Source organism: Poeciliopsis prolifica, unplaced genomic scaffold, assembly GCF_027474105.1.
Source record: "Poeciliopsis prolifica strain line A6 unplaced genomic scaffold, Auburn_PproV2 SCAFFOLD052, whole genome shotgun sequence".
Lineage (NCBI taxonomy): Eukaryota > Metazoa > Chordata > Actinopteri > Cyprinodontiformes > Poeciliidae > Poeciliopsis > Poeciliopsis prolifica.
In genome coordinates this window covers 2,855,876-3,432,591 of record NW_026562427.1, presented here as the reverse complement: position 1 = coordinate 3,432,591, position 576,716 = coordinate 2,855,876, and the positions used below count along the sequence as shown (strand labels likewise).

The window sequence follows — 576,716 nt, the reverse complement described above, 5'->3', positions numbered from 1 at the left end:
ACACGTACTCTGCAGCCTTGACTCATCTTTCGTCCTTATGGCTGACGTTTCAAATGTGCACAAATGTAGATTCTGAGGATTGGAAATGAAAATGTGTTTACCATCGCCTCTCTTTGAAACACTGAAGTTACATTTTAGGACAAATCTTTCTACGTAATAATTTGCAGGCAAGAATTTAGCTGAAATTTTCAACACAAGTCACTGTAACTTTTTGTTCTAATTTCTAAAGGTATTAAATACTGGTTGAATGCACATTGTCCTTACATTCTGTAAAATCTCCTGGCTCAGGTTGACATGGAGATAAACAGCTTAGTCACCAAAACAGTTGATGAATGACAGCACTTGGGCATCAGTGAGGAAAAATCTTTAAAAGTGGGTTTTATGTTCGTATCAGAATATGTCCAATGGTTTTCGGATTGTAACATCAGACTTACTGTTCTCTCTCCGCTTACTCCATGACACCTGAGAGAGCCTTAAAGCTTTTTTGTGGGGCAGGGGGACAGTATTGCAGTTGTACCACATCCTAAATAAAAATGTACAGCTGGAAATTCAAGAAGATAGACACTAAACCATTTTTTAATACAGTAAAGAAAAGAAATGACCTTTTGTGACAGGCGTCTTTGAAGGTGTCTTTCGGCAAACCATTGCTGCACAACGTGAGTCAACGTCTTCATAGCCGTTACCTGGCATGAACACATCTCTTCTTCCCTCAGACGGTACAAGTAGAAGCCATCAAATCATACATCTTGAAATTTCCTGTTGTGATTGCTGATTGTGGTGGTAGAATCAGCACATCCCTGGTGACCGTACTGTATTTCGAATGCCTACGCCGACACTTAGCTGAACAGCATTCAAGCCACTCACCTCATCCCGGCATCATTATGCCTTATTTACACATGACTTGGTAAAGGAATGCAAGCTGTTCGCATAAATCCAAGGTGCAAAGTAGGGAGGAGTATTGGTTGTTTTTTAAGACGCGTGGAAAAACAAAAAGAAAAAAAAAAGACATTTGCAAGCAAGTATATTAACAGAAATGTTTTTTGGATACAAGGGAGTCAGCTAATGACAGCTGCCATGCAGTGATTCTCATTCCCATCATGGGATGTCATTTTTGTTAATATGAGAGTATGTGGAATGTCTTTTCACAACTGCATGAAGTCAGGAAAACGTCCATCGATTTTGTATCATCACCTTTCTCAAAGTCACCAGTTGATTTAAGCTGCTCGTCCTTATGAGGGATTCTAATGTCATTTTCCTGAGGTGGTTCCCCCCGAGCCCCAGCCCCTCCCTGGGCCCTTCTCTCTCCTCTCTGATGTCCTCTGAAGCCTTCAGTTAACCATATGCTGGGAGGACAGCACATGGCAGAAGATGTGTTAATAAATGCAGAGTTATATAATCCAAACCCGTGGTGGAGGGGAAAGACAGACAGAACCAGCCGGCGCCGCCGCCGCTGCCGCAGCAGCCGGATCCACATCACTTGACACTCCAGCAAGTGCGAGTGTGAGATTGGGGAAAGTGAGATTGTTTGTGCCACTAGTGCCCCCAAATGGTGAGAATCAGATATTTTATTTATTCATTTTTTTTAAGTGTTTTTCTTTTCCCTCTTTTAAATGTGATGCGACAGCGGCTGTTCTGCCTTTTCTCCTTCCATAAAGAAAAGCTTCAAAGACATTGGAGCTGATGTATCGCATGAGACACGCTGAAATATGGACAGTATTGCTTTTTTTGATGACTATTCTTAAATGTTCTGCATGCTGACACATGCAAGGACAGTATTACAAAACTGGCCCCTTGCCCTCCCTTCTCTTCTTCTCTTGCCAAAAAGCTGTACCTGGACCCTACCCTGGCCAGCCTTCAGAGCCCTTATGAATCAAAGAGGGATTCATTCTAGAACAAGAGGGAGACAGGGACTTATGAGCACAAGCTCTCCCTCCCATTCTCTCCTTCACCCTCTCTCTCCTGTTGCAGCACACATTTTCCTCCCTCCTCTTTTCTGCATCTAGCTATCTTAGCTGCGTCTGATGATAAATCCTCGGGCGAGTCTTTAAGCACCAGTGGAGCGGAAACTGCTCAGGTTACGCGGTGCTTATACAGGTTAATATACACAACAGGTCAACATAGTGTGTTGACCTGTGTATGTGAGGATGTCCATCCTTTTCCACCCACCCATATGCAGATAGTTTTCTTTTCTTTTCTTTTCCTCAGTCGCATTTAATTTAGTTGGTGCATCTGTGGCGTGGCAATTCATCATATGATTGGTGGGAAAAACTCAAGCAATCCAGAACTCAGCTAAGATGGCTACATCGGATTGTTTTCAAGTATTCTTTTAGCTAATCTGTAATATCTTACTTGAGATTTTAATAATGTAAAGTGTCATAGCAAGATTGATGACGGGTAATATGACTTTCGTGACCATGTTGTGTCCAGCTCTATCATACTATTGTCCTGCTTTTTGGAGATAGTCACAAAACATTTTAATACTGTGACATTGGTACATTATCCTGCTGGAAGTAGTCAAAAGACAGGCATAGCATTTCAAATAGACCCTTGCTGAGTTAATAAAAGAGTTGGAGATGGTCAGCAACAGAACTTCAGTAGCTACCGAATTGAAATGATGCTAAATTGGAGATAAGAAACCCGAAGGAGATAAGGGTCTCTTATCTCCAATTGGGACACGAAAATAACTCCCTCGTCATTATAGTACTACCAGCAGCTTGAACCATTGTTATGAGATGTGATAGATGCATCATTCTGTCTTGTTTATGCCAAACTCTTTCCCAGTCGGCCAAATGCACGGATGAAATTGAGACTCATCAGAGCAGACATCGATTTCTTCCGATTTGTTGTCCAATTTTAATGTGCCTGTGTGTGGCCCATCTACGTCACGGTTCAATGTGTTCCTGCTTTCAGAGATGATATTCTGCAACACGTGGTTGTAATAAGTGGTTATTTTTGCTGCTGTTGCCTTTCTATAATCGCAGCAGTCTTCAATTATAGACTGCTGCGATATCAACAAGGGACATTTGTCCACCTGATGCTCGCTTTTTAAAAAATATTTTCCACAAGCTCAGTTTATGACAAAACCCCAGTTGAGCAGCAGCTTCGCAGATTTTCCGTGAATTTGGAAATGAGTCTTGTTCGAGCCAGACAGGCTTATCTTTCAATCTGCTTGCTTCCCCACCTTGATGCGTGGTTTCAGCTGGAATTGGTTGATTTACAATTAGCAAATTCTCAGGCCACTGAACAGGTATACTGAATAAAGTGACTGGCGAGTACGTACGCCACATATGCACAACTCATTCACAGACGTCAAGCATGCAGCATGTCATGTTAAAACCAGCAAATAAGTCAAGAGAGCAAAAACAGAGGACAATTTAAAAAACAATAAAGTGTGTTCACCCCTGCACAAAAAGGTGCGGACCAGGACCAGCATAATTGCCGAAGTCCTAGGACTCAGCCGTGCTATCGAAGGCTATAATCAGTTCATATCTCTACATTAGAATGTGTGTTGATAAAATAATCACAATTCCATGTGCTTTAAATGAGTGTGTGGTAATGAAGCTCTCTGTTTTATTTGTGCAGCCTGACGCCACTGCCATATTTCTTTACTTGTCTTTTTTCTATTGCATTTTCTTTTTTTTTGTGATTGCCTCGCTCCATCAGTAGTTACCTACTGTTCAATACATGCATGTTCTGATGGCTGAACACAAGTAAGCAGCAAGACAGCTTTGTTTAACCTGTCTCAACTAAAAAGAATAAAATATACTGCACATTAAGAACTCCAGTTATTGTGTCCTGCGAGGCTAAGTATTTCCCGGGCAACATAAATATAAATATCTACTCATTTTACCTGTGAACGGAGTCGAGTTTTGCGTTGCGCTCCAGAAAACTGCAAACATCGAGACCAATATGAGCAGCGCAATAAGCGGAGAAGCAGCTATGAATGAACGCGTCCGTAAAGCTGCACAACTCAACGCCATTATAATCTGTAAGATTAAGATAAGTGCCACAAATCTGTGCAGCAATCTGAGTTGTGGAGCTGCTGTGCGCTGCGCTCTGACAGCAAACCCAGGGTCGTCTACCTGCTGGTCGTCGCTTACTTCTTTTATTTCCCCCATGCAGATAAAAGAAGACGACGACTTTTTATTATTTCATAATAAAAATGTGATTGTTTGGCTGCCATCTCCCTCTGTGTTAAATTGGAAGTCGAAGTGACATATTCCAATTTAAAAAAATCTAGATCATTTTGTAAAATACATTTTTATCCATAGAGGGGTCACAAGTGGTGCTGGTGCTTAACAGTCATCTTTTTAAACTGGGAGGAAGCCGGAGTACCCGGAGAGAACCCACCATGCACAGGGAGATGATGAAAACTCCATACAGAAAGACCCCGGGCCGAGAATTGGACCTTCTTGCTGCAAGGCGATAATGCTACCAACTGTGCATCCATTTTTAAGGAACATTTAAAGATAAAGTTCAATATGATTGAAAATAATTGCTGTGGCAATTATTTAGTTCAAGGTAAAAAAAACCAACCATGGCAGAGTAATCAAGGGACCTTGCTAACAGAATCGGACGTGGAGGCTTCTTGGGGTCGGGATCGATGAAGGCACGGAGAGGCGTCTCGGGGGAGAGATTGACGGGGGAACCGGGTGTCGTCTCTATACCAGGACGATGGAGGAACAGAGAGGCGACTTGATACCTGGAACGACTGAGGAGCAGAGAGGCCGAGGCACAGGGGGGCGTCATGGAGCCGAGATCAATAGTCGCATAACATCTTTAAAAGGTATGTCACCAAGTGACATTTAAAAGGTATGTCACTTGGTGACATACCTTTTAAAGATGTTATGTGCACCAGAAAAAAGTCTCGTAAAAAAGCCGGCTCTTTTTTTCTGGTGCTTCTCCAATTCGTTCAAAAGGCAGTGGACGATTATATCGTCAACGACCTCGTGCTCCATGAAGCCCAGAGCCCATCCGGCAGAACATTCACAGGTTTTCCTGAGGTCCCTAAAAGCCTTTTTTGTCAGCCTAGGGACCCAGTCCACCTGGATTTCTACCGGATGGCCCTCGATGGCAGCGCAGATGTTATTAACCATTCGCTCCTGTACCTCCATCAGGGAGTCAAAACACCTCCGTGTCTTGGACTCCCTGATGCCTAGACACAGCAACGACTTAACAAAAAGTCGCACTGTGTCCTTGCTCTGCTCCTCTAAGGACGCCCTCAGTCCCTTGGCGCGTCTTGCTGTCATCAGTTCGTGGACGATACTGATGACAGCTCGCACCAAGGAACTGAGGCCTAAACCCGGCCGAAGAAGAGACACTGGGTCTTCGTCATCCACCGGAGAGTGTGCTGCAGTGATGAGATGCTTCAAGAAAAGCATGTCGATCACTGCAGCACACTCTGCGTGGATGACCGTGTCGTCTCCCATCGCCCGGGCAAAGGCCTGAGAGACCTGGCTACCAAACATAACTTTTAGATCGCCATATCCGTAGCCCAGGTTCTCAGAAACGTCCTTTACCAAGTTGGAGAAAACCTCTGTCAAATATTGGACCAGGTACCTTGTCCTCTCTGTCACTCCCTCGTCCTGGTACAAATGGTCCAGGTCTAACCAGGCCTCTTCTTGAATTTGAAAAATATATTCTTCTATTGCCGGGATAGTGTTCACATTGATTAAAAATCGCATTTCTCTTCTCAAATCCATTGTTGCTGAACTGATCTTGCACTTCACTCTTCTACAACTGTCTTGAACCAACTGGAGTTATTTATACCCAGTGTTACACAACAAAGCAGTATGTGACATCACAACTTATGACGTCTCAGCACAAGAATACAGGCAGCACTGTGACGTAATGGGCCGACAAATCAAGTGTTCTGACGATCTGTGCGACCTCTTCTTTCAGTAACGAGTAATCTAATGCGTTACTATTTCAAATGCAGTAATCAGATTAAAGTTACTTATCCAAATCACTGTTCGTCACTATTTTCTTTTGTAACGTTATTTCCTCTATGCGTCTTGGGGAGCGACCGCCGTTTCTATGCAACAGTTGTCAGCAGCAACAGAAACGTAAACAATGGAGGGAGGAGAGAGATGCGCATTTTGTTTCTGGACAGTCAGGAACTCTTTTGAGTTTCTGTCAAGTCCGATTGTTATAAGTGATTTTAGGCTTATTTATTTAAGTCGCGGGTTGTGCATTTTTTCGGCTTGTTTCTAAACATGAAGTTGCTCATTTGGGCCTGGAAATAAGCAGAGACACATAATGAGACCAGGATGTTGTCTGACGTCCAGGAAGTTTTAGTTCACCATTTCTCGGATGAACAGGGAAATGTTCATCTGTCTCTCCTTGTTAATGTCAAGCACTGGCGTATCTTGCTCACCCCTAAAACTTTACGTCAGCACCCATCCTGTAAAATACAGCGTCGTCCCGTATTTGGCCGTTAAATGTGCGTCCCGTATTGAACCGACACATAACTGTCCGATAGACACGCCTATAATAAAAATAAACTCCACGTTTGACAATAATGGCCAAAATAAAACACAGGCAATATTAAGGTCAGCTACACTGTCGTGGCGGGAGCTGAAGGACCCCTGAACGCCACGGACCGACGCTGAACGTCACGGTTGCCTAGAGACGGACATTGCGCAGCCGCAGTGAGCTGCTATCAACCTGCGTCTTTTTAAAATGTCCTCTGCCTGATTCCATATTCGTAGAAGAAAAAACGATGTAAAATACAGACGTGAGTGAAAAGACGCGCATTATCAGCTGAACAATTCACTGAGGATGGATGCTGTGTAAATATAAAGACAAAACAAAGTGTCCGTCATGGCGCAGTTTGCTGCTGTGTAACAGACAGAATGGATCAGGAGAAGAACCGCAGACCTGTCAGAACCTAAAGAATCAGAAATCAGCATCTCTCCATCCTCTGATATGGTGCAGAACATTTTCATTCAGTTTCTTATTGTGATTTTTGTTTGATTATTATTATTGCTTAGGATGTTGAGTTTGGATATTTAATAAATAATAGCATTAGCCAAAATAAGTGCCCAGTTAAAGAACAAATCATACTAACAGATTAACAGTAAATACATAAATATGTTCTACATTACATTAATTTCTGTGTGTTTAGCAGTTTGGATAACCTCACTTCCAATCAATGAAGAAAAAAACATACTAAGCAAAAGTGCACCCCCTGCAGGCCAGGGGCGGTTCTAGACGGGGGCCATGAGGTTTTCTGAAGAAATTACACTAAATAAATGTATTTTTAAAATATTTAGTGGTTGAGTTTTTTTAAACCTTCACAATTTTATTTTAACAATGAATTAAAAATTATAGTGCTGCACTTTTAGCAGCTGTATTGAGGTAGGACCAACTAAAACACCTCTACTTTCTAAAGCTCTAGAGCAGGGGTCACCAACCCGGTGCCCTGTCAGTCGCCCGCAGAGCCACTTCTAAAAATAGCCATTATCATTAAGGGGAGCACTAACAAAAAAATAATAATTAAATGTTTTTACATGAAAGTAATGATGTTTGTTTATATTTAGAGTTCAAAAGAGGGAAATGATAAAAATGTTTAAAATAAATTGCTTTAAGTATAAAACTCTTTCCTGCTGTTAAAGTTCAGAACTGCGCGCAGGCGCCTGCAGGACACTATCGGAGCATAAACACATACAGGTAGAAAGAAAGAATTGGAAATATCAGTGGTTTCTTGAAACCAGTTGAATTTAATTTGTTGGGCCAGCCCTAAAAACTTAACACATTAAATTGTAAACAGTTTAGTTTGTCAACAAAAGAGCTCTTGGAAAAACAATCTGTAGACCGAAATGTCAGCAGCTGGTTTTAAACATTTTGCTGCTGTACTACTGTATTCAGAAACACTTAACACAAAGAAGTTCTCTTATATTACAATCATTGGTCAAGAAAACATATGGGCACACAGTGACACACTTTTATCAGAATATGATAAATATCTGAAGTTAGCCGTCTCCCTGTTTTTGCTTACAAAACACTCACCCAATAAACTGGGATTAAGACGAGCAGACAAGCAATTTGACCCACACTCTGGTTTGCTTCACTGGACCTGAACACCATTTCATTTGTTGGGCTAGCAGGCCAAATCAAGCCGTCTTTATGAAAGTCTCTTTGATGGATTCACCACTGACCTCCCCCCCCGAGCAATGATCTATCACCTGTCCAAGCCTTGGAGGTCGTGATAAACTTGTTTCGCATGGGGGTCACTGCATGGCGAGCTGGGGGCGGGGCCGCTTTCCGACACGCACGGTCTGTTGAAACTTGTCCAGACCATCGAGCCTCTGAATCCGTCCCTGGTGATATTTGAACTTGTGCTGTGTGCCGCCTGGGGAATTATTTAAACAGACCAAACACAAATCTGCAACAAATTCTTTTTATTTATTTATTTTTTAAAGAAGTCAAACACGTTACGAGGTGTACCTCTGACAACTACAATAATAATAATAATAATAATATAATAAAAACGGTCAAATCAGCAGAATTTGCCTCAACGCGCCACACGTATTGTCACATCTCTGCAGCTGTCAGACCCGCGGCGGCAGCAGAGATGAATATGAGACGCTTTAGTGGCTCTCGCGCTCTGTCTTGTGAAGCTCAGGCTTTTTCCCGTATTGTAGCTCCGGCCGTCCGACATTCTCATGAGTCATGAGTCATTCTCCACTTAGCTGCTGCTGCACCCCTCCCTGCCCCCAACCCACACACACACCTGCACACACACACTGTAAGCTAGCAGAGGCAAGTTACAGTGAGCCGAGGTGCAACCCATCCGCTTTCTAATGGGCCACCACAGGGATCTGTGTTATTGGATGATTCATCAGATCAGTGCAGTGAAGCAGTCCTCGTTTGACTTCGCCGCTGTGGCTCGCAGAAGTTGATGTAGTTAACGTGGAAACAAACACCTGACGCTGTGGGTGGCAACAAACAACACACAAACGTACACGCACACACGCACGCACAGCCACACACATATATATATGTGTCTGTTCATATCTCCATAGATAAGAACAGACGATATATAGCCTATATATAGGTGTCTACTCAGGTTTCATCAACTAAAAGAATTAAACATTTCATCAAAAATGTTTCCAGATGGTTTTGTTTTTATTTATTTTTTTCTTTCACAAATGATTCCTTCTACACAGTAAATCCCACCAGCAAAAGACTATGTTGTACTTTATGAGCAGAACCTCCAACAAATAGTTTTATGAGAGGTGTGTATGTTAAATGAATTAGAGATATTTTATTGAAAAGAAAAAAAAAAAAACCCTTTGGGTGATTGAGTAAAGGGTCAAAGCCAGTTATAGTTGTTGCTCTTTATTGGTTTGTTATGAGCAACGTTAAACCGCCGAACTGCAAGCTGGAATACATTTCCATTGAGTTGCTGAAAAAAAAACTGTCACGAAGCATTCAATAAAACTTTGCTGCCTTAAAACTTTCAAAGAGCTGCACCCTGAAGGTATTTTATAGGTCAAGTTATTGATTGCGTTTGAAAGCAGCAGGATAAAATCATTGTTGCTTTGAGTGGGATTACAAGCTCCATGTGTCTTGTGATTTCTCATGCCAAAATTTAATTGTACAGAAAGTTCTGATTATGAAATCCTGTAAATTTCTCCCTTTACACAAGAAGCGTATCTTCATGAGTTAGCGAGACAATTTTCCCCAGTTAGCGTGACACACGGACATGTTCTTTCTAGTAAGCTGTCTTAGTTATCATGCCATTTGCCAAAATGTACCTTGTCAACCCGTTTTGTGTCCTACTGTCGCGTGGTCGTAACGTTTTGAACGTCTAATCAAGCTCAATTTGTTTCCAACACCAAACACTTACTTCAAAAACACACTGCATGACGCCATATGCATTCTTTAAGAAATATTTACATAATATTTACAACATCTAAACATGTTGCTTGGACTCCACAACCATAGAACACGATCAATGTCGCTTCAAAGATTTGGATTGTTTTTTCCAACTGATTGGGTACTTTTGGTTCTTAAAATTAAGCAAGTATTTTCCTCCTATTTTTTGTACACTACATGAAATACTTCCTCTTTGTATTCATTAATAATCTGTTTAATTCTTTTTTTCAAAATGATATATATATATATATATATATATAATTTTAGTCAAAGAGCTGTAGTGATCAAACCACAATATCTCAGTCTTTAAAGTCTTTCAGACTCTGACGGTTACCTTGAGAACCGTATTTTATTTCCCAAACTTTACTGTTTTGCTCACAACTCTGTATGAAAAAGAATGTTTATTGTTCCCACCTAACATGTTTGCCACGTTTCCTTTGCCTGAAATGAACCTAACCAAGTGCATCAATCACAACCCTGCACATGATGGATCTTTGCAGTCTTTCACAATATTTACACTGTTTCACATGACTAACCAAGTTATTTGAACTCCTAAATCTTACCAGAAATTTTGGCCACATTATTTAACATCATAAAAAAAGATCTCTTTCTATTTCTGCTGTGATTTTAACCACTGTTATTCCTCTATATTTTCAAACCACAATCATAACCACTTGTTTTGCTCACAACACTACATTAGACAAAATATGTAATCCCTGAACTCCTCCTTCGCAATGTTTTCCAGGTGTCGTAAACATTTCAAGTGATAAAAACCCATCAGATCCTAAACATAAGCAAGTAATTTGGTGACTGGGCATTTTATATTGCAATTAAATGTATCTTATTTTACAATTACACTTGTAAAACCAGGTGATTTTTATTCCAAAACCTAACCAATGGGCCTATTTGCAATACTCCATTACACAACATTCTTCATCACTGTAGCGTTTCAACGTGCTTGCTGTATTTCCACCAAGTATTTTGGTTACAGTGCCACACATTATTGAAAAGTTGCATCACTCCTGTCCATAAAAAAAGTTTTCTTATTATTTTTACATTTCCTAGTCATATGCATTGTTTTAATTCCTAAATTCAACCAAGTTTAAGTGCATAAATCTACTCCACTCATTTGTAAAGTGAAAGCAAAAGTCTAACATGACATGTCTGAAACAACAGAAGTGTTGCTCTTTGAAGGGCTTTCAGTCCACATTCTGTTACTAAAAGCCCAACACGGTGACAGAAGAATAATTATTTCAGAAACACTTGTACAAGTCCTTTTTTAGCATGTGAACAAACTGTATGGTGGTCTAAGTTGGAAGACTTCTTGGCCCGATTTTTTTTTATTCACTGCCTCTGGCTGATTAATTACATTCATCTGCAACATTAAGTTCCCAACGATCCATCGACACACACGGCAATTTCATCTGAAGTCAGCAGGGCGCACCATCATGGTTGTCATGGTAGCCAGCAGATTTGGACCCTTCCAGTAGTACCACTTAATGCCATTAAAGCGGAGTACATTGGATGAAACGGGGTAATATATGCCATTCAGGTTGGAAGGGCCGCAGGCGTCGAACCACCATCCTGCAAGAGGGACACAATTCCAGAGAGTTCAAGGAGAAAGTCACAATCAGTCAAATTTCAGCTCATGAAATCGAACATGTAAATGTACGGCTATAAGTCAGCAGTAACTTTATACTGGAGCAAAGGGAAAATAAAAAGCTCCGCGGGACATTTACAAGAGGAGAAATAAAAATGTTCAACAGGACAGGTTGTAAAAGAGAGACAGATTGAGACGGGGGCAGACGATCGGAGCGGACGATTGACGGTTCGCACCTCCCGAGGCCAGTTGAGCGCACTTGCATGAGCAGCGGTCGTTGTCTCTGTCCTTGGTGCTGAACTGGCTCCCAGTGTGGGTGAGACTGCTGGTTTTGCCGGCAGTGCCGCTGAATCCGTCGGCATGAAGGCTAGCCAGAGTGGAAGAAACAAAAAAGAAACTTTTGTAGACGGTGCAGCCAGGTTTGAGTATTCTACAACGAGTCAATGTCGGACAGCTTGTTGGGAAGTGAAAATGACACTGAGCTGGACCGTAAGCTGTGCATTCATAACAAAAGCAGTCATTGGTAAGCATAGCAGATCTCAGAAGTTTAAACGCACTCATTGAAATGTTTTGTTTAAAAAAGTGACCACAATTGATTAAAAAAAAAAAAACTTTTCCCCACAATGTGACCAAATTTGTCAAATATCCAGTATCCATCTGAAATGGAAACAAATGTGAAACCATTTGGAACTGTGACTTGTAATTTATGTTTCATTTCATCAGGCCATAACACGCCCTTTCATGGGATTTTAAAAGATTTTAGCCATGCTGGGAATGACTCTTTGGGAGAAACTACTCCTTTGTTATATGAATAATACTGAACAATTATGTCACTTGTAGAAAAAAAACAAGCATTTTGCATAAATCCTTAAATACTTCTTTTGGCCTCACTGTCTAGTTTTTCCTCATCTTTTTTTGTATATTCTCTGAAAAAGGATAAATGTGCATTTTGCTTTATCTTTTTGATTGTCATCACTGTGGCATCTAGATTTTGTATACTTAGATTTATCTGTACCCTCCTCCTGATTGATACATTTGTACAAAGAGAGCACCTGGAGTCTTGAACTTTCAACTTTTTAGTTTATGGAGGTCTTGTTATTATTTATGTTTCTACTCAATTTTCAGCTTTCAGGACATTATGTTTTAGTAAAGTGGAAAGCTTTTGAAATGATTAATTATGATCGCATCATTTTACATCCCAAAAATTTTATCAGACGGCGCAGCCAGGTTTGAGTATGCTCTAAAATTGTACCGATACAATTTTAGAGCAACTGCAGGTAAGCTGATATCGGCATCTATGTTTGTTGTTCTTTTGAACAACAGAACACCGAATGGATGATTCGCATCCAGAGGGGCTTTTGATCTACTTTTATTGTTTCGTCTGTTTGATTTGTCAGTGCCTGGCGGGGGAAAAAAATATGACTCGACGATTTAATTTGGAAAAAAGACAAGAAAAAAAAGCAGTTTAAATAGAATTAAATCTGACGCTTTTGATGTGGCTGATCCTTTTTTTAGCATTTAGTAACAAAGTAAAGAGGTGTTATTTTGGATCCTGTCTACTTTGCACCATAATATATCCAAACTCAACACACTTCCACACAGACAACGATAATGCAAAACAACCCTGGGAAAAAAAAAAAAAAAGCTAGGTTATATTCTCTTGAAAGCCACTGTAGGATGTCTGAGCCTCAGGTTCACATTGTTGCTAAACATCAGTGTGAAAACGAAGCAAAAGAAATCTCATTATTTTCCTTCCATGCCGTGCTTTGAGAAACAACCCGGTTTGAAAAAGAAAAGAAAAAAAAAGGGAGAAGAGTTCCTGCCCAAGATTCAGTTGCTCTCCTCTCACAAAGCATGGGCTGATTGAATGTGTGCGCATGTGAGGCTCTCCGCGTCTTTTATTTGCCCACCTGAGTGTGAGTCAGAGCTGCTTTGAAGAAGGTGGTTGAGGGATTCGGTCCCGCCGCACAGCCTCTCCTCTGCCCTCGTAATTCTGTTCCAGTTAGAGCAGAGCTCTTCTTCTGTGTGTGTCCCCTCACACACAGTCCCCCCGCTTCCCCGCTCTGTCGCCCAGAGGCTCACTGTCTGTGATGACTAAATGAAAAATCTTCCTCTCGAATTTGTAGGTTCAAAGGGCAGGACAACACGTCATGAAGGGATGCGAGAGCAAAGCTTGAAATGACAGCAGCGGGGAGGGGAGTGATGATGGAATAGCAAAGGGATTTGGGAATTTTGTCAGGGGATGAAAAATAGTTGATTTATTTTTTTTCCCTCGTAATGGATTAGCGGCATGAGGGGAAATTGGACACTTGTAATAAGAGGCTAAACGATATCGAGCTGGACTATGGAACACGTGTGTTTTAATGTGAAAAGGAATTTGCCCCCCTTACAGATTTTTTTGCTTTTTAATCACAATAATATCACAAAAAAAGCAAAGTTCACCATGTGGATTTCGGAGGCTTCCAGCTCTTATAACCCTTTTAGAAAATATCCAAATTAGGTTGAGCTATTCTTCTAAATCTGCAGAACAAGAAAGGACTCTTTATGTAATTACAGGCATAGTGACAAAGAACGTGTCACCTTACCGGAATGTCCACCACTTTCTTCACTATAAGGACAGCTATTTTTAGCAACCTCAAAGGAGGAGGTTTTCTGCCATCCCAATGATTTATGTATGAATCTTGTTAACTGAGTTCTAGGTGAAAAACGCCACACTGCTCCGGGAGTGCACTGGATCCAGCTGGGAACCAGAATTTCTGCCACCAACTTCCTGTGGAGCACCCGGATCAGTGGCTCGGGAGTAATAATACCAACCCACGGGGTCAAATCGGCATTTTCCAGCACGCACATAAAGCTGGTAGGAGTTAAACAGAATGTGATCTCAGAAGTAGCAGGGCGAAGAGGGGTGATTACACACATTGAGGTGCATCGTCTCACACGGAGCAGCCTGAAGCGAAGTGGTGAAACACTCTTTTATTGTGCTAATTACGTGGAAGAAACTGGGGGAAAAAGCAATTTGCTGCACTATTAAGGGTTTTCAAAGCCTACTCCTACATGTGATTGTGATTTGTCATCCCTCAGATCATCACCCTCTATAAACACTCACTGAACAAGAGCGAGTCCCAGACTTTATATTAAATTTAACTTTCCATCCAGAAGACGCATCGCCTCGGCATAATCAACATAATAACGTTAGCGACTGGACGGTTACTGGGGGGAGCTTTGTTTAATGTGTCACTTCCCGGCAGTGGCAGCTACAGCTGAGGTTTACAGTTGAACACCGGTGGGAGTGGGGTGAGGGGACGGGGAGGGATGTGGTAATTTCAGGGGCAGACAGAGCAGCTGTGATGTCTGTGAATTCATTGGACAACCTCCGCTTAGCAAGTCTTTATAAGTCAGATCTGTGAATCCAGTGAGTGTGAAGACAGACCCTCATGATGACCCCATTCAAGTCAGATGTCATTCACCAACTTCATTGCTTTTTATGTCCATCTTATTTGACAAGTCAGCACAACGTGGTGAAAATGCAAGGGAAATGTTTGTTTTTTTTTCTTCCCAAATTATTGTAAAAAATTTGAACTTTATTCAGGCTCCTTTATTCTGACACCCCTTTCTGTACTCTAGTCCAACCATGTGGCTCCAGAATTCACCTCATTAGTAAATCAGGGCTGAAAAATAGCAACCAAGACTGTAAACTCAAAAGTTCAGTCCATTTACTAAATTAAGATTTCTTGTTTGTGCACTAGGTTTGTTTTTCTTTTTTCTACCGGCTGACTCTGTTGTGTCACTTGATACTGGAAGTACTTCACCCGGTTCTACCAGTATGATTTGCAGCACCAACTCTAAATATTAGTTTCAGACTTTGATGGAAAAATTTTATTTTGTAATCATACTTATTATTTGTATTCTTTATTTTTTTATTTTAGTCTTCAAAATTTGAGAATTTAGACATGTATTTACATTTTTGACTGATGACATCATCTTAAAATCTTAAATCAGAAGTTCTGATCAGTTACTCAGTTTTCCAGATTGATGCAATAGGATTGTGGAAGAAAGTGCACTTTACCAACACATGTGAAACACTATCTGGGAAAAAAAAAAAAAAAACTAACAATACATGCTACACTGATCTTATAGCCGCTGAAGTGAAATACAATGGTGGCGATGATTATGTCATGGTGACATTTTTCTTCATTAGCAACAGCAGGGCTGTATAAAGGAGAATGGTTGTGTTTATAAATGGGAAGATGATAAGTGGTATTACATAGTGTTGTCTAGCATTGTAGAATGCAACTCCATTGTACAAAACAATTCAAGTTAGTGGTTGTGACGTGACAAATAACTTATTTTCAAAATGTTCAGTTTTTAGGAATATGTCTGTGGGGCACTTCGTTTTTAACCTTATGATCAACCAAAAAATAAATACATTGACTAAGCCAAAATGTAAAAAGACATTCTCTAAAAGACGACATGATGTGATATTACCTGTAGTTGTTGACTTCTTTGTCGATGTAGAAGCGGTCGTAATGTGAGTAGGCTTCGCTCCCCTCTCTGTCTCGGAGCTGGATGTGCAGACTGTATTCCTGTGAGCTGGTCAGTTTGTGAATGATATCGTTTCCCAGCCAGTGTTCCCCTGATGGTTCTCCAAAGCCCTGGATTCAACACAAAGACAGGAAAAAAAAAGAAAAAAAAAAAAAACACATTTTAACAAAAGGGAATGGTTTTTCCAGCTGTCAGCCAAGTATTTTTTGGAGTTAATATGAAAACGGAGCTCACTTCGGGCAGGCACATCTATCATTTTGATGTGTTAAGACAGTTGACTGCATCTGGGATGTAAAACACTCCGCTCCAAAAAGCGAGAGAACAGTCAGCAGAGACATGGATTTACCTTTGCGTCATATCAATGGTCCATCTGCACGGCTTAAGTAAAATAAAAGCTAAAGTAACCAGTAGTTTTGCGAAATAATCCACTCACTTTGGAACGGAGGAATTGACATGGATGGAAGTTATCCAAAACTTTGGCAAAGGAAGCAAAAAAATGATTAATGAATTCAACAAAACATAGGTAATGTTTACATTTGAGAACGATTTAGAAACAAATCACTAAAAAATATCGTCTGGCGAAGGTCTCTTTATTGAAACGTTTATTTTAGCAAATAGAATCATATTTCCTGCCAGGTTCAGCTGTACTACAAGATTTCAACCTGAGATATTGAAAAACCTCATTTAAGACCTGTAGTGTGTACGGTACAATGAGTTGGGATAAAGGAAGTAACATTTTCAGGCTTATCAGGTACAAATGGCATCAATCACTTTATTTCTGTTTGTACTTCATAATCCATTTGAGAATTAAGAGTGCAATGATCTACATACAGTCAAATGCCCCCAAGTGATAAAATAATAATAATAATAATGAAACTTTGTGCTCCGTACATTGAAGATAGAGGGATGAGTGGAAAAAGAAATGTTGACACTATTAAACGAAGTCAAGTTTATGTGCTGTAAATCAAAATACCTCTGAGTGATAAAAAAAAGTGCGAGCCTGGCTTAGAAGCAGAGGTGGGTGAGATGATTGGGGGCATCATGAGCGATCTTTGAGAGGGAATTATTGCTGCCTTAAAATATAAACAGTGATCGAAGTGGGAAAACAAAGTGAATAATATTTAGAGACATGGACTGGGGCGTGCTGGCAAAATTACACCAAGATCAGAGCAACCAATGCTCAGTCAAAAGCCCAAGAGCCGAATTTCAGAATCAAAATTCAGCCTCAGATATCAAGCTGAATTGCAAAGTTCAGAAAGTGTCCTGAAAAAAAGAAAAAACAAATAAAAGTTTAGATAGGCACTGCTTGTTAGAAAGGATGCCAGTAGAAAGTCTGTTCTATTTAAAAATAAAACAGTGAAGCGCAAGTTTGTTGAGTTACATCTGAGCAAACCGCAAGACTTTTGGAAGAATGTCCTTTGGACAGATGAGCCAAAAAGTAGAGACGTTTCGCTGGAGTGCATTTGGCAAAAGCCAAACAATATTTCAGCACTAACACCTCATACCAACTGTCAAGCGCAGCAGGGGAGGCAGGCCGGACGGCTTGTTTTGAGACCACAAGACCCTGACACCTTGCAGTCACTGAGTCGGACATGAACTCCTCTGTATACCAAAGCATTTCACTGTCAAATATGGGGCCATCTGTGTGACAGCTGAAGCCTGACTGCAAATGGATCAGACAAACAGGATAATAATCCCCAAGCCATCAGCAAATCAGCAGCAGAACGGCTAGCAGAAGGACAGGAGGTGTTGTGAGGGTAAAGTCCAGAAATAAACTTTGTGGAACAATAGGGCGACTATTAATAAATTAATGAGCTAAAGCAGTCTTGTTAATAAAAGTGTAAAGAAATTTACCATAGCATTTTTGAAAGACTACAAAGTTTATTGGGCTAGGACTAATTCTTGGAATTACACATCTGGCTGTCACACTTTGTCTTAGTTGTTGCTCTTGACTGTGAGAAGATTTAGTGCAAAGAGGTGTGAAGCATTTATCACCTGTCTAGAACCCTGGGGTGCAACATTTGACCAAGTCTGACCACAGCTTCTGAGAAAATGGAGCAAAGTCTAAAACAGCAGAGTTTTATTGCATACATTATCTGCCATCTACAGGGGCCCCTCTGCTCCCACGCCCCCCGCTGGAGTCAAATATTTATCATCCACTTGTAAAAATATTGTCCCTAAAAGAAGTTTTCAAATCTTTAAAAAAAAAAAAAAAGTTTAAACTGTTATTTATTTGAGCGTCACTCTTTGAGTTTGCAAATGCAATCGCAGTTGATTTGTCGGGGCAGATCAGACACATAACACCACCACATCCAAAACCTCACACAACTTGCATCACTCATTTCTTCTGTGCGTAATTTAACAGTCAGAGCGGACTGCATGCTGCTTTTCTTGAGCAAAACATTTTCTATTTGGAAAAAAAAAAAAAAAAAAAGCATCGTAGTCACATCTAGTAAAACATAATTTAAGCTCTGGCCAAAACAAAAGCCAAAAGTGTGAAAACATGTCTGACAGAGCCAAAACACCAGGACTACTTTGAGGTCTCTTGTGCGCACATTAGACTGTTTTGCAGAAAAACTTTTGCAAGCTTAAGGGCCGATACAAATAATAGTGTCCTGAGAGTCAGAGTTGGAAAACATTTGTGGTTTGTGTATGAGCGATGTGTGCCTGTGTGTGTGTTCGTTTTCGTGGGGGTTGACATAGAGAGAGGGAATGAGAGCAGGTGCAATAACATGGGGGGTGATAGGGAACACGAGGGCAGCCAAATACAACAACCACAGGTCACCTGGGATCACAGGATAGCTGCTCTCCCACGCCATCTCATGCCAAACCACCCATGGACAGTTATTGAAACCTCCTGTGCAGGCCTGCAGCACCAGGGTCCACATGACCTTACGATAGCGGTGCAACCTTGATGTCTTGAACACCTACCATTTTGTAGTCGTTCCAGCTGCGGTGGAAGTCGACTGAGCCGTTCCTTCGATGCTGCAGCACCGTCCATCCGCCACCTCTGGTCTTCATGTCACAATACACCTGAGGAAAAACAAACAAAAAAAAACTGTTAAAACCAGGTCTGATCTTTTAGTCCTGGTACAATAAATAAGCTGCAGCACTACGTCAAAAAGTTTCCTTTGAAAAGTGGCACATTTTGTCACTGCGATGTCTCAACCGAGAGACTTCAGGCAACAAGAACCGGCTGACAAGTTATTTAATCCAAGGATGCACATTTGCCTGAATCATTTCTGTTCCTTTCTGAGGACCCTGAACACTGATCCGTAGTCTGTTCTGTTTCAAACCAGATGGCGAGACTCATTTCACTGTAGTCCACCAGCTGCTAACTGCACAACGTGGCTCTTTACCAACCGAAAGATACTGTTTTCACACACTGTTCTTTGGTGTTTGACAGATGTGTTACAGAGTAGAGTTGTTGTTTTTTTCTTTTGTTATTTTAACCAACTTTCTGCTGAATGTCAAAAAACTAATACTGCTAGACTTTTAGCATCATACTTTCTGACGTGAACAATGCTGCGCAAACTAATTTAGACCCCTCATATTTTTCAGTTTGCTACAATGACTAGCAGACAGTAGTGCAAAATAATTGAGTGGAAGTAAAATATTACTCTTTTATGTGCCTTTTATTTACTTTAAAAAAGCAATCTTGAAAGTGTGGAGTGCATTTGTGTTGAGCCCACCTGGGTAAAAACTGAACTACTGTGATCTGAAGATCCTTTGGAGTTTTTCTAAACTAGATTTGAACAACAAACTTTAAAGTGTTGGCACAGATTCTCAGTTGGCTTTCGGTCTGGAATTAGGTCATTCTAAGAAATCAATATTTTTTTATTTAAACCATTTAGTTGTAACGTTGGTAGATTGTCTTTCTTAATTGCTCTGTTCTTTTGCTTATTATCTCTGGCCAACCCATTTCTCTGCGTAAAAGAAGCATTCCCAACACATGATGCCACTGATACGTTTCACTCAGGACCTCTTGGCTGCTGCTGCTCTGATTAATGTACTGCATTTAATAATTATCTGACTCCTGAAAGCAATTGATTCAGCTGGATTTTTTCTGGATGTAGCAGAGTAAAAAGGGTCAGAATAGAAATGCTGCTACATATTGATGATTTACAGTAAATTGTGTGTTGTCTGTTCTCATCAACAGTTAGGCACTACTTTTTGAATGTGGCTTAATTGCACTGTTTTTTTTCACATACAAAAGTTTCAGAATCAGATCCTCTGTGTTGTGTTTCTGGTACGCTTGTAAATCTGACGCACAGGCCATGTCCGGCAACAACAGTGATGAACAACAAAGCTGCTTTTCTTAATCCAATGGGGGTTCACTTTTTTCTTCAAAAAATAAATCTTCTAATAGGATTCTGGAAGAGAAAATAGTTGCATGCAAATTGTGCTATAATAGGTGCCTTACTACTGACGCTTTTCAAACTTGTTGTAGAAGCACAAATGTCTGTAATGCTAATGTTAGCGTCCACAGTCCGCATTTCTAAAGATGTATTGTTACAAAGAAGCTCCACGAATGATGAGCAGTCTGTGAAACTCTTGAAAGCTGAATGGATGAAATAAAAACACTTTGCACCAATCTGATGGTTGAATAACAAAGATTTTCATCGTTTTTAATCTAATATTTAAGAAGTGTGCAGATACGTCTATTTATTCAATAATTTAGCAGCAAAAGGAGTTTTTGAGTAGAAAATGCTGCTCATTTTGTCGATGTACAGATTTCACTTGAAATGCAATTTATTAATTACAGACCCTGCAATTAAATTAAAACTTTAATCAAAAAATGTAAATTAAAAAAAAAAAAAAAAAGATTTAAAATCGAGTCCAACCACTATATATGTATAAAGTTTTACATTTTAAGAGCTGGGAATATTTTTTTTGTCAAACCCCCTGAGTGAATTGAAATGTCTCTGACTATGCTAGACTAGTCTAGTCACGCAGTCAGTCAGAAGACTCATAATGAGAGGAAAATAATGTCGTGATGAAATGAAACACACCATAGCCTGTCTTATTTGAAGACTTCCATAAAAGCTTGAGGAAAATGAGGGGGGGTTAGCCATCCTTTTCAGGGTATTTCACGATGATATAACCCAGGTGGGGTGGAAAAACTAACATCCCAGTTTGTTCATGTATCCCAGGAGTGGGACTGGTGGTGTGGAAGAGGGGGTAGAGGGAGAAAGGTTGGTTGAGGAGGCGTTTTTGGTTACAGCCGTGTTTTCTTTCTTTCTTGGCGACACGTTCTGCCAGATGGAGATGTGTTTGCAAGGAAAACTATAAATAAATTGTACTTATTCATCTGGTGACAGATTTGGAAATCTAGACTTGTTTCAGACATTTGAGGTGTTTAGCTGGCTGCCTTCCAGCCTCCTGTGCTGGTAATGAGATGACGGAGTGAGTTTCCCCAGTGGGTGGAAGATTAAATGCTTTTTGTTACTTGGATCAGTCTTGGTTAAACTTATATAATTAAATCACCACACTTGGAAAGTGTTTTTTGTTTTGTTTCTGAGCACTTTATGTGGATTTTTGTACCGTGTTGTCACTTCAGGTCAAGAAAACTGTCAGCAGCAATGGTGACTTGGAGAAAAACACAAAGTCTCTACAACCTGGAGTGCTGATTACTATTGATGAAAGAAACATGGATTTTGCTCTTGTTCAAATCAGGGTTGAAATCTGACAGAAGAGTAAGTAGTCATGTTGTGTTATCAAAATATGAAACTGTGTTTGTATGACTTTCAAATAATTTTTTTTCTGCCTTTTTTTTTTAAACATGGACAATCTTGAATTAAGACCATACTTTTTAGATATCCTGACAGCCTTCTGTATGAACACATACATGAAGTGCATGTTAACATTTTTTTTTGTCAAGTTGGAAGTTAAAGTGCCTGTCTTGTTTTAACTGAGGGTTTTTAGCTGATGAAATCACATTGTGGGGTTACTAAATATTAAAAATCTAACTTCTGCTTACTCTGCTTTATGCACACCGTTCCATAAGCTATCGTACCACATTACCAGTTATATAAAGGAAGAACATGGCTGTGCAAAAGTCTTCTAATTTTTTTCATATTTTAAATATGAACCACAATGTGCAATACTTGAGTGTTAGACAAATACAAAATAAAACAGTCCAAACAGAAATGGATGTGTGTATTCCTTTGTTTAAACAATACAAATGCAGACAATTATGGATAGGTATAGGTACTTAACTTGGTTTAAGTGAATAAAATCCAGTGCAACCAGTTGCTTGTCTCATAATTAAGACTCCACTTGTTTGTAAATGCTCCCAGACACTTGGGTGTGCTATGCACCAAGATTTTTTTACAAGTCTTATGACAAATTTCTTCTTTTAATAATAAAGAAGGGAAATTCAATAATGCTGGTAGGACAGTTCTTATATTCTCTCAATATAAGTATTGAGGGAAGCGCACCTGTTCCTTCAGATGCGCTTCACAATTTGATTCCATTTTTTCCACAAGATGACATTGATTCTTGTAACTGGATACTTTCTGCGTTGTGCTGGTTTTAAATTATCAGGCCGTGGCATGGTATGTCTTTAAAGGATGGTTCCTTGATTAAATCTGACAAAAACATCATAGAAAAACAACCATGATATAGGCTAACGCTCCAAGTCCTACACAAGAGTATATAATTAATAAATCTATAAATAAACTGAAAGCTTTTAGATAAAAAAATAAATAGTACACACTTCTCCCGCAAGACAACATGACAAAAGGAAAGAGCCTAAGGGACGCAAACATTTTAAGGACAACAATACAGAAGAAGAAATAAAAAAGGAGGGGCTTCCGCTCTTAAAGTAACATGGTTAAAACAATAACAGACATTTTCAGTCGGGTAGAGAACAACACAAATAACCAAAAAAAAGACATTTTGTGTAATTATAACAAAAGAGAAGTGTAACCAGGTTACACTGTCAACCGTAACAGCTCGATGTTGCATATAAAACAGTTGGATGTAGACACTGTTTCCACGCAGCTTAATGTGCGACACAAGAGTATGCGTACATGGGCGCAAACGTGTCCGGTAGATGTCCACTACAAGTCTACCTCAAGTACGTGAGGACCTTCGTTGAGTGAGGTACACCAGAGTACATGGGAGCTCTCATTTAAACTGGGTAAAAATACATTCCTCAGAGATTTGTAAATGAACATTAGCGATCAAACATGACTAAGACCAAGGAAAACGGCAAAAACGTCAAGTATCAAATTCTGGAAACGATTAAACTGGATTAGATTTTAAACTACATCTTTAAAAACGTCACATAACACAGTTCAGTCCACCATCCCAAACTGCAATGACAACATGACAAATCTATGAAGGTGTACTGATGACAATAATATTGGTCTCATTCGTGCCACCTTAAATGAAAGAACAAAGACAAAGAAGTTATGGCTTGTAACAGGCCACATAAAGGCCAGAGCATGAACAAGCAGGCTTTCTGTTCTGCATGTGGCGGACAACTAACAGTGCACATCACACAAAACCAACAACGCTCACTGTGATACCACAGTGGTGGAAGCATCAGGCTCGGGGGAGCCGTTCTCCTTCAGGGACATAGACGGTGCTAAATACAAACCAATCCAGTCAGAGCCTTCCACAGCCATCATCATCTATAGAAACTCTTTGAAGAAAGCTGTATAAAAGTTTTGATTCCGTTTCAGACTGATCAAATTATTTTTAGACTGAACAGAACTCTGTGGGTAGGAAAGTGAACCAAAATGACAAAAATACTTTTTCTGATACAAATCACATCTGAGTGAGGCTTATGCTACATTTACAATCCTTTTGTCTCTGGTCAAAGTGAGAAAAATCGCCCTTCACTGCTTAGAAAATAGGCCAATTTGTTTTTGCCCCAATTTTTACAGCCACCCACCTCACCAGGCCCACTGGACCTGGAACAAAATTGGAATTGGCATAGATTGAAAGCAGCCTTGATTCAGGGAGGGATGGAGGGAGGAGGGTGCTTACTTGTATCAGTGGAAAACGCACACTGGCCCCAGTTGGCAGGAAACACATGGCACCAGTGCCTAACACCTGGTTGCCCACAGGAAACGAGGAGAAGGAACTCGGTGGGAAAAACATAGGCAGAAAGACAAGGTGCCAACAGTAAACTAGACTAAAAGCAACGCATAACAGCTGTTTCATGACCATTATTTATTTCCTTTTTTGTTTGTTTGCTCCCCCCCGCACCCTGTTATGCTCTAAGGGAAAGAATCCAGTTGAAGACCAGTGGATGTGATTTACTGAAATGATAGCTTGCTGCTGGATGCCATGGTTGACTTGGCATGAGCCAGCACCCTCAGATCAGAGGAGGCACCTCCTTGGCTGCTCCGACTTTGCATTCAACAGCACACGCACACACTCACTCTCCCTGCCCATGTCGCCAGCAGGGCGTAAAACTCTCGTTGCTTATTATTTTTGCTTTCTGCTACACAGCGTGGCATCTCTATTTACCTCAGCCCCAAAAGCTTTGGCAAATTACCTTGAAATTATGCTAGGTTTTGTTTCCTTCCAGGAATTTTCTCCTAGGTACCTGACTGAATTCTATCATACATTGCGTGTGTATGTGTGTTTGTTTCTTACTGGTCTGTGAAATTAACATAAAAAATAAAACTGGTTGAAGTGTTACAAACCGAGAGGAAAAAGAACAGTCTTTTGAGAAAAAAAAAAAAAAAAAATATGTCTCTATTAGTCAGCTGATATTTGAGGGAAAAGGTCAATGACTTTGAACTCCTATGTCGCTGATGCCATATCTTATAGGTCTGACTGTTAAAAAAAATGCACTTGTCACTTTCATAGCTTCTCACAGAGTACAATGAGATTGAAGACAAATCACTAGGACTAAAACAAAAACCCATGACGAAGTCTGTGCAACTATCTTTTCAAAGATTTAGAAAGAAATGCATCTGATACACCTTCCTATGTGTTTTTTGTTCTGTTCTCTCTTTTGTAACATTGTTTAAACTTGTGGCAAAAAAGAAAAACCATAGAAGTTCAAGTAATGTTTTTTTCTCATAGTCGTCTTCTTTTAGTTTTTACATATATAGTGCCTTAAAAAATATTGATTTAGTTATTCATTGCGCATAATATTTTGCATGTAGATTGGGAAGTTAAATATCGGGTTCATCTGAGCTGAGCTCCATCATCCACGTTTGCCATGTTCCCCACAGGAACATAGCTGTGAGAAGTCAGTTTCTGGCAAACTGACTTCTCACAGCTTTCTGTCAACATCGCTTTTCCTCTAGCTCTAGTTATCATGAAGCTTAGATTTATGGATTGCACGGCTGTTAACTGCAATGTCAAACAATTACTTTTAAGGGGGCTGATTGGTCTAGATTTTATTCAGTTTGTGCTAGGTGTGCTGAATCCACTTGTGGGATGTCATTTGTAAAACATTGAAAAATCATGTATCTGTTACCCTCCACTTTACAATGAGACACCTTTTTGGGTTACTCCGTTGAAAAATCATATATAGTTGAGAAAATCTGGATGCATATCATGTCAGGGTGTGGCCATAAGAGTGGGCGCTGGATACCCTTGAAATCTGATTGCCCAAGCTGCCTAGCCACTCCCACCACGACTGTCAATAAGTTTGTTCATATCATCCATAGGTTAGTGATGTCAGTAGATGACAGAAATGCTTGTTTTGTTGTTTGACAACCACAATTAATATGTGTGTATACAGTTAGGGCCAGAAATATTTGGACAGTAACACAATTTTCGTGAGTTGGGCTCTGCATGCCACCGCGTTGGATTTGAAATGAAACCTCTACAACAGAATTCAAGTGCAGATTGTAACGTTTAATTTAAAGGGTTGAACGAAAATATCTGATAGAAAATGTAGGAATTGTACACATTTGTTTACAAACACTCCACATTTTAGGAGCTCAAAAGTAATTGGACATATAAACATAACCCAAACAAAAAAGTTTTTTCTCAATATTTTGTTGCGAATCCTTTGGAGGCAATCACTGCCTTAAGTCTGGAACCCATGGACATCACCAAACGCTGGGTTTCCTCCTTCTTAATGCTTTGCCAGGCCTTTACAGCCGCAGCCTTCAGGTCTTGCTTGTTAGTGGGTCTTTCCGTCTGAAGTCTGGATTTGAGCAAGTGAAATGCGTGCTCAATTGGGTTAAGATCTGGTGATTGACTTGGCCATTGCAGAATATTCCACCGTTTTGCTCTCATGAACTCCTGGGTAGCTTTGGCTGTATGCTTGGGGTCATTATCCATCTGTACTGTGAAGCGCCGTCCGATCAACTTTGCAGCATTTGGCTGAATCTGGGCTGACAGTATATCCCGGTACACTTCAGAATTCATCCGGCTACTCTTGTCTGCTGTTATGTCATCAATAAACACAAGTGACCCAGTGCCATTGAAAGCCATGCATGCCCATGCCATCACGTTGCCTCCACCATGTTTTACAGAGGATGTGGTGTGCCTTGGATCATGTGCCGTTCCCTTTCTTCTCCAAACTTTTTTCTTCCCATCATTCTGGTACAGGTTGATCTTTGTCTCATCTGTCCATAGAATACTTTTCCAGAACTGGGCTGGCTTCTTGAGGTGATTTTGGGCAAATTTAACTCTGGCCTGTCTATTTTTGGAATTGATGAATGGTTTGCATCTACATGTGAACCCTTTGTATTGCTTTCATGGAGTCTTCTCTTTACTGTTGACTTAGAGACAGATACACCTACTTCCCTGAGAGTGTTCTGGACCTCAGTTGATGTTGTGAACGGGTCCTTCTTCACCAAAGAAAGTATGCGGCGATCATCCACCACCGTTGTCTTCCGTGGACGCCCAGGCCTTTTTGAGTTCCCAAGCTCACCAGTCAATTCCTTTTTCCTCAGAATGTACCCGACTGTTGATTTTGCTACTCCAAGCATGTCTGCTATCTCTGTGATGGATTTTTTCTTTTTTTTCAGCCTCAGGATGTTCTGCTTCACCTCAATTGAGAGTTCCTTTGACCGCATGTTGTCTGGTCACAGCAACAGCTTCCAAATGCAAAACCACACACCTGGAAACAACCCCAGACCTTTTAACTACTTACTTGATTACAGGTTAACGAGGGAAAGGCCTTTTGAGTTACTTGCAGCCTTTGGAGTCCATTGTCCAATTACTTTTGGTCCCTTGAAAAAGAGGAGGCTATGCATTACAGAGCTATGATTCCTAAACCCTTTCTCCGATTTGGATGTGGAAACTCTCATATTGCAGCTGGGAGTGTGCACTTTCAGCCCATACTATATATAAATTGTATTTCTGAACATATTTTTGTCAACAGCTAAAATAACAAAACCTGTGTCACTGTCCAAATATTTCTGGCCCTAACTGTATATTTGGTTTGGCTCATTGTTACTTTTTTTTTATTGGGGCATTACATATCACCTAACATTTACATGTAAATTTGTGAGATTACAACCAAGTTCCTAATTTTCATCTCTAGTTTGATAGTAAGAAAAACTACCTCAGACTACTGCATGAAAAAAACTCTTCATAAAGGAGAAAAGTAGGTTGTTTGCAATTTGTGGTGTGTAATGGTTCAATAATTTATATATCCTTCTATGTTTATAAGTAAGTTGAAAAGCGATACTAAAAATAGAGTTGTAAATAAGCTAGACAAAACAGACTAATCGTGTGTCTAGAAAAATGAGTTTCTGTCTGAGGCCACTGTGACAAACAAATCTACTGCATGTTTTTTTGCATGCTGAGCAGATCCATGTGCTTTGTTTGGATAAATAGGTTTGTTACTCAAGTTTTGGCCCACAGTGTTCGTTGTAACTTAAGACTACAGTGCATTTAGATGAAATTTCAATGTACACAGTTTGTGCCTCTGCCTGGCCCCCCTAGGGAAAATAGTTAGTTAAGCACATTTTTGATATCATGTGCAGGTAGCATAACATAGTTTATGGCTTGAAGGATGAAAACACCTCTACCTTTACGTCCTGGGTGGAGTTGTGCAGCCGTATGCTATATATTCCGCTCTCCTTTGCCCCTGATCGGAGAATCTCTGCACAGTCCCTGAAAGCGAATCTCTCCTTTTTGGGCAAGTTGGAAATTTCTGAGTAACACAGAAGCACATGTTGACACAATGATAACTTTAGCTTTTTGTTGTTGCTTTTTCCCCACACACAGTGTGTGAGCTCTACTACTTCAAGATGTTGAAGTCGAAATTACCGTTCCTACATTGCCTATGTGGAATCACTCCTCTTGCATACGTTTGCATCTTTTGTTTACAATAGATGCAAATGTTTATGGGAGAATAACGTGCTGATCCAAACAAAGTAAAGCCACACAGCCTCACCATTGCATTGTCTGACTCTTGTCAGCAGCTGCTCGACAGTGTCTGTCTGCCTCTGCAGTGTGGTGCTGTTAAGCGTTGCGCTTCTGAGCTCACCCTCGAGCTGGCTGACCAGGCGACTCTGCCTCTCCAGAACATCTTGAAGCTGCTGCTTTTCACCCTGCAAGTCCTGCAGCTCCTTCCCATACCGAGCCTCCAGTGCCAAGAGCCTCTGTTCTAGAAAGCTGGAGAAGGAGAAAAAGAAAAGGATGAAGTAGGTCAATTTTGCAAAGGATCCTCATAAAATGCAAATTGTGGTGAATAATAAAAATGTGCGCAGCGCAGGTGAATAATCAATCCATTTGTCATTTACCTTTCAAAGCTTATATAGCACAAAGTTACATATTTACATGAGGATGACTAATAGACATCAGCACGACTGTCTCGCTGAGCTACCATCATATAAACACCTGTACCACAGCGGTGCTCGCAGATGGCTCGGCATGCTAAAATGCTCAATCATGGCCCGGAGGCACCAGCCTGACAGCACATATGTATGCGTGTGTGTGTGTGTGTGTGTGTCTTAGTGTGTTTTTGTGTCTGCAGGAGTGGCGCTCCCTAGCTAAATGAAGATCATAAATCCCCACAGCCTGATCTTTATGGCTCTGACTAATGACTCCGCGAAAGTTATTTATTGAAACAATCCAACCACCCAGACTGAACAAGCTACTTCGATGTTCCCTCACACACAATGACCGCACACTCTCCAGATAGACCCACAGTCTCCCGTTTTTAGCCCAGCCGCTCAGTATGTGGTGGTGGCAGATCGATCCAAATCAATTTTTACATCGCTCCTAACTTATATTTGCTTTGTGGGGGGAAATGCTCAATTAAAGCGGCCTCACAAATTGTTCACTGCCGTACCGTGTGCATTCAAGTTTGCGGATCAGTCAGCAAGCAGGCCAGAACCGCAGCTGTTCACCAGTTAAGGTCAGTTAAAAGTGCAAAGCATGTCCTTCTTGGATTGGATTGCATCTGTTATTAGAGATATTAGAATTATTAGAGTTATTAGAATTTTCTGCTTGTGATATTCTGCTTTTTGTTATTGTTATTTTAATATGCAAAGCATACACTGCCAGCAGCCTGCTCTCCATCCCCCTGTAGAGGGATCTGCTTCCTGCCAGTAGTATTTCATATGTAGGGCTTAAGAAAACAAACATGTTTCTGTGCCCATTTTCAGTTTGGCAGCAGTTCAGAAACTTCCACTATGCCCTGAAGCCCCAGCAGTAGTAACATTCAACAATTATAGCTGTTCCTATTTTCTTTTTCTTTTTTTACTCCAAAGGCACCTCTGCCACTAATTTCCCAAAGATGGATTAATTTGTTTAGACACCAGTGCCATGTCACCTGCAGTGAAAGATAGGGCATAAAAGGGCAGTTATGCAAGAGGGAATGTCTACAGGTGCTGCTCACAGGGCACCTGATCCTCATCGGCCACATGGAACAGATGGATGGAATGGTGAGCATCCAAAAATATTCACACCCTTTCGCTCTGCACTCAACCCAGATAACCCGTGATTCCTAGAGAGAAGTGTGGAAAACCCCTGACTAACAAGCGTTACACATTTAATCATACATTTTGCCGATCTGAACAGTTTTCTATGCTAGTGCCCTACTGTTAAGAATTGCTGAGGTGTTTCATTATGATTTTATAAATGCTTCAATGCGCGTTTCTCCTAGAGTATTTATGGCTGGTGTTTACGACTGCTTGAGAAGCGTGCCTATCCCTGTTGGGCCACACGACAGGATACAGTTTAAAGCAGGTTTTATATGCCATCTTTTTAGTAGACTAGTATGCCCAGTTTTTCTGAAGCAGCCTCACATCTTAGATTGCTCTCAGTTTGAATTCAAGCATAATTACGCATGCATACTTATGCATAATTACTACAAAAATTGCTACAATTTAGTGGTTTATTTTACACCCTTGTTACCTATGGAACAAGGGTGTTACCAGACATTGAAGGAATGTCTGGAATAAGGGTTGGACATTTACAGTATTCTACGGTTTCATTTTTGTTTATGTTACCATTTTTCATAACATTTTGTCTTGTTTTCTTCTGATTTGGAGCCTGCATGAATTCCCTTCAAGTATTGAGATAATTGTCTGTTTAATTAATAAACAGATAGGTCTGACCCCTTTAGTGTTGATCACTTCGAGCCTTTAAGAAGACCGAAACCTTCATCGGTAGAGACAAAGTGTATGCATAGTGTAGCATGAGATGCTTACCTGTTTTTATCACTAAGGCGTGAAATTTCTTGGGTCTGTAGGAGAATGCGTTTCTCTAGGCGGTTCGTAAAGAGCGAGTACTCGAGCAGCTGGATCTCCAGGCGACTTGTCTGGTTTAGCACCTATATGTTGGCAGAAAGTAAAAACAGAAGCACCTCACAAAGAGGAAGGAATAAAGTAAGAAAATCTTGAGCAGCAAATTCCTTAAAAAGGACCCTTGGGGATAAACAGCCGTACTCAGTCCGTCACAAATCCTATAATTTGTCTCCTCTGATCTCACAATCAAAACTTGCGTAAGACCAATCTTGTCATGTTTTGAAGTTGCAGATGGGGTGGAACAAAGCAGCTTGAATATTTACACAGGTTGTACTGTTTTATATCAACTGTGATAAGAGAAAAGGAGAGGCAAAACATGCCAGTCTGTAATAACAATTCTGGCATGATTAAAGTCACATCTGTGTTGTGCTACTGAGCATTTTGTTTTAATTGGCTTATCGTCAGTCACTTCTTGCGGCTCACTGTGTCAATCAGAGCCCGAGGAACCAAATACCAACTGCATTAAAGCAGCTGCCGCCACTTTTGGGCACGTCTTCCCAGCAGGTTCCATCTGATATCCAATGAATCATATATTCTCAAAAGTTCTTTAACACAGATACAATTTGTTTTTGTTCCGGAGTGACTCATGCTGTTTTTTTTGGAGGGGTTTGTATTCGACTTGGCTGTAAAGACGGTATCCTAGGTCAACTTCAGTCCTCCCTCCCTCACTCCTTCACTCCCTCCCTCCCTCGCTCACTCACTCACTCACTCACTCACTCACTCACTCACTCACTCACTCACTCACTCACTCACTCATCACTCACTCACTCACTCACTCACTCACTCACTCACTCACTCACTCACTCACTCACTCACTCACTCACTCACTCACTCACTCACTCACTCACTCACTCACTCACTCACTCACTCACTCACTCACTCACTCACTCACTCACTCACTCACCTGGGTCTCAACATCTGTGAGTTTGCGAGTTTGCTCTGCTGATTGGCTGAGGAGGTTGGTTCCCATTTCCAGCATGGCGGCCGTCTGGGTGTGGACTGTTGACCTCTTTATTTCCTCCACACCTGAGCGTACATTCTCCTGGATGAAGTTTTCCAGCTATTAAGACAAAATAATGTGGTTTTACTAAAAATGTAGAGGTTATTAAGGAACTAAACAGCTGTCTCATAGCAGTAGAGAAAAGTATTAATATTGCTTGAATATTTTCACGTTTTGTCACATTCCAAGCAAGGACATCAGAATAAATACTCAGAAGCCCTTGAAGGTTTGCATCATAAAGACCAAAGAACACATAGAAAAAGTCAGGGATAAAAGTGTGGAGATGTTTTCCCATCTGCAAATCTTTTGAGAGACGGCTACTAAGCTAAATGAGATGGGGGGCGCTAATCAGGAAAGAAGCTAACATGATGATGGCAACTCTGAAGGAGCTGCCAAGATCAACATCTCAGTTGGAAGAGTTTGCTGATCGCGGAACTTTTGGTCACGAACTTCACAAATTTTACCTTTGTGGAAAAAGTACCACAAAGAAAACTTGTTGTTGGAGGAAAGTTGTAAAAATATACATAATAAAAGTCGAAGAAGCCAAGTTGGGGGCAAAGTAAATGTGAAAAAGTAGGTCGTCTAGTCAAATGACAGTAAAATCAAACCTTTTGGCCAACACGTAAAAAGCAATGCGTTTCAGAAAATTAAACACTGAAACATGGTGAAACATGGTGGTCCAAGCTGTGGACATGTTGTTGTTCAGTAAAGACAAAGAGGTATATCATAACTGAAGGAACAAGCTAAACACAGCAAAGTCCAAAAACTTGTTAAAACTGTTAAAGACTTAAAAATGGGGCAAATGAACATATGGTAGGATGCCCCAAAAGACAACAGATGAAAAAGTTAAAGTTAAAAAAGCCATTGCACGTTTTGGGGACTCTTATCTAAATAAATGGTGGAATAATGTTGAAGAAAATAGTAGATTAAAGCATGGCGTTTATTAATAGGACACTCTTATTCTGAGGAAAAAAAGAAGCCAAAAGCATAACTTCTCATCACATTTCACTCTTAGAAAGAGAAAGAAACTCATTTAATACAGTTGAATCTAACAAAAGTGAATGGAACTTCTAAAAGAAACGTGGTCAGCGTGTTCAACGTCACAGTGAAGTCAAACTCCAGTAGCAGGAAAAGACACAATTTTGTTTGCAACAGAGCAAAGTACACTATCCAACTGGAGAGCATTAATATTTATAGCTCTTTTGAGGGGAAAAGGGATCATATTTTACTCATTAAACCGCACACTGGAAAATGAGATCTCGAAGGAGAAAGCACTCAATATCATCCGGCTAATGAGTTTTTGTCCACAAAATTTGAGTAGAATTCAAATGAGGAAACAATTATTTGCTTGCTGTTATTTTAAACATCTAGAGAAATCGGGTTATTATAAAATATGAGACTGCAATGGATTTTATCTATTTATTTATTTTTCTGTTTATGTAATGGAAAGAGAAACTGAAGCAAGTGGACAAATAGAGATATCTCATATTTAACTCTGCCTAGTGTTGTTTTGCCTCTCTTTCTCAATTAGATCCTCTTTTAAACATTCACTTCATTTTAAAGTGTCCCTCTTTGCTCTTGCCCTGTAATCACGTCTTACTTTACACTAGTTTAGGATAACTTAGACTGCAGTGGGGAAAAAGAATCTTTTCACAACAAAGGATCTAAAGAGATTACTTAGTGGATTAAAGCCATCTCCACTGGAAACCCCAAAATCCCTGCATTGTGATCAGCCTTACGAAATCAAGCCGCTATCAGCGGCTCGTCCAAGTCCCTGCATCGCTGCCTTTGTGCTGGAACTCAATCCGGAGGTCTTGATAGGCTTCATCCCCACCCTTTGCCAATTGCGTTAACTGGAGCTGTGTCACAGGCCGCACTACGTGGCCAGATAAAGCTCTTCTGGGATGTAATGTAATTCATTTTTTTACCGTGTCTAACAGGGTCAGAAGAGGGATCAGCGCTGGGAAAAAAAATCTTTGGAGCTGGATCATGAGATATCTTAATTACCGAGCCGACAGCTGCACTCTCTATCTGCTATAATTACAAAAGACGGAAACATATCTACCGGGTGTCATAATATTTGACAGTGATTGACGGGGAGCAGTGACGTGCGATGCTGGTGAGGCGCTGACTTAATCCTAAATCGATATATAAATGTAGACCACCTGCATGTTTACGTAAGAAAATTTTGCGCATGCGGACTAGCTGGAGGGCAACAATATGTATATATATGTTTTTGTATGCCATCCATAGCCGCGCTGCATTGAGCTAACGGAATTAGTATTCTTTAAGAAATTAAAGCTTCGAAGTTTTAAAATTAAAACTTTAAAATTGGGGTATAACTGACTTCATGCTGTGCTCCACAGCAAAGGGAAAAAACGTTGAAGTACAACTCAAAACCACGTCTTTCTCACCGCCACGCGCGCAGACTCGTTGCCACAGCAACTGACAACAAAGCCCGTAAAAAACAAAACAAAAAAAAACACTCAAATATTTCCCACACAAAAAGCAGAACATTCAATCTGGTACGAGGAGAAAACTATAAATATATCGCTGCACTTAATTGTAAGACTAGCTCCATGGCTAGCTCGCCATTACTGTCTCTTACTCTGCAGTTGTGGACTCACAATGTCTGGGATCATGAGCGCCCCCTGCCATGAGGCAAGAGAACTGCCTGCTTCACCTCGAATCTCTTCTCTGCCGTTTATAATCGCTCCTCAGCACACGAACACACACAGCTGATGAAAAAAAGCACTGCACATTATATACATAAACTAAATTATGAAAAATCATAATTTAATTTTTGTAACTATTTTATTGGTGACATACAGACAGTAGGAACATGCTCCCATACAGTGGCAGTAAGTACAGTTAGCGAGAGGTTGAGCAAACCCAGATGAGGCTCAGCTCTTTGCTGCCTCACCGGCTTCGCTTTAGAGCATTTGAATGGGGAAATGCAAAAATTCAGCAACTTTGAAGAAAAAAAAACATCAAAATTAGTTAAGCTAAATAAAAAAAATAAATACTTCACAGTACAAACTACAGGACGAAAACAGCAATATAATTTTTTTTCATCGTATTTTTCCATTATGACAGGTGAGACTCTACCTCACTTGCCTCCCCTGACCACATGTCACTGATAGAGAGACGCATTATAGTGACCGGCACCACTGAAAAATGCTGATTTAATGCATTGATTTTTTATTATTTCTACCCAGGTTTGGCAATTTCATCAAAAACTAAACAAAAAGTGCATGCTCATTCTCCTAAAGTTTTTATATCTCCCTCGAAAGCCCCCTACAATCATTTGGTGAATTATGGTAGCTTGCATTTGCTAAATGTTGTGGCAATGTTTTTATTATAACTTTGTTATTACCTTGCTTTTTTTAGTTCATCTATTTTTAAAATCTTGTTAATCACCATCAGGACTGTATGTCACAAACACATTCCTACCAAAATTGTAAATATCAGAACAATATCAGAAATGTATGGAGAGGAACAAAAAGGTGAAATGCTTCAACAGAAAGAAGGATCTTACTTATGGAAGTCTGAACAGAGGCAACGAACTGAACAAATTCTTTAGTAGGTTCAGTTCAGGAACAAGCTCAGCATCCTCCTTTCCTCTCCCAGTCATGCAGACATTTGTTTGTTTCGTCTTCCACCTCGGCCATGGACCTTTCTGCCTTTATACGTTTGTGTTCAACCAAATCGGGAGATGGTGGTCTTTCCTTTGCCTCCCCCTCCTCCCTGTCTGTTTGCAAAAGTCAAATGAAAAAGGCAGCTGGAGAGACTGAAACTATGGGATACTGCAGCAGCTCTTCGGCTTTAGCCTGGCCCAGCAGAAGACGCCTTTCTTTGTTTCGGTACCAAAGAAAATCCACTCATCAGTCCTTAGGGACTGTTTTGTCAAGATCTGCAGAAGACGCAAGTGAAGGCCTCAACAATGACAAATGGATCACAGTTTGTGAGACTGAAGGGTCAGGTGTCCAACCAGGTAGTCAACAGTACAGGAGCACCACAGTGCACTCTGCCCCAAATATCTTAGCTCACACTGATCACCTCAGACTTCCAGAACAAGACGCAGTCACGACATCTGCAAACATCCTGACACACTGCTGTTGCCCTCAGTTGTGAAATACATGAAATAAAATCTAAAAGAAAAATGGCTTTGTAATTTGTCATCTTGAAATTGGGCTTCAATCTCTTTCAGAAGCTCCTATATTTTCCTGCACTTTAGAACAAGTTCTGACATTATATAACGCTCAAAATTTGTTTTACATAAAACCCCACTTAAAAAAAAAATGTTAAAGACTTTACAATTATTCCCTTGGCTTCGTGGCTCAAAGTAGGAAATTAGTATAAACATCAGGATAGGATTTCTTAACCAGAATATTAAATAACAATTTTAGTAATTCACTTATTTAAACACATGAAGGACAGGATCATTGCAAACAGCTAGTAACAACAATAACAAGACTATACCACTTTTAAATCCCTTGTAATGCTTTCCTCTTGCAATAGGATATAATTATAAGGCCACAGCAAGTTGTTAAACTTGTTTGCGGTTTGTTTTGGTTTTTCTAAACTGCATCTGAACACAAAATGAAAAATGCTAAGACTCAGTCGGTCAAATTACTCATTTTTAATAAATCTTTTACTGAGCTTTCAGCGCGAATGCACACAGTCTTTCTTTGAATTTCTTTTGGTTAACAAAATTTAGACATTTAGAACCTCGGGGCAAATGTCTTCGTCTTTAGATCCTGCATGAATAGCTTGCAAACCAACTGTAAGCTGTTCTGAATCACCACGAAACGAGGGAAAATATGTATCATAAGGGAATTGAATGGGGGAAAATAAAGTTTCATTTGAAAAACATTGATATAAAAGCTTCCTTCAAATAATAAAAGAAATAAATATTTTCAATTTTTGTTTTTTGCATTTGATCAGATGTCACACTGTATGTATTCGACAAAACGTGAACTAATTTGTGAAGATAAGATTGTTTTTGCTTTCTCGTCGAAGTGTTGTAATTAGTTCTAATCTTGGGCACCTGGTGATAGTATTTCTTTAAACTATTAATTTACGGTGTCAGCTGATGGCAAACTCCAATGTTGACAGGCCAAATACCCAAGTTGCAAATTCTCTTCAAGACACTTTGATCTCGTTGGAGAATTTCTAAAATAGCATAATCCACACAGCCTCTTAAAAAACACCAACAAACACTGACTCGCATTCCATTCTCTGACCCTTGAGGGCCGCAGAAGGCCAAAGGGACACGATGAGGGGGTGGTGTGTTGGGGTTTAGCCCTAAAGAAAACGGACGTGGGTCTCTTCTTGGAAATACAAGAGAAAGAATCTGGAGCATTAATACAGTCCATAGAGATTTCTCTGCAGAACATGGCGGATTAGTGTGGGCGCTCTTAATTTTGCATGTGTGGGGGTATGTTTCCTTTCAAGGGGCTCGGGTAGAACGCTCACAGAGAGGGGTCGTAGTGGCCCCCGGGGGAGCTTTGAGTGAGACCGTGCAAAGTTTCATGGAGACACCCACACACACCCCCACACACGCATAGATGAAGCCCTTCCACATCCATTTTATCCAGTTTTCTCCAGGCTCTCTTGCAGATAAGCTTAATGAGCCTCACGAGGTGCTGAAAAGGCTTTGCCGTCTGGGGTCAAAAGTCAGAATACTCTCGTGCATAACTAAAAGAGTCTCTTAGGGGTCATGCAATGTTTATGTGGAAATCCCACCTTACGTGCGATCATTTATGCATCGCTTTGGCCTGGTGGGAGAAACTTGTTGATGGGCTTGAATCCTCGTGTTCATTCCAGATGTTATGTGGAAGTTGGCTGCAGAGCATCATATGTCAGCAGTGCTTTTTCTTTTCTCTGGTTGTGAGGGGTGGAGGGGTTGGGGGCGGTTATATTTCCATCATAGATGCTCAAATTATTTTATATTTATTCTTGTTTTGTTGTTGTTTAAGCCACAATAATGAGAAATAGAATTAAACTGGGAAATAGCAAAATGACACACTGCCATGCAATGTTTCTATAATGAATGTGATATATGATTTTCTGTTTTTTTTTTTTTGTGGCATAATGATTTTCTTACTGCATGCTTATGGCTACAGGGTATATTTTCTGAAAGCTAAGCCTTTAAACTTAGCAGCAGAGACGATGTAAGCAGAACAGTACAATAACTTGCGAAGCAGTGTGTTCACATCCCTTAAGCTTTTTTTTTTAATTTATTTTATTTATTTTATTTTATTTATTTTATTTTTTACATTTTGCCATATGACAAAGATACACTTCAATGTATTTTATTGGTGTTTTATAAGTTAGTCCAACACAGAATAGACCATGATGTGAAGTGGAAGGAAAATTTTACACAGCTTTTTGTTGACGTTTACAAATAACACCTTTTCACATTGCGTTCACTTTTATGTATGTGAAGAAAAAATGAGCTACTGGTCAGAGAAGTTTGCACAGAACTAGTTTATTGTGAAAATTCCATTTCGGCTTGCAAAAATGCCATTTTCAGAATGTAGTTTTGTTTGGTTGATTGTAAAATTAAAATTGCGTTGCCTTGCAAAATCTTCATAAGATCTTATGTGTTCCACGTCTTACAATAGAACACAATGTACAGTGACAAACATGTGAGGTTTTCTGTGATTAACCAGTATTGCACAGAGCGAACCTGTAAAGTATGGATGAAAAGTGATACAAAGCTTTTAAAATATATTAAAAAAACTGATATTTTTGAAAATTAATTGTTAATCAGCTCCCCCGAGTCTGCCAACTTTCCACATTTATTGTTTCACCTTCTCGATTTGAAATGCTTTAATAAAGTCATTATAATTGCCCATTGACAGTGTAACTCAACAAATTAGCACACAAACATTTACAATTATTCAGGAAGTTGGTGCGCCCCATAAACAGTATGTTCTGCAAAGGGTCCAGACCAAAATAGAGACATGAGTGGGAAGCAGTGGCCTCTCTGTCAATATGATCCACAACAAGCAAATACTTTTTCTGTGACTTCAGCTGTGCAGACTCCATCGTGAAGCCTTTTCTAATTGAATCATTTCAGTTTATTCGGCCATAATCGGAGCTAAACAGAACCGCAAAGGCCAAATGTCTTGTAAGGAGACCTACTCAAATGTGTCTCTTCCAGATAAACAGCCGACATGTCCCAGTGTCATGTAAATTACGTTTGGAAAGATTTCGGCTGACTTTGGCTTATAAGCAGACTAGGAAAAAAAATGGTCTGTTTACTTGTTGCCTCATTTAGAGGGTTTAACTGTGCGAGACATTATTGGCAGAACTCCATACTTTCAGACTGCTGCTGCATGCAAAGGAAGTTATGACTTATGGGGTTTTAAATACTGAGACCCACTGATACGCCAAGCATTGTGATGGAGCCAACTGTGAAGACAGGAAGCATCCAGGAAATCCAATCCTTATCAATAATACAGGTCTGTCAACAAATGTAATAAGATAGTGCACTCTGGGGAGGTCCTCTGCTTTGATTTACAATCTTTGGTATGAAAAGCTGCAGGACTCAGTGAGGCATATAGAATGAAAAAAATAAAATAAAATAGGAAAGAAGAAGAAAAAGGAGAAGGAAATTGTGTCAATTGACACACATGAAAGAGTTGAATTGAAGGGCACAGACACACAACAGACTACCGGACTTTAGTCATGGGTAGTTTTACCTGACGTACTGCTGCCTCTTATTATGACAGGTCTGAAAAGTATCACAAGAAAACACACCTTAAAATATCTACCAAAAAGACAATGCCAGTATCTGTGATGTATCTGAAAACAATAGGTTCATTATATATCCTTCAAGATGGTTCCCGTCTATTAAAGTTTCTGTGGTCTTACCTTCTGCAGCCATTGAGTGTTATTCTCCATGGCGCTCTCCAGAGTCTCTAACTTTTGCTGCTGCCACGAAGGCTTTTCCTCTTCTGCTAAACTGTCCTTGGAACGACTTTTGTCTGTCTCGGTCTGAGGTGGCGAGTCTCTCTGCAGCGTGTTTGTCACCTGGAAATCCTTTAGGGGCTTGCAATGCTCAACCTCTGGGAGAATGAAGGTGTAGGTGCAAGGGCCGTGCTGCACGCGGTGCTGCTGACGCTGGGAGGCGATCCCTGTGGTCAGCAGGTAGGCCAGGTAGATGAGAGTAAGAGAGAGGAGGTGGCCCATGTTGCAGCGAGAGGAGGGAGAAGGAAAGTAGGGAGGGAGTGAGGGGAGAAGGAGCCTTCACCACTGACTTAGGGTGGCTTAGTAAGGTTTCCCTTCCGTGTGTTCTTTTAGTGAAATTTCCTTCTGTGCTTCTGTAGAATCAAGTCTTCTGCTTGACTTTCTTCTGGTTTCAACTCCCGATTCTCCAGTCTGGTTTAAAACTTTCACTTCTCCTGATCTGGCCGGTCCTACTGTTTGCGTTTGCATCCAGAGTCTTCTTGGGGTAAGTTTATCCTCCTGCTGTTTTGTGTGAAAGCAGACAGAAAACATACACACAGGAAACAGAGGATTACGCCGTATAGCAGCTCCAACGCTGAGCCCAGCACATGTATCTCTGGCCGGAACGCCAAGAGCAAACGCCAAACATTAATCACTCTTCTAAAAAGTTGCTTGCCTCCAGAGAAGTCCTTTTGAAGCCGCTGGAGTCCAGGCACTGGTCTTGGAGGAGACAAAAGAGCAGAGGTAATGTGGTGAGTGGCCTGCTTTGGGATGTTGGTTGTAGTGGTAAAGCCCTTAAAGAGCAGAGAGGGAATAAAGGAGAGAGAGGCGTGCGTCTCTACATGCATATAACAACACACACACACACACACACATCCACACACAACGCCTTTGCTCATAATCACCCAGCCACCCTTCCCTCTTTTATTTTCTCCCTCCCTTTTACGGTACTCCTGTTTGGGGGGTTAGAAGAGGAAGCTGCAAAAATACACTCGGCTCACCACAAGAGGAAAATAAAAAGTGGGAAGTTTCTGTGAAAACTTTTCTCTCTCTCGGTCTCTACCACACATTTTATTCTGTCTTTCTGCCTTTGTGTCCTCTCTAAAACTCTGGTTTAATTCAGTGGCAAGGACATTCTTAGGCAAAATTCCTTAACATTTGATACAAGGTTTGTGATGAATGCACTTGGTGTATGTGTGCCCATTTTTTGGAATTTGAGGTGTTTTAGTAAACATCCCGGGTGGTTAAAGGAGAACAGACAAACAATATTTTTATAGTCTCCAAATGTGAGGAGTGCTTTGCTGTCTGCTGTTAGCCAAACTGATGGAAGTTTTCTCTCAACCAATCTCAGAAATGTCTTGTCATTTAGAATATATTTGGAAGATGATCTCCAGTAATGATGCTCCTGCTGCTTAGTTTTTGTTTTTAGCTCATTCTTTAAAGGGACGAAAAAAATGTGGTTGTATTTTAGGTCAGGCTGTGTTCAATTTGAGATATGTTTCTACTTATTCTGACAATTGAGGCCACACTGGCTTTGAAATTTTTTTATTAGCTGCTTCGCTGTGCAGTGAGAACGGCATGCTCATCTTTGCTGAAGCAAATGCATAATGTAATGACACTCAGCATAAGGTGTAGGTTATTTTGATTCTTTCCATTCCTCTTTTTCCTTGCATTGATAAATAACAGTTTTTATTTGCGAGGTCAGGTCTAAAGCATAAATTAAAGTGTTGCCTTGTTTTTGTAAAACCAGTGTTTGTTTTAAATGATGTAACTGGCTTCCTGACCTGAGTTGCATCATATCTTCAACTTCAAAACAAAACTGAATTCAGATTTATTCATTTCTGAAGGCAGACATTCTTCCCAACATTTTTTGTTTTGGGCATTTACCACATCCACCAAAGAGACTTGATATCTTAGAATGAGTAGCCATGGGAGCATCTGATGTGTGGGGGTCTTTAACTCACGCCTCCGGGAAAGGCTTTACTACACACAAGGAAAGTTAGGAACATGAAATCTCAATTGACCACATTCAGGGTCTCATCTGCAGTTAAGGCTTGAATGGGTTGCAGCCAGTAGGTCACTGGTTCTTGTTGCAACAGCCAGTGACAATGTTGTTGCTGTGACGCAAACTTTGCTGAGAGCAATCAAGTTGAAAAATAGAGCCTTTATTGTTTGGCTCCACAAGCAGCTGACAGGTAAGAGATTCAAGGCAATCAAAAGTACCATGGTTACTATAGTTGCAGGATTTAAAAATGGCTAATGAAGACTATTCAGTTTGTCAAAAAGAGAAGCAGAGTTAAACCCAGACTATTTCTGTTTTGAGTGGGGAACTGCAGATGGAGGTGAAGAAAACGATCAAGTCTTTGAAAAAAACGACCATTAGGTTGTTCCTAATATGATCACTACCAGTAAAGAGGTAGATTGCTTTACTGCGTTCTGACGATCAGGGGATCACTCTTGATACTCAGCCTTCCTTGGAAAGGACACGCAAGTGTGGAAGTGAGAAGACTCAGTCCAACTTTGAGAGTGCTAGCCTGGCAATGACACTGTTTGTGTAAGAGTTGGGCAGTCAACACAATCCGTATTCTCCCGTAGTTTTCAAAATGCCTGTGGGGATTACTGATTAGTCCTCATCTTTTGTGTATCTGTAGACTGCTCACAATTTTGTTCCTGACAATCTCTCCGGGTATAGCTGCTGGACTGTGTGTTGACTAACCTTGGCGTTTTGTGAGGAACGTGATTTCATTTTTGTTTTCATGTCATAACCTTCAGCCACTCACAGCTACGTTCAAGGCTGACATCAGATCCACAATCACTTAGACTATAATTCTCAAACTGAGTCCCTGTGCTCATGGAGATGAGCATGGCAATTTTTTTGTAAAAGATTAAAGACAAATGTGCATCCCCACGACAAGATGCAGCAGAACGAAAAAAATAAAATAAATTGCTGTAGAAGGTACGCCGTTCCAGTTGGTGGCAAGACACAGCTTGAATAGCCAACAGGGAAACATGAAACCAGTGTTCTCAAATTTAGACACCCTGGAACCTGGTTTCAAAAGTGATTGAAATATGTCTCATATTAAGTGCTCCCATTTGTCCTTATGTTAAATCCACCTATATGTCCCCATGTTAAATAACCCTGGATGGCCCCATGTTAAATCCACCCATACGTTCCATATTAATTCTTCTCATTCACTACATTCGAAATTTTTATGTTTACTTTGTCATTTTTATTCTGCTTGATCTTTTATTATTAATATGATTACTTTATTTTTTATTACTATTTTCTTGTTGTATGTTGTTTTTAACTTTCTTGTACAAGCACTGTAATTGTCTTTGGCTGAAAGGTGCTATATAAATAAAGTTATTGATATAGCACTTTATTTACTTCGAAGATTAAAAGCTTATGAAGGACTAAACAAACGCCGCTCTCTCTGCCAACTTGTCTTGTACATTCTGCGACTCCTTCTCTCATTCACTGTGCCGTAGCAACTGCCACGCCAGCGTCTGTGCTGCTCACTTCTCCTCTTAGGTCCACACTTGTACATTTGATTTTACTAAGAATGACATAACTATTCTTAGTTATGTCATAACTAAGAATATTAATTGATAGTAATTGATACTAATGGCCAAAATAAACTTCATCTGAAAATAAGTGAACACAAAGTAAAATACAGCCACCATAATTTTTCAATATATATATAGTCTTACCAAAAAATGCAGTCTACCATGTGTTGAATTGTTTCATTGCCAAAGTAATCACTTGAAGCTTTGGCCCAAACATTCAAGTTTGGTTAAATGAGACCATAACACATTCTGCCACAAAGTTTTGATAGATTTCCACCTGGCTTGGATGTTTCCCGTCTCAAAAGGTTCTGTCTCACAAAGCTTTTCCTTAGTCCAGGCATGTAGAGAATACACCACATTATCACATGCTGAACAGAAGCAGCAGCTTCTGGAAAGTATTGCAGCTCCCTCAGAGTTGCTGTGAGCCTCTTGGAAGCCTCCGTCTCCAGATTCCCCAGTTTTTCTTATGTCCCTGTTCGGTAATTTTCCAATTACGGGTGATTTACTTCACAATGCTGTGATGTATATAATGCTGTGGACCTTTTCCTGATCATTTTACCCTATGTGCAAACTCTGGTCTAAAGATTGCAAATTAGCAAATATCAGGAGTACTTTACTGTACTAACAAGACTAAACTTTATTTATGGTTACTTAAATTCAAATTGACACATGGTGAAATCAAATTAGAAAGTGCCTCAAGAAAACATCCAGGATGTGCACATTCATAAAACTAGTTGTTTTTGCCACTTTTTAACTTAAAACATTATAAAGCACAGCATTTTTAAAACTGCTTGTAAGTTTTAAAAACTTACAAGCAGTTTTTAAAACTGCTTGTAAAAATCAAAAGAGTTTAACTAAAACCATGTCCGCCTGCGTCATCTTCTGCGAGGATTTGCTAGCCAACAGATTTTATAGTAAATTCCCAAACAACAAACCACAATTCTAGGAAGCAGTGAGGAAGGCCATTATTGAGAGGAATAAATGATTTAACCATGGGACGCGTGACTTTGTTTTATGTGTCCCGGAAAGACGTGAAAAGAAAAATTTGAATTGCCCAGCATTATTATGAAATACAGTACAGAGTCAGGTTTAACTCCTGTCCAGCTTGAAAGGGTGTAAAAATAAGGACTGACATGGAATCCAGTATTTCATTGAATCTGTCCTTACTTTCTAATTTCTTTGCTGGTTTGGGTTATTGAATTAAAAAACAAACAAACAAAAAAATCACTTACAGGATCTTATAAAGGAATGTGGAAAAAATTTTGGGATTCAACTGAATGGCATTGTGGACTATATAAGTCCTGAATATTATCCAAAGCCAAAAATGTCTTGGCAGATTTTCTCACTCAGTTCAGTCTTCTCCCTATGGGTAGAAACGGTGGCAGTGGGCCCAGCCGTACATGAAGATTCATTTTCAAACAGACTTGTTCACTGATAACTGCTGTGCAACCCTGGATGGTCCAGATGGACGCAGTAGTGGATTGGTGGTGGATGGCCACCACATCCCAACACGGTTGTGACATCAACAAGGAGGTGGTGGAGTCATTATTTGGACTGAAATAATGGGGAGATAGAGAGGGAGAGCTGGTCGGCCCCTTCAGAGTCCCCTCAGCAAAATATATAAACTTTCAGACTCATCACTTTCTTTCATGGTTCAAAAAGAAGAGCTGCACCATCAGTATCAAAATCATCTTTATGCATGACAATGCACCATCTCATGCTGGTAGGAATACCACCGTGTCATTGGCTGCTATGGGCATTAAAAGGGAGAAACCCATGGTGTGGTCACCATTCTGCTCTGACCTCAACCCTATTGAGAACTTTTGGAGTTTCCTCAAGAAGGAGATCTGGGGGTAGAATGCAGTAAATATCAAAGCAGCATCTCTGGGAAGATTTTCTGACATCCTGCAAAGAAATTCAAGCAGAAACGATTCACAAACTCAGAAGTTCAATGGATGCAAGAATTGTGCAGGTGATGTCAAAGAAGGGGTTCTATGTCAACATGTAACTCGGTCTGTTAAGATGTTTTTGATTGAGATAGCTTTCAATTTTCGTACATGTGACCACTTATCGCTGCACATTCGAAGAATGACCGTTCGCAGTTCTTTATCATCCATAAAATGTTTAGAAAATCTGCTGTGCATAATAATTTGGAACAGTGCATTTTGAGTTTTTTATTTTTGAAAAAAAATAAATAAATACTGTTCTCATGGCGAGCTTTGTTCAGTAAAATTTGATTTATACTGTAATAGTTAACGACTTGAAAATTATACTGACCATCATTTGCATTGACCGTTTAAGAAAATCTGAGAAAATATCACTTGCATAATAAATTGGAACACAGTGTATGTATCCTTTTTAGTAGTTCGTTTGCAGTAATGGACTCTGGAGTCAGCAAATGACTCATTGATAACTGCATTACGACTATCTTGCTAAAATTATCAACTAGTTACTTAAGTAGACCTCCGTTCCATATGTCTGACTGCAGACAGAAGATGGAAGACTATTGTGCTCCTTGTACATCTGAAATTTATTGTGCTTTGTTGCCAATAGGAATTTCTTGCACATTAGACAGTGGACACACTGTTCTGGGTTAATGGATGACACCAAGATTAATGTGACATTTCGCTTTTTCCGGTCAAGTTGAAGAGGAGCCGCGGCGGCAATGAAAATGTGTTCCTCTATTTCTTCGAAGCAGTTTTTGAAGGACAGCAAAAATATTGTCAGTTAGGGATAGTTTACTGACCTCTTAATGTCTAAAACTGCAATTTTCAGTAATTTTAAGGCCTCATTTTTTCAAAATAAATCTTCCCATTTTCTCAATGAAGAGACAGGTGTGTACTAGGCGCTGTTTTAGATTTTCTTGTAGGTCCTGGAGTTCTACAGGGTTCTAAAAAAACATCTGTTTCTGTATAGCTATGTTTAAAAACAACATTTGTAGCCTGCAGCTGAATCTTTGATTTGAGAATTATGAAAATTTGAGTCTATAGCGTGTGGTTATGTACCCTCAAGATCAGATTAAACAAACAAACAATAAAACTGAAAGACCCAAATTTTTATACATATACAGCCAACAAGCTACGAGAAAGTGCAATTTTTATTCATCATAACTGGCATATTTTTTTAATAATGAAATTTCATATTGGGCTTTTCACACATCTTCACTAGGAATGTTAATAAAAGTAGAGAACGATGCGGTCCTAAGAATTGGAAAAACAAACAACAAAAAAATCCACTTTGCAGCCAAGATGTGAAACCAAGCAAGGAAGGCCAGTTGGGTCCTGATTCTTCTTGTGCTGAATGTTGTGGGCATTCACACTATTCATATCCTGTTTCTCTTTATACTTTATTAGTTTTCCATAAACTTTCTGATTTGCTACTTTCTAAAATAAATTTTTCTGCTCTTTCAACTATTTAACTTTCACAATGTTCTGCTCATTTAGGAGCCTGGTGGATATGACTTTTGGCACTGATATACTCAATAATTTGTGAAATATGATTTTTTTTCATGCATATTGAAATGAAAAGACAATGGCAATAATTCGGCTAAATTCTGGAAAAAAAAAGCTCTTTCACAGCTAAGTACTTCCACACATTTTAGCTTAGAATGGGGTTTCTAGCCACTCAGCCTTCACACAGTTTCCACCAGTTATTCTTGTATCAACCCTCCAGACCACTCAAGTATTTTGACTGAGGCCTATTCTGCATTTCCAAAATCCAAATATGGATAATCAGTGATCAATGTCTATGCTCCATAGAATTCCCCTAATCAGGGACATAAAAACTTCCGGAAAACTACAGATTGCGAAAAACAGAATTCCTTTAAAACGAGCTTAAAACCCATTAGTTTAGAGCTGCCTTTGATTGGTAACAGATGTAATATCAAAACCAATAGTTTTTCCAACCTGTCATTGATTTCTCTCTCTTTGCCACTGTGAGGCAATCTGTTTTTGCTTGCTTTATTTTCCTTTTTATCATGTAAAACAATAATCAGGACCCGGTGTCCTGCATGGTTCAGATGTGTTCCCACTGCAGCACACCTAGTTCAAATGACTGCGTTGCCTCCATAGCAAGTCTCCAAGTACTGCAGAATTAATTTAATCTGAGTGAGCAGCAAAAAAGAAACATCTATAATATATAGGACAGTGGGGCAGTGTTTGGTGCCTCTAATGTAAAGCCCCGTGAATTGCCTTGGTGCAGAAAAAAAAAAAGGGTTAAAACAGTGCTGTACAAATAAAATTGCTTTGCCTTGTGTAACAGAATCAAAATAAAACAAAATCTAAGTTTGGTCAAACATTGCGTCTTACTGCCTTCAACTGGTGTTTATGAAATATAGATGCAAGAAATAAACATATTGACCTGTGTCAGCTCACTATCGACATTTCCCCGAAACCTGGAAACCAAACTTTTTTCTGGCTACCCTCTGAGTTCATTCCACCCACTCTGTCTCTGTCCTTTTCTGCAGTTTACACAAATATTCATATTGAGGTTGTTTTCTGAGGCATAGTAAACACCCACTCAAGCTCATCTCCAGCTGTGCTATAAATGTTTAAACATGCAACTCGGTGCAGGCCGTTACCCTGATCTCACTGTAAATAGGCAGACGCATGGCAGAGCACCAACCTCCTTTATCAGTCGATTTCAACGAACACAGTTTCATTCAAAAACTTGTGTAACAATGAGCAAGTGTGAGTTGCTAACAGGAAAAAAAAAAGGAAGCGGCTCCAGCACACATCCGACACGAATGCTGATTGTTTGCTTTCAACATCAGCCTCGTCGCTCTTCCTTTTGCGTTTTCCTGGAGCAGTTTCAGTGTGAAAAGCCTTAGTGTTGCATATGCTTTTTCATGCACTCCTAACCCACATCTCCTAAACACGATGAGCGTCATCACTGTTGTGTGGACAGCCTGAAAACCCGGTGTGTGGCATATCACTCTGCATGCCAATTATTAAGATCTGTAGCTGCTCACGTCGACATATGTCCATCCTAGGCCCACGAGAGCCGGATCCACCGTGCCCACCTTTCAGATTGCTTTTTGTGAAGACATCAACTTTTTGTGTTTTTCCTTTTTGTTATTTCTCTTTTTTTGCATACACGATGAGTGCTGATTTCACACGGCCGGGCTGTCAGTGTGTGACCTCCTCCGGAAAAATGGCAAAAACAATTTCTGTTTCGCTTCACCTTCAAACCGCTGGAGGAGTTTCGCTGTGGAGACTCTCCTCCTGCGCACTGGCGGGGCATCAAATTGACTTGTGTGCCGACTAAATTAAAATGACGTCCAACTACTGTTTGTAGGATCCCCCGCAGTTTCTCTTCTTGCCACGGACAATAATCGGATGTCATTTTGTGATCGGATCCGCAGAAAACAAAGAAATAAAAAAAAAAAAAGAAGGAAAAAAAGAAAAAAATATTTGGAGTTCAAAACTGTTTTTCCACCGAGGTGATTTATGCGTGAACACAAGCATGCGGCTGTTTTTATGAGTGAAACATTCTAATACATGAGTGAACATGGCTAGTGCACTGGTTAATAAGGCACAACCTGGTAATGATCTTGTGCAAAACACATCAGCACTGCGTTGTCCAAAGGCTGAGTGGTAAGAGCTGTTCCCCTTGTGGCCTCTGTCTGGAAAATAACACGTTCACATTTTATGGCGCTGAAGTTTGTATTTAAATCAAGACCAGCAAAGACGATGGGATTAGATCTTTTCTGGCAACGTATGACACGAAGAAAAACAAGCCAAGAGGCTATTAAAGCAAGTCACTGTCTACACGGTTATTTATGGAGGTGACCTAAATAATCAAATTACCCATGTTGGTCCACATGTAAGCTGCGACTGTTTCCAAACAAATGTTTGATTTTTACAGCCTGGTCTCAATTGTGCAACAGGACTACGGGTTAGAGTGGAGCGTGGCTGTTGGTGTTTGCTGAGAAGGAGCTGGAGTTCTTTTCAGAGTTAAGTGTCAGCTCATAAACTGCAGCACGTTCTGATCAGACATGGATGTTAAAGCTGCTTGTTAGACTTTTCCTCGAAAACAACAACACTCACTTCGGGCGTGCTTTGTCAACTACAGAACGAGCCACGCTCGGTTTTTTGCTTTGTTTTAGTATTTAGCTGTTAGTTCTTGCTGAATAACAATTAATCTATTCTACAAAACACAGGCTGTCACGATCCCGTGCCTTTAGTCATATTACACAAGGAATAAGGCAACTGCCCTCATTTTTCGTCTTTATTCTGCCCTCGTTTTCCATCTTTATTTCTGTATTTTTCGTCAAATCCCCCTTCAAATGCATTTACTTGTCACATGTTTGAGCTGCATGTAAGAACATGGAGCACGGACGCAGTTTAAGATAAATCTGATTTTGGATGTTCAGTTTCATTGGCACCAACCTTCAGTGACTATTTTTCAGTGAAGTCACTAGAAGAATCATAAAGTCTGCTTAATGCATTCTAGTAAAAGAATATTTGAACCAGTGTTTCTTGTACTTCCCTTGTGTCCCATGCTTCTTCAACTGAAATGATCGCCACAGCAGCAGACTTGCGCTGAACCCAGTCCTAGCAGCCCCAGTCAGTACCATGGGGAAAAAGTCAGAGTAAATTAGCACAGTCCTTACAATGTGCAGTGCCACATTACTGCCAAGTCATGATCTGCAGAGGGTGACAAAAACAGAATACGAGATTTACTCATTTCACTGTACGACAAGCAAATAGGCAAGGAAACTAATGAGATGAAATCAGGCAGACATAAATGTTAATAGATCCTTACCCCTTAACATTTGTTAAAAGAGAATCATTGTCATTGTTGCAGGCTTCAGAATTTATGTCAAAATCTCTTAATCCTCATCTGCCACAATCTGCAAACTGATCTGATTCCTGTACCTTCTTGGACATCACTGCTGGGAAAAATACAAAAAAACAATCACAAAAAAACCTCCAAAAAACAAAAAAACTGAGTAGATTTGGCTCCTGTTCAGTATGCCAGTATTATTATTATTATTATTATTATTATTATTATTATTATTATTATTATTATTAGCAGTACGAGCATTAGTAGTAGTAGTAGTAGTAGTATTTTAGATAAATACAAATCTAACTACAAATCTGAACAGTTTTTTATGTCTCACATTGTAAACTTTCTGTGCAACATCATATATAATTATTGATTCAACATCTACATGTAAACCAGGATCAAAGGTTTTCTAGCAGGACATATACTGGACCATACCAAGATGATCTGGGTGATTCACAACACTTGACAGTGCCTTTAGCAGCTTCAGTGTTGTACCTGATGGGCGCAGTATATCAGAAAATTTATATCTGCGCACCGCAGACGCCAGAGAGATATCTCTGTTTTCAGACGTTGTACAACATACCGTGTGTATTTTTGTGACGGAAAAAGCCGTCTCCCAGATACTCATTAAGGCGTAATTACAGTTGACACGAGGCTTTATGAGATGAATTATGCTTTACAGAGAAACTGTGTCGGCCCGTATTTTTAGACTTGAGCCGGTTACTTTGGGACATGTAAAGAATCTTATTGAGTCGTGTAAGGTACAATTGAAATGCAAACTCCACCCTCTGTGCTGCATGCAACAAAACTGGGTGTAAAACAGTTGCCAAGGGTCCATATTTCATAGCTTTTTTGCAGCTAAGGCGATCTCCCGGGGGGAATGCTAGTTGTTTAGTTTAGTGTCTCCTGTCAGACTGAGGTATTTCCCACAGCTCCCCAAAGGCTCTGAATCAATCCACCGGTTGGATATGAAGGTGACATTCAGTCTCCTGCCCTCCTCCCCTCTAGTCTGGATCCTGGCGACTGGGTTTCTTCCACCTTAGTACTGCCTGTCACCCAGACCTGTCCCCGGGGGGTGATAAAACTCGCAAAAACATCTGATCCTTCATCTTGTATTAAATTACATTAGAAAAGAACTCATATTTGCTTTCGCTGTTTTACTATTGCAAATTTAGGTGAGTATGAAAGGGTTGGTTCTGATGAAAGCCATCCACAGCGGTCTTGTTATTCTAGTTGAGAGCCTCCGCCCTTGTGTTGCAGCCTGATGGGAGCCGTCACTCCATTCGGCAATCTACATCTTCCTCCTGGGCAGGGTGGACACTCTAGAGAGTGCAAACAACAGCAGCCACAGATTCCCTCCCCCACCCCCAGCCCTAAAATCTGCTCCTTTTCTATCTGGGAATCAGAGTAACAAAACAAAAGCCCAAACATCAAGTTCATAAATGCAGTTAAATGAAGTGGAAAAAAGAACGACGATAGTGCAGCTCTTCAGACAAAGTGAATATCATTCAACAGCTTCACTATTTTTACTTTTTTGCTGTTTTTTTGGAGTCTTTTTTTAGTTACCGTATGTCTTTTTTTGTCCTAATTTAGGTTTCTTGAAACATACAAGAAATGTCTTAGATTTGCTATGTATGTGTGAAACTACATGAGCCAACTAGCTTTTATATTAATAAGTGCATGAAGGAGTTCCTATTTGTATGATTATCTTGTTTTTTATTTGTTTGGTTTTCTTTTTTTTTTATAGACCTGTCCTCTCAGAGGGTGTGGTTTTCTTTACATGCTTTGTTGTGAAAAAAAAATGTCTTAACCCACCTGCTGTTTTAAGAAAACAACTGTGACAGTCTGACGGCTGGGAGGTGGGGGTTGACAGATTGTCAGTTTCCAAAACCATACGTACCTTCAAAAAAAAAGCTCATCAAAACACACTCAGGCCGCACGCATAGAAAAGCACTCGTGGGGTCTGAATGATTCCGGGTCTTATGACTGCAGGCGGATTAAATGAAAACAGTTGGTCAAACACAGGTGATGTCAAGTGTATGAGAAACAGGCATCCACATAGGTGCCCATCCATTTGTTGACCTCAGTAAAATCCAAAAGAATTAAGCATTTCCTACGTTTGGCAAGTTTCTGTCAAAGAGAAGACTCAATAACAGCCGTGGTAATGATGTTAGCATACCTCTGCTGCCTCCCATCTCGCCTTTTCCCTCCGAGGACCAAGGCAGCCAGGCAACGGCAAGCCCCAGGGAGCTATTTCTTAAAGAAAAACAAGGTTGTGCTCTGCTAATTTCAACCACAAATAATATGAACTTAAATGAACCGAATCTGACAAGCCAAAGAGTGAGAGAAGCCTTTCCCTTGGCCTTCGTCAGAGACGCGCAGTGCAGCTAAATCAAACTCCTGTTGCGTTCGCTCATTACTGGGTCGACTTTTCTTGCGCGCAAAGGTGTTTGAAGATGACATAATCAGAAACTGTCAGGTTCAAATATAACAAAGCTCAACATTCAGGGCCGGGGACCGGGGTGAAGCTCGAACGTATAGAGAGAGAATCAGCCGTGGACTCTTTTGATTGCATGCACAATGATACACATTCATTTCCATGGAGACTAAACAAATAGAGCCGGCTGGTGTCCCTCTTTGCCGATACGAGGGAGTTTTTCCCTCTCATGACCTGCCCAGCCAACCAGCGAAAGGAAATTCCTGCACTGGAACGATACATCTATTATTGGTCATAAAAGCCAACTGTACTTCAAAAGGGAGAAACTATGGTTTTGTGCAATTGATTGAGCCTGAGGAAGACTGAGTAGAAAAAAAGAAAGCATGACAATGAGCACTTGCGAAATATTTCTTAAGCTTTCAATTCAATGTAAAAGCAGATAAAGCACTGTGTTCGAGTGGTGCTTGGGATGTGAGATCAAACCTCCTACGTAGATGATTTAACAGCTCTCATAAAAAATAAAATAAAAAAACTGATTTGGCATAACAGGTTTGGATCCAAGTCTGTTAAAGAACTTTCATATTTAGTCTTTGATCCACTTCTCTTTAGCAAAAAAAAAAAAAAAAAAAAAAAAAAAAAAAAAAATATATATATATATATATATATATATTTTTTTTTTCTTTTTTTCTTTTCCTACTTCTTCCTTTCACAACTTAAATGTCTGTTTCGACCCATGTATGACACATATACTCTGCTATGTTAAAAGGAACAATACACAATACAGAGACTATTGTTTATTGCAAGCTGTTTCTTGTAAAACAGTGTAAGAAGCTGACGGTGGAATTAATTGCAGAAAAGGGCAATTAATTGCCTTTTCTACTAAGGTTGTGATATGGTTTTTTTGTTTTTTTAAAAACTATGTTTGCTATCTCTGCAGGGATGACTTATGCAGAACGTGGACATCAAAACAATTGGTTTTGATGTTTAGGAATGGGTGTGATGAAAACAATAAGTGAGCTAACACTCAGGTGTCAAAGGGTCACGTCACAACAGAAATGAACTGTAAGACATCTGCTTCACGGAGCCGTAGCTGATGTCACCTGCTCCGCTTTCATTCATGCAGCTTTTGATCAACCTGAGGCAAATCCGAGGCCTCAGTTTTGCCAGAGGACCGGTGAGCAAAAGCGGTGTGTGTCCACGATTAGCGGGCTTCTCTCCTGTTCTGCTGAGGGGATTAGGTAATATAATGCATTTTTATGGGCAAACCACATTAAAAGCAGCTGTTCTTCCTTGGCTGTTCCCGCGTTGCCTTTGTTGTGGGCTGAGGTTAGGAAACTCTCGTACCCAAATTTGCCAAATGTTGCAAGATTCCAAGCTAGTAAAAAACATTTTTGTAGCTAAATGTTTGCTGGCTTGTTGACGGTTTCTGTTTACTGAATGCTGGGTGACCTCATTTGACAAGGCTGCCGAATCGCGGTGCAGCGCTTCGCACTGCGGGGGTGCTTGTTTAAGGATTCTTTCATGAGGCGATGTGGCTGATGAAAGTACCAGCCACGACGGTTGTAATGAGATTTCATGGCATGACGTCTCGCGATACGAACGCGGCACATTATTTCTCATCAAAGTGAAGTCCATCTCGTTGCTGTCGGTCTATGCCATTGTTGTGAGTCTCAGATCTAAGTTGAAATGAGAAGGAAAAGCACTTTATATGATCAATTTAAAGTGCTGGGCACTCATCCGTCTTTCCATTAACTCCATTTTCTTTACTTAATAGTAGCATTCTCAAAGCATGATGCGGTTTGTAGCCTAAAAACCTCAAAGTTGATCTTTTCTGACCAGGGCTTTACTTGTTTGTGATGTTACATTATTTTTATTTAGGAGTATCTGATTAAAACAGGAAAAAATGCTTATCAAACTTTATAGATAGTTCTTGATTTAAAAAAAAATCACCTCAGATTTTGCATCGCCTTGATTGCATGGAATCTCCTCCAGAACACATTACAGGTTATGGTTGTGGCACAATAACATACTAAAGCTTAAGAAATACAACTACTTTTGCCACTTTTGAGTATTTTAAAGTACTTTAAAAGTTTTAAGCATTCATTACAATTTTTATTTATTTGAATCGAATATTGGTTCCTGAAGATTTTACCTTCTACTCTAGTATGGAAATGTAAAGTGAAAAGTCTGGTAGGCTAATAATTGGCAATGGGGCAAAATGAGAGGCATCTGCGGACCACATTAGCAACAAAACACTGACATGTTACTCCTGTCACAAAATAGAAAGCCACATGTTGCCTGTTTTCTAAACTTCTAAAAAAAAAAAAAAGAGATGCTGTTTAAATTTAGGGTTTGTCCTTTGGCTTCACGTGAGAAAATTTGGTCGTTTTTACCACTCGCTGTACACCAGGAGTGAAATGCACCATTAGTGTTCACTTCCTCTTCCACTGATAATGGTATTTGCAGGAGTGTAGTTGCCGCTCAGGCGTACGCTGCCTCTTGTAGGTTAGCTTCCGAAAGCTTTTCAAATCTCACATTTAGCAAAAGGCGGGTGCTATTTCCCACCTCTGTTGCTCGGTCGCAAAAGCGCCGGCGCACACGTGTCGCAGCTTTGAAAAAATGACATAATTTACTCTATGTGTTCATTTGACAGACACGCTCAGACACCACAGCTGATCTTCTACATGCATTAATGTCTGCACTTACATTAGCTCTCAGAGGGAACACATGCAGCGTGACCTCTGGCCTCTCCTGCAGTAGTCAGTTTCCTTTTTCCTGACACCATCACCTGGGTGCAGTTTTCCACTTTACACTCTCTCACCTCGGGGGTTATCCTTTTTTATGTTTACAACAGATGTGGATGTGTGCATAGTCCCTTCCCCATACACTGAAGACTAATTTAGGCTCCTGCTGTTGGTCAGGGTCACAGTAACATCCATGTGGTCAACCTTTTCAGACAACTTGAAATAGAGTTATTTGTGTCAGTGTGTCAGTTTGAGTTAATGGGTTTAGCTTTAGTGCTCCTGTCCCACACACAGAGCTAAAATGAGGTTCTATAAATAGGCAGTGACATGAGAGATTGCACATCTGGGCAGGTTTCACTTATGCCGGTGTTTCAAATGTAGATGTCTAAGGTCTTCTAAGAGATTAGGTCTTTTTTTGTCGCCAAACAACTGTACAAACAGCTTAAACCAATATGGATGTTTCACAGTCTGGCTTTAAGCTAGTGCATACATTGCTTAACAAATAGGAGAAGATCTAACTCGAGGAAATGCAGTGACCATGCAGATTAATTTTATTTAAATAGTGGTGGAACAATGGGACTGCAAAAAAAAAAAACTAATCCACTGAAAATATGGCACATTTTAAAGATTTTACATGTATGTTGGCATTTGTGGATGACGCGTCACTAACACATTGACATTCGACTATGTAGTGACTTCCCTGCTGAGAAACCATGCAGTCGGTGTCGAGACTTTATCTTGACGGGCGCACCCTGCAGCAAGTCTCTTTCGAAGAAAAACTGCAGTCACAGTATTATGCAAAGGAAGAGAGAGGGATATTGAGAAGTGACAGAAAAATGTGAGGTTAAATTTGAGAGAAAATTTTGACTTCACAAATGTTTCTCTTAATTTTTTTTCTTTAGCAGTCACAGAAGCAACTACTGGCTGCATTTCAAAAAATTTGCCAATTGCAGGCTTGAAAGCAGAATCGGCAAAGCAAAAAATGTCTGTCAAATCACAGTCAATAACAAACCTGCTCAGACACCTGTGGTTTTGTGTTCGGTTTTACTAAAACTTTAACTGTGCAAACTGTGCCTTTGGGCTGACTAAATCAGGCTAAAATATAGGGCTCAGGGTTGATATCATGGTGTAATTTATACTTCCCAAATCACGCTAGTGTCAGCTCAACCACAGAGCCTGTGGCGGTCTAGTGTACCCAGCCACAAGAGTCCCTTAGGACTCTTTGCAAGCATTCTTTTGTGACCCAGATTTTTGTGTTTGACTTACTGTACACACTGAAAGAGAGATGTATACCCTCAGTCAGAGGGTGGCACCAAACACACAATAGACAAAGTGCACATCAGCAGAATAAGGAAAGCTGTTGTTTTCCCACTGTGGGTAATTTATTTTTTTTTTTTATTAATTTTATTCTTTTGAAAAATCACTTTGTTCCATTATCTTTTATTCATTTTGTCTGAGCGGAGGCTAAGAGCTGTGTATTTCTGAGTGGAACGCAAGCGGTTAGATGAGCCAAGAATGGTATAAATACTTGTCTGTGAGGCACAAACGGCTCGTGTACACACACAAGGGGAAGGATGTCAACTTAAAACCATAAAAGTGGACTCTCTTAAGTCAACACCAAGAGAGCCCTGTCATTCAAAAGAACCAGACTTCTCATCGCTACAACCTGTCTAGAGTGCCTGTGCCAGAAACCACTTTTATGTTGAAGCTAATTAAAAAGGTAAGACATAAAAATAATAATAAAAACAACTGGTTCTACTTGCATGGTAAAATGGCTGCCATCGTGGTTTAAACTCTATAACACAAGCAATCCTGTTTGAGTTTGCAGTTTTGACAAACATCAAAAAGGTTTGAATGGGTTTGTGGTACAGACTAAAACACTTAAGCAAGTTAACTTTCAAATATTTTTTTTTTATTTGATGGAAGGCATCTTCACTTTAGTGACAAATAAATATTATAATAACTTCATTTACATTACCAAATTATAACCCGTCAGGCTCATAAAATGGTGAACGTTTTATGAAGAGGAAGGCTGGAAGGAATCCGGAGTTGCAAACCAGGCAGAAAGGACACAAAGGTAAAGAAAGTAGAGAGTCAAAAAGAACTTGATAGTCATCTGGAAATGACTAGCGAGTTGCCCTGAGAAGCTGTACCACTGGAGACAAGTAAATAAGCTGCAGCTGTGGCAGGGAGCTGTGATGTCATACCACCGTAACACACTTTCAAAGACACAGGCGGTCATCGAACCAACCACAGACTGAGAATAAAAGGAGAAAGAAACAAGATAGAACACACGCTGCTTGCTTCTGTAATCATACTGACTTTAAAGCAACAGTGAGTGAGAGTTTACAGGCATAATCACTAGCAGTGAAATGTCAATCACTGTATGCTGTATATAAACATACTCTTTCAAACTATTTTGCATGTGTAAGCTTTCAGAAAGTGGTTCTGGCCTTCCTTTCCAACGCATTTCTTTTTTTGGTGCCAATCTACGGCAAGATAAGTAAGGTTGTCACACATTTCTTTTACACATTCAAAAATGCATTGATTTGACCATTGAAACTTGTAAATGCTACATTCATAGATAGTGTGTACAACAACAATTGGTTCATTCAGTTCTTTTTTCTGCTCCATGCAGCAACTTCTAGGAACAATTTTATGTGATTCCGAAGATTATGCAGCCTAACTTTGACTTTCATAACAGTTTGGTGTTGAAATTACGAAGAGAATCATAAAATCTGGATCCAAAGCATTTCAGCTTTTAGCATAGTTTCTCTGAAATAGTCTTACATTGTGATTAATTTGATATGAAAACTGTATGTTTTCTTATTTACTGTCATAGCTACTGAGAGACATTTTTAGTTGCTGTTAGTTCACTGTTTTGCTTTCTTCTTTTTTTCAACAAATTTATTACCCTGACCCAACTCCTGTAAGTCATAATGAACTGGCAAAACTGCATAGAACATCTTGAGTGAACAAGAAACTAATATGCTGATTAAAAAAATAAATAAAACCGGGGGTCAGTGCAGCCGCAAGCTTGACATTGTCCTCCTGTCTTACATGAAAAAGTGCTCCAAGACCTGAAAGTAAGGCACGCACAACCAGAGAAAGTTAGAAAATAAATCACATATCACTCTCCTTCATCATTTTTGCATTTAAATGCATCTTTTTCCATCAAAGACAGAGTAGGAGGTGGATGACTGCAAATTTTTACCTCGCCGAGAGTGAGGATTTACTGCTGTGTGACTTCCACAGGCATGTATTGAAGAGGAAAAGATGATGATGATCATCATCTTGTCTCCTGTAATCTTTTAAAGTAAAGCTGGGCCAATTCTCCAAAGAAAACACTGAAGGGGGCATACATATATATACTGTATATATATATATATATATATATATATATATATATATATATATATATATATATATTTTTTTTTTTTTTTTTGTGGTGCTCCAAGACATGGTGTGTTTGCACATACAAATAAACACTTAGCAAAACCAAATCCCACCCGTAGACGAGTGCATAAACACCGATAATCTCACGATTGGACCCAAGCACACATCCAGACCTCCCTCGAGTACATCTTACTGAAATCTTCCACACATTATATCCCAGTGAATTATGATTTCAGTGCTTCGTCTCTTCCCATTTGGCCATCCTTCACACCAGTGCACTCTTAGTCACGGTCCGGTTTCACAAGCGATGGGGCGTCCTGCGATGAGTACGAAAGGCAGAGATCAAGCAAAATGTACAGAATGAGAGGAAAAGGGCGACGAGAAGGAAGAAAATCTCGCAGATGAGGGGATGTACAGGAAAACGTGTGCATGAAACGGACGGGGCGGCGGCAGAGAGAGCGGAACTACGTATAATTCAGATTATTGATGGTGACGTGGCAGGGCTCCAACTGTGAAAAGTACTCGCCGCAACTCCAACTAGAAGGAACAAAACGTGTGGATTTCTCTTTGTGCGCTTCTCTTCTTTTCCCCACATGATTTTGTTCATGGCTTTGTGGTCTATTATATAAGCCAAGCTGAAGAATTGGCTCTGACATCCAGTGGCAACCAAACAACACTAAACCACAACATTGGTCTGTTTAGGCTTGCATGATCTAAAACACCAATTTTAGCTCAGCCTCTGGATTCAACTGCAGGTCACGGGTTGTTGTTGAGCCAGTTTGCGTCTGGTGGACAGTGAGAAAACAAATGCGGCATTAAAGCGTATAGCTCTAAACTGAAGTATAATGACTCCCACAAAGTATCTCTGAATAACATCTTTCCAACAGCTTGCAGTAATAAAGTGGCCTTGCTCTCACTATTCAAAGTGTTATTAACCTTCCAGTAACATTTCTGTGTGTTGGCTTAGATTTATTCCATTATATCTGCTAGTTACATCATCATGTCAAATAGTTTGGATTTATTATTATTATTATTATTATTATTATTATTATTATTATTATTTAAACATCAGGAACAATGTGTTGCAGTAAAGAAATTTTCACTTGGCCTTGTTGAAGTCCTTGACATTTTGATTTGAAAAGAAAAAGTGCTTTGCAGTCTTTGGGTTTTGTTCAAGCAGAAATGTAGCGTGGAGGAAAAGACTTGTTTCATGTCGGTTTAGTTTTTTGCATTGCAGCTGTCCATAAAAACTGTACACAGGCGTATAAATGCAGGTTTTGCATGTAGTGAATTACAGCTTTTCAAGCCTTTTTCCCCTCTTTCAGTATGCAACATATGCAACATAAGCAGGCAAATATGGTAGGAGAACAAACGTAAAATTGTAAAATAAATAAATTAATAATAATAATAATAAAAAAGATTGCACTTACAGCGTTGGATCCCATGCAGTTTTAATGTGAGCACCCCCAACCCCCCAAAAAAGAAAAAAATAATAATAAATTAATGAATCACATTTTGAAGACATGTTGTCATCAGCTGACAGGCGAAACACATACTTTTCTTGTCAACATTAAATTCTCTATATCCAGTATTTTTGGAGTGCTGTTTATTTCCATTTGCTCACTGCTTTCCTCCTCAAATCAGAGGCTGGCTCACATATCCAAATCAATAGAGGAATTGATTTGGACTCATGTGAGCAGTTCAGAACCAAATTCAACAGATAATCTATTGGAGAGGCCTACAGACAAAAGCATGACCTCAAAAATGAGCGATTAGTTTGGAAGATAAAGTGGGCAAATGTCGCCAAGTCAAGATCTGGGATGCGAATGCAGACCCAGCAAAAGTCAATAAATTCTAAAAAGGAATCACAATTCAGTTCAAAAACGGACAATTGAATGTCTTCATAACTCACAGAAATTCAAGGTTCTTCAAAGATCTGCTGTGGAGCCTTATGGCTGTGAGTTGGAATAATCTCCTGTAGCAGTCTGTAGTACATCAAATTTAGAGAAGCCTCTGACTGAAGAAAAATGCGCTTCGACATTCCTCATTCTGTATTTTGCTTTTACTCAAGTTATTGTTTGCAGTTCAACCTTACAATTTATATGTCATCACAAAAAAAACCTACCATTTTCATAGGGGTGTGCTACTAGAACCTTTTCTTCTCATGTTTTATGTGTGCATAAAAAAAAAGTTAATACTTAAAGTGGGCTTTTTTTTCTTCAAAATCCATCTCATAACTCTCACTGGCAAGGATATTCAGTTCTTACAGTCCAAAACACATCACATCAGAAATAGGTGTCGATGTAACATTGTGTCAGTGATCTGGTTCAGGAGCTGTGCAGACATAGTTGGAAAAGGCACACCACCTGTGTCCAGAGTGCAATTTATAAATGTGTCAGCTCGAGAGTTCTGCAGGTGGTTTGGACAAAGGAGGCAGCAGTGAAGAGATGGAAGAAATTGGACAGAAAGAAGGAGAGGGCTCTAAAACTGGAAAAGAACACCAAGCCGTCGGTGAGGGCTAAGAATCAAAACTATCAATGTCTTATTGTAAGAGATCAGCCTGAGGGATGGGATGAGAATCCTTCGCCGTCGCGTTAAAGCACGGTTGGATCGGGGGGGAGTTTTGATTCGACTCTCACAGCTGGGCTGTTTCCTCAGAAAACCAATGAGAGAGAGAAACTGTGGAGAAGATGCAGCTTTGGCTCACCAAGTTCCTTCCTGAGTACCCACAAACAAACATCCAACGCTTCTCTCTCAAAATGAAACACTCATTAGTTTGTAAAGGCCTTGATGCAAATAGGAAAAAGAGGAGATTTCTCACCATAAATGATCCATTGCCTAATTCTTGGTCTGTGCGTTTTAGCCATTGTTAACATAAATCCTACGAAGAATGTAGCATCACATCCTATATGGTGCTTGACATTAAGCTGGTCATGTAGCATCTGGAGATACTCAAGAGGCTATGAGCAAATTCTGTGTAAGTGGGTGTGTGTTTTGAAGACGTTGGTAAAAAGCCAATTTCAATGTTTCCACTTTGTAAGAACGTGTGTATGGGATCTGTTGCAACTTGTTACAAGTCCTAAGGTGCGTGCGTGCGTGTGTATTGTGTGTTTTTGGGTGCTTACATATTTAATACACCATGTTTTATGACTGAGCGAGACGACCTCCAACTGTGCCCTATTTGTCAGTGGTGCTTTATGTCATGTATTACAAACTAATCGGCCATAATTTATAAGTTGAATTGAAAACACAAGACAATTTGTAGGGGCCTCCAGATGACTAAAGCAGAACTTTCTGGTTTCTTTCAAGCCTAATCAGATCTGTAGGCTGCTGGCAAACTCTACTTCAATTCTTAGTCATGAGAGCTTCCAGTTAATATCATCCTCCTGTATCATAAGGAAATTAGAATGAGAAATTAATCTGAACTGAAAGGCTGTTTTGCATTCAAATTGTTAGAATTTCTCCCTAAACTTTTTGTGTGGGCATAATTCATTCTTCATGCTTACAAAAAAGCACATGCATGCAATGCCTTCCTCAAAGTGTATAGGATCTAACGTTCCACATTTCGCAACATAAATGTTTGTGAATTTATGGATTTATGAAATACCCCTATCTATTTCTGTACTACTACTTTCATCTCTACTAACCTAACTGCCCCAACTGTCTGTTTCACTGTCCAATCTAAAACTATTTTAAATACATTTCTGTTTAGATATGTGTTGTGTACTAGAGTCCATTTTCCAGTGTACCTAACTTAGTTTCATCACTGTACCCAACCAATCAAATGCTTCTTACCACTGACCAGATTTGTTTATCAATGCCCCAATGCATTTTTGTAATTTCCTTAACTTTATATTATTTTTTATTACTGACCCATTTTTATTTTTTTTACCTCTTCCACCAACCCAACTCAATCCTTTTGTCACTACTTCTTAGTCCAACTATTTTGGAACCACAACTCCCACCACACAATTTCTGACTGTCTCGTTCGCCTTTAACTTGAAGTTGCTAATTAAAATATTCCACTATAAATTGTGAAACCCCTCCAAGAAATCAACCATTTCTTTCCTACCTTACTAGAAAAACTCAAATTTTTTCAAATCAATATGTGCTCAAGGAGAAAATCTTTATTTTAAGCTCTAACATTTTCTATATTTCAAATGTAAACACAAAGAAGTTAACGTAGTGTTATTTAAAGTTTCTAGCCCAGGCTCATCCTTGATGCTGAAATATTTGGCTATGAAGTCAAATATTTGTGATAAAAGCAAGAAAAAAATAAATAAACTTAGCAGTAAACTGAAGATTAATTGATCGTTTGTCCTGTCTTCTAGTAGCATGTTTGATTTCTTGCTTACAAAATGACTTTTCTGCTTCATCTTTCAAACATGTTTGAACTCCCTTCATGTGGCGTCACATCCCCATCGTGGTTGTAGTTGTTTGTCTTTTTTTGCTTTGCCTTGTGTTTTATTCCAGGCTCCACTTCCTTCCCTCAGATCGGGTGCTGCTTCCTGGATCTCAAGCCAGTCAACAATTAACTGTGCAAAATTTGGTGGCCGTGAAGCCACACTTGCAGGGCTTCTTGTCCACCCCTGTGCATCGAACAGGCTGCTTCTTTGTACTTCTTGGTCATACTTGAACATGATTCTTTAGAACAAATCTACAAAATATTTTTCTTAGGTCAGGCATGTTTGTAGGTTGGAATAATTTAATTTTATTTGGAGTTGGGTACGTTTATCCTTTGTTTTCTTTCAGGATTGATTAATTTTGTTTGTCATGTTGGCTCGAGCTCTCACTGAAGCTACTGATCTGACTGTACAGGAAAGATCTTCAAACATGGCAGAGAATTAACACCTTATATTCCATCTTGACTAATCGTTCACTGTCCAGATTTCTGTTAGACTCTTATGTCCCCCTAATCTTCAAGTTTTAAATCAAAGTTGTCCAGGGCTGTTTCTGGAGCGAGCCCTTAATAATTTCTTTAGGAAGAAAAATAGCTAGCGACTGTCCTAAAAGTGTCTGGATGCCATAATCAAATTTGCATAATTAGAATGACTTTTCTTTAACACAAAGTTTTCCATGATCCTGTTTTGTGTGTATGCCAGCTTCTGCTGGATGTTCCTCCCTGTTGAAGAGTTTTCCTTTCCACCATCACTGCATGCATATTTAGCATGAACGACTGCTGCACAGTCAACATCATATTGTAGCAATCCTATGTTGTAACATGCTCTTCCAGGAAGAAGTAATGCCGACAGCGACTAGGTACAGTCTCATAAAATAAAAAGCATTTTAACCAGAACTTGACTGCATTGTTTGGTAACTTGGAGTTGGGAGCGGACATGGAATCTGTTTGTAAGATCAGATTGAATTTACCTTATTTGTCATTTGCCTTTATTTTTTCCTACCTAAAGGAAGTAATTTGAATTGAATTATTTTAAAAAAGTCCAAAATCTGTTTAGCGATACAGATGTTTTTCTTCCCCCCGTTGGTCCACCTAAGATCATATAAAACATCACCGTTAACCGTAATTGTTTTTGAACATTTTTGTACTTAACCCAGGTTCACAATCTAAATGGGCCGAGAAGAGACAGTAGAAATGCAGTGATTTCATTTAGTGTAATAATATGGTTGAGCCAAAGTCAATTTTATTTTACATTTGCTCCCCATGTGGATCGTCAAGAAGCCCAGCTGTGGCAGCTCTAACTGCACGGACAGCTCTGCAGAGATTCTGTGAAAAATTTGAGAGCTTTGAAATGGGGAGACTTTCCCATCTGAGTCCCAGAAGCCTGAAACCTAGTTAAATATAGAAATGTCTCTAAGTTGGTATGGAATACTGAATTTTTTTGTCAACATTGTAAGCAAATGTTATAAAAGTGTTACAAAATTAAAATTTTAGTTATTCCAGATTTTTCTTTTATTTTGTCTCTTATAATTAGTGCAAAATCCAAACTACTCAGAAACACTAACTCAATTCTCACACCATTTTAATAATTTTAATAACAGTAAATTGGACAAAGCAACTAAACTCCACAAGAGGTTTCATTTACCAATAATCACGTTCTCTCTTTTTTTAATGGTTTGCTTAATCCAATCCTTGACAGTTGTTGGAAAAACACAGCAAGCCTAAGATTTAATTACAGCTCTCTTACAGTTCAAATGTGTTTCTGTTAGCGATCCTTGTGCGCCCATTATTCAGATTTAACACAGCAATCATGTTGCACTTTTTCTGTTTAGCAACTCGCTATTTTGTGAGGCTAATATAGGCGTGATTTCATCCCATTATATGAATAACTGGAAATGCTCATAAAATTGATTTCTGGTTGTACGAACACACTTTCAGAAAGCCTGGGCAGATTTTGGTGTTTATTTATATATCAGTGTCTCCTGTTCCTCTGATTATAACGGAAAGATGCATTTTTGCCTCATTATATTAACACTGGTAACAGACTGCACGCTTTCAGAGCTAAATGTAAAACAGCTGAAATCAAAGATGTTTATAATACAGTATTGTCAATACTGCGAGGTTAAAAACCAAGGCATACCAAAGAAGTCTAAACTAAAAAAACGAAAACAAACAACAACAAATTATTAAAAAAATAAGTAAAATAAAAACAGTAAAAACTTCAGACTAATTTTATATAGCTTCCGCAGGTCCCCAGCTTGTTTCACATGAGACCAAAATAAGAATTGAGTAAAGAAAGTTTATTTTCAGTTCTAAACATATTTCAGAAGAACTCAAGTTATGTCACTGTCATAATATTATTCCTTCCTCCTACCCCATCCATCACCAGAAAATGAAAATCTCCAAATCCAGCTACTTTTTGGACAGTAAGATTATTTTGTTTTTTTTTTCAAATTGGCACCACTGGAGTCCAACATAAATTAGGATTCACTGTGTTAGCCTTTACATCAGCACAGGCCTGTGTGTTAACTCCTTGCTCTAGCAATGAATGGCGTTTAATTACATAAAATCAGCATTGTTTACCCACTGATGTTTAATCAAGGCGTTTACACTGTTTCATCAAAAATGCAGCTACTTAATCTACGTTTTTACACAGTATGCTATATTTATTTATTCCAACTCTCCAATTTGCCACCAACATGGAGCGAAATAGTTCCGTGTTTCATTTATGAAATGGCACAAAACAGATTGCAATAAGGCAGAAAAAATTATCTTATTATACCCCAAGTCCTATTCCACGTATGAGTGATGATCAGTTAGTTAATTTTGCTTTCTAAAAGGATCTAAAGAAAAAAAGCATGTAAAAAAAATAATAAAATGTTAGCTGTGTACAAAATGTGGAATTGTTGGTCTTACTCCGATGATGCTTATGCGTGGCACCTCCACATCAAAGCGCTAACACCATAACAACGTCGCGCTGTCCATTTGTGCGTTATTTATTAGGCGACTCAAGCGACTTTACACAGCTTTGTTGTATCAGAAGAGAACATGCATCAATATTTTATGTAAACTTTAAAGGAAGATGCGCCGGGTTGATTAGGATAACAAAATGCATCCCCCTGTGTGCAACCTGTTCTCTTTCCCGGGGCATCAAATAGCGCTTCCTGCCAAAGCACCTGTCATCTTCTGTGATATGCACGATGTGTCCTTTGCCACCGGTGCGCTGACGCAACTGTTGCGGCGATATGCGATGCCGGCAGCAGACGCGGAAAACGTCAATCTGAAGAGTTTGTTTTTGAACAAGTGACAAGTTTGTCACAAAGCAGCTTAGAGGAAATGTGAGTGAAAGTTATAGCACCCACAAAGATGAGACTTGAATATGAAATGTAAATCCTTTTTTCCCCCCCTTCCTGCATTATTTCTTCCGTTTGCTCAGTCACTGTGCTTTTTTTTTTCTCTCTCTCAGTCCTTAGTGAAGTTTATGCATTTGGAAAGGATGATTGCAATACAACCAGATAATGTGATCACTCTGGCACATTGGCAGCCGACGGCTGTAGACAAACTCAGCCACTTTATGTGCGTCGACCGCCTTGAAAGCGTTTCTCTTTCATATTGTACCTTGGAGGTATGTATTACCAATATCAAAGATATTTCTGACGTTCGATGGACGTGGAAACTTTTACAAGTCTCTGCATATGTTTAGAGAGCTGTTCCTGTCGTTGTTCCAGCACTTTTAAAATGTGTAAATAAGCTTTAAAGTGTCCCTGGGTGAATACTGGGACGGAGCCAGTTTAGCTGTTTCCCCCTGCTTTTACTCTCCATGCCAAGATAATTGTGTGCTGGCAAGAACGATCATTTTCTTCGCACTTCTCAAAAGTGTTTTGCTATTGTTGGTTGAGCCACCATAGTTGTTTGAAAAAAAAAAGGATCATTATGCATAAGAACAAATTACATTTTAATATTTTTTAAATCCCTCAAAACAGTACGATTGAGCATAATTTTGCTGGCTTGCACGTGCAGCGAGCTCTTTGTCAAGACTTGGATTTACTGTTAATAGTTTATGTTGTTTGAAGTTTTGAAATAGGAGAAAAATATCCCAAACATGATTAAAACACTACTTCACCTCTGGCAGACCACCTCTGCAAGGCAACGTCTTTCTGCCAAATGTTTCAGCTGAAGAAAAGCAATTCATCACACAAAAGCCTAAATCCTCTTACCAGGAGGCAAAGAAAACAGGTGGATGAAACGGCCATAATATCCAGTTACAATAATAATGGCATACTGTAATCATTTACATGCATTTGCCAATGTAAGCATATTAAAACATTAAAAACAGCGTGCAGCGTGAGGCGGTCTTTGATTCCCTGTGTTGGTGATGCATACTTCTGACTTTCGGTCCCTTATGTGTTCTGTGCTATTGCTTTGTTGCCTAGAAACCCCTCACCAAGCTCAGAGTAGAGTGACCAGCTGCTAAGTGAGCTCTCTCTCTTTCTCTCTGTGTGTTTAAATGTCCGCAGCAGTCATCACTGTGTCGACCTTTGACTCTTGACCAGTTCACGGTGCGTCGGGACTCGTGGTGTCATCGTTACCTGAGCTGCGTCAACAATCAGAGGGGGAGACGCAAAACCTGCATGCTACTAGAATGAGCGTAATAAATAGCTGCAATTACTTCACAGTGCCTTGACCATTTTTAAAAAAATTTTGTTCATTAACCTGCAGACACAGGCTTCAGTGTATTCTGTCAGGAATTAATTTGATACACCAAAACAAAAATAATGCACATTTTAGAAAGTGGAAGACAAGGAACACGTGGTTTCACATCTGAAATAAAACCAAAGGACGTCCTGTTCAAAGTCTGAATGTAAACTTCACCTATACGGTTGACCCTGGACGACGCAGTCTGAACCTATCAGGAGAAGGGAGTGATATATTTTTTTAAACAATTATTTTCCTACTTCGCTGTGCTGCTTCATTATTTTTATTTTCATTCCTTAATTTCCTGCGTGCAGCTTGAAGGTTTTGTTATGGTAATTTCATTGTTTTGTTCCTGAAGAAAAGGGGCTCCGTTGTAATTATGTTCATTTTTGTAATATTTTAGCATATAATATCCATTAAAAAAGATTTGGAGCAACAAGGCCATACTGGGGAAAAAAAAAAGAAAATCTTAGAAAGCTCCATAAGACCTCAAGAGGTTCACCTCCCAGTGGAATAGCTCAGAATAGCACACACATGTTGAAACGGCCCAGTCAAAGTTCAGACCAAAGTCCCATTGGGAATCTCTGGCAGCATTTTATTATTGGTGCTCATAGATGCTCTAAATCCAATCCGATTGTTTATTTTTTGCATAAATAAACAATCGCTTGTGGAAAACTTATTGTACAGACTTTCCACAAATACACAAAAAATCAGCAAACCTGCTCAAACCCAGGATGTCAGAAACCGTTGATCGTTGGGACCGGGAAACTGACATGGAGTTTTGTTTTGTTTTGTTTTTTCAAAGTTTGATTTGCGAAAACTACTGACGAACTGACAACACAGCATATTTTAGTTCTAGAGTTAGTCCCAGCTCAAAACACATGGCGTGAACTCCAACTGATGAGAGTACTTTCTTTTTTTTTTTCTTTTTTTTTTTTCCCACATAGAGAATAACCGCTAAGAAAACCCCTAAACAGAACGTCTGTGCAGGATCAGCCTGTCAGGCGGTTCCTCTCCTCCGCTCAGCGTGTGGAAACGTTACAGGCTTTGCGTTTAGGGGCTCAAACCGCGAGTCCTCCAAGACCCCCCCAACTCTCCTCCCCTCCGTTATCGCTCCACTGATCCTCCTCACACCTGCACTTAAGCATAATATTTACCCCGTCTGTCTCCATCAGTGCGCAGTGCCTGAGCGCCTTTTTGCTCCGCATCCTCTAGATGATGCCTTCCATCCTCCACTCCTCTCCGGTGTCTTACTAGAACAGGAAAAAAAAATAAACAAAAAAAACCACAGATTGTTCTCGGGATGCTAGTGCAGAACCAAAAGCTCCCCCAGACATTCATTTCAGTCAATTAGGCCCAACAGAAAACGCACGAGCGCTCCCTTTGGTCACGCGTGGGTGTGTGCATGCGTGTGTGTGCGTGTGTGTGCGTGTGTGTGTGTGCAGCGCCTCCTAGCTTTTGCCAGTGTGTTTGGAGATCAGGATGACTATTGGTGGCTCCTCGCCGCTGCTGCTGCTGGAAAGACGATAGATGCAATCAGCTGTGTTTAGAGAAAATAAAAGTTCAATCAAGCTCCGCAGGGAAATCAGGAGTGGCCGGTGTTTTTGCTTCTCTTGTTTTCGGAGTTCTCGAGGAGGCTTGGGATTCATTTGCAATGAGATAGGCAACAACTGGTTGAGGATTCTTCAGGTTTTAGTTGCTTTTTTTTGTTTTTTTTTCTACCCAAGAAAAGAAGAGCGCTGCAGGCTCTTGAATGCAGATGCGTTTTCATCCATTTGATCTCTTCACTTCTCTGAAATTTGCTGCATCTACGGTCTTGTCACGCTTTCATGGGTCTGTGCTGAAGAGTTCAGTGTAATAATAGGAACTGGCACAGTTGGACAGCTTTAGGATTTAAAAAAAAAAAAAAGTGTATTATTAAAACAGAGCAGCACTGGTAGCCGGGCTCAATGCGATTTTATGCTTTTGCTGTTTTGAAACTCGTTTAAGTCACATTTGATGGTCATATATTTTCACTTCGATTTTATTTATGTAGTGCCACTTCACAACAAATGCCATCTCGAAGCAATTTACCAAAAAAATAAATAAATAATTCAGTCACACAAACATTACAATTGATTCTAGTTATCAAATGGTAAAAATGACACAATTAATTATTCTATCCAGTTAAAAAAAAGTTTTTAACTGGATACTTGTTTTCTTAGCCCTACATATTTGAACCTCATGCAACGACATGATGATATAAATAGGAAAACTATCTGATAGGTCACAGTGTTTCTTAATCAACGTACTATCGCTATAAATTGAAGATTCAAAGGTCTTTTTTTTTCTACCTGATTACTTAGTGGGCAAAATACTGAGCACATTTACATTGAATCTTGCTTTTCAGAGTACTACGTTTTCTTTCCTCTACAAACATCACTTTAGATGCAGCCATTGTTGTTGTTGTTGTTCTGTGTGTTTGTTGCTTTTCCAATCATTTGTCTGAAATTTTTCTTCAAGGAAAACTACACTTTGTCATCTTTCGGGTTTTGTTTCAGACTCAAATGCATGGATCGAACCCCAAACAATGACCTGAAATGACCTGCTGAATAACAGAAGAAGACAGGCAGAGTCCGAATGCCTTAAAGATTTTATACTGTTTGGCATCTAACAACAACAAACTGCCAGTGAGATCCACAACAGGGTTCTTTAAGAAACGCCCTCACAAAGTTGTATTTACCCAGTTTTCCATGCTGGTTCCTTTCCCCGCCAGTGACTGGGCAAGAGGAATTTGGACCTCGGAGCTTCTTTCTGCAAGGCAACAGTGGTATCAACTGTTTTCAACTAACAATGATGTGATAAACGCATGAAAGGTCTGCCTAAAAGAAATATGCCAAAACGTATTGTTGATTTTTTTTTTCTGTACAATCCCTATGAAAACATTGAAGTTTGTTTAAGGTTTAAGAGTCAGAAAGTTCGAAAACCTTTGACTGACAGCTGGTTTGTGAATAAGTGCAACAACAGCAACTCTGCCCGTGTGGAAATCCAGCAGCCCAGGAAGCAAAACAGGAGGAGCAGCGGGTCAGAGTCTTATAGCCAAACAAATCAAACAGCATGCAATGTTTCCAAATGCTACAGAAACTTTGAAAACCACACAAAAGTAAAATAAACAAATAAATAAATTCTTTAATAACTTAAAAACAACTACAGACATAGTAAAACTCAAGGTTATTGCTAGTTTCTCAAAACAGTCGAACTGTAAAGTGTCACCCTTTCTCAGCAGTGACACCTACTGTTCATTACCAGCACTTTTTAAATCTGAACAGTTTTTGTGATGTGCAATTTATGAAATGTGTAATCAACTCGACTATTTTACTACAAATTTTGAATAGTCGATCTTTGCAAAATCGTAGATGAAGGCGTTAACTTGCGTAGATTCCCATACTGGTGAAGCCATTTCAGGACTTCACTCCAAACATGTTGGATCCAAATCTGAGCTGTGGATAATGTCATCCTGTGTGAACTGACCAGGAAGTGACCTCCCACGACCATCTTCCACTCCCGTGCTCTTTTCACCTGAAGATTTGCAGAATCTGCAAACCCCCGGAATATACTTTCTGCATCGGCCTGAGCCATCGCAGGCACAGATTTTCAGCTGATAACCTCTCATATCAGGTCTCACATGTTTTCTATGCAGAGCTCCTATGTGAGCAACATCGTATCTGTCATGTTGTAAAAAGTGCAGCCAATTCAGCTCTTGATATCAGCCGTGTTTTGACAGATATTGTCTGGTAACCGTTTCCAGTTAGATCCGCTTTCTTCTGTCTTAAATTACGCACTTAGTTTCTTAATTTTACTGGCAATACTTCAGATTTATAAAAGTACGTACATAAAACACATGATGTTCGCAAAGAATGTAATTTTTGTGGGGGAAAGGGATGCTTGAAAAAAATCAAACTTCTTTTCAATCACTTCTTCCATTTGATGAGAGACTAAATGTTTCATACAATTATTGCGATATGAGCCATTCTTTGCCTTGATTTTGTAATTTTCAACCGCTCAAAGGAAGTGACTCATAAACGTTGAAGAATATTGTCGTTTTTCTTCAAACGGGACGTGCAGAACTTTGCTGATTTGCCACTTTTCAACCTCAATAAGTTGGAGAAAAGCCACAGAGGGAAACCCATCCCAGTATGAAACACACTGAACCGGAAAACCATTACCATCGCGTGCTTTTGTGTCTCACAGCAAAATAAGGACTTGATGGCGTTCTTGTAGTCATGACCTCTCCACATGTACGATCAGCTATGGTTCATGAACGTAAAGCTAAAGCGCCAAAATACAAAAAGGTGAAGTAAATGGCATTATAATGGAAACCCATTTATGTATTTAGGAAGAGGGTGATGTATTTTCTCTGTGATGGTAAATTGGTTTCATATGCTAAGGTAAAGGATGTCCACAAACCAACTGCACATAAATTACCCCTGCAACCTCCTGAAAAAATGTGATAAAGCCCCTCTAATGTTGAAGTGGTTTTATTGGAATCGCAATCAGTTTTTTCTGTGTTTATTCTAGTCTTTTCTATATCATCTAGAACTAGCTTGAATTTTGTGAGGTGGGATATGTACAGAGTTCCAAAATAGTCTGGTAATTTGATTTGATATTTTTATGGATGAGTATAAATATCGAAAGAAGACAGAAAAAAATATACATCATTCCCAATCCCTACTTTACAAAGGCTCCCTATCCTATGTTCCATATTTTCCTCCTTATATTTTGCCATCTGTCTTCCCATCCTTGTTACCACCCTGATGTCTTTTTTTTAATCTAACCCTTCCTTGTGCTGTTCTGTCTTTCCTGCTCTGCATTCTTACTTCCTTTTCTTCTGTTCACTCTCAGAATTCTGTCCTATGTTCATCCCTAATGTCAAAATCCTTGTCCTTCTAGTCTTGTTGCCTTACTTACCTTCTTCTTTCCTTCCTGTCAGTCAGTCTACCAGATAGATCCTGCCTATCATATACATCTGGCATTAATTCAAGTGGATTTTTAAATAGAGAATAAAAGGGATTTAATATTTTTTTAATCAAAATGTGTAAGTGAAACAATTGAATAGACATTTTTTTTATAATAGCAATATTCACAGGCTTACACAAACAACTTAACTAAAATGAGTCCCTTCTCCATCAAGCGAAAAATATGTTTTTGTACTGAGCAAAAGGGAAATAGATTGTAATTATGTGTGCAAAAATTGCAGCCAACACATGGAATTGGTTTCCTGATTTGCTTTGTTGTATCAAGTTTGTTCCAGATTCTCTACAATGTGCCCAAGATCACAACCCACTGAAAAAAAAAAAAATGAATCAATTAACACACGAAATATATCAAACCACAGCACTGCAGGCCTCCATAGCAACCAAGTTCCTCAGTGTCTATTAACTAAGTATCTGCTGCCATCTTGTGGACACAGAGTGATATTTTTTCTGTTGGTGTAATGCAATGTCTACACGACAGGTGTCACTGTGTAGCCATTTTTTTAACGTCCATGAATTTGGTTCAGTGGCCTTCCAGCAGCTCTCGGTTGTTTCATGGGAATAAATAACCTTTGCTGTGTAAAGTCACCACTAGATGTCGCCATATTAGTTTTGCAGTTCACAATAATTTATATTGAGGATTTTGACATTTACTCGTCTTTTACTTCCAAGTCAGCAAATATGAATGTTAATTATACACACTGATCAGCCATTTCTTCTTTGTTTATTATTATTATTATTATATTTATTTATTTTTTTCTCACATTGCAACCACAAGCTTTAATGTGCTTTCAGAAATTTTATGCAAAAATGACACAATGATGTTCAGTCCCCAGGTTTTGTTTTTAACTGACCATGAAAGCCTTTTGCAGTGTCTTTCTTTTGTTTTTCTGTCCATTCTGATGTTTAATTTTCACTAATATTCAGCAAGAACCTTCTGAGAACCTCAACAAAACAAAATAAGGTTGATTTTGAGGGCAGTTGGTGACACAAGACGTAATCTATAAAGGATAGTAAAGAAGGATGAAATACAAATGTGGGTCAAACATTTTGTTGTGTGTAAAAGAAATGCTGAAAACCATCTTTCATTTTCTTTCTTTTTTTTAAGAAGCAGTGGAAAAGTGTTAAACCTTTGAAAAAGAGATCATCATGCAGGATTCAAATCTTCTCTGCCAGGAGGAGATCTATTCAGCACGTCTGTGTACACATTATGAATTCCACAATTACATAAAACAAAATTTCAAAAATCTCTTATTTCTTAAGAATTATTCTTAAGAATATAGGAGTTTCTATCCACTGATACTTTTTAGCATATATAAACTCCGCTAAAGTGTATAAACCTATAAATACCTATAAAACCTATAAAAATAAACTCATAATGATGTATTCAGAGTTAATCAAAGGCCCGTGATTAAGGACTCTTGTGCAGCAAGGTTTTGCTCATAATTCCACTTTCCCAGTCTCAAGAGCTTAATTCCTAGTCTCAAGAGCTTCCGCACAATGAAGGTTGTGTGCTATTTTTTTTTTTTAAATCACTCCCCATTTTGATGTATCATAACATAAGGGTCTATGGGTTTCTGTCCAAATGATCTTCACAGGGGGCTGGCAGCAAGGGGCAGGATTCCATCTCTTTTTCTGCCCTCCCCTGCACTCCTTCTCCACCCTCCTCCACCTCTCCATCCATCCCTCTCCCCTCTCAGCTCTCTCCTTCTGAAAGCACTTTTTTCCCCCCACCCCTGTCTCTGCACTGTGCCAGATTAGCAGAGGAGTGAAGGAGCAGAAAGAGGAGCGAGAAGAGAGGATTTGCCGATTGGAAGAGAGACAGACGGGGGTGAGGGACCATGGCTGCTCTCTCCGCCTTGCTGAAGACCTGGGTCGTCCTGCAAACCCTGTGCCTGGCTCTGGCACAAGTGGTGAGTGGATGGGAAAGGTTTGAGCCCTGCCGGACTCACAGGTAGAGGGGATGAGGGCCCTCGAAACGGGTCAGCGGGCTTTGGATCTCTTGATGCTGTGAGTTCATGTGGAGTCTTGATAGCAGGTAGATCTAATTAAGGAATTGAGGAACAAGGCAACGCGGACCCGATGCTTGAAGAGATGATCGAGGTAGAAAAAGAAGATGTGAAAGTTTTTCTTCTTTCTAGCTGTTTAAACAAGCAGCACTGGACTATTCTCTGTGGATTATCAGCCTCAGGGTGGGTGGATTTTCAATTCTTTGAAGCCAACAACTTCCGTTTGGAGGATTCTTGATGACAAGGATTTGTCTTCGCCTGTCCTACTCCCTTTTTGGGGAAAGTGCAGACATATTTCTAAAAACAGAAAATGTCTCCTTTCTTTCTCATTGAGGAAACCATGGAAGCCTTTGAAAGACAAACATTAGCGCACACAGATGCAAATTCACACGTCACCTACAGACGGTCTTGTACCTTCATCCTGGAATTTCTTCGTTCTTTTTCAACATGGATTGCTGTCATTTTTATTTTTTGCAAATATATTATTATTATTATTATTATTATTATTATTATTTTTTGTATGACACGAGAGACTGGTTGAGGTGAAAAGATTAGGGCCTTAGCTGATGGGGGGTGGGGAGGGTACACAGTGCCATCCTCATAACCCCTCCCTCTAACATTCCTCCTCGATTCCTCCACCTTTACCTCATTTACTTAACACCATCCCTTCAATTTTTTAACACTGTTGTCTAGTTCTGTTGCTTTTCCTCTCCATGTGAACTTCTAAGGCATTTATATGACTATGACAGGCTAATACAAATATAAATAATAAAGGGCTTACTTATGCAGCGCTGCAAATCAAAGAGCAAATCCATTATTATCCAGTATTATTTTTATTTTAACAGGTTTGCACACACATGTTTTTCACACATGCTTGCATTATTGATTGAGATAAACAATAAAAAGGGTCCTGTTTGTCTATTTAGGCATGAATATTCTCCACACAGCACATATTAGAAATATGATTGAAACCTATCAGTCCTTCATGCGTTTACCTTTCTCCCTATCTTCCAGAGGGGCCCGTCCGGCCCTCAGGGTCCACCAGGTCCTCCTGGCATCCCTGGCTCCGATGGCATTGATGTGAGTATCCGGTTTGCCCGGTGCACGTCCTCACAAAGGTCGGTATTGTGACCGCTTCCTCGCCGTGCAGTACCAGAGTTCTGCCAGCAGATGGGGCCGTAAAATAAAAACACGCGGGCAACAAAAGGGGCTCTGTTCCGCGCCAGAGAGGGCTCTTTTCAGGAGCGGAGCGCTGAGTTCGTGTCGCAGCAATGTGATACATGCGAGTTATTTAAAGAAGGCAGGTTGTGTGCTGTGCTGTGCTGCGTTGGTGGTGGTGGTGGTGGGGGGCAGGAAGAAGTCTGGCTGTGTGTAGATAAAAAGTGTTTGCTCTAAAATCAAATGAAATAAGCTTTTTCGAGGATTTTATTTTTATTTTTATTTCACTCAGCAAAAATAAAATCCAGCAGGTTGTAGTAAGTAGTCAGTTTCAGTTTCATTAGAGACTCCCATGTACTGAACAACACTCTTGACTGGCATTTGAATAAATGTAGACAGCTTAATAATGGAGGGGATGAAGGCTTTGTGGCTGACAGTGTGTTATTACAGAGATGTCTCAATTTTTCAATATTATACATATCTATGGGAAATTACCCTTTTAGCATGGAGAGTGCCAAATTCCTGTATGTCTTTTAAAATGTGGATCACACACTTTAACATGTTGATCGCACTGAATAATTTCATGTAGTTATGTTACAAAAACAAATCCACTTTGTCATTATCCAAGTACATATCAGGAAAAAAAAGAAAGAAAAATGTTACAGCTTCTTGTTTGTGCAGTACAATTAACACAGCTGTGTGTGTTTCTACAGGGGGAGAAAGGACCGCCTGGTTCCCCTGGCCCACTGGTGAGTCCCCACTGTGTCACTATCACTATGAAGGCTCAGTCAAAGTAATTGTAACATCTGACTCACCTAAAGATCAACTGCCTAGCTGTCTGTTGCATTGCAGGGACAAAAGGGAGAGCCTGGAGAGCCCGGCCCTGATGGACCCCCCGGAGAGAATGGCATTGACGTGAGTGAACAGATTGTTGTGAGGCAGGAGTTGTTTGGACGGGAGGTAATACAGCTGGAAGGATATGGGTCAAAAGAGAGGTTCACCAATAGAGATATGGATTTTTGTACACCACAGCTACAAACAAGTAGGAATTTAATAGGCCGGCAGAAAATTGTATGGGGATGATATGATGTTTTACAAACAATATAAATAGGAAAAACAAAACAAAAACAAACAAAAAAAACTTTTCTGCAGGATTTAAATCTCAGTGTAAAGATAGCTGTCCAAAAACCCTCAAAAGGTTTACTACACAGTGCTGCAAAGAGACTCTTCTCTCAAGTGGGAGAATTTGAAGAGAGCCATTAGCCGTCCACTCAACACACACCTGACCTCTGTGCTTCTTTGGCAAAAAGAAAGCTTTTGGAGGAAAAAAAAAAGGCAGCTTGCCACAAGCTGTGTAAACAATACAGCAGGCAAGTGAACGAATAACATCAAAATACAACCTTTTTTCATAGAAAATGATTCTCTCTGATGAGATGTGGGAGATTCTGCAAGTACACAGATGCAAATTAAGCCCTATTATTTGTTTACTGCCAAAGGTGCAGGTGTCAAAAAAAACATGCAAGTCAAGACTCAAAAATGGACAGAGCTCCATCTCTTTTGCAGAGGTTGTGCTTAAATTTCTGAAGCTAGTTTGCTGTGAAGCATTTGACAAAGTGGATGGCTCAATTTCAGATTTTTGTTGGTGATATTTTTTGTAAAACCAGGTGTTATTTCTGTCCCACATCACAATTATACACCACTTTTTGTTGGTCCCTGATGTAAGGAGATTCATATATTGGAGATTTGACAGAAAGTAGTAGGAAGTTCAGCTGGAACTTCCTACTACCTCAAAAGCAAGGTTCGTGATACACTTCAGAGGGGATATTAAAAAAAAAATACCTGGGAAGTAATACAGCTGTTATTACAGTTGGATATGTTATTTTGCCATACAAACAAAGAAACAGTTAAACTGATATTAAACTGTGCCGCAGTATCTTAGGTCAGTCATTGCATCTTCTCTGATTCAGCCTATACCAGCAGGAAAGTTTTGTTTCACTGCCAAAAGATCACATGCTGACAAAAGCTCACCCATGCAGGCATTCTGCAGAGATTTAGCCACTAATCCGCCCTGGAATCTCAAGGTTTATGTTCCAAATACCTACCAGAACAGAGTCGGCTTTAATCAAATGTGTGGTTAACCTGGTTGTAAAGTCACTTATGGCCCCTGGAAAGCACAGTGTGAGCAATCTACAGCCTGGTGACTCTTTCTGTATTTCATTGCTTTACCTTATATAAACTATAGCTCACTGGTTTTTATGCTTTTCTTTCCATCTCCAGGGTTTGATTGGAGCAAAAGGTGACCGCGGACCAATCGGTAGCCCCGGCCCAAAGGCAAGTGTTTCGACTGACTAGATTATGCACCAATACATCACTGCTGTGGGCGGAAAACGTCCATTCCAGGAAGACATAAACAAGATGCCTTTCATTTCAAGCATTTGTTCAATTTCAGCCCTGGTATGTTGTAGGAAAAACAGTTTTTAGTCATGCATCTCAAAACATAAAACAAACATCTATAGCAGGTCCTTAAATTAAATAAGCTGAGTGACTTACATTGATACATGCAGACAAAAGCCAAAATGAAGCATTAGCATTTGGAAAAAAAATAACTTTCATTATTTTCTTTAGAAATTAAAAGTGTAAATTTGCTGTTGTGCAAATGGAATAGACAACAGGTGGAAATTATTTTCATATTTATTTCATTAATTCAGATCTAGGATGTGTTATTTGAGTGTTCCCTTTATTTTTTTGAGCAGTGTATACATACATACATACATACATACATACATACATACATACATACATACATACATACATACATACATACATACATACATACATACATACACACACACACACACACACACACACGCACACACACATACATACATACACACATACATACATATAATGCATGCCAAGTGCATGATCTTGACCCAACCGAGTTCTACTGAGAGAGATTATAAGACATGTTGCATCTGCAGGCCTCACCGACATGCTGGACGCTAAAGTTCAGCACAGAAAATCCAGTCAGTAAAATTGTTTGAATGTGTGGGCGGGAGGAATCTCATTTGAGAAAATACCAAAAAACAAAACAATTTTTGGTTTGTAGAAAAGTATTTTAAAGTGTCTATTTTCAAGACAGTCATATTACAGAAAGTAGACTTCTGCAATACATTTTTACATGCTGTCATAATTGCAAGCAAGGGGTTTCTCAAGTCTTAGACTGTCAGTGTTTTCTATGGTTTCTTGCTAGATGCTACTTTATATGCTGCCTTCAAATGCTTAGCGCACAGCATGGAGTTCCACACTCGATAAGCAATACATTTATGTACATAAACGCTCTACAAGTTTCACACATTTAATACGTGCACTGTTCTCATTCCATAGCCAATTGGACTGAACTTTTCTCATTTGCAGGGTCAACCGGGACCAAGTGGTGAGCCTGGACGTCCAGTAAGTGTCACATCTTCATAAGAACTGCCAATTAATGCTTCTAGAAATAAGATCAATAAAACTAAGGTGCACCTATGTAGCTGGTTGTGAAGACAAATAGCAAGTCAGCAAGTCACAGTACAGCAGCTCAATGCATTCAAAAATCTAGATTTACTGCAGGAAATCTTGCTGAACTTCCTAACTCAGCATCAGAATGAGGACGAGTTAGGATGTAAGTGACTGAATATGGCATGTTGTTGGTGCCAGAGGGCCTGGTCTGTTTCATAAACTGCTGATCTATTGGGACTTTCTACACACTACCACTACTGTGTGAGATTTAAAGATAAGGGTCCAAGACAGACAGAAAAAAAAAAAAGAAAATAATTTCTTCTTCTTGATTCCAAGAGAGATTGAACAGACTTGGTTAAGTCACAGAAAAGCATGAGTATCTCAATAATCTATAGTTACAGTCAAGTTAAACCTTAAAAGGCCACAGCAGCAGAACTCAACCCTGGATACCATTCCTCACAGAGAACTGAGGCTCAGTTTGGGTTCATGAGTGCAAAAAAGAACCATTTCAACGCCACAGCTTTCCTTGAGAATGGATGAGGACAACTCCATCCTTTTAAGACCACAGTGTAACAGCCTACCGATGACTACATTCAGCAGGTTAATGCACCGTGTCACAAATTTATGCTCAAGCGGGATTCTCGAATATGCCTGTGGGGTGACTGCGCTACCCTGTCTTTGAAAGTCACCAGATTTCATTCCTATAAGGGAACTTTGGAATGTGGTTGAAAACGTATTTGAACTGATGTCCAGCTGATAAATTGGCAGCCGTATTTTGTGCATAAATCCCTGAAGAATGCTTCTCACATCTTACTGAATCTATGCCATAATGAATAAAGTTGTTGTACTACTTGCAGCGAACAAAAATGATGCTGAGTTAAGATAAAAGCAAGCAGAGATTACATGATGTAAGCGTTAAAGCATATGTTGGGATTTGGGTAGTTGTTGGAAATAGTTTCCACCAAACGTCCTTCAATTAATTTTTTTTTTTAATCCCTCTTTGCTTTATTGCATATTTGGTATTGCAAATACCAAAAAGCTAATTAGAAAGAATAAATGTTAAAGATGAAACAGGTGATACAGCTTGTCTACGAGCTATAACTGTGTAAACGCTACATTGACACTAATCCCTTACCTAAACCCCGTTGAAGGCCACTCTAAAGATGGCACTGGCGTTCTGGATAATGTACTATGATGCAAAATAATTGCAAAAATAATTTAAGAAACATACAAGAAGGTTGACGTTTGATATCTTCATGATGATATGGAGTGTCAAAGTATCATTTCATAGGATTTGGTCAAAGGTCACAGTATGTCTGAAAGGTCAACTAAAGTCGACATCTTGAGTTTGTGATGATTTAACAGGCAGAGCTAACTTGCTGTTTCCAATGCTTATCACAGCTTATCAGTGTTTATGTTTTGTAAATAGTAAGACATTTTTATGACACTTAAGCGATGAGTTATGACCGAGGGAATCTTGACGCTGCTTTATTGTCTAATGCTTAGATGCTTTATTATCCAACAAATTTGTATCCCAGCTGGCTTTTTTGTCGTGCCTGAATGCCTAACCAGCTGCAGCCCCCTTTTAGCTCACTGAGGCCAGATGTGACATATGCTGCCTTGAACTTATAATAGAAACGATTCACACACAGCCTCACACACACACATGCACCCCAACAAACCAGCTACAAATTACATGTAAGCACAGTCTGATGCCACTAGGTGGTGCTCTGTGTCCATCTTCCTCACAACCTGCAGCAGCCCTGCAGGTATTCAATGTTATGCTTGGATGCCACACAATTAGTTAATCCTTTGTTCAGCATTATGGGGCGTCCCTGTTTGGGGAGGGGGAGGGCAGTGCTGGGCATCCAGTTGTCTAACGCTGCACTGACACAAGATCCTGCCCAGTGGGCTAAATTGCCTCCATGAAGACCTGATTCCTTAATTATCCTGTTAAAGTTGATTCTAAGCAAACGACCAAGAAAAACAAACTGCCAGTGTTCTGAGTTTGTGAGCACTGTTTAGCCTTATTCAATGCACACAATACATGTGTTATCAAATCATTGCTTTTTTGTCATTGTTTAAATTTATAAAGCATCGGTGCTCTGGTAGATATTTCTGTGTCACAGTAAATTAATCCTACTTCCTCTTTCTGTTCCATGCAGGGAGTCGGCCTAGCAGGTCTGGCTGTAAGTTGCGTGCTTGCTTCTTCACAGAAATACTTTGACTTTTTTATGCCTTTGCTTTTAAGAGATTGGGAGTACAATGGATATATTCTAATGTTCTTCATTGCACTATTTGTCTGCATTGCTTTTTGCATAGGGTGCCCCAGGGCCAATTGGCCTTCCAGGTCAAATTGGACCGCCTGGACCAAAGGTAGGCAGGCCATCAGTTTTCAGTTTAACATCACCTTGCTGTGTTCCCTTATTTCTACAGATTATTACCCCAAAGCAACTTCCAGTCATATTCAATACGTCTTACAGTAGCTTGCAGCAGACGAACAGCAGAGATGAATTTAGAAGTGGCTGAAGCCATCGACATTTATTTGGAAAAAAAGCAGCACGCAAACACTGCAGCCTCGCTACAATAAATGATGGAGCTTATTTGACGTACGTAGGATTTAATACGTGACTGCAGGTTGTCAGTCCTTCAATTAAAACTTATTAAAATAAGTCATTAAGATAGCATGACTTATTTGTTATGAAGATCTCTTCATAAGCATAGTATTACATTTATATTATTTAGAAACTGACACCTAACATCAACCATTCCCAAGCCTGACGTCAGACTAGCTTTTTCTCATTACCAAGACTCTGTAAATGACTTACACAGTGACAGCGGCTACTGTCATAGAATGAAAGGCTCTTATTATTTCCGAGCAGCAACACATTGTAACCAATTACCAGCCGTAAGTCTTCTTATTGCCCTTACAGCAGCAGCAGCAGTGCATTGCAGTTACCTGTCTTACTGTAGAAGGCTCCCACCATCATCTACACCTCACGGCTGCATCAATGCTAACAATCAATTGCCATCTTTGCAGAGAAACAGAAAGTGTTTCTCAATTCTGCCTCCTGTGGTAGAAGGAATGCATTGCAAGACAAGACATCACAGTCGCGGAGAAGCTTCTACTTACTGCCACCGGAGAGTGGTATTAGTAATATACCATTTATCAACACAATTGTTTTCAACCATTTGCTTTTTGGAGCCAATGGATAAAGAACTCGTATTTACCACCACCTTGTGGTGGCAGGGGTACTGCATGTACTGGCACAGCTGCAGTGGGACTCAATGCTCTACCTGTCTGCTTACTTTATTTGTGGCTATTTTCTTTCATCTAGGGTGTTTTGGGACCACCAGGTCCTCCGGGACTCCCTGGACCTCCAGGCAAACCGGTAAGTGTCAAGTGAAAATTGTTTGTAAAGGGAAATTGTGATCCCTAACTACAAAACAGCAAAGTTGATCCTGAAGTAACATTTTAAAATAAAGGGATTTTACGGAGCATGCATACAGTTTGGTGAAAATAACATTTCAATGCATAACAAAAGTTGGTACACAAATGCTCATAAAAACAAACAGTAATATTTTGCTGAAATGGTAAAAACTATGATACAAATTTTGTCCTTTTAGTCAAAACTTTACAAGGAAATGCATTTTTCAAAAACCTAAAAAAAAAAAAAAAAAAAGAAAACCAGGAGATTGCTCGATACTTGCATTTCTGTGATGTTTAAATTTGGCTTGGAGTTGCTTCTGGGGAGTGAAATTTCAGCGAGCCTCTGCCCATACGTTATTGCAGCAGAAGAAGGCCAGTATGAAGCTTGGGTTTGGTCCGCTTTCCTTGCTCCCCTGTAGCTGCATGAAAAACCTTAATGTTCCTAAACAGAGTTCAGCGATTGTTGCGATTCCTCTCTGTTTTGGTGGAACTTTTTAAAGTTCCTCTGTGGAACTTTGCAGTGCTCCCTTAGTTCAGCACATAGAGAACAATGCTGCATTCGGTCAGTGTACTTACATGCTTTAAATAGGGCTGAACAGGATACAGTTAGTACAAACACTCGTCCCGTTATGTGTACCGCATAAATAGATACACTCAATAATAACTGGAGACGTTGTTGGTATCACAGTAATCAAACTGTTCCTACAACTGCTGGCCATTTGTTCCCCTTTTGCATGCTTTCACTAATACTTTGATAATGCATTCCAAGTCTTTTAGGCTGGAGAGCCCTTTGCCATTACCCTAATCTTTAACCCCCTCTACTGACTCTCTAACAGGTTCAACTCAAACTTGTGACTGGCCTAGTCCAAAATATTCATATGAATTCCATTCAGACAAAACACCTTTGTAAAAAGAAGAAAACGATTACTTTAACTCTGGTTTTCACCAGGGTTATGAATAATTTTGGACTTGATGGTATGACAGCCTTTTCTTTTGCACAAACTTCTGCAACAGTACTTCCAATTAACCACAGAGTTCTGCTTGGATGATCTTTAAACGTCACAATTTCCTTCAGCAAGACTGCAGAGATCAGTAAACATGCTAACGGGTCTACATTAGGCTTAATTAGGCTTATGGCTTTATCAGTCTAATTGACTCTTCCTTATGTCACTGGAAATGATTACAGGGCAAAATGAAAGGCCTTGACAAACCACTAAGACTGATGATTGTTTGTTCCTGCAGAAGTAGAGGTTGATATTTTATTTAACCATGATTTTTTTTTTAATGCATGAAAATACCTGCTGTAAACCACAGTGAGCTGTTTGTATAGGTCCCAGCAGACAGAAAGTGTTGAGGCAACCAAAACAGTTCTGAGAGTTAGGCTTTTTTTGAAGGCGCATGTACTCCCCTGTGTGTTTCTCCGAGTGGCTCAGAGAGCGCGGGGGTGGGGAGAGGGAATGCAGAGGGGAGTGTCTTCACCTAGAATGATGTTCACTGCCCAAGGGAGTGTATTTGTTTAACTTTAGTGCTGTCTTAGGACAAATAAACCCCTATTAGATCAGTGGGGTGTCTCATCTGACTGCAGCAGTAATACATCAGTCTCTAGAGATACCTCACTTCCTAACTTAATCTATAAGCAGAGAGATGGAAAGATAGGGAGAGGAATCGCTGAAAATAATGGGGAGAGTGCTGAGTCAGCACAAAGAGGGTTGGAGGGGGGAAGAGGGGAGTCGAGGTAACTCTTTGCCAACAGAGGCCAGCAGACTTCCCTCATACTTGTGTCCAAATGCCTGTCTAGGGTCCTCCAGGCAAGTTTATTGGTCTCGAGGAGGGTAGCGCAGACCTGCAGGTGAGATCTTTCACAACTATCTTACTTTTTTTTTTTTCTTTGGCACAGTTTCACTTCTGTTAATCTGTATTCTTTTGCATCTCTTGAAACAGTGTCCTCTCAACTGCCCAGCAGGACCCAAAGGCCCTCAGGGACTGCAGGGTGTAAAAGTAAGACTTTGTGTCTCGTTGTCTCCCGTTGCAAAGTTTTGCCGCAGCACCGTCCTGACTAAAGCGTTGCTCTCCAGGGACACAAAGGGCGCGCCGGCATTCTCGGAGACCCCGGCAGCATAGGGAAACCGGTGAGCTGCGCACTACACAAGTACCTGCACATGTTTATGTTTTTTTTTTTTTTACAGTCTTGCACACTCAGCCACTGCTGAGAGCCACAGGAGGCAGGGATTAGTTTTAATGAAGCCCCCCGAGGCACATGACTGCACTAATCTGGCAGCGATTAGTCAGGCCGGAGCTCGGACCTGCAGTCCGCATGCAGCGGCGTGCCAGATGAAAGAGACGGTGCAGGAGCCAGGTACACGAAGGGGAGGATGAGAGAGTCAAGGTTCACGCAGACCTCTCACCTCACCGTTTTAAGCAGAGGTAATGAGCACACCGCGGACTCCTGGGGAGCAGCTTGCCGAGTCCGAGGACTTAGCCTCTGATCTTCCCACACAATGAACCTTCTGGCTGCGCTTAGATGCCGAGAAACACTCGGCTCACCCGATAACCACTCCGCACAGGCCCGGCTTGGATTTCAGAGGGCCTGCCTTGACTCAAGGTTGCTCTGTCTTTTCTTCATCTTAAAGACACCCGCCAGGAGCTGTTAACATCTCCGGCAAGCTGCTCAGGCTGAGACTCAGATGTTAGCTGAGCAGAATTGCTTTACTTCCTGCATGCGAAATCACTTCTGAATGGAAAAAAAAAAATGCTGAGGAGCCCACTCATCTTTATCTCTGCGCCAGCAGAAAACAATGTGGAGGTATCGCACTTCAGAAACCGTTAGACGGCTGTTTTAACACAGCTGACTGAGGATTATCATACTTGTGCTAAGAAGGGTTGACTATCTCATATAGACACAGGTGTTATCTGGTATAACATGTTCAAGCATAACAAAACTAAAAGTTGGGACAGCAAACTCAAAGGTAAAATCTCTACAGACACAGTGATCAAGTGGATACGGGAGTCCTTCTCACAAATACTTCCCCTTGTAGTTAAAGTACTCTCCTCAAAGACTATATGCTGACTAACATAATATTAAAAGTGCTAAGTGAAACGCATTATATTGATTAATGTGAAAGTTTTTATCAGTAATTCTCTTATGCTCAGTTCAGCTTCAGTGTTTTGACTCAAAGACATACATGTTTCACGATAACTTTACAGGAGGCAAAATGTGACAGTTTTGCACATTTCCTACAAAGAACCAGAAATAAACCGAAAGTAAAGAATAAAGGGATGGCCGAGAAACTAAAGCGGTTTTATTATCCGGATATTAATTGCTCAAATGATGAAAACTGTAAAAGGTCAAATCAAATTAATTTATAAAGTCCATTTCATTGTGCCAATGAAAATTGTTCACAAATGCAGAATCAGCATGCAAGAAAGGAAAACTAGAAACAAACACAATCAACAAGACGCATAAAAAAAACCCATTTCAAACTTAAGAAATAAAAAAACCCACTAACGTCTCTTTTCTTCTTTTGACTTATAAGTATGAATTTTAGTTAAAAATTTCCACATTTGTTGTAGCTGTAATTAAAAGAACTTCTTGTCTACCTGTCCTCAAAATCCAAAATGGTCGTTTTGCACATAAAACAGCTAGCTACAGCAGGGTGACTTAAATTTGAAACACGAGACTCACTTTGAGTCGCCCACCTTCAGTAATAACATCCACACCGAAGTAGTTGTCAGCACAACCTATGTCAGAGCATTTCTCAAAGGAAGAGGTCATTTTTAATATTTTCAGAAACCAGTGCTTAGTATTTACATTTGATTTCCATCTTATAATCTCTTTCTGTGAAAGTGACGAGGTGCATAGTGTTGACACTACATATGAAACTCTGATAGGTAAGTAGAGCCATGACAAAACTCAATAAAACACATTTTTGTAATCAGAAGATGGCCAAATCCTGTCCATCAAACATGCATTCCATTTGAATTTCCAGAAATCAAAGCTAGGAATGTTGTTAAACCTCAGCTGATCGGCTTCCAGTGTACAACAGCAAGCATCAACATTCAAGTTAAGATTTCCCTCCGGAAATTTCACACCCGAACAACTCTGACCCCCTTTAACTCGACCCGCTTTGCATTTTCGCAGCAATGTACCTTGAAGTTCATGTGTTTGTGAGGGAAATTGGGATCTGTGTGGGCAAATTTGGATTGGGCCATTAATTTTTGATTAGCTCGCTCTTGCTGGCTAATTAGTTTCAGCTAGAACTTTATCAAGCTTGACTCAGCCAGTACACAGTATACAACCATCAAAGGCTGGTTAAGGCATCAAAAGTAACCGTCTAAAACTGGTTTTGAAAGTAGTTGCTCTCAGGTTTTAAGTTTGCATGAATGAAATGTACACACACAAGACAACAATTTGACCTTCTGTTAGTTTGGGAAATTAACAACTTGTCTGTTTTCATCTTTTTTTCCCCTTTATTTTAAACAGGGACCCAAGGGAGATGTCGGTCTCTCTGGGGAGCAGGGCATCCCAGGACCCCCGGTATGCCATAGACTCTAAATTAGTTAATGCACATGATTGTTTGAGCTTAACAGAGGAAACTGGCATTTGTAGTGCTCTGTCCTCCCCATCCTCAAAGGCACGGCTCTGCCTTACATTACTGACTTGTCCTTTCCTGCAGGGTCCGTTCGGTCTTCGGGGATATCCAGGAATGATGGGTCCTAAAGGAGAGGCCGTGAGTGCCGCGTTTTGTTGTTTTCGATTCAGACGGAGCCTCATTTTCTCTTTGCTCTGCGGATGCGGGGCATTTCAAATTCTGTGCTAAGCACCAAGAAGGCACAGCCAGCCTGAGACCCTGTCTATACAAACACCATCCATTAACAGCAATGGGGACATATGGAAATGATGCTAACACAAATCTCTCTCCTTCTCTAATGAGTTGGGGTTGTCTGGGTCCACTGTGACTCCATCTGTAGTTAATGATCCACTGTAGCCATCCATCTTACTGTTAACATTAGCCGAGTTAGCCAAGTTAGCACCCCGGCTTAAAGCCAAAACAAGAATGGCTGGATCTCTGCGCTGTTCCCATTAGTGGAGTGAGTTAAGCACTAATTATCCCTTTATCACAATAAATAATAGTCTTCTGCAACTTAACGTTCCCTCTGATCTCAGGTGATTGATGGCACTTTGTTGTTCTCCGGCAGGGCCCTCGTGGATACAAGGGCATTGTTGGACCTGTAGGAATTCCTGGACCTCCTGTGAGAACACACACACACACACATACACACACTTACTTCAAAATAAAGTTCTGATTATTCTGAGGTACCCTTTCTTTTTTCTCGCAGGGTGAGGAGGGACCTCAGGGGCCACTTGGAGACTCGGGAGAAAAAGGAGACAAAGTGGGTGAAAGCTCTACAGTCATTGCCAAACAACAACGGTTCTGTCTGAAAACTTGATCGGATGGCTCCGTGCACACGCTGACAGACACATTTGTTTTCCGCAGGGCGGCCGAGGCATCCAGGGCCCACAGGGGGGCGTTGGCAAAAAGGGGGAGAATGTGAGTGAGGCCTCTTGTTTGTGTGTTCGCTGATGTTTTCAAAGAGCGTGCCAAATAAAGTCCTGTGATTCATCGTCCGCCTGCTATCCCAGGGTCTTCCGGGTATCGATGGAAAAGATGGCACACCTGGCATTCCTGGAATCAAGGTAAGCGCGCACCTGCTGCTGTGACGATGAGAGTCTGGAAAAAATGACACATGTTTAATCTTCTTTTTTTTGTTGTTGTTGTATTTTATGTAGGGGGCTCCTGGGCAACCAGGAATGCCTGGCCCTCCTGGTCCTGCGGGGACAGCAGTAAGTGATTATTTGCTTTTTTATTTTTTTTTAATTTTTTTATGATTGGGCAATGTCTTCATGTACCATAAACATTTTCCCAATTTGTCAGAACAAAATCAAATTCCAATATTTCTTTTTTTTTTTATCTCAATTTGTGCAATCCACTTACATAAATTATGTGATTTTTTAAATTTGTTTATTTTGTTTATTTTTTTCAATTACAAATATGAAAATGTTATGGAACATCCACAACACCTCACATATATAGTCAGCTACCCAAATTGACAGGCAAAGGCATCGATCTGAGAAGCAGAAACATCTTTGCCATGGTGAGACATGGTGGTGGAAGACGGCTGACAATAATCTCAGCCGGTTAATCTGATGGGGAGATGAATATGGTGATTCTGAAGGAAGACGTCTTGTAGGTAACAAAAAATTGTGAGACTTAAGTGGCGGTTCACATTACAGCAGAGAAACAACTCAGAAATACAACCAGAACTACAATTTAATACTTTATTTGAAAACCTTATCCAGGAATATGAATGCTCCAATGAAAATCCACATCTAAATTTGGTTAAGAATCAGTGGGACGATTGGAACATTATTGTTCGCAAACAGACTCCATGTAATCTAACAGGTACTTGGCAAAATTTGTTAAAATTTTTGACTGACATAATGTGAAAAAGACATGTGAGGTATTCCAGACTTTAATTGCTTGACACTTTTCTCCATCTTGACTCAACAAAACCAAATCATGAAAAAAAAAAAAAAAAATGTTGCAGTAGGTTTGAATTCCAGCTCTGTTTTCTGGGCAGTCGTCCAGGGTAACAGAGACCCTTTGACCCTCTCTGTTTTCGAACACAAACCACCTTGAAATGGCTCTCTGCTGCCTCCGCACACCATTTATCATTATCAGGCCGGTGGGGAAAGCCACAAATGTGCGTTCTGTGTGTGTGTGTGTGCATGTGTGTATATGTGCATATCTGCATTATTTTGACTAAGAGGTAATGAAGCGCGAAATGCACACTTTGCTGTGTGATCGCTTCTGTGACACTCGGGCTGCGACAGACTCAAGCTCTGGAACCTGGACTTTTTCTACACACTTAAACACAAACGCACACAAATGAGCAAGACCAAGCGTTTGGCCCTGGCTCGCAAAGGTGGCTTTGTAGAGCTCAGACATTTTTTGCCACTTCACAGATAGCAGTAACACAATCAAGTTTGCACCGTCGGTTTTGCCCTCTGCGTTTCCAAGCTGCACGCACAAGGAGTTTGGATTTGCTGTGTTTTCAAAGCTGTGGTAATTCTGTCTGCAGGGTTTGCCTGGCACACCAGGGGGAAAAGGGGAACCTGGAAGAAAGGTATGCTTTTACCTTTTTATTTTATTTGTTTTTAAACATTTCTGTTTTATTTCTTATTGCATTTTGTTGCTTTTTCAGGGGGAACCTGGACCAAGGGGCCACAGTGGGATGCCTGGTACTCCTGGTCCTTTGGTGGGGAACATAGAATTTCAAATTTATACATATGTGCACACATAATTATTGTATTTTTCCAGTGTTGTAAAGCTTTGATTGGATCAAACATTGAGAACAATTGTACAAGTTTAATGTCTCTCTGTTAGGGCGAACCAGGTATTCCTGGAGGGCCAGGTATGGAAGGAGTTCCCGGACCCAAGGTAAAAACCGATGAAAAACTAACAACAATAATGAAAAGTAAACAAAAACACACAAAAAAACTAAAGCATCATATGAACTAGATTTGTAAAGTTTGTATTGAACTGCCATTCTTAATGCAGTTGATGATATCAATAAGTAAGTAAATAAAACCTACCCATTTTCTATTTAATTAAGCCACAGAGCTAACGTCACTCTTATTTCTGCAGGGTGACAGAGGACAGCGGGGACCAGTGGGGCCACAAGGATCAGTTGGCAAGCCCGTAAGTTGCATTACCTATTAAAGCATTATTAAAGCATTTTTTATTTTTTTAAAGATGATTGCAGAGTGAACACTAAACACTATATTTATCTTTTCCAACAGGGGAGCAAAGGAGAAAGAGGGCCTATTGGTATCCCAGGTGCACAGGGACTTACTGGGACTAAAGGGGATCAGGTTTGTGAACAATTTATGCAAGAAAAAAAATGCAAATGTAAAATTGTCCATACATAGGTTATACATTGTCCATAATAATCTAGTGTAATTTGCAGGCCTGACCATTGGGGGCAGTATTTACTAGTGAAAAGATCTCAAATGAGGTTCACTGTAGATCATTGAGTGAAGCAAGCGATATAAATGATAATCCAAGCATCCTCATCTTCCTTGTTTCGGAGATGAGACAACATTTTTCTTTCCTCTGACACCAATCTGGTGTCAGAGGCCTCAATAAATATTTAGTTCTTGTGCGTTTCGAAGAATAATATATTCTAGATGTAGCCACATTCACATGTACCCACCTCTCTCTCTCTCTTTCTCTCTGTCTTCCTACCAGGGCTTTCAAGGAAAAGGTGGTCCAAAGGGAGACATAGTGAGTAGAACGTTCTGCTTCTTTTTCAAAAACAAGCTGGTCAGAAATCCAGAGCTCAGTGCCCACAAGATTATTTCCCTTCATGCATGCCCGGCTTTGTTCTGCTCTTAGCTCTCTCCTCTCTGTTCTCTCTGTTGCTTTCAGGGCGACCCAGGTGTTGAAGGATTGGCTGGCGAGAAAGGCGAAAAGGTAAAGACGGGTAGAAGCGCAAGGTAAAGCCGCGTCGAGCTCCTTGTTGCAAAGAACTGCAAAGAAGTCTGTGGATAGGGAAGATTCAAACGCAGTGGCTGGTTGAAGCACAGCGAAAACATTAAAATCACCATCAAACTAAAAGGAAGCTTCAGTTTACATACAAAATACACATAATAACTCAGAAAGGAGGTAATTTATGAAAAATGGACGAAGCTATTCGCACAGCCTTTTGTGTGCATGTATTTTTATACGTTGTTTACCAAATTCCATTTTGACAGTGAAGCCATTCATATACATATCCCTGGATATTCATCATATAGTCCCCACAAAATTTTATTTTTGGGGGGAGTAAAAAAAGTGGCTTCACTGAGTAAAGCTTTCTTTTGCTGTGACAGGGTTTGTCTGGTGAACCTGGGCCCAAAGGACAGGTGAGTGGACGAGATCGCCGTTCGACCGTCTCGCTGACATTTCATGAATCTTTCCTCCTGACTGCTCTTTTCTTCACAGCAAGGAATTAGGGGGGACCCCGGACACAACGGCCCCACTGGAGACCCTGGGAAACCAGGGGATCCGGGGTCGCCTGGGCTGCCGGGTCCAAGGGGACTCAACGGAGAGAGAGGAGTTCCCGGCATACCGGGCATTGCTGGACCAGTGGTAAGTGATTCACTGCAACAACATTCGTCTTTTTATTTCACTAACGCGATGCTGAGGCTTCTCTTGCTCCCTCCAGGGGCGTGATGCATCTGACCAGCATATTATTGAAGTGGTGCTAAAGATGTTGCAGGGTGAGCATTAATATCTGGAAATACACCTTTAATGTCTGTAGGATTAGATGAGCTCATTTCTTCAAAAGAAGAAAAACAAATGCTTCTTAGCTTTTGAAGCGGTCGGTTGTTGGCTGTCAAAGGAAGGGTCTTGGGAATGACTATTCGGTTTTATGGTACAGAAAAACTGCAGGCTGTGGCAGTGAGTTCCAAAAGGGCTGTGCTTGGTGGTGCGGGTGTAATGGGACCTCCCGGGCCTCCAGGTCCACCAGGGGCACCTGGCCCCCAGGGGCCACATGGCATTCCTGGCACCCGTGGTATCCCTGGTATGTTTGGGGGACCTGGGCAGATTGGAAACACTGGGCTAAAAGGTAAGTTGCCACAGCATTGGAGTGAGATGAGATGGTGCTTGTTGTTGATTTTACAAAAGTCGGTCATGTCTTTGTCTTCATCCAGGAAAGAGAGGGCCGAAGGGCGAGAGAGGAGATCCAGGTAAACCTCACCCAGGTCAACCAGGACCTCCAGGGATACAAGGTGAAAGTTTCCTTTTTTGACTGAAGTATGCAAATATTGCACTGTTAAAGCACCTTGCTTTAAAAATTATTTCTTAAAACCTTCAATTTTGGTTTACTAAGCCCCAAATTATGTCTATTCTGAACTTCCAACAAATGGAACAAGGGAATACGAGAAGGAGAATTACTTCTCAAACTTGGGATTATGTGCATCATAAGTTCTGTTCGATCTACTTTCCGACCCTCATCTATGTGTCATGACCGAAAGAACGAGATCGCGGACACAAGCGGTCAAAATGGGTTTTCTCCGTAGGGTTTCTCCATTGGCCTTTATAAAAGCAAACACCTGACCTGATATAAGAAATTATTTGCCTTTCATAAGCTGCTTTGTTGCTCCTTTCTCAACTAAAAGACAGGAACAAAAAAAGGAATGTCATCTTCAATTGATCTGTGCAAAACAAAACTGAAAAACCACTTAGAAACACCGGGTTGACCTTTGAGTTGGGTTCAATTCCGATTGAATCACCATCGCACAATGTATCGTACAATATCTGTCATTATTTAATCCGTTTTTAAAAACACGCAAACTGAAGAGAAATGGGTTATATCAGCAACGCGACCTTCAACCAAAAAGCACTCAGTTTCGGAATGATGTCACTGCCATAAAATGAGCTCCAGACAGATCAAACACATCAGTGTGCATTGGCAAGATTGATGCAACATGCAGCCTCAGGCAGCACACTTTCAAATTTTAGCACAGATGTTGTGATACAGTGATCCTGTGAGCGAAACCCTTACTTAGCTTTACTAAGTGTTCCAAAAAGTTTTAATTAAGCTTCATAATTTTTCAGTAGAAAATATTCATCAAATTTTTCTTACTATACATTCGCAAAGTAAGTTCTTGGTTGCTGCGTTATTTTCTGCACAACATAAAAGCTCCAATGTTACTGCAATTACTAAGGGTTTTTATGAACCAGTTGAAAATGTTTATTAAAAAAATAGAGAGCTGCACAGAAAAAGAAGAGGTAAAGAAGACAAGAGAGACTGAATGACTTGCTGCTATGTCTGCTGCTATAGGATAGGATCCTGAGAGGAATTTCAAAGGCGTCATTAACTCCAGCCATTTAACAGATGCTCCTGAGTGGGGATGTGAAAGGACTGCAACAGTACAAGCTAATTCAAACTAAAGGAAATTCGTTCTGTTCTGCTCAACTAGGCGTAAATTAAATAAACGAATGCCTTTCCTTCAGTGGTGTAAGCAATGTGCCTGCTTGAGTTTCGGTCGTCAACTTAAGTTTCTCTTACGACCTTCCGACTTCACAGGTCCTCCTGGCGTTGATGGTGTGGCTAGAGACGGCAGGCCCGGTGAGAGAGGACCTCAAGGAGCAGCTGGTGAGCCGGGTCACCCTGGTAAGGCAGGGCCCCCAGGTCTTCCCGGGTTCTGCGAGGCGGCAATGTGTCTGGCGGCATCGGCGTACGCCTCGCCGAGATTACAAGAGGCGGGGACGATCAAAGGACCCAATGTTTAGAGACCCCCGGCCCTCTCTCTAAATCAACTGTCGGGGGGAGAGAGGTGAAGAGGAAAGAGAGAGACTGCTCTCCTCAGTTGGACAACATCAGGAAATGAGAGCTGGGGAGCAGTGATAGGACGGCGACTGGCTGTTTAGCTTCTCCCCCTGTCCTCCATCTCTCCTAGATATTACAACTGGAAGTTTTTTGGGATATCACAATCTTAATCCCACACATCACCATGACAACAGCAGCTCACAAGCCACCCACATCTTTTAAGAATTCTCCAGGGTTTTTTTTTTTTTTTGTTTCTTTGGATGATGTCTGTATCAGTCCCGTCCAAATGCCACACTCCTTTCCTTGGCAGTGAGACAGGAGCAGATTCAGACTGAACCTCCACGTGTCCTACCTACGGACACACCGTCTACAAGCCGAGAGATGCTGAAAAAAAAATTAAGTACAACGGTGAAGGGTGCTTTTCTTTAATGACGCGATCACTTTAGATGCGATGACTTGTGTGCTCTTGAACATCATCTTACCTCTGTTTCGACTGAGACGTCAAACCTTAAAAATGTACAATAAGGACCAATAAATGATTGCAGCCCAAGTTTTCACTCAGTACTGTATTATGAAATGCATCTCCTGATCTGTAAGCCTGAGTGAAATCCTTGATTTAACTAATGTAAATTGCTTCCCCTTCCCTCACCCCTCCGCTTTCTACCTAAGTCTCATTTTAAAACCTAACGACAAGCTTTATCTCATCCCCTTGTTGCCAGGCAACAGCATATCCCAATAGGCACTCCCATCTCCCACAATGCAGTGCTGTAAATCTTTGTAAATGTGTGTTGATTATTATGTGCAGGAATACCGTGCAGAACTCTCAGAAATGATGACACTTCCTCGAAACAATTGGCTATTAGTTCAATTGTGCTTTCCATGCCACTGTCAGATTTCCACAGGATTACTGGTTTATGTCATTAAAAAGAAGCTATTTATTGTTCTTGATAATAATCACCTGTAAAGAAAAAAGGGAGGATTTATTTCTGGATGTTCATTCTTCCCAAACACCAATAAAGAGGAAACGTTTTATAAAAATCCAATGTTCTTCTGTATCAATGTTGGGAAGGTATTTACTCTCTTTCAGATCCTTCCCTATAAAAACATATATATATATATATATATATATATATATATATACACATATATATATATATAATTATTTTTTTGCAACATTAAAATGATTGATTAATGCCTTTAAATAAACTCCCTTGCCTCACATGTTCAGCTTTTAGCAACATTTTTGCTTTACTGACCCCTGAAGTTGCCAAAAATCGAACACTACACTTCTTTTATTTACTGTACACCAAGAAAAAACAAAAAAACTGCACAGACAAAACATTAAGAGTTCCTGTGAGGAGACAAGCTGTTAGTATCAAAAGTACCTAACCAAAACCTCACAAAAGGACCTACAGAAATGTACTGTAGGGATAAAACCACTGCAGTGTAACTAAATAAAGAGCCCTACTGGGAAGGGTCAAAGTGTTACTGAAAAATATACTCCAACAAAAACTTGCAAAAATGATAAAAAATGTCAGTAGAAAATAATTTGGAAGGGAAAAAGCAGCAAAACATAAGAAAGGTCATGGTGACCTCCAACGCAACTTTGAAAGATATTCTGAACAACAAACAGAACAAATTAAACAACAGTTAAAAAATAAAATGACTTCTAGTCAGATGCTAGATGAAGATGTACGTGATGGTCGCCCTTCAAACATTGACTAATGCGACCTTCGACTAATTTTCTACTGTCAGGAAATGTGACTGATGGGAACAATATCTAGTGGTCTAAGCTTGAGATTTTAGTTTGATCTGTGGTCATAATTTATATTGCAAGTCCACTAAGTTGGAAAGAAAAAAACAACTTGAAATTGGATGTAATTACAAAGACTTCAGAAAATAACATGCAGTAAAATTGGATGATGACGTTAGTGGTATTTTATCCTAGTGAAAACACGTCTACAAATATAATGTGTCAAATGATTTTCAATAGTTAATTTATATCTTTTTTTTAAAATTAATGTTATCATAGTTGTATGAAAAGACCCAGGTGTAGGCTAGAGAGATGCAGTTCTATAATAAAGATTTATAGGAAAATGCAAATGAAAAAAATAAATAAATTGGGGATTCGGAGGAAGTTACTCAGGAGTAACAGGAACCCTAGGGATCCAGCAATAAAATTCAGCAAAGTGTGACATGAAAACAGACGTTGCGATGCAGAGGATAAGTCATTATGGGAATGATTTGCAGGTGAGATAATTATCTGAATGCTTAACAGCTGTGAGACAAGCCTGAGGATATCAGAGGCTTATATTGAACCCATAATGAATGTAAAGGAATCTGCAGCAAAGAAACAAACAAGAGCTACAGAAATTGACACTAGACTGCAATGACACAGAGTAACTTCAAAAAGTCACAACATAGTACAAATATACAAAACAACACTTTTAAAACAAAACAGGTGCATATTTAAAGGACAGTAATAGGAAAAGTAATGAGCGCGTACTAAACGTCTGCAAAGAGAACAAAAAAGGACATAGAGAGACAAAACAATTGCTACGGTGCAAACAACCAACTAAAGCATTGACCTTAGTAATTTGATACATGCTCTCTAGAAAAGATGAAGGGCATTTATAAATCTGCATTTAGTTGCCAAGCAGCTAAAATATTATTTGAGTTGCATTTGGAAATTACCTCAAAGCACAGGTTTAAAGGGGTACTTAGAGAATCTACACATTGAAATCAAAAAGCTGGGAATTAAAAAAAGAAAAAAAAAAGATATTTGGCAAATATACGTTGCTGTTTGACTGACGTAAAATAAAATATAATACTATGTGGGTTTAGTTTGATTAAATGTCAAAGTGATTGAAAAAATAAACAAACATTTATATGTCCTTAAATACAGTGTATGTGTTTTCAACCGTTCAACTTCTCGTCTGGTGAGTAGCTTTAAATAAAAACACCCAAAAAAAAAGGAGCGTTTGTTTGAAAAGCATTTTAATTACAGTTTTTAAGAAACAAAAGCATGACCACAGTTCAAAGTTCAAACTGGTTGAAGAAGTACAAAAATCTGTGTTGTTCAAACTTCCAAACTGCAAAATTGGCTGAAAGGAATTTCGCATTTTGACTTTTCACTGACGAAAGATTTAACATTACTTTGATAACTAACAGGGAACAAAGAAAACGGTGATGTGTATAACAGAAATCAAGTGATTGGGACATGAATGTGAAAATGTTCTTCATGCTGAAATGTCGGCGAAGAGTGAGGATTGGCTGAGCTGCATTTGTAACATTATTATGATGAAGTGCATTGAATGTCTATAGTTTAACCTTATTCTCAAAAAAAAAATGTTCCAGAGTGGTTTTCATTAGCGCTAAACTGGAATAAAATATGAGTCCAATAGATGAACTTTAGTGACACAGATACAAAAGCCAATTTGTTTTCTGTCTAAATACAAATGACTTCTATGAACCCATTTTTCACTGAACCCATTTGAAAGCTTATAGACATAAAATCATTTAATGATTTTTTTGCAAAAAATAACCACTGGCATTCAAAAAAAAGGAAGCTCCGAGTTGTATCAAAAGCCAATATATATATACATATAAATATCTACAAAACAATTCATCAAGGAAAGGCTGCCTTTTTTGTGGAATCTGTTTCAAAAGAACTAAACTACATTTACCAGCATGCTGTCTGACACTCAAACATGGCACACCTCACTCAATTCAACCATGACAATATTGGAAATGCATGGGATCTACTCTAATGCAATTGTTTGAGGACTGGAACAAAGATAGGGGAAATGGAAGCAAAGTATTAAAATATATATTTTTTTCTGCTTACAGAATTAGACACACAAAATGACCAACACAAGGAAGGATGGGGGAAAGAAAAGACAGAGGTCTGAATTTATGAAGGAAAAGAAAAGACAGATTGTGACTCTTTTTTCAGTTTGCTGTCCTGAAAGCACAAAAAGATGTAAAGCGAGGTCGGGGAATGAAAAATCTAAGGGTGTTAAAGCGATGAGCTGGCATTTTTATGGGTAAAAAAAAAAAACGTTCAATAACAATTTTCTGTTTGCAGGCTTCGGTTCCAGCGGGACGCTGTTTGTTAAAAACTCAACCAAATGCTTGCCGTCATGTGGTCTTACTGAATAACTTTAGGTCCTTGTCTTTGGTTTGCTTCCTTTCCCAAAAGTTGTAGTCTCTTTGCTCCAGTCCGCCTTCCCTTCATCCTGCAGAACCTTACCAAGGGCCTTTGACAGGTGGGCCCTTGGGGCTGTAGTCCACTTGATGGCTCATACAGTCGGCAGGATTACAACGGCCTTCCTTTCCTTTGGCTCCAGGCTGTCCAGGAGAGCCTGGTATCCCAGGAACACCCTGCTGGCCAACAGGTCCAGGAGGTCCCATTTTACCATAGCCTGGAGGACCTGGAATGCCTGGGACCGAAGAGAGAGAGAAAAAAAGACAAACCCCATCAGTAACTGTCTTTGAGCCTGGAACACTGAAAAAAAAAAAAAAAAAAAAACCTCTCAAATGACAATAAAGCAATTTAATTTCAACATTTCAATGGACACACTGTGTCTTTAAATATCATTCCCCTCTTTGTTTCACATAATCAAGAACTTGGATGGCTTTTAATTGGATTTCATCGAGTATACCAGCACAAAAGGTATGTAGGTATACCAGCACCTACATAGCTGTGAGATGGATGAATTACTGATTTGGAAAATTTGTTCCAAAACAAAAAAAATCTGTAAGAGACATTAGTGAGCAAGCAGCATCACAAAGACCAAGGAACACACCAAACGGCACCATGACGGTAAAGAGGGAAACTGGTGGGACTTCATTGAAATGTGGAAGTTGATAAAAAGGTCAAAGCTAGAGGTGAAAAAACTGAGAGGATTTAAAAGACATTAGGCAGAATGCAGCACCATCCACATTTTTATTTGTAAAAAATACTGCGCAACATGTAGCATGTTCCTTTCATTGTTGCCTGTTGAGTGGTTATGTTATGAGCCACATATTTTATTTTAAGTGATCTTCACCCAGATTAGTCTCGTCTTTTCTTTTTATATGTGTGAACAAATCAGAGAGTCCACTAAAAGATGTCTCAAATGGCTAGTTATTGTTACACTTATAATTGTGCCAAATTAATTAACTATTTTTTTTGTTTACTTCCTAATGAATAATAACTTTCTCAAGTTAAATGAACTCATTTAAGGCAGGAGCAGAAACACAGGGAAACATTCATGACAGGGAATTGTAATCGCCAGTAAAATATGTACAAATCTGCTGTAATTGTTGCACCGCGTCTGTTTGTCGGGACGGAAATAGTAACTTGAGCCATCTGAAGTGTTTTTCCACTTCCGTTAGAGAACGCTTGCTTTTTAAACTCAAAATTGATCAAACGGCTCCATGTGAAGTGATTGCAGCTGGCAGTCCTCCAATTTCGCCGACACTATCTGAACTCGTGGTGATTAAGGATTGTTAGATATGCTGGTACGAGTGAAAGTGGTTAATTGTAATTAGAGCACATTGATAATAATAATATAAAAAAGATATATATATATATATATATATATATATATATATATATATATATATATATATATATATATATATATACATGTCATCACATTGGCTTTTTTTGTTTTAATTAAAATACTTTAATTAGTGGAAATTACTCAAATTGAGCTAATTCTGTGCGCAACATCTGGCGCAGGTTGGACCTGCTTGCAAACTATTGTGGAAATCTAGCAGGGAATTGATTGCTGCTAAGTCTTAAATGCACCACTTCACTAAAAGTTAGCTTGGCCTAATTTTTATTTTTATTTTTCAAAGAACCAATTGGATGCATCACCTGGTGCTCCAGGTGGTCCCACGTCTCCCATCTCTCCAACACCCTTATCACCCTTTACTCCTGGCGGTCCTCGTGGTCCTACAGAGTTAAAGACGGAATTCTATCACTTGGAAGACAAAGGTTTACTCATATTATTTAGCATTATCTTGAAATAATAATTCACCGGGGAGTCCTTGTCCTCCCGGGCGACCCTGCCTGCCGAACTGTCCTGGGACTCCTGGAGGACCCTGAGGTCCGGGAGTGCCTGGAACACCATCTTTTCCTGGGGGCCCTGGTCGGCCAGGTGATGCCACCATTTCTACTGGCATCTGCATGCGAGACATGTAGTAGCCCATTCTCTCTAAGGAGAGGGAGAAGAAAAAATAAATAAACAAAGACAGACAAACTTTCATTTCAAAGAATTCACAGAATTAGTTTCAAGAAAAGGCTCGATTTATAAACACCACTGTGACTTAGAAAATGGTTCGTTATGCACAGAAAGCATTCGGACATCTGCATGTGCTTGCGAATGCTCTCACCATCGAAGATCTTGATAACCTGTTGCCGAATGAAGTTTTTGATGTCGTCGTAATTAACGATTGCCTATTAAAAAAAGCAGTAAAAAGTTTTAGTGGCTAAAAAAGCCAACAAATAGTTAAACATTAATGAAGGAGATGAATAGAAAATGCATTGTTAAAAAAGAACAATACAGCAGTACGTACTGAATATAGAAATGATCTGTGATTGATTAAAATTGAATAAAAAAATAAATAAAAAAAAAAAAAAAAAGAGGAATGAAAGTGAATCTCACATCATTTCCTGGAGATCCAGGGGGACCCGGAGATCCCGGTAGTCCATCAGAACCTGGGCTTCCTCTTTCCCCTCTAGGGCCGACCGGTCCCATCATGGGTTGGGCGTCCTTGCCGAGATATCCTCCCCCGCCTGGGGCCCCGGTCTACCTCGCTCGCCCGGAAAACCCCTCTGTCCAGGGGCCCCTGGTTCTCCCTGTAATTCAACACACATAATTTAAAGATAAGAGTTTACAGAGACAAAAAAAGTGCACTCTATGCCTTCCAAAGACATATTCTGAATGTGCTTGAGAGAAATTGATATATTTATTACTACTGTACAAATGAGATCAATAATTTTACCTACAATGTGATCAAATTTTTTATTTCCCTCCAGGGGGCTTTTTGCAGGGTCTAGTGTCCCTTGTATGACAGGAGGCTGACAGGAAGGGGTAAGGAGAGGAAGACATGTGGCAAGTGTCCTCGGGTCCGGGATTCGAACCCGTGACGGCCGTGCCGAGGACTCAAGGCCTCCAAATGTGGGTCGCGCTATCCCCTACACCACCACAGCACGCCCAATGTGATCCAATTTCCTCCATTTTTTTTTTTAACCCAGCTGAACCTGAACGTCTATGTTCAAATGTCATTTTCAAAGTAATACTCAGTAAGATTTTACTATTTTAAGAGGCGAGCCTTTTCTTAACGACAGCTCCGCTCCCGCGTCTCTATCGCGTCCCACGCAGCAGCGGGCTCCCCATTCAGGCCGTGTAAACGCCCTCAAAAACAGCCCCGCTACATTAGCGACAGTGATTTATCGAGGACAAAGCGGCCCATAATGGACGTCTAATGTTTACATGTCACCGACAGACGAGCGCTTCCTGAAATAGAGACGAGCGAGAAGAACGGAGGATCCCGCTCTTGTCTCTCTCCGCCGTTCTGCACCGCTAAAACCCTGACAATGCTGTCCTGTCAGCGTGACAAATAGCCTCATCCAGCATCTCCCCTGATGTTTAATAGCATTATCCCAGAGGCTGAAGAATAACTCTATCACTGTGCCCACCTACTGTAAGCCACTGTCTGCGCAGAGATCCAACACACTCCCGAGCCAAACGGCGAGGGGAGTCTATCTGGTCTCTCAACCAGCTGCCTGTCTGATGAGGAGTGAAGTGAGGCGAGGAGGACGAAGGTCGACTCGGGTGGGAGGGCGGACAGCAGGGTTAGTGGGGGGTCAGAGGGTACGGAACTGATGACTGTGTTAAGTGTGGATGCTGAGTGGGCAGAAACGGCAGAGAACGGACGCTTTGAGGAGCATCGTGTGCCAACAGAAGCCTCCCCGGGTCGTGGCACAACAGGAAAGAGCAAACTCTTGCCGATTCCAGTCTGAGGACGTAATGGATGGTTGACGCTCTGCTTGATAACACACGCACACACATACTGCATTAAGACGTCGCCACGTCACGCTGAGTCATCCCTTACCTTTTGACCTGGCTGCCCGCTGTCCCCCGGCAGGCCTGGTGTTCCCTGCCACAAGAACAAACAGGATACGGTGTTGGATTTTTTTTTCTTTTTTTTTTTTTTGTTTACCAATAACTTGAAAAGTGTAACAAATTTGCATTCCGCACTTCTGAGTCAAAACTTGCAACTACAATCAAAGCTGCACGTTTTTTGAAGTAACTTGCAAAAAGAAAAAAGTTACAATTGTGCCATTCTTTGCAAAACTCTCCATGCTCGGTCACGATGGATAGAGAATATCTCCAAATAGAAATTTCTCTGAGGTCTTTTGCAGCTTCTAACAGGTTTTCCTTCTCATTTGCCCGGTCTTTTTTTTGGTCCTTACTATTTAATAATTGGATAAATCCCAAAGGCAGTCAGTTGCAATGGGTTTAATTCAAACGGTTCACGGGGAGCGTGGGTGTGTATCACAAACCAAACTTTACGTTTTTTTTTTTTAATGGGGGGGGTGGGGAAGGGGGATTTGTAGAGAGAAAAAAAATGAAAAAATCTAAATTGGGCAACACTTTCCATCATATATCACTGAAAATAAAATACACTGAAGTTTTTAATTGTTATGTGACAAAGTATGGAAAAAATGCAAAGCGTTATTATTATATTTCATTGAATTAAATGTTTACAGTTACACTTTAGGAACTCGGCTTGATGCTACTTACATCTTTACCGGCAGCACCGTCGTTGCCAGGCTCTCCCTGAAAAAAGAGCACAAAAGAATGAAACATGTTAAAGTCGGACACGTTGACTTAGCTTGCAGGTGAACACATTCCCAGAAAAACCAACCATAAGTCCTGGATGCCCTGGTGATCCCGGAGGTCCAACTAACCCCGGGAGGCCTCTCTCTCCAGATGGACCTTTATCTCCTTGTATCCCCTAGAAAGGAAGATATCACTCACATATTTAGTGTCTACAGAGAATTTCAGATGATTCCCGGTTCATTCTGTATCAGAAGAATTAAAACATCCCTATGCACTCCAGTGCAGCGAGAAGGTCCAAATCAGCCTTTCTGATTTGGAGTTTGCATGTTCTCTATGTGTGTGTGTCAGTTTTCTCCAGGTATTCAGTCCAAAAAAACGACTATTAAGTTAAGTGATTAATATACGATGTCTATAAGTAGGAGTGTGTGCATTAATCTTTGTCCACTTTTTCTGTAGCCCCGGTGACCTGTTCAGGGTATTTTGCACAATGAATGCTGGAGAAAGACACCAGCTGGTGTCTTGCGGAGTCACCTGCTAGTGGCTCTGCAAGTTTATGCAGGTATGGTGGATTTTTTTTTTCCTCTTCTAACTTAGTTTTCTTTTTCCTTAATGTTTTTCATGACAAACATGTGGAATTACAGTAATGTTTGAGATGTACTCTTACCACTCCCGATGGGCCAGGAGGCCCTGGAGGTCCCGCTGCCCCTGTTGGACCCTGACAATTAAAGAAAACAAATTATTCAGGTTTGACATGCAAAAAAAAAAGAAAAATGATTAAATAAACCTGTTCAAAATATCTTAAAAGAGAGGGATGTTTACGATCTGGCCTGGAGGACCCGGTCGACCCTGAAGTCCTGGGGTGCCCTGGTCCCCCTGCAGAGACCACAGAGTCAACTTTAGATTTAGATTGTACTTTGAGTTTGTATGAATAGTTTTATATTCAGTCGTCATTTAGCAAGTTGCAGAGAACCATCAACAAGATCCTGGTGTAATCACGGCTGATTGTGTGACCACTTCTCTTGGTAAAATAAGTACAGTTCCTTTCAATTATTTGGTTTCAGCAAAGAGCATGATTTTATTAACAATATGAGCAAAAGTGCAAATGACTCACTTCCTGTGAAGCTCAAATTTTTTGTAGATTTGGTGGCCAAAATGATTTGGCCATCTGAAAGTGGTATTCCACAAATATTAAACAGAATTGGGAAGGATATTGCACTAATTTCATGGCAGTTTGCTTTATTCCATTAGAAAATAATGTAACAGGGGTCGTTGTGTGGCACCATTTAAGCTCTACGTCACCATAAACCCTATAGGGTTCTTGACCAACACACAAAAAAATGTAGAATCGAAAATTCAAGTGTACTCTGGGAATTAGGCTTTAAACATAAATGCACCCCATTCTTGCTTTTTATATTTTTTATGTGCAATTACGTCACCCTAGAAAGCGAATGGATCAAATTTATCTGTACAAGTCGCAAATTAATACAGCATCAACAAGAACGATGCGTATACACAAACCTGTTGTTGAGAAACGGTGCAGAACAAAAGTACTCACGTCATGTCCTGGCCTGCCAGGTGGTCCTTGCGGGCCTGCAGGCCCGGCATCTCCCTGTTGGGATGCGCTACATTTTAAAATGAGAACTGGAGACTCAGCAGGGGAAAGCAGTGAAACGTCTATGATCTTAATCGAGCACGCTGCGCGAGAAACAGTCTGTAGCCGTAACAGCGCTAGCGAAGACAGTCACAGTGCGATGGTAAGGTAAGGGGTTTGTTGACTGACCTTCTGTCCAGGAAAGCCTACGTGTCCTGTTTTCCCTTTGAATCCCTGAGGAAGAGACATCAAGGAGAATAAAGCAGCAGGCACAGTTTAAAGGAAAAAACAACAACAACAACAAAAAACTGAATTTGGTACTGCTGGAGAAGGAGGAAGATTGTGTTTGAAATTTCAAACACCTGCTCTCAGCGAGAACACAAACTGAAATGCAGCAACCAAAGAGAGTTGTAAGGAAAAAAAAAGATTTTTTTTTTTAGAGAAGACAAGTGGAAGCTGTGCGAGGCTCAACTCAAGTGTGTTTCCCTCTCCTCCTGGGTCAGTGTGTTCACCAGAAACACAGCGAGCGCCATGTAATGCATTTGTAAACAAGGCCACAAAAACAGGCGTTATTGTTCATCGTGAAGTGCAGTGTCGGTTTTCCTACCACTGCCTGTCGCTTCGACTCCGAAAAGATCAAATTTGGTTTCGTCTGACCAAAGCATCTTCATCCACATGATGAAGATTGCTGTGCCTTTTATGTCGCTTAGGACAAACTACAAATGGAACATCTTATTCCTTTAAAAAATAAAATAAAATAAAAAAGACTCTGCTTTTCCACTCTTTCAAATTTTGAAAACTACTTGTAGTTTATACTTGTACATTCGCAATTATGTGCAGCACTACGTTTATCTACCACATAAAATCCCAACAAAGTGCTCAGTCATTTTTAGCTGACATGACAAGAGCAAAATAGTTCAAGGGTGTGCAGACTTTTAAATGGAACTTTTTTTTTGAAAATGCATACCTTTCTTAGTTTGTATGTGTTTTTTTTTTCTTTTGTTTTTGTTTTATAATGGACGGAAAGAAAATCTAAACATTCTGGCAGTGTAAATGATACAAGTGATACTCACTGGGATTCCTCGAGGTCCCGCTGGGCCCGGAGGACCCGCCTCGCCCTGATAATGATGACAAAGAATGGAACACACTCTGTTACAGAATGTTAACACAGATGCAGGTTTTTGCAGCAGGATCATCCGCGTGATTTCTGGCGGATGGTACGCGATTGAGTTGTGCGTTCGTACCCGCAGTCCTGGTTTCCCATCTTTTCCGTCCATTCCCTCAATACCGGGAGGTCCCTTTTTAATATAGGATATATATTACTGGAAAGTTCCAAACATCTGCGACAAAGATTGCTTTTTGCTTGCAGAGGGGAATAAAGGAAGTAAATAAGAGTTTTACCATCAGGCCCGGAGATCCTGGTGAGCCAGGCGGCCCAGGTGGTCCCTGGGAACCTGTGGAACCGTCGTTACCCTTTGGAAATGCAGAATTTATTGTCTCACATGACCATTTTTAAAATGCAAACACAATTAACGTTCTATTCTTTTCTTTTTTATTTTCAATCTGTACTAACTTTTTCTCCTTTGAGCCCAGAAACGCCTTCTCTGCCAGGTTTGCCGGCGGGACCAGGAGGACCCTATAATTACACAAAGTACTGACAGTTTCTACCGTTGTTGAAATAACCATAAAAATATACAAAAGATCTTTTTGGAAAGTTTACATACTGGTGGTCCTGGAAAACCCGGCTGTCCTTGGAAACCCTTAAATAATAATAATAATAATAATATTAGAAAGAATTTTAAAAAGTGTCCATTATATATATATAATATATATATATATATATATATATATATATATATATATATATATATATATATATATATATATATATATATATATTTATTTATTTTTTTTTTCATTTTTAAAATGGCAATTTACAGCAAGTACAGACATGGAAACACCACTGGAAAAGATGCATGAAAAGCTTTAAGATAAAATGGGGAAACTTTTTTTTTTTCACATAACACTGTTTGATGTAAGAACATTTATTCAGTGTTGAAACATATTAGAGAATGCTGTATTTTAAGAGAATGCTCAATTACTGGCTCTCCCTGCCACCGATAATTTGTACACTTTTGACACGAGTTTCCACTGTACTTATCAGTAGGAATGAGATGCATTTCCATATATTTATCTTTGGTTTGGAATCAGAGTGACCCAGAGGATTTGTTTGGAGCGCCAGTATCCCATTTTATATTACCAGATAATCTTTGCGAATGCGATAACAGGAAGGCTTTTCTTTCAATCCGGGGTTTTATTAGTGTCTAATAATCAACATTCTGGAGTCTCGCTGACCTGAAGATGTCGCCCTCTGCTGCGGCTCATTTACGGTGGCAGTTTTAAGTGTTCTGTGTAGGCATTTGTTAAGAATTGTAGGAATTGTACCCATTATTCCAAAACTACATTAGTGAGGTCAGACACTGATGTTGGATGAGAAGGCCTCACTGATAGTCTCCGCTGTGATTTATCCCAAAAATTGTTTTATCAGGTAAAAAGCTGCACTTTTGTCAGGATAGTCAGGTTTTCTTCACACAGAACTTGCAGATTCAAGTCTTTATGGATCTTGCTTTGTTCACTGGTGCACAGCTGTGGCCGAACAAATAAAGGCTACCTTCAAACTGTTTTGACAAAGGTAGTACAACGTGCTCCACAAAGTCTTTGTGCTGTAGAATTAAGAGATATTTCATAGGAACTAATGACCCAAACTCAAATGTGATTGTTTTAGGGCTTTTTATACATTTTGACCAGGGATGCAAATGTGTGTGTGCATGCATGTATCATACCTGGTCACCTTTGGAACCAACAGGCCCTGCTGGTCCTGTGTCTCCTTTAATGCCCTGCAAACATTGCACAATAAAGTTATTCTTTTGTTCAAACAAATACTTACAAAAATACAAACATAAAATTCATTTCAGATAAAGACACTGACTGGGGAGCCAGCCTGTCCTTGAAACCCATGGCTACCAGGAGGACCCTGCAAAAGTAAAGGAAATGTTAGGCTTTATGTTAGAAGATGGGATTCAAGTGATTTTGCATCATAATGAGAGTGCAACCACATACTGATTCTCCTTTCTGTCCAGCACCTCCTGGGCTTCCACGCTCACCCTTCAGTCCCTGACAAACATGCAAAAAAGAGGAAAAAAAAATGAGAGAGAGAGCGAGAGAGCAGTGATTCAGCGTGGTCCCTTGTGTCATTGGAACCTGTCTAAAAATTGACAGGAGCCTGTCAGTTCTTTAATAATGAGGCAGCAACTTACAGGCAACCCAGGTGGCCCCATAGTTCCGGGATAACCAGGTGTCCCTGGAGAGCCCTGAAGGAAAGATCATGCGATCAATCAAACAGGAAAACCAATTATTTCTACTGTATGTTATCACTCCAGGGGAAGCTGCTTGTCAGGAATGTACCTGCTCGCCCTTCATTCCTGGGAGGCCGGACGACCCTCGTTCACCCTGCTGACCCTGAGGATGACGGCGGAGGGAACAGATCAGAACAAAGGAGAGGTACGGTGCTTTGCCAAAGTACAAAAGAGAGGGGCAGTGAGGGTGATGCCCTGTGAGGGCAAGCCACACAGGGTAAGATCCATACCTTAACACTCGCTTGTTTCACATCAGTTAACTTTGTAGTCACTACTTCAACTATATCACTCATTCTTCAATAAATTGTTTCTTTATTAGTTAATCACCTCTTATGTTTGCATGGTAGTGTACACATATCAACACTGCGAGGTCAAAATGCAGTTTTATGTTGTACCCATGCCTCTTTCTTTATTTAAGAAAAATGTTTTGGCTTCTCCTTCCTGGTTGGCATAAGGCATGGCTAAAGTCTGCAACAGTCTCATTGGACTGAACCACGTGCTTCATGGAATCCTTTCATTTTTTTGTATTAGTTGTTTGGTGGCAGCCATCTTGTCTTCCCCTTGTGCATCCACATCATGTAACTAAACCAGTCTTTAAGTTTCTTTATGTGTCATTTCAGCTGGTCAGTTTCTTATGTGTGTTTGAGGTTTTATTAGTTTTAATTTTTTTGAGTCGAGCTTCTTGAGTTGACCTCTTTTATGGGGTTACTAGTTTAGTTTTCTTTTTTTTTTCCCCACTGTTTCAGTTAAACATCTGCTTGGTCCCTAACTTTACACAAACATAAAGTAAGCAATGAATTGAAAAACTGAATTGAACTGAATAGTGAGTCTGGAGAAAAACAAAAATGCATAATTTAAAAAATAAGTTGTAAAAAAAAAAAAACATATAAAGAGAAATATATTCATTATATGCATTCTGATATTAAATTAATAATTAAGTAATGAAATACGAACATACATAAATCATAAAAAAGTATTTAAGTTAATACATAAACTATTATTAATTAAAAGTAATAAAACAATTTTATTGTCTTTTTCCTTTCATGAGACTATTTATTTAATAGAATATTAATTAATAATTGCACTAATTAATTTGTAAAATTTTGAATCAAGTTGATCTCCATAACATATCCCCTACTGTCACTATTTTGGTCTTTGTGGACAAAGTTCTGGGTGGCAGAAAAGTAACAGCACATCATCCTCACCTCACCATCCTAATGCTAAAACATGGTGGAGGCAGTGTTATGATATGGGATGGCAGCTCTGGCAAAATAAATATTGGCAAAGCAATGAGAAACCCATACATCGTTTTGTTTCACTTTGTATTTTTTTCCACTTACTGATGTTCATCATAAAAGCCCAGAAAAAAAAAAGATAAGCTGTTTGTTTTTGTAACATAACTGAGTGTTATGGAAAGGGTCTCTACTTATGTAGTGGAATTGGGAAAAAAAAAAAAAAGCCAATAGCAAAGGGAAAGAAAAAGCTTACTTGTTGGATTGTAGTATTTTTTTCCTTTGGTCTTTCACTCTGTGAAGCAGCAGGGTGGTGATGCCCACTCATAAATCTCTGTTGTTTTGGTGTAGTAAACCGTTTTCTATCCTCAGATATTACTGGATCTTTGAACTCGTGTTTCTAGTTGCAGCTTCGGCTGCTGCAGGCGGACACTTACTTTTTAATAAAATACAAATACACGCATGGCATAGTCTAAACGACCAAAAAGTGTGTGCATGAAAGGAAGCCGTCTTAAATGTTATCTGTCATAGTGCGGTAAATGAACACGGAGCAAAAATTTCAGTGTAAATATTGATACACATGTAGGTGTGAGCAGTTGCCTGGCAACAGCCGTAAGACAGTAAGCGAAGACAGATGAGGAGATGAGACCGGATAAACTGACATTTTAATTTATAAGAGTAGGTAGACATGATTCTCTAAATATGTTCTAAAAATAACATTTATGAGCAAAACAATCCTACGACATGAGGTGAGATATTAGAGAGTTTGTCATGGTTTGGAAGTTTGGGAAAACTAAACTTTTCAGGAAAGCAAGCTCACACACAGTACCAGTACGGCTCTGCTGCTAATGGATTTTACTCAGTGATCACATGGCTTGAGCATTTGGCGCTGCCGTTCTCTTCAAACAATAAATCAGCATGAGAAGAACTGGGGCTCCTGTGTTCAGCTGCAGGTTCAGCTTTTACACGCTTATGTTTCTTAGATGGTGGACACAGTTGAGTGAAAATCATGAAAGTCTCCAGCCATCATTGCTTTGCTTCAAAAATGATCTTGCATACAAGAATACTGGAGCCAACATGTAATGTTTTTTTACCCCACTCAAATCAAGAAAAACTCAAATTTGAGAGGTTTGGTTGCCACAAAGAAAGCTTCAGGATTCCATCATGAACATGCATAAATCTTTGTTCATATTCCACCCATGTCAAAAATACACAATTTCATAATTCTGGTCTTTCTATTAAATGAGAAACATAATTAGAATGACACGTTAACAACTTCATTCACATGATAAGTCATTAAAAAATATTGTGCGCCGTCATCCTCCAGCTACTTCCTGTTGTCTTCTTTGTGGTTTGCGCCAGTGGCAACATCTGGTGGTCTGATCATGTGACTCGTGTGATGCGAAAACCAATTTCAAAACGGCCAAAATTAGCATTAATTCTAATGCTAAAACAATAGACGTTTTTTTTTTTTCAAAGGTTGCCGTGTTTCGATTGAACAAATTTAGTTTTGAAATGTCAAATGACACAAATATGGCCAAAACACAGCTAAAGAGTGTCCTTCAAGTCCCCAGAAAGGCCTTGGCCAAGACTGGTGTCAAGCAACATGTAAACAAAAAATAATAAAAATTCTGATTTCTTTTTTCATTTTATAGTGCATTCTTTTCCTCATGGCTCTTGTGCTGTACAGTTTGACAAGTTGACAGCAAAACTTTTACTTGTCCTTTTTCTCCCCATCAGTTCTGTTATATTATTATATAAAACAAGACTGTCACATATTTTTGGTTGTACTGCTCTGAAGATCTTTCTCTTTTTTTTTTTTTTTCTAGGACTGAGAGAACTAATTGAAGTGTGAGAACATAAGTGAGACTTACAGATAAGCCAGATGGGCCCTGAGGACCTGGGAAACCAGGCGGTCCCTGTGGACAGAAAGCAATGAAGACAACACTTTCAAACACCTGAGACAAGCTGAACCAAAGGATAAACACAGACCAAAACAAGCTCACAACTTTAATTAAAGCAGGTATCTGTTTATTCTTGAAAGTGAAGAACACAACCTAGATTCTGCTGTGGGAATTATGCATTTATAACAATATTAGTTTAGATAGAAGGATTCAATTTGTTTTATTTTTTTTTCCCTCAATGTGCCACCAGGGGGCTCTATGACCACGCAGGAAGTGGCATGCACTCACTCCATTTATATCAAGTCACTTCAAATCTGGGCTTTGAGACAAAAACCCAGCGGTGCTGTTCTAAAACGATGATAACAAAGAAACGAATCCCTTTTTTCCCCCCTGCTCACTAAACTTCTTCCAAAAATAATACATGACTGCAAAGTGCGCTAAACTTTTCTGTTTTAACTTTTTTCTCTTGTCATAAATTTCACAGAAGGCTAAGTTAGTCAAAATGTGTGAGGATTTTAATAAAAGTGTCACAAAGCAGATGAGATCTCTGAAAGGATATTCAGCAAGGGGAGGTGTATCTATTACTCCTACTAAAAACCTCACAAGTTGTTCAGGTTCCTTTGTTTTCAAATGAAGATCCGATGTGAATGATGAATGATTCTTACCATGATTCCTGGCGGTCCTGGCGAACCCCTGTCTCCCGGAGAACCCTGAAGTGGAAGAGAAGTGCATCTGTTCTTTTTCAAGTTTGCTTGGACACAGAAATATGACCGACAGAAGAAAGTTAGACCCAGCAGGCACTTTGTGAAGGACACTCACGGGGTCTCCTTTTATTCCCGGTGCTCCAGGCACTCCTGGAATTCCGGGGGTTCCGGTGCAAGATCGATCACCCTGCGAGGAAATCAAGTACCGGTGTACGGATTTCACACCGACTGTATATAAGCAGTGCTTTGCAGGAGTTGTTTTTCTCTCCCTTGAACTTTTTTCACATTTTTGTCACATCGCATTCCAAACATCAATGTGTTTGTTTTCCAGAATTCTATATGAGACCAAGTCAAAGTAGTGCAAAGGGAAAATCAAAATGAGAAAAGATATGTGCGCAATTGTATTCATCCCCCTTTTACTCTGACATACCCAAAATAAAACAAAGCGCACCGCAACAGTCAACTGCTTTGTCGGTCTCTAATTTAATGTCCAAGCAAATTTCATAGAAGCTTTCTGATCGTAATGTGAAAAAAATATAAAAATCTTTCAAGGGATAGTCACACTTTTAGCACAGCACTGCATATTTATACAAGTTGGATAATTCTTATTATGGCAGCAGTTTCAAACAAACCGTCGCTTCAGTCGCCTGTGTCCTCTGCAGTCTCTCCAAACACTATGAAGGTAGACGAGAGAAGTTATTAGAGCGCTGGGTTCCCCCCCGTCACACAGAGAGCGGATCACAACAGGCCATGCACTCGCGAACACAATGCAAAACGATGGACTGTCATTTCGCATTCATCACGGCGGTGACTGCGGTACTGGAAACGCTGCATATAATTCCAAGTCCGGGGTGGAGGGGGAGCTATGCAGCCAGGCTGAAAACATTGCAACGAGAAAACCCGCTCCCACAAAGTCTCACCCTGTCACAGCTGTCCATGACTGTTGCACCAGGCTTGCCCTGGTCTCCTTTTTCACCCTTGGCACCAGCCATGCCCGGGACCCCTGGCAGCCCCTGAGAACAGCCCTCTCCACATTCCTCCTGTGTTGCACACATAGAAATAATAGTTTATTTCTATATACACAAGGATGCTCGCCAACCCATCATGCTGCAGAGGCGAGTCTCGATAAGCTAGAATGCTGTCCTCAGTTCAAAAGCTAAAATTTGAACACATTCATCGCAATGAATTAAATTTGTTGCAAATTTAATCCATGTGTTTCATTTCTGATCATTTTGATGATTAGGGCTAACACACTTTAAAAAAATTAATACAGCAACCTTCTTCAAAATTATGCTCCACATAGTTTTGAAGAAGGTTGCTGACTTGACAGTCATTGACGAGGAAGGTCACAAAAGGTCATTGTTAAAGGAGCTGCCAGCTAAAACTGATCTGTATCCAAGCAGAGTCATGAAAGCTTGAGAGGATGGAGTACGTGTTGTGGCACACGGAGCAGAAATATCTGCCATCTTCAGAACACTGTAAGACAAAGACAGTTCAAGAGTTTAAGGTAGATTCACTTGAACCAAATATCAGAAGTGCCTGTTTACGATTGAAGCAGGCTTGAATTTCAACCGGGCCAATCGGTGAACAGAAGGAGGCGTCGTGAACGATGATGATGTCTGTAGTAGAATAGTAGTAGTTTTAGCATCGGCAGTGGAGGAATTTAACAAAGACGTTCAGTCCTCAAAATATTGAATTAACATCAACAACCACCTCCTCAGCTTGGCCCTTTACTCTTTGGGATGGCGATTTCCAGTAAGCTTCATGCCGTCAATCTGGCACACTACATAGGATATGGTCAATTTTAGTGTTTGGGTAAAAATTAAAATGTCAGCAGAGTCCAAGTTTCCAGCAAACAATTGTTTATAAATATCTGAAAGTCCAGATTCTGTGCAAAGCAAATGGTAGAATAAGACCGTTTTTTTTTTTTTTTTTACCGACCTACCTCAGTGCATAGACTATATTTCTGTATTTAAAAAAGTTTTTTTTCTTATTGGTTTTATTGAATATTCAGATTTTCCGAGATACTAAATTAAAAGTTTTTTTTTTTAGCTGTAAGCTTTTGCTATCAAAATGATCAGAAACAAATGCTTGAACTCCATTCCTCTATGCCTGGGGAATCTACAAAACAAGTTTCCTTCTTTTATTGGAATTGGCTTTTGGATGAGACATAAACTTACTGATATACACTAATGTGCATCCCAAGACCACAGAATGGGACATTAGAGCATGAGTGCATAAATGGTTTGTACTTACATCTCCAATTTCTATAGTTGTATCTTGAGGCAGAGAGTGTGGTCCAGTATAGCTCTACGTGAAGGGAGAGAAATTCAGTTAAACTCACATCAACATTTGAAAAAAAGCGAAAACAACAGACAAGCAGAAACTTAGCTTTCAAAATATTTCTTCACAATCACTCAAATCACCTCAAAACAGTCCATTTCCTTTTTTTGAGTTTATTATACTTCAAATGTCATTCTGACAAACTAATAAGGAATTCAGAGCTATCCGAGGGACTGAGTATTTTCAATTCTTTCAAGGCTGCAGCATTGCAGCCAAATGAACAAAAGAGACAATGCCATATTCAGAGTGTAGCGAAAAAGCAAACCAGTAAGTCGATGTTTCCTCCTCATCCTGTGCGGGAGTTTTTTTTTTTTGTCAAATGAAACGGAAACTACACACCAATACACAAACACTTTTTTCATGACTGATGTTTTGCTTTCCAGATTTGAAAATTGACTGCAATTCCACACATTTGTAATCTGATTGACACCCATCTGGTTGAACAAAATTATTCACACTCAACCTGCCAAAGCAGCATGCTGTTAAAATTAGCACACAGTGTTCATCAGAGGAAACAGCCTTTTCCTGACAGCAGCCCTCCTGGCCTGAATTAACACAGAAACATGTCTGTTTTTATCCGACACTATCCTATTTCCTCCACCAGCTAGAAGACTATCTCGTTTTCATCTGAAATCCGAGCATTTTATTTTTTTGTGTGTCACTTTTGCAACTTGCTGGAGAAATACCATTTCATCCAGCTGCTGAAATCGCAGAATCGATGGGGTAATCTTCACTTCATCGCCACAAATCTTTTCCATCAGAAAACTTGGTGCAAAGTGCCGCTTTCCTAGCAAAACTCTGCATGTCTTACTGTGATGTCAAAGTGAACAGGACAGAAAAAATGATTACATTTAAATCAAGAGATTTGCCTAGATGAAAAGATGTTTTTTTTATTATTATTATTCTATTTTTTCACTCCAGTTTACTCTTTCAGCATTCAAATAACTTGATGTCATGAAGACTGCAACTGAAGAAAAGTTGAAATATTTTTCATCATTAGTGTCATAGGATTGAAAGATGTTCAAAGTCTGTCCTTAAGAGCTAATATCTTGCATATTTTACGCATCTCCCTGGGTCAGCACATCTGAATCAAACGCATATATCTTCATGGGGCTCCTGTAGAACTTGGTGACATGTTAAGCAGCTGATTACAACATTAAAATCGACTATTTTGGAGCAGGCGCATGTTTAAAACAAGCTGGACTGGAGTTTGACATCTCTGTTATAACAGAAAGACTAACCATTTTATCCAGATGTTAAGACAATATTTCAGTTCTTTATTAAATGAGGTTGTGAAAACTACATATGAGTAAAAAGTATGCCAGCAGAAATAGATGAAATAAAAACTTCAAATTAAGGAATTAGTGAATTAAACTATTGGCATCACTGTGGGTCCTATTTAAGGGCCAATTTTATGGAGAAGAAAAAAGCAACGGAAAGAAAAGCATAAGACATTTATAGCTTAAGTCAGTGCTTTAAAGCTTATGTTTATGCAGGATAAAGCAAAGTGTTTGAAGGACTTTTGTATTACAGCAAAGCTGCAAAATTGACACTGTAAAGTAGTCTGTTCGCCTTTGTCGATTTTTTGCAATGTGGTGTTGGTGTCACTGGTCATCAATCCACTGCAACATACACAGGGACAAACAAACTGAAATACCTGCACACATTCTCACTTAACGGCAGAGAAGCTAATCAACATAATATGCTTATTTTCTTTTTAATGAAGGAGGGATTCAGAGTTCTTGTGAAGAACCCACGGATGCAGCATGCAGACTTCATGCAGAAAGGTCCTGGTCAGGATTCGGACTCAGGACCTTTTTTAATGTTTTTACTGCAAGGCAACAATGCACCACTGCGTAGCCTTATATTGAGAAATACACCTCACAACGTCTGAGAAAAAAAAAAAAAAGAGTCTGAGTAAAATGTCGGCAGGCGCTCATGTTGGCATCTCAGATTTATAAAGAGCATTGCCGTAGGAAGTGTTTCTGACTACCCTAAAAAAAAGATGTAACAGTGTCAGAGTTTTGCAATCGAGGGGACATATGCAGCCAGAAGAATATATTCACTATCTCCACTAAACAAAAGCTGTTCATTCGCACACAGTGTACATTTACTGTGACAGTCATCTCTAAAAGATATAGAGAAAAAAAAAAAAAAAAAAAAAAAAAGAAGGAGCCTTTCCCCTGAGAGTGTATGTCAATACCACCTGGGCTGTTATCAAAGTCATTATAGCTCCATTTGACTCTGCTCAAACTGAACCCATTAGCCAGGACAACTGTTTTATGCGACACACTGTTGACCATTACTCTGGTTAGAACAAGGCCTTGTGCATTAGTGGACTTGCCCAGAGGAAGGTTCCCTGTAATTATATGCCACCGTGGAGAGTTCGTTTCTTCGTTACAGTCTGACTAACTTTTGAACATCTCAAAGCTGCTTGCGCTAATGTTTTAAAACTCGTGTTTGTGAGCTTTCTGAGAGAGAGAGAAAAAACAAAAACAAAGCAACTCCCTGAAGAAAAATAAAACCTGCTGAAGGCTAGAAAGAAAGTAATGCAATTATTTTGAAGAAGAAAAAGCAGGTAAAACAAGAACATGAGTGTGTCCAAACCATTCCACTGTTCTTCTCTGATCAATCTATAGGAATTAGCGCTCCCCAAAGTTCTTCACTCTCAAATTATGGAGTCACGCATCACAGTTATTTTTATACAGAAGCACAGTGCTGTGTTCATTTAATAGTGAAAGTGACAAAATTCTACTTTTCTTTGTAGATATTGTTACATTTATTACTCCCCGGGCCCCAGAAAATAACCCACCCACCACCAAATGATGGTGTTTGCAAATGTTCCCCATAGACATTAAGCCATAACATGTAATACAACATAGACCACAAAGGCAATCACAAACCACAGATAAATTCAAAGCAATTCACCTAATTATTTTTTCCCTCTTCAATTTTACCAATTGATATTTTGCTTGATAGTTAGGTCCTTAGACCTCCTGAAAATAATCAGAATATTTTTTTTAATGTATAGTTTCAAGGAGACAGCTCCTCATTACTTCTTGAGTGAATAAGAAACTCATCCTGACCTTTCTTTTTAAGACCAAGTGCAAGCCATGCCCGGATGCCAAAACAGTAATGTAGTTAAGTGCGCCTCAAAAAATTATGACGGTGGTTAAGAATTCTGGGTAATCCATAACTAATGTTCTGCTTTTTGCTGGGGGCAAAAAAAAAAAAAAAAAAAAGAGACAAGCTCAAGATCCAAAACTTTGATTCAAGGTAAATTGACATTTTTTCCCCTCTTAAATAGGAGAACCAAACCTCATTAAATTTCCATAACTTAATTTAAAGATATGCTTCCATACAGATTTACTCTCTTTTATAAATCGCTAGACTTCATAGCAGCATGAAATAGATATGAAGACGTTAATTCTTCATTCATTTGGTAATTAGTAGCATTAGTAGCATGCTAATTAGCTTGCGGCTATAATTTTTTTTTTTTGGGTTTCAGTCCCTGTGTGTTCAACAGCAAATTGGAAAGGTGAAACTAAAAATGATTCAAGGACATTAAATTATTGAAAAATTGATGAAACATCTGCAGGTTACTGATAACGGGGCAACCTTCTTGAACATCTCATGGTCTGATCTTTGCTCATCTCCCCAAAAAACAACATAAAGTCCCCTCTGGATGGGCCCACCAGCTACAGGAAAGGAACGTGAGGATGCCTGCCATCTAAATTTTTAGATGGCAGGCATCTGGCAACTTAGATGACAGTCTGTGGCATCATAATCTGACTCTTTGGGTTTGGAATGTTCGTTCATTGGTTGAACATTAATAGTGAAAGTGACAAGAAAGAGGTTCTGGTCAACCTCCTAGTTGCTTCCAACTCAAAAAGTTTATGTGGACTCTCCCCCACTCCAGAATTGCTCAAGGAAAGAGAGGAATGGTGACACCTGTGAGTCTGTATTTTTTTATTTTTTTTAAACTCTTTTGTAGCTTCAAATTGCAAAAACTAAGGTAAACTTAACTAGTTAATCTTTTCCCCATATAATCAAACATACTTTTCTTTTTTGACACCCAGGAGAAGAGGGGAGGGCAATGCAGGTCACCACTTGGTAGTGACACATGGAGAGACTCCAAGGCAAATCTGTTAAACCAAACAGTGTGAAGACCAACTCAGACGTTCAGGAGTTTTGTTTCACGTTCCACAGAAGGATGGGGATATAGAATCTGAATCTAGGCTGTGCTCAACTTCTTTTTCTCGACACCTGCTGTTGCCTGTTATGATGGAAACTAGTCACCAGCAGTGATGCTGATGCAGTTAAGTTGAAAAGGAGGCATTTTGTGTCTGATTGTTTTAGGGAGTGCTGGAACTTAAGTGGTCAGTACCGAGTATTGTGCTATGTAACCAAGGGGCATACGACTTCTGGGGTTGATGATCCAAGACCTCGGGCAAAACAAGAATTCACAGAATGACTTTCAGTTGGCCTCCTCAATATTATACCAAGCTGGCTGTTGATTTATAAAAGAAACACGGAGCATCCACAAGTGTGTTTGGTATACAATGCTGTTGAGGAAGAAACCTTTGAGAATCTCCTCACACCAGTTATCAAAGTCCTTTGTGCACAAGACAGAATCAGAAAACTTGGCAAAAGTGAGTCCATAGTTAAGGCACAGGCCACTGAGACAGTTCAAGGTTGCAAGGTGTAACTAAGAATCATACTATGATGCTGAGGGTTTTGGACATTGTGGGGCTATCAAATGTTGCCACTTTTCTTCTGTGTGCCATGGAGAGCTGAAACAACCAGACCAGAGTGATGATACTAATTAATAAGAAATGGGAACAAAAAGTTTCCTCCAGCTGTACCCTGCTTCCCAATCTCTCAAGCTCCAACTAATTGATGAATCTCATACTCAGGAGAAAGTGTATTTTTTTTTTTTTTTTATCCTGGCTATAGAGAAGTTGATCTGGTGGAAGTTTGTGATTATGTGGCCTGAGGCATTTTGTCTGTGTTGATGTGATGGTAGAGGTGGATGGGGATGTTGTGGAAAGGCTATCTGGACTCTGTGACAGCTGCCCCTTATCACAAGTCCAAAATGTGGTGGTGTTCATGGGAGAGATGCACCAGTATTGCACATTTAAAAAGTGAAAAATATACTCTTCTCAACTGTTTTAGACAAAAACCTTTTTACAACTCCCATAACTCACAAAGGCCATCATGGGAGTGTGGGCTACTGTTTCAATCTGCGCCCAAAAATATATACATATGTTATTGTTTTCATAAAATCAAACATAGGCCCCAACACATCAAATCTGAAGAAGCACCTCTCATCCACTTTTCACTAATTTTACTTACGCTCTTTCCAGGCAAACCCGGATTCCCCGGTATGCCGTCGTTTCCAGGGATACCCTGAAAGAAGGAACTGAGGTTGAACTACTTTGTTTTCGATCGAGGGCTGGCCACTCCCATCTCCACCAGTGGTTAAAGGCAGAGTCAAAGGAGCAGGGTCAAACAATGAAAACCAGTTCCTTGTCCTGCCATATCTTGTGAAAAATATGAATAGACATGGCTTTATCAATTCATTCCCCACTTCTGATACCTCTACTTACACCTTTGACTCTTGCAGCATTTTCACTTTATTTGAAGGTCTGTTTCTTTGAAAACATTCTTTAGAAATTAGTTAAATTCGTGGTTGAGCATTGAACAACTTTATAAACTTTCTGAACTTTAAGCCAGACCTTCAAATAACTGTTCATGTCTCAGCAGACATTACAAAAGCTTGCTCAGTCGCTTCCCATTTGGGTTAAAGGCTTAAAGCACCGGATGGGGTTAGTGTGTTTTATCAAGTTTGTTTGCTCCTTTTAACCTGGTTATGTTCAAGCTTTTGCAGACATACTCTTGGTTTATGGTCATTCCATATCCTACATGCACTTCATGGACCGCCTAAAGAAGCAAAGCATGTAAAAGCCTTATTTTCAGTATGTACCCAAAGGCCCAAGCTGAAAGCCTACGTCATACAGAGATGCTGGAAAGTTCTCAGAGCCTTTCACGTTCTCTACATGTCTCCTTTTTTCCATTTCAGACTCAAAATGGTATTTATGATATTAAATATTTTCACACACTGTATTCCACAATTACAAAGCCAAGGCTATAAATTTTATAGTGATGCTTCTAACTAAAAATAGGTTTTCTTGTGATGTTTTTTTCTGTCTGTTTGGAGTTCATTTTGCCTCAATTCATGACTTTTACATAAAAGAAATGACAAACATTTTGTCTCCTCATGTTGGTGTGCAGTGAAAGTGTTTTTATCATCCATGGATTTATTTTGCTTTCTTGTCACTTTATCTTAAATACAAAAGTCTAAATGACACTTTCATTGTGGAACAAATAAGCAAAATATGCAGCAACTCTTTGTTGTTCAGAGTGCTTTAATTCTGCGGCTGCTGCAAAAGTAATGAAAAAAACATAGATATTCTATCAAAACCCCACAAGAGAAGTAGTTCTTAACAGATTTGAAAGTGGTTTTGTGGATGCAATTGTGTAAAATTGTGTGAATATTGTTAAAAAAAATACCTAATCCGTTGAGTCTAAAACAACACAGACATGTTGAAAAGGTAAAAAGGGTTTGACAAGTTTCCATCTGTATCATACTCACTGTTCAATTCAGACAAATAGAGCAACTCCTGAATTGAACTAAAAAACAAACAAAACAAAAAAAAAACAACCTTATCACCATCCAACAAGCCCTCCATTGTACCTGAGGACCTTGGATTCCAGTGACTCCCTGAGGTCCAGGGGGGCCGGGAGGGCCAGGAGGTCCAGGAGGGCCCTACAACACACAAACAGAGACCACAAATAGCACTACAGTAAGAAAACTAAATCCTAGTCAAACAAAAACTGAAGACTTCTGTTTTCTTGTGGAGAAAAACACGGAGCCAAAGGTTTCAAACAAAGCGTAAGGTTTTTTTCAGACAATTTGGATGGTTAATGGATCCGACCTGAGGCCCGGGCTGCCATGTGTTTGTTGGGGTTCCCCGGGCTCCCTGCAAGGCAAAGACAGGCAAAATGTGAATAGTGTGATGTTAAAAATAAATGTCAACAAATGTCAAGCCGCAGTAAGACATGTAGAAGAAATAACAGAGCTTTTTATTCTTCTTTCCTTCTAGATCTCCTGTTGAGTTACAATTAACCCTTTGAAAGTAGTTCAATACTTGGTCTTCTACAGCACAGTGCAGAAGTTTTCTTAGACTTTTCAGCATATTGTCATGCGTTTCTTGGAATTTGTACATGTGTTTTTGGAGGTGTGTACTCACAGGTCCACCAACAATTGTAGGCCCAGGTGGGATGCAGTTACACTCTCCTCGTTCCCCCTACAATATTGGTGTATGAATAGAGCAATTAAAGAAAGTTTAAGCAAAACTGTTTTCTCATTGCTAAGCTCTGCATCATTTTGTCTGCAAATTAGTCCAAGAACACCTCAAATTTTGATAGGATTTGTAGCCAATAGTCTTACTATCTTTTAATATGGTCGCGATGAGGCGTTCTTCTAGATTTCCAGAGTTTAATAGTTTTTCTTTTGGCATTGGCTTTGGTGATATATGGCAAGCATATGAAGAAAATAGAGATAAATTGAGTCATCAGTGTAGACTGCTAGCACCAGACAGAGAAAATATCAAATATACGTGGCTTGTCATATACTGTAATTTAGTCACCCCGGTCATTGTCATATTGTTTATCTCGCTGGATGTTAGGATATACATTCCGATTGGCCTATTTTTTTTAGATTCAAAGTACTTTTTTTCAAAACAAAATTTAAACAGGTTCTAAACATACTTCTTATTTATTTGAAATGTCATTTGTTTCATTAGATGTCAGCAGAAACTCATCACAATTAACAGAAATAAAGGTGTAAAAAAATCTTCCTTTCTCTAAGCACTCAGTGTAATGTGTTTCATTTATTGACGGAGTTCCTGAAATGAATGGACTTTTCAATAATATTCTAACTTATTGAATGGATATGCATGCAAATGTTTTCTCACTTGTGTAAAAATATAAGAAAATGAATCACATTTTACAAAGAATGAACTCCTGACACTTCTGATCCCTTTGGGTTTTGGTTGTGTTTTGACCCAATTTGCAAAGTATGCGAGTATTGGGACAAACGTGTAAAATGTACAGGGGGCTACAGTGTAGGTATAGAGTCAGTTAAGTTTGAAATGTAACCTTTTCGTCTATCAAATACTAATGATCACCCGATCCTGTTGGATTGAACACTCAAAGCTCTAAGTAGCCTATAAGTGTCTCCAAGAGGTCGAATATTTACTCTTGGAGTAAATACTGGCTGAATTTACAGTTCCTGTACAAATTTATTGCTTTGTACCAAAAGCAGTGAATTTCTTGAATGAATGCTGATGCATTACATTTTCAAAAATAATTGTTGCTCATGGTCAGCAGGTCTCAAATCCCTTATGTTTTGTCCATGAGGACATGTTTGAACAATTACAGGTTGCATTTTCAGAAATGCAATCAGATAACCCTGGTGAACGATTAAGTTAAAAGCATAAAAGACAGAAATTTTAGAGGATGTTATTGTTGATTCTGTGTTTATCTAGCCAGTGTTTAATTGTGTTTTTATTGAAATTGTGTTTTACTTGCTGTTTTTGTTGTTGTTCTTGCTTGTTTAATAGTTGATGTAAATAGCTAGAGTTATGCATTTGCTCACTGAGCAAAATTTCCCTTTTGAGGGGGGCAATAAAGAATCTATTCTCACGTTTAAATTACCCGTCAGTAACATCTGAGTCTCACATCCCACGCCCCGAAAGCTCCGCCTTCTTTAATTCTTCATCTCTCCCTTCATCAGTGACAGTCTGGACCTGCAGCTCTGACTCAAACGGTAATTATTACTAATGCACAGCATCTCTCTTCAGGCCCGCAAAACGCCTCCTCTGCCAAGAATGGCACGCATGTCACCTCCACTGATGCTTTATTTGTAGCCGCGGGACAGCGTGTGCGCGGGTACATTAGAGTGAGTGTGTCTGTGACGCCGGGCACGGTCAGTGGAGGGTGTTAAGCCTTCTCTCGTGATTACCATCTGTTCCGCCCCCTGATCTTCAAACCCCTTCCAGTTCCTGTCATCCAAACAAAATGGTAGACTTACCTTGTCCCCCTTGGCTCCATGAAATCCCTGCAAGAGAAGGACACACACAAGCAGACACACACAAGGAGAAACACATAAAGTTACTCTTTGTTGTTTCACATGGAAGTGAGCTGAGTGCAGCTGAGGGGGGTAAGGATGAAATGGGAGCCGACATCGCCTCTCCTACGGATCGAGGCAGAAATCCTGGGTAATGCTTGAATCAAGAACAATTCCCGAAAAAAAAAAAAGCTCAAGGGAAACTGAAACTTCTAACCAAACCGAAACATTAAGTGTAGCTTGAAACTTCAGCTTCTTCCCTAAACTGCAAATGTGCACATAGATAAACATGCAAGTGGAACGAAGACGTAAAAATAGACGGAAACTTACGGGTGCGCCGTCAGCTCCTGGAAGCCCTCTGGGCCCAGGGGCTCCGTCTTTACCCTGCGAGTCGAAAGTCAGCAACGTTGTGTGAGAGCCAAAATAAAAGGATTATAAGAAGCCTTGTTACGCCAATACGACATAGTGAAATCTACCGGCGGTCCCGCTACACCAAATCCCGGTGGTCCCTGTGGCCCTGGGAGTCCCGTATCCCCTCTCGAGCCCTGGGAACAAAAAGAGACGCAAAGCAAAATTTGAAAAAAAGAAAATGATTTTTTTTTTTCCAGATTAAAATGCAATAGTTTTAATACAAAAATCTACCTTTTCCCCTGCAAGGCCAACAGAGCCTGGCAATCCAGTCACACCAGGGGGTCCCTCAAGAAATTAACAGGTTAGACCAGGTTACAAATGTGCAGAATGGTAAATACACAATGTGACGGTGGAAGAGAAACTCACCACTAGTCCTGGGAGACCTCTTGGTCCCTCAATGCCCTGGGAAAAAAAACATTTTAAAAAATGAAGCAACAAGAAAAAAAGCTGGGAGGTTTTTAATGTAAATAACACTGAGTCTTTTTTTTCTACAATTAATCAAATGATTAATTGTGGAAAAGTTTATTCTACTTCTTAGAAGTTGAATAAATAAACCATCAGGGAACATTGATGGATTTTAAGCAAAAACTTTTTAGAATGTTTTTCCTGTTTTTTGATAACACAACCGTAGGTCTCTTTTACTTGTAAAATTCAAATATAATTTCCTTCCTCTTCACAATCCTCTGCTATGTGTTGGTCTCTCTGATAAATGTAAAAACAAATAAAAAATCTTACTTGTGGTCCCGGAAGGCCCACTCCTGCAGCCCCAGCATCACCCTATTGAGGGCAAGGCGCACCACGAGTCAGAATGACAGCAGCATAGTACATGAACAAATCTTATTTATCTGTATGTGTAAAATTCACACCTTGCTTCCTTTGGGACCAGAGGGACCTTGCACACCTGGTAAGCCAGGATTCCCCTAAAGAGAACAAACGCAAACTGAGACTTCGGGGAGTTGAGCAATTGTCAAAGTGCAAAGCTAAAATTAAACTGAACTCCAGCTCACAGTTTTGCCAGGTTTCCCCGCTCCTGGGGACCCAGGATCTCCTTTTTCTCCTTTGGGCCCTGGCACAGCTACACCGTCACCCACCACCGTACCAGCAGACGAACAGCTAGTACATGAATCACCCTGGCAAAACAAACCCAAAGCATGATACACAAACCTTCAGGATGAATCAAAGTGGCATATGTTTGGGTGCTAGAACCAATATGGATGGTTTTTGAACAAAATATATTAACATCCCAAAAGATTGGATTAATAGCGATTATTTAAAAAAGAAGAGTCTACATTTTCATCTTGTGTTAATATTTCTGAATAAATCATCAGAAAAGACGGATCAGACCGCGGCATGTTGAACTGAAATGTTCTTTTAGCTTGTAATTTTACCTTCTCTCCCTTGAAGCCCCTCAATCCATCCTGACCGGGGTCTCCAGGCAAACCCGGAACTCCGGGGTCACCGTTCAAGCCTTTGTCTCCTCGTTCTCCACGCTCGCCCTGGTCGAACACAAAACACACAATCAGAAGCCCTTCCAGTTTTGACGGGAGCCGTGCATTTTCTGTTCAAAAATAACAGAGCCAACAGAATGGAGCTTAACTCCTGCTTAATTCATTTATCTCTCAAATAATGGAAGTGGTTCTGGTCTCATTATTTCAACAACTGTCTAATACCACTTTGAAGTTGGGGTTGAGTGATTCCAGTGTATAATGTAATTTAAGGTATACTGGCTTTGTTTTTGACATATCTTTCTTTTCTTCTTAGATCGTTTTCATCAGGATGATAAAAAGTATGCCGAATAAGCTTTGAGGTATAATATGAAGCAGAAGCTGGACTATTTGTATCCCAGCTGCCTGAAATATTAAAATAGTATCACTTGAACTGATCCTTGGGCTGGTGTTAATAATTCAAGATTCATTATCAACGTCTCTCTCACTCGAAAGGCGTTGGGCGTTTAGAAAGTGTTTGGGCAATGAGTTATTTAAAAAGACTGACACAATACCCAGAAGGCTTGATTAGTTGGTTTTAACAAGGCAGCCAAAAACAAGGCTCCAAAATATTTGGAATATGTTTTTCAGGGTTTGGGGGTTTGTGGTTGAGCAGCCGGAGCACAAAGTGTGTCAATACGCGTGCACAAAATAATAGAAAACATACCTTTTCTCCCCTAGCACCAGACTGGCCTGATGGTCCCTGTGAAAAGTAAAAATGAGCAATCACTCAGCTGCAAACACATCTGTCTGGTTACACAGAGTAAAAACCGTTGAGATAAAGCGAAGGGCAGAAGCACACGGCAGGTAAACTGAATAGGTGGCAGAAGCCAAACAGAGATTTTTGTCTTTTACTATTTAGCTGCTGTTCTGTGGTTCGGCGATATTCCCTGCATATTATGTTTGTGCACTGAGCATCAGGGTGGATTTTGCCCGCGGGGTTGAAATCTTTCCAGCATCGTAAACTTTTCACTCTTCCAGATGGCGGCTAATCGGTTTTACTCTGTAGCAGAACAAAGAACCTTGTCTTGTGGAATTAGCTAAAAATTTTATTTTGTGATGCCAGTTTAGCTCGTACACGCTGGATTGATTATTTGCACTTAAACTGGCTTATCCGTGTTCTCTTTAAGCAGGGTGTATATTTTTTCTTTGTTTAATGAGGAAATAAATAACAATGTGCAATAAAAATCATTGGCAAAGATAAATGACTGTGACTCGGATTAATATACTGTAGCAATGGTGTCACTAGTACCATAAGATTCTTCAGAAACATTTTTAAAAAGTATTGATATTTTCAAAACAGATATACCTGTTTGCCTTCAGCTCCAAGTCCTGGAGGTCCAGGGGGACCTGGAGGGCCAGGTTCACCTTTTCTTCTGTCATGCATTTGGAGGCCACTCGGTTGACTACCAATCTCTGATGGTTGGCACACACCACAGTCGCCCTGCGGATGGGCAAAGACTTAAAGTTGGTGTACATAGCAACAGGTGCAATGACTTCTTGGCACAGTCACACACACTCACCTTCTCACCCTTTGCGCCAGGGGTTCCCACACCAGGCTTCCCGTCTTCACCCTGTTGAAAGATCAGGAAGGAGTCATCACTTTTTTTTTCCATATTTACACCATTTTGTATTTCTTTCAATAAGTGTTATATATAAAGTTACCACAAAATATGCTCATGTAAATAAATAAAATTGTACCAGCTTATGTATAATAACCAAACAGAATTATTAAAGGTTACAGAGGTCAGTCACAGTTTGTCAACGCTTACATGAAAATAAATAAATAAATGAATGACTATATAAATAAATAAATACTTTGAGGACGACATTTATTTTTTATGTTTTCAATTGCCAAAATGATTTGACTTTGAAATCAATTCGGACAATTTTACAGTTTCCGGGAATGAATCGTGTTCATGTCCTCGGAGCTCTATTGTAAAGCGCTTAGCTATTTCCATCAAGTAGCCTTCGAGGTCAGTTGATGAAACCACAAAAAAGCATTGAATAAGGAGTGCTGCCGTACCAAATTTCATCAATATTTTAAAAGAACTATCAAGTGAAAATCACTAAAATTTTCATCATACCACTCCTAGGAGTTCAAATTGTTTGAATGACACCAAAAGTTACTAAGTGACTTTACCTTGTGCAACGAGACATGAGCAGACGTGGTGTAGTAGCTAATGAAGTAACACCCATCACTCTTGTTAAATCATGGTCCTTTAAAGCTACCATTGGCAAATTGCAAGTAGTGTTTCCATTAAGCAGCTGGCTGCAGGCTGTCCTTAGCCAGACTAATTAACCTGCTAATATCAGCTCCCAGCATTGTTCTCAAAAAGAGCAGCACATGCTTTCATTTAAAAAGTACACCTGAATTGAATAGGTTTATAAAAATTACAATGAAAAATTTGAAGGTTATAAATCTTTGCTTAACTCTATGTATCAAAACGGCTTGATATAGGTTATGTTTTTCTTAACAAGCGTTTCCCAATTAACAAATGTAGCCTATTAATATATTTTGCGCACGTACATTTTTTGGATCACCAAACATATATATAAAAGACAACTCGAATAAATGCAAAAAGTAGTTTATCAAAATGAATAAATAAATACATTGATTAACTCTCACAAAAAGACAAAATGCTATTTTAACAAACTTATGGTCATGTTTTGACAAGTTATTGTTCCTCCAACCTATGAAATGACAGCACCACACTTTGATACCTACTGTTTCTAACATATACAACTATTTTTTTCTCAGTCACTCCAGAGGATTTCTGGCACTCATTTTTTTCCCCACTTTGTTCGTACTCTTGCCAAATTTGAAGGATTTTGAGTACGAATGAACTGCTTAATCTCAAAATACAAGAGTCTACACAGGCAAGATTTTTCCCCAGTTTTCTCCAAATCTTGACGGATCAGTTTTCAAGTCCTTTAAGTCTGTTCATTTGAAGGGCAGTGGTCAGACACTACCCTTCAACGTTTTCTGGTAGTGACCGCCATTTATGATTCCATCAAGTGTGGAAAGCAGCAGCATCCCCCTCCCCCATTTTTTCTTTTTTTATCAGTTGTCAACACAATTCTGTCACATCTCGTTTTCTAGGACATCCAAAAGCAGCACTGTAGTTAAGTGCACTGGTAGAAAAGCAAAAATGTTCCTTTAAGTATCAAACGTCACACAAGCTAGCTGGGAAGTTTATCAAAGTGTGATTGAAAATAAACCTAGATTGAAAATGGGAGACAGAACTTTCAACAGCTCTTGTCAGGACTTTGAATCATCTGTATTGAGCTATTGTCGAGGACTGTCTTTCTGCTTACTGCATAGTTTCAAACTAAATTCCATATATAGCTGTTCTTCTTTTGCTTTTTGTTGTTTTTAGACAAAGCCTCAATTCAACAGGGAAGAATTAGCAAACCAGAGAGAGGAGAGGACTGGACCTTTGTTACTCTGAGAATACAAAAGGAAGAAGCAAACAAAAAACAGCTGGAGGGTTTCCAACTCCCACGTTTTCGCAGCAGCCATGTTTCTGGATCCCTGTCAAGTCAATCTTAAGCAAACTTTCTTATTATCTGTAAAAGGAAATTCTGTTCAACAATAGTTCATCTGGCCCGAGTGGAGATACCGAAATATAGCTTTCATTTTAATATTTACAGCTGAAAAGCTTGAGTTAACTTGAAGAGTTAAGCATCTGTCGTCTCTGATACAACATGAAAAAGTGTAAATAAAACGAGGAAAAAAAAGAACAATTAGGAAAAATTGTATTTGATTCATAACAAAGTTGCAAAGGCTGTTAACCACTTCCCCTACCTGTGCACCTCTCTGTCCGTCCTTCCCCGGAAGCCCCCTGGGTCCCGGTTTCCCCTGTTTGCATGGTCACATTTCATTTTGTTACATCAGCAGGTTGAGAAACAGAAAAAAAAAATAAAAAAATAAAAATCAGATTCAAAGAACTGAAGCTGGACTCACTGGCTTTCCAGTAGCTCCCGCATTGCCAGCTTTACCCTGCAGACAGGCAGAAAAAAAAAAAAAAAAAATATCACTGAAATTCCCCATTTTGATATAAATGGATTGCTTTTGAAATTGGTAATTCACTCCTCAGTGTTAAGTTGCACCCTATGGGCAGCTATATCAGATGATATTGGTTTTTGAGTACCTTGGCATTTTTTGCTAATAAGCTTTCTGCTGAGAAAAAAATCCCCATGGGACACAGTTTGGGGCCTTAAAATTAGTGCACCGCTGTGATTATCTTCTCAATGCAGTCATTAAGAGCAGTGCTCCAAAAACTGATTGAAGGGGCTTCACTTAAACAATCCATATTTGTTCCTTTGGAGCACAATGTCTTTTTTTATCTACCTTCTCTCCTTTCAGGCCAGGTGAACCAACGTTTCCTGGCTCCCCCTGGGAAATAAAAAAAGGACAATATGTTACTTTAACGAGGCTTATGCACTTTCAGTTTTTTTTTTGTTTTGTTTTTAAGCACTGAAAACTATTTTCTTACTTGCTCTCTTTTCTGTCCAATCCCAGGTTCCCCCTTCTCTCCTCTCAGCTGCAGAGTTTGAGTTTGGCCACCCGGGATGAACTTTGGTGGCAGTTCTCCGAGGGTGGGGCACACGGAACACGGTTCTCCCTAAAGCCCAAAGAACACATGTGATATCTTCAGACGTTACCATCTTATTCTGTGACCTGCAGATATGTCCTTACAGTCAAACTTTTTCACATTTTGTCCCATTACAGCCACAAACGTTAGCGTAATATAAGACAATGTTTGTCTCCTTTGAGAACAGTTACACCGTCAGACTGAACTTGTTGACAGCTTTTCCAATCACATGATCCCTAAGAAAGGCTTCTATCTCCATGATGCTCACAATATACAGTATGCCACAGTTGGGATGGTGTCTTTAAGGTAATTTACCTTTTTTATTCCACTTGTAGTGGGTAGCATGTTGCTTGTAGCTCAATAAAGGGAAGTGTGTTTTAACATAAGCAGAGTACTTTCTTGCATTGGTTTGCTGTCCCTCTTAATACAATGGCGGCCACTAATGTGACAACATATGTCAAAGATGAAAATCACACCAACATTAATTTAAAAAACTGAAACTTTGTTTGGGTAGCTTAAAAAAAGTCCTTTTGGAACAATTGCAAAGCTTGGTTAAGTAATTTGGAAGCTATATCTGGCTGACATCTTAATGGAGAAAGCTTCTGAAGCAGAAGATATTTATTTTCGGGCATAAGACAGACACCACACCAACCTTTTCTCCTTTGGCGCCATCTGATCCGCGTTCTCCCTGCCAAAACATACAAAGAGCACAGAATTCAAATTAATCCCAGCGCGTCCTGCCAAGGCAGTTTACGTGATGATCTCGCATCTGAACACGCCACTGGAAGCAGCTTGGTCACCACAATTAGGCAGATACCGACGCATATCGGTAAAGTGAGAGTGTGGGTGCAGCATGGACTCAGGGGTCATTGACTAAAGTTGACCGACTTTCATAGTTGCAGTTTGTGCAGTTTGGTTCAGCTGGTTTTGCTTGCATCTGCTGTGGGAAGGAGTGTTCACACAGTGCTGATGTTAGCATATCTGAAGAATGCAGATGAGTGTGTATAGGTCACACTTCAGCAGAATATGAATTAAGTACGCATTCAAATGAACAGGTAAGAAACCCCGTACCTTCTGTCCCGCTTTGCCATTTGCACCTTCGGCACCCTGTCAAAGAAATAAGGACAGGGTGTGCGGGGGAGGAGGAAGTAAAAGGAAATGAACAGATGTCAGGATGTTTGTTTGAAGTGAAGCCATACTCTAAAGTGTGTGAAAAAAGTTATTTTTCTTATCATGTTAAATATTTCAGATAATTAAAAAAAAGTGAGTTCTAGTTTAAGGCAAGTAACTGATGGCCACACATACTTGCTCAAAAGTCTTGGGGATTATCAAGAATTTTGTTCATTTTGGCATACTTGAACGGTATTTATTTATTTTACCTGGTCAGCATGAGTTACTGAAGTAGAACTGCCTTGCGAGGGCTCTTTTCTTGCCAATATTCTGTCATTACAGAATCACAAACACTGACCTATCTGGTAAGTGAGGCCTGCAGCTCTTCAGAAATCAATCCCAATTCTTTTGTGACCTCCTAGATAAGAAGTTGACGAAGAGTAATTTTATACCTGCCGTTTATTGCAAAGGTTCACAACCATTTCTTTTCTTTTTTTTTTTTCCTCCCTGTATGAATAGTGGCTGTAACTGGGGTTCATAGGAGTCTCAAAGCTTTAGAAATGGCCATGAAGCACATTTATCTGCACATAATGTGCTCGTTTTATACATACATATATATATATATATATATATATATATATATATATATATATATATATATATATATATAGAGAGAGAGAGAGAGAGAGAGAGAGAGAGAGAGAGAGAGAGAGAGAGATCAGTGAAGGTCTGACAGTAACCAGTTGTGGAGCTGGCAGGTAAAATTGGACCGATGTGGCTGATCATAGCTATTTTCAAAATTTCCAAGGAAATTTCAACTTTAAAGAATTCCTTTCAAAGCATCTTTTTTTTTTGGCATTCCATTGGTAACATCTAGTTAATGATTTGAAACTTTCAAGTGTGACATAAATGCAAGCAAGAAAGAAATCTTTAAGGGGCGAAGACTTTTTCCGGCACACTGTACCTCTCCTTCTTCGCCTGCTCTACCTTGTTCTCTCTCTCTGCCCTAACCAGGTATGACAGATTGATGCTGGCACTATTGGAAATCGTTGCACAGAAAATCTCATAAGGCTAAAGATTTATATTCCATCACCCCTCCTCCACAAATCATTCCCCATTTCACCTGCTGGAGTAAGTGGGAGTTATAAAAGGTGAGAAAGAGACAGAGAAAAAAGAGAGAGAGAACTTGGACTCACTAGAGGGACAGAACAAACGAACCCCTCGCCTTGGTGACTAAACTTTTGACAGCATATCACGTCTTCTCCCGTTAAGCTGCCGCAGTGCCGCAAGAATTACAGGGGCACACACAACCCCGAGGTGGAAGTAAACGCTACGCTTTTCCTCGGAACGATAAGAAAGATTAAATATATACGCTATCACATGAGCGCTCAGGGTTCAATTGTCAGCTATGACTCACATCCCCATCTACAACTCTAATAAAACATGCACTGAGATCATAAAAATGTAAAACGGAACATTCCGGCAGGTGCGGAATACATTACATGTCTAGTCAAACCGGTGTACTTACAGGGAGTCCTCTCTCGCCGATCCCCGGCGAACCGGGCTCTCCTTTAGGGCCCGGCTTCCCCTGCAAGGCCACCGTGTTGCCGGCGTCAGCTGGCAACACCGGGCACACTTCGCACGGGTCACCCTGAAGATTTGCACACAAATTAAACATGCGGCGTGTTGATCGGAGTGCAGGGACACCCAGATGAAAAGATTAAGGGTTGAGCTAATGTGGCATTATTAAACCTTTTCTCCTTTTGGACCTCCTGGGCCTCTTGGTCCCTAGGAAAACAACAGATTCCCTGTCAAACACTGATGTATCAGTTCGTCATTACAGTACACTCTGTTGGAAGCTGATGCATGCACTGCTGAATATCAATCAATGCTTAAAAGAGTCTCTCACCGGGTCTCCTGGCAATCCGTCTTCTCCTTTCGGTCCTGGGTCTCCCTGTAAATGGAAAGTTGAAACTGAATATGTTACTGTGAAACACGAATTGATCTAGTCAGTAAGGGTAGCTTGGAACTGGCAGCAGAATCCCCAAAAGATCAAGAAAAGTTGGGCCTGGTTGTCTCTACTCCTGTAGCCACCATTCTCAAAATGTGTTCTTAACAACTATAATTTATACAGACAAATGTCCTAAAACGTGATTGTTTTTATGTTAACAACTGCATTGATTTGTTTTTTCTTATTCTACATTTTCATACCAGATACTAGACTTGTTTTGTTTTTAGCAATTTATTGTTAAGGCTGTAAAGATATTATGAGGCACATAATAAAAAATATTGAGATGTGGTCGTCACTATTTCAATTCAAAGTGAAGTCTGTCTTGTGATGTGATGTCAAGGTGTCGAGTTGGCCCGACTCCATGTTGTGACATAGGTTTCAGCAATAATTTAAACCCCAGAACTTAAGTTTGGTGTTGTAAGATGGACAACATGTGGTCACAACTATTGTGAAGTAAGAATTTGAGCTGCTCAGTTGTGTTGAGAGCGTTCAAAAGGAGAAGTGTGTCTTGTCTCCTAGAAGATGTCTCCAACACTTTTATATTTTTTTGTCTTTGAATGAACAAATTGTAAAAGAAAACCAATAAATGCGATCATCATTTTACCCAAGTTCATATTATTTTGTTAAAAATGAAAGTGTACAATTATTTGGTTAGTAAACATAATAATACATCTCTTTTCACCTTTAAAGAGTGTAAAAACTTGCTACAACTGCAGCATCAATCATTTCATCAGCATCAATCATTTCATCAGACGGTTTAAGCAAAAAGCCTACCTTCTCACTTCTACCAACGCCAGGAGGGCCCTGTGAAGATAAGAAAATTATTCAATTTACTCTTGAGTGTATTTTTTTTTCTTTACCAAATCTTCCATGGTGAAAAAGTGCTCTCACCGGTGGACCCGGTTTTCCAAATCCTGGCAGACCCGGAAGCCCGGGCTTCCCTGGCTCCCCAGCTAACCCCTCCGGACCCACAGAACCCGGAGTGCCCTGGCAAAACAAGCCCGGCGCAGGTTCTATCAAATCCAAACTGGGCTGCATGAATGTGACACACAGGCTGATGACAGAAAGCCCAAGAGTTAAGGCAGACAAACCTTCTGTCCCTTGGGGCCGACGACGCAGATGGACCCTTCTCGACCCTGAGGAATGGTGACAGACAAGAGAGGAGAGTGACATCATCAGCATGTTCTGAGAGGGAATAAAACGAACACTGTTGGTGTTAAAGAAAAAGCAGAGCTTGTCTCCTTTATAGAAATGTTCAAGCCTTTTAGATTTCCATAATTTATTTAACAGCGTTCACCAGAAGGCAAAATAGACAGGGTTATCATGAAGCCTGTGAGATGAATTGTCTGCAGTGGTGCATGTGATATTTTCTGCCTGCCTGACTCAAGCCACATCGACGAGCGCATTCATTTTCAGAATGTCAGCTGGATAGGAGGAATTAAAAACAAAATCTATCCCCCCGCCCCACCAAATCCATCTGGTTACAAGCACTTAGCTAAGAAAACTGCTAAACGTGAGTTCGTCAGATGCCAGTAAAAACTGCTGGAATCTGCTAAGGCTCTAATTTGTTCCTCAAAAGTTTTCATGCATTCGCGGGCTCATTCCACCGTTCAGGGGGGAAGATTAAAAGGTTTAAGTCTTCCTGAATAGACGGCTGCCTGTGTGAGAGACAAACGGCCCAGTCAATGAGGCGGCATTGATTGTGCAAGCTTTGTTGCTCTAGCCTAATCTAACAGGCATTAGCAGGTTGACTTAACGCAACAGGAGCGGGCAGATATCAATGAGAGCCTGAGTTTAGAGAGCGGTACCACATGGGTTTACTGAATATCCGCTTAGGCCTGATAAAAGTAACCGCACAGCAGAATGAGTGAGCATCTCTCAGGGATGTCCTCCCTTATTTATGCGATTGTAAAAACTGTATTTTGACCTTAATGTCTGACTTGCTCTAGATGTGTTATAGAAAACAAGCACGAAACACCTACATCCTTCCCCGGTGTTCCTGTCAAGCCTTGCGGACCGATCTCGCCTTTCTGACCTTTTTCTCCCTGGACAAAACCACCGAGAGAATGAGAGGTGAGAATCTAATTGGATGATCATTAGGGGGTTACGTCTTGATTATTAATCACCAAAAGTTTCTTCAAATGTTCACCTTGTACCCAGCTGCCTGACCCCGGTTGGAAGCCGTTCCCTGTGGAGGCAATCAGCGGAGATAAGGCCAAGATCAATGACTTGGCTCTAAAAGAAGACAAAACATACACTACACACACACACACACACACACACACACTGCCACACACAACCTGGAGCATGGCAAACACAGTAAGCAGTCAGTAGCCTGTGTGGGCTAACACCAAGAGGCTATTGCCCCATTTACACAAAGTTTCAGACAAAGGAGCTAGTCTATTCTAAAATTGGGGAAACCTCAGAGGTTTTTTTTTTCACATTTTGCCAAAATACAACCACAGAATTTTTATGGCAGCAGGACAATTGCCAAGTCCAAAAAAGAAACAAAAAACATGTATATTTGCAAAAACGGATCTGAATCCCATGAATCCCATGAATCTAAAAAAGAATAGTGCAACTATATAAAGTGTAGAGTATGGCAGAAAAGTGGTGGGGGAAAAACAAACAGAGCAGGTGATCCAATTTACATATATCCCATTAACTGGTCAGAAATAATCAAAGTAGGTTTATTCAAGTTAATTTATGATGTTTATTAAGTTGACAAGTCAGACAAATGTATGCCATGCAAATAAGTTTAACAAGCTCCATTTAATTCATTGTGATTAAATAATTGTGAGCTGCATTCTCTGCAGATGCCCTATTTTATGTTGGTCTATAATATAAAATCCTAGCAAACTACATTGAATTCTGTAGTTGTAAAGTGCAAACTGTGAAAAAAAAATGTTGAAGGGGTGTAAATATGTTTGCAACTTTTATGACACACATGTTAGTCATTTGCAGCTGACTCATTAAATTTCCCTTTCCTGATGCAGGTCCACACATTTACATTCTTGCATGGTTAATAAACACTCTACTGATAAAATAAAAATATACAAAAAGCAACAGGGTTCCCAGCTGCATAATTAATACTGTGGCTGAATGCCTGAAAAATGAGGCTCTGCATAAGAATCAACCCAAAAAATGCTGAAGGGGTTTAGCTGGGTTGGAAAACGGTGGTACGTGTTGCTGCAACCTGTGGCTGAAGCTCTGGCACTCACCGGCTCGCCTTTCTCACCCTTCTGGCCCTTGGATCCATCTGTGCACTGAGGTTAGAGACAGTTGGTTGGCACAAATGTTCACTTTTGGCAAGAAGCAGCAGCAGAAAAAAAAGGCAAATCCTAGCTCACTGCATGCTATGCAAAAAAAAAAAAAAAAGGAAAGGGAAGCAGCATGAGCGTGGGAAACAACGACTGGTTTACTTACTGGACCTGAGCAACCATCGCCCTGAGACACAGAAAGATAGAGAGGATGGATGGTTATATGTGAGTGCGCCGTGAAATCAGAATGCTGCATTGTGTTGCTATTTGGTCAAAGTCTAGCCTTTAATTAGTTTCATTCATCTTAGCTTCACATTACATCTACATCCTTCATACTCACCCGGCCACCTTTTCCTCCGAGGTGTACAACCTGAAAAACACACACAGGGAACATCGTAACACACCTCTTGGATTAACGTTTCTAACGAGATCTGACGGAAAGAAGTAAAGATCAGCGATCCTTACATTTTCCTCCTTACTCAGGAGTAAACAACCAGCACACTATAGACACACAGACACAAAGAAAGAATAAATTAACACTGCTTTGGGCCTTATGAGAAAATTAAATCTTGTAGTTTCTGCTGTCACCTGACAGTGGCACTCTTGCACAAAATTCAACTTTTGAAAATCTCCCTGCTGCTACCTTATGCTGCTAAAAGAGGATGAGTTGTATGCAAGTGGGCACACACACCCCTGCGCGTGCAAACGCACACGCACACACACGCACATCTCCCGTGGGAACAGGAGATCAATAGGAATGTCTGATTCCCATAGCACCGGAGTGAGGAGACCAGCTGCTCCTGCAGGATGGTGCAAAAACATGATCACAGTCACATGCACACACCAAATAAGGACAACAATTATAAATAACTGAAGTGATTTTTTTTTTTTTTGTTGGAAGCGGGTAATTAAAGCTGAATTACTGCAGCCCGTGTTTCTGCGAGTCTGGCTTTCACACACCAGGAAGTTTGCAATATGCTGAAGTTGTGACTATACAAGCTTGCCGAGACGAGAGAGAGATTCAGAGAGAGAGAGAGATGGTTGTAACAGCATAGAGACAACGTGTAATTCTAGCTCTTCCCTTTATTCCCCTCTTCCTCTCAAACGCTGCAGATCTATCAATGGCTGCCTGAACCAGCTGCAGTGACGACTCACTCTTTCCATGTTCTCGTTTGCGATTGAAAGCAGCTTAAAAGCCTACAGAGTACTTTATTTATTCCCAGTGTTATATTACAAGGCAATAAAAAAGAAACACTGCTCTTATAAGCTGAAATTGCTGATTTCAGTGGTAACTAATTCAGATAGCTAGTAATGCTATCTGAAAGTTGAGAGTTTGCACATTGACTCTTAATGGTAACTTCACATTCAGGCATGCAAATTCTAGAATGAAGATTAAGTTAAAAGTGAGCATATGTATAGGGAAGAGGAAGGATTTTAGTGATTTTGAAAGTGGGATGGCTGTGAGTGCCTGACTACAGCTACATTTTTCATAAAATCTATTTCATGAAGAATTATAGCAGTTTGGAGGCAAAAGATTGTCTTCGCCAGTACTGCAAGGTGAATCTAATACAGCGGTAGATGAGTGTGTTGTTAGTTTTAACGGTCATAGAACCATCTGTTTCCTGTCTTATCTGTAGAGAATATTAAATACTGCAAACTTTTCCTTTTAACTTTGTTGTTACACTGAATTTCAGTTGCTCAAGGTTTTCTCTTACTCTGTTTTTTAGTGGTTTAGCAGGTAAGAGCTTGTAAATACTGATGTTTCTGCCAAGTTTAATACAATTATTTATGATCAGGACATTAGAATCAAAAATTCAAGAAGATTTATGTTCATTAAAAAAATCCTTAAACAATCTTTTTATTTTATTCTTGATCAAAAAGAACATCATACACATTCCTCTTTTGTAGATTTTAGTGGGTTTGCTTTAAAAAAAAAAAAAAAAATAGGCCACTTGGCTTTTATCAGCACCAAAGCAGATCTGGACACACCCTAATCGATATCCCACCAAGAACAGATTAATATTTGGGCATATCAATATTGCCCAAATATTGGGTGTGTGATGAGGCCCTGGTCTTAAAAAACAATGGAAAAAAAAAAAAAACTATCATATCACAATGGATGCAGACTATTTGTTTTGAGTGACCTCAATAGAGTAACTATTAAATGCAATCGAAACTTAAATTTGTGTAAATATTTAAATTAGTCCAAATCAGTGACACAGTTTGATGAAACTACTGGTTAATGGTCAGTCCCAGTAAAAACAGAGAGTTTAAAGGGAAAAATGAAAAAAGAAGCAAAGGGCTGAAGTAAAGTGCTCTCGGTGAATGGGGAGGTTAAGCTTTGCTGGCCATTGGCGACTTTGTGAGTGACTCCACAGCGGCTAGCTGTACCTCATCAAAAGACTGGGGCACTGAGCCACGTACAGCAGCAGAACCTCTTTTTGTTTTTTCTTAGAGACGGGTCCAGGACCTCTGATGTCATGACAAGATGGAAACAGGCTTTCAGAAAAGCAACTTATCCAGAGTGGAGGCCATGTTTATACCACACAACAGACTATGACATCCGGTGAGTAAAGGTGATTCTTATTGAAAGAGGCACCTCATTATTTCAATGCAGGCTAAGAAAATACAATACGTCTGTCAGACACTGCATTAGCGGGAAGGATTTGTGCATTAATTAATGATATTTTAAGTAAATCCGCCGTAAGGACAGGGAGTGCAACAGGAAGTGTGTTTGGAAACAAAACACGCAAATCGCAAAACAAGAGAATATCCGAAAGCCTGAGTCTAAAATGCTCATATTGACGCAGCAGTACAAGGACGATCAACTCATTCTTGTTGAAGGAACCATCCACTGTTAAGCAATGTTGGAGGGAAGTTAATGTTCCTGTCCTTGTTGTTCCTGCTGAAGATTTCAGCAGAGTTAAAAGTGACCATCAGGGCATCGATACGCTTCTGGATTCATCCCATAATCACAACTACCTAATTATATCCTATTCCTACCCATTTCTACCAGAACACAGTAAACACATGGCCAGAAAGGTACAGTCAATGAATCCGATCTGTCATCAACAAGTTGCAAGGAGTTTTTTGAGTTAATGGCTGTAAAATAAACTTTGCAAGTGACTGTAGAACACCTTTGCAAATATTAATATTTTGCTGCTTCTATAGATGCAACTTCTTACATTGAGTTAGATCATCTAACCTTCATTTTTTGACTTTTTAGCAAACAGGAGAACGTTGTGAAACCATTCTTGGCATTTGAACCAATTTATTGTCATGCAAGACAGGTTTGCAGCTTTTGTTACTGCGATAGTGGAAAGCCTTGGATTGGATTTATCTAAATGCGGAGGCCAATGTTTTGATAAACGCAGCAACATGTCAGGGTGAAATAACGGCCTGCGGCGCTTTTAAAGCAAAGAAATCATTTATTCCTTTATGTCCCATGCACAGCTCATTCTATAAACTTGGCAGGCGTTAACATCACAGAGGCCAGCATCATTGAAGTGGGGAAGTTTTTGATTTTCTCCAATATTTGCGCTTGTTCCACTCTGCATCTGCTTCTCGATGGGAGCCTGTTTCTGGGAACTAGGACATTTGTATTGGTTTGACATTGAAGTCACTGTCAAATACTTGTCGAAGTTACTGTGCTGGGCTTTGCTTTTCGGCATAATAGTTCCAAAATGTGAGATGATGCCCAGCTATCAAAAAAAAAAAAAAAAAAAAGAAAAAAGATCTACCTTTTGGTGAACTCTCGGAAAAAAAAAATACTTAATTGTTTCTAAAAGACAAATGTAACTCTTCAAAATTGTGACCTAGACGTTTCTCAGATATAGTGAATCACTTTGGAGCTTTTATTAAACCTCACAGATTGAAAATATGTCCTTCAAAACTTCTGACAATGCTTATGGATTACAGTCAGCGTTTCCCAGTGTATCTATATCTGACAGTGCTTGTCAGCAGCTGCCAGGACAAATTATCATTTCCTCAAATGGGCAGAGTTGGAAGAAAAAAAAAAAGAACTAGTCTGAGAGATGCCTCAATGGTATGTCACTCATGGCTATTGAGTCTAAATTGGTAATGGAGCTGAACATTGATATAATTCACGAGATTCCTTCAAGAAACACCAAAATGAAATAAAATTCTTTCTAAGCTTTCTGATTTGACAAATTACACAAATTTTTTAGCAACAATTAACCAACCAGCAGTGCTGTCTGATTTTGTCCTGGTCATGCCAGGTTTTTTGTTAATGTATTGTTTTGATTGGTTATGTGGTAATGAATACGTGGTAGCCTGTTATTACCAAATAATATTTGAAACGGAATATATTCTTGAGCTCATAACTAACGTTGTGTCAAATTATCACGTAAGCATCACTTGGCACTGTCTGTTTAGAACATGGCAATTACCTGCAAACTATATGCGTCACTTAACCTTCTGCTAATGTAGCTGTTGATAAAAGTATTGCGGAGGCCGGCCTTCATTAGCATCTGCACGGAGTGAAATTGTAGCGCCAAGGTCGTTTGATTGATCTCTGACTTTTTTCTAACATGATTTACTGTAGTGCCATGTTGGATTAAGGCGAGACTGCAGCTTAGCAGTAAATCGCGAGCGTGCAGATTGTCCTGAATTTTTATACACTTGCATCATGTACGACTTGTGCTTTTCTCTGCAAAGCAAAGCCTAAGAGAAGGAACTACATTCTGGGATTGCACCACTGAAATTGCGTTTTTGTGTTGCTAAGAGATTTCTGCTGTGGGAGATGAGGCTTTTCACTCACACGGTCATGGAGCGCACGTACAGGGGGGTAAAAAGCAGAGACAAATAGCTGATGAGGCATGACATGAACACTGGTGGAAATTGGCTCTTGACTAAGCTTTGAGATCATGCAGTAGAGGTAAAATTTAACACACACTCAGCCCGTTTATTAACATAATAACATTAATTCATGAGCCTGCTCGGAGCTAAGGATAGCTGAAGAAGTGTATGGTATCCATCTTTCTAAATCGTTCTTATCCAACGGGTAAATTACCATATATCTGCATTGAAAAGTAAAAAAAAAAGAAAACTGAGCTCTTGTAATCTAACCAAATTAAATTCACTTTTATTTTCTTCCTCTAATGCTACGGTGAGACATGAACGTCAACCCGGGTAATACCCCACATTCAAGAAAGGAAGCCTGATACATTAGTAAGCACACCGGAGCAACATAATGAAGTGTCTGGAGTTTTGTATTCTATTTGTGAACAGAGCATGCCTACTGTAGGTAAATGACAAAAATTAATAGGCAGAAGGAACACCCCAATCGAGACCGGTTGCATAATGAGGCGTAAAGCAGGTTCTCAGTCAGTCAACAAGTGTTTGAGAACGGCAGCAGGAAATGGCATCAAAGGCACAACCTGCTTAGCCTGCACATTGTGCTCTTGTTTTAATTTAAACAGAACATGCAACTCTCTGGATAGGCTTACAGAGACAGCAAACGACTCAATTCAAAGTGTTGCTCTGGTCTGTCTGAAAAAAAAAAAGTTTTTTATTTTTTTATTTTTAAGACAGCAGCAGGAAACTGGAGCACATGCTGGAAGCATCCTCCTTTCACTTTGTGAACCAAAGAGTTTACAAAGCGGCCTTAGCTGGAACCAATTGTCCAGCTAGTCTCATTAAAAATGCAGCAATGTTAAGTTACATGTGTGTGAGGGGGTGTGAATAGTGAGGCTTACTTTTTCTGCAAGATCCTTGGATGCAAAAATATCCTGTTGGCAAAGAGAAAAAATGAATAATGAAGATCATCAGACGACATTTTTGAATCGCAGGAAAGTTGTTGCAGTCCATCCTTTTAAAGTTTCCTCCATTTACAGTCCATTACATCAGATAAACAACAACAATGGAGGAAACAGTTTCAGTTATGTTGATACGTCATTAGGACTTAATATGTACTGCATTTTTAAGAGCTAAAAGCAGAATGAGCTTTTGAAAAACATGACGTACTGAATCCTATAAGCCCCAAAGTACATGAATATATAGACCCCCTGCTGTGTGCACAATGGCAAATTGGAAAAGCAGAGTCAACAAGGAGGTAAAGGAAGCAAGCGAAAGCTGAGTGGAAGCAATTTTGCTCAAGACAGCAAGTTAAGAGGCAAGGAATAAGAGCAGTGGCAGAGAGAAGAAGGGAAAAGACATTTTACAGGTAGTGTTGAACTTCATCATAAAAACTCCAGTAGTTACACATAAGGCTTTAAAAAAAAAGGCACAAAAAAGACTTTGGATCTTTTGAAGCCCAGGTGACCTTTCAGTTGGAAACAGGGTTGAAAGCAAGAAACTGAATGAAAAAAATAAGAATAAAAATAAAGAGGCTTACAGTGCAGCAAGGTAAGAAACTCTGTGGGTGAGATTTTGAGATTTGTCATATTTCAGGACTTCAGCTACTGCTGTGACCCCCAACCTTTACACACACCCACTCACACACTCCCACACACCTAACCTTATTTGATACTAGTTGCAAAGAAAGGTTGTTTGACATCATCAGAAGATGGGGTTTGGTACTGAGGGTCAGAGGAGTCAATTATACCTCTTGTACCCTGCTGCCCTGCCAGAGAGACAACCACTGCAAATTGCAACCAAACAATTGATAACGTCAATGTAACCATACTGCACATCTTCCCAGGTTTACTTTTTTGCATAGCATTATTTATACCTCCAGCAAGCTGAGTTACTACCATTATGAAGATAACATATTTGTCTAGATATTAGCCATACAAAGTTGACTATTAATGGTGTTCTACTTTAGGTTGGTAAAAAAGTAAATAAAAAATAAAAATAAAAAAACAAATAAATAAATAGTGCTACTTACAAGACGTCGATTGTACTATTGCATTCCTGAATTTCATTTGTCTGGGTAGGAAATAGCTATTTGGTACATTCTTCTCAAGATGTCAAATGCTTGAAAGTGAAAGCTAAATTTACAGACTTTCTGACAAATGTTGTTGTTCATTATCAGACCACGTAAAAAGCACCTACAGATAAAATGGCATAGTATTCTCAAAAGCAGCCCTGGCCTCTAAAATTGAAAAGGTATACAAGACCATAATATTGTTGCAAAAATAATAATATGGAGGAAACATCCTTTACAGGTAATATTCTAAATAACTAAAACACACACTCTTCTTTATGATTGCTGCCTGGAATATTTATCGATTGATAAAAATCTTATTAGTTGTTCCACAACAGAGAGTCTTGATTTTACTCTTAAGCAAATTGGTCCTTTCTCCTACATTTCTAACCCTATGTAACAATTAACTGTGGCTTGGAGGCAAAGAAGAACAACAAGATGGAATTTGATTTCAGCAGAGCTTCTTTTATGTTTGTTTTTCCTATAGCAGTTCTGAAGAATAACTTTGCTTAGCGCCTTCACTCGATTAATTTTATTCAGCCAACGTCGGTCAAATTAATTCCAATACAGTGCAGATCAGATACGCTTTAATTCACCCCAGTAGACAGAGGTTTAAACTCAAACTCAATCAGTTTCAATTAAGGATAGCCTATACTTGGCAAAAGCATGTGTTGTTCATCTCAATACAACAAATCCCACATATCATTTTATACGTAAGTTCCTTGCACTTCTCATGTATTTCCACTCATATTTCAAAGACACTGATTTTAATTGTACTTAATTAACGAATTTCAAATATTAAGATATAAACGTCAATTTTTAAATAACATTCACCAAACTGGGAATTTTCATCCACACTCCTGACTTGCGTACATATATGTAATAAGTATATACAGATGAGGAAATGGCAGATAATGCCTGTGTTTTGAAAACACATCCACAGTCGTTGCCTTTTAAATCTGGCTGACCACAACTGAACCATCCTGTTTGTTTAGTGAATACTCCATAAACAGAAGACACAATAAAGCATGCATGCAGAGTTTAATGTTCCGTCACCTAGAAAGGCTTTGTTTATGGAAACTGGTGTATGGTTCGGTATCATATAGGCCGCATGCTGGAATCTTGGATTTCACAGTCCATTTACTGTGTAGGAAACTAATAAACAGATAAAAATAGGACGTTTTCTGGTCACTTTGTGTATCTGCGTGTGCATGCGTGTGTGCGTAGGCATGCTAGCAAGTGTGAAAAAAACAACGATAAGAGAAAGATCAAAAAACTGAATCAGACAATAAAATATGGGGATTCATTATTAGGCTTTAAGGGAAGACTTTTTTTGTACAAAGGTTTCACACATAAATGGCATTTTGTTGTTTTTCTGATGTGAAATTTAAGGTAAAAGGTTGATCTTTGCATAGCTATTGTAGCTCTGTTGAAGACACACTCTCATACAGTGGGGAAAATATGTGTTCAACAAGTCAATATTTTTCACAGAAAAAATTGATTTAGGCTGATTGATATCTAATCCACACATACAATTGATTGGTCTGCAAATAATGTACGATGACGAGTGAAAGATTGAATAAGATTGGAAAATATCAAGAAAAGGAAGCCCTGAAAGGTGGAAAAGGTTTAAAAATCAAAGAAAAGAGACAAAATTTGTCAGAGTTTGGAAACAAATACTTAAATCCATACGGACAAATTAATATCAGATGCTGGACGCTTGTCTATGGTTTATAGAAATGGTTCTCATTATACAAGCATCACGCAAGACATATGTGCCTGAATGAGTAACAGACATGTTCAAGACAGTTTAAGGTTGTCATTACCGATAAAAGCTTTGCTACTGTAAAGTACTGATTGACAAAAACCGTACGTTTTTGTTGCCACACAAAGTTCAATACTTTTTCCATGCCATTTCACATGACATGCGGAAAAGGTGAACAGTATGCACTGACAATTTGTAACAGTGCATAAAAACTGCAGTTCATTTATTAATTTGTATGAACTAATGTGAAAATTTGAGTCGATATCGATGTCCGTTATCAATGTTGCCACTATGACAGATAATTGATATTTAACGATATTATGTACATTATTTTGCTACCTTTTTGACACTTTGACAAACACGACCACACCACTGACTTCACTGCAGCTTTTCAGCCGATACAAAATGAAGATGCATGTTTTGTTCAAGAAGGTTTTTTTTTTCTTGCATGCTTTTTTGTAATATTATGTTTATTAGGTATTTTGAAAATTTATACAGAAAGAAAAAAAAGGTCCTTCTAATAACTTTGCCTGTTCTGGTGCCAATTCTGGCAAATTTAAGTTCTCCAGCAGTTCAAGTTCAAGTGCATTGTTTTTTTACTGTGGAATAGTGCAATTTTTCATAAAACTGTTTGAAGCATTTATCTATACATTTATTATTCATATGACAACAACCGTTTCCGTCCTGAATTGAGGATATAAAGTTTGCACCAGGGGATTTGTTTACTAATCTTGTCAAATATTTGTTTGGTTTGTTTCTTGAATGCTTTTAAAGCCAAACACGGTGGTTTGAAATGAATTAAGACAGAGATTACATGCAGTCACATAGAGAATGTGAAGTGCATATCATGAGTCTTAAAGTTCTCCATAAGCCGACAGATATTCATAGTAGTTGTTTTTAGCCAAAACAAATAAGAAAAAAGAAAGAAAAAGTATTTTGTTTTCTACTCCAAGATGCTTAAACATGCAAAACTGTACTAACTTCATTTTCCTCCAATGTGATTTTTGAGTAGTTTTTGTAAAAGCTTGCACAATGAGTTTATATTTAATATGCATGTAATCTAGCATCCATGGCATTCCTGGAATTTTAAATAATTTAGTTGCTCAATCCATTAAGGTTTACAGATTTTCAAACTGAAATACATTTCACACTAGCAGAGTAGTCAAACTGCAATTATACAGAGAAACAAGTCCAAGTGACAGTGAGAGATGAGGCAGAGAGAAAAACATGAGCTGTTTGTGTCTAGCTGTGAGCATCAATGGGATTGATTATTATCTCCCAGTCTGGCAGAGCTTGAGCTACAAGCTAACTTCAGAGAGTTACAAACACAAGTCCCAACAAATGAATAACAGATCTTAAACCCTCCCTCCCCTTTTAATATGTATGATGAAATAAAGAGTGGCAAGAAAAAGATGACTTCCTTTGAGTCATTGTTGAAGCAATCACTAGGACCAACATTGACGTAATACTTCAAAGTGTTGCAAAGTCTACAGCAGGGTTTAGTTTCAAGAGGGAAGAAGTATCATTTTTGACAAACTACCAGAATTAGTTTTTCCCTGAGACCATCCAAGATTTATCCGCCTGAATAATAACACTGTCTGTTTCTTTGTGTGTCATGCATTGTGAAAATACTTTTTTTTGTACAATTTGTTTAAAAGCTTAGATTCTCATCACCAAATTTAAAACGAGAGCCTTGCAAGTGAAAATGCATTGCACCAAGCTCTAGAAACCCTTGTTTCTGTCAGTGAAATGCATTTTATAACTGAGGATGCTGGGTTTGTTGGTACCGCTTTCATATTTCAGCTCTGTTGAACAACACTTCTGTAAATGTTTGGGAGCTGGAGAAATCAATATCTGCACTTCTAAAGGCAAAAATGTTCTCATTGTTTAAAGATTTCCTCCATTGAACATCACACCTTTAGTTTTTTTTTTTTTTTATGTTTTTATTTTCATATAATGAAGCACTGCTTTCTTTGGGTGATGGGTAGGCAGTTGAAGTCAAGGCTGTTCTCGCCACAAACATCAGTTTATTTTTTTCTTCTTGAACTCCTCGTTGAAAGACATGAAAACCACCCGTCCTTCGTGCACACATGCAACTGCATATTGCCAGACAATGTTGGTTTTGTTCATGACATATCCTTGTCTTCTCGCCTTTTGCAGCCACGATTTAGATCAATAATGCTCACAAGACAATTTTAAAGGAGCCCAACATGGAATCATTCTTTTCATAAAATGATCAAAAGTTAAAATTATTTTATTTTCCTAACAATTCTTCACCCCATTATATTTCAATACTATGTATTTCTATCCAGGCTGCCTAAAAAAAACATCTCAACCTCTTTTTTACACTCCTAATTCCTGCGGGGGCTGTTGATACTTTCTTCAAGTGGTCAATGAACAAAAGTCGTTGACCACCATTTCATCACAATGCCAAACATATTGCAGACCAGATCAGAAAGCATGAGTTCGACCTTTACGTCTGTGGCACAATTTTATGTCAGTGAAATTGATCCAACTGCATCATAAACATTTATCCCATGTTAGGCTACATTCTCTTTCACATATATTTGGAAAAAAAAAAGTGGTTTTATTATTATCATGATTATTCGAACAATGTTTACGATTACATTTTGTGTTTTTATCGAATAACAGCCCATCTGTAGTTTGCGTGTGTTGCGGATGTTGAAATTACCTGGCTAAACATGTTTTCATCCAAGTCATTTTCAGCAGCTCGACGGCTCTTTGCAGCATCGGTTGGGCACTGCAAGCAGGAGACAGAAAATACATGTCACTGTATACTTTTCACTCTGTTGAGCTACTTTACTAACAGTAACGGCAATAAAATGACAAAGTGGTAGCACAGCATTACATTTTTTTTTAATAGCAAAGGCCTATTCATTATGTCAGCAAATTAGCTTATTAGCTGGATTTAAGTTAGCATTGTCTGAATGTCAGTTGGATTGGGATGGGATTGTAGACCTTTGATTATAAAATAACTGTATAAAAGCTAAGACTCTATTAAATGTCACTGCAAAAATAATTACATGAACTTTTTCTTCTACTAAAGTCTCAAGCATAATCTTAGATCTCAGGGTTTGAACTGAACCACAGATATTTTCATAGTGAATGGGAAATGATACAAGAATGCTAGGTTGATATGCATATTCTGCTCCATAAATCACACAGGTTATGCTTTGCACATCTGGAGAGTGAAGTCTTTTGCATTTTTTTTCATAATGCAAATTATTGCCAGGATGTAAAGCTACTGGCAATGTACAGTAAATGTTCAAGTCATGCCAGAGACTCTGAATTGTATTTGGCCTTTTGCTGGACCGTTCTGACATGGATTAACTTATATGCAAACAATTCTATTCTCAAGTCTCTTGTAGCCTCTCGCAGGATTTTCCTGTGTTTTCCTCCGGCTATCATCCCATCAACTCTGCCCAGCTTCCCTGCCAAGCTGAAGAGAAGCATTCTCACGGAATGACGCCGTCACCTCCACTAAACACTGTGGAGATGGGCAGAGAAGAATTCGCAAAATGGGATCCCATCAAAGCACCTCTGTCCAACGTTTTTACATCCCTTGTGGCAAGTACAAAGTTAAATTCTTATGCCTTTTTTCCCCCAAAGTGAATTTCTTCTTTTTGTTGTTCAACAAAAGTCACATTTGTGTAATGATTAGGTAAAAAAATGTCTTATTTATATGCTCTATCTTCAAACAGCAGCTTCTCCAGTGTCACTATGGACTCTACAATAAGATGAGTTCTCCAGACAATTTATTGCACTTGATTTTAGTTAGGAATATCAGAGTTAAAAGGGCAAGATACAAACGACTTTTTAAATCCATTAATCATTCCCCTTCCTACTTGAAGAGTTTTGTGGTCGTAAAATTTCAAAATTTCAAAAAAGTTCAAAGGAAACCAACATTTTTTGCAGGGCAATGCAGAGTAAAGAAAATGACTAACTGGGTATAACTGCAACCAAACTATGGAAATAGAGTGTGGGCATAAAGGAGGCCAGAAACCAGAACATGACAATTGTACAAAATGTGGTTCATGTTCTCCACTGTGCTATTTGTCTTTAAAAATACTTCAGTTGCCACAGGTCTACAATTTTTCTCACATGCCTCTCCAGCATTCAAGCCAACTTTAGCTGTTGCTCAGAGGAATCTCTGCAGCACACATACAAAGAGCTGAAGTGTAACGGTTTTGTTCTACAAGCCCATACAATCTATTTTAGAGCATGAAGTCTTCATTGCATAAGACTTAACTGTCAAACATACGAGGGAGCACGCGCCCAGCTTTTTTGACGTCCGACTCCTTCAAACTTATTTGGATTAAGAAGGCACAAACACAAAGGCATGTAGGTAATAAAACCCTGGAGAATTATGTTGAATGAAATCAGACTAGAATTTCAATAGTTTTCAGCTGAAAAACAAACTCCTGAAGTAGGTGATTGCCAGTCTCCTCATGCCTGAGCAGACTCCTGTTCTGTTGTTAATCAAATGAATCTCTTTTCAATTTAATAAGTCTTTGGAGGTGCGCAAACAAAAACTTAAAGACAGAGAAGAAAGAAATCGAGCGGACTGGCAAGAAACAAGGGAAACAGTGGAGAATACATTATTAAAGCCCTTTGCTGTGGCTGAAAGCAAGATGCCTTAAATTAGATTTGTATTCAAAGCAAGAATATGTTTCACAATCAAAGCTGATGAGACTTAATTACACAGTATGTGATTTTATATATATATATATATATATATATATATATATATATATATATATATATATATATATATATATATATATATATATATATATATATATATATATATATATATATATATATATATATATATATGTATAGGGAAGGGGGGGGGGTGTTTTCTTGAAATTCTTTGAAGAATAAATAGTTAGACCACTGTGTTAAAGTGTTGTGTTTTGTAGATAGCGGTCTTGCTGTATCTTATATCATATATTGCAGCCTATTTTCTTTTATAGTTATGACAGAAGCTGGAAGAAATTACTACAAGCATAGCAACATGAAGACAAACCATTGGTTATTAACTAGAGCAAACCTCAAGAGCAAAGCATAAGTTCCCTTATGGTGTTTCATTTAGATAACACACACTCAGCTTTTTGTGCATCTGCTCAGTAGAAGCCTTCCAACACCATAAAGAAGCTTTAACAAGTGCCCAGTGAGCTTTTTTTTTTTTCTGGCTAAAACATTGACTGATTTCAGTTTTTCAATATGAGCAGTGAAACACTTCTAAACGTACAGATTCATAACACATTGATATAATTTTAAAACATTTATTTCTGCTTAGTTTATGATGGCTTACAGCAAATGTAAGCTGTAAGCTTACATTAGTGATGTAAGCTTACAGCTTACTTAAGCTTACTTAATCCCAATAAAAAGCTTTTCTTAAATAATAAAATGGGATGGTCATGGCCTACACAACCATGTCTAAAGACTGCTGAAGGGACAGTTGATGTCGTCACACCGTCCACAAGGAGGGTAAAGCCCCAAATGGTCATCGATATAGAAAATGTTGACGTTCACAAATACTTTTGCATTATTTCTGCAGGAATTTTGGTGTGGAAAAAGTGCACAAGCAGCATGGATGACTGTGACCGTGAAAGGACTGTAAAGCAAAGCCCATTTTAAAGTTTAGAGGAGGTTCATAAGGTGTAGACTACAGCTGGAGAAACATGGCTTACAACTGTCACACCTCATCTATTAATCCACTTCTGAACCAGACACCATACCGGAGGTGTCTTACCTGGGCTAAGGAGAGAAAGGACTAAATTGTTGCTCAAGGCGTCCTAAGAAGTAATTTTCTTTTTCTTTTTTTTTTTTTTTTTAACTGAAAGTAGCTTTTTATTTTCATTTTGAAACCAAGGTCCCAGAGTCAGGAGAAAAAAGTCAGGAGAGATGCTAAGTGCAAGTTGAGATCCAGTGTGAAGTTTCAACAGTCTGTAATTATTCACTTGTGTTTTATGATGTTTAATGGCCCGTCCACTCTGTTTTTTTTGTTGTTATTTTTCACTGTAAAGTTTTTAACGATTTGTGCTCCGTGTTCACACGACAACAACACTTTATGGGGCCCTAAAGTTTTTGATTTAATGGTTCCAGGGAAAAAAGAAAAATCTCCTACATGTATTTATTTAAACAGCGAAAATGCCTTTTTGGTTAAAAACAATTTTACAGCTAACCTCACACGTCACGTTCTCCACATTTATACCCCACCTACTGGAATGGGTGAGTAAAAACAGCATTTTGGGTAGAATACGACCTGGGTTTCCAGAACTCTTTAGCAGATTGATTGGTTCTCAGTGGTTCTCGATTAGAGAAAACCAATACCACACTCGGTTTTAGTCTTCCTTCTGTTATTGTTCCCTTTATATTTCCAACAGCAACATAATGATTCATGTGTAAGGAATTGTGGAGGTTCCTCCATCTTCTCAGTTTAAGTGTTCTTTTCTTTAGTGTTAGTATTTAGTTAATGTTTTATATTGATAATATTTATATTGGTTATATCACTTTTTCTTTGGTGGGTTTTGGTATTAAGTTGTTTACTAGATTGGGTGCACACATTTTAGTAAACGCTTGGTTTATTTAGAATATTAATTTTGTTTTTGGTTGAGTTGAAGGACTGGCTGGGAGGAGTTGATTGTCTCAAACCAGTAATTGGAACCAACCATCAGGCTGCGGGAAGCAGGGAATTTGATGTGGAAGACTCCTCCTCTCGCCCTATTGACATCTTCCTCTCACTCTATTGTTATAATATTTATGGTGTTAGGTTGTTTTGTTTTATAGTTGTGTTAAAGTAAAATGTTGTGATTTGAATTTATTTATGTTTATGTATTGGTTGTTTTGTTTGTTCCCCCACCCCTCCTTGTGTGTGTAGGCTAGCCTTTGTATATAAATTCCCCTGTGTGTTCATTGAGAGGAGTCAGTTAGTTTTGTTTGAGTTGGTATGCTTTAGTTGATTATTTTTTGGGCCCATTTTTCTTATATTTCTTTTTGAAATTTGTTGTAAAAAAAATCTTTAACTCTTTGAAAAATTAAATAGTTATTTTTTTATGCCTTTGTCCTTGAGTTTGCTGGTCGGACCATCACAGTTGGTGTCAGAAGTGGGATCCTCCAGTTAAGGACAAAGGTATATTTCTTAATTTTTTCTTTTTTTTTTTGGAAACTAAAAAAACCCTAAACCATGAGAGGAGCCAGAGGTGGAGGTGGTAAAACCAAGGCAGCTCCATCAGACAAAGAAGCGCAAACAGAGCATGAAGGGTGTGGTGCAGTTTGTGAAGAGGAGGAAGTGGATGAAGAAGGGAAAGAGCCAACCATATCTGACTTGGCAGGAATCCTGCAGGCCTACATTGGGCAGCAAAAAGATCGAGAGGCACAGTGGGAGCAAGAAATGTCACGTCAGGATTACAGGTTTAAGGCTCTCCAACACCAGTTCAGTTTATTTCAAGAGGAGTTTCAGGCCCAGTCTTCTGCAGGCCTGAAGCCTATTGTGCAAGACCACGCCTCCTCATCTGTTGGATTGAAGCCTGATGTGGATAGTTCACTTCCAGAACCTGCTCTGTCGGCTGTTAAATCAGGTGATTCAATTTCTACACATTTCTATAAAGAACCAAAACTGCAAAAGCTAAGTGAGGAGGATGATATTGAGCATTTCCTCATAACTTTTGAGAGGATAGCATGTGTTTGCAGATGGCCAAAAAGTGACTGGGCATTTCAATTGATTCCACTATTGACTGGTAAAGCCAGGAGTGCATATGTACATATGGATATGGAGGAATCGATGAACTATGATAATGTTAAAGCTGCTATTTTACAGAAATATGAAATTAACAGCGAGACTTATCGTCAGAGGTTCCGTTCTCTTCATGTGGAACCGAATGAGTCTCCCAAGGAACTTTATGTGAGACTTAAAGAACTGTATGGCAAATGGGTTCAACCCCGAGGTAAGACTGTTGAAGAGATAAATGACGTCATAATTCTTGAACAGTATTTCCGAATGTTGTCCCCAGAACTCCAAGTTTGGATTAAGGAACGAAACCCCAAAAATGCAGCCGAGGCAGTTTCCCTCGCGGATGCCTTTGTGGCCGCCCGTAGGAAGACTCAACCGTGGGCTTTTAGAACTGCAAAAAGGGAGTTTACTCCAACTTCAGGTAACTCCAGTCGAACTGAAAATGTGAGTAAGCAGTTTGGAATAGAAAAAGGTTTTTCCCCCGGTCAAACAAAAACTTTGAAAAAACCCATCTGCTATCTATGTGGCCAGGAGGGCCACACAAAGCCTATGTGTCCTCAAAATCCTGCAAACCTCTCTCAGATGTGTTTTGTTCCCAGAGACAACCATGTTTTGAACAGACAAAACCAGCCACTGATGGAGACTACAGTGGGATAGAGGGTCAAAAGGTCAAAGCCCTGATTGACACAGGAAGCACCCAGACATTGGTACACCGCAGGTATGTCCCACCGCATATTATTTGCACCTCTGAAACCATACCCATCTGCTGTGTCCATGGGGATGAAAAACAATATCCAACAGCAGATATTTACATGAGAGTGCAAGGACATGTTTACCTGTTAAAGGTGGGTGTTATGGATGCATTACCCTTTCCTGTTGTCTTGGGAAATGATCTTCCAATTCTCCCTGACCTAGTGAATGGTTTTAAAATGTGTAATGTTGTATTGACACGATCCCAAGCAAAGACTTTTGGGGAAGATGAGTCCAGTCTAAGAGCCTTGCCATTTTTTGGGGCTGAGATTGAAGAAGGTCAAACTAAAGAACGCAAGTCTCGTGCACAGCGCAAGCGAGAAAAATTCAAACATACCACAGCCTTCCTGTGTTACCTGAACCTGAGGTGCAGTTAGACTTTGAAATTCCTGATAATATTAGTGAGCTGCAGCACCAGGATGGAAGTCTGACTGACCTTATTAAGAGGGTTGAAGCAGCAGGTGGAGCTGCAGAGGAATTTCATATGCAAAATGGCATCCTCTATAGGAGACATGGAGATGTACAACAACTGGTGTTGCCCAGAAAGGTCAGAAAAACAGTATTAATTTTGGGCCATGCAATTCCCTGGGCTGGCCACCTGGGGAAACATAAAACCATAGCCCGAATCCAACGGTGTTTCTACTGGCCTGGATTACACAAAGATGTTGCCAGCTTTTGCAGGAGTTGTCCTCAATGTCAGAAAACATCCACCAGATTTGCAGCGAGAGCTCCTCTTCAACCCCTTCCTATTATAAATACACCATTTGACCGTTTGGGCATGGATGTTGTGGGTCCAGTGGAGAAGAGCAAATCAGGGACTGAGAACCACCCCATATCACCCGCTGGTACCTGGCAATGCAACCATTCCAGTTTGACGTTCATCACATCCCGGGGAAGCTGAACACGACTGCCGACTACCTGTCACACTGGCCCATGGAGTTTCCAGAAGAGGGGAGTGTGTGGAGGTTCCTCCATCTTCTCAGTTTAAGTGTTCTTTTCTTTAGTGTTAGTATTTAGTTAATGTTTTATATTGATAATATTTATATTGGTTATATCACTTTTTCTTTGGTGGGTTTTGGTATTAAGTTGTTTACTAGATTGGGTGCACACATTTTAGTAAACGCTTGGTTTATTTAGAATATTAATTTTGTTTTTGGTTGAGTTGAAGGACTGGCTGGGAGGAGTTGATTGTCTCAAACCAGTAATTGGAACCAACCATCAGGCTGCGGGAAGCAGGGAATTTGATGTGGAAGACTCCTCCTCTCGCCCTATTGACATCTTCCTCTCACTCTATTGTTATAATATTTATGGTGTTAGGTTGTTTTGTTTTATAGTTGTGTTAAAGTAAAATGTTGTGATTTGAATTTATTTATGTTTATGTATTGGTTGTTTTGTTTGTTCCCCCACCCCTCCTTGTGTGTGTGTGTAGGCTAGCCTTTGTATATAAATTCCCCTGTGTTCATTGAGAAGAGTCAGTTAGTTTTGTTTGAGTTGGTATGCTTTAGTTGATTATTTTTGGGCCCATTTTTCTTATATTTCTTTTTGAAATTTGTTGTAAAAAAATCTTTAACTCTTTGAAAAATTAAATAGTTATTTTTTTATGACTTTGTCCTTGAGTTTGCTGGTCGGACCATCACAGGAAAAAAATAAATGTCTGCTTTGTGTTGATTCGGTTTCAGTGTGATTCACAGGGAGAAAGCATTTCCTGTCTTACCCGGGCGCCGAGGATCTCGCAGCAGGACTCTTCAATTGCAAGAGATGGGTCACAATACAGCATCACCTGCTGAACATCCATCTGGAGAAGAGAGCATGAAAACCAAAGCAGAGGAGGAAATTACTAACAGTGCTTTGCATGCAGGGCTACGCGCCCGCAGTTGTATTTCTGCTATAAGTTAAAGCGAGGCAGTAAACATGGCTAAAGGCCAATTAATTTTTTTCCATTCAAACAAATCATTTGGAAAGCTGTGTGTTGAGAGCTTCACCTTTATGTGTGTGCATGAGCCATCCTTTCTGCACTTACATAGCATCTGTTTTGCATTCTAACGAAGGAGCCAAACTGCTTTTCATTAACATTCCTATCTTAATCTTGATTTATTCCATAGTCTTGCTGTAATAATCAAATTCAAATAAGGCTGCCACAAATTAAAAAAAAATCCACATATCTCGCATAATCACATCAATAACTCTATTTAATATAAACGGGCATTGTGTGCTTTAGTAATGTGTGGCAAGGGATTTTATTGTTATGTAGTGTACAAATGAGTTATTCCATGTTGCTGTAACATCTGATAAAGGTAGCTATTTATTTAAAGTATAACATCGGTTAATACACTGAACACCTGGCAGTCACTGTATATCAAATTTAACATAGAGGCGTGAGAATTCAGTTGGTCTCTCTCTGTTTTTTAAAGCTTGGAAGAATACTGAGTATGGTGGAATGAAAGTAACTTTTCAAGCATATCCAAAACCCATAAACCTTTGTCACATTTTGGAACTATATAAACACACTCTTCAGTAAAATTAACACAGATGCAATGTGGTAAATCAACACAAAGTTGTGCGTTGCGAAGTTAAAGTAAAACATAAAAAATGAAAAGTAGGATTGCCATTTTTAGTGAAAAAACATCAATTGAAATTCACCTCAAATGTGTGCTTCCCATTTGTGACTTGAAACAAGAATTTTGAAAGTTTCTCTGAGGACTCTGTAATTGGAAAGTAACATTACTTTATTTTTAGAGTTTGTTGGGTAGTTATTAGAGAAAAAAAAATAGTAGATCTTAGCCTTAAAAGGTAAAGGCTTACAATGCATTCTTATAATGCATTCTCCCCAGCCAACCTGTCATGATTCCAGCCCTTTAGCTCTACCTTGACTGTGCTGATTATTCATTACCCTCACCTGCACTGTGCTGCTCCCTATTTAAACGGCTTGTCGTCACCAGCTCAGTGCGAAATTCTCTGTTTCCCCAGTCACAGCTTTCAAGCCTTGTTTCATGTTTTAAAGAGTTTTCTGATCCTGCCTGTTTTTTGACCGCAGATTTGTGTCTCGTCCTTCTGCTGTAGGAAGAGTTCTGCCCTCCTGTCTCTGACCCTAACTCCAATTTTCTGATTACTGGATTTTCATTGCCTGAGATCCTCCTGTGCATGACCCTGGATCGCTTCAATGACTCAGCCTCTGGTTGGCAGATTTTGTCCCTTTTGTCTGTTTGCCCCAAGAGAGTTTCGGATAAGTTATTCTTACCTGCACCGGACTGGCATCCGAGGCCCGAACACCCAGGAGTGTGTGTCCGTCGGTCTGTAGGACGCTTCGGGGCTCGAGGGGCTTTGTCTCGATGGAGTTGCAGTCAACGTGAAGGGAGGCGGCGTCGCGTTGCACGCTGAGGGCCAGCTTGTGCCACTGGAGGTCCGTCAGGGCTTCGACGCCTTCACCGTTAAAGACGCAGCTCACCAGCTCAGCCTCAGGGTCGGCACCTCTGGCTCGCAAGGTCAAGGTGCCGTCGGGAGCGCTGAAGTCCACCGAAAGCTTCGGTTAGGGAGGAAGGGAGTCGGTTATGAAGGGATAAGAAGTTAAACGCTACATAAAAATGTATTCTTGTATCTCGAGTTATCTTGAGTTAAACAATAATTTGCACATTAAAATAGAAGCAAGCGGCACAAAACGACACAAACACGAGGTAGTAAAGGAAGGCATTAATTACGCACATAAGGAGAGCAGCCAATCAATCACAACTAATGAGGCAACTTAGCCTCCATCCATCATACACACTAAGCATTTAAATCTGGCCTCAGACTCGTAGCGATTATCGAGACTCGGAGGGACTCCAGTGCTTCATCATGGAACACATATGAATAATAATGAAGGTGAATGAAAGACGAGAGCTGGAGATGATTGAGGTAGGATGGACAAAGAAAGGGAGAGAGAGGAAGGGTTGCCCAATGACAAATAAGGCAGGACAAAAGGCAAATGGGATGAAAGGGGGGAGAGAATTGAAAAGATGTCGCGTGAGGAAAAAAAAATCGAAAGGGAAAGTGGATGACTATGCAAAAAGTGATGAGAGGGACACGGAAGAAAAGTTAGATGATTAAAAGGTGAGCGATCGATGGATAGGGTATAAATGAGAGAGGGGACGTGTGGCGATGGGAGGAAAGAGGGGTGCTGCGGTACAAAGAGAAAGTGTGAAGCATGCAGCACCTGTGGATATCCCTGCTGATCCGATATCTGAAAGAGGTAGATGGTGTCCCTCAGTGCAGACTTTTTCAAAGCCAGGGTGAAGATCAACGTGAACTCCTCAGGTAAGCCGTGAGGGAACACCTGACTGGAACACGGAAGGTAGGAAATGTCAGATACATGATAATTGAAATCATTCAGTAAAACAAAATACACACATCAATACCAAACTTCATTTCCCAACAAAATATTTCATTTCAGTATTAGCTGTTTATTTATACATAAATAAGTATAAAACACTTCACATTATTACATGAAAATACATGCAATATTCAAATTAAAATATTTTTACATTTAATATTAGTAATATTAAATCCTCCTTTTTATAAGTTTTGTCATTCTAAAATAAATAAAGTATGAAATATGATCACTGAATCAGACTGGGACTTTGTTTAAGCCAATTCTTTAATAACTCGCATCGTTACCCAGGGATAAAATTAAGTGCTATCATCTTTTTTCAGACATTATGAATGCAAAAAAAACTCCTCCCAAAAGTCCAGATCATATATATTTATATTCTCCACAATAATTCACCCTTCAGACAGTATTTAGCTTGATCTCAGGGAGTCACTCTAGACAAAACACGGTTTGAAGTAAAATTTCTAAGCAACCTCCTGAACAAATTATTAAAATAATTTGTAAATTTATGAAAAAAGTTTTTTAGCAGCTCTGTAGTTCAACAATTATGCAGCTTTTTGTATTCCCAAAGGATAAAAATATACGTATATATATATATATATATATATATATATATATATATATATATATATATATATATATATATATATATATATATATATATATATATATATATATATATATATATATATAAACACCAGAGCAATAGAGGCCCAGATCTACCACACCAGACAAGACCCAAGGTGTAGGTTGTGCAAGGAGGCCCCTGAGACAGTCCAGCACATCACAGCAGGGTGCAAGATACTGGCAGGGAAAGCGTACATGGAACGACATAACCAAGTGGCAGGCATAGTCTACAGAAACATCTGTGCAGAATATGGACTGGAAACCCCGAGATCAAAGTGGGAAACACCCCCAAAGGTGGTGGAGAACGCCAGAGCTAAGATCCTGTGGGACTTCCAGATCCAGACAGACAAAATGGTAATGGCGAACCAACCAGACATGGTCGTAGTGGATAAACAACAGAGGAAAGCCGTTGTGGTAGATGTAGCAATACCAAGTGATTGCAACATCAGGAAAAAGGAGCACGAGAAACTGGAGAAATACCAGGGCCTCAGGGAAGAACTGGAGAGGGCCTGGAAGGTGAAGACCACAGTGGTGCCTGTGGTCATCGGGGCCCTCGGGACAGTAACCCCCAAACTGGAGCAGTGGCTACAACAGATCCCAGGAACAACATCAGACATCTCAGTCCAGAAATGTTCAGTCCTTGGCACAGCCAAGATACTGCAGGACCCTCAAGCTCCCAGGCCTCTGGTAGAGGACCCGAGCTCAGAGGATAAGAACCACCCGCGGTGGGTGAGAAGGGAATTTTATATATATATATATATATATATATATATATATATATATATATATATAGATAGATAGATAGATAGATAGATAGATAGATAGATAGATAGATAGATAGATAGATAGATAGATAGATAGATAGATAGATAGATAGATAGATAGATAGATAGATAGATAGATAGATAGATAGATAGATAGATAGATAGATAGATAGATCTATCTATATATGTTTTCTGTTTTCCGGACACTCTATTGGCCTAGTTTTGAATCCGTAAAGCACAATGCAATGCCGGTGTGTGTGCGTGTTTGTGTGTGTGACCCTTTGGCATTAATTTTCATAGCAGAAAGAGTACGGCAGGCTTCATCCTTCGGTTTCAGTCAAGGGCATCTAAGATCACAAATTCAAAACACACACACAAAAATACAATCCATACAGGTGTGTGTATATATTGAGAGACGGGGTTTCACGATGGAGCCCAGTGAAATGTCTCCTCACTGAGACGGTAAAAACTTTGAAATATTCTCCCTCGCTCTATTTCACTGCAACTCTTTCCCTTTGCACGCACACAGAATTGTTGATGCAGGCAGCTGGTCTCCCACTTCTAGAAGTTGGGTGACGTTGATTTATGAGCGAGGTAGGATCCCAGGGAAAACAGGCAAGTACGAGACGTCAAAACAAAGAGAAGATGAGTGGGGGGAATAAAAAAGGTGAGAAGGAGAAAAGGCTGAACAAAAAGAAGACAAAGAAGGACAGAGAGGTGCAAAAAAAAATTTAAAAAAATAAATAAATAAAAATACAGCAAGGGACCAAATAAATGCATAGGAGTTTTGGCTTTTCATAATTAAAGAATGTGTGTGGAAAAGTTGATGAAGAAAAGATGGAAAAAATGTGACAGAACGCGCCACACACAGATAGAGAGGAGAAAGAGAAAACGTCGTGCTCAGAACAGAGTCGCTTTGCTGTCGATTAGAGACATGAGCTGCAGGGCACCAAACAACTCAGAAAAACTATCGACTTTGTTTTTAGTTGGAAGGGCTGAAACATGCCCTGTTACATTCAGGGTCATTAAAATAAATAAAAAATTAAATAAAAAAATAAAATCCCAGAAACAGACCGGCATACGGTCCAAGAAGAGATGACCCAGAATGAATCAGACAGACTCAGATTTCAGGGAAACTTTCATCTTCCTCTCTTGTTTTAGCCACAGGACAGGAGAAAAACAAAGGAAATATGAAAAAAAAAAAGAAAAACTGCAGAATATCTTGCTGAAGAACCGGATATTAACCGGAGAGGAACATCAACACCTGTATGGAGACTTCATAAGTGTGCTTGGATCCACTGCTTGCAGTGGCTGCAGTCTCTGTCTCCTAGCGCATCAGTCAGAGCTAACCAGAAGGAATGTTAAACAGCGAGTACCTGTCACATGAAAGAAACGGATTCAGTTTGAAAGCGACAGCTGACAGATGCTTTTACTTGCTGTAGGTTTTCCCTGTTGCGAGATTGCTTTGCATTTCTTTCCTTTGTGAAATTTAAACAAATTATAAACACCTAATCTGTTGCAGGGTCTTCATGCTATTTCCATAATGGCGCACAGCTCACAGGATGGATGAGTGGATGTTTTAGAAATAAATGAAATTATAGTGAATCAGCTGTTTGTGAAGATACCTTCAGTTATCAACTAATCAGCTGCTATCTTCGTGTCATGAAGTATCTTTAACTGGTTAAATAGCATCACACTCAGATTATTAAAAATAAACCTAGACTTAACCAAATATGAATTTGCTGAAAACTGAAATCCCTGTGGTGAGATTTGACTTGTGTCTTTTTTCAACGTCACTTGATGCTTACAGTCATCTCCATCGGGTTTTTGGTCAAAACCTCAAGATCTGAGTAAGATATAAAGATTAATGAAGGATGTCAAGTTTTTATTTTTATTTTGCATCATTAGCTTTCTTCTAGTCAGGTAACTGTACATCCATCCATTGTCATTCTTCTGTTTGAAACGGGGATGTAGGAGAAAAGAAGGCCATGAATAAAACCAAAACAACACATTCCTCTCCATTTCATTCCAGTCCAGAAGAGATGTGCAGTTTCTCCAGCATTTTTTGGATCTACCCAGAAGTCTCCTCCCAATAGAGCGTAACAAAAAATAAACAAATAAAATCGAGGCATCCAGAAGACCTCGTAATCAACTGCCAAAGCCATTTGAAAGGACAATATCCCCTTAAAGGGAACTTAAAGTAGACTTAATCTGTCTCTAAGGTGAGTTCAACAACCACACAGATGAGGCTCATTTCTGCCACCTTTGCATGGTTCTTATTCTTCAGTACATAATCCTTGTCTAATGACTACAGGGGATAGTTGGAACATAGATAAACAAGTACATTAAGACCTCCACGACTTGTTCGTCACAACACCAGTGCAGCACCTTGACACTTCAATGGTCCTCTCCCTCAAACAGGAATTCACCGGTACTAACTCCTAAAGTGTTGCATAAAGGTTGCATTTACCCTCGTAAGATGGTGCTTTGCTGCTCTTCTTTTGTTTAGTTTTTTCTGTGTTTTTTTTCAATGGCTCCTTGTTAGTTCCCGTCACGAATAAATCCATACTCACCTTGTCTGCAACAATGTCTAACAGGAAACACTGACTAACAGCTGAAAGAAACTGTCGGTCTGATCTTCCACGATCAGAAACGACCCGGTCTGATGGTGAGGCGTTTATGAACCGCAGTCAAGTTCAGTATGGCTGTATCATCTCACAACCTGCCCACTGGCTCTTTATGCTTAAATCCCTGCCTTGGAAGCCTGCCATTGTGATGGTTATTGGATCCTTTTCTGCAAGATTGCTGTAGTCGTCTCTCATATTACACAAGCGGCTGAGCACTGGTGTCATGTCATTCATCTCTTTACTGAGCATTGCCATTATTGTGCAGTCCCAGGCCCGGGTAAGTCAATTCTCATCCTATTATCATGTCATAGAGAGTGCACTCTAAAAGAATAGGTGGAGAGCATCATGGCTTTTCCTTTCTTAATTATGTATATATACATGGAAAAAAAATAATAAATAAGAGACCACATACAATTTCCAGTTTCTCTGATTATACTTTTCATAGATATACAGTATGTTTGGGTAAAATGAACATTTCTCTTTTATTCTATGAACAACCTTTATTCAGTGTTTCTGAAATGTCGAGCAAACAATTTGTATTTAGTAGCAGAAAATGAGAAATGGTCAAAATAACAATTAAAATGCTAATGTTTTAACTCAAGAAGAGTTCAGAAAGCAATATTTGGAGGAATAACCAGGAGGTTTTCGGTGGGGTTCAGTGCAGTGGGCTCTTAATTTATTTATTTATTTTTTTCCAGAGCCGTATGTATATGCAAGACCAATTTATCTGAGGCATCAAAATCTCAAGAAACAAAACAAAATTCAGTGTATCGTACATAAAAAAAAAGACGTGTGGCCTTTCTGTGCTCTCCTTGTATGCTTGGGTTTCCTAGGAGGTGATAGAGTTCTGTGTGTTTTCTCTCTCCTTTCGCTAGAAATACTTCTCTCCGAGACTGTGACAAATAATATTTGTGACTCTTAAGATGAAAAGTAAAACATGTTTCACGTGAAAAATGAGTTGTGTAGGCAGATTCATCTTCAAGCGAGTTCGCACATCACATCCAAACACAGAGTGATAAAATACTTCCAGCTCTGAGCTGACCCATTTGGCAATTTCAAAAAAAATATATACATATAAAAAAATAAAGTGTTCTATTATTGGGGAGCATAATATTAAAATTTAATGGAAAGTACAAAGAAGAAGAAAAAAAAAGACCAAAGAAGAAAAACCTTAAAAGCATTTGTCAACTCTACAAGTAACCTCTGAGTGAAAAACATTTAAATGTATAAAGACATGGCTGCACAGAAAGGAAGCCACAAGCTGCTGGATTTTTAATGACTAAAAATTGTGCCCAGAAAACAAGTTCAGAACATGCTCTAAAATGGAGCTGCCTAATCCTCTCCCTGATAAATCTTTTTTTTTTTTTTCTTGTGTCTGGCAACTGCAACATGCCTACTAATTAAGACATCACTCCTACAGATTCTGCCAAGGCAAGTAAGGATGAAATTTCATTATGCAAGCTTATTTTAATACAGAAATGTGGTTAAACCACCTCCCCACCCCCAAAAAGGTTGTAAGAATTCACTTTTACAAGCGAGTAAAAGTGGTAATTTAGGAAATTCAATCAGCGCCCGACCAGCGTTTCTGCTTCTCCACGTAATAGCCCTTAGACAGCGCTCACATTGTGAACTTCGCCAGCCGATACGGCTAAAGGGTACATTCAGACGGACGTGAAAAAGAGAAAGCCTGTCAAACCCTGAGCCCACACAGCGTGGGAAATCTTGCACATAATTTAACTTTTATTCTCCATTCCTTCCACTTAAATCTGAACAAAACATATTTGTGCCGGCTGAATTCCCCTGTTGGGGAAAGGAAGCAAAGCAGTTCAGAAGAAGACACAAAAAAAAGAGAGAGAGAGATGTACAGTGAACTTACTCGGTTGGGCGCAAGAGTGACGCCTTGCCAAGGCGTAGGATGACAGAACCTCGAGGGTTGCGGAGCTTTCTGACATCTGTGTCTTTGAGCAAGGAGAATCGCCTCACCAGATTAAAACCTGGTTTCAGAGAAGTTCATCAGTAGGCAAAAATAACATGAGAGTCTGATTGTTGTTATTTTGGGCAAAATACGTACAGAACACACCAATGTCTTTCTCAGTAAAGATTATTACGATAGTCTTGTTGACTTATGGAAAACATATTATGACAAATAAGTTCAAAACTAGGCAGTTTGTGATAAGATGGGAAGACAAGAGAAATAACTATAAAACAGATAAAAAGAATGAGATGTAAAAAAATAGAAAACAGTACAGCAAGAACAGAGATAAAATCTGCTGGTACTTAGAAATAAATCCTGTTTCTCATTAATGGAATTTAATATGAAATGCTTTAGTCTTGACTGATGAGGCTTTGCAAAGGTTTCTCACTACCAAGATAGCCATGATAGGTCAAACAGCTGCAGTATCTTTGGACGTCTGATATTTTGTAGTTAGAAAACAAACTGCAGAACGCCTTTGTATTTAACCACAACGTGTAATTCCAAAATATTTTACATAACTTCATTTTCAGGACCTATTTATTGTGATTTCTTGTATTTTTAAGCTCCTTGGGTTCGTTTCGGCATACACTGTGAAATTAAAGTCAACAGTACCATTGAAATCTGTTCACTGAAAGAAGCATCGATATGTTCGATACTTGTTTTACCCTCTCAGTATGGGTACTTAAGCTTGTCCAATTCACCAGTAATGTTTTGCCTGGTCGTCCGAGGAAACTTCCACTCAGCCACTTGCAAGGATGGGCATTGTATACCTGTAGTAACAAACAAAACATCAAGCATCAAAAAACAGCCACAGAGGTGAATCCCTGAAATGTCCAGCATTTGTTAGATGTGAAAAAAAAAAAAAAAGTCGGCTGACAACAAATGCCAAAAGAAACCATCAACACATCTTTCTGAGTGATATGGACAGATCTTGTGAGCGTGAGTGAACTGGCAACTTCAAACATAAATTTGAGAGGAGCTTGAAATATTTATCAAGAAAGGAAGATAGAAGGAGCTGTTGGGGGTGAAAGTGAGTTAAAATAAGTGTTAAAAAAAAAGAAGGAAAAAAAAAAAGCAGACAGGCCGATGAAATGAAGGCAAAGCTGTGCAGAGTGGAACACAACCTGATCTGACAGGTTGTCTAGCACCCAGCTTGTCTGTCGCGGCAGCCTCATTTTGATGGACGTGTTCTCACCCCGTTGGGGGAGGTTGCAGAGTAAAGTGTTGCCTGTCAAAGCGGCCCGACTGAATGTAGGGTGGTAAGAGATGTAAGATTTTTAGAAAAACCACAACTTGTACAGGTAGACACGGACCCTCTGAAACACTGTGATCCACGGTTAATTGATCTCTTTGGGGCCAAGGACAGTGGCCCTGAGCCAAGCCATTTTTTTTCTTTTTTTTTTTTTTGCTCCCTAAAAAAATCTAGGAGCAGATGGAACAATGTGACAACCTAAAATAAAACAGAACCGTTTTCTCTAGGCTTGTTGTTCACGTCAAATATTATTTGAGTCAATAACCTAACCCTGTGCATACCACCAGCCAAAGGTTTGGATATTACCGCAATAATCCCAAAAGGTGTAAGTTTTTTCTTAGAGTTTTATATTTTTATCAAAGTTGTTGCTGTTAAAAAGTAAAATCTTGTTATCTTTTGCTTTCTGGTTAGAAATCCAAGTCCTGCAGATTGCACCTACCAATTTTATTGTGAAGTCCCAGGCAGCTCTGTGCACCTTCTAAGAAGCAGAGTTTTTATGAAAAGCAAATACATTTTTTGGAATGGTTGAAGAAAGTAAAATGTCAAGCAATGAATTATTCGAAGACTACCTTTTCCATTTATGCAGTAAATTATAAGTCTAATATTAATTGTTTTATTGAAAACCTGTCCTAAAACTATCAGTTTTGCTAACTTTGACATTAATTATGTTTTTATTATTTTTAGACTATTTCACTTTCAATTCAGCTACTGTACAAACATTGCATTTTCTAACCCCAGTACTTGTGTGACACAGGAAGATCCTCATCTTCAAATTAATTAGTCACTAAACGCAAAGGTTTTAGAAGCCTTTTTTTTTTTTTTTTAAGAAAGTCAAATAAAGCACCATGACACTTTTGAGACTGGAATTATTTTAAGAAACAGAAGAAGAAGAACAAGAAGCCCATTTCAGTCTCTAGGATTAGCCATCAGACTTAACCGTTGCTTTCAGGGCCAACTAGAGTAAATGAAGACACACAGTTTTAACCAAATATTAACTGGTTATACACACTCAGCAGAATATTGCATAAAACATTTAGAATGTTAAAGAAAGCATTTCCATGGTCAAAAAATATTTTGAAGAGTAACTTATTTCCAGAAATTTAGATTTGTCAGTATGTTTACGTTCTCTGTTTGCAGTTTTGAATTTTTGTATTTTATACATCAACCATGCGAGCTTTAAATCAGAGATCTGACTTAGTTTTTTGTTTTCCCAGTTCTTCTGTTTTGACACAGACTTCTTTGGGGCGGGGGTCTCTAGCCCAATACAATTCTACAATGTCAATTTCTGGTTCAAGCCAACTTGAACAAGACAGCCTTACATCATCTCATTGTTGTTAGATAAAGAGAATAAAGAGAAAGAGAATCACTAACGGCAAAGGACTCACCAAGAAAAACAGACCAACCTGCTCATACTTCTAATTCCCCCCACTATGCATTATGGAAGAAGATTCCCCCCATCCCCCCATGAAAGATACATTTTCGGTCTTGAACAAGCAGGCATTGTGTTACAGAGGGCCAACAACTATACCTTTGATTTGTAACAGCTGACTTCACATCAACATGAATTTAGCTTGCACAAGTATGATCCGATTATTAATATTTTAAGTTCCACCGCCTGTCGTCAGTTCTGCTCGTCTCGGCTTCAAAGTAGCAAAGACAGTGTTTCAAAGCAAAGCACACGTCATCCTGTCTGAAGGGACAATCTGTCATTTTTTTGTTATTGCCGCCTAAGAGTACAAATCAAGGAGTGAAAAAAATACCTATCAAACAGTAAATCCAGCTTGACGTCTGATCATTAGATGGAGTCAGGGCATCGGATTGAGGTTTGAAGTCTTCTGAGCCGCAGAACTCACACACAGTACATCTGAACTATCCTGAAACACATTCTGTCAAATCAGCCCAAAATGCTGCCAAAATAAACAAAAATATCTCCGTGCATCTTTTTTTTTCCACATCACTGATGCACAGATTTATTTATTTATTTATTTTAAGTAAAGATGCACCAAGATCTACCTTCTGTTGCTGCTTGCTCTGTTTTCTTTTTTTCTTCCTATAACAGTCTTCTCTTTCCCATATTTCCATCTGTCAAAGTGAAGATGAAGGATCTGCCAGACCCAGGGTTATTCTGGCTGAAGGTAAAAGCGCGTGGCACAAAAAAGTTAACCAGGCTAACAGATAAGGAGGAACGGAAACAAATGACAGCAGAGAAGATGGAAGTGGGAAAAGTCTTCACGCCTTGAAACATGAAGACTTTTTTAGACCGTGGTGTTCTGTTTTGTGGTGAAGTCATCAATAGCCAACGGGGGTAAATCTGAACAGAAATCAGTCATTTGTGAGGTAGCTTATATTTTCTAAGCTTATGATATGTTTGCTTGTCAAGTTAAATAGCAATGAGCTGCAGGCATTTAGGAACCTGCTCTTACAAAAGTCAGAGTAGACACAGTTTTATTTATTTTTATTTCTGCCAATATAATTAAATCAAACTGTCCCTTTTAAAAGCAGCAATATTGTTAATTTCTGGTTTCCAGTTTACTGTTTTTTTTTATTTTTTATTATGATTTTCAAACTCCTTAAATGCCAATTAAATCTCTTATGGAATTTGATAATATATGTGAGATAATTTGAGATAATATATGTGCATTTATTTTATTTTGTGTGAGTGAACACACATTGAAGTTCATTTAATAAAAAGCTGGAAAATGTGCCAGAGATTTCTGATTGTTTTTTTTTGTTTTTTTTCTGGCTGCATGGAGAATGCCGCAGTGTCTCGTTCCACCTTCTCCATCTGTTTCTGAGAAAGACGTATCGGTTCCGCAGCTTTCACATGTTACCATGAAGGTAATGTTGGCCAAAAATAAATGCTAATCATCTCTAAAAACACTGTGTCAGCCCGTGATATTTTAGCAACAGTCGCAATTATTGTCACTTTTTGTTATCATTAAAACTGTTTCGATCATCTTTGGCATTTTTGTGTTGATCATTTGTATCTTCTTTTCTCAAGGTTATCTCACCTTGAAGATCTCCCAAAGATTAACACACACAAAGCGATAAAAATGTTAACATCCCTTTGCTTCCTCTTCTCTAACACAATCACATCGTGTGTTTTGACGATCCACACAAGTTAAGGTGTCATGGACTCACGTTTATAATCACTCGTTACATATATGTATATTTTGTGATCTCATGGTACTATTTGTGCTCCATGAACACCTTTACTCCAACCATTGGGCATCCAAAAACACTTTAATTGAAACTGTTTAAGTTTAGACTGTTTTTACCCACATATTCCATCAAAATTTAGCCTAAAATCAATTATTAATATTTTTTTTATTTCTTGTTAACATTTCATATTTTAAACCACAAATTGATATTATTTAGACAGAATCCAACATTGTCTTTTCCATACATGTTTAATGAACATTTGCGCAGAAAGATTGACCTGATTGGACCTGGCCGTCCCTTAGTCAATTAGCTTCTGTGGGTATGCCAACCAAAGCAAAAACAGATCAGAAATGCAATCAATACTGGTTATTGTGATGAAAAACTCTTCTTGTGAATATTGATTGCTGTACATTAGAAACAATGCTTTGACACAGTGGTTTTGCTTGGGTGGATATGTTTAGATCCTATGGATATTTATTCTTACACTAGGAACCAAATTAATGACCTCTTCTTAACAGACAGCTACTCCCAGTGAAGGTAGAAAAGCACTAATTCCACATAAGTCAAAGGCTAAAGCATATTTTGGGGACTTTCACAGCATTAAGCAGTTTGGCAGAGGACACGCCACATTCTTTGAACGCCATCTCCCCTCAAGCAGTGATCAAGGCAAAGCTTTTGCTTGTTGACAAGCTAATTAGCACAAAGTTTGAGCGGTTTTGCCAGCATCCTGCTAGTAGCTGCATGTAGCCTTGAAAAGATTTGGGTGATTTGGCTCATTTCGACCTCCTCTTTGATGGGTTGTGTTCAAGGCTTGCCAAGGCAGGTAATGATGCTACACGGGCAGTCATTCAGTAAACTGCCGAGTGCCACCCCCCACACCCCAATCCCATAAGTCTTTCTTGCCAATTTTAAAAAACTAATCTTGATATTACATCTTTTGAGGGCTAAAATACAATTTTTTGATTTTCCCTCACTTAGCTTGGACAGCGCGCAGGTTAAACGAGTCAAGTAAGAGTACATTTGAAAGATTAGAGGCCTGAGTCCTAGAGTGATTTTTTTAGTTAGTGATTGAGTTTTTTTTTTCTTGGTCTAATTAAGGATGGAAAAATACATCAATGGGATAATTTAATAATTATCCCATTGTCACAATAATGTCCATTCTCTCTTTCTTGCTTTGTTTTGTGTTGTGTTGTTTGGTTTCTTGTGCCCTTGCGTCCTTTCTCACCCACTGCACTTTTTTTAAAGGTTTTATTGGCTCTAGTGGCCTTTATTTGATAGTGAATTGACAGAAAAGTGGGTAATGAGAGAAAGGGAACACATGAGGCAAAGGTCGCCAGGCCAGGAATTGAACTTGCGACAGCCACATTGAGGACTGAGACCTCCATATGTGAGTTGCATTTAACCCCTGCACCACCACAGCACACCCACACCCTTCCTTCTTAATTGTGTGTCATCCTTTCGTTGTGCCCTGTTCAATGAACCCTTCCTTCCTACTTTCTCATCCTTCTTGTTCCCCTCCTCCATCCTTCTCCACTTTTGTTATTTCCTTTTTATTTGACATGGCGTTTTTTGCTTCTCTTTTTTTCTTTTCTTTTTTATTGTATTGAACAAAATACTAAACGTTGCCACGTGTGGAGGAGGTCAAAGGTGTATTCACAGTCTCCGTTTGGTAGTTATTCAATAAACTTTAAAAGTGGGATTCTTAGATAATTGGGCTGTGCTGCTGATCTGCAGGAAGCCAGAGTTTATGGAAAAGTCTTCCACACTCGAATGTGTTCAGGCAATGCAGCATATGGTAACAGACAGAGGCATGCTTGGTGAGGTGGCGGGTGATGCAATAAAATAAATATCATGTTCAACAATTTAAAAACGAAAAGCAGAAGGGATCGACAGCGTGAATCTGACTTGCCCCCTTGACTCTTGAACTAATGGCACAGTCAACGGAGAACATTCCTGTTTTGGGGGGATTTTTTTCAGCAGCACAGAGGAGTGGAAAGGCTTTAAACCCAGCACTCCAGGGCGATGAGCTCACTCATTTTTCCCCTTGTACGCCCCTTACATGCTTTCAGTTTAAACTCACAAGCTGACATGAATACTGGCTGACTCATCACGCTGATTTACATGCTTTTGACATCAATATAGTTTAACAAATGAGATTAAGTTCTTACGCATAATGTCTTCGAACCTTTGCGCAGGTTTGCAGGAGTATTTACATAGAGTTAAGTGAAACTGGCACAGGGTTCAAATATACAGAATGTGACTCACAAATCCACAGGGTAAAAAATAGATGTATAAAGATCTGTTTCTAACTCATACTATATGCCATTTACTGATCAAATTCATGCAACGCGCTCTGGGTGGGATTTAACGTTGAATTCTTTGCTGCCAAGGTAATCAAATATGAAAAGTGCCGGGCTTTAGAGCGCCTTATCGCGAAGACGTGATATTCAAGGATCATTTATTCAACAGTGTTCATGTACAAAGGATAGCTCTCTAGCCATTTTATATGCATCTTCCCTTAGCTGGAAATTATACTGAGATACCAGAACATGAACAGCCAAAGTTACACAGATCAATAGTTTCATGTTAAAATAACTCCACATCCTACCTTACTAGATATCAGTGGGCGAGACCATGGGGAGAAAACTAAAACACATGTCTGCAGTTTCTGCTGGTTCTCTGATTTACTGTCAAGTGCAGGGCACACACTTATCGGTGATGTATGGCAAGCACTACATAGGAGACAATAGTTACCATCCGAAAGGTAAACAGTTTTTTTTTTATCTTGGGGCTTTGTAAAGACCAAACCAACCAAAAAAAAAAACAACTGGAAGCCAGAAAAATACATTTGGCAGCATTGCTAGCTTAGATACTCTGGCTCTGTGAAACAGCTACTAGCTGAGAATACTGCCAAATCAACTTCATAAGCGTTGAATGTTAGGTGGTACTTGAAGAATTAAGTAAAAGACAGAACAGAGTAAAAGATGAACTTCTTCCGGGAAAGGCCACGTTGACCGAGTGTGACAGACCACAATAGGGGATGTGCCAGTTTCTCACCACATGACGAGCCCTCCTTGACAACAGAAAACATCTGTGGAGAGATGATGACTGTATTTTTTATTTATTTTTTAATATGCTAGCATGTTTAGCCAAAAAAAAAAAAAAACCTTCATGTATGTTTTTATTCATGTTTTTAACACCGCATTTAGAATTTTTAATCTCTGTTCTTGCTTCTGACTGCCTCCCGTCTTCAACTTCTGTTCTCACAAACAAGGCCATTAGAAATCACTGGCAGCAGACAGCACACAGCCTTTCTGTAGCTAACACAAAGACAGGAGGAAACAGACACAAAGCAAATCAATGAATAAATCTTTCTCTTTCCTGCTGCGCAAACTGTCTGATGCGCCACGGAACAGTCGCTTTCATCATCCGGCTCGACTTTCGAGCACAAGTTATACTTAAAGCTGCTTTCTGGCAACAGAGTTATCAAATTACAGCTTAATTTGGATTCGGATGATTTAGGGAAGCGGGGATACTGCGTGTGTGATGCTTCCCGAGACAGAATGTTGGAGAAAAGGCATGTTCTTCCAACCACTGGAGGGGAAGACTCAGGGGACCTGTGAGCTGACTCAGTCTCTGAAATGCGCCGACTATATTCTCCCAAGGGGAACCATCTCCTCCACAAAAGCTTCCTTCAGAGCTCCACAAGTTCCAGGGGATTGCTAACCCGCACCCCCGGGTGATATCACAGAACGGGCCCCCGAGAACACACTGACAGCCTGATGAGGGAGTGTGACAGTTCAGAGGGGAAATAAATAAATAATACAAAACAACAAAAGAAATTTCTCTTTACCTGTCTGCCTCCTTGATTCCTGGGTTGTCTATTTTTGTCTCTTCTCACACAAGCTCTGCCTAAACATATGTAGGCACACATGCACACTCTCTCCAACCCTGCAAGTTATATCAAACTACAGGTGAAAGTTGAATACAAGAACTTGAAAACATCTACCCCCCCCAGTCCCCCCCACTCTCCTTATAAAATATGTAACCTCAGAAATACTGGCGGTTCATGAAGAGGAACACAACCACACAAGGGAAACACTGATGCCTGTTCGCTGCCGCAGTGTTGTCAACCAGTGGATGAGCTGTAATTACATGGGTTTTATTGTAGGTTGAGACTCGAGTGGCATATACAGACACGCAGCGTTAGATGATACAAGTTAGTTAACTCGAGCAAAACGTGTTTTGATCAGCAGAATGCGGTTTAAATTTGAAAAGTGCTGTTTTCCTTTTAAAAGAGCTCAGCATTAATCCAACACTTCGTATCCAACTCCATATGCAGCCAGCTTTTTGAGAAGGTCTAGATTAGACATTTGAAGACGATTGGGTTTAGTTAAAGCTTACTTTAAAACAATGACCCAGTTTCAAATTTATGCCATTTTTAATACAATTGTTTGTAAATTGGCAGGAAATAGGCTCTCAAAATGGTGTGGATCCTCTACCAGACAAAGCAACCACCCACCACTCCTTGCATCATGTTTCTTTTATTCTTTTTAAACATTTTGCAATAAAATATTTTAGGATAAATATATTAACCTGAGTGACTGTTCCAAACATGTCATTAGCAAGTGAGTGAAATCGTTGCCTCCGGACATTTTACATGCACTACTGAAGAATCTAAATACTTGTTTATAATTAAGGTTCTCAGATGTTCTGAAAAAACACGGTATATATATATATATATATATATATATATACACCTTGTTAAGCAGAATACATTTTCTTTCTATGCTTTCTTGCTGCTGCAAGATACATAGGTTAGACTGTTGTGTTACTTAGCTGCTTTCATTGTTGATGCATTTCATGACATCCAGAGCTTGGAGTGTTGCTGCAATGCATTACTAAATAAGTAATGCTTTAGCTTTACCAACCTGAAGTTATGCAAGTTATACAGATAGAGCTACTGGGAATACAAATTCCTCATGCCTGACAACAATGAAAACTGGTTTAATTGAGCCGAGTGGACCGGGCCAAGTCTACATTAACCTGTGTGAAGCATCTGAATAAGGTTAATTTATGCTAATGCTTTTCACAATGTACGTGAAAAATACAAATCGATTCTGTGTTAGTATTGGCCAACAATACAAAGACGGACAGAAATAAAAGCTCGCTTGCTTGAAGTCATAAGGAAGATACTCTTACCACTGCTTCTTTTAGCCTCCAATCAGCAGCGGTGAGTGTTTTATGACCCTCACATTTTTGGGAGCATCACGTAAGACATACTTGTCTCTGAAGTCCAGATAAAAAGTGAGGGGCCCGGCAAAGCAGAGCAGCTGAAAGCACTGTGGCACGTTAACCCACTGGTAGTAAGATGTAAGAGTATAACATGAAAGTCTGTCTTCTGGAACTTTTCTCTGAAGCCCGATCGTCTGTAGACCTACCACAGGCAGTGCGTGGGTCAGTTTAACAGAGAGCAACTATTGTTTTGATGTGGAACTGAACTTTGTCATTTAAGGGAAACGAATCCTTGTTCTTTCAGACAAAAATCTAGCATTATCTCTCAGCTAATAGACACCATATGGCTCAGACATTAGCTAGAATGTGGTTCAGCTCCTCAAAGTCAACGAAAAGGTGCTTCAGAGATTTTTAACCAAAGCTGTTGTTACACAGTAGCTTATAGAGCTAAACCTGTGGCTGACTGCAAAGCTTTAGAGATTAATGCCACAGTCTAGGTCGGTTACAACACATACGAGAAATAAGTTGGAAACTAGGGTGATTAGTTTGCTAGCTAATCCATTCCACCCTATTTAAACAAATACAAACCGCAAAGCTAATTACTGTCAGTCATGCATGCGGAAAGCAATATAATATTAAATATAAAAATATTGATGAAGCTAAGCTGTTTTTTCAGATTATTTTACTTGACTTGTGGAACTCTGCAGCTTCTCTAGTTACCATGGGCTCCTTGGCTATTTCTCTGATATATTTTTCTTGTCAAACCTGTTTAGCTTAGGTGGATAACCCAGGCTTGGAAGGTATCTACTTGTGCTATAACATCTATATTCTTATATGAGGGTTTTTGAAAGTCTCACAGTGGCCTGTGCAACTTTCAAAACTTGAATCTAGCTGACTTGGCTGCTGGCATACTTCTAGATCTTCACATTTCTGTTTGTTCACTGGCATCCTCTTACAAACATCTGAGGTGTGCACAGGACTGTTGTGTTTATGACCACGGCATATTTACAGAAATTACACTGGTGAATTCTGACAGACTGAACTCAGTTGTATTTAGGCCTATCTGACTAAAATGACAATTACTTTTTTTTTTTACCACCGTTTCTTTCCTTTCTTCCAGTTCACAACATATATGCACTACATGTGTAGGTTGATCACATAAAAAAAATGAAGCTTGTTTATTGTAAGGTGATAAAATGCAAAAGTTTAAAAGGTTATTAATTATTGGCTCTTTTTATGACAGACAAAAAGCCACAACTTGGAAACTTTGAAACTTACCTTCTTGTGACGTCAGAGTGTCGCATGATCCAAAACTGACGACCAACAGAGTCAGGGAGGAGTACAGAAGCCACATGGTTTAACCCGTCTGAAAGCAGCTCCTCTTCCTACCTCTTCCTCCCTCAGCCGCCGGCTGACTGGTGAAGAGAAAAGCACAAAAAAAAAAAACTGAAAGTCAACAATGTCAAATCTAGTTTTTTTGTTTTTTGGGTTTTTTTTTCTGTCAGTGCCTGCTGACAGAAAGTCTGCAGACAGCTATGCATTATGCTTGACTCCTAAATAGATGTTGATGTATATTTATGAGTCAGTCACAGTTGATGTGTTAATGATGTGGTTTGTTGCAGGCTTTGTTAGTGGCATATGAATTAACCAGAATGGCCCTCATTAAGGAGTGTAACTCCACACAAGTCTGATCATAGTCATTATCTTGTCCATCTGGTTGCCCTTTGAATGAGGAGCGCACACACAGAAACGTGCATGCAAATATGGTGCTGTGTAAAGCTGACGGTGCCCTCACAATTTCCTTAGATTTTCTGCTTTTGTTTTCTTTTTTTTTTTTCTCTTTTACTTCACGCGTCATTATTTCAGACCATTTCTTTTTAGATTGGACAAAGAAAACCAGAGTAAGTACAAGAAAACGCTTTAGAATTATGATTTAGTTCCTTGAGGAATTGAAATTCTTTCCAAATAAACCTGGCCGAATGTAAAAAAAAAAAAAAAAAAAAATACATAAAAAATTAATTAAAATTGTATTTGTTATTTTTTGAAAGATTGTAGTTTGTGAAATTTAACCAAACATGTCTGATGTCACACCTGTAGAGTAAAGAAATTAACCTTCCTAGTCATGTGAAGTAAAGCAGTTTATTTTAAAAAGTCAGCAGCACGCAGTCTAAAAAAAATCAAGAACGTGTTGCAAACATCATCCATCTGTGAAGGGATAAAAAGCCATTTTGAGGATTTGAAACCCCTGAAAACAACAATGAGAGCCATTGTCCTCAAGTGGGTAAAACATTGAATGGTGATGAAGCTGCCCAAGAACTGCCAACCTACCAAAACTAATTTAAAGGAGGCATCAACAAGTCAATCAGAAAAACATTTGAAGATAAAAACAGTGCAGAACAAGAACAAAAAGGCCCACTTCATATTTGCCTGAACACATTCCAGTGACTCCAAAGATTTTAGAATTATATTCTATGTACTATGGGGGAAAAAAAGTGCAACTTTTCACAAGATCTGCATCATTTTACATCTTCTGTGACACTAAAAGACAATTTAAGCAAGATTACATTACACTGATGTTCAACCATGGGTTGTGGGAGCATGACGAATGTTTCCACCAGAAAATAACATTTCCATTTATAGATTGATTTTAGTGATTAGCGATGTTGTTCTTTTCTCATGTAACAAAAAACAAAAACTTTACCATCTGGAAGGTCGGAGTGTGAAGAAACAGCCAAAAGCTTTGGAAATCTGAAAGGGACCAAAATGCGTTCCACAGCACTGTTTGTGTGTCTACACTTTAATGCAAAGCATAAAGTACAGCACCCAGATCCTCAAGATGAAAAGACAGTACACAAATTGCAGTAAGCAATGGATAAATTATAACAAAATGGTGGGTCCAGAGTCAAACAGACAGTTGGGCCAGAACACACAAACACATCTGGAGACTGTTCCATCAGAGCCAGGGTTATGCTATACCAGATGCTTCCACGTGGCCAAACAACAAACACACACACACGCAAATATGCAGATGGAAAGCATGCCACGTGTAAATAATGATTACATTTTATCTCTGTAATCCTCCCCACTCACTGCTCAGCTCCTAGGTCATAAACCCACACAGGAAAGCAAGAACTTAAGCACGCCTTCGCCGGCTCGCTTAAACAGAGCCCAGCCGACCTGCGCTTGACCTCAGCATGTGTGAAGACCCCATAACTTGGCTTTGTTTACTGGTGCAGGGGGACCCTGAAGGCAGTCATGCAGACAGACAGTGCACACCTTTTCCGTCTGACAGGAGAAACGACCCCCTCCTCCTCACACACACATACACACACACGCATGCATACCTCCACACACTCCTGCCAAGGCGTTCCTGCAAGACTGAATAGCATCTTGTGTGACTAGTCTAATTCTGCTCTGAAATATCGAGAATATCTTGACACACCATCACTCTGTAATTTAATGGATCTCGGGACCGGTGGTGCGTCTGGTCTCCTTTTTTCACTACTGTTCTGTCAAACTTTCTCGCAAGAGCTTGTATATTCTTGTTATATCTCTGTTTACCTAGGAGTTCTTTTTTGCTGACAACTTGGACACTGTTGGTGAAAGTAGCTGCAAGCAAAAACAAAAAAAAAGAAGCAATGAGACACTGAAAACAAGTTTCTTCCTGCACCTGCATGGGTGGACAGTAAATCAAAAGCCTCAGACAGCTGTGTTCTGAGAACTCTGGAGCTGTAGCCATTATTACAGGCTTCATGCAGCTTGATCACAATAATAAGAAAGCTAAGGGGGAGAATATAATTCATAACGCATCCGCAGTCTGAAGAGTCCACATCTGCGGGAAAAGCTCATTTCTATTATTATCTGGCCTAAATCCAAAACAGTTTAATAGTCTTCCTAATAGGTTTTGCCAGGGATATATCTCCTCCCCAACACACAAACATCAACACACGCTCTTTGGTTGCTGCGGCAGATAAAGCCAGGATGGGGTTGAGGCCACTGGGCTTGCCCAAAGGTCTGGCTATGAGCCCGGTAAGTAGGCGTCCTGAGAGAGATGGAGGTCACTGTGAATGCAGCCAACACAGGGAGGAAAACAATGGCAGATCTCCTCCAGCCCTATAAAAAGCTTCACAGCGAGAGCTGAAGGACAGGAGTGATGACCAAGAGTCATTATCCACATTCACAACCCATGTAAACACCTTTTCTGTTGTATTATAATATCTTATTGGTGTTTGTTTTTAAAATTAAAAGGGGAAGCTATGAAGCAGTGAATCCAAAGGTCTTCGGCTCCGTATTACTAATTATATTTATAATTGGTGTCACGTTGGATTACAGTAAATTGTGTCAAAAGAACACATTTTAATGCATATAACTAGTCTAGTCACTTGCCTCTTTCAATCTAACGAGAGTCAGTAGTGTCCTTCGCATCACCACCAGCCACTCATTTACCTCTTGCAGTTGCTCTGTTACCACTGCCACCCTATCACTAATCAGATCTACAGCCGGCTTCAGAATGGATATGGCCTCTCGTGACCAGGAAGTAGCCATCGCTCAGTAGTCTTCAGTTTGTCGCTGATATCTTGCCAAGGTTTTGCTCCCGCCTTCACAAAACAGATTGCACTGAATACATGGAAATGAAAAGACAACCATTGAGTCCATCAGATAGGAGCTGCATACATTTCACTTTCGGTGAATTCAGTGATCCAAGACCCTTTATGCATCGCTTATTTATTGTTTCTAGTGTATTAAAAAAAAAGTCCCACACAATTTATTGCCGTTGATTATTAGTTTAGATCGTCTGTTTTCTCTTTCCACTATACCTTTAATTTCCTCTAATGCATAGCAGTTTACTTCCAGTACTCTACATATAAGACACCATATGTGTCTATTGTCGTTGCATGGGTGCAGAAATTTATATTGAAATAATAATCATAAAAATCAAAGACTATTCTTTATTCACACTGCTTTGTTGGTCAGCTAACAATTGCTTTTCATCTGAACACTTAGGCATGAAAGCAATACAAAATGCCAATAACATAACTAGGAAATTACTAATAAAGCTAAAGTGAACATCTGAGCTTCTTAAATATTGTTTCACACTTTTTCGATGGGCCTTTAACCTTCAGTTGAAAAATCTAAAACACTCAGACAGATTAAATCTTGAATGGCTAGCTCTACACTGTAACAAGTTTATTTAAAACACTGTCTCTTTAGGTTTATTCCCATTTCATTATTTTTGTGAAAACACAGAAAGATTTTGCATTAGAATCATCTTCAAATTAAACACATCAAGCCTGAAAACTGCAGAATTTAAAATAGTGAAACCTGGACTGGAATTTTTTTTTTTTAAGTTTACAAATTCTTCAAAGCGGATTTTGATTTCTAGAAGCCTGTTGATTTGCAACTACATTTTCTATCTCAAATTGCAACAAAGTATGATATTTTTTATTGAAATTAATTACCATCTATACAAACACTAAAAACAATTCTCGCAAACAATTCAAATAACATTGTACATTAATGTCAGACAGCTTTTGTATTGCAATCTGCGTCACTTTGTTTCTAATACTGTTTGGTTATATTTGGTCTTATAAAATATGTGTACTGGATTATGAACCCAAATCAAAACAAAATAATTAAGTCACTTCCAGTTAATAGATGCAGTCTGATAATTTCACTTATAGCCTGCTCTCTTATAGCAGCTTTTAAGTGGAGTGGGGGAAATTCACTTTAAGTTATTGCAAGTCAAAGATGGAACATATTGTGCTTGTGGTCGATATAAATTTGCACATTGTTTTTACAAAACCTGTTAAACTGTTAGATTGCTCAATTTTATAAAGTTAATGGAGAAACGGCTCAAATTACAAAGACAGGAAACAAGGGGATTCAATTACCAGCCTTGTAAAGTCTCATTTCATACTCACAAACCCAATTTAATATATTGTCTCTTCATGTGACTGCGACAACTTCAACAGACGAACGACAGCAAACCAACCGCAAGCCGGTGGCCAGCATTGAGATGCTTCAGGGAATAATCTGTTAAGTGAAGCTGTGGAGCCTGTCAACAATTTTATTGTATTTGTTTTATTCTAGGTCGACATGTTCCATTCACCTAATACGTTTTCTGACAAAATACATGTCTTAGCTAAGCAGATCACTAAACACAAAACAGCTGCTGGTGTTTTGACATTTCTGGACTTGCTCATATTGGATATGGTGTTTAAATGCTGATCTTACTGTTAGCTGTGACAATCTATCATGTAAACCTCACCAGGACTGTGCTGCTTCCCCAATATTCCATTGTGCAAATTTCCCCCAAGCACTTCTTTTCTGCACTTTTTCTGAATACATTTGCCTTAGCTTTCTTTTCTAATCACTTAGTAAAACAGACTGCAACAAAATCTGGCACAAGCAAACAAAACAAACAAGACAAGACATCATCTTGTCTTGTATATACTATATCACACTTCTATCATCAAATACTTCACCCAATGAACGAAGAGGAACGAAATAGGAGATGAAACAGGAAAATGCACTAACATTGCAATTCATCGTCACGTTAGCCAAATTACCATTAAGTCATATCAACTCAGAGTATAAACGCGTTGACCTAACCCTACGGCAAATAAATAAATCAAATCAAAGGATCTCTATTAGATATTTGAGACCTGTTCAAGGCCACTCAAAAACCTTCATTCTTTTCCCTTTGAAAACTGTTTTTTTTTTGGATGTACCTTGAATGTCTTTGATATAAAAATCTGCAAGATGATTCGATGCCGATGTGGCATGATGAGTCAGTCTGGTATGAATGCCGAGTGGGACAAAAAAAAAAAAAAGGATCTTAAAATCCATTGTTCCATTTCACCATTTCACATTCTAGATTTGGAAATTTGTAAATATCAGCTCTCTGCCTCTCAATCCACATGGTACTCTGTTGCGTTTCTCTCTCCCTTGCACAGGGTTGTAAATTAGCATTTTCAGCAACGGACAAAGACCCAGAGCCCAGATCTATAATGTGATTCTAAGCACTTTAGATTGCAATCACCTTGATAATATCTGCTTTCTCTGATTATTTCTGTGTTCAGTCTGAATCAAGTACCGCAATATCCTTTGTGAATTCTAAAGATTGGAGCGCAATCTTAAGATGGCAACCGACACAGGTCCAGGTAAGTTTGAGGCAAGATAAATGTTGTCTTTATCTGTCTTTGAGTCTGAGGAAAGCAGATGTGCGAGTTAAGAGAATTATGATCCGAGGCCAAAAGTTCCATAATTTCTGGTCCATCAATCTGAGTTTCAAATTCTCCCATCCACCCAAACTTTAAAGGACAGTAATGATTCAATATTCCAGCCAAGAGGCTTGACTGGAGGGCTGAGCATTTGATGCAGCTGCAGCGGAAAAGATATTCAACCAACTTAAGGAAGTGAAAGCAGCACATCTGATGATTTTTTTATTTTTTATTTTTTGGGATACGTTTCTGTAAGCATGTGGAAAATAAGATGCAATACTCTTCAGGAAGACTCCTCAGATGCTCGGTAAGTATGTGCCAAGTGACATAATGCATGAGAACACGCAGACACACACTAATACCTGTTTCAGCTGTAGTAACAACTGTTCACATTTTCCAGCAGTTGCAGGTGGAGTGTTTTTACTCTGTAAGACCCTGGTTCTCCTCCCTCTCCCCTCATCTGCTCACTTGTCAGTTTGAAAGAAATGTTTCCACAAGGTGTGCCATTTTCAAACATATCACTAAAGTGTTTCTACAAGAAAGACTGGAATATTACTTATTTATCCACCATTTCCTGAAGCATAACATGAAACACATATCTGAATTTAGAACCTCTATTAATTACTCAGTATGTGTTTTGGACTTTTGCAAGTTTTGATGATTTCTGCCAATATCAGTGCATGCTGGTTATTTCTCAGTTGTGGAGCTATTTCATCATTTTTACTAAACTGTTTTTATCAGATATTCGTATCTGTCCGTCAACACACCGGCATATGCCAATAAATCAATTTCATCTTCTTCACACCACAAAGCTGAAGTATTTTTTGTTGTTGTTTTTTACAGATTAAATCGAAAAGAGGTTCATGTTGACGTCAGTCATTTTGCTTAGCAAAGCCTGACAGACAATCAGAGTTCTTTTCTTTTTTTTTTTTTTTTGTTCTTTGCTGTAAAAGAAGAAAGCAACGTGAACATCGAAACTCTTCCTTAATTCAAAACCCTTGGACGTGCTTCAGGCCAAACTTGGGAGTGCACCTCAAGCCTTTTCTTTTCTTTTCTTCTCTTTTCCTTTTTTACAACTTTGAACTGCGAGCAAATGAAAGTAAGTAAAGATGCCCCCAAACCTTGCAAGACATCTCAGATACCCTCTGATTCAGAGCAGCAGAAACCTTAAAACTATAAAAAGGTTAAAACCCCAGACCTCCTTTTTCTTTTTTTTTTTGACACATTCAAGAGACAGAATGAGGCAAGTTTCTACATGTCTTACCTCCCAGGCAATATTCAAGGCCTTTTATTTGAAACTTGTGAGGGAAGAACAGGCCAGCAGAAGTCGTACATTCTAACACACATTCATACTTTCCACATCGGCTCAAGGCGACTCGAAAGTTTCGGTACTAAAGGACAAATTCAATCCAATTGCAAAAGTGATGATGCAAAGTGAAGTCAACTCTGATGACATGACCTGCTTGGCCCTGAGCCAAAGCCATACGTGATATGACAGGCAGCTTTACCTTTCCTTTACATTTTTGATGCTCCAACGCATCAGAAACATGTTCAAAATTATTGTACAGTCTGGAAGTTAAGAGAAATGTGCAGGACTACTTCTGGGAGTTATGTAAAATGTCCAAAACAGAACTCTTTAGAAAGTGGGGGTGGGTGTACAGAGGGATTTCAAACAAAACTGAGTTGTTTTTTTGTGTACTTGTGTGCATGTGTGCACATGTGTATTTGTCAACAGGAGAACACACAGGATGTGGAGGATACAGCAACCTCTATAATGTGGAAAGCAGATGTGGCTTCCAGGTTTTTCCTTCCACAACGTCCTTGGTTCTCCATTCCGTGTAGAGAGAAAAGGGGCCGTGTCGTTTCTCAGACTTGACTAGAAAAGATAAACATGAACTAGATCTGAGAAAAAAAAAATAAAAAAAGAAAGAAAGAAAAAATAATCAAGGGATATTGGGAAGCTTTTTCTGCTTCAGGGTGCTGGAAGGAAACCAGGAAGATCTACAGTAGCATCTCAGCCTACAGTATGAGTGTGTGGGCCTGGCTAAGATATAAAAGGGAAAATCAGCATCGCATTTGCCAACAGCTATACTATTAAAGTGGTTTAAAGAAGTACTGTAGAAATCCAACGCAAAAATAATACTTACAACTACTGTTTGTCAGATAATTATCTCCTATGGGAAATGATTTATTATGCCTCAGTTCCTTCATTCTCAGTGAAACTTTGCTATTCCGATAACCAGCTGATGCCTAATTTGTGTGAAAAAAGATTCCATGTCACGTACAGTATATGGCTTGTTTAGTATGTTGCAGTGTTGGACAATTTTGCTTTGGAAAACCAAAGCAATATAGTGCTCTTTTTTCATTTGCGTGAAAAAAAATAAAAATAAACCTTTAACCTTTTCACATTTCATCACTATATGCTGTGCATTTTACTTAGATTTTATCTGAGAGCTAAACCAAGTATAGTGCCAAACGGTGATGCAGAAAGAAAAGGATGCAACGTTTTGAACCTTTCCTCTTTCACTTGCATATGCCTAAATACAATTCTGTTGCCCTCAATAGTAATAAGTAAAGAGTCCACTTTCATGTATTTAATTTCTATAAATGAAGCTGTGAGCATTTTTTTTAAGTAGAAGATAAACAAACAGCATCATGAAGAACAAGAAGCACACAAGACAGGTCAAGAATAAAGTTAAGGCAAGATTAGGTTATAAATAAACATTTCCAACTTCATACAGCCCATGAACTGCTTAAGCTGTCATCTACAAAACAGACATAATATGATTCAATTTAAAATGTACCAAGTCATGGGTCTCTATCTAAAATTGACAGGCCAGGCAAGAAGAGGAAAAGGGAAGAGGGCCATTCTAACTTTAGAAAGGTTGTTCAGGAGGGACAGTCAATAGACATCACAACTGTTAGATGTGGCAATTAAGGTAGAGTGGTGAGAAGAAAATCAACTTTGAAAACTAATTAATATCAAAACCCAGTTGCAGTTTCCGGAAAACTGCCATTTGGAAAACATAAAAAGAAAAATGAAAATGGAAACAGAAGCAATTTCCAGGTGATAATGAAATTGAACTTTCTGTGCTACATCCAAAAACGGCACCCAGACCAAAACTGCACCTCCCCCTTCATAGGACCATCGCTGTGATGACACAGGCTGGTGGCAGTATCATAATGCGGGGATAAAACTGAATGCAGGGCAATCATGGAAGAAAACCTGTCAAAATGTCCCCAGTGGGGCAACCACACCAGACATCCAACCAATTCCCAGTTTGGAAACTCTTTAAAATGGATGTGCTCTGCTGAATCCAAAGCCTTCCAGCTGTAATTACACTATTAAAGGTAAACCACGGTTCAGATTTTTATTTGCAAAATATACTTCTTCCCTTCACAGTTGTGGACAAAATTATTTTGAGTTAAGCCTGTTACAAACCACCAGAGAAAGTTCCTAATCTTTGTGGCTGCAGGGAATGAGTTAAATGAATGAAGGCACAGTCGCTGGATCGCGCTTTGCAAACTGTTGCTTTGCGCTACTGTCAATGCAAAAACATTTTCCTTCTGCTTGAACAAAAACTTCTCTTAAAAGTAAAAACTTACCTTCAACTGCTGATTAATCCACAACTTTTTGATTACATGAATCCGACATGCGTGTGTGTCAAGCATTCAGTTTTTGCCCCCCCCTTCCTCTTTTTTCCTGGACTCTTCTTTTCACAAAGAAAGGACAGAAGAGAAAAAGTTGCTCTGGGATTGTCTGTGTCCAACTTCCCCCTCCCTCTGTTTCCCCTCCCGTTTCTGCACAGTCTACCTCCCCTGTGTGCAGTTTCTTATTACTTTTTTTCCCTCTCAGTCTATCTCTTGCCCCCCCTCTTTCCCCTCCATTTTTTTCCAGCACCCCTTCGTCTCCCTCTCTGTGTTTCTCTCTCTTGTGTCTCGATGGAAGATCCCGGTGTTGAACGTGCTGTGACATCACCTTGTCCAGAATGCTGGAAAATGAGCCCGGGGGCATCTCTTTAATCTCCTCATCGAGCTGTTCCGGGTCTCTACACCCTCTTTACCCTCTCCTCCTCAACCCCCCTCTTCACCTCTTGCTGTGTGATTCATGGCATACTGGAAGGGGAAAAGGGAGGCTCGCTTCCATTTTGCCTGGGCGAAACCACTACATTACAGCAGGAAATACAGATTACCATGATCCTTGAGAAATAATTTTACTCCATTAAGGTTAATGAACTTACTTATCACATTATCCTATGATTGGAAATCAGGCCAACAACTCCTGCATTGGGATAAGGCTTGGATATTGCATCCTTTGCATTGCGGCTCTGGTAGGATCACTCCAAAGCGCACCTCTAAACATCTGCATAAATTTAACTGTTATCGTCAGAAAGCAAATAGTTCAGGAGGTGAATAAACATCCTGTTTACAGCTGATTTATGTACGCCTCCCACGTCGTAGCGGCCGAGTAGGTACAAAGAAGTGTCCTGTTCCTCAGTAGATTAATTTTCTCTTTGTTAAGAGGTCAGCTTCCCTTGCCCGCCCATTATCTTTCACTTTCTTATTAGCCCTAACCTCTGAAACATGTCCAAGTGGCATCCCTGTGTTCAGGTTCATTAATGATTTTTACAGCCACCTCGTGGTGCTATGGTCAAATTGGAGTAAAAAAGTTTTGGAAACACTGGTGAACACTCAGTCAATGGGACATCTGGAAACTGTATGCACTCTTGCTTCTGACTGCAAAAAAAAAAAAAAAAAGAATGCCGTAAATGCTTTCCCTCCATTAGATTTTATACATTTTCTCATCCTGCAATCAAGAGCTGCTGCTTCCATGCCATACAAATTTTGACTTTATGGAAACGTGGCAATAAAGAAAAAAAGAAAAAGCTAATGTTGAAAGAAAAATAAAAAAAACTAAGAAATCTAGTTTAAAGGTGCAGTAAGTATACATGTAAAAAAGAATGTTTTTTAAAACTGTTGGTACACTGCAGAATATGAGACGGATAAACTGTGAAAAGATAAAGCACCTCCACCTGCACCCAATGCTGCTACTGCCATCTGGAAAAAAAAAAAAAAAAGACCCGCTTCCCTTTCAAACACAACTCATCAGAGTGAGTAGGAGGGTCTTTGCAATGTCAATAAAGCTTGTTCATGCACTGCTCAATGTGCGAATGGCCGAGAAGCAAACTGCTATTACAGGAAAACCATTTATTTAGCACAGCAGAGATTAAGGGGGAGTGAAAGTGGAATGAGCAGGGCATACGCAAGATTTGGCACAAGAGGTGCAGTAAGTATACATGTACTGTAAGTATCTGTAAGTATCCTCTTACAGTAATCTGACAGGAAGAGGGCAGAGAAAATGGGGCAGGGGAAACATGCGGGAGTCGATTTTGGGACGGCTGCATAAGAGTCTATAGCATCTGCGTCCGGGGCGCACCCTGTAACCGCTGTGTTTTTAAGACCAAAATTGAACACTGAACGCACCACCTTTACATCCAGATTCAGATTTATTCATGCCCCAAATGGGCAATTGATGTTAGAGCAAGTAGAAAAACTGAAAGGCAAAGTATCAAAGTTTAAACAAACAAAAAAATAAAAAATAAAAAAAACATGTCAAAAAGGACATCAAATACAAATCAATAGATAATCGGAAGAGTACAGCATTGTGTTTCATTGTTGACCAACTGGCACTACGAACACCAACAATCGGGTGCGAGTCTCCTTACCTTGTCCTGCATTAACAAGAGAAAGTGCTGTAGGAACAAAAGAGTGCTTGTACTTGTTACTTTTTATATTAAGAAGTCTGAGCTGGAGGCCAGAAGGGAGAAACTGGAACTCAGCATGTAAAGGGTGAGAGCTGCCGGCAAGAATGGCATTAGTTTTCCATATGATCTCTTTATTGAACAGTTCTGTAAGCAAGCATTGTTCAACTCCTAATGTCTTATTACAAGTATGTATTACTCTGCAAAGGGCATTTTTTGAGCTAATACTAAAATTTCCAAACCACCAGAGGAAAGAAAAAGTCAACACAGACTGACTATATGGTAATCATTCACTTAACCTGAAACTTGGCGAGCTTTCGTAGATAAAACAGTCTTTGCTGGCCCTTTTTCTGCCAGTCCTCTGAATGGCAGGTCGATTTTAACTTATTATCCAAAATAGTCCCAAGATATGTATGGGTTTCTACTGACTCCACTGTCTGACCATTAATTGTTGTTTGATTTGTGTTTTGGGGCTTCTGTCAAAAATCAATGCACGTCCTTTGTTTAATAAAAGAAAAGCAACACCACACCAGTCAACAAATTCATTGACCACAGGGCCATGGGCATGTTCATCATCACATAGAATCATCTGCAAATTTTAATATTAACCTATCATGATGCTGACTGTGATAATCGTCTGTTTACAAAATGTAAAGAGGAGGGGTAAGAACCCAGCCTTCGAGGAACCCGGTAGACAAGCATTCATTCACTCTCACTTTCTGCATTCTGGATGTAAAAAGATAAAATAAAATAAAATAAAGAATTCAGTCCGCCACATTGGAATATAAATGAAAGTTAAGTTTAACAATCAAAACATGGGTCTGTATTGTGTTAAAACCCAATGAGAAGTCTACAAATAACAATTCAGCCTGATTTTTTCCACCTTCAAGATGTCTTTACTCATCCCTCCGCACGTGTTTGTGACTGTCTGTTGTTGAAAGAATGCGAGACTCTCTAGGAAAAACAGAATGTCTTCAGTCAGAGGCTTCTTGAAATTCACTGGAATACATTCGGTTACAAGAGGCCATCACTATCTACAATAACTTTCGAAAGAATCTGAAATAATGCGAGTTACATTTAATTTCCTTTAGGGATCAATGAAGTATTTTTGAATTTGAATACAAGACGTGCCACTTTGAACCAAGTAAAGCTCTGCGGGAGACAGGCTTTTAGGTCAAAATAGGTAATGCGATTAATCTGCGTTATGTAATTTGAACTAGAATAATCGCGTGTGTCAACGCTAACATCCCTAGACATTGGTGCTAAATGTGTAGCCATAAGATCCCTACACACTTAGCTTGGCTCTTTCACCCTTCATTTATTTAATATCAACATTTTTTTTATCCTCTGACTTTTTCTCAACACCGCGGTCTCCCTGCGCAGTCCTGCTTGCTGCACGACTGACATTTCCTCGTAAAAGACAATGTGGTCGATGATATCACTTAAAACCTACTTAACAATGATGAATTAAAGTAGGTCCTCCTGAGCCAAACCAGACAGCCACCTGACAGACATTAACTCTGTATTCATCATTTACTCTAATTGCGCATCTTTCAACATTACGTGAGATGACTCACCGAACACCTGGGCTACGACCCGAGGTAACCAGCCAGTGCTAACCCAGCCACCTCTTTTAGTCCTTTCCCCACTGACATGCTTTTTGTTTTTCTTTAATGTTCTTTGACTATTTGTCTGACAACTTTAGGTTTGAATTTTGCAGGAAAATTCATTGGCAGATTAAGATACAGGAGGGGGCAGGATATACTGTGATAACTGTATGTGGTGGAAAGTTGGATCCTCATCCATGGTTGTCATAGTTCTGGTTATGTTAAGCTTAATTAATGACACTACAGTTGTGACTGTGGACGAACAAGTTCATGTGAGCAGAGGCTCCTTTATAGCCTTTACCTGGATGACATTTTCTATCTTTAACGTTTTTAAGGGCAGCTAATAGTGTTTCACATTATAATGCAGGCTGTGATGAATTCCTTCTGCTACTGCAACTTATAATTGCATTTTGTTAAAAAGGACTTTTTTTGTTTTCCAGAAAAAAAGGCATTAAATTTGATGGTTAGATTTTTCATTTGCGTGTGTGCTTTTATGTATTCGAGAGAAAGAAAGAGAAGGGAGAGATTATTCATTGGCTTAAAAATAATTTATAACACCAATTTGAACACTCATTTTTCCAGAAGTGACACTATAAATGTCCCTACAGAATATTCTATGTTTTTATTTTACAGAAAGAGAAATTAGCCTTAGTGTTACTTTTTTTTTCTTTTTTCTTACAGCACATACTGTTGATTTGCATCACAATTTTCCTTGCTTAGGTTTCACATGCAAGTTGCTTTGAAAATTGTACTATTTGGGCGTTCTCTCTATAGACAATCATAACAAGCAGTTATGAGTTTTAGAAAATGAAACTTTTTAACGGCTCCTCCTTTGAGATGGAATTTGTCTGTCGAGAAAAACGCATAAAATGTAATTTTCCCTTGCATTGCAAAAAATTAAAAATAAAAAAAATATAAAAAAAAATATTAATCATAAGTAATGCCAAAACAGAACTTGAAATTTTAAAACTGTACCTATCTAAAACTTTGCTGGTAACCAATCCACAGTGTGATGATTAGTAGCACAGCAGTAAGTTTGGCCGGCATGGTATGCGTGTGCCTATCAATACATCTCAAATTGTATTTTTTTTTCTTCTGCGCCTCCAAAACACATTCCTCATATGTTCCTTTGATTTGGTAAAACATAGGTGACTTGTGCCATTTGATGAGGAGCATATAGACACAGAAACATGTACAGTAAAACTTTGCTTTGAGGTGCATCTCTTTATTTTCAGCCCTGACAAACAGTCTTTAATCATGACCGAGTTCCAGCCTCATCCACCTGCTCCTCTCTGCCATCATCAATAAACGTCATGAATATGAAGGAGGCACACACCGCACTAAAGTTTTTATCTGCGATACGAGTCAGATACCCAGAGACAAAAAGCTGTAATAATTACCAGACCTTTCCTTTAAAGTTGCTGTGAGTGTTGCGGTGCCACAGAGTGAGAAGAACAGAAAGAACTGACAAGAAAGCTACAATTATTTTGAAAGCTTCTGTATTATGCTTGAAAGGGCACCGTTTCTGAGGCCTCCAGAGAGCCTCACACAGTTAACAGATTTGTCTTCTTTGTCGATTCCTCGCAACGCAGCGTACACGAAAACCGGGTCATAAAGTTACGTATGATTACAGTTTCTATGAGGAATGATGTAAATGCTCCAGTTCATATGCATGTGAGCCGTTCGTATCTTTGCCAGGTGGGACTAAATTGCAGTGACAAGCCTGAGAGACGCAATCATAAAAGGCTCAATCATAACAAAATGAAAAGAAAAACGGAAAACAGAAGACAATAAAACAAAGTAATAGACTGCCGTGAAGGATCAACACAGGAGATATAATCATGCGAGTCAAACCCTCAGGGGAAGATGAGGTTCTGACAAAATTGGCTTCGCTTCAAAACATGCTCTGTGCCATTGTTAAACAAATTGACACAGAACATAAGGCTCCCAGGCAGAGACGGGATAGAATTGCTCTAGCTCTTCACAGGATCCGTGTGTGTATGTTGGCTCACTGTAGGTGTGTAGGTGATGCGTGATCTATTACGGCAGCAGATTCTCTGCTTGGTGGGTGAGATTGGCGGAATTCCAGATTTAGGCTAGCGAACGTCTCGGGAAAAGGAGAATCAATGGGCACGTCAGCCAGGAACGTATGGCGGTTCACAAACGTTCCTTGATTTACGAGACGCGAAGCCTCTGTTTAACCAGCTCCGTTCTGTCAGCACTCAAAGTTCTGTCTCGCCATCTGTTCACCTAAAGCTCTGCACCTCACCTCCGTGGAGAAAGTGGTAATGTGGGTGGATTAGCAATCAGGAAACTTTGTAAAATTAAGAAAATCTTCTGAATTTTAGGTTTTTTTTTGCTGCTACTCTAAATGTAAATGAGATGAAAGTTAATACAGTTTTGTTTGACTGAGGACTATGGAGCTCCAGGCAGTTAAACCCTAATAATTCAGTTTTGCTGCAAGACAGTAGGAGGAATGCACCTGTTTCCAAATCATTCTGGGGTCCCCTGGGTAAAAATAAGAAATCTAAGGAAAAGTATCTGTACGTGTTGTCACATGATTTCAGCTAGTCTCTGCCTTATTTAAATTTTTGATACTTTTTTCGAATGTTTTTTATATTCTGTAATTTTTCCATCTGAACAGTGGCATTCATTCTGTAAAACTGATACCTGTGAAGCTACCTTTAAGCGTAATTTTGATTTTAAGTATTGTGGGGTTTGTCTATGCTAGCTTCTCAGCTAAGGTCAGCGAATCCAAGAGCAAAGTTTATTCTTTTGGTCTGGAAGTGTAGGTAATAAATCCACAGCCAACAACCTGTATTTTTTTAGATCCTTCGCTCCAGGGACATGGAGCGGTCTTCCATGATCAATGAAAGAATGCTTCTGGTTGCAAGTTTTGTCCTGTTTTGTACAGAGAACATGTATTTATACGGAGCTCAAGCTACACAAGTGCATCACATTTATACATTCATACGTGTTGAATTTTGTGTTTGTAACATGACAGATGTGAAACAGTTTAGTGGTAAGAACTCATCAGCATAATACAAGATCTATTCAAGATTTCTTACACAGAATCTAGGCTTCATATTTTATCCACTAGATCAGGACTACCCAAGTCCAGACCTGAAGAGCTTATATCCTTCAACCTTTGGATGCAACCCTTCCTCAGCAACCCTGAATTAAATGGCTGAATCTGATTACCACCTTGTCATTAACACCTTGCCTATGATTGCCTTGAGGCATCCAATTGAATTAGGGGTGTGGGATGCATCCAAGTGTTACAGGATAGTATCTCTTGAGGACTGGACATGGGCCCCCATCCATAGTTATGTCCACCATTGCCCATTCTCTTTACTCCCCTCCTGTGTACCTCGTTCCTCAACTCCTTCCCACCCTCACTGACCATTTGAGGCGCAGGGACTCAATTGATGCTGGCAGCGTCTTTATTGGCTCAGTTATTTCCACTCTATGCTCCCGTGCTCCCCTAAGAGGATGAAGGATTGGGGAGAAAGGGAACCCGGATGAACTAGCGGGGGAGGTCGGGCGGAGGAGAGTAGTCTTTGGGAAGGCGATTCAGGCTTGTTTAGGCATAGATGAGGTAGAGCACAGAGAAAAGAAAGCAAGAAAATGGACGAGACGCAAGGTTTCACACGCACACCTGAGCGGGAAAAGATGCGCGGAGTGTGTGCAGTGAGTTCTCTGAGTCTTCAGTTCATCCGGAGGAGTGGATTCCATTTCAAGCATGAGCGCCGATATAAATCAGTCAATCAATACAAAAAAGAGATAGCCACACATTCTTATACATGGGCAACCGTACAAAACAAAACCCCAGTGCACAGCCGTGACTCAGTAAGAGGAACTCCTGTTTAGATAGTCATTAAAAGGTTCAGTACTCTTGTGTCCCTGTAAATTGACTTTATTCTCAACACTGGCTCTTGTTGGCTGCTAATGTGACCAGTGAATCACCTAAGCATGAATTAAAGCGTATGTGTCAGTGCACATGCACGTGTGTTCCCAGAGTTTCTGAGTTTGCTAGTTTGCGTTATGACTGTAATAAGCAATACGATGCAGAATGAAGTCAAACTGCCAGACATTGAGGTGAAACACTCTCTCACCACTCGTGCTGAAGTTACGGCCCATCCGAGAGCCCTGGGCACACGTCAGGTTTAAGAGTAAAGCAAGGAGCTGCAGTTTGTTACAAAGTCTAATTTGCCTGTCGCGGCGTAGAGGAGAGACACAAAAATAGAGTGCTATTAAAAGGAAGAATGGGATCAATTAGGAAAAGCGTGAAAGATGGTTGCAGAGAGAGAAAAGAAAACAAAAAAAGAGGAGGTGGAAAGCAGATTTAAGTTTGCCACATCATGCAGCATGCTGATGAGCATGTGGAGCCCATTTCTCGAGCTGACACATATTCCAACATTACGTTGTTTTCCTTTTTTATTTTTTTTCCCCTCTCCTCCTCCATCCACTCAGCCTTTCCATTCAGACCACAGGTTCAAAAGGAAGAGAAGGGGGTTGGGTCCATGGGATATGCTGACACAGGCTAATGAGAATCAGGAGGAAAAAAAATAAAATAGGAGAAAGACACAAACAGGGAGAAGAGACGGAACAGGAAATACAGTAGCTGAAGCAGCAGTTTTCCATTAGAATCTGGAAAGAGTTGGCACAGACATTTGAATTTGCAGCCAGGACGCATGTAATGCCCCATGACACTGCCACGTTACTCAAAAGCTGATGGAATCTGCTGCCAGTATTTTAGAAGGAGTTTGCTTTCTTGCCAAGCTTTCCTAACAGACTGTAAAAATGTAACCCAGTTCCCCACAGCCTGCAAGTCCAATGAACTTTTCCATAAAAAAGGGGCCGTCAAAAAAAAAGAAAAAAAAAGACTTGTTCAAACAATTTTGATTCGTGTTCGGGTCAAACCCTAACATCACTTTGATAACTCTTGTATTCTGAGTTTTCATCACCTGTTTTTACATGCAAATGATGTGAAGGATGTTTGATGTGTGCGGACATATTATCCGCTTTAGTCATATCATGATATCCTGTCCAAGTGCTTACGTGAACACACCTGTGCAGAATAAGCAAACAAGCCTTTACTTGAGCCTGGGACTTTTTGTTAGTTTTGTGATGTGCAGAACAGAAAATTCTGACTGAATCAACTCCAGAGAGTTCAAAAATTTACATTGTATACAATTGAGTTCCTTAAACGTTTCTAAAACTAAAATAGTACAGATTTAGGTAATAAATGTCAACGGCTACATGAAGCCTCAATAAGACAGGTTGATCTTACCAATGCTTTTGCTTGTATTCATTTCACTATGTGATTATTAGGATCAATTGCAATGTATGTGTGATTGTTTTTTTTTTTTGCCAAGGGCCTCAAGATGACATTTGTTGTGAATTGGCCCTATGTAAATACATTTAATTTAATTTAATTGCCAACATGATATGTTTGTTAATGTTGGCAACTTTATTAGAGCAAACAAGTTGTCCTCTTACTGGATCTGTGTTGTATGATTTTTTGGCTAACCAGCTTGTACTCCTCATAATGTGCATGTACTCCTCATAATGTGCATGACAAAAAATGATTGTTAGACTCAAGTTATTCCTTTTCTAACTAACAGACTCTCCAATACTGTATACGATTTAGGAGACGCCTCAACACAAGTAATCAACTAAGATGATTTAGGTCTAACCAATAGAAGATAAGCATGTGGCCTTACATACAGTATGCAGATATGTTCATGTCTCGATTTGGTTGTTTGCCATTTATTTACCCACAGCCAAGACAGCCAAGCCAGTTGGTCCAATTTTGGCGATAGCTATTAATAAGTACCAGAATCAATGAAGAAAATTATTAATTTTATGATCAAAATGACCACATCTGGTTTCTACTCAATTATCTTGAGTTAATAGCCAAACACCTCTCATTATCTGTCAGTTATTTCATGAATACCAGCCTGCTGAGGCGTGGAATTGTAAAACAAGTAATGAAGAAATTGATGCACTTATTAGCATTCTCAAGTGCCAAGCACTAAAATATAGTAGAAACAGAAACAATGCCTCTCCAGAATACAAAAATGGATCTGGAATATTGTTTTTTTAGCTTCTACATTGGATAAAGTCCATTTTCTGACTATAATTGACAGTATCAAAATATCTTTCAAAGTAGAACATTTTTGCTGGATTGCTTTCAAGGAGATATATTTTAAAACAGAATGTGACACTGTAAAACAGTGTCACATTCACCCCAACAACATTGTCTATAATAAAAGTCACTGTGTATTAACAACTACTACACAGATGGGCTTTAAACAGGCATGCAAATATGAATAAACTATATTTTAAAAGTAGAAAATAATGGAGCTAATTCAATCTTAACATCAGTAGAAATATATTTTTGTCAATAAATGCACAACTTTCTTGAGCCTGGTGTCTAATTAGTCGTATTTTTCAATCATCTTCCGATTCCACAGAAAAAAAACCTTGGAAATGTTCTTACCATTAATGCTCAAGATAAATGTCTCTCCTTCGAGATGCAATTTGATGTTAACTGATTTATTATCGAGAATGTTCCTGGGCAGCTAAGCAGCTCCATGAAAAAAACAAGACCCCTCTGCGAGAACTCAGGAAGTGATGTTTTTAGTTTGATGGCTAGAGACAGCCAAAAGAGCATTAAAACTTGGCCAAGGTCGACTGTTGACACTTGCCTCCTAATTGCTCCGGGGCTGTATTGGGCCCGAAATCTGCTTCCAAATGCAAAACTGCACTTTAAGAGATTAAAGAGGCACACCTGGAATACATATCACCACTTAGCATCATCCAAGACTTCTCCCTCTGTCCATCTGCTTTAGAAGGTATATCCGTGCAACAGTATGGGTATGCACGTCCGCAGCATAACCCATATTCTCATAAGAGAGTAACAGCGTAAATGCTTTGGCTTGCAAAAGCAACAGCGGAAGCCAAACGAGACCACCACGTAGGATAATTTTTACAAGGGAGCGCAAAGATGATATGTCTTCGAGTGTTGGTGCATTTAATTACAGGAGGTCATAAAGCATAAACAAAACACCCACCACAGCAAGTGTCCAACTGAATCAATAGCAGTTTGCATTGTGTGTCGGATATATTCGCCTGCATGCATGCTTTCACTCAAACACGGACAGGGTGTTTATAACCAAATCAATACGATGGCTCAACTGTAACTTCAGAGCTGCTTCTGGCGTATGCCCGTTTGTAATTTCTACTTCATTAAGCACACAGCGTGGGCATTAAAGTACATTTTACAGCCTATAAAGTACGTGGGAAGATGAACTCTGTGGAAAACTAATGCAGTTCTAATGTACTGGTACTGCTACTGGTGCTGCTTCGGTAGTAGCTCAATCCTGGTATGTGTTCCCAAAACATCGCCGGGAAGCGGAAATGTAAATAAGCCCTGAACTGGAGGCTTTTAGGCTAATCGAACTGTCTGCCAGGTAAACGGAGCGCACCAGGAGTTCAGTACACTTCTGACAGCCAATGGTGGCAGGTTTAATCAAAGTGTTGGCTCATTAACATAGGCCGCAGACAGTGGCCCCGTCCGGTCCCTTCCAGGCTCGTTATCGCAACAGCAATCCACTGCAGCCTCGGCTAATTGGCCTCACCGCACAATAGAACTTCAAGCATTTTGAGAGATCATTAGATCTGGCTTGTTTGCAGAGCTGGCTAAAACGTTAGCAGTCGGCCTAAAATTGCAAAGCATCAAATGACTGCGGGTTCACCTCATTTCAGCTCCCCGGTGATGGATTTTGACCAATCGGAAAAGTTTAAGTTGGAGAGCTGAGCAATATGAACAGCAGGTGGTCAGCCTGTCCTCCTCCTTCAACAAATATAAAACATTAAAACTTATAGGCTACTGTAATTCAGTAACTGCAGTATAAAGAAGGCCAACAGGATATTGTGACTCCAACCTTAGAGATTCAAGTGGAGCAAGTGAGAGAACATTTTTAAAAGTTTTCTTTCTATATTTATGATTATCTCTTTACTCTTTTAACAACAACGTGAAATACAACACTGAAAGTAAGTAGTGCGATCTATTTTACATTTGATTTGTCTTGGAAGTGACCTTGGAGTCACTTCTGGACAGAATTTAGCAAGCGTTAGTTCCAACTTGAAACTAACACATTTGTATTTGTGTTGCTATTAGTGTTATTTGTGTTGCTAAATACAAATACAGCAATGCTAAATAAGGAACTTGTCTGAATGAACTGGCAAGTAGCTTAAATTACACACTGGTGTTAACTCTGTACCTTAATGAGACAAAATAGTAACGCGCTAAAACACCACACTAGATTAATGTTGTCAGCAGATAAAAAAGTCAAAATGCCCTAATTTGGTTAGTTGGAGCTCAAATTAAGTGGCTCTGCTTGTATATCACACAAGATTTAAATTAATAAACAATAAATAAGTCAACCTTAAAAGGCCTCATGGTCTAAGATTGCTGAACATTTGAAGTAAATATTTCAATCCTGATTGTTTTCAGTTGTAAAAATTACAATGAGTTACTAATGATTTAAGTGTCCAAACATATCAAACATATTAGCATATAAAAGCTTGCAGCTTCGCTGTTATGTTGCTACATGTAAAGAAGTAATAACTTGGAATCCACAACCACTTTCATAGAAGTTTTGAAGTCCTCATTGTATTGCAAACCATATCATCCCTTTATGCTGTTCCGCTCTTCAGAGACAAACCAATAATAGCTGGTTTATTATACATGCTATGTGCTTTGGTAACCAACCTGTGGTTATCTACTTTACAGACATCCCACTTGTGTGTAATTTTAAAACAGTTACCTGAATTGGAATGAGCAGTGGTGCTCATCGAGTTTTCACCACGTGATGGCCATATAAAAAAATAGCAATAATAATAATAATAATAAAAAAATTTATTTCCTGTACAAGAGAGACAAATATTAGACTTCATTCAACCAGCTACATGACAAAGATCAGCAATATTTTGGCAGTTTGATTTGCTATGTTATGTCAAACTCCACACAACTTGGACATAATTTAGCATGCTAATTTTTTTTCTAAACACAGCATATCATTTAAAATGACTTAACTACGATCTAAGAATGGCATGATGTACAATTTCATCAGTTTCAAAGTCATAACTTCATTGAACTCTCAGCATAATTTTATGACGGTATCCAGTCCTTGTCTACAAAAATATGACCAGAGTTCATCCAAAAGGGCTATCCGTTTTATACCAGGGTTTAACAGTCACCTGTTCTTTCTGAATAATGTATGTACTCAAACATAAAACAACTTTTCCAAATTAACCTAAATTTTATTACTACTAACAATCTGCAGTTCATCAAAACCTATTTAAGTTCCTAAAGCACAAAACAAATCTGCCACAGGCTGTGTGCAGAGAAAACTTAATACTTCCGTACCTTATTACATTACAAGCTACAACAACAGTTCCCTCTCCTAACATAAAGACCCGTCACCCTCCTGCTGGTGGAACATTTTACAAGATGAGCGTTGTCCAAGATCCTATTGGTCTACCAGCTGATGTGATGTACCGCCAAGATAATGCGTGGTGTTGCTGCGTCCTTTCATTTCTTTTAAGGCATAACAGACAATATTTCGCACCGAGTTAGGCAGACCATCATGGCTGGTGCTGTTTTCATCTTGTGCACTGCTGGGTGTGTATCATCATTGCAAAGTCTGTCTTGTACCCGAAACACTCATTTACCTATGCCAGTGTCTTTATAGCTTCATTTTCCAAGTAGATGAATAGAAAACGTGAAACTATTGGAACTGCCGACTTTCCCTATTTTCAGTTGTCATAAGTTACATTGGTGGTCCAATGCAACTCCACAAATTAAACATATTGTAGTCAGAAATTAAGAAAATGCCAGCTAAAATATTGACTTTGAGTTCACTTTTTCATTCACTATAGCTGTAGCCAGAACACAGCAAGACATGAACTAAGCAACAAATTCTCACTTAGACCATCCTTACAGAGAACTTGATTACTACAACCACACTGGCCAACCAGGCGACAGCATCTCTGGTCCTTTTGAACGATGACTTGAAAAGATGAAACAGAAAGAGGTGAGCTGAAAGAGCAGCAGGAGTGGCCACACCCTGTCGAAAACAGCAGCACAAAGGACAGGGAAGGACAAAAACACATCAAGAATATGCCCCACAATAATGACAGTGATGAAATTCACAGTTACATAATTTTTTGTCTTTATTAAGATGCTTAAAATGTGTACGCACAACAGGGCCGTTTTTGTTTGGCTTAATTTGTTAAGTTCATCAACACTCATTTGTCAGAGCTCAGAGGCACACAAAAAGGTCTGGGGAAATAATCAAGCAAAATGAGAATTGGCTAAAACATTTCCTCTTTAATGTGTGCATGAAGTATGTTGTCATGCTGCAATATAAAATGTAACAAACATTTGTGCAGAGTGCACATTAATTATGAGTGTGCTATAATATATTTGGAAATATTACTGGGATATTGGAACATTGGACATGTACTGCATTTCAATTCAATGATACACTATTATATGGTTTAAGAAGGAAAAGTGCTTGAGTTGTGAATATGTTTTTAATGTTTTTTTTTCTACATAATTCTGTTCAGTGGATTCAAAGATTACAATTGTACAAAACTAACAAGTGTCTGTATCCCTCTGCTGTGCAGTCATGACAATCAGCATAACCAGTTATTCACTACAGCCCAAAGCATTTTTTTTTTTTTTTGGTATTGTGGTATGGCCTTGACATTTATGTAAAATGTCACAAATAGCTGAGCTCTTTCCCATGGGAAAACACATAATTTTTCTGATAATGGGGATTCCAATTGCAGAGATGGTGGGGATCTAAGAATCACACGCTTTTAGTAAAAAAAAAAAATAAATAATAAAATGAGCAAAATGAAACCTGGCATTTGACTAAAGTTTTCTTTCACAGTTGTGTGTGGGGTTTTATTTCATTATTACTTCATCAGATAAGCAGGTATGTGTGTTATTTGGATATGGAAGCAATAAATGTGAACTTTGAAAATGCTAATAGTCTCTTCACTCAACTTAAACAGGCCATTGTTAGGCAGCAAAAACAGAATAAAACAGAATTACCGAGCCATCCATCTGGTGAAAGCAATCTACAAAATACCAGCAGGAGTAGATGATTGCAACATCTTTTCTATAGCTTAGCGGGGAAAAAAGAACCCCAACAATTTCTCCTGGAGGTGTATCATCTTCCAAACAGCCAATGCAGACATATTACAAACACATTTAGCAAAGGGCACTGGAAAGGGTGCAATTTTTTGTAAGTAGCAAGAATTAAACTTTGAGAGAGTAACTTAAAAAATTAGTCTGTGTTTTCGCTGGGCAGAATTATTTACCAGAATGAAAAACAGAAAGAGAAAAAAAAAGTCTTTGGAAAAGTCTCACAATGACTCGATATTTATTACATATCAAATTTGCCAAAAAGGAGGCAGAGCTTCCAGGAACGCTGGGCTACTGCTGCATGTTTACGATGCCATCCGAACAAAGGGTCTGAAGTTTATGAAGTTTGGGTTCGTTTGATAAAAAGTGGAGAGTCATCAGGAAATTCTGTGGGAAAACTTAGTCAATTGTTTTTAAGCAACTCTGCACTTACTGGAAGCAAAAATAACCTTGTAAATACCCACAAAGAAGTTACTGTGGAAGGCTTAATGCATTAATTGTTAGTAAAAGAAGCTGAAACCAGTAAACATTCAATATAGTTTTTTTTTTTTTTCCAATTTCCAGTTGAATTTTAGGTTTCTGCAAAACAGAAAGGTCTTGTTGTTGCTTTGGGATTGAAATGCCTGCATAAGATCTTGCAACAAGACCTCTACTGGATTGGAGCCCAGACTTTAACTTCAATACTTTACTTTTCCAGTGGCCTTTTGAGACTTTCAAAACCATATTTCCTGTTTCAGTTTGGCTCATTGTCATGGTGTCTGACTGAAGTGAGTTTGATCATAAAGTCACCATCTAATGTCAGGATACAGTCTTTGGCCGGAGTTCTTAAGCAAGAATAGAGTTGCGTACTTCAAACACATATCTAATACAAGTTATTTTTATTAATGTGGAAAAAAAATTACAACCTTTATTTTGCTTTAATACACTGATATTTTTTTTAAAAAATATATATGTATTTAAGCTTCTTGGCTTTCCTAAGGTGAAGGCAAGCAGCAACAACATCAGATGGTATTTTCCATTTAGCATCAGTGCCTGAGCTCTCTCACACCCTAGATGGCTCTTTCATATGCATCAGTGGTCTTAGCAATTAGTGTATATTAGCTAGACCCTGCTCCAGGGATGCCAGACTCAGCCCAAGTCCTTTGGGTAATAGTTTAAGCTGAAGATGTGCTTGTTTCAACAAAGAGAGAAAATGCATCTTAGAGGGGTGGTCTCTATGTTTTTCGTCTTCTCGTGAGCAGACGGTTTAGTCTCTTGCAGTAGCAAAATAAGGAGAGGTATTGAAAAGTCACCAGCCAAACTGAAACTAAGACATAAAGGGTAATCAGTCAGCCATGCACACCGGAGGACAATTTAGAGGAACATTGTATCTCGCCTGCATGCTTTTGTGCTGTGGGTTTCTCTTTGGAGTACCCAGAGAGAAACCATGATGTTCTACATCAAAGAAAAGGGACTTTAAAAAAAAAAAAAGATATTTTAAGTGACAAGCTGTAAATATGTCACAGGAAATAACTTTTATTTTTAATTTAGATTAGATCTAGACTAGTTCGTCCCATTAGCTTAAATAAAATATTTTGTTCATTGTTGGACAGGAGCAAAGTGAACTTCATGACATTGATACTGTTTCATTGATGTCTAAGCTTATAGCTTATCTTCTTCTCATATCTGTATTGAACTATTTACAGAGAACCTAGAAATAGAATATGTGTTTCACTTTTCAATTGAAACGTATTGAGAACAACAGAACAATGCTGTAATTTATAAAGCAACAAACATATTTCCTGGGCTACAGTGTAAGATCTTGATCTGGGACACTTGTCTTTAATCCTGGACTTGTTACTCAGGTGATGGAAAGCTGACGTTGGAACTGATTTTATGTGTCTCTGAAGGTTCAGGTTTAAGTCCATCACTGCACCCAGATTTTGGGCCAATAGGAACCAAAGCTGACTCTTGACTGTGGCTCATCTTTTGATCCAAAAGTAATAACTTCAGCTTTGTTTCTATTCAACAAAAGAACATCATGCCACATGCAAAAATCTAAATATTGTCGGGCTATGCTCACCTCAATCAGATGTGTGAAAAAAGTTTGTATTTGAATTGATTGAACTTTATGTCAGATTTCTGCTCTCGCCAGGAAATGTTTAACATTCACTATTTTGAGTTCAATTTGATGAGAAAGAAAGACTGGAAGCACACAAACTTTTACCTCCATTTCCCTTATTATTGTGTTTTGAGTAAATAACCAACCATTGCAAATGCGACATGACATTCAAAGTTTCATAAAGTTTTTGTCATCAAGAGCTGTGATTTCTTTCACATTTCAGCTCGTAACTTGTTCCTCCAGGACCCACGACCATGAATTTAAACTAAAACGAGACGTTTCTCGATACATTGACTACTTATGGTCTTTATGTTTGGAACACGCCTTTAGTAGATCTGGACTATCCCTTTGACGATGCTCTGGAGTCGCTCGCTGTCGTATCCACAGAACAGTGAGCAGGTTGGTGTGTGTGCATCTCTCCTTCTCCTCGCCTTCCAAGGTGTGACAGGCAGGTGCAGCTTTCAAAGCTGAAGCTCATCAAGGCTCATCAGGAGGAACTAGGAGAGGAGCTGGTTCCCAGAGGCAGACACCGGATGTGTTTTGCTCACATGAGTGGTAATCAAGCTCAAATTGTTGCTGTGTTTTGGCTCCTTCAAGCGCTGGTACTTACCTAACTTGTTTCCTCTGTGTTAGAAACCAGATCCCTCCTTAGACATCCATTGTCTAGGCTACAATGATCTGTTTTTTTGGGGTTTTTTTTGTTTTGTTTTTAGCTCCAAACATCTGTGGATCCTGTCTGGACCCTCACCACTAACCTGGAATGAAATAATTACATTTTTCTTAACATGCTACCACCTAAAGAGAACTTATCTAATCCCCCCCTGCCCCAAAACTGAGGTCATAACGACGTGCCAGCAAATGACATCGCGACTACTTTTAACTACCTAACATTTCACTGAAACATATCAATTGAGAGTAACAAGTCAGGTCCATAACAACCTACAGATGTTCACCAACCTTCCTCGGTCATGCACTTTCGGCCATTAATAGTCTTAGAGGGTTTCTTAGAGGGTAGCTGACCTATACACTATGGAAAAGATATAGTCGCTATCATGGCCTGAGATCAATGACAGTGCCGAGCGGAGAACAGAAGGAGCAAATGGAGAAAGGGGGAAGAGAGCAAAAAGAGAGACATATGGAGAAAGAGACTGTTCCACATCAACTCCTAAGCTGATCGATTCCCTGCTAACAGGGCCTAGTAGCATTGATCGCTGTGTAAGTAGCTTCCTCACTGTGTCTTACACCGAAGCCCACACAGCAGCTCAGCAATGGGACAACTGAGACATGGTCAAATTGTTTTTCATACCTATTGTGACTTGCTTCACAGTGGTGTGGCTAACATTTGCAAATATGAACAGGAGACACCTTTGCCTGACATGCACGACACAGAGTGTGTCATTTACAGAGTGAATAATATCCTACAACAAACAAGAAACTGCCTTGGGGAAGGGCTATTTTTCTCTCGAGTTTTGACCTACACAAATCATTGGTGTTTTCGTCCTCAAGGCTGCGTTTGCGTGAACACTAACACAGATGAGCATGTAAGTTGTCAGCTGGACTGTCCAAAAGAGCCTTGAGGGAGCACCGAGATCTGAAAGTGAGGAAACAAAAGCGAGTACGCTGAAAGAAATAAGTTGTTCAGTTCACTTGGTTATATTGTGTGCATACGTCCCACACAGTGCAAATAAGTAAAAGATACACAAGATACATCCCCTCTGTAAAGATGATCAAAATTAATCAAGAGTACATCTGAAAAGTAGATGCTAACTATGTGAAGCTTTTCCCCTCACATAGTTAAAGCTTGTCAAATCAATATAATTTATTTACATAAGATTACTTGAAAATATTGAGTTGAAATTACAAACGTGACAGATCCAAATCAAGTAATCAGTCATCTAACTATGTCATTTCTTCGAGGAGTAATCAGTAATCTGATTAAAGTTACTTTTTTCAAAGTTAGCACCATCACTGATTGTGTAAGTACAAGAAACATGACTGTCTTGTGTAGTATTAACTTATTTTGTTTGTGCAAATTCAAAGACCCATTAATTCTCAAATTTTTAAAGTGGGTGATTGGAAACAAAAGGAAGATGGGGAGGGGAGTGGGACAGGGACGAAAAAGAATGCCAGGCAGGCCTCGAAAGATTAGTGCATGAAGGTGGTCTCGGCTGCGCAGCTAATTATGCATGACATTACTGAATAAGCTGTTCCACTTGCTACGTTTTATTAATGTGAGTGAGAGGGTGCATGCCTTAATTCATTATTCATTGATTTTAATGGATTTTTTCACAGTAGGAAGACAGAGAAGAAGCAGAGAATCTGTCCTCTGCCACTAAACCTGGCTTTCAGGAAAGCCAGTACCTGAGGATTGACTTATTGTCATTGACTGACGACGTCACCTTTGAAATCAAAGATTAACAAAAAAATACGTTTTACTTGGATGATTTGTTGCTATCGCAAATACATGTCTGTGGATGAAAAAAAATAAAAAATGAAGCAATATTAGCAGGAATTTTCTACCTCATTTGTCAACTTGGCATGTTTCTCCTTTGTCAGTTCTAAACATTTTCAGGAATAAGAACAATGTACAAAGTCAAAGTCAGGACAATCACACAGATAGACCAATTAAGGTCAGTAGTGGGGTAATTAGAATAAGTGGGTCGCTGCTCCTACACTGTACTCAGCTCGGTCTTTGGTTCCTTGTCCTATCCTAGCATATTCTGATGCCATGTGAGTTGTTTTGGTCCCATGTGCCAACAAAGTGTCAATTATGAAAACAATTTCCAGAGAAAGAAGTTAGAGCGTAAGTGTAAGTGTGAGAAAGATGAAATCAGAGGCCACTGTTTAGTGTTGGTTTTTAATTTTTAGTCTTTTGTTTTGTTTGTTTCTACTCCAGCGCTATACATTTACATGTTTGTTTTTTAGGAACCAGTTTCTTTAGCTGTTAAATGAGCAGCACTTTCAAAGCTATAATCCCTTCCCAATCTTTTATAGTTTTAAAAGAGTGGGAGTCCTTTCTCATGTACTGCATTTATATTTACCTGCCTATCTATGTATAGCAGTCCACTTATCAGAGATCAAAGGGTCACAGGTCAAGAAGTTAAAGCAAAAATATTTCCTAATGCCCAAACGGAACTGAGGTTTCATAAATCTTAAACTTTGTTTCAAAGAACCTCTGTTCACGTTAGTCTGGCTTAATGAAAGGACATATTGTAAATACTGAATAAAATTTTAAATGGACTGGATTCATATAGCACTTTTCTAGGCAAATGAAACACTCAAATCACTTTACACGAGAGCCACATTCAACCTCCACAACTTTTAGATTAGAGGATGAATCGTACATCAGTCCAAGTCACAGTCACCGTCCCCTCTGTAAAGATGATCAAAATTAATCAAGAGTACATCTGAAAAGTAGATGCTAAACTTACTTTAATGACTAGCTAACCCTGCATGACCTTTACATCCAAAAAATCTTTGTTAAAGCTTACGCTAGCTCACTACACAGTCACACACTGACAGCAGTTAAAAAGCTCCGCACATGATAGACATACTTTTTGATGAGATCCATTGTTAAGTTTTATTATTGCGAGTTCTTGGACCATTTATCCCTAATGAGGGCTCTTATTATGTTTTCAACTCATGAAGTGAGCTTTGTCACAAACAATCAACAACACTTGGAATCATAAAATGATAATTAGTGGTAAAGACAGGTGTTATGAACCGTCATAAGTTAATTTTTGTCTTTTTTTTGTTGTTTTTATGTTTTGGTTAAATTCCTAAAATCAGTAGCAATAGTGTTTATGATATGGTTTCTTTTGATGTTTAAACATAAGGCTATTTGTTCGTGCCATCGTCCATTAATTTTAGACGATGGCAAAAACTATTTATTTATTTATTTATTTTTTTACAAATGCTATATTTTCTTTTTTTTTAACAAAACTTTGGTAGCTCTCTGCAAAATACTCCTCTGCCAATGTAATGGGGCATCAGCGAAGAATCGTTTGTTAATCACAAAGAATAAGCCAGACCTCCAATTATGTTTAGTTATTTATTTGTATGTTTGTTTCTGTCACTCACACATGTTGTCATCCTAATATACAAAAATGTGAGAAATTCTTCTACACAGCAGAAGATTTCACTGAGCAAAAAGTTTCATACTTGCAGAATTAACGAGCTCTCGCAAATATTCACTTGCAGAGACAAAAAAAAAAAAAATGCACGGATGTACATAAATTTCACCCACAAATCAAAGTTTCGTTAAGACTACAAATGAGTATACTGTAAATGTATGAACTCCGTAAGTGAAGCCCCACTCCAAAGGGCGAGCACTGGGAGCAGCTGTTGCTGTGCATCTCCGGGTTGCCAGTGAGAATTAGAGAGAAGACCGCTCTGCCTCCTCTAAATGTTTCATGATGTTTACCAGCCTGTTTGTTCTGAGAGCAGATCAAGGGCAGACCACTCCCTCTGGCACCCACCAAAGGGGAAATGAAGATGTGGGGTGGAGAGGGGGGGCAGCTTGAGGGGAATGATGGAAAGAAACAGAGTGGATGAAGAAGTGAAGTAAGTTTCAGTCTGGACAGATGGATGCTGAGTAAAGTCAGAAAGAGATGACACTTGGATTCTGCCAGCACTGATATGCATCTAATTTAGAAAACTAAGAAAAAACATTATAAAACAACATACTGATAACTGAATGCACTGAAGATAACATAATATTCAATGCATGGTTTATTCATTACTTCTAAGACCTGCCAGAGCGCTGAATCTAAATTTCAGTTTCTTTTGATTCATTTACAACATCTGAAGAAACTTGTCTTATTTATTTATTTAAGTCATGGCGTCCATTAATCATGATTCAAAAAGTAAAGAAGTTTGATTTCTTTTAAAAACGAGGTAAAATCTGGAATACCAAAACGCGAAAACTGCACACAATTGAGGCACCTGAAATAGCAAAGCCATATAAAAACTCATCCATCCATACACTGTCCTGAGGATTAGGTCAAAGGAGTAACAGGCAAAAGAGGGACATCCAGACATTCCTCTAGTTCATTTGTGATGTTTCCATAACAATCCCTAGCAAATAAATTTAAATATATATTTATTGTCCTTCCAGCGGATCCTGGGTCTACCATGCATTTCAAAAGATTGTCTCAAAATTGAATTAGATATTTGAACATTTAAGTAGGAACCTTAAGTGAACAGATTTCAAGGAAGTAAGAAAGTATTTATGAAATCGAACAAACACCAGGGGATTTTAAAACAGTCTCCCACCCCAATTCTCAAACTGCAAGTGAGCTATGACTGAATATTGAAGGAAAAAAAAAGTTTTCCTTTAAACTCTGAAAATATACCATATCTCACGACCTGTTGAAATCCTCCCCTTTATGTTCGAAAGAATGAATTCAAGGGTGTGAAAGGTAAACAGTGAAGATGTTTTAGGGATCTTAACCTGAAGTTTTCTAACAAAATCACAAGGAAGCCAGTTGAGCAGTATGTACATTAATCATGTGCTGGGATGCGGATGCAGCTCAGGTGGCCTCCAACAGCTCTGATATGAAACGATAAAAGGAGGAGGCCTTATTATTACTGAGCCTCCAGCCGTCCGGTTCACCCTCTTCTTTCGTCTATTCTTTAACTGCATTGCAGGGCAAATATTTCCTTGTTAACTTGCCATGTTTCATCTTCCTCAGCCCCACCCCGCAGCTATGCTCCCTGCATGCCTCTCCGTCCCTTAGCTTCTCTGACGGGTTTTAAGGTGGTAATTGACATTCTCAGACAAGATCAGAGCTAACCTGAAAGTCAAGCAGGGGAACGTTTAAGGGTGGAGGCGAAGCTCACAATGCCCCCACTGTTCCGCTGGTAATTACTCTCGGGGGTATGGAGATTGGCCGCCGCTTATTGAATTCATATGAGATGAAAAACATAAAAAAAGAAAAGAAAAGAAAGAAAGATGAAGAGGAAAAAAAAAAGTGAAAGTGTGGGCCGAGAACGCACGAATACCCCTCTTTCACTTCCTGTCCTGGTCAAGTTTTTATGATTGCTTTGTCATACAGGTAGATTTGTGTTGGTCTGTTTGTGATTTCTTTTCCTCAACCCGCCCTGCAATACACCACTTTACCTTTGGTCATTGCCATTTTTGCAGATGTGTGTTTCTTGTTTTTGAAAGGTTAACGCCACTCCCAAATTTACAGCTTATTTAAGTGCTGCCTTTCCCACTAGTTTTTAAACCGTGTTTGCAGTTTTTGCTTCTTAATTTTTAATTTTTTTTTTCTCAGAGTTTTGGCTAACATTCCAGTTTGTCCAACGTACTGCCGCAGTTTGTTCTCGCTCCAAGATTTCCACCGGCCGCCACATGGGGGCGACATGACCATGCACTTCTGTGACGTCTCATCTGCAACAGCAGCTCCAAAGCTCCCTGTTGCACCTCTCACACATTGGGCTCTGTCTCTGTGTAGCTGTACCCATCTCACGGGCTCCCTCACCTCCTTCTCCTCCAATAACTCGTTGTTTCTCTCAATCCCCTCCTTCTCGTCTGCCCACCCCCTCACAAACTCCCGCCCCGCACTCCTTAAATCAGCTGCGATAAAAACACATGCCGGATTGAAATGTCAAAAGCGTATCTCAAACTGCCAGAACATTAACCTGTTCACCCTTAGGTGCCATACTTTCCCCAGAGGTAAGGGTTGGGGGTGGGGGTGGAGGGTGGAGACTGAAACCGAGTTGCTTGTGGGGGCGGGCGACGGTTGTTGGTGCATGCAGTGGAAAGGGATGCGATGGAAGGGAATGGAAGGGCGGCAGGGTGAAATGCCGATGATTGAGAGCCCCCCCATGGGTTACAGAGAGCAGGGAGATATATTGGTGGGAGGTGGGGTGTGGGGTGAACGTGGGGCCTGGGAGGCAGGCTGCATAAGCAAAGGAGACAGAATATACTCCAGCTGAGATGGAATAGAGGGAGGGAATGAAAGCAGTAAAACACGAACAATAAGAATAGGGTAGAGAAAAGAAGAAGCAAGAATGTCAAATGAGCCAAAGATGCAAAGTCAAACAGACCTAAAGGAAGAGAGAGGGAGAGATGGGAGGTGACTGGACACTAAAACAGAGGTAAGGAGGAGTAAACAGTGAAAGGTAAAGCTGGCCAAGCCAGGTAATGTATGGCCGTGGCGACTGGGGCCGAGCACCAATGCAGGAAGAGAATGTGAGCGGCTTCACAACAGTGAGAGCAGATATGCGCTACATCTCAGAGGGGGTGATTTGGTTGATAATAGGCTGATAAAAACAGCCGCCTATACGCAATATCTGTCATAAATCTTGCATTGTTACTCCCGTTCTTTTTTATCCGCAGGGCAGAGGGATTTTATTTTCTTCTTATTCTTGCACAGGCATTTCTCCGGGCTACAGCTTTGCAATGTGGCCAGTACAACGGTTACAGAGCGAGCCAGGGAATGCAATTTTAAAATAAAGTACTGAGGGTTGAGCGACTGGAAAAATAACAGTGGAAGAGCGTGTGCTGCCCTGACAGAACTGGCAATCCAGCTCTGTTGTCTCAGAGAACAAAAAAAAAGTCAGATAAGGCTGTGATATGAGTGGAGGGAAAGCTTGAAAATTCTTTGTAAGGAGGTTAGGAGGGACAAAAAAAGCACTGAGACAATTCCTGGCTCTGACATGGAAACTTTACACACTGTCATACCTGTGGGTTAGCATAGCTGCACGCATTGAGGCTTTTCACATTTCTGCCACACTTCACCTGTCCTCCTCTTCATTCCTACCTATTGCGTGAATCTGATTGAACTCTTTTTTTTTTTTTTTGCCACTTGCTTTTTCCTCTTCCTGCCTATCTCTTCCATGCTTCCATGTCTCTTCTCCCTTGACGTGGCCATAAATCACAAGGACTGAGAGGGTCCTGTTTGCATTGGGGGCTGGGGGGTAGGGGGTAATTACATGTACCGTATGTAAGCTCTCAGGCCATGATGAATTAGCTGCCCTAAGTAGGCCACTCCTGACTGACACAGATGGCACAAGCATCAGCCTCCGCTAGGTCCATTACTTACTGGAACAGGGGAAAGGAAGACTTTTTAAAAAATAATTAAAAACAAGAACACACACAGAGAGAGAGACAGAGAAAGTGAGAGAGAGAGAGAGGAAGAGGGAGACTGAAACAGCAGATATGGTTTACTGTTTCCTGCTCAGTTGTAACTCTCTGATCCTAAAGTTACACTTAACAACCAACAGAAATGGATGCACATTTATTTTTATACTGCAGCTACGGGAGAAGCATCATTGTTCCCGAATCGTAGAATCGATCCTCCAGTTGCTCAACAAACCATTGCATTGCACACTTATTTCAGCACAAACATTCTGTATGTGTTCAGGTGCAGAACGACACACTCGTTTGGTTCACACTGGCCTTTACAAATATTGTGCATTACCGCTGAACCCCCTATTATTGCCCGACATTATCCGTTCTTTGCAAAACAGTTTAAGCTCATTCAGATTTAATGTAGAGCACCTCTAAACTGCAATGTGCAATTCTTGAAATGAATTTGAAACTGAATTTACACCTAGTCTTTGATCTAAACCAATCCACTGGATTCTGACTGTTTAGGGTGAACCTATGCACAGTATGAAATATTCTGGAGACTCTTAACATAAAAATTAATACACAGTTAATTAATATCACTGATTATTTAAAATGAAACAAAATGATACTGATAAAATCTTCTTTGTAGCAGAATGATATTAGCTTGATTTGGATTTTAATTTTCAACCACTGGGAGTTTTCTTCAGCAGATTCTTGCTGACCTAGCAGTGTCCTAGTAACGTTTCTAAGACAGTCCGTCTGCCTGAATCTATTTCTCATCCCCAAAGATGTTCTTAACTTCTTTTTTGTTGTTGTTGATTCCTGAATTCACAGCTTCTCATTTTGCTATCCACAAATAAATGATGTTTGTGCTTGAAAGCCATTTGTCACAAATAAAGAAACTCTAGGTGGTCTGTTTGGGCACAACTGTGTTAAGAGCTGTCGGGATGGAAACATCAAAAGTTTGGCAGTGTTATTGAGTTGTTAGCTTACCACAGATCCACTGCCAGCTCAGTGGTTAACTTATTAAATTTTACAGAATCTGTTTGTTTAGAGCTGTAGTTACCAATTGGACATGTTTTATGTTTCTACATGTGACAGTTGTGGATATGAGCAGATGGTGTGTGTGTGTGTGCATGTGTGTGTTGGGAGTTGGACTTTATGAATTTTCTTATTTTCAAGCCTATTATGTTTTCCTAATTACATGATTTTTGAAATAGATTTTAATTGTTTTGTTTGTTTGTTGGTTGGTTTTTAACCATTTAAAGTACTACCGCTGTCACTTCCAATCAAATTTTAAATATCGTCTTTGCAAAGCAAGAAAAACAATGGGAATAGAGCAAACAGCTGCGGTGATTTTACTTGAGATTGTATTGTTCCCCATAAGAATTAGATAAAAAAAAATCTGCTATATTATGATTTCTTTTTTAATGTTCCCTCATACAGGTTTTAGTAAACAACAACTTTAAACCCAACTCATCTCTGTCAATGGAAACAGTTCCAGTTATGTGTGGACATGAAAAACATTCTGAGCACAATGTGATACATCCACTGACACGCAGCCAAGAAGAAAAGGTCTCCAGTCTGCCTGTAATGGGATTTAAACGAAGACAGAAGTAGCCTGACGTAGAACGTCTCGCCTTGACTGCATACCCTCTGCTTAATGCCAGCCATTGTCATCTGTCGGCTGACAAGTGATGTTCAGTATGTTCCAAGCTCCGGGTCCGGGATGGCATGCACTATCGTTCTGTGTCAGCCGGCTGGACAGCACCAGGGTGGAGAGTAAGATGGAATAATGCTTTTGGGCAAAAGAATGGAAAATTTAAAAAAAAGGAAAGAATGAAAAGGAGGCAGTGGGATGGGAAAATAGGGGGAAATACATTCATCTTCTACTGTAGGAATAATCTTTTTTGCCTACTGTACCTTTTTTTTAAAAAAACTATCACCCTCACTCCATTTACATGAGTCATTCCATTTCTTGGAAAGGAGCCTGTGAGTATATCTCCCTGAGAGAAACATGCAAGGACCTAGAAAATGAGGGAAAGCATGAGGGAAAGTGTCTTTCAGAGGTAGATGGCACCCCTAATTTGTCTAGGAGACAAAGTACAGGTGCAAACACACAAACAAACACACACACACACACACACACCCGCGCACCCGAGCAGACATGCCCAGTTGGACATTTTCCACTGCTGCAGGTTTGAGCTGTATTTATGTCTCTCCTGACGGTCACTATGACAATATGAGTTATTGTGGAGAGTTTTTTGCTCTAGAAGCTTCAACGGCCCACGCAGACACACACACACACACACACACACACCCACACACACACACACACATATGCATACACTGTTTGCCACATGCATACATAAACCAGACTCACACTGAGGTCAGAATAGTAATATGTTTGGTATTGCTGGCGCTTCTTGCAACTTTTACGGCGTCATTTGCAAGGTGTTCGCTCTCTTTCATTTTACCTTGCGGATAGATCTTGCCTTCTTGGCTGTGACACCTCTCTTTGCCACTTTTCCACACAGACACACATGCACACACACCTCATTTCACTTCCTCGCCGCCACCTTGTCTCATTGGCACGGACCTCCATCCTCTGTGGAGGAGTGTGCCGATCCAGCTGGTGTGTGTCATGCTCTGCCGCCCCGTGTTGCTCGGTAATGGCCTCAGTGGCCTGAGAGAGCAGCTGGAGACGCACAAACAGTCGCATGCGCAGGCAAGACGGAAAGTCTTTCCAGAGACTCACAATTTACCGTCCTCATCACCATATCACATGTCTCTCAGAGAGCGCAGGGAGGTGGGGAGTAAATGTGTGCTGTTGTTTCGCCCTGGAGCATCATCCAAGCACCTTGGAATAGCTCTCAGTGTGATGACCACTGGCTCATTTCCATTTCCATTTCCATTAAAGCAGAAATGCCATGGGAATGGATGCTTAAAAACTTACAATTACTGAATCTAGGCCTAAGCTATCATTTGTGACATGACAGTACCAATCTCAGAAACTATCTGTCTGCTCTCACTGGGGAAATAATCTTTCTAAATACTGTGTCCAAGGAAAAAAGTGGATGTGGAACTAATGAGTCTGTTTCTCAAAGTACAGAATAAAAAGTTGGGTGTTTTTTTGTTATCTTTTTTACAGGATAGGTTTTCAGTGGACCTTTTGTGTTTGGTTCGTGTAGACAGATAATATAACTATCCAATTTGGGGGATGTGTGGCATCCTCCTCGAAAACCAGTGACTGAAGGTCATTTTCTATCATCTAGTCATCGTTGATTAAGAAGACATTGGTGACATACATGCCTTGTTGTTTGGCTTTTCTTTTTTCTGATATCTTAGCTTATAAAGCTCTTTTATAAGAATTGGGCACTGAAACAAACCTTAAAGCCAAGATAATTATAAACAGGGCTTAAATGTTAAACATTTGAAAACTGATGGATAGTGCCTATGAGAATGACTCATCCCCATGAATGCTTTACACATTTAATTGCTTATACAAATCAATCACAGCAAAACTTTGCATTTATGTCGGATCATGAAACTTTTTCACTTGACCTCGTAGTGTTCCACATGGCTGTTTTCTTCAACATTGGCTTTCTCATGGCTACTCTCCCATAAAACTTTGATTGATGAAAAACCCGGACAACGGTTTTCCTGGTAGCGTCTTTCTCGCAGGCTGTACTCATTTTGTGAGGACAGCCTGATCTTGGCAAAGTGGCACATGTGTCATATTCCTTCCACTTCTTGTGGAAGGAAGTTTGGATTCAACCAAACTTCAGTGCCTTAATTTTTTTTTGTATTTACTTTCCATCTTGTACTTTTCAATAATTCTATTTTTTTTTATTTTGCTTGGAATGTTATTTTGCCTATTTTGTTGTATTGGTAGCCAGAAATAATTTTATGTATATTTTATGTATATGTATATTTTTTTATATATATAATTGCCATTATCTTTGTTGAAATAAGATTTCAATTAAATTTTTTGCCAAAAAAGCCAAATTTTCTTGATCATGATTGATTTTCAAACCAATTAGAAGAGTGAAAGTGATATAATATTTGTAAGCACTGAAAATATGTATGAAATGAGTTGTTTACCTGTGCACATAGATTGGGATGAAAGAGCCATGAATTTGAGTATGAACTGGTGAAGAGGTGAACTGAGCAAGAATCAGGAAATCCAGTGGCAAAATGTTTTTGACATTTGTTTTTGTCATCTCACACTGTTTGGAACATCTCTGAAAGGCATGTCCTTACATGACCAAAATAATACATATTTATGTCTAAAAGTTACTTGGTCTTTGTTTTATTATATATTTTTCTCAGGGTCATAATAAAAAAAATGACAATTTCTAAATTAACTTTCATTTTATTTTAATTTTATGACTACAACTGGGAAACCCCATTTCTTTAAAATAAATGTAAAAAAAAAATACTTCTGTGGTTTTATTTTCTGTCAGCATAATTATTATTTAGATCTAGTGGGAGTTTATCTTGTGGAGTCCCAGCCTCTATTCCAAGCTAATTTTAAGCATACTCAGTATGGTCCTACAGGCAGCAGCTTTCCCTTTTTTTTTTGTTTTTTTTTTTGCTTTTGTTGGTCTGCTCACACTATGAATTCGTCATTGTAATGTTAGTTGCCAAGCTCTCTCAGAAAGAAAATAAGCTGCCTGTGGCAGGTTCACCTAAAGATTAGCTGGCGACATTACCTGCTGGCCAGAAAAGAAATTCACAGCAGGCCCAATTAAACTGCATTCAGTCTGTAATTTATTGTGCTTTGACGCGATGAATTAAAATACTGTTCGGGTGAAAGATTTACGGTTTAACATAGGCTTCAATCAAAATTTGGCAAGTGGCTCGGCGCTCAGGCACATGGACTGTGACCATGTACATGTAAAAACAGCTTGAATAGAGACCTTTTGCTTTTCAAGAGCTCATGGGTACCAGAAAGCCAACCTTTGTTCTACGTCACAGGGGTCACATTGTGTTTGCTCACATTTGATATCCAGCATAATGATGTGTCAGTACAACATGCATTCATCTTTGTGGTTTTGATGTTGTTGTTGTTGCTCTGGAAATGTTTAAAACCCCACACATGCATAGTTTTTCAGGTGTAATTCTAAACAATCTGACACATTTTCGCTTGATTTCCAAAAAGAAAAGAGAGGAATAGAAAAAGCAAAATTTGGTAGAACAAAAATTATTTTGAAGTGATCCATAATTTAATGTTATTTATGAATACAGCTTTTAATGGCACCAGGAAAAACTTCTAGAAAAGCTCATTCTTGGGTGGTGGGAATACAGTTCTGACTAAATGTGGAAACCTCAGGATGAGAAGTTTGACATTTATCTTTGCCATGGAACAATGGACCGTATTTTTATCCTTATTATCCAGTCCACATGGGTTTTCAGAAGAAGCTGTATGCCTGTGTCTTTTAAGGCATGTTTTTGGAGAAGCCAATAAAGTATGTAGTGTGTTGCCTCTAAGGGCTATCCTGTAGTTGAAAACCCAAAGAATAAGCTGTTTCCATTACTGCATTAACTTCTTAAGTTTTATGCTCTGGGAGTTAGATTTTGTTCTTGCAGTGTTGTGTGTACTTTATGTCTGTTTTGAGTCTACTGACCGGCCCAGTTCATTGACCGCCGGGATACACTCCAGTACCCTGCAACCCTGAAAAAGAGTTTTTTGAGATGTACAGAAAAGAAATTCCTACAATCACTGCATAGAAGGTTAACAGATTCCTACATAGTAATATCAGAATTATTAGATAGATAATCTGCTTTGGAAAACAATACGCAAAATGCAGATAAATACCATGTTTCATGGACAAACGTCAGGCCTTTTTTTATGCTGCCGTTCAGCTGTGTTTCACAGCAGAATCAGAATACATACGCCTCACCTCTTAAAATGGGCAGTAAGGGCATAAACTTGCAAAACAGCAACACAGAAAAGAAGGAACACAGAATATCCAAGTCTGACCAACTCAGAATTGAGCAGAATCCTGATGATATTAAAGGTGAGATGGCTCAGGATCACAGGAGGATATTGAAGCACAGGGTGAGGAATGACTATAGCCATATGAGGCCAAATTGTGGGCTAGATTGACTAATGCAAAGGAAAATGGAAATTGTATTCATTAAAGGGATTGTTTTGAGGTTAAAACTGCAAATATATTTGCAACAGAGTTGTACTTCATTCAAAGACTTTTCTAACTTTAGCAACTGGCCTTTGGGAGAAGGAATTGTATGTTTTCATTGTCTTCCAATTTAAATCTTCCTCCAGACAGGCTTTCTGTCTCAGTGGGTGTTAAGCATTGCAATTTCACACCTCTGAAAAGAAGGCATACAAGTAATCAACAGTGTTAAGACATTTTTATTAAAATTTGAAATGAGTTTTTTGTGTCTCTCATTCTCAGTCTCTCTTTCTTTTTTTTTTTTTTTTTTAGAAAAGACAGTTTCATCCAATACTTCGGTTGACAGAGTTTCCTGTGATCACTTGTTCTCTCTGTTGAATCTGCAACAAGATTAGTTCGTGCAGGTACCAGAAATAAGATTGGTAAGAAATCCAAAAAGGGGAAAAAAAAAAAAAAGTAATTTAGTAGAACTGTTATATCCTCATTGTTCTGTACATTTCTCTGAAACATAAAATGCAGTAGTACTTCTATGTTCACACATGTCAGCACTTGATGAAAAACTAACTTGCTTTAACAAGTTTTGTAAAAATACTTACCTATCTTTAATCATACACACATTTTCAGAAAGGAACCCTGCACAATTTCCCCTGAATTCTTAGAGAAGACTAACAATCTCTGTGAATTCTTGGTGGTTCGTCATGGCGTTATGCTCTAAATGCTCTGGATGTAGCATTGAGCAGCTTGAGCAACATCACTGGCTCATGGTCTTGAATGACAATCAAAAATGTTGATATCAGTGCAACCGTATACCCAGACCAGATTCGGTTCCTTCCAGGTAATTTATTGCAACACTCCTGGCACTCCATCAGATACCATCACTGCTCTGTCTTCAACAAAAAGGATCTCACATATCAGCTAAAAGGACCATTTCATGATCTCCCTATCAACAAATGCAAGACAGATTAACTTAAAGATATGAGATGACATACTGGTCTGCCAAATAATAGGGTTTCTGACAAGGAAAAGGAGAAGACACCTCAGAATAGAGAAGAACGTGGAAGAACGTAGAACTCTCCGTTGTTCAGGCTGACACTATATAACAGTGCCATAAAGTAGTTTTAAAGATTTGCTTGAATGCTGGTGGTTGAACTGAGTCAGACATGTTGGACGACTTCCACACACCTTTTGGGACCTTCCCACAAACTTTCATATTTCAAGTAGTGTTCTTTCCTCATGATGTGATCTATTTTATGAAGGGCACCAGATATTTCAGTAGCAAGAACGGCCCCACAGCATGACGCTACCACCCCTCATCCATCCGAGTTGAGATGTTGTTCCCAGCCTTAGAAGAACAGTTTTGTTAGACCACAAGATACATTTTCAACAATGAAGGACTTTGTTCCTATGTGCATTTTCCACCTCCAAGCTGTTTATTTTCTTCATGTTCCTTTGGAAGGTAAAGGCTTCCTCCTCACCGAGTGACATTTTAGCCCGTCTCGGTACGGGACACATTTCACTTTGGACAATGATATTGTCTAACCGGGTTCAGCAACGTCTTCACAAGGTTCATTTCCACAACATTTTCACCTCTGGGACAATATACTATCAGATGTTTCCAAGGAATTGACATCAAGATTTTGCTTGTAGACCTCTGACTTTGAACACATCAATACATAAATACCTGATATATCATTTCAATTAATCTTGTGCTATTTAGAAGAAAGAAATATAAATAACTTTGGTAATCCTAATTTATCTAAACTTATTTAACTTTAGATTTTGATCAAAAGAATGTAAATCTCTTAATTTGGTGAATGTAAAATTTCTGGTTCCAACTGCTGTTCGTGAAATAGAATTTGCAACAGGCAGGAAAAATCATCTGAAATTTAAAATTGTGCAAAGGCTGGCTCCAGGGAGACAGAATGCATTTGGTAGTTTTTTGTTTTGCCGTTGTCGAGAATGACGATGAAGAAGAAAAAACACAATCAGCAGAAATATAATTTTGTAAATGTGATATCCATTTAAAAAAATCAACTCCCATGTTGCTTCTACTAATTGCAAAGAAGCCTTGTACTTACGTCCATGCTGAAATTATTGGTAGGAGATCGCCGTAATTAGGGAAAAATGAGACTTCAGGTCTTGCAAACCTTCATGAGGCTTTGTGAGAAATCGTTGCTTCTTTGTACAGGTTCATTTTCTCTTCCATCATCACTGTCATTGGGGAGAAAATGAAGCAGAGATCAATAGGTCGATAGATGTACGTAAAAAAAAAATCACAAAAGCGTTTGAGCCACAGGAATGATTGCAAATTGCACTTTTCAAATGTAATCTTCTCCATTGCTTAGCTCATCTCCTGAAAGAATATTGCATATACTCGTATGATAAATTTCCCCGTGTATTTAGCGACGGCTCTGCCATTTTTAAGACGTGATCAAGCAGATACACACGGACAGACACACAGAAAAAGAAAATTATATTACAACAGCTTCAGTGAGTTTTGCTTATGAGACCAATATTTTACACTATCCTCTCTTACAGTATATGATGACATTTATTGCAATCAAAGCAGAGCCAGGACCCATTCTTATCAGTGGCTTCTTTCTTCGTCATTCAAACCACAGTCTAGGATATTATGATGTTTCGTCTTCCCAGCTTATTACAGCTCACTGTTAAACAAGAGCTGGAGTGACGAGGGGTTTCTATCTGCTTACAGTTCTAAATTGAGGACTCTGCTGCTCATTTCCAAAAGTGACGAACAGTTATCCAATCTTGAAACAGCATAGATCACCGGATTACAGCTCCTCATTTCAAATGGTGGCATAATGAAAAACTTGGGGTAAAACTGTAATTTTCTAACAATATGTCTTCTACACATTTAAATGCGGCACAAAAATGCTTATAAATAAAATTAAAAAGATTAACAATCTCATAGTTTGAGAAACTTTTTATGTTGGTGCCGGCGGTTCTTTTTTTGTTTCTTTTTTTTTTGCTGAAGGGCACACCATGTCCCCTCCAAAGTTTCGGCTTTGTTGACCATAAGTCAACTGGTAATGTATTTGGCAGTATTCTTAGACTTATTGTCCATTTGGCAGACCCATTTGTTGCCAAGCTATATCCCTCTGGCAGTTGCTCTGAGTTATTCATTCAGTATTTACACTTAATATTTTTTTTCCTCAGAATGCTGTCTATTTTGGGAAATGTGCCGCTTCCTCTTGTTCCCTCCTACCCCCACACACTCACACACACACACACACACACACACACACACACACACACACACACACACCCACACACACCCACGCACACACGGCAACACTGCCAAATAACTACTTTAGAGTTGGGAGGTGTCCTTAGCCTTTCAAGATTTGCCCTGTTTTTATTTTTTTATTTATTTATTTTAATGTATTAATGGGGGGAAAAAAGCAGAATGTTTTATTTTCATCAGGTCACAGAGTTCATCTCAAAAAGTATGGCCCATTCTCCATATGTACAAACTCTAATCTATCTTTTCTTTATGTTACGTTTGAAAAAATGTCTTTTTTTTCTTCTTTTTTTTTGTCTAGGTCTGTACAAGACTCAGTTCCATGTGAATTATGAGACTTTATGATTGGCCTTATCCAAAACCTTTAAAGTTCCATGTCCATATCTCTGCAACAGAAGTATTTAGCTCAGAGCCCAGGTGCAGGATGGTACTGGGTTATGGGTTTTTATTACTTTTATTATTGATTGATTTAGTTACCTTTGTATTGTACTCCCTTCATAAAGTTCAACATGTTTTCAAGTCTGCATCAAGTAGTCAGGTGTTGTAATTGCAATCTGTCAAATGACAGATGCCTTTCAGATTTTTCTATTGCTGACAAAAAAGCCCAAAAACTTAAGATGGAAATATTCCATTGATGCAACTTCTACTCCCATCCCAGCCTTGAATGCCTCTCCCTGTCATGCTGTAGTCCCATTCAAGCTGTTCCACTCACCAGTGGATGGGACAATTGACTACGTCAGAACTTTTCAGCAAATATTTTTCCATGTCCCCTTTTGCACATCATCTCTTTTTCAAAAAGGCCAAAGGCTGTCTCAAGTGAGCGTAAAAACTTTTTGTTTTGCAAAATCGAGGATGAATTTTGAATTTTGAATTTGGCCATTTCCATCAAACTTTTTTAATGCGATTGTTTAAATTTGTCCTTGTCCTTGATTTTTCCTTTAGTCTGAGGATATTAGTTATTCAGGGCGTGTGCGTGTGTGCATGCGTGTGTGTGTGTGTTTGTATGTGTGTGTGCTGAAGAGTGACTGTTCTTTTCCCTTATCTGTTCTTTTTTGGGGTGTGATTGGCAGGTATGGCCTCCAGCTGGGCTTCATCAGGAACTTATCAGGAGCTGCTTAAACGAGGAAAGTTCCCCTGAGGCAAATGCCAGATGGTTAGCTTACATACTGTGGTAATCAGGCTTACCAGTCATGAGTCTGAGCTCATTTGTATCTATTTGGTTACTTACTTCCGTTGTCACAGTTCCTGTTCCTGCAGATTCTCGTCGCTGGTTTCCACGCCCCCTCCTTCATCTGCTTTCACTCATGCTCACCTCTGCCTTCCTGCTGCTCCTCCAAATTGAATCCTGCAAAAACACTTCCTGCCTTCCTCTCCTCTCCATCGATCTCTTCCTACTAGAGCTCTCACTTTGCTTACAGCATGTCATCACAACTACACTTCTTTGTTAATGCTTTTAAGATGACATTAGGAGCCTGGCACTGAGAAGATCTCTGTACGATAAGCTCAGCAGAAGCGCACGTCCACCAGGAATTTGCTAATTGCTGCTGGCTAGTCTGAAGGAACTCAGTGACGTGGGAGATGTGCACTGTGAGGCACAAGCTTTTGATGACTAAACAAAACTAGTTTTTACATGATACTCTCTTCCCCCTATAAGAAATCCTCTGGTAATTGCTACTGTCATAAGAGCCTTGATTAGAATTGTGACAGAGAGCATAGTTTTTAAAAACTGCAAGTTATTATTTTTACATCACACCATGTTGTAAAAGTGCTCTTACTGATTTCATGCACCTGGATCAAATGATAGCTCGTTAGAGGCGGAAGAAGAACATTGACACTCTGAAAAGGTTGTAACTACCACCAAGGAGAGAACTAAAACATGCAGGTGCCGGCCCTCGAGGACCGACTTTGGGGACCCCCGCTGTACAGTCTTATTTAATTTTATTCTTTTGATTGTTTTATATTTTCCCCATATTCCCATGGCGTTTTAACTTTTGTCTGAGCAGATGAACAAGGCTTCTTCACAAACCTCAAGCGTGTCCTGGGATGAACTGGATTTATGAAGATCCAAAATTCTCTTTGTGATAACTCGAAAAATATTTTCCCATGGTTTCTCAAAAGGAAGCAGTGTTTTTTGAAGTGTTGCCCTAAATTGGGGATGAACTCGTCGTTTGGGTTTTTTCTATATTACGAAGAGGCTGAGAAACCTGAGAGTACTTTCAGAGAGTTGGAAATCACAACTTTCTTGGTCAATGTGTATGACAGTCTTGTTCTGTATTTGTTCAACAATATAGACTAAGTTCTGGACAAGGTTTGATGGGGCTTAGAAAAGATTAAACTCAAGGGTAAAACAAAACTTACAGTTTCAAGTGTATTTAAGGGCTTGTTCCAAAAAGAGTATTCGAAGAGTATCCCCATTTGGGTTCACTTTACAAACTCTGGCAACGTTCTGAATTGAATCTTTGTTTTAATCATGAAAAGCAAAAGAGATGAAAAAAAAAATACTCAGACATTAAAATTTATAAAAGAAAGAATGTTTTGTTTCTCGCAGCTGGTAGTTTTCAGACCTTCAACAATCTTATATGCCATAAAAGTCGTTGGTTTTCTTAAGATGTTTTCTTTTCTTCTTTCTCTGTCTGAATGATTTTTAATGAGCCTCACAGGGAAATGTATTCAGTACTATATAGTAGAGAAAATGTATTATTTTATTTTTATTGTGGTGTACAGATATAGTGCTTTTCTTTTATTTATTTTTTTTTCTATCAAGAAAATAAGGGAACAATACATGTATAAACATATATCAGAGATTTTACAAATGTTGAGCTAAAGTGTGTTTTGTAGGACGATTACGTGGATCAAAAAAAAAAAAAACCTGGAAAGTATTCACTGAATAACAGGAAATATTTCTGGAAAAAGAGTCAATTACAAATTGAACCACATTGTGAATAATATAACACACGAACCAGTTTTTAATTACACAAAACTAAAACCAATTGTAGGAGATCACAAATGAGCCCCTGCTTTTAATGTTTTTTTTTTTTTTGTTGTTGTTTTGTTTTGTTTTACTTTCTTTCTAAAGTGACCTTGAGCATGAATAAGATCATTTATGCAGCGCCCTCTCACTCCCTCCTTGGCCTCCCTTTTGCTCTCCCAGTCTGCCTCAAAAACATTCTGCTGCTGCGAAATGAAAAAATACATGTAAAGGTTCCCTAAATACAACTTCCTTTTCCCGCATCTGCTTTTGGTCAATTTTATTTTGAAAAGCACATTTCAAGAGTGATTAAAATTTGACAGCAAATTATCATTTGTTATCCTACATGAACATAAGCAGTGCATGAAATACAAGTACAGACTTAAGCAGAACTCTTATTTAAACCTTTCTTCCATTTTAATAAATTTAGTTCAGTCGGAGGTAAAAATAGATTTAATTAAGCTACAAGTACAGCTACCGACATCAAACCCAGTGTGCAGAAACATAAAATGTTAAAACATGCCTTCTTGAAGACATGGGGAGGTGACATAAACGCTTTATGAGGCAATCAGGTCACTGAAAGACTGCTATTTGCGTTTCAGTCACTTATGCAGAGCAGAAAGCCTGGCAGGTAAAAAAAAAAAAAAAAAAAAAAGCATTGGAAGATGTCTGCTATTTGATTTCAGAAGAAATCTGGATATCCCCAGGTTCAATTCCAGAAAGGCTGCATTTCATCCAAATGTATTTTTATAAAAATAAAAAACTACAGGAAACATCTGGATATCCACAACAAGGTAGTCTTGGAAATGTGCAATAGAATGAAGTAAGAAGCAGTTGGATAAAACTGCAAAGAGAAAAAACAATAATTTCTGTTCTTGTTAGAACTGCAAAAAACATATTACTCGGTAAGCAAATAAATAAATAAGCAAATATTGATATCCATGTTGCACACAATGTGTTCTATTTTGATTTTTTAATAATGTACTAACATTAATCAGTGCACGATTGAAAAGTTGAAGTAAAGGTAAATCGGTTCTCAAAGTTATTACAAATACAAAAATCTAAATTGTACAATGCTCCCTTTATTTTCGCATTTGGAACTTGAGTAACACATACAACAAAAGCTAACTTGACATTCTCCATACAACTACAGTTCTGTGAATGCCTCAAAGATGTGTCGATGAACATTTCTGAACAAACAGCATCATTAAGACCAACAGACCAAAGTTCAGATAGAGTTAGTTTACAAAAGAACATCCCAAGCTCTGAACAACTCTGAATCCGTCATCCTAAGATGGAACGAGTATCACAACCACAAACCTACCAAGACAAGGCTGTCCACTTGAACTGACAGCCTGTAAGGGAGGCGTCAATCAAAAAAAGAGCAACCAAAAGGCGTCAAGGTGACTATGAGCTGCAGAGACTCAAAGCTTAGGTAGTACACACTCCGGAAATCTGGATTTTAAGTGTACTAGTGCCTTCCATTATTATCAGAAAGTCAATAAGTCCAGTTAAAAGTTTAAATTTGCATGGGAGAATGGAAATGTGGAAGAGCAAAATGTAACATTTTGCTGTTATGTCCGTAGAACCCTATTAGGACCACCCCACTGCAAAACATTGTGTTGGAAGAACCATATTGTAAACCATGGGTAAGATAATGTCATAATATATGGCACATGATACAGGCCCACATCTCATGAAAGGCTGCAAAAGACTTTATACTAGATCAAACAACCATTAACATGCAACAAAAGCAATAAAGCAACAAACCAATGAGTTTGAACTGGTTCGCATAGAAGGTTTGACAAAAATATGTAAAAAAAGCTGGCAGAGACCCTATTCTTTCACCAACATTGGTAAGTTCACGGGACATGAACGTTTCTTTGTGAGGTACTGGATTGTAGTTATGCATCCAGTGAGGCAAGGTGGAATCTGATCACATCACTGCTAAATTACCAAAGGCTGTTCAGGAAGGGGGAGGACTTATAGAGCAAAAGAAAACAACACAAAAGTTTCGGAGGCCCCATTTCATACATCAGTGGTGACAAAATAATTAAAGCATTCAAGTACTTTCTCCTCCACCGGCACTTGTGAGACCCTGCACGACTTCGCCCATTACTAGTGACAGCTAAACTCACCTCTCCTGTCAAACTCCCATTCTAACTTGGAGACCCCATTAGGGCATCCAACAAAAGACGAAGAACAATAGCCGTATTACCCTGTCATTTTTTAAATGAATGAGCAAAATGTGTTTGTGTAACAGAGTTCAAAGTGTAAAAAGAGAAAAAAAAAATGTTAAAATTGTGAAATGTAAGACGGCTCGAGTTTGAAGAGAGAGAAGGCTCTAGCTGCGTCATATTTTTTAGATTCTGATTTTTATGTCTCAAGCAAATTGGCTTAACAGGTTTGTACGAAAAGAACAAAAAACTTACGCGCCATCTGACCATCTGATTTTCTTTAACCCCGACTTTCAAGCAAAAATAATAAACATTTCTCCAGCTTTTTAGTAATCGTCAGCCATGCACAGGAAATAAATTGACTTGTCAGTAGACGATCGCTTATTTCTTGTTTGCCATCTCATCTTTCTTCCTCTCCACCTTCCCTGTGCTCTTCGTACCACCTACATCCTTTTCCTGTTTTTTTTTTTTTTTTCCCTGAGATGTTAATTCTCTTTTTGCTTCTTTCTCTTCCCACCTCCCCTTTCGTTCTTTTCTCCTCCTATTATTTTGGTAATCATTTTCTCTCCCGAACATGTTCCTTGCTTCTCTATTACCCTCCTCCTCCTCTTTTTTCCCTCTTATTCTCTCCTTCTTTCCTTGGCTGCGGTGTGATGTATGGTCCCTGTCAGGGCTGGAATCAATGGGATGCCGGTTGTTTTAATTTAGCCTGGGAGCTCAGCAGATCCAGATCCTCAGTGTCATGGAAGAGCGATAGTGGTGGCCTTTCTCTCCTCTGTTTCTGCTCCCCTCCCCTCTGTCCTCCTTTGCTCACTGCATTGATCAACACTTTGCTCCCGTTGGACGGTGCTCCACGGAGGCTCGCGTCGTCTGAGAGCCCTACAAATGAGCTGACCTCTTGTCTCTTAGCCTGCTTTGGTTTTGCATCAGCACCGATTGACCTCGCAATTTTGCAATGCCTCACACCTGAAGGGTGTCGGCTTTCAGCAGCCGTCAGACCTAAACGTGTCCGGGAGAGGAAAACGCTCTCTGGGATGACTTTTCTTTGGGAAACAGCAATCTGGTGGGGACAAGAAGAAGTTGATAATTGGCTGAAAGGTATAAGTTTAGATAAGCTTCATTAGATCACTGATCTGTGGCTCGTCAACCGCGTTTTGTCCGACAGCTCCTCCTCTTCTTCTGTCTCGTATCATTTAAACCCCTCCCGTCATCCCCCCTTCATTAATACAAATCATCTACCCCAATATTCCCCACTGCCAGGCTTGAGCGATAGCCGTCATGCAAAGCTTGCATGACGGACTAAAGTAATTAAAGTGGCTGCCTTGAAACAAAGCGAACGGCAAAGAAGGGGAGCTTTGGAGAAAATTAAAGAAAAGTGCAGAGAAAGAACGAGAAGCAATCAGATGGTGGGTTCCACCACAATAGCTCTGCTGATGGGAAAAATGTGCTATACACCAGTTCTGTGTTATTGGGCGTTCAGCAGGCATACGCCAAAGAGATAAGACTTACTAACTGTTGTAAAAGAGAATATATTTACCGATTAAAACTTAAAAATGCTCTCATATAGATTCAAGTTTTGCATACTTATGCATTCTATCTATCCATTTTATTATGTTCGCAGGATAGGAGAAATACATATTCTGGAAACATAGAAAGTGAAACACCCACACCAATCAGGAAGAAGCAGTTCTTCAAAACTGTCTTGTTCCTAAGTTCTTGCTACTTTTTTAGCTCAGAGTAAATTTTAGCAACTGGTAGATGAGTGATTATTTTCTGTAAATTCAGTTTTTAATCAAACTAAAGATAATAAGTGTCATCCCATATAACATGGTAAAACACATCACCTTATCTGTCGCTATGTGGCAGAGATTAGGAAATTTACCTCAAAATATGCATTTTAGCTTTTATGGAGCATCATAGATTGTTATTCACTAGTATTGCTTCCAGGCTCATGTTTTTCAATGTACCAAAAAGTATAACTTCCCAGATTTAGCAACAACCAGTTTTTTTTTTGAGAACAAAAACAACACGACTAGCTAATCAACCAAACGCAAGCATGATCCCTCATTTTGTGTCTAGATTTCACAGGTTTGTTCCTCTGTGCAGCTTCGATGACATTTTATTTTACCGAGGCCCTTATGTTGGCATTTCAGGTTTCTCTTTTTTTTTTTATGAGAATGCAAAGAGAGGACATGTATTTTGTCTCCACAAGGTCTTGTCATGTCTTTGAATAGGTGTGGGTGTTTCTCAGAATGCCCTTCTGTTTTTCTGTGTTCTCCTGTATTGGAGTGAAGTTATGAAATTTAAATTGTGCTAGTGAGTCACATATTACCTAAAATCCAAATAAAGATACCTTTAATTTCACCAACTGAGCTGATCAAAACATAGATCATACTGCCCTGCCAGTGGAGCCACTCCAAGTCGTTATTGAATCTTTGTGCATGCAAAGAGAGAGAGAGAGAGACTGCACACTGTTGCATGAGATTAAGTTGTGCTACATTTGTTTCATGCAAGCAATGCTTCATGAACATTACATTATATTTTGACAAATCTAGATTTTCTCTGCGTTTCGTTGCAGGGTGGATTCTGAGTTTTGTTGAAAAGTCCACCCTTTTTAAATCTGATCTGCACTCAACTGAGGGTGCAACTCGTTGCTTCTATCAACCCAACTAACACTTTTGGCTCACTAAGACGGCTGTTATCCACCTTCATAATAGCATGACGGAGGCGAGAGTCTCTTTTTCTTTGATCTGACCACATACCAGAGAAGCAACTTTTACTACTGTGTGACTTGTGCTATTTTCTCTGATATTATTTAAGCTCACTTTTATTTGACCACTACAGTGTACTTAAAAAAAATATGTATAGGGAGAGAAACCTGAGTCTCCAGATGACAAGGCTATAATTAAGTATGGACAAAAAAAAAAGAGAAAGGTGAAATTGTGAAAACGTGGTAGCTTAAACATTCTCTTGATGTTCCCTCTGGCAGCTTGAACATCCTCCCACAGTCTAAAATGAGCTGTGTCGGCTTTTCAACGGACTGGTCTTCTGTGTAGCAGTGCCACCTGACTGTCTCTTTGAGAGAGCTGACTCCAGCTCCGAGTACTCCAACACTCTGAAAAGGAGAGCAATGAGAAGAGAACTTATATTATGGAAGTTTGCTTTTGCCAAATTTAAAAAAATGTCAATGGGAACTACAATGCAAATGATCAGTGTTTCGCAATTAAACACTTATTTACAGGCATCAGTCCCATTCACGGGAAACAAAAGAGAAACACAGCAGGGCAGCACGAAGAGATGACAAAGAAGAAGAAGATGGCAGGCACCACTGGCTGGAAATTACCATGGTGCAACATGACAAAGTGAAAAGAGGTGGTTGGCAGGATGCATTATTGATGGTTCGGAGAGATGACCATTAAGGGTGACATTGGCATAGGTGTCAGAGAGCACCTGTGTCTCCACCTGATCTTTGGTACACTTCATTTAACATTACAAGACTGAGAATGTGTCAGAGGGAACCAGGCAGAAGAGCTGTTAACTCTCATTTCAGGCTGTCAGCTCGGATGTCTGTCACACGCATGTCTTGTATGGCGCCTTTGTTTATAACAAGCAAGCAGAGAATGACACTAAAAAGGATTAAAAATAAATGTAAAGCATGAAAGTTAATTGTGAGTGACATGTCATCAATAAAAAAGAAAATGACCTACGGAAATATTGTCTAAAAGCTTTCAGGAGTCTTCATGTGGGTCATACATTTATTCAGATCAATTTACACTTGATACTTTAATGCTTGATATTAAAGTATAACTTATAAGTGTGTAATTAAGTAGTTTTTGTTTTGCAACATTTTTAAATATCACAAGAAAATTAAATTGTCACGGTAGATCATCTTTGTGTTTAAATGTCTGAGTTCAGACAAGCAAGAGTAAGCAAACAAATGGACAATTCATCAAAATTTAAGTCAGTGCCTTCAACAAAAAACCTTCAGAAAATTAAAAGCTTTAATTGAAGAAAATGATATTGAAGTTATAAATCGAATGAGCTTCACTTTTCATGTACAGAGAAAAATGTGAAAAGGGACAAAAAAATAGAGAAAACAACATACTGAAGTTTCTGCAGTTTCTGTTATTGTCCTCATGTTTTCTTTCTCTCTCATTCTTTTTTTAAAGAAAATGAATGTGAAAAGGACATAAAAAAAAGAAGAAACAAAACATTAAATGAAATCACTGCTATTGCTATAATTTGCTCGTGTTTTCTCTTTTTGCTGTTACCCTGGAGAGGGAACCCAGCAGTCTATATGTTCACGCGAACAGTACATGCATGCCTGGTCAGACACAGTGAAATAAACACATCAACAGCAGAAAGAGAGGGCCGACATGGGGTTGGCTGACAGGCTGACATTTCAAGCAGATTTCCTGCAACAGTGTTGAAATGCCATTTTATTTGGTCTGCTAAATCTAAAAAAAAATAAAAAAAAGTAAATAGGACACCGTGAGCATCATCACTTTACGACATCAATCTCCTCGTAATGTGTGCCGGTTGCAATTTTCTTTCTGCTTTCACAAAACATTTATACAAGGTATGCACAAAGAATAAATAGACTACTGTGGTTTATCAGGTAATTATCCACTGAGTGAAAATTGTAAGTTACGCTGTCACATGTTGGATCTAATAAGGTGTGGCAGTTTTTCAAATCTGCAAGACAGTTCCTGCACAATACCGGTTAGCCTGGGAGGACACATGGAGACAGAGATAAATTTTAGCAGTTGCACACCAAATGAATTTTCATTTGCGTATTTGCATGACTGGTCAATAGGATTGACTAGCCTTCCATGCTGTAGAGGATTTCAGCGTTCAGTGTCATTCCACTGTTTATTTAGTAGAGTGCACTGTATTGGATAATCTCTGTTTTTTTTTTTTTTTACATCTGAAAACTAATCTGTTCAGACATTTCCTCAATTATTCATGTTGACAAATTTTTGCCATTCGCTGTTATTGGGCACATGCTTAAACTGGCTATAGTTGATAATAAAAATCCATTAGTGAAGCTAAGCTGTTCTAGAATTTGCTCATTTGTATCCTTTAGCCAAAACTTGTGATTGTAGCGAGGTTACAGTGACTACAGATCTATTCAGAAGGCAATATTTATATGTCAATTGGTTACTATTGCTTTTTTCTCATATTGTAATCTAACATCTCTCTTTTTTTTTATTTGAAAAACTGTGAGAACAGGGACATAGTTCACAGACTCTATGACAGTTCACAACTCCCAACCCCCTTCTTCCCATTACTTTTCTGTGTCATTTATTGTATCTTTCATGTGAACATTTATTTGAGGGAGCAAAAACAGAAGCAAAGAGAAAGAGACAGAAGGAAAAAGATTTGAAACCTTTTCCTTCTGTCGGCATCTTGCCTGTAGGCTTAGGTCAAGCCCCATAAACATCGGATTATAACCTATTTCAGTATTCATAATCATTGAAACCTTTCTGTTTTTGCAGGATGATTTGTTTCCCCATCAAGAGTGAACGATCCACTCGATTAACAGTCTTGTTTTAGAGAACACTTTCCACTATCCCAGGCTAATTTCTGTCCACATTAAAGGTTTACCATCGAGATATCGTTCCAATTGTTTTATTCACGTTTGAGTGTAGAATTTTAAAAATATAACATTTAACATTTCCTGTTCAGTTTACATTTGTGTCACTGAAAATTAAAATATTTGAATCCAATTCTACCTACATGTCTCATTTGCACGTTCAGTAAAATGAAAACATTTGCCACGGAATAACGTCTTGCACCGAGGAAGCTCATCATAATTACATTGTGCTAAGCTTAATTTACAGCTTCTTCAAAATATTATGTACTCTGGATTTTCAACATTGAACACATGACCCTGAAACTGAATGAAACAGGGTATGCAGATCCAGCTCATGAAGGTATAAATTAGCATGCAGTCAAGTATTACATTTATGATTGCTAGTTCTGCAACTCCGTAGACTTTTATTTAAATAACCCATGAATAATTTGCATGTGGTATTTCGTTTTAACATATTATACTGTGTGAGTGTAGATTTGCCACTTCACGCCATTCTAAATGCATGACTTAGATCTTGAGGATTAGAATATCTTGTTATTCAGCATGAGAATTAAAGTGTGCGAGGTTATACCATCTAATTTCAACCCGAATGTGTAAAGAAACCTATTCATGTTCAAACAAAATCTCTTCAGAGCCTCAGAGTGTCACTGCGGCGAGCAAGCGATAGCTTATTGTTGGGTTAAGCAGGAAATCGGAACACACCAGATGTATGATGAACAGCAAACTTGAAGAGAAAGTGGAGAGGACCACATCAGGTGCAAACAGCTTGTTTAGCATTCTGCTGTTTGTTGAAAGGTTCTTTTCAGGTTGTTTGGGCTGAACTAGCTTGAGCTACAGGACTATTTACTATAATATATATACCTGCAGTTAGAGGTCAAGACGCCTTTTATGTGTTGTACAACAGTTTTGAATTCCACAGGAGGATCCACCAAACCTTCTCAGGATTGTGCCAAAGCTTCCGAGCCTCGGGGGACCTCAAGGTGTATAGAAACACTGCTGGAGAAGAAAGATTTTCTGCTTTCCAGCAAAGTGAGGGACCCAGCTGCAGGAATCAGAACAAGAAAATTTGTTCCAAGAAAGTGACAACTTTAGTGGCATCACCTTTTGCTCTAGAAAGGGCCCGGGTCACGCCTTCAAGGCCTTTCCTGAAAACTTTGACGAATGTGTGAGTTGTAAATTTATTCACATAAATATCCGTTCCACAATTGTTGAAGATAAGGAATGAGTAAAACATTCAAGAGAGATTGTTGCACCAATTATGATGGTGATGTTTTCTCAATGAGAAAAAAAAATCCCTATATATATGAAGTGAAGTATTATACTCATTCCATCGGTGATTATTATAGGTTATGAGCATGTTTGGTTTAATTTAATATCTTTGTATTACACACATTTAATGTTGATTCAGGATTATCCTGAAGGAAAAGCAATGCCCTAACAGAGCAGAAACGTGCACTAGTTCATTCAGAAGTAGAAGACCTTTAAGGGTGCTGAGCTTTGCACATTCAAGTTGAACCAAAACGCAAGAAAGTCAAAACAGAAAGTGTTTCAGGGTCCAAAAATATCCAGCCAGGCTATTTTTTTTTCACTTTTACTTTTTATTTTCTTTCTCAAAAAAACAAAAAAAAGTTAAACAAGCAGGTTAAAGGTTTGAGGACGAGAAGTATTTTTACAACTAAATTATTGATCAAACCAAACGTGATGGCATGATTTTGAAAATTTTGTAGATGTTTTTTTTATTATTTTTATTTTTGTTTCACAGAAATTATTCTGTTTTGCAGTCACTTCTGTATCAAGCCATTCCTTTGTTTTTCCTTCATGACCATTGAGTGAATTAAATTGTTGCTGAACTACAAGTTCCAGCTGAGGGACCCAAACAGTCCTTAATAAAACCACTGATGTCTGAGGAGAAATAAATTTAGAAAGAGATGGAAAAGCAGCAGGTGGAACAAAGTAGTTAGACCACAAAACACAGACACATACACGCACGTGTACTTGCGTTCTGGGTGGTAAAAGAGAAAAAAAAAAACACCAAGAAACACTCAGCACAATCAAAATAGAAGTATACTGAGGATCAGCAAAGCCACTGTGGACAGCAAACAGTCATCACACACTGGACTTGCAGGACTCAAGCCCTTGCAAGCAGCCCTCACCCCACCATGAGCCATATAAACACCTCTCAGGTACCATCATGTCCGCATTAATCCCTTAAAGGCCATACGCTCCACTTTCAATAGAAAATAAAAAAAAGTGCTTGCTTGGACAGAATGCAGAATTATTGCAGAGAAAATGCCTGCTGCTTCGGCCAAAGCTTTAAAAGTGTTTGTCTGCAGTGAAGCAGACCACCCAGAGGAAAGCTGATAGCAGAGGGAACAGGTGAAAACCAAAAAGGTGAAGAAAGAAATACTGACTCTTTGTAGGGGAGTAAAAAAAGAAAGAATGATAGAAAGAGACGGTGAAAACAGGAAAAAATGTGAATGTTTATTTTCTTCCAACTTATTTAACATCAAATCTAAGAAATAGCATTTTGTTCAAATTCAACATCACACAGCAAGAAATATTCATACATTCACGTTACTATGTATTCTTTCGAGAACCAACTTTTCTGTATTTGGACATTTTGGAATTTGTCAACTTTGTACAAATACAATCTGACATTTTTTACTTTTATTTTTTGCAAACTCTACTTTACAACACAGCTTAAGGTCAGTCAGTCTTGCCATCTATTATTTCTGTCTGTTTGTTTTTGCCTGATTTTCTTAGTTTGTAATGATGTTAATGAAAAACTATTTTTATTTTGGTCTTTAAAGTACCAAGATTCCCCAGTTATGTTTATTTTTTTGGTCCATCTGATGAGGTAATTTACAATCGTCAAACGATTGATGCTTTAATCAGTTGTTCAGCACTTGAGTAGCCAAACAATTGTTCGTTCTCTTGTTATTGTGCAACCAAACAACGAGAAATGATTTTAATAATCCTAACTCACCTACAACTGGATGTGTTTACTCTGAAATAATGACAGGATAAAGTGTACATGCTTCAACTGTTGCATGTTTGCATATACATTGGTTTGGAGTAAGCAAAATATAATATTAAAGCACATACTGTGCAACTTCCACGTAGATGGTCCTTTCATACTGAAAAATATCTACTTAAACATTCGTGGGAGGACTCTGGCTGCTCATAAATCTGTGACCGTCGCCACCTGGAGAGCCAACAGGATCCCTTGTTATCTTTATGTCCTCCATTGTGAGGGTGCTGATTAAAAGGTGCTTGATTTAAAGTGGCTTCAACTTCTTTTCATCTCTGCCTCCCCTCCTGCTCTAGAAGTTCCTCCTGCTCATATGCATTCGAGTTTCCTTCTTTTTATTTCAAAATTCCATCCCTGTCTGCCTCTTGTTCGCCGGCGTTACGCTCCACTTACTTAAGAGCATCGAATCATGGCTTTGTGCCATCGCACACAGCTGTAACACACTCGCGCAGATGTAGCCGCGTCACATGGCGATAAGGGAGAGGCACAGCATCCTGCTTTTTTATACTGCTATAGGATAATTATAGAAGATTAGCTTTATCTGAATTCTTCCATCTGTTGCTTTCACAAAAAGGTTGTAGGGGAGAAGGTGAGCTTATATTCAACAAGTCATACATATGCATTAACATTACTCATATTAATTCCTTTTCAGTCTCACAGTATCCGCTTATACCAGTATGCTAATTCCCACGGTTTAAATCGGGGTCGCGCTGAACCTATAGAAAAAGAAAGTGATATTACAGCGAGCGAGCAGATAGGGCATTGCCATGCCGAATACTGAGCAATAAATGGGGCAAATTGATTCCATCTCATGCGTTATAATAACACCCAGACAGTCTTTAATTTCAGGGGAAACGCTTGAGAATCACATTACCCGCTTTCCGTAATCCATTTCAGGCCCTTCAGACCCCAGGTCCTGTTTCCCAAATTAGCTCCAAATTTCTGTCACAACAGGCAGCAGCCACAGCAACACCTCCGCCGTCAGGGTGGCACCAAGACGTCCAGGGAAATTCAGGGGAAGGTGGACAGATGAAGAGGGAATCATGGCACTTCGTTAAACCGAGACGCTTGGCTGAGTTCTCTCTCCTCTCTGTAGGCCACACACACCCCATTTCTTTACCACTGTTACCTGTCTTTCTGTTCTTTTTTTTAAATGTTTTTTAATACACCCTAGGTCTTTTTTTTCCTCTTTGAACCTATTTTTTGTTATTATTGTTATTATTATTGCTTTATTGACTCCGATTTACCTGAACCTGCTGTCCCAGTTTCTTCGCACTTGCTATGGCGTCGCCTTCTTGTTTTCTTTTTTTTTTCCATTGTTCCACACCTAATATTTGCTGAAGGCTCAATACTCTAGGGTCACTTTGTGAGGCTCCACAAGTGGTAAAATGCGAATGATCAAAATTCTCTGAAAAACACATCCAGCTCATGTGACATGGAATCTGGCCTCTGGTGTCTTCATCTGCACACACAGAGCATCTGCATAGTGTAGCTTGAGCTGTACAAATGGTACAGTTGGATCAAAAGTGCACAATGCATAGTAATTATTTAAATTAAGTAGCAGTTTTGTGTGATTGCGGTACTGCCGGCTTATCTTAGAATTTGAAAGCTGTCATTTGCTAATTCGAAAAATTAACACCAGGGTTTCCTGGGGTGACACCTCCAAGTGGAAATGTCAGAGGTTGTTTCCAAACCTGGCCTCAAAATCAGAAATACTTTTGTGTGTTTCAAACCTATTTGCAGATGAAATGAAACAACAAAACCACCGGCGATTCTCACAAAGTCTTTCACACACACGAACTACTTCTGCTAACAGAGCAAATCAAATCGCATGTGTTGATGTGTGCAACAATACTGTTGCACACATCCCCTATTTACATACAGTACATATGTACTGTATGTGCATATGTAAGTAAGATGACACTCTAGAAGTTCCAACTTTAGAAGAAGTGGCCTATTGATAAAAATCAATAGTTTTCTTCTTCTTTTTTCATGCAGCATCAGCATTATCGCCTAAAAATATTCTTTCCCCGTTCTTCTCATAAATCCAGTTTGGCCTGTGGAACAAGTCTTCGGCTAGTCTGGCCAAAGATAGTTTCACTGTTCGTGTGTGCGCGTGTGTGTGTGCGTGTGTCTGACTGCTTTTGCTACGGGCCCTGGGGCTCTCTGTTTTGCAACTTCCTGGGCATTGCTCCACATGACATGTCCATTTGCAAGATGTGCACTCCCTCTCCTTGCTAAAACAGCAGCCTCCCTCACCAATGTGTGCACCGACAGACACCACATAAATTGTGTGTTTATGTATGTATATTGTAAGCCATGCAAGTCATAAGACGTGCAACAAAAGATACATAAAAAAAACACACACACAAAAACACACAAAAAAAACTGAAATAATTTAGACTTGACCCTCTCTGTCCCAGTTTGTGTTATGGTCTTGTAAGAAATCCCTCAAATGTGCTGACATTTTGAGGGTTTACAGCCAAAGCTTCTCATCACTTTCAGGGATGTCTGCAGCCTCTCTGACCTGAGGGACAGATTAAACATTAATGTGGCACTGGGGAGGTATGAGATGTTGTGCAACGTTCAGTCGTCCCCTCCATCTGCTCCCATCCACTGAACCAGTAAAATCCACAAGAGTCGAGGGACAGTTTTAGCGGGAAAGGGAGAAGAAGAAAAAAAGACATATTGTCGAGCTTGCCAACAGAAAACCAGACAGAAATATTAGTGGTTCTGAGGCATACAAGTAATCTGCGATAATGTCCTTCAGTTTGCGTTCTATGTCCACAGGGGCAAATAAGAGCGGCATCGATTTGTCATTGGACATGTTGTAAGTAGGCACCATTTAATGGTGACCTTTAAAGGATTTGATTGGATCTTTGAAACTGTTGTATGGAAACTCAGGGACATATTCACCATGAAGTACATCTTAAAAGTCAGGTGGAAAACTGCCATGTATGATGAGGAATTACACCATTACATTTTGTCACAAAAAAGTTTTGCATGTACGAAGCAAAAACAAATATAAAAGCCCTACTGGAACCAAAAAAACAAAACAAAAAACAATACCGTACCACAGGTTAAATTGACAATTAACTGCCCATGAATTCTTCATGCTACAGTCCTGTGGTTATTAAAATTTAACACCAAAAATTAGCTTAGGTAGAGCCTGGCCTACAACAGGAAGTTGGGTAAAAGAAGTCACAACAGCAAAACACTGCTGTAAGGAGGATACGGAGCGATTTCTGTATCCTACAGAGCTCAGGTGAACCAAAATGAAAGTCATTATCCACAAAAAGAAGGGCATGGAACAGTCATGAACCTTCCCCAGAGAGTCCAGTCTAAGAAAATTACACAAAGAGTGCATCAATAACTCATGAGGTGGGTCACAGGAGGTCGCAGAAGAACCTGCAACAAATTCTAAAGCACCGCAGGACTCACTTGTTTTGGTTCATTTTACTCTTTGTGTTTCAAAAATATGGCAGAGACTTGCCAAAAATGACATCCATGGGAAAATACCGAGGGGAAAACAATTTCTGACCAAAACCACTGAAAAAAAAAACCCCAAAAACATTTTATATTTTTTCTGTTTCTTTTCACTCACATTTATCTGTTTAAGGCAACCCATGGTGTTACGATGGCATGTTAAAGCTAATCTGCTGCAGAAGCATTCTGCCGCCATCTTTCACTCAGATTAACTCTACAGACCTGCTGGGAGCCCAAATGTTACATCGGCCTGTTGAGTTTAGTTGGCCTAAATCAGAGCCTAACTGGTTGCTCTGGTTGAGTTTCTGCCACAGAAGGAAACGCTCCTCATTGGTGCTCTTGTTGGGCATTTAGATAGAGAAACTAATTAACACTTGGTTGCATTTTTAAAGATCTTGTTAAACATTTGTAAATTTTATGCATCAATTAATCAAGATGTGGTTTAAAAACAAGCGCACGCGCACAGGCGCACGCGCGTAACCATAATTATTAATTTGCAAAGAGAAATGTATTGCCTCACAAATTTGCATTATCCTAAAACTGAATTGATTGTAAATGGCATGAATAATATATGGACGAGTATAAAATGAGCATTTCCCATGTTTTAAATAATTTGCTTCATTGAAGTGATGTGAAAAGATAAAGCCCCCTTTTGTATCATTTCATATGCAATTACTTGGGCTCATAAAACAAATTTGGAAATTAATAATTGAAATATTGGCTCCAGAGGAATTTATTAATCAACCCTTAAATATAAATCTTGCTCAGTGGATCTTATTTCAGTTTAAGAAATCTAAATTGTTTGAGGGAGAAATGTAACACTCGTTACTGTCAGTGCAAATAAATGGGCATTTATTCATAATATATGAAATACAAACTGGGTCACTGGATAAGAGTACAGTGATGGTAATTAATGTGGCTGGTGAAGTTCCAAAGTGATAATGTATTGTCCCTTCGTATATGTAAAGAAAAAAAAAAAAACACAAAAGAGAAATTGGCCATTTTGTGAAACATATTGAAGAAGTTTTCTTTCAGACATCTGTGATGAAACACTTCTTACTTCTAACAGGAAGAAACACCAGAGGAAAGATTTTAGCATCTATTTTTAGGAAAATGGTGCATCCTGGTTTTGTAAGATATAATTTAGTTGCTCCAGATATTGTGAATTGCATGTGTATCTCAATATAAAGGTGCATTTCAGAAAATTTGTTCTTTGTTTTTTACGCTACCGTTTGTGTAAGCTATTTTTAGCATCTGATCCCATTTTCTAGAGCAGTTAAAGCAGATTTTGTTCCCTCTAGTCTGTCTGGCGTTTCAAAACTTTCACGTCGCCGCAATAGAGAAGTCCAGAGTGTATTTGAAAACAGTGAAATCAGCTCAATGAAGCAATTATTCATGGATGGTTTCCGTGTGGGAATGTGCAGGTAGACTGGATTTTAAATGAACCGCACTGATCCTGACTCCCAAGTAAAACACTTGAGTTTGAAACAATTCACAGAACTTTAGTAATTCAAGCCACAGAGATGCGTCTGGTAGGAATAACATCCACCTACACAGCAGCTGCAGCATCAGTTATTTGTGTAATCAACAGTTTTACTAGAGTTATCCATATCTTCCTATGTATTATTGATTCTTCGAATTGAACACTTATATTAGAAAAATAGAGAGAAAGAGTCAAATATGTATCCAATTCATGTAAGAGGGATCATTTAAGCGAATTGTTCTTGGTAAAGAATTGTACATGGATTTTCTCAATGTCGGTTGCTTCTCTGTATTTTAAGCACAAACGTTATGTTGTGTTTTGTTTTTCTTTTTATCAAATGAAGCTAAAAACACTTGGTTGAAGCTCAAATGAAGCTAAAAACATCATTGTGGAAATAGCTAGTCTTAACCCTCATTTACAAAGACGGCAATACCTTCCGAGTAAGCTCAGGACCCTTTAGTATTGCCTTGAACAAACTGATTTCAGGCTCCAATTTTTGCTCTAACAGAGTTGCTGATGAAGCAGGACCACCAGCAGCTGCTGCTGCCGCAGCACACAGCCAAGGGCAGGAGTGGGCAAGTTCAGGACGCAAGGAGGTGGAAACTGGAGTGTATTATTTATTTATTTTTTATCAAACTTTTATTTATTTATTTACTTTGAGGTACAGATGTAGCTATGATTGATATAATAAACCAAATGAAAAAGAAAGAAAGAAAGAAAGAAAGAAAGAAAGAAAGAAAGAAAGAAAGAAAGAAAGAAAGAAAGAAAGAAAGAAAGAAAGAAAGAAAGAAAGAAAGAAAGAAAGAAAGAAAGAAAGAAAGAAACATGATAATCAATAAAAGTGTGATCGAGGAGTAGGGGGTTTGCCTGTTCACCGGTGATTAACTCCAGTTACAGAGTCAATCATAAAAAAAAGTATCCTTGCATTTAGTAAACAAGTCAGGCAAAGGGAAAGTATGCTCTGAGGCTCCTCTGTGTCTGCAGGTCAGTAAAACATGTGCTTATGACAGGTTATTGGAGTCAACAAATTTAAAAAGGCTGTTTAAATGCATATCCGGTTGTTGCTCCATGGAAAACCTACACATCTAAAATATGAATATTTAGTCCTCATTTTATGGCACACATTTTAATTAAAACGCATGATATTTATCCTATCAGTAATGTCATTTAGGCCTCGCTGTGGCACACTAAAACTGATAAACAGCATGTTCCCTGTCCATTGTAAGTGCAAAACTATCACATGCTGTGGTTAAAACTTTGGGGGTCAGGTTGCAGTGCAGAAAATAAATAAATAAATAAATAAAGTTGTACAGATCAGTAAAAATGCATACAACCAAATAGCTGACACATTGACGCCTCACTGTGACCTGTAATTCCTTGTTTGTTTGTTTTTTCCCTCAAATTGAGAGATCCTTTGAGTAAAGAAAAAGTTTGGGGTTGCATATTAGCAATAACTGACTGCATGAACAAATAAATGCTTATACACCAGCACAGTTTCACTCTTGGTCCCTTTAGACTGTGTTTGTGTGGCTGGGCCATTTTCAATAGCAATATTTTCCTGAACAAGTGAAACACATTTTTTTTTATCATTATTTTCTATCCCCCTCCAACTGTCCTGAAAAATAGTTGCTAGATAGTTGCTAGAGTTGCTAAGACAGGGTACCCCTCCTTTCATAATCATTTTAGTGAAGTGCAATTAATTCACTTTGTTTTCCTGAGATCATTTAAAAATATGATTATTCATCGGCATGTAAACAGTCATGCAGTTACCATTTACCAGTTAAACACATTCCTACTCCACTGTCCAGTTGAAAATTTGTTTTTCAGTTGACCAATTTGTTAACCAAAAACGATTGTAGTCAGTAAGCACCAATTATCTTACTTGAATTAGGCCCTTTAGTCATCTTTTTCTGCAAATGCAATGATGAAACACAGCAATTTACAAGCTGAGCCAAATACGTCCTGTCAAAGCTTGACTCACTAAAACATACATGCGTCTGAACCGTCGTCATTGAGAGCAAATTTACATCAGAGCCACTGACAACCAGTTTTCTAATTGTAGAGCACAGTCCATACCGCGACATATTGGTAAGCCTTTTTATAGTTTCCTAATTACAATGTAATTACCAAGTAAGTATCACGTGATTACATTATTGTATAATGAATACTAACTTTACTGGGTAATTACAATCAAATTACAGTTTAAAATGCCCTAATCTACCTGGTATTTCGCAACAGCTTAGCAACAAAGTGCTGCCATTACATTTGAGCAGACAATGAAAAATTTAAACTTCTGAAATTTTAAACAGTAATTACGATTGAACTCTCCTTTTAGATGTTTGTGCTAACCTGTTGATCAACTATTAACACGGAGAAAGAATAACACATCATAGTTGCCAGTTTGGGAGCTTTAAATAGACAGAAAGGCTTACTGAAAAAATCTGAGTGTTCTGCTGCGCATACCCAAACTATTTAATCCTGTCTGAAGTTGAACTTCGCCAGGCTATAATGCATGCATGATTGGTAGCTGTTATTTTTAGTGACATAAAATTACATTGCTGACTCTGTCTGCAAAACTGGGCTTCCAGCACAATTACTTGAAGCGAACAAAATGTGCTTTTCTGAACTTCTCAAAGATTAATGAAGTCTTCGGAACATGTTTCTTCTGGAGAGGGAAGTAATTCTAACAGGGATAGATCGTGTGCATTAATCACAACATTAATCACTTTTGGTACAAATGAATGTTCACACAGGTGCTGAGGTATACGTTTGCTCAAGGTATTGGATCTTATTAAGCTGCAGAAACCGGTTGATTGGAAAAGTAAATATTTATTTTTTTTCAATGCTTGGTGTCCCCTTTCCTTCAAACCAACCCCTTTTAAAAGAACAAAAGAAAAAATAATTATTATTTTTAAAGAATGATAATCATCACAGCAGTTACATTGCTCATGAAATAGAAAGGTCTTTGTTAAATAAATTGCTGTGATTCATCTCTGTTGTTCAGTGGTGCGAGCATAATCCGAATTGACAGAGAAAAACCTGTAAATTATTTCTAATTTGGCACAGAAAGCATTGGAATGAGATATGGTGATGGAAATTAAAACTCGGTCTTTAAACTTTCACATGTTTGTTTTTTTCTTAAAATAATGAATCTTTTTAGCACTAGTTCAGTCCAGAAACTGAATTACGCAAATTACAAATGTGTGCCAAGCAAAAGTTAAAGCTTCAATTTGACTTGTGCGACACATGGAACTGTATCTCAATGCAACTTCTGTGAAGTTAAATAAAATAAAAAATGAAATAAAAAACTTGGCTCCAGGCAGGCATTACTCGGCAAAGTGCTCATTGCATGACTCTTCAGGTTGGGGTAAGAAATGATGTTTAAGATGGCAAAATCTGGGAGAACCTTTGTGCACCGTGTAGGTTGGCTGGAACATGGCGTAGCAGGGGTTTTTGTGAAAGATCAAATGATTCCTCACTCTCAGAGATGAGACGAGGATCTGAACGCGTTCCGCTTTTATCTCGCAACACTCTTCAAGGCCTCCAGCCCTACGTAGGTGAACAGAGTGATGAAAAGGAATCTGAAGATAGACGGAGGCAACCGATCCCGCTTTGTCTGTATGCTAATGATGTTTTCATGTTGATGTCTCCATCTGTTTTAATATATATCAGGATATGGATTTGTAAGACATCCCTGTGCACCATTAGGGGGGAAAGACCTTCGCTCCTGTAGTAGACATATGTGATTTTGCATGAAATTATACAGACACTTTCGTCACATTAGTGCTGTGTAATAAACGGAAGACATTCACGCGTGCGTGTGCGGTGACTTGCAGATTTCAGGCCTTTGACACGATAAGCGATGCGTCACGTTATATTTTAGATGCGATTTCTTGAAACTCTTCAAAAGCACATTTGGAAGAACTCGCTAAAGAACTCGATGGATTTTACATCAGTGAAATTGGAACAAATAAAGAGTTTGCACATCTGCCCGCCGTCACCACAGACTCATTAAGGACAGTCTGCCACAAAGTCAGTCATTGAGATGAAATCGGCTTGGTTCACTACGACAGAACATAAAATAAACTCGTCTGCACTGTGTCACAGCTAGGATTCAATTAGTAATCTGTGGAATTGAAGCCGAATACATCTAAATGGTTAAGTCGAACTGAAAAGACATGTTGTATATGAATTGCTTGGTCAGTTTGTGTTGTAAAATGCCTTGAGGTGACATTTGTTAGTTTATGATATGTAAATAAATAAATAAATAACTGAAGAGAATAATTATATATCTACTTTTTAAAACCCTTGCAAAGGATGATTAGCTGAAAATATGCAGCCAAATGAAAAATAATTCTCCACAGGAGTGTTTTGCCTAATTAAAAAAAGTGAGATTAAAGTTGCCCCAGTTAGTGTATCTCTACTAAAACTGCAGAAATAAATAGCTTGATCCTCTAAGACAAGTGCTAAATGTCAATTTTTTTTTTCTTCCCAAACAGTGCCCTAATTGCACTGGAAGAGATAGGGTGTACTTTGATAAGCAATTATCTCAAAAGCAAATTAAAGTACTGTGTCTGTTTTATATTCAGAATACACGTATTCTTGCAGCAAGGGGTTTCTGAGCTAAAATCCTAATCTGGGTTCATTTGGCATGTTCTCGCTCGGTATGCCTGGAATTGCACCGGGTGCTCCAGCTTCCCCTCGCAGTCCAAAAATCTATGAGTTAGGTTAGCCGCTCTCCTTAACACTGACCTTAGGTCCAACATGTGCATCTGTCATGCTAAACAGAGAGAGAAAAAGAGAGAGATTCTTATTTATTTTTATAAACAGGACATTTGCTTCATGTCCCTGCAATAGCACTGCACAATCTGTAGGTGTGCATTAAAATCAGATTTACTCTAAAATCACTTTAGAGTAAATCTAAACATTCACATCATCAAAATGTGTTGCAGTTTGTTCAAATTACCCATTTCCCTCGCAAAATTGGTGCATCAAAATTGTAGTCCGCTCCGCATAAATAGTACTCTGCATCCGCACTTGTCTCACGGTTCAAAAGGAAGAATAATGCAAGGATGACTCGAGTTTTCTCAACACCACCAACTCAATATTTTAGAGTTACAAATGTGAATGATTTTGCTTAAATGTGTAATTTTGTTTATTTATTTATTTTGTAACTTTGATGGTCTTGAGCGAGAAGCATTGCCCTGGATAGCAATAGAGCGACGGAGAACACAATACTGATGTAAAGAAATGCTGTTGGCCAGCCTCATTTGGACACATCATGACCGACTGCAATTTGGACAGCTGGACTTTGAGAGGACAGTCTGGCTGTCTCATTACCCCTGTCACCAGAAGGGTGTGTGCACATGTGTGTTTGTGTGTGTGAGCACATCATGGCCTCCTGCCTGGTTGATTCTGTCAGCAGGTTTTCTGAACATTGTCCTCCAAGAAACGACATCATGAATTACAGCCTCCTACTGGACAGCCTCCAATGGTCTTTTCCTGGTTTCCATGCCTTTCAGTGTGACAGATTGAAGTTCTATACCGATGTCAAACAACTGGTGTTTTTTTTTCCCCAAGCAATTTATTTCCAGGGCTTCAATATGTAACCGAGGATTGCGCTAACCCAGGTACACCACTTAATTTATGCGGTGGTTTCCAGAAGTGCTTGGAAGCTTGATAACGTTAAATGTAGGTTTCCAAGATATGTGCAGAGTGCTTTGTGGATGGGGCCTGATGGGGCCAAAAGGACCTTCAATGAGTCCTTTACCTCACCTCTGAATAAATCATCCTCGCATGATCAAAAGACCACTTCTGCTTCATGCCGGTCTGTACGAGTGGAGATGGAAACGTTCAGTGAATTAGCTGGGCCAGAATTTGGCCGGGAGAAAGCACAGGCGTTTAACAGTCGGTGGTAAAATGCCGTCTCAAAGGAGAAAGCTGGCAGCAACATCAGAGCTGAAAAAGCCAGGCCCGAAGCCGAACTCCCGGCAAAGCATTCAGCAATGTCATGTATGGCAGTAGCGGCAAAAATAGACTAGTTGGTTGAACGTCAGAAAACAAAATGGAGGATTAATAATATTTTTAACCAGTGTATGAAGCATTACTTTGGCTGCCTCTTGAATCCATTTTTTGTTTGTTTTTAAATTGTTTTTAAATCTCAGTACCAGTCTCACTGTCTCAACATGCCTAAAAATGCCTTTACAAAGTATTGATTTGGGGACGGAGAGAGAAGGAATTCCTTACTACTTTTTAAAAAGATATTTGTTAATGATATTGGGTATAACCACCATTGTGAACTACTTTGTGTTGATATTGAAAACTCTAAAGTGAGTTCGTCTTTCTACAACTTTTACAATTATCCTTAATTCTGATAGCCACTTGAAACAAGAAGAATCTTTGGCAATTTTTTTTTTTTTTTTATTTTTTTTTAACTCAAGTTGGCTGGTTGTTCCAAAACTCCAAGGGTAAAGTTGGGTTAATGAAGAAAGTGCCAAAATCATAACACCCACGCCATGCTTGTCTGTTGAATTAACGATTCAAATGGTTCCCTGGCAGCTTTATGATGTCTCTGCAAATGATCCAGACTGCATTGGTACTTTAGATGTTTGATGAGCCAAAAAAGAACTCACTGAAATTCTTTAGCAGCCAAAATCATACTGGAGTCACCAGGGCTTGTCTGGGGAATTGCAATTGGGACAGCATCAAGTTATCAAAACTCAGTTATATGGGCCTAATTAACTTTCAGAATCTCTGTCTCTCAAGACATAGCAGTGGCACATTATGTTAACCGCAAAAGCTTGAGAGCTTGTGCATCCCCAGTCTCCCTATGGAGCAGTCAGAAATCTTCCGCCATACGTACACATAGTCCCCTCCGTATTTCGTAATATTTCTGGATAAAGCATGAAAAACCCTAAAAAGAAATGTTTCTTATAAAAGTTTTAAGTCACACTAAATATGTTACTTTATTCCGTAATTTATTCAGTCCGAGCAAACAGATTTTTACTTTTTTTTTCTAAAGAAATGACCAGTGCAGAAATTATTACCTTATCTACTGTTCACACTTTGTAAGCCCCTTTTACACAACAGGACATCAAATACTCTTGTTTTAAAGGATTTAGATCTGCAGATTGAAGACGGTAATGGAAAAAGTTACATTTCAAGTCTAACTCAACTGTTTCTGTATTGATTTGACCTTGTGGGTTTGGGTGGACGTGTGCTTGTGTCCTTACTCCAGGATCTGATGGGCAAGTAACTGGGGTCATGACCCCTGACTGGAGTGCTGCAGTCACTCCTGACTACCATCATCTCATCTACTTAGTAATATTTTCGGGATTCCGACAATCATTCAGTGCCTGATGGTCACTCACCAGTTAAGCCAGTCATTAACTCTTTTCTTTTTTGCTATTCATGTTTTTGTCCTACTGAACAGACTCCTTCCATCCCAAACTATCTTATTTCTAACACAATAAAACTTCTAAAGCTATGTCTGGTCCCTGAGTTCTCTCGGTACGAAAAGATGAATCTTGACACATTTTCATTTTCTACGGGGTTTTCCAATAATCTGTAATAAATTACTCTATATAATCTTATAGCATCCAGAGAATCCATTCATCCCTCACAACTTCATCTTTTGCTTTGTGCCAAATCCACCTGAAATGCTTGTTGCCAAAAAGCTTTTATTCTTGCCGCACTATGTCATTTCTTTACATTTGGCTACATGTCCATCAACTTGATCATGTAGTCCAGACCGCCATATCATTTTTTGGCAGCGTCAAAATAAATCAGTTGCATGATCAACACAGTCCTCGTATTATATTTGCTGTAAATGTCTGCCACTGTTACAGTATGTGCAGTACACAATTGCTACTCAATAATTCAACGATTACATGGAACCATATTGAGCTTTTACTTACCACATTATGCAGGATGCTTGAGTTTTCAGTTGAACTTGATGTCTTGACCTACGTTCTAATTTGTAGCTTGTAATTGTTTGTCCTGTAGAGGAACTTGAAATTCATTCATAGAGTTGGTCCTTGAGCATGAAAACTGATGAAACAGAGGTATCAAAGCCGAAATGATGTACAGAACTATTTGAATATCACATCTTTGATCCAATGAGATTGCATCAAACGCGACAAACATAGTTTCAAGACATGAACGAACTTTGACAGCCAAAACATTCAGTTGGCATTCGTGTAGTATTGGTTGGCATAACAATTACATAATTATACTCAAATGAATGTTGTGATTTAAAAAAAATAGAGTGTGAGATTACATGCACAATAAAATCTGGTCCTCACCGTACTGTGGAGGGCACTGTAATCCATTAAATGTGAGTGTTAAAGTACACTCTTTGATTGCTTGTGTTATTTAAGAATTTCTTCACTTTTTACGTTGAGCGGAGTGCACTTTTACAATCGTGTCATTATTCTGGCAAACGTTTTACACAGACTGCAGCAGAAACGCATAAACAGACTGGATTGCAAGTTTCACCTGAAAGCCCAATGTGTCTCGCTGTATCACCACCCAAACCAGAAATCTTTGCATTGCCTCTTTTTTTTTTTTTGCTTGCCTCAGCTATAATAAACTTTCCAGAACTGCTCATTGGGGCACTAAAGCACTTTACACATGCTGCCTCCCAGGAGGGTCAGTCAGATGCAATAATGGGTTGAGTTCATCTTGTAAATGTAAAACCCAAAAGAAATCCTTGACAGGACATTTGTAGAGGACATACCCTCAACTGGGTTGAAATCGGTAATTTCTCCCCCTCTGCTGTCCCTTTTTCACTTAATTTTTTTATGAACTGTTTGTCAGCACAAATTCTTTAAGTTCCACAAGTACTTCAACTTAATTACTCTTAAACCGGTGGGGAAAAATAACTCGAATGCACTTTTATCACTGAAAATCACTCTGCCAGGGGTAATTATAAAACGCCCTTTGTGCTTTTACTTTGTCTTTCAGCACTTTGTCCTCGGGGCTACGTTCTCCATTTTCCATCTCTTTTGATCCCACCTTCAGCCCCTCTTACTCCTCTGAGAAGGTTCCACTTGGTGGCCTTTCTCCAGGGTGACTGATAGCTGGTCCACAGGCAGATTCATCCACAATTAATTACCCACAAGTCCCTTTGAGGGTTAATATGGAGGAGTCTGAGAAATGTGCAATGTCGTGTCCTCTCTTGCTCACTTGTCCGGTAGCGCTCGGCGGACGAATAGAGCCGGCCTAAGACAGGCTCTATTCTCCTGCTTAAGTAAAAAAAAAAAAAAAAAAAAAAAAAAAAAACTTTTTTTCAGGAGGGTCCACCTTAAGATATTAGGCGTTAGCACAAACATTGCTCAAGGTTTGTACATTTTCACACAATATCCAGTCGGACTTGACATTCGCCCCCGTTTGGTTATTTCACAGCAACAGAACTTCAAACCCACAGAGCTGTTACTCTAACATTTTTAGACAGACCAGCGGGTGCTCTGATTGGTTACGGTTAGGCTTCAGTGCCTCTGGGTAACAGCGTTTGTCATGCCAGACTCCCTGAGTGATATTACGAAAACATGGGTATTGCGAACACATTTGAAATCGAGAGAGAGAGAGAGTATTTCTCACCAGATGCCCTTGAAGCAGCACATGTGAGACACCCGTAATCAGTTTGAAAATTTATTTTCATATAAAAAAGACACTATGAAAACATTAGAGGACTACTTTGTACAATCTTATGTATAAAAAGAACAAAAATGAAGGAGAAAGTGAGGGTTTGTCAGTAATAAAATCAGCTGGAATGTCGGATGTTTCGAGAAGCATCAAAGGCTTGCAGGTATGACAGGTAGAAAGGTGAGCTGTGAAGGTTTTTGAATTAACTCTACTTGGATTCCAGTTTGAAAATCTGCCTTCCTGTCCCCAAGACAGTTGAGTTGGGAAAACAAAAAACAAAAACAAAAAAACGCTTATTAGAGAAAAAGGAGAGTGGCTCTAAAAGTTAACATACAGTGTCCACCTAGTGTTATAATAAACATTACAGCACATTTATTATAAAAAAACAAAAACAAAAAAAGATTAATGCGCATGACAGAGTTTTCAATTGGTTAATATTTCGTTTTACTCTTCTGAACCATAAAATCTTAATACCAGCCGTCATTGAGCCTAAGCTTCTCCTTATACTACAAGATGAAAGATTTGACCATTTACACTGTTGAAAGCAAACCTGATTGCGTCTTCCTTCCTGTGAATTGCATTACCATGGGAACAAGACGTTATATTATCCCCTCCTTTTCTTTTTTTAATTAGATCAGTTTGAGAGATGGAAGAGAAATGGAGAAATGCCGTGGAGTAACAGCTACCGGGTGCGGCCAGGAAGCTGCTAGTCGGACGCTTTGTTCGGTGGATCTGGTTCCTGAGCCTTGCTGGAGGTCAGGTGAAAGTGACCTTACCTTGGCAACCTGGGATCAAACCAGCCTTCCTCCTCTGAGAGAGGTGGAGCTGTAGCTTTGCCTATCAGCTGATTAGCTTGAAAGGTTAGAAGGGCGCCACTCTTGTCTCACCATCTGCGCCGCGCTGCTCTACCGTCACATTAGGGAACCTTAAACAGATGGTTCGAGGGCTGCATTGGAAAATGTCAGGACAAATCGTCATCCCCGGATAATTACTGTTTTGAGCACTCCCCTTCGTCTTCATCTCTGCCTGTTTCGAGCCCCTTTTTAACAGTGTTAATTTTGGAATCCATCTTGGAATCTGCTCCTCCCTTTGCAGTTTCTCCAAGCTTTTTCATAAATTACAAATCAGTTCTTCCTCCAAACTTTCACATCAACAACCACTGCCGCTGTGAACGTCGACAGAGGAATTATCATCCCCGACTCGGACACTTTCTCTCACGAACTAATGTAGCAATAACGAGAAACTGCTGTCGCTTGTTGAAACAAGTGCAGCGATGGTGTTTACCGCAATCGTAATTTTTAGCTCCCCTTTGTTCTAAAATGTCTATTTTGTGCCCTCTTTTTTTTTACAGCGGCTGTTCTCGCAGGCCCAGATATATCAACACACAGTTTGGGATCCATGGAAACGAGGAATTATACATTTGGCCTTGCTGCTTGTAGCATTGAGATTTCATGCTTCTGAGTTTGGAGCAGGCAATATGAAAGAGGTAGAGATAGCACGCTGAAGCAAAAGCTACGGGTTTTTAGGCTCTTCAGGAAAAGGCAATTTCTTGTTTTTTCAAATTATTACTAGAACTTGGACATATAATATTGGCTGCTAATGTGTGTTTAGTCAACATGGGCTCCATCATCCATCTTTTTGTCCTTGTTTCTGGTGTCGCAGACGATGGATCAAACTAGGCAACCTTCAAATCGGGAGTGCGGAATGAAAAGGATGCTACAATCTTTTGGACCGTTTTGTCTTTGTTTTTGTTTCCCTAATTCTCTCACTCACTTTCAACTGACGAAGCTAACAAGATTTCCTTAGTGTCTTGGAAAGAAAAAAATAATAACAATAATTTAAAAAAAGACCAAATACTGGACTTTAGCTATCATGGGTCCCATTAGGACTGGACACTTTGAGAACAGCATTTTGTCAAATGTCAGAATCTTTGATTTTTAAAATGTGTTGCATGAATCTGAAATGTTTAAGTGTGACCAAATATGAATCAATAACTAATAACTGATGATAAGGAAATCATTTACACTTTCAAATGAAAGGAGAAAAATCTATAGGGATGCATACATGTGTTTGTGATTTTGTAGGAAGAGGCATTTTAACTTAACGCCACCCACGTTAGCTAAAGTCTCACCCATAGCAAATTTGTAATCTGGAATCATCGTGACTCATGACAGTTGCTGGTTAATTTGACTCTTTGCCATTCAGTACCTCTGCAGTTAACCGGAGCTTTTCAGGTAGAAAATTTTACCTTGTACTGCGACAGGTGTTACAACGACTATGCATCCATTCAGGTGTGTTGTCTCTGCTATGCCAACCAAGAATTTCTGTAATCCATGAATTGGTCACCACAAGGAAACATGATGCAGTGACTCTGGGAACTAAGGACTACCACCTCCCTTTAGCGTTAATTTAGCTTAAACTTTAAAGAAGTCATTTTAGAAACGAACTGCTTGAAACATGAAAAGGTCAGAACAACATTAATTATGGATTTTTTTTGTTTGTTTTTGTATGGAAATACAGTGTAATAATTTTGTAGATAACATAAAATTAGATAAAATTATAGAGAATATATATATTTTTTTGATTGGATAAACATTCATTTACATAATTCATGAAAATACTTCACTATAAAAATAATAATAATAAAAAAATAAATAAATAAAAGAAATGCCATGGCAGAATACATTGGAAAGAAATGGTTTGCTCATGTGGAAATAGAAAGTAATAAAATAGAAATGCAATGGCACGGAACCAGGGTACAAAATGGCAAAGGGGGCAACTGACCAAGAGCCACTCACAACCCATCAAACCATGCAACTTTTAAACTTTTGAAGGAACAAAAAAGATGCTACAATCTTTAAGACCACTGTGTCCTCTTTTTTTTTGTTTTGTTTTTTGTCTATTCCAGACACTCTTGAAACGCAATCTCATATTCATGTGCTCTGTCATAAGAAGGCATTTAAAGTTTCAAGTGACCTTTGAATCACTTCATACATGGAAACCAAAAAAAAAAGAAAAAGAAAAAGAAACACACTGAGCAGCTCAAGCACATATGAGTGAAAATAAATGAGTTATTTTGAGCAGATGAAGCATAGATTAATAAACCATGAAACTAAAAATCAACTGGTTGTCATTTGTTTCATTCTTTTTTGTTTTGTTTTGTTTTTTTTGTGCCCGGACGAAGGGGAATGACGTTTTCGTTGAGTGAACCGTACAAAAGACGCAAAATTAAAGATCGGAACGGTCAGGGAGAGAAGAACCAGAACCTGAAGACATATAAAGAGAATGGCACATAATCAGTAAGCAGCTCCATCCCTGCCCCCTCATTCCCTATCCACACTCGCTGTGACAAAAAGAAAGCAAACACATAGGATAGACAGAGTGACTGAATACTGTCATCTTCCGTTTGAAAGAATAAGAAAAAAGACAAAACAAATAATAAAAGTAGATTGCATTGGGGGGAGGGACTGAGGTGAAATATTTCCCCTTGCATATATATATATATATATATATATATATATATATATATATATATATATATATATATATATAGAATAAGAGTGCAGAAATATTCTTATGTTTCTCTCCACCCCAAACAAGTCATCAAACACTTGTAGGACATTTTCTTTTATCTTAAGAATAAAAACAAGACCTTTTTTTTTTCTCAGAAATGTTGTTTTTCATCCTTTTTCAGTTCTTTTAAAAATTGTCTTTAGTCACAGATCTTTCCAGCCCCTGTTCTGTCCCACCCCTCTTCCCCTCCCCACCCAACCGATAGTCTTTGCGAAAATAGAGCGAAGAACAGTCTTCCTTTTGAATAAACATCCTCTTCAGCCGTAAACAAATACAGTATGGGATCCAACAAAGCACATTGCATGAGTCAGGGAGCAAAATGTCTGAGATCCTTTGCAGGAGATCGTACCTATGTAAATTTTTTCAGGAGTCTGCGCATGTGTGTCTCTGTGTGTGTGTATGCATGTGTGTATGCGTGTGCACGTCTGTATCTCAACATTATCTCAGGTCTGTGGTTAAGGTGAGCATGAACGTCTCGCGTGACTTCTTCAGACTTCAGTCTGAAAGTCTCCCTCGGATGAGTCCGGTGTGTTCGCTGAGGACGAGTCCCAGTTCTTATTGTGCAATTCCAGACGGTCTTTCTGCTCCCCAGGCACGATAGACAGTTCGGGGGTCATGGTCTTGAAGCTGTCCCAGGAGGTTTGGTCCTCGGGATTGGACTTGTCCTGACAGAGAAGGATGAGAAGGGGGAAGGAGCAACATTAGGGGGGAAGAAAAAAAAAAATCTTATGATTTGAATGTGGGAAAGATGCACTGTAAAAACTCCTGTCTGCACTGCTGTGTTTTAGGTCATAGTTGCGTTTTGAAAAGAATACAGCAAAGGAGGATCCAGCAAAAGGTTTAGACAACTTTCAGAAATTATTTTTTTTAACTTTTTAATTCTTGCCAACTTAGAGGACCAAAAGCAGAGAAGCTGCAAAGAAAAACTAGAATGGATAATCATCTTTGAATATTTCTCTCAAATTACCATTGTGACATTGTCACCTAGCGTTAATAATTTTGCGACGTAATCCAGTGATACATGTTACTCATAGTCTGCACTGTCTGTAGCAAAGTGTTCTCACAGTGTAATTACACTGAAGTTATAGGAGAAAAATATTGCTTCCACAATGTGATCACAATCCTGAAATAGTGAATTGTAAACCCAAACAAGCTGTTGTTCTTTGGCCAACCAAGTGGTATTATCATTTCACTGTAAAACAACAGTTGTGTTGTTACAAACAATTTACAAGCATATGTGGTTCCCCCCAAAAAACATCTGTTAAAAGAAATGCAATCCCATTGTATGTTACAGCCTGGTATAATCCTGAAGACATTGTGTAATTCATTGTGTAACTTTGTGTAAATCAGTCAAGAATGTCAGTGTGTTCATTAATTCTGATATATTAGAATTTTGCATGTGTTTTTATCAATATGATTCACTATAAACAGTAGTATGCTTCTCATAATAATTTATAACACAAAAACATTTTCAACTGAGATATATCGTACAACATAATTGTATTTTAAGAATGACATAAAGGCCTATTATGATATACAGTGAATTTCACAATGGCTTTTTTGTTTGTTTTATAGTTTAGTTCTCTCATTGTGCATACTGCATGTATCCAACCTTTGGGGGTACTGGGACATTGTCCTGCTAGAAATGCCGAGCTTCTTTACTTACCATACCAAGAAACCTACAGTGAAAAGGACGATCAATATCAATATATATTTTTTTTTAAGTAGTGAAGAAAGTTATTAAGATCAGTGAGGTTTAAGGTTTTCTTGTCAGTCAAAGGCCAATTCTGTACAGAAGATAATTAGATTCACTGTGTTTGCATTCAGTGACTGTACAACTAAAATGTCTGAAAACATTTCATTCGCTTGCCAAACATAAAGTGCATCCTTCATGGTCTCCCACTTAATTTGTTGCTTTCACCTGGTAAAAGCATGAACACCTTCAATGCTGGGGACCTTAAATACTGCATGTGGTCAGCAGATAAGCGCAGGATTGCTGTGCAACACAATCCATTGTATAAGCTGTGAACACAATTAGGGGCAATGCCATAAATGAGATAAGGGCTATCCGATTGATATTTCATGTCAACAAATGGAGAGGCACAGCGATAAGTGGGACTGAGGATAAATTCAAAGAGGAGGGGATAAGGAGCATGGTATATTCCTTCTAAAAAAATTATGCATTTTGGGGTTTTCACTTAGTTTTATCCAGATAATTTAAATATCTTAAAGTAACTAAAACATTTACTGCTGTGGCAGCCGTAGCTCCCTGAGTGGGACATTAAAGGATACGAATGATGACTCAGTAGAACCTCATATTGATTTACTGCGACCCTTTCCCCAAGGGGACCAGGAGCGCTGAAACCAACATGGAGAGTCACCGGGATTCCTCATTGTATCTTTTTCACCTCATCAAATATTTATGCTCTTACAGATTCCCTTGGTGGAGGTCCACAGCTTTCCAAAAGACATGCATCATTGTCCGTCAAAGTCTGCAAAGGAGAGAGCTATGATATGGTTCTGGCTTGTTTTTTTTTCTGGGTCTGCCTTATACTGGGGCTATGCAAAGCGCTCGGTTGTGAGGAAATGATTAAAATTTGTTTTATGTCTTTGCCAACACATGAGGAGAATCCCAAAAAAATATTTGGATGCAAGCTGTATTGCATGTTGCGTGGTTTTGCATTTAATTTGCAAATTGTTTACATGAATGTTTTTTTGGTCTTTCTTTTGGCTAAATGAATTCACCTGACTAGACAACACAACTGCATCTGCTCCCTAATTCCATTCTGCAGTAAGCTCCCTGCAGCTTCTATTTTGTTTTTCCTAGATCTATTTTTCATAATCCTCCCCACTTCTTCTTCTCCATTGCACCAACTCCAAAATATTCACTTGTAACTCATTTTGAGTTATTTGCTCCCTCTGTTCCAGTCTGTCTCCTCATTTGGCACGCTCACGCTACTCACCGCTCTGCAGCAGAGCACAATGCCCCGCCTCACCCCTGCAAACCCTCTCTTTGAGTGTGTGATGATTGTCAGTGAAGCGCTAGGGGGCAATATCTGCCTGATTATCATTCTTCCCACATCATAGCCTGACAGTTTGTAAAATGAATACAAAAGGCATAATCTGGAAGCCAATTTGCATGCTAAATGCTGGCGAAGGAACATTTTGTAATGCAAGCGTGTGGGTAATGCTGCAGTTAAGCCCAACTTTATTCCTGGGAGGCTACGGCTGACGCGATTGTGCTGCTGCCGTGCTTGTATCTGCTCCTCTTTGCCATCTCTGCCTGTCTCCATCCCCTCCTCGCCCGAGAGCCCCCCGATCTCATCCCTCTTCGCTATGCCAGAAACCAGCGCTGCTTACAATCAATGAATTCTTTTCACCCCTGGCAAACGAAGTGCTCCAATCCCTTTTTCCCCCTCTGTGGTGTGGAAATGAGAAGACGGCGACAAGGTGCAAGAGTGAGGAGAGAGGAAGACGGGGAGGGATGGGAAGTGGGGGATCATAGTCACTGACAACTCTGCCTTGAAACAACAGCAGTGTTCCTCCGGCTTAATCGGGTGAGCAGGCTTTTTTTTTTTTCTTTCCGTTCCCAACATGTGCAGACACTGAAGTACTGCAACAATCTTTTTTCACCGATTCTGTGTGCTTGTGCACAAAAAAAAAAAAGAAATACATGTCAAAGTTTAAGATAAAGTGATTTCCAAAAGTATTCACACTCCTGGAGCCTTTCCAGGTTACCAACTAACAAGCAGTAATAAAAGTATTTCAAAGTGATTTTACAAACTAGACGAAATAATCTGAGTAATTCTGGCTGAATGCTAATATTCCCGTGTATTGTCCCAAAATGTCCATGTCAAAAGTTTGTTTTTAATCCTATTGATTCTTGTAATCTTGATATATCAACCACATGGTCTTCCTACTTCATATGGTGTATTTTCAGTCCATCTGCATGTTCTTATTTTAACTTTCGCTTACTTGATGCTTTCCATAGTCAACCTGTTTAAACCTTGGTCTGCTGCAAAGTGCTTTAGTTGTTTTGACTTCCTCCATTGCTGAGGAGTTTTCAATATTTTTTTTTTACCCACATCTATATATTTTTTACAGCCAGATTGAAGCTCATTGTTTTTCTACACTTGCTAGACCGCTTTGGATACAGTGGCTCCATTAAAAACCAAGCAGCCTAAAGCTAAATCTAAGCCCTGAGCTGTCAGACGAGTGTGCCAAGTGAAGAAAAACAAACTGCAAGTGTCTTTTTAAGATATGAAGTTTGTTGCATCATCAAAAAGTTGCAAAAGATCCCAAAACTAAGCATCACTTTGACGATAATCTATCAAACCTGCGTATAAATTAAAACTCATGAGTCTTTTCTTATTGTGGCGTAGCCTGCCTACATCGAGCCATGTGCTCTACAAAGACTTTAAAAGACCACTTTTTATTCAGAAGATCCCCTCAACCTGTGCTCAAATGTCTTCTGCTGCTCACATCCCCAGTCTCTGAGCCCTACTCTAGTGCCTTTGACAGGTTTGAACCTGTGACTTTCCCCACTTCAAGTGATTGTTGTTCATTTGAAGCCTGGGGGTCTCTAAATGATGCTGTCCGTAGTGGACCTTTTTAAATACATTTTAGCTGCAATTGGGCCTCTGGTTCTTGCACTGGCAAATCACAGTTTGTTGTCAGTCGTGGTCTCTATGGATTTTCAGACATGCAGTAGTACGACTTCTTATTAAATAGCCAACTCTTGATCCTGCATTTTTTGCTTTTGACAACTACAGGTCTGTTTCTTAACTTCTTTTCCCCTCCAAAGTCCTTGAATAAACAGTACACAACCAATCAATGGCGTTTTTGGAATGGGATTTTTCCATTTTGTTTTTGAATCTTTACACAGCACCAGATCAGTACTTCCAAAAATGTTTAATTACACATTCTTAACAAATGATTGTGGTGATAGTGTTGTTCTTGTGCTGTCAGATTCAACAGCTACTTTTGATATAGTGGATTAGGAATCTTCATTCTTGCTTGCAGAAGTGGGTGGAGATCACAGACAGTACTGAAGTGGTTCAGGTCCTACTGGGAAGAGGATTTTTTTTTTGAATAAATCTTGGTGCCCACATGTCCTCCTCTGTTGTGTGGTGTCCCAGAGTCCCTTCTTCTTTAGCCCCAATTGATTCTATACTTAAAAACCATTGCATTGCTTTTCACTCACTCCAAAAACACAAAATCTTTTGGTCTAGTTTCTAATGAAAAGATATTAGTACACTTGAAAAAAGGCCAGGTTAGCTTACAATTGACTCATCAGCAAGATATTGGTAAGTCAATGATCATCTAGTATAGATGGAAAAGTACTGGCAGATTATTTCACTTATAACACGCGGAAAAGGTCTTCTTCCTATAGCTCCTGTAATGTTTGTTTATGCAAACGACTGTTAGATCTATATCCTTCGCATTTTTATCCTTGTTTTAAGTTGATTTATTCTGTTTGTTATAAATATAATAGAAAGGCTCTGCCAGCTGTTTAAACTGCTTTGTAGCTAAAGTTCGGTTAGAAGATCTCAGCGCTTTCAACATGTTGGATATAAAGGTCTGGCGAAATTTAGAGCAGCATTAGAGAATACAATATTCCTAAATTGGAACATCTCACAGAGAACTGCTCAAAAGCAAGGAGACAATAGATGCTTTTTAAGACTCCAAAAGACTTAAGACTGGGGTGGAGGTTAATCTGTCAGCAAGTCAACAATCTTAAAACAAACATTCAGAATGACCATAATGCAGTCTCACATGTACAATCTGTGTACTGTAGATGTGTCAAAATTGCCCTGTCAAAGTCCAGACTTAATCAAATTCAAAATCTCTGGCAATATTTCACAGAACAGGAGGCTCGCCATCAGTCTGGCTGAGCTTGAACTATTTCACAAAGAAACAAATGTGCAAAATCTCAAACTATATAGAGCTGGCAGAGATGTACTCCCAAAACACTTGTTGCTGTAACAACAGCCACAAGTGGGATACAACACGCTAACACTTTTGAGTTTTAATATAAATGTAGACCACATGTTAGAGTTTTTGAAATTCATGCTTCATTTTCCTTCCACTGAAAAATTATTTTTGAAGACGGTCAATTCTTTCTGACTGTATACAACATAGAAATCCCACTAAAATACTTTGAAACTTGTGACTGTAATGTGATGTGTGAAAAGAAATGGGGATAATAGAAAGGCTCTGTAGTCACAGCAGTAAATTTGTCAGTTTGAGAAATGAACGAGTTCTACGTGACATGGGGAAAAAGGGTTAATACAGATACGTGGGTTAGGAGAAAGCCATCTGCAGTGAATTTCTAATAATGTTAGAGACTTTGCAGCTAATGATTGTGAAAGAAGTTGAGAGGGAACAACACTGTCTGTCAACATGAACAAAGGCCCTCTCTAAAATATGTGCTTTTGATTTTTCAGTGCAAATCTTAAACACATATAACATTAAAGCCAGTCTATAAAGTGCTGTTGCTGCGTCTGTACATCTTTCCACTTATCCGGCTGTACCTCTGCAATCTTATCTTTTGTTATCCTTGTTGTGGCTTGCTAGTCTGTGGGTGGTCTTTGTGTCCACTTTGCTTGCAACCTGGACAGCTGTTGCACAATAACAGGTGGTTCCATGCTGGTAGGTCAGAGTACCAGTGGCAGTGAAGATGGGGAAACAGAAAAATAAAAGAAACACAAGTAGAAGCGCCGACTTGCATTACAGTTCTCTTGGTAACGGCGCTGACATACGATGGTGATCATCATACAGTCATTTGTACTTACCGAAGCCCAGCTTTCAGCATTTTTCAGGTTTTTTGTAAAAATAATTAAAAAAAAGAAGCTTGAAACAAAATTCTCTAAACGTGTGTCCTCGTTTAATTTGTTTCTGAAAGACAACTGATGACACTGCATGCCTTTTTAGAAAAGCTGCTTATGATGTAAGACGGCATTGAAAAATAATTGAGTAAAATTACAGTATGGCTTTCAAAGCTAGTTTGTCTTATGGCCATTGAAGAAGAACTAGTAACTATATATTAAGGTGTAGTAAAGTTTAACAAATATGACACTTCCTGTGAAGTTTTCTCACATTTTTAGATTGCTTGACGTCTTAGAATTTAAAAAAAAATAAATTAATTAAATGAACAAAACTGTGACTAACAAGGTTGAGCAAAGACCAGAAGTTTTTCCTGTTAATGTGGGGGAACATGTCTTTTTTTGTGGCAGTTGCTGCAATTTCATTCCCAAAGTGTCCTAACACTATGAACTAATCTACATTTACTTCATATTGTCAGGTATATTGGAGTAAGAATGCCTTAAAATGTACAGCATGTATTCATTACACAGAATTATAGGTGTCAGAGATTTAAAAAAGAAAAAAAGAAAATTCATTGAATTTTATAATTCAATGAAATCCTATCCTAAATAATACATAAAAAAAATAAAAATAAATCCTTTCCTCTTCTTGTAGTGTCATAGACTTTGAATAAAAAAATGCACATGCTCATCTTATTGCAGCAACAGACGAGGAAATACGGTAAGATGCAAGAGTGAGTGAATTAAAGAGAACAGCTTTAGGGAAATGGCTGAAGAGTTCATACAGAGATAATACAGAGATATAATGCCATGACACGGACATCTAGAGCAGTTTCTACAAGCCTCTACCACAGCGTCGATGGGCAAGGCCCATCCTTAGCCACATAAAGTCCACTTTTAACTTGAACAACTGAAGTGAAAGTCATGTCTGGATGCGGATGAGCAATGGGACTTTGAGGAATGGCGGGGTCAGAAAGGTGATGGAGGGGTTAAGTGGGGTTAACTTTACCTTTGTTGACTTGGATGCCCATGGTGCTGCTGACTGTGTGGCTACGATCAAACTGCGACATGACAAGCATGCAACACAAAGGCTCAGTCAGTGAACAAAGCAAATGAAACAGCAAAGGAAACAAAGAAAAAGAGAAGAAATTAATAAAACATAGCAATAAGGCATAAGACAGTACATTGGTTGTGATGTTAAAAAGAAAAACAACAAACTTAAATGACGTTCAAACACAAACAAAATGAAAGCAACATCTAAAATAGAGGAGCAAATTGAGAGGATGCCAGAACATTGCAGTCACATCACAGTTGTCAGTTGGGCTTCGAGTCTGCTTCCATTATTGTGTCGTCTAACAATACAATCTGCGTTCAATACTGGCATTATTCATTAGGAAGTACACAAAGTCCATTTGCCCACCATTTTACCCACTTAGCAAGGGAAGAGTCTGTGTCAAAAGTAATAAGGTCTTTCAAAGGAGCCAAAATCTGGTGAATGTAGGAAACATAAATTTAATTAGCACAAAACATCGCAAACAAATGAGCAATCAGCAACATAGGCTCCGTTTGCTGCTGTCCAGTCCCTGTGCCATCCAAGACCGGTTTTTCGAAACAGAAAGCATCTCCAGCTGGTGACTGGGACCTTTTCACCTTTTTTTAATTGGCCCAAGGACACTAAATGAGCTAAATTAACATTATGGCTGTCGGTGCACGAAGCCGATGTCAGGCTGGTTCCGCCTGGTCTTCTCGCCCTCTCATTAGGAGTCACCGATAAAGCCAGTCGGCTAAGGCTACACTCGTGACGGCCCGCGGTTTTCATGGGCAATTTGTGTTGAGGGATTAAAAAAAACAAAACAAAAGAAAAAAAAAAAAAAGCTGATGAGTCTATGCAAGGCACAGAAAAGTGGTAAGGAAATAATTAAAAACAAGCTAATGAGAAGAATTAATTATTCAATTAATGCCTCAAACGTGCCGCTGACGGCTGAGGTTGGAGGGAGAAATGGATAAATGAGGGGAGACGCCAAGACTGAAAATGTCAAGCTGTGAGAACGAATAGAAAGGGGAATGAGATATAAAGAGCGAGAAGAGGGCTGGACTTGCTTTATTGCTGGTTTGTGAAATTGAAACCCCTCAGCTTAATGCCAGCAAATTGACTATCAAGACTTAGAGGCTTGTAAGTGCATGCAAATTGCCCTAAGCGAATCAACAACAATAACAACAACAAAAAAAACACACTCTTTATAATTTAAAATAATGCAACTTCATTTTACCTGCTATGTTGAGCAAATGTTATTTTCTACACAGCACCCAAAAAAAACCCATTGCTGGGATATTAATAACAGCCACCAATGGCACTGTGGATTTATCAGTCTTACCTCTGTTTAATACAATCCAATCAACATTGTCTGTAGGAAATACGTATCCAAACACAATATTGCCTAAAGTATCGACAGACCCCACAAACCATTGACTTCAGATGTTCCAATCACTTCCTTGGTCATAGATTTACAAAATCAGGCAACTGGAGCTCTAGAGTTCAGTGAATGTTGTTGTAGTACTTTGAGGCACTTGCTAAATTTTCTTACCACCAAAAATGTTGTTAAAATTTCAGTTTGTCCACAAAGTAGAGTCCATTTAAAAGAACAGCAAGTCAACCGGGAAGTTGTAGGCGACACAAAATCGATGAGTAGTGGGTGGGAGTTGGAGATGGCAGTTTGTGATGAGATGCATAATGTTCAGAAGTTGCCAGCTGTCTCCAGAGTTATTTGCCATTATTTCCAAAATTCCTGAGGCCCCGGATTAGCGAACAAAACCAAATTTTACGTCATTGGATTAAATGATGTAAACAAAGTGTCTCTGTGCTAGAAGACAGGATGTGTTCTTAACTAAATAACAAATCCAGTTACTCTTTCTAGCAATCCAAAGGACAAATCTGAGTTTAATGGTATGATGGAAAATCACAACCTGACTCCACTGGGCCAAAGAGAAACTTTAGCCTAGATGGAACTATGATATCGGATTGGTTTGCGGGACTCTTAGTTCCATTTAAAAGAACTTTCAACTCTGCAGCGTCTCATTGCTAGTAGTAGTGGTCTGGCATTTTCTCGGTTGCATGTTTGAATCTAGCTTATATTTATCACATTTCAAAGCAATTTTGGATATGAAACTAAACATCGCTGGAACATTTTAAGGAAGATGGCTTAATTTGGATTGGACTGTAGCAGCTCTTGGAGCGGCTGATGTTGCAAAGTTATGTTTGAAAAATTGCATGTTTCCAACTTTGTGGAAACAGTCTATCAATGGCCTCATCCAGATTGAAGAAAGGTCCAGACAGACAAAAATGTACATGCCTGTATCGAGTCCAGAACTCAACCCAACAGATCACCCCTGGGATGAATTAAAGTGGAGATTGCAATCCGGGTTTTCTAGTCCGACATCAGTATCTGACCTGACTCACACATGATCTCCTGGCAGAAAACAACTCAGAAACACACTTCTAAACCTTATAGATATCCATCCAAGAAGAGCTACAGCAGGTATCGCTTCAAAGTGCGGGCATTATTCATCTGTGCGTGAAAACAAGCACCTCAATGCTTTTGGGAAAAGAAAGTATTTTGATTTGTAAAGGAACAAATCACCATTTACTCACCTGCTGAATGGTTTGCCTAATATTGAAACTCTGCTTACTGTTCCTGCTCATACCTGCTTTCTGACAACAAGGTAAACACTTTGAAACCTTTTTTCCAACTGTGTTAAACTTAAACCAGATTTTTCCCAATTATCCGCAAAGGAAAGCAAGCCCTTGTTTCATTTAATCAGGAACACTGCACATGACAGGAGAGCTTCAGAAAGATAAAATCTAGATCAGCCAAGCCATTATGCAGTGGAAACTCTTTTGCACACTCTCACACACAAATGCACCCACCCCTCCATCCCACACACAGCATGGCAAAAACACTGCATCATCGGACTCCGCATGCAAATTTGTGCTCTGACCTTCTGAACTCCGAGGAAGGATGGAAAACAGCAGGCTAATTCCACAGCGACAGAGGCCAAGAAGCTGCTCTAAATGTTAACAGAAGCGCAGACACTAATGCAATACGGTGTTAGGTACACTTCGCATCCACGCCTTCTTTTGCTAACCCCGGATGGCTCCATTTGCATCCTTGTCTCTATTGTGGAATACACAATTTAAAAATGGACTCGATCCATATGCTGGTCATATGTCAGCCTCCGGCAGCACATATTTCCAAAGCAGAGAGTGGTTTGAATGTGCTTCTTTCTTTCTTTTTTTTTTTACCATTAGCATTAATGTGAAACCCCACTCAGTGTCCACTTCAACAGAGTGTTTTTACAAGTATTTTCAGTGCTGCGAGGATTCTTAAATCAGAACAGACAATAATGCATGCATGTCAGAAAACACTTGATTCCAGGTCAGCGGCTGCTGTTTTTGTGGTTGATGAAGTACATTAACACAGAAGTGGAGGCTAGTTTTAGAAAATGCAAAACGGCTCCATAACTTGTTGAATTAATAATGTACACTTACTGGCCGCATTGGTACTTTTAGTACAGTAGTCATTCTTTAAAAGTACCTTTATCAGGAGTACTCCTCAGAGATTTCACTCCACAGGTAGTCTCTGGAAATGTGTTGACTGCACATCCATGATGCAAAATCTCCCAGCTTTTGCAAAATTCCCATAAGTGCTCTGTTGGATTGGTATCTGGTTGAGGCCATTTGAAGACAGTGAACTTAAAGTCATCTTTAAAATGGTCAGTTTGAGAAGACACAATGCACTGTTCTGCCTGAAGGAGCTATCAGAAGATTACTACCTTGTGGTTACTGAGAAGGATGGACATTGTCAACAATAATATTCTGGTTGGATGTGGAGTTTCAGAGATCTTCAATTGGTTCCAAGGGCCCCAGAGTGTGCCGAGAAAACATCCTGCACACCATTACACTACTCCAATTCCCAAATGCTGGGACAAAATCAAATACATCCATGCTTTCCTTTTTTTTGCATTGTGTCTGATTCTGACAGCAACATCTAAATACTGAATGCAGCCCCAAGCGATTGTACCTTGAGAGGTCTTGATGGTTCAATAAATGTTTTTAAGAGATGTGTAAGTACAAATTCCTTTAGTAGACTGGAATATTCTGTAATACTCAGGCCACCACATCTGGCACCAGCAATCATGTCATCATGCCATTTAATATTCCAAGCATATTAAATGCCATTGTGGTCCTTGAGTTGAACTAAACCAACCCATTACCATGTTTAAATGGTTGAATACAATGACTTACTGTGGTGGATTGAGGGAGCCACCATTTGTTATAAGAAGCAAACGAGCAACTAAACATGTTTGTCACAAAGCCTATAGATGATATATGATATATTAGTACAGTATTTATTCAAGGACAATATACTTTATTCAACTATCTATAATGTAAAGATTGTTTTTAATAATTAGCCATGCAAATATTGTTATTTACTGTCTTATTAACTCTTCTTTCCACTCATGTTTTTCCCATCATTTCTCTGTGTTTGATCAAGGCCTCTGGTGGTGTCGGTGGCAACCACTGACTTGACCAGTCATCTAATATTATTGAGTTCACAGGAGAAAAAAATGAGAGAGAGGGAGCCAAAGATGGTAATGGAAAGGTGAAACAAGCAAAAGAAAAAAAAAAAGAAAAAAAAAAAAAAAGAAAAATACTTCAGAGTAAGGATGTTACTCTTTTCTTATGGGTGCATGTATGTGCAAAAAGGTGTAAAAAACTTGCTCATGTTTCCGACATCCACTTGTCTCTTAAACACAACCAACAGATCTTACCTGATCTGTATAAAAGGATCAGGTCTTCTGTGGGTGCCTGCTAATTGTTTCCTTTTTTCATTTGCATACATATTAGGTGCTAATTGTGATTTTCTTTTATTCCAACAAGAAACTTAATGGACAGAATATTATGGTTTATGATGTGATTGTAAAGTCATAAATTATTGTTTTAGAACAGATTTATAACCAAGTTATGGTATTTGGAAATTTGACTCAGTCATAACTAACACAAAGACTGTCACACAAATATGTAAACAAACACGAGAAATGAAAAACAAATGGTTATTTAATTACTTGAGGATATTTTTGCTGTTGAATCATGACGAAACAAGTTCAACTTTTTGAATGTTGGTCTACAGATTGAGGAATTATGAATCTTAAAACATGAAGCATGTGGGGTTTTGGTAATGATGCACTCAACTATCAGCACTATGCACACCTAAAATATTACACCTACTCAAATACAATCACTTCACAATGAGGAGACACTGACGGGTAGAGCAGATGAAAAGCTACATGAAGAAGAACTGTAGTCTGCCACTGTTTGTTGTTACATTCAGCAAAGATTAGTGAAAAGAATTTCCTCAGTTCCTTTAAAAGTGAATCATGCTGAAGTGAATATGCTGTTCACGCAGACACTGTCAAGCTTTCAGCTGCGCGCCTTGATTGTACATAATTCACTGGTTGTTTTTAACCTCCTCAACAGGGGTGGCCCTCAAATAACAGTGTTTAAAAAGAGATTCAGTGAAATCTGGGAGATTGGCCCAAGTTTAATTTGACGGGCTAAAATGAAATCGCTAATGACGGGTTATTACTTTTTCAAGATGTTTTTTTGCAAACAAACACAAGCAGAAAAACTGGAACATCAGATAAAGTTGCACCAGACCAGATTGGAATTACGTTAAAAATTATACACTGAATACTATTCTTTGCACTTTACAAAGTAAGCTTTAAAAATTGGGCTAGTTATGATCCTTATTAATCTCATGAGATTTTTTTTTAACACACCAAGTCTTGCCATATTAAATCTCTAAGGAGATGCCTGCATCTGAGTTGTCAAAATATTATTTTACTGACGAATGGTGGTGAACAAGTCTGCATGGTGGCACTGTTACCTTGCAGCAATAAAAGCTGCTTAGTTTATGCCAACTCATCCAATATTGTAATATAGTAGAACTTTATTGAGCCTTTACAGAAATATTCCTTCCATCAACTTTGTATAATTGTATTTTTTGTCTTTCACACAAAGTTCACACACATTGCAAGTTGTGAATATTTAATCTAATGATGGAATTATTTACTCTGCATAGATTAACGCTCTGTAGAAGTAAGGCATAAGCACTAAGTGGAGATTCTAACACAATCTCTTACACTGCATCATTTAGTTGAAAGCAATCAGTTTATTTTACCTGGTGAGCCTTCTGGTGTTTTTTCTATTAAGAAAACACCATTTCAGCACAGAGTTTAACTCACATTAGTCAAATCCCCGAAGTGGAAAAGTTTAAAGCTTGACAGGCCGAGTCACAGCTACTACTTAAAAAAAAAAAAAAAGAAAAAAAAAAGTATATATATATATATATATATATATATATATTATATATATATATATATATGTTGGAGAACATTTACAAGCAAGTGTGGAAATCCATGAGTACACACAAACATTGGCAAACTACAAGATGTACACAGTTGCATGTAGTACATCAGTTTCATGACTACATTTTAGTTAAAGTAAGTGGAGTTCTATTTGGTGAAGGTTATAATGGTTTTACTTTGCCTTACGTTGACTTTCTTTGTAAACAAGAGAAGGTCTGCGTGCTAGCGATGGCTCTGTGTTGTGCCTCGGTGGTGGGGGAGGGGGCACCTGTTGAGGTGGTTAAAGGGGTTACGAGAGGTTGATTTTTTTGTCACTTTCAATCAGAGATAGAGTGATAGAGAGAGACAGCGAGAGAGAGAGAGTGAAAGAGGTACCTGCAAATGTAAAAAAATATTAAGGTTTTTTTTAGAGCTATGATTAAACTCTAGATGACTCGTAATTAGGAAAGTTGAGAAAGCCTATGGTTGTCTTTTTAGTAGTTTAGTCTGTATCTGTCAAGTAGGCTGTCATTAAAATATGCAACAGAGCTTGTTCTTTGGAGAAACAGTCAATTAGCCATAAGAAGACGGGAGCGAGTTTTGAACTTGACAGTATTTTAAGTGCCCATTCAAGAGAAGATAACTGGAAAAAAAGAAAAAAAAAAGAAGTTATAATTGCTTTTAAACTTTTTACTTTGCATCTGTAAAAATCACAGACAATACCAAACACATTACAATGGGAGTGATTTTCTCATTACTTGTGTTATCATTAATGGATAAGTGAAGTCGATGTGGCCCAGACATGTGGCTGTGCACCACTCAGATCTCAAACAAAATACAAAGACAAAAAATAATAAAATAGACATGGATACATGTACATGGTGCTGTAATAAGTGGCGGTTTCAAAATACACTTATTCTCACTAACACAAATACACACACACCCACACCACACACACACACACACACCCTTATCTCCATAATTACTGTATCGTCAGCATGTCCGTGTTTGGGGGTGACTCTCAAAGTGAGATGTTGACAACAGCAGAGCTGAGCTCAAGCTGGGACCCGTCAAAGGCCTGACACTGATAGCATTATCCATATAATTATTAACACTTAAGTGGACTGCCTACTTATTTTTAACATAATGGCTTTGAAAGCAGAAGCCAGATCCATGTTGCCCTCTCATTTCAGAACTTCAAACCTCCTCGTGTCAATAATGGAAAGAAAATATGTTGTGCAGTTTCTCTTGAATGGATTAAATGTGATAATTTTTTTCAGTTGAACTGAATTATTTTCCATCTGAGTATAAAAAAACTCACCAAACTCACCATGTATTAGACATTTAAAAGTGCAGTGGTTTTCACTTGAGCTATCCTCAAAAGCCATGTTATTTAATCCCAGAATCAATGTTGCTGTTCTGTGACAGCCTCATTTTTTTTTTCTTTTCTTTCAAGATAACATTAGCAAATAAACAGTATTACAAAGACCACAGAACAAAGCATACAAGTCAGGGGTAAGGGTTAGGAGAAGAAAAATCAGCATTAAATTATAAAAATATTCCCCAAACTTTAAAACGGTTCACAGAGAACCTTTCATCCAGCCATCGACGAACAGAAAGAGCTTTGAAAAACAGAACCTACCAACACATCGCCATCCACTTAAACTACCAGGTAGTATCTCTACTGGACATGCAGGAATCTTCAGCTTAGGTAAGATAATTTCTTGACAGGATAAATATTAGTTGTGCTCTCAACAAATTTGGCCTTTATGGAAGAGTGACAAGATAATAGCAATTTTTTGGATGAAAGCTATAAAAAAGTCTCATTTACAGTCAACATTTCTCAAAGGGTGCACTTTTCCTTTGACTTCTCTGTTCTGCATAACTGGTGGTCTAATCAGGAAACTCCAACAAAATACACTGAAGTTTGAGATTGTGATGTGCCAAATGTGAGATGATTTAAAGGTCATGAATGCTTTTTTGCTGGCTGTTTTTGCTCTTTTTGTAAATATATATATTTTTTCATTCTTCGATAAAATATTTGCTTGGCAGGACTCATTTGTTTGTCAGCATACTCTTCTGAATAACGTGTTCAAGTCGCTGGGAAAAATGAGCGAATAAAGGAGCCAAATTTCAGGGATTGGAAAGGAGAATCATATTTGCATGCAAGTGTGTCTGTTTGCACAGCATGTGTGTGTCACGACGGAACATGGGAAATATGGGAGATGTCAGACCGGCCTCTGTCCCCTTCCTGCTGGTGTGAATTCGATGTGAACCGGCACGCCGCTGATGACGGGGGGAAGCTATGCCGTAGCGTGGCCCACTGACTCATCACAGCTCCTCCGTGCTACAGCTCGACAGAAGAGTGAAGTGGTTGCGTGTCTTTAAAACTTAATGAAAGTGGGCCTCCGAAGGTCAGTGCAGAGCAAGCCGGGGCCGTTTCGTCTGTTGCTAATTGGGTATTAATGATTCAAAGATGCTTCTGTGTCCCGAGCGTAAAAGGTGAACTTACACCACTGTGCAATTGGAAACACTTCAAAGGACAGTAAATTACAGAACAAAGAAAAAGACACACACACACACTCACGCACACACACAAAAAACAGTTTAACATAAAAAGTGACAAAGAAGTTGTAGTGACAAGAAGATGTGTGTCACTTTTGGACAATTTTTTACAGTGCGCCGGTTTGGTACGACTGACAAATTATTTAGCAGCTTTTGAATTGCAAAATTTGAATTTCATTAACCAGCTATGATTGATTATCCCACAGAAGACTGCTCCTGTGATCGTCTCTTTTGATAGCAATTTAATAAGGCGCCAGTCATAAGTGAGAATGAATGGAGCTTAAGCCAATTATATCAGGTATAAAATTAATGTACAGTATGAAAGATGGAGCAGAATGTGCCTCCGAAGAAACATTTATAGGTGGTTATTGTTCAATTCTTCATGGTTAGTAATATTAAAAACAAGAGTTAATGAATCGAAAGGTATCAAAAAACTAGGCACCACTTGTGCTACTTTGCCCGCTCCTATATATGATTTTTAAACTAACAGAGTGAAAACAGATGTTTTCATAAGAACCTCGTGTTTGTAAATTACTAGAAGACCAGTTTGGAATATGTATGAACATAACAAGAGCCGTAGAGTCACAGCCATGCAAATATGCAACACATTGTGCTCACTCATGCATGAAAGTACATTTGTGATCATTATTTGCTCTTTATTGTGAAGTCCACACGTGAAAGAAGGGAAATTTGTGAATTTCTAATAGACATGGGTCGGTTGTAGTCAGCAGGGCATGTCAAGGTTTTAAAAACGTTACTGGTTTAAAACTATTTGTCATACTCTTTCCATGGACACTGTTGGTCAGCTGCCTGAAAGAAGACTTGCACTACCTTCCTTTGCTTAGAAGGAAAACCAGTTTTATTGTCTGACCTTTTTGCCCTTTGGAAACTTTTCCAAAGTCTGGAAACGCAGACGAAATGAACAGCGTATCGTATAAGCATCCAGCTGTTTGTTTCCAATAAAAACTTTTTGGTATCATTTAAATGTTTCTGCTCAAACTCACTTTTACTGTCAGACAAAAACAATCGCAGAAAATAAGAATGCTGTTTTCAAATAGTGATTTCATTTATTAATGTGGAAAGAGCTATCCAAACTATCCTGGCCTTTTGTGAAAAAACTAATTATTCACTATGTCTCATAACTAGATGGACTGGCAACAACTACAACCATCAAATAATTGGAATAACTCACTTTTGCTCACATTACTTTTGAGGATTTTCTGCCCAAACGTCTCTCCAGAAGTGGTTTTAAAAATATATATTGGAGAGTATTCATGCATGAGTGGCTTGTTTAAGGTTAAGGCAAAACTTTTCACATGAAATCAAGCTGAATTATTTCAGTAGGCCACTCTATAGTCTCTATTTTGCTTTAAGAATCTTTGGAAGGCGGTATTGCAGATGTGTTTATGGTTTGGTACACAATCCTTTTACATTTGACGTTAAGCTCACAAACTGACAGCTTTGTATTGTTTTTTAGGAGAATAAGTTGTCCAGGTCCAGAAACGGCAAAGCGGCTCCGGACCATCACACCATGTGTCTGAAGGTTTTGTTTTAAATGCTGGGTTTGTTTTGCACCTGGTCTAGCTTTGTGTACGTCTTTCAAAAATTTAAATTTTTTTTCCCCTCCCCCCATCAATCCACAGGATATTTCCTCGAATATTTATGTCGTCGTTTATTTTTCTGGCAAATGTGTGACAGGCCTTTGTGTCAACAATGATTTTACAGTTGAAATCAGATATGTATGTAAAAAAAAAAAAAATCTCACTGTATGAAATTAAATCAGACCAAATGTCTCTTGTTTTAGGTTAGCTGGAATTACTAAAATGAATAAACTGAACTTTTTCCAAAGAAAAAAGATATCGAAGGGATGACTTTTCTATTTTACATAATTAGATGTAATCATAAGAAAAAAATATCTCACTTTTGCTCAGCTTGTATTTGTTTAATATTAAATTTATTTCAGGATCTCAAGTATTTTACATTGTCAAAGAAGACCGCCTTTGAAAACTTGCTTTTTTTTTGTTGTCAAACACATTTTCATTTAAACACGAATAATTTGTTGTACTTTTACTCATGGTGATCATGCTGAGAATCTCATACCAACCCATGCCTAGTTGCGGTGTCGTGTAACTGGCAGTGAGGGTGCATTTAGGTTTCCATCTGGCTTCTGGACAATAGTCTTACCTTGAATGTGGACATGGCTGGGTCCCTGTTATACCTGTCTATGGTGTGGAACTTGGACGAGTGGTTGAGCTCATGGTACAGCTCAGAATGTCTTTTGCGAGTGTGCATCACTTTCTGGAAGGGAAGAAAGGAAGGGACAGCAAAAATGAAGCAAATAGGAACAAATAAAAGAAAGGATGAAAACGAAAAAGAATGTCGGTTGCATGACCAGGGGTTAATGTAAGAACAGGCAGTGGAATGTGTGAGGAAGGCATTGGGACTGCAGCGATGCCAGCCATAAAAAGGGGAATTTAGAGGGGGACACTGACAGACCGATCGATTGCTGACTCATGCTCATCTGTCATCCGCTTCAGCACTCTTAGAATTTGGCAACTGGGATTGTTGCAGAAGAGTCCTTTAAGTTGGAAATCGGGTTACAGTGACAGACAAAAACTCCATTAATTCAGATAGGTGCCAGCTAAAAAGGGGGTCCTGTTAATTCCAGATTTTGTCAGAGTCACTAAAAGTCTCAAAGAGACAGGAATTTATTCCACTGCAATGCAGTGCTGCAAACAATCAGTCTGATCCTCTCTAGAAACACTTGTCAAAATCATCTTATTGATATGTCCATCTCAAAGACAATTAAATCCAGAACTCTGACAGTATACTTGTCAGTGTGTGTTAATATGTAGTCTTGAATTGACTGGGAAGTAGCTAATCATTGAAGCACTTTTATGAGTTTGAAAGTGACACAGGCGCAAAATGCCTGCACAACCCACCAAACCAACCAATTATGCACAAGACTAATAATTGGGACTGGCTACAGTAAAGTGACAAAACAGCCACCATCATCAGTGCTCATATCAAAAGTTGCCATAAGATGTCCTCTTTTGTTTTGTTTGATGTTAAATTACAGCCTCTATTGAAGATACTACAGTGGGTATAGTATAAGACATGTGATCCTTAAATGCACACAATGCAGTAAAAATAATGTGTCAACATGTAAATTAGCACCCTATTTATTTTATTTCTTTAAAGCAAAGTAAATATTTGAATGTTCTTGTGCAAAACTATATAAAGAGTTCTTCATTGAGGTAGGCTTAAGGTGTTTATTCTTAAGACATGAAATCCAGTGAAAGCATGAAATATCTTATAAACCACCGCCATTCACAAAGTATGAATAGAAAATAGACGATTCTGAACTCAAACAATTGGGCTCCCCAGAAGACTGGCCGAGTTATTTTCGTCACTTATATCCTCCATAAAAAGAATATAGTGTCCCCCACTTTTACTGGTTTCCATGGTAAAGAAGTGTAAAAAATTTGAGTACAAAAAAAAAAAAAAAAAAATCAACTTTCATTTTGGGCATTTTTTATTAAAATGGGAAGGATTAAACAATATGCTATTTGATGAAGACATTTGTGTGCTGGTCTTCAACCATTAGGAATTGGTAACAAAGAAATGGCTACTTTTTTGAAAAGAAGCTTTCAAATAGCATTCCATGACTTTCTGTTTTCATAAGGTATAAACAGGATTGAAGATCCACATTTTTCTCTCTCCACAAAAGAAGAATGATAAGGAAAGCAATAAGATCTACAAAACTTGTTAGTGAGCAGCAGCAAGGAGTGGCATCTCAGGGTCATTCAGTCTCCCTAAAAATATTTGTGACAACACACTGGCTGTGTTTTTCCCTTCTGTCTTATTATCTCCAAGGCTTTAACTGGAACAGAGATATGTGAGATGAGTCTAAGCAAAAAACAGTTCAACTGGTTTTGGTGTGGAAAAAAGAAATAGAAGGATAAGTGGAAAAGCCCCACTGTGCCCACAGTGCGGTAGAGAACGGAACTCCTTCAAATATAAAAACATAAAACAATATCAATGATTTACATATCAATACTTGATTCCTTTCTATTAAACTGAAGATGGATCATCATGATACATTACTGTACTGTATAAGGTCCAGTAAACCGAAGAAAAAAAGATCAGGCGAAAAAAAACAAAACAAAAAAGATCCAGTCTTTCATGGTCGTAAGCAAAAATTAACACAGAAGATTTTTCAAACTAAAGAATAAAAAAATTAAACTGCCTATACTACAACCATACATAAGTTATCCTTTGGGCTTTTGTGTTCTCCACTTTTTTTACCAGAAGTGCCAATAAGTATGGAAGGAGCTGTATTCCTCTTGAGGTTGTAGGTGAATGTTAAGGTTTAACAACAGCAAGAGTCAGATGAGATATTTACAAAAAGCAATAAGAGTTGTATGTGGAGAACATTCTCGGGACTGGAGTTTCACAAGACACCGAGGTCCTTCTGACAAAAAAAAAAAAAAAAAAATAGAAAAGAAAACATAAGCACATACACTGCTGAACCACCATATATCCACAGATATAACCAGCAAACTCAACTTTAGTCAAACAGTGTAGCTGTGACCCAAGAGATACTGGAGGTAGTCCAGACAAATAAAGCAGTCTAATCAGATTTTTCTTCAACCAGGACCCCACAGAGGCATGAGGCATTTTCCTAAATGAGTTTCATAACTCTTTCATTTATTTATTTATTGTTTCTTCCTCTTGCATGAAATGTCAGACCAACAATTTGGGGCCATGGTTGTAGAAACAACATACTGGGTAAGACAGCTCTGAAAAAAACAAATTTCTCCAAGTGCAAGGGAGACAAGGGTGGGAAGGTAGGGGTTGGGGGTTAAGCAATGCTTTTTACTCCTCTACGTGTTACTTAGGTCCTGGCAGAAGCACAAGAAAGCAGATACAGGCTTATGATAGTGGATGCGGTTTGAGATCTTACCTCAAAGTCCAGCTCAGAGTACCGTACTCTCTTCCTCTGGAAGAGGAGGGGGCAGGGGGAGAGAAGACAGCATCAATGACTACCCTGGACTGAGTTGAACTTTTGTGATCTCTAATTCTTTGTGGGCCCTTCTGTGCCATGGTTCAAATAGAGAAAACCTAGTACTGTTTGCCCAACGTCATACGCATTTTATAAATGTCAAACAGGGAATAATTCTTCCAACTGACTGAGATTAACAGTCAGTTGAATGGAATATTTTTTTTTTGAGTAATTAAGGCTTTTGTAGCAAAAGCCTTGAAAATTTGTTAGGGGTCATCATTAAAACAACTGCAAAAATGTATGGGAAATGGGTTTCATCTCTTTATCACATGTATACCCTTCTCAGCTCATTAAGTGCCTTCAAAGCTTTACCAAGTGGCACACAAACTGGCCAATTGACAGTTGCAGACATTTCCAGCTCTTTTAGGATCCACATTGCATTGAATTGCATTCCATCTCTTACTTCCTATCTGGCTCCCGCCGTCTGCCAGATTAGCATGTTGGCACAGAGAGGGACAGCTCTCCACAGTTAGTCAAAAGCTGTGTTCATTTCTCCAAAAGGCCAGCGCTGCTGAACTGATGCCATGGCAGGCATGGATTTAGAACAGAGGTGGGCAATTTCGGTTTTCAAGGATGGCCCGGATGTTTCAGATATGATTTCTGCATGAACACAACTGTTTTGAAAGACTGGCTGATTGTGATGTACATGCAGAACTTGGTGAGAGGCTGAGGAGGAAATTCCTCTATTGGAATCCAGTGCGTTGGTGGGGAAACATCTAAAACATGTTGAATACCGAGTTTCAGTATTCCCCACCTTTGACTTGAAATATAAAGCATTTTAATCTTAGAGGTAGATACAGTTCAACCACGGTATCTAAATCTACCTTTTAGTACTTAGTAGGGAAAACAACACCTCAGTCAGTACATTTAACAATTCCCAATTTGATTTGTTTTCAGGTTTCATTGAATCGGTAGTCCGCAAGTTAATGCAGAATTTGGTGACCATCTAAGGTAAAACTTTTGCTTCTAAAACTGGGTGTGTTGGCACAAAGATGCAGCCACAAAAAACATCCAAAAGACCAGAATTGCCCACGTTTGAGTTAAAAAGTGAAAGACTCGAGCCTAAGAGATAGATCAATCTCCGCTTTCTTGATTCACCTTTCAGTGTAATTAATGCAGAAAAAAGCCCGCCGACTCTTACCTTGAACAGAGCAACTCCATGACTGAGTTACCTTTGTACAACAATGACACGCATGCAACATGCATATACCTGAGCTGTATATAGCATGTTTTGATGGAGACACACCTGAAGCAGCTTTAAATCCACTCACGCAAATTCAAAGTTTGTGACTCGATTGCATATGCATTCCTTTAAAAATAAAAATATGTCTGTCATCATATGCTTTTTAGATCATACGCTTTAATTAGTGTGTGCTGTTGAAATGGTGGAAAAAATAAAAATAAAGAATAAAAAACAGAATGCAAGCCAAAAATAGATTTGGGTAATTTCTCAATTGCATATTGCAATGTTAAAGTTGCAAAGCAAAACATGACTAGGTTTTTAAATCTTGAGAGGCACACTCGTTAATCCATCTTCAAATCAAGCATAATCAGGACAAAATTATAGCTGCAATTTAGATTTACCAGCTTTTTCAACATTCCTCCCTTTTCTTGTCTTTTCTATGGCTTTCATGAAAGCATTCACAGCTCTTCAGAGAGCGCAATCTTTTTTGATGTTATACAACTTGTAGTCAGCTCCAAAGGAGGCATCGTCACATTTTCAGCAACCCAGGTGATGCTTGCATGTCTTTAATCAACCTTGTACGTCATTGTAATAAACCTTGTGATTATACGTTCGTTTTACTGTGTCTTTAGCTTTTTATGCATGTCAACACGCATGGCAGTGGTTGTGTAGTTCCTGTGGAAATGTGCAGTAGGGTGAAGACCTTCTCCAGGAGGATAGTTCCTCTGATCCCACCAGTCTCAGTCCATCTGCTGTGCGGTCAGGAGGGGGTGTCGCACACAAACTGCATCACACTCACATGGAGATGGTAAACTAATAAGGAGCTGTCTGTCGATATGAGAATGAGTCATTTTGTTGCCTCAGTTGGCAGCAATAAATACTACTGAGCTGAAAATAATAGCATCTGTTAGACCAGACTCGTTCTCGGGAACACTAAAGTGTAATTGTGAAAATATGTGGGGAGTGCACTGTTCTAAAACACTCAATAGGTATCTTAGAGATGGCCTTATTTAACAATAAGATGTATTGGCTTGAAGACAACAGCTTGAAGGTGAACAGTATGATCTATTAATCCTCTTCAAGAGTAGAGGGAGGAACCAGTTAAGTTTAGAAGAAATATATGTTTGATAAACCTTTTAGTTACTTCCTGCCACTTAAATATTGAATGCAAATGTCATTTGAGCTTTCTTGCACTGCTAAAGACACTTGTGCAGACTGACTATTACTAAATAATTGGAGTTTGTTTGCAGAGTTATTCCTCCCACTTCAATCCCTCACTGTGCCATCGCGTCGGTAAGCACACTACATCTATAAGAGTCAAACATCAGCTCAACTGAAAGTTGTGAACAACTAAGCTATTTCTATAAACTACTGCCATCCATTTTTCACAGCCCTTCACTCACCTCCAGGGATCCCGCTGAGAGGCTGGTGTTGGCATTGGTACTGCCTAGGTTGCGTGGGAGGGTGCGGGTTCTCTCCACTGTGGTTCCCCCTGTCAGAATCTGTCTGACTGATGGCCTCTGGCCTGGTTTTAGGTGGAGTGAATGCGTGTGGGAGTGCATGTGTCCTCCGTGGGAGTGCACATGCCCACCTTGGCCCATCAAGTGGCCATGCCCATGGGGCACGGTTTTGATAGTCCCGTAGGAGCGGTTTAGGTTCATGGTGATATTCATGTCACCGACGTTGGACGGCACAAAATCTGCTGGATAGGCCTCGCTCTCTGCTGGGTGGAGGGTCAGCGGAGAGGGAGGAGGGGGAAAGGGAGGATCCTCCACCGCGATATTGAGGGGCTTGTCCTCGCCGCCAAGTCCCAGGCCTCCTCCCTGCGAAGAGGGCGCGGGGGGTTTGAGACTGACCGTCCTACGAGGCAAGACCATGTAGTCTCCTTCCCCTCCTCCGCCACTTCCACCCCCGCCGCTCCCCCCACTTCCTGCGCTTCCGTCCTGGGAATTGTTGGAGGATGCAGGCGGCCGGGCCCAACCCAGGCCGCTCTCAGTGCACAAGTAGATTGGAGCGGTGGAGCGTGGCTGCCCCTGCTGTCTCTGCTGGTCCAAGTTTACCTCCTTCTTAAGAGGTGTCTCACTGAGCTCATTAAGTCCTAATGTTGGAACCTGATGGGGAAATAAAAAGAGTTCAATTTAAAGTAAGTTATTATTTCCTGAAAGTTATATCATTACTTTAAATTTTTGATATGTTCGTAAAGTATTAAATAGCAGGAAAGTTGAAAATGTTCTTCCTCTTATGAAATAAATGCCAAATAAGCCTCCAATTCAAACCGGTACCTGAACAATGAGGTTTGGAGGTGGGATGTTTCCAGGAAGAGAACTGAAATTGACCCCTACTCCCCCTTCTTGATGTGCTGCGAGCTTTGGATCATCCTCATCATCCAGGGAGATTCGTGACAGGGTTCCAGTGATGGTGGCTGGGTTACAGGTGTTGACCTCTTTGAAAATGACTGAAGGAAGAAATGGGAGGCAGAGGAAGTCAGGAAGACTGCCAGAAAGTTAAAGTTAGAGACAAAACACAAAAGCAGAGTTAAATGGTTTGTAGGTACGGGGTTAAATTTGGGAAAAAGAAAATAATTTTTTAGAAAGTGAGTGAATATTAACGCCAACAGAAACTATATATCTTGTTTAACGGGAAGAGAAGTAGGTTTAATATTAAAAATTGCATTCTGGAAATAATTTTTCACTTTACATTCTGAACTGAGTTAAGATCAGATTTATCCAAGGCACTTTTCACTGAATAGTGAGTAAGTATACTCTAAGCTTGGAGCATCAAATGTGTTTCAATGATTGCCACATAGTTTTGAAAACATCTTGAAGTATGTTTGGGTAGTGTATATCATTAAAAAATGTCTAGCATTTCTAAACGACTTCAGAAAAACGCATGCTAAAATAAAGGAAATTGTTCTACAGCATAAACAGCATGCAGAAATGGGGTGTCTGAAATCTGGCCTCTCCAGTGAAAAGAGAGGATATCATTTTGGTGATAGTCTACTTCACATATCACTTAAAATCACTTGTTTAAGGAAAAAATGTGTGAAGATTTAGGTGACCAACACCTGCTAGAAGAGAAACAAAAAAAAAAAAACATCGTTAAAACTGCCTACTTGTTTTTGCTATGAAAAATTTTGGAGAGACATGCGTCCACAAATGTCATATTCACAACTAGCATCAGTCTGGCATCATTATTAAACAGAAATCAAGACAGTCATGCTGGAAACCATGCTCACCTGCATCTACACAATCATATATATGAGCCACTGAGAATGTACATGACTCTGAGAACCCAATTGGCCAAACACATTCCTGCCTTTATTACATAACTTTAATCAAATGTCAGACTAAAATACTGAAGCTCTCATTTGAATGAGTATAAAAACATGCACACTGGCTTGCGGATAAAACTCGGATTTGATATTTTACTAAAATGACGAGAACCAGTAGTCTAAGCATTTTTGGTAAATCAGATCTGTCTTACATCTTTGACAAACAAAGAAACCGAGAGAAGGAAGTATAGAAGAATCCAGTTCCCCTTCATGCGTTCTGTTGCCAAGTACAACCATAAGTATAAAAATACGTGAAATATCAGCAAAGTAACGTCAAGCAGTTTCAGCCTAAAAAACATACAAAAGTAGACTTTCAGAAAAAAATTATTAATTAAGCCATCTTTAGACGAACACAAACTTCCAAAGTGAATTCTGTGTGAAGAAGCACTATCTAGTTGATGTTTTACTTTTGTTAAACAACAACAAATTATTTTGTCAATAAGAACGACTCATCAGTATCCAACAATACTCAATTATAAGAGAATTGAAAAAGCCTCCATTACTCATAATTTCTTGTGTGGGAGTACATTTGATAGTGATAGAGTTTAAAAAAATCTGAACTATTTTTGAGCAATATCACAATGCCATTTGTTAAAAACTAGGACTATTGTAACATTATAGCAGCAGCATAAGAAAGCAGCACTACTCCAACCTTGACTGTTATAATCTACATTGATTAAAGTTTGTGATTTGTAAAGCTTTTAAATCACTGAAAACAAAATATGGGGAAACCTGTCTATCCACAAACTCTGACTAAAATCATGTTTTATTCTTATTAACCTCCGAGATCTCTAGAAGGGTTTTAGCAGCATTCAATTTTTACTCTTAAAAAAAAGCATGGCATTTTGTTTGTGTGGTGTTTTTGTCTCTAAATCAGTTTGAGAGAAGGAAAGTTTCATTTCCATGTCTAACAATGCATGCTGGGAATGGAAATGGCTTTTTCATTTACGTTGAAGTTCTACGTGTCAGTTTCCTAACTCTTTATTCCATTATAAATGCATTTATTTAGAACACTAATGGAATAAAAAATAGTCAATTTTTTATTGTGGTAATGTGGTATAATTTTGTTAGAGAAATAATACATACAGTAAAACCAAATGACAGTCTATGTTGATAAAGTACTGCGATTTAACCCTTTTAGTATTTCACTTAGATCATATAGTCAGTGTTCTGAAAGAAAGATGTACTGCAACTTTTTGGCCAGGTTTTTCTTTGACTTTAACTGATTCTGCTTTTAATACATTATAAATTGTTTTGGAGACCTATAGCACAAAATATAAAAACATTAAACAGTTCTAGCTTCTCTTCAGTGAGTGGTAACATTTAGTTATGATGAGAGAAAAGGGAAATCATGCCACTAATCCATATAAAACATGCAATTTTATGATTTTGAACACGTTCAACTTAGATTTAAAGCAACACTTTATAAAATCAGGACTGAGAACTAAGATCTAAATGATGTTGGAACTGAAACTTTTACTACAAGAATAATTCTTGTTATCTGCTGAATGTTTTACTCTCACAGTAAAACATTCAGTGAGTGAACAGCAAATACATCCTGACAAGGTAAAGAAAATAGTTTCCTTTTAAATAACTTCCTATGTCTCCGTCATAAAAATAAAGCCACTGATATGTTTGTCATTCAATAAAAACATCCACATTAAAGAGTTCTTATGTCTTATGTATGTTGTGTCTACTGATTAGAACAAGATCCAACTTTAACATTTCTCAAAGTACTTTGACTTATATAGACTACCATCAGCTAGAATTATGTTCTGAAAATAATTAAACTTGATGTCTTGCATTGCCGTTATATAATAGACCATTAGAAGAAAAAACAAAACAAAAAAACAGAATTTGACTCAGAAGTAATATGTCGAGATCATCTTTTTTCTACTAACTATGAAAATAAAACTCCTTAAAGCTATGTATATTTAAAAAAAAATAACACAAGGGTTCAACCTGGATTCTTCTATAGGAATGTTTGAAGTCAAGAACAGACCAGGCAATGTTAGACGTTAGTCGGGTGCGGGACTTACATGGGTGTCCTCTCTCTGCAAGGGTATAGAGGGTGGAAAGTGACTATGTTAATACGTCAAAGCACAACACACACTAGACTGCGGTGCATCTGTAACGCACCCAAACAGCCAGGCAAGACCATTGTCAGCTAACGAGTGAAACAGGTCTGAGCGCACTGAGGAGTGTTATTATCATGCACAATTAAACACAGTCCCATCCAAACATATGCCTGCTGAGCGCTTATTGGGCAGAGTCAGTGTGATTGATAAGGCATAGTAATTTGAACACAACCATGTGGAGATGCAGAGAATCAACTGCTGCCGTTTCATCAGTGAGGTAAGGACGCAACCGCCTGCAATGCTAAACCCGCTTCAGGTAGACAGAGATAAAAAGAGCAGCTGAAAGAGCAGATGGAGGGGAGGACTCACCTGTCTGGCAAGCCAAGTCCACGTCCTTCTCGAAATCCGTCTAAGGAAAGAAAAGGAACACAAGACGAAATGCAGGAGTGAGTGAAACATGAGCATAAGCATGGATCTCAAAGCTTTAATGCTAGGATATGATCTGTTGCTGTGGAGAGGCTTTGCGACTCAGATTAGTATCGAGAACAAAAAGATGCTGCCTTAGGTCATTCATTAAAATATTTCAGTTCTTATTTTCTTCATGATGGGCTTGCTTACAGCCTTTTTTAAACCCCAACAAACCAAAACAGATTAAAATAACAGAAAATGTGCATGCAGCATACGATGCTGCAACACTGCTGTGATGCTGAATTTTGCCACAGCAGTGAATCCAGGAACAAACAGCAGAAAGGAAAAAACAGAAGTTTTCCTTGATACATAATATTACTGTACGACTCATCAGTCACCACATCAGCATCAAATGGAAAAAGAAACTGACACAAGAACTAACCTATTACCTGCTGTACCTAATGAGGCAAAACTTAGTCTCTCAGCTTGACAGAAAAATGAATAAATAAAATGTTTGGAAAGATACAAAGTCTTCCTGTCATCCAACCAATAATAAAAAGACGAAATAGGACTGCAATAAGTTCAATCCAGACTTGATGTTTAGAGTTTATGCAGAGAAAGTGTTGTGGACGTAATGAGGAATGACATTCCTTTCCAGGCAGAGTTTAACTAGACCAATTCAGAGCTGTGGCGCTCCTCAGAGTAAAGAAGCAGAGTGGAAAAGCCGTTATTTCCAAAGCAGCCACCACTCACTTCTTAGTAAAGTTTAGAAAGTAAAGCTCATTACAATTCAGCTGTAGTGGCCCTTTCTCTCCACACAGACACTCCTCCTATACCCTGTGGGTTTCACTTACAAAAGCCTTTATTTGGATAGTAAACTACAGGTTTTAGACAGTTTGGGCATGCCACAGAGGCAGAGAGAATGCAAAAGGTGTAGATGGAAACGGAGAGAGGAGTAAATGTGTCCCATCTCACCCCAGGAGCAGAAATAAAGCTTTTAATCTGCAAGCAACCCACAGCTCCATTTGCAAATGACTGAAACATGAATACAGAAATTATATCTGCCGTATATTTCGGACTATAAGCCGCTACTTTTTTCCCATGCTTTGAACCGTGCAGCTTAAAGCCTGTTGCAGCTTTTCTGTGGATTTGTCTTCAACCACCAGGGGGCTCTTTGGCAGGAAGTGAATCATTGGAAGTCAGAATTGGAAATCAAAGATCTGACAGTATTGATCAATAGTGCTCCACTAAGGGCTGCGTCCTTGTGGAAAACCGAGAATGGCAGATATATCAGTGGCTTATAATACTTGTACGTTTCCAGTTTTTTTAAAAATAAACTTTGTAGGTGTGGCTTATAGTATGATGCGCTCAATAGTCCGGAAAATACTGTAATTTCTTTTTTTACTTAAATTAATAGAAAAGTATATTTATTTTAACCACGAGGCATAAATGTTGGGTCAACCTAATAAAAAGAGGGACAGCAGTTGCAGTTTAAGGAAATTATTGTAAGCATAACATTCTTCATAGAGATTAAATTCTAACTGTTAGCTTAGGCTTACAACAAAACACACACAGTCACAGCTATTCCTACTCACACTTAAAAGGTGCAAAATGTAACAAAAATGAAATGAATGAAACTTCAACCTGATTTGGCCAAAGGAATAGTGAAACAATTGAACACACACACAAAAAAGATGTTGTATTTGGCTGACTTCAAAACATATCTGGATGCTATGGTAAATGGTTCAATTGTAGCCAAACACTGAAATGCTATTTTGCATCTTGAATGCAGTGACTCAATTGTTACATAATTACAATTTTCACAACCTTTGATGAAAAGTTTTACTAATGCATAAACAGCAACAGCGGTTCAATAAGGGGCTTTATTGGTGTAGAAAACAAAGTACCCTCTACATATCATCATATCGGTTAGCATATTGTTTATGTATTTATTTATTGTTGAGTATTTCAAAATTACCCAAAATGTAAAAGCACTTTGGGCAATTAAATGGTAGGGGCATGCATACATAGATAAAAAAAGAAAAAAAGAAAGATTAAATGCCTTTTTTTATTAGCTTGTATTTATTTTTTGTTTGTAGCTTAGTATAACATAGAACATTTTTTAAGCAATTTTAACTAGCTCTGTTCTGCTATCATTGCAGGTCAATTAGTGAAGAACATCCATATAGATGTTTTTTCAAACATCTATATGTTATATTCAAACTAATATAACATCTAAATTAGTAATTCAAATGACAATGATGTGTCACAACAGGACATTCAAACTACCATGCTAATTGTTTCAGTATCATCACATTGCAACACTGTTCAGCATACTCAGATAATTTCTTTTTTGTGTATTTAAATTGGTACTACCCTCAAACCTTCAAGAAAGTTTATCAAACAAAATTATGCTCAACAGAGGTTGAACTATTCCTTTAATGTCAGCATACATTTATGGTGAAATTTAATTTGACACTTTGCACCTTTTCCTCTAGACACCTAAGAGATCCTAATTACTAGGAAGTTTGTTTCCGAACTTGTTTCTACAGATGACATACTGATCGACTGTTGATGTGATTGGGGGTGTGGTTGTGGGTATTGTTGAGCAAAGGGGTGTGCTCATGTGTGTGACCGTGGTTCGGCACACAGTTGCGGCTGCTGTTAGGCAGTTCATGGTAACAGGCTTGCTGGCTTGTGTGGTGGCACGTCGGTGTCGGCAGCTGCGGATGACAGCCAGACAAACACAGGGGTGTGCTCTGACGAGAGCCGTGCTGCTGTCCACAAGAGCCCTTCTGATGACGAAAAAGGCGGAGGGGGGATTAAAAATTCACATAAAACATTAAGCTGCAAAATGTAAAAAAAACAACAACTTTTTGGCCAGTTTTTTGAGCATCAATCAAAGTGCACCTATTCAAATTATGTCTTTCGTTTTACTTTTACAAGAATTTTTAGAGACAGGTAAACGTCTTTACAGCGACTCCAAATGTCAGAGGTTTTACGTACGAATGAGACTTGCTCCTCTGTAGCAAGGGCACCTGCGTGAGCACTCCCTGTAATTTTGATGCTCACACAACGCACGCTGGCCTCAATAAATTATCCATCACAATAAATGTCGCCAAGGGTAATGTGTACCTCACAAAACAGTTGTGTGTGCAGGCAATTTAAAAAAAGGCTGTACAAAGTCCTAGCTATACGTGCCATCGTGAAACAAGAAAATATATTTATTGCCCTTTCTATTATTCAGATTAAGCTGTGTATGAGTATTTATTTAAATACATTTTATCTACAAAATGTACTTTATTTGAAAACACCAGATGAAGATAAAATGGCTCTGAGGACAAAGGGAAGGAAAACTGGGGGAAAAACTGACTTCCCGTGTGACCGTCCTGACATTGGCAAGGCACTCAACTCTTGGTGATTTATCACATTATTAAGCACATTTGGAACACAAACAACAACCTTACAGGAGCTCTGTTCTCTTTTGGTAAAGACAAAGAAAGCAAAGGTTAAAAGTCAAAAAAGTGCTAAGGTGTGTGGTCTGAAAGCACATAATTAGAGGAGTGAAAGTAATTAATTTTTAGTTTTTACCAACAGAAAAAAAACAACAAAAAAAGGACGGGAATAAAAGCATCGATGTGCAGAATATGATGGTGAGTTTTTATTTTGGAATGGCTAAAAAAGAGGCATGGATTTGTCTTCTTTTTGGAAGGCTTCATGTTTGAAAGCAAAATATTTGGGAGATTAATAAAAACACAAAGCGGATATATTAAATTATTCCTATAGAGGTAAACATGCTTATGGAGGATCAGAAGCGAGGGATGAACATGATCTCTTCATTCGCAGTCATGCTTTTTAGAATTGCATTTGAAGCTTGCAGGAAGTGCAGCCTGATACTCTGAGGTGAATGCACAGCAGAGTGGGATGAAATGGAATGCTATTCACCATGATCTGCACCTGTCCGTTCTTGCAGGAGTCAGGGGAGTTTTCGCTGTCATCTTTACATCCCCCCATTCGACAACGCACAGCGTCTTGCACCTACGGGTTGGAGCAGTTTGGGGAGGGTAGGGACAGCAGGGAGGAGCGAGTAGGAGATGCCGGAGAGAAAGAGGAAACAGACAGGAAAAGAGGGAGGGATAGAAATGGTAAGGGAGGAGGAGGAGATGATGCAAAGGGAAGAAGTTAGTGCAGGCACTTTGATTTGTTTGCTAAAAGACGGAACTCAAGGAAGCTGTTGTGAAGACTTTTGTCCCATGACGTTTTGAGTAAAAATGCTCATGCCCCTTTGAAAGTGGTCACACTACAACCACAGGTTTCAATGTACTTTCTGCTTATGTGATAGACCAACACAAAGTAATATGAAGTGGAGTAGAAATTACATTTCATCTAACAAACATAAATGCATCTTGAATTAGTTTTCATCCAATGAATAGCAACCTTCTTTTATTTTTTGCTGTAAAATAATTTAGAGCCTATAAATAATATTTCTTGCGATTCAGAATTATACACCATCTTTGACGTAAACTTATTCTGAAACATTGCAGTCTGTGTTTGTAATGTGGCAAAATGTGAAAAAGTTTGAAGTGGCACAAAACGCTTTTCCTCTCTGCTTTACAAATCTAACAACAGATCAAAGCCCTGTAAGGTATGCTAACATGGCAAAATTAAAGAAAAAAAGAAAAGTCATATCTTACCACTAGAAACTGAGTCTATTTATTGTCAAACAGATAGTGGAGTGCTACAAACAGCACAGAGCAGCACTTCAAAGTGGTCTGTATGTGCCTGGTGAGATCTGTGCCTCTAATTAAAACCAACAGAACAGTAAGGATGTCCCGACCCCTGGGCCTTCCTGGTGTCATATTGTCTTTCTTTATGTTTACACTCTAGGTTACACCAGTAGAAACTCCAATCAAATGAATCCCAAAAGTAACTCCCCCAAGATTCCTTCCGTGGCGCCAGGTCGTGTTTTATAGACGGCCTCCTTACTTTCCGGGGCGTAGCATCATTTCCTGAAGCTGACAATGTCAAATCCCAGGTTTTCGGGAGTGGAAACAAGACAGCCTTGAGGGAAGAAGTGATCCAGGAGGCTTGTTCTCATAGAGCCGCTCCACATTGCCACGTGTTTGTGCATATTGGTGCCACTACAAAAGGAATGGATTGCATCCCCATCTGATTAATACTGCATGGCCAAACATTTTTGCTCCATTGTTTCCTTTTGTCTGTCGCTTCTATTTATGATCATGCTCATCCTCTGTGGCATCTGTTGCCACAGAGTGCTTTCTGTTGGTGCACCGTGGGATAATGTGTGTGTATGTGTTGGTAATGAACTGCAGCACATTCCAGCTTTAGATTAGCTGTCCCTGCTGTTCTACCTACCTTAGCTGTGGATCTCTCATGCTCCTCCACAGCTACTGTGGGCTATTTGGCCAATTCTCACAATAATGTTCTCTTTCCCTTCCCGTCAGCTAAGATGAAAAGACGTGTCTTTGTAGGATTGAAGATTTGCCATACTCTACATTTTTGCCAATTCACCTGGACTATTATGTGACTTTTATTTTGGCCCCACACCTAATTGTGTGAACCTTGCCATCAGCTCCAGCTTTTTAATACACCTTCTTCTTCAGAGATGGCTAAATTCCAAAAACAGAGCGATTCATATTTTTGCAAACCAAAATGCAGACGATTAACATGGACTGCTGGGGGAAGGAATATTTTTTCAAGTTAATTTATTGCAACTTCCCTTCATATCTCTTCTTGGTTTTGATCTTTACATGTTCAAACAAAATAAAGTGAGAACTGAAAATCAATCAAAGAGAGGTGTATACTTTATGGAAACATTAAATGTTTAATCACATTTTACAGTGTCTCATACTGTTTTTCCATGCAATACTCCCTAATTGACCTTTCTCTTTCTCCCCTCTCCACTCCTCTGATGCACCACTTATATCAGTATTTGCACTCGAACTCTTGAAGGGAAGATTTTCATACATTATTACAATAAATGATTCCTGGAATTACAGTACACTGGTTCCTGACACTTTTGTGATATTAACTAAATGCAGTTAAGCGCTTGGAGCATTTGAATATTCATTTTTGTCATCCAGTGCATCAGGTTCACTCACAATGTCTTGCAGTGAATGACAAACAGCTGCTGCTCTTGTGTCTGCGTACATACTAAAATGTGTTAAAAAGTACATTGTACAGCCATTAATTGCAACTGGTGTGTCTGTGTGAGTATTTATGTCTGTCTCAAGGATACGGAAACTTGTATGTCCATAATGAGTAGAGAATGCAGAATCCCTGGAGGCAGCGCAAAGCCTCCGGATAAAAAAAAAACACTGGGGGCTGTTAGTTGGGGAATTATTGTCTTATTCCGTACAGCATCTCGTAAGCTCTTTAAAGCATACTTGGATCAGTCAGACAATAGTTCACCATCATGCTGCATTATGAGAAGAAGGTGCAGCAACCCGAGGCATAAACCCATCTGAACCACAATCCACACCCTCAAATGATTGCACTCGAACTCTTGAAGGGAAGATTGCACATCTTGCAGTCGGTCCTGCAAGATTTGCAGGACCGACTGAAGAAAGGATGGCCCTTTATATCTCATGAGGCAAATTTAATATGGAACAAAATCACACGATCACAACGCAGGCCTTCGTCAGCCGACATAAGAAGTAAAACTCACCTCTCGGCGCATAGCACAATGGACAGTGATTATGACAAAGCCTTGGACAGAATCAAAAACAGCGAAGAGGACCTGAAGGAGAAAAATACAAAACATCTTTTAGTTTTTATACATAGCTAACAAATTTATAGTCATTTATATTATTGGCAATTAGGCATCATAGAAAACGCAGTATCTTTCAGATTGCATGTCCTCGGTAACATGCCTCAAAAGATGCATCTTTTGTTACGGTGGTATAAGCATCTCATTGAGGTTCATTTAAAATAAAGCATAAGTACAATTTCAGGTGGATTCACAAACCTACGCAAATATTCCTTAATATAGGAATTTCTCAATCATTTTACCAAGTGAGACAATGCAAAGGTTTTAATGTAAACATTCATATAATCTTACATCTTACATACATATTATACCTTACATATATTTTGTCATATTTGATAAGTTTTTCACAAAATATAATTTGTCACATTTCAACTCCTTAAGTTCCTGACTTTTTTGGGGGGGATTTATCTAGCTTTATTGCAGCTGCATGACATGAAAAATCTTTAATTTTATGCCACTGATGCTTTTCTAAAACCTGCCAGAAACTTGGTTTAAAATAATAAACAAATAAATAAAAATAAATATCAGGTTATATATTTTTTTTAAATGTAAATTAACGTCTCCAGTCTGTATCACTCAGCAAGCTGACAGCCTGTTGATCTTTTTTTTCCCCCACTCGCAAAATTTCAAAGGTGCTTTTCCATTATGTGCCAATTGATATGCGTGTGCGTGTGTGTCAGCTTTTGTGACTGGCAGAACATTAACATGTGCTTGTTGTTGTTGCACACGTCACCTGGAAGAGTGTGGAGCGCCGATCAGTTATGGCCAGCACGGCTGACATCCAGGTCAATGCTAACAGAGGAAGAACCACACAGGAGCTCCACAGGGACGCCCTGTCAGACAGGAAAGAAGCACATGCAGGTGGGGGTGTTGTAGGGGGTAGAAAGAGCAAGGGATTCAGTCTCAAATCAGACAGGCCAGCTCTGCTAAGTCCTCGCATCTAAACACACACAGGTTAATCACAAATTCTACGGTGGGCTATTTCAAGCGGACTGCCACACCACAATTTGGATCATACTTAATATTCTAACTGATGAGTGGAATACAATGTGTAATCATGTGTAAAGTTCCGACTCCAACAAGCGCTCACAATTACATGGTTGATGGACTCTGATTGCCACACTGGGGGACCATGAGGCAACACGGGCTCGACAGGAAAAAAAAAAAAAAAAAGAAGACCAGACCAATGACATTAATAATGCAATGTCTTAAAAGGAGTGAGAAGCTGAGGACCCCAAATTCAAATGTCAAATCTATGTTAAAGCTGTTTAAGCAATGTACACAGAGGATATTACATATTGTACTAGTCAAAGTTTATCTTAGAATTTGCTTCTAATTATGCTGCTAATGTAATGAATCAAAAGTTGCCTCGTATTCATGTGAGATCCCAAGAAAACATACAAAAATATCAAAACAAATACGCTCAAATTATATGTTAAAATAAGTGGAATGATGTAAGGCAGAGATATTAACACATAAGAAAAAAGTAATGAAGAATTTAGCCAAAGATGTTGAAGTCTTTGTATTTAAAAAGCATGTAGTTGACATTGACTAATTGACTTCCAGTTGAAGGACTATAAAACTATCTTATACGCTGTTGAAAGAAGAAAAAAATCATAATGCATAAACATGCGTAACTATTTCAATAGATTTGTTGTAATGTTGTAGAGCAGACTACAAAAAAAATTCAAAAAAATCTACAGCTATTGGGGGCTGAGCAGTCATTCATCCAGCGGTCCGTTGTGTTTTTGAGTTTAAAAATTTTAAAAGTTTAAAGATTTGAAGACTGGAAGATCAAATGCAAATATTTTAAAAAGACTTAAATAAGCACTGATGGGAGCACAAGTAAAGCCTGGTGGCCCGCCAGGCTTATAGTACACTGGGAAAAACTGATTTAGCACGACAACAAGTAATAAAGACTTCTATTTAAATATAATACAATACTCCAGCACAAAAAGATACTTAATTAGAGAAATCATTTCAGAAAATTCTGAAGAAATCCTGAAACCTTTAAGCAAAGTAATTAAACATAGTACTTCTACAGTGCACAAAAAATATATTTTCTTATTTTGTTCACATTTCACAAGCTTAAACATTATTTCAGCAACAACAGATATTAAGCAGGTTGGACTTTCTGATTAAAGCTTGAAAGTACTTCCACTGGTGAACACTTAGCCATGTGGCAAACTAGAAGACAAGCAGCAATATAATACAAATATAAATATGGCCAAATGCTACTATACAACTAGTTGATCTTTAAAATGTCTAGGTAGTAAACCTTGTAAATCTAGATGGAAAAAAAATATTAACACTGCCTCTAAAAGTGCCACTAACAAAACTGAAAATTGGTAATGTCATTATATTAATTGGTAATGTCTCCAACCATGGGAAGACAAAGGGTAGACTGGGGTTACAATGCAAAACTAAGTGGCTTCACTGAATAAATAAAAAGCTATAATGAAAGAGTTGCACCACAACATAGATAATTATCCACGAGAAAAGATCTCTCAGACTATTTGCTCCGATCATGAAAACATGACAACTAATAGAATGACAATCCATTGTTGAATGTCAGATTAGTTCAGAACATAAATCGAAAAAAAAAAGTAGTCAAAGGTATAGATAGGTAAGTGCTGGGAACAGATATGTGCTCCATGCACCTATCTTCATTATTTTGCTCTGCATAAATTTAAGCAGAACACAATGTCCCTTTACTCAAATACGAAACAGGATGATCTTTTTCGAAGCACAGTGTTTACAAGAGAATTTCTTTCAATCATGATTCAGTTGATATTAAGGTTGTGTAAGCCCAGTAATTTATTGCAGAAGCACTATAAAGCTGCGTAAAGCACAATCTTTAAAAAATGTTTTCAATTTGATAAAAACATTTTTTTTATTTAAGTTTTCTTATTTTAAAACTCTACAGTCAATGTGCAGTTGTTCTGACAATTAACTGGATATGACTAATGACATTTTAAATTAGTTTTTAGTGCATTACTTACTGTAATTGCTTCAATGATTGGATTGGACTACAGATGTCAAACCCTGAATTTATGTGAATCCAGTCATACCTATTGTGCACCTGCAGCGATGAAAGAATATGCTGAAAAAAATTGGGAAAGTTTGAGTATCATCTACTTCAAGTTTCCTGTTTATTTTAATTGCTGTAATTATTTTTTTATGTACCTTTCAAGTTTTACTGTTTGTAGTTATTTTGTCATTTTTGTCTGGGATTATCAAGTTTGATATATGTGAGAAATAGGAGACTTTTTTTTTTTCCATTTGTCATATTAAGAGATATGAAAAAAAAATTACAAGAGTGACAAGGAGGAAGTGAACTCCTCTGGTTGTTTACTTACAGTTAGCTGATGTAAGCTGATTGTTAATGTAAAATGGTATAAATAGAGTTTAAAACCTGAACTTTTAAATCATGTAGTGGAAAAGTGTTACTTTCACTTCTAAAATAATGGATTAGTCAGTGCTGGCAGGTCAAAACTTGGAAATAGGCCACAGAATTGTAATCAGTGATGTTCTACTGAAATATACAATTATAACATGGGCTCACAACCAAGTCATAATTGTATATTCTATCAATCCTATTGAACACCTATGAAAAGATCTGAAAATGACAGTTTGAAATACTACTCTTAAAAAAAAAAGACAATTGGAGCATTTTTCTTCAGAATGAACTATAGCAACTGGTAAAGACAGAAATCTCACTGAGAAGCACATAAATCTCTAAAACATATTTACTGGTAGAAAAGGTGCAGATACAAAGTATTACAAATCAGTCCACCGTTTTTTAGAATAAAAAAATATTCAAATAAACAAGCACAACCAAAATATGACTTGCTTTTGGTATTAAAATAAATAAATAGTAATAAACTGTTGTCAGTTTCACATTTTTCAGTAAAGGCTTTGCTGTTTTCTTTAGGTTTTCTTTTTCTTAAGGTTGAGAACCAGCAAAATTGGTCATGTCTGTATTTAATTCCCAAACAAGTCAAAGTGAATACATGTTAGAGAGTAAAGGATAATGGAGGAGTCCATTAAACAGTGCAGTTTGTGCAATTAGGAAAGTGGTGTCTTTGTGTTTAAGCTTCTTTCATGCTGCTCTGCAAATATGTTTAAAGTAATTCTAGGAAGGATTAATAAATACTGTTTGACACAGGTCATATTTCTCTGTGCACCGAAAGGAGAGCTCACTTTGCATCAAAACGCACTCCCATTAAACAAGGTTGACTTGAAGTGCAGGTGTTTTCCCTTTCATTAAACTGTTTTTGCTTCCCAGACAAGTCTGAACACTGTTCTGCATCATTACCGACAGCCAGAGATTAAACGGTGGAGGGGTGGCAGTGGCGGTGGGGGGATAAATGAAGAGAAGATAATGTGAATTAAGAGAAAAAAAAGCAAGAGAAGGGAAGTATAGAAAGAGACAGATGAAGATGAACTAACTAACATGGCGCTGCTGGCCGTCGAGCTGGACATAGCAGTACTTGAGATCACGCCACACTTGGAGCATTTCAGGAGCAGTCGGCTCCGCGCCTCCGCCGGGACACTTTAGTTCACGCACACACATCCCATGTGGGGGAAAGAGGAGGGTGAGGGGGAAGTCGGGAGGAGGACGTGTGCAAATACACGCACCAGTGAAGAGAACGGGTGAATGTAATGGAGAATTTGAATAAATAAGGTGAAGGAAAGAAAAAAGGGGGGAGGCAATGTGGACAAACAGTGAATGGGGGAAAGGAAAAAATAATGGTAGGAAAAGGGGGAAGGAGAAAAGAAAAAAAGAAAGGTAAATTAAAACCAGATCTTAAAAACCGTAGCAGCAATGAAATACAGTCAGGATACAAAGATTGATTCAAAGCAAGTAGCGAGAACGTGAGAGACACACACTGCAACCAGTCATGGAATAACACATTAGAGTGACACTGACAGGAAGTACACCAGTTCTTTGGTTTGTTTTCATACTTTACATGCGGATCTGCAAGTTATTTATCGGTGCATGCACTGAGGCTTCACTACAGTGACAAGGAGGAAGTGAACACCTCCGGTTGTTTACTTACAGTCAGCTAATCAGATGGAGTGGAAGCATGTTTGCACATTGGTTTGTGCGTATGATTTAATACACGAGGAGAGTGACTGTGTTGGAGCTATGCTACATTAGCATCGTATCACAGATCATTAGTGGTTGGTACCAACAACGACTACCCCGTGGCTTCGAGAAGAAATGCATTTTGCCAACAGTTTGTCCTGCGAGCAAAACCACTAACCTCTCTGTTATAACTCTGCATGTGAGTACAAAATTTTACAGACCATAAGACACTTTTTAAATACTTTGGATGGTCCTTTGGTTTAAATATAAGTGTAAATTTTTATTTCTCCTCCCCATGATGCATTTGACTGAGGCATTAAATATTAATTGATGCAGACTAACATGATCCAAGGAGTAACTGTCTGCAGCTGTGAAGAAAGCTAATTGAGTGCTAAAAGTGGCACAGTTATGTCTCCAGACCCAGGTAGTTGCCAAGCAAAAAGCAAATAACTACACAACGCAGCACTGGATCACATCACCAACACAGACGAGGTTCCCCTACATGCTTGACGATTTCTAAATAAGAGCGAGTTATAGTCCAGTGTGACTTATATACAGGTTTTATTGTTTTGTTTTTTTTGTCTTCATGATATAATTTTATGTTCGAAACCTACTAAATTTAGATAACACCATGCTGTGGATAGCATAGAAAAGTCTTTCTAACTCTTTTCAGATTTTGTCTTGTGACAACCACAAACTTTATTGTATTTTATCGTGGTTTAATGATAAACCAATGCAATGTAGTACATAACTGTGGTGTGTAATGAAAGGCATGCTTAAAATGATAATGTTTGCAACACTATAGCCAATAAAAAAATTGTGTTTGACCGATCTTTATGCAAAATAGTCCATAAGTTCCATTTTTTCTTTGGGTTGAGAACAAGATGCTCTCTCCCTCGCCCCAGATTTCTTTGACTAAAATCTGAAAGTCATCTGTCCTTTTCACAGGTGGTAAATGGACTGGACTTATTTATCCAGTTTCCACTCAAACTGACCTCTCAAAGCACTTTACACTAGAACCACATTAGCACTCGCAAACATACACAGCTGCACATCAACATGTAACAGAAGGACTCAAACCTAGACAACTACTCCACCCAAAGAGTCACTACCAGTTGATGAAGTGGTGCTACTAACTTCAGTGTGGCAGCAGAGTGCTGGTTTAACCTCCAGATCAACATCAAGACATTGAGCTATTTGCCAGATTGATTGATTGATTGATTGATTGATTGATTGATTGATTGATTGATTGATTGATTGATTGATTGATTGATTGATTGATTGATTGATTGATTGATTGATTGATTGATTGATTGATTGATTGATTGATTGATTGATTGATTGATTGATTGATTGATTGATTGCACAAGCAATTCAGCTCCATCTGGACCAAAGTTGTGAGAATCTGGGTTCTCTGCTCAGGTTTGTCAAAGTTAATATTAATTAAACAGAACAAAAATGAAATTCTGTTTGGTCCGTCATGAGTTGAAAGACAAAAACAAATTATGACAATTTTATTGATCCTGTCAGTCAAAATGATAATGAAATATTTATACTGGAACCTGTGTATTTTTTTTACAGCTTTCCAGAGGTTCTCAATTGGAAATAGTTGTGGCCTTTGGCTTTCACAATTTGACACAGTACTATTTTAACATCATTCATTCAATTGGCACTACATTTACCTTATAAAAGGTAAAAGGGAAAGTTCAAACCCTATAAAAATCTTTGCAAGGCAATGACAGGAAATGTGCTCATAATAATCTTTCCAGGATCAGGAATGACTTAAACGGTATATGTGCACTTTAGGTATTTATACATCAAATAAGTTTAATCTCAGCCACGTCTCTGGGTAGCAAAAGCAAATCAGCCCCCTAGAGAGCAGGCCTATACAGTCATGAACAAACTATCAATTTTTGGGTCTCTCTTTTAGAGCTGCTCTCTCTATTCACATTACATTTCCAACTGCCACTGATTTTCATATCTCCCATGTTCATCTGTGTCACCCCGCTGAGAAAACTAGGTGGTTACCATTTGTGGAGGTGACGCCGAGATGCATCTCAGAGAGCAACAGCACATAGCAGATGTCTCGCCATCTCCTTGCCAAATTAGATCATATTTTCTGATTTTGTTAGCGGATGTGCAGGTGTACAGGTAGGTGCTTATGTGGAGAGACCCTCAGAAGCATTTTGAGTTATTTGCCAGGAAAATGTTGTCTGACAGAAGGAGAAATATGCCTAATTTGGCAAATATGATTTCGGTTTTACAGCAAAGAAAAAAATGCCTTGAACAGATAGAAGATGTCGGTGTGTAGGTGTGGGGTTTTTTTATGTGATTTTTTAAAGATAACTTACCCTGCTCGCTGCTTTTTAGACTTGTCTGAGATGCCGTCTCGAGACATGAGCTTGTTGAACACCACAATCCCAATGAGCATGTTCACCTGTTAGATGTAAAGAGAAGAAATCGTCATAATAGGCACATAAGTCAAAGCTGGTCTTTGATTCTCATTCAACACCTCATTGTATGGGTCAGCCACTCTGAGGGTTAGCTGTTCTTGAACACAATTTAAAAAATGCCTCTTGCCAAATACAACTTGATCTTGGAAATGCATTTGAACACTTGTGTTGTCCACATTTGCTGACTGGAGCTTTCAAAGCAATTACACCAGTTGACATGTTGGATCTTGTGAAAATATGTAAGCAAATTGTAAGAAAAAAAAATCGGAAAACATTTTAGGTGAACATGAGAACAGAGAAATTTTAATGTGAAAACAGGACACTGATCAGTTTCCTTGCTTCTTAAACTAACGAGCAGGTTATTTTTAGCGTATTTAACAGCTGGTTATACTGATCCTGTTGCACAGACTTAAAATTAGACACACACACATACACAGCTGAGCAAGTGCTTGCAGAGCTCTTTCACTCTAAAATCCTGCACATCTGGAATATTTTCTTTCCTGATGACATGTCTCTCATAAGTCTTGTGTTCAAAATAGAGTTTCAGGGCAATGATCTGCTCGTGCTTTCTGTCAGCATCAGTGGGAAGCAATTCTCATACACTCGTGCATGTTACCCTGGCCTTCATTTCTTCCTTTCAATTGCCCACGAAAGCAGGTTCTGGCCAAACGAGAGAAATCGTTTCCTTGATACTGCGGAAATCTTCAGAACTCAGCATTTTGCATTGCATTGAAGTTCATGTCACAACTATGAACTTCAATGCATTTTAATGAGACCAACTGAAGGAAGCTTTCCATACTTCTCATGGAAAGAAAATGTTGCATGATTTATTATTTTTTTTTAGTAAATAATAACTGGAAAATGTAGTGTGAGCTTTTGCACTTATTTATTTATAAATATCTGGCCATTAGGGACTTTCTACAAAATGAAATGCTATTATGTTGTCTAACTGGGTTCATTCTATTTGGAGTGGTGAGGAAAATCTGTTGCATTTCAAAGTGTTAGAATTTTTTTTTTTTTTTTTTTTTTTTTTTTGCTATTTCCCATAGCTTGGGATGGTTTCCCATGCTATGGTGGTGCTATGTTTCAAGCTAATTTCCACTTCACTGTCAGTTTTTTTGTTGTTATTGTTTTTGCACATATGCCAGAATTGCTCCTTTTCTTGTCTAATGCGGAAAAAAGTGCTTTTATTAGCACCTCCACATGTTCTCTTGATCTTAGGCATGGATTCTGGGAAACTGATTTTCTTTGACAATGGCTTTCTTCTCGCCAATCTTCCGCCGAGGCCAGATTTATGGAGAGCACCACTAAAGAAACAGTTAGTCTCAAGAGTAAAATAGGCTGAGTACGTATGCCATACGCCAGGACTTTTCAAAATGTAGGTCATGCCTCCCCTAGGGGGCGCCAGAGTTCTTGAGGGAGTTTGCTGTATGAGGGGAAAAAATAAACCAGAAAAAGCAACTTACCCTTTAACCACCTTTGCTAAGCCTATGGATAGATTTTTAGTAACTAAAGCTATAAAGGTAGTAAAGGTTGGTTTATAGTTGGCACTTTGAATTGGCTGCAGGTGTGCATGGGACAATAGCATCATTTGTACCACAGTGCTGGTGTTACATGTTATCATGGCGCCTAATCGTGCACGTACAAATTTATGTAACTTGCCAAGTTTCACTCGTACCACATTTCACTCAAGCTGGATGATTTGGAAGTTGATCTTGCAGAATACATTCAGCTGTATAGGCATGTATATAATAGTTCAATGGGGGGAAATTTTTTGTAGAATGATCCATCACCAATATATGCCACAAGTAACTTAATGTGAATCTCCAAAAGCCTGCAAGTAACTTAAAGAGACAAAGAATGTTTGATCAAGATTTTTGAAATGTTTTATTTTTATGGACTGGATCTGAAGATGCTCCTCTGCCACAATGTTGTCTGCCAAGCCTTAAAAGTTTTTGACGGCAGGCTAAATGAACTGTGGTGAAAGCAGTAGGTAGTTCATAGTTTTAGCACAGAAAATGTCACAGCAACTTAAGCACCATACCCTGTGGGGCTATACATAGCTTACACTCTACCTTGTCTATTTGCTCTTTGAAGGGGGCTTGCTTACCCAAGACTCTTATTGTATACCAAAGATTTTTTTAAGGAAAAAAAAAACAATGTTGCAAACCCTAAACTCTTTTCCTTCCTTTAGTGTGTCACATAAAATCCCAATGAAGTAGATTGATGTTGTTTGCTGTAAAGCTGTATAATGTTGAGAAGTTTAAGGTCTGTCTAACTGTTACTCTCACTTTGTGACATATTTCAGGGGATTTATCTGTCTGCTGAAAAATTCTCCTCTCCATGGTCTCCTCTACACTCATCGTGCCACGGTTGACAATGAGCTCTGGAGCACCAGATTGAAGGAACGAATATTGTCATGCCGGTCATGTCTGGCACCAGCTCTGTGAGTCAGCATCATCCTGTTCTGCTATTTGCTCAAGGCCAGGTTCATTAATTAGAGAAGAGTCCGGCGGGAAGGTCTCTGTGTTTCTGTGCCTGAAGTCCCACTCTCATTACAGCTGTTTGTTAGAGCGGAGGCACCGACGACAGTACCAGGGGGCTGGGCGCCATGCTGCAGCTGCGATTTGGAGCATGCTTCGACATTGTGGGGGCAGCAGTGGAGGAGGAAAGCTGAAAATAACGGGCAAAGAAGTGAAAAATCAAATCTTAAAATGCATTGTAAGGGCCTCAAACAGAAAGCAGCTGTTTTTCATTTCTTCCGTCTTGAGGACCTTTCAAGTCTCATCTGAAAGGTTTTTTTTTTAGTTTTGAATATGTTGGGGTTATCAGACTTTGGTATAAAACACTTTGAACTACCTTGTTGCTGAAATGTGCAATGAAAAAGAACTTGACTTGAAGTAAGTATTAAGACCAAGACCTGTTAATAGGGCCATTAAAATCATGGCCATAAGAATCATGTGAATCACAGGACTTATTCTCAATTTATTTCTACGCTTGGTTTGGTGTCACTTAACTGACCAAAACCTGCCATCTCTAAAATTTGTTCTGTTCTTCTTACATCTCCACTTGTAGGGCATTTTCCAGGGCATCCAGGGGAAATTTTATTGATTGAATGAAAAGGTCCGAGTTTTAAATTGCCTGGCATGATGCACTGAGTGAGTCATTATATTTAACTTCCTCCCTGAACTGCTCCCTGGTGGGTGGGTTAGAGCGAAAGGTGGTAAAGTGGAAGACAGACGGCATAGAACAGGCTGCGCTACAGTATTGCAACTGATATTTAACAAAGCGCAAGTGTAGCTTTATGAACAAGCCGCAAAATAAACGTCATTCATACCATCTGGGTTGCAGTAAATGGGTGGCCCTAATGCTCACACACCTTTCCCGTCCTTAAATAAAATAACTCTTAACATACATAATTCAGCCGGTACAAAAACGTTGATAGGAAGGTACAGATTTCAACTTTCACATGTTTGCAAAAAAAAGTGTAAATAAATGTTCAAATTTGACTACAGCTTTTTGGAATGAAGATCAGTAAGTGTAGGCCACAAAAATCTCAAGAAAACATTGCAAAGTCCTGAAAGGACTGAAAGGTGAAAAAGACAACGAAGGGAGGCACGGACAAAAGAAGGAAGAAGTGGAGGGTGAGCAGTGGAAGAAAGAAGGGACAGACAACAGTCATAAAATTTGTTAACTCCTCGAAAAAGCCCCGCCAAGCTCTCGTCAGAAATTCAGATACAAGCATCCATGTCCCATCTGGGACATGAATGTGTCTGATCCATAGTTTATTTCCTGACATGTGTACGACAGCAAGCATGACAGATCTGATGCCACCCAACAGTATCAACAGCCAACAGCCACCCAACAGTGGCAACAATTAGCAATCTAAGATGTAGTGCACTCTATCCAGACTTATTAAACCTAATGGCAGAAATCTCCACCATGAGATTCATTAAGCACGAATTATCACAGCTCCGACAAAAACAGACAATTAAGACCCCACTGAGATGCAATTATGGCACTACATTGTACTGTAGAGCTGAGTTTAGGTAGATGTGCATAAAAAACGTCCAGCCACTGAACTTGGTAAAAACAACACACACAGAGCTATATTTGTGCCCCACCATGTTCCTTTTAAATTTATGGTCAAGGACAGGCTTCAGCCCTAGATGCATTTGGTTCGGTGACTCATGCTCTGAAAGCACGCATTACAGGGCGAGTTTAAGGGCAAGAATACAGCTATAATTCAGTGTAGAAATCTAATATATAGCCAAAAGCTCTTGTCTGCTTACACTGTATTTTTTTTCCTGGGTTGACATTTTAAACTCGGAGTTCAAGGGTCTCTGCTCATCATTTTGACATGTGTGCTTCTAAAGTGACGGGCGAAGAGCAACTGAGGTCAGCATTCATACTCGTTAATGCCATCAGCTTTTAAGGGATGGTGCATATCAGAAGTTTGATTTTTTTTTTCTTTTGTCTTTTAGCATTTAAGGTCAGTATTGCTAAACTTCATTTTATGTATGCTCCTTACAGCACTGCTAGTTTGGCAAGAAGCACCTATTAAAAATCAATATATAAGAGTTAAGAATCCTGTCAAAATCAATATGAACCTTATGTTGAGCACATTTAATGATGATGCATATCCAAACAATGAGGATGCGAAAATATTTTGTTGGAACTGTGATAAATGTTGCTAACTTATGGTAGTATATTGAACATATTTATTAGTCATTTAGGGCACTTTGTGTGCAGTGGGGGTGTTCACTGAAGAAGACAAATATAAGACAATTGTAATGTATGCATTCAAAATGTTAACATGCTGTATTTTGTTGCTTTATGCATCTTTCTCTCCCCCATGGTCTTATGTTGTTGCATTATTATGACATGCTTAAATACTAAATCATAGGAATCCAGCTATTAGCATTGACCATATATAGGCTGTCACCAGAGGCAACACTTGTTGAAGAGGGTACTGGTGCAAGCCTTCAAAAGAATTAAAAAAAAGGCCATAATAAAATCAATATTATTACAAAAAAGAAGCTCCTAATTGCCCTCTTTTTATTATCATCTGTAACAGCAAACAGTGAAAGAATAAAAATATAAAATTGACCAAAAACAATGTTTCTCGTTATTTGGTTGACTCAGTCCTGAGCTTGCTCTGCACAGTTTACTGTGGAAGAGAATGAGGAGAAGAGATATGGATATCGATATTGTCATCATGCAAAGGCTGTCCATATTCTCAGCTGAGGCTTTCCCAACACAGAGAAGGAACAGGCAGGAAAGAGGCCCCAGTGCTGAGGTGTAGCATCCTTGTGACATTTTTATTAGCTACAGCAGAGCTATGTTCAGGCCAAGATGCAAGATACCATAATTATTATATTATTACAATTAGTTACTAATTATAAGTGAAAAAAAAATGTATGATTAAATTAGCAATAAATATTTTTACAATGACTACTTTATTTGAAGTAGAATAACACAGATTAGGTAAGGTGTATAACAACATCTATGTTTGCATGCAACTACATTTAGGCAAAAGTAAAAAAAAAACAAAAAAAAATCTATTTCATGTGTGCGAATTGGGTAAATGTATGTTACATCTTTTCTTTTTGAAGTCCTGACTCCCATTTTAGGATTAAAGCTGCAGATTGAGTCCCATTTTGTTGAGAGTTTGTGAGAGACTCAGAATCCCTCTGCTAAAATTTGGGCCAATTGGTCACAGTCACAAATATTACCCAAATTTTCCAATCAACACTTCACCATCATTAAGAGATTTCAAACTGGTGTGTGAAGAGTTCAGTTTTAACCAATCCAGTCCGCTTACTGATTCGATTAAGTCTCTTGGCTGACTGTACATTGAACATGTATTAGTTTTCAAAAAACATGACTATTTATAACAATCTCTCATTTAATCTTGTCTTGGCAAGTTTTGAATATCTTTTAAACTATTCACCTCAATTGTGAACACAGAGCCGATGGAAGTCTAAATTACTACTGCAATTGGCTTAAACAATGTTAAGACATGTTCCAGAACCAGGTTGAATCCAACATTAGCAAATATTCTATATCTTATTTATGTATTTAATTGGTCAATTCAAAATTACTGAATGTGTATGTTTAATATGGTAAAAGTAGCGCCTTAACATATAATTGATATATGTATATATATATATATATATATATATATATATATATATAGGACACATTATCTCAAGCAGCCAATGGAACATTGTCCACAAACTTTTAAGGTCCATCATATTCGGATAATGTGTGGAGGGAGCAAAACAATCATGGACCACCATCTAGGGCGCCAGGTTGGCAAAACCATGCAATGGTGGGCAGACTCACCAGTACAATGACAGCAGCAGGACCAACGAAGGCATAAAGCAGGCCGCCCTCCAAAGACAACCAGCAACTAGAAGAAAACAGAAGCACAGCACAGATTGAGGGCTCACCTTTCACTTCAGTGCGAGAGCTGATGAAACTTTAGGTAAAAAAAAAATAAACTTAACACAAATTTATTTGGTGAAGGTGTCCAACTAATGGAGAATTTATTGCCCTTTATTTTTATCGCTAAATGAAATTGCTTCTTTTTGTTTTACTGGAGCCTGTTTTCTTTTTATTAAAGATCCACTGATGCCCAGCAACAAGAGACAGATTTTTAAAATAAATTTTGGTGACTCCTTAGTTAGCAATGACTCCCTGCCAGCCTGTGCTTAGTCTTCATGGTAACCGATATCAGCAGTTGTGTTTTCATGCCTGGCTGGATATCGAGATTGCAATGACGGCTTTGAAAAATCAAAACAGGAGCCTCTAACTTCCAGGTATCTGATAAATCCTCTTATGCAAAAGGCAAAGATTTAGTTGAAAGAAAGAAATGATTAATCCCACAAGTTTGTGTATTCAAAGTGCTCTTCAGGATTGCCTGGTAAAAATTTACTTTCTGTTGACTAAGAATCACTAAGAAAAAAAAAAAAAAAGTTAAATACTTCTGAAGGAAGAGAGCCCACTGCATTTATGCATGCAATCATTCAAAATTCATCTTAAGAGCCTATGACTCTAAAATCTGTTTGTGCTTTTTCATCAGATCATTGCATTGCCTGGAGGAGGTTGTTGTTCTGAAACATGAACCAGCATGATCTGGGTTATACATAACAACTGCTTTTACTGAAACATTTAACAATAAAACGTCACATCATCTTAAAGATTGATAAAAATCTTGTGTAAATGAGCCACTGTGACGTTTGCAATTATTTCAAAAATAAACCTTTTATGAGAGAAAGTGACTGCCATTATTTACCATTAGTAAAGTAAAAAAAAAAAAAAGTTCCTCTTTCAGCCCAGTAAAATATGACTTTTTCTGTGGTTGAGAGGTCTTTTGATAAAATGCCACAAAAAGGCCTGGAGTCACTGACTACATGGAGCACTCCATCTCTTCCTTGTGTTGTGTACAACTACTCAACTACTCAAGGCCACTAGTATTCCCTTGTTAAAAAAAAAAAAAAAAAAAAAAGAAAAGAAAAATCAGCTGTTTGAAAATATTTCCATCACAAACTATTTAGCAAGTTAAGTTTGAAAACTAAAGGCGCCTGTCTACTCCAGGCAGGATCATTACTAACTGCAAAGCAGAGCTCCACTTTAAAAGAAAATAAAAAAATAAAAAAGTAACAACCCCTTTAAAAAGTAGCAGTCACGCAGGTGGTGGAGAGAGGAGGTGGATAATTTGCACACACTTACATTTTTATATTGCATCTAAGCTATAATAAACACACACATTTTGGCTCCTTTTAATGCATAAACTATGTTTTAAGTGTAATTCCAGTCTATGTGTGAGGGCTTGGAGTCTTCCAAAAACACTCGGGGATGCTTTCTCTCGTAAAACCTGATAATGTAGTCATAAATACCGCAAGCCACAGAGAGATACTTAAAGCTTGAACTGTAATTTCCGAAAGCGATCAAGTGCCTTGATGATACCTTCTTTTAATTGCATTGAGAGCATCATGTTGAGCTTATTAAATAAGAATCATGTAAATTCCATCCAGTTCAGTCTTTATATCACCACATTTTTTTAAAAGGTACTGATATACAGCACACTGAGAAATTAGGGGAAACTGGCACCTTTGGTGATGCAATAAATATATTATTAAATCATTAACAAAAACAGATATTGGTAACAATCCAGATCTGATAATCACCTCTGCATGGTATTCTTTAAGAGCCTTCTGCTTGTAAACATACAGAGAAACCAATGGAAATCTGGCAGAAAGACCAGCGAATGCCACTACACCTCAGGCCCATTTGAGAGCTAGTGAGAGGAAGAAGCTGCTATTAAGCAAAGGCATCCAAATTGAGTGGTGATTAGAGCGCAAGAGCAAGCAGGGAGTCTGGGCAGAATACTTACTAGCTGGCGGTGCCATAACCTCTTGCTCTGGTGAAACCCACCGACACTGCAACAACAAGGGCTGGAAGACCTGCAGTGAAACACACGCAGAGAGAAAAAGATCAAACGGCTGAGACAAAGGATGAAAGGAAGCTTGGATGGTGATGGGACACATTGGCACAAGACACAGTGAGAACAACTCTGACTCTGCTCGACGAAATGCAAAGCTTGCTTTGCACAGCATGAACGGGTGACTGAGACCGATTTGATTTTGTGTTGTGCATATGCTCCCTTAAAAACACTAATAGACATGGCAATGTGTCTACACACATGCTATTTGAACTTGTTCCACATTTGATCAAATTCTATGTATTTTCAAAAAAGTGCTTTCAAAAAAAAATTGTGTGCACAGGCGAAAAGTTGGGAAATATTTGACAAAAAAGCAACATTCCATGTAATGTGCAGCTCAATCTGTCTGTCTCTCTGTAAATGAAAAGTAAGCGTGACTGCTGCAGATCGCCTGCGTGCAAAAGAAGGAACATCGCGGCGCCCGTAATGGGTTTGGCTCTGAAATATTCTCGTAATTAACAAAGCTGTGATTATGGCTGGTAATGAAAAGCAATTAGAAAAAGTCACATTAACTTTAACAAATAAGATGGTCGAGAGCCAAGTCTGTCCACCAAGCAGCCTGCACCGAGTCTCAGTTAGTCAACAACATCAATCTGGCGTTTACTTGTATAATGCGGTGAACACACAAACACACTCACACCTATGCATATACGTATCTGGCTCCGACCCAAATCCAGTTTCACCCTAAAAATCTCCTTTCTCCTTGGCAACAGATTTCAATCGCATAATTTGCTGGGAAAATTGCAAAATGGACGGAAGAAGGATAAAACATTTGATCCTCTCCGTTCTACCCAAATGTTTCATGCGTGTCATGTGCGTCTGGGAGGAACGTGCCGCAGCCACCAGCCCACGCCCTCCTCCCTCTCTCTGTGTCAGTATCTCCCCATCTGCGACCGTGGAGCAGTCTATACATTCTCTGCCTCTATCAGGTAAGGGCATCAGTGACTTGGCAGATTAGACTGCTGGGATCAATACTGAGTGAAATGAGCAGATTGTGTCCGTGTGGGTGTGTGTAGGGATGGTGCAGTGTTGTAATTTCCAGGCCTATCTTGAAGCATCTCCCCGTGTTGTGCAGATGTTATCATACCTTTTGATTATACACCGAACATTCTCCGTCCATGTTGCACCTGGTTGTACAACACTGAGGAGACGGCATAATGGAGTAACATGGAAGGTGAACGAAAAAGGTGACATACGGATGAATAGCGGCACTGTGCACTCTCAGTGAGCAGTGCTTTCTTGTCCTTTCTTGGCGCGTGTGAATGAGGAAAATGCATTAGGAAGTGTAAATATGGCTTTTGGGACACAAAGCAGTAAATAATTGCTTATAGAGCCGACGAATAGTGTATAATGAGAATGCAGGGAATGAAGATTGTTAAGCATAATACGGGCAACAATTTCAACACTGCAAGATAATAAGCGGTTACATTTCCATTCTGAAACAAGCCGGTCTTGCTGCCCTCCATCACTAATGCACCTCACATGACACAGCTTCAATCAGCACCCAATTCAGAAAACTGTAATTATTTGCAGTGGGACACAGGGACAGGATAGAAGTCCACTAAAAGTAGCAAGAGAAAGTTTTGTTATTTACAGAAGTATATAGTGAAAGTATTGTCGAATATGTTCTGGAATAATAGATGCTAATTTAGTTTTTGAAATAGACTGGTTCTATCAAGCAGCAACTCCAACTACTGAAACTCTCAGAGTGTCATGTTCTGTGTTTCTCTGTGTGTTCATTTTGAGTTTCTGGGTTCTCCGTGTTATTCTGTCTTCCACCTTGATTCCTCCCTGGTGTGTCTCGTTCCCTGATTACCTCTTGTGTATTTAATGTCACCCGTGTTTCTGTGTCTCCGTCGGGTCATTGTCGTATGAGTCGTTCCAGTCTGGCTGGCTGTCTGCCCTTTTGTTCCAGTTTCTATCAGGCTTCAGCTCAGCTGAGCTGCCTGGATTTTGGACTGTTTTGTATTGTTTTTTTTATTATTAAACTGTCATCATTCACTCCAACTTGGATCCACCACGTCTGCCTCATCACCCCACTACCACACTTTATGAAAACGAGAAAAAAGCACTTATTCTCATTGCTATTTCAGCGTAGCTCTAAAAATCTCAGAAAAAATTAAGCCTGGTTGGTAAACAACACAAACATGAACAGAGGGGTTTGAATCATCTCAAAGCAATTTTAATTCTAATCATATTTATGAATGGATGGGTGGATGGTCTTTGGAGGTCTTCATATTTTCCCCATATTACAGCTAAAGATGTAACGTATTTGCGATTAACCAACATACAGTGGTGAAAAAGACTTTAGTCAGATGAAACAAAGTTTTACATGTTTGACTTACAATGCAAGATGTGATTGAACACAATGCTACACATCTCACTGTCATCTTGTGTTTCTGAGAGAAAATGCTTTTTGTTTTGTTTGCATGGTCAGGGAAAACTAGTGAGGGTTTATGGGTGCAGCAAAATACAGCCAAAGCTACAATGCTAAAATGCAATCACTTAGATTCCAAAGCATTCATGTGCCTTTACTTTTAGTGAAGTAAAATTCCAAGCCAAAAAATATGTAGACAGATTTTTTTAAATTTTACTTTAAGTCTCCAAGGCAGAATGGGAAGATGTGTAAAACTGATGGAGATCTATCCTTCAAAAAGCATTGGATGAAATGTGTCTCCTTAAAGTACTGATTATATCTAAATACACAATGAATAAGTTAGTGTTGTTCTATAATATTATATTCTATATAGAGTTTGTAAAGTGGAAAAAAGTAAATGATTTTAACAACTCCATGGTATCTGAAATACAGTGGTCTACTCCCTTTTTGTCCCCATACTTCAAAAAGACTTCAAAAGTCCTGAAATCAAATTTGTTGCTGCTCCAGTCATCATGGGATCAATAACAATGTAATGTATTTCAATTTGGTCGAGAAACACTTTGGTGACAAGCAACCAGTAGAAGATCTTGGGTGAAAAGTGTCCTGGGTGAGGTCCCTATCACTCTTAGTCCACAACCATTACACCAATGCTTGTAAAACATTCCTCTGGTCCCACTGACTATTTATTCACACATACTAATATCGGAGAATCATCCTTTCTCCATTTAGGTTCTTGGTGTATGAGGTTGAAGAATCATGAATTCATGAATTCCATTTCTCAACACTAGCAATATATCACCAGCCCATTTATTCATGCTATCCTTATGGGCTAACAGAGCAAAATGGCATGTAATAACTAGTTCTCTTTGGTGGCCTGCCCCTAAGCAACACCCTGAAGAGAGCGTTCCCTAGCATGTAATTTTCTGTAACATTAGCTCTGCGTAGGTGTGCTCAATGCCTGTGCATATACAAGCATCCAAATCGCTAAAAGAGATAGAGGAAAACACAGATTTATTATTTATACTCAACACTAATTATAGACAAGTAGCTTACAGGTGAGAAATCAATGGGTATCAGCTTATACGTTATCAAACCTTCAGGTAAGAGTTGACAAGCTTTCGATCAGTTGTGTTTCTAAAGTTATTGGATTTTACACAATCAGAATTCTTTGAGAATGGATGGATTCACTCAACCACCATTACTGACAGACTGCAAAATCAATCAAGTTCAACTGTATTGTCACACCAACATTCAAATATGTTCAGAAATAGGTTTTGTCTTTCAGATTGAAGGTTAGCTATTTAAAAAAGGCTGCTATGAATACAGCAGTTCATTGAACAAGTTGTGTCTATGCTTGTTGTATCTTCAACATGAGCAACTGCATACATATTTTATGGTGAGCAGGCATCAGGAGTCAAGCGCAATCATAAACGAGGTTCAGACAAATATATAACGTGGAATGGATCGAGCACGTGTATACTTACCCCAGCCGAGGCACAGAAAACGCTTGCGAATGATGCGTGACCTTGTTTTGCCAATGACAGCCAGGTAGGACTGCCATGCCTCAGTTAGCACCCAGCAGAAGGATGCCAAGAAGAAGAAATGCAGGAAAGCAGCAGTCACAGTACACAGCCCCTGCAGCAAGGCAAGAAGTAAGCAAGAACTTAAAGCAAGAAAAAAAACACAGATTCCTTACAAAAACACACAAATGCATAGAGAAACTAGTAAAGGCATCAAATAAGGAGAAAACAAGTGAAACTTCCACAGAACAAAACAGTAGGTAATCGAAAACGGCAATCTAATCAAGAGCACTCTTTGTTCTTTAATGTTGAAGGTGGCTTTGCTGTGTTCTTCAGCTAGATCGATCCTGACTGCCACACGGTGAAGGCTTGCTTAGTCAGACAGCTCAGAGAGGGGTTTGCCAAAAATGTCAGCATGCTGCTTTGAAACCTCCACTGTATTAAGCTCTAAATCCTGTAAGTTGTTTCCCTTTTGTTTTCAAAGCTATTAAAATAGGCATATTTGAATTTGTGACCATCATAGATAAAGGTCTGTTTTTATATATATATATATATATATATATATATATATATATATATATATATATATATATATATATATATATATATATATATATATATATATATATATATATATATATATATATGAAGAGTGCTTTACCTTGTTGAGTGTTTGAGATTGTCCGAGCAGAATCAGTAAATTGGAGGCCAGGATGGAGAAGCAAAAGTTGACCAAGATGATCGATCTCTCTGACCGGATATACCTTAGGAGCAGAAGATTAGAAAGATTTAAAAAGTCACATTCAAAGCTCCATAGATCTTTTTCTTTTTCTCGTTTCCAAGACAGCTTAGTCATCAGATTGATTTTGGCACCTGTAAAGAGTATTAGTAAAAGAGAAATAAAGGAATCAAAGAAGGGAAATGCCAGTGATCAACCCCCTCTGGATTATTTTGTTCTTTTTTACGCCTCTGTCTTTTTTTTTTTTTTTTTGTCGCCATAGCTGATGGACACAAATTAGGCTTTTTTTTACAATTTGCAATGGCAAAAACCTGAAAAGAAAATTTGCTTTGTGCAAACAGGAAATGTGTAAAATACAGATGTAGGTGTCACTATTAAATGTGTGCGCATGCAGTCACCTCCAAAAGGCAGCGTAGATGAGCAGCAGGATGAGGAGAGCAGTGCAGGACACTCCACAGCCCACCATAAGGGGCACTGAGGGCATGCTGGTAGGACCCATGTCCTGAAACACAAGGACAGAGGAGAAGGCCGGTTAATAATTAGCGTATCAGTTTTTTCTACTTTGGTCAACAGAGAATGAAGGCCCGGCTCATTTTACAAGTGCATCTCAATGAATTGGTATATAATGTGAAGATTAATTTGTTTCAGTAAATTAACTCAGAAAATGTTGCTCAAAGATTTATTATACATAACATGATGTATTTCTAGAATGATCATTTTGATGAAAAGAGCTGTACAGACAGTGAAAATTCGATAATATGTTGTCCTACAGGGCATGTTAGTCGCACTCCACATCATCTGATGGCCCCAACACTCTGGTATGGACTTTGCGTCACTATCCTTGCAAAACAGAGGACAGTGTTGCTTGTGCACATTTTGCTTAACCTTCCTCCAGAGGATGTCAGTAACTATTTGCTAAACAACTGTGGAGTTAGCAGTTTTGCCCATAAAATTGTTGGTTGAAATTATTTTTTTAAAATTGCCTTTATGCAATGTTTAAAACTTCTCATTGATTAAACATTTTGTTTCTATTTGCACTCAAAAAGGAAACTCAAAATGTTAATACATGTGTAAAATAACCAAACAAATATATTTGTTTAATGTTTAGAAGTATTCCAGCTGGGCGACATGAAACTGCACAACACAAAGACACAGGAAGACAGAAAAAGAGATGGAAACATAGCAGATGCCTCATTTTTATGGAATCTTATTTCAAGAAAAAAAAATGGTCAAAATTAAAATTGCAGACAAATTTAGAGACGGTTTCTTCTTCTTTGCTAGGAAATAACACATTGGTTGGTATATCATTTGATACACAAAAATATGAAATCAAATGTTTGTGTTTTGAATACAAATTGAAAGGGGACATTAAAAATTAGCTGAGGAAGAAAAAACATCTAGAAGAATAGCACAAAGTCCAAACTCAAAACAAAGTCTTATTAAGTCCAAGAATGGATGGACTTCATCAACAGGAACCGATGCAGTTAGATGAAGCATCAAATTTAAACAGATAATAGATCAGAGTAAACGGTCCAAGTTAACAGTCTTTCAGTAAAAAACAAGGAACCACTGCATAAAAATGGAGCTTGACCTTCCCAACATCAGTTTGCAAAAATACAACATAAGTTTATGATTGATAGTTGTGTTGCTGTTGCCTTTTCTCAAAGCTAGTAGCAATACAAATCACAATACATTGCAGCATTGCTTATAATTGTTTTTTGATTGCTGTGCAGAACAAAGCATGCAACACATTAATTTTGCTCTATTACCTTAAGAAGTCATTGGTAAAGATGATAGCTGGACGAACAGAGATGGATGAATGGATTCGTGCTCTGCTAATATTTATCGATCCAGGTGAATGGAGTCTAAATTCCCTTGTTGCCCACACCAGTATTATTTATTTAGTCCATTCATCTGGACGTTTAAATGACTTCAGACGTGTTGACCCGACTTCTTTCCTCAAGAAAGTCTTGGAGATACCGACATGCACCTTCTTTCACAATGTCAGGGTCATTTGCACAAAGCAAGCGGTCCTTTGAGGATTCCTTCCTCTTTTAATTGATCACATTCTGTCAAAACTGTGAACTACTATAGAATCTCCAGGGGACACATGTTTGTCAAACCTGACACACAGGCCACAATTTGTGAGGTTGAAGGGTTGTGTTTGATCAGGCGGTCAGCAGCACAGGAGCACCACAAGGGACTGTACTCTCACAATTGGTTTTCATTCATTACAGGTCAGACTTTCAGAGTCCCGTCATCTACAGAATTTATCAGATGACTTTGTAGCTATGAGTCTACAAAATGAGCATTAATCAGTCAATATTGTTCTCACAAATTGGACAAAAATGCATGTTTTTTGAAACTGGAATGTCCAGACAATGAAACAGATAGTCTTGTCAGGCTTCCAAATTACTGCTTCGCTTTTACAGACTCTATTAACTCTTCCAGTCCCTGAGTTTTAATCCTTTTAACGACTCCTGCAAATTACAGGCAATTACCTTTAATTAGAATTACAAGAGTGTTACAATGAATGGAGTTAGATAATGACATGCAATTACACTTCTCCAAAAGTTGTCCCTTTATTAAAACTACAAGCAACCATCCTGACCAATGTGTCATACCCTACAAAAAATGTCTTGCTCCCATGTACATGGACACTGATGATTTCAATCTACTGTTGATTACAATGACTGACACATGAAGACATACTTTTTCCCAACTGTCAGTCATCACCATGTAAGAATATTGTAAAAAGCTTTGTGTTCCTTTTTGTGTACCTGAATTATCATGTTTTTCTGTCTATGTTAAAGGGTTTAATACAATTAGAAGATTAAAAACAATTAAGCAATTCAGAAAACATTTTTTCAGCACAATTTTGCTCTCAATATGCATCTTCAAAAGGATGAAAACGTAATTAATCTACATGTAAATCATACACCCTACTCATACCCAAATAGGCTTTACATTTGTTCAGCTTAAGATTTCAGTCGCAGTTAAACTTAAGATACAATGCTTTTGATAAAAAAAAAACCCACATATGATGTCTTTAACATCAAATTTAATTGAAAATATTCTAACTGAAATACGTGAGGCAATGTGTGCCTTTGTCTTCCCAAAGACGAGTAAAACTCACAAGACTGATGCAAGAAAGGTGACCTCTTTATCTTTTTTAGAAAGAATCCAGGAATGCAACCTAAAAAAGAATGAATGGTGAAGAAATTCACAGGGAAATGGAACAGGAAGAGTTAAAGACAAGTACGTGAAAGGAATGAGGAGGGTAGGGAAGAAGAAGAAAAAGCAACAGAAAGTCAAAGCTTCCCTTTTAGTGTTTTTTTTTTTCCCCTGCCCCATCAAAGGAAGCCAATTTCTCCAGAGGAAAGTGGAATAGGTTGGAATACCAATACGGCATACACACAAAAACACACAAGTGGGAGAACGGAGGTGAAACATAATCAAAACCGTCTCACAAGAAAAGAGAACCACGAAAGAAACGAAAGGGGGCATATGAAAAGCATCTGCTTCGGGAAATTGGGAAGTGCCAAAGGGAGAGGGAGAAACAAGAGAGAATAATTGTGTTTGATTTTATGTAGAGAAGAAGGTCAAAATGCCTTTTACAAATCCAACAGATCAGACCGTAAACGCATGTTGAATGAAAAGTGTGCAGCGTCTAGCGAGTGTATCAATTTCCCGTTAAAGGTGCCCCCACCCCCACATTTTGTCATATTAGGCAACATCAACTGGAGCAAACTTAATTGAATTTAAATTATAGAGGAACAGTAGTTAATTAGTGTGAAATGGGGGGGTGGCAGTATAAATATAGAAAAAGATTGCTGCATATCTAGTCAAATAAAAATATTTGAACATCATAATCCTAGTATCCACCTTAGGCAGCATGAAGTCCAAGGACTGCACCACAGAGGTCGATGATAGTGTTATGGAAAGGTGTACAGCATGGTTATAAAAGAAAACTCCAACCTCTGAATATTCCAAATGAATTTAATTCAACAGTTGAAAACAGAAAAGTATGGCATGCCAAGACATGGTCGTCCACCTAAACTGACAGGCTGCGGAAGGAAAGTAGAAATGTGTCAGAGATGAATGGTTACTCTAGAGAAGCTGCAGAGATCAATGGCTCGGGTGAGAGAATCGGTTACAGGGATATCTATTAGCCATGCACTCCACAAACCTGACCTTTATGGAAGACTGCTAAAAAAAGTTATTACAAGAATCCATTTTGTCTTTTTCATCGTTTGCAAACAGGATAAACCTTTCAGACCGAACAAACGTGCACCAGAAGATGCTCTGGTCAGATGAGACCAAAACTAACATTTTTGATCTAAATGTAAAGCTTTGTGCAATAGAGAACTAACATTGCACACCTCTTTAAAACAGTGAAACACACTGCTACCTACACCATGCTGTGGGGTTGCTTTTCTTCAGTAGCACTAGGAAATTGATTAGAAATAACAGTAAATTGGGAAAATAAATATTGGGACAAAACCCAGTCCAAACACACAAAGCACTTATAGGACTGATCAAAGCATGCTAAGGTGTTGACATGTCCCAGTCAAAGTTCAGACACCAATCCAAAGGATAATCTGGGGCTTGAAGCTACTGTGAAGGATGGTTCTACAAAGTACTCGCACAGCATGGCGGAAAACATAGGTGACCTAAAATATTATGATTTTTATTTAGCAAGAAATAAAATAAAAGTCCAAACCATGAATTACTTTCTTTTCACTTCACAATTCTGCAGTACTATCAGTCGTTCTATCACAAAAAAACACATGCAGACATTTGCATTTTCAGCAAATACAAGAAAAATTCAAGGGGTATAGACATTGATATAAATAGGAAGTGCTTAAATATGCACTTGAAAGATCCCCTTTTTTAATACGTTAGCATTTCTGAGATGCCACACTTTACTGTATTCAAAGCACGTTAGGAGATAATCTTAGAACTCCTCATAGTTCTTTGGTTGCAATTTAAAACTGGCATGCATAAATTGTACATCAAAAATGAGATTCGAAGAATCACGTGATGATGTAAAAAAACTGTACAAAAAATGTAAATAAATGGAAACAGATTACCCACACAAACCCTGAAGCCCCCAGGCTACTTTCTACCGCAGAAATGTTATGCCCTTAAAGGAAAACTGTGATAATACATTGCTGCTGGTCAGAATGTTTGACCGTGAAACACAGTGACTACAGATTAGTGCAAGAGTGTTGAGGTTTTGCTGTATATGGCCAGTTCCCCATGGGCAGCTTGATAGAAAAGATAGCTATTTTCAGCTCAGGAAGTTTAACCTACTTATCTCCTCTCACTGAGACTTCCCCTCTCTTCTTTCCCACCCATTCCGCCGTACCAACCTCTCCGTTTCCTTCCCCGCCTCTCTAGGTTACTCATCCCATTCCCCTTACATCTTTCTTCCTCAATTCTCCATCAACACGTCTCACACATCAGTGCTCTTGTTAATGCACCCTCAATGGGGATGCGCCCTAGACAACTTGAATCCAGAGTCTATCTGCATCTTTGCCACATGCATCACAAAGTCTGCATCAGGCTTCACACAGAGGGGTATTTCTATACTCACGTACAGCTTAATGGCAGAACTACATTTAAAACCAGAAAAAGAAAATACATAGCGTAATATAGTTCATCAGAAAAATCAAGAACCCAATATTTAATTTGAGCACATTTATTCAGAGGGGAAAACTCTGATATTAAAAAGAGTAGGTTATATAAAAAAAAAAAGAAAATAACATCACCGATACCTCACTACCCCAATTCATCCCTATAAAATAACCTTAACTGAAACTGTATCTACTTTGGTAATATCTCCTGTGGTTATGAAGATGATTTAACACATGTGCTATTTTTTTTTCAGAGCCCTTCAAAAGGGTGAAAAAAACCAAAAAACAAACAAACAAAACAAAACAAGAAAGAAAGGCATATGATAAGAAATCTCTCCATGTTTAGGATAATACTTCCCTAAACATGACCACATCTGTCAGGGCAATAATTTAAAAATATATACATATAACTGAGGTTCTGCGATGTTTCTCTACCAGAGACCTGGGAATTTTATGAGTATTCCATAATGTCTTGGCTCTTTAAAGATTATATTTTAAGTGGAAGTGTTGCAGGTTCTGCCAGAGGAGGGAAAATAAGTCAACACCAATTTTATAGCAGCGGACAAATTCAAAACATGTAGCTGTATTAAAAGAAATGATCCACCCACAAACAAAATCTACCTTATTCAAATCTCATGTTTCAAAAGCATGTTCTAAGAACTTGTTTCACACTTGATATTGCAAAAATCTATAACAGACTTAGAATTTAAAAGAAAAAAATAGATTAATTCTTGGAAGCTCCATTCATTCTATTCAAAACAGAAGAGCGTGGTGGTTACTGGTTGTATTCAAAGTTTTCTCTGATTTTACTGAGACACGGACATTTTACATTTTCTTCAGACTGTATGCATCTGAATTTTCACTCTAACAAATCCCAAAACAAATGAGATATAAAAAAAAATAAATAAATAAAATTCCATATACTTCTTATTAGAATGCTTTTGGGCAATGAATACTATTGAAAAGCCAAAACATTTCCACTAAAACAGTTTTAGTTTCTTCGGAAGCCAAGACCCCAGGTAACATTTTAAGGAAAGGAAGAAATCACTGTTATATGCGAGCTTTTCTAAGAAGCAAGTCTGAACATCTACTTTTTCAGGAGATTGTTGTTATGTCTATCCCTGCTTCTGCAGACAAACAATTCCTGGAAGTAAAGGAACATTGTGAGTATGCTGAGAGACTAAAAAAAAAAAAAAAAGAAAAAAAAAAAGATGCCTGAAGGAGCACAGGAATATATCATCTTTATGCCATTTTATAAACGACAGCCTGTCGCAAAATCCAAAAGTTTACATCACTTTTGGCACACTTAGAGCAGATTGACAGATTGAAGCTGATGGGCCGCATTGAAACAGTCGGTGGTTTCAACCAGTGCAACTTTAGTGTCATAACACAAAACCTCTATAATTAAAAGAACGGAAACGAGACAAGAAATATCCACTCATCTAGCATTGTATCCCACAGATATGAACATTTCCAGTTTCAGTTAGATTGAAAATGTGACAATTTACTAAAACACTGTGTTTGACTCATTATATATCACTTTAGCAATATATGTATTTTTCTACAGACTCACTACAACCTGACCTATTGCTACTTTGGTAAGATCATTTCCTTTTGATAACTTCGCATAACTTTGCAAAAAAAAGAGTACATTTTTATTTCAGACTCTTTCAATGTCAAATAAAGAAATAAATGAGAAAATGTTGATGCAATAATTTTCTTTGCTATTTCTGCAGTTGTATAAATAAGATTTTTCATTAAATGAAAGAAATTAACCTCATGTAAAATAAATCATATATATATATATATATATATATATATATATATATATATATATATATATATATATATATATATATATATATATATATATATTTAACTGATGTAAATAACATTAATTCCTTACAGACATGGTATTTTTATTCAAACATATCAAAAAATTATATCATAGTTTGTCCATAATGTCTTTGGACACAGCTCTATGGCCAAATATATATAGTTTTTTCAAGTGCACGCTGTCTTTAAAGACAAAATTACTCCTGGGAAAATGAAACTTTATTCTTCAAGATTAAAACAAACAACACACCAAACCTCAATCATTGTGAAACACTGATCACCTTTTTTTCCAGGTTATTTCTGCTCTCAACTTGGCTAACCTTTAATTAATGTAATAAAGCATTCAGTGATTCTACTCCAGTTCCACCCAGAATCCTTCATAAACTTCTGAATGCCTTCTTCTTTAATTATTGTTGACAAGTGCAAGATCTGTGCATGTTTTAACCTTGTAGAAGTCGCTTCATTTGGAGCAGGCCTTTGTTTTCTTTCTCGGCGCCGTCTCTGATTTTAATAAGTTAAAATATGAGCTGCCATCTTGCAGGGCCTCAGTCATCCCTCTCTGCCATCAGATCGGGAACAATGGCCATTAATAGTCTAAATAATAGAGTGAGCTCTAAAATGTATCCATTCTGATTAGGGGAACTCTGAGCGACCAAATGATAGCGAGGCGAAACGGATTTAAGCTCATTCCCGGCAGAGACGATCGTTTCACGAGAATGATTGTGCCTAAAAGCAGTTAGTTTGGCAGGTGTATGAGAAAAGCTTCGAGACAGCCCATACAGAACAAAGACGGCATGGCTGAGCAAAAATACTTTGATGCAGTAATTGGTTAATAAATAAATTATCTTTCCTGTCCTCTCTGCTCTGAATGGGGTGTTTGTCTCCTCGGAGTTGGTGTGTTTGTGCGCTCATCAACAGCGACTGAACTGAGGTCTCAGGTGCTGCTTAAACCACTGACCTTTTCACTAACATTTCCGGTTATCTGCCTGAGTGAGCACATGAGCTACAAATCCCCCAGTTATGAGAACAAATCTGAGTGAATTACTTCAAGGTATAATTATATTCCAAGTAAACATTGCAACACTGAAGCAGAAGAAGTACAAGGTGGCTTATTGGCTCTGGTAACAACTGTCTTTTCAAAAGGCAATACTTCCTTCAAAGTCCAAATCTCATGATTCCCCCAATGAATAATGTGAAAGCCAGCCTGCATCTCAAGAGTTTGTGTTCCCACTGGTCACTTCAAGAATTAAGTGGCTCAGTCTTTTGTATCTTTTCATGACCTAACTCAATCAATCCCTCCTCTGCCCTCCATTTCTCTGAAGTGAAAACCCGTCTGAAAGCATCGGTCCAAAAGCAACACGCAGCACAGTGTACGCGCAAATACACGTGTTGAAACCTCAGCGACTATAGAAAGTAAACAGGATTAACTGGCTATCCTTCACTTCACTGTAAACGGCCTGTAATAGCACCACTGCTTCTAAATCCCTCCATCTCTCTCTTTCTCTCTCGCTCTCTCGCCCTACCACCTCCTCCTTTTTCTATTAAACATGGAGGTTAATCCTCGCCCCCCCTTGTCCTCAGCGTTGTGGCCCGGGATAAGCTGTCAGAGCTGGGCGGCTGATACTCAGATCTGCTCCAGCAGCCTGGACACCGCATATGAATGTGTGTTTGGAAGACCTCTGCATGCTTTTTTTTGGTACTTTGCGACTTGCACACATGCTTCTAGGCCTTCATATGTGTGTCAATGGACAGCTGAACTGCATGTCTGGAAATTGCTTCTCTATTTTAATTGACTGCCACCACTTTCATATATGAACTATGATCCTGCTTTGATTATACATGGTTGTTCACATGCAAAATTAGTTGGAAAACGTGTATAAAACTTGTCGTTATGTTAAATTCAGGATTGTGAACAGTTTTGGCCGCTTAAAAATGTATTTTTTTTCTCATTCACATTTCTTTTTATCAAATGTGAATGTGTTAGATCATCTGTATAAGAACAAAAAGCATTTTTCAAATCACAATTCCATTAACTAAGAACAGGCTGTCCAAGTGAGCTGTGAAAATGTCAATAATGCCTTGTAAAATCCTGATTGAATTATCAAATTCTTTGGAAAGTTTAGTTCAACTTCACTTTTACTACCAGGCCTGTACAATCAGACAAACATTTTTAATCTGATAATATGAACTAGGCAAAACAAAAAAACACTCAAAACACATCATGTTTCAATCTAAATAAGATGGAAAAAAGTCATCAACATTTATTAAAACATTTATTAAAAAATTAAAAAGCTGGTCAAGACTTACACATTTATGAAAATAAAATTTCATAAAACCAAATACATAAAGGACTAGTAATATTTGGCCAAGTGCTAGTTCTCTGTTTAAAATTTTTTGGGGCACCCTGAATAGTAAAAAAGATTGATCAAATGCAGTTTCAATTCAAGTTCAACTTAAACACACAAGGAGAATTTCCAGCACAGCAGTTTGTTATGATGTACCTAATAAAAAAAAGCCTGTTCAAATGGTACAGTCCAAATATTCCCAGGATGAAAGGACAATAGTGAAAAAATGTCACTCAGTGGTCTTACACATAGACAACTGTGTGTGAAGACATGAATGATAGAGGCCTATACCACACTGCAGGGTGCAGCAGGACTCCAAATTGAAAAGGAGGGAATCCATTTTTTTTTTCCCGCCAAGTCTAGGTGGGAAGACTGGTCATCGAAATCGAAGAGGGTATCCACCTCAGGAAAAATCCAGTATCCCAAAAAAAAAAAAAAAAACTGAAAAAAAACCCAAAACAAAACTAAAACAATACCAAAAAAAACATGACATGTCAACAGACAGGACCAGAATAATAATATAATGTTTACCAAGCTTTTCTAGCCATAATCTATCAATTAGTTTGCAAATTACTTGTAATAAAGCTGTTCACTTTTAGCATAATATATTATTATTAGTACTTTTTGCGTCTTAAATTACAAAGACTCTCAGGCTGCACAACTCAGCAGTCTCCTCCCGACATCAGCTCTTGTTTAGCACACACAACAATACTGCAGGGCGGGACCTACACCGATAGTCTGCATTCTGATTGGTTGAGACGCACTAGACTCTACTTATTTTGATTGGTTCAGGCATCCCGCTTTCCTAACTTCTGTTTTTGTGAAGAGGTGCCCTCATTTTATGTGGGTTATGAGAAAACATCCAGTAATGGTGAATATGTGTTCCTAGAGCACTTCAGTGACTCATTCCGGATCTGATGAAATTATCCAAAACAATATTTAAAGCACACTTTCTCCACTGAGTTCAGTGTACATGAGTATAAAATAAGCGAGTGCAAAGTTTGCAAAAATGTGGAACATGAAGGAGTTTGATGGACCTCTGCTGACCAAAAACAACATAGTCCATTGAAAAAACAATGCAATTGGCTCTAAAAATAAACAAAGAAAGATGAAGACATAATTTCAGCCATAATTACAGTGAGAGAAATTAACAAAACCAGGCTTCTGTACTTTAATCTGTTTTCGAGGTTCCAGGTTTCTAAAAAAACTTTTTCTTTTGTACTGATGTTGAGGCTTCAATCTTCAGCTTTTTTCACTTCCTGAGCATTTTCAGGGCATCCAGGATGTATTGTTTACTCAAAAATCCTCAGCTAGTACTCACTACATCCCACAGATGGGGGCAAGTCCAGACCTCAAAAGCCTAACAGTTATTGAACCAAGTTCAAGAAAAAAAATTGGTACCTTATGATCAGTTTACACGTGTCCTCTCAACATCAAGTCCATTTCATTAATTATGTTAGTACAAGGTTTTTAAATTATGCTGTTGCTATGTTTAATCTGTTGGGTAGGAATTTCACTCGTGAGGAATTGCCTTTTTTTTTCCGGCAATAAGCCAGGTTATCTCGGAGATGTTGACTTTGCACTTCCACTGGTTGTTCAGTCAGTGTTGCTGTTGGAACAGCTGAGTCTATGGAGGCGACTTAAGTGTACCATAACATCGACATCGACGCATGTTCAAAAAAGGAAAAAAAAAAAACAAAATAAAACAAACAAAAAAACTGTCCACTGTCGTAAACACAAAGCAAGAAAGAGTTAATTCTCCAACTAATCCCCAACACCCATTTTCCAGAATCCAATCTCTGCTACAGCAACAAAGTGCACTCAGCATTAGTAACAGAAGCCTCTGGCTGAGAGCCATCGACAAAAAAACACTGACCCATAGCTTTAGGGCCTCTGCACTGGGTCTAATGGTTGTACTGGGGGCTGAGTGAGGACTCACTAATGGTCACCACACTCCTCATTGATGCCACACACACCACAGAAGTCAATGTACTTTTCCTCCCAGCCCACTTTCCAGAGGAAAAGTCAGTACTGTTCATCTGGACGAGAAGTCACAGGAAGCTCAAATGTCGCTTGGAATGACCTGTTCATCATATAGGTCACTGCCATCATGTTGCCCCATAATACAGGAATTAATGTGCTGTAATAGGTTTCAGGCCTCTAAAAAGTAATTCAAACTCTGAGGGACCAGGTAATGAATAACAGCAGTTACTCGACTTGAGGGGCATCGCCTGACTTCGACCTTCTTAACACTCAATGAAAAAGGAACAGAGCCATTCAAGGAGTAGAGCAGAAGGGGATAATAACCTCCAACAATCCAGCAGATATGTCTGTCTCACTTGGTCAGCTGTGTACATGAGGTTTTCTCTCACACAGCCAGTCCTTCATCCTCAGTGCCAAGTCAGCAATGGCAAATTATCAACTCTGTACCTATCATCCTGCGACAGGATGATAAGGAAACATGCACGTCCTTGTTAGCTGGTGTAAAAACAAGTTCCTTCAGTAATAGTGACTCAGTAATCATGAAAATTCACGTAAAAAATACAAAACAAATAATAATCATTATCTCATGCTGAAGCTTAATTGTAAGATTATTCTAACTTTTAGTCAAAAACATTAGGTTTAGGAGATTACCACCTCCGACCTGCAGGCGGCAGTGTTTCTCTGTCCTGCTACACTCCTGCCTCAGCTTTACTTAATGCTAAGTTGTGGTCCATTATTGGTAAGACAAGTAACAAAAAGTTACATTTACCATCATAAATAAGAGCAAATTTATCAAAATGTTAAACAAAAACAGTATGAGAACTTATCTACTGCAGGTCAGATAATCACTGATGACAATAAATTGCTTATTGGGACCCTAAAAGTAGATGACTACTGGGGAATTTGGAAAATTATGCCAAATGATTTAGAGAAATTAATAACATTGCTTGCTTACTAACTACAAGGGCATATAGTTGCTGTATGCTCAGAATATAAAGAATTCTTTTGCAGATCCACAACTGTTGCTAATTCAGTCAATAATATATTATGTTTGGAGTTGAAATATTCCAAACAGACCTCCGGGGAAAAAGTTGAGCCACAATGCCAAGCCTCTGTCCTATTAATCTATGGTACAAATCACTACATTCACCTTTTCGTGGAAATGGGGACACTCATCAGTCCTCTACAAGGAGGATGTCACAGCTTAAGAGATGTGACATGGATTTAGCCGCGACACAACATGAGCAAGCAAACTGTTAGCTTAATGGAACAACCTTGAAATAGTAAATCAAGTTTTTTTTTCAATTCATGCAGTCTTACTGACCTAGCAAAGTACAACTAATCACCTTCACAAATTCACAGATGAAAAGCAGTATGCAGTGTAATGGTTCATGACTATTTCTTTTAGGAGCTGGTCTCCAACTGACAAGGTCCTCATGTACAAACGTCTGAGGTGTAGATGCTACGTCACAGCATCGGTCCTTTTGCAATCCAATTCTGACATCAACATGAATGACGTTGCCTTTCATGTTGCCACTTCAGGTGCACAACTCTCACCGCCGCTCTTCTTCTACACAATAGCCTAAAAAATGGGAAAGTGCTGAAGCATCAGAAGACGGCTACGCCTGACAGAGCCTGCACCATTGTTTTTCGTCATGATAATGCTCTTCAAAGAGACAGCAACGGTGATTCTAAAGTTCCTATTACTCTTCCTCCACCATGGCCACCAGAACGGATCAAGAGGATATATGTTAGGGTTTATCTATTATTAGATATGCTACGAATCATTTGGAACCTTCCTGGCACATTCGCTGCAGACAGATCTATGTCCTGTCTTTGCAGTGAATGGACTGAAAAATCTACATTTCATATAGACCAGTAGTTTGACGTCGATTTAACCGAATATTTTAAAAACAAATTTAAATGGTAGGAGAAACAGTATTATTATTATTTATTTTTTTCTAAGAACAAGAGCTTGTTAAGAACAATTAGAAATGCCATCTATTTCATTTAGACTATAATCTAAAAATATTTTCCAAAAAAGAAAAAAAAATCATTTATTTTTCAGTTTTACAAAACAGTGATCTCGTTATTCATGTTATCAATTGAAATACCTAGGTTACAATGAAATATACTTCTGAGGTTAATTTAGTAAAATTTTAAGAAAGCTAATTAAAATATAAAAAACACCTGCAAGAAGGGATTTTTTTAATTAGCATTTTTTCAAATAATGCAGAGACAGGGCTTCTTAGAAAAAGAATAACCTTGAAAGTTGACCTCGACAGAACTAAATATACCAAATTCATTTAGTTGTAGGACTTTAGAAAAAGCAAAGCTAAAGTGGAAGTCTTCATTCTGAGTCATAGCCAACCAAACATATTAAGAGCATTTCTATTAAGAGTGGTTTAATTCACTAGTTTGTAAAAGATATATTTTTGTTAACGCTGACAGAAGGTTGCATCTTAAAAACAGGTAATTGAATGCTGCACATCTTACTATAAGAGAAAAAAAAGTTGTAACAAAAAGGAAGATAGACCTACCTTTCTTGATAATCTTAAACTTTGCAGGACAAAAAAATATAACTGGAAAAGTTTACCAAGCAAAAATTAATGCTAATTATAAGTATTACTTTTTGGAAGCTAAAGTTTACTTGCAATATGTATTTCAGGACATTCTTTAAAAGGTCACAAAAGACTCCCATAATTTACAGTATTTTCTCTCCATTTTTTTTTTTTTTTTACCATCCAACAATAATGCTTTTAAGAAATGGAAGTCATTGGACTTTGATCACAAAAACAGCAGAGCTTCCCGATTCCGTTTTAAATATCTATTCTAATTTAAATATTTTGGGAGAGTATTGAAGAAAAAGCAAAAACAAAGAAAACCACCCTTACATTTTTATCACAGTTGATGTAAAGCCCCCTAAGAACTAATCACAGTTTGTGCCCTGATCTGAATTTAATCTTCCGCTGAGGCTTTTAACTGTGGTAGTGTGTTCAACTGCTATTAAAGCAAAATGATGCAATGCAACGACTGACATCATTCACTGCACATAATGCTCTGTGCATCTGAATTTTGCATGACTGAGAGTAAGTTGTGGGGAAAATATTAATTTGTTCATGCAAAACAAGAATCAGCATACGAATAAGCTAAATGTTAGTCGCTCACAGGCATATCCATCACCACGGGATCCCAAAGGGAACTGTTGTTCCCTGCCGTGAAGAGGCTGAAAATATCCATTCACTCTCCAAGATGCTTAGCCCATTTCAGGGTAGCAATAGGGGGGAGGCAGACTCCTGGCCCTCCCATTCAGCAGCAGCTCTCCAAAAGCCTCAACGAGAGATTTCGAGCTGTTTGAAGACCAGCAGGGAGATAAAATTCCACCCACAAGGCTAAACGGGAGGCACACTAAGCTTGTGGTGGTGGGGGACACATTAGGTGCTGCACAATGTAAGCTAACTCCTGGAGTCCGCTCTACCTAGTCTACTCCAAGCTCAGTCTTATTATTAGCCTGTGGTATCACGTTTTCGCATAATAACATGGGAAAACACATTATAAACATTGAGTCCTGTTTTATAAACACCATTAAGGCTGTAATGTTAAGTCTTTATAAAACTTAAAAGAAGACAGAATCATATTGGATTTACCTAACACCGTTTATTCATCTATTCTCTCTAACCACTTAATAATCTGTATGGTTGCTTGGCTGGAGCCAGGCCCGGTTGCCTCTGGGTGTGAGGCAGGGTACATCCTGCATAGCTTGCCAGAGAGTTATGAAGAGAGCCATCAACGATTGCACACGTTTATACCAAAAAGCTTTTCAGAGGGACCAATTTACCAATACTTGAAAAGCTAAAGCCAGAAAGACTCCAAACGAGATTTGTACACTGCATCCTTCAGTGAGGCAACTAGGCCTGTCACAATAACAAATTTTGCTGTACGATAAATTGTCCCTTATTGTGATAAATGATAAAATTGTTGTTTTGAGACCATTTTCAAGTCATATAATGGTAAAAGTGGCATAAAAATGCAAGAGCACGTTCTCAAATATCAGTAAATTTCAAATTCTAATGAACATTTAAACTCTGGAACTTGAAGACAAAAAAAAGAAAGAGTTGAGACCAATTTGCCACCCTGACTACCTGTATCGTTCAGTTTTTGGTGAAAAGAGAGAGATAAAGAAAAAAACAATAAATCAAGCAAATCAAAATTATTTAATTATTATATGCTTCCAGTCGGTTGCAAACTCCGCATGTCTTCCGTTTGGCTGAATCTTGGTAAACTACGACGCCGTTAGGAGTGACATAAAGCTTTCATTGAGCAAACTGCGGGCCGATAACAGTAAAAGTGTTGGTCAACTGCCTAAAAAGCAAGGTGATGTGTTTTGAAAAATTAAACAGTCTAAGCACATTGCCAAAGAGTCCTGTTCAGAAGCCCTGTACTGAGCTGAAAAGGTCACACAGGGGGGTTGAGAGGGTGGGGGTGGATTGATGTACACATAAATGCAAACCTCTTCATCTGGACAGCAGTGGCTTGCGGTGCAGAACCACTGTTTGCAACCAGCATGCAATTTCTTTTTTATTTCTGTCTGCAAGTTATCTGCTACCTAAAATCAGACTAACCTGCTAGCGTGCTAAAGAGTTCCTCCACCTAAATTCTCTCTTTTTGACACAATCACTTCCTATTCCTGAGACGCACAAAATTACCCTCCAGTGCTTACAAAGCATCTCCCTTGCTGGCTCTTTTTTATTATTTTTTTTTCATTCTTTTTGAAACCAGGTCTTAAAAAGAGACAAATCTGCACACACTGAGAAAAGACCCTCATATGCCAATTTTTATCTGCCTGCACCATTTTCTGTTCTTTTTTTACTCAGGCACTGTAGGATTTATAGAGAAAATGTCACAGCCACAAGTTAAATGAAGCATTTTTGAAACACAAGCAAATACATGAGCGAGTACTGGCATCAATTCACACCATGGTTTTAAAGCTTAAAGCTATAGCTGTCTAAATCGAATGACTTATCATCCCTACTGTTTCAAGGAAATGCAGGAGAAAGTGTCAATGTTTTCAGTTTGCAGCATTCTGTGGAAGCATACAGTTTTACAGCCCTGACCTTCCTCTACCCAATGATGGCAATGTAGCAGTGCAGGCAGATAGGCGTCACAATGCCATTAAGAGCTTTAAAAAGAAATATATACATTTCAAATGAATCCTAAAATATATGGACAGTAAGTGCAGGTAGGTAAAAATAGAAGAAATGTGCTCAAACCTTTGAGCAACTAAAAAGCGTGCAGCAGCAGTCTGCACCCATGGGAGCTGAGAGATACAGGAACCACTGATTCCTTTATAAAGTGTGTTGCAGTAATCCGGGCTGAGTAGCAACAAAGGCATGGATTACAACTCGGAAATGCTGCTGTGAAATAATTGGTTTTATTTTTGCCAGTTCCTTTCAATGAAAAAAAAGCTGGACTCGACAGCTGCTCCGGTGTGACTTTTATTTTTACTTTAGACCAGCATCCACTTTGACACATGGGTTTGTTTCTGAGCTGACACATTGGGCCAGGGCACCAACGTCAACATAGGGGTCTCAGTAGCACTTCCAAACACCATCAAATCACTCTCTCTTTTTTTTTTTGTCATTGGACTCGAAGAAGTTCACATCTATCCAAAGTTTTTCCATGATCCAGACATGAAAACCGATCATTCCTGTGGTCAACTGCCAAAAGCAGCTACAGGCAAAAAGACAATTCAATCACTGGAGTCAGTAGCTAATAAACATTTGAAACTTTCAAAAGGGCTGATTCTGTACTTTCTAAAGATATAATTCATCCAAAATCCAAAAATAATTATTAATTTAATCTATGTTCAACCAAAAGCTGTGAAGAAAGCCATTCAGAGGGTACTTCATCAAAGACAAAGACGAAACTGGCCACTTGGAAATATATTTAGTCTAAAATAAAAAAAACAAAAACAAAGAAAAACTAAAAATGAAAAGCTGGACCATCATGATGTGGAAGCTAAAAGTCAGTCCATCACTTTTATTTAGGGAAATAAATTTAAAAGTTTTGGAAAGCTACATGGGACATTTCAGTTACCAACAGATATTTTACCAACAGATAATTTTGAATAAAGTAGAGTAAGTAGATCATGTTATGCATGCTGGCTTACCTTCCCACGTTTACATAAGAACAGAAGCGGTGTGACATATTTTCAAACAGCAGAAACAACAAATGACATCTAGGAAAAATAGGACAGAGCACTATGGGGGTAAAAGGTAGGAATCATAGGTAACTTTAAGCTAAAGAGGTAACGGCATACTGTGTGATACAGTTAAGGTGAAAGTAGAGTTGTCGAGTATTCAAATGACAGCTTAAAGAGCTTTCTTTAAGCATTTCAATTACAATCTCCAGCCACTTAGAATATTAATAGAAACACAGGTGCAGGGGCTACGGGCAAATGGAAATGTCTTGAGGTCTTTTTGTTTGATGCCTCTCCTCTCTCTTGTCACGGGGGAATAACTCACCAAAGAGCAACGTGACCTTTAGTAAGTTTGCACCCAAAGAAAGCAGTATAATGTGCCAGAATGGCAGCATCAACACATGTGACAAGTATAGACATAATGATAAAAATGGCACCACATGCAGGAGTGTGAAAAAAAAAAAGAAAGTCCAAAACAGGCAGCACGGTTCAAACTGCGCCAGCTTTCTTGCCAGAAGACAGTGACATTGCATCAAAACCTGAAAGTCATTTTTGCAGCACTCTGCCATATGCCTGTAAGAAAATCTGTTGTGTTGGAAAATCTGCTAGATCAAAATCTCTAGCACCAGAAACTTGATAATGACCCCTGGTAATGGCATTATTAGCCTCATTCAATGTCCCGCAGAGTGCATCAGGCAATGCATCGGCAACTTACCGGGTCTTTAGCTTGCTGCGCTAACACGGCGTAGGTGGATATCCTGCTGCAGAGGCATTTGGTGTGGACAGTGTTTGATGCTAGCGTTTGGCAGCCTTCTGTGCCCCAGTTTTCTGTGCCAGCTTCCCTGGAGGTAGAGAACAGGGAGGGGTTTGGGGCAGAAGGGGGAAGTGGGGTTGGGTGGGATATCATATAGGAAAGAGACAGTGACAATGAGACAATCGTGAAACTGGAACATGACAATGCGTGTGTTTCAGTTGTGAAAGTTTCAGTCGGGCGACACTCTTTATCACGTAGGCCCTCAAATGTAATACCTTTACACAGCACCATTTAATGATTGACCCATTTACAATGACACTTCCATTCTCTCTGTTTGTATTGAATGCATAGGGAATACTTTTTGTTTTGCTCTTGACTGCTTTTACACTTCCTTCTACATCTTTGTTCATCCTTTTCATTTCATACCTTAAGGTCCACAATAAACTGAATTGATCTGAAATTGAATTGAGGCCTTGAGGAGAAATATGTTACATCAGTTGACAAAAAAAACAACCATAAAAACAAAACAAAACAAAACAAAAAAAACTATGCACTGAGATCAACACTAAACGGTCAATTGCTTTGACAGACAGACACTTTCTGAGGCAGGTACACAGAAACAACCCTAATAGAACGTTGTACATTTGATAACTTTGCTTCTCTTCCTTTTATTTTCTACATCACAATTTTTACTTCATTGTAAATGCTCCTCACAGCATGTAAAATGTAGAGTTTGATCAATAAGGCCGTCACTGAACTAATTATCCTCAAAGTTCACATTTCACGCTGACCTTATGTTGAACCCTGGATATTCCCTGTTTCTACCCATCAGGTTGGAAACAAAATTGGAGGCAAAGACAAGACTGGGTCAATGGGGCCTTGGTTCTTATGTTACAGTAACATTTTCTCACAGTTTACTTTTCTTCTTGATTTTTTTTGCAAGCTGAAGTAGATCAGACCTGTGGCAGATGTTTGACCACCAATCAAATCTGCTCCAGTTACATGCAAAAATCAATTCACAGGGCTTTGGAAAATACTTTTACCTGTTGAACCTTTTCACTTAATGTCAAGCTGTATCCACAGACTTTATTGCACTTCATTAGAATGTAATATAATAGAATAAAGTTGAATAATTTTGAAAAAAACAAAAACAAAAGAAAATTGGAAAAGTTTGAAATGCATTGTCATTATGCCTCATTTACTGTTATGCCCCTTACTAAAATTTAAAGATAGCAATTAGTTTAGAAAATCCATCTTTGTGTGATTTAATCACAGTGCAAATACAGCTGGTCTTATTTGAAGCTTTTAGAGGTTGGTTCTAAAACAATTCTTCATGCTTTGAACGTCGCACGTGACTTTATTCAATTCATCGTTTGAAAAGGTAAAAAATAAAATTAAATAAATCAAAACTAAAGATCTACTCAGACAAGTGGACAAGCACTTTAACAAACAAATACGCAATAAGGGAATGAATGAGATATGTGGCTTAGAGGCCCCTAGTGACACAGGAGGGGTGCAGAAATCTACAGCTCAAATGAGAGAATCCATTCACAGGAAAACATTTAGCTGTGCACTGTTTAAGTCTGGTCTTTATTCTGGAGTGACAAGAAAACAGCCATACCAAGCTCCTTCTAAGGTTTGCCACAAACTAGTGCATTGGTCAGACAAATCTAGTATAAGTCATTTTGTAGCAACAAACACCCTGAACATAACATCCCATGGTGAAGCATGGCAGTATAACAATACTGTGGTTTGCCACGATCTTCAGAGTTGAGTGATAAATAGATGGCGCTAAAAGCAATAAGACACAACAAGCTTTTTCAGTCTGGATGGATGTTAACACATTTAAAAAGCCCTCCCGTTGGGGTTTTGAAATGAAGAAGTGGTAGTACTGCAAATAAAATTAGCCAAAAAATTAAGAAGTTTAATACAATCAGGATGTTCCATTTATGAAACTTTATGTAAAATACGCAAAAGACGAAGCTTCGCAAGTGCTAAAAACACTTATTTCAGAAAGATTGCACTCATGCTAACTTTGGCTTCCCAAGTAACAGTTCATCTCCAACCAGACGAAACACAGTGACCGTTTTGTTTTTTTTTTCGTTTATTATTTTGCAAAAAGGCAACACAATCTGACCGTAAAGAAACTGGGGGTGATTATTACACCTAGCAAGCTGTAGCTCATTAAAAGCTAAAAAGAGCTTGCAACCGATGCTGCAATATCTTCTGATTTCAGTATGTGGGTGTTTCAAAAGGAAGCAAATATCTTTGGGAGGTGAAACAGAGTACAAGTCATGCTAGTGGAATTCTTTGATTTATTTATTATTTTATTTTATTTTTACTGTGCTTTGAAACAACAGGTTCCCTTGTTTTGCCTCTATCATATCATGGAAAGGAGCAATAAGAATGACACAAGCTAAAATGGTTCAGATCTGAAAGTGGGTAAACAGCTTTTCATTCCCGCTTTAATCAACAAAATACAGTTTGTGTTCACTCACTTTGTTCACTCTCTCTTTTTATTCTTATTATTTAAAAAGCAAGATAGCAGAAATCAAATAATTTTATGAACAATATCATGAATCCTGCTATTTCAGTGCAAATGTTTTAGAGGAGAAGATAATCACCCCCTTCTGAGATAGCAATAGTAATGAGTCTCCACGGAATAAAACTGAAAGAAATTTGTGTCACACCAGCCGCACTTTTATTTAGCAAAATGTGTTTTGTTTGTTTGTTTGTTGTATTCTGGACATTTCATAAAATAAAATATTAAGTTGCTGATGCTTCTGCTGTACAGAATACTATAGGTGCATCGCAATATATTAGAAAATCAAATATGGAGTTTAATTCGAAAACAGAGCTTACAAATGGGTCTCATTGTGCACATTGAGATTTATTCCAAACTCTCATCTCACAAAACTCAGTTTCCAGTAAACTATTTTTCTACTTTGATTTATTTGGTTATTGTACATTGAAACGCAAGCTTTTCTGCGTTGCATAATTTTTTTAATTGAATAAATAAATCATCAATTATATTCCAATTTACTGAGGTGCACCTATCTTTCAAAATATTGTGTTTTTTTATTCAGTTAGACATCTTATTGGAATACAATAATATCAGCAGCAAACTGTAAGTAGAAGTACACTTCTCAGTGACATTGGTTGGTTTGATTTGTCCCTGTGTCTCTGAAAAACCTCAGACACAAAGGGAAAAGACTGAAAGATGTTGAAAGTTAAAGGGAACAACTTTGCTTTCTTTCCGAAAACTTGGCAGGATTTTGTGTGTATGCACTCAAACTTTGGTGAAAAATGTTCAGGGTCAGTTCAAGGAACTGTGACTGAACGGGGGACCCAGTGTTATTCTTCTCACACTGGAGTATGAGTGAGAATCTATGTGATGCACCAAAACAAGTCCGGGCCCTCTGCCTGTACATCAATAAGAAACACCACAGGAGATTTTTAAGGGTCCTTCGATTCGGAATGTTTTTAGAATTTTTGAGGATTTTCTGCTTTTTGCAGTGAAGTATATCAGTAAGTTTGTTGGGAAAGGGTTTAACTACAATTTAGGAGATATGTGTTCATGTTTAAAATTTTCAGCTTAAAACTGAACCAACTACAGAGAGCTATTTTGAACACTAGGAACAAATAAAGGTTTTCTATCTATCTATCTATCTATCTATCTATCTATCTATCTATCTATCTATCTATCTATCTATCTATCTATCTATCTATCTATCTATCTATCTATCTATCTATCTATCTATCTATCTATCTATCTATCTATCTATCTATCTATCTATCTATCTATCTATCTATCTATCTATCTATCTATCTATCTATCTACCTGGGGTAAACAAGTTGGCAATGCCATCTATTGGCAATGCTGCAATCAAACTCACCCTATACTTAATTCCAGGATTCAGAATTTTTATAAATCATGTTTTTGACATTTGGTAATGAGCATCAAGTATTAAACATTTTATTGCAGTGTTACTCCCACTTGGGTATAGTGTCCATATAGTTATGAGGGGCTTTGGAGGAGGCTATTAATAAAATCAGAAAAAGCTTAGAGCTTGCAAAACTTTTTCACATTAAGTTGAATAATTATTTTAGACCATTAAAAAACAGTTTTTTGAATAAACCTGTTCAAAGTTGTTCATTCTTGAACCATGTGACAATGAAGATGGTATTTCACATTACTATTTATTATTTTCATTTCTTTCCCAACATTTTTTTTTTCAGTCAACAGCAGTAAAATAATTTTGATGATTCCGTTTCTCTCTCTCCCAGCTACGACAAAGAGTCGCGCACACTCAGCTCGGTCGTACAGGCTCCTTTGCAGAAGGAGGGGGAGACAAACGCTGTGATGCAAGTGAGCAAGCATCAGTCCATGGTCGTCTGTTTTTCCCTTTCCCGTCCCGACACCTGATGCCTTACTGTTCAAACACAGGTGTCTGGCAAACTTTAGATCAAAGCCCAAAAGAACGGACCACTGAGAGGTGAGGACGGTAAGGCACAACAGAGGACACTGGTGAACATTCATCTTTCTCTGGAGATAATTTGTTATGCATTTGTTATAACTATTAAAATCCTCCGCACACTTTTAGTGAAAAATGTTATGGTAATTCTTTTGGTGGCCCCTCTGGCCACTTGTTGCTCTATCCGCTGTGCATCATGTGCATGGGAGGAGCTACTACCCTGCTACTCCCAAAGGGATCCTGACATAACGCACACACCAATCCACATGGTTGGCACACAAATTACAACGTCGATAATGAGATCTGAGCACAGTGCACTTCAAAGACCCGAGGTTTGAAAACCCAGTCGCAGCAGTGACAGTTTGACAGATTGCAACATGGTGTGTGGTGGTGTATGTGTCATTGTGTTTGTCAGAGAAAATGTACTAGAGAGACAAACAGAGTGAAAAGATACATTTGTGAATGTGATGACATGGCTGAAGACACTATTGAGCATGCAAGTGAGGACTGTCACTGTCCAGCGTTTGGCCTGCTGCGTTTTCAGATCACCGTCTGGTGTTGGCAGGGAGTTTTCCAGCAGCCCTCTAAGACAACAAGAAGTGTAAGAAATAAATTCCCTCTTTGTTTCACAAGATTCAAACTCATCTTCTTTAGTCAGATTGGTCAATCTGGTGCCCATCGGTAGCATTAGGGCTTGAAATTTAGCCAAGCGTCATGTTGTCCACAAAACTGATTAATCTTTGTTCTTACGGAGACCTGCACATCGGCTTTCGCTTCAAAACCCGGTGACTGTAGGGATTACAACCTGGGCTTAGCTAATGGAGGAAGATTAAAATACGCATTTGTTTCTTCCATTTGTGACAACTGAACTAAAACCCTGGAATTCTCCATACGCACGAATGGATTCCTGAAGTGGGAACACAGTAATTTGTCTCTCATCTATTGACTGAGGGAGTAAAGTACAGACAATGATTAAAGCCTATAGGTACTAGACATATACTAAATGTGTATTTTACAAGCTCTTGAGCTCAAAAAGAGACAGTCACATAATAAATTAATTCATCAAGCCTTCGAGTCTGGCAATTTGGCTGATGAAACAAGGTAATGACATTTTTTTTGATGTGAGAGCAGTTTCTAGGTCTTACTGAAAACTGAAGAGGAGAGCATGAAGTGCAATGAAATGCCTCGCAATGATGACTGTAATGACTTTGGACTTGATAAAACACATGGGACCATCACCAGCATATAATGTGACACCCCAAATAATCAGTGACCGTGGAAACCTCACACTGAAAGTCAAACATCTCGAATTCTGTGCCGCTACAATTTTTGTCCGGACCTTAATTTTCAAAATTAAATGCTAAATTTATTTCTACATGAAAATTCTGAACTGAGAAATATTTCAGACTATTTTCTCCTCAGTCCAGGCGAGGCATGCAAATCACAATCTTCTCAAGGTTTTGGTTTTGCCTGTGTTTCTTGTGCATGTTGTTTTCCTTTTTCCAATCAACTTCCCATTAACACAGTTGCTTGTGAGAGCTGAGATTTGTTTTTTTGTTTTTGTTTTTTTTAGAAATGGCCTTTTGTGGCTTTAGGACTTTGTACAGAGGCAGTATTTTTCCTCAGTTATATGTGCCATAAATTACCATGTCTACAGTAAAAATAAGTTTGTGGATAAATAAATGTTTTTAGAGACTATTTTGAAGTCAATCATACAACATGTCTAAAAAATTTTCATAGAAAATGTTCCTTTTAGAAGTTAATATAACGGTGACAAACAAGAACATACAAATAGCAATTCTGATGCATGTTAAGGTTTTCAGCCAACAGAAAAATGTGCATATGGAAATGTGCATATTGTCTCCTAATTGTTTGCAGAATATTGGGGTGGCTATTCAAAACACCCCAAAAACAAACAGGAAATATACCGTCTATGCAACAAAACAAAGTGACCTTTTGTCTGCTGAGAATGAATTGGCACAATGTTCATACTGAAAGGGCAGTGCCATGAAAGCCAATTCCCTCCTATCAAAGTAGAATGGAAAGTGAAAGCTTAACATGGTTTGAATTTCTAAAATATTTAAAGTTCTTAATGCAAGAAATTAAACTGAAAAAAGTCACCTCTGCAGCTCTCTGACACATACAAACCTCAGCAGTGATGTCATTTCAGAGGTTTGTCAAAGGCAACCTTTCACAGCCGTCTATAAAGTTCACAGTTGGCATTTTTATTACATTTGAATGAGAAAATATTTGATCTTCTGTTAAACAGTGCCAAGACATGAAGGTGAGAATTTGAAAGAAATGGCAAACAGCTATTTTTTTTTCTTTTGTGGCTTTCACCAAAATTGAGAAATACTGCAACATATTTGTCCAATAACAAATCAAGCACAGTTTTACATTGATCACATCTTTAAAGCTGAAAATTATCATTAATTCCAGATTAAATGTCAGGGATTTGTCACACCAGGAACATGTCTTATTTGTTATCTCCAGCCAGATACTGTCTTTTGCTTTAAAGTGTGTCAGATTGCCTTTATGTAAATCTAGAAAGCTTTTCGATTATAGCAGAGGAAAAAACATAAGTTCCTGTCAAGTCTGGCAAAGAATGAAAAAAGTTGAAAAAACGTTTATTGTATTCTTCAACTATAAGAAGCACTGGTGTCAGTTTCTGTAATTTTGTCTGGTACAGGTAAAAAAGAACAAAAAAGAAAATGAAAAAGAATATTGTGTACTGTTTTACAGTGCATCATCCAGATAGTATTCACATTGCTTAACTTTTTCCACATCTTGTTATGTTACAATCTTACTCCAAATAGTATTAAATGAATCACTTTCCTTGTGATTCTAGACACAAATACTTCATCATAAAAATTTGGAAATGAGTTCGAGTGTTTTGCAAATTTGTTAAAAGTAGAAAACCAAGAAACTGCCTTTACACAATTACCTACAGCATTTATTTAATACTTTGTTTATCCACGTTTGGCGGCATTTGCACCCTCAAGTCTGTTCTCAAAATTCTGACTTGAAATGAACCATTGCCCAGTCTGAGGTCAAGAGTAATCTGCAGCAGATTTTTAGTCAGAATGTCTGCTGTACTCATATTTCACTACATCCTATTTCCTGCATCCCAATAGATTGATACTGCCTCAACAGGTGTCATTGTCACTCTGGGGATGATGGAGTTTGCAAGAAAAAGAACGTTGAAATTGCTAGTTGTGCATTCTGACTTCAAAATACAAGTTGAAATATCACTTCAAAGTGCATTCACTATCTCTAATGTGCTAGGTTTTACAAAATAGGTCCAAGACAATTTTTTTTTCTTCTTTTTGCTTCTGGCCAGAAGTCCAAGCGCAAGAAAATAAATAAATAAATAAATAAACGAAAGAGAGGAAATGAAAAACAGCATGCAACGCCTCAAAGAAAGCAGCTGCGGATGACAGACAAATTTTATGCCTTGCTGGAAGTCAGAATGGAAATTGAAGGCAGTTTGTTAGAATTACAAAAAATAATTATTTTAATTCCACTCGCGCTAAAGCCTTTAGATGACAGCAGGTTTATATTCAATACACAATCCTATAAGTGACGTGGAGAGCAATGCAATAGATTTTGTCTAAGCTCATGTTTTTATGGCATTCCTTTTATTCTTTTTATCAGAGTGATTCACAGTGGGGACTCTAGCTTTGAGCAGTCATGAACAGGACAAGAGGGAAGAATGGTATGAAGGTGAAAAACTAAGGATTTTAGAAGAAAATAGCCTTAAAAGGAAAATAATACAAGAAATTAAGCATTGGAGCTTAATCAGAATGCATTTTCTGCAAGGGGATTTTACCACACTATTATGAAGATAAAAGTATTAATACTCCTTGACCTTATTGATGTTTTGTCACATTATTGTCAAAAACTTCAAAGAATTTTATTGGACTTTTATGCATTGTGACGGTTTTCACATATTCACATATTTTACGATTAAATAACAACATGGAGTTGATGGAAAAATATATGAAACTAATTACAAGATACTTGTGGAAGAAAGCTAAAGCACAACTGCTAGAATGGTTCAATTAAAGTCAATGTCTAAATCCAATGATTAATCTGTGGTAGGACTTGCAAATTGATGGTTGGAAACCCAGCAACGAGTCTGGCTGAGACTGAGCAATTTTGCAAAGAAAACTAACTGACATTTAAGCTGAGTAAAGTTGGTAGAGACACACACCAAATACTTGCATCTGTATTTGCAATGAAACTTAGAGAGGCTTATTAGAAATCCACAAAAAAGATTTTAGACCTTTAAAAACAGATAAAAACAAAAAATGTGTACTGTTTTCCTTCTACTTTTCAATTATGCACTACTTTGACTTGGTCTTTCAATTAAAACGTCCCCAAAAACACTTTGCAGGCAAGGTATGGTCAAGTTAAATAATAAACATTTTGGACTTACCAGTTAGACCTGCTACGGTAAGGTTTGGGTCATTCCACAGCATTTCATTTTAGCATAAATGGGCCTTACAATTGAGCTTATCTGAGAAGTTACAGATTGTTAGGAGGCTATCACTTCTATTCCCTTACTTTTTTTCCTTGATAACAAGCAGAGACAGGGGATTGCATGTAAAATTAAAGTAAAAGGCTGACCCAGTTCCTTACAGTTGCTTGTGCTTGCCATCACAACTCTCCCTATAAGTGAACTGACAAAAGAATGTGTTCAAATTGATCCCCAATTTAGAAAAGCGTTTTAACTGAGTCTTTAAGTCAAGGTTCTCACACAGATTAGCTCACAGACACAGAACGGAAGAAATGTAAATTTATTTTCTGATTATCTGCATGCCGTTCAAAGAACAAGTAGAAGGCCATTTTGTTTGCCCAGATTCTCTTAACGTGGCAAATACAACACCATTTAATGTCCAATCTGGATTAAGGGTTTTCCATGTTTTTACTTGTATGACAAAGAAAAAATGAGTCTATTTGTGCATTCCTTTTTAAAACATGCAGGATTACCCATGTGAACCAGCATATGATAACTCCTTGAAAATTTTAATGATAGGCTGTACGTGTCTGTCGGAACAGGCAAATTGTTTCCTATAAAATATTTCTTCGAGCTCACAGAAACCTTTTTGGGCGAGACATTTTATTTATAACTACAGAAGAGCTGAATTGCACATTCACCAGAGGCAATACATATTCAGCCCATTTTCACTCTCAATATAGCAAGGGAGCATTAAAGCAAATCTTCATAAGATACAAATCGTTTGTACTTACTCAACCTTTTGTGGCACCTATCACACAGGGGCCAGTGTCCATTTTCTTACTTGAGCTTTTTATTTCCGTGTATGGACGTGTGTCCTAATGTATAAATGTATTTGACCCAGATATCTGCTGTGTAGGAACTAAGCTTCCCAGTCTTCCACTGTCCAGAACAGATCTCGCAACCGGAGGAACATGTCGCAAGATTATAGCCAGGATGATGCGATGTGGATGTGAAAAGATTGTACAGCTTATGAGAATATACATGTTATCTCTGCAGTGAGTACTCAAACGTTAAATATTTATCAACAGAGATCTCGTGTGATAGGAAAAATATTTTTTTTGCCCCCTCTTCACAGACTTATTCGGAAACTCCCTTACTGTGATTTCAAACCTGTTTTACAACACGGTCCAAAAAATCTCAAAAAGCGACACATTTTGACCATCACAGGAAATGAGAGCAGATAAGAAGCAAGGTCGCCGACATCAGTCAGCCTGGAAAGGATTGCAAAGTCATTTCTACAGCTGAAATTTCAGTGAACTATTAGGGCGGTGTTCCTTTATAAGAGTGGCCTGTTAACATTACTCCCAAGAGTACATCATCAGTTTATCTAGGAGGTGACAAAATAAATACTCATAAAGAGACTTGAGAAAATATAACCTCTACGGGATAGTTCCAAAGTCAAAATCTGTTAATCAAAAAAACACAAAGGCCCAGCTCACATTTGCTCAGTAACATGTTCCTCAAGGCTTTTGGAGAAATATTCAGAGGACTAACAACAAACAGTATAGAAGTCATTTGCTGGTGTATATCCAGCTAGATCTGGACCAAAATTAAAAGAGCATTTCAGAAATATATCACGACAATACTAAAAGTTGATGGTAGTAAGATGGCCTAGGGACGTTTTGCTGCTTCAGGATGTTAGGCGACTTGCCATAATTGATGGAACCATGAATTGTGCCTTCTACTGGAAATTGCTGAAGTTTTATTATCTGACTTACAAGGTCTCACAAATGCCTGATGACAATTGTCGGTGTCCAGAGTGGCACAAACGGTCATTAAGGTGAGCACTTTTTCGCATATGGCCAGATATGTTTGGGTAGTTTGGTTTCTTCAATAACCTAAGCAGATACTTTTTAGTATATTCAGGTTATTTCTGTCTGATAAAAACTTATTTCTATTACTTTGCTGCTGTGCTACACAGAAGTAAGAATTCAAATAGGTCTGCATTAGAGATAAACCTAGTGTCCTTGTTTAATCCTCCTTGTCTTTCTTGTGGCTCATGTCACGTGAGATCTCCCACACAAAACCTTTCCTCACACACTCCTGTCCCTGAATTGTGTGCTCAGAATGCTTTGTCAGTGACCTCCACTGTCCCAATCTGCTGCTCTCTGGTATAGCCCTGGGCTAATTTATAAGCTTCTTTCCAGGGATTAACTTTCCTTCTGGTGTTCAAACTAGTGAGCTAACAGGAAATGCAGAGATACCGGTCTTGGCTGCAGCCATTTATGGTATGTTTTTGTAAGAGTTCGCAAGGACATCCAGTGTAACTACAGAAATGATAACTCCAATAATAAGGAATTACCAAAAGGGTTGCATTTTCTTTTTTCTTTTTTTCTTTTTTATTTTTCTTAAGCTAGCAGGGTTTGTACGAATTCATATGATAAAAGTATTCCAGGAAACTGTTTTCCAAGCTTTTGCCAGAGGCTCAAACTGGGTTACCCAAAGATACAAGTGCCCTCTTCTTCAATCATCATCACAGTACTAAAAAAAATAAATAAATGAATCAACATGGCAAACACTGAGCAGACCATTGCATAAAAGATCTAAAATGTTTATTTGCAGTGCAGAAGTTGAACCAATGATGTATAACAGGCCTTAAGATTCAGAAAGGTTACTTACTTTTAAGCTCCTCAGATCCAACAGGGAAGATGAAACTTATTCCACAAGCCTGGGGAGAAAGCTCATCTTCTTCTCTTCCGGCTCTAAGTTTGAATTCTAATCAATACAGATTTCCTACACCTTCATCTTCAACTAAAGCTGGAGTCTCAGGTCTAAGCGTGCCTTGACAGCAAGTTACAACATTCTACCTCCACTGGTCACATGTTGATACAATCAACAACATTTTGTTTGGTAAAAGACAAGACTGCTAATTTCGTGATACGACCAAATATACTAAGTGTCTACACATAACTCCCGCAGCCACATAAAACAGCAGAACTTTCCTTGTGTCGAAGCTACTAGCACATGTCCATGTAGTCCTCTTCCAGAGAAAAACCAAAGCTCCACTTTTGTACATGGCTAATTTGACTTATCTTCAACATTTGCAACCACCACAAGAAACCCAAACCAAAGTTCTGGACCAGCCTCCTAACGTCCAAGGGTTCCATTTACTCCACAGTGACGTTGTGATAACTGTTGTGATAACCGTAATGAGCTGAGAGCCTGACCGTGTCTGCAATATCCAATGGAGGAAGAGCGCACATAAGCCCCACTGGCCGACTCCCTCTTGCCGTGCTGACTCGCTGTTTGACACAGTCTTGATCCCTTGTGTCCTGTCAGATGGAAAAGTGGAGCAAGCCGTATCATCCATCCACCCCCTCCTCCTGGCAGCTACTCTGTTTAGTGTGTTAGTCTGCGTGTGTGTGCGTGTTTAAGTGTATGTAATGAGTGGAAAGAATACTTAATGTGCTAAGTCTCTAATTCCTTTACTGCTCAAATTGGCAACTTTGCAGCCAGTTAAATACCGGCACATTTATCGACAAAGCAGATTTGACCCAACACAAATCAAAGCCTAGTATAATAAGCTGATGATTGCAATTTTTACATATTTTGGAATAAAAAGCCAGGCTTCCTGTTTGGCGCATAAGAACTATGTGATACACTGGATTGATAAAAATATCAAAGATGTCAAACATCTTTGATAAGGTTGAATCCCATCCAGACTGGTGTTATAATTTTAGAGCGTCTTCTTACTTTGAAATTGTTACATTACATTCAGTCAGACTAAGTGACTCTCTACAAATAGTAATCTGTGCCTGATGTAGAAATAAAGAGATATTGGTAGAATTTGTTTGGGTGAGAGTCTAGTCTTCTTTTCAAACTTATCTACCCACTGAGCTGATAAATTAATCATTTTGTGCAAGGGACACATTTATAAAGTGACTCTAAAATGTATCGGCAATCCTGAAATTATTCTCTAAGATGATGGTAATACTTAAGGGGCAGTGTAATACATTTTCCAGTGCAATTTTGTAGCACAGTAAAATAACTATGTTATGTTGTGAAGGTGACAATATAGAGATGTTTTGTTAAAATGAAAATTAACAAAACATCCCTTTGGAAAAAGGACAAAAAATAAAAAATAAATAGCCCACATGTGTGTCATGCATTTATATTAACTTTACAAGAATTGGTCAGTATTAGGACATCACCTAACTCGGCGCTACCTCCAACCGCAACTCTGTTGTTTCTTATGTTTTGGATGGACATTCTTTTCTTTTTTTGATTTCCTTTATTTAACCAGGTAAACCCTCTTGAGATCCATATCTCATTTTCAACAGATATATATCCCATCCACCAGGTACTGAAAGATCTGAGATTCTCATCTGCATTATGGATTTACAGTTATACACAATGAAAGATAACCAATTTCTAATCACAAGTAAATTCCACAACATTTTCAGTCTATGCTGACATGCACTCTTATATGGTTTTGTGGACCTTTGGAAGCAAAACAGCCCTGCAGTATAACAGACCCTTCATCTTACAGAGCCTCAGAGTCAGAAGACAAGCTGTGCTTTTCCACATAATCCCAACCTTATCTGGACTGTTTGTTGCTGAAACTCCACATTTTATTCTCACCTGACAAAAACAAATTGTTCCAATGAATGACAACATAATTTAGCAGACTCTATATGCTTATGTTTTTGACTACAAAAAAGTAAAGATTTTTTTCTTGTATCTCAAAAAAACTGTACAAAAAAAAAAAAAAAAAAACATACGTAGCATTTAATAGTTATGTAGACTGTACACTTACAGTGTAGGATAACGAGCCATTTTGCACTCGTTATCCTGCTAAGTGTCATACTCTAGGTCATGGTCAAAAGCACCAGCTGTGCAATTTAGTAAGGTGAACATCAAAATATTTTAACCAGATCCGTGCCAGTTATTTATTCATTCTTTTTTGGCAGCTGACTGGGGTGCTGATCTTCCAGAACCAAAGTTGACAGTGGGCACAGTTCATACTTGCAATGCACACCAAGTCTTTATAGCCAGCAGTAAAGTGCAATTGAAAGGTCTTTACAAAATTATTACAAACAGAGACAACCACAGCGCGATGCTGAGCCTCAGCCTTTTCAAGAGCAAGTTTTATCCATACACGCTGTTTAAGTCTAACCAGTGAATGAACTTTTTAATGCCACTGCAAGGTTGGTTGCTTTGATGCATATGGATTTCAGTTTTGACATCATTTCAATATAAAGTTTCACTTATACAAGAAAGGGAAACTTAATCCAAGAGCTATGAAAAAAAAAAGTTTAAAATAAATCTTTAGATGCCAATAAATAAAACTTTTTTTTTTTTAAAGGTCTAAAATTATTCTTAATACACCAAGTTTCAGATTTACAGCACAATGAATTTTTCTCTCTGTGTCCACAGTTCTGGCTCCACTAAGATATTTTTCTCTGCGGTAGAGTCACAGATAAATCGGGGAGATGCTGGAGGCAAGGATAAGATCTGCAGCTAAGATCAGGTGAGTATGAATCATCAATTTCAGTGGGGCAGAGAGAAACTGGGTGAGGAAAGAGGAGTTTGAAGAAACTGCCAAGAGTTGAGTCAAAGTCTAATTGTCAAATCAAAGATATAAATTACAAATGTTTACAAATCACCACCAGTCACCAGGTCGTATTTTCTCATACATTTCTGCTTTCCGTCATTTATGGGCTTAGTTCAAGAACATATTAGAAGAAAAATGCTTTAATGATGAATTTCTTATATTGACATTGTAGCTAGAATTTTTGTGAAAGCAGCACAACCCTCTGCAAGAATGAATAAAACAGGTTGGGAGCTGGTAGAAGGGATGGGCACATCCAGGAAAGGGGGGTTGTTAGGCTCAACGATTTGGGTGGCCAGATGGTGTCGACATATGGGCCTGTTAGGGGCAAAATAAATAAATAAAGCATACACTTATGAATACTGAGAGCCAGCTGAGAAACATAGACAATTGCCACACGGACAGGAATCGTTTTTGCACATTTAAGTCAAATAACACAATAAACATGTGCGTCTACATAAATCTGAATGTCTTCGAAAAGTCAACCTCTTGAATTAATTCAATACCATGAGTGAAACTTCATTTTACACTGATTCAACATACATAGAAGATTTTTGGTGCATCCCTCTTAATCCTGTGGTTTACAGAGAAAGGTATTTATTGATAGTTTATGTTGTTAATTTTTCTTTGCTGTGATTCTTAAAATTTTGTGCTAATTAAAACTTAAAAAAAAGAAGAAATGTCAGAAAATTTAAATATGATTATGCAAGAGTAAAAACCAAATCGGTACGTTTTGGCCTTAACATATTCACTGCATCACCCTGACTTTAAGGGAAGCTACGCTATACAGCTTACTGTAAATTGCGCATGCTGTAAACAGCCATCCCCCACTGCGAAGTGAAAAGTGTCAAGCCGAACAGCATCTTTGCCAGCAATGAAATGTCTGAAACATTCCTCTTGCTTTGGCTTTCATTGCTGAATATTTGAAGTGTGGCCAAATTGGATTGAATGGCTTCTTTCATTTCCATTGTCAAACTACAACCATTCACAACTCCGTCTTCTGTTTGCTGATTGTTTGGGTGAAAATTCTTCCTCAACGACAGAAAGCACTTAAGGAAGGTGAGACTAGAACAGAATGGCACAGGAAGGAAACGGCCAGGGACAGTACTGTGAAGTAAACCAGGTGAATGGTGAAGTAAACCACTTTTGGCAATATAGGCAAATTTCAAATTAAGCAGGGATTTTATGAAGGTCACTAAGTGTAGTTTATATATTCTTCGCTCAGGTAGAAAATATTTAAATGCAGTCCATGGTTTTCTAGTGATCTAACATAAGAAATTGCTCTGAATATATCTGGTGATTCTAGAATCGCTGACAACTTCTGCTGCAGTTCACAGTCTGTGAATGTCCTACAAATTCCTGAATAAACTTTGCTCTTCAGTCCTCTCAAGTAGTGATGTGTTGTTCACGAATGCAAGTCTAACACCTGACTTTTTGTCGGGGAATGAGAAGGGCAAAATCCCAGTGGGGGGGCAGAACTGAATCTCAGCTGCTGACGCTCATCTAGTTCAGAATCCATGTCGGCAGTGGTAGTGCTTTACACTTACAGGCACACCATGCAAAGAGAAACTAAAGCCACACCACTCTGTGAAAAGAGGAAAAGGGTACTTGTAAGCCAGCAAGTGTGGCGGTACAGGGAAGCTGCACAGGAACAGGCTTTCAAACTGAAAGCTTTCAATAAAATATTAAGAAATGGTCATTGTGCTCTGGTTTAATAATAAGAGAAAAGCAAAATAAAAACCTTTGTAATGCTGAAAGAAACAATAAAAAATACATAAACAATGGGTAATTGCCAAGTTTTAGATGTGAAAGCTTGTAGTGGTACTAAATGAAGAGCCATTTTGGAGCCTAAGAGCACTGAGCCAAACAAGCTAAATTTTTGACAAGAGCTGAACCATCACGACTTCCAATTCTGTGTTTTACCTTTTTGAATTTGCACCTTTTTCCTTCACTTAGCTTTCTTTTAATATGCCTGGCTTCAGCACTCTGCAAACAGCAGCTTTTTATGGAATTGTCTTCTATAATGTAACCTCCTAGTGGTGACTGTCAGTGACTGTCTACCGGACAACTGTCAAGTCAGCAGTTTTCGTCTTGAGTGTATAAGGCTTAGCATGGTCAAAAAAGAAAAAAAAAACCTTTGTATGAAAAATTCATTTTGGTGACATTGTAATTTTCTGAGGAACTCAATTTTAGGTTTTCATTAGGGTCAAGCCATAATCATCAAAATTAATAGAACACTTAAAATATATCACTTCATGTGTAATGAATCTATACGAGATTCCCCTTTTGAATTAAATTACTGAAATAAATGAACTTTTCAATGATATTCTAATTTACTGAACTGTGAGCAGTCGCCACACAGAAGTCATAAAATGGTAAAGCTTTTCCTTTCTTTTTGAGCAGTGTTTTTCTTTTGTGTGTGTGTGCAGTGGTTTGGTTGAGATGCTGCCATGTTTGCCCTCCCCCTGTGCTGCTATCTGTGCATTCTCCACCTCTTGTCTGCCTCCTGCTCAACCTCAAAGCCCTTGGCTCAGTCAGAAAGGCAGCCAAGCTGAGAGCAGCGATATCTTCCAGCAAACAAACGGATGCTTTGTACAACGTGTTCTCTGTCTGCATCAACTTTGCGCCTCACGCCAAGCTCCAGACAAGATCTCTTTCCCGACACAGAAAAATAAAAAATAAAAAAACACAGACGGAGGATGCGTGGGGTATTTGTGCCCCTTCGCAAAGTCTCATTTCCCCGCTTTCGCATGCAACGAGCTCACGTGTCCAAATGTTGCTAGAAATTCTTGAAAAGGTAACAGGACGTAGGAGAAATCTGCTCACATCAAGTCAGCTTGTGTTTAGTTTGTGCGCTCGCCCCATCAATTCTGTCAAGCCTACGTTTGGCTCTTTTCCCCGTGCCTCCAGCTGTGATATGTGGATAGACATCACTGCCTTGTTGCCACTTTATATTCCATTTGGCTCTCTGCCCTCGTCATGTCTGCACATTTAATTTGATTGCAGCTGTAATCTGCAAGCTAGTTAATTGACTTTGCCTGGCATTGTTCCTCTGTTACCTGGATGGAGAGGAGTAGCTTGATAAGTTGCAATGTCTTATCCTCTCTGGAAAAACCTGAACTTACATTGTGTGCGTTGGGGCCTAGATCACAAGAGAGTGTTCCTCCACAGCAAGAAAACTATGGTGAAAACTTATCAATGGAGAAGACAGAGCTGACCAAAGTTTTCCTAGCATAAGTCAGTGTTGTCACAGTAAACGGAGAAGCCTGTCAGTGTCTAACCCACTCCGAACAGATTATGTTCTCATTGAACCTATGTGCCATTTCAAAAGTATCATTTGTCAGATCTTTCACCCAGAATTATCTTTCTGAATACATTGTCGCCACTGACAAGCATATTTTGGGAGAAAATAACTTCATCATGACCCCACTTTAAGTTAACATGACCAGCTTGAAAATTACATTACAAAAAAGCACTGTTGCTCATGGCAACACTGACTAACTTTCAGAGCCCAATGTTAGATTTACTTACAGTGTTAAAGGATTACAACACATTCAGGCAATTAATGTAATTGCTTTGTGTTTTCTTTTTTTTGTTTGTTTTTTTTTTTGCAATCTTAAATACACCAAAACTCACTTATTCAACTTCTCATTCAATGAGAAGACTTATCTTTTTCTCTAATACAAACCAAAAACTGCTTTACTTGGTTACGTCCTCTTCACAGAAGCCTATTTCATCACCACACCATTAAAATAAATAATTTAAAAAAATCACTCAGAATATGGATGGTTTCGGCAGGGTCTTTGGAAGGTCTTGGACTGTGCTCCCCATTATGAATAATGAAGCTTGCGAGTTATTCTGGACATGCACAAAACCTCTGTGGGTGCTTTATTGGTTGATAATGTGCTGTGACTAAGGTACAGCTTGGAAAACCCTGGAGCTGTATTTTATACAGTATGGATTTGTCAGAGAATTTCAAGCGGAATTGTTCACACTGATATCATGGCAACTTTGCAATTATAGAGTTACAGCACAGGCAGGATTATGTTTTTTGCAGAGGGTTTTCTTTAAATCCTCTCAAAGAACTTCTTTAAATGTTGCTAAATAGGAGCAAAACAAAAGGAACCAGTGCTACACCAAATGTGTTGATGATCCAAATAAAGCTTTTTTTTTTAGAGACAGGGTGAGATGCTCTGTCATAGTGGACATTTTATTAACACTTTATGTAGATGCTTGTGTCCCCAATTCTTATATTCACCAAATGTGGCTGATGGTTGTAAAAAGTTTAGTTCGAAATTTAGGACTATAAATGAAAACGTTGAACCAGGCTTTGCGACGTGTGAATGCACTGGTCAGTGAAAAACCTTTTCACATCTGTTGATGAAGACATTTATTCTACCAGTTGTTCCAATAACTTACATTTCTACAGGGTAACTTTATGGTAGTTATGAGGCCATTTCTACACCCACCTAATCTTTTTTCAGAGTTGCAATGGAAGCAGGTGGTTCTCTCCAGTAGTCAATAGGCAAGTAGAGCACACCCTGTACAGATCACCAGTACTTCACAGAGTAGGCTCAGGATGCCATGTTTGGCAAAATAATAATTTAGCTAATGCACTCCCACAGCACTCCACCTGAGCTACGCCTTGTCAAATGTTTCTGAACAAGTTTATTTCTGTCAATGACAAATTGGACGGCCTCTATGTGGGTTAATGGTGATAACAGCCTGATCAATTGTGCTGGTTTACATTACATTGTTCACTTGGACGGATCCACTATTCAAAGCAAACGAAATCAAACTGTCTGTGTCCTACTTGGGTAATTAGGAGAAAACCCATTTAGGAACACACTAGCACTTCAGGAAAGTGATTGAAAACAAGTAGGCTGGTCGAATTAAAGCAACACTCAGAGCATTGTAAAGACCTGCAAATTAAACCGGTGTGGGAAAAGGTAAACAGTGAAAAAGAAGACAAGACTAAAAAGTGATGCTACCTTTGAACTCCTGGCAGCAAAAAGGGAATAGTGTTTTCTTTTTTCTTGTAATTTAATTAGCAGTACCAGTGAGGGTTTCTTGTGTGCTTACTATTAAATGATGTATGACTGGACATGAGACTGCACACACGATAAGTATCAGCAAAACATACTGACAAGACATCTCGAATATCTGCAGCAGCATTCATTCAAAGCAACTTACGTGTTGCCATAGTTCCAGACAACGCACTGAGGATCTGATGTACCCTGCAAGATAGAGAAGAGGGAGGACAGGGAAGGGTGGGGGGTACAGAGGGGGAAGAGATAAGCTGTTATTGCCAGTGGAAAGGAGGAGGCAGAGGGACAGAAGACAGAGTAGCTTCTTGCCAAAAGGACAAAGAGTGATGCTGCATGGGCAATGGAGAGAAGCAAACAGACAATGGAAGAGAAGGATTGTGACAGACGGTGAGTGCAAGACATGGTGAAAGAGTCATTCTTTAATAGGACAGAGCAGCAAATAGCTGCTACTGATGCGACTGCAGAAAGAGAGGAGGTGTGTGGCGCAGACTCGAGACACTGGAAGCAATAAAAGAGTACATTTCATGGACATGAGCACTGAGAATAACTGCACTTTAGAATGAAAGCATCATCTTTTAGGTACATACAGACTAGGGCATAGTCCAGCAAACTCCAACAATGACAAAGCTGTTGGGGAAACAAAAACTGCCAAGCAAGGATTAATTTGACCCGTACAATAGAGTCTGAAACATCTCGCAATCTGACTGGAAAAACTCAAACGTAGCTTCAGATTAGACTAAACATGTTCTGATGTCAGCTTGCCAGCACATCCATTGACTAGCCGATACCAGAAGCCAATAGGCTGGAGTCCAAGTGGTGCATAAATCATGTGGTAATCGAAGTAGGTGGCAAAGGAAGACTCCATATGACTCAATCAGTGAATCAATCAGGGGATCGATATCTTTAACTGACTCATCACAATCTGTTCCACCAGCGATCTTAAGTAGTTCCTGCACTGATTAGTTCAAACTCGTCTCTGTTCTTTCAACCAGGGGTGAACTTTTTTTGGTTTACTTGAAATTTTAGAGAAACATTTTATTTGGGCCTCAGAAATAGAATACATTGTGGGACTCTGATTCATTTTTGACATAGCTAGTAAAAGTTTGTTAATAGCTTGAGGTGAGTGTACACTATTGAAATCTGCACAGTGGTACAAGAAGAGGAAAATTGATTCCTATGTTTTTTGTATGGCGAGCCCTCTTAAGTCCTAAGCATTAAGCAATTTGCCTTTGAGCTCCCCCTTATGGCAAACAAGCTTATAGCAAGAATTCAACAGACATGCAGCTTTTTCATTTATTGTCTTGGAAAACATTAACATTCAGTGTGATACACCAACCCAAAGTAGTGCATCATTTTTGACAGAAGAAAAGGGATAACATAGTTTCCAAGGTGTTGGAAAATTAAAATGGAAAAAATACTTTCCATTGCTTAAAGCTAAGTTTAATTAGTTAAATTCACACCTTGCCACCGCACAGTGGGAATGATTGCCTTCACTGAGGACTGAAAGGGCTTTTAGTTCATGGGATGACGAATATTTACAATGAAATTTCAAGAAGACATTTTAAAATAGATTACATTCCAGCAGTAAAAAAAAAAGAAAAAACAATGTGTCTTTTTCCTTCACATTTGTTTTGGTATATCATGGAAAATCCCAGTAAGATGCACGTTCAAGTGATTTGAATATTTTGTAAGTTAATGTATTCATAAAAAAAAAAAAAAAAACTGTTGTTGACAAAATATGGAGAGGAAGTAGAAGAAGTGCTTTCATCAGTCAGATTCAGTTTCTTTTAACTAAGCCAAAGGGCTCAATAGAGGTGGTGCACACAGGAGGAGACAGTAATATGATGATTTATTCTGAGAAAGACAAGGTCATTTGTCCTTCTTCAAGCAGTTCAGGAGTGTTCTACCACGAATCAGTTCATCCATGACTGGACTTGAGAGGACGAGATGATGTAAGGTCCATGTACACAGGCTCAGAGAACAGATGACGACGATTGATGGATGAAAAGTGCTTTGTTCTGCCTTACACACAGGCAGCCGTCACCAACGTTAGATGTCCCGAGGCATGCATTAGCGTGGCGAGCTCCTTTAACATGCAGCTATCAATCATCAGGCATCGTGTTTGCTACAGGACGACTGACATTTTTGTTTTTCCGCAATGTATGGCTTCTCCTTAATGCTTCTGCCTCGTATAGTGACATCTCAAATGATGTCTCTTAAAGGAAGCACACAGTGTGGCTCGATGACGATAATAGCATCTGCCTTTGAAGTCTTCTCTTTTATTCTTGAAGGGGACTGCCTCTTCTTAAGGTACCCAATATCTCATGTGGTAATGAATATTGGCTATGGATATGGTAAGCTAGTGAGATGAAATAACCTAATGCAACAGCATATAAGCACACAAACACGGGTTAAGGGATTCTTAAAAGCCTTCAACTTCATTTGAAATATTAGAGATGCCAAAAAAAAAAGAAACTAAAAACAAAATGGGGCAATCAGGCGGATGCTGTTTTATGGATCAAAGTCACCTTATGCATGATCTGAATTTATAAGGAATGCCCAGGTCTTTAATGGTGAGCGAAGAATCATCTCCTACATAAAAATATACGTATGAACGATGGAGCAGGTGGACTCTGGCACTTGGCATATGTTGAACTGGTCTGCTTTGGGGATACTGGGGTTTGGGGCCTTGTGCATCCTCCTCAACATTAAAGACACACAGAAATCAGGACAACAGGGATAAAGACATGGACTCTGACTGGAGCAGATGTCCTCTCAGTAAAGACATGACCCTGCACACTTGCTTTGGAGAGTGAAGCACAGGGCAGCTGTTGCTTTGCTACAGCTCAGGCAGCTGGATGTTTCGAGATTGGCTAAGGTCAGACCCAAAGTATATTCTTATGCAACAAGGGACAAAATCATGGTGTGTGCATCTCCCTGGTTGTGTTTTGTATAGGAAGGTTGAATGTGAATATGAAAGCAAAACAAACTGAATCAAAAATGCACACAATGGCGGAACAGATTCTTGGCATAGGCCGTGTAGACGGTTGGCTAAGGTGGCAGCTACTGAAGGGAGTTCTGCTACAACAGCAGACAAAAACAAACAATTCTTGCAAAGTTTGAAAACGCCAAGATAAATATAAAATCGATGCCAAAGGCAACTTAGAATGAAATCAACTTCATATGGAAATTTCCATTGCATTTGAAATTAGGCTGTCGAAGAGCTTAGAGCTGTTAAGACCACATCCAATTTGTCATAGCATTTATGCATATGTCTGATGAGATTCAGATGTAAGTAATGGAAGAAGTAATTGCTATCATATTATTTTTATTCAAAGTCACATCCTAATGCTTTAGTGACAAATGTCATCACTCTATAATAGGGACCAACCACAGTGGCAGAAACAGAGGCAGGGTTATTTCACACATAAACTCAAGCATCAGTCCAAGGTTATTTTTGTTGTTGTTGTCGTTGACTAAGCTGTTTGACGAAGTTGAGAGGTGAAATTAGTGGAGCTAAAATATTTTATCCAAGTCATTTCACCATTTTAATCTAACAAAAAACATTTTGTGTGTGTTAAAGCCAAACTTTACTGCGTCTGAAACAATAATCATGTAACATATTTTAAAATTTAAATTTCTTTTCTGCTGGTCATCTCACTAAATGTGAAAAAAGTTGCTTCCCAAAATCTCGTTAAACATTTAACCTTTTAATGGCACCCTGCTTTAGGTAGAAACTTGTGTTTTGCTTTGAATGGCTCACACTTTGTAAAATGACCTGAGTTTTTCTCACCTAGTCCCTAGAAAAGCTTGGAAAATGAGAAATTATATTTTTAATGATGCCTATGCAACCAAACAATGAAAAATCAGCTAACAGTAAGACTTGATGATTGTCTCTTCCAAAACTTGAATTTAGCAATTAGGCAATGTTCTTTCTTTTGCATAAATGACTTCTGTGGTCAATAAGCTTCAACTAGAAAGCTATGAAACATCAATCCACTCTGTTAATACTGTTTGATTCACCAAATACCACTTAATCCCCCCTGGAGCTCATTAAAAACATTTATACTGTGTCAAAATTGTGTTTTTAAAATGATTGCATTCAAAGTTTTCCTAAATCTTCAGGGGAAGTTAATCAAAAAGTAAATATCCCAGTGTTTACTTATAGGAGTAAAAACATCAAAGTTTGCATAAAAGAAACATTAATGCTCAACCTTAAAATGAGACTTATGATTGAGAGTGATTGGGAGGAAAAATATTAGTTCCCAAGAAGAGTAAAGATTACAGTTGCGAGTGATGCAAAGAAAAAGCGATTGTGAGATGACTTAAGAAAAGAAAAAAAAAACTAGGTGGACGATTATGCCCACAAAACTCTGGGATAAGATATTATTATCTGGGATTGCTTCAGTAAATTTCACATATGTTTTGCCAATACGTAAATCTCGGAAGATGAGATGAAACATCGTCTAAGATGAAGATGATTCAGCACAAGAGAACCAAACAGGATTCAGGTTATTTTAATGTGTAAATCACAGATTTTGTTGCCCGTTTATTGAAAAGTTTAACAAATCATCAAAATGTGTTGTTGTCACATAAATTCTATGCAGAAATACCATTTTTGTTTTTTTGTTTTTTATGATGCAGACTTTCTGAAGAAATGTTCCCAATGGCACAATGGATGCATTTTGTGGTCAAAGCTCAGGCTGGTGCAACAAGCACAGCACTGCAGTATCAAGAACAACCTTTTTAATCATCTGCATGGGTTCTGTTTGGATGAATCTCTTGTTAACTCTCAAACGTTTGGGAAATAAAATAATCTAATTCTGAAGCACTCTTTAGAGAAATATAATACTGACTTTAGAACGGGTTATGTATACAGCAGCATCTGCAGTGCCAAGTTTGGCCAAACCCTGAGCTGTAGTGCGTGCCAGAGAAGTGCTTGTACTCAGCGGGAGCCTTCAGGTTGCAGAGTAGTGCAGCATGCAAGGGTCAGCATTAAGACATTTTGCTTTGGACAGAGAATACCCCCCAAAAAAAAAAAAGATAATAGAAAGTGTTAAGAATATAAGTTTGGTTAGCATAACTTTAGAGACAGTCAACTTTTGTGCATATGAGATATTAGATGTAGCATGAACATTTTGAGTAGATTCTAAGTTAGGTAAACTTAGATAAAGATCCAAACTAAAACAATTGCTGATTCTCCAAACTCACATAAATTACTAAGGAGGGCCTTCAGACAGGGGAATATCCAGGCACAGAGAGTCTATCTCTTATCAGGAGGAGTAAAAATCTTTGGTGTTTGTTTATGACTTCAGTAAAACACTAAAACTTTAAGAAAAGTCTTCTACAAGTATAATCAAATGTATTAAGATAGTTCCTTTAAGCATTAACAGCATGTTCTGAATTATTTAGTCTCTAACCATACTATTTGCATGCATTTTATATTACTGAAATACAATAGGATTAGGAAACTATTTTGCTTTTAATATATTTCAGGTATTCTAAAAGAGCTTTCCTAAAAGTAGACAACCATGCAGTTTTTAGATCCAAATTTATAGTTATTATTTGGCATTAGATTTTTGTGCCAGTTTGTTTAAAATAGAAATCAGTTTCTTGTTGAATTACTGAGACAGAAAACCGCTATGTCTAGCTGGAGGTCATAAATTCTGGTCTCGAATGTAAAAAAGGGGAGACTGGTACGGGACAACTCTAGTGGAGAATGACCTTTGTTCTCTTCATATATTTGCTTTTGGGTTTTTTAGCAGGTCTCAAGCAAGGTAATAAAATTAACATTAAACAGCCCTACAAGGGGAGGACACACCTTCTAATGCATATATTTAATTTAAGGGAATACACATCCTCATAAAAAGGTCTGTTTTACAGCAGAAGATCGAATTGCTTTGTGTCCGAGTGAGCAATTCCCAAAAATGCATTTTTGTCTTTCCTTTTCAACTCGTTGCAGGTAATACTATGTTTTGTCATATGTTGGACTTCTTGATGATCTGGGTGTAATGCTGATATAACATTCTGTATGCATTGAATTCTCTGGATAAAGCTCTATAAATATCTAAAGTCTGATGTTGAATGGTTGTATCTTTATTACTTCCCCTGCACATGTGGAGTCCCTGGATCTGGGAACTAGAGGAAAATTAGCGAGCCAAGTGAAGTTCTTGCTCTACGTTTTAACAAAAGACAGGAAAATATAAAGGAATGTAAACGTAGAGTACTGCAAAACTGGAGAGCAGCAGGGGATGCAGACTGAAGATCATTTTCATAAAATCTTGTCATATATTTTGACCATGTCAATCAGATTTAATAGAGATATTAGAGTGTATGTGCAAAGAGGTGAAACGGGATAATGGGACAAGAGAGAATAATCAACACCTATCTTTACATAGTAGTACAGCCAATAAAACAATCACCCTATCAACATTCAAAAGCTCGCTTCCCATTATACTCATACACAATAATTTCCATGAATATTGTACTTTCATATTAACAAAACAGACACTCAAAGTCTACCGTATAAAAAAGTCAGAAAGATCTGTGTTTGCACATACTATTCAGTTAGCATTAAAGCGGTTTATATCACGCAGCACTTTTTATTTCCTCAGAAGCTGAGCAACTTGAGGTCAGCCGGGGTGACAAGACTCCATTAAAGCCTCACAAATATTTACAAAACCAAAAGATGCTTAGTCTACAAGAGCAAAGTAGGAGTAAAATTGCATACCCTTGCATTAGAAAGTGCTCTTTATAGAGTTATTAGCATTTTTTTTGCACTTTGATATAAATGAGGAAATATGTGAGCTTTCTTGTAAGTTTTTCTGTAAGTTGGGTTGGAGAAAAAAATATCCCCATTGGTAATCAAAAGTCTAGTTATTATGTACCAATATAGATGCTGAGTTTAGATTTATTAGGACTTACATTTAAAAGCGGTGACAGCTCCACCACAACCATGGGCTCACTCGGCTGAGGTTCGGGTCGCACCGTCACCGTCAGGATCTTGGAGTTGATCACCGCAGGAGGACTTGAAGTACAAACAAATACGAAATTGATGATACAAAGATATACATCCAGTATATGTGCATGTTTTTGGAGGATTTCAGAGAAAAGCTCTGTGAAATCCTCCAAGTAAATGAAAAACAATGAGAGGGGAAGGTCGATTCGGAGAGGGCCTTGGTGAAAACAGAATTCTGTCCCCGTTAACATTTAGTTAGTTGAGAAAATGGTCTCAAAAGATCCAACTTTCCCGCAACCAAGAGAGCTGACCTGAATAGAACAACCCATTATCACCGCAAAATACATCCTCACAGAGGATTTTAATAACCTTTACATTGCCTCCACGTCTTGCCCTTCAAAGACTGGGAAGTTGACCATTAACAAACATGACAATGGAAAAGTAGTAGAATTTAGGAGGAAACTCTATATTGTTATTTAAGAGGAATAATAATCTAATCTAATCTAATAAAATAACAGAAAGAGATAGAAACAAGAAGTGAGGGGTAACATTTTTGGAAGGAAATCATTTGAACAAATAACAACAAAAGTACTCACTTTGGTCCAGGTAAGATGATGCCAAGGGTTCTGTACAAAATCGCTCCAATGACATAATACATTGTGGTTTCTGATTCTTCCCCCGGCTCTAAAAAGAAAGATAGTAAAAGAATAATTATTGAATAAATGCTGTAGAACACAAACTCCAAATCCTAGTCAAAAGACAGAAAAATTTACAACTTTTACCTTTGGTAAATCCCTTTATGTGGAAAACACCAGTAAGATCAGATAACTTAGAAATATAAATCCAACTTTAGACTAAAGCTAATGCCAAAAAAAGCTTAAAAAGACATAGAATGCAAATATCTACAATTCAGAGTTCATCAACATGAAATTATTCACACCGCATTTTGTTCTCATCTCAAATTGTTGCTTACAAATGCTCTGTTGGCTGCTTCACTACAAGAAAAGTCAATAAACTGCTGTGCCTGCCTAAAAGATATGACAGTTACACATTCGCTCTAATTATGTGTCCAAGCTGGAAAAGTGATTCATGCACTCTTGCTGATTCTTTTTCTTTGTGTGGATGGAGATGTGGATTATGTCAATTTGTTTGAAACTCCCAGCCAGCAGCTTACCTACTGCGCGGCTCGACCTGTTGTAACAAAAAAACCTCGTTAGTGAACAAAGTCCAACACTAAAATGGACCAAGCTTTGGAAAAATAAAAGTTCAATTGGAGATTTAAGTCATTATGGCGAATGACCTTGCCCTATGTGTTGTTGTTTTAAAAAAGCCTTCTTTTTTTTCTCTCTCTCTCTCTGCAGCACACGCTTCTTGTTTCTGTCTACCAATCCCCACTTTAACTTTAATTGCTTCATCATATTGTGTCATGTCACATCCGTCCAAGACTTTAGTTCGTACTCAAAAACAGCTCAGTTTTCTAAGGAGACAATGTCTCAAATTTGCAGAGGCAAGGGGGGTTGGAGAAGAAAAGAGAAAGGGGTTCATGAAGAGAGAAGTCACTCCCTCTTTTACCCTTTTACATTGTGGAATGATGCAGAAGGATCAGGAACAAGGAGTGAGGAGAGAGCAGGAAACAGAGGGAAGCTGATGGAATCAGACATTCTGGGTGACTCATCTAAAATCTGTCTGCCTGCTGCCTAAGAGGTAATGCTTTGGGAGAGAGAGATAGCAGTGTGAGAGAGACAGGGAAAAAGAGGAGACAAAAAAGATCTCAACAGCGGGTGAAGGGGAAAAAAAAGCAATTGTGAGACTGTGAGGGGGCAAAAATTCTAGATCAAAGTCAGGATGAGAAAGCCTGAGAGTTTGACGGAACCTAATTGGACTGGGTTAGTGAAAGCATGCAAATGAGAGAGTCAGTGTATTACAGCAAAATGGTAAATCAGTGCGTGAGGGGGCGGCACTTCCACGCTCAACGGTGATTAATGCCACAAAAGCACTCAATCACAAAACTCTAATTCCCGGCAAAGAGAGTTTTCGTCACTCTCTTGCACCCGCCGCATGTCGGAATGATTAGTGGTCAGTCATAATCCGGCAAAATGGCAAACCACCAGTCACCATCAGTGAACTTTAATATGCCATTTATCAAGAAAAGATATCCTCGGAGTCTATGCTTAGCCAGAAATTTACTGTTGCAATCGGTAATTAAAGGATTTTACCGTGCATGTTTGCTTTTTGCCTTCTTTTGTCAGAGTAAAAAAAAAATTAAAAAACAAAAAAAAAACTGGTGAGCTTAAGCAGTAGCAGTGATACTACTGTGTCTTCAGAAGTATGTGTCTTCAGATATTTGTGTGATGAGAGATGCTGATGTTCTGCAGTGAAAGCCTTACATCTTGGAATCCATGTGGCACATCGGTGGTGTATTTGATATATTTAGACCAACTGACATGCACCTCATTCTTTCCACACTGGCACATGAAAACTCATGCCTTCCTTCAAGGAAAGGTTCTTTCTTAGGTATGACTTCCAGATGCCTGCAGGCGCTGCATACATCCGTTCAGTTTTTTTTTTTCCAACTATAGACTCCATGGGAATGGAGAAGAGATGTGCTACAAATACCATATATGAACTGCTCTGGTATCCATATCAACAAGGCAACAAGAAGATTCCTGGTTACAGCTGGTAAAAGATTGTCACTATCCACAGTGAGACGGGTTCCCTAAAAACATATGCTAGACATCATTTACTCCAAAAGGAACAAAAAAAGTCCTTAATCTTTAGAGATATTTTATGTAGTTTGCTGTTACTAAACAAATGTTACATTTGGAGAAAAAAACAAACAAAGAAAAAAACAGCAGAATGCCAGCTGGAGAATAGGTTCACATCTGCAAAGCATGCAGGGTCGGTAGCATCCTGTTGTGTGGGTATCTTGCTACAGGTGGGACTGGTGCACTTAACAAAATATTTAAAATCATGAACAAAGAACATTATGTGCAAATATTTAAGCAATATTTTAAGATCTTCAGCAAGAAAGTTAAAGTGGAGGAACAAATGGGTCCTCAATGTGGAGTCTGTACAGGCAGACAGGCAAATGACTTACAAAATGCAAGACAAGAATTCACAGACATTAATCCCATAGGATATGTGTGGACAGAGCTAAAAATGTTAAAATCATGAACATGGTTTGTGAAATAATTATTATTGTTATTATTATCATCCCTAATGATTGCGTGGCCATTTAAGGGTGCTGTGAAAGCATTCTGAATGCCCACTTAATTCACATTCATTAGTTAAAACAATTAATCAGAGAACACCATGAAATAGGTTGGTTTTGGAGATAGTTCAAGTAATCAACATTCCAAGAAGAGTTATTGTTCATCATTGCAGACAGATTGCCTGCACAATGAATTATGGCAATATATGGTATTGTCAGGTCATTACAGCAATGTTTGTGTTGCAGAGCTATGCAAATGTGCTCTATGAATGGTGTCTCTATATTGCTATGAAAGATCTGTGATTTACCAAAAGAAAATGTGTGGTACAGCCTGGCTCAGCTTATCAGTTTCTACAAGTGTCTTATGCTTAGAAAATAAATATTGGATTATTATTATATGTCCAATATTTATTTAGTCAAAATAAAACTTTGAAATAAAAGATCACTTTTGCAAAGATGTAGCTAAAGCCATGGATTTTCAGTGACCTATTTAAACACATGGCAGATGAAAACAGTCTGGACAAGAAATTTGAGATTTTGTACGATCTTATTCAATGAAGATTGAGCAGAATGACGACTAGAAGACTTGAGTGCTTCCTTAAACTAATTTATGTCACCATAAACATTGCATTTAACACATTTATTTCAATATAACTTTTGAAATGTTGTGATTATAATGACACTAGCAGGGAAAGGACATGGGAAAAGTCTTGCTTATTTGTAAAAGTTGCAAAAAGCCCACAGAAAAAGCATCTATTTTGATTTTATGTTTGATTCCCTGTAATCAAAAATGACATGACACATAAATGACATGAACATGACATATTTTTCCTTTAATGTGCAAGATAATATGTACTTTGTTCTCTGAAAGAGAGTAAATGAAAGTATTAACTAAGCATTGGCGCAAAGAGTTTTTCAAAATATAAAGTTCCATTCAAGACCTCTTGACATCTTCCAAAGAAAATCGATTATGTTTGAGGACCAGCTCTTATTTTTTAAGTTTTCAAAGGTTATGTTGCACACTGTTTTTGAAAGACAGTCTTTTGACTCATTCGTTAATGACCTAACTAAATATATAACTGAATTGCTGAAGCAAAGGATTCATTGTATCTATGTGTGTTGGTGAGAAAAGGAGAAAAACGGAAGGTGTTAGTCAAATCAAAAGGCAGCAAAAAGGAGTCTCTGCCTCTGCTCACCGAAGCGCTTCATGAACCCCATCAATTGGCTACATGCATGTGCCTCAGTGACCCAGTGGGGCTTTATGGTCGCATTTAAGCTGTCCATCTGAGATAGGCTTTCATAATATGGTAAATGAACCAACCAAACAAAAAGCAATCAGATGAAACCATGGCTTCGCTATGGTTTAATTTGAGAATTCCCGCTCGGGGGAAAAGAGCACTCATATTATTCTAACTTAACTGGAGATGTGCAGTTTGGTAGACACAGTTTAACCAAGTGTTAAAGCCAAGAAGGCAACGATCTGTGTAGAATGTCTTATGAGGAAGTGCGCGCATGAATGTGATTCAGCTGGGCACTTTTACTGAACAATAAACAATATGTGAAAACTATATATAAAAAAATATAAAAATATATATATATAACTTGAACTCAACATGGAACAGATCTCCCAGTGATGTGGACACAATTTCAAATTGCAAAGATTAGCAAGTTTGAAGATTATTTTAAGGTTCCATCTCAAATAAATAAAAAAAAAAGTTTTCACAATTAACAGTAGCTCTCGCCTCATTCATAGTTATGACTGGGGAGGAAAATGACAAGGAGGAGACAAAAATAAAGCTCAGGCTATTTTAACAGACTTAAATTTAGCTTTTGCGATTAGCTGTTTTCATCTTCCTAGACAGTAGGAGTTTCAGAATAAGCCCATGTCAGTGAGTAGAATGAAAAGAATAACAATAGGTGAGTCTCCCCCACGGCCTCCACCATGATGTTTTAAAATCAAACAGCATCATCAGCATGAGTTAGAGGCCAGAGAAAGCTCTGAGCTTTTGGCCTACTGCCTCTCTGAACTTTAATTTGAAAGGGGATGGAGTGCCAGACAGAAAGGCTGCCAGTATAATTTCCTGTGGGATGTGACCTTTGGCTTTGGTGGGAGCGGATCACATCTGCCACAGAAATTTTCTTCCCGCTCTTTTAATCTTTTCCTTGTTGTCCTCATAAAATCTTATCTTTCCTGTCTCCAGGTATATTTTTTTTATTACTGTGTTCTACCTGTATGATTCTTATTTTAGTATTTGGAAAAGACACTGTATATTTTGTAAGTTGCATTGGGCCAACTTGCAGCCCTCAAAGGGGACAGGAGTATTTAGAAGACATCTTCGACAAACAACATTTAGAAGACATCTCGCTTGTGTTTGCCAAAGTGAACTGCCGTCGTTCAAACTTCTGTTAGCAGGATGCCGTCACCAGGGAATACAGCAAACTTCCATACAGATAAAAGGCATACATCTTCCAAGGAGGCCCTCCTGGGCCACTTAACAGCCCAAATCCTTCTCAGCTTCATCCTTTCAAATTGTTGAGAGGTCTTCTGTGGGTCTATGCAAGTAATGTCTATGAATGTGTGAATTTTACTGGGAGAGCTGCTCTGACCTTGAGTAAAGAAGTCATTCCTGGAAGTAGATTGGATAAGGGAAAGTACGACAGACATTATGCTTCAGATTCCCAACTTCCATATTAACTGATTACTATCTATTTCTAGCTTCAGAGTAATGTTTTTGAGTCACTATCTGTAGTTTGAGAGAGCATGAAAAGTAATTGCTCTCAGTTATGATGTCCCAACAACTCAGTTTGACAACAGCAGTGCAGAAATGCAGATTGCTTTTTGTTAATAAAGCTAATTATTTTTCAGTATGGCAATAGACTTTATCCTACAGAGGGAAAATGGTCAATATGCAAAATAGCATTGAATGCAGAAATTTAAGCTTTAATTTTATGCTTCACATTCCTTGAAATAATTTAAGAACAAAAATATTCTGGTACCTATATTTTCTTATGCAGCTGAGAATTTACTTTCATCTGAGATGAGAGAGTTTGAACCACTGCTGAACAGTCTGGCTATTTGGAGAATAACATCTCGAGTCCAAACATTTATAATGTTTGTGTGACATTATAAATGTCACACAAACTCTTAAATGTGATTTGATTCACAGACCTCTCAAGGCTGCAGTTACTTTTGTTGCTTGTGAACCTTTTTCTTTTTTTTTTTTTTTTTTTTAATGTATTTTCTTCTAACTTAACTTTTCACAGTTCCAGCACTCTGAAGCGCTTTTTGGCAACAACGTTGAGACATTTACTTTATTTTACTGCTCAATGCTGTTAAAATAATGTCAAACGAATACCTTAAAATATGAGTTTTTTTATTGAGTTAAGGAATTAGCCTTTTTCCTACTTACAGCACACTCTAATTTACAAAGAAGCACCTGTATATTGATTATGTATATGGGTTGGCAATGAACATGTCAGCCAGGCTAGTTCAAACACCTGCAATGGTTTAGACCGGATGAAATCCATCTTGACCCTCTTACCCTCAGCAGGAATGGTGAAGACTTGTTTAGGGATGTAGAGCTTGTCCTCCGCTGTTCTGGCCCAGTCCTTCATCCCTCGCCGTCCCTTCATGGGAAAGTTGATGTCACTTGAAACTGCTGACACTGGCTCTCTTTGTATGGTTATCACTAAAAACAAATCAAACAAAACAAAAAAAAGAGCACAAAACTGCCAGGTGAAAATTGTGAAACGAACGAGTTGATCTTAAAAAGTTATTAGAGCAATGTTAGCAGAGGGTTCAAAACTTTCACGAGCAAAACAGAATAAATAAATGAATAAGTCCGTAATTGGTGTCAAAACAATGTTTTGTTTTTTTCTTTCTTTTTTTTTTCTAACGAAAGGTGAGTTAAGATCTCGTAGACTTACTGAGATTGTTAGTGACTGTCAGGAAACTCTGAAAAGGCTTCTGTGCTTCTCCAATGAAATGAATAAAATCTTCTAATATTCTCATCAGCAAAGCAGCACCGGGAGCGACCTGTGGGTGGAAAGATAAAAAGAAAGACGGAAACGTGAATCCATCATAAGAATCCAAAGCGGCTTTGAGATCATTGCACATCCTTTAACATCAGACAAAAATAACACAAGCTAATATATAATGTATAAAGTAAATACATAATGTAGGAGTCAAACAATTATTTAGTTACCCAATGGGGAAAAGCTAGATTAGGGGATGCACTTTATGAAAACGTGCATCCCCGTTAAGCCTAATAAATGATTCTGGCATCAGTCTCTGCAAAAATCCCATTAATTGTTTTTATAATAGGAGTTGTGTGGGAATTTCGATCCATCCTTTGCCAAATTCTGCTAATTCAGCCACATTATGTAGTCGTCAAGCATCAACATACTTAAAGGTGCATATCTTCATCCACTGTGCCAGCTTAGGGAAGACCCACTACGGTGGATAGGGGTTAAAATTCAAGACAAAAAAAATAAATTAAAAAGATAAATAGGTAATAATACTGAATGAATTCTAAAGTGGATGCTTGTGAAGTGGCTACGTCAAAACAAGAGCGTATAGTCCTCACGACCTCCCAGCAGTGAGAACCGCAACACAGTGAAGGGAGATAATCAAAAATAACAAAATTCATCTCAACAGTTTTCTCAGTGTTTAACATGAAGCACCACCTTTCAGCAGAAGATAAAGTGTAGCCGTCATCAGAGCGAGATTTGCTTGTCAAAGGAAATGTTTGATGAATAGTCGGGTAATCACAGCTCTGACTGGGAGCCGAAATAACCTGAAATATCTGTCTACAGTTTGATGTTGTGAGACTTTATCTGAAAACTTCCTTTAAATTTCCTTTCAGTTTTTGCACAAACAGATGGTACTTAGCTATATTTTCTGTGGCCACAACATAAAACATGCATATTTCAAATAAAATTTTGAACTACACATGTAATAATTAAGTGCTGATGGAGGTACTGTGAGAGTGGGATTCTCAAACTTCCCACTTTGACAGTGGGAAGTTTTTACTGCTTGGCGTAAAAACTTCAGGAAGCGTGTTTTTAGCTCTAGACTGACTAAAAATAGTGATCATGTGGAACAAGTTGTGGGTTGTTTATTGTTTCCAGTTGTCAAGTTAGCACATGTTTACTCAGGGGCATCTGGATGGGCGAATTGCTTAAATTTCACACACGCAAACACACACAGTAATTAATAGGTAGACACTTTACCTGATGTGCGTCCTCCCACTTCTCCAGATTTTCCAAGTCCAACATGTGGCTGACAATCTGGAAGAATTTCTACACACAGGAGTAAAAACGCAGAGTTAATGAGGGAGGACAATTGTCAGATTGCCCACTACTGCAAAATACTCCTCAGATGCACCAGCTGTCAATACTACAGGTATGTTGCACGTCTATCCTTTCTGAAAACTAACAAAAAAACTTTTGCGTCAACAAATCATTACAATTCTTAGCAAAAGTATACCCCCCCTCATTTATATTTAATTTTAAACCCACAAATTTCATTTGAGTGATTCTGTGTGATTATGTGTGACAAACCAACAAGTTGTTTTATAATTTAGAACTAGAAGGAAAACAAACAACAATTTCCAAATTTATGAATCAAAATAAGTTTGGAAATGTATTTGTATTCAGCTTCAAGTAGTCAAGACTCAATCTATTTGGAGCAATTGCAAACTGACAGAAGGTTTGGAATGATGGAAATCTTCCATGGCAGCTTTGGCTGGACGATTCAGGTTGCTGTCTTGCTTGAAAGTGAACATCCAGTTCAATCTGAGGTCTTCTTGATGTTTTCTTCACTGATTTCTGTATATTTCGCTGCCTCTAATCGCCTTTTGTTTCGCTATGACTTCTTTCTTTTAACTTTTCTCTAAATGCCAAATTTGTGTTATAGTTACGCAACATAGGTTCTCCATTCTGAAACTGATCTTTGAGGCTCCTCAAGATTAACTCTGAATCTATGAGTTTCTGTTTTTCCATGGCTTCCATGTTGCTCTGAGATATTCGACACATGCCGCTTTAAACTTTAAACTACCTCAACTTTATCCCTGACCTTTTTATGTTCTTCATGATGCCGCTTGTTCACAACTATTTTTGCACAATTCTCTCTGGTATTTACAGAAGAGCTTCAAATATATTCAGTGACTTTATCTGTTTATTGTGAGACTTCTGGAGGAGACAGTTTTTTTTGTTTTTTTTTTTTGTTGATGGTGGATCTGAGGAAAGGGCTTGAAATACAAAAGATTTTGCAAAACATCTTAAAGGACGTTTGTCCCCATTCCCTTTCACTTCAGTTATGCACTGCTTCGTTTGCTGGCATGTCACACAGAACTGTAGTAATTCATCTGAGTTTTTGATTGAAACTTGATAAAATGTGAAAAGGATCAAGTACCTAAACACATTTGCATATTACAATCAATGACAACTCATTGTTATTCATAACCAATGAAGCAGAAAATACAGGTTCTTCAAGAAACGCAGAGAAGCGTTCGAGGTCGGGCCCACCTGCACGTCGTCGGAAGCTGGGATGTAGGTTGCTCTTTTGAAGGTGTCCGTCACATTTCGCAGGATCTCCGTGGAGAAGAGAAGGTCGCCACTGTAGTAGCTCCTCCTCTGCAAAAGTTCCAGGAGACTCCGTACGATCTGAGACATCCCCTCCCCGGCCAGGGTCCTCTGACCCTTCGCAAGATGCTCTAGCAACTACAATGCATTGAGAAATAGAGATATTTAGGAAAACAGACAGCTTTGCCTTTGTCTTACAAAACAACCATGACACAAATGAAACGCACGTAAAATATGCAAACCAAAGATTTTTCTTTTTTTTAAATGCACCATAATTTTATACTCCATGCCTTAAACACAGCTTGACTTCGGTCAAAACTTGTGATTTGATAGGTTGAAAAAGAGAATCCCCAAAATGGTGAAATAGCCAGGCGATTGAAGAAGAAATAAAATAAAAGTGTTTTAGCAATTTAAAGGTTCAGTTTTGTGGGTGCAGTGACATTTACAGGCAGACACAAACTGAAACAACTAATCACACAGTAGACCCATGCAAGAGTTCTGTTAGCTTCAAGTGTTTTTTCTTTTATTTATTTATTTGTAGAATATTTTAACTTATAAACAGTGGAAAGCAATCGTGCATGTGACATTTAAAGAATCAAATCAAGCCAGACAATGCCAAACGTTAAACATTTTGATAACAAAAATTAAATACAAGTTTTTGAAAATATGCATCATAAGAGAAATTGCTGATCTTTTTTTTTTTTTTGTTTTGTTTTTGTAATACAGGAGTATTTCAAAGTGATTTTATGCAGTAAGCTTTGGATTTTTTATTTTATATATATATATATATATATATATATATATATATTTTTTTTTTTTTTTTTTTTTTTTAGGTCTCTATGATCCAAACATGCAAGAAAGGTGAGATGTGTATAAAATCAGAGAGAGAGAGACACAGACCCGAAAGAACAGATGAAAACAGCTTCACACAAAATGAATAATTAAATTCTGTTAGTAATAAAAGGTTGAAACAGAAGCTAAGAGTGCAAACAGATCTATCACGCATAATCCCTGACCCCCATCTTCTTCCACCATCATGGAGTAGCTTTGAAAAGGTTGAAGTTCACAGAACAGGAAAGGGGTCTCCCTGGTGAACACATTCATTAGCCAAGTTCATTAATTGATAAGTGTGAGTGCAACACCCTGGGAAATCTAATTAGAGATAGTGGAGACTGACGCTGCGAGTAAAGAGATTGCTCGTCTTCTGTTTTGAGAAAACCTGTTAAAAAATGCAATTGATTTAAGGAATAGCACAGCTACAAAGTCAACTTTGAAGTAGAGAAAAACCTTCTTATTTTCTCCCACTTTAACCCAAAAAAACCACAACCTGCTGCAACAAAGCAATTCAAATGATGTAACCTGGACAAATACATGTGTTTTCTTCTCCGTGCCTGGGTTCACGGTGTAAATAAATCAGCAAAGAGCAGCAGTTCTGAGACAAAGAGAATATGTGATGAAAGCTAACTTACAGCTAAATGCAATTGTCTATACTCAAGGGAGACGCATCTGGCGAAGCTCGGAGGACCCCAGAAAGCAACTCCGTTATTGTCCAGCATACATCGACGACTAGCAGATCCTGGAAAAGAGAATTACATTTTTTTTTTGAAGAACACGTCATACAAACTGGAATAAATGTACAACATTTTCTGTAATTATGCCCTGTAAAAAATCCTACAGAACCACAGAAGACATGAACAAGATTGTTTTTTCCTTTTTCAACAATGAAGTATCAGAGCAGCTTTTATCTATATGCTGCCAAATTCTGTCAATTTGAAAAGATGTTCAATATTATTTAACTTCATGAAGTACTCCTTGAATACAGAGGCAGCTATTTGTTTTCATTTTCACAGTTTCATTTGCATATTCATCAATACATTGCTGATCTTGTTATGGCCCAAACTGGAAATGATTTTGACATTCCTAGCCAAAATAAACAAAACACCAGACATTTATTGTTCTTTTTATTATTCAGCTCAATTTTATATCTTTGATCTACAATCAAATGTGATTTTGTCAGATTGAGTCTGGCATGTTTAAATAATAACGACTGTGTGTTCATAGTCAAATGAGTTCACACAGAAGTCCGTGTCCTGCACGCTTTAAAAAAAATGGGCAAACCTCAGTTTGTAAAATGTATCTTCAAATTGCATTGATTAAAGGATGCACAAGCCATAAAGGCCTCAATCAATTTGAAACTTAACATATTTGTTGATTCCATTCTTCAGCTTTCTTTACAGTTATTTAGCAGAATGTGAGCAATTAAAATTGTTGTTCTTGTTTCAGTATCAGTGTTGGAATAATATTTCTGCAGAAGTTAATCTCATGAACTCACTTTGAATCTGTCAGAGGATGCTCACTTGGGCATTCTTCTACTCCGAGTACTACTTTCAGTGACAGACAGGGTTATTCACACCTTTGGTGAAAATATGCTGCAGCATAAATGTTAAAAAAAAAATCCAACCTTCAGTTCTGCTACATAAGAAAAAAAAAAAAAAAACACAGTTAATGGTGTCTCTCATGCCAAGACCTTGTTCAGCCCTTTTTGGCCAGAGGTCGGCACTTGCTCACTTGCTCTTTCTGGTAAAATTTCACAACAGAAAGTGGATTTTGTGAGTGTTCATAAATATGAGTGTTAGTTTGCCCACCATTTTGGATTGTTTCCTTTCTCAGAGACCCAATAGTAACCAAAGTTCAGCTTCCAGGCAGATGCCAGCAGACTTTTTATTAAAAGTTCATCCACCATGATCTTTTATCACAGTGGATATCATGGTGGATTGCAAAAGGAATTTTGCGATCCTTTGTGTTTCATCCCTTTGGTCTTGAGCTCAATGTAATTTTGGGTTCATTTTGCATTCAGTGATTATTTTTGCTCATCCCTATGCTTTTATATTTGCCATGTGTAGTTTTTTCTCCTTCCTTCTCTTTTTGCGTTTTCATACTCTCTTGCCATTCTACGTCAGTGTTTGTACTCCCTGCAAGTACGATCACTGACATCTGACATCTAGTCAGATGTTTAGCTAATTAGACTCACCTGATCACTATTCTGCGAATCACCTTTCCTGGCGTTCTCTCATTAATTTACCATTTATTCAGGAAGCTAGTGTTTTATGTTCTCATGCATGTTTGACATGTGCTATTATAGATTGGATTTTTTTGTTTTGTTTTGCTACATCCATTTCTTTTTATGTATAGTTTTGGACGCTGTATTTTATCAAATCTCTACTTTCCACATTATTTTGCTCACATTTGTAATGACGTATTCTACACGTCTTTACAAAGGGGTGCAAATAAGTCCGACTTACACTGCAAGCACAATCGGCAAACTACAGCTGATTCCCTCTGAAGGCGTGTCACTTACCGATAACATTTGTTGGACACTTGTTGTAGACTGTTTCTCCGGCTGAGGCTCTCTTCCATGACATCGAAAGGAGGTGCTCGTCTTTGCATATCTCATGAGGAGCTGTGGAAGAGAAGAGGGCATCATCAAATGTAAAATGTAGTGAAGTCCAGCAGGCAAATAGAGTCACACTGACTCAACAGCTAATGAAAGAAAAAAAAATACAGTGACAGAAAAGCCCCCCAAAAAAAGAAGATTCAAATCTAAGCTCTGCTACAGCAGCTCCCAATTTTCTCTTGTACGTTTCGCATTGCTCTGTCAGTGACATTGCCCCAGTGCAGTATCTCATTCCCTCTTCGTCTCATCCCCTCTTTTTATTCATTTGTTTCTCCACTTCTTTTCATGACCATAATAAAAAAAAGAAAGAAAATGAAGCGAAGGACGAAGAAGAGAGTCCAAGGGGGAGATGGATGCTGGCAGAGGCAGATGCAGGGAGATGAAGAGGAACAGAGACCAAAAAGCAAAGACAGAGTGAAAATATGTTATGTCCCTTGCAATGTCAATAGACAAGATTCTTGAATTGTGCAGAAGTTGGAGAGATTTCTTGAACAAAAAGCGAGGGGTCACAGTGGAGCTTTAACCTTTGTAGCCCCGCCGGCAGCCCCTCGAAGCTCAAGACAAGAACAGACACACGTGGCACTCAGAAATAGGCGTGAATATTCAAACTGTATCTGTCCAAAAACCGACAAAGCACAGACCGGACTGTTGAGCAAAACTGTCCGGAGAGAGAGAGAAAAAAAAAAAAAAAACAGAGAAGCATAGCGGCGTGAAACAGGCAGGGAGCTGAAACATAAAAACATTTTTAGAGATATGAAAAGTAAAAGGAAACTCAGCAAACTGGCAGGATAAAAATATAAGCATTACAAGCCAGGGCAAAAATGTTAAAAATATGGTAAAGAGAGAGACGAGTCAGAAGATAATGAAAAGACGAGTGCAAATTGAATTGCAGTGGAGGTCAATGGAGGAAGTATGAACTAATGGAAAATACACCTATTTTTTCCTGACAACTATTATCCATGTACTTTAAAGACACTAAGTTTTTTTTATTTATTATCATTATTATTTAAGAGAAAAAGAACCCATCCAGTATGAAAGATTACAGGAGCAATACTGATGAAACTAAAATGTTTGATTCAAGGCTGTTATTCAGGCAAAAACTGTGTTCATAATCTACCTTTTCTACAAAAAAAGCACATTAAAGGAAACTATTAATATGCAGATTCATTGCACAAATAGAGATATATTTAAGACATTTTATTTCTTGTTATTGTGTTGAATACTCTTTCCAGCTAATTATAAAACACCAATTCAGTTCCTTAAAAAAATTACAATAGCTCATATCAAGGTATGTTACTGCTGACCTGCCATACATTCAGCAAATTGCCTATGACAACCTTTACAAAGAGCATAAGGCTCCAATGGCCATTGCTAAATATTCACAAAGTTTGCATGAAAAATAATCACTGAAGAGTTGAGTGGAAGGAAAAGTGGAGTCGAAAAAGGTAGAAAAGTACCAAGAATCAGGCAGAGCGTTATGAAGATTGTAATCCATTCAAAAGTTTGGGGGAAGTTCATGAGGATTGTTGCTGGAGCCATAAATTTGTTTTCCAAATACAAGGTTGTATTTCAAGAATTTATTTGTTGATTATTTTTTGTCTTGCCATAGATGAAAACCCAAAGTACAGTTTCCCAGAAATAAATTAATTAAGCATCTCATAAGTTTATTTAATAATTTGAAATTACTTCTTTGGGTCTTCAATTTTTTTTCTTTCTTTTTTTTTTTTTAAATTCAGTATTCAAAGTTTATGAAAACAAAGACATGTTTAGTTTTCGGTGACTGTAAGGTGTCATCGCAACAAACAGAAACTTTCAATAACACATTGAGTGAAATGCGAGTATACATATTAACTTGAACGGGTTTACAGCAAAACATTATCATTATTGTTAAGATGCATCTGTGCACAGTTTGCCATTTAGCACTCCAACACACACAATCACTGACCGGGGCACTTCTTCTCGTTGCAGGACCGGACCTCCTCTCCTGAACCTTCACAGGGATAGCCTTGTTCTCCGCTCCCCTCACACATCCTGTAGCGCCGCTGCCACCCTGAGTCGCACGTCTTGCTGCACAGACTCCAGTGGTTCCAGCTGCCCCAGTTGCCTCCACCTGACGCACAGACATGTCACCACCAGTAAGTATCAGGAACAGGGCTCGACGTGGAGCATGAAAGTAACGGCGAGAAAATACAATGGCTATTTTGACAGTGACTCATAAAGAAAAAAAAAAAGAAGAAATAGAAAAACAAAATATTTCTCCCTAAAAGCTTCTTGTAAAGAAGAAAAAAACAAACAAAAAAAAAAAAGCAAAAGAGGAGACGATTCAGATTAGGCTGCCAAACCGGAACACATTCACATGTGGAAGGGCATAAGCGTTCCTTCAAAGAACGCAATAATCTGTGTTTACATAATGTTGTTCAAAGGCATGTAAAGTGCTATTTCAGTGTTTTTTTTCTCCACCTTACCACCGCATGAAGGGTTGGCGCATTCCCTGCTTTCCTGATGAAGCCCCTTACACTCTGCCCAGCCATGCACCGAGGGACTGCAGCGCCTTTGCCTCATCTGGGTCCCCGTGTTGCAGGTCACGCTGCATGTTGACCACGCGCCCCACTCCAACCACTGGCCCTCCACTGCACAGCAGGGGGAGAGGTGGGCGAGGAAAGAAAGAGCAGATGGGTGATGGCGAGGAGAAGGAGAGGATATTGAGGAAAAGAGACATGAATTTCATAGAGAGGAGAGCAAATGTGATGCGTAAGGGGGGGAGACAAAGAGAGAAACAGGCCAGAGGATGACAAAGTGAGCAGGCAACAAGAAAATAGTTTCAAGGGTGGAGCACAAATAAATTTTAGGCTGCGGACGCATCCACGGAAAAGCAACACCAGCTGCATCAAACTCCTCCCCATTTATGGAAATGTTAAATATTTTAGTCTGCTCTACGATACAGGGTAAGAACAATTGCTTCGTACGTCGTTTGCAGGGGTTCAGGGAAAGTGCAGTCTCGTTCATGTTTTCTTGATGTCGTTCTGTGAGGCTCTTGACTGTTCGGTTGTGAAGTAGAAATTGATGAACAGTAATACGGGTGAAATACAGTGGTGATATGAAATCTGTATTGTTAAGTAAGTCATGAGAAATAGATTTAAATGAAGAAGTAAGAGATGAAACAAGAAGATTAAACACTGGGCCTCAAAATGTGGTCATCAAAAACATTACACTGGGTGGTGTTACATCAGACTCGACTTTTCCTATTTAGGCGAGCTAAGACTGTTAAAGATATTTTATTTGTTAAATACCAGAATAAGACTTAATATAAATTTTCAGGTTGCATACACTGCTTTTCTAATGTTTTAAAATAATGTATGATAGTCCAGATTATAAGTCCGTTTGTAAGCTACGAAACATCATGGATTTTTCAATCAAATTCAAACAAATTGTGCTATTTTAGCCTGAAGACAATTGTGGATCTGCACAAATGTGATTCTTGCTTGGGCACGGTGTCCAGATGCCTCATGAACCAGAAACAGACGAGCCCTCTAACATTCCTGCTGAATGTACCGACTCGTTTTTTCCTCTTAAACACAATATGTGCAGTAGAGTTTTAATTCAGGACACAAACCACTTCACAGTTTTGGTTTACATAGAATAGGTTGCAAAACTCTGTTAAACATACTTGCATTATTGACTATATATATATATATATATATATATATATATATATATATATATATATATATATATATATATATATAATATATATATATTATATATATATATATTTTTTTTTTTTTTTTTTTTTTTTTTTCCACAAAACACTTGTCTCAAAGTGGTTTATTTTTGACAGATACATGTTTATCTTCAATGTGTTATTGCCTAACATGTAACAGTTGGATATGGAGACATCCATATCCAACTTTAAGGGTGACGCTGGATTTCAAGAGCTTTAAAGTCCACCCATAGTATGTTTTTGTAATTTGAAATTTAATTATAACATGAATGCAAAAGGAACCAAAAATCCAAGATATGTCAATACAAAATGCATGCAAGGTCCTCAGAATTCTGGTGAACTTTTTTTTTTGTTCACATATATTATACTTTCCACATTTATAGTATAAAACAAAACAACATGAAAGGCTTTAAAGTTAGAAGCATTGTTTTCAGTCTGAAAATGACATTTTACGATATTACGTAAAGGGACAATGCAAAACACACATCAGTAAATGTGCAGTTTCCTGCAGAAGGGAAGTGATTGCCAGACCTCCGTCTTGACATTGGGTAATCATGTCTTTGTGAGAATGTTTGTTTTGTTTTGTTTTTTGTTTCACAAAAACTCAGAGCAAGGACAAACTGCACTAAATAGATGGTGTGCCAGATTCAAGTCTGGACAACACTTTCAAGCTTGTTATCCTGCAAAATAAATGCAACAGTTCCAATCAAAGGGAAATTAAAATCATCCATTAAACCATGTCTTTATATTGTCACCAGGAATTGATTATTTTTTATTTTATTTTCAGATTAGCCATTGCATATACCTAACACTTAAAAGTATGTATTTGATATAAACTAATAAGATCTATCATTTAAAAAAGTTACATCACTTGTCTGAGTGACCTATTTTAATTCTACGTCATATTTATTTTATTTTATTTTTTTTATTTTACACTGATTGTGGTTCTGATCAGAAAAAAAACAATTTTATATATAAATATATATATTATACACATGAGTCTGATGTACTTCCTGCAGGAAGACACCCATGATTGTAGTATCTTAGGGTAAAAAGTACATTCCAATAAACTAAACTATACTATGAACTGTGAAATCATTACACAATTTCCTCAAGATGGGTATACATTTATATTTAAATTTTTCATTGTAAACATCCTTTAAAAAAATATTTTTTACACTTAAAGGTAGAAAACAGAAAAGAAAAGCAGACAAGTAAAAAGCTAAAAAGCAGCAAAGACACAAAATAAAAGCTCAGTACCCTAATATCAAGAGTAGCCTTGGATACATAGGACAGATTTTTAAAAGTAACTCAAAGGACAGAAAAAAGACCAGAGGCCTTTTGTAATGCAGTAAGGGATCTACTGGTGAAGCATAAATTCTACAGACTTTCTTGGTTCTGTCAACTGGATAACAAGACAGGCGTAATTAACAGCAAGCAGCAGCATGCAGACTGCTGAGGCACAGCTACGCTCTGCTGCAATGACAGCATGAATGTGTTTTTGAAGGAAACAGTAAAAAAGAGTGTTTTTCTGCGTCCTTGCCACAGAAACTTCAGAAATTAGCCAATTAAATCATCTGACCTATGAAGACAAAGAATATAAAGAAAAAGAAACATGTTTCTACCTGATAATGAGTAGGAACGTATTACTAATTATTACTTGAAGAAGAAGAAGAAGAAAGGAACAATACTTCACTAACTGTAAACAGAACAAAAAAAAAACAAAAGGAGGATTGTTGCACACTCTTGCAAGATAAAAGTCTCACAGTTCCCCAAGATGGTTAATGTCTGGAGAGACAATGGATAGAAATACCTCAAGCCCTAATTGGGAGACCAGGCCAGCGACAAAACAAATACTTAAAGCTGAACTATGACTCAAAGACAATAGCTCATTTCGGAAAGTAGTTCCATCATAAACCCAAAAAGACAAGTCCATCTGGCTGCTCATAAGTCACAAATCTAGCTTCCCATGTCCCATGGGACCATAGACTTTCTGAAATAAAAGTCGCCATTGCGGAACCACAGGAAACTCAGACAAAAAAATCTATACTACCGTTATTTTAATATGCACAACATTTAAGTTTCTTTTGCTTCTGATGCTTCCTTGGTTTTGTCCTGTTTGTCACTTCTACTTAAAATACTAAAAGTCAGCTTTGAGCAGGAAAGAATACATTCAAAAATGACCAGTGTCTCATCACTGCATCCCGATTCTCACTACTGGACTGTCACTACCTGCTTGGGAGCTCGGTGAATACTATTGCAAGGTACTTCACATGAGATATTGCTTTCCAAAACGACTTGAGTTCAAAAACATGGCGTTCGGGTTCGGCTGCTTAGTGCCTGTAAATATTAACGTGCAAACGAATGCAATCCATCAAAGTTTCATTTCTGCAATCAGTTGGGGTAAAACATCTTATTCTGGTGTTCAGCATTTCAAAGTACAGTTGCCTTAAACTCCCAAGCGCAAGCTGAAGCTGTTGTGACATAGACGCAAATACACAAACTCCCCTAAGGCCTTGCGAGGAAACGCACACACTTTCTACCAAACTTCACTTCACATCAACTGTTCGGGTAACCGCGAGGCAGAAAAACAAGCCGGGGGACCTACTTTAAATTATAACATTAGCCTCTCCCTATTTAAAATAAAAAATAAAATATCAACTTTATCGCCTGTTTTTGCACCATCAGTGACAGTTTTGTTTCATGAGGAGTGACCTTAGAAAACCTCCGCTTTGAAAAGCACCAAAAAGGAGGGAAAAACAAAGTTTAGCCCCGGAACATTGGGCGGAAAATTATAATAAAGCTCTATCTCAGATTCAGGCTTCACCAGCATTCATGTAAGAGTGGAAAATGACAGGGTCTTCTTAGTATTCATCTTTCCAAATAAGAAGCACTTATGCTGTGATAATTTCTAAGGTTTTAGGCGATTACAGAACTGAGCAAACACTCTCTCGCTCGGACTCAAATCAATTCAAGAAAAATAAAAGACTATTAGTTAGAAAGGAAACACCACTCTTCTTAAACTGTCTGATGTTTTATTATCTGTGCATCCATTAACAACTTTATTCCAGCTCAGAATCCATTTGTCTGACAACACAGAAAAGCCAGAGCAATTGAAATCCCGAAATTGAATTTTCTTTTGTAATGGAAATCATTTTAGACACAGTCCGACGGAGGAAAAATTAAAGCACGAGTGGAAACAAAAGAATACTCTGCAATCAAAAATTGTTGAAAAGTAACACTTACCTTTGGTGCTACTTTTTAATCTGAAACTGTATCTGCCATGTTGCTTGGGGGGGGGGGGGGGGGGGATCAGGGATTTATGTTCAAATCTTGCTCCACCCATTATTAGGAGACTTTTTGAATTAAGACTTTATCTCAAACATGGCCAGGTTCTATTCCACTCCAGGGTGATAAAGACATTTCAGCTGGACAATCTTAGACAGACTGGAACAAAGGCTGGCGGCACCCAGTAGAATTAGAAACAGCTGCACTCTTAACTTATTGCAATTTTTTTCTTTTTGTTTTTCCACAGGAAATGGGCTTAATGGATAATCTAAGAGCAGAAAAGAGTGTTGAGCCTCAACTGGTGAGAAAACTGAACCAAACCAACCACTGAACAGTGATGGAGATGGAGATGGAACTGGAAAGTATAGTAAGTATGAAATCAGTTTAGAAACCTTTAAAACAGTGAACAAAAAAAACCTCACATGAATTAATTTTCAAACTTACACTTATCCAATGTAAGTACTTAACCGAAGCAATCTCTTCATCTTACAATGTGTTTCTTTATTAAAGCGTAATAGCTGAGTCGAAGAACATTGAAAAGAATTGTAAGGAATTTTACCAATTAGAAAAAAATTTGTAATCTCGGAGGTAGAAAGAATGAAAAGGACAATCAAAGGGACTTTTCATAAAAGTTTGAAACAGTTTATGAAACATAATATTAGATATGAAAAAATATCTTAACCGTAAAGTGGACACTTTTGTCAAGGTGGCTATGATGGAAAAACACAACATATTAATTCAAACACTTGCAAATGTAAGGCTTACGACCAGACGACATGAAATGCTTGGTTAATGCGACAACAAAGACATGCGTAAGCAGAAGAAGCAAGAGTCTGGCTGTAGTAGGTTAAATGAGGATGGTACTAACCAGGACAAACGGCTATGTTGCAGGGTTTGGTCTGAATGTCGGGCTGGCCGCAAGGCTTCACCCCACCTCCATCCATGCACTTCCTGGTACGTGTTCTGGAGCCCCGCCCACAGGTAACAGAGCACAGACTCCATGACGACCACTCCTCCCATTGCCCATGCACTGCAAACACCCACGAACATGACGCACGGACACAGAGATGGGGGAACGAGGAATGAGCAAGGTAGAAAATAAAGGGCAAAAAAGGATGGAGCATTCCGGGTCAGGCAAAAGGATCGGGGAACGGGAGAAAGAAGAGATCTTATGAGCATGAACACATTCCCTAAGACAGGTGGCTGTCTCACTTCCAGGCTGAAATCAAATTACAAAGTAAAAGGCACAGCGTAGGGCTGCACACCGAGTTACTCCATAAATAAAAATGAAGGTCAGGGATAGGCAATGGTATTTGAAGTCATGCAGGCAGGTATGCAACTCCAATTAAGACAAGGGAATAGACGAGTCGTTTGCTTCTAAAATTAAATGAACTTCAAGGTTTCTCACAGAAAACTTGCGAAGCCAGGTGATCAAGGCACTCAGCAGTCAATCAGCTGTCTTTTGAGTTAAAGAAATGTTCAAAGTTGGCAGGGAATTTTATATCATTTGTAAAATTTGTGTTACTGGAAGATTAGTATCTGAACATAAACTATAACTCTTTAAATAATGCATTCATATTTTAAAAAATTGAAGAAAAAATAAACACACCTTAATCAATGCTATAGAGTGGGCACAAGTAAAGCCTGGTGGCACACATTACACTGGGGGAAACCCAGAACTTCTTGCATATGATCTAAAATCTTACATTTTTGTTTCATCTATCTAATACGCTAAACAAACAATACACCTTCAAGAAGTGTGCTGTGCTACTTTGTGGCTTGTGACAAACTACTTGCAGAGCATCATAACATAATGATTTTCCAACTGAACAAAATATCCAAAACACACTTTTTACTCTTTTATTTGTGAAAAATATATACTTTGAAAACCATGTGTAATTTTCTTTTAATTGAGAAACTATGCACTGCTTTTTATAAAAAATAAAAATAAAAAATAAAAAAGCAATATAGTTTATGGTTACACTATGACAAAATGAAAAAACCATCAGTCACTAAATGCATTTGCAAATCATGCATTAGAGTTTTACACACCAAACTTAATGTAAATAAATGGTGGAAAAAAAGGAGATAATCTTTTGCAACAACATAAGGCAAAAACAGAGGACAGATGCGGAACTGAGTTAATATAACAAATAAGAAGAAACATTAAAACATCGAGGCTCATAGTTTGGGCCATTGAGGAATCTAGAAACTGAGGGCATGAAGACGGATTAGAACATTCTGAAATATTCAGGGAGAAACGTAAGGAAAAAGCCCTTGGATGAGAGGAAGTCCGGGAAAAAAAGGGGTGAGCATTTGAAGAGATGCTGGAAAGAGAGAGAGTGCGAGCAAAATAAAGGAGGATGTAGAAACGAGGAGGGCCAAAAGGAGGGTGAACAACCAAGCTGGAGAAACTTAGAGACAGGGGATGAAGATTGCAGCTTCTATGTTGAGCAAAGCTAAATAAATCATTGCAATAAATAATTAAAGCCACTCTGTGAAGGAATGCTCTGAGGAGCAGCAGTAGAAAGCAGATAGAGAGAGGGAAGATAGTGGGATTTAAAAAGTGTGGGGAGATGTAGAGCTGGTAAATAGTGAGATGTCCTTAAATTCAGGAAAAAAAATACGTGTTATCAATGTATGTGCTGCTTTTCCAAGAGACTTGATGGTGCAAAAGTTATGGATAACTTAAGAGCATTTGAGATTTTCGTAATCATTTAATGCAATGCATATTTATCAAATTTTACTTTGGGACCTGTTTTGATCTAGAACTGGTTGTACCAGCATATTTTGGTAAATATAAATACTGAGCCAGCTTTCATGGCGTATGTTTGTTTTGCGAGCCTCAAGCATTCAAACCTATTGAAACATTTATGTAGGATCAGATTTAGCCTGGTTGTACAGGGCCATGAGAAAACATTTGCCTCTGACATATTTCAAGTTTTTGCCTTTTTTTCATAGTTAAATCCTTGAGATACACAAACAAATTTTTTATGTCAGAAAAGATTGGTTGAATTTTGACGTGGCACCTGCCGGCAAAAATACTGCCAGAGCTGTAAGATCTAGAAATCTCCCGAGTCGAAGCAATTCAGCAACATGAAGTATTGCTAAAAATCTCAAGAGGCAGAATATTGTTAGATGAACTGACATCAGTCTGAAGAGGGTTTCTAAGCAGTTTCTAAGGGGACACCAAAAGTAAAATGGCTTTATCCACATACGGGGAAAACAAAAACATACACAATAGTAAGAATCTTTCCAAAAGCATTGATTACTCATCCAGGATATTTCAATAGGACTACTGACACCTGAATCACTTTAGGCCAAATACAAAAAGAAATTCTGAACATAAATGAAAATAACTGCGAACAAAAAAGAGCACAAAGATGTGTCTAATATTTGCCGAAAACATCTTGATACCAAAGAAAACAAATGTGATGTGGGGTGGTTTTGGTTGTGCGGGATCTGGACAGCTCGTTGTATTTGATGGAAGGATGAATTTAAGGCATCAGTTTGTCCTGAGAAGCTCATCACAACTTCAATGATGACAATATTTCAAAGAGCACTCAGAAGTTCAACTGAGAGAGTTGGAAGAGGAAATCCAAATAAATTTGCTAAACCAAATGAGACTTACTTTCACACTATTTTAAAACCTGTGTTATGATAATGGTCAATATTATGTGTTACCAACTGGCACAGTTGGTAGAACCTTCTCGCAATAAGGTCCTGGGTTTGATTCCTGGCCCGGAGACTTTCTGCATGGTAGTGGCATGTTCTCCCTGTGCATGTGTGGGTTCTCTCCGGGTACTCCGGCTTCCTCCCACAGTCCAAAAAGATGATTAATTGGTCTTTCTAAATTCTAAATTCTCCCTAGGTGTGAGCGTGTATGTGTGAGTGGAGTGGTTGTTTGTCCTGTCTGTCTCTGTGTTGCCCTGTGACAGACCGGCGACCTGTCCAGGGTGACCCCGCCTCTCGCCTGGAATTTCTTGCTGGAGATAGGCACCAGCACGCCTCCCGACCCCACAATGGACAAGGGTGATATATACATATCCATTCATTGTCTTACATATACACAGAAAAAATAAAGGCTAATCATAACCGATATATAACAGTAGTCCGTATTCCGCTTGTACAGCAGCTGTTAAGTATGATCACTAATTTACTTCTCAAGAAAATAACAACATCCTTTTCCCTCTCTTACCCAACTTTAAGATGAGCATACCTTAATTAGACACAGTAATTTTAGTCTTACAACAGATTTACACACCGGCTGGATATTTTTGTTTCACTATTTTCAAGGGGAGCAGGCAATATTATACATTTAATGTGTCAATGCTCCTTTATGTACATTTGCATGCAATCATAAATCTGTAATGAGTTCATTGTTGCATCCTTGGCTGCACTCTCGGCCCATCGATGGGATGATTACTAGAAGTGTGGCGCTATACCATTTGACTGTGCACTGACCCAAATGGACCGTACTCATGATATGCTATTGCTGCACCAATGTTTTAAATGCCACTGGATCCATGGTAAATGAGCTGTAGCGTAATACAATGTGAGCTGAAGTACTACCCCGCTTGCATGCTTTGGGCCATGTAAACCGTATATTCAATCACACTCGCTAAAAAAGAGAAAGGAAAATAAAAAAGTTAATTTGCCAAACCAATTACTGCCGAGTTTCTTTTGTCAAGAGAGACTATTACTTAAAACTTATCATGAGCAGCCCATTAATTTAGAAGTTTTTTCCCATGAAAGGCTGAGAGAAGAAAATGTGTATTTTCCACTCCATTGACTTTTTTTGTCCAAAGTACTTTTCCTTAATGTTTGCACACTTCTGCAGACAATAAATAGTACTTACTCTCACGATACTTTTGGGCGAAAGGGCAACAAACTCTCCACATCTCAACAAACTCAGCAAAGGACGACAATCACAACTGTTTTGAAAGATGTTTAATGTTTTCAGAGAAGGAAATACAGGCTTTAGTTGTATAAATAGTCCTTATTACTACCTGGAAAAAAAAGAAAAAAAAAAAAAGCTGCTTGTTATGTTAAATCGATGAATTCTAACAACTTTGTTTCCTTTCAGTTTAAGTTTTGGATTTCTATCCTTTAGTTGGAATTTCATCAGTTGTTGACTAAGTTTTGGAATTGAGTTGCTTGGTCATATCATATTACTTGGTTAACTTTTGGAAAACATTTCTGTCTAAAAATAAAAAACAAACAAACAAAAAAGAAAGGGCTGAGTTCTAATTTGCTGTTGCCTGCAGTCAGTAGCTTGTGAAAATGTTGGACTGGGCAACAGGTTCTTTAAGAATGTGTAATCAGTCAAGAATACTGCAATCCCGGTCTGACCAGTCCACAGGCGCTGATTTTCATGCTTGCTGCAATCTTCAATAAAAAGCACCAAAACCTCCTCTTTCTCTTGTAGAATGAAGTTTTCATGGATCTCGGGCAAAAATCAGAATTGACAAATCTAGTTTTTCGTTGAACTACATGTGATTAAAAGCATCCCAGACTCCTCACAAAACTGAAATATTGCATCTGCTGTGCAGAACATTTGAAACAACATCATATATTGTCTTGAGTTTTACTCAAGACAATATATGATGTTGTTTTTCTTACGACTGCCCAATGCATACACCCCATCACTTTTAACTGGTTGTGTAAATTAACTAGGTTAATTTAATTTTGCCTTGCAGAGCCCTCAAGCCTCATCAGCCTGGGAAGAAAGCTATGTATATCTCCTGTATCTTAAAATGCCACTGAGATTCTACGCAAGCTAAAGTGTAGCAACTTACATTATTAATTAGTTTGCATCTGTATACATTCCATGTATATTTATGCCTCTTTCAAGAGCGTTTTGTTGTCAGCGTGGAATAGGTAAACAAACGTAGAAATTAACTCCAAACACTTTTTGGAATAGTAGTAAAAGTCAAATACAAGTTGACTGAGCACTTTTGATATCATCCCAACAATCCTACTTACTTAATATTGGTGCAATCCTATTCTGGCAGTCCCATGAGTGCCAATAAAGCCCTCCACAACCATGTCAGAAAACATCAGAGGAACCGAGAGCAAAATGAAATAATAAACGGAAGAAAACACAGCAACCAATATCCCATCAAAGGAGCAGCTAAGGATATTACTATCGACACGGAATGGAAAATGAGGTGCTTAGACATACAAATCGGCCTGGTAAATTTGCATAAAGACAAGATTAGCATATGCACTGACAAGGAAGGCAAATTTTCCCTTTCGCTTTTCATGGGGAGAGGAGGACTGGATATGTAAACAGTCAACACTCGAATCCTATGTGAAACTTAAAATGATGCAAAAATAAGACGTCTTGAAAACCCAAACTAAAATACAAGGAAACCTGCTCGGCCAAAATTAAGCTTATCTAGAAATAGGAAAACAGATCAATTTCAGTCTTTGTATGTACACAATGCTTTTCGTATTCAGAATATTGCTAGCAATATGTAGCACACTGTGAAAAGATCATAATTGGTTTAAAAAAAATGTCAAAAGCAGTAAATGCTGAAATATTCAGAAAAATACAATTAAGTTGTTTCATTCTTTTTTTTTTTTTTTTAGGTATTTGTCCTTTACCTTCTTTCCCCCAGGAATTTATAAAGTTTACCTTAGATTGCAGTTTCTCAACACTGAGGGGTGAAGTCAAGATATGTAAACAAGTTAGAGTTTTGCAAAACAATCACAAATAGACAAGATTGTCTAAGGAACAGCCATGATTAACAACACTGGAGAGAAACATGCAAGTATGGTAAAACAACAAAGGTTGCTCTGCGGCCTCATCAAGATGTAAGTTTCGACTGCAATCAGCCCAATCAAAAAAGTGCTGGACTGGAAGCCCTCCAGCCTTTCATCTGACAAAAACCAATGTATGCTGGTAATCAAAGAGAAGCAGAATTGACCTCGTTATTAGTGCTGTCAGTCTATCCAAAATGAAACTGATTACACCTAAACTCAAACAAAGAAAGTAGCTGCTGTTGTATTTTTGAACATTTTAAAATTGCCTAAACTCTGAAGTTTAGGCAATCAGTCCATCACCAATCAACAATTCTTGTCTATGGATGTGTGGCCGTTTTGGCTGCTCTTGAAATCATAGAAAATGAGGGCTGTGTTTAGAGTGATAGTGCTGAGGACTTTCTCTAAATTTAGGGGCAATGCACTGTTTACTTCAGAGAAGTGCTAGGTCTATTGGAGCAGTTGACATAAGGTTAAGCAGTCAGTCTCTATATGTCTGAACTTCCCAACAAACTAAACTAAAAAGGGTTTGGACATCACGTTTACCTTTTAACCAGAATCAGGTGCATTTCTAGCTATATCAACCCAAGATGCATATTGCACTATACTACTTTCATACTGAACACCAATGGTTCAGTATGCCAACTGACAACAACAGTCTTTGGCATGGATGTGTTAAGAGGACTCAAATTGATCTATTTTCAGCATTAGTGAAGAAGCTGACCGGAGTAAAAATATCACTTGAAAAAATAACTCAAAAGGAAATATCAACATTTTGAGATGTGCTGCATTTCACTGGCTGAGTGCAAGATTGAGGGACATTTTCAGCAGGTAACATGACTTCTCAAAGTAAGAGCACTGTACAATGTCAGGAAATTTACCAATTAAGAAAATGCAAAGAAAAAGCACAAAACCCCCCCAAAAATATTAGGTTCCAACAGGGCGCAGCCAAGATGTTTGTTTGCTGTACCTGTACTTATGATTCCAGGTTCACCAGGACAGGAAACCGTATTGTTGCACATGCGCGTTTCCCGCAGAGCACCACTGCAAAGCGTGCCATAAGGAGAGGAGACACAGGACCGCGTCCTCACTTGCCAGCCTTGCCCACACGTCAGAGAACACACACTCCACGGCGACCACTCCTCAGCCGCCGGATCACCTAAGGAGGGAGATGTTTAGGTTGAAAGACTATCACATAGAGTCCAAGTCAAAAGCAATAAAACGCCTGCATTTCTGTCAAATGGCATCCATCTGAGTAATCAAGCTCAAGAACAGAAGAACATGTCCAATATTCTCAGGGGCTTGGTGTTACTTAGACAAGTGACTGGGGGATAGAAAAGCCAAGAAACAGATCTCCCTTAAGTGGAAAAGAGACTTTGCATTCACAAGAGAGTACTGGAAATTGCTTGATCGAAAGGCTATACGATTTTATAGGAAAAGAAGAAATATGGTTAAAATATTGGGTATAGTGCATTTTTTAAGAAGGAATAAGGATTTTTTTCTTCAATCTTATGCTCATGATACAGTTAAGTTTAAAATTTTATGACTGCAGAAAAAAAAAATGTCTCCGTTACTCGGGCTATTTATCTCACTTGCTTAACACCCACTCTGTTAACAGGGGCTGCCAATCAATTGCAATATTTTATTGTGATAAATCACATATTGTCCATCGTTTGTGATTAATTGCAGATTTCAAAAAAAACATAGAATATGCTCATAATATTCCTATGAGCATTGAAACAACAGAAATGATGAAAAAATAAAACAACAAAAAAACATATTTCAGATGGGATTTGAAAAAGAAAACAAAGAACAGTGCAAAAAATTCAAGTTATTTTTGTGCTATTATCACATTTTGTATTTGTATTTGGGCTCCTAAAAACCAAACAAACAAAAAGAAAAGAATCTGAATTTACAGAGGAAACTGATCCAAAAAGTCATGGCAAGTTTTCCTGAGGAAGATTTATTAGAAAGAGCTTATTGAAACCAAAAATCATAAAAGTCTGCAGAGCTTATTTACATCAAGCTCAAAAATGTTTTAGACAGATAGATTTTTACGCTGCTGTTTAGAGGAAATCTTTTTTGATTCAGGACAGACGTAGCATAACCTGGGACTATTTCTTGTGTCTGATGTTTTTGCATTTAATTATTTTCATGATTTTTTTTCACTGGTTTTGTTGTTGCTTTAGCAATGGATAACCGATCAATTAAGGAAGCAAATTATGTTTTGCCATGTTTTTTTGTCTACAACAACAAAAGAATTTTGGGTGTCTTTCCATTTCTTCTCCCTGTCAACAGTGAGCACCACTTACAGAATAGAGAGAGTGGACAGCAGGGGAGAGACAGAGAGAGACTGAAGCTGTTTTCAGAGATTACATTTTAATTATCAGTCCCATAGAAAAACAACTGAAACAGAGCAGGAATAACATTCAAACTGCAGCACAGAACCTGAAGTATGAAAGCCTGTGCTTTAACTGTGTGTAAAAAAGAAATAAAGAAAAAAAAAAAACAAGGATAAACCCAATTTTACTTTTGTGGCTAACGCTTCAGCTTTAGGAGCCATACATGTTATATTTTAAAATCTAGATTACTTCCCCTGGCATTTTTCTTTTACCTGTTAAACACGACTGACTTCTGAAAAAAATGAAATAAAATAAATGGACAACACAACCTGGATTCACATGGAGTCTGGTAGCATTGTTACTGGATCCCTGTCTGAAGAAAGATTTTAATAGTATCATGACTAGACAAAAGATAAAGGTCACCACTGCAGATAAGCCTGTCGAGGAAAATAAATCCTATATAAGCAGTCTGATGAATAAAAATAAATACATTTTGAATCTTAATTAATAGAAAAACATATTTAGCACCCATACAAGTCGAAGTGCTCGCCCTTGATATCCAATTCTCCAGCAAGCAGAGACGAGGGTCCCATTGTTCCCACCCAGCTATGCCCTTGAAATCAACAATTGAACACAACTGTAAATTTCCCCCCCTTTTAAATTGTTTATGAGCTTCGTGTCCTTTGATCAGGGCGTCATCACACGGCAGAGGAGGAAATCGAATTAATTGCATGTCCGTTAATCGCATTACATCTTCATTAACATGCCGTGAGTCAGGGCTTAAGCACATCACACGTGCCTAGAGGAATGGAAGAGAGGGGAGAAGCAAGGAAGAGCAGGAGGGGAGAGCAGTTGAGAAGGACAAGATGCAAACGGGGGTTTCCCTCTCCGTAGGCTCTCCCTCCTCAGCACAGCGGTAGCTTTTTGAAATGATTGTCTCCATGAGTCCTAGCCCAGGTGAGTATTGAATTCTTTAAGATAGAAAGCGTTAGTCTTTCGGTAAATGCTAGAAGTCTCAACATGAACTACATATAGTGCCTTGCAAATGTATTCAAACATCTTGAAATTTTCAGTATTTTGTCATAACTACAAGCTATATTGTAATTCATCGGGATGGTATCCAATACACCAACATAAATTTGTGCCCATCTGAGAAGTGGAAGAGAAATGACACACAGTTGCTGCGTGGGAAGTATTATGTATTTTCCTGTCACTTTGTGTCATTTTCTAGCACAATAACGCAACTATGCAACCTTCAGTTGTTATAAAAATGCTGTTTCTGGAGGAGCTCAGTGAGAGACAGAGATGCTTCTGAAAATGACAACCTCTCTGTGTCAATTAAACATACTTTTCATTAAGCATTTGTTTCTCTTTTTTTTAAATATGGACCGATGTAGTATTCTAATGTTAATATGCTAAAGTTCTAATTAGCTGTAAATGGAAAATCACCATTAATAACCAAAGTAAAGGCTTTCATGAATCCATCTGTCTGTAATTAATACATGCAACGTCTTTCACTTAGTGATGAAGTTCCTAAAACAAATGGGTTTCGAAAATATTCAGAGTTTTTGAATAGGTCTGTAATTAATCACGGGTGGTTTCTTTAAGTCGTCCCACTGTGCAAGGACATAAAGATCTGAAACTTTTCAGGTACACGACAACTTTCGGAGGTCAAGTTGTTCTTCATTTTCTCCAGGAAGTGAAGACTACCTCACACTCCTAACACTCACCTGTTTGTGCCTGAAACACACCTGGCAGGTCAGCTGATCGTGGCCTTTGGGTCTTCACCTTCAGGTCGTCATCGTATGGGTCTGAAACAAGCAAGAAGGATAAGCTATTAATTTCGAGTTTTTCGTAAGCTCAAAATGTGCCTTTTGAGGACATTTTTCATGTATTGATCAAGTACTCCAGGTATGTAACAGTGTTTTGTATGTACTAACTCAGCTCAATGTGTACTGGAAGCCAATAATAGTTTTAATGCTTTGGTGAATAGGAGCTCTGCATCCTCCACTTCCATTTTTACACATTCATGGAGGTCAAAATAGGCAAGTTTCGGTACATCCAAATCACGACTTGGCAAAATAAAAATACAAACGCCTACATTTCCTTGGCTTGCTCTTCGTAGCAGAAAATTAATGGGGCGTGCTGATGCAGTTTGACGCATAACATTCAGACTTATAAAAACAGAATGTCAAATCTTCACAATTACCAAAATCCAGAGAAAAAGTGATTTTGAAGAACTCCTCGACTTTGAAAAACAACATGAAAGGCACAGCAGCCCTGTGATGCTTCTCTGCATCAAACACGAAATGATGTAAAACTTCACAAATTCAAACACTAAAATAAATAAACAGGCTCAATAGCCATGACGGAGCTTTGGTTGGTTATTTTAGGAACATGATGTAAGTGTTGAGCATGTATGGAGGGAATGTGCTTCCTGAAAAGTATTGTAAATAGTGCAGAAGTCTGTTTTATCTCAGTCGGTACGAACATATAGTTGCATGAGCCAAGGCTGTTGTGTGAGGTGCAAATTGATTTGTAGGCTTAGTTTCACCAGCACAAGACTTAATCAACTCCCACAGCAGGGGAAACAATCCATGATTGGGTAGATCTTCTTCAGTTTGCCGCTTCTTGCCAGTGGGGCATTTAGCATAAGTTATATTCATAAAAACAAACAAACAAAAAAAAAAGGAGCAAAGAAAACGGATCAATGTCTGAGGTACATGATTCACATGTGATGCCAGTTTATGTATTAGACTACACTGCGCATAAATGATTGTCAATCAAAATGTTTAGCATTAACCTAGATCAGGAGGATGAACTAAGGTAAAAGATGAACATGATTAAAATACTACAACAATGATCTGCAAATTAACACTCAGAAAATATGCTGTACCACTTTTTTGCTGTTAAAGGTAAAAAATGTACTGTAATTCTATTACACTGAGCTTTGAAGATTTTTTTTTACTCCCTGCTTTCCCATCTTTCTCAATGTTCAATTTTTTTTCAGAAAATATCGTTTTATATCATTAGTTTTTTGTTTATGAAGCTCCTAAGTGCATTTTTGTTTGTTTGTTTGTTTTAAGGTGGAAGCCCTTGTCGCTTAGGAGAGAAAAGAGTTCAGTGAAGCATCGCTGGCGAGTAACGTCTCACATAAAATGTCCAGCGAGAGCCACTTCTCTATCTTATTGTTTTTCTTTGCCCATTGTTTCTCTCTCTTTGTCTCTGCTGCACAGAGGAGGAGTTAGATGGATGCCAGAGCAGAGTTCACGACGACCGAAATGGGAGATCAATATTTACAAACCCGTTTGAGCGTTGACCTTTCACAAACTCCACCATACTGTTTAATGTTCTGGCCTGCACTTTAATGGACACATCATCACGCACTTCATCAAGCTGTCCTGCCCCCTCATACGCCTACTTTATGCACTTGAGATATATTTTTTTTCCCTACAATCTCAAGGGGAGTTTATCCTTGGGATGTTTTGCTTGGAGTGCAGTAATAATTTTGTCAAAGCCAACTGGAGTATGACTGAAGAAAAGAAGAAAAAACGTATTTCTGCTTTAAGAAATGAAGTGATCACATCCTCTTAAGCTGTAGGCACTAAGTTGATTGAAAAAGCCTATTAATATGTTGAAGTGAATGTAAATCTGAGTGAGCTCAACATATGAATTATGAATCTGCCTTAATACAGGTGTTTTAAAGAAGCAAGCTTGATGCTAAAGGAGGTGTAATTAAATCAAGCACCTCTAATCCTGTTTCCTTTACCCCCCTATTCTGGTAATCGTCTGGGAATGCAGCTATTGATGCAGTTGCATTGAATTAAGGGCGAAGAGTTAATGTAATAATGTGGGTGTTTTCTGGCTAAATATGTCTCTTCAGCTTGGGCACAGAATCTTTAAATGACTCTCAAGAGCTCCTCCGGTAATTCCAGGGTGTCAGTAAACATACTGTAAGTTATTACAGAAGTGCGTTTCCACTTGGCAGGGTGCAATCGCAAATGTGTTTTCCGATACTTTTGGAGAAGACTTTAATCTAATTTTGAAGAAGATTGTAGGTCAGATTTAAAAGTACAAAGCTGTGACAAAAGGGTATGTTTTCCCCCTATTTTTGCTTTACTTTTCACCAATGTTAACCTCAAAGATACGCTTGCTAAAAATAAAATGCAGTTTTCAAATTATTATTGTTTTATTAAGGACAAAACATCACCCAAACCAGCTTGATCTTGTCTCAAAAGGTGATTGCTTTGGGTTATCATCCTCCATAAATTTGCATTGATATCACAAGGTTATAGTGATTGATAGTGACTGATTCAGAACTATTAGGTCAGGTGGATTTTAAAATAATCGTTTTTATTATTTCTACATTTTATGGAACATATAATTTAGCATTTTTATTTAAAATATCAATTTGTTATCACCTATGCTTTATGTTGTTCTTTTAATCTACATGATGTGACAGCCCAACAATTTTAAAGTCCAGATATTTTCTTTTGCGCTTTTCCTTTTTGCCAGATGACCTTCAACAAAAGTAACCATGTTAATCAAACACAAATGAAAAATAAATCACTCTGCTGCTCTAACCCTTGATTTATGGCTGTGCAGAAAGAGCAGAAATCATTCCTTGAAATTTAATAGTTTGCTGGGTCTTTCGTTAATAATCACTGGTTATTTTCAGTAAGATGGAATTCATTACTGAAAAATCACAGCGCTTCTAAAAGCATTCTTGCCTGCCTTCTTTTCTCCACAGCGCTTTCGACTTCATCGCGGTGTTAAAAGAGGGGAGACCCTCGAAAATCAAAAGCAAAATAAATCCAAACCGATACACGACCCAATCACCAAAGCTTGAATATATATGAGCAGGACACACATATCCTGTGATCCACATGATATTACACAAAAAAAATATAGCAAATAACTTTTTTGAGCTTGTATAAAGAAGGAGTCTTGAGACCCTTGGGACTTAAGTCTGCAGGGAAGACTGTGCATGGGCATTCGTTTTTGTGTGTAAGTGTATAGTTGTCACCGAAGTCCCGCTTTGTAAAAAAAAAAAAAAAAAAAAATATATATATATATATATATATATATAATATATTATATATATATATATATATATTTATATGAAGTGGCAAAAGACAAATAAGACAAATAAGACTGCACATGTCTGAGATTCCTGTAGTGTATGAGTAGTGTGAATGCAAACTCTGTGAACACATACAATCAGACAACCACACACACCGAGCTATTTCTCAACCGTATATCAAATCTGAGCTTATAGCTCTCCGGTTGCTGTCCATTTACTCCAGGGTCCGTCTGGGAGAGTCCAAACTGATAGAAGTGCACCATAATGGACTTTTTATAAGCCACTGGATAGACAGACCCACTCCATCTTTCACTCTTTCTCACTCTGCTCTAACCTCTTTGCCTCTCAGCAGCAGATATGAAGACAGAAGTTAAATCTGGTTGGAGCAGGGCTCTCAGTTGCCTGCTGGTGGGGGACTTGGGGTTGTCGCGTGCCTTCAAGAATGGACTCAGAATCCGGTCTAGTTGGGTCACATTGGCCAACAGAAGTAGGATACTTTTATTTTCATGATCTCTCTCCATCTCAAATCTTGATTAAATACAACATCAGAGAAAAAAACAACATCTGAGCATGAATTTTATATTATACATTTTGAGGATGTGTTAAATTCGATAAATAAAATTGTAAACTTATATTGTTTTACAATTTTAAGTGTTTTAAGTCATGGCTAGAAGATTGACTGATGACAGATAAAGGCAATATCTAGGATGAAATATGATAATACTGTCTTTGAAAAACAAAGACTTCCTAAATATTCACACCTTTTCCTGTGCCAGCCATGCTGCTTGTTGTCTTATAAATACAAAGAAATCCTTTGGTTTCCATACTTAATCACTCCCATCCTTATGAGCAACAATATTTCTGTACACATTTGTATTTTCTGTAAACAAAGGAAGATTAAAATAGTTTTGAGCAAGCAGTGCACAGGAACAGGTGGGGTGGGGGAGCTTTACTCCAGAACTTTTGTCTGGCTTCAAACCACAGAACAAAAAATATCTAAGCAGCTTGGAAATAGAAACCTTTTCAGACCTTTAAATTAGACCAAAGTCTAATTTCAAAATGGAGGGCCAATACAATACTCATAATCTTAGTACAGCAGCACTACGTCCTTATTAACAACAGTGAAGAAAGAAGGAAGAGTATTTTGTTCTAAGCATAATAGCAAGGCTCACTGCTTTGGACTCTCCAATTAGGCACAATGGCTTAACATGTGGAATGTACCTCTGCATAGTCGACTTTACTTATTCTGTGAAGTGTTTTAAGTCATGGCTAGAAGATTGACTTATGAGAGATAAAGCTAATGTCCATGATAAAAAATAATAATACTGTCTTTCCTTTTGTTCACTGTACATTTCCCCTTACCTATCAAATATCATTACCATTCAGGTGTTAAAAAAAAAAAAAATAAAACATATCCTCACCCTTATCCTGATGAAAGACTCCACGGCTACCAGTTTTTAGTTTCCTGCCAGAGTCTCCCTTTATTTAAATTTCAAATACCCTGCTATCCTTTGTATGGATGAATCCAGGCCAACATATTCGCATTAACACAGTTTCAAGGGCATTTGGGAGTGAAACAGGCCCACAGCATCACAGACTCTCTTTTAACAGAGGACATGTAGTACTTTTCATGTTTTTCTTAGGGTTTTTTCATATTTTAATTTTGCGCTAGCATTTGTCTTTGTCATGGTGACTTTTTTTCTGAGAACCTGTTAGCTAACCTGTGTGAATCACCCAACTCAGCCCAACCCTCTGCTTTCCATTGACGGTAAAGCAGGAAGACGCTGTGATCCAGTTCGATACTCGAGTCAAGTAAGGTCTTTTACAAGAGAGACCCCGCCAGAGTGGTCCAAAATACTTGTGGGGTCTAAATGACTCCATCACTCAAGAGTAAGTGGATTTTAAAAAGCTGCTCAGTTTACATTAATATTTACAAACTATTGGAGTGGAAAAAAGTATGGCCGGTAGTGTACCAGTGACAAAAAAATAAATCAATGAATTTAAAAAATCCTCATTGAAACATTTTTATATTCACAATACTAGACTGAACCTTACTTCAGATATATCATTTTAAGGTACAAGGAAAGATGGATCCTGCATTTGAGCAGTCTATAGATTTAGACTGCATAGATTTTCAACAAACACAGACCACTGGTCCATGAAGGATGTCAGATTAATTCAGATAAGCCTTCTAGCCAAACCTCATCTCCTACAGTTCTTCACTGTTTATATCCACCATTCCAATGTACACAATTGTGTAAAGCCACAATTATGTTCATGAAATAGTTTCTGTGCCAAAATGAATTATGTAGCGACAATAAACAGTGCAGTGGGTAAAGTGCAACAGGCAAGAAAACAATGAATTGCCAAAGCTTTATGTAGGTGTGATGAGGTACAGCAGAGCTGTTTTATTTATTTATTTTTTATTTTTATTTTGAGTGCCAAGACAAGAGCAGTGACATTGTTAATGCACTGATGACAAGCATTGTTTACTATGGTTTTTTTTTAAAGGATTTTAGCAGTACAAAAACAAGTACAATAGTTTTCCGGGTTGATAAAGTAACGATCAAATCACAGCCAAGGTGTATAGGATGAATTGTTGTGATGGCATTGTGTCCGAAATTAGAATCAGCTGAAATTCTTCGGCTCGTATCATTAACGAGTGATGAGCTAAATACTGAACTCAACTGACAGCCAATGAAAGCATTCAATCATTGGTAAATGTCATCCTTCCGTCTGTCTGTCTGCGCCTCCGAGGGTTTTGCAGCTTTTCTTCCGTCTGTCACACATTTGTCTAACAAAATAAGACACACTACACTTGGCTTCTTAACGCGCTCCTTATCAGGCAGCGGCTGAAATGTATGCATGTGACGCAGCGGCAGGAAAACATTGATTACTTGCTCACAATTGCCCGCTGCACTGGCATGCTGTTGCCATAGCAACACTGTCATGCTGAGGACATAAATGAACTGAGTCAGGGGGGGGGGGGGGGGGGGGGGGGGGGCGTGTGGGGGGGGGGGGGGTATTCAGGGGAGGGAGGGGATGAGGTAAGTGGATTATAAATCAGTGTCCGCACTCGTTCACCAGACCAGCGACTGAGCGAGGAGAAGTCGGCCGACAGTCGTTTCTGGCCATGTTGAAGGACAGCTGCTGTAGTGTTGCGATAACTCACATACTTTTTTCATTTTATTCCATTTTTCCCCTCTCATCCTGCGTGATTTTCTGCACCTATATATATATATATATATATATATATATATATATATATATATATATATATATATATATATATATATATATATATGTTTCTGTGTATAACATTTTAGTAAACGTTCCCATGTTTTAGTTTCATTCCTAATAAAATTTACAACTTATCTTTACTATTTTATGTACAAAACCTCCTATGGCAACAAGAGCAAAGTCTTTGATCCTTTTGATATGCTGCAAGTAAATCCCATCTGTATTCATTTCTCTAAAACTATGATAGTATATTTATATCACCCCACCCCCATGCATGCCATTTTTCTTATCAATATAGCCCTCAGTAAAAGCTAGTTGTTTTTGATCAATATTCTATTAAAATACACAACAATTAGTCATTTTTAGTTTTCTGGAAGAGCTTCAGAAAACATAGCATTTCAAAAGTTTCATAATGACACACACAAACAAGGATCCCAGGGTCTTTTGAGAATAAATATATTCCCCATCACCATTGATCGACATCCTACTGAACAACAAAGCTAAAGATGGACACATGGGTCATCCCTTTTTTCACACCAAACTCGCCTCCACCGTTTGCTTCACACTATCTCATGCTTTGCTTTTTTTTCTTGTGTTGACTCCAAAGCAGAGGTCTGCAAAATTAACAATCCAAAGAGCCATTTGCTCCTCAGTCCAACTAAATAAAACTTGTTTAGAACCCCAAATGTTACATGGCTTTTTGAAAGAAATAAATTGTTTTTGATGAACATCTACTGCAGGAAATTGCTAAGGAATGATTTGAAATTTTGATTTGGACTAAACCTCCCAGACCCCAGTCACGTTGGGGAAAATTATTTTACAAACAAATCTGATCCATAGTTACCATAAGTCAAAACTTATATGAATGAAAGGACAGACATATATTGCAGTATATTGGATACCTTGCCCTGACAGGTTGTGGGAGATCACCACACTATCCGACAAAACCATGGACTATTATATTAATGTCTGATCAGATAATGATCATACACACCTTGAAAATTAAAGCTGAAGAAGTTCAGAGCACTGACTACTAGGAATATTTTTTTTCTTTTTTTTTTCTTTTATTTTTTTTTATGAATCATCACAGACATCCACAAAAAACTGTCTGTAGCAGCCAGACTTTGATTCTTATCTTTGAAAAAACAGGGCACAGAAAAAAAAAAAAAGATGTTGAGATGGTGACTCCTGCCCTCAAACTCCCCTCCAGGTACACAACACTTTTACATGACTAACGTCTACGTTTTTAGCTGGCTTTCATCAGCTGGAGGGGTCAGGACAAGAGAGAAGATAGATGGGCAACATTTGCACACTGCTGTGCACTCCATAGCACCAACACTCCCAAGAATAAAAACACACACGCACACACACACACACTCAGGCACACGCAGTCAGGTCTATTGAGGTTTTTTTTTTTTCCTTCCATTTTACACCTGCTGAATGTTGTTTAATCTACTGCAAAACAGGATGATGAATCATTTCTACACTAGGTAGATTTATTGTTTCATTTTTTTGTTTTCCTTTATCAACCCGTCAAGCTCAAATGATGAACCTGGCAGGAAAAGATCAATTCAACGGTGATGTAGTGCACAGCTGACCCGGTCTGAGGAATTCATTTTTAAAGGACTCTACTCTGGAACTGTCCAGGTTAAATTTTAATATTTATATTAATGACGGCTCTGATATTTTTGCATGTGTCCGGCCCCGATCGCAACAAATGGCCCACTATGAACCTTGTTTTTACTTTTGGTTTGAAAATGAATTGGCCAGTCCTGAGGACATTTTCTGATAATTAATTGAGTTATTTATGGCTCCCTGGTTGTGACTGAGCCTCCTTAAACTCTTCTACTGCCAGTGAAATGTATTTATATTGTACATTTCGGCAACAAGGTGATTGAGAGGCCTCCACATAGAGACACAGTAAACAAGCAAATAAAATAAAATATTGAGAAGTAGAATGAATTAATGTTAATCTGTTTTTGACTCCTCCACCTAAAATGAATGGCACTATCTGCTCCTCAAACAGTTCTTGCTGAAAATATGAACACTTTGAGGAAAATTAATTTGCAGGTCCATCTGCATCATCCGGAAGATCTCTTGGCTCCTTTTAATAATTCTGTTAAAAAACTTCGGGCTACCGACATCTCCAACTTTGTGACTAAAAGCCGAGTTAGTCCTAAAGTCCTTTCTCACACCATTAGTGACATTGTATCTCCTGTTCCACCTTCTGTTTCCATCTCATTTGACTTTGTGAACATTTTCTTTCCTGTTTCTTAGAAAATGTCAGTCATATAAGAGATAATATTCCCCCTTTCATAATACGCCACTTGTCTCTTCATCCACACCTGCTCCTTCCAACCATCAAAGAAAAATGTACTCTCCTCCATATTTTACTCAACAGTTTAAGTCTGGTGCACCTGGATCTGCCCCACTAAGGTTTTCTTCATTCGTTCATTTAGTGCATCTCAAATTATAGATCTGATGAAATGTTCAGTGTAATGTTTACTATATAGTTTCTCCATACAACACTGACTCAGGGGAGGGGGGGGAGGGGGGAGGGGGGGGGGGCTGGCGTTTTAAAAAGGTGATACATGCATAAAGCTTTACTTACTCAGTAGAGAACATGTAAAAAAAAAAAAAAAAAAAAAACGCAAAATATATAAGGAAGTAAAAAGTTGGGTGAGTACTGAAAACAATTCCTGTGAGTTATTACAATGGTGCTTTGTCATTATGTTGTATTTCTGTACATGTGTGTGTTTCAGTCTCTTTTTTTTCTCATTTGGTTATAAAGCTCATATCACAGAAACTCTTATTTTACTTAGTGCTTACAGCAGATGGTAGATGTTCTATACATGCTGAGTGAAGTCTCTTTACCTGGTCACTCCAAAATAATCCAAACAGGGCTTGATGCTTCTGTAAAAGGCTTTTTGCTCGCTTACAAGAACACCTCCACCTATGCATTAATACCTTCTGCCCGTAGAGAGAGATCTCAGTGGTTTGTGCTCACAAGTCAGATGCGGTGACCTATAACAGGTGTTCATAAGGATTTGTCATAAGGTTCTTAATGCTCATTACGTTCGAGGTTCTGAAAAGAAAAGAAAAATCTAAATCTTCATACACGTGCTTTGTCCCTCTCTTGGGGAAGTAAAAGCAATAATGTCAATGCAAGTAAGCATTTCACTGTTTACTGACAGTGAAATACTTCTGTCCGGTCCGCCATAGTGTGCACTGGTCCGACTGAAGCGAACACATACACACAGAAAGTTAATATGGCCTGAAGTGAGAAGATCTCTTTGGAGAGGCTCAAGAGCCAGCAGTGCTTCACTAGATCTTGTGACAGGCTGAAAATGTTCATGATTTTCTTTTCTACCCCTGCCTAAAGGTGTTGCAGACAGCTTATTTCAAGGTGTTACACGGAGAAAGTTCCTGGATAAATAGCTGTTACTATTCAGCACATGAGGCTAATAGAGATGGCAGCATACTTATCCAATGTTGGGGAAGAAAAGGGTGTTCCATGCTTAAGAGTTGCACTTTGGCCACGGACGATGGAATAGCAACCCGACTGCTCCTAGGAAACTTAATACAAAATATTTTATTGACGTTTTTTCTGGTGAAATGACTCTGTTTACTGGAATCAAAAAACGTGTCCTAACACCCACTCACACAAGAAAGCAGTGATGTGTGTGGGTGCTACCTTCATGGAAGTATAATACCAAATGAAAAACACTTTTTAGAAAGGTTTCAGTGAGTTTACCTTAAAGTAAGCCATTTTTTTTGTTCCTATTGTTTTGCCTTTTTTAAACTGTTGTAGAATAATCGAGTAAGATGTGTTTCTTATGCAATTATTTCTGTCACTGTTGCATGACAGTGTAAATAAAATATTGTATTCTGTTTTCACTCATGAATTTACATAACATCCCAACTTGATTGGAAATGGAGTTGTCTGAAATGGTATGCAGTGTCATGCTTATAGTCCCAAAAAGTTCCCATTTCAGGAATCAATTTTCAATCTTCTCTCAAAAAGAACAAAGAGGAATGCAGTCTTTAACCATTACTTTATAGACTCCAACAAAGAAACAAACTGAATAAATTTACATATCAAAACACAAAGTACTAGTACAGAGCAGTACTCCCTACGGAGTAAGACTGATACTATATCATGTAGGAAACATTCTCATAAAACACAAGATCAAAAATGTTTAGATTTTCTTATCTCTACAATTCCTTGTGGTGTGACAGAACTTGAATAGCATGTCCCAGAGGGAAGCTCACCCTGAGCCCACATGAGTGTCATGTACTAGCTGCATGGATGTTTTCCATATGAATACATGGCACAAGCCATCTCCTTTCCAATGCAGGGTGCATGATTCTTTGTCTATTCTTATCTACTGCTGAACTGTAGTAGTTTTTAGCATACATTTCCTGCATCTAAGTTACACATTCATACTGAATTTGGCAAGAACTGCCCTCTAACCCTATCAGTGGATTCTTTAGTAGAAATGATGCAACCATTTTTATTTTTTTTTTAAATATGTGAAAGGTTCTTTTTGTGCTAAGGACTAAGACATGAGCGAAACATAAAGACAAGGTGTGATTTTTCATGAAGCATTACAAGTGTCATGAATGGAGATTCTTTAAGATACTGACTTATGGACAAAATACAAAAGCAAGCCATACGTAAGTTTTTTATTTATAGAGACTTTGTATAGCGGAACTAAATGTTGCAATGTTTAATGTTCCACATAAAAAAAAATTGCTAACAAAATGCACTGAGCCTTGCGGTAGTAAAGTGACAACCTGTGGGAAAGTTTAAGAGTTGAACACTTAAGCAAGGTTCTGTAAATAGTTAGAAGTTGTGTACCAATCACAGTGTGTCGACTGTTCAGACATCTTCAAAGCAGCAAGGTAGAACAAGGATCGCCTGTCATCTCTCACATGCTTGTTCCTTCAAGGCACAAATCTGCCTCCCTAACCACAACAACTCCCTGTCAATCTTTCCGATGCCTGGTACATGTTGTTGAAGGCTGCTGCTTTCATGGTTATTGTACTTTTATGTCTTTTAACCTACCCCCTCATTTTCATTTTTCCAGCTTGAGTTATCTGCCGTCGCCCTCTTGGCACAATAGAGCTTAAAATGCAAAAGCTCCCCTTGTTCTGATTCAACATCATCCGCAATAGTCTTGGTACATTTTTTAAGGCTATTTTTTTTTTTTTTTATCTGGAATTGAGTGCAGCTCAGGATAACAACCAAGCAAGTTGCAAAACAAGCCACTTCGCATTTTTCTTTTTGTTTAATTGAAACAAATTGGAAGTCGTCTCATGAACTTATTGGTGTGATCAAGAGAAAAATCTCAGGGAAAAACATCTGCGTGTCGCCTTTCAAGGGAAAGACGACGCGCAGTCCCAAAGTAAGATCAATATGGGACTGTGAAAAATGTTAATATCAGAATAAAGATAGACAGAGTAAATTCATATTGGACTTTTATGATGTTTTTTTTCAAAAAACTATCAAAAACAACCTTCCCCTGCTTGAAACAGTTGCTAAATAGCTGTTTTGTCAAGAGCTCTCTTTTTTCTTTTTTTTTTAATGACTTAACTGAGCCAAATGGGAGGGTGACCTGCATAGAATGGATCGAGAGCATCTCGCTTGAAATTGAGTCTGGACTTTGACCACATCACTCAAATTGTGTTTTTGTTTTCACCGTTCAGACATGTTCTTGACGATGTGTTTTGGATCATTTGCCTTGCTTTAAAACCAAAATTGTTGGCGCTATTCTAGCCTACTTAATGTCATGCAGGGTATTTCTTGACTTTGTAGGTCTGGCAATAATCAGGCTTGGGTATAATTAGTGAAAATTAATAAAAATGTGCTTGATTACATGGTGACTAAAACTTGTAAGTATGGAAATAGAAGGAGTGTGTCGAAGGGCAGGTACTTTTTTTTAGCACTGTACATAAATAAAAATTATGTGGTCAGCAACTAATGATGCTTGCAAAATATTGCTCCCCTTGACTCCTCCAAAGCACATTGTACATGATATGTAATTTTACCAAAAAACACAATGAGAACCAGAAAGACAGCCATTTTACAACAGAACTGCATGCTATTCCCCAGTATTTATAGACCAGCCTGACAGAAAAGTTTCTGGGGCAAAGTCTGATCTAAAACCAGATTCACAATATGTTTCTGGCTGTCATCTATATCCATGTGAACATACCATCAAATCTTTTTTTTTTATTATTATTATTTAAATCATTACTTTTTATTTAAATGACGTCTTAAAGACAGCAGGGAATTGGGCAAATGGATCCACCATGGGCACACTGCATCACCTCATGAGAATTCACACCACTTCCTTCAGCAAATGAGATGCTGCTGGCTGCCTTATCGCTCTACATTCTGTGGATTCCACTTTTCCCTAAGTCAACTGTTTTTTTTTTTTTTTTTCCGGTTTGTTTTGCTGGTTGTGATTGACATGTAGCTCTGAGTGTGGGTGTTCTGATAAGCCAAGAATCAGGGACCTTACAGGTTACTACATGATAAATCAGAATGAATTAGCAGCAGCAAGCCTTCTGTTTCTGAACAGATTCAATATGATATTGATTACAACTCCCAGATGCTGTTTCTTCTTTGAGCTTCCAAGTTTCCCATGTCTATAATTATTTTCTGTTTTGTTTTCTGACTTCTGCAGCTTCTTAAATACACCAACAACGATAACACAGCTGTGTTGTAAAGAATAGATTTCCTCTCCAAAAAACAAACAATTTGTAGTTTTATTCAGTGTTTTTTTAAGTCTATGATATTAGAAGAGTCTCAAAGAATGGACTCATGTGGTTATGTTAAATAATTCCAGATCTGGACGTAGATTTTGAAGCTTTCAATCTGCTTGTGTGTTACTAGAGGTTTAATATTTTGTCTGTTGAGCCGAAACAAAAATCCGATGACCCCCCCAAGCATGATGGATGCTCATATGGTAAGGATGAAGTTGACTGTTAAAAAGCTAATAACCATGTCAAGGTCTTTGCCTGTATGAACTTATTTATATTCCTGTTTGAAAGTTTTCCATCTCATGTGTGTCCTTTCATTTGGCTATTTTATAAAAACAATTAAAAGCAATGTTCTGATTGTACCTTCGTAAGGAGTTAGGTGATTTGTGGTACAGCGGTTCTGCATGCAACCTGAGATCACAGTATAGTCACCTCCCCTGACAAAGTCTTTTTGATTGCAGATTGATGTGATGCTTGTCTTTTTGTCCTTGTAAGATTAACTGAAATGATGATGATGGTGGCGGTGGTTTATGTTGTACTGGAGATGTATCAATCAGACTTTTTCTGCCCAATGCCCAGAGACTACAAAACAGAACGCAGGAAGAGAGTGTGCTGCAAATGTAGTAGTTTGAAAACCAGAAGAAAATGAGGAGGTCGCATGATTATCCCCATTTACGAATTACAATATGTCACTAATCTGCGTTTGTTTTCTGATAAACTCAAAGACGTGCTCCCAGGTAAATGTTGTTGGTTGATTTATTGATTGAAAAGAGCAGTGTCTTTTTTTTATTATTATTTGGTGAATTTTAGACTCAATCAAGAGGAAATGGCTTGATTGTTGTTTTTGATTGGATGATTGTTGCTTCAGTTGTCCTGCGGCTGCGTGGAAGGTCAGGCTAACTGGTGCAATTGGCTCAATTACAGGTTTGTTTGCTTGCTGTTCGTTTATTGCAGATGTAGAAGATGATGCAGCTCTTCTGTGGATCAGACTGTTGGAACTTCAAAATCACATTAGTCTAATGCATGAATAACAGCACTTTTTTTTAATGTAGCAACTTGGCAAAAAATTCAATTGTCAGGAAGACATGTAGGTTTTCCATTCTGCCACATTCTTCTTCAAAATTTCCTGCCATGTATTAATTGTGTTCACACAGATGGCTCTACAATTTTGCTGCGGCTGCATAGAAAGTAAGCAAACAAAACAATCTACTTAACATAACCATGATCAGGTGCCAAAATGGTACAACAAATAGAGGAATTGACCATGGCATGTTGTTCTATGGGTGCGATAGTGTATCTGAAGTGAAGTTGGTCATAGCAGACCAGTCATGATGATACTGTGCTGATCCATGACCGAGTCATGGATCTACCAACGCTAAAGCTTTGCAGTCTCTGTCACTGAAAGCCAAATTGCACTTTTCTCTGCTTCTGATGGGAAGGAAGTATGTCATTAAACTGTTATTGTTGTTAGAGATTACCTGTCCCAACACCCTAGGTCAGACCAAGGCCCTAATCGATGAGTTTACAAACTACTGGTTTCAGAATCCCTGCCAGCTCTAAAATTCCCATTCATGCTATTCACAGCTGCTTGCACCACCAGTCAATCGTGTGACCACATTTTGCACTGTTGGCTATATATTTTTATGACATTTAAATATATTTATGAACTGTGTTCTTAATTGCCTTGTTGCAGAAATGTGTCATACAAATAAACTTGATTGATCCAAAAAGCAATGCGTGCCGTAGCTTAGCACTAACGTAAAAACTGATCAGCCGCACGATAAAAGCGAAAGTGATTCTGGAGACTCATTTTTGAAGCCATCACTGTAACTTTCTCACCCAAGTAGCGGTATGCATTTTCAAGTTTCAGCAGTAGTGCCAGCAAGATCATGCGAGTGTAGTTGAAAAGGAAGCGGCCAGCGAAACTAGTCACCTTTCCACTGTACATTCTAGAACCTCTAAACGAGTCAGGACATATTTGCAGGAATGACTTGCATCTCTTGAACAGCTGTCTGTGCATTCCACAAAGTATCTGATCAAAGAAAGTGGCAGTTAGATGGAAATAAAAAAGAACAGGCAGGAAAAACTGATGGGGACGGTGGGGAGGGGGGCAATGCATGCTTAACTGAGCTCACCCAAAGCAGTGATTAAACACTCTGGAGGCTGAGAGTGTAGAGAGCTCAAATAGCTGCACTTAAGCACTTGAAACACTGAATGTGCCATAATGACGTTTGCATAAAAATAACACACAAGCAGCATCTGAAATCATTGTGTGCAATTACCATGCCCGACTGAGTGCAGCTGAGAGTTTATCACTTAAACTTTTATCAATTGGAACATGATATAGTGGGATCAACACCAGCTTTAAAGGGGATTCGGATGCAGAGTGATGGTAGGTCGACCCTTACCCTTGGGTAGTCTAAGGATCATTAAGACCATCAATGGGGTAACAGCCCTTCAAGCAATAAGGTAAAAAAGAAAAAAAAAAGATGGGTCTGCTGTCCGAGAAAAAGGAAAACAGCTCCGTTACACGTCATTACAGCCAACTGATGTCGGCGTGTAGCGATTCTTTTCCTTAACTGTATATCTACGCTCGCCTACATCTGTGCTCGGGAATGTGCCCGGGGAGAGGGTAATGAGGACCGCTGGGGCTAGTTTAAGAAACCAGGGTTCACTGGCAAAGAAGTGAGCTGGAGCTTCGATGCGATCCAAAGCAAAGGCAAAAGGGACGGCAGCTTCTGTGGTTTCCAGTTGTATGATCTCAAGCCCATATTTCACCAGAATTCAGCTGTCTATCTCCAAAGCAGCACACTGACCCCTAAAATTCCCTTTCAAGCAGACTACTTTTAGTCATCTAAGGAGCAAAGTTAAGCCCTGTGGACATGGGAGGAGTTTCTAGTGTTTTCTCAGATTCGGTTGCAAATCTGAGAAAACGATTCTGTAGGGCAACATACAAGTAAAATATAAAACCTGTCAAAAAAAGAAATGCCATCGTCTTCTGTCATGCAAAGCGCAGTGCTGGAATCTGGTCAGCTGCTCCAAATTGTTGATGAATCTACCAAGATTCCTTCATGTTACTTTATTTTTGAAAGAAACTTTAAAAACTTCGACCCATTTCAACCCATTGAGTTGTGGAAAACCTAAGTACTCAAGAAATGCCATCGTCACCAGCTGCACAGTTTAAAGTTCATAAATGGCTTACACTCACAGATGTGGAAATCACGCTATCCCAGCTTACAGTAGCAGCCAACCATTGATTTACTGCATTATTTTCACTTTAGAAAAAATTTATGCAAGTTTTTGTTTTAAGGCTAGAAGAAGCTAGTAGCTGAAATGAATTCAAGCTTGTATCTACATTTTTTAACTTCAGAGGTAATTCATGTGCAGTTTTTAGTTTTTGTTTTATACAAAGACCTTTAGCGATGCAGCATCTCATGTTTCCACTTCCTGTGTAATAATTTAAACCAAATAGTTTTTTTCATACAGCACCAATTTGATGTAATGCACATCAAATTTAGATGCAGACATATCTAGTCAATTCAAATCTACCACATCAACAGATTCAAGATCTATTATGTAGATTTCATTCCGATCTACATCTAATCATGAAACAATTCAGTCCACTTCAGCTTATTGTCTCACATTTTAAGTTTTTTGTCTAGCAGTCATTGCTCTTCAGTGAGCATGTAGCTTAAAGTGAGTTGTCGGTCGAAATGGGTAATACTTTGCAGAACAACCTCATACTGAGCATGCAGGTGGCAGAAGTGGTCAGGAGAACGTCCCTTCAACAAGAAAAACAAAAACAAACTAAAAACTTCAGCAGACCATGGGTCACTGTGAGTTTGTGAATTGAAAAAAACAAGAGCAAATACACAGAAAAACACACACATTTGTCTGGGAGTACTGTCTAAGTTTTGAATGGTCACAGCAGTTCCTTTAGTTACTTCATGAGAGTTGTTCACAACATCAAGCAGAGTGTTGAGGGAGAAAATGGATTTAAACAGGCCATCTTGTCATCTATTGCAACACAAAATGAAGGCATTGGCAGGAATAGCTCAGCTGATTGCCCCCCTTCCAGGAAGGTCTCACAGCTGACATCCTTCGGTCTCACAGACATAATCATCACCTTCCATCAGCGGTGCAAAACATAGGTTTGCATTACATGCGATGAACAGGAATGCCATTCATCCCCATTCCTTTGCTAAAGATGGAAGGAAAATTGTTTCTAGCAAACACTTTCACATTTGTTTGTAGATGTGTAAAGGATGTGATCAGGCACAGCACTGATTAGGAGCCCCTCCGCTCCTTCACCTCAACACCTGTTGCTCTCCCACACACACACACATTCAAACACCTGCACACTAAAGGGGCATCCAAGCATGTGCCCCTTTGAGAATGAGCTTTTATCTATTTTTATTTAAATTGTTTTCTCATGTGATGACAAAAAAGATGGATAGGCAGAAAAGAAAAAAATCTGAGGCACAAAACAGAGGAAGGGAGAAGGATAAAGTTGTAGGTATAAAAAAATAAAAAATAAAAAAACTTTTCAAAGTATTTGAGAAACACTAATAGAGAGCAGGCTTGGAAATGTTCAAGTTGACTAAGTTATTAACAAAATGACAGTTCCCTAGTTTCTTGCTACTGTGTGCTGTATTTAGAAGAAAATAAAATGATCTTGCTTGTAGTTATTTTGTTGTTCAGACAATAATGAATCATAAAACAGATTGAACTTAATTATAGAACCTGGCAACAACTGATACAACTGAGTTAATTGTCTTCTCTTAATATAGCAATATAGCAGTGCTGTGATGTGTCTAATGAGTCTGATTATATGTGGCATCCTGTCAAAAGCTTTTATCCAGAAATTATATTTCTTAAAATTTAATGATTTTTTTTTTTTTTTTTTTTGGGGGGGGCGGGGGGTTTAATCCACTTAAAACAAAGTTCATAACATTCAATTGTTTGTATTTCTAACTAGATAAGCCAGACAAAATCCCAGTTTTGCCAGGTGGGGTTAAAGCAAAGTCATTTTTAATGAACAGCTTTTGGGAACATCCTCTGGTAGATGATCAGGTTTGGTGACGACTCCTCTGAAACTTTTAGGGATGGTTTTGTGACCCATATGTTTGCAGAGTGCCAAAATTCAAATGTCATTTTTCATTTCTATGCGTTCAACATCAAGTTAAGAATCCATACTTATTAGATTTATAAATAACTAAAATAATAGAACTTGTTGCTGGTTTTGCCATGGCCACTCATATATTACAGTCTATATTTTACCAACCTACCACCTTTTGTGAATAAATGTTATCTTTTATTTTCTGATACAGTATCACATAAAAAAAAGACTAATCATAAAAATGGACGAGCATTTATGAATTAAAAAAATAAAGACAGAAAGGAACCATATGCACAATATGCACAACCGCAGCAACCTCATCTCATCCATATTGATTTCCCACTGGCCAACCAACTGCTTAACCATCTTTGTGGTGACAGTTTGACCCATGAGACCTGTTAGATACCCCACACACATGCACACTTGCAGGGGTGTATCCCACAGCCTTTAGGGAGCTCCCTAAAGCATTTATTGACCACAGAGAGAAAGTGGCTATTAATCTGACAAGGGGCTTAAAAGCCTGTCTCCACCTGTTCTCTGTGGACTTGGTTTTATGACATGCGACTCCATGCATGTGGGTGTTCATGGTTAAAATGATACAAAGACACAAATGTCTGTGCTTCTTTTTTGTGTCACTATGTTCTATAGCAATGCAGCCAATTTATGAATAAAATTCAAAAACAAGTCACCATTTTGTGTTTCTTGCTCCATTCGGGGGCGGTGTTGTAGCACTACCAATACGTGACAATTCATGATTTTATCACGCTGAAAATGATTCACAGGATACTTTCAAAATAAGAATTATTCATGACCTTCCCGTTTTTCTTCCAATATAAATGACAGGACACCATCCATCAAAAAGCAGAAGGACGGGAGATGATGTCGTTCAAGTAACGCAAAAATAAATCATCTGACATATGTGCTTCAATCGACGGTCAGAATAAGAGTTTTAAAATGTTCAAAACAGCTTGAACTGTGACACTAGAAGCTTGTTGTTCATCGAATCCCCATAAGGAGCAATTTTGTGAATCTTTTGCACACATTCTTACCAGGGGTGCCAATTATTGTGGAGGGTGCAATAATTAGCTGTGGTATGAATGCTATGCCTCCTGGCCCATGAGTTATCCTTCGCAGCAGAATGGGAGCATGTCTAACCTTCTATTTGAGCAAATTAGCATCATTCGGTTCCTCTGCTGTGTTCAAGCTACAAGGGGGGATGTACCAAATGAATAAAGCAGGGGCACATGAATTGATAAAGAATAGAAGAAAAGAAAGAAACACACCCTTATGCAACATATTCATCTACCAATTTGGAGCCTGGATTCACAGATTCTCAGTTTTCCTCAGTCTGGCAACACAGAAAGTACTTTTAGTCTAGAAATAAAAAAAATAGACTGATGCTAGAACACCTGTGTGTTGCAAAGTCAGAGGTCAGATCATGGAGAAAAGCTCTTACGTTGCCATGTTTTTTTGTTTGTTTTTTTTTTTTTTTCCAAGTGAATCAGCTTAGAGGAATTTGTCTCAGGAGCCTTGTTACTGTTGACTCAGAGTTTGTGGCCATTGTAGTGTGAAGTGTCACACCCACAGAATGGCACAGATGCACTGAAACTCACATGCATGGATAGAGCAAGCATTCGAAACATCTTCTGGAGTTCGTGTTATCATAGCAACACGAGAAGTGGTCTTAAAGCTGTCGTGGGCGTGCTGAAGTCTGCGCTTCCCTCTCTTTCTGTGTGTATGCGTGCGCGAGTGCCTTTGGCGCGTCCTTTGTGAATGATGGCTTTGCTAAAGTGCTGTGAAAAGAAACACTGGTTTGCTATGCCTTTGATACATTGCTGATGTGGGGGGGATTTGCATAGCAGTCAGACTCAGGGCAGATCTGTGCTCTCGTTAGCAGGGTGGCTACATACTTCATCATTATCATCAGTGATTCTGCAGCAGCCTCTCTGCCCTTTCTCATAATAAAAAGTGCTCTTAAAGGAGGACAGAAAAAAAAAAGAAAAAACCCAGCCAATGTCGTTGGAGTTTAGAATAATCACCAGTCACTCTGTGCTGTGCATTGCTCTGAAAGGTGAGCTGACAGATGTTCTTTTTTCCAGTTCTTGTTCTTATGTCACACATGTCTTAGATTACCAATGAAAGCTTTAATACCATATAAAGGAAACCACATTTTAAATCAAAATACAGTTTTAAATGACAATTTCATTTAATGAGAGAAGAATGTTGTCAAAACCAAACCAAACACACGTAAAAACGTAAATCATGAGTTAACTGTCACTAAATTTGCTTGGTTCAACATTACTAACCTCTCCCAGGCTTGATTTTCAAATGTCACATAATCAACCATTTTTTTTTGTTTGTTTGTTTAATTGCCATTTCATTATTTCTAATTTAGTTTATGATCTAAATACATATAAATGTGACATAACCAAAACACCCAGAAGCTTGTAAAGGGGGAGGGGGTGGGGCTAACACATTTTCACAGTACTGCATGTTTCACCTGCCTTCCCGAATCTCTTTTTGTGTCTTTCCCTGACAGGTTTGCTGCAGTCCTTTCGGGGACAGAGCTTGTTATAGAGGACATGCTGACGAGTGGCGATCGATGCTAACTCCCAAGCCGCAGCATCACTCTGGGAGCTGCAACGGTGTCTGTCTGTCCGTTCTTGTGTGTGTATGTGTGTGACGTGCATATGGTACTCTGTGCTTGCATATCTGCTGATGTCTAAGCAAGATGTTTGGCACCCAACACAAACACCTGCGGGTGCTGCTGTCATCCCCCCCCCCCAGCCCCGCGCCCCCATGCCCTTGAGGGTGTCAGCCCTCATTGAGTGGGCGTGGGCTGGTGTGAGCTCACATGCGTGTGATGGATTTAGATATCAGTTTATGGAGGATTATATGGACAGCTTTCACAGGTTTTCTTTTTTTGTTTTTCGTGTGTGAATATTTTACCGTCATATAAACAAAACAATTTCACTGCAGCTGTGCGCCAGTGACAGACAGAGGAAGAAGTGTGGCTTTGTGCCAAGCGTGGTAACGTAAACAGAAATTATACTTCTGGATTGTTGAGGGGGAGGCCGTGTAAAATAAGGATTTCTTAAGCGGGGAATCTTTACAGAACCTGTTCTCCTCAAAATGGCCATCTACTGCACACTTGACCACTTTAGAGTGAAAGCTGGCAGTGGCAACGTGAACGTTCGTGCCGCACAAGAGAGAGGCAAAAATGAGACCAAGACGGAGACTATGAGTGTTTGTTCTACTCTGAGTATTAAATCCGCCATAGAGAACTGCTGGACTGTGACAGTAGGCTTATTACAGCGAGTGTGTCGATAAATCCCAAGCCCATTTATTTCCTGCAAGAGCGAGAAAGCATACCCCGCTTTATATCCCCTGCCGAACAAAAAGGCAAGGTGCCTTTTTTTTTTCCTATCTACTTATTTCACCAGTTATTTATATATTAATGGGTTCATGCATCATAAACTTTTTATCCAAGCCGGAGCCGGGAAGGACCATGAGCAATATATTTGAAGTGTTTGTGGCTGCCTTAACTTTCCTTCCCTCTTGATGATTTATAATGCTCTTGAATAAAACCTCTCCTCATTTGCATGTAACCATTAAGGTGGCTTAATAAAACATTAGACAAAATTGTAGGTGATGAAGTTAACTTCTTCCAACACCACATTAGATGCAATTTTTATGCAGATTACTGTGTCCAACCCCTCCTCCACCCAGCCAAATAATAAGAAAAAAGGCAATAAAACACTAATGGTCCACCAACAATTATTTATTTGAAAAGGCTAATGGGATCATTATTCAAAGTTTCTCAGACAATTAGGCATTTACATATTTATTACAAAGGCAAAATAGAGTCAGAGAAACATATGATTCAACACAACCTATCTATTGAAGAGTTTGTAATTAATGCCAACCTGTGACTGGAGTTTGTATTTCTTTCCTCGTTCTTTTGTCTTTAGCTTCCCGATGACTATCACACTTACTGAACCATGTAAAAGAATTCATCAAATGTAAGTAAATTAAAGTGTCAACTGAGTGTTTTTTCGTTCTAGCTTTGAAAAGTATTTGCTGCCGTTCCAGAGTCTTTACAAATGGACTGCATGATATTTGCCCCAGAATCCGCAGCCCCCCAAATAAAGACCCAAGTAATCCAATTCACTCAAATATCCAGGTTTTCATTCAGTTCTTGCACCTTTGACTTAAAGCCTGTTCTAAGTCTGAATAGAACTGAATTGAGCCATAGTGTTTTTATCGTTTTTGGAGTGGGTATGTCTTTTAAAAAAAGAAATAAAATAGTTTGATACTTTAATTTGATTGGATTTAACAAAATAAGACCTGCATGAGTAACACTGACTTTTAACCTTAACACAATATTCTAAGCAAGTAAAATTGCATACGATATTTTCATTTGCCAAGGCACACCATTTGATACTTCTAAAATATTGTTCTTTTGACTTTAAATATGGCAAAAAAATAAAATAAAATAAAATAAAATAAAAGTACAAAGGAAAGAGTGAAGTAAGAAACAAAATTCGACAATTTAACACAAAAACTTACAATTTCATTGAAAGTACGACATTTTCTGTCCAATTTTATTTATTTCGTCTTAGTCATACATGCTTATGTAAATGTGGTTGGCTCCTTGGATTGTCTTCAAGGACCTTGGCAACTTTTGAAAAATAACTATTCAAAGTTTTTTTTTTTTTTCTAGATTTTTTGGCAACAGAGTAGTCGAGCGGCATAGGAGTTTATGGGGCTGCTCCTCATAAACTACGTAAGCTTCATAAATCCAATCATATCCTTCCTGTCTTCTCCAGGAAGGATATGATTTCCTTTGTTACTTGCGTGTCAGTGATTCCTCTCCCCCCCCACCACCACTGTTTATCCTTTTACCAAAAAAAACTTAAGAATTGGAACACCTGGCAGATTTAGTGTTTTTATTCATAATTAATGCATTAATTTTAAATTTAAAGTTGCTCTTCTCTAGTTTTTTTTTTTTTTTTTTTTTTTTTTTTTTTTTTTTTTTTTTTTTGAGCCAAGTTCAAAATTGAACTCATTAGTTTGGCTTATCAGAATTTCATCAGCTTTACAGAAAGTGCTCAACAATCAGATATAAATATGCACATTTCTAGGGGCACATTCAGTTTAAGCACAGAGTCACATCTCTACACATCTGATTCCAAAATGTTTTTATTTTACTGTGACCTTATTCATCAATTTGTTATTTTCATGCTAATTCAGCAATTATGAATTGTTTGTTAGCTGGAAAGCAATTTTTACTTCAAGACACTTAATTTCATGCATTTTATTTTCATAAAATCTAAAACTGCTGTTTTAGATTTTCATAAAACATTTAAATGAACAGCTGAACGCAGAATCACAGGTGTATGTGGTCCTCTTTGAGATGACAGGGTGAATCTGAGAAAATTTTTTCATTAGGTGGTAGGCTACTCATTCGGAGACCAGTTGTGAAATCAAAGCAGAAAAACTGACAATTTATTACAAGTCATATTCTTGTGACATTCACAAATTGTATTGCCCTTATAGGGCTGAGCTACATGAAAAACTGTCCAATGATGGTCAATTTTTCATATGCTTCAATATCAACATATGTAATACCAAAAAAAATTGTCAATTTTAATACTCTCTTGTACTATTAATCAAATAGTTGATTTCAGATGGTTGTCTGATATTTTGTTTTTCATCTATTCATTTTATTTTAGTCCTTATTTTAAAAAAACAAACAAAAAAAAAACAAAGTCCAATATTTTATAATGTAATAATGACATTTTAAGAACTAAAAAAATGCACCAAAGTCAAAAATAAAATGATTTTATTTTTGTTGTGCATAATCTCCATTTGTAATATTCACACAAAGAGCTGATAGCATCAATAGAAGCAGAGATTGCAAACAGCAGGAAACTGATCTTAGAATAAGAATATCTACCTTGGGAGGTCAGTAATCCCACTAATCCTAAACATAAGATAGGACAAACACCTATATACTCTAAACACCCAGTCAAGGGCACAAGAAGGGAGATCTAAAACTCTCCCTCATGACTTCTTGAAAAGCTACAAAGTCCATTTTTTATTTGAAACAGTCATATATGTGTCCATAAAAACACATTAACAAATACAGAATAAGTTGTTGTCCCCTCTGCTCCATTACTCTCCCATGCAGACGATATGATCTCAAAGGCGGCATGGAGGGAAGGAACTGGGGAGGGGAGGTTTCTGAGCACAGCTGGAGATTGTCTGAGACTTATCTCGCTAGCAAAGAGCCACGGACGAGTGGAGTGGAATGACGGATGGTTGGAGTGGGAAACGCACAGACAGCCACCAACACGCACTTGGCAAACAAGCAATACACAGACTAAGGTGCACTTCCCCGTGTGTCTTTGCTAAACTCATGGGGCAAGCTTTCCTTGTCTTGTAATGATTTCTAAATAGGGCCTTCTTGCCCATGGGTATACTTAATTGCCACACACTGGCTGGTGATGCTAATGTGCACTGACAAATGAGAGCAAGAGGCAGGGAGAGAAAAGAAGATGTGGTAGTTGGACTTGTTTTAACTTTGACTTAGCAAGGGCAGGAGTGACTGTCACTCATAGCCCAGCGTGACACAGCTGTTTGCCAGTGATGTTTAGAGACAAGATGGGGGGTTAATGTAAAATACCACGAGCAGATGCTAGCACACCGGATCACTTGTCCTCCTCTCTTTTACACACACATCACCAAACACATCCCCTTTCCTGTCAGGCTCTTGTATTCTTTGTCCACTGTGCTGCCAGACATCGTAGTAAACACTGTTCCCTTCTTCTACTACACACCCACTTGTGCAGGAGGATTTTTGTTGCATGCTCTTGTGACTCTGTACATTTTCTAGTCAAATGAAAGGTCTAAAACAATTTAACTGCACTGAACCAGAGGACCCAGCAGGCTGTCCACAAAAACACAGGTTTATCTTTGGCCAAAATTGAGGACGTTTCTGATGATGACCACAAGGTGGCATTAGTGAGAGATGGGCCAAAAGAACAACTAAAAAATGGTATTTAAAGGACACATCTTTTTTCTGCAAAATCTTGACTGTGTAGACTTTACATGGGACAGTGAAATGGAGAATAAAGTTTTAGTCTTTCAGAATATTTACTATGTGCAGTCCAGTTGTCTTTCATGTTACTGGACTCAAGAGATCCCACTTGAGGTGTTTTCTATACATCAAAGTAGAGAAGACTCTTTCTCTCCCTGCTGGGGGATCGATCTGCAGTTTCCAAATTGGAGACGTTAGAGCAGGTACCCCCTCTTGACTGAGGAGCTCACTGTACCACATGAAAGCAGTACAGATAATCACCTGACAAAATACATTTTTTGCAGAGATTCTTCTATTCTGGAACATTATGCATGTGCGTGTTAACTGAATTTGAGGGAAACCATTTGGGGTAGATAAAATGGGAGATTTACAAAAAGACAGCTAGATAACTTAAAAATAAAAATAGATAGACAATCTAAGAATTTTTTTGGGGGGGATTAATACTTGTGGAGGACATTGTAAGCACTATAATATGTGTGCGTGTGTACGAATGTGTTTCTGGAAAGCCTCCCTTGGTGTATTAGAATAAATAGCCTTGTCTATCATCGAAGGCTGTTCCTGGCAAACAGATTCTCCTCACGTCAAGCCAGATGAACACAAATGAGGTCCCACGAGAAGACATTTCAGGGGAAGAGTGTCCCCGTGCCACATATCATGAAGGACATCGTACGGGTTAGGAGGAGGTGTGGGTGATGGACAGTGCGTAAAGCAAGGCTTCATGAGCCATCAGCAGAACCACATAACTGCATAGCCCTGTATTTCACTTGAATTTAAATGCACTGAGGCAAAAACATAAAAATATAGCACACCTTCATTCTCTGATGCAACTCCCCGCCCCAGAACAACAAAAAAGTAAAACATTTTCATAATGGGAGACAATCTGTTATCCTCCTTGCTGCTTGATATCAGTAACCTCCAGTATGCCTCAGTGTGTCTCTGCTGGTGACAAATACCACCACCTCGCCTCTGAAAATGGGTGGAAGGTTCCCGTAGCATGATCACAGGGTCACAACATAACCAGCAGTTGTCAGCCACTATGATGCTTTAGTACCGTTCCATTCCTGATCTGAACCTTTTGCATGTTAAATCTTTGTACTCTGCTGAAAAGTAATTATGGTTCTGTAAGATCCAGTTGGAATGTAGCAATGAAGTACATGCTTATGCAGAAGCAAAAGGATGTATAAAAAAAAGGACTACTGAGGGGTCAGCTGACTCTCAGTAGTTAGCACATGAGTCACAAGCATAAAATTTGCATGGTCGAATTTAAAGTACACTACATTTATTCAAGACATTCTTTGGTACAAAAGCTATAATTTTATTTTCCTTTTCACATCCTGATAACACCGGATAAGCAATTTGTTTTAATTGGACTTCTTGTGATACACCAACACAAAGCATGTTTGAGGTCTTTGCCGTGTCCAACATGTTTTCATCTCAACTCCATGGCTCTCAGCAGCCTGAATATCCCCAAGTGTATTTCTCCCCAAAGAATTATGCCATCGCTGTCATGTTTACCACAGTGATGCCATGTAAAGCATGTACTATTAATTTTCTTACAGTGTTTGTAATTTATGTTTGTCTATCAAATATAATCCCAATAAAATATACAAGGTACAATGCGATGCTTGTTCATGCAAAACAACGATCGCACAAAGTGTTGCTCACAAAATGGTGTTTTTTCTTTTTGCAGTGTACAATTACAGACCTCCAAAGCTTAGAAGACATAGAGACTCTTGGATAGTGATGAAGAGATGGGGAAAATAGCATTTTATATTAACATGTTTTATGAGAAACAATAATGAATTGATTGCCGTTGTTAAGCCTTAAGGTTAACAGCAAAGAATTGGAGTTAGAATTTATGGTGTTTACCCAGAAATCTCCACAGGGCATGCTTGTCAGTAGGGAAGCAGTGTTCTATTTTACTAGTATTCCTAACGCGTATCATTGAAGCAAGTCAAACTGCTCGGAGGGGATTTGGGATCCACATGCAACAGATTTTTTGTGCGTCTTTTTCCCTTTGTCAATGCTGGTTTCCAAAGACTCGTGTCTATTCAATATCTTAATTAAAATTTACTTCTATGGTTCAAGATGAACCAAAAGCTCATATTCAACACAGATGGTTTGTCGGTTTCTGCCATGGAAGGTTTTTAAATTATTCCACACTTTCGAGCTGTCTTCCTGAGAAAACAGTGACACAAAGAAAAACAATAATTTCTCACACAGGTGAACCATGGTTCAAGGCTCCACACATGGCTGCTTAAATCAAACTTGCTCCAAATGGGATGTCATGACTTTGTTCACACTGAATTTCATTCTTGCCAATACACTGACACATTGGGTACATGTGTGAAAAATCAGTGAGCAATATACAAAATAAAATAAAAAAAAACAACAACAACAACAACAAAAAACGATATATATAAACGACCGGAGTGGGGTTCAGTTGAAATATCAACTTTCAACTGAACAGATTGACAGTTGAGCATTTTTAAATGAGCACGCAACTGCAACTTTGAAACAAATACATATGCTTGGTCGCACACACACACACACACGCACGCACACACACCAGCACACTGAAAAATGCAGGCCTTTCACAATTGTGTCACATCACTGAGGGCACAGGTGCACTGTGGGATGCCCGTCTATTTTCTGCAGTTAATCGATCACATGAACTCAGTGGAGCTTGACTGGGAGTCAGTGGCCCAGAGAGTGATATAAACTATAGTAGTGTGAGTGTGTGTCTGTGTGCTCCTGTAATGTATCTCTGCATTCCATTATTATGGAATTGCCCTACATCCATTCAAAAGCTACAACAGCCTTTGGAGACACATTGTAGCTCTCAGGCTTTTTTTCATATGGTCTTTCGCTCACATCATATATGGTATCAGAAGCAAATGCACATTAATGCACACATGCAGTCTCAGAAGGCTACTGTGCACTGGGGGGTCTCTTGTAGATATCTAATTTGCCCCACTGGTGCGTCAACCAGATCTGGATCGCTTCATCTCCTCAAATCCAGACTTCAACTCTAAATTTGAAATCTCCTTCCTTTCTCTATTTACTACCATCAACTTCTTACTGTGATACATTGATTTTATTTATTTTTTATTCTTTTGGCTTGACACAGGTATGGTTCAGGTGCTGTTGCTGTTCAGTGTCAACCCTTGATTTATGCTATTCTGTCTACCAGTTACATCCGTTGGGGTCTAAAAGGAATGTGGAGTTCTGCTCTCCCTGTAAATGAATTGAATATATTTTACAAGGATTGTGTGTGAAGGGCCAAAACGAAGCAGTGTACAGTCCACTCAGTCAAAAAAAAAAAAAGGAACTTTTTGGGCACCATGCAAAATGCCGTGTGTACAGAAATGCCAAATTTGCACATCATCATGAAAACAACACCTTTGGTGACAGCATCATGTGGTGATGCCTTTCTTGGTGGTTAGTCAATAACCACTACATCAAAGGTTGAGTTTAACTTAGAGTCTGATGCTGTAGAAGTACTTATAAACATAAAAGTGTAATATGGGACAAAGTACATGCACATCTTTTTAGGTGTTAAAGAGGTATGCTTACAGTACTACTGTATAGCAGCATTTTAAGCTATGATGTTGGCAGTGTACACTGGAGCTGGGCAAAGGGTTCTGTTTAATGGAGGATGCGTGCTGTAGTTTCAGTTTACCTTGATTTATGACATTTTTAATGGCATCAACAGGAAGTTGGCTCATGTGCTGAAAACCAATCCATTCTGATACAAAGCGACCTGTGGAAAAACCAGGAAAGGACGAGGGTCTGCGTGTGTGCATGTGGGTGTGTGCATGCGTGTGTAGGCGTGTGTATGTGTGTAGGGACCTCTTCTGGAGCATAAAGGGGCTCAGTGCTGAGTGAGAGAGCTATAGCTGAAGAGTACAGAATACTAATTCTGCTGCCACAGTCACCCTGAGTAGTCCTTTAAACACACAAGCACACAATCCTGGTCCATTCTTTTTAGGAAAAATCTCCACAGCAACTGTATTTCACATCACACAATTACTCTTTGTCAAAACCAATGGGCACGTCTGTGCACTTCCATTTTTCATTTTGTCTACGTGTGTTTTGGTACAGTCTTATCAAAAACACCTGTATGCACCTAGCGCCAGAACAGTATGAGAATAAAAACCTCTCACCCATGCTGCTACAGACACAAACAATAAAATTCACACTATTCTCTCTGCTCTAATTAACAGTGTAGCTGTTGGTATTCCACGAGGAGATGAGTTGCATGTGTAGAAAAGAGTGTGAGAAAGTGTTTGCAAGTGAGTGACGACTCGGCTCCTGCTCAGGGATAGAGTGATTTGGCCTCAAGAGTCTCCAAAATCCTAATGAATTCTCTCTGTGATTCTTTTCCTACAGGACCTCGTCTGCTGTGCCTATACTGCTGTCAGTAGTGTACATATAGGGCGATATACAGTACTGTCTTGGTGGACTTGAAAAAAAAAAAAAAAAAAATCCCAATAAAACCAATGCAAGTGTTTTCCATAACATTCAAGACGAGCATTTAGCTCTTACGCTTGCAAATGGACATGGTTTTCCATCAGGACAGCTGCATAATGGAGCTGAAACTTCTATAGGAACATAATGTTTACCTTTCAATAATTCACACGTTTAAATGCAGTAATTTGACAGTTTTAAATTGCATTAGCCATTTATCAAGCAATAAGGCCAAGTGTGGCCAAATGCTAATTTACAAAAGGTATAAGCGGGATCTAGTTTTTTTTGTTTGTTTGTTTAAGTGTTTATTGCCATGATAAAAGGTGTCCATTACGATTCTGTTATGAGTCTGTCACACTTGCCAAAGAAGTAACAAAAAAAAGTTGCCCTACAAACTTCATAAGTAACATTTTGTGTAGGATTTGAGTAAAAAATAAAAACAAGCTCAATTAGTTTTTCTTTTTTTCATCTTTGATTCTGTGAAAAGTAGCTGTCCTAGAAAAGAAATACAAATGTACCATTCGTGTCTATTTCAGGACTATGTGAAATTAATCTCTTTTTTATGTGAATTCTGTTTCATTTAACCCAAATGTGTTTTAAATTTTTCAACAAAGACAAAAAGTTTTTATAGCCATGAAGATAAAGCTTAGAAAAAATTAAAGAATTAAAAAAAAAAAATGGACGAATGAGCATAAGGTGGTGGAGGGGAGAAAATAGACCAGAGGACGAAAGTAAAAATGGCAGGGGAGCAATATGGGATATTTACAAAAACCTTCATTCCTCATCTACTAGCCATGTACCACCACGATGATTTCCGCCACCTGTTGGTTCAGACCGGGAAGACATGAAATTTATTGTGCTGTTCATCCATAAAGTTAGACTTACACCATAAGCATCAGCTACCGCCGTGTTCAGTCTATCCGCTCACCTGTATAAACACGCCTGCAGCTTCTTCCCGCCATTCGTTTTCAACCAGCATCTCCTGGAGGCTGCAGTACGCCAGAGGCATCGTGGACGAATGGACGATTATGATCCCCCAAAAACGATGAAAAGCCAGGCATTATCATTAATCAATAAAATCCCCACGGGACGAACTTGAAAATCGGACATTATGCCACTAACACTTAGCTTTTGTCAACAACTCAGAGGCGGAAGTCTGTTCTACGCGCAACGAAAATAATTTTCCGGCCGGAACACGGTGCGCTAAGTAATAAAACAAATTAACGAATCTCTGGGGCAGTTAATTTTTCCTCTAGGAATTTTAATAATCGAAGTAATCATTCGAGGAATCGTTTCAGCTTTACATCACTAATTATCATGAAATGCTGCGATGGCATGTGGAAAATACGACAAGAAAGCTTACAAAAATAGAAAAAGAAAACAAAACATTTTACCGACTGACAATTGTGGTAGATACTGCCACAGAAAGGACTGGATGTTGCATTTTATTATTGAAGAGGTTTATTTGTTGCGAAAGAAAACTAATAATCTTGAGACATTTCTTGAATAATGTTTTCTAACCTATTCGAAGAAGAATTTGATCCAGTTACTTCTACAATTTATTGCAGAAACAATTTAAACGTTTCAAATTCTTCAGCCTCTTCCACCAGGAGCAGAAGGGGTGACGTCCATGACTTTCACAGTTAAAAGCTCTCCGTTTCCTGGTTCAGATCATAGCTTTAACCTTGTGCATCCTCCGGTTCTCAATCACTACGACAAAAAGGGGCGAGTGTTGCATCCATCATCCATCACTGTGACAGCAGCAGCACCCATTCCGTATGAACACATGCATCCCAGCACATGAGCAATATAATGAATAATAAAGAAAAGGGATAAATATCCCACAAACTTGAACACAGAAGTGGTTCACATGTAGAGGGGATTGCATTTCTTGATTAACTCAAATCCATTTTGGTTCCCTGGCAAGACTGATGGGTGCTCTACCTACACCTCGAATGTTCGGCACCCATAACAGCTGCATCTACTGAAACCTAAACGGTTTAATTATGCAACATGAAGTGTTGACGGTTGCAGTCTGTGTTACCTGTGGAACCTGACTATACTGAACCACCAAATTTATTCTATTTCACAACCTTTACCATGATATAATAATACCATAATAGTTCCAATGGTGGACACCAACTAAAAGGAAATATCCTTGAAAAGGTAAAAAATAAAAAATAAAAAAATGTAGCAACACTATTAGAAAAATAACACCATGTAAAAATAGTTTCCATGTAAAGAAAAAATAGTACAATGGAGAAGCAGGCAAATCAAATCTAAATCTGTCCTGGAGAGACAGACGGAGAAAATATAAAACTAAGGAAACGCAGATGTATGTAACCAACATACCATTTTATGTTTTCCACATTACATGACCAAGTTGAGGTTACAAGTTTATAAAACAAGGACAGTTGCATACAGAGAGAGTATTATTTTTATTTAATTGGATTCCTTCTTTTTTCGTTCTTGCAATACAACCACATTCAGCAGGTGGCACTGTCACCTTAGAAAGTTCCGTAAATACCAACTGGTTATGTTTTGTGTACATAGATGTAGCAAATGCAAATGCGTCAGTATCTGCTTCGGTCTCTAATGCACTGGTTATGTTTTCCTACCTGATTTGAATTGTTCTCTGAAATATTCATAGCTCAAGAGAAGAGATAGTTTTTAACCTCCGTTATGCATCACCATAAGCCTCCTCGTAACAAAGCCAGGTACAAACATTCACGATACGCAAATAAGTGTACATAAATGATGCATTTCCAAAATAAATTAAAATAGAGATGAAAGGGTAGGATAAAAATAGTCAGCTTGGTTTGCACAGTTTCCATTGTGGGCTTTTTTTCTCCATAATATCTAATTTATATGGAAATGAAAACACGTTTGTTTATCCATACTGTATGTAGTTATAGGTCTCAAATAAGTCCAATGTCAGATTAGCAAATAATTTTGATGGACAGAGACCTAGGACCTCAAACTAAAAACATTGCAGATGAAGTACAAACTATTATAGAGAGATTTATTTCAGATATTTTTTTTCAATTTTCTCTCCAGTGGTAAGATGAACCAAAATATGTCTTGCCTGTAATTCTCCTTATTATAATCATTTCCTGCAGGTACATAGTGTTTACATTTCCACAGGTCACCCACAGCTGTGCTAACTTTAATTTTGTCAGTGTAAAATTTAATTCAGCGCAAGCAGCAGTTCTCATGGTTGCAAGATTTACTCCGGTTTCCTCCCACAGTCCAACCAAATGCATGTAAGTTTAATTGGAAATTCTAAATTGTTCTTTCGACTGCGACTGTTTTGTTTGGTTTTGGTAGGCGGATAGTAGAACTGGGCATGTCGATTTTTCTATCAGTTCCATTGACACCAAGGCGAGAACTGGCACTAGCGCAACATTTGAAATTTCTATTCTATGTCCAGTAAATTGCTCAAATTGTTTTACTAAGATTAAATTGTCAAATATGCATTTTTAACTCAAGAGCCATACTCCATACAGGACTTTAATGTTCCCATTCAGAACGACTGCTTTCTTTCAAATACAATCTGTTTGATTTTCTCACCACTGCAGATTCACTCCAAAACTGTCCAGGCAAACAGCACGCCTCACTCTGTCTTGGCTTTCAGGGTTTAATCTGTGATCGGAGTTGAAATTTTAATTTTAACATACTGATTAAGCCATTTTCTATGGAGACAGATGAAAAAATATCTTACTGGAGCTCAAAAATGTACACTTATGTAAAGATATATGCCTCAATCATGAAATATTAATATGACTGAATAAGGTTACGCTTGTTTTAAATGAAAAGAAAATGGCTTTCCAATTAGGTTTGATGCAGAGTTCTGTGTTTTAAAAAATTAAGAGAATTATTCTACTTCTATTCTGCTAGAATGTGTTACATTTTAGTCAGTGAATAGAAACAGAATTTTTCCATATTTTTATTTTTCTTGTATTTTATCAATCATTCAAAGTCAAATCACCAATTTATATCACCAAAATTAAAATTTCCAATGATAATGACATTTCAAGAAAAAAAAAGTATCTGTATCAGAGTTAGTATCATTTTGCACAACTATAGTAGATGAATGTATTGCTAACAGTAAACATAATTTTCACTAAATTGAATTATCTAAGCACAACCTATGCATTCCTTATATTTTCTTTGCAAAGCACTCTACACGGAAGGAACAACTCTCCTGGATGTTTCCTTTTGCAATTTGCCACAATTTAAAATAGGTGATCTTGTCGAAAGGAGCTACATTCAAACGACCTGGCCGACCTGTAAAAGGCTACATGTGGCACAAATAAAACTGCATAATCAATCTCCACTTACAATCCCCACTGTGAAAATGGCAATGGCAGCAACAGTGAAGCCTGCTGCAGGTCATTTTTCAAAACTTTTTTTTTTCCTTTTAACCTCCTCTCCTTGCAGTCAAAGTATTATTTTTTTAATATAGTCATATAAACAAATTAAATATTAATCATAAATCACTAAAGCTTTTGTTCATTGATAGTTGAGATCAAGATTAATCCATATTTGAATAATAAAAAAAGAATCAGGAGATAGAAAAGTGAACACAGCAATGTGAATTTATGTGCTGGTAATAAATAAGCAATGAAAAATTAGCTGCAGATTGTATCACTGGCCCTCCAGTTGATAAACACAGGCATGTGTAACTACCTCTATCAGCAATGGATCATTTATGATTGTGCTTCTGTGCTGTCATACGTGGCAACAGCGCGCATCAAAAATTATGTCAAACTTGATGGGTGATGGATTTATCATTACATTTACCCCATCTCAGATGAGTTAGGTCTACAGATTGCATAATTTGTTTGTCAGATTCAATCCATCTGCTGCTCATCTCGTATTGGGTCGCAAAGATCTGTTCTGTCAGTTCCGTGTCTGGCTGCCCCAGGTTCTCCTCAAAGTGGGACATGATATTGAAATTGTGAACTCCCCAGCAAGCATGCTGATCACATAGCTGAATCGCCTCAACTGACTCTTCGACGTGGAAGAGCATTGGCTCTAATTCAAGATCCCCATGGATGATGGAGCGTTTCACAATATGTCCGAAGGGGCGGTTGGCCATCGTACAGGGGGACAGCTCTTTTTAAGCCTGTGTCTCACATTTGTTCTTATGACCACTGTTGAGATTCAGACAGTAAATGTCCTACATTTATCCCAAATAAACTTTCACAGACACCCTTTGGTTTTGCAATTTAAAATGTATTCCTGCACAGAAGACACAGAAGAACAAAAAAAACTTTAAATTTAAGCTCAGCTAAATGTCTCACACAGAGACAATGAGACATCGGATAATGAGGATGTTGAAATTTGATGTACTTTTGTAAGGCTTGATCACACCCTTAAGTCCACCAAAGCTTCTATGAAGTTCTGGCCAGCCAGTAAGAGATAAGAGCAGATGATAAACCAGATTCAAAACATATGATGTAGTCCCTCAGTAACTCAGTGTGATTCAGACATTTTCTGTTGGCTCAGAGTTGCTATATTGCATTATACTACTGCATTATACTAAAGTAAAATAGGGGAAAGACTATCTCATGATCAGTTATTTGTCTGCCTCCTTATTTCTCCCTTTGTGAATTTATTAGATGATATGATCTCCACCTGCATAAAGCCTAAACAAAAATAACCTTCCTAGAAGCAAGGCGAAACTCTCCATGGAGTTCTACAGATGTGTTTACTATTCAGGCCAAGTTTTTCAGAGGTATCCTGGTTCCACATAAATGTGGTTGCTCTTAAAGAGGCCTGGCAGTTTATGTTCAATTAAAGACAAAGAAAAGACAATTTAGAATAACATGTGTATTAAATATATTCATCCAATGTGATTTTAATGGAATAAATCACCTTTTGGTAGTGATGAAGGCAAATGATTAAAGAAGCTTCAGTGTTTGCGCTTGTCATATTTCTGTTCCTTCAAACCGATTATTTATGTACATTGCTTAAGGCACACAAGGAATTATGCAAATGAAAGAAGCAATCATCTTGTGTATAAACGGATTATCTGCTTCATGTTCAATTTATCGATGTATAAATGACCATTTGCGCAAATTTGTGCCCGTCGTTGCGCATCTGATCCCCTCTGCACTGTGTAAACAGACTGTTTCACGCACTTGTGCCGTACGCACACAATGATGTGCTTGCCTGTAGACCGATACTGTAGGAACCACACCTCTTGCCCACATGGGGAAATCTCTAAAATATAGATCAAAAGGCAGAATTTCTGTCAGGCATTACTAATCTTTTGATGAGAGGTTTAAAAGGCTTCCTTTGAACTGCCTCGGTTTTTAATTAAAGGGCAACATGCACAAGACAAAATTCAAATAATAAATTCTCTATCAAGCAGAGAATTTTGACCTCCCCGGGGTGATATGAAAACACAGGAAAACAAGAACTTCTCTTGTCTGTTTGTCGAGTACAAAGGCAAACAACTGCACATTTGAGATAAAAAAGCACTTTGAATATTAACAATGTTTGGTCAACCACGTATCATTTCAATATGTATCAATGCACATTGTATTAAATAAAGACCTGCACAGAACCAATATGAAAATGGTGTAAGCGAGACAGAAAAAAACTTCAATCATAAACCCTACCTTGCCTGACGTCTCTCGGTGCTATGGCAATCGCATCGTTGGAGTGAAGTTCGGTTACACAGCAGTCATCAGGGACGAGGGAACCGTTGCTGAAACTGTGAGGTGTCTCCGGAAGTAGTGGAATCGGCGGTGCCATGATGTTATGATTAGGACAAATGCAGCCTGTTTGCGTCATCCCACAAACATCCCCGTCAGTGGTCTCCTGGTTCCCATTGGGGTCCGTCCGCAGACACTCCTCAAACCAACGACAGAGCACGCCGCAGGTGAACTGACTGGAGTTTTCGTTGTTAATGAGCAATACCTCCACCAGCCTCTGCTCCACCAATTCCTTTGTTACCTGAGGCTCATCTGCAGCAGGGTGTCTCGTCAGACATAACTGAACAAAGTTTTTATCAAACTGCAGGAAGGAGTAGGGTCTGTCTGAGTTCAAGGGGCTGCCGCAGAGATCAATGATCTCCTGATCCCTGGCTGTTACAGTTTGTAGATGGAGAGGGCAGCTTTGATTGGCTTGATGGTGGTCAAGAGACAGGAGCATGGGGTGGTGCATTTGGCAGATGATGGGGTTTCGGGTGAAGCGGAGGTAGAGGGAGTACTTTGTAGGATCTGGATTTTCCAAGGACCAAGAACAACCAGGTGTCCTGAAGGGAAATAGCTCCCTTAGGGAGAAAGAACCATAGAGCACCCCTGCTACAAGGCTGGAGCATGGTGAGGAGATGGGTGAGGGGCCCCCTTCTGCCCCTGTGCTGGGGATGCTTTCAGCAGCCCCATAGGCAACCTCAGCTAGGGTAGAGAGAGGAGCTAGAGCAAGGGCAGACAGAGCAGCCAGGGCCCCAGCCACGGCCAGGAGGGAGGACAGCACAGACAGACACACCCCACCAGCAGTGTTCATCCTATGACATTCGTCCTGCAGGGGGAGAAAGAGAAGAGAAATTATCAACATTGGACATGTTTGGTAGCATCTGTAAACAAAACTGACAAAAATGAACATGACACAGACAAAAGACAGACTCAAATGTGTAATACATGTCGATACTAAAGACGCATGTCGGGTTGAAAGCGTTTCCAGAATGATTTGTGCTTCGCCTCAGAGGATTACAAAACCAACTTTATGACAGCAGTTCTCCTGAAGTTTTTCAAACGCACAGACACACAAGAACTGTCAAAAACACAAACACATCCCTGCTGGGCTGGATTAAAAGGGCTGATGACTTGGCTGTTGAGACATGCACTGTGGGGCCTGCGCTACCCTTTCCTGCTGATATGTGCGTGTGAACAGATTTGTGCACGCAAACAAACTCCCATGCACACACACTCCCGTCCCGCTGAGCAGCTCCCCTAAGGTTCTAGCAAACTATTACCATCACTGACACAGTGAGGGTCCGCCAACAGCCTGATTTTGACTCACAGAGTGTGCACACACAATACCGAAAAAAAAAAAAAACATGCTCTCTGCATACATTTTTCTTCAAGCTACTTGAAGAGTTACTGCTCTTGCCGTGTGTCTACTCAATCACACAATACATACGAAGCATCTTGGCAAAACTGCAATTTCAGGAGGTTTGGGGGAAAATGGGGCATTCTTTCCTGAACAAGAAATACCAAGCTGATGTTCATTTCTCTGAAATCTTGGCAGTGAAATCTAAGCCTATCACAATAGCAAATTTTGCTGAGCGATTAATTGTCTCAAAAATTATTGCGATAAACGATAATATTGTTTGAAAACCATTTCAAACTGATAAAATGGTAATGATATAATAACTTGTAGTGACTATTTTGTGCCCATTGTTGGACACCACACGGCACGATTGAACCCGTTATACCTCCGATTTTTGTCAGCTAGTGAGTGGTTGCTCAGGTTTTGAAATGGGCCGACGACAACAATTCCAAAATCGTATAGCGTGAACTGAACTTAACGCCAAGGAAATGAGGAAGGGACAGGTCAGTGGAGAGCCTGTTCTCATCCAATGTCCTCAATAGAAAGAGAAAAAGGCGGTAAGAAACGATAAAGCCGATAAATTAAAATGAGGTTGATCATTTTCCTTTGTAGTGCGATTGCTTGACTTCTTGTTTAACGCGAGAGGCCTAGAGAAATCCCACCCTTGCGTTTCCTCAAACATCTTAAAGCCTTTTAAATGTCAAAAATGAAAACATAACTTCCATTATTTAAGTGCTTTTTTAACTTGTGCTTAAATTTTGATTATCCCTCATTTCAATGATTTTAAAATTCCCTCACCTGACTAAAAATGTTTCATATTAATAGAAATGAACAGAAGAATAAATGGTACAGCACACAGAAGGTATTAATGTCTCAATTGTTTTCATTTTAAAGCTTCACAAAACAATAAAAAAACAGAAATCATTATATGATATCTATTGGTGATGTACACTTTCTGTTGCCACAATTAAGTTAATATTAGACAACACTTTGTAACACAACCACCCTCAAAGTGGAAAAGATTGCTTGAACAACTTGTACAACAAGTTCAAGTAAGAATCTACCTTCTTGAGCCATGAAGCTGTTCTAATTAGTTGTAGCTTTGCCCATTTCTAGTGGCGTGTCTTTTAATTCATTACTTATTTCAAGCTGGAAGCAGCAACCAAGGTTACCAAATATGATATCTCTATGAAGAGACCTAATTACAGAAGCCCGTGTGAGTAGCTTTCAAGCTATTTCTCCCTTGTTCCTAATTAATGACACACATAATGTTACCCAGGATTTTGTATAAGAATCTCCAGAATTGCAAACATAGTTCACAAGGTCTAGCTAACACACAACAATGTCAAAAAGAGAACACTGAAAGGCAACTGTGTGTCTGATGTAGGAGAGGTAAGTCACGGTTAAAAGTCAATTAAAGGCAACCAAAAACCAGAGAAATGAGGAGGAAGATTTAAAGGCAGTAGAGCATTAAAGGGACTGTAATTAAAATATTTTTAAAAAATAAAAATCATAGGATATTTGCATCAGTCACTGTAAAAAAATGAATCATCTCCTATTGGGTTTGAGGCATTCTGCTGATGTTGACTCAGAGTGATGCATGAGCATAAAATGCTTTACAATCATGTTCAAGGACTGCTTGTTGATGTAGAAGATGTATATTATTCTGTCATGAAAAGGTCATGGGGAACGCGTTTTAAATGGAAACTAGCATACATTGTATGTTTCTAAATGGGCTTGGTTGAGAAAAATTAAAAAAAAGGAAAAACACTATTAAAAAAATATTTAGTAATTTTAAATTGCCACTAAATTGGCACCTCTTTCTTGTAAAATACAATATAGAGGTTTAATTTATCAATAAAAAAATGCAAATGATTTTCTTAAAGCAGAGACCTAATAAAAGAAAAATGTAAATAAAAAAATTGTTTCAACTCAGCAAATAAATAACAAAAAAAGCATAAGAAAATTACCTAAATCCACAAAAGTAGAAATGCATTCAAAACATGTTGAACAATTTTGAGAAAATCTGAAAGTTTAGTTTGTCTTTTCCTGTTCTTCTTTGATGTAAAGCCAATATGGAGGCCGACATATGTAGCAGTTACAATCTGCATTTAGTTTTTTTTCAGCGCCTGTTATTCTTCATTTCAGGATCCTGACACTGTTTCAAAAAAGCTAACCCATTGCATGCTGTGAGCTCTGCTCCAGAGCACCATGATAGTTTGTAAAACAAGTTCATACGGTCCTCCAATTTTAAACAAATGTGGCATGACATCATACATCCACACTTCTCCACAGCTGGTGACACAGTTACTCACGTTGCAGTGTGTCACAGAAATGTTGCATCAAGCAATTCAGTGGGAATACAATGTGCAGTTTCATATGACAAAATAGTTCCCCTGTTTATGGGCCATACATTGCACATCTATGCTCAGTTTCATCTTATTCAACCTTTTTTTTTTTTTTTATCTATTGCACTATAAGTCAGGGGGCTTTTCAACAGAGTTTAAACTTGAATACTTAGCAGTGCATTGGCAAAAATGCATTTTATGGGTGAAAAAAGTCAGAGGAGTTAAGCAAATTGTTTTTGGGACAATGAACAATGAATATTCATAAAGGCACATACTGTGTAAGAATAGGTCCTAAAGGGCTGCCTTCATGAGGGCATTCTGTCCCACTTTGTTTCTAAAACAGCTCTTCACTTTGGGCATCCTTAAATATTCATCATCTTGGATGTCTGCTTTCCCCTCCTTCCACCTTGACATTAATGGCATTACCAAGGATGGCAAGCTCTTTCTCCGTCTCTCTTTCCTTGGACTGTCTTTTTGGCTTTCGCTTCAATTTTTCAATTCACTGAGTTGAAAACATAATTTCTTTCGTTATTATTATTTATTTATTTGTTTCCTTACATGCTACATAAAATTCATGAAAGACAAAAGAGGCCTGGAAGCACAGCTCAAAGTATTATCCCACCATGGGGAGAAAAACAAAACAAAAAATTATCTTGTTTATCTTTAAAATATTTGAAGTTAACCTTACGGAAAGAATTTGTTACTTTACACGTGACATGAATGAATTGACAGTAAATGGCATACACATGTAAACTCACATGTGAAGCCCATTAAATAAAATCAACCGCTTATTAAATGATGAGGTATTTCAGACAACTACTTAAACCACTTTAAACTATTGTAACTCGTTCACCCAGCCACACTCACACATCCATATACTTGCCTGAAGATGGGTAGCATTTTAGAGCCTTGAAACACACCACTGATATGTTTTGGAGGAATCAAAATCAGTAACTCCAGATACCAGAAAACTCATTTTTCCTCTGAGCCATAGCTATTAGAAATGAAAGCTCTGGGGTTATGAGGATTTGAGTCAATTATTGCCATACAAAAGAGGATCTAAGATATATATAAATATGATCCTTCTTCAGCACGCTTTGATAAAACTATGTAAATTATAAAACAGAAGCTGCAAATAATTATTTAAATAGAAGATCATACTTTTTGACACTGCAGTTTTCTACACAATAAATATTTCTTCCTACAAATCTATTTCAACAGGAAAGTATACAATGGGACATAAGCTTTCTCCTTTTGACCATCTGCGATTAAATTATTTTATAATAAATATTTCCTAAAATAAAAAAAAGGAGTGCTAAACTCATTTGGAAGGTTTATCACATTTTCAACGGATGTTTTACATGTGGCAACTGTACTTTGTAAAAAAAAGAAATAAATAAAATTAAAAATAAGAAAAAATAAATAAAAAAATCACTGCTGGAAAGATAAATGAATAAAAGCTAAATTAAATACATTTCATCTCTGGCATGGTTTCCAATTTTTCTCGTATTTTAAATTATGCTTTGAAATAACATCCGAAACCCATGCGTCACATGTGGAAAACGTAGTAGAAATTATCATGCAGTCATATGTGCAGCACATGTGATAAAAGCTTCCAAATTGAAATTTACTAGTGTGATCTGCACATGGGAAAATAGCAGGGAAACAATTCTGAATGCCTCGCGTGCTATCAGTGTTTTACCAGTCCTGTTTCAAATTTAGAAATCAATGTAGAATAACAATGGAAATATGTTTCAGGTGCGAAAATCATGGTGTGTAGTCACATGTGAAATACACCGGTTCATGTGACTACATCCTATGATTTTCAAATACAGTTAGGGCCAGAAATATTTGGACAGTGACACAGGTTTTGTTATTTGAGCTGTTGACAAAAATATGTTCAGAAATACAATTTATATGTAATATGGGCTGAAAGTGCACACTCCCAGCTGCAATATGAGAGTTTCCACATCCAAATCGGAGAAAGGGTTTAGGAATCATAGCTCTGTAATGCAGAGCCTCCTCTTTTTCAAGGGACCAAAAGTAATTGGACAATGGACTCCAAAGGCTGCAAGTAACTCAAAAGGCCTTTCCCTCGTTAACCTGTAATCAAATAAGTAGTTAAAAGGTCTGGGGTTGTTTCCAGGTGTGTGGTTTTGCATTTGGAAGCTGTTGCTGTGACCAGACAACATGCGGTCAAAGGAGCTCTCAATTGAGGTGAAGCAGAACATCCTGAGGCTGAAAAAAAGGAAAAAATCCATCAGAGAGATAGCAGACATGCTTGGAGTAGCAAAATCAACAGTCTGGTACATTCTGAGGAAAAAGGAATTGACTGGTGAGCTTGGGAACTCAAAAAGGCCTGGGCGTCCACGGAAGACAACGGTGGTGGATGATCGCCGCATACTTTCTTTGGTGAAGAAGAACCCGTTCACAACATCAACTGAGGTCCAGAACACTCTCAGGAAAGTAGGTGTATCTGTCTCTAAGTCAACAGTAAAGAGAAGACTCCATGAAAGCAAATACAAAGGGTTCACATGCATCAATTCCAAAAGTAGACAGACCAGAGTTAAATTTGCCCAAAAACACCTCAAGAAGCCAGCCCAGTTCTGGAAAAGTATTCTATGGACAGATGAGACAAAGATCAACCTGTACCAGAATGATGGGAAGAAAAAAGTTTGGAGAAGAAAGGGAACGGCACATGATCCAAGGCACACCACATCCTCTGTAAAACATGGTGGAGGCAATGTGATGGCATGGGCATGCATGGCTTTCAATGGCACTGGGTGACTTGTGTTTATTGATGACATAACAGCAGACAAGAGTAGCCGGATGAATTCTGAAGTGTACCGGGATATACTGTCAGCCCAGATTCAGCCAAATGCTGCAAAGTTGATCGGACGGCGCTTCACAGTACAGATGGATAATGACCCCAAGCATACAGCCAAAGCTACCCAGGAGTTCATGAGAGCAAAACGGTGGAATATTCTGCAATGGCCAAGTCAATCACCAGATCTTAACCCAATTGAGCATGCATTTCACTTGCTCAAATCCAGACTTCAGACGGAAAGACCCACTAACAAGCAAGACCTGAAGGCTGCGGCTATAAAGGCCTGGAAAGCATTAAGAAGGAGGAAACCCAGCGTTTGGTGATGTCCATGGGTTCCAGACTTAAGGCAGTGATTGCCTCCAAAGGATTTGCAACAAAATATTGAGAAAAAACTTTTTTGTTTGGGTTATGTTTATATGTCCAATTACTTTTGAGCTCCTAAAATGTGGAGTGTTTGTAAAAAAATGTGTACAATTCCTACATTTTCTATCAGATATTTTTGTTCAACCCTTTAAATTAAACGTTACAATCTGCACTTGAATTCTGTTGTAGAGGTTTCATTTCAAATCCAACGCGGTGGCATGCAGAGCCCAACTCACAAATATTGTGTTACTGTCCAAATATTTCTGGCCCTAACTGTATGTTTTGATGCTCACTGGGAAAAATGTGCTTCAACTCTGGACATTAGTGTAAAATCATATGGAAACAAATATTAAGTCAAAAATTAAGCCACAAATGTTTTAAATGTGGAAAACATACTGCGAGGATGAAGACACCAGGGATATGTGCCTCATGGAAGAAATTTTCAACATGTGCATTTTTAGGCGTTTCCAAGTTCCTTTCTTTATTATTTAAATTGTAAATGTGACCTCATTTTTCACAAAGTTGAATCTGTTGCCGGTCATATTTGTTAAACACTGTTTTTATAAAAGTTGAATCCCAGCATTTCTTCCCGATAGAACAACCACAAACTAACAATATATTGTTTTCCATGTGCCTATTTATGGAAGCGCCACAGTCTGGGTAGCCTACACTTTAAAAGCTTAACCAGCTTCTGAAATGCCACAGCGGCATGCTGGGAAACCGCAAAGCGAGACACTTGCTCTGACTGAATACTCGAATGCTCCCAGGTTGTGTTTAGGGATCTCACACTTCAGAGAAAGTAGATGCACTACTGAACTCCCACTGGAGCTTTTCCACTGTGTACAGTGAAACGGAGGCTGACTCTACAAAAACAACTTGAAGTCAAACCTTGTTTATTATCCTTAATCCTGCTGATACTCAGGTTTGGCAATTCTGATTCAATTCAAGAATACTCCATTAATCCCAAAGGGAAATTAAACCTTGTAACGCATATTATCCAGGATGCTGATGACTGTGTGCAGGACGGATCTCCTGTTGTGTTTTCTATTAGACCCACAAAGAAATCCACCAGCTCTCTGTTCTCAGCTTCTTGGCCAATCTTGATACACCCAGAGTGTATCAAAATCTGAGCATTTCAGCAACGGGCTTGTACTTGAAAAGACATGAGCTCAACTCATGCCACCATCTTTACTAACTGATCACAAAAAAGTGACATGTGTGGCAGCAGCAGCAGGTGGAAAACATGGCAAACAAAGGATAAAAAGCTTGAGTCTTAAATATACTTGAAATCATAAATATTTAAAGTTAAATGTATTAACCATTAGTTTAATACTTGAGTTTTAATTTACCACTTGTTTTACTCAGAAATTAAAACAAAATTAACTTACCACAAACAGAGAAAAAAATCCAACTAAATCACTAGATTTGTTTAGAATTAAAGGATCAAAGTAATTTATCAGCATTTTGTATAATTAAATAATGTTTTAATCCCTCGTGCATAACAGATCACATGAACCAAACCAATGCCTGAAAAAAAAGAAAACTGAAACCTGCATCAGATGAACTCAAATTGCAGTAGACTTGAAATACAAACACACACCGCATTTTTTTGTGCTAAAAATAGCTGACTGCAAACCAAACCAAATTTTAAGCACCATACCAGGGACCTAAACAGTTTGGCAAGTTTACTCCTGCCAAACTGTGAATGGTGCATATCTGCATTGACTTTGACAAAGGATGGCAGACTTGTTCTAAATTCCCAATCAGTTCCATTAAAGCTACACGTATGGCTTGCCGAATCGCCCCTGCTGTCTTCAAGCAAGACTGGCACCAAGAAGAGGAAAAAATATATGTATTTACTCCTTTTTGATTGTGTTGAAAGCAGATTTGGATGAAGATCAAAGTAACAACAGTCAAGTTGTCATAAAAACTACAAATGTGATTATTCTCCATTGAAGCAAATGGTGCACAGCTCAACTTTAACATGTTGCAAATGATGGTCTGTCAGGTTCTTGTGTTCAGCACTTTATAGTGACCAAAACACAAATCGTACTAGTTGATTAAGTGTTATCCAAACATTTTCACATTTGAAATACTGTATTATCTAACACCCCTCAATTTTGGACAGTTTAATTGGATTTTTGTTGGTAGATCAGACAAGAATCAAATTTAAAAGTTTGCTCCATGACTCTCAAAGCACAGGAAGAAATATCTGATGCCATGATAACATCTGGGATTGTAAAATTCTGTCTACGGTTCTCAGTTTGATTCCAGGTTTTCCCACAACATGCTGATGTGTCCCTAGGCAATGGTCTCAATGTGATGCTGTGAATCAGCCAGTGTGGTAAAGGGTGGATGTGACACATAGCGTTGAAGTGCTTGGAATAGCTAGCCAGACTAGAAAGCCTGGTATAAACAGTATTAAGGAACTCTATAGAAGCAGTGCAAATGCAAATGACAAGCTTTATTCGTTTTTCTTTTCTTTTTCTTTCTTTGTTGTTTTATGCAAGTTTTGTGTGAAACCATCAAAGATATGGAAATATGTTTGCACGTTCCAGAACCACAGTCCTACTGTTAAAGTGTTTAACAAAAACTTTTTTTTTGTCTCTCTGAATAAAGACACTAACCAAAGTGAACTCCCTCATGTCAAATCATGGATATGTGCTAATCACATAAAAACTCCTCAGCTCCAGGAAATACTCCAGAGAATTAATGTAGGATAGAAAAGGTTTCATGAAATTTGACTTCATTGTCTACATTACATTTGGACCAATGATCATTTATATCCAAATTACTCATTTGTAATTAATAAAAAGAAATTGAGATTAGAAAAATAAATTATTGCAAAAAGAAATAAAAAAGCATTTCACTTCCTCTTCTGTTTGCTAAACATAATGGTGGCTGTATTAAGTAAATAAAATTGAAAAAACTATTCACTTATTGGGCAAGTCGAGTTCATCAAGCACAAACCAGGAAAAAAATAGTGTTGTAAACTTTCTGTTTATTGTTAGTATAGGAGCTATTCTTAATTTCTTTAGAATTCATCAAGTTGCAACCACCACTTATGTGTTTTATCAGGATTTATATGTGCTTATCTAATACAAGGTGACATATAGTTGTGAAGAAAAGTGTAAAATAGTCTCTAAAAATCCTCTAGAAGAAAATAATCTATATTTTCCAGTAGATGAAAGCCACACACTCCATATAGGTTGTTTATGGAAATATGGCAAAGAGTGAGACACTGTTGAAAGAAGAAGTCCCATTTAAAAGTTGTCCGAAGCTATGAGTGGGACAGATTAATAGATCAGATTGGACAAAAATAAACATTTACGCCTTATGCAAAACATTGTAAAACTTTTGTGGAGGAAAACTACCACCATATACCCCATCCCTTCTTTGACACATTGTAATGGCAACATCATGGACATTCAGATTTGTGTTTATTTCTTTACCTGGGACTCTTAAAGGACAACAGAAATGTAATTATCAAAAAGCAAAATTTACAATTTTCTTGTCTTATCTTTGCTGCCTGAACTACATTCTCTACATCTCAGTCCAAACATCTAAAGGCATTGCAACTCGGAATGGCTAGCAAATCCACGTAGAGCCACACTTGAAGCCAAATATGTCCTTGCCAATTAAATGCGAACAGAGTGCTATCAAAAATGCAATCTGCATTCTTTTGCCAAACATTTTGAGTCTCTGCACAGGTCATGAAACATTCTGCTCTCTCCATATAGCCTTTAGCTGAAGATTCTCAAATCTGCTCCCCTCTCATCTTTAGTTTGAGCTCCTTAAAGAGCTCATCCGCTCTCAAAGTCAAACTTAATTTGTTTACTTAAGTCCACACACAACTGTGCTTTTTAAGTCTTTCAACTAGATAAGATCTTTCATCTGTAAACTAATATAAAAAAAATAATGTGCTGCATCTGATTTAGCATGGCTGACATTTAGAAAGTAAGTCGTATGTCCTTTTATCAAAATTCACGCCGCTGCGCCATCAAGCCTGCGCTTTTTCACTTTGTCTTATCGGTTATTCACAAATGGCAGATGAGCTGAGTGGATCTCACGCTGTGAAAAGAGACAACAGCCATAAACCCCTTGATCACAGAAAAAGGCTTTCTCTTTTGTCTCTGAGTAACTGCGCATGTGACATTCCCTCGCATCACATCACACCCATGAACCCCCTCCATGCACTCGAGTCCTTTAAACACGTGGCGCATGTGGAGATGGAAGAACAAAGTGCAAGTCATCAAAGTGTATGATGAGAGTAAGCAAGTGATTGAGTAAGTTAGGGGGGAAAGTGGGTTAAGAAACAGCTTGAGGAATTCAAGGGAATATTAGACATTTTTGGAGATTCATGTGGATTAAGAAATGCAGTTCTACAAGACTGAAATGAAGAATCACGACTCCCCATCAAATCTCTATCACTCTCCCTTTCAGATTTCTGATTAGATTAATGTTTCTTATCTCATGTTTCCCAAGAAAGTCAATGAACTTGGATAGAAAAACTATTGAATAGCGATTACTGTCGTTGACTTTGTGAACCACTTTTGTCATTTCTGTGATTTATAAATAGCCCTCACTGGTCTGCTTGCATTTGGTTTGGAACAGACAAGCCGACCAAAACACTAATGCGAACACATCATTAGTGTTCATTGTTCTGTTAGTTATTTTATGTCTCTGTGATGTCATTGGTCTAATCGCTTCAGTTCCTCGAAACGGCTCCCAAATCAGCCGGCAGTCATGCTGCAGATTTTAATTTACCTGTTTTCCAAGGCACAAACGCATCACCACAATATGTAAGCTGCTTGGTTTCTTTGTTTCTCTGTTGGATCCCACTGTTGCTGTGGCCCTGGTACATGTTTCTCTTACATGTTCAGTTACATCACTATATAAAATCTCCATCATGCACCTGCCTCTATTCTGGTACTATGACGCCGTCTAGCTGAATGTTTTCCCTGAGCATTCAGTCGCTGAGCCAGACGTTTTTCCGCCAGCCCCCTTTGCGGCCCCAGCAGTCTGACTCTTGCATCCTTCTCTGGAGGGTTTGGTCCCTGGTACATTCACTCTGCTTGAGCCTGCGTGTCTCCTCCGAGAACCAGAGTTCACTTTTCGTCTCCTCTGAGCCCACTCCTCACCGCCTCTGAGGAGGGCTCCCAAGATCCTGCCTAGACTCCTTACAAACTCTGATGCGGGTTCCTCTGAGCCAAACTCCAGAGCCCGTACAAAGGTTCTTGCGGCCAGACAGCTGGCCTCCAGACAAGCTTCTCTGTGGGCTCTCCCTACCATCAAACCAACTGCCAAAACAATTGTTTTGATTCTCCGCTTTCAGAATGACAATGTTTTTTTTTTTTTTTTTTTTTATTGTTTTCTGCATTTGCAAATTTTCTCCGTGTAATGATGGACTTTAAATAGATGGAAAACAACTTTATAAGCCTGGCCCGATTGAAAGGCAATAAGTGTCACCTCAATGTTGATGTATTTCTTCCTTTTCATTGTGTTAACAGTCACTTTAATACTCAAGATGAACAAATTGTGAAAAATCCAACTTTTAATCATAAACCTTTGTACATGACCAAATCATAAACGGTTCAAATTAGCTGATTATTTTCGCTGCATGTATAAATTGATCTATGTTGTGGCACTTTAATTCTGTAAAACATAAGCAGCCATTTGGATTCAACTAATGCAGTTAGATGTAAACTTTATTACAAAGAAAATGTCAAACAAAGAACAAAATGCACATCACGGCAGGCTGATATAATTTCCCACCATTCTGCACAAAACCATTGCTTCAACAGAAAGTTTTCCAAATCTGTAGAGTTTTTTCTTCGTCATTGTTGCTCGTTCTTCAGAGGAACTCATTGCTTGCAGGACTACGAGATCACTGGTATTCTGCTCTAAAAGTTGTGCTCCTGGTGCAGCTCAAGATTAAACTTGCAAGTTTTGCTGCTCCGCATCACCGAGCTCAGCCGTCTGATAGAAGACGTCCTGTCCGCCAGTAAACAGCGAGTGTCGAAATGTTTTTTGGAGGTTGACATAATTCACAAGCCTGTCAACAAATATAGTCTGTTGTCAATCTCTTCCGCACAATACGCAGCTTGGCAGCCCTCGAGGTGAGTATAAAAAAACGAGGAAGAGCCAGGTAACATCTGAAATCAATCAAATATATTTAAATTGTTTCAAAAAGCAAACGTTCTCACTTGATAAACTTTAGAAGATAGTCAAAAGTTTATTCACTACCTTTCAGGTTGCACCACTAAGTTACTAATAACTGGTAAATTCATAAGTGCTGCAATTGTTGTTTTTGGGTTTTTTTGTTTTGTTTTGTTATTTTTTGCACATAATTGAATTTATGGTTATTTTAGTAAATTACAAATTCATTCATTATGGTCATGCTAGGTCAGAGCTGGTATTTCTCAAGCTGGCATCCTTCAAGGCAAATTGCAAATCAATAACTGTGATACTGAGAACCTACAGTATAATATTTTCAAATTTCAGGACATATTATAGAGTAAGATCCTGAAAAGTCTTACTATTCTTACAACATTTTATTTATTTTTCTTATTCATTTATTTATTTATTTTTATCTAAGTCAACACGAGTTTTTACTCACAAATCAATTTTGAAATCGATCACAATATCCCAAAGTGGAGAGCTTGAAGTTGTCCAGAATGCTTTTGTGTGCTGAACCATCCTGTGTTCCTTTCACTGGCTGCAAAAGGCTGAGCACAACTGCTGAAAAACAGCATCACACCATAATCCCCTCTGCACTAAACATTACACTTCACAGTCAGTGAAGTATCATTTCCCCAGAAACATCTAGAACCGGAGTGCATCCCACTGGGTGATTTAGTGGTTGGATGCAGTTGCTTAGCCATGGAAACCTGTTCCATAAAGCACTATAAACGCTGCTAATCTGACGGCTAATCTGAAGTTCAGATGAAGCTTGAAGGTTTGTAGCAAATAACTCTGCAGAAAGTTTTTGACTGCTTTGTATATTTTAACTCTTTGACACAGTGCATGGGCTGTACAGAACGTTCTGGATATCATGTCATCGACGGGTGAGTCACATCAGCAGAAGTGCTCGCCGGCTAGCAGGATGGACTTGAAGTGGTGCAGTTAGAGATAAAAGATGGTTTGCAGAGCCCTTACCAAGGTGCAGATTAAAACAATTACACCACTGCTGCCTTTTTCCTGCTTATCTTTTGGATAGGTTAATTATAGCTACTAATACACAAGAGGTGTACATAACTGCAATACTCAGCTTTGTTTTTGTCCTGCTTCATAGATACGTTTTAGACTAACTACACTAGACAGATGTGTTGACGATGCCGGCAACTGGTGAAAAAGTGGATTTACTGCAAGACTATTGAGATGGAAGCAAAAAACAAGTTAAATCTCCGAGATAACAAATAATTTAGAACTGTTGCACTTTACATATATTACAGGGCTACGTGTTTTTGAAATTTCACCTCAATGATGATCAAAATGGTACATAAAAAGTTTCTTTCTTAGATTTAGTTTTTAAGTAGTGCTCTTCAATCAAGCAACAAATCACTGTACTGGCCGCTGTAAAAATGAATCATTTTTAAGTCCCAAATCCAAAAGTGGAGAAATTTTCTAGATGCATTAAGTTTTCAGGTTTTGTCAAACTTCATTAGTTTTGCGCTGGAATAATTGCATAAGACAAGCTACTTCAACGTATGAAATGATTGCAGCAAATTTATAAAGAGAAAATAAACAATTAGCAGTCTTTATACATTAATTTGCTTACACAAAGCAAAATGTTTTTCCAATAAAATCTAATTAAGTAACATCTAATAGAATTATTTGCATTCACGCATAGCTTTTAAACTGTACTGAAATTGAATATTTATTTAATGTAATCAAAACCTGGTTTTTAATGATTAAAAACTGCAATACTTAGCAAAGAAGTCATTGATTATTTCACATGGATGGGGAAATGGCTGTTTGAACTAATCATAGTCAAACCAACAGCGTAGAAACTTTTTTCTGTTGCTGCAAATTGACACTTTTTTCCCCTTTCCTTTTCTTTCTCTGTATAGTGCAAGGAATGTTTTTGGCTTGCAAAGATGTGTAAAACACTTTAATATATTCCTTTTCTATTGAGAGAGAAAACTTTCATGCTAAAAGAATTGCTGCAGTTATCCAACAGTGAATGTGAAAGCGAAGCATTTTTCTCCCTTTTCTTCCTCCCCCAGTCTGTGTAGTCAGAAGATTAACTTGGATTCTCATCCTGCCTTGTTGCTGTTCCAGTTTAAACTTATTGTAATTGCTCTGACTATTAACTCTTCTTCCTCACACCAACATTGAACAAATGGCATGTTTCTTGAAATAATTTCTTGACTTAAGATCAACACACATCTGCCTTGCTCTTGTCTTTGAACGATGCGGGGCAATTTTGCCCATATGAGTAGATGAAGATGGAATCCTGTGAAGGCTTGCAGCATGTGAAGGAAGAAAAGCAGACAATCTTGAGCTTGATCTTATTAGTATTCTATTGACAATGTCTAGATTGTACTAGATAGAATCTACATGGATTTAAACAATTTCAATAAATCTTTTCTCTCACATCTCCTCTTGTCCCTCCTATTTCGAGAAGCTGCTAAGGGCAATCAGTTGGAAGTTTGACGGCGGTGTGTCTTTTACATGGATGGATGGACGGACGGACGGACGGATGGACGGATGGATGGATGGATGGATGGGTAGCTAGACAGATACAGAGGGATACAGGTCTGTCCTATTGTAAAGCAAGCTATCCTCCTCTGGGGCATGTAAGATATGTTTGACAAGAACAAAAGGTTTATCTAACTGACCTGCCTGGCTGTAAATAAATTATTCTAATACATAGAGTACTAAGCAGGCACTTTTTTGGCAAGGCCAGACTGAGTGCAGCTAATACTGTTAATGGCTGTCGGAGGATAGTGGAAAAAAAACAAAAAAACATGTAGGCTAGCGCAGCAGTTTAGTCATGCCAACTTAAGAATAACATTGGAATCTAATGTTATAATCAGTGTTAGTTTTGCAAGACCCTTTGTCCAGAGAAAAGGAATACAGTTGGTATTCAGGATTTTTATGGGTCCTTTTTATACAGGCAACAAACATGGAAGGAACAGATTTTTTTTTTTTTTTTTTTTTTTTTTACATTAGCTCTATTCATCTCTGGTCTTCTCTCAGCCTGCTTTGCAGGAGTTTCCATTACTAGCTTTTTTAGCTTTTATGGGAGTTGTGCTTGTGAAAAGACTGGTTTCTACTGACGTGGCATAGGTGAAAAGTTCATAAAACTCAAAAGCAACTAAAGTAATATTTAGAATCACAGTGGGAGAAATTAAAACCAAAGAATAATTTCACAGCTTCCTCCCACAGTCCAAAAACATGACTGTCAGGTTAACTGGTCTCTCTAAATTCTCCGGAGGTGTGAGTGTGTATGTGCGTGTTTGTTGGTCTTGTCTGACTCTGTGTTGCCCTGCGACAGACTGGTGACCTGTCCAGGGTGACCCTGCCTCTCGCCCGAAACGATAAGCACCAGCACCTCCCGACCCCACTAGGGACAAGGGCGTTAGAAAATGGATGGATGGATGGATGGATGGATGGATGGATGGATGGATGGATGGATGGATGGGATGGGATGGATGGATGATGGATGGATGGATGGATGGATGGATGATGGATGGATGGATGGATGGATGGATGGATGGATGGATGGATGGATGGATGGATGGATGGATGGATGGATGGATGGATAATTTCACTAACTACTGTAACAACAACATCAGCTGTACAGAATCACATATATTTCCCCCAAAACATACAAAACACCACCACCACAACACGGTTAATATGGTCAAAGTTTATAAACCGGCCAACTCTGTCGACTTAAAGTGGTTTCAAGCCAAAACTTCAATGGTTTGTTCCTCAACAGAGACACAAAAGGATTCGTGTGTAGGAGAGTGAGGAGGAGCCCAGTAAAGCCTCGCTGAGTAACTCCAAAAAGGAGCATAAAAAGTAATAATAATAATAATAATAATAATACTAGGCCTTACAATTACACAGAAAATCATAGAAACATTCAATAAGCAAAACTTCAGTTGAAAAAGTTTTGCCAACATGAATTATCTAAATATTTCTTGTTATGGGGAACACTTCTAATTGGCAGTAAGTGTAGTCTTGGTGTGGGTTGCTTCAGCTGTTTAAATAGATTGTGTCAAGTTAAAATGAAACACACAAACACATGTGGACATGTGTTTGTGTTTAACCTCTTAAATTGAATTTAACCTCTTAAATTGATTTAGAAGATCAATTTATCTGAAGCTTCAGTACTTACAAGTGTAGAGGGGTTCATAAAGAAGTATACAGTTGCGTAATGTGGTAGATAAGAGCTTGGATATCACTTTGAGGTGATTATATGAAAGACTTCTGCAGAGCTTAAGCTTCACAAAGAAAAAGAAAAAAGAAAAAACAGATTAAACTATAAATCCAAACTAGCAGCTAATGGACACTTTTCTGTGTAAAAATGTCATGTCACCACACACAAATGAGACAACTGTGATTTGTGATGCAATTGTGTGCTTTCAGGCACATTCATAAAAAAAAAATAAATAAAAAAAAAAGATCTGTGCTATTGCAGAGAAGTTTATCACAAGTACAGGTGAAGATACAGTGTGAACAGCGTGGCTGGTGTCCTCCATTCATTATCATTTCACCAGGATGTAAACTGTTGTAGAGCGGTGACGAAAGAGCTTGTTTATTTTACAGGAGAGCATTTACTCGGCGGTAGAATCACCTGTGGCACCGCTGGTGGAGCAGACAGTAAGTTCATTAGTGTTAGTGGCGAATTCAAGCACTTTTTTGATGGTCTGATCATTTAGTCTGTCTTGACTTCTACTATCAACCCAAAGAGAGAAGTGAATATTTAATAACTGTGTTAAAGTAGTTTTAATATTTTAACAAGTCATTTAGCTGAAAAGAAACACGCATTACAGCAATTATCCTAAGACAATTTGTTTTGGCAAGGATGGCTAGACCTTAATATTGTGCTCACAAGAGATCACAAAAAGCTATTCCTCAGTCTTGTCTTTGCATATAGAAAACAAACAAACAAAAAAAAAGCTAAAATATGCTTTTGATGTATTCTAATCACTGACACAAATAGCAGACATGATCAAGTTAGCTTTAAAAATCACGGCGGTAACAGGCTACGGTTTTCCTGGCCTTTTTGCATTTAACTCCTGGTTATCAGGCCAGCAGGGGTCACTAAACTGGCCTGAGATTTGGTTTCAAATTCCACCTTTAGCTTGAGCAGGCCAGGAATCCATCCGTTTTTTTTTTCTTCCCTCTTAATCCTTGACATCGAATCTCAGCAGGACTGGTGCTTATCTTCAGGGCACATGGGCACATTCTTAAAAAGGTTGTCAGTCCATTAGAGGGAAAAAACTGAGATGCATGAGACAAATACCTAACGATGCACCAATCCAGATTATGTTTTGTCCAATATAGCGATCAATGTGACTGAGATGATGATGCTTTAATATTTTAATATATTTATAATATGTTTTAATATTTTATTCCTGCAGACGATCTTGATGTGGACAAGTGTGTCTAAGTGGAAAGCTACTGGTTGCATGTTCACTGAAATGATTTGTTGATAATTTGACTTGTAGCATGTACAGAAAAAAAAAAAAACCTGTCATGCTTTGTAAGATTAAAACATTAAATAACACACCACAAAATTCAGCGAATAAGATTTCAGCTGCATTATCTTTCGACCAGCTGGATATCAACAGATGCTGAAGCATATCTCACCAGCTGACCTTACAAACCCCAACACGCTCACTCATGCATCTTCACACCCTTAACCCCTCTGTCATGGAGGGCAGGAAAAAAACTAAATGTCACCATCTGTTGACTGTTGGGACAGAATTTGATGTTCCATACATGCACACACAGTCATTTTAAACTGGATTCAATGTGAGGTAGATTGAATCTTTTTCTGCACACATGGGCATACATACACCCAAGTATGTGTGTTTGTGCAAGAGCGAGGGGAGGAGAAAGATACGGAAAGAAGCAGTGGACCTGTAGGGAATCTGGGTTTCACTGTGACCTTGAGAATCCCAATCTGAAAAATAAGGTTCTCGTCCCTGCACGAGTTCCTGGCTAAGCAAACTGGCTTTCACCATCTTTCTCTTTCTCTCTTTCTCTTTCTCCCTCTCTCTCTTTCTCGTTTTCCTCTTCAGTAAAGCAAAGATGCCCGGTGGAGCAAAAAGCATACATAATAACAATATATGGGCTGCAGAAACTCATGACTCTCTGCCATTATTTGGCCAAATCCTGTATTTGCTCTTAACCTGAGATATTGCATGTGCATCCAACGGAGTATGGTGACCAAGTTGTTCTGTGAATTAGAGGAAGGTCCAAAGGGCAAAGCTCATTTGATGCACATGAAACAATGCACACCAATATGATTTTCAACCCTTATTGGTGGCACCTAGTCGGAACCCAAATTATCCTTTCCAAACAGTTCAGATGAACTGCTTGATCTTCATCAGTAGGGAAACTATTGGCAATTGTATTCAACAAAAAAAGCTTTTATGGAAGGCTGGCCACAACAAAGTAGTTCTGTTAGTAGTTTGCCATAAGATTAGTGGGGAAACAGCTAACTTGAAAAGGATGTTGTGCGGCAGAAAACTAACATTGCGCATAATATTGAACGCATCCTAACCGTGAACCGGGACAACAGTAGCACCATGTAATAGAGGGAAAGGGAGACAGAAAGATCTACCTACAGGGCCATCACCGAACCTGTCACATGCTGCAAAAGACAGGGGAAAGAATTTCATCCAGCAACTTCTTGACCCTAAACATGAGGCCAGACCTGGAATGTAATGACTTTAATGAAAGCATATTCCTGTGTTTGAATGGAGCAGGCAAAGTCCTGTTGCGCTTGTGTGCGAGGGCTGGGATGTTGTCGTGCAGGAACGTTGGCCTGCTGTTGTGCCACGCTGCAAGGAGCGGAGGCTGTGAGCGGAGCTTGCTCTGTGTGGGGCTGTTCTGTGTTGAATGTCCTGTAAATGGGAGATTCATGGTGACTGTGTTTTGGGACATCTATTCAATGTTTGCATGCTGCTGGTTGAGAATAGCCCTGTGTGAAGAATTCACATCAGGGCTTGTGGGTAAGTGGATGTGAATGTTACGTCTGCACATGACCAGGGGAACATGTGATTGTGTCTGTATGTGCCTGATTATCTGTGACATTAGGTTATCGGATCATTTGCCAAAGGTGGGTTGACTTGATCTTCAAATGAACACCACCACCGCCAAAAATAAAAGCAAAAAAACCATGGTGGTTGCTGTTGCTGAGGTCGCTGATTGCCGGGTTGATTTCAGTCAGAAATGTATAAAAACACATGCTTTCCATGAAATATTAGGTCTTCAAGCTGGGATGTATTAGGCAATAAAGAAAAGCTTTCAAGTACTAAAAACTAAGTGATTTAATGGGGAGGATGCAGCTCAGGGAGACATGCATAAAAAAGTTGCACAAAGCAATAATAAAGTCAATGTAATTGTGGCCTCAGGGTGAGAAATAGAAAGCAGGGCAAAGCTAAATTTATTGCCTATGTCAACAAATAGGAGTTAAGCACTGGAATTTGAGTGCAACAGGCAACATTTTGTATTTGTGTGACCAGAGTTTCTGCTTGCTGGACGGTTTATGTACGCTCTAGGAATGCAGTCATGCTAAATAAAGATTTATTTACTTTTTATCTGGAAATATTTATGAATAAGAGTCAGAGTCACCTGTTTATGCTAACAAACAAAGTGTCCTGACTGCACATGCAAAGGCTGGGGTGTACAAGGATGCGTTTGATATAAAATGCAACTTATGGCTTATGATACGCCACTGCACGTAAACACAAACAGTTGTTGTCTTACGCATGCAAAAGACCAATTATCTGCCGGCCCCCACACATAATAGAAACCAAACTTAAATAAATCATGGTGCACGTGTAACACCCGAAATAGATTCACGTCTTGGTTTATGTAACTGTAGTATCTTGCTCTGTTCAGGCGAATCAGATCACTGAGGTTGTGGAAATAGTTGTTTTTTTTTTTTTTGTCTGTGTACAGGACACAACGGTGCAGATCTCAATGTACAGAAGGTTTTTAAAATTTTTATCACCTCTTGACAGTTCCAGTGCATTGTTTTGTAAGGCTCAAGGCACAGGACGAGCTTTGTGCAGAGCTGTGTATACAGGCACAATGTACATTTGAAAAAAAGACAGCTGCAGCCAATGTCTGTGGATCGGTATTTCTTTGACAGCTTAAAGAGTTTGAAGGACAATAAACTTGAGTTACAACCACATGGCCTCCAAAACAACAATAAAAGAAAAATCATCTCCGCTCGACTTTCTGTACCATTACATTTTCATGAGATGCAGCCTGGTGCAGGTATGTTGAATATATGAAACCAATATTTTGTCACATTACAACAATCAACTTCTGCGTATTTGGGATGTAATGAAAATCTATAAATATGAACCCACCTCTGTGCAGTTTCATTTCAGAACAATAACAAACAACAATCTTTGCAAAAATCAGGGAACACACTGAAAAGGACAGGACAAATCTGTGTAGAAGTCTAGAATCAAGACATGTATGTTTATATTCTGTAAACAGCCCAAGATCTAAACTCCCCCAGGACCTTTGTTATCACACTTGCAAACTTTTCTGAAGATGGCTGTGAGACCTTGCCAAAAAAGCATTGATCAGAGCAGACAGCAGCTCTGAAGGAACATCTCCTGACAAAACTACTAATAACAATTCACTAATCTGTCCTTTACAGCAACAGGGAGGTCAATGCTTAAACAAAATCAAAAGGCATTTTGATTCAAGATTGAAACCTGAAGGAGACACAACAAACATGCAGATGATACTTTTGAGCCTACATGCCGTATTCATGGTGAACTATGAAAGTGGCAGGATCACGCTGCTGGGATTCCTTTTATCTCCACAAATTGTGCAGACGAAGAATATCTGTTGGAAACGGATTCATATTTTCTTTTACTGCTCGTGCAATTCAGCGCTCATCATATGGAGTCTTTGTCGATCACGGCCAAAGAATGTTGAAGAGTTTAGACAGGGGTGAAAGTTCAAATACCAGCACAATAAAATATTTTGATCAAAAGACCTAAAGCCAAAGTCAAGACCTAAATCAGTTCAGACATACCGCTAAAATTTTCAGTGGTAGTTGAATCAAAACATTGTCCTACAAAAAATTCACTTTGAGTCACAAGTTTCAGATTTTTATTCATAAAACTTCTGAAAACCTTGCATCATTTTGTTTTATATCACATTTGCATACAAATTTTTCCTGATCTATCGCATGAAATGTTGACAAGTGACCAATATGGTAACCACACTTTGCATACCACTGTATAGCATTGTATTTTATTTTGGTTCACACTGGTGAGGTATTTAATATCACAGCTGTGAATTCTCTTCATAGTGTTTTGCCAGTTCTTGCATAATGCGGCATGTGATGTTACACAGAGCTATATTAAAGTGTGATACAAAACCAAACAAAAAACAATCATACTGATTCAAATTAATGCAGAGGATGTTTTTTTTATTTTTTTTTTTCTTTTCTGGAACAAAAGGCTAAAGCTTTTTTAAAGTTTATCCATTTATTTTGGTCTGATTTTGTTGTTGGTGTTTTGTTTTTTTTTCCTTTTTCTTAACATCTTTCCCCTCTCGAGCAGCAGTGCAGCATATCAGACTCTCTCCTTTCGTCTTTGAAGTCGTGCCAGGCTTGGGGTATTTATTTCATTATCTCTTCTTCCTCCCTATTTCCTCTTCTTATTTTTGGGGCTGGTTATCAAGGCGAGGACAGGAATTCTGATAAAGAAAGCTGAGTCGGCAGGTGCGAGGCTGAAACTCTCGGCTTGTTTGCATCAAGCTCTCGTTCGTGTGTCTATGTGTGCCACGTCTCTTTGCGACGACAACAGCAGAATCCGGAAAACAAAAAAAGGAATGCAAAGGTGCAAATCCATAAACCAAATTCTGTTTCATTTGCTATTTATTTGTTTTTAAAGTGGAAAATGTTGGCGCAAAAATGTACACGGGAGATGGTTAATTGCCTGTACTTATCTAGCGCTCTAGCTCTCCTACAGGACTCTAAACTATTTCACACTACATTCAGTCATTCACACACACCATTGGTGTAAACTACATAGAATCCAAAGCTGACTACTATTAATTATTTCTTAATCCAGCCATGTTTTCTCTGTCTAATCTATAACTAATAAACAACTTTTAAATTATCACTAAATCTAGTTTTACACTGTGGCTCAAATATATGTATCATTATCAGAACAAGAAGGTTTATGAATGTTCTAGATGTGTTATATAACATTTGGAAGAAATGGGTTCAATTAGCCTATTACTTCTTTCTCTGTTTGAAACATAAGATTTGAGATCCTGTCCTACATTTTAGTGTTTGAGCTTTTTGACTAAATACCATGAAAACTCAGTGTGCATAAATTTGAAAATGGAGGTTACCATACAAGGAACTTCTCATGCCACCTGACTCAGTCTGTCGGTTCTTCGTTCTAGAATCTGTAGATCCCCCTTAAAATCTGTGCAACAGGTTTCCTGGCTTCAGTCAACCAAAGCCTGGTTATTGTCAGACAGAGAAAGCTGAGTTTCCTTTTTATTTCTTTCTTTTTTTTTTTTTTTTTTTTGTCATCATCAAACCCTGCTTTCAGCCAATTTTAGTTTCCATGGGATTATCACAAGCTTTTTAATACCACAAACAATTTGTCAAAAAAAAAAAAAAAAAGTATAAAAATACACTGTAATTTAGAAACACACTAACATTAAAGCCCTGACCATTTCGGAGATAAAATGGAGCACCTGCTACTCACCAGTTAGTCTCAAAAAAAAAAAAAGAAAGACATATGACTTTTTTATGTATTGAAGTGCGAACTGAATTCTCTTCACAGAAAAGCCTTTAACATATGGTAATAAACAATAAAACATAATTCACAATCAGGAAGAAAAGCTGTAGGGGTTGAGTCTCAGTGTGTTCCTCTTTTTTAGAAAAAGTGATGCTGGATTTGCCAAGATTTAATGTTAAACATGCCGTTTTTGCCAAGTGAAGTTCCGTTCAAATAAACAAGGACGATAATCTGCTATAAAAAAAAACTGCAAATGCAAAGCCGAGTTTGAGCTTGAAGTCTCAACTTTATGAACTTTAAAAGAAAAAGTTCAGGCATAAGACGAAAAAACATGTTACATTAAAATTTGATTATAAAGTCTTCATTTTATGTTTTTTTCTTCTGACTTGTAGATTTCTTATGTAATATCATGTAGCATATGTCCAATCCCAGTTGAATATGGATTAATAGAATTTCACAACATTCTAGCAAGGGATTAAAAGTCGGATTAGAAGTCTTGCAATCAATCTTACAGGTTGTTTTTTTTTTTTTCCTACTATCCAGTTAACAATCCTTTAAGCAAGAACTCTAGAAAAAAGCCAGGGAAACCATCTTTTAAATGAAAAATAAATAAAATAAATAAATAAATGTTAATTAGTAAGAATGGACCAAGGCATAATTTATTCTATACCTATTTTGCAACACATGGTTTCAAAGTCTTTCACACATAATTAAAAGAAATCTCAAGGTGGGTTTGACTGAAAAACACCGACCTAAACAGATGGAAATGTGACTAAATTTCATCCTATTTTAACCTGATTGTAAAAATAGAAGTTTAACCATCAGAGCTTAAACTTCAACACCAGTTAGACTGGAGTCTGTCTTCCTGAAAACAGTTGAATCCATTATTCAGAATCCAAGCACTGAAAGTTCAAATGTCTCCTATTTAATTTCTTACAACAGTGGATGTATTTTCTTAACACTTACTATTGTTTCACCTTGTAAATTTGCTTTATAATAAAAATACACCAGTTTTAATTGCAAAGGCAATGGTCCTCAGCCCTCAAGCTGCTCCCTCTAGTCTGTATGTAAACTTCTCAATAATAAAAAACCGAAAAAAGCCCCCCAAAAAGAACAAATTTAAACTGTGACATATTTATCTCAAGGAGAGGTGTTATTTATTCTAAATGGATAAATAATTTTGTTTTTTAAACATCCCAGCCTGCAGAACATCATATCAACGCTGCTAGTGTCTATTTTCACTTGTACATATAGCACCCATTCACATCTCTAACCGGAAATCCATTGGCCGACTCATTATCATCCATCCATGCAAAACCTCTCTCTTCACCTCAACCTTTTTTTTCATTTTATTTTATTTAACTTTCCACCTTTCTTCTACTCATGTCCATTGTCCTTTCAAAATCTGACAGGTGCCTGGAAAAAGAAAAAAAAAAAAAAATCCCGTGTCTCCCTCAAGCCTTCTCTCTCGGGTAGGGCTGAGTATACTTCTTCTTTATTTATCCAGACCTGTCTTTCACTGGGGAAATATTTCTTGTCCGCTTCACTTCTTTTCTTCGCCTTGTGCTCTGACAGAAATATAGAGAGACTGATGGAGAAGACAGACCAAAACGTAAAGAAAAGTGAGCGGGAAAAAGAAAGAGGGGCTTGGGGAAGGGGGTTGAAGGAAAAAAAAGAAATCCCCATCTTGCATGAAAGCTGAACTCTTCCATCAAGAGCTCTGGCACTTGGCAGAGAGAGTTTTGATAATGAGGATGGCATATATTTAAATGAAGGGTCACAGCAATGTGCAGGTTGAATGACAATAAGGAAAGGGCAGGTGCATTGCACTGATGTGACCTAGATTATCACCATAGAAACCATCTTCTGACACACGAAGGCAGCTCTTTAGCGTAGAGTCAATGGAAGATAAGCTAATAAAACATGTCCAAGGCAACCTATTGGCCAGAAAATGATATCAAGTAAAGACAATCACCAACTGTTACTATAGATATCCAATTATTTAAACCTTCTGGAAATGCAGTGTTACTATACTTGCACATCAACACAGCCCTAAATCCCTGAACTGTTAGAAGCTAACAGTATAAGTATGGTCCTCTCACTGTGATTTCAAATAATTGACATCTTTGCTGTCCTATAGGAGTTCTGACTTATTTCAGCACAACGGTATTTGCATGAATGGAAGACAAATGTCTGCTCAATTTAAATTTAGAATATGTTTTGCCATATGATCACAAATAAGAGTTAAGCATTGTTGGATCTCATTACTGAAAATGCATTGAATGCAATGCCTTAGAGATATTTTCGCACACCTCTTGAAGTCAGCCATTACCAGTGATTTAGGTTTTGACATAAGTTTAAGAAATATATTGAGATTGTAGGAATCAGCAACCCATTTTTTAAAAAATAAGACAGACACTGAAAAAAAGCACAAAATGATGACATAAGGTCTTCCTGGGCAAAATTAAAGCATTGGAGAATGCATGACTTCCCCTCCTGATGACAAGAAGCATGAAAAAAGGAATCCATGTTTGTTTTGAAGACGAAGAGAAAAAAAGTCAATTGCCTTGCCAAACCACTTTATGCTTCTATTGGTGTTCAATCAAGCAGGGAACTATTGAAATGCAAATGTTAATGACAGTGGAAGTGGAAAATCATTCTCTGTCCGACACATCCCGTGTCTTTGTTGGAATATCTGGACACAAAGGGACACAATAATTTTGTCCCTCAGTTAAATGATCCAACTAGATCTGACATCATCATTTATCCCTAATATGTATCAGATTAGCCTCAAAATTGTAACATCATTTGTTCTGTTCTCTCCGAGTTTATGGAAAGCATTCATAAAGACTCATATCGTTCTACCCTTGAGATTATTTATACGTCGCCTATGTTTGTAGGGGTATGATGTGTTGAGAATCTGAAGGACCACAATGAAAATAAGCTTGGCTTTTATGTTTTTAACCTTGATGGCAACACTTGACTGGTGTCACAAGGTGGTAAAGTTAATCTCAATTGCGCAATCACCAAATAAATTCAATCAGCCAATTGATTAATGTGCTAGATAGGACACATATGGCTATAGTCTAATCCCAAATGGGGGCTTGGTGTATGAAATACCCAAAAACTAAATTGTAAAGTAAGATTTAGGTTCCTCTGTCAAATACGAATCACACATGCATCCGCCTCAGGTTTTTCAATGATAAGCCAAAGTCAAAAGCAACAAAGAGCTTTAAAGAAAAACTCTGTTCTTAAGGAAAGTCAGAGGCAACAAAGTCTCTATTAAAACTGCATTCTGACATCTGTTCCTACCCAGTGTCAAATCAAAGCCTTGTTCAAAGTAAACAAAAAGAACTGGGTCAATAAAGAGTCACATATATATATATATATATATATATATATATATATATATATATATATATATATATATATATATATATATATATATATATATATATATATATATATATATATATATGAATCTGAGTCTTTGTGTTTTGATGTGTATTTTCCTCTTCTTTGTTTTGAGTCTTTTGAGTTTGGATGCTTTGCTGTGTGTGTTTCTTTTGTTAGACATTCTGTGTCCTCGATCTATTTACATTAGTGAATTTGCAAATAGATGATTTCGTTTTGTCCCACAGCAGCTAACAAAGATCACTATTTAAAACCCCCATTCTCCATTAAGTTATAGGAAACACATGCTACAGGAAACAGGTAAACCTTTTTTATTATTATTTTTAATGTGAATAAAATGAATAGATTTAGTAAATTTTGGATCAAAAATAAACAGGTTCAGGTTTGGGTTTGTTCTGCATCAGTGCCATATTTTCTGCATCAGTCAAAAAACATGTCATCTGGATGAGAAATATATAAATAAGTCACACTGTAAGGTAAGTTGCACATATTTGTAAATTACCATTGGTGAGGCGGACTTTGTCCAAGTTAATGGTATGATCCAGTAATGCATCTTTTTTCCCAGTTGCTTTTTCACAAATTCATGTGATCTGTTTACTTTGACTTGGAAGTCTGCTGGCAGTTTCTGACACACCCATGTCCATGCTCCACATCAGGGTGTTAAGGAAGGGCTTTGCTCTGCAAGGGAAGTGCACAGGGGAGTGGAGGCACATGCCGTGTAAAGCTGGGATGATAGAGAGGTGGTTGTGTGGCATGAAGCGGCAACAGCAAGAAAGCCTGCCTGCATAATCATCTATATTAATCTCTCTTTTAACTACCAGGGCGTGAAGACACAACTGTACAGTTCACAAGCCTCTCCTGCAGCATGCTCAACCCCTTAGCCGTCATGGGGATCGACTAACTTGCATGTGAGGAGTTTTGGTTTACAGTTAAGGGAAATAGTTTAAATGTTGGTTTAAAAAAAAAACAGTAATACTAACAAATATTTTATTACTAACAATAATTATTACTGAGTCTAGTATTGCCTTCAATCCTATGGCAAAAAAATAAAATTAAGTTTTGAAGATGAAGGAAAAAGAAAATGCATCTGATTATGAATGCAGAACAGCAACATTTTCAATCCTGCAACCGCTACGGTTTGGCAAGTTGCCAAGGCATCAAAACTAATGCTTACTTACCTAGCACCATCACATTTTTTCATCCATATTTGGCACTGATGCCAATGAATGTATTAGTGATTTTTTCCAGGTGTGATTTCTTCTTGTTCGTGGACAGGAGATGGGTACCTGTGATCCATTGATTAAGTACGTGAGCTAAGTATGAACCATTAATCTACAATAACATTTATTTTTTTCAACCAAAATATTACAGCTCCAGAAAGATAATTTAGCCTTGAATAAAAATAATTAAAAAAAAAAAACATTACTGTAAAGAAAATAGCGATTTGATAAGTCTTGTTTATGTATTCCTATTAGGTTTGAGCTCTCCACAATGAAAAAAAAATAATAAAAAAACCATAGAAAAGCTGAAAAATGTCCTTTTTGACTTTAACTTGTTTACTAAACCAGAATCCATTTATTGCGTTACTTAAGGATTCATTATCTGACATGATCAAAACAACTTTAGAATACAGAAGCAGAGATGCAGAGAGCTATTTAAAACGGAAAAGAGAAACTGCTGGGGAGATCGTTTGGAGTGGTTGGTGGTGGGAGGAATAATATAAACAGAATGCAAAATGACAGGGCTGAAGGGGGTATCAACAGGAAGAAAAGAGGGGAAAAAATAGAGGAAACATGATGAAAGAAGAATGTGGTGCATCAAAGGACGGGGGTCTGACAGGTGGCATGCAAAGGGAGAGATAGTGAGATGGGGAAAGAAAATGTGGGAGGAAAAATAGGGAGAATTAAGCGGAAGGGTGGTGGATGGGGTCTGCCTCCCATTTGGGTCTGAACTTTATCAGCAACTCCAGACCGGCACCAGACAGCCTTAACAACGTGATGTACAATTTAGGAACGAGGCAGATCATATTAGGACAATGTGTTGAATGTGAGCAGCTCAAGGTGTAAATACTTACATCAATACAGAGTCACATGAGCAGATATACACATCTTACAATGCAATGACAAACTTGCAGGCACACACATGGTGTGGAGGAAAAACACACACGCGTGCGTTCCCACTCAGGAACCAATACAAATATCCCAAATGGCTGAAGGTCATGTGAGCACAAATTCATATTTTATTTACGCGACTTGTCCGTTATGTTGCCATTTAATCCCACCCTGAATTAATAAAGTTAATCCAGCAATTAGGATACCATCTCCGGATATCTTTTTTCTTGAACTTTATATGCTTTACATGTAGAACCTTGTTTTAAAAAGGAAAAACGAATAACGTGCAGTAGCACTCACAGATTTGACTACTACTTTGTGCAATTACTGTAATGTTATCCACTTTCCCTCAGAGGTCATCAGTTCTAGTCTCACAATGCGTTGCAGGCCAGATTTGGATTAAGCGTAGCACTTCTTCTGATTACAATGCAATAAATGAAAGGTTTGCAGTTTCATGAGCGTCACAACAAGATTATTTCGATGTGGTCATTTAATTTAAAGTTCCCCTCACATTTCGAATAAGACAATACATGGTTGATTATTACCTATAAAAGCTGCATATTTAAATTAAGTTTTCCATTATAATTGTTAATTAACTCCTTAAATTACCACATATATTCAGACATTTGGTATTTTAGTACCAACTGTTTAAAAAAGCAAATAAACTTTATTTTCATCCTTGTCTTCATGCCCATGGTTGCTAATTCAAGCAATTCTGAGCTCAAATAGATTAGTTATTGTCCAATAATGAGTTAATAATGGGGGATACACATCTTTGCTGATGATCTCTGGGAAATCCCAACCAGAAGAGTAGTCTCAGTTAGAAATTCAACACTGCTGCAGCAAAGATTAGCAATTGATCAGCTTTCATATCCCACTCACATGAACAAGGCTTAAAATTTAATTTACCTAAGATGTTAAACAGCTGCTGGAATTTTATTTGAAACTCAACCACAGCCCAAAGGATCATATTCTTATCTGTCACGTTTTTTACATCAGTGTTTAACATTTGATAAATACAATTCAGTTTGGCTACTTCACAGCACGAAGCAAAGAAAACAAATTAGCAGAGGGACCAGTACAGCACATCATGAAAGCTCCCTTAACATTCATATGCGGGCTTGGTGTCTGGGAAATAAAATTAACCAAAGCAATCTGAGATAAGACTCCCAATTTAAAAAAGGAAGCAAACACGTTGTTTTAGAAGTGCACTTTTTCTAGGAGGAATTACCTCACACAATCTTGATTTTAAGACGTGTTCTCAACCCCCTCAGAGCTGGAAGCCACCCAGCAGCAGCAATCAAAAGACCCCTCAGCTTGCCAGGTCAGCATCGACAGGACCCCCTCTCTCCTATCCCTCTTTGCATGCATTCAGATCCCTTCCCTGGGCCACAGGGTTCTTTTGACTGTGACAGGCAGCCTGTCAATATCACACACACTGGTCAAAGCGGGTGGCTAATCCACCGGGCCAATCGATAACGAGATAGGGAGGCTCTGACTCTTTGGGGTCGCCGACAGAAAGATCACAGGTTATTCTTGCATTTCATGTAATCTGTCTTTCACTCTCAACATAGCAATCCGCCTAATGAAAGGTAGGTAAAAATGTCACTTCCGATTCTTGGTGTGAAAACAGAGGGGAGCCCCGGCGACAGCCCTTTGTTTTGTGTTGTTTTGTTTTCTTATTTTTGATGCAGATGGAATTAATAAAATGCTCCACAAAGTGCTCTAAAGCTGTGCTCATTTTGTCAACTGCTGGAACTCTTTTTGCTGCAAGCCAAAGGACCTGGTGTTGTCAGCTCTTTGTCTGTTTCTTTGGTCTCACATATACTGAGTCAGCAGTGGCAGGAGGAACGAAATAGAGAGAGAGTGCGTGTGAGCCTGAGTGTATGTGTGTAGAAAAAGTGCAAGGATCGAAAGAGAATGAGTTGGTATTATAGTACTACTGAGTGGAGCAGTCCATGACAGAATGCTGTAAAGTGCAGTTCAGACACACACACCTAAGTTCTCTAATGCACACATAAATTCAATGAGTCTCAAATTTTATTACTGTCCCTCTGCTCACCTTTGTTTCTGCTTGGTGTCGAAAGTGTAGCGAAATAAGAAAATTATCAACACTTAAAATAGGTTTTGCAAGCACTGCTCATGTTTGAGGACTCTGTCAAACTTTCAAAAGAGACAACTTTCACTTTCAAGAAAAGCTCATTAACTTAGACACAAGCTTATCTGCAAGAGAAAACTCTGAGCATAGAGGGGAAAAAAAATATTTCATTACTTTTCCATGTCAAAGTCTCCCTATTTATCCAAGGTCCTATCAAACCTAGAAGGAACAGAACAGTCTATGCTTGTTCTGTGGACACCCAAAGCATGCAACACTAAAACACTGATGGTAAGGAGATGCAGGAGTGTGAGTTTTTGAATCTCTTTCGAAATATTCCGATCTATTTTATGTACCTGTGTGTTTCATGCAGGGAGGTTTGTACCAATCACGAGTGATCAATGGCCAATAGGTGGGATCCACATGGTAAACAAGGATCTATGGACACAAAGCAGTTTGAAGAAGCAGGAGGAATCAAGCAACACAGAGATGCATAGGGAAACCTTACAAGGTCCACACAGAAAGATCCGAGGCCTCTTCATCACTGTTCAGCCATTTTTTTGCTCCATAAACACATTTCACAATTGTCTGTGCATGAAACAAATGTTTGATGCCGTGGCTTTACAGACTAATTCCACCGATCTACCTTTTTTTTTTTTGTATTCATTAAAACTTTGTAAGAAATTGGGCAGGCGAGTGTATGTCTACCCAAGTCCATGGACAGGACACCAGTCTATTGAAAAAAACAAAAAAATCATGGTAAAAATAGCCAATGGACGCTCATACTCACTTAACATAGATTTAGAGTGGCCAGTAAGGTAACTGAGGTATCTCATGTATAGGAAGAACAGGGAAAACCCCATTTATTTATATAGCACCAATTCACCACACATCAATTCAAGGCACTTTAAAAAAAAAAGTATTTTAATCCAACCATATAAAAGTTAGTTATAAAACTCTGCATCTAGTTCTGCTCTTTATTTAAATTTGTTTTAAAAAATTGTAGCAAGTCATTGACGTGCAGTCAATAGACACAATTGTTGCATCGTGTCTGTTGTTGACACGATGCAACAATTGACAATTGCTTGCATCATGTCGATGATTTTACAGCAAGCGCTCAATCCCACCGAGCTGGCAAAAAAGAGAGGAAAAGAAATTATCACTGACTTCATAGTAAAAGACCTAAGATTCAAACTCAGAGCTTTTTATGCACAGGTTGAATGAATGACCTCTCCACATTTAAAACAGTTATATCTCAAACCTAAAAGGCTGGCCCTGCTTTTAGTAGCTTCTAGCCAGTTATAAAGATCTAACTGAGGAGGATGTATAACAAGTGCATGCAGTCGTCTGGTATTTTATGATCTTGTCTGTTGTGCCCAGTGTGCTATGTCCCAATCATAGGAAATACAGCTTAGTGAAATCCAATGATCTGCTCCCCGTTGGTGCTTTTTATTGCACCTTATCAAATATGTGTTAATGGCAATAAATGGTATGCATAACACACCACTCTGGGAAGGTCCCGGTGTGTATTTCACACTGTCACCACTACATCACTATCACACACAAACCCCGAAGCCTACTAACTCTTACAGAAACCAACCGTTACAGTGGTTAGACTTAAAATCCCCTCGGTCAATTTAGGAATCTCACAGATTGCGAGAAGGAATTTCAGTCTCGGTGTGACATGTTGTTTTTTTTTTTTGTTGGTTTTTTTTCGTGAAAGAGGCTGCCATGTCTTAAACTGTGAAATCAGCAATTCATTTCTTAAACACTATTTTTTTCTTGTGTCTAGCAATTTATTCCAAGTGGGACCATTTGATTTATTCAATATTCGTCTCTTTCTCAGCGATTGGAATTTCAAAAATTGCATTGGCAATGACTGTGTTCATGCTCGAACCTCGCTTGATACTCAGGGGACAAAAATCAGTCTCGCTTCTGTTACTGACAGTTGTTCAGAGAGCCAAGGGCTTCGCATAAACTCATCTCTTTGGCTTTACGCCTGCGGGCAATAAGAAACATTAACAACTGAAATGGGGCAAAGCAAAACTTGTCTTAGAGCCTGATAAGAAACACGTTGCTTTCTCCTTTCTGTTGCTCTTTTGCCTACACAAAAAGGCAACTTTACACACCAGCAAGGTAAAACAACATCCGTCTTATCCTTCTTAAAATCGTAGATTCATTGCTTCCAAAGGTCTGTGGGAATTGCAGCACAAATCAAATTTTCCGATTCTTTCAAAACCTGTGGGGGCAATTCAATCATCCAAAATCCCCAAAGCTCAGCTGCAGGACTCTCCACTCACCAAAATATGTACAAGTGAAGGCTCGGTTGTATGTCAGCACTGATAGGTGCCAAGCCTACATAATTATCTTGTTCTAGCGGTCATTCAGTGGCAGACTAGATTGCAGTGTAATTCTGTGGGCGAACCACTGCCACTCAAGTTGTGTGGGCAGCAACAAGGAGGCTAGTGGGATGTCAAACTGACAAGGAGGAAAATGGCAAGGCTGTTTTCAAAGTATGCAATACATTTTGTGCAAATAAGGAACGGGATTAGCTCTCAAAATTGATCTGTGATTGTTGAGACAGAAGTTGAATCCTGCCTTTTGCCTCAGGCTCTTCGGAAAGAGGAAAGAAGCTGCAGTTTTTGGTGAATTCAAACAATTTGACTTATGGTGCCTACTCCAACTGTTGCTGACTTGTACAACTGTTGGATAGATCATTATTATTATTATTATTATTATTATTATTATTATTATTATTTAGCACCATTTTTTTTCCTTGATTCATTTTCAGAGAAATAATTAAGCTATAACTGATCACATGCCACCCTCATTTTGTGAGGTTTCCCTCAAAAAAAGAAACTTTGGCGACTTTCTAAAATGTGATATCTATGTAGATCAACTTGCTATTCTGATTCACATTCTTGGACTTATGTTTTGAGGACTGAATAAATGTGTAAGACTTGAATCATTTTGAAGGAGGAACCATGGGTAATTAAGGAAAATTATTCACGGTTGGTTGTTGTTTATTCTTCAGTCACTCTTCAGTATCTTTCTTGCACACACACCCGCAAATTCACGCAAACATAAGCAGGTACCCATGGTTTTGAACACATCCCTTTAAGCCTGTAAACTAGTCCTTTTTGCCTCTCAACTAGAAGGCAATCAAACTGTACACAGAGTTATTATGGAGTATATATCAAATAAACTCCTACCCACTTCCAACACATCACTCATCACTGTGCAATCCCTCCTATGTTCCAGCTCTCTCTCTTCAGTGGCCTGCTTGTCAATTTAAACGTACGGGGGGAAAAAAAGAGGGGGGAAGCAAAATCAAATCCAATTACTCGTGTGATGAACCACATGTATGCCCCTGGCGACAAGCCTGGCCAGGTTCCCCAAAAGACAACAGCAGCAGAACAACAAGCCTGATTGAAATGGCAGGCCTTCAAACAACATGTGTTCCCATTGGAGCAGATCTAAACAAACTTCCATCCCATTGGACTGACAGTAATGGGCAGAACAGAGTGTAATTTAGGAAGCCAATAAGGAGGGGTGTTCACATGCTAATGCAGGCTGCCTCATTTAGAGCCATGCATGTGCACAGCAATCAGCCTCAAGTGGATGTGAAGTTATTTTGAAAGTAAACTTACCTCAAAGTCCTATAGTTAGACACTTATTCATGCGCCGGCAACACTTGGCAAAACACATTTTTCTCTCTAGCAGCGGTACCTAGATTTAATTATTTATTCTAATTTTAAAAATTTTCTAATTTCCTAACTAAACCTGAAAGATTTCCATATTTTTAAGTCGCTAAATCAAAGTGATCAATTTGAGTCAAGCATAAAACCTTTACACTGAAAGTCCTCTCAGCAAGATCCCGCTTTACGGCAGATTAAAAAAAAAAAAAAAACACCAATCTGAGGGATTTCCGCAGCAAAATTTGCAAAGTCTAATTTCAGTCTGAAATCCTCCACCATCATTTCAACATGCTAGAGAACTCTGTGAATCTCTGAAAGTGGAGTCATCAGGAACTCAATGTAAATGTTGACATACTTAAAGAATGAACCTGAAACCAGTGATAAATCCTCAAGAGGCACAAAATATGTACATTATTTATTATATATTGTTTCATACCCAGCAGACCAGCAAAAGCAATTTGCTTTTGCAGGTATAGGAAATATATTGTTCCAATACTAATCTAGACTCAGTCTAAAATCTGTGTGCTAAAATTCCAAAATGCCCATTTCCCTAAATCAAACAATCAGTTCACTGGCCTGAAGGCAAAAGGCATTGACAGTAAAACGGCTGCTAAAGTCAAATTTAGCTTCTAACAAATTTAGAAACTTATTACTTTAGGGAATGTGCTCACCGAGTGCTGAGTGTGTGCAGAGCACTTCAGGAGGCACTGTGCAAACTCACCGGGGGGAGGGGCACATGCGTGTGTGAGTGTTTGTGTGGAAACTTGCTCCCTTAATTTAATTGGCAATTATATTAGCTCCCCGGCTCTTCTGAGTACAACGTGGCAAGCAAGTCTAAATAATCACAGGCTCAAACCTAATGTGTAAATAATCCCAGAGGGACAGAACATGCTCAAACAGACACCAAAGTCCTGACAAGCGGATGTAAGCGCAAACATCACAAAATGGTGAGGGGGGGGGGAAGGTGGGCGGAACATGGCTGAATCACACGAGGAAGAACATAGACAGGAAGGGGTCACTGTTGACAGTTTTTTGTTTGTTTGCTTTTTATTATCTGAGCTTAAGTAAAAAAGTTGGTTACACTGCTCTCAAAGTTTCCACCTCTGTCAGTCTTTGCCGCGATGCCAAGATCTCAGATGGTGTGACAACATAAGGCTATAGAAGGGTATTAGAAATCTGAACAGAACAAAGCAAATTCAAATAAAAGGGATCAAGCGCCGCTATATGGGCGCTATATGAATAACCCAAAAGGGTTGAAGTGTTTATATGTCAGGAGGCTCTATGCTCGGGGAAGTATAAAGACGGTGAAACGCCGTATTTATAATTCATAGCTGAAGTTGTGAAAAGAGAGGACAAGCGAATGACAGGTGGGCTCAACTCTCACCCGCTCCTTGGGAATTCAAAAATAGCCCCGTCCCTGTTTAGTGCTGGAGAAACATCTCTTCTCACAAAGCCAGAGAAAGCGTCACGGATTCAAATATGAAAAGAAAGAGAGAGAGAGAGAAAAAAAAAACAACCCTCAAGGTCAGGAAGATGTGTGGGGAAAAAAAAGGGGTGAGATTGTTAAATCTGAAGTCGGCAAGAGTTGTGGCAAAGCCCGGGGTCGCTGTGCACCAACACCTTCCAATGGGGGACAGTCAAGAGTGGCGGCAGGTAAGGCTGACTGCTAGAAGTTCAAACCTTTTGCTCCAAAACAGTGACAAAAAGAACAAAATCGAAAGAAGAGATGTACATGCAAGAGTTTAGAAATGCACGAGTGGCACTTAAAAGAAACACATTAGATGCAAGTCAGTAGAAGAGAGAGAGAAAATGTATTTTGGTAATGAATGATATCACCCTTTTCGCCGATGTCATTTCATCCCCCCACACCCCGACATGGTTCTTTGAGCACAGAGAGGAGAGCAGACGAAGGAAGAGGTCACCGGCTTTCATGCCAATTTGGCTTTATTAGCAGGGTAAAAGAGGGAGAGGAAGGAGAAGGGGGTTGATAGAGACAAAAGAGGAAATGGGAGAAAGAGGGAGTTCTCAGAATTAAAAGGAAGCTATTGATCTCTCTAGCTGCAAGGCCCTCCTTTTACCCAACTTCTAATTTGGCATTTCACACACAGCACACACAGAGGAAATTAATTAGAGGGGCGGCGGAGAGGATGGGAGAGAGAGCTGGAAAGTGAGACAATATATCTGTGCCGTAGCCACAGAGAAGCAGGTAAAAAAGAAAAAAGAAAAGCAAAAAAAGAAAATGTGATGAAATGGAGGGGGGGGGGAGCAGCAGAAATCCAGTGATGTTGCAGATAAAGCACAAAGTGAGAGCGAGAGCGTAAAAAAAAGATGGGGAATTATCTTTTGTTAAGGCATCCTCATCAGTGAAAGCATTGCAGAGCAACCCAATTAAATAGGCATTTTCACTAAAGAGAATTCATCAACCGGAGGCTTCTTTTAACTTGTGTCTCATTACAGGCTAATCCGCACTCACAAAATCAGCGTAACTGTTAAGATTCAACGAGCGGCGCTGCCAGATCTTCTTAGAGCATTAAGCGAGCAGGTCAAAAGACAACAACAGGTATACATATCTGAGAATCAAAGCCCAGTTTCATAGCATCTCGGTTCCATGAAAGGCCTAAATGCTGGTTTTGTTCTATTTCAAAACGTCTTACTCGATCTGAGCTGGTAATGGAAGCTACAGTTTATGCAACTCTACTATTTTGATTAATTTTCAATCTCTGCGATCAGACTTTGAATGTATTTGAACGTAAGTCCAACGTTAAAAAAATTTTAAAAAATAATTTCAGCCTACTCAATAAGTAGTTGTGGGGGACTTGAGTTTGACAGCTGCACCTCAAGAGGTTGTTCTACAGCTGCCTTTAAGGATCAATTCTATATTAGCAGCAAGCAGAGAAATAATGCATAAGGTTATTTTCCAGCTTAATTTAAGCTTAAAGTCGACATCTTTTTTTTTTTTTTTTTTTTTAGGCCAAAAGATGTGGACTTTTGGATTCAATTCAATTGGATTCAGAGATTTTGTCATGGGGTCAAACTCTTACTTTAACTTGCAGTTTAAAGACAGGTTGGCAAACAAAGCAAGAGAGAAACTAATTAACCAAATCAGAGAATATCTGACAAAAAAACAAAACAAAAAAAAAAACATGATCTAAATGAAAGAAGCAATGGCATATTCCTTAAGAACTCCCTTAATCATAATTAATGTTGGAGCTAGCCTTTTAGCACCGTGCGTAAACTCCCGTTTCGCTTCTCTGTGAGCTAATTGTAGTCTTTTGTGTCAATTAGGAGTGCTAATTTCTCACACTACAGGCTGATTTCCATACAGTCTATTTTTATTATTTTTTTGTATTTCCGCAAAATCATTCTATCTTAGCAACAGGACATCTAAACACAAACACTCACCTGCGCCCGCTCAGCCGCGTACGCCTCACCCTCATGCGCATATATACAAAACACACATACTTAACCACACAGATTTATGACTGCTGCAAATCCCCAGCATGGCCAGATAGCTCCGACCGCAGACGTAGCAAAACAGAGAGGAGTAATTTCATCCACTGCTGGATGAGTAGATGCTGATAAGGCTCTGCTCTCTCCTTAGTCTCTTTTTCACCCCCACTCTCCTGCTTTTTCCTCTTCTCATTTTGCCTCATACCCTTTAATCTCCTCCTCGTCACTTTGTTTGGCACGCTTGTGTAAATGCTGATCCCCCTGTTCCCATTCACTGTGACACACAGTTACTGAGCTTGCAGTGTAAATATTCCCCTCCAACAGTTAAAAAGCCAAGGACAGGTAGTAACTCATGACTCAAACTAAATTGCATTTGTATGTTATGCCTGCTAGAGGATAAAAATTTTTGTGAAGAACAGAGATCCAGAGGAAGAGATATGAAAAAACAAAACAGGCCATATGGGAGCAAAATTATCAACTTATCCACTAGCTGGGTGATAGAAAACATACGTTATTGTGAGGGAGGATTACCTCTTACTCGTACAACACACCAGCAAATAGAAAAAAACGCATTGTGATGGGGCTACGCGATATCAGTCAGCACAAAATGAAACACCAACAGCTTAGAGTGATATGATCAAGCCGAGTTATTATTACTTTTATTTATTTTCTCCCCGGGCTTGTTCTTAAATAAAAAACAGATTTTTTTCTTTGCTGTGCCTGATAAAGCCGTTACGCATACATTTTTTGTAATGCGGCCTTTATGTCCTTGTGTTGTCTTTTACTGCATTCTACATCACTAATATCCTCTACCATTTCTTTTCTTTTATCTCACTTCTTTCTTTTGAATCTGAGTGGGACATGATGAGAGAGAGAAAAAAAAGAAGCTTTCTGAGCACTGGACTGTCAAATCCTCTCTTCCCTTGCCTCTCGTCAGGCTTTCCCCTCTCAGTTTCAGCTGTATTCTGTTTATGTCTGATGGTGAAAACACTCTGTGGCTCACCTTCAGTAGGCTTCAAACAATAGTAGCTTAATTTGCCACTTTCTTGGCGAAAATTGGTGGACCCAGAAAATCTTCGTAGGACGTGTCAGACTGGGACAGTTGTTCACTCTGGGGTGGCCGACAACGCCCGAACATTTGTTTTCAAAAATATAAGCTGTCTAAGCATATATCACTGCTGCCACCAACTGTTTTGGAAGGGAACTGCTTGGTCCGGAGGCGCCCTCTGCTGGCGCATTATCTCCTCATGGGGACAACCAATCACTTGGCAGTGCTGGCTGCAGGGGTAGTCAATGATTGGCCACACCTCTCCACGGATCCCACTACCTATATTCAATGCTATGAGGCAAACTGTTTTCTTCTTCATAGAAAAAAAAAAAAAAAAAAGAAAGTATGTCAAATGAGATGAATATTGAATGATGCCTTGCAGGTTCCTTCTAAGTCTACAACATCAAGACATATAAATATCACTTGCTGGGGTCTGGGTTATCCCTGTGTACGTGGTGAATGGTGGAGCTGTTGGAGTGCTGCCATCCCTATGTGGTAGAGTCATCAACAATGTTACATTTGCTTTCTGTGAGGGTAAAGTTGAAAAGGAAATGTCCAGTCACACGAAAGAGTCAACTGTATTCTGACACACTTTTTACCAATGAAGAGGAGGTCAACGATTCCAGACGAACTACCGATGCAGCCGTTTCTCAGCTATTTTAATCTGTGCACTGTATTTCTACTTTATTGTGCAAAACCAGACAAAAGGATGCACAAGCTCACATAACATGCTCAAAGTCTGTTAAGTGACCTCATTAAGAAAACAAGACAGACATTTAAGTATTTTAGCTCCGATCGCAAGAGAGTTAGAAGGCAGTTCATCCACTGAGGAAACAGCTGGACTGTGTGTTTAAAGAGTGATGTATGCATTCCCATGCATGTCTGTGTGCAATCCGCCATTCTTTCCAGCATGTTCCTCCAGCGAATGTTTTCACAGCCTGACCTATTTTCTTGCTTATTTCAATTTCCACAAACCCTACTGTTACATAAACGCCAATCGCGCAACTATTTTCAGTCATCAAATGGGAGATGGTGTTGAAATTGTTATTGTTTTCTTCTTTATTGGATGCTTCAAACCTGGAATAGAGTGATTGGCCGTCATAACCCACGTTCCCACGCACAGAACACTCTCTAGCTCGTGCTGCAATCATGAAGGCCAGCCTGGTTTCCCCATAACATTCATTTCCCACTTACAACAGACTGGATGCCCAGAAGATGTTTTAGGGCTTAAAAGTGGGAGGCGTTGGCAGGGGGGAGTTCGGTAGGGGCGGTTGCTCGTGCCACATCAAGAGCTCCTGCTTCTTGTCGCCATAACTGGCATCTGAAAAACACACGCCGACATAGTGCAAATAAACACAAACACACGCACTCGCATACAGATTTCATTTGCTGCACTGATGGACCCCCAGCTGTGATATTAATAGCAATGCTAACTCCCCGTAAATATCCTCGTTGGAAGACACGCGAGTATTCGTGTACACATAACCCTCGTTTCACCTACCTTTCAAGCTGCCTGAAGTCAACAAAAAAAATAAAAAAATAATTCTCTCACAGCTGGGGTTTACCCTCAGGATTATTGCAACTTGGACACGCTCAAACACTCAAGCATGCACAAGGCCCGTCTAACCATATGCTGATTATAAAACACCTTCACAGGTAGCGGGCAAAATCTGAGTTAATGTCATGAGATGGAAGTGTAAATGCATTAGTCAAGTTTGCACACTTTTGAGACCATCCGTCGGAGCGGGGAAATGGCTCAAAGGACAATATTCTTGGGGGAAGCTCAAATTGCTGATCTGTGTTTTTAATTGGAATTTTTTAAAATTTTCATTTTATTGTATTTGTCAGCTGGGTGTTCTTGTGCACAGTGACTTATGTCCTTATTTTCTTGTTACACAGGGTGCCAAGTTGTGTTGTTGTATTTCACCTTGTACTTATTAGTTTGGTGTTTGGTCATGTTCTGCGTAGTTAATTTTGATCTAATCCTTGTCTGGTCCATATACTTTGCCATTTCTCCACTCAATTCCCTGAGTTTATGCTCCCCTATTTGACAAGCAGTTAATCTCTCTCACCTGTTCCAACTCTAGTAGTCATCCTCCCCATGTTTATCTCCCTGTTTTCAGCTGAAGTGAACTGTCCTATTTTCCTCCATGTCTCTTGCTAGGTTTTTTCCCCTGTTGTCATTTTTGGGACAATTTCAGAGTCATGTTGATTTGTTTTTCTTTTTTTTTTGCTTATAAATATGATCCCTATGTTTTATGATTTCAGTTAATCCCATCTACAACACTAGAAAATAATTACTTATTACCTGATTACTAATGAAGATGTATTTGGCTTAATAAAAAAAATATATTTTTTTGTTTATTCTGGTTTTGCATTAACCAGGTTGTGCTAACTACTAAGCAGAGAAACGATGCATGTTAAGGGCACAAATTTAGTCCAATTTGAGCTACCTGAACCAAAGATAGTGTAGCGCCATCAAGATAGTGACATTAACATCATTACGCATGCTTTCTTTTTGACATGAAGGATTTTTCCTCAAACCAACCAAACTGGATTTTTTTTTTAAATGTATTGTTGAAACTTCCCAACAACCACAAAGCATCAATCCAGCATCGAGGTCAATGAAATAACCCAGCGTATGTGTATGCACATATATGAATGTGTGTCAACTTATTTTAAAAAGTGTAGATTAGCATATAATTTTCGCTTTTCACATCATCAGACACCACAACTAGCTACGAATTTTGTTTTGTCACTTTTAATTATATTAAGCAAGACTGATAACTGGAGACTTGAAAGTCGATTTTACTTTCTCTTTTCAAAGAGCTTTTTTTTATTATTATTATTATTATTATTATTATTATTATTATTATTATTATTATTATTATTATTATTATTTTAATTTGATCCTTGGGGAAATTGTGTAAACGCCAAACAAGCCCACAAATTAATAAAACCTGAAAGAGATTATCTTTCCCAACCCCCATAAACAAAGAATATATTAAGTATTAATTTTGAAGATTAATGAGGTTAGCTTAAGTCATTCTTTTTTTCCAAGTTTAGGCTGTGAATTGGAACAGAAAAACCAACCAGACACTGCTATCTACTGCAGTTACATGTGAGTAAACAAACGCTCTATGAGTCGATTCAAATGAAGCCCTGGACAGCGGAAGCTAAGCCATATACATTGTGCTGTCACAGGATTTTCTGTGGCACAAAGCCGCTTTTCCACGCAGGCTCCTCATTCACAGACAGAAACGCATCTCCAGCTCAAAACAGCAACGAGCCCCCAACTACAGAAAATCCACTCAAAAACAAGCACAACAAATTTATCATGTGTTACAGACTGCATGTTTCCACAGAGGACCGCTCTTCAGCAGCAGCAAACAACTCGACCTGCTGGAAACAGTTTTAGAATAGCAAAAAAAAAAAAAAAAGGCCAGTTAGAAAAATCCCCTGCCAGCCACTTTACCCATTCATCAGCCGTGTCTCGGCCCAGAATGATGAAGGACGGAAAGGACGGAAAAGACAAACATGATGGGATTTATTCAGCACCAATGAATTCGAGGCTCACAGTCAGATTTTTTTTCCTAAAAATGGTATCGAAGTGCATGGCAGTGCAGCCGCAAGAGGAGAAATATTCACATTTAAGATGTTACGGAGGAATATTGGCACAAAACTGACACAGCAAGGTAATGGCCTACTTTCTTCCGTTTGTCCTTTTATTGCTGAAGGGGGGAAAAAATAAGGTTTTACTGAAAAAAAAGTCAAAGTGGGATGTGATTGACTTCTGTATTACATCAATTCTTAGGTTTATAGTGTTTATGAATGTCCATCAAGCACAAGGGAAAGTTACAAATATTCATGCATGATTTTCAATGCCGATTACCTGCTGAGCACTTTCACACACTTTCTGAGCTGCAAACGTTCCTAGTGTCTGCCATTCTGTCACAACATCCGTAAGAGTAATGGAAGCAACGGAAGGATGAAATAGCCACTATCATAATTAACTTGCTCTGCCAAAGCAGAGTTGTGTAGACGTGGTTTTCAAAAACTCTTACAAATCAAAATCTAAAAATGCAGCATCCATTCGTGTTCAGAAATTGCTTAGATCATGGAATATTCATGTTAGAGGGGTGCAGTCAAAGTCTAGACCTAAAACAAATATGTAGTAATTTTTAGAGATTGAATGTTCTCAGCACAATCTGACTAAGCTTGAGCTATTTTGCAAAGAACAGGCCAAATTATTAAAGAGTGATAATTGCAACATATAGTTCCACAAAGTGTTATCTCATGATGCTGAATACAATGCATAATTTTTAGATTTTTTTTTTTATTATGCACTCCTGTGTGCTGTCCTGTCACATTAATTTCATTTTAAAAAAAAAGAAACATTGATGTTTTGCATGTCATTTTGTCATGACAAAATGTATAAATGTTCAAGGATTATGACTACTTCTGGAAAGTGCTTTAACATTCTGCCTCAAGGATAATCAAGTACAAACAAAGAGATTGTGGAGAAAGAAAAAAAAATGGGATGTTGAATAAATTAAAGGCTTTGGAACCGATGGATTAGATGCGACAGGGTCGATTTGTAAACACAGAGTCAGGGATAAATGGAAAAATTAGCCGAGCTATTCACAGGATCTGACTCAGAACATAATACAGCATTCAGGACATGGACAGAAAAAGAGAACATATACACTCATATTTTCACATTCACCAAAGCCTCTGATGACATCAACTTTCTAGTCCAACAGTTAAAGCTAGAAGCTGCAAAGCGTGTAAATAATTGTAATGATGATAGTAATCTTCCAAATTTTGAGATGGACTGAATAAATGCCATTTGACCTAAATCAGCTGATATTCAATTTGATCTACCATACCGTGTTTCATCGTGCTCAAACTGTTAGAGTGGCTTAGGGAGCATGACATGTCATTTTTCACACCTGATTTGGCCACTAAAGAGCCTGGAACTTGAACCTATTGAAAATCTTTGGGACCTGCCAAAGACGTCTTTGCGTAAGGGTTGAACAATGTCATCATCAGCAACAGATTTTGTTGAAAATAGATTATTACAACACTGCATAGAAATGGATAATCAAAGCCGACGTCAGTCTGGTGCAATATTATTGTGTGTGATCAGTTATTTATTTCTCAAACTAATATATAAGGAGCACATATGAGTTAAATAAATTACAACCCTTTAATTGCAATGAGTGACATTATTGATCAAAAGCTATAACACGAGAGACCAGTATGGGCTTTTGGTATCGATGGCAGCTTATTGAGTCAGAGAGATAATTAAATATGATTCCATACAGTGTTCCTGCATAGCAGATAATCACTGGAGAAAATTAGAAAAAGCATATATATCATCTGAACACACCATCTCAGACACTTAAGGCGCCCAATCCCTGGACTAAATTCACCATTTGAACCACACAGGTTCAAATTCCCTATTTGAACCACACAGGCCATCCATGGTCCTTGCAGCTCGTTGTAAAGCATGAAGGTGAAGCAATCAATATTTGATTTTGCTGTTAATGCTTGGGTGTAATATGCGGGATTATCAAGAAAATTGAATCGGCGAAAAAGGTGCCAGTCGAGGTTGTTGCAGATGTCTCCGTGTGCAAGCAGGCATGGTTGCTTGATTACATTTACCTTCCTCTCCCCTAAAGGTAAAGCAGAACATTAAAGAAAGGCTGTCAAAAAGGGTGAACCTGGAATAATCCATTAAAATAGAAGTGTGTGCAGAGAGGGGAAAGGTGGGGGAACACCGCTTTCCAACTGGAGCTGCATACTTTTTTGTTTGTCACATAAACTTGGCTGCTCTTGGAGAGTCGTACATTTAGTGGATTTGACAGGACAGGGGAATGCAGATACAGACTGCGCTAAACTAAAACTCATGCGGCGCGTTCCCGTTTTCAGTTCACAGCAGTACAATGACTCCACTGTCTGTCAGTGCAGCATTATTCAAAAGAGGTAAAAAAAAAACACATTCAACAACGTCCTGCTGAGTTGGGCAGATTGGACATTCGAAGCAAAACGTAGGGTTAGCTTGACGGCATTACTCACATTGCTGTTGGTCTCCCCGAGTTCCACGGAATTAAAAAGGATTGATAGATATGGAAGAATAAAGGCTCGAGATAATTAGCTGATTTCTCTCTGGCGAGCAGAAAACTACAAAGTCTAGCAAATCTGACTCTGCAACGATGTCTTCTACTCTTCCTTTCCTCTCTCATCTTTTCTATGCACACATTTCAGTTTCCAATTCCGAGCTTTCAATAAAAAAATAAAAAAATTCTGCTCGGATTGGCTTATCCTGGGTGACATATCGCAGATTCGTCCTCTGGAATTAATTTCTATGACAGAACATAGACCCCCTTAATGAGTTTTTATTGCATATTGATCACACACTGATACCACCGGCAAAGCACTCGGTATACATTATGCAGCAAGTGGTCCTTTATGACAGCTGCTGTCGGCCCGGACGTTCACTCCAACTACTCCAGCATGCTATCGAAAGCCTAGATATTCATTTGGCCAAATTGAATTGCACGGCACCGGATACGCTTTGACATGTTAGCCTATAATGGGTACAGGCAGCTGAAAAGTCAGCAATTGGGATGATGGGACAAGTCAAGCCTTCCAGTTCTACTCCTGCTTTTGGGAATTGCTCACAGCGCAGATGTCCGTTTTCTCTTTTTCTTTTACGTTCGTTTTTGCTTTAGTATAAAATGAGCTCAACATCTGCTGCTCCTGTAACCTCATTTATTCTCTCACTTTGGGAAGTTTTTGTCATTAAGCTGTCTTTATGAAGCAAAAGAAAGGAGACTTTTTCAGAAAAGGTGCACATAGGAGTCTGCGACCATTGTTTCCGAAATTATATTGTGCCTTTTTAAGTAAAGCTATGCATTTTAAAACAAGCCAAAAATTTTGCCCGTCATTTTTTAAGCCTTCCAGAGTTAAATACAAGTATTTCTATGTCAGCACCATCCAATTTACAATGCTTACATTAAACAGTTAAGTCCTATCTTCCCATAGGATCTGGCGATACCAATATATTCAAACTGTGTGTTTGCGTGTGTGTGTGTGTAGACACCTGTTTGTCTTGCATGTTTCTGTGTTGGCTCTTTGACAAGCTGGACATCTGTCATGTACATGCATGAGGCCAGCGATAGTTGTCAAATAACACCATGATTCAGACTCTTACATCTGGTGTGGTAAGGTGTTTTGCTGCTCATACTGGATGTAAATTTGATTTTGCAGGCGCCCATTGGTGATTGGTGGATCCTGAAGACTGAAGACAATGCATTGGTGGTTTGACAGGAGATTATGTTATTAAACACTTTCTTTTCTTTCTTTTTTTCAGCATTAAGGTCACTCTGAAACCTTAAATGCCTCCTCTATTGTTGTGATATCTCATGTAAACTCACATGTTTTGCATAAGTACGAAACAAGATGTTAAAAACTGCAAGTTGCTCCCTGTGCAAATTCCCAGTCTCAATTGAACAAGTTTGTTCATGTGGGTGGATACATCTCTTTTTCAAAAAGGTAACTTGCAACAAACCTAGACATTTTTTTCTAATTTTATTAGAGAAAGCAAGTATCATTTCTACTATTCGCAAACAGTATCCCGAAGTACTCACAGGTGGTCCAGAGGTCTCCGAACTGTGAATTGAATTTTAATTTGTATCAGGACGGATCTTGGTATAAAGAGCCGTATCTTAAGCTCAAATAAATCTATGAGTATAGGTAGAACGATTCAATCCTATTGTGACTGGTTTTGGTTGTTGAGTGGACCACAATCTATACCAGACTTAATAATATAAAATGAAAAATAGGCAGAAAAGGAGAAGGACTGAGACCGCCTAGTTAAAAAAAAAAAAAAAAAAACAAGAGAAAGTTCCTTCAAAGCTTTATGCATATTTGGAATTCTTTGTGCTCACTTATTCTCCCTCCCACAGCAATATTCATCTCTCCCACATTACATGCAGATGGCTAACTATGCAAATTAGGTGATGACATAATCTAGCGACTGTTTGGACAGCCAGTTGCTGCTTCCCATACTTAGCAGTGGGTAACATTGAACAATGCAAGTGAAAGATACTTCAAGAGCCAAATCCAGGAGTGGACTGACCTGAAGCCTGTGAACACGATGACAACTTTGCACAAAAAACAATGAAACATCAAATCACAGGAAAAACAACAAATGTAAAGGAGTCACGGAAACCTACAGTACAACCGCTGGCTCCACACTTACATCATGCTTTTGCCCTGAGGCAGTAAGGGCCCTACAATTGGAGAGGGATAAGTTAAAAGAGGGATTAAAGGCACGTCTCTCCCTTCAGTGGGTAATCAAACATGTTCCCTCTCAACTGTCTCATCCCTCCATCCTCGGTCTCAGCTGTGTTTATCCAATCAGCGCAAGCTGTTAGCTAACACACTCCAACTGGTTAAACCACCTCGATGTGCCATGGCACCCCTATGTGAACTTGGGTGCCATGGCACAAACTTTTGGGATAGTTCCTGCTTAGGATTAATGCCAACTTTCATAGCTTTAAAAAACAAAAAGAAAAAAAAAAGAAACAATTAGAGGCCATTGGTATAGTTAAAGTGCATCAACAAGAGCAGTATGGTGGGCTATTAAAACAAAACACTTTGCTGTTGTTGATGTAATTAACAGCACTGGAATCTGCTTATCGCTAAGCCTGTTAGGGTGCTCACTGTGTGATAAAGCTGCAAAGTCTTTTACAAGGGGTATTTTCCCTGGAAACCTAATGCAAAGTTTAAACACAGGATGTTGACAGAAAGCAAACAGTGGGATGCAAAGGTTGTGAGCATAACATGAGGCTTGGTGTAAAGCTCATTTTAGTTCTCCGCTTGTGTAAAGACACTGCTTTGTTTCGGAGATTTCTCACAAAAAAGCACAAGAGAGAAATCTATTACCAAGCAATTATAAAATATTCAAAAAGACACATGATACTGAAAGTCACTTATTAATGTCTTTTAAAGGCTCTAAGCCATGTAATGACTTGCTTCGTACCCATAACTAACGAGAGCAAGTGTCAAAGAGCGAGATGCACACTTTCAAGACAAGTCTGTTTCTAAAACTGAACCACTTAGGTAAGATATTAACATTTGTGAATTTATTAAGGCCAATGAATCCCAGACCCTACGGTAGAGAAAAACTGTATTTTGCAGCAAGAGTTGGCTAAAATTTATTGAGCATCAAAAATTGTTTTGCAGGTGCACGCATAACGGTTCTTTTGGGAATTTTTCTAACTAAAGAGAGAAGTAGCTTGACAAGTCAAGATTTGAAGAATTGCTTCAGTTCAACTGTTTTGTTGAAACAGCTGGACAGAAACATTGATGCCCTGGTGTTAAACCAAAACCACACAATAGTCACTAAGATAAATTGAAACTGGCAAAAGAAGTAAACAAAACTTTGTTGAAAATTAACCAATCAAAACCAAGCACTGCTTTCGAATTGGAGTTCAACTAAGTCATTAATAAATAAAAAAATTATTAAAATCATGCTGTTTTACAGGGCAATTCTCCATTTCCTCCAATTGTGGAATTTGCTTCTCCCCGACCAAACTAAAAGTTCTCGCGTTTATATCTGCAGAAATCCGCCTGGATGGCGGCACAGTTGGTAGCTGCCTTGAAGCAAGAAGGTCCTGGCTTGGAATCTCGGCCTGGGGGTTTTCTGGTCAGAGTTTGCATGTTCTCACTGTGCATGCTTTGGTTCCTATTAGTTCTTCCCACAGTCCAGAAACAGGTTAGCTGATCTCTCCAAATTGCCGTTAAGTCTGTACGTCCATGACTATCTATCCGGTCTCCAGGGATCGCCCAATAACCACTGGATGGATGGATTACTAGCTGTTATTTATATTTAGCTAGAAGGATTATATCCATCGGAAAGATCTGGTTAATCTGCTTAGGCTAATTTGCAAAGTAGTGTAAATATTAGAGCTGTGGAAGTAGAATGATAATCTAAAAATGACCCAGATTCCTTTTTATTACAGTGAGGATGAAACCTGGTAATATATTAATAAGATTTATCTTAGCTGTTGCACATCGCCATAACTAAGCCTCTAGCTGAGTTGTGCTAGAGGCTTAATGTGTGGAATTTCTTAGATATTAAAGAAACAGCCTATAATTTTAATTAGAAGTCAATTCATATGGGCATTGAGTCCACCATGGACAAAGAATTGCTTCCTACTGGTTTTATTTTTAGTTTATTTTTTAATTTATTTTATTTTTAAGAAGTGACATTCAATTTACCTGTTGCACATTTACAGAATACTACATTGCTTTATTCAGTGGCTGACTTTAGGGAAAGTGTGGAAACATAAGATTCAACACCACAAAAATGTCCATCATCCTGTTTCCATGTTGTAAAAGAGAACACCTTTTCAACTGTCATTACACTTATTAAGGTGTACCTGTGCTTTGATTCAACATTCTGCCCAAACATGTAAAAAGGTTAGCTTGTGAAATAAAAAACTAATGTTTAGGTAGAATGCAAAATTTTAAGCTTCAAAATGGTAATTTATAATTTATAGCTTAACAGTTATACCTTAAAAAATGTTTGAAGGTCATTTGTTGTTCCCCAAAAACTGAACTGAAATACATTTCAGCTTGGTAGCTACAATTATAGCTAGCTATAAGTTTGCATTTAGATAGATAGAAAGAGCCACCCAGTTGACGCGTTTAAGGACGTTGGTAGTGTTGTGTAAATTTCCGAGATGTGAAAATAGAATGAATTTGTTTCCTTGTCGTATAGTGTGAAATCTATAGATTAGTTGTTACAATGAGCCACATTAACAGTGGCTTAAAGTGTGAAATCTCTCGTATTCAAAAATAGCTTTGCATTTTAATCCACAAATTACATTCTCATGCAACAATCCAATGCAATTCCATAGAGGGATGAAGATGGAGAGTGCAGCTGTAGCACCACTCTAAAAGGCAGAACAATCCATCAGTCGGAGCTGATAACAATGTGTTTTCATGCGCAACTGTCAAGGGATATTTTTGAATAAATCCTAATGCAGACCCTCGTAAAAGAAAAAAAAAGACGCAGAGCCAAAGCTTAAAACTGCTGCAAAAATATTAAAGGTAAGTTGTTTAGATTGAAGCTTTAAATGCAGCTGCCTTTTTATCGTTACCTTGAAATGGTGACGGCACGAGGAGGATCTGTTTTCATTCCAGCTGACAAAGTAATCATGAGACAACTGTGGTAATAAAACTGGAAGCGGACCGAAATAGAAATGGCTTCCAGGATCCTGCGAGCACCAACAGGCTGTGACAGAATCCTGTCGTTTCTCTGCATCCCCTGTATTTCTGCCCCCCTTACCCAACACCAAACCCTCAGCTTTGATCTCCTGTTTTGGCACCGCGATTAGTTGGTATTATTAGTGCTGTGATATTAAGTTGTCTTATTCCGGGAGGAGTGACAGCTCTTAAACAAGCATTTGACACTAAAACCATCACTAATGCTAATTCCTGCCACACTCGTGCAAACATTAATCTTTAATAATGACAAAGGCCCTTCTGTCGAGGGGAGGGGCTACTTCCTGTTCCCTCCAAGCCCCTCTGACAGCCTCCCTTACTAGGGAGCTCGCTATTTTTAAATTGGCTCAGACAAAAAAAGAAATCAATTTCAGACTGAATGTGACACGCATAATGGACTTACTTGGTTTTGTGTGTTGATGCCTTTTTTTAATTCCCTCCGTGGGTGTTTTAAACGCTAGCTAAAAAAAAAAAAAAACAGAGGCAACTATCAGTAATGGAGGGCACAACTGGCTAGCATTCGTGCTTTTAATTAAACAAAAAGTCACACAGCGTGTACTTATAGCTGTCCTTGTGTCTGATCATTTGGGCAAAGATATTCCTCACAGTGCAATTTACTGGTCCAGCGAGAGATTTCCATTTTTAACTGGAGGGTTTTGTCATGTTGAGTGTCTTAGCATGTGTGTGTCCGTGCAAACGCAGGCCGGCGACTGAAGGAGAGATTTAAAGAGAAAGCTTCAAACTGCAGTAAGATGAGTCGCACTGTGGCGGCGGTGGCAGTGGAGGTGGCAGTGGGGGGGATTAGCAAAGGGCTATAAGCCTGTTGTAGGAGTTAAGGCCTTTTTAGCTGAAGATCAGACAGAAGAAAGAACTGAAATCGCAGCTCTTCTTGCTACACTCTGCGCTTTGCATTTAATAAAAAAATATGCTGCCATTTAATGAAGGCTGTATATGCAACTAGCCTCACACTATCAGTGCCATATGCCTGTCTGACTGTCAAAGACATCTGAATCTAATTGTTACCGGTGGATCCGATGTGGACGCAAGAAGAAAAAATAAATGAATAAGGGCAAAATGATTGCTATTGATCGATGGACAAAACCGATGTTGTGACAGTCGAAGACGTATTGATTCATCAGCCACTTTATTATGCACACCAGCTCCTGTTTGTGACAACAATAAAAGTCAGTCAAACAATGCAGCAACTCAAATGCTATCTACCCAGGTAAAGACAAGCTCAAACCGGGCAGAGCAAAGAAAGAAGAGATTTTGAGAAAACTTTGAATGGGGCGTGATTGCTGTCATTTCCTAACACTCAGCTCTTGGATGGACAGAGAAAGGTCAGAAAAAGAAAGAAACAAAATCTGTGGACAGAAAGGCCTTGTTGAATTCAGAGGAGAACGGACAGATAAGTTCAACACAACCCCTTGACAAATCCAAGGTGGGATACCATCTCTGAACACACAACACACTGAACCTAGAAGCGGGTGGACTACAGCAGCAGGAGATCACACCGAGTGCACAAACTGACAGCTAAGAACCTGAAACTGAGGCTGTAACCCACACAGGCCAAAAATGAACAATAACAGATGGGAAAAATGTTGCGTGTCCGAGGAGTCTCAATTGCAGCTGCAACATTCAGATGGCAGGGTCAGAATTTGGCATAAACAACCTGAAATATATTCATGCTGCCCCGTATGAATGGTTCAGACTGCTGGTGAAGGTTGTGAAACGATTTGGGGAATATTATCTCGACACATTTTGGGTCCCTTGACTTCCAAGAGAGAGTCTTTTAAATGCCACAGCCCATTGTCGCTGACCACGTACCTCCATTTATAACCACAGCATACCCCTCTTATAATGGCTACTTCCAGCAGAATAGTGAACCACATCTTACATCATAGATCATCTTAAGCTGTAGTTATTTTTTATTTTTTGTTTCTTCATTATAAGTTTACATAACTAATATTCAGTTGAAATCTGAAGAGGATGAATAAATGCAAACGCCGCAGCCCTCTGTTTGCATCAGTAAATGAAATGGCAAATGAAAGTCTCCAAATGACTCTCTCTACGCAGGATGAGATTGGCCTTTATTCCTCCTGTGAAGGTTCATTTATTTCAAAAGATCTGCCAAAAAACAAGAACCACGCACAATATATTTACACACTGCGTGAGAAATCATTTGATTTCGGAGAGGATCTAGTTGCAAAGAGCGTTTGAGTTTATGTTGGTTTTATAGAGTTAACGTCAGCCGCGAGAATTTCTTGATGACACAAAGTGGATTAAATGAAACGCAACTAATTGTAGTTTGCTCCTTCCTAGACGCTGACCTCAAGCTCTCATAAAATCACATAAAAGTCATTGAATCAAGTTAGAGACGACAGCTACATTTAATCGTAGAGATGCTCGAAGTTGCTGTTTGTATAAAGCTTTAATAAAGTGCAAGCAAAAGGCAGAAACGTGAGAGTACTGTACATCTTTATTGTGGTTGCAATATTGCACTATTTACTATTGGATTAGTTTGCACACATCAGCAATATTTGCAGAGGTCAGATTGTCTTATGCCGTAGGGGAAATGTCTCTAAAATGGGTGTTTTAAGAAGATTAAACATTTTGTGCTATTTTTAAGCCCTACTTAGCAGAACATTGATTCCTGTCTGAAGAGGATCCAACTATGTGGCAGTGTGAGAAGAGTGGATCAGTGAGATACCTTAGGTTTAAGCCATGCACAGCGGTGGGATGCATTGCACACAGCAGTCATGACAAACTTGGAAGAGTTTGGGAATTCCTACACTCTAAAATACTTTGAGAGTTTCCAACGACTCTCAACAATACATTAGATTTTTAGATTGTCACATGGTCTAAATCAGTTCCCCAACGCCAGTCCTCCAGGCACACTGCCCTGCATACTCTGGATGTTTTCCCTGCCTGATTCAGTTGAATAAAGTTTGGTAAAAGCCTTTCAGTCAGTCGTCAATTGAAATCAGGTGTGCTGGAGGAGGGGAACACAAAGCATGCAAGGGAAATTAAAAATCCTGCAATCAAACTTGCTGTACTTGCTATAGAGGATGAACAGATGTATGTCATTTATTTTGGTACCAATTGTTCATATTTCCTTTCTGAAACAAGAAGAGATACACTGTAAAAAAAAATAAATAAATAAACGTCTTTACTTTGCGATAAAATACCGGTAGCTGTGGTTGCCATTTAATTATGGTGACAGAATAAATACAGTATAAATAGTGCAAAATTCTGGCAACCACAGTCACTGGGATTTTACCGGAAATTAAAGACTTTTTCTTTTTCACAGTAGACACTATGAGTCATTCCATGAATTATATTTTATAAAGCCTACAATACAGAGAACGAACACTGCCCCACTGGCTTGATTATGATGGACACAGACCTTTAGAGCAACTGCATTAATATAGGATATATGTCTCATTAAACTGTTTCTTTTTTTTTTTTTTTTTTTCCTTTTCAGGTTTACAACAGATCCAAGAAGGCAATAAGAACTACCGAAAATTATGCGGTTTAGTGACAGATGAGCAAAAAATCGACACAGAGAAAAGAACATTGCTCTTCATTTAAAGTCACAACCACAGCTGACATTCATGATTCATTACATACCGGGGGAAATAGCACAAGTCTGCGTTCCTGAAAGGCTACAAATCCGTTTAAAAAACAGCATGTAAAAGGGTGTCAATAAAGATCCAGATCAAGCAAAGGGGATTTGTTGGTTCTGCTTAGTTACCAAGGATCAGCCTTGATTGAGTGGATGCCTCACTGATATCATTAGCTCTTTGAAAAGGGCTCCTCAAATGGGGAGCATGAGTGCCAACAAAGATGAAATCCATAAAAGGGACAAGTGGGATAAAAAAAAATATAATTTTTTTTTTCAGAACTATGTCTTTAGAACTTTTAGCCGCTTCTAAAAAATATGTGATGACTGAATCTGCCATGCCAGGAACCGCAGCAAAAATGCATAGGAAATACAAAATGACAGAATTATTTATGACAGTCAGAGTAAGTTAAAATATGCACTAAAATCTGGCATATTAGCAAATAACTGTCCTGGATTGTACAGTTGTTTAATAGTGTGTAGTATGAAATCTTAACCCAGTGAAAAATAAGCTGGTTTCACACTATATTTTAGAAATCACAAATTTTAATTAGTACTTCAGTGTACAAGGTGGGAAGGTTTGGGTAGCCAGAAAGTAATAAAGCACATCTGCGTACCTACAAATAGCAATGATTTTGAATGCCACTAAAACTTTACAAATTTGCATTTGCTTTCTGCTTTTCTAAAGGAGAAGCCAGAAAACCCAGCACAAACGAAAAAATAAAAAATAAAAAATTGTATCAGCTTGTGCTTTCAGTCACTACACAAACCTTGTGATGAGAGCAAGAATGAAATTAAAAATGTACTAAGTTTTTGTTTAGCACATATCACAAGGTTCATTTGAAAGACAAAAAGTTTGACTCTGTGGTTTGGAAAACAGCGGAAGGACCTACCACCCACCCTAATGTTCGAGCAAAAAAAAAAGCTTGCCTCTGTATCCCTCATTCTTATGTAACCACATTTTTCCACACTCAAGGTTGAATGTTTATTCACCGAGAGACAAAAGGCACAATTATCAGGATGAGGGAGAGATTAAGCTCTCACTGAGCTTTGAAATAAATTAGAAGATGAAAGTTTTTAAGGTCAGCAAAGGAATTAATATGAAAGACGTCACTGATTGGTTACGGCTTGTTGCAGCCATAAACGTTATTGTTCATCTGAACATTTAACACAGGATGTAAATTTAAAAAATAACAAAAAAATGAGTCGTTACAGTAAGCGTCAGGTTGGCTTCCACCAAGTGTGCTACTCCGATGGATGTGCTTCCGTCTTATTGCAGAGCAGTAAAGCTAAGTCCTTTCACTGATCTTACACCTCTCCCTTGCTAATCTATCTGTCTTACCCAGATAAGACAGACCCAGTGGATGTATCACTTTCCAATCATCCTACCATGGCTAACCCCAGTTAGGAACGAGAGGAAAGAATGGAAAAAAGTGTTGGAGAGAGAAATAGGTATCGATTAGATCAGATATAGTGAGCAAGTTGGGCCATGTTCAGTGCCTTATCACTCTGGAATAGAAGAAGAAAAGGAGAAGAGAGGTGGCGTGGGTGGACTGCAAGACAGTAGCAGCAATGAACAGGGGAAGCAGCAACCGTGGCTGCTGCAAAAGACGTTGCGGAAAAGACAGGATACATAAAAGACATGATAATAGTTATATTTGAATCAAATGCACAAAGCCAAGATTTTTACAGCACCCTGATCTCGATGTAAACATCAATTAAAAATGGTGGAAGTTTCCGTTTTTAAACCGCAAAGTGAGGTTGTGCAATTGTTTTACATATTTCACATTTTTTTAAATGAGTGTTACTTTATTATATATACTTTATAAAGGTTTAAATTTATTTTGTGTGTTTACTCTTGTGGTTGATTGGTGTTTAATGTTTTCTTATGTAACACAAAATAAATTGGATTAATGTTGTGTTTTGTGTGTTGCCCTTTAAGCACATTGGTTGCACAAATGCACAGTTAAGGACTGCACAACTCAGCTCCTAATGGCTTGTCTCCTTTTTTTTGTTAGCTGAACAAAGCACCCGTTCCTCAAGTTCAGTGAGCTGTTCTGTGTTGATGCACCTCAGAACAGACCTGTTCAGTGAAGGTTAATGGCAAGAATCAATACATCAAGGCAATTCTGGTGTGTTTGTCACACATCCTCTAGCCAACCAGCCACACAGATTATCTGCTCACCAACCTCTTTAAAATCTGAGGGTTCTGAGACCGCCACCACCTCGGCCTCAATGTGCTTGAGTTCTGCCTGGCAATGTTTTCTTGGGAAGCGCTACCTCATTTTGGACTTGACCAAAATACTCAAAGGGCGAAGATGGAACGTTGACGTGGTTAAACAAGGTATCGTGGCTGCTTAAAAGGCAAATTTGCCAGGTTTCAACTTTCAGTGACAACAAATCTTTAATCGCGCTCAATCATAAAATTTAAGGTGGCGTTCGATTCGAGACAAATCAACCCCTCAAGTAAAACTATGGTTGACACAGTGGTGGCATAGTCCATCCGTTTTTTTGTCTTAGCCTATCATGGTACCATCAAATGTCACAAAGTGATGTTCCTCTGTGCAATTAATTATTTTTCTATTACGCACACAGATGAAACTAAATCAACAGATTATGATGTGTGAAAGGTTCATTAACTGGGGTGTGACTGCTGTTTTAGCAGTGACACTTGGGTTTCTGCTATCAGCAATTACTCTGACAACTATAAGTTGATAAGTTGTAATTACCCCTCGAGTAAAAGATCTCCTACGTCTGACACCCCGTTTCTGTGCGATGGAGCCATTTCCCTTGGGCTGCTCGAGAACTATATGACTAGTCATAATTGCCACGTCCTCTCGGCTTAGTGAGGGGTTAATAATGCCACTGGCCTTCTTCTCATCACATCAACTTCTCCTGTCCAAAGTCTAACAGCTCACAGTCTGGCCCGCTGGTTCTCCAGTAAATCAACGCTCATCAACACAGACAAAAGTAATCAAACCATTCCCGAAAATAATCGCTAATGTCTCACATGTTGAGCTCTTCGGTTGTGTAATCAGATCAGGTTAGTACTACAGCTATATGTCAGCAAACTCTGTCTATTTTCTCCTCATACTGGTTGATCTAGATTCTGTCTAACCAACGCAATGGTGAATGAAAGTGAACTTTTCTTTACTCTTGAAGATATTTTACCTTTCATCCAAAATGTTGGGGGTTTTTCTTAAGCTCTGAACTAAATAGACTATTTGGATGACAAGCTTAAATCCTTAAAGAACAAATATAAGTTTCACATTCTTCTCTTTAAACCCTTACAAATACTTTTTTTAATGGTTTGGGGCTTTAAAAGCATTTTAAAGGTGCAAAGTGACTAAATTACCTGTGCATTACATTAAGTTGAGGAAAAAACCTGAAAAGCTACAGTTTTATATCGCTCTACTAGATTTAAACAACAAGTACGTTGATGCTTCAGAAATTATCCGCAGCAATACAGACAATCATAGGGGTCCTAAAATATTGCAAATCCTGAAAGTGTTTTTTTGAGAAAACGGCAAATGAGTGATGACCATCCTTTTTAAGTAAGACTTTGTCTAAACAAAGAGAAAACAGAATATACATTTTCAAATGTCTTAAAAAATGTTAACAAATCCAATGGGATAGGAATCTTGCCAGTCCACTTTCATGTTTAACATGCATGAAATGAATGAAAAATTTTGACTTCATTTCCAAAGAATACATCCTTGCAGAGAAAAAAAAAAAAAAAAAAAAACACATCTCCATTTGGAGGCTCGCTCATGCTCCATTCCCCTGGTGATTGAGATAGATTGACAGCACTTAATTTCTTTCTGAGACGGTCTATTCCTTGAAGGTAGAAGGGTGCTATTCCGCAAAGAGATCCCTTCCCGAATCCCGGCGGTTTCAAGTGTGCTAGTTTTAGGATCACCGGCTAAATTGGTTTCGGGAAAAAGGTGCTGATGGTGTGGAGAGAGGAGATTTGGCTGCTATGATACCAGAATCGCGGGGGGAATTAAAACACTGTCAGACTGCGAGATATAAAACCTATCTAAGCATCACCAGGGATTTCCTTTACCAGTGCACACCAAGAATAAGCTGAAAAGCGCTAACAGCTGATTTTAATATCTGTGCGGTAACCACATGCAAGCTTGCTAAAAAGCTCTATATGCATTAGACAGGAGATTAAGTTAGAGATCATGCTGGGAAGTCAGCTACGTCCTATAAATAGGATTACAGCGTCACACTGTCAAGTTAGAAATTGGTAATATATTTTAAATCAAGCTCTTAGCAACATGTGTGGAAGTAACCTTTATATTCTTTATAGCTTCTTGTTTAAAAAATGTTATGCTTTCTAGACAAATTGGTATATTAATGACTGAATATAAATCTGTATAAATAAGATGGATAAAGAATTTAGCTCCTAAATTTTGTAAAGCAAGAAGCTGGGAATAGTTGTGTTATGGTACGCATATTACACAACTATGAGGTGTTGTATCATTGGCAACAAGCAAAGGCTTTGATAAAAATCCTTGGCCATCAATAACCAGGCATGATATCCCATGTATGTGGCATGTTACTATGCATGATAAAGACATGCAATATCTTAATGAATAGTGCATCTAAATAATTGGCTACAGCATAGGAGTGGTTTTATTTCACCAGAACATCTAACGTTAACCATAAATACACAAGCACACACACGTGTCTGCTGAGATTGGTTTATAAACATGTTTCATGTTTCTAACATAATTTTCTATCTGCTGATAACAGGAGCACCACATTCCCAGAACATTCTCAATTATTTATCTGCATATTCTGGATTCCAATGAGGGGAGTTAATATATATTTACTGTGTAGACACACTAGACTGTAGGGAAGTTGAGTAGCAAAAAAAAAAAAAAAAAGTGCACATTTAACTTTGCGTGGGAAGAAATGTACAAACAAATGTCTGGAGTAGAATTTGTGATAAACCCCTAATGTTGTATACTAAGAGAACCAATATCATGTTTCATACAGATGCATTAGGGTTTTGTTTTTAAATGGATAAAACAACGTTTTAATCCTCGGCACACATGGAAAGCTTTTATCTCTAATTGTACCATCTGCTCTGCAAGAACACATTTTTATAATCCAGTACTGTTGCTTTATGGGGGATAAAACATGTAAAAAAAAAATGCTGTGCTTTAAGGGAAGTGCATTGAAAAAAAAATCTTCCAATGATAAAGGCTTCCGCAGCAACTTGTGATGTCTCATAATTTCTGCCCGCAAATTGCGACAACGTGGTTTTTCCAGCATCCCCAATAAACGTTAGGCGAATAAATATATCAAAAAGTAAAAACTTTCGTCCTTGATCAATCAGCCGCAGTTTTCTTTCTGTCTTTTCTGTATTTCCTGCAAACTGAGCCACAGAAACTAAAGCTGCACACATGACTGAATTTGTTCAGGACAAATCAAACATGATATGACCAACAAATAACCCATTTATTTGACTGAAGGCAAAGAAAGCAGAGCTTGACAGATGTCTAAATTATTAACTTTCTACACAAACACTAAAGTACAGTTTCCTTATGTTATTTGTGTTACTTATTTCTTAAGGGTTTATTAGAAGTTTGTGTAACACAAGCAGTGCGATGAGTCAGACTCAAAAGTCTTAAGTGTCTCTGTCTTCATGAGTTTTCAGTCAAAACCGTAAGAGTCATCGCTCTGCTTGCACTCTCATATCCCTAAGGGCCTTCTTCTGCCTAACGCCTCTGATCCTGTTGATCCGGCAGAGAGTCCTACAGGATGAAAAGGATTCTCGCTCGCAACGCTTTGTGTAGTTTCACTAGGTTAGGCACTTTTGCCCTTGACTTGAATAGAAGTTTTGCCCCGTTAGCATAAAATGTTCAAATGCGAAAGGGATCCAAGACTATATTCTCCTGAGTCTTATGTTTGAAAAGTCACACAAAAGCCACAAGAAGGAAGGTTGGTGGTCAAGGGGCAGCACAAGTTAGCAACAAGATGCTATGTGAGCTGAATGCGGAAGATGAATCTTGTTTGCTGGAAGTTACAATCCTTACCTGTAGCTGTGGTACATGGATATGTGGATTCCTCTAGAAAGTGACAAAGTTTAAGTCTTATCAGGATAAGGTGACCATAGTCATCCTCCATGTGAGCCAGAAGTAGAAATGTTACTTCGCTGATATGGTTTAGCAAATGATCAGGATAATTTCCTTTGGAAGCTTTCCAGGTGCGTCCCACTAGAAGCAGAAACTGGGGGAGACCTAAATTCCCTTAAGGGACTGCATATATCTGGCTTGGGAATGTGTTGTATAGTCTCAAACAGATCACTGGGAGCAAGAAAGAGTTGCTCAGGTGAGGTTTGTTAAGATTTCCCTTCTTGAAACTGTGACGTCTCTAATATTTATAGACTTTCATAACGTACATTGACTCATTTTTAGAGCTTGCTCCAATGGTTATCGAACCTCGCTGTTCTATTTCGACTAATTTATATTGATTAAAAACAACTTAACAATGAATATGTGTTTGTATGAGCCTATTAGTATATATTGAACACGCTAACAGCAAAGGTAAACCAATGACGAAGAGCATATTCTTTGACCACTGAACCAGTGCCTGGAAACAGTGTGGGGGTGAGAGGAGCATTACATCACAGGAGCAGCATGGCCTCTCATTCCAAGTTTAATTACATGGCTGGCCTATGCAACCTTCTCATTTCATGTTTCAGTCTAATTGCTGCAAATGCAGGCCGAAGGCTACCTCCGGTCAGGGTGTTTATTGGGGAAACTAATTAGACAATGTATCCATGATAGGATGACAGTCGAGCTCTAAAAAACCTATAAAAATTGGAGTCCTGCCTGTAAGTGCAGTAATTTAGTTTTAGAACATTAAAAGCTGCACAGCTAAAGCTACTTTCCCCTTTTATTGTTGTTGTTTTTAAGAATTACTATCTGCCACCCTAACACCGTCAATGTGATTTCAAAATCTAATAGCAACCCCAGTTGGCTGATCCACCAACAGCATTATCAAGGGGTATTAAATAAAAAGTAATTAGGTGCCTTGAATTTTTGTCCATCTATGAGGAGAACATAACTTTCTATGGGCTGTGTAAACTAATGTATCAAAAGTTAAGAGGGCTGCTGCTTGACAAATACCTAAGTGTTTTCTTTATGAAAGAGTACAAACTAAATCCCTTTCTGAAAATAAAAAAAAGTCATCATGCTCCGAACAGCGAAAGCACAGCAATAGTGTTTACTTTAGCAATCACAAACACAAGTCATAAACTTTACTGAAGTTTCAGATTCATGTTTGACTCATGAATAAGCTATGAGGAGGACAATTTGTTTTCTGTAAGTTTGATCTCCACCCTACTTCAAAAACAGCCCTCCACTGCTTTGTGTAATAACCAGCCCACCAATTAAATGTGTCAGAGCGCTGAAAGTTTTATTCAGGTTGGATAACATGGCGTTCTAAAAGTTTCCAAGTATGTGGTGAAGAGCTTTTTATAGCTTCCAACTAAAAGAAGTAGTTGGTCCAATAAGATGTTAACATTCTGACTGTCTGATTGGCAAAACAGTCTCTCCGCTTCTTCTCTACCTGTGTGTCGATAATGCTGCGGTTTAATATGCACACGTACATAAAACAGCTTGCCAAATTTAAGTTTGCAAATTCTCTTGCAATTTCAAGTTTCTCTAAAACCCATAATGTCGACAAAACGTTCCGCACCGACAAAGGCACTTGCAGTCGGGCCAGATGCTACCGGTCGCAGAAAAAGTTAAACTTCTGGACATGCTACTCAAACAAAATCGATGGCGGCATTTCGTTTTATAAGAATCGTTTTGCCCAGAAGAGAAAAAAAGCGATAACAGCTACCTATAACTATGTTCTTCTCTCGAAAAAACACACCTACACCGCAGGCTTTAGAAGAAAGAAAAACACTACAGAGTGGAGTCAGGATGCAGCGGCTCAGTCAGGAGAGCAGTGAAATACACTTGAGACACTGTTTGTCCTACTGTACTTTGTATTTTGTTTCATAATCATCTTTCATTTTCTCCCTTTCTAATCCAGTGACTCGGGTCGCGGTGGGGAAGTGCTGATCTCTGCAATTTGAAGCCTTCAGTTTGTTTTGATGATTAAAATTATTATTTTACAGTATTTGTAAAAAAAAACAAACAACCAAAAAAAAATGTATACAGTATTTTTATTTGTTGAACAAATGCTTGGGCCAGTAAAAAAGGTTTTGTTTTTTTGGTTTCAATGTATTATGAAGTATTTCATTGTATAATATTTGTAAAAAAAAAATAGAGGTTACTACTTCACGGATTTCGCCTATCACAAGTTCTTTTATGAACGTAACCCCCGTGAAAAACGAGGGTTCACTGTATACCATTTGTGCAAATCGCTGAAAGGCTTGTATTAAATACAAGTTTTTTAAAAAAAGGTGTATGCAGCTTTCAAGCTAGTTTCTGGCAAAAAGAACCAGAAGACACAAAATCCATCTTGATTAGCTTCGTGTCATGACATTCAGAAACACAAGGTAAAGCATGGCAGCAGGTATTTACGACAGAGACATAATGCACTGTAGGCCTGTTGGGCTGCAAGACACTCCAGCATCTCTCTGGGATGGATTTCCACCTGTCCCCCTTTTCTTATTCCATAAATACACAAGCAGCGGTCCTGACAAGTCTCTAGACCTGCAGAGCATTCCCCCTATCAGCCCCCTGACAACCACACACTACTCACACACACATAAACACATATCAGGCATGGGTAACTACACATGCACCACATTCTGCCAATGGCTTTGCAGTGAATCGATGAAAGGAGAAAACCTTTCATTGGTTTCTTACCTCCAATTGTCAGTGATATTACTTTTCTCTCAAGTTTTATTCAAACAGGCAAGCTGAGCACATTCTAACAGTTTATTCACAGCAACAGCTTGGGGAGATGAGATGCCCTTATTAAAAAAAACTCCACTTCTTTCTTTTGCCATCAATGTTTTCCTTAATAAGTGTGAATGTGCTAGGATTTGTTAAAAATGTAAAGTTTTTTTGTTGGGGGGGGATCTAAACTTAAGACTATTTTTATTTTAAGTTACAAGAATGCATATTAGTTACAATTGAAATGTCTGGCACTTTTGCAAAACAAACAAATTAACACACACACCTCCACCCTAACCCCCACCAAAGACCCCCAATTTGATACTACAGTTGAACAGCCAGTGAGAATCCTGCGGCTGTATTAGCTTCCAAAATGGAATACACTTGCACATATGTAATCACACCATGAAGGACTTTAGACTCCTTCCATCTGCTTTGGCTGAGAACCACCTTTTGCTTTTTGACCTGCAAACTCAAAGCTTCCTTCCACATAAAGCACAGAAATAGGGGCCAAATGAATGTGACAATAGGGGCGCTTTGCTGACGAATGAGGCCAGACTGCTAAAGCAGATGAGTTTTCAGCCTCCCTACATTAAATAGTGGAGCTTCCTGCTTGCCTTTCTCTCAAGTGAAATGGGTATGCTGTGTGCGTTCACGTACAAAAAGAGAGAGAGAGAGAGACTGTGGATGTTTCACAGTAGATAACAGGAATATCAAAAAAAAAAAAAAAGAGAAGAACAAGGTGTAACGTATTGTATTGAAAAAGGCAAAGGTGGGAAATGAACGAGAGCTTTAGGAACGTCATAAAGGTAGGCCGTGGATGAAGAGGAAACGTTTGTCCTATCAGTTGCTGAGAAAAAGCAATCATGAAAACACGTTAACTTCAAGAATCCTCTCAGGTCCCTTCTGTATGGCCTCATAAAACAACGGCTTTAGATGCTCTGAATCAATACAATCTGCCAGCTCCTGCTCTTTTTCAACCCCGGAGGGCCACACATTATGAAAAACGTTACATAAAAAAAGCAAATATGACTGCTGGGACGCAGTCAGTCACCGACTCGGAGCTCCCCCATTCGCAAGGCTGCACGGCTTGCAGCACATGAAGTAACAATCTCAAATTGCACAGTCATTGCCCAGCTAAGTCTTCTCGTTTATCTTTGCACAAAGAGACTTATTAACAGAGGGGGGAAAAAAACTCAATGAATTAACTGTTCTCCTCGCTTGTATTGTGGCAGTTTTTTATCCTGCGCGCGATCAATATTAATCAGAGATTTGAGTTATCTCAGCAATTCAAGACAATTAATTTGTTTTGTGTACTTCCACTCCCCGCACCCACCGCCTCACTGCCAGCCTCGACCTATGCACTCCCAAGAAGCTCCTGTCCCTTTTATTTTCCTTGCCAAAAAGACTTAATTATTGCACATATCAGGTCTTCGGGGATTTTGATAAGTGTTTTTCTTGTTTCCTGTTAACTTTTCTTCATGGCTAGTGTCGAACCATGCCCAGTCATGCTTATAGAGCCGCCCCGAACCAAAATGGTACTCATTGCAAATATTGACACAGTCACCCGGGGCCATGCCAAATGAATACCGCCCCAGTGATAGAGGCATCTGTTGCCCCAAATGGAGCATGGCACAGCATATGAATAGGGAGGGACAACATATGAAACCAAACAGAGAGATAAGAATTCACTCATTAAATTCATCTCTGATTTCTTCTTCAGCCCTGTTTAACCCAAATGTATCCCCGACTTCCTCTTGCTCTGTTGCTATCTAGTGACCTGGGTCTGTGATCGCTGATTTGCAGAAAGTTGACAGCAGATCATCTGGATGTGGTGAGTAGAAATCCTAAGACTATCTGTCAGTGCATGTTACTTGAACCAATGCAGTCAACCACAATAATAGAACTAGATACTTTTGCCCCGGTTAATAATAATAATAATAATAATAATAATAATAATAATAATAATAATAATAATAATAATAATAATAATCATAATAACACACAAATCCCAGCTACGGCTGTATATCAAAGCCAGTACAAAGAAAAGCTGCAAAGCCTTGCAGAAGTATAGACGCCACTGGAATGTTTCCACATTTCTTCATATGATGGCCACAAACACCAGTGTGTTTTCTTGATATTTAATGTTATAAACCACCAAAATGCAGTGTATAGTTGTGAAGTGGCAGCAAGATAGTTATTAAAACTATTTCTGAATAAAACTATTTGCAATATCGGAGATGCTCCGATGTGTGTGAATTTGTTGCATGTGACACTTGTACACGTGTATGAAAATCTCATTTGCAGACACGCACACTGTTAATGTGTAAGTTTATGTTCATATCGGATCGTCAGTTTCCATATGAAGTTGCTACATATTTATTTAAGTTAAGAAATGAAATTTGACAAGCAGCCCGGAATGTTGCGTATTCTCTATTTCTTCTTTTTTAGTATATTTAATCTTAATATTTTATTCCCTTTTTGATTTTATTTTATTTTTTTTGTTTTGTTTTAGTTAATTTTTTTCAATCATTCAAATTGTACCAGCTGGCAGGGAAACATATAATGGAAATTATCTTTAGCTGTAATTTGGTGCAATTTCATCTGTGTTCTTCAAAAATTTCACCAAAGCTCAGTCGCCCTACTTAACAAATAAAATACAGGCAATAATATGAAATGTTTTTTGAACATCTATTGAAATAATTCTGAAAAATTGTTACTTTGGAAAATGCATTTTCATTTCAAATAACATCTGCATTTGCATTACTGTTACGGTTACATATAGCCTGACAATAAAACAGTGGCTGAGGTTGTTTGGTTAGCTTTGTTGTTCTGATTTAAAAAAAATAATAATAATCTCTCAACTCTCACTAGCTACCAATTTTTCAATTGTTAAGCAATTTCAAAAAATATTTTTTTTCCACTTGACAATTATTCTGCACTTTTTGTGGGATAACTTGCCACATAAAACATCAACATACATGGAAGTTTGTGGTCGCAAAGCAACCAAATGTTGGGAAAGTTTGAGTGAGCATGATGACTTTTTCCAGCCAATCCCGACAAGAAGCATCCTTTCAGAATTTATTGAGGAGTTTATGCACAGTTGGTGTTTGGGCCTTAATAATAAGGAGGAGAAAATGGAGGGCAGGTGAGCTTGTTAGGGAGGAAATGTGTTTTTGCACATGTAAGAGAGGGGAGTCAGAGGAACAATGGCACAGCGAGCGTGCAGTGATCCAGGCAGGACCAAGCTGTCGCCTGGCTCTTAGTACATATGCACTAGTTAAACAGCCCGCACACACACAGCTTGACTCCCCACTGACACTTTTTTTTTGTACTGGGATTCCTCCCTCCTGCCATGTGTGTGTGCTGATGAGTGCACTTCATACAAAATACTCGAGCCAAAATGAGACGTGAAAGAAAAAAAAAAAAAGAAAAGGAAGAGATGCAGGTGAGGAAGAGGTTATGGGGTAAAAGTCAGCGGGAGATGCAATGGAGGAGGAGGGATGAGAAAAAGAAAAAAATAATAAATTCAGTGCCAGCATTGGTCTGTGACATGTGGGTGGATATTGAAGATGTTATTAGTATCACATTTGCAGGCTTTATAAAACTGCCACAGAGCTGGCTCATTTTAATATATCTTCGGCTGATATGTGCCACACTGTCATGTGTGTTGCACTTCCAGCAGCTGCTGAAATGATGGCACAGTGATAACACAGGCATTTCACAGCCCTCTTTGACCCTCCTGCTGTGTTTTAGTCCACAGCTCATTTCATTTCTTTTGCCAAGCTTCTGTGATATTTTTACAGTAATGCACAACACTTCAAATTCAAGAAAGTAAAGTTAATATTTGGCATTTGTATTGTAAATATTATTTTTGAAGAACGTCTCTCTTTTTCTCACATTTAAAATGAAACTAATAATTAGAATAATAATAATATAATTAAGGAATAAGCAGAAATTTATGTGCAACAAGTGCTACAGCTTTTTTTTGCACCTTCTACTACTGTTTTAGCTTTTCCCTTCAGGAGTCGCCACACTCATCTGTCTATAATTAGTCCTGTGCTCTAGATGCTCAACTAACTTCATAACTTCTTTTGCCTGAATTCCACTGAGCTTAAAAGTTGAAACTGTTCCACGTTTGAGGACTTGGGTTTATAGGCGATGCTTTTTCAAGAGTTTTACAAATACACAGATTACAAATAATCATGTTTTCATGGTTTAATTAATTTCTGTTTATGGCGGTATGCATTGTTGAGCCTGCACAGGCTATTCCTCACAACAAGTTGAAGTGGCTCACGTTGCAAGCCTTCAAGACTCGAGCTGCAATTGCGAATGAAGTGCTTCATGTTCATTTTGGACCTTGGTAGAAACTTGAAGAAGAAAATTATAATGCATAAAACTGCGCTTCCACAAAAAAAAAAAAAAAGGAAATGAAGAACTCTCTGGAGATCACTGTGGGCAACGTCGGCAACCGGTTTGGCATTGAATACACAAATTCAGCCGAGGGAAACACTGCTCTCATGAAAGGCTTTGTATCTGCCAAGATGGCACATGGTGTAATTCATGCTAAAGAACCGTCCAATAATTCCTACTACTTAAATGGGGATTTACACTCAAAGAGGCTTTTTCTGCTCAAGTTTCATGTTTGTTTTCTTCATTCATTCAGTATAATAACTAACTATGTGGGAAGAAGGTATAAAATTGCTTGTGAGACGTTACAATTATTAGACTAAAATATTTGTCACTCACTAGGTGCATCAAAATCCATTCTTTTCTGCAAAACATTTTGCAAACTTTTACCCAGTTTTAGTAACAAGGTAACATTTTGGTGATAGAAGAAGAAAAAAAACAGTGAAGGTGATTGTTGTGGGTAATGTAATGGGAAACCTTCCCAGCTACAGCTGTTTCCCTCATAAAAGGTCTGCAAATCTTGTGCACGCTATAAGTCATTAAAAATCATGGCAGCGGCAGAGGTAAACAGTTACATGACGTTATATTCATAATTTAGCCGTGACGCTCATCATCCATCAGCCATCAGAGGAAAGGTTGGCGTTGGAGCGACAAGCCCATTGTAATCGGGTTGTGGATACATGGGCAGCGTTTGGTTCAAATTGTAGTTGGCGAGTTTATGGAACAGCTGCAGATTCAACATGTTCAAATGACAACAAGACTTTTTATGAACTGTCCCATGTTGTGAGAATGCTGGTGGAGTCACCTGCACATTGTCCTAAGAGGATAAAAACAAACTACAAACTACAAGGAAAACTACTTCTTGCTGTCTTCTTCGTGGGATTTTGCCAGTCGTAGCAACCAGCTGTTGATCACGTGACTCATGATCACGTGATTTGTTGGCTTCCAGTTTTCCCCAGACATCAATCTGATTACAGCTTTGACGAGATGTGGGGGATAAAAAAGTCAATTTTTTGCTGTAAAAATAAAAACTACATCTTTGTGAGCTCGTCCTCCCATATGGACCATCTTCCATGAGAGAGATACTTTAGCTTATTAGAGGCAATTGTTGGCTGCCTGGAAACCACTGAGATGACTTCAGATGACTGTAAAACATGTAACTGTGGGTTGTGAGAGACCCAATCTCACAACCCACAGGAGCTGAAAGATGTGCTGTATCATTTGCATGTCATGCTTTGATGGATAAAAAGCAAACTTTGTCTATGAGTACACTGTGGATTTCTAACTTTCTCTGGAGTAAAGAATAATGAAATCCCACCCTCATCCACCAATAATATAACTCAAACTCTGTAATAATAAAGAGCAGCGCTAGAAGCGTTTTCATGCTTCTTGGGCCTTTGTCCGTGGTGCTGAACTTGTAACTGTTTCCCTGCAACCAAAGCCCCAGGATTGTGCTTGTGTCGTTGCATTTATAGAATCAGAAGGGTGCAAATGTGATCTTGCAGGCTCCATCACTTTAAACAAAGCTGAATCTGGAAATCCCTGCATCGTCAAAGGTTGTTAATCTCTAGTCTTTTTTGGTGTTTGAAGGAGCCTTGGAGGTTTTGCTTGTTAATCATTTTCAGAGAATGCTGGAGCTTTAGTGAGCTGAGAATCCTGCCTCAAAGGGGCGCCTTGTACAAAAGGACATTTTCCTTACTTTGCAAAAAGGTTCATGTGCAGTTCTGGAAATAAATAAAAAAATACTTAGGAATGTTTTTTATTATTATCATTATTATTCATATTATGCCATATTAAGTATTTTTCTATGAAAATGTTCTTCAAGCCAACAGAAGACTGATTCTTCATGTTTATTGAAGCTTCCTGTGATGCTGATTTGTGGGTAAAGACTTTTCAAGTGAATTGTTGCAGAAAATAAGCAAAACTTGCTTTATATGGGCTCCTGATCAGTTCATTAGATGAACAATATCAAAGGAACGTTGCACATCTCTCGCACTGGTATCAGTTGCTCAATGAGGCTTGTGTCATTTACTATAAGACTAAGTTGAAAATCCTAGCTTTGTCACAAACCTAAATAAACCTCCAAAAATGGCTATGAATGTTTTCTGCCCTCCAAAAACATTCATAGTTTGCTGTGAACTGCCCTTTGCAAAACCTCCTGGAGGCGCCCCTGGCAGAATACTTATCTACTCGCCACATATTTTTAGTTGTTGGATGTTGACAATCGTGCGTCTTTTCACATCACAGCCACGTGATTGTGGTGTCACAAAATAGTTCACAATACGTGGGTACTTGAGCAAAAAAAAAAACCTGGAGTCTGATGACCTGTTCATCTGAACTAAACGAGTCGCACAGACGCTGCACACGAATCAGTGCGTCCTGCACAGCCTCCCGCACAACGAGTTTAGGCAGAAAGTTCAACATGTCACAGATGGCATTTTTAAAGAAACAACACAATCCAGCTCCTCGCTGCCGTCTGAGCAACTCCCCCCCCCCCCCCCCCCCCTCTCTTTTTCTTTTTAAAATGAATATTTAGCAAAGATTCAACTGTGGTCAGGGATGGGAGTTTGAATTAAAAGGTGCGTGAAGAAAGGAGCGCACGCTCCGCACGCTCAACAGATGGCATGAAGAGGAACAGACAGAGGGAGAGGACGCTCGGAGGCTGCTTCGCACTCCCTTTTCCGTCGCGTCCCAGGTTGTCATTCTCGCTCAGCGTCACGCGGGAGCCACCTGCTCGCTTTCCTGAAGGCGAGCGGTTCTGGAGAGAAGAGTTTTGCCCCGACGTGCTCGCAGGCAGAGCGGAGTTTTGGCGCTGCACGACGCGGCACTGCGGCAGGCGCAGACTGAACCCGCCGCGATGTTGCAGCTTTCAAAGGGCTTTCTGTTGCACGATCCGCTGCCAGTGAACTCCCCCTCCCACAGCCCCATCTCCTCTTTTCTCCCCATGCATGCTCTTGCGCGCATCCTCTTTAACATTCAACGGCGGAAGGCGCCCGCTCACACATACGGGCGCACAGTTGCGCACGGAAAAAATCGTTGTAATCAGACCGCGGACGATGTATTCTTCTGCCAACAATTAGTTGTCACCAACTAAAAGTAAAATATATGATTAATAAAGAAAACTTCAAAAAAAAAAGAAAAAAAAAAAGGTAGGTTGCAACAGCCCTTCCTCTGTCTTCCAAGCGGATGGTGGATGGGGGAAAGTGAGCTTGCCACTGCGTCTAGAAACACTAGAATAGAAAGTGGAAACAGTGTGCGTGCGTGTGTGTGTGTGTGCGTGCGTGCATGCGTCTGCGTGGCCACTGCGCAAAGTTCCAGGTCGGTTTTAGAGGCGAGAATCCTAAAGCTCAATCCCTGCTCTCTCCTTCGGGGATTGGGAATATTTGAACTGTCTGCTGTCCCACCTGTGATCCATCTTCCACATTACAAACTAAAAAAGAAAATAAATAAATAAACAGGCGTTTTGATTCATTCCTTGTGACAATCCTATCCAAATAGGCTGAAGCTATTAGCTGGATGCGACATCAAAAATAGGCACGTCCAGACCAGAGCAAATAAACACACACCAGCAAGACAAAGTTGAGTTTTTTTTCTTTCTCTCTCTCTCTTTTTGCCGATAGGCTCACGTTACCTGGTCGCTGTCAGCAGCAGTTATTTGAGGAGGAGGCTATTCCCCGATCGGTTCCGTGGACATAAGTTAAGTTTCCCATCCATGGCACGTCTCAGACGGAGAAGGGGATTATTATTCATTCACGTTTTGCTGCTGCGCCCCACTAATGTTCTCCGTGAGGCATCCCACTTCATCGAGTCCAAAAGAGAAGAAGGAAAGGGAAAACGAAGAAAGTATAAATGGAAATAAAAACAATCTGAACAAAAGGTTAAAGGAAAAATCTAAATTCATGAAATCATAAAAAAAAGAAAAGTAGGCACAGATCAAATGAAAGAACAGAACAAAAAACAAACAAAAAGAACGAGGGACAACGCAATCCCCCTCCCAAAAAAATAATAATCTACCAAAAAAACGACGTTACTGTAGATGTCCAGTTTTGTTTGAAAAAAGCGTAAATCCACGTGATATAATCTCCATGGTTTGGTGCAGGGAGCCGCACGACATATTCCAAATTCACAGTAAGCGGCACCGCAGCAGCAGAAGCAGCAGCAGTGGAATAACTGGGTGGTTTTTTCTCTTTTTTCTCACGATGCCCGGTACTCCAAGTCCAAAGAGGCTCTTCATTTAAAGCAGACGCCGAAACAACAGACAGGGAGCGAGTTGGAAGCGAAAGATGAAATCACACACAGAAAAAAAGAAGAAAAAAAAAGCATTATATCTCACTCCTCCATTTCTTCCTCTTCTTCCTCCTCCTCCTCTGTGCGGTGGGATGAGATGTGTCGCCTGCTCTGGCATTCGGGATGAGGATCCACAGGCAGCGTCTCGCAGTCGGGCATCTGGCTCCCCTGCAGTGTCTTCATGAGCGGAGGACGGAGATGCGCGCTCTCGCTGCCCTCTCCGCCGGGGATCTGTCAGGCGCGTTCACGTCGGAACTCCCCATCCCCTCCTCCTCCTCCTCCCTCCTCCTCTTCCTCCTACTCCATCCTCCATCTTTCTCACCCCTCTCTCTCTCTTTCGCGCGCGCGCGCACCCGCCTGCTCACGCAAACACACAAACACATATTCTACCTCTACTGACGTCAGCCAGCAAAGTATAGCTACATGATGTCAAATTCCTCAAGCTCTAAAAAGGACAATTCCGCTTTTTTTTTTTTTTTTGTAACATCATGCTTGATTTTCCTTATTTGGACACTAATACGTGATTAATCACGCCGACATTTCTGCAAACAATTAACGTGGTGAAAAATAAAGACAACCCACCATGTCTATTGAACTTTCAGATATGACCAAGGAACACACCAGGCAGATCATGGAGAAAGTTATGGAGAAGGACAATGCAAGGTTAGGCAATAAAACAATCAAAAAAGAAAACATGACTCAAAATGGAAAGTGGCATAATGGCCAATCTAAACTGAAAGACTGGAGAAAAAGAATATTAATCAGAGGAAAAAATAAGAGTTGAAAAGTAAGTTGGGCCTTTTGCCCAAATTACTGCGAACCACATTTCAAGTGGGAGAACCTGTTGGCAGGACTGTTCTCATGCTGTGGGGATGTCAAAACAAAGAGAAGAGTACCGTCCAAAAATATGACTTTTGTGCAACAGAGACGAGATGAAAGTAAATTTTTAATAGAAGTAAAACAAAAAGAAAAGAATGTTCTGTGTGTAGTTTGTCACAGTGGGCAAAGCAAACATGTTGCTGAATATCTGAAGATCATTAGAGCAGAATTAAAAGTTGTTTTTTTTTTGCTTTTGTGGCAGATAAACTGCGGTTGTTGTTGTGCTAAATAGATGTTGCTTTCCACTGTCACCACGAACTATTTTTGAACTGAGACTTTTTCAAACAAATAACTTCTTCAACTCTTGGCATATAGTGAACTTAAATTGACTGCATTGAAATATATACACACATTAACAAGACATATGCAACTGAAATAAACTCTTTTTTGAGGCGTGTGTGGTGAAGTGGAACCATTTCAGTAAAATTGAATGGAATAACCCTGAATACATAATCCTCACACAGAAATATAGGGCTGGGAGCATCGTGCTGCTGAAATGCTTTTTTCACCCCAGAGTGTTAAAGCTACAGACAAATGACACAGATCAAAATATTTTTCTTTATGCTAGAATGACCCAGTCAAAGAGCGGATTCCACATCACACAGAATACATGTGGAAAGCTGTATTCCACATGTAGCTATTCTACACAAAAGAATAGCTGCTTTAATTGCAGCGATCTCGTGTCTCATAAAATCCACCAAAACTTATGGTTGTAATGAGACAAAATGTGAAAATGATCAAGACGTATGAAAACTTTTGTTAGGAGTGACAGTTTTTTTTTCTCTTTGGGAATGAACCCCCTTATTCAAAGATTCAAAATTCTCACACCGCCATTTCTTTTTGTTGTTTTTTTTTCTCCCATTGCATTCTCTACAGAGTGGATGATCTGATTAGACTTTGGGGCGCCTTTGCTGCATATATTTGCATGAGGATGAGAAGAAGTGATGGTACATTAGTCAACTCAAGTGGTTCTTTTGACGGCTTGGGTGTGAAGGAGGAGCCACAGCAGCGCAAGCCAGCTCCACAAGTGTTGACAGATTGCTAAGCGGCCATATATTCAGCTATAATAAATTTCCAACTCCTCTCTGCTTCGGCGGTAATAATCCAGCCGAAGCTTCCAGTGTTCTTATTTCTTTAAAGAATCTAATGTGAAAGCTTCAAAATAAGATGTTTGTTTCTATAAGATGTGGAAAAGAAGGCAGAGCGATGTTTGAAATTCAAGTGCACATCTTGTGAAGACAAAAGTGGACCGTATTACTTTAACAGCCTAAGTTTGAAAATTGCTTCACCAGTGAGCAGAGTTGCAAATGATAGAGCGAAAATAGAAGCTACCGAGGCTGTGCATCTGTCAGATTACAGCATGTCAGAGTCTGGATGTTAATCATCAAACCGACACATACGGCGAGTCCATACATTTGTTTTAAAATGAAGCTGCGTTGCTCTTAATTGCACAGCTCACTGTTGCTTTCAGGCAAAAACCTTGCATTTCATTTTTAGTTTAATTTGCTTTACCAAAATCAACTCTAATGATCACCTTCGCATATCTCTGGGCTTTCACTGACATTTTTTATTTTTTTAAGAAAATGTAACTTTAACCAGTCAGTATGAATTTATGTTTAGTGGCAATATTTCCTCCTCCATCCCATTTCCTGAAAAGTTTTGCTTTTGGAGATACAAGACTCCTGTATCTGACAGCAGCAATATTTTGTGATGCAGAATGGCGCTGTATTATGTCTGGGTCTGCACTTTTATTTATCTGTAAATTGAAGGTTGAGTTTTATAGATTCCTCCACCTACCCTTGTTTGAATTTGTGATGATATTGCTCGAATGAAGTTCCCATTCTTTTATTTATTATTCGATATTACACTGTTCGCCCATCACAATGTTGTTTATCTGCCTTTTTGCTTCAGTTCATGGGAAGATGTGCTGCTTTAGGTCGGTAGCGTTGTTCCATTTGCAGTTACGTTGACACTGTGCCATACATTCACAGACACTGTATCACAATTTGATTACCAGCCATGCCAGCTTTCCCAAGCTATTTTTAGACATATATCGTGACAGTAATAACATTCCTGATGCATCACTAGTATGTCTCTGTCTGGGTATATAAAGACTCACTCCCTTTGATGGATGCTTGAAACAAAAAAAGAAACTGCCAGCATAACCTACTTTCTGAGTAATTAAGTTAGTAATTGTCCCACCACTTTGGGGTTTTCCATAATTGTAGACTAAAACTCATATGGTACAAGCCAATCCCTTACTCTATGCTTTGTTTTGTACAGGAAGGTCTGGGCCATCCACTTTTGACAAACAATTGCTTGCTTTAGGCGTGGATTCTGTTGAAGTTTGAAACTAAATCCAACTGATAACGTTTGATAAATTTCCATACTCGTACTAATGTTTGTCATGGACCAGTTCAGGACTGTGAAGCCTATTGGAAAGTGCCTGTGCTGTAAACAACCATCCTCCTCTTCTGAGCGAGAAGTGCCAAACTGTTTTATTCAATATTTGGAAGCGTGGCCAACACCGACTGAATGGCAGACTACAATACTAAGATAGCGCAGAAAATCAACGTCATTCTTCACAACTTCTCCTCCTGTTCGCTGATTGGCCAGGCTGACGTTCGACTAGAGGAATCTAAGTCAATGGGAGAAAGCTCAGGCTGAGCTGTGCAGCGAATCAAGCAGAATCGAGCATGCATAGGAAGACAACGGTCATTTTCGACAAAAAAACATAAAATGAGACAGTTTATAAAAATAAAAAAAAAGCAGAAGTAATGAAAGGCATTTGCACACTGTGGAGACTTCCACACACTTAATTTCAAAGTAAATGCACGATTTAAAACAGTAACATCAAAGACGTGAAATATTCTTGATGTACATCAGCAAATATAAAATACCGTAATTTAAAGTCGATATATTTTTTGTTCTTTTCATGTGGTATCCTCATATAATCTGTCAGGGTCCATTTTTCCTCCTTCTATATCTCTCCTCGGAGGCTTTTTGTGACAGCTTTGCCTGAAAGAACTCTAATCGGAATCAAATTTGTGATCTCCAAATCTGAACTAAATGAAAGCACAAAGCTGATCGAAAAGTAGGACCATCTGTGACTGTGATATTCATTCTCATTTATTAGCTTTAAAACATGACAATGAAAAAAAAAAAAGATTGTGAGGAAAAAAAATGTAACGTTGGCTGAATACACTGATACAAGCGAAAAATCCTTCACCTTTAATTCACTTAGTGACTGATAGAAATCTCTCTTTACAATACATCGTTTCTTATGAATAATTTAATGTTATTCTGATAAGGTTAACTCCAGAAGTGAAAGGCACAAAACAGATAAAATCCAGACTTTCATCTCCTCTACATAGCAAATGTGCAAGATGGTATGCAAACGTCAGCACTGCCTTTTTGGCAAGACAATCTCTCAGGATAGCATCATCACTTAAAGGCAACATTTGTCCTGAATTACAACCAATTATTTTGCAGCACTATGCCAACCAGAGATTGTGTAAATTCTGAAAAGGTTTTCGCTTAGGTAAGTTGCTTTTTGTTTTCAAGCACATGCTTCAAACATGGACTTCTTTAAAATAAACCCCAAACCGTGACATCTACACTGAGCACAATTTAAGTTATTTTATGTAATAATGAGGAAAGAACATTTCACATACATGCAGTCCCCACACCACCATTTTTGATTTTAACAAAGGTGGTCACACTTGTTGATGGTAACTTTAGATTTGCAGACTTGACTATTATTTTGACAGTGAATGATACTTCAATATGAGCACAAATTAAAACTGTGGCATTGTCATTAAACTGTTTCACCAGGGTGATAACAGTGTCATAACTTTTTTTTGAATTTGATTACTCAAAAAAAGAAGTACAAATATGACATAGTCAACAATTTTAGATTTTTTTTACTCTCCTCCATGAAGACATTGTTTGTCTGAAAAGAGTCTTGAAAAGTTACAGGTGGTGCAAAAGTTTTAAGATCATACTATTACTTTTGTGCATAATAGTTGTAGATACTTGTAATTTTTGTGTGTGTGTGTGTGTGGGTGTTTGCAAACAGGAAAAAATGCCTTGGAAACAGCTATTTCGTGAGGCAAAAAATTAAACTGGCCAAATGAGAAAAAATACAGAGCAAAATAAAAAGAAACAATTGAAAAATCTTTTGCTTCAGTTTAATAAACACTTGAGCACATTGTTATGATTTTTTTTCTTTTGAGAAATCAAGCACAAATATGTGCATCAATGTGCAGGAGGAGCAGTGGGAATCTTTATTTTCAGTTTTAGGGTAATTTAACATCCAAACAAAAAAGCATCCAGAAACATGTGATTTTTTTACACTGTATAAAAATACATCAGGACAATATAATTTCTGCTTGCTAAATACAGTATAAGATATTTTTTTTTATTGTTTTAAATTTGGAAGTTTACCTTTCCTTATGTTTTTGATAGAATGGTAAACTGTATGACTTACATCAAACATTGTGGGTATTCTCTCATAAGCCTCATAAGAATGTGGACAATGTCACCTATTGTATGCTTAGGGCCATTATCTATTTGGATGATGTTGTCCCCCTGCACTTTACACTGGGAAGGAGTTCTAATGCTTGCATGATTCCCCATTTTTCTTGGGAATATACCAATACTCTTTATTGCCAAACACTGGTATTCGTTTCATCAGACCAGAGGATATATCTCCAAAAACGCATTTCTTTGCCCATGAGTGTCTATGCAAACTGAAATTTGTTCTGCTGCTTTTCAGGGAATCATATGTTCCTCTCTGAGTTGCCTTTCACCTAATATCATTACAGGACTTGTGTCATTCTGAATAATGGCATCAGCTCCAGATAGCATCGTCATAAGGTCTGTTGCTTATGTTCTGTGGTTGATACTGTACCACAACATGCAAGACTCCAGGTACAGGTTGGGCCCATGAAATAATCCAGTATCTTACAGCAACAAGGCAAAACAAAAGAATGCAAAAAACACTATAACAAAGTAGCCATTACAGCGATCTAAATATCTCTGCAGAATACAAACTGGAGACCCGTAGGTTCAAAGTAGGAATCACCTCAACCTCAAGGTTGTGGAAAATAACTGAGCTAAGCTCCTGTGGGGCTTAAAATCACAAACCGACAAAATGGTAATGTCCCACAGCCGGACACAGCGATCGTTGATAAGCAGCAGATGGCAGTCATTGTGTGATCGATCCACCAAAGATTGTTTGAAGGAACGCTAAGCTGCCAGGACTCGACTCGGGTTTGAGATGAACAGGTTCACTTGAGAAGGACCAGAGAAAGAGAAAGAAATATAGAAAGAGCACGAGGATCAAATAGTGCACTGGAATCAAATAATCAAAACCACTGAGTCATGAGAGATACCTTACTGCACAATTGATGGGAAAAATGTATGGACCTAGATTAAGGGTAAGCGTGGAGGAAAACATGTTACGTTGCAAAAGACTTGGGAATGGTGTCAAACTTTGTCTTCCAGTAAGGCATCGCAGATAAACATTTATCCGGGGCAGCAAAAAATAGGGTTATGATTTTTCAAATGTTAGAATGACATAATCACACTCAAAATCCCCAAATCTTAAAAAAAGGTTAGAAAATTTAGTGTGCTCAGGAGACCTCGATGTCTCATTTGTCTCTACTAATCGTCACTGAAAGAAAAGGTCCAAAGTTCCTATGTATTCCTACATCTCCCCCGCGAGCTTCTTAATCAGTGCAACTGTAATTTTCCTGTTTGCCTTCTCTGTAATTTAAAATGTGCGTCTTGTCAGAAAATTGTATTGCCCATGTTTGATTAATTTAGCCTCAGCTAAATGGCAGAACAATGGCAAGTTTGATTTGCTTCCTGCGAATCAAGGAACATGTGAGCCGGACTGAACTTTGTTTTTCTTCCCATTGACATGATGGGGTAAACCTGGAAGTCCATTTAAATTCGGCCTGCCATATGTATTTTTTATTTTTATTTTTTTATCTTCTCAAACTGGTATTTCGCTTGAGTTGTATTTTTTTTCTTCTTTCAGCCCCTGAGGATTAACTTGCAGTCTGTGATGCATCAGCTGTTTGAATGCCCGCATTTATTAGTTGCCTCTGGGGTTTATTCTCTGGCTATGATCGAATCTTGCTTGTGGGCCAGATTTGATCAGAAATAACATGGAAACTGAAATGCTTTCATGCTACTTCTCATCCATGTTTTCGAGAGCCTAGATTTCAGATCAAGGCAGAACAATGTGTTTTTCTGTGCAGATGCCGTTCTGAGGCAAACCTAAGCACAAACACATCTGAGCATAAAATAATCCCTTTGCATTTGCCTGAAGTATGATTACTTGTGTTTCCACATCATGCATGTGATTGTCTGAAGCTAGGAAAATATATAGTTGGGGATTTATTTACCTGTATATATTTGCCAGTCTGTTATATTCACTAAGGGTTAGGAACATGACAATAGGAGTGGCCTGCAAAGCCTATCAGACTTCCTCCAGGATCAAATGTGACAATTATGACACTGTTACCATCTACAAAACTCCAGCATGGCCGCTCCTCTATCCTTTTCCCATCTTTAATGGATTGTTGTTTTCTTCTACTTACATTTACTTACTTACTTAATACATTTTTCCTGAAAATGTAAAATAACTTTCATTAAAAACAAACAAATTTCCTTAGTGTGCATGGCGGATTCAAACTCCCATCATGCATTTGTGATAATTGACGAGAAGTCCACTATATTGGCATGAACAAATTTTACGCAAATTATGTTTGCAGAATTCTTCTGTTTCATCCGCACTGGAGCATTTTTTGAGGATGAAGGCCCGTTTCATGTTCATGCCACAACATTTCAGTCAGATCTAAGAACTGACTTTGACCAAGTCAAATTGATACAACAGTATAGCTGTGTTTTTTTTTTTCTGCATTTCAGGTTTACCTTGTGGCCAAGCTGGCTGGGAATATTTTCCAGACCAACTTTTCTCCACAAAAAGGTTAACTGGAGTTAGGATCCTATTTACCAAATTGACTCTATTAAATCAAATCAAACACCAGAGTAGACAGGTAGCATTAAAAAAGTATGAGCGTTGGTCTTTTTTGCTTTTTCAATTCATACAATAAGTAAGGGGATATATGCAAGAATATATTTTACTTCATAAGATTTTAAAGGGGCATAAGAGGCTTCAAAAAGTCTCCCAAGCAGTGCTGTACCATACAAGGGGAGACATCATCGCAAGTAAAATACAAAAATGACAAAAGAAAATTAAGTTGTCCACTTGACTTTTCTATTGTTTTCTGCATAATTTAGTTTTTTATGGTCAAAATTGAAATTCACCCAATTTTTTCACCAGACAGTGTCCCTGCATAGCTGATTCCAAAGGATTCAGTGTCTTAGCAGTCTCCAACCTCACAGCAGCATCTCACTGCTCTCAAGTCTCATATTATCTAGGCCACCATTCCAGTCACTTCGATCTGAGGAAGAGGAGGCATAGGAAATGTCTTCAAGAGCTGAAAAAAAAATAAAAATCAATTGGTTTCTACCCAAGCTTATGGAATGACTGGGAATCTACAAAGACACCTGTTGGACCAAGGGATCAAAGAAAACAGATCAAAGTCAGTTCAGATATCAAGAGAAATTTTTCTATGTTGAAAAAAAAAAGATTTTCTTCGACTCTCTGTAGAGAACTGGAACATTTACCATCCATACATATATCCAGTAACATTCACCGGAGAAGGACCGTTTAAACATATATTTAAATATAAAATGTAGTGCTTGCCAAACATCTCCCATCAGTGCCTTATTGTGTTTAAAGGTCAGGTTTAGGGGAACAACACTCTACAGTATCCAACTGAATTATTCATGGTCGAGGTCTTACTTATGCTTTGATCTTTAATGCCCCTAAGGGTGAGAATAATGGGTGTTTTGTCAGGATGGTGGAGTAGCTCTTGAAAGGGACCTGCTGTACTGACATACTGACGTGACGTGACAGTTTATTGAGAACATTGAAGAGGTCAAAATATAGTTAAAGTCAAGGTCATTTTCAGGAGAGCAGTGCTGAAAATGTCATATTTCTGTAGTTATCGAAGGTAGAATTCATCCTGTCTACTTCTTTTCCTCCGTAATGTGTTTATTTTAATCTAAAATTATTTTCTATAAAATGGACAATACACAAAAAACAACTGGTCTAAGTAAGCTTTAAGTAAGGGTGGCTCTATTTACATCAACATATTAATTATTATTGCTATGTTTAATTAACGGGAGGAACCAGCAAAGAGTGACAGCAGCAGAAGAGCTTATATACTGGGAGGGTGAGTGTGGAACAATGAACCTGGACTGATTATTTTGTTATTTTACACTTTAAATGACACGTGATTTGGTACAATGTTTTTAGGCGAGAATGTAGGTGTGCAAGTCTCAAATATCTGCTCGGTTCATCAATATGTCACCTAATTGCAATGTTGCTCTGACATTTTCAGACATGTCTGCTCCTGCAGTGTGCCCTTTTTTAACTTTGAGCCCCTGCCCCTCCAAAGGTCTCTGCACAGCCCTGCAGGTGTGAGTGCAGAGAACAGAAGACAGATAGAGAGGGAGAGAGTGAAAAAGTGGCACAGAGAGAGTACACAGAGAACTAGAAAATACCAAAGAAAAACTAGATCTAAGGAACACAGTTAAAGTAGAGAAACAAAAAATAGAGACAAAAAAATAAACTAGAATCATCAAAAAGGACGGAACTAAAATAAAACGGAAACAAGATAAAAAGCAAACCTTAAACAACTCAGGATCCGAACACCAAGTCTACATGATTAAAGTGAAAGAAAGAAGAATAAACTTATGAATATTTGTCTTTGTGGTCTGCTGTTAATTATATGCCGTTTCTTAATCATGTTTTTTTTTTTCCAGTCATCTTAGATTAACCATACAGCTGATGTTCACTCAACAAAGCCATCACAGAGCAGCCATGTTCCATATGTGCAATAACTTACTGCCACCATAAGTGACGTTTTCTAGTCTTTGTGTTCAAGGCATCTTTAGCTTTGCGTCCGCATCATCAACGGTACACACTCCTTTCCTCCCGACTGACAGTGATAAATTGCCAGATGACTGCCGTGCTCTTTGCCCACCTACTGTGAAAATTCTTTCTGGTCATCTTCAGCTGGTGTATGACTTCAGTCTAGCCCCTCTTCATGGGCATCTATCAGCTACATTCAACCCTCTTCTCATAAATCTGCCCCAGTCCCTCAATCCCATCTCTCTGTCTGCTCTCCACCTCCCTCCCATTTGCCCATACATTTAAGAGTAGCTGAAGCCCACAGCAGACCACACTTTGTTGGCCCATCCATCATGACTGACTGTAGGCTAAACAGGTTCAAGAAAAAGAAAGAAGAAAAAAAAGCTATGATTTAACCCCACCTTGCCCTTGGCAAGGAAGGCTGCCTTGTGGTGCCCAAGAATATATTGTTATTTGCAGAAAAAGAAAATCCAGCCATTCCTTTCTGCATTCATAACATCCAGAGTCATTGGAATATAAGAAATTGGCTCTTAAATCTTGTTAGTATGTACAAGTGCCAACATCCTTTGGTTTACCATTTTCAAACTTTGCTGTTCATAAATGAGTTCTTTAAAATAAGATGATACATTAAGCAGCCATAATAGAAACTTTGCAAATATCAGTACAATATAACATTATGATTGCTGACAGGTAAAGGGATGGACTGTGATTATCCATCACCTTGCCACATAGAGGAGGCAAGCAAACATTTTGTGCTCAAAGTTGAAAAATAGTTGAGGAAGGACTTGACAGGTTTGACAGGGGAAACACGTTGACAGGTAGAGGACTGCAGCTCTTGTAGGTTGTTGCTTTTTCCATATGTTTTTATGTCATCTATTTAGTCATAAGCATTTTTTTTGTGACCCCTGTAGGACCACATACAATGATGTCAAAATAAATAAAATGTTTGCTTTTATATGAATGGAAAAAGTCTATCTAAACCAACATGACATTTTGTAGAAAGTAATTGTCCCATACATGATTCTGTCTTTTGTTTTAGCTATTCAGAGGCTGGTTTGGCTGCCATACTCCAAAGCCTGAGGTCTCCTGAATACTGATCATTCACTTTCTAGATTTTCTGGTAGAAAGAAGAATTTCACGGTTCTATTTATTCCAGCATGTCATCCACGTACTACATTAGCAAAGCACCCCAAAACCAGTGCAGAGTAAAGCCAGAAGCATCACCGAGGATTTTATCCATCCTGACTGTTATTTCTTGTTACCTTCTGACAGATATTAGTTATTTGCATTATATTGTGGTATCTGTGAAGAAACAAGGAATTTCAGGTCATGAATACAACATCTGAGCTCTCCATCAAGTCCTAAATTTAAAAGAAGAACAAAAAGATTTCTAAAAGGCAATAATTTATCAAAATAAAAACTCACAAGGTGACCTTTTGAAGAGCAATACTTTTCCTTAGTGCAAGAAAAACACTGGAAAAAAAAAAAAAGTTGATCCTACGTGTTTGCAGCATGGCTGAGGCATAAACATATAAACAAGTTTGTCATATTTGATCTTCATTACAGCACATAAAATATGAGGCTTTGTTGCACTCCATCACAACAAGGTGGGCAGATGGAGGCAATGAATAAAACCTGGCCTGACAGTAGTGATGACGGTTGATCTTACCCTCCAGGAGATAAGTTAGCGATTTCATGCCAGCAGAAAAAAAAAAAAAAAAAACATCACCATTAGAGAGCTGCACTCACTGAGGAATTGCTGCTATTTCCATCATTTTGACAATACCAACAGGGGAATCAAGATGAGGGGAAGATTACTTGTTCTTTAGGGGATGGAGAGAGTTGGACTGGAGTTGGAGTGGTGAGTAATTTATTATTTATTGTTTGGGTTTTGTTTTTTTCGAAGGGGGTGGCAGGGACTTTTTGAGAAAGAAGGTAGTAAACTCATAGTTGCTGAGAAAATATTCTCTCAGAAAAATGTTCAGTTAAAGAGGCAATGATTTCAGGAATTAGTGCGAGTTGAGATGACTGTGCAGAAAAGCATGTTCCAGGTTTCATCAGTAAATACAAAGAAGGCAACATCCGCATGCCGCTTTCCAGCTCCTCTTCTTTTCTCCGCGCTCGCTCTGCTTTGACACTCAGCTGCTCCGTTTTTAGCCTCAAGACAGGTCTTCTAGGGGCTCTTAACTAAATGGGATTTTTGCTGAGGCCATTGTTAAGAGCTCTGCAAATGTAAAGACAGCACGCTCCAATAAGCACTGCAAACACTAAAAGGGAAAAGGGCAAGGCCCTTAGTCCCAGGTCTTTCTGTGGCTGTGTGCGAGAAGAAAAGTGGGGAGGAAGACAAAAAAAATAAAAAGCTGAGAAATGTAAACAGACACTATTATCATTAATGCTACTAATGTTCATTTAAATCATTTTCAGCGTATTCTGGTTCGGGAGAATGAATATGTAATCTTGGAACCATGCCTTCAGCTGCTGGTTGCTCAGTGTGTTACATAAATGGTAAAACCTGTGGTTTATTTTGAGCGCATGTTGAGACAATAACGTCCGTACAGCTTCTCTGTATATGTAACCTTTCCTCAAAGAAAATGGCTACTTTGGCTCAAGTTGAGTCTGTAATAAAGTCAATCTATTACATATTAAGTCTGTTACTAGCAGAGATTAAAAAAAGAATCACAGCCAGCACTTCAGTGATCCAGAAAAAAAAAATTACAAGAAAAACCAAAACAAAACATGTTGAACATACAAAATGCAACACATGCTGTGTTCATTGCATCATGAATAGGTATGTGAAATAAGAATGTAGCATATTTGTGTGGACAGAGTGTGGATAAGGTGCTGCTTTAGCAGTTTTCAGAACTTTGATTGCATCACACAAATGCAAAAAAAAAAGGAAAAGTTCAAATAATGGTCACATGGCAGTCCACTTCATGAAGAATAAACTATTGTGAGTTTACTTATCTTTATTCCAGTTGATGACAGTTTTAAATAGATAGTGTTTCAAAAGGTGTATTTTCTTTTTTTTGGGGGGGTGTCATTTTGCTATAAGGTTGTAAATGTAGGACTCACATGAGCAAGAACAGTTCATATTGTTCAAAAGTAGATATCATTGATGGGATCAGAGCGGTATTTAAGTCTAAGCTTTAAAAAAGTTGCCTGGAGAAAATAATTGAAAGAAGTTTACTTTTGACCACTATTTTATGCTAAAAGGCTAAAGCTCAGCCAGACTGGGTGCAGAACTGAGGTATTTTGCAGCTTCTAACCAGTTTTTTTCCAGTGTTGTCCTGTGTTTTTTCCCATGTGTCTCCTGAAAACCTCATACTCCACCTCAACCACTTTTTTATGTTATCAAACTCCAATAATGCAGTTTTTTGTTTTTTTTTCAGATGAATGCATGCGCGATTTATACATGCCGAGTTAAAATGTATGACAAATAAATATTGTGGCACATTTGCCTCAGTCCATATTCATTGTTAATGCAGCCAAGGTTGCAAATATCTTGCATGTTCCCGACATTCCAAGGATTGTGTAAAACATGCATGAACCATCTCTGCTTAATCTAACATCTGCTTCAAAGCGAAACACAACTAATTTAGTTTGTGTACAATTTTACATATATTCAGGTAGAATGAAAGGATATGGCGGATGACTCAAATCCAGACAGGCAAAGACAGCGAGGTGATGATGAAATCTTAATAAAAAATGAAGAAGAAAAAAAAACTTGGACTACAGAGAGCCAGAGCAGAACAAAAAACAAAGCACTGAAGAACAAAAATCTAGCCAAGTGAAATGGGGAAGTAACAGGATTTAGTGGCAGAAACAAGCAAGGAGAGAGAAGGAGGTGAGTTTAAATACTGAGAGTGAATCCTGGAACAATGGATCTGGACTCATTGGCTAACTGACTGCAGGTGTGAGGGGAGAAAGCAGAGTCCACAGGGGGATAAGGGACGAATCTAACACTAAAGAATCACAAGACAGAAAAAACATAAAGAACAAGAGTAACTTAAAGAAATGAACTAACCCTAAGGTAAAATGAAAAATAAGGAACATAATAAGTGGGCTAGAATGAAATAATCTAAACCCCCAAAACAACTGAAAACAACCCAGGGTCCTGACAGTATGGAGTCCAACGAAAGAAGATTATGCCCTCAGATTCATTGGATTTTTTGTTAATTAATTAAACTTAGATTGTTTTGGGCACAAAAATCTCTAAAACTCATTCATTTGTGTGTGAATGACTGAATGTAGCATAAGAAGTCTTGGAGTTTTCTGGAAGAGTTGAACTTTCATAGAAGTACAGGCAATTTGAATGAATTAACATGAAACTGGCTGGGTTACATCAGATAATAGTCACAGGCTGTCTCAAAAAATATGTGGGAACAGCTCTGTCGTCAATGATATCTATTCAGAGACATTAGCATCTTCATCATTTTACAATGCCGCATCTTCACATGCTCAGATGTTCCAATATATTTTAGACAGTGTATGTAACAAAAGAGCCTCTTTTCACATTCAGTTTAAAAGCCTCTATTTTGCATCTCTTAATATGTCAGTACTTGTTAGAGCTGACAGTGACTGGTCAGTGAACTCGCATTGTTTTGTTTTAAATTCTCGTTCAGAACATAAACTCTTGAGGAATTTATACCCAAAATTATTGAGCAATCCTTTAATTGAACTGCATTTTCTGGTGTCACAGTGAATCGATTAAAGAGCTTGATAAGTCATTAGCTTTCACTGATTTCATTATCTGGCAAACCGATGTTGCACAAATAGGTCCACATATATACATGAACATCCTGTTGTCACACACACACCTAATATGTTACTCAATGGGCTACTTGGTTATAGGTTTCCATGTATTCCTTTCCTGCTGCCAGTGGTCTGTGGTATTTCAAAATACATATAGCTCCCCCTGACATCTGCTCTTCTCCCTTCTCAGTGTAATACCTTCCTTCTTTTTGTCATCATGTGTCCATTTTTCTCCAGTATTAGTGACATTCTGATGTCCCTGCTGTAGATCCTGGAGGTGTGGATCGGCGAGTGAGTCAATGTCTCGCTCACTTTTGGAATACTTTCAAACCTCACATACCACTTCAAGTGCATCAAAGGGTGGCTACACAATGCGTTGCTGTACAAAGTGTACAAAGCGTTGCATAAGCAAGTCAAACTTTTCAAAATGTCATTTCTTAAAAAAAAAAAAAGAAAAATCTACATTACCCATTATTTCTGTCTTGCTTCACAATGTGGTTTTACACAACAGAAAATTCAGAAAAGTATACTTAAGTTTGACAAATATGAAGAGTTTAAAGTGCTACAAATATTTTTGTAGGCCACTTAAGTTTTCAAGAGCATTTGGAAATGACCCGATTTACTTTCAGCCGCCTATTCTTATCAACGTAGAGATAAGAGATAAAAGGCCATCACAGACCCTGGCATAGAAATGTAGCATGCTTATATTAATTCTTTATCACCAGATGAGATTTCCTTATTTCACTGCAGAATCCAATCACATTAAACGAGTCAGCCATGTCATAACTCTATCCATTTATCAGGCTTACCAAGTTTGCTGCTAACTTCTTCAGATTGACTTTCAGACGTTGTCTTTCTTTTCCAAACACTTTTATGACTGTCCGAGTTTTTCCTCTTTTGCTTGCTCACTCTATTTGTTACATGTTTGTTTTAGCAAATTAAATTCCACAGCGTCCTGTCGCTGTCCTTTTGAAATTCTGCTTGTATTTTAGAAAAAAAGAAAAGTCTATTTATTTATGTTTTATTAATACTTCCAAACTTCAGGAAACAGAGCATTAAACATGAGTCCTGAATGTTTTCTTGCCGCATAAATTGCCATGTGGCGCTGACTGCAGTGTTTTTTGCTGGTATGGACTCGAAGGCAAAGTAAAAGAAACTGCTGAGCAAACAAAAGGTGTAAGATAAAAAAGACACGTGAAAGCATATACTTTTTCCTGACGTGGTCTCCTCCAGGTCCACTTAACCTTTTAAAGCTTAACTTTAATGACAGAAAATGCACAAGTTGTTTATTTTATTTTTTTTTTCACTTTACAACTGTGAAGGATTAGGACATATCCTCTCAGCAGTCCATCAGCAGTATGCTTTGCCAGTTCACTCTTGGGAACTAAAAATGGAGATACAAAATGTATTTTGTTTGTTCTGTCCATAACATTTTATGCTGAGATTTCAGCAATCATTACCTTGCTACTCTGTCATCACTGTGCAGTATAAGAGATGAAAAAAAAAACTTCAATATTGAGCTATGAAAATGTGTTTGACGCTGTCTTAAAACTCCATCGTTCTATTCTGTCAAACTGAAATTTTCAGATTTTACTCTAAACAATGCTAGGATTTAATGTAACGCTAATGTAAAAAGAAAAAAAAAAAGTTTCGGTAAGTTCCAGGGTGCTGTCATGAGGCAATGTGTTGAGACTTAATATATGCAACGTTTTTTGAAGCAATCGTAGTGCTTAATATAAGCCACATTGCCACCTTGCAAGTGGCAGCAAAAGCTGGAAAATCCTGTTTAACTTTCCTAATTTGTCTCTAGGTCAACAGTTTATTTAGTTTTTCTCTCAGTTTATGTTTTAATTTTAAAAATCTAATGGGAATTACTAGAGACTATCATTCTTACATTTAAGGACAGTCATAATCCGACTGAATTGGATTATGACTATAGCTATAAGGGACGTATAAAAGAAAGCTCCATGCAGAGCCGCAAAGAGCAGACACTTTTTTTTCTTTCCAGTCGCAGACACATAGCAGTTTCAAACCTAAACACATTTCTGCATGTGCCCCCTGGTGTTAGGCAGTAATTTCCTCCTCACTTCCTCCTGTCTGTTTGGCAGCTTGCTCAGTTGGATATGCTGTCTGGCTAATGTATGATTGATTGTTGAAGTAAGAGACACTCCACTGCCCCTGACTTTCCTCCCTCTCAACATGGTTAATGGGCCAGCCAAAGGCAGGTGCAGCAAGGTGTGTGTGTTTGTGGGTGGGTGTGTGTGTGTGTGCGTGTACAGTATGTATCTTCCTGGGTGTCAGAGAGAAATCAGTGCAGGCCTGTTTCATGATATTGATGGATTTATGTCATTGACGCCTATTAGTGTATTCATGTGAACGCTTGAGCAAGCCCTGCCCCAGTGGAGAAGAAGCCCGGCGTTGCGTTTGAGAATCTGTGAGTTACCGAATCGACAATGATAGATGAAGCAGAACAAAATGTGTGTTTGACACAGTGTGCGGTTCAACCAAGCGGCTCACTTACCGTATTATGGCACCGACACGACTGGTGACCCCCCCCTCATCATAACCTCACCTTCTTCTGCACCCGCCACCCACCTAGTCACACCCACATTTTTATTTTTTTATGTCAACCTGTCCTTGCAGACCAGACGTGCAGTGCATCATCTGACTCCACACAAATTACTATCCGCCATCCTCCATCCTTTTGCTCTCAATACCAACATTCTCCTTCACCTGCACTCAAATTCATATGTTTCTCCCCAAACCCTTCCCCCACGTCATCCTTATAATAAACACTCAGGTCCATCCAATGTTGAGTGTTTCTTGGCAGTCATGGCTGGGCTTACAGAGGAATGTTTGTGCGTTAGTGAGCTTGAGCATCAGTGTGTGAGCTGGATAGAGAGGGAGACAGTTTAAATGGCCCACTAATCATTTTGTCCCTGTTTTACAAAGACATATAATAAGTCATTTACAAAGGATTATATTCATGATTTTTTTTTTCTCTCCCCCCGTTGCAGAAAGCATTGGCCCTCTTTTTGTCTTCATGTCTTCTATCTCTCCCACTGTTCCTTCAGATGCTTATGTAATGTTGCTTTACAAAAAAAAAAGCGAGTGGCTTTGTTCCAGTTTTGAAAGTCGAGAAAGCTCAGAGGATGAAGGGGAGAAGAAGGGGGAAACCCCCCCACCCCCCGAAAAAACAAAAAAAAAAAAAAAAAAAAAAAAAAAAAAACGAGATACAAGGAATCACAAGTTGTCTTTGATTGCTGACTAGTTTTTTTTTTTTTTTTTTTTTTTTAATTTGGGAATGGTTTCTGTCTTGTTTTAAAGTATTGTGAAGTGGAAGGATGATATATGGTTTTTAAAATGTAAATAATCAGAAAAATCTGGAGTTTTTCTTTTAGGTACTTTTTACTCTGAGACTCCTAAATAAATGTCAATGCGACCTTCTGTTTTCACATCTCAGGTAATCAAGAGCCAGTCCATCTGTATAGAATCTATGCCAATCATTTTTCAGGCCCCATGAATTTTTAGATAATTCTGACATCTGATCAAGATTCCCCCGCTGAATCATCCATTCGAAGGTCCTTCGTAGCGCTTTTCATTTCTGCATCTTCCAATCTTGTGACATTGCAGCTGAAAGGGGTTTTCTTCTACTATATGGTAATCATATGTTTCACCACCAGTGCTTGGATGTAATTGAAAGCATCAGTCTTGCGACAGATGACTTAACATTATCTTGTTAATTATCCTTCATAATCTGATAGCACACACTCCTTTAATCTCATCAAAGCCATCCGGCTCCTCCAATCAGAACCTGTTGGGCTCGCACTTTAGATCCGCTTGTGTTTACCGATAAACTCAAAAGATTTTCCGACTTAATGTTTGGATTTTTACGTCCGCAACACGCTAATCACATTAAAAGACTTATCATCTGCACTATTTAATGAAGAATAATTGGATTCTCATAATACGACGGCGCAAGCTGCATGCAGCCGAACTTGATCACAGACCAACTTGTTCATTTCTATCCATTTGAACGTTTAGGAATGAATTCAAGTAAACATGCATTTTATTCTGGATTTATCAGCCATCACAAAAATTCAGGCATAATCATTTAATGGAAGAAAAGTGAAAAAGGGTCTTCGCAATGTTGTAGAAATAAAAATCCGTGACTGAAACAGTGAGTTCATCACTCATTCTTTGCTAAATACATCAGTCTCAATCAGATTGGATGGACAGCATCTACAAAGAGCAATTTTTTCAATCTTGTTGCCTGATTCTCATTTCATCAAAACTATTCATTATGTTTGTATGTTTATATTCATTAGACTTAAAGGTGAAATGTACTGCATTTAGAGTGTGAAGTTTTATTTCCACACATCATCCAATCAATTCTATTTTTTTTCTCTCTGTTGCAAGTTAATGGTCCAATGCTAAATATTTTAATATGTGTATCTTGCATTTTTGTGCTTATATGAAGGTAAAAAGTGGAGAAAAAAGTTCCACTTTTTCATGGCAGTGTAGTCTTGCCTGCCTCCCCCAGTGGGCCCAGTGGCAATTCTCCCTGTGGGAGTGAATGAAAGTATAACTAAGTAGATTTATGAGGACCCATTACCCTTTTTATTACTATAAATAACGATGAATAATTGTTTGTAATCAGGACATTGGGTTAGTGAGAACAGTATTGCATTCTCCTCATTCATCACTGAACAAATACTAGCTAGCGTAAGAGACAGTGAAAGATGAAAACAGTATTAGGGGAAAACCTCTCTTATTTGTAATTGTTTAACCCTCAGGTGAATATTGCAGCGTGCAACAGCATAGAGGCCTAAAGGCTTGGCAACGCTGACCATGCGAGTGTAGCTCGGCTGCCAACACATGCACGGCACGATCTCCTGTTCTAGTTGTTGGGAGGAATTGCTTATTAACAAAGTGCAATTAATCACGTCCATGCCCTGGTCACCTGAGCAACTGAAAACCAGCGAGCAATGGGAGCAGCAGGGGAGTGGGCTCCGAGGGTCTCTCTAAACGGCTATAATGTACCGCACTGCGTAGTAAGCACCTCTGCGTTGGTTGTTTATCACAAGAACCCCCAGTGCACGTACATGCCAGACGTCGTGTGAGAAACAGACTTTTCTATTAGGTCGACTGGACTGTAAGTGAAAATAAATAACCACGCTATGTCATGCAGTTCCCCCCTTTTTAGGTTTTTTTTTGTTTTGTTTTTGTGTCTTGCTACTCCAGACCACATCTCCTTGCACTTGGCAAACAACAAAAAAATGCTCTGAAGTAATGTGTTTGTAATGCTCCACCGCGACGCCGGCGCAGTACAAAACGTCGCATTTCAGAGACATAACAATGAGATTTAGAGCGCACAATAAAAACAAATTAATCCTCAATACCCACACAGAGACGCTTCCTTTGGGCTATTGCCACCTCAGATGATGATGACTGTTGAAAGTCTACCTCCTAGAGGGCAGAGCTTCACTGCCACTGCTCCTTCTGGGGGTAATAAACTTCCATTGATCTGATGACAGCACTGATTAAAATCAATCCTGAGACTATACACTGTCCCGGTGTAGCAGACTGCAGAGACCATCAAAAGAGAAGTGGAGGGGGCATGTGCTTGTAAAAGCACATCAACACAGGATCCTGCAAAATTTCAATATCCCCTAAAACCTTCAGGGCAGATCACCCCGCTTAACTGAGGTAGCATTTCAAAAACGTTATTTCTTTTTCCAACTGTTTTGTAAGTTGTAGATAATAGATTTTTATATAAATGTGGATTCTCGTAAATGTAAAAAATGTATCATGAAAAAAAAAATCATACAATACAGTAAATTATTTTTTTAAGTGTATTCAAAAATTACAAAATATGTTTCAACTCAAAAATAATAAGTGTCCATCCAAGAAATTAACACACTAAGAGTGAAAAGGTATTTGGTAAAAACGCTGCTGAAACACAGAGTAGCTGAGCAGAATGTCTCATTTGATATTTAAAAATTATTTGAGACTGACAAAATTACAGTTATTCACATGTTTAGGTTTTTTTAAAAACTAAAATAAAACAAATATATATTAATAATAATTACTAAATAACCAGAAGTTTTACTCAAGTGAAAGTAGTGACATTGTTTGGAAATATTTCTCAAGTAAAAGTAAAATGTGTGACGTAGTACAATAACTTGTGAAAGTATACTTTTGTTTTTAAAACTTTTTTTTTTCTTTTGGCAATGCAACTGTGAGTTATAATGGGTAGCAGGAAAAGCTAGAAAATAAATAAATACAATAAATAAATAACATTTTTGTTGCTCTTTCTTACAGTGTGTGACGATGGAGATGGTAGGCTCTGAAACACATTTTCCAGCATAATGCAATAACAGCAGTGTGTTGCATTAAACAAAGCTCTGCTCACCACTGCTATGAATATCTGTTTTGCCAATAAAACTGAACGGTGCCGGAAGACACGGAGAGAGAAACTAGAAGAAAATGTGATAACACTATTTGTCTGAATTTCTAGGATTACATGACACAACCTGCATGTTGTAAATGGAATTTTACACAGACAGGTATTTGTCAGGTGACACGTTGTTCAAAGCCTGTGTGCAGAATAAGAAGTGTTCCCTTTCAACGTTATTTATTTTTGCTGTAATACGTCGGTCTCTTCTAATCTTTTCTAGATTGGAATAGACTGGAGAATAACGATAAGGACTCACGGGGACGTTATATCAGAGTGGAGGTTAGCCCTGAGGCAAATGAAAATAGCTTACAAATGAATCATAATTCAATTAATTGCTGATTTATTTATTTATTAATCATAATAGTAGCTGTGAAATGAATGAAAGAGTATGTTGGACAAAAGCAACAGAAGGATTTGCTGTTGGTAATACTGGGCAAGATAAGGTAGACTGTTTCCAGCTCTGATCCAATACTGCTTATTGTCAGCGAAAATGTGCAGCACATAAGTACATAAAGCAAAGAGCTCCTAATAACGCTTTCAGAACAGAATGGCACTGGGCATGGCACACTACATTCATTATAGAGAATAGAGGATCTCTCTGTTGTTCCACTGACCAGGATTTGTTAGGACTGAGCACAGTTGGGTCGACTCACTCAGATGGTTGAAATATAGAACATAAGCCACTCAGATGTCAGAAATTTGGCTCACAATTAAACCTAAATCCAGAAAAGCTCATAATGCTGATCTCCGTTAGTAACCTTAAACTTTGAAAATGATGCGGCTTTAAGTTATTAAAGCTAAACTTTAATCCGTAATACTTTTAGAACAAATCTGTCAGATCATGATTTCATGGTTTATGACAAGTTGTCATAACAAAGACATTTTGAATAATACCAACTGTGTATTAAAAGTGTCATGAAAGACACTTTATGACAACGTCCATTAATATTCATGAAGACATACTCATGTTCATGACAGGCGTTATTGTCAGGTATATGACTGTGTCATGACAGTCTTATTCACAACCTAAGAAAGTGTTACCTAGCTTTTTTGAAGAATTGACATCTGTTCTTAAGTTTTGTTTTTTTTTCAGTTCAAAAAACTTCACAAGCAGACAAAAGCTTTCACACATTTTTTGTCAGATTGAAAATTATTGGACAAATATTTACTTTCAAGTCTAGAACCCCCCCCAGAGAGAAAAACTTTTTCCTCACACTTTTCCCTTACCCTTCATACAAATGAAGTCTCAGTTGCTCCAATGCTCCAATATCTCGATCCATGCAGCTTTCCAACTCCGCATCCCTGGAACCACAGTGCAGAAGGATCGGTGGAACTTCCAAACGAAGAGTTTTCTACCTAAATGTAGCGTTTAAAATCCTATCTTTTACGCTACTGGTGGTTGTTTCTGGGGATAGTTCGTTTTACGTGCGTTCAGTTAAGATTCAGGATGCCGATCCTCTAGTTTGATTTATAATAAAGTCTTTTATTATCCGAAACATTGACCAGAGTTTACCAATGCCATTGAAATACACATAAATTTGACATCCAACCCAAAACCAAACACAGTAGAAAACTATGTCCTCTTCCCATTTGCCACACCTGAACAGAATTACGATTGACCTTAAATAACCCATCCCCCCTCAGACACTCAGAAAACAAAACACAATACGCCTTCTGGTGGTGATGACACAAGCAAGTATAAATGGCTCCAACACTAGCACTCCCATGATGAGTGGTAGCTACTGTAGAATTTAATGCGCCGGGACAGAAATCGTGTGGACATTTTTAGTTTCTGTCTCATTTTTGCCACTGGATGCATTGTAAAATGGTGAAATTGAGTTTTGAAGCCACAGTCCATCAGGTGATGGTGTCACACACTCCATTCAAAAGCTCAGATCCTTTAAAAAAGCCTATACCAGACAGTTAAGTGTTTGTATTCTGCAGTGCAACCTATGAATCCATGTCGGCCAGGACATTCATGTGTTTGGTAATGCCACCAACACTTCAGTTTTGTCACGACGACAGTTAATTTTACTTTTGAACTTGGACATATGTCTTATAGTGTCTCAGTAATAAAAAGACCATGAATGAACTACGCTACAAAACATACAAGTTTAATTGTGAATGCTGTGAAGTAAATGGCATTATTGTTGCTCTTTGGATTTCTGTCATCTGAGGTGGAATTACTGCATGGTTCAAAGTCACTTGCAGGTGTTGCACCCTTGAAAAGAACTAAAAAAAACTGAAGAGTTTCACTTTTGTGCAACTTTATTAAAACAAAATCCACGGTTCAGTATACAGCATATAGTTTTCCTCTCTCGTTTTTTTCTCTAATCTAACAAGGTCATGAACTCCTCACTCCCATCATGCACCACTCTTAAAGTGATATTATCATAACATAAATCAAATAAATGCTATTCTTAACATATGGTCAATTTTCAGGGCTCTACACCCTCCCCTACTAAAATAATAAAATGTTTCCAAACATTTTAAACTTCAAAACTTAAAGAATGTATCCTTACAACTAGCTTCTAACACTGAATTCAACCAGGTACCATTTAGTTACATGTTGCTCTTCAAAACCATAACCACTACTACACATTCAATGACTACAAATGCATGTACACAGAATAAGTATATTGACTTATATTCCTGTTTCAGTGTATTAACTTAAATCATTGGTACATTGGTAGGCCTCCCAAGTCCATTAAGTCACATATGGCTAAATCTACCATTCCACCTTATTAAATGTATCCACATTAAACATGCTGTGAATGTAGTACGACTTCTGTTACCTTACAAAACTCACTTCCTTCTGTAAATACAGCAATAACTTTTAAGTGTAGCTTTAGTCATCAGAAATAAATCTCTGCAAAATGACTTATTTGTAACTAAATATTTTGTACCAAATGAATCATAAAACATTTTCAATTAACTTTAACTGTAACTATATATTGTTCAAAATAGAATTTCTATTTCTTCAAAGATATGAAACTAGGTTTCCCTAACTCATTATATGTAAAGATGGATTTTGGTTGACGTGTTCTTGAGGAACGTCGCTCTTGCTTCACCTCCTGATCAACCTCCGAAGAGGCATCGCTGTCTTCCTCAGGCATTTCAAGTTCAAGTGTTTGATCTTCAGTATCCATATCCGGATTTTGACTCGTGTCTTGGATCTGGAAGTCTCCTTCATCATGTCTGTCGTCCACTTGATTACTGACGTCAGCAGAATCATTTTCATCCTGAAACTGGCTTTGTCTTTGTACAAGTCTCCTAGTTTGGATTTCTTCTGCAGGTTGTCTTGATCTGGACTGAAAGACTGGGGCTTTTGGGTTGAGACTGGTAGTCCGACTTTGATGAGCAATCCACACAGAGTACTCGTCCTCACTACAGCTGTCAGAATCCTCATGAACATGGTCTCTGGTTTGGTGTATTTGTCTGTTTCCTTGTCTCTTCTGCTTGTGTTTCTTTTGGTTCTTTAGTATCTTGTTCATCAATGAGATAAGGACAGGGTAGTAAAACATTCCTATGAAGAATTCTTTCCCTCCCTTCACCATCTAATGGTGTCACCACATAAACTGGACTGTCTTTCCCTCTTCTTTCTTTAACAACATGCGTTTTGTTTTCCCAGTAAGCACGTATTTTTCCAGGTCCTCCTCTTTCAGATAGGTTTTGGACAAGAACGTGGTCTCCAGGTTGAAGTTCTGAACTCCAGGCTTTTCTGTTGTAACACTTTTGTCCTCTTTTACTTGCTTTTCTCATGTTTTCCTGTGCAATGTTGTAAGCTTCCTGCATTGACCTTTGCCATTTGTCTGCATAGTCTTGATGAGACTGCGACTGCTTTTGCTCTTTTGGAAACAATAAGTCAATGGGTAGGATTGGCTCTTTTCCAAATAACAGAAAAAAAGGTGAAAAGCCAGTCGATTCATGGACTGTAGAGTTATATGCATGTACTACTTTGTTCAAATAGTCTTTCCAGTTAGGTTTCTGTGTCTCTTCCAATGTTCTGAGCATGCTTAACAAAGTTCTGTTAAAACGTTCAGCTGGGTTAGACTGAGGATGATAAGGTGTCGTCCTTGAATGTTGTATTCCGCTATAGCTTTGCAACTTTCTGAACAACTCATTCTCGAATTCCCTTCCCTGATCATGATGGATTCGAGCAGGGTATCCAAATCGCAGAATAAAGTCGTCAAAGATTTTGCGTGCAGCTGTCTTTCCAGACTTGTTAGATGTTGCATAAGCCTGCGCAAACTTAGTAAAATGATCTACTATTACAAGAATATACTCTACTCCACCTTTACTTCTCTCAAGATGCAGATAATCAATCGAAATTAGTTCAAAAGGTGCAGAGGTTGTAATAGTTTGTAGTGGGGTTTTAGTTTTTCGGTTGGGTTTCTTCTGTTTCAAACAGTGGCAGACTCTTGTCACATAATGTTCAATCTCTTCTCGCATTTTTGGCCAATAGAACCTCTCTCTGGCTAATGAGATCATTCTGTCCGCTCCTAAATGACCCATTTCCTCATGGAGTTGCTGAAAAATCAGTGCCTTAAGCTTAGCAGGAACGACAAGTTGATTTCTAGTTTTTGTCTTTCGTCGTAACACTCCATCTTTGTCTAGGTAAAGATGAGGCCATTCCCTCAAAAGTCGTTTTACTTCAGTTGTCTCTTTCACTTTGTCTCTGTATTTAATTTTCTCACCTTTCTGCTTTAATGTGATTACTCGTTGTGTCACTTGATCTTCTTGTTGAGCAATCTGAATGTCTTTGATTGCTATCGGCTCAACTAGAGTCGTACATGGAACAGTTAGTTGTGACAGTACATTTACATTGCATGTAACAGCTGAAATCCAGTCAGTATCACCACTGTGATCCGCTTTGAGTCCTTGCTGTAGTGCTGTTATGTCATCAGCTTTACATTCCTCTGTACATGCTGACATTATCTTGTCCATTTCTGTAGGTTTGCGAGATAGAAAATCAGCATCTCGGTTGACTTTACCAGGTCTGTACTTCAGAGTAAATCGGAAATCTGCTAATTCTGAGACCCAGCGATGTCCTACCGCATTCAGTTTAGCACTTTTCATCACATATGTCAAGGGATTGTTATCACTGTACACTGTAAAGTGTGGGGCATGGAAGAGGTAATCTCGAAATCGTTCAGTGACTGCCCACTTCAAAGCTAAAAATTCAAGCTTTCCTGAGTGAAGTTTGTAGTTTTTCTCAGTAGGAGTGAGTGTACGTGAACCATACCCTATTACTCTTAATGCTCCCTCCTGCCTTTGATATAGGACAGCCCCAAGACCTTCCTCTGATGCATCCACCTGTAACACAAATGGTTTTTCAAGGTCTGGGTAGGCCATTACTGGTGGATCTGACAAAGCGTCGACAAGCCTTTCAAGTGCCTCCTGCTGTAATGTTGTCCATTCCACAGACTGAGATGGTGGCAACTGTGCAGAACCTTCTTTGAGGAGTTGTTCTTTGTCTTTGGATGTGACAACAGATCATAAAGCGGTTTTGCTATCCTTGAGAAGTCGGCTATGAACGATCGATAGTAGCCTAGAAAGCCTACAAGGGATCTTACTTCTCTGACTTTTTAGGACTTGACTTTTTCAAAGCTTGGACAGCTTCTACTTCTTTTGGATTCATCCGGTATCCATCTTTTGAAATGACACGGCCGACATAACACACTTCTTTTTTAAAAAAATCACATTTTTTTGGTCTGAGTTTTATTCCACATTCTTTTTGTCTTTGTAAAACTTCTCTCACATTTTCCACATGTTGGTCAAAATCTTTGCTGAAAACTAAAACATCATTGAGGTAGGGTACACATATCTCATCTCTGAGATCTCCAAGACAACCCTCCATATACCTCTGAAAAGCAGCTGGGGCATTTGTTAATCCGAAGGGTATCCTTAGCCATTCATAAAGTCCCCATGGCGAGATGAAGGCAGTGCATGCTCGGCTCTCTGGACTAACAAAGCCCTGGTGGTAGGCTTTTCCTTGGTCTAGCAGTAAACAGGAATTTCCACCGAGATTTTCCAAAATTTCCTGAATTCTTGGAATGGGATGTCTGTCTGGGTGTGTCTTTTCGTTTAATTGTCTATAGTCCACACAAAGTCGGATGGTAGAGTCTTTTTTTCTCACAATTACTATTGGTGATGAGTAAGAAAGTCGACTCCTGTATCCACCCCCTACTGAGTAGATCTTGAATGTGTTTTTTCACTTCCTGATACAAATGACGAGGAATCGAATTGTATGTTTTTGTCACTGGAATGTTATCTTTGAGATGTATTTTCATCTGCAGATCAGGTATGCATCCTGTATCCCACTCATCTTGTGCAAAAACATCACTTTCCTCTCTTAGCATTTTTTCACTTTTTCTTGCTGTTCCACTGTTAAGTGTGAAACATCAACTGGTGGATCCCATGTTTGTTTTTCAGGTTTTTCTTCATTTTCTGGTGTCACTTTTATGTCTTTGGTGTGTACATGTCCACTTTCCCTTTGTGACCTCTTTGTGACTTCTTTTACATCTTCTATGTTATCCACTGTGAATAATGAACCAATTATTGTTCTGTTTTGTAGTCTGAGATCATTGTCTGTATTGTTTTCAACTACAACTGAAATTGCAGCTCTCTCATCAGTTGGTATGTGTATTAGTTGCTGTTGTATTTGTAATCCTTCTGGCCATGGTGTGCTTTCATTTGGTTCCAAAACTGCATATTTTCCCTTCAGCACATTTTTCTTGAATTTTCCGCAGATTACTTTGAACATTTGATGTTTTGGAATAATGATATCTTGTCTTCCTAGCCTTACTGTTTGATTCTCCAACATAGATTTGTCTTTACTTAACACAGAGAACACTGCTTTTGCCTTCTTGTGTCCTACATCTAATGCTGACCCAAGACTGTGCAAAAACTTGTTGGGAAGAGTCCTATCTGTTGATATGTTAGACTTTGCAAGCTCTTCTATGACATTGAAACCCACTATTGGCTTGGCAATTGGCTGAGAGCTTACAAGAAATGGTACTAACAGTTCACTGTCTCTGTTCTCTGTAAGACTAAACTCAACTCCAACCCAACCCTCATATGGTATCTCAGTCCCATTTGCAGCAGAAAGATCTAACATACCTTCCTCAAGAAGCTCTTTCACTGATCGAACCTCGGCTTCTGGTAAATGTTCTCTTTTCCAATTTAGATCCACAATTGACACTTGCGATCCTGTGTCCCAAAGAGCTGTGACTGGGACACCTCCAATGTTACACTGGACAAGGTTTTTGCGTCCTATCAGTTTTGCTGTCTTTTCCTGTTTTTTTGACAAAGGCACTTCCTTCTGTGGAACACTGTCAATAAAATTTGCAGTATGTACTTCAATTTTGTTGACATTAACTGCTGAGTCTTTCTTTTTCCGACATCCAACAGCCCAATGTTCACTGCTTCCACATTTAAAACAGTGTGTACATTTTCCTTCTGGGTTTGACTGTTCACATTGATGACATTTTCTGGGGCTTTTTCTGGTAATAGTTGGATAGTATGGCTTACTTATGTTTTTGTCTTCAGTTCTCACTTTTGTGTGAGTCAAATTAGCAACTTGTGTTGAAAGATTTTGGATAGCTTCACAAATAACTTTGTTATTAGCTTCCAGCTTTTCCACAATGGGGTTTGGCTTTTCTGTCTGCTTTTTGCTTTTCTTTGAGCTTCCAACATCTTCATTTTTGCAGCCATCCTCTTCCAGAACTGAAGCCACTCTGATGCTCTTTTGTCTCGTCGACAGTTTATTACTTCTTTCGAGTTCAACACTGTAGGCGACGCTCATTTTTTCAAGAAGCACTTCATCACTAATGGTTGCGTCCTGCAAGTAAGGTTTAATGTCCACTCTTACAGCATCATCTTGTAATCCAGTCAGAATAGTTTGCAAGAACTGTGTCTGCACGAGCTCAGGATCATATTTTAGTCCAACTTTAGCTCTATCAGAAGCAGCTAACACTTTTTGTCTAAGGTCCATGGTGCGTATAAGAAACTGAACAGGAGTTTCTCTGGGATCTTGTACTGCACGTGTTAAAGTGTGATAGAGTTCTGTTGCATCTTTCTCTATGAAGTGTGTCCTAAGCACTTGCCTGAGAGAGTCCAATGATAATTCTGACCTACTCTCTAGATAACTTTTTAGTTTCACATCAGGTGCAATGGCTTGGATCACTGCTTCAACGATCTCTCCCTCATCATATCCTTTTTTAAGTCCACGTTCTATTTGTCTTTCAAGACTAGCGAAGTTCAGTTTGTCCTTCTGTCCCACATCACCGATCTGTCCAATAATTCGAAAATCCTTTCTATATATTGGATACAGATTTACTTGGTCTTTGACTTGCGATGACTTAGAACTTGGTGAGCAGCTTGACATTTGCGGTGGTAAAACTGAAGGTGTAGTACCGATTTGTACCAGCAGAGGTTGCTCACTGACCACTTGTTGTTCAGCAGCGGTGTGCTCTGACGTAGCACCTGACAAAACGTCCATATCAGCTTTCTTATTCATGTCATCTATTAAATCATTAGTGGTCAACAAAACTGAAAATCCACTGTCCTCCAACGAAGTGACATCCTCACTCTCCAAGTGAATGAGCATTTTTCTTCTTATTAGCCGACATGACGACTTCACCTCTTCACTAAGCTCCAGGCCTAGCGCTTCAGTTAGGGCATTTAGCTTATCCAGTGACAGAGTGACTAGTTTCTTTTCAATATCGGCAAACAGAGATTCCCACTCACTGTCCATGATGTTTCGTTTGGTTGATTCTTTTGTGGTTGCTTTTCTTTTCCAGTAGACGTCGTCTGACTAGCCGCGTAGTCACTCAGCATAGCCGCTTAGCATAGCCGCTAGCACGTTCACCTCCGCCTAGACATAGTTCCTCTTCATCAAAAAAAAAAAATTCTCATTGCCGAAAACATTTGCTGAACCGGGCGGAAACACCAAAATTTATGTTGCACCCTTGAAAAGAACTAAAAAAAACTGAAGAGTTTCACTTTTGTGCAACTTTATTAAAACAAAATCCACGGTTCAGTATACAGCATATAGTTTTCCTCTCTCGTTTTTTTCTCTAATCTAACAAGGTCATGAACTCCTCACTCCCATCATGCACCACTCTTAAAGTGATATTATCATAACATAAATCAAATAAATGCTATTCTTAACATATGGTCAATTTTCAGGGCTCTACACCGGCGTTGTAAATAAACTAATGGTTTTTCACCTGCGTCTTGAAACTGCTCCATAAATTTTACTTACAGTTCATTAACATCTTGGACTGTTCCATAGACAGAGTCAAGGATTGGCAAAGGACCGTTGCCAACCATGTCTTTCTCAGACATCAACCCACCTGGAGTGCAGAGGTATGTATGTATATATATATATATATATATATATATATATATATATACATATATATATATATATATATATATATATATATATATATATATATATATATATAATCAAAACATTCTAGTGTGCACATAAAGTCAATAAATGACACTCTTTGCGATATAAAAAATTCACAATTCATCTTCAGTCAATATGCATATTCAAAAAATATAAAGTTCACATATAAATTACATCCATAAAAAATCCAATATGCACCATATAAATGTAAAAACCCTAGTCTAAACAAGTGCTCAATAAATATTTAAGGCACCTTTTGTACACCAATTAATTGTTCAAGTTAGTATAGGCATCTGGATTTACGGCGACCTGCCCAGGGTGAACCCCGCCTCTCGCCCGGAACGCAGCTGGAGATGGGCACCAGCACCTCCCGACCCCGTTAGGGAGAAGGGTGCTCAGAAAATGGATGGATGGATGATGGATCTGGATTTACGTCATCAGCGATTTAGCAGCTACAACAAACAGTGATATCAACGGGTTAACGCTAAGTTACAAACAGGAACACTCACCAATTCCTCAGTTTCTATCTCACATAACCGGTTTTTCATCTCATCTCGGCTCACAGTAGGTGGCTCCTACTGGTCAACATATTTATGTGACCATAAATATGGTCACATAAATATTTAAAACGAATTAAGGAAAACGAATGACAACGATTAAGTGACCTGCAGCTCCGCTCTTCCCAACGCGTCCTAATCTTTCATACTTCCCCGCTCCCTCTCGTACACCGAGCAGATTGGCCGCGGCGGTACATGTGACCCTGATACTCAATGTCGATTGGTTGTATTGTAGGCTCGCGAGAATTCCTGTCATTATATTAAAACCATCGCAACTATCGCGATATTTGGTAGAAAAAGCTTAATGAGTGGAAAAATGGGAAGCGGAGGGAAAGGAAGTTAAAATTTACACCTAGGTTACACAAAACTTAGTTAACAAGTGGGGAGCTGTGGATCAGATGTGTGTGAACAGTTTTTTTCAACTTCACTATGCAAAAACACAAAATATTTTCCAAGTATTTTTGGACTAGTTTATTGTGAAAATATCTTAGCAAGCTTGAAACAGGACAAAACTAACTTACAAGTAACTTTACAGCAAGATATAGGTGCTTGTTTTGAGTCCGTTAATTCTGATGAAAAAGTACCAGTTCCATTGGCAGATTATTTCTCTTATAACAAGACATTTTCCCATGTTATAAATGAAATAATTTGACAATAGGACAAGTACTCTCTCATCAAAATTAAGGAATTAACTACTCAAAACAAGTTCCTGTGTCTTACTGAAAAGGTGTTTTCATCATCAGGGTGTTTGTTTTCAGCACAGCACAGATATTTGTAAAGATGGAGCTTTATGCGTAAATTTTTATGCATTCGTCTGTGTGTGTGTTAAACAAAGAAGGTCAAAACTAGTGTGCATTATTTTATTCTGTCTGATTTCTCTGGTATTTCATAATCTAAAGATTCTGCAACAGAATCATAACAATATTGGACATATTTTTCTGTCCAATATAACAATATGTTATAGTGGACATAATTTTGGATCCATAATTATGGATCCATAATGATCCATGATTATGGATCATTAATAGTTTTACATCAACTCAAATAGATCCATGATTATGGATCATTATGGATCATGATCCATAATGAAATAATTATTATTGCTGCTCGGAAAGGACATAGCTATATCAAATGCATTGGTAGCCAGACTACAGTAACAGATATAATAGGTGAGCAAGACTATCTACAGTTTGTCAGTTTTATGTTGCATAGTGAAGAATGATTCTATTATCTCTACGATTGCCATTGGACACAAGCTGACAAGACATGCCAGTCTACTTTTGAAAGTGTTTTGTGTCCCTGCACTAAATTCTTAACATTACTGCTTTCGTCAAACGAACTTATTTGCGACTTCCTTTCGTCGGACATGTGTCTGATCACAAATACAGCGTTAAATTCAGACTGCTTCTCTGCTTCTTTCTGCTGGGATCCAGTTGCTCTCAAGTTACAAAGTTACGTTCTGAACGTTTTGTTCTTTTTGCAATTCCAGAAATGAACAACAGCAGCACTAAAATGGTCATCGGTCAACAAATGGTACAACACTCGTCACTGGCTTGACTTTTTCTTTTTTGGGCCTCCTCGTAGCAAACGTAGCAGCCCGGCCGTTCATATTTATACGGCACGAGCAGCTCAGCAAAGTGCACGGACCTTTTTTTATCGCTGGTTTTTAAATTAGAGCGGTCCGAACACACTTGGCTAACTTCCCCAGCCGGGGAAGTTTCTTCTTCTGATCCCTTTTGTGTTGAAGTGGAAGCAGTCTGAATAGTCTTATTAAACGCGATGTCAGGCCTCTCTTGAGAGTCTTCTCCATTTTCCCCGGCCAGGGAGGTTAGCTCTGCAGTCGGAGGAGGGTTAAACAGGTATTCATCAAAAACGTCATATTCACAGTCATCCCGATGCCCACGAGTATCAAATTCTATGTGAGGAAGGAATTTATTAAAAAATCTTCCTCATTCCAGTTGTAATTAAATAACCTGCGGCAAAATACACAGGAATAAACGCGGTCACTAAAACTTTCTCCACTGTAAATTCAAAACCAGTGCTGCTTGTCTCCCACCTGATATTTTGAGACGGAAGCATTTAAAACTGGGATTTTAATAGTTAAATATTAAGTTTAGATTGAGAATGGTATAATTAAACCATTCATTTAAGTAGAGTTTTTAAATAATTTTATAAGGTTTATAATTTTAACAGGTTTAAAAATGAACAAAATATTTATATATTGGTATGAATGTTTGATAGAGCCTCAGATCCGACCCCCTCCTCACCATGAATTTTGTGAGCTTACTTAATTTTGCTTTTCTTTCACTTTCTAAGGCGGTTCATTTAAAAAAAAAAGGTAGTTATAACATTTGCATTTTTCTTGATACTATTTAAAACACAGTTGTCTGAACAGAACTCCGAAACGATTTTGAGATGTCCTAAAAGTTTCATATGGCTTTATGTTTTAATGAAATAACAGCTTTTTGAAGACAAATCAGAAGAGATGATCAAGTACATACAATGTTAACGTCCATCACATGTAAAGCAAAGACCAGTGTGATGTGTTAATCTATGGGAATAGGATACTTTGTCATAATTTAATAGTTTTACATCAACTCAAATAGATTTTCATGCACGATTGTACGGTCAGGGTTCACTTATACACCTACGCATGGTGTATAAGTCTATAATGTCTTGGACTGACAGAATGATTGCCAAACTTTACAATGAGAAGAGACACATTGATCCACTTGTGCTTTCTATTTACCATTTCCTGAGTCCTGTTTTATTTGTTCAACCACAAAGTGCAGAACAACCCTGCTTGTACAAGCAAACAAACAACCAGCAAAACAGCTCTTTATCTCAAATGTCCTGTATAGGCCTGTTCACTTGTTGCTGCACTACGCAGGAAGGGTATTTCAGAAATTATTGTAATTATAAAACCACGTTGCCTCAAAGTGTCCTCTTCAGATGATTTTAGCTCAACTGTGCAATCCTTTTTATGATAGGTGAAGATTTCCGCAAGTTGCTGGTGACAACGTTGGTACACGTCAACATCAGAGCACAAAGCAAAGCACTAGACTACTAACAATCAGAAAAGAAAATATTCCATCATTTTACAGCTCCTGGTGGACAGTGATGTACATTTTGTGTGAACCACAATGCCTATGCTGCAAGTTCATTTCATTACTACGATCAAGGCTAGAAAAAAAAAGCGATTGTTTTGACCGTGGGCAGAAAAAAATAAAAATGAGGGAGTAGATGTGCCACAAGTCATCCTTGGGGATTCAGGCCACCCCATCACTCCCCTGGCTCATGAGGCTAGTTCCAGAATTCAGAGAAGTTACAGCTGCATAGCATAGCTCAACTTTAATCTCTGGTGCATGCAGGCATGGATGAATGTCGAAATGCCTCAAAACACAATGGATGAACTTCCTTAAATAAAATGAACAAAGATGATATTCAAGCTAAGTATGATTACTTTGTCTGTTTACGCTACGTGGTGATGCCTCAAATGTATTGATTTCTCAGTAATTCAAACTGAATGACAAATTTATTTATCAGTGTGTTTATTGGTGACCCAGTCAAACAATTTACACATCTGACAGGCTGTCAAGATGTCTCATATTAACTTTATGATCTAATATTAATTTTTTGCTGCCCATACACCTAAAGTATAATATTATTTCATAAAATGCCATCCTAACTTTTTGACAGGAGGGTAAAACTTTCTAGATCCGCCTCCACTCGCATCGTGACCCAGGGAGCCTTATGATAAGCACATAAAATGTCTGTCGAAACTATCGAAATAGCATTACATTATAGCTTCTGCTGTGCTGCACTTGTTTCCATAACACACAGTACAGAACATAATTGTGTTCCCCTGCAAAATATGGATGTTAAATACAAGTAAAGTCCGACACAGCTCACCTCTGTCCTTCCATTGTCTTTAGGATATTTGCTTTGGACAGTTTCATCTGTCCAAAGCAAATATCCTTCAATTGCCAATTACTGTTTGTGCAATTGTTTAACAATAAAACAAGAAAATGAAATGACAAGAGTTGTAGGCAGGTTCTGTAAATGGAATGATGCAAATCTTAAAATGATGTGTTTTAATTCCAGGTTGTGAGGCAGTAAAACACTATAAAAAAACAAAAATACAAAGTACTGTGGCTGAGAAACATAAGTTTGCAGCCTTGCATTTTACGCCATCACAGCATTCATGTTACACATTATGTTTACCCAAACATTTTTTGTTTTCAACCATAAATAAAAAGAGCAGATTAGCAGAGGCTTCTGGTAAAATATCCAATTTATGTATTCTATGTGTGTGCAAAGCAAAAAAAAAAAAAAAAAAAAAAAAAAAAATCATTTTAGGAGTGGGATGCATAAATTTCAGCAGGAGTGGCATGAATTTCAATCAGCCTTTTACCACTAGTTTTGAAACTACATTCCCCTTATCCAGAATGCATAGATGCCCCTCCATGCACTTCAATCCTTACCCTAAAAAAAAGACGGTAAAAAGACTGCAATGCACAACACGTCTCAGTGCTCATCTCATACTGATAAATGTGAGATGCAAAAGTAACCCACTCTTATTCAGTGCTCCTCAGCGTGAACCCTATTATTGTTCCAACATGTCTTGAATTGGTAGCTTAATGCTTTACATTTACATGCACTAGACCTGTGTGTGGGAGCAAGGGTGGATAAAAATGGGTTGTAGACTTTGAATTGGGGCCTCCTTTTGTTACCGGCTTGTCAATATGTTGTTTCTTCTTGCTTCAGTTTTCCATGCCTTTTCACTTATTCCAGTTTAAGTAACTGAGCCTCTATAATATATATATATAACAATTTGATCCCTTTACATTATTTATTAAGCCAGCGACACTTGGAATAAAGTGTTTTAGAACATGGCAGCCAAATGGCAGTAAAATGCTGAGATTTATTTCCAGGTAATTTTTGCATATAATTTTAAATTTACAAAGCATCCTCCATTAAAAGCTTCAGACTATAAAAATGTTCCTCAACTTGTTCAAGTTGCATACATAATTAAGAACATGTTAGGATATACTTCAACACTTTTCCATCTTTTTCCCCCTTGTATCATATTTCATTTTGTACCACCTTTAAATAATTTCCAGGTTTCAATACATGTAATTGAAGTTTTTGTAATGCGCCGGAATGAAGCTGTTGTGTTGTAGGTGCTCCAAACAGCTGACTTAAGGGGCATTTTGAAGTGAACTGGTGAAAAACTATCATATTGCATCCACCTGAACACACCACAGCAATGATGAAACATTCCAGTGTCATTTTCATTCAGTAGGGCCAGGGGGCACTTGTCAGAGACGATGGGATGAATGAATGAAGGTGAACATATAAGGTAAGAGGTCCTGGAGGACAATCTTTTACTGGCAGATCAAGACAAAAAACTGGGCCAGAAGTTCAACCTCAAGCATGCACCCTTGAGCAAAAACGAACAGAAGCCACACTTTAAAACCCATGCGTCATTTTCCTGCACTTAATTACGGACTGCTACATGACATAATGTGGATGTTTACGGCTGTGGATGTTTACGGCTGTGTAGATAGTTTGCATGGCGCTGAGTAGGCAGTCAAGCTAACCCTTTTCTAAACCAAATCTGTGACTCCAGTCAGCATCGTCAGTCACTGGTCTCCAGGGTTTCTTCTTGTACAAGGTGCTCAATGGACAGCTGATATAGACACATTAAAACTAGTCTGAGTGATTGTGCGGTGCTTTATCCGAGCAATATTAGTGTGTGTGCGCGAGTGCTGTACTGTATGTGTGGTTTGTGGCGACAGTAAGGGAGGCAAGACCCAAACAAATCCCTTTCAGCTCCATCTGCTGTTGGTAACACAGATATTTTAATCTTTTAATGCTTAACAGATGACTGGACTTGAATATAGTGCTTGCAATAACCAAGCACGTGCACCTTGGAGTACAGAATGATTTATTGCTATCTGTAAAAAAAGAGTTTAAAACAAATACATTTCTGCTTATATCAGCATGGCATCAAATTACCTCCAGTGACAGAAAAGGAGCAAATCTTGGATCACCTCCCACACCCCACTTTCCATTCTGCTGCATTAGTGTCACAGTGCAGGGTGTTGCTTGGGGCAACAAGGCTGAAAGCAAAGCGGGATTGATGTTTAATGAGGATGATTCTCACCGGCTCCTTATCACAGCCATGTCTTGCCGTGCTGACACTTTTAATACCACATGTCAATCCAGCCACTTTGCACAAAGCCTGGAGGACTATCAATATCCACTTACCTGGGCTGTAATGCACCTGTTTACTCACACACAAGTGGTTACATTTAAGGAGACAGGTAAGTACAATGTTTGGAATGGGGATGTTTTTTTTTCTTTGCCAACAAATCCAACCCGAGGCGAGACGAACGTGTGGTGGTTGTGGGGCCGAGGAAGAACGGATGGAAGATAAGGCGTCCAGATCTGTTCAGACTTTTAATGGAATCATGTGGCTTCAAGAGAAATCAGAGGGCAGGCAGAACCCTAGAGGTGGGTTGTTTGGTTGTCTTGCGTTCAGCATGAGGTAGTGGGTTTATTCCTCCTGGAAGATAGTTTTTTTTGTTTTGTTTGTATTTTCTTAATTGTCAGACATGAGCACTGATGGCTTCACAGTGCAGCAGTTTTCTAATGAATTCTAATGAATTTCAAGAGATAAAACTTGATGGGCATTGTTAGAGGACCAGTCAAAACTCTTTGATCCTTATTTCCAGAGTCATTTAGCCCATCAACAAATCAAATCCAGAATGCAAAAAGTAAAGCCAGAAAAGTTGCTAAGCCTCAGGGAGTGGCGTGATTAGTAGTTAGTGCATTGAGTGATGCGCCAAGGTATATAGGGTTTCTGTGAAGGCTGTTAGACTTCAACAAAACCTTCCAGAATTCAATTCCAAGACGTGGGACCTTTATTGCATATTTTCACTTCTCTCTCTGTTTTTCTGTCTAAATACTGTAAATAAAGGCCTCTACACATTATTGTAATTCATAAATGTATTAATTTAGACATTAGCACTACCACAAAAATGCCAAAACAAAACATTTCAGTCACAGTGATTTCCAAGTTTTGCCATTGACTTTAGTGTTTAGTGCTGTTGTCCTCCAGGAAGTTGGGTCAAGTTCAAAAGATTTTTAAGGTGTGGTTCTCAGACAGTTTGCAAATTAGAACAGGGTAATTTATTTATTAAAGTTAATCCAACTGTCTTAGTGCCATCAATCAAGCTCGTGTTCAAGCTGCTCAATATCCTAATGACCGGGAAACGACTTACCATAACAAGGCAAGTGTTTTTTCCGCCATCATCGGTAGCTCAATGTTAACTAGCCTGTATATTCATGGCAGGCTTCGGTGTGGAGAACTAGATGTAGCCTAGTTGCTCAGTCGTATGCAACTGTGTTCCTTCACCATGTCTGTATGTCATATCATATCACCACAAACATTTGTGCCCTTAAGTTTTGGTAACACATTCTGAATTACATCTATGACGTGATAGGACATCAAAAATTCACCGTTGTGAGTTTGGGTTTAAATTATGTGTGGTTTTATTCTGTAGTCTAAAACTAACCTGTGTCTGACTTAATGCATTGCATGTTTCATTTCCAAATTATGTAACTTACGAAGAAACCACCATAATCTTTTTATCTCAGTGTTGTATTTAGTGTAAGGGAAATTAAGGCAAAGGACTCAACAAACAGTAAGATGAATGGGAACATTTGCTAGTACGTGTGTGTCTGAGTGGGTTGGTAGTACCGAGGAATTATTATACAACTGCCAGCTTTTCGTCATGTGGTTTGGAATAAAGGCGCTTGACAGTAAAGTAGCGAATGTTCTCGTTTTACCGGCTGAATCATTGCTTCTTCCTTCATGTTCCAATGACAGTCTGCAATTCAACACAAGTGCCTCAGCAAGATGATTTACACTCCAAAAAAAATTTTAAAAAAATCACACATTAGAAGAACAAAAGAATACACAAATGGGCAAAGTATTAAAAAACGCATGTAGCAAAACCTTTTGTGATTCAAAATAGAACAGGTTGGCAACTGAGTCCCCCGTATTGTATTCGAAAATTTGAAAACAAGACAGAGTAGCCAAAAATGTCTTTGTGTGAGACAGAAGGAGACATTCATTCAAAATATATTTGAGGTTGCACGTAAAATTAATGATATATGAGGCAAGTGTCAGCAGGTTTTGGAGCACAGACTAGACAAGTTGTCCACAATATTTGTCCTGCAAAGTCCCTGCCAACCCTCACGAATGAATATATTTCTGATGCTTTTCTGCCATCTGTTATGCATCATGTTCAAGCCATTTGAATACACATCATCGCATAGCAATAAAAACAACAAATCTGTTGGTTCAGATAAATTCATAAACAGACTTAGAATTAACAATACAAGGTTGTGTTGGTATACTTATTACAGTCTTAAGAGAGGAGCAGGTTGACTTAATCTCTGGCAAGAAATACAATTATTTTGAGAGGAGACAGTTTGTTTGTTTAACTTCTTAAATTTCAACAATCTCTAGTCCAGAGATATTTTCGGGTGCACAGTTACCTGCAAATCTTTGACTCAACTGTGAACTCTTGCTACTATTATTCTTTGTTCAAACCCTCTTTCTTTGTCTCATATCCTTCTTTACTTCCTTGTGTTTTATTCCTTGTACTCTTCTTTACAAACATTTCTTTCCTTAATTGTCTCCCTTGTTTTTGTTTTCTTCATTCATTCAGTCCTTCCTTCCTTCCGCTCTGTTCCTTACTTCATTGTGTCTTCTTTCTTCCTTGTGCCCATCCTTCCTGACATTTTGTGTTCTTCTGTCTTTCCTTCTGTCAAATATGAAATCAAATCACAAAAATTTCATTCCAGGGGAAAAAAATAACAATCCAACTGAGCAACAGCAAACTTGCCAGTCTTAGGCACCAGGGTGTGCAATAAATATTGATATGGACTCACACACTATGCTGGTTTATCTATTCTGAATGAAGCTCTGCTAGACTACATTGTAGTTTTCCGAACTCAGCGCTGTGCTTAGGCCTCTAGCAACTTTTCTGACAAACACAAGAAACCGCCTCCAAATTCACAGTGGATAACTTTACAAAGTCCAAACTCGAGACCTATTGCTGCTTTCAGGTTTAAAAATGACCTCTCTGGACGGATGAAGACGAGTTATGCTGTTGTTTGGAAATGTCTCATCTGTATGCGATGAGATGTAGTGTGGATCCACAAAGACCCAGCAGCATATGTTGAACCCAAAGAACGTTGTACTTACCCTGAGTGGAGGTGGATCTGGGAGCTTCTTAGTTCACAGGGCATTTTAGATAATAACTACCATTGTGAGGCATCCTATTCTGTTTTCACAACCACTAAAGTTTGCAGGATTATTAAACATTATTTTAATTCAAAAATTTATTAATTTAGACATTAACACTACCATAAAAATTCATTTTTTTCTCAAAATGACAGAAAAAAAGTCCATTTTTTTTTCCATACAACCTGCAATTGAATGGTACTTTGAAGGTACAAGGTAAGCTATCCACTGATGTCTAAAGGTGGTTAAGACCCATGATCACATGTGCTAACCTCAGACAAGCAGTGATACTGAGTTCCTTTAAATCCAGACAAAAATACCACCTGTTTAGAGTTGTAATCAGATCATGACAATGTTTTCATTGCTTATTCTATGTTGCATGACTTTGCGTTTTTTATAAAAGCTCTTTGAAATGCCTTGCTCCTGAAATGTGCTATACAAATAAAATTTGATAACATTTCATTGATTAACTAAACCTAAATACCAGCAACTTTGTTGTGGTTAAATTTGGACTGACGCTGTGGTCTATAAAAGTCATTTTTAATATACTTTACTTGTACTAAATTAAGTCTTTGAGATAGAACGATAGAGGCAAAATTGAAGTCTTCCAAGAAACACCTGGTGATGCATCCAACTAGAAGAAATGGCCAAGGACAAACGTTTCTGGAGCTCCACCTTGGACACCCCATATTCCAGGATGGGATGAAGAGCAAAAGAGATGAGAAATTGAGAGAAAGACAGACTAACCTTAAATATAGTCATAAATATGTCCACATTAGTCAAGTACAGTCTCCTACATGAAGATTATGGTTTTAGTGATTGCTACTGTCTCCTTCCTGTGTTAATCCTTGAAGATACTGTCTTTTAAAAACTGCCAGAATGTTTATGAGCTGATTATGAGTCCATTAGGGATCTGGGCCCATTATCTACATTATCAAGAGTCACTTTCACTTCTTATGTCCTTGAAAGCCTTAAAAAAACTGGTGATGGGTACTTTCCAATCTCGATGTCTGAGCATGTAAATCCTTTCATTTATAAGAAAAGTTATAGCTCCCCTTATCCTTCATGTGTCTTTGAGTATAAACCAACTCTTTAGATACAGGTAAAAATGTGACATGACATGGGTGTGTTTTCTAGTGGCCTTATGCAAAGATTTCAAGCAGGTCTTTTGCTCTTAGTGTCAATTTTTTTGTTTGTTTTGTTTTTTAATAAGTGATTTTACCTTTTTCAGCAAATAATTGAATTGGCTAATTATAATGCAAAAATATTTGTGGCAATTTTTTGCCGGATTTTCCCCTAACGGCAGTCCTAAAGACATTCCAGCTATTATGATGGCTCTAGAGAGCATCATTTGAAATATCCCTGCTGTGTGTGCCGTGTTAAAGAGTGACCCAGTCTGCTCCGAAGGACGTGAAGACCTCTCTAATGTCATATTGATGATACTCAACATGTTTGATTGTCTTGGCTCAATATCCCAGAATGTGGGGTCTTCTCCAAGGTTGCATGTTAAATTAACATGTCCTGTTAATTTAACATGCAACCGCTATAGATAGTCCAAGCTCATAGGTGTTCATATCTCTTCTATGCAGCCTCAACACACTTGAGGGTGCATAGAAGAGATTTAGGTTTTAAGATTTAGGTCTTAAAACCCTGACGGCCACAGAAAGCAATTCTTTACTGCTTGATGAACCGTTACTGTGTGGATTTGACCATAAGTCTAAGATTATAATACAGACGAGCAAAACAGGCAACACTCTTATGATTAAGGACAATTTAGAGACTAATTATGTTAAGTCATGTTTTTGAACTGTGAAAGGAAGCCAGAATACCCGGTGAGACCTACATGCACAGGGAAAACATGTAAACTCCATGCAGATTTACTCAAACTCAGAAACTTGTAGCATGTAGTACTAACATGTCGTCTCGCATTAGAACAGCAAAACACTAAATGCTCTAATAAATGAGTGCTGTTTTTACAATGATCAAGAAAAGTAACATTCCTGTTTGCTCTTCTCAGTGTGACTGGAATCAAGTAAATTCACACACGCTTTGGACTCTATAGACAGAAAAAACCCCACAAAGAATCACATTTCCATCTGTTCTCATTCCTTCTGTGTCATGTTTTGCCGTTTTCTCGCTCAATGCACATTTCCTCTCCACTTCTGCTCTGTTTGTTAATCATTCTGGCTGCACGAAATGCACAGTTTCATAAATACACTCATGATTAACATTTTTTTACATACCTGCAGGCACCCATCTCATTCTGTTTTGAATAACTGATTATTTTCACTTGCTTTTTTTGAGGCATTTTGCAGACTGAAGTGCTGCACACATCATTGTTCTCTGATGCAAACTAAACCAAAGAATATTTCAACTAGAAAATTCTAATTTTAGAAAGGCATTTATGCAGAGTATTGTAAACATGTAAATGCCCTGCTTACATACTTCTTCTATTTTCGCTGTTGTTTAGTCGCACTTTCTGATGATATTTCAGATCATCAATAAAAAATAATAAATACACTTTTAAAAGACAACCAGAGCAAATACGACTGGTAAAGCTGCGGTATGTCACTTCTACAAAAAAATATGTCTTTATATAATTGTTAAAACTATCACCATGTTGTGCCACCAAAACTAGCATTAACTACAAGTTTCATAATGTTGAAATGTCTCACACATTATCCAGGCTTTACCACAAGAGTCAAATCTCAAAGTTTTTTGTCTTTAACAAACTTTAGTCACAAACCAAGTAACTTTTTGAGTAATTTCCCACTCTGAAATGAGTGCTGCTGATCCTTTCGTCAAGTTATGAGCAGAATGTGCATTAGGGAAATGCAGGTCCCCTGCCAAGCTCATTTCAGTGGTTAGACTCACCACCTCCTGGGTAACCAAATCCTCCTCCAACAGTAAGCTGTCCCTCTCAATGAAATCATTACTTCATTTCAACCTTAGCAATCTAACTATGATGCCTCTCCTCTGAGATTGTCCCACATTCTCCTTTTATTTTTTGTCTTGAGTTTTTTTTTTTTTTTTTTTTTTTTTTTGTCCAATGATTTGAAATATAGAAATGTCACAAAAAATTAAAAGCATAAACAATCTGATGAAGGGGAAAATACTGTTTCACAATACTGTCAATGAGGCTTTTTTTATTATTATTATCATTTTCATGCTCAGAACCATTAGGCCTGTCAAAGCTTTTAGCTTATTGAGTGGCTACGGACAGCTAAGAGCTTGCCTTTCCTTTGGTTTTCAAACACACAAAACACCAATTATGCATCTTTATTAAAAGAGCTTCTAGTAAAATCTGTGTAGTTCGGGCAATGGTCAACTGTTGTTTTGTTTTGCTGTTACGTGTACTTCTGCGTGCAAAACATCCACAAAAGCAAACCTCCCTCAGTGGTCACACAATGAAGAGAAAGCACACATTTCATACCCAAGTAAACATTGTTACTGACTACAGACTGCATCTCCGAAGTGGGACCGCTTTATTTTTTTCTTCCTTTTTGTTTTGTGCGTACTAGTGGCTTTGATCCTGAAATGCATTGTAAAGCGTGTAGGCGACTCTGAACTCAACACTTTTGGCAATGAGACGTTTCAGTCAAAAGGTAAATCAACCTCAAGAAGTATGCATGTAACACACTCACCCACACACACTGGCGAAGAGATGGAAATTTACATATTCATGGTGATGCTCTAGGGTCGTGATCTCTGTGTTCTTTTGCTGTTATCTGTCAGAATTACTGTACTGGAGCTGCTAGCAATGCTGTAGAGGTTGAAAGGGTTGAGTCTGTTAGTGCTCGGACCATATGCTGCACAGAGGATCAAACTGACACGCGAGGCTGTTGTCCCAGAAGGAAGCCCTCTCGAAGATGATGCAAAGGAAAGCCGCGCCAATAGTTTGGCAAAAAAATCAGGCTAAGCATATGGATTACTGAAACTATGTTCTGTGGTCTGATGGGACTAAAATAAAATGCATGATGGTGTCAAGCATGTCTGGCAGTAAACAGGTGAGCGGTACAAAAACAGGTGGGTCTTGCCTACAGACAAGCACGGTGGTGGGAGGGTCATGGTTTGGATCCGAATGATTCACGCCCGCTGCGGGGCACTACAGTTCATAAAAAGAGCTATGAATGCCAACATGTATTGTGCCATATGACTGCTGTAACGGCAAAAAAGACATTTTAATGGATTATTGGGGAAGGGTGTAAGTAATTTTCAATATGCCACTTTTTTAAACAAAAAGTTATGAAGAAGAAGAATTTGTTTTAATCAGAAAAAAGTACTTGCTTAACTATAACAGAGATGTCTTACATTCGGTTAGGTTGTGGATTTACCACAAAACACAGTATCAAATACAGCAAAACAGTCACAGCTAGAATCTTTATTATGTCTCTGAAACTTTACAGATGATGCTGTGAAATCACAAGCCTTACTTTTCGGACATTCACCATTTCGCCATGTCTCTATTTTATATTTATTTTTTTCTAATAAATGTTTAACTTTGAGCATCGACTGTTGTGACGTTTAACCTTACTTAGCAGAAGAAAATGGAGACAATGGAAAAGGTCTTAAAACTCCTTTTTACTTAAAAGAAGTTTTAAGTAAAAAAACTGATTAGAAAGCTAAATCCCATCTCACACACAGGAAACTTGTCATATGAAAATTTAAACACCAGATTACCAAGTGTCTGCGGATGACTTTGGAGGAGCAGGAGTTAAGATGGCCTACCAATATTCTCCAGTCAGAAGCAACCTTAAACAGTCAAATTAACAATTGAATCATTTAGAACAAAATATGTTCATGTATAAGAATGGTCAAACATATTTCAATCTGCAAGAAATAAATAAAATAATTTAATCTTGTTCTGAATGACTTGAGGGAATTTGAAGACGGCCCGGTTTAAAGAATCAAAAACCAATTCTTAAAGCGTTATTGTGATTTGGAGAAGAAATACGTTAGTTTTACTGAGGTTCCAAACTCCAAGAGCAAGTAAATGATCTGCCACTGACATCTTGCTGTCTAACACCACATTAACGAGTGCAATTCCAGCCTTAATGTCTCAGTATGGTTATCCAGGCACAGTGAGTTCCTGCACAATATAAAGCATGTTCAGTCTGACGTTGTGGCTAATCAGCGTAAATTGAATCCATCTCTCTGCTAGTTACAGAAAAAATAAAATCAAGTGGGTGATGCGATTTCCACTGTGTAAAAAAATCCCCAATTGTCTCTGCTTTGCCAGTTTGTCAGCATCTGCTCACTAATGCTCTAACAAGGTGAAAAAATATATCCTTAGCTCTCATCACTGAGATGAATCTACTGTGGGCTCTAAGCCAACATTAAGGGAAAACAGAAAATAGGCTGCGGTCTTAATGTGCTCGACATGGGGGTGTTGTGCTCAAACACAACTGCAAGGGAAAGTAAAGACTGAATTCATCTTCCCATTCCTACACGTTAATGTACCAGTAACCCAAAATAAAAGACCAATTGTTTCTAGAAAGAATTCCAACATGTTCAACCCTTGCTAAAAAAAAAAAAAAAAAAAACTGATCAAGAACAGATTTTTGTCATATTACAGCTAATTACAATTACAGATTAAAACAACCATTTGAACATAGAAACTTGTGATTATTTTCTTTAAGCCCAGGTTTCTGAATTTTTTGTACATTATCTGATTTTATCTGTAAATCGGGTTCAGATGTGCAGTTTTAGCATGACTGGTTTCACATTATTTGACAAGACAAATGATAACTGCAGTCAGAAACACTCTACTGTTAAACAGCTCAGCACTTCTTCTTTAGGAGTATTTCTTTAGAAGTTTAATCAAGTCATTACAATTCTCAACTAGATTTTAAAATCCTGTTTTTGTTGTTTTCTGTCCTTTGGCATAAGACTGAATCTTACTGCATAGTCTGATTTTCTGCTCACTGAATGTGCGTTTGTGTTGGCATGTCTGTGTAGAAGCAACAAGCAAGAGAGGCATGCTTCAAGCACAACATAGTGACAGGCACCTTAATGAAAAGCCAGCTTCTGATTGACTGGCTGACAGACAGCGTACTGCATAATTATGTCTTAAATAATAGATGTCCTTACATTTCTGCAGCCGCACTGGCCTTGTCATCCTGTTTGCTCCATCAAACCCTGCACAGCTCTAAAGGCTTTTACTTAGTCACAGCCAGGCTCGCTTTGCATTCAAAGATTGCTCACTTTTTCCAGATGAGTATCACACTCAGACTGTGTGTTCATGATCAATAATAACTTTTAAGTGTTGCGGCATTAGTATTATTATCCGAAAGCATCGGCACTTGGTCCTGCAGTTGAACTAGTCAATGCAGGGCTCAATCAGCCTCGCTTTCAAAAAGAAACTGATCTTTAACAAAACAGCATGAATATAACAGCTTGAAAAGGCATGCCCATCTTTAAAGCTACTCTGACAAGCCTTTCTTAAAATGGTTCTCACATCATGTGGTCCTTCTTGATTAAAGTGGTAAAGCTAACAATTATTGTTTGATTAGCTGATCATTAAAAAAAAACAGTGTTCTTTGCTCCCTCATGTGAATGTTCAGTTGAATTGCTATATTATTAAGCTACCTTTGAAAACCATTAAATGTAAAAAAAAAAAAAAAAAAAAGTCTGTGGCATTAGCTCAAAAATTTTTATCTGTATATCATTCACATTTTTGTTGAAAAAAATGGTTATTGTAGACAATAACAGCACATAAATAGCTCTGATGTTGTTTCAGGAGCATCTGGATCCATATGGAAATTGTTAAAACCTTTTAACAAAACAACGAACATCACACTTTAAACTATGTTGCATTCTGTGTGGGAGAGAAATTGTTAAAACCACAATATTGTTCAATACAACATGTTAAACTATCTATTATATGTTATCTACAAGACACTGTTGCAAATTTTATTTACCACAATGCACAACAGAAATTAAGCAAACTAGACGTAAGCATAGCGAGCCCTCACTTTGGAATAACCCACCATCAGATCTTCAATCCAATAGTGACATTTAATCTTTCAGAAAACGTTTTGAAAAATGTTAATTTTAAATGTGATTTTGATTGCTTCTTATAAATTTGTGTTGTATTTTACTTTTTATTCTACTAATTTTTGTCTTCTTGATCTCTCCTGCACAGGTGTTTTTTTATTTTATTTTTTTTTCTTAATCTCTTTTAAGATTTTTCATATCGTTTGTGGGTGCAAATAAAATATTCCGCTCTACCGTGCACAGCAGTCTCTGTGTGCATCCTTAACTCTGACAGAAGCTGCCAACCACTCCAACTCAGTATGTCGAATTAATGAAGAGGCCTGAAAGCTCAAAAGGGATTAAAACAAACAAACTGTGCAATGTTTTCAGCCTTCATGTTATTGAAGTGTTCTTCCTGCTACACCAGTGTTGCCCCAACACTGGGGGTTTTCCAACTGAGCTATCACTCAGAGCTTGTCTGGCTGCAAATTGTTAATTTCCAGTCGCCAGCTGATTTATTTGGCAAAAAAATAACAAACATAAAAATCTATGTCTTTTGTTATCTTTATTCATTCATTTCCCTGTCCTCTTGATAAAAAAAACAAACAAATAAAACATAATCTTCATATGTTACTACTGGAACGTATATGTGTAAACAAGCAACCTCTCTTCAGTAAATACTTTTCTATGCATCACAGCAGTGTTTAGAGGATAGCAGGTTGTTCTTTACACAGTGCACCTGCAAAACACTCCCAGCTGTGAATAGAAAAAGCTTCCCACAGAAGTCTTCAAAAACACTGAAAGCATGCACTTTCTTTGCTAATGACACTTTCAACTCAAAATAGAGCATTTACCTGGAAAAAAAACAAAGCTTTTTAGAAGGCACTTCCATGCTGTTAACAACTGGATTGTGAAGATCAGTTGAATTCATTGTGACACTAACATCACAAGAATTTCTTAATGATGACTGCAGTCACAATGGCGGTGGTGTTTGGCACTCGTGTCATTTGGGAATGTTTTGTTTGGTTCATTTTAAACTCAGTTTCACATTGTAGTCTTTACATAGGCACACTTCGTTTATTTTTGATCTAGTTTATGTGATATAGACCAACGCAATCCATTGAAGAATTGAAGGAAAAAAAAAAAAAAACATAGTGAAAGAAAAATCTGAGAAAGACCCACTTTATTTCTTTGGTGGCATGTCGCTACAAGCTTTACATATTTACAGACTGAAATGTATTTCAAGCTCTTCACAAAAGCATTGCTCAATTTGTATGTTTGTTTGAGGCCACTATCATCTCACTCAACTTCTCTGTGAGTCTCAGCTGATTCTATGCTGGATTTTGTCTGCATTAACAATTCCTGACAGTCATGGATAATAATTCCACTTCCCCCTTTGTCTCTGCGACTGTCATCAAGTGGTGATTCATAAAACATGTCCCACTTACAATTTCAAAAGTACTCAAAAACTTCACCTTAGATCGCTCTATGTACAGTTCACCACTGTACTGTTTTTTTGTTTGTTTGTTTGTTTGTTTTTTTTCCCCGCCCCACAATACTGAACACTCACTATCATGTTTAAATAAATGTGTAGCCTGGTACTATGGTCCAGCAACAAACCAGCCCCCATCGTGCATAATCAAATTTTAACCTCCATCTGTCAACTGTCTACTTTAGAAATTGCATACTTGGCCTGCAGGTTCAAAATGATCTCTGATCCCTCATTTTACTCCCAAATTAAGTTCCAGGCCTTCGCTATGGTGATATGTGCAAGAAAATTAGAATAACGCTAGTTGGCCTGCATATAGGATAGTTTCCGCTACTGCACACTAATACAGTAGCGGAACGAAAGCTGTTGTTGAGTATGTCAAAACCTCACAAAAAGAATTGAGGTTCTCTGCAGGAAAAAAATAAAAAAATATGTTACATGCTCATTTAGACATCATCAATTGCTAGTAAATACATCAGGTAAAAGAGTATTTAACATGTGAAGCATGTGACTGAAAAATACCTGGATGCTTTAAGCAGTGTGGAGGCTAGCAGCAGTACAGAGTTAAAATGGCAACTCGTTTGATCCCAGCAGTACTAACTCACATGGCTGTGGCTGACAGAATATTGAACAGAATATGCACAGACAGGACATTATATCTAAAATCCTTTTGGGTTTTTATTAATCTGTTGTAAAAGTCTAAAGAGGAAACAAATGAGAGGAAACAGTAGTTTGGAAAAGCTGCTGTGGGTAAACCGTGTAGGTAGTCAATCTGGTGAAGTGATTTACTAGGTTGTAAATAAAGATGCATAAACTTGCAAAGCTGATGCTCTGCTCAGGCAGTATTTAATACTATGAATGCCACAGGTAGGTAGTGGCATTTAGAAAGGAATAAAAAACTTGGTTGGTACTAAAGGACTCAACGGGTCCCCTGAGAAAATCTTTCACACCATTACAACACCATGAGCAGCAGCAGCAGCAACTAAGATGAGATACTGATACAGGTTGATTACTGCAAATTATATCACTACCATTCGCTTCTGGGACTCGTTGGACTAAGCAATGTTTGTTTGTTTTTTATTTTGCCAATTTTGGTCATCTGTTTCAATGACTGCATCTATTTAATGTTTTTAGCTAGCATTGATGGTGATCTTCTGCTACTCTTACTGGATGTTTTCTTTTCCTCAGACCATTCTCTCTGCAGCAGATAGATTGTTGCGTGTGGAATATCGCCAGCATATTCATGACGAAGCCGAAGTTGGTTTCCAATTCTAGCTTCCGATTCAGGAAACTGCTAAAGGGCGATTCCACCTAACCCGTCGGTGTACCACCTCCTATGTGTGCGTACATAGCTCAACACACAAGTACAAAGTTGCTACCATTAGCATTAATTACTCTCCGGAAATATGCCAACACGACACAATTCTAATCAGAAATCGCACAGAGTGCCTCATTAGTTTTCTCTAGTTTCAATAACCGCTCCAACCAGACATTGTCGTAGTGGATAAACATCAGAGGAAAGCCGTTGTGGTAGATGTAGCAATACCAAGTGATTGCAACATCAAGAAAAAGGAGCATGAGAAACTGGAGAAATACCAGGGCCTCAGGGAAGAACTGGAGAGGGCCTGGAAGGTGAAGACCACATTGGTGCCTGTGGTCATCGGGGCCCTGGGGGCAGTAACCCCCAAACTGGAGCAGTGGCTACAACAGATCCCAGGAACAACATCAGACATCTCAGTCCAGAAATGTGCAGTCCTAGGCACAGCCAAGATACTGCAGGACCCTCAAGCTCCCAGGCCTCTGGTAGAGGACCCGAGCTCAGAGGATAAGAACCACCCCTGGTAGGTGAGAAGGGAATTTTTTATATACAATAGAGCACAATTGTCACTGTGCTCCAGGCAAATAGAGGAAAGCGTGCAGCTTCCATCTGTTCTCCTACTTTGGGTCAGGCTTCTGCTCCATTACTTTCATATAGAGAAATCAAACCACAATTGTCACCTGAGAAATATTTCAAACCACAGGCGTAGTGGTTTAAAATTATAAATTGAAGACATCAAAATTACATAATTTCTTTGATATTTAAAAATCTATCCAAAAGATCAATTAAACCAATGTGCTAAATAACATTAAATTTGTGGATCCGTGCCACTGTTTCAAATAATACACTCCTGATCAAAATCTTAAGACCAGTCAAAAAATTGCAAGAATTTGCATTTAGCATTATTGGATCTTAAGAAGGTTCTAAGTAGAGCTTCACAATGTTAAAAGAAGAAATCAGCATAAGAGACAAAAACATTTGAGCGGGGAATTAATTGAAAACTGCATTTATACTCAAACATGATTTTTTCAGCTGATCAAAAGTTTAAGACCATAGCTCAAAAAACCTCCAAAACCCCCCAAAACAGAAATCAAAGTGCCAAAAAAAGGACTCAGTAATGAGTAGCTCCACCATTCTTGTTGATGACGTCAAACAATCGTTTAGGCATGCTTGATGCCAGTGTTTCCAGGAGACTAGTGGGAACGTTGCTCCAAGTGTTGAAAATGGCTTCACGAAGGGCATCCACTGTCTGGAACTGATGTCCATTTTCGTAAACTTCCCTTGCCATCCATCCCCAAATGTTCTCAGTTGGGTTTAGATCCGGGGAACATGCAGGATGGTCCAAAAGAGTGATGTTATTCTCTTGGAAGAACTGCTTTGTCAGGCGGGCATTGTGAACTGCAGCATTGTCTTGTTGAAAAACCCAATCATTACCACACAGACGAGGGCCCTCAGTCATGAGGGATGCCTGCTGCAACATCTCCACATAGCCAGCTGCTGTTTGACGCCCCTGCACAACCTGAAGCTCCATTGTTCCATTGAAGGAAAACGCACCCCAAATCATGATGGCGCCCCCACCACTGTGCCGTGTAGAAAACATCTCAGGTGGGATCTCCCTGTCATGCCAGTAACATTGGAAGCCATCAGGATCATCAAGCCAAAACCTTTTCTCATCAGAGAAGACAACTTTCTTCCACCTTTCAATGTCCCATGTTGGTGCACCCTTGCAAAGTCCAAACGGGCAATTCTGTGGAGTTGAAGAAGACGTGGCCTTTGAAGACGTTTTTTGTTTCTGAAGCCCTTCCCTTGCAGACGCCGTCTGATGGTTATCGGGCTGCAGTCGGCACCAGTAATGGCTTTAATTTGGGTAGAGGATCGTCCCTTGTCTTGATGGACAGCCAATCGGATCCTGCGGTTCAGAGCTGGTGAAATTTTTTTGGGTCTACCGCTTGACTTTTTTGTTCCATAACCCTCAGGATCATTTAAAAAATGCAAAATGACTGTCTTACTGCGTCCAACCTCAGCAGCAATGGCACGTTGTGAGAGGCCTTGCTTATGCAGCTCAACAATCCTGCCACGTTCAAAGTCAGTGAATTTTTTTGCTTTTGCCATCTGGAGGTCTTGACAGTGTAAAGACTTCACAGAACATGACATGGAATCCAGATTTTTGCACAGCTTTTGGCTTTTAAAGACTATGGTCTTAAACTTTTGATCAGCTGAAAAAATCATGTTTGAGTGTAAATGCAGTTTTCAGAAAATTCCCTGCTCAAATGTTTTGTCTCTTGCACTAATATTTTCTTTTAACATTGTGAAGCTCTACTTAGAATCTTCTTAAGATTCAATAGTGCAAAATGCAAATTCTTGCAATTTTTTGACTGGCCTTAAGATCTTGATCAGGAGTGTATAACCAAGAAGCTGTTGTAAGACGGAAACCAAAATAAATCTAACAAATTCCATTAACATTATTATTTCTTTATTTCCACTGAAAAATCTCTTGAAACTCGTTGCTTCAGTTACAAGAGAGACCTGTTACATCCATCACAGAAAAATAATAAAAACAATAATAATACAACGGAGTTAGGAGAAGCAAAGAAGATGGAGAAGAAGAAATGAGACAGAATGTGGCGTATTCTCAGAATTGTGTGCTGGCTTGTGCATGAGTGGGAGTTTGTTTCTCCTGCCTTCCCTCACCTCGGGGTGTAACCGGCAGATGCAGCCTCCAGCTGGCGCTCATCAGTTGCAATTAAGTTAAAGCTGAAAAGTGTGAGTTTCACATTTCCTCCATAACCTTCCTGATTACTTTCAATTTTGAAAACAATAGAAAATCTGATTCCACCAAACGTAGCTTTTTATCTTGTGTCTGGAAATGTTGCTTGTACTACAGTCACATCCTTCCATCATGACAGAATGCAGTTGCAGTTATTTCCTCAAATGGTAAATAAGAATTAATCTTCTTCTTGTTGTAGAATATCATGGATGGGGCCATGCCTAAGAACAAAAGGGTGTTTTTTTACCAAGCTAGGTAATGATGTGGCTGGATCTGAGCAGCCACGAGACATTGGTAGACAGGCAGGTCTGGTATTGTATTATTTCTTACCATTTTTTACTTAATTTTTTTTTTTCAGTTGTCTGGTGTTGCTGCCTGCTGAAAGAATTTTCAAACTTTTTGACCAATTGTTCTTCAATATTCTTCAAAGTTTGTGAGATCTCAATCACCAGAGAAACTGCCTCGTCAGGCTCCGATTTATGTGCCTGCAGACATGCCAAGTTGTTCCAAGCCAGTTCTGGCAGCTATAGTTGGGTTTAAGGTGTGAAGGGAATCAACAATAGCTGTTGCTAAAGTGATTTGTGCTAATGCTTTTAGCAGCAATTATATATGGACTGGAGACATCTTTATTTTCCCTGAAAGAAGAGAAGAAAAAAGACACAAGAGCTTTCTGAGATTAGCAAAACATTCTTGTCTGCTGAGCTTGTAAAAACTTCAATTTTGCCTTTGCACGGTTGATAAAAGCTTGGTTTATTAAGTTACCTGTTTACTGTTCTTTCAAATGCACGTAAGCTTTTACAAAGAATCCCCCACAAACTTTTCAGTGGAGAGCATTGAAGTCTAGCCAAAAAGTGAGTCACTAAGTGAGAGCCTGACCCTGACCGTTCTCAAGCCATGTATATTAAATGATTTTAATCATAGTTTCCAAACTGTCTTTCTGGTAACTTTAAACAAATCTGCTGGATAGAGATAAACTCTTTCAAGGTCTTATGGGATTACTTGCAGAAGATAAGCTGCTTTAAAAACATTTCTGATTGACAATGCAGCAAGTTTATCTTTACCTTATATTTGTCATTTTTGTCCCCTCTTTACAAAATTGTCCAAATTAATGCCAACTCATCCAAGCGCTAAAAATACATAATCCAAAATTGACAGCACTGTAAAGAAGCATGTCATGCTGTTACACAATTGGGCTTCCATTTCTGACAATCCAATATAAACTTTCTTTGTTGACATTGGTCCTAAAATTACAGAAGATATTGTCTCAGAAAGTAGAAATGATTTAGAGCAATCCTCAGGTTAGCTCTGTGCGTTGACTGAGGGTTACGTTCCGTCAGCAGCTTTAGCCTTGTCATTATGACTCGAGCAACGCCTTCAAGAAGAGACATCGCTCACACTTTGGCATCTAAGTGTTTAAGTGCACGCGCCGGGAGTAGCTGTGCACCTTTGTGTGCGTGGAAGCAGTTGTGGAAGGTCGCGGGGTCAGCTGCAAAGCTGTGCCCAACATTGAACGGATAGTTTCTCAATTTGAGAAGCTCATGGGGGGTGAAAAGGTGAACGAGGGCCGGAGAGTTATTACCAATTCTCACAGACGAATGGGTTCAAGGGTTAGCTTGAGGTTTCAGGGTGGAAAGGACTTCTCAAAGTTTCACATGTCTGTCTGTATTTACATATCTGTTTATAATTTATTTATTTTCCAACCTGGCACAAAACATTGAGAATACAAAATGTGAAAAATTCCACAAGAAAGAGACAAATAGCAAAAGGCAGCGGTGGTGAAATGTCCTACAAAAAAGGAGGACAGAAACCACTCCGGTGAAGTTTACTCTGCTCTTCAGAAAGCAAATGAAAAAAAAAAAAAAAACTCAGTTTTTTTTTCTTATCTTCCCTTCCAAGGCTGTCTTTTGTTTTTCTTCCTTCCCTAAGACGACCACGTTGCAGTTCTTCTGGCAAGTGAAGCCAGGTGTATTTTCTTCACTTGTGGGCTGTGATGAGGTGCGCTGCGGCCGAGCGAGAGTGTGTTGTTAATGTGTTGGTGTTTGTGCTTGGCATGCTGGCAGTGGTTTTTAGCAGGTTGCTGTTGCTGTGTGTGAAAGTGTGTATGTCTGGCAGAGGAAGAGAGACCCAATCTGTCACTCCCTGTTTCATTTTTTTTGTGTGTTAGGGCCCGCATTAACTAAGCCGACAATCGACTGTCTAGGACGTCTGGTGCGTCACCGAGCGTCTGCCTCTCTTGTCTTTTTTGCTATGCGACGCATCGCTGGCTCCGTTGGACCCTGTTAATGCTTTTTTGCAGCCGATTTAACATGTTGAATTGGTGTCAGGTCAGGCAGTGAGACTGCCTGTTTAGTGTAGTGAGTGAAATCTGTAATAAGGCCGTGTGACGTTGTTTTTTCGATGCTTGAAGCAAAAGAGCTTCATGAAAGCAGACGTGAAACAACATGTTGTAGCTAAACAGCCAAGTTTAAACAGTTCAGTTTGAAAATGTTCTTTCTTTGTTTTATGCTACAAACACAAGCCTCAAACCATTCCACTGGATTATTGGAGTTTATTTCATATATTCTGAATAAGATAATTCAGAATTTTAAAATAACAATAATTAACTCTTTCATTATGTTCAGCGATTCTGAACTCAAATTGACAGACACTTGTTTTTATTTCTGAAAGATTTTGAAAGCCAAGTTGCTTTCACCTTCAACTTCATAATTATTTTTGTTCTTCTTTTTATTTTTTTTTGGTCTATAATTCCTGTAAAATACAGAAGGCTTTTAAAAAAATTTCAGAAATTTTTATGAGAAAAAAAAGCTTTGTTTGACATTGACTGTTTACACTAAATTATAACAATAAATAAGAAAGAATATTTATATTTTAGTCCTTCAGCAGCTGACCGCCTTTGTGGAAATAATAAAAAACAAAATCTTTTATTTTTTCCAGACAAAATGTTTACCATCTGGCTGAATAAAAAACTTATATGCATTCAGCTTTCTGCACTCTAAACAGTCCTACTATCCGCTACATATACCTTAGATGTAAAGTGTAGAATCTGAACATTTTTAGTTTCTTTTTCAAGTGACGGTACGCATCAGAGCTTTTCTCTTTGCTTAACTTTTACGTGTTCACAAAAGCTCTTACGAATCCTGTTCTCTTCCATTCATTAACAACAGCCAGAAAAACACAGTGTGGCATGAATAAAACTATGAGAACGCATTGACAACTGTGTATACTGTAAAAGCATTTTTGCCTAGAAAACTTGCAGCCGCCACAGCCATTTGTTAGCTTCTAGAGGCCAACACTCGAAACTGTCCACTCCAACCAGCTGTTGGGCTATAAATAAATAAGACAATTTATCAAACATTTCCTATTTGAGTCGTTGCCATCTGGATCTGGTTAAGAAGCCTGGTGGATCTCTTCCTGATGACAGATGCATACATTTGCATAGTTTACCAAAGGGCCATCTATGGAAGCAACACTGTTGCAGGCCGTATCTGGGTGGGTTTTATCTACACAGACAGAAATATCCTTCAGACAGATGGTCTGAGTATTAGTATGCAGCTCCTGTGATGCAGTATAGCAACTACCACAAGCGCTGCACGTTCATGGCAGCATTCAGCTTTATGATCATTAATAACTACTGCTGTGTCGTATCATATCTAAAGTTTTCTATTCTTGGGTTGAGGATTCATCACGGAACTGTTCAGATATTCGAATATGCTGCTGACAAACATTCAGCGGCAACACAGAGTAATGTCATTTAAACATTTATTTTAGACATTTGTAAAACAAAACGACAGAAAACAAAATAAATGAATGAATGAATAAATCCATAAATAAATAAACAAGAGTAAACAATCCAAAAAGTCAAACTTTGTATTGGTATATGTGTGAGTGAAATGAACATTGTTCTTTTAATCTATGAACTACTGACTGAAATGTAGTATTTGTGGGAAATTAGAAGTGGTCAAATCAAAAACAAATAAAAAATTAAAGAGGTGCTTTTAGACCTCAAATCATGCAAATAATTGAAAATAAACACTCATCTCATACAGTAACCAGCTCTTAAAAACGTACTTCCACATTTAAAGCAAATAAAAACTGAACACAGTAGCCAAAAGTAATGGTGCCAAAGCTTGTGGCTTTGTTTGTTGTAAGTTAATTTTGAGAGAAAAGACTATATTCTACAAGCAATATCAATACGTTTTAATGAGAAATCTATTTATATGTAGTACTTAGAGCAGCAAAATATAGAGTTGATACACTTATTTTAGTTTTTATTATGTGTATCTAGAGAGAACAAAACTGTAAACCTTATAAAAAATGAATTTTACAAGAGTATCTAAAACATATTATTTTTTAAAATTATTTTATGTATTTTTTCTCATCAAAAAGCTGCATACAAAAACATTCAACAGAGTAAACTTGAATTAACAAAATTATCACCTCAGCAAATATCAAGGTAGAGGCAGTTTTCTGTGAAACATAGTTTAATTAAAGTGCTACATCCCTGTCAACGTTAAGATAAATAGTACTTGTCCAATCCCGCAAAAGCCCACAGTCAGCATAGCAAGAGGCAGCAAAACCCATTGAAAGGGCTTTAACTAGGTCAGGTTGCTCAGCGCTTGACAATCTATTAATAACTTGTAAAAGGAAAAAGAAAAAGAAAAAAAGGAGCACCATATAGTCAGAGACCTGTGCTCCTCACACTTGGTTTTGTGTCCCTCATGACTTCTTCTTGGACACAAATGCAGGAAAAAGCAAAAATTCCCCGACTCCTACATGAGTTTTCTATGATAAGTATCAGCTTCCCAGTCCTCCGTGAATACTCAAGAGTTTTCAAAAAGGGTGAGCAGCGAAGGAGGTCAAATGATTTCCGAATATATTACTGTGCTTTGAAATCCTTTGCATCTAAACGTAGGTCTCAGATGCCGGCGAGAGCCTCAGATGTGACGGCTTGTGCCATCACCGGAGGACTGTTCCAATCGGAAAAGGGGCGACATTTTACATCTAAATCAACAGTGAAGGTGTCAGCTGAGACTGACGACTCCTTTTGTGGTGGCGGAGCCTTTAAAATGCACATCTTCCTTTTTCTTTTTATTTAGCAAAAATAAGGGGCAAGGACCAATGAAAACTGCTGTAGCCGGTGAGACAAAAAGCCCATTCATCACAGAGGTGTTCAAAAGTTGCGGTGAACTTTCGAAACTGCTGTGGTCATTAAAATTATGGACGAAATATAGTCAATGTAATTAAACAAAAAAAAAGCAACAACAAAAAAACCCACCAAAGTAATGCTCCAAATCAAATTTAAAATAATAATAATAAAAAAACTAGTCAGCAAACATAAATATAACATATTGTAGTGTTGTGCTCCCAATTTCTGTCCTTTTTGTTCTTTGTTCATTCTTATGCTTCGTATTCTCCTGCTCTTCTTTGTCGTCTTTGTCATCCATTTACTTGAAGTGTCACAATTGTAGACAGTCTGCAAGAGCGGGAAATGTCATCATGCTTCTCAAACTGATAAAGAAAGTAAAAGTTGAGCAAGTCTTTTGTCAAAATGGAAGGGAGATCAACCTAATGCTCTGTCTTCATCATGCTGGGAATCAGCCAAATTTATTTGGCCGTTATTTCCTTTCTGGTGAATCTTGTACTCCTCATAGAAAAGAAATATGCTTTTCTCAGTGCAGCTAATTTTTTTTTTAAAATCTGTTAGTAGAGATACAAAATGTTGCATTTTTACTTTGATTATGCAGTTAATATTGGCAACTACCATTATTTCTACTCTGCGTGGTGCGACCACAGAAGGATTCACTGAAGCAGCACTGACAATATATCTAGCCATTGCATTATTATTATTTTTTAATTATTATTGAAATAAGAGTCACAAAAAGGTCTGGAACATTTTTGCAGTCCCAACCTCCAGAGCTCTTGGATGTTGGTTAAATAACTGCTTACATTTCAAAGAATGTTTAATGATGTCACATAGGGGAGGATTTGTGACTACGCTATAATTAATTTGTGATGTGGGAACTTAAGCATTTGGACACAAGCTCAGAAGATTTGTTTAAGAGCTTAAACAACCCAAATTAAACATTGAGCAGTCGCAGAATGTCATTTTGCTTGCAGAGACGCATATGCACACAAACACTGGCACTGAGTTGCTCCTCCATTTTCTACCTGCATCTTTGACCAGAGTCTTTGTGTACATAAAGTGGGAAAAAAAAAAATCAAAGTGGCTCTTCGCAGTTTAGTTCTTGGGAAGAATGTGTGAAAGGTGGGAAAAATAATTCAACGATTGAAGGCAAACAAAAAACCCACATTCTCAAATAGTGTAAATGTGGTTAAAAAATTTATTTTTCTCACCCAAATGATATGAGAACCCAGAATGTCCTGTTATTTATCACAAATGTAATTTAATCAATTCACCTCGTCGAGAGTCAGCACAAAGTGCCAACTCTGTTCAAATAATTAAATCTAGTTTAGCTATGATTCTTGAATTCAAATCATGCACTGCTTCTGCACTTATACTTAGTTCAACACATAAATATGTTGGGTTTTCTAAAGACATTTTGTTGGCTGTAATAGACTGTTTCTTTTGTATTGACTAGCTGTAGTTTTCTCTCCTTAAATGCAGAGTGTAAAGCTCCAGTTATTTATTTATTTTTTTTTTTCAAAAAAGTAGAAATTGAATAATAATGTGATGAATGTAATAGAAAACACTTTCATTTTGGAGCCAAGATTTGGATGAGAACAACTACAAATAAGTGCTTTGCCTAGCCATTAATAAAACTAGATCAAAATTAATTACCGGCAGGAGAACCGGGGGTTCGGCTTCTTTGCCCTGCCCCTCCCTCGACCGCCCTCATGAACAACAATTTAAAGAGAAAGCTGCGTCCTTCAGCTGCTCAGTTGTGTATGACCAGAAGGTGAATTTTCACATGGTGAAACTGAAATCAGGTTAATGCAGTGCATTGTGGGAATAATATCTCCCATATGAGCCTCCTGTAATCAGTCCCTCCTGGGATCATCTGCATTTACTGGGTTACTATAGCTCACAACTCTAAACATTAAACCTATGATGAGGTAGATTATTAAAATGAGTAAAAAAAACAAAAAAAAAAAAGTGACTCAATGGGGGATTAAATGAATGTCAAATTAAAAGAAAACAAAACAGGCAATGCAACAGAAAGTGTTTTTATTTTTAAGAGCCAGAAGCGGCTTTGCAGTGATCTTGGTTTTACAATAACACAATAAAATGTTGGGTGTCATTTTTTCATGTTATTCTGAAATGACCTGGAGTCTCTGCAGAGCTTCACGCTGTGGTCATGATTATTTAACTAAAGCCAACACGAACAAATTATTACAAGTAAATGAAAGCCTGTGAGTGTCCCTTCTGAAAATCTTTCCATGCCCGTAACCTCCGTGTCACCGCTCTAAGCCCCGGATTTCTTTAACAATCTGTTCAGCTAAATAATGCATATTTGATCTTATAAGCCTCCAACTTTGCTGCATAGTAATGCTTTCAAAATACTAGCGTGAGTAAAGCGTGTATGACAAGAACTCTGGGCTCTTCAATTTTCGTCCAACCACTGCCTTTGGATTTGCTCCTGTTATTGATTAATCGTTTGCTTCCCTGTCAGGAAAATGTCTTTGTGTAACTCCTTAAAGCATTGAAGGACTAAGAAAAGTGTAAAAGTCAGCATTTCTTTTGGGGGCTTTTTATACAATTTGCTACTAATCCTGGCATTTCTATTACTGTTTTGTCATTATTACAGTGCACTAATATGTTTATTTTGTATCCATGGTATTGGATATCAGACAAAAGAAAAAAACATAATCTGCTTGACTCAAAATTGAGCAAACAGAACCTCTGTACAGATTAATTTTAATAAGAAAAAAATTGTGTAAAAAGAAAGAAAAAAAAACTCAGTAAAACCTTGATGCTTTTATAAGAATTGAGAGGATATAAAGCAGCCAAAGGGTGCTAAAAATGTTCCTGATTAATTGGGCATCAGCCATAAAAGCAGAAGTTTGGCAGAGGTCAGTGTACTCCAAATGTGAGTTAGCGTAATGCCAGAAAGGAAAGCCGTGTCAGTGATCCTGGAGGAGTAATAGCAGCTGCCCATTACTGTGTAAAGCGTTATTAGGCCATTTCCAAATAATCTGAAATGCATTATTCTTCCCTAAGCAAGGTTAAGCAAGTGGAGAACATTAAAGGCGACTACCTGTCTTCTCTCTCAAAGCAGATATCCCAGCAGTTTGTTGCAAAGAGCAGCCAGTAGAATCCTGAGGTTATCTGCAACAACACAAAAAATACTTCAATGTCAATTGGTGCTAGCATGTCTTATATATTAGTTTTTTATTTTATTTTTTATTGTCATCACAGCAGCTGCTTTGGAACCTGAGACTGCATCGACCCAGCAGATGTGGATTCTGTAAACTGAGATCCAATAGAATCTACACAGGCCAGACTTCTGGAATAGAACCATAGTTTAATTGTGTTGCAAACACTGGAAGGTTTCATGTTTTTGTTTTTGTTTTTTTGCAAGACTGAATCAAACATGTATGATTTAAAGAAAACAAAATAAATAAAACTGTTTTCCGTCGCTGTAAAACCAAGTTTTGGAAGTGATCAAGGTTGGAGCATTAGCAAGTGTTGTTCTACCATTTTGCAATAATCTTTAAGGGAAACAAATATTGAAGAAACATGAGATTAAACATGTTTGCAGCAAGAAAAAAAAAAAGTCAAGTATTTGCTACAATAAAACAATAAACAGAAAACACATAGAAAACATGTGAAAGCAGAGGGGGAGAGGGGAAAAAACAATCATTTTAGTCCCAAATGACATGAAAATTATACAGCTGTTGCAGAGAGAAATGAAGTGACAATAACATGAAAGGCTTTACAATTTCAAATTGGGATGCAGTGCCTTACTAAAACATTCATATTTTAGTAAGGCACTGCTAAAATATGCCTTTTACATTTTGCCACACACAACCCTTAAGGTCATTAATATAAAATTTTAATTCCGCTCCATATTGTCATTTAGATTTATGTAACAATGTTGTGCTTTGAACTAAACCGTTTAATAGTAGTTTGGCTTGTATTTTTGCTGTCACTGTCTTGCTGCATGCTGCAGTCAAGTGTTTTGCCTCCTCTGATAAGTTTTCTTGTGCCACATTTATTTTTATTTTTGGAGAAAAAGTTTAGCTTCCAGATGTTTTGTTGCGTCCCATTTATGTTTCATGGCAAATAAAAAGAAAAAAAAAAGTTTCTTTTGGCTTTCTGTTAACAAAGGCTTTCTTCTTGACACTCTTCCTAAAAGACCAGATTTCTGAGTTACACGACAAATTAAAGTCTTGTCGTCAGATTATGCCACCTGGACTCTGGGATCTCTTCAGCGACACACATGCCTCTGGTTGCTTTTCTTAGAAATGCTTTCTTGTTTCGGCCTTTCACTTGAGGTTGACCTCGGTGTCCTCGTAGGGTTGCAATTTTGTCACCGATGTCTCATTATATTCAGACAATTGCCTGCACAGTGTAAAGGGGAGTCCATATATATCTCCTTTCAGATTTGTATTTGTGTTGGTCTATCACATAAACTGTCAGCTGTGGTTGCAGCCTGTATGAAGCTTAATACTGTTACAACACTGTTGTTCTCTGTCCACAAATTGTTTCTGAGATTCTCAAACCCTTACATTTACTGGGACGTTTTACGTTACACCAGATTAAGTGTGAAGGTCTGACTACACGAGGAAGATGGTAGATAACTTTCCCTTCCCAGTGGGGTAAGAAATGACAGTACAGACTAACTGTCTGCTGTAAAGTATTTTATAATCTAATAGTCTGTGTTTTATTTGTCTCCCGATTCTCCCCCGCCTCCTACCTGTTTTGTTCCTAACTATTGCGCTCGTAACAGCAAAGCTGCAGTATATTACGTGTGTGTACATTTACTTTCACAATATTCTCCCGTCTATCCATCCATTTTCTGTACGCCCTGGTTCGGGACGGGTGCTGTGTGTTTCTCCAGCGAACGTTTCGGGCGAGAGGCGGCGTAGACCCTGGACAGGTCTTTCACAAAATCTTAAGTGCCATAGTTTTATTGTCCATGTTGTATCTTTCCACAACTCCCCCACACCAAAATGTCTCTCCGTGTTGCTGCAGGTTGTCCTAACTGCTCCCCCCTTTTTTTTTTTTTAATTAATAAAAATATTTCTAAAGATTGTCAACAGTTATTGCAAAAAGGCTTATAGGTCTGAATGTTACACCAAAATATAACTTTCAGATTGGGTGATAATATTTTTTATTATTAATAAATTAAGAAAATTAGAATAGATGTATTAAAAAAGAAAACAGCAGTAAAGAGAGCAGAAGTAGATTATCAATGCTGGGACAACAATGGGGCGAAGGGTAATTGAAATTCTTAAAGCACCAGGGAGTCCATGTCATGCTACCATGAAGTCCCTCTGTGTCCATAATTCAATGTGGGGTTTCAGTGCATTACTAACCCCTGGCATCATAAGCACTTCTCTCATGTGCAGGAGAATGATAACCCCTTGGTTCAATTCCATACTCCCTCTCTTTCTTTAGTCCCTGCTCTGTTATGTTTTTTCAGCTTGAGGTGTCTTTAAAGTTGCCAGAGAAAGATGTACTAGATCAGACACAAGGCTCCAATTGTTTGATGTTAGTTTTTAAGAGATTGATTTGATCTGAATGGCTTGTCAAATGATCAAAATAAAAGTCTCGTCTGTTATGGCTTGTAGTTGGGACATTCTGAGGCATCGGCATCTGGTTTTGTCATGAGAAAAAATATGATAAAATGACAAGTTTGATTTGGAACCTTGTCTGTTTGTGCAGCTGACCTCCCAGCATTTTCTGATCATTTTTACTGTAAAATCAACTAAATAAAAACAATTTTAGGCTAAAAACTGTTAGTTTTTTTTTTTGACAAGCTTTATAGGAGCTTACAGGAGTTGACGCACATCTAAGTTCTTTTGACATTCAAAGAAGCAAGAAGGGCCACTTTCTTAAGAGTCTTTATTTTTTGATGATGATATACTTACTGATATGCCTTGCAGCTTTTTAGATGCCTCTAACCTTCTAGAGAATGGGATTTCCTGGGCTTGGAAACGGAAAGAAACAAACAAGTGTCTGTATTTTTGTTTGGCGCATGCTAAAGCTAACATTAGCATACTATATAGAGGCTGTTGGCCTGAAACCATCGAGGTCATTTTTTTCAGCACTGTTTGATGACAGATGTTTTTATATTGTCTGATGGTGTAATGTAACCTTCAATTCTTCAACATTAATTAAAATTAATTTTTGTCATATTGGGTTATGATAAACAGTTAAGTGATTTATGTGATGTGTACTTTCTATCTATTAATTTTATCACTTATAAGAAGAAAGTGTTTCTGGTTTTAATGATGACTTGATATTGACTGATGGTTAGAAAAAAAGGACTTAAATGATGGTCCTGATGCTACTTTTGATGGCCAGCTAACACAAAAACCTTGAAGTTGAACTGCTGTATCTCCATCCAAGTGGTAGGAGGCACTGTAGCATGTCAGAATTTGACTGTTACTGCTTGTGGGAGATTTTTATCAGCACATGGACATTTTTGAAAGTATTTCTTCATCAACTTGTTGGAAATGTTTGTGGTAGACATAAAATTGAACCTGTTATTTGGTAACTGTTTGTCTTGTGTATATTTTGAATAATTTTTCCAATTACAGTATAAATCGCCTTGTGCACTATTTTTCTGTCTCTGGTGTGTTGAATACATCCCTGAGTTGAGTCTTTCAGGTCTTCTGTAGCCCCTTACTTTAAACGCATATTACCTCATTTTAATGAGACTGTCACATCATACATGCTACAAGTTTATATCTAGCTGTTCAACATCCATATTGCACAGCACATCACAAACCCAGTATTTACCTCGTGCCGTTTACCGCCGAAGCATATTGAAATTCAAACACTCGCACATACCTATTTTGATTGCTGTCCTGGTTTCTCTCCCTAATTGGCAATTAAGCAATGCCCACAAAGCAATCAGGCAATGACCAGGACAGATGTGATGCAAAAAGGAAGAGGGGTTTGTTTATCATCTTCCAAACAACAACTGTTGACTTTATCAAGCCAATCCTAATCAAGTAGACTGGTCGTATATTGTAATTGTGTTTGCAATTGACAATTTGGGTTGTAGGTTTTTTCTTTTTCTTTTTGATCTCAATACTTGCACAAACAATTTAAATGGTAACACATTATATATATAAAATTCTACCTTATAAAAGTGTTGTAAACATATTTACCCAATGAGCATTTTATATTGTGACTGCATGCTAGTCAGGCAGCTTCAAGGAACACATCTAAAATTTGCAAAACTCCTCCCATGGAGCAGTACATTTTGGGACCACTGAAATGGTGTATAGAAATGAAAGTTCTTAATTCTTATGTGTCTCTCATTCCGATCAAACTTTTGGAAAAGTGGAAAAATGCTGAAGCTCCGAGTTCCGTTAAATCAAGGCTACAAACCCATTTGTTTAGAGCTGCCTTTGATTACAACTAGAACGTCAAAGTGTGATGTGTTTTTCAACCAGTCATTGTTTCCCTTACTTTGCTTTATCCAAGTTTGTTGGGTTTTTTTTTCTTCTTTTTCTAATTATGCAAAGCACTTTGAATTGATTGTCGAAAATGTGCTTCACAAAAAAAGACTTTGCATTTAGACAGAAAAATCCAGTTGTTATGAAAACATAACTTTTAGTCATTTTTACTGTTTTCAGTTACATCCCCGAATTCAAGTGATGGTGCATTATTTTTATATATGTATGTGTGTAAATGTGTTTGTATGAATTTTTTGTTGTTGTCCAAAGGCAGAATACTTATTCCACATTTTGTTGTGCTGTTCCCCTTTATTTTAATTCATTTTAATTGCGTAGTTTGGATAGAAATTCATTAAGAGAGTCCTTTATGATGGGCCTTGCATTTTCCTCAGAAAACAAAACTCGAAATGAAAAGCACACAATATTTAGGATTTGGGACGCTTTATGGTAATATTAACACAAATAAAATAGAATAATTTTATGTAGACATTCTTTCCAGCATGCAAGTATTCCAAACTATCCAATGTAAAAGGTTATAATTTTAGGATGAATAACATATTTTTCTTTTCTTTTATTGGGTAGTTTATGCTGTCTTCAGCATGGCGATAAGTGTTCAATAAAAAAAAGTCGCAAACCCAAAAGTCCAATTAAATGCTAACAATCCCTGAAAGAGCAACATTTATGCAGCTATTAAAATTGTCAAAATGAATTGCAAAATAGGTTTGATTACATCCATTAAAATCCTAACATTTCTGAACTTTTTTGGCTGCTTTCTTCCATCTTATTCTGCTTGATTATTTATCACCTGCACCTGTTTGCTTGGCTCCACCAGATCTACACACTCTCACGTCACTTTCACTTTCAGAACGCTGAGGTAGCATTAATGCAAATAAGACACTGGGCAGGTAGGTGAAATAGCACATCACTGAAAGCTACTTTTTCTGACATTTTACTTTCAGACTAGTCTGGTAAAAAACCAATCCCTTGTTTGACGCTTTGCTTCATGCAGACGGTCTGCGCCCTCGGTCATTAAACAATTGCTTGTGGGAAGCGTGAACTCCATAAAAATTTTAAATGATTGGATCTGATTTTGCCCAGCCGCTAAAGTTTGGCCATGATGTATATAATGGGACAGTTTTATTAAGCAAAACGGACACTGAGGTCTATAAACATTCCCAAGGGGCGTAGCGCCACAACATCTTTGACAGAAATAAAACGTCTTTCCATTTCTCTCGCTCTGACTTTAATTGCTCACAATTTGAAAGTGTGTCCAAAAACCTACTGAATCTGAGCATTGAAGAGAGATGGGCAGAGTGGAAGGTAATGGCCAGTATACCTGTGTTCTTTCACAAGTAATTCTTAGTTTGTCAAATTGTATCGTAATCAGTAAAATTGAATCTTTTTTTTTTCTGCCACATGTGTGCAATAATGTAACACTCTAGCATGTAAATAGAAAAGAAAAGCATAAAATTCCCCCCCACAGTGTAGGTTTAAAACATGTCTGACTTCATGCTGACATTCTTGACATTTATCTGTACCTAGAAATGTGAAATAAAGCTTAAGCTTCCAAACGTCACTGAAGCTCAATGGCAACATGATTTTTTTTTCTTTTTTTTATCAGTGGGATTGGGGACTTTGTCATTGAATTTATTATTGGGTTTTAAAGTATTAGGTAGCATCCAAAATGCTAAGCAAAACTGAGATAAACTTTTTTTTTTTCAGCATCAGGCTGATCTCTTTGGAGAAGCCTCAAATGTAATTTCCTATTTCCCACCTCTCTGGCCAGACACCAATTCTGACATCAAAGACATCTCTCTTGGGCTCAACAGGACTGGTAGGAGGATAATAGTGGAAAAGCAACATCACACAGAGGGGGGAGATGAAGCAGCTGTGCTCTTATATGAAAAAAAAAAAACATTTTGCTGTGGCAATTTTTTTTTTTGTACAAAAGTAAAACTACAACCAACCTTACCCAAACAAACCAAAAAAACAAAAGAATAATTAGTACGAAACAGTCACACCCATATGGTGAAATGTGGGTGATGGTCTGTAGGTTGAGCATGTGGGGGTTAAATGTGTACCAATTATATGCTGATGAACACTCAAAAGAGGGCAATCAGCTGCATGTAGAAGGAAAGCAACAATCAGCACTGATGAACAATGATGATGGCTTTATGCTGATTGAGAGGTCACACTGGATCCGAGGAAGCGAGGTTGAACAGATCGGTGCCCCTCCAATGCAACTGGTCACACTTTTTAAAAACACTATTCAGATGCAATTATGAAGGACTCGTACATTTTGGATGTTATTAAGAGGTCCACCAATTATTGTATTGGGTTTTAAAGTATTAGGTAGCAAAAAAAAAAATCACATTCTTGCCAAGATGTGGAAACATACTTTTAAATTGGTGTGTAACATGGTCTGATACAGCTAGCGGCTACTTAATTAGCATAGTTAAAAAGAAAGAACCTAGACAGGAGACAAAAACAAAAACATAACTGTAAACTAGAGTTTTCTTGCTGTGGCTACATTGTCGAGGGCGGGTGGGGATAGAGGGTGGATAAGGAAGGTTGTTTCTGTTACCAATGCTCTCTCTTTTAAACGCCAAAGATTCCTCACCATCAGAGGTTAATGAAGAGATAAGGGTGACGATGGATTTTGAGGCACAACAAAAATGTATCGGTTTGAGTCATTTTGCCGCAGATGTGGAGCTCTTGATAAAATTGAACTTGTCGGGTCTCTTTCTGGTTGTACAAACACTTTTTTCACATGAACAGTTACAAGAGCCTGCTGGGCGTGTAGGTTTCACAATGATAACTGATTGTTTTTGAAACTTAATTTCATATTGTAGAGCCCACTTCAAGGAAAACTTATTTAGACTGCCAGATCTGGGATTTGGATGTCCTCCACTCGTAGACTATTTTCCTTTAGTGTAATTGCTGATTGAATTCTGTTGAGACCTCCTTAAATCCCTTATTGGACACATAAACTGCTTCAATATCGCCAAGGTGTACACACACATGCAGCAGTAAGGAGAACAACAAACTAAATACCTGGGGTTTTAAAAGGGCAAACTTATTTGATAAGGTAGTTTAGATCATAATTATCTCAAAAGACGGGTTTATATCAGACAGTCCCAATGTGCTCCTCACTATTTTCCTTCATAGTTCCTTAAAGAATTATTTTAAATGCTTTTACTGCATCCCATGTTCTTTCTATTGTTTGCATTTTTCAGTACTGGTGAAATTCATTGTACTTACTGTATATCCAAATATGCTGAAAAAACAGAGGCTTTCCTGGGGTGTTATCACAGTTTCACATGACACTAACTCTAACATTACTCTAAATCTGTTTTAGATGCATTGATCACTCCCTTTGGATTGATTGAAAATTTCAGATTATATCAGCAATGAGAATTACCTGACCATGTTAGTGAGGACTGATCGTCCTGATGAGATTCAAGTAAATTCAGTGTTGGTTCTTTGTTGCCGTCTTGGTGTCTGTTTTTACATAAAGCATAAAATGGATTTGTGCACATTGGAGACTGGCGGCTTAACCTTGTCAATGTTTCCAGGTGAGGTTTGGGTCTGTCATTTGTAATTCGGTATCATTATCATCTAAAGTGGGGCCCCTTCAGACATTCAAAAGCTTGTGCCAGAAAATAAATCCTACCCTATAGTCTTGGCGTGACCTTTGGCAGACTAAACCGCAGTTGGAGTTAAAAGCAGAATATCTCGCAAGCTGAGAGAGATGGAGGTGGAAACTGCATGAGCAGAGATGCAACATGGTTCAGCAAGAGGCAGTAAGAAAAATAAATTCTTTAGGCTTTGTTGAGACAAACTCATAAAAAAAAGACTTTTATTCATTTTATTACTGTAATTGGAGTGTTAGTATTAGTTAAACTTTTAATTAGAACAGTCATGATTCTGTTCTCCAAGGTATTAACTATTTATTTAATCCAGAGCTGTAAATTAGTGTTCATGCTGTGTATTTCTTCATCACTTTGTCCATTTGGTTTTTTATTTAATCAGCATTAATTAAATGTGTGCTCATTAATAATTTGATTACTTTGACTAATATGTTTACTGATTCATCTAATCATTGTCCGCAGTGTAAAATATCGAGATACGGATTTCAAATAAAAATTTAAACTTTAGAAGTATACATAAATCTCTATTTTTCAGTTTTATTGGAAAAAATAGACAACCATAACTTATTTTGTGTTTGATGTATAAACATTAATATGATTTCAAGTACGTTATTATTCCTGCTCTGGAAACAAGTTATTGCTTTTACTTGTAACATTAATTTTCTACAATATGTCACCATCATTTCTTGGCTTCTATTTAATAATCAACGTTTACATAAACGTATAATGTCTGTCCCTTAAACGAGTCCCTTTTCACAAGACAGGGTAATTGAAATCAAGTATTTGATATGAGCAAAACTAAAGTTATACAAGTCCACTCAGTAAAAATATATTCAGAGGGAGATAGTGATGTATACATGTAGTTTCAGTTCTGGCTGAAACTACATGCCAAACTAAAATGACCTGAAGTTCTGACTGAGTGTGGATGGTGCAAACAGATTCCATAAAAAGCTTCAAGTATTAAAAGTATTAAGAAAAAATAAAAAGATCCTTGAAATTTGAATGGAGATGAAGGAATATATTTGCCTGGTAAGCTCCTTTAAAAGCCTTAAAACCAAAAGAGAAGAAAATGAGTTGCTTGACCCCCGAGTTTAAATTTAAATTAAATCTAGTATTAAGTTCAGCTTTGCAAATCATTGCAATTTTATATTTCTCAGCAGAAATATAACAATATTTTTGTACTAGACAATAATCGGCTTCATTTATATTACAGACTAACAAAATGATTCAAATAGAGCAAATTGAATGAGATGCTATTATGCCTACATGAGATGCTATTATTGTGTAATTGCAATATTTGGCAATTGTGTAAACACTGTGAGAAATGCAAGTGAAGTATAGTTTACTTTCTGTGGTGGTATCACTATCTTTTTTAAATTTCTGTACATATTTAAGGATAAACTGACCGTCTGGACTTTGATGTTCAGTTAAACCCCACCTGGCCAAAAAGTTATCAACAGGTTTCTGAATAATTCTGCAAGGTTTGAATAGACTTGTGCCTCTATGCCAGTGAGAGGAGAAAACATAGCGCATAATATGAAATACAATTGCTAGAATTTAAGCCATTCCTGCCTGATATCCAAAATAAACCCTCGGTTCCCTGGAGGTGGCTTGTTTATGGTCCAATAAGATGCAGATTTGTTCTAAAAGGATTAAGTTTCAAGCACAAGAACATAAACATATTTCCTTCCTTATTTTTCCACTATTCATCTCTGATATAAAGGCTTAAAATCACATTAGAAAGGAGAACCATTAATAATTTCCCACTTCTTTTTTTCTTGGGTTTTGCTAGATCTACTTTTATCTAAAGGGCAATTTAATCGGAAGAGGGAAAACTGCTTTTATCCCCCGGCACCCCTCCTTTCTTTGTACCTCTTTTTTTTTTTTTTTCCTTTTCCTGCTGTCATTACACAATGACGCTTTGTTCTGTTAGTACAAGGCACACAGAGAATAGGACTAGGAGTTTCTCAGTCAGCCGAAGAGACAGAGTCTTCCCAATGTGACATCAAATTAATAAAACAAATGTGGTTTGCAGCGATAGAGCACTTTAAAGGATGTTAGAGGACAGAAGCAAAATCTCTTACATCAACTGCTGTATTCCATTGTCATTTTTTATACAATTTTCTCCATATTTTTCTTTAGAATATGGATGCTTTTATGTGTCTGAGTGAGTATGTAGCTTTGGGAGAATATATGTTTGAGTGCCTTAACTCCACTTAGTTTAAAACCTCCACATCCATCTCTGCGGGACGGTGGCCTGGCTGGCCTTTTCTATGTTACCGAGATGACTGCACACCAGCAGCAGCTGCCTGCTTTGGCGTGTGGAACAGTGTTGGCACACATACAGCCAAGGCACAAACACCCACATTTTCCATTTCTGTAGATTGCTGAATGTGCACCGTGGCTGTCTGAAACATGAAGCATATTATTCTCTTGGAGAAAATTCCTGCAATTAAAAAGGATTTTGTGAATTTTCAACGTCTTATTTGCGGATTTGCTTATTGTGGCCTCATTCATGCTCACACACTCTCACTGACCTTTGAAGCTTTCTCATTAAAGAGCCACATCATCCCGTACACATCCACCACCCGGGAGACAGCCGAACGTTAAAACCTCATTCCTCCGAGTCAGCGACCACACCGCAGCAATCAGCCCCCTGCCTCCCTCACTTCTATAATACCTGATCAGCAGTGAGTGGACGCCATGCAGCACACACAGTTACACAGTATGAAACATGGCTTGATATGATTTTACACCCATACACAGCCTCATAGCTTACCCCACCACCTCCTCTGGATTTCGTGGATGTTTCTTTCTTCTTCTTCTTTTTTTTTTTTAAATCTAATTTTGTCCTGAGGCACTGTGCTTTTTTTTTTTTTCCTCAGCCTGCTTGCGAGGAAGCAGACACCTCCGCTCACAGCAGGAGACCACCCTTACACTAAAATGGCTCTTGCTCCTTCCTAATGGAAGTTGAAAACCGATGGCGTTCCTTTCCTCGCCCCACGGACGAATGCGTTCCTCAAAAAGAAAAAAAAAAGACAAAGCTAATTAGTGCAGTTTGATGTAATTTAGAGATCCTTTGAAGAACCAGAAGGTCCATATATGAAAGCTGTTCTGTAGGGTCAGATCTAAGCAATATGAGAGATGGTTTGAGATTCTTTGGAGTGAGGTCCTGTTGGCTCAGGCGTTTTTGATGTTGGTCTTGTTGGTTGGCACCAGTCAAGAGTCACAAATTTTTCAGTTGAATTGCATTAATTAGAGAGTAAGTTGATGAACTTTAGGTTTTCAAAAAATCCAAATTGCATCCACCTATTGCGGTGACGAATAAATCAAAATACAAGTTGTTAATTTTTTGATCTTCTGTTAGATTCAATTCAAATACCTCAGTCAAATAACCTACATTTGTTTTTGAGGAAATTAGTGGTGCACACAAAAAGCCTAATCTCCAGTTATAAGCTCTGCATCTCAGCATCCTCATTTTGTATATAAGGTGGCCTCAGACTCTCAACCTCAACCCAATGATCAACCCTAAGACAACTGCCTGAGAGTTTATCATTTAAATAGAAAATGGAGGCTGGAAGCAGTGAGCCGCCAATGACGGCATTACATGTGCAGAGAACAAAGTACAAAACATAAGGCATCTTTGGAGCTACAGCCAAATACTAAAAATAAAATAGTTTTTGCTTGATCTGCAACAACAGTTTTGCACTGCTTTACTTTTACATCAGTTACTCTGATTGGAAATATTTTACAAGTTCTATTCCCTGCACCTGTTTCACAGAATAAGTTTATACCTTTTTAAAGAAATAGGTGTTTGCTGGCAAATGAAACTTTTCCTCCCCTTGTTAAATATACACATTGAATCACTTTGTCTTTATTCATATGCCCTGTCTACCTTGCAACCATTACTGAGGCGCATTAGCATAAGAAGCAGTTAGTAGGCAGTGCCAGTGCGTTGGTCTGTGTGCACACGCTGTATATGTGAGGATGTGCTTTCATTCGCGTCCAACAAAGAGCTTCCCGTTTCTCCACTTCATATTGATCCGTTAATTATGTCACTAAGGTGTAAACATGAATGCCGCGACAACAGATGTACGCAAGGTTTAAATAAATTACACAAAGAGAGAAAAAAAAAAAAACAGGGTCCCCAGTGAAACAGGACAAAAAGATAAAGTAATTTATTTATTTATTTTTTACAATGTTGGATTTGGCAAACACTGTCATAACTAAAAGTGTTATCATTAACACACCAGAAAAGAGATAAAAACAAAAAACAAAAACTATGGCTGGAAAAGTATATAATTTACCTTAAGACTTTATCACCAAGTGTATAAGTTATAAGTTATATTTCACTGGCAAACATGCATTCAGTTCAAGCAATATTGATGAGGAATATTATGCATGCACGAAAAATAAAAATACCACACAATATATTGTACTGCGTATTATTCATAAACATCCAGTGACCTTTTGACGTTTTTGATTTGTGGGATAAATTGCACAGCTATGAATCAGCAGTGGAGCTATAATAATCACAGCCAACAGCTTTGCCAAAATATTTACATTTCTGGAAGGTTTTTCACATTCAGAACCACAACCATAAGTGTAGGCTTTTTTCAAATTCTTACCATATGCCAATATGTAGTGATTATTGCAGAAGTGGGAGGAAGAGGATATGGAGTTTTCAAATATTTATACAAATGTAAATCTGCAGCTTGCATGCCTTTTTATTGAATCTCTCCCCAGAGACTGAAATCTTTGACAGTAATGTTTAATCCTCCAGCAGTCTTGGCGTGACGCTCAGGACTGAGCACGGCAGATGTAACGGTCAGAGAACAGGGGAAGCGATGTGGGGTGTCCTGTCAGCATGTCAGCCCCAGAAATCACACAGACACACACACAAAAAAAAAAAACTCAAAAAGCACACGCAGGGTCAGTGCCACCCTGCCGGGACCACGCGTGAAAAGTTTGAGGAATCCAATGGACCCTGACTCTTACAACTACAGGAGGGTTAAGTTCATAATGACAAGCTGGAACGTGAACTTTGACTCCAGCCTCTTTGGTTGCCTCTGACTTGTTCCTTTTGAGAATATGTTAGTAATAACTTTGTATTTCTGAGTATAATATTTTGCCCCAACTAACATTCTCACATGAAAAAAAAAGTATTCCAAACTTTCAACACGAGTATCACACCCTGCACTGTACAAATCAAATTTTGTTAAGAAATTTCTTTGTCTGTTAAACATGTAGTAAATTAAATTGAATTGTCTTGTATTATACCACCTAGTTTTGTATTTGTTTAAAAGTTGTGCATTGTGTCCCTAGCTTTAGCTCACTGGCTGTCGTTGTTGGGACCGTTTACATCTTGTTTACAACAATTTCTCTTTTCTTGCCATTCATAGTGCACAACTTATTGTTCTATCGGCAGATTCACTGTGGACCTTCTTTGAGCTTAGTTGTCTCTCAATTTCAGTCAGACGTCTGATAGCAGTTAGTTGGCATTGGATTTCTCCACCAATGTCAAAATAAAAGGAAATGAAGACACATGCATGTCACCCTTTTAAGGTATTGATTTTGTAAAATGCTTTTCTTTTTCACTTCACATGTATGTACTACTAGGTATTGATCATTTCTAACCCCTCCAAAATGCGTTGTGGTTTTTCATTCACGATTCATGAATACTTTGCAAGGCAATTTATTTTATGATCACAGGTTGGAAACCTGCATGACATGCTATGCACTATATTTTGTTTTCGTAATAGATAAAAACAAATAAGACAGCTCATGGATCCATTTATACTATTTGGTGTAGTGGAGACCAGATGAAACCATTTTTTTAATTTTTTTTTATTTTTCTACACACAATTAACTGTAATTTGACTGAATAATGATAATAGCAGTTATATTATGAATAAATGCTCATCTGGGACAAAAAGCCAAATGTATCCAAATCTATAGATTTCTCAGCGTGCTTTTTGTTTTGCACTCTCTAAGGCTTTATTCCACACAGAATCCACTTTACCCCTGTCAGAATAGGAATGTGACATTTGGGTTAAAGAGACGACTAAGCGATGACAGGCCAGCACAACAACAGCTTTTCAATTACTGAGAAAGTGTAGATTCCATGACTGCAGAGGAGTGACCCTCTCACACTTCCATCAAGGATGATGCTGTAGGACCTTGTCTGTGATAATTAGAGGCTGCAAACCAGCACCCACCAATTACAGTGCAATACTTTGATTAGTTTGTCACCACTTGCAGGAGACACTGTGTTTCTTTGTGTATGCGCTCTGACAAGAGGAAATTTGAAAGAAGATACATCAAAGTTTACCCAACAGGGGAAAGAAGCAAAGCAGATCCTTATTTTTATTTATTTTTTTACTTTTTTCCCATTATTAATTTTAAAGTAAATATCCAGGATATATTTCAGAAAGAAACTTCGGCTTTCAAACTCCAAACAATTTCAGCTTTGGTCATGTTTAGTTTTTCCTCTGATTAGGAAATATGTTCTTCATACCCTCAATGATTAAGCTGCTTTTGGCATCACTGGTGGACTAAAATATTCTTATTTATACTTCACAGCCTCCTGTTATGGCACTAGTTTTTGTGTTAGTTGTGTTTGTGTGGGTCTTTATTTGGTTTTATTTGGGATTTATATTGATTTAAAAAGTCTGTATTCTGTCATTGCATTGCTTCTCGCATATCTTCACACTTTCAAATTTTCCCTTTTCAAGTTCTTGTTTTCTATATAAAGCCTTCATATTTTGGTGTTGTAAAGCTTTATTCTGTTTTGAGATGCTTTTTTTTATTTTCACAAAAGATGTGTCTTCACAATTTGAAGACATATCTTGTTGAAAGTCTGTATAAGAACAAATGGGATTTAAAACAGTTCTTATTCCAACGCACCTTGGCAAAACACTAATCTCTGAAGAAAAACAGCCGAAGATCTTTATGCTGCTAACATGAGTCTGGGTGTACATCTGGTGGTGCATAATGCTGGTCCCGTGACAAACAAGCTTTCAGGAATTATGGCCCAAATGTTTACATTAGTTTAATCTCTCCTAACAAATTCTTCGACAATGTTTTGAATTTATCGAGATATAGCTGGAGGGATTTTTTGTGGAAATTCTGTCTAAGTCAAAGCATTGTTAAATTGTATGCATAATTATGCAACCAAAGTTATGCATTTTAAACATTTTTTCCACTTTTCTATTAAACAGATTTGTTTTCCAAAGAAGTGGGTAGGAACTAGATATTTTTAATTGATTAACCAAGGAGTAGTACTTTTACTGGGAAGTGAGACTCACACACATTTAGTTTGTTCAAGTCAAATATAGCCACACAAACTTAAAATTAGAAAATTAATTCTAATTTAATTTTCTATCTTCTGATAAAGCTGTGCCATGTAGAAGTCAGTTACTCCAAACTTACTTAACACATCTGTTGCATATTTTGTTTTATTCGCCTTTTTTTATATATATATGTTGCATGTATTGTGATGGGTGACCTTGGTCTTCACCCATTTACAGGTGTTTCAACACTTAACAGAATCAGCAGATAAAATAAAATCTTTCTTCTTTAGTAACTTGAATGCAAGTCATAGCTGTTAAAGGACTGTATCATGATGATGTTTGGGGACGGGGAGAAGGAGCGACTTTGTTTCTGAAGTGTGTTTAACACACACAGACGCTCCAGTTTCTACACACAATCAAACACAAGCAGTGTTCACATACATCACTAGAGAAGACTCAGGGGTCCAGGACTCAGCCTTGAGAGGGAAAGCATAAATGCTGTTTATTGGCCCAAAGAAGCAGATGACAACAACATCCATCTAAAATGGTTGTTTTCCTTTGTGTCAGCTTTCCATCTTCCTTCCTCCCATGAATTCTTACTCCTGTCTTGCTCTCGGTTGTTCACTTTGTCAGCGTTTCAAGGTATCTATTTGGGTATTGTTTCTCTCCCTGGATCTCGACAGCCTCTCTCTGGCACATCCTCATTTTTTCCCAGATGGTGGTGGATCGGTGAGACGTCCAAGTATTCACCCCGCATATGGAATCCCTTTGTCAGGGATAAAGGTTAGTGATATCCCTTGTTCCTGGCTTGCTAAGGCAAAGCCAAAGCCCTGTTCAGTTCCTGGTGACAGAAGCATTCCTCTCAGTCAGGATCCATGACGCTGACAGCAGGGCAACTGGGCTGTTGCATGACATGGACCATGTCACCATGTTTATGTCACTGCCAAGAAAAAGTTCAGGGAAATCAGAAGAAACAGATTGGTCACATTTGAACTGCTACCACGATAGAAAACCCAGTTTAACACAGACTTTATGTTCATATTCAGTTTGTAGAAGTCGTCTCCCATCTTCCTCCATTAGAGTGATGTGAAAAAGAAAGATGTTTAAATCCTAGTGGGGTTTAGTAAGCTTTCAATGTTTAGATATGTGAAGGTAATATACTAAAAAATAATAATAATAATAATCATGTTGCATGTTGATGCAGTTCTATTTGCTGCAGTTCTTTAATAATGATCTCAGGATTTTTAACCTCCATTGTCTCACCGGCTAACCATACAGGGTAGCAAGATAAATTAGGACAATTAAGTTTGTGTTCGATTCCAGCAACCTCCTGCGACATACTGATGTGCCTTTGGGCAATGGACTTACCCCAGGTTGCCCACCGATCTGCTTTCTATTCGTGTTTGAATGTGTGTGACTGAGTGAATGTGGATCTAAGGTAAAGTGCTTTGAGTGGATGGTATAACTAGAAAAGTGCGATATAAATTCAGCTCATTTACCATTCAGCACTCAATGAGCCAAGCAGCCTGTGACTAAGTTAAATGAGTATCTGTGAAATTTTATGTTTATGTCCCAGGAAGAAGGATGTCGGGAATTACCAATAAGAAGTTCAGAAAGAAAAAAGAAAAACATTTTCATAAAGATACAGAAAGTATAGAGGATGTAGAAAATAAGTTAAATTTAAAGGGGTTCAATTATTCTAGTCTTCACCTAGAAAAAAAAAACAACTTATTATTATTATTATCTAAATAAATGTCCTCACATTAAAGCGTGACCTTTTTAAAATTTTAAGTGTGAGATTATGCTATGGCTGTAAATTACTTTTTTTTTTCTTTTTTTTAAACTCAGGATGGATGGTAATCCACAGCTGTCTGACAGATAGAAAAAAGGTGGCGGTGGAAGCGAAAACATAAGACAGAGACGGAATTGTGGAGGCATGTTCATAAAGTTTTATTGGGACGTAAAATCTGCTGATTGTTTATTAGAGAAACATAGAGAGAGAGAGAAAGTCAAAATTGCCTGATGTTTAAGGCAGTTATTAATTGCTGCATGCTTTGTTGCCGCCATGGGTGTAATGATCAAGCCCGGATTGTTTTAATCAGGCTTGACATGATCTGATGAGCTCTGAAAGGTTGACGTCACACCCTGATGAATTTCTATGGGAATTAACATTTGACTGAGTATGCTGCTACAATTAGAAGAGGGAAACAAAGAAACAGAGGGAAGCAAGATACAGACAATACTTCGAAAGTTAATGAGGAGTAGAAGAAGTGGAGTTCATAAAATGTTTCATCTTGTTGAAGCATCGTCTTTTCATGACGAGATATTTTAATGTCATAAATCATTTTCGACTTTTCTTTTTTCACCATTCTTGTGAAATACTAAAAGAAGAGTTGCCAAAACTTATTTGCATAGGTCTGCCCAACAAGAATAAATAACAACTGATACTTGATTATATTATCTTGCCCAAGACCCTTTTTATGACAGTGTATTGATCCATTATCAGATTCAGTTCAATACTCTGAGCATTATAAGCTTTATAAGCCGTGACGCTGAAATCCAGAAGGTTTAAGGCCAAAACTCTCCAGTATTTTAAGCTGTTCATTATTCAATTTGCCTAATCAAAAACCCCAATTCCCCCTCTCCCCCTAAAAAAAGCATTCCTCATAATTCTGCCATAAACATGTTTCATTGTGTTTGATTTTTTTTTTTTTCAAAAGTATAAAGAACATATTTTGCAGTCAGTGGAAACACCAAACATGACCAAAGCTGAAATTTTTTTGGCGCTTGAAACCCAAAAATTGAAGCATTGGCATCGCGCCACAGCACATTCTCAGGATTATGGGAGATATGATGGAAAGATTTTTCCCATAGAAATATCCAATGTAACATCCCAATAGTAATGCTATTTTTTTTCCCCATGGTTCCTGAAACTGTTCTATAATTTTTGATTTTCTTCAATTTACCAAATTTGGAATATGTACGATGCTGAACTTCTGTCCTTTCTTCTGCTTTTCTCCTTACTGATGCCTTTATTCAGTTGGATCTTGGGCCTTTGTAATGTCTCTAAAAACTATGCGTTGAGCAAATTCATTGCAAAGGTGTGCAGATTTCATTTTATTCCACAGTAAATGAAGCATTTTCAACATGGTTGAAGGCCGGGTTAATGCTTTCTCTCTCTATCCTACTCACAGACAGACATGCTCCTATAGACACACAACAAGTGAGTGAGCAGCAGGACTGTGGAGTGTAAGCAGGTGTCCTATGGGAGCCAGTGTACCATTAGCAGATCATTTCCCTCTCTGCTCCAGCAGGCGCTCCTCTATCATACCTCCTCTGTCGGCACTGCCTCAGAGGATTACTGGGAAAGAAAGGGAAAAGCAGAAAGACTGAGCTGGGGAAGGAGAGTAGAGTGTGAAATTGAAACTTGCATAGCCCCTGTGTGCCCTCAAAATTGTGATTATTACTTGGTAGGCATTTTTTCCCCCCCTCATCCATACACCTTCTGGGAGGAAAAAAACAAGCAGAATATTATGTATATTTGAGAAAACATTGTCCAGCTTTACCACACTTTTTTTTTTCCAGAGGCTGCGATAAAACCAGAAATGCTCAACTCAACACACCATGCAGCTGCTGTCCAGAGTTTCACCGAACTTCACATTCTTCTTTACGCCTACCCAACATCCACTGCTAAAACATATTTCAGCAGATTGTTGTTTTGACGTGGCGGGTCAATCTGCAAGACCTCCCCTGCTCCCTGACCCTCTGTCGCTCATGAGAGCTACTTTAGCTGGGGGCCAAAGTGGTGGCCTGGCTGGCAATAAGCCTACTGTCATCACAGATAAGGATGCCTCTCCAGTGCTAAAGCCCAGGGACTGAGAGAGGAGAGGTTGCAGAGATGGAAGGTCAAATAGAAATGGGCGGGCAGAAAAAAGTGCAAAGGCTGACAGCGTGATAATATAATGGAGGAGGCAGACAGAGGGATGAAAGGAGTTATGGTGAAGCACATGTTTTTGATGGCCTAAATCTGCTGGACTTTACAGACATGAACAAGTTTCAAGACTGTATAACGTAACAGCAGGCTGCACATCGTAAAATCAAGATATCCTATGGGATCAGATTACCAAGGTCCAAACTCCACATGAGCCGAGTTAATCTCCTGTTCAAAGGCTTCTTCACCACAGATACACTACTTAGTAAAGTTGTTAAACTTTCGAATACAGTCAGCAAACAAAACATTTAAAATATATTTGATATTTCCTGTGGTAGGGCACTGACAAGCTCTGTACAGTTGTAATGTGGAAGAAAAATGTTGCAAGAATGTCAAAGTTTTATCAAATCGATACAGCTCAAGTCAGACATATCGAGAGCAGATCATCTGCAAACGGTTTTAAAGTTGGATTTCCCTGTCAGAACTAAGGCAGTTCCAACTTGGTACCATGAAGGTGAACCTAATAAAGTGGCTGGTGAATAATGCAAAATGCATTTATTGAAAAACACTCGCCACTCTACATGTTTAGATCTCGTTTTCTTTTCAAAGTCATTTACATTAAAAGTATTTGATATGTTTTGTTTTGGAACACAAATAAAAGTGAGACTTTGATTTGTTGAGAAATTCCCTTGATTAATAATAACTCGAACATTGTTCAGTTTTAGTCTGGACTAAAACAAAGCAACTTGATATTGCTTTGTAGCTGAAATGTGCTTTCCAAAATTCTTGATGATTTGGAGATAAGCAAAAGACATAGTGTGGGCTGAGTAAAGTCTACAGTACTGCTGCAGTGTTTGCTTAAGTTTTTGAGTCTGACAGCAAAAGTATATGTTGCCAACACTGTGATAAATAGAGGTTGGCATACCTTTTAAGGGCAACTCCATGTGTGGAATAAAAACATCCTAAGCCAACTTCACACAGTCTATTCTGCAAGCATCAAGACACTGCTGAATCTCAACACTAAAAAGCACCACTCCCAACAATGTTTCCTCCCTGACTATCCAGACTCCCCTTGGCCATCATCGGCACTTGGACAATGTCTATTTTGACTGCCTGTTACGGATTTAGCATCAAATGAAATGCCACTCGGACATGTTGGCACTGTTTCAAGGTTCTGAGGAATTAGCATCCTAAAATCTGGAGTTTTGCAACCTGAGGTTTGTTTACCAGAAGTTACTTTTTTACATATAGGAATCACAAAATAAATGTGCAGTGAGAGACTTTGGTCTTCATTCTCTTAACACATAAAACAGAGCTGAGATAAACGTCTTTTTGAGAACAAGCGATTTCGATAAATCCAACAACTTGTCTTCAGTTCTCAGCCTGTGACAAAGCCCTTTCTGTCAGAACATCAATGACATGTTGACTTAATGATTTCTTGGTTGGCAAACAACGTCTCTGTCTGGAACGGCTATTGATGAACCAATTTGAGATGAAGGTAAAAAATGATAGATGCAATTGCTGTTATGCATGGTCACCAAACTGAATCAGTAAAGCAAGAAGGATCTGTCTTAATCCAGTCATTTAGCTGCCCATCAAGCAGCCTCCAGCAAGACTTTCAAGGTAGTTTGAGAGAGTAAGCTATAAAAAGTTTCTAATCAAAAGACGCTGAAACAATTAAAGTACACGTCATCCAAAACCACTTGTAGGAATCATGAAACTAACAGTAGGGAAGCTCACCTGTTCTCACTATTGAAAGGTAATGTCCATCGGACACATTTACCTGATAACATTTTTTTTTTCATTTTATATCTATATCTATGCATCTTTATGGAATAATATCAAAAGCTTTCTGGTTCAGGTGGGAATGCCATGTAGGTCCAATTCTGCCAACACTGACCTGACAGACAGAGAGGTTGTCCATCGAGGGGTTGCAGAAATAAAAGCTTCGACCCGGATCACTGAAGCATCCGACACACAAGCCTGAGCTGTTTTGGTCTCTGAGGCAGGAACTGCCTTTCTGTCACCCGCTGCACGAACATGCGCACCCACGTGTGCACACGCAGACGCTGGACCGCTTAAGATAAACAAGATGATGTCAATGAGGAAAATTAAGATGTTGCTTTTAATCATTTTCATGTTGAAATTAACTTGGTCGGTTGTAGTCAAGTTTTTTTCTATGGCACTCGTCTTGACATTGAAAATCTTGATGCTCGTCAAAATATGCCAGTATCTCTCAATTAAGTTGATCAAAAGTCACTCTTAATAATGTTTCCATGTTGAATTTCAAACCAAATAATGTCCTTCAACGCTGTTTTCCCCAGAACTGTTACAAGCATAAAGCTAGACCTGCTTGGACTAAAATCCAAATGAGCTCAACTGAAAAAAAAATAAAGTAAAAATCTAGTTTTTCAATATTCTCAGCATCATTTAAATAGCTCTTCTCTTCCCCTTTTTACCCATTTAGATGATAAACTTGATATGATGAATAAGAACAGGCAAGGAACCCATTTCTCGATCCACAAGAGAAATTATTGTTCATATTTATCATTCATCTCTTCGGTTCAAAGGAGGTTTTGTTCCAGGAGGTGAATAACATGGCTGGACAATTGAAGAGCAGAGAATACATGAACAGTATTCAATTCGGCATATGTGTTCTACCTTCATTTTCAACTTCTCCAGCGGCCTTCAGTTCTCCTAGTTAGACAGTAGCAACTCACACAGGTGGGAGCTTTGGATGTCATCCGAGAGGAAAAAAAAAACTCATGACAAGCTCCTTTAGCTTTTCTCATCCATTTATTTGACACTTTCCCTCCATTTTAGTGAACTCAACCCCAAATTGCATAGACTACTGGACATTGCAAAAGTCTGCTTCAGCTTTCCACAACTCGGGGCACAAATTGCCCATTCTTCCAAGTAACACATCTCAGGCTCAGTAAAGTATAATAGAAAGAAATGGGATCACAAATCTTAAGTTAATGTAAGTTTGAACTCCAGGATATTAATATCATACAATTCTAATGCAGTGTTGACTAATTGTTTACTTGGTTTTTCTTCCAACTTGAAGATGAACAACCAACTTTAGTTTACTGAACTTCCTATTGTTTTTTTTTTTTCTTTATTTTCTTTCCCATCTGCTTAAGAAAATAATCCCCACAGCATGATGCAACCAGTACCACGTTCTACTATGGAGATGGACTGCGAATATTGATGCACAGTTTTAGTATTTTGCATCTTGTGGGGCTTACAACTAATGGCTATCCTGGTGATAAATCCTTCCACATGAGCTGTGCGTATTATTTTTTTCTGTTTTTATTTTTTTAAAAGTAAATTTACTTTCAGAAAGCCTGGGTCAGGTGCCAGCAATAAGTTGGTCATTGAAATGTTATTTCTTTTCTTTCTTCCCTCTCCTAAGATTCTAACTCTTTTCATTTCTGTCTTGGCCCAGGGTTATTTGACGTTGAGTAAGCTCTCTTATTCAGATGATCTTTTTGTTGCGAGCTCCGCGGACCGGTCAGCCAGACTGCGACAGCCCACGAATAACGTTATAAGTTAAATTCCTTTTGTGTTTCTCGCTTATTGTTTGTGTCAAAAAATAACCCCACACAAGAAATCTCAACTCAAGAATAATCAAACACGATTGTTGTTGTTGTACACCTACCCAGGTGCTTGAGCATTCAGCTGATTTGAGCTGGGTGGGTGTACAGCTTGTTTAAATGCTTTATTGGCTTTACATTGATCCACAACCTGCTACAGTAACAATTTGTACAGCTACCTGGTATTAATGTGCATCGGTCT

At 38.5% G+C, this 576,716-nt stretch overlaps 4 protein-coding genes across 6 annotated transcripts; 1 reads left to right on the top strand and 3 right to left on the bottom strand.

Annotated features, from left to right (window-relative positions):
* Positions 1-10,170: 10,170 nt before the first annotated feature.
* Positions 10,171-40,427, bottom strand: angpt2b (angiopoietin 2b). Of its 2 annotated transcripts, none has more exons than XM_055058838.1 (9): positions 39,599-40,427; positions 31,619-31,774; positions 30,619-30,740; positions 28,356-28,576; positions 27,988-28,112; positions 18,956-19,057; positions 15,968-16,134; positions 11,719-11,849; positions 10,171-11,466 (listed from the first exon to the last, which is right to left on the bottom strand). In XM_055058838.1, exons 1-9 carry the CDS (start codon positions 39,914-39,916, stop codon positions 11,303-11,305), a joined length of 1,506 nt encoding a protein of 501 aa, XP_054914813.1. In that variant the 5' UTR covers positions 39,917-40,427; the 3' UTR covers positions 10,171-11,302. The 2 variants fall into 2 exon arrangements, with proteins under 2 accessions (XP_054914813.1, XP_054914814.1); XM_055058839.1 differs by having other exon boundaries at positions 28,449-28,576; positions 39,599-40,424.
* Positions 40,428-74,412: 33,985 nt separating this feature from the next.
* col9a2 (procollagen, type IX, alpha 2) lies at positions 74,413-95,232 on the top strand. Its single transcript, XM_055058837.1, has 32 exons — positions 74,413-74,625; positions 75,736-75,801; positions 76,593-76,628; positions 76,732-76,794; positions 78,157-78,210; positions 79,297-79,332; positions 81,546-81,569; positions 81,703-81,756; positions 82,719-82,772; positions 84,609-84,659; positions 84,752-84,808; positions 84,886-84,939; positions 87,291-87,344; positions 87,484-87,537; positions 88,007-88,060; positions 88,148-88,201; positions 88,306-88,359; positions 88,452-88,505; positions 88,599-88,652; positions 89,951-89,995; positions 90,074-90,127; positions 90,256-90,309; positions 90,517-90,570; positions 90,672-90,743; positions 91,120-91,155; positions 91,300-91,344; positions 91,743-91,775; positions 91,855-92,001; positions 92,078-92,132; positions 92,294-92,482; positions 92,568-92,645; positions 93,947-95,232. The coding sequence occupies exons 1-32, from the start codon at positions 74,554-74,556 to the stop codon at positions 94,150-94,152; spliced, it is 2,067 nt and encodes a 688-aa protein (XP_054914812.1). The 5' UTR covers positions 74,413-74,553; the 3' UTR covers positions 94,153-95,232.
* Positions 95,233-97,169: 1,937 nt separating this feature from the next.
* On the bottom strand, positions 97,170-184,461 carry col16a1 (collagen, type XVI, alpha 1). The gene is given in 72 exon segments (XM_055058816.1): positions 97,170-98,631; positions 100,056-100,133; positions 100,219-100,395; positions 100,574-100,637; positions 100,846-100,982; positions 100,985-101,039; positions 102,299-102,343; positions 102,991-103,026; positions 103,115-103,204; positions 103,694-103,744; positions 103,849-103,902; positions 104,585-104,638; positions 104,810-104,854; positions 105,694-105,738; positions 105,865-105,918; positions 106,022-106,093; positions 106,194-106,256; positions 106,345-106,380; positions 107,464-107,517; positions 107,610-107,654; positions 107,741-107,794; positions 107,938-107,991; positions 108,086-108,139; positions 111,143-111,187; positions 111,838-111,882; positions 111,992-112,063; positions 112,509-112,550; positions 112,797-112,916; positions 114,133-114,186; positions 119,575-119,628; positions 120,977-121,048; positions 121,218-121,262; positions 121,533-121,589; positions 123,377-123,403; positions 123,743-123,796; positions 123,889-123,957; positions 124,055-124,108; positions 124,190-124,225; positions 124,559-124,600; positions 124,690-124,743; positions 124,831-124,953; positions 125,212-125,319; positions 125,975-126,010; positions 126,617-126,751; positions 126,831-126,881; positions 129,116-129,169; positions 129,275-129,310; positions 129,662-129,706; positions 129,807-129,935; positions 130,558-130,593; positions 130,977-131,012; positions 132,544-132,666; positions 132,768-132,803; positions 132,925-132,969; positions 133,801-133,830; positions 133,918-134,013; positions 134,118-134,162; positions 135,009-135,071; positions 135,176-135,214; positions 136,248-136,292; positions 136,453-136,473; positions 136,627-136,656; positions 136,752-136,787; positions 142,004-142,036; positions 147,630-147,698; positions 155,161-155,241; positions 156,685-156,966; positions 157,636-157,759; positions 163,704-163,821; positions 164,504-164,572; positions 174,730-174,866; positions 184,281-184,461. Coding segments are annotated over 71 exon segments (4,803 nt in total). The 5' UTR covers positions 174,806-174,866; positions 184,281-184,461; the 3' UTR covers positions 97,170-98,437.
* A 66,347-nt stretch (positions 184,462-250,808) lies between these two features.
* On the bottom strand, positions 250,809-492,688 carry adgrb2 (adhesion G protein-coupled receptor B2). Of its 2 annotated transcripts, XM_055058814.1 has the most exons (36): positions 491,840-492,688; positions 420,238-421,141; positions 383,557-383,637; positions 380,455-380,643; positions 373,588-373,749; positions 368,176-368,340; positions 367,656-367,820; positions 365,615-365,716; positions 363,726-363,832; positions 362,200-362,394; positions 360,904-360,972; positions 359,599-359,707; positions 359,214-359,360; positions 353,057-353,144; positions 352,427-352,529; positions 345,648-345,691; positions 325,868-325,994; positions 307,549-307,652; positions 307,073-307,175; positions 306,376-306,526; positions 302,407-302,476; positions 300,354-300,420; positions 293,904-293,989; positions 290,917-291,015; positions 287,194-287,293; positions 286,359-286,430; positions 283,616-283,708; positions 282,232-282,465; positions 279,632-279,671; positions 279,224-279,238; positions 276,136-276,308; positions 275,257-275,964; positions 272,572-272,607; positions 269,790-269,903; positions 258,646-258,697; positions 250,809-251,477 (listed from the first exon to the last, which is right to left on the bottom strand). In XM_055058814.1, the coding sequence occupies exons 2-36, from the start codon at positions 421,124-421,126 to the stop codon at positions 251,368-251,370; spliced, it is 5,169 nt and encodes a 1,722-aa protein (XP_054914789.1). In that variant the 5' UTR covers positions 421,127-421,141; positions 491,840-492,688; the 3' UTR covers positions 250,809-251,367. The 2 variants fall into 2 exon arrangements, with proteins under 2 accessions (XP_054914789.1, XP_054914790.1); XM_055058815.1 differs by lacking the exons at positions 258,646-258,697; positions 373,588-373,749.
* Between the last annotated feature and the right edge of the window lie 84,028 nt (positions 492,689-576,716).

What these genes read in the sequence shown, in the direction of transcription:
- col9a2 (XM_055058837.1), top strand. Translation starts at nt 74,554, where the DNA reads ATGGCTGCTCTCTCCGCCTTGCTGAAGACCTGGGTCGTCCTGCAAACC. An exon ending in TCGGCCTAGCAGGTCTGGCT is followed by an intron (nt 81,570 to 81,702) that starts GTAAGTTGCGTG and finishes CTTTTTGCATAG; the next exon opens with GGTGCCCCAGGGCCAATTGG. An exon ending in AGGGACTGCAGGGTGTAAAA is followed by an intron (nt 84,809 to 84,885) that starts GTAAGACTTTGT and finishes GTTGCTCTCCAG; the next exon opens with GGACACAAAGGGCGCGCCGG.
- angpt2b (XM_055058838.1), bottom strand. Translation starts at nt 39,916, where the DNA reads ATGGGCCACCTCCTCTCTCTTACTCTCATCTACCTGGCCTACCTGCTG. An exon ending in ACACTCAATGGCTGCAGAAG is followed by an intron (nt 31,775 to 39,598) that starts GTAAGACCACAG and finishes TTGTCTTAATAG; the next exon opens with CTGGAAAACTTCATCCAGGA. An exon ending in AAGAGTCAGACAATGCAATG is followed by an intron (nt 28,113 to 28,355) that starts GTGAGGCTGTGT and finishes TGTGTTACTCAG; the next exon opens with AAATTTCCAACTTGCCCAAA.
- adgrb2 (XM_055058814.1), bottom strand. Translation starts at nt 421,126, where the DNA reads ATGAACACTGCTGGTGGGGTGTGTCTGTCTGTGCTGTCCTCCCTCCTG. An exon ending in TGTGTTTCAGGCACAAACAG is followed by an intron (nt 380,644 to 383,556) that starts GTGAGTGTTAGG and finishes CTCCCTCCTTAG; the next exon opens with GTGATCCGGCGGCTGAGGAG. An exon ending in ACCTGGAATCATAAGTACAG is followed by an intron (nt 373,750 to 380,454) that starts GTACAGCAAACA and finishes GGGTGTTTGCAG; the next exon opens with TGCATGGGCAATGGGAGGAG.